Genomic DNA, 543692 nt, shown 5'->3' with positions numbered 1-543692 from the left:
CCCCACCTTTATGGTTCTGAAGTCCTCTCTAGAGGAAATCTCAGCTCTGCTTTGTCTCTGCGTTTTTCCTTCCCAAGAATATTTCACATTAAAACTAATATAATATAGAACTTTTTAAAAACTTTATACCTGTTATTATATATATATATATTTTTTTTTATTTATAAAAAGGAGATATTGACAAAACCACAGGATAAGAGGGGTACAACTCCACACAATTCCCACCACCAGCTCTCCGTATCCCATTCCCTCTCCTGATAGCTTTCCTATTCTTTATCCCTTTGGGAGTATGGACCCAAGGTCACTGTGGAATGCAGAAGGTTGAAGGTCTGGCTTCTGTAATTGATTAATATAGAACTTTTAACCTATTATTTCTTTCACTTAATGCATCTGAGGCTCAATTGTTTTGTTACACATTGTCTTTTAAAAATATTTCTCATTAGAGTGGGCAGTAGCACACAGGGTTAAGGGCACATGGAGAGAAGCACAAGGGCCGGCTTAAGGATCCGGGTTCAAACACCCTGCTCTCCACCTGCAGTGGGGGTCACTTCGCATGCGGTGAAGCAGGTCTGTAGGTGTCTGTCTTCCTCTCCTCCTCGCTATCTTCCCCTCCTCTCTCGATTTCTCTCTGTCCTATCCAACAACAACAGATATAACAATAATAACAACAACAAGGGCAACAAAAATGGGAAAAAATGGCCTCCAGGAGCAGTGGATTCATAGTGCAGGCACCGAGCCCCAGCAATAACCCTGGAGGCAAAGAAGAAGGAGGAGAAGAAAGGAAAAAAAAAAAATTTACTCATTAACGTCGTCTCACTGAATAGAGGCATTATAATTGTTTAATCATTTTTCAGTTAAGGAACATTTGGAATTTCCCCCCCCCCTCCTGTTTTTGGCAGCTGTGAATAAAGAAAGCCTCTATACACAGTCAGGGTTATTACTGGGTCTCCTGGCTTGTATGTGGATTCCCCTTTTCTTTTCTTTTTGCTTTTGTTTTCCCCTCTCCATCCTGCCCTTCCCTCCTAGAGGAACAGACAGAGACATCATATGATTTTCCACCCCTTTTGAAGCTTCATCTATGCAGGTGCACCATATAGTGGCCAGAACTCAGTGTTCTTCCTCATGGTAAAATATGTGCTCTATCCATAGAGCTATCTCCCAGGTCCCTTGTAAAGATTTTTTTTTTTTTGCGTATAAGGTTTTAATTTATTTGAATTCACCTAGAAGTGGGATTGCTGGATCAGGTGGTTTGTGTACACTTTCTGAGAGACTGCCAGACTGGCTTCTAAAGTGGCTGTACAATTTCAAATTTATACTAATGATATGTGACTGTTACAGTTAGGTTGTATTTTACTTTATTTATAAAAAGGAAACACGGACAAAAGCATAGGATAAGGGGTTATAAATTTAGATTTAAAATTTTTATTTATGTATTTTAATAGGTTAGTAGGGATATAGATTAATATTGCTTGTGCCACAATAGATCTATGTCCCTACACCCACTCTCTCCCTACAAATGAGTTTAGAATATATCCAGTTTTTTACTTTCATGCAATATTCTAAATCCAGTCCAAGTTCTGCTTTGTGCTTCCCTTTCTGTTCTTTTTCAACTTGCTTGAGTGAGATCATCCCATACTCATCTTTCTCTTGGTAGCTTATCTCACTTAATTTCTTCAACCTCCATCCAAGATGGTCAAAGGTGGATTTCTTATTCTTAATAGCTGAATAGTATTCCATTCTGTATATATACCACAATTTTCTCAGCCACTCACCTGTTGTTGGATACGTGGGTTGCTTCCAGGTTTTGGCTATTACAATTGTGCTGCTATGAATATATGTATACACATATCTTTTTGGATGAGTGTGTTTGACTCCTTAGGATATATCCCTGGGAGAGGAATTGCTGGGTCATAAGGTCATTTCTAGCTTTGTGAGGATTCTCCAGGCTGTCCTCCACAGGGATTGGACCTATTTACATTTCACCAGCAGTGCAGGTGGGTTCCTTTGTCCCCATAACCTCTCCAACAATTGTTGTTGCTGTTGTTCCTGATTATGATATTCTCACAGGAGTGAAGCGATATCTCTTTGTTGTCTTTATTTGCATTTCTCTGACAATCAATGACTTGGAACATTTTTTCATATGTCTGTTGAACTCTTGTATCTATTCTGTTCATATCTTCTCCCCATTTTTGAATGGGGTCATTTATTTTTTGTTGTTGCTAAGTTTGGTAAGTGAGCTTTTTATATATTTTAGTTATTAGTCTTTTGTCTGATGTATGGCATGTAAACATCTTCTCCCATTCTGTAAGGGAGAAGATGTTTGGGAGATAGTTTCTTTTGCTCTGCAGGAGCTTTTCAATTTGATGTAGTTCCATTGATTTGTTTTTGTTTTAATCTTCCTTGAAATTAGGTCTGTATCATTAAAGATGCCAGTGAAATTTAGATGGAAAAGTTTCACCAATATTTTCCTCTAAGTATTTGGGAGTTGCTGATCTAACATCCAGGTTCTTGATTTATTTGGAGTTTACATTTGTTTATGGTTGTATGTGGTTTCATTCTTCTACATGTTTCAAAACCCAGTTTTCCCAATACTATTTATTGAAGAAATAAATAGTATTTTCTCCATTTTATTGTTTAGGCCCCCTTGTAAAAAATTAGATGATCATAGATGTGGGGGGTTATTTCTGGACTTTTAATTCTGTTCCACTGCTCTGTGTGTCTACTTTGTTCCAGTACCAGGAAGTTTTTCTTACAATGGCCTTATAATATAGACTGAGATCTGGGAATGTGATGCTTCCAGTTATTTCTTTTTCTCAAGATTCTAGGTATTTTCTAGTTCCAGATAAATGTTTGTAATTTTTGTTCTATTCTGTTCAAGAAAATTGGTGGGACCATGATGGGTATTGCATTAAATTTGTATTTAGTTCTGGGTAGAAGATTCATTTTGATGATGTTAATTCTTCCAAGCCATGAGCATGGAATATTTTCCCACTTTTTGCATCTTTTTCTATATCCTTGAATAGTGACTCACAGCTTTCAGTATACAAATCTTTGGCTTCTTTAGTTAGGTTTATTCCTAGAGATTTTATTGATTTTGCTGCTATGGTGAATGGGACTGATTTATGGATATAATCTTCTTATTGTTTGTGTAACAGTGCCACTGACTTTTGCATGTTAATTCTGTAGCCTGACACCTTAATATATTGCCTGTTACTGTTAGGGTGTGTTCTTGCAAACACTCATTGTCAAAAACTCTTGATTTTAGCCTTTCTAAGAGGTATCACATTGGAATTCATTTTACATTTCCATAATGGCTACAATTTTCTGAGAGAGGGAGGGAGAGACACCAGAGCTGTAGATCTTCTCCTGGGGCAGTGGTGCTCATATGTTAGTATTCAAGGTTTAAACATGGACCACCACATAGAAGGCAGGCTCTGTACCAGGTGAGCTATCTCTCTAATGTGATGGTGGAAACTAGATTTTTAGTGGTAATAATACTAAACATATGTTTAAACTCCATTAACATTATAAATCATTTAAATCAAAGAAAATAATTTAAATTATATTTAATAAATGAATGCATGAAATCCTATAGCTGAAAAAGACATCTTGTATAAGACAGAAGACACAATGACACACACACACATATATGTGTGTGTAAAAGGTCTCACACATGTATTATTTTACCACTCATGGATCAGTTTTTTTATTCTTCTTATTTCAGAGAGACAGAGAGAGATGGGGGGAGTGAGGCCACAGCACTGGAGCACTCCCAGGTGGTGTCACAGATTGAACCTGGGTTGGGTGCAAGATATGTATCCTACAAGGCGAGTTATCTTCTGGGTCAACACATATTTTTTTAAATTTTTATTTATTTATTTATTCTCCCTTTTGTTGCCCTTGTTTTTTAATTGTTGTTGTAGTTATTATTATTGTTGTCATTGTTGGACAGGACAGAGAGAAATGGAGAGAGGAGGGGAACATGGGGGAAAGACACCTGCAGACCTGCTTCACCACCTGTGAAGTGACTCCCCTGTAGGTGGGAAGCCGGGGGCTCGAACCAGGAACCTTACACCAATCCTTGCACTTTGTGCCACCTGTGCTTAACCCGCTGCGCTACTGCCCAACTCCCCATATTTTGTATTTCTAAGACTTTACTGTGGAGACTGAATCAATCTAGTCAGGAGTTGAGCTGAATTATGGTTGCTCAGTGTAAGCAGTTATTTGAGGTAGACTGGTTTAATACTGAATTTGTCTCAATATATGCTGCATATTCATCTTTGAGCTTTTTTCTTTTTTGGTGTGTGTTTAATAGCACACATGCTGTTGATCTTCTGACTGTGAAACTTGTACTTGTTACTGAGTTATTACCCTGGTGGTAGGAGGTGCTGAGGCTGGCAGGAATTCTCTAAATGTCTTGACTCATTCAATTTCTCAGGCAGGTCTTTAGATGAGTGGTAGGACCTTCTTAATGATCCCTGCCTCCAGTAGCAGAGGGTCTCTAATGGTCTGGATCCATAATGTAATTTATACCTTTCTCCCAAGATTAGTAGATAGTTATTTTTACTCCCTCCCTCCCAGTGAGTCAGTAGTGTTATCTAGTTGTTATTCCTACTGCTGACTTTATGTATTGTATATACAATTTCTTTTAAAGATTGTATTACATATAAAAGAGTCTTACTATGGTATAGTGCTGGAGATTGAAGTGGAAATAAGCATGGAAGTCCAATATTTTGCCAGCTGAGCTATTTCCTGGACTGGTATATACCCTGTTATTTATATATTTTTGTCCACCAGGTCTATTGCTGGGACTCAGTGCCTGCATGACTTGTTTCCAGTGGCCTTTTCCTTCCTTTCAATAGTGATAGACAGGAGAAACCTATAACACTGTTCCACTACTCGTGAAGTTTCTTCCTATGGGTCTTGAACCCAGGCCCACATGTAAGGCAATGTGTATAGTCGATATGGTACACCACCACCCAATCCCATTTCTTTTTTTAAATACTTATTATTGGATAGAGATGAGAGAAATTGAGAGGGAGAGAGAGAAACACCTGCATCCCTGCTTCACCACTCATGAAGGTTTCCCCCTGAAGATGGGTACGAGGGGCTTGAACCTGAGTCCTTGTGCACTGTAGTATGTGAGCTTAAAAAGGTGCACCACCACCTGACCCCCACCCCCATACTTTTTGTCATAAATGTGGTTTTCAAATGTTACCTTCTAATCAGTAGCTTATTTATTCATACTACTTCCACATGCATTTTTATTGGATGATATCCAATTTTTCCATATGTAGATCCTGACGTTGGTAGTAATCTAAAACCCCTTTATCAAGCCATCAAGCTATACATGTCCTCATTCTTTCCTAAAATTTTATTTCATTTTTTAAAAAATATTTTTTATTGCCACGAGGATTATCTTCAGTTTGGTGCTTGCATGATGAATCCACTCCTCCCAACAGCCATTTTTTTCCTTTTATTTTTATTTGATAGGACAGTGATAAATTGGGAGTGAAAGGGGCGGTAGAGAGATAACTGTAGCACTGCTTCACCACTTGTAAAGCTCCCATTATGCAAATGGGGACAAAGAGCCTGAACATAGATCATTGAACATGTATCTTCTACTGTGTATACCACTTCCCCTAAAATCTTTATGCTTTTATATTATTTCAGTCTATAGTTAAAGCTAATTTTGGGCTAAGATATGAAGCTGACATTAGGGTTCTCTTTTTCCTTGTATGGCTATCTAGTTGGTCCAAGATCATTTAAGAGCCACCTTTTCCTCATTGAATTGTCAAAATCACTTGACTATTTCTAGTTTATCTATTCTCTTCTATCCCACTGAAGTATGAGTTTACCTCTTTCCTAATTCATTGCTCTAATTACTATAACATTTTAGAAAACATTATATCACAGTAATAAACTACTGACTATAGGTGATTTTATTTTAGTAAAACACTAAATTCTCTGGAGGGACAGAGGGATATTTCACTGGGTAGGGCAAGTACCTTGCCATGTGTGTGGCCCAGCCAGGTTTGAATCCAGGGAATCACTTGAACTATGTTTTCTCTCTAAATGAAATTCAGCTTGGGAATGCTGAAATCATGCATACATAATAACTAGGCTTTGCCGATCTTGGATGGACCTTGAAAAAATCATGTTGAGTGAAATAAGTCAGAAACAGAAGGATGAATATGGGATGATCTCTCTCTCAGGCAGAAGTTGAAAAACAAGATCAGAAAAGAAAACACAAGTAGAACCTGAAATGGAATTGGCATATTGCCCCCAAGTAAAAGACTCTGGGGTGGGTGGGTGGGGAGAATACAGGTCCATGAAGGACGATAAATGACATAGTGGGGGTTGTATTGTTAAATGGGAAACTGGGGAATGTTATGCATGTACAAACTATTGTATTTACTGTTGAATGTAAAACATTAATTCCCCAATAAAGAAATAAATTTTAAAAAAAGAAAAAAAATAACTAGGCTTTGCAATTACAAAAAAAAAATTAAAAGAAAAAAAACAAAAACCATGTAACTTCAACTCTTTTAAACTTGTTTCACAATCAGTTCTTAGTGATTGTCCCTAAAACTGTGTATTCTATTACTGGCTATTAAATGTTTTGTTAGTTCTCTCTCTCTCTCTCTCTCTCTCTCCCTCTCCCTCTCTCTCCTCCCTCCTCCTCCTTCTTCCTTCTGTCTCACTCTCTCTCTCTCTCTCTCCCAAGGTTATTACTGGGGCTTGGTGCCAGCACAATGAATCCACTGCTCCTAGTGGCTAGTTTTTCCTTTCTCTAAACTAATTTTTATTAGCTAGGATAGTGAGAAACTGGGAGAGGATGTGGAGATAGAGAAGGGAAGACATACACCTGCAGACCTGCTTCACCTGTGGACCCCCTGCAGGTGGGGAGTGGGGGCTTGAATCTGGGCCTTTGCATTTGGTATTATGTGTGCTTAACTAGGTGCGCCACCATTTGGCCCCTTTTAATTTACACTGTCCATCAATAGACGTATGAGTTCTTACTGATCCTCCCAATGTTTAATAATGCTAGAGATATTATCATTTTCACTAATTCATGGATAAAGTTGATACTTTCTGTAGTCTCAATTTTTTGACTCAATATGAAAGACAATGGACCTCTTTTCATGTTTATTAACCATGTGAATTTTCTCTTAAGTGTAATGCCTGTGCATATGGCAGCCAATTAGTAATATCCATGTGTTGTACTGATTGTTTCAGACTTACAATACATTATAGATCAGTGAATGAGGTCACAGGATGGGTGTGAGTGCAAGATTTAATTCTCATCCAACTTTGGTCCATAAATAAACATTGTATGCAATCTTATGTTATATCAATCTCAGAAACCATATGTTGTAGGTGACATAACTACAACACAGAAGAGTGGTGCTTAAATTGCCTTACTTTCTAAAACTAGACTGCTCCTTGTACAATTTCTTCAGGGTGTGACATTTTGCGAGAAGCTATTTTATGTCATCCTTAACTTAACAGCTTTCTGTGCACAGAATTCCAAACCAGTTTTTGTTTTCCATTTTTAATTTAATCAAAAGACTGGTAGGTAAATATACACAGCAGCACAATTACTTTAACTTGGTAAATAAATAAATATAAAATTTTTATTTTAGTAGCCATTGTTGCTGGTTCCTCATACTTCCTATTTGGTGGTGATTCATTTTCTTCCACTATGTGTGAAAACTTCTTATGATAGTCTGCAGATGTCCGAAAATGTCCTAGCTATGTAATTCTTTCTATTTATCTGCTTGGATGTTGTACTTCTAGGGAGTGGGGCTTTTCATAATTTTATGAAAATTATAACCATTGTCCCTTTGAATAACAGTCCTTCTTATCCCTTTGGTTGGTTTCAAGGATTGTGATTAAATATATATTAAGACTTTTATATCTTTTTCTCAATAAGAAGTCAAATAGTAAATATTTTAGCCTTTTCCATAACGGCACAATGTTTACATAATGTGTTTACATACAGGCAGTATATGTAAATAATAAAACATGTCCCATTTCAATAAAACTTAAAAACGGGCAGCAAGTTGGTTTTGACCTGTGAATTACTGTCATGCTTAACAATGGGGGTACATTCTGGAAAATGCTAGGTGATTTCACCACTGTGCAAATAGCAAGAGTATAATTATACAAATCTAGATGCTATAGCCTACTATATGCCTAATAGGACCATATGAAGCACAAGGACTGGCACAAGGAACCTGGTTCAAGCCCCCAGCTGCCCACCTGCAGGGGTAGTCGTTTCAAACCTGGTGAGATCTTTCCTAACACATGGGACTACCTACATCCCCTTTGGATGGCACATCATCTAACAAAGTTACAGATACTAGGTATGGGGAAGCCTTACCTAGTCCTTGATGATTACACTTAGACCTAATAAACCTGGCTGTAGCATCATAAATTCTCTAATTGATTAGACTTAGACCAAATTAGCTTAACAATCTAACAGAAAAGCCTAAAGAAGAAAGATCCCAAAAAACTAATTCTGGTTGTGCTGAACAAATGACACTCAATGCTTAAACAACTGCAAGAAAGTCTAAGGTCATCAGACTAAGAGAAGACTACAAAAGTGGGATAAGGGAAAGAGACAGCTCAATTAATAATGGCCCTTTCAGTCAATATCATACCACCGCATCATCTGGGGCCCTAGTCAGAGAATCCCTGGATTCTCACATAAATATGATGGGCCTAGAACTCTAGTAGATCCCTCTCTGAACTACCATTGGTCACTTCTATCAGGAATGTCATCACAAGTCCTCTTATTGGAACCTCTCATGACCTTGCCCTCAGCATAGAACGGCTATGGTAGCGACTGCCCCAGTCTCCAAAGGGAAGCTGGGGTATCTTGCCCTGCCACTCGAAAAAGGTTGGCTCTGAAATAATTGCAGCCTACATTATTCCAAGCTGTGACCATGAGCTTCAAGCTCAGACCAATAGGGATTTAGAGGTTACACAGGCTCTGGTGATAAATACAAATATATATGCCCTGGATCAGGTGTCTGGAGGTAAATAGTTAATTCTATCCACAGAATATTTTCAAGAATAGGAGATAATCTCTGACCTAATCCAAATTTCTAGCCCTTTTCTCTACTCTGACACTATTTTCTCAGACAATGTTTTTACCCAACTTCAGGCTCGCTATCAAATTCAAGCAAAAACTGCCATAGTCATGGGCTCCAAGAAACATGCCTAAATTGGACTTCTGAACTTTCTTCCAACCTAAAATTCCTAATCTCATCCGCTCTATTCCTACTTTTTGGTCCTTGTTCATTAACTGTTTTGTCTCACTTTATTCCTGCCACCTTCCAGACACCAAGTTGCAAACGCTACATGATTCCACCCTGACTTCTCTGGGCAGACAATCTCATTAAATGTGTCCTGGAACCTCACTTCTCCAGAGCCCTACCCACCCCACCAGGGAAAGATAGAAACAGGTTGGGTGTATGGATTGACCTGCCAATGCCTAAATCCAGTGGAGAAACAACTCAGAAGCCAGAACTTCTACCTTCTGCACCCCCAAAACAACTTTGATCCATATTTCCAATGAGGGAGAAGTGATCAAAGGAAGACAATAAAAGGGCTCTGAACTCTAGCACCATCACGTCCCAGCGAGAGAGGATGAAAGGGGAGAGATATTTGGATGTAGTAATAGGGTTATGTGTGGCTTGTAGGGGAAGAGAGGATTGGACCTGGAAGAAAGAGAGGGCAACTATGTACAAATATAGACAGATAGTTGTAGAGATAATGGTTAGCTCATGTCTGCAACCTTGGAGAGTAATGATGGTTTGCAATGGAGAGACATAGGATTCAGAACTCTGGTGGTGGGAACAGTGTGGAAGGTTCTTATACTAAAAGAATAGTATTAAAATATTATAAATACTATAATTTTATAAAAAGTATAAAAACCTAATACCTAATACTCAGAGAAAACCAGCATTACTTACTAGAAAGGAGTTAAAAATTCCACAAAAACTTTTTTCTTTTTCTTTTTTTTTTTTGTGAAACCAGGGCCTGTGCATGCATGATCTCACTGCTCCAGGCAATAATTGTATTGTCAGAAAGGTCATGACATTTGTTTGTTTTTCTATGCAAAAACAAGTCATGATTTTTCCAACAACCCATTATTTTCATTCAGATAAGCAGAAAGACAGAAAGGGCAAGACAGAATAGCACAATATACTCTTAAATATTTTCATTTTTAAACAAAAGACAATCTCTTGAATCTATTGCTTAAATAGGACCTATAATATATAGCAGACAATTATTTTTAGGACAAATAACATTTGGAAATTTATTAAAAATTTAAATAACCAATATAAAATATACTATAAACTATGTCACTAAAAATAAAAATATAGCTATTAAAATGCTAGTGAAAATTGTTTAATCATCTTAAAGCAATCAAAATACAATATAAGATTGGAATCTTGGTGTCTGAAAGCAATCATTTTACTTTCATATCATTCACTTTAAGTTGGTTAATTTAAATATTGACTTTTAATCAAAGTTGTTTTCAAACATTGTCATAATGTCTCTTTGAAGAGTCATATCAATGGTACCCGCCATCTGTAGAAAAGAAAATTTAAATATTACTTCAAAACATTTTAATTGCATCTATATAGAAGTTCAACACAGAATAGATCACATAAAATTACCAATTTTTGTTAAAATATTTCTTATGTGGTAAATGAATAAGCTTTAACTTTTTCTGAGAAAGCACTTAACTTGACAGAGAATAAGAACATGAACTAAGTCACTGTTTCATATATTCCCGTAACCATAATAGTGCTAGGCACATAAAAAATTACTTTCTGAATACACCAAAACCTTACCTGTATGAGAGAACTAAAATATGAAATATTAAAGAAGCTGTGTTTTCAATTCTATCACTAACTGTATAACCTTTATTTTCAAAATTTGTTTATTAGTTCGATGGGGTTTATAGTAAACAATATTTATACACCTTTCCCATATTTGGGAGCTACTCTCTTCCCTGATTCAACTTTCTGGTCCTTTTTCCAGCCATAACATCATCTCCCCAGACAATAACTTGGGTCCACTAGCATATGAGATGTCAGGCTCAAGAAAAAACTAGTATAGTTACAGGCCCTTAGGAACATGACTAAAATAGGCCTACAAAAAAAAAAAAAAAAAATAGGCCTACTAGTTATCTACAAAATGGAGGCTCCAAATCTTCATCTGCAATATTCTTACCTTCAAGTTCATGATTAGTCAACAGTTTGTTTGGCTTTATATTGTTTACTTTTTTTTTCCTCCAAATCATTTTAGTGGAGGAAACACTGGTGTTCTGGACAGGTACTGATACAAGGGTATAGCCTCTCATCTCCTGATGGTGCTGGCATACCACTTCCACCACCTACCTAAGTCTTTCTCTACAATGGTCCCAGTACACTCTCCCGTCCACTTCCTCCAGAATCTTTTACTTTGCTCTAATACAACACACCTAACCAGCTTCACTGTACATTTTCCTTAGTTCCCACCTATGAATGAGCTCTACCTGGATTTTTCTACTTGTGTTAAGTGAGATTATGATTTTTTTTTTTAGTCCAGACTGATCTTAGGACCTGATCCTCACTAAAGAGGTACTCCATTGTTACTGAAAAATTATATAAGATATATCTTCTGCCATGTAAAAGATACTGCTCTGCTGAAGCTTTTTGTTACACCCAGTAAAGAAAATGTCACTTACTGCTTCTCTTCTTCTCCGCTCTTGCTCTTTCTCCCTTGCTAAATTACGGTCTTTCAGAAGCCAGAGTTTGGATTTATCTTGCGATTCCAATGACTGATGTTCTTTCTGCTCTTCTCCAAGGCATTTGTTTTGCATTTTATTTGAAGATGATTCTAGAGTGAAGCTAAGATCCCTTAAAGAAAGAGAATAGCTGAAATTAGGCTTCAAGTTACTTGAAAGTTTGTATTACACATACTGGGGCAGATCACTTGTCATGCATTTATGAATCTCTGAGTTCAGTATTTGGTACCACACAAGAGCAACAAGGAGTACTCCTGAATGGTGATTTGTGCTCTCTCTGTATCTATCTCTCTCGTTCTACAAACAAACAAAAAGTTGAGCCGGGAGATGGCTCAAAGGTAATGCATAGTGACATCTTGGGTTTAATATCTGGCAAAACATTTTAAAAATAAGTTTATATTACAGGCACAAGTTACTAAGTAACAAATGTAAAAGTAGTGCTCTAGATATCCCCATTTCATTTGTCATGATGTTATTTTAAAGGTTTTTTATGTCAAAATTTTCAGGACAATCTATATTAACAAAAAAAGAAGGCTTTAGAAAACCTTAATAAAAATGTATAATTATCTTCTTAGATATAGACAGAAGTAACACTAAGAGATTTCTGGAGAATAATGTCCTCATAATTTAGTAACATTAATATGTGTAATATGACTTAATTAAGCATGACTATCTCTTTTAAAAAATATATTTACAGTGCTTGTAATGATAAAGAATGAGTCCGATGGGGCAAGGCAGTGGCGCACCTGGTTAAGTGCACACATTACAATGCACAAGGATCCAGGTTCAAGCCCCTGGTCCTCACTTGCAAGGGAAAAAGCTTCACAAGTGGTGATGCAGGGTTGCAGGTGTCCTTCTGCCTCTTTCCCTCTCTCTATCTCCCACACCCTTCTCAATTTCTATCTCTATCACCCCCCCCAAAAAAAAACCCCTTCTTTGTAAGCCATTTCCTGCCCCTACAATTTTATTTATTTATTTTTGCAATTTTATTTTGGTTGTTGCCACTGGAGATCCACTGCTGTGGGCTGACTCTTTTGGATAGAAAGTGTGAGAGATGGAGAGATACACAGAAACAAAGCTTCCCAGCTGCCATGGTGCTTCCATGTGGTATACATGGAACCTACATATACTGGGGAGCATAGCAAAGCAAGTGTTCTCCCAGATCTATCTTGCTTGTCCTAAAATTACATTTTACTTTCTGCAATTATAATTTTCTGTATTCTAATAGATAGGTGAATGTGTCACTTGACAAAAATTAATTCAATACATTTAAAATACATTTCCAAGGCCCCAATACATTTAAAATACATTTCCAAGGCCCTGACCTCTTTTAGTCCTATAAATTACATACCTGTGATTCTCTTGAAATACTTTTGGTTCCTTTGTGTTCTGTTCCAGATGTTTCCGTATTAGTTCCTGTGTTCGAGCTTTTACTTCCTTTTCTATTGCTGCTTTTCTAAATTGATTGAAGAGCTCATCTGATGATTTCATTACAGCTGATGGTTTGACTGGTTTGCCTAAATTTTTCCAGGAGTCTGCATTTTTAATCTTTATATCCTAAAACAAGTATTTGACTCAGTCTATGTCCATAGATATGAATTCTATATTAGAGGAAAATCTGGTTTGATACAGTTATAAGACAAATAAAGACTATAAAAGCTTTGGAGGTGCCAGGCTGCGGTGCCCCCGGTTGAGTACATGTTACCATGCATGAGGACCCAGGTTGAGCCCCTGCTCCTCACCTGCAGGGGGAAAGTTCCATGAGCAGTGAATCAGTGCTGCAGGTGCTTCTCTTTCTCCCTTTCTATCCCCCCCTCAATTTATTTGGCCTATCAAAAAAAAAGAGTATAAAATTTTTGATGCTTTACTAAAGTTAAAAGAGGGGCTGGGTGGTGGTGCATCTGGTAGACCACACATGTTACAGTGCACAAAGGCCCAGGTTCAAGCCCTTGGCCCCCACCTGCTGGGGGAAAGCTTTACGAGCGGAGAAGCAGGATTGCAGGTGTCTTTATGTCTCTTTCCCATTCTATCACTCCCTTCTTTCTCAATTTCTAGCTGTCTCTACCCAATAAATAAGCAAAGATAATAAAAAGATATGTAAAAAAGGCAATACATTCATAAAAATATAAAAATAAAACAGATCATATAAACTTAAGTATTCAGCTAGGAACAAGAAGTATATACTTGTTATTTATTGCAATTCAGTGTTACGGGAGGTGGTGCAGTGATAAAGCTTTGGACTCTCAAGCATGAGGTCCTGAGTTTGATCCCAGGCTGCACATGTGCCAGAGTGCTGTCTGGTTCTTTCTCTCTCCTCCTATCTTTCTCAGAAATAAATAAAATCTTAAAAAAAAAACTATTGCAATTCAAAACATGTGTGAAGGGTATGGCACTTTGCAAGGAATATAAAAATAAATCTCACTATAATAAAAATGTAATGATTTCATAGGAATCATACTTTCTACATAGAAAAATATGCAACCAGGGGCCGGGTGGTGATACACCTGGTGAGTGCATATGTTGTAGTGCTCAAGGACCCAAGTTCGAGCCCCTGGTCTCCATCTGCAAGGAGAAAGCTTTGTAAGTGGTGAAGCAGTGTTACAGGTAAAGTACAGTAGAGTCATAAGTATAGTACAATATTTTCTGAGAATATTCTTGAGGTAAACGTCTTTCTTAGGTATGTATCAAGGATGAACTAGTTGTGACCACTGTTTAAAACTGAGATATGACACAGTCTAAAAGCTCAGTGATGTCCAATATAAATACATACTATAAAACCTTCTAGTAGTCACATTAAAATAATTTAAAGAAAATAAAATAATTTGAATGTAAAATTATTTCATTTAATAAAAATTATTCAAAGCATTATTTCAGCATGTATTTATTTTTTTAATATTTTATTTATTTATTCATGAGAAAGATAGGAGGAGAGAGAAAGAACCAGATGTCACTCTGGTACGTGTGCTGCCGGGGACTGAACTCAGGACCTCATGCTTGAGAGTCCAATGCTTTATCATTGCGCCACCTCCTGGACCACTTCAGCATATATTTCTGTTTAATGTAGATGCAAATGTTCAACAAAGTATTATTAAACAATACATTAAAAGGATTATATGCCATGAAGTAGGTATATAATTGATTCTAGAAAGCATGGTTCAGTAGTCACTGATATATCACATTAAATAAATTATAAATAATTTTTATAAATTAATTAAATGATTAGAATTATATGGCTGTCTATCACAGGGAGATGAGAAATTATAACCATGTGTTGACTATGGCAAGTAAAATCATTTGGGTGAACAATAATTATATGTTTATGTCAATCATACAGAAAAAGCATCTGACAAAATTCAGCATCCATATATGCTAAGAACTCTCAACAAAGTAAGTAATATCTCAGTATATTAATGTCAGAGTGTACACCTTAGGTTTGAATCTGGCACCACATGGAAGTATTATGGAACTGTGCAAAGTAGCTTTATGGATGGCACAGCCAATAAAGAATGAAAATGCTGGCCTGGGAGCAATGGCATGGTGAATGTGCAAAATTCTGCCATTGTGTTACAAAAATAGGGACTGTATAAATATCTTTCATAATCAGTTTCTGAAGAGACTCAAAAGCTTAGAACAGTGCTTGATGTATCTAATGTATCCCAAACATCTATAATACTTGAAAGAATGATCAGTATGTATTTCTTTGTTTTGTAATTTGGGCTCCAACCAGGGTCATTGCACATTGTAACATGTGTGTTCAACCAGGTGCACCACCACTCAGCCTCTGTGATGTTTTAAAATCAGGTATCTGATATGCAGTAGTATCATAGAACATAAGCACAAGAACTGAACACAGTTTGGCCCCGAGGGTCATGCATAGGTAACCTTTTTTTTTTTTTTTTTTCCTCCAGCGTTATCACTGGGCTCAGTGCCTGCACTACGAATCCACTGCTTCGAGACCATTTTTTTCCATTTTTGTTGCCCTTATTCTTGTTTTTGTTATTTCTGTTGTTGTTGTTGACTAGAATAGAGAGAAACCAAGAGAGGAGAGGGAGATACAGGGAGGAAAGAAAGACAGACACCTGCAGACTTGCTTCACCATTTGTGAGGCAACCCACCTGCAGGTAGGGAGCCGGAGGCTTGACCCGGGATGCTACACCAGTTTTAGTGCTTTGCGCCACATGCTCATGTGCACTTAACCTGCTGAGCTACTGTCCAGCACCCCTAAAGGTAACTTTTTTAAAAAGTTAAAAACTAGGTTTAGAGATTTTCATTCAAGTTAGGGCTTCGCTTCAAATATATCTTACACAACTTTCAAATTCAATTTTTTAAAAATTCCTCCAAGATGTGTGAGAACAATATTATTATTCTTACCTTCTGCACAGGAACTTGACATTCTGATTCAATCATTATTGTTTCCTTATCGCCAGACTGATGTGTCACAGTTTGACTATTCAAATATTGTTCAGAATCACCTAGATGCACACATTTTTGGAAGAATATAATTAAGATTTTATCTTATTTGTGCAAATTTTACTTTCCCTGTTGAGGTCAGAAACTCTTGATTATTCTTAGTTGGAAAGCTGCTATACCATAAAATAAACATTGTTCACTGAAATTTTTTATTGTATAAATATAACACTAGACCTTACCTACCCAAACTTATTTTATCTGTCTCCACGGTATACCACCAGTTCTTCAATGTATAGACAGACCTCAGCTCCAGATTTGGATACTTATTATTTTTTAATAAAGAATGAAAGAAAATGAGAGGCAAATGAGGAGGCGATACAGTGGGAGAAAGAAGATATCAGCAGCACTGTTTCATCATTTCCCTCACTACAGGTGGGGACCAGGGGATTATACTCAGGGCCTTGTGCATGGTAATGTGTGTGCTAAACTAGATGTATCACCTGGTTTGTTTAGACCAAGCCAATCATGGTAATCCTGCCTTCACACAAGTGGATCATTTAGGAAAGAGAATACCTAAGCCAATGTAGCATCTCTGGGAAAGAACTCCTTTATGGTCAAATTGAGAACAAAGAAAGCATAATAAATGGAGAATTAAGATACTTCCAATAGCTAGTGTATAGCCTGACAAGACAGGGTGATAGGTCTTATTTAAGAAGTAAAAATTACATGTACTTAAAGAAGTAAATTCAAAATAACCTAGGACACACACATAGCAAAACACGTACCCTACTCAGTAAGCTATCTCTCTGATTCCTGAATATCTTTTTAAAAACCATCTCATAACCATCTCATAAGAGAGAGAATCCTCACAGTTTGGTCTTTCATCTTAGTCTTAATAATGGCATTTTCAATTATCAATGGAGAATCATCAGTCATTTTGAATTTACTTCTGTCCTCCCAACAGAATTCCTTGGGTGAAAACAGCTGCAGGAAGAACCACAAGTTGAGAAGTTGAAACCTTGTTTTGCTGAAATGTGAAGCGGTAAACTGTATTACTCAGATATAGCCTGGCACAGCCTGGAGCCCACTCACTGTACTATACAGTTCCCCAGGTCTCTTCTGCATCTCCAGGTTCCCTCCCATAAGGTTTACCAGACCCTCATTCTCCTTGTCACATTTTTATGAACAAGAGTTCCAAAGCTACATCTATAGTGACACCTGCTGGCCAACAGGTGTCACTAAATATGCAAATAAAACTATTCTGCATACCAGAGAAAACCATGGAGGTTTCTACAGAAAATGAGAACAGAAGAAATTCATAATGATACAGAACTGCAGGGATTATTAGGAAAATAAATTAGAAAAGTCATCATGATGGTTTTTCAAATGAAAAATTCACAACTTATAGTATAGAATGAGGTTAATAAAGAGATAGAGGAATTCAAGGGGGCTTTTCACTTAACAGATTGAAGATTTGTAGGCAAACTTCCAAGCAGAAAATCAAGATGTGATACATATTACTAGTGAAATTCAGGCTCAGTTGGCAAGCTTAAGGAGTAAAATCAATTGGCATAGGATAGAATATTAGGATCAGAGGATAAATTGACCACAAGCTCCAAATTGGAAGAAATGGACTAAAAAATGATGCAGCATTAAACATATCTGACTCCACTGGAAACGTAAATATAAGGGGTGACAGGAATTCCAGAAAGATAAGAGAAGGGACCACAGGCCATGTTCAAGGAAATAACAGTTGAAAGTTTAACCAAATATGGAAAAAGACTAGAACATAGAAGTTCAAGCAGTGGAGAGTACACTCAAATCCTTGAATACAAAACAACCTACACCAAGACATGTTACCATAAAATTATCAAATTCAATGGCAAAGAAAATATATTGCAAATTTCTAGAGAGAAGAATAAAGTTATGTATAAATGCAGAAATACATGCTTTCATTAGACTTTTCAGCAGAAACCTCAGAGGTCAGGAGAGAATGAAACAACATATTATGGTACTTAAAAAATAAGAACTGTCATTCATGAATACTTTACACTGAAAAATACTTAAATATGAAGTGAAAAAGATGTCTTCTTGGACATTAAAAAAAGCTAATAGATTTTGCCCTACCCAGCCTATATTATAACAATTCCTTTGTTTGAAGAAGAAAGTAAAATAAAAGAAGAAAATAAAAAGTAAATCTTTAGCAAAGTGATAAATAGTAAAAACAGAACCAGAAATATACCCAGAGGCAGTATTAGATGAGGAAATATGAAAAGGGAGAAAGAAATGCATAGAATCAGTTCAATCAAATTATAAGACAAACATAAGAGTCCATTTTACACATGAATTTGTATAAAATAATAATAATAATAATAATGGGGTGTGAAAGAGAGCAGGAGGAGAAAGGGCAGCAGCAGCAAATAAACTGTCTTTAAATTTTTTGAGAACTATTGTGATTATCACTGAGATGGTGGGGCAAAGAACTTTGATGGTCTGTGCGAAGTTGCACCCCTCTTATCCTATCTATGGTTTTGTCAATGTTTCCTTTTTATAAATAAAAAATTACAAAAAAAGAACTTTGATGGTGGGTGTGGTACTATACCCTATAATCTTATTATCTTTTAAACAACTATAAATCACTACTAAATTTTTAATGAAAAATCTATTTTCGTTTTAACAATTTTGATATGCCACCCCGGTGACCATAAAACAAAATGCAGGGCTGACTTGTAGAAGACAAAAATGAAGAAATGGAGGGTCTAGTGGGGGTTGTATTGTTATGTGGAAAACTGAGAAATGTTATGCATGTACACACTATTGCATTTACTATCAACTATAAAACATGAATCCCCCAATAAATAAATAAAGTAATAAAAGAAATAAAAAAGCACTGTTAACAGGTTACCACAAGGTACATCTAAAAAAAAAAAAAAAAAAAAGAAATGGAGTTGAGCCAATGTAGTAAACCATCTAAAAAGATCTATCTAAAAAGATAGATGCAAATGGGAAAAGAACAACAAAATGAGGAGAGAAGCTAACAGATCCTATGGGATGTGGCAAAATTGAAGTTTATAGCACTACAGGTTCACACTAATCAAAATTTTCTGTGTTCTTTCCAAAAACTGGAAAAGGGGCCACCAGAAGTCATGGATTCATAGTGCTGGCACTGAGCTGAAGAAAAAAAGAAACTTTAAAAAGGACAGATGTAAATATTTAATACAAAATATAAAAATGTTAAATAGTTTTCAACTCAATACCATTTTTTATTACTGATTTAATAATGATCAACAAGATCACAGGACAAAAGGGTTCCACACAGTTCCCACCATCACCAGAGTTCTGCATCCTGTCCCCTCCACTGGAAACATTCCTAGTCTTTATCCCTCTGGGAGCATGGTCCTAGGATCATTATGGGGAGGTGTGGAAGGTCTGGCTTCTCCACTGGACATGGGTTTTGCCAGGCCGATCCATAAACCCAACCTGTTTCTTTCTTTCTCTAGTGGGGCAGGGCTCTGGAGAGGTGGGGTTCCAGGACACACTGGTGAAGTCATCTGCCCAGGGAAGTCAGGTTGGCTTCATGACGCCAACCTGAGCTCAATACCTCTTAACACAACCCTTGATCCAGAACTGGGCCTTCTGAGGAGAGGTGTGAACTTCAGCCTGTGTCCACAGACAAGCTTCTCTCAGCTACCCTGGAAGCCTGTCCCCAGAGGGCACTAAATGTGAACAAAACATTTGCATGGAGAGTAAAAAAAAGGGTGATGGGGAGAAAGGGAAGACGGAGGGAATATTACTTACTTTTCTTAATAGGGGTCCTATATTGATCAGACATTTTCCCTCTTTATCACTCAAATACAATATAATATTTAACAGAAGTAACAAAAGAGGACCAAAATTCTCTATTCCTCCTAACCTATGCTGCAGTAATACAGTTTACAAACTTTTGGTTTGGAGAAACCTTTGCCTTTGAAAGGCCAGGTGGAATACAGAGAGTTAGCTGAGTGGGAATGAGACAGGAAATTAGGTCAGTCTAGGCCTGGATATGCTAGTATTTCAAAGTTCTTGTTGGGGTAATCAGTATCAGATAATAAGTTTTATAACATACATTCCTACACTAAACCAAATTGAGACAGGCACTTCTGAGAAGACTGGTGGACAAAAAGTTAAATGAACCTAGCAATATAAAAATTTAGACAGTTTTGGGAGATGTTTTTAATAGACAAGAACATCCTGAGTGTAAGCATTTCTCTTTTTTTTTTTTTTAAGATTTTATTTATTTATGAGAAAGATAGGAAAAGAGAGAGAGAGAAAGAACCAGACATCACTCTGGGACATGCGCTGCTGGGGATTGAACTCAGGACCTTATGTTTGAGAGTTCAATGCTTCATCCACTATGCCACCTCCCGGACCATGAGTATAAGGATTTCTATCTCAGGTGTTCTTAATTGTAAATTCATTGTGATGTATGCAACTTTACTTCTCTATAGAATCCCAAATGTTTTTTTTCTTATTTGATTCTACCCTTTCAATCAACATGGAAGTCTGTTTACAAGTTGGCAGTATGAGGTCTAGAAATGACAAGTTTTTTTTTTAATATTTATTTATTCCTTTTTGTTGACCTTGGGAGAGGGGGAGAGAAAGTTAGACACCTGCAGACCTACTTCACCACTTGTGAAGAAACTCTCCTGCAGGTGGGGAGCCAGGGGCTTGGACTGGGATCCTTAAGCCAGTCCTTGCACTTAACCCGATGCGCTACCACTCAAATCCCGGCTAATTCTTATACGAGGTCCACAAGTAAATATATATAATCTATATGAACATGAACTATATATATTTTCTTTTGTTCAAATACATAAATTCAGTTGGGTATAAAGCAGATAATTTCTATCTTTCTTTTTTCCTTTTTTTTAACTTTGTCTCCAGGGTTATCGCTGGGGCTAGCTTGGTGCCTGAACAACGAATCCACTGCTCCTGGAGGCCATTTCCCCCACTTTGTTGCCCTTGTTGCACCTGTTATAGTTGTTATTGTTATCACAGCTGTTGTTGAATAGGACAGTTGTTGTTTTCTCCGACAGTGAGAAACTGAGAGAGATGGGGAAGGCAGAGAGGAGGAGAGAAAGATAGATAGCTGCAAACCTGCTTCACCAATTGCGAAATGACCACCCTGCAAGAGGGGAGCTGGGGGCTCGAACTGGAATCCTTACGCCAGTCCTTTCGCCATGTACACTAAACCTGCTGTGCTACTGCTCAGCCCAAAAAGCAGATAATTTTTAACAGTGTGTTTCAGAGATTAGGTCTTCTTACAGAGAACATACTAGTTATGATTTTCAGTATGTAACATTTTAAGATGATCTTAGCTTTTTCAATATAGATTTAAAGGTTGGAAATTCAACGAGTCTTCTACTTAATCATTTCTTACCAGGAGGACATAGAATTTTTGAAGGCGAAATGTTTTTCACACTCTGTAAATATTCTGATTTTTGATGATTCATTGCTAACTGGTGATGACTTGGCGGTACTTCAAATGAATTTGTATTCTGATGAACAAGAGTATTTTTCACAGAAGTTGTATCTTTCATAGAAGATTGCACTTGCTAAAACAAAAAATAAAATTATCTTTCAGAGTTCTAATCACACATGAAATATGATCAGAAAACAAACACAACAGAGAAGAATTACTTACGAGTATCTCTTGAAATATATTAGGTCACACAAACATATAAAGTATATTTACTATTTTTCAGATTAAAAAACTGATGTCTTAAAAAGTTTAAGTAACTTTGTCATCACAAAGTTTTCAAGATTAGTTGAAAGTGCTAGGTATTTTCAAATGCTCTCTTATAATCTAAAATTAAAATTTGAGTTTTTATATTAAATCTAGAAATGAATGCACCTTTTTAACCCTCTTTTCTTTACTGATTATTGACCAGTGGGGAAATCACATGGGGGTCACTTATAAGATTAACATCACATTCTGATTCAGCATTTAGTTGACTTTTTTACTCAAATATTCATTATATGAGAGACAGAGATGACAACAGATCTTGTCTCTGGCATATGTGGTGCTCAGAACTGAGCACTTGCAAATCCCATGCTCTAAGCACTGGGCCACCTCTCTGACTACCAAAAAACTAATAAGTAAAAGCTACATTATAATAACTAATATGTGTATTATAAATCTATTTATTTATTGATATATTTTGCTACTGGAGCTTAGTGTCTGCATAGCCCCATTGTTCCCAGGGGACTTTTTTTTTTTCCTTCTTCAAGAAAGGAGGGCAGGGGGGTGGGAGACAGAGATAATAGAATTGCTTCATCGGTCATGAAGTGTCTCCACATGACTGGGAGTAACTGGAGTTTCAAAGCTGAATCCTCATGCATGGTAAAATGTACATTCTACCAGGTGAGCTATCTCTGCCACCCTGCAAAACTGATTTAAACCTTACTATGTGCAAGGCAGCAGGATAAGCTCTCTGTTCTAGTTCTTTAATGCTCACAATAATCCTATGAGATACATAAATTTATCCCCATTCACAATTAACTATAGGAGCTAGAATTAAAAAAGAAACTTTCCTAAATCTTATATTTATGCAAAATTAATTAAGTCATAGGATTCAAGTCATATACAAATTTTCCATATATACGTATTTTGTATATTTAAATATAAAATATAAATGACCTTATATATTAAGCTTTGAATTATAGACAATACAAAAATGAGTCTTTTTTTCTCTGTCAATAAAGTGGTTGGAGAAAGTTATTAGAGTATATAAGACAAGGATATAAACATCCATGCTAGCTTAAATAATATGAATGCCATAGGAATGTTTGTCCCAACAATACACAGACAAGTTCAAAGTCAAATGCTGAGATTTATACTAGAAAAAAAATAATAAATGCACAAACAGGTGCATGTCTTCTTCATTCATGGCCCTATAAATATACACTTTTACTATAAGTGGCAAAAATTTTAAAACTGATAACATGTTACAAATTGATCATAAATTCAGCACAACACAGTTAATATATTGAAAATGCTTCCCCTGTTCATCTAATACTTGAGATTATTTTCTTATTCTACTTGTACCTGAAAAAGATCTCTAAAGAGATCATTTATATCTTCTTCTTACTCAAGAGATCTTTCCTATTACACCACGAATACAAAAAATAATAATAATAAAATAACAGAACAGAACAAAACAAAACAAACTTTTTAACTGTTTTCAAAGCCTTGGAGAGGTGGTGCAGAGGGAGTGGGGATGAGATTAAAATATTTGCTTTGCAAACTCTGGGTGTGATCCCTGGCATTACATATGGCCAGAGGGGGTGTGCGGTCTCTCTCTCTCATTAAACAAAATTTCCACCAAAGTCCCTCATTACTATCTTTATATATTAATCATTCTTCACTTTTACTTTCACATAAAATGCTCAAAATAGTTTTCACCTTACTTTGCATACCCTACTGTGTGACATGTTATATAAAAAAAAGATAATCCTTCTTTAGATTTTGAAGATTAAATAAAAACAGCTATAACTTGTTGTATTAATTTGTTTGATTTATGTAAGCTATCTTTTACTAGAAAAAAGTCAGAACTGTTTTGTATTCAATTAAAAAATTTATATCTGATCATTTCATCGACAAACTGAAGAATGACACAGAACACTTCATGCAAATAAAAACATCTTTAAAGAAAGCTACTACTCAAAAAATAATAAAGCTACTACTACATCAGTGAGTTATAACATCCATTATTTTAAAATCAAAGGTATAAATGAAGAAATTGCTTACCTTTAATTTCTCTTTAGAGGGTGAATTATTCTTTTTAACTCCAGTAAATTTAGGGGCCATTTCTGCAAAAATATAGAAACAAATATTTTGAATTTTCTCAGCTTAAAAATTACCAGCTAAATTAGTTTTTTATATTGAAAATGGTGCTTTAAACAAAATGCTTTATGATTAACCTCTTAAATTAAGAAATGTGCATTTAGACAATTTTATCCTTTTTGAAGCAGTACTTTTACAAGAATGCTTCCTTATAAATGGGACTATTTTCTTTTACACATAAGGATATATTCACTCACAAATTATAATTTGTATTATTAGGCTAGAAAGAACAGTTTGTGACTTCACAGTAAAGACTTTGCTTAAGGGATAGTATAAGGAACAAGTTACAACAACAGAGATAATAAAGTCTTAAGCAAACAATACCAATTATACCAAAAATTATCTTTTACCAAGTAGCCAAATACATACTAGAAAAGTTTAATTAACAGAATTATTAATTTACCATGAGGATACACAATTTACCTGAAAAGACAGAACTTTTAAAAATTTTATTAAAATGTAATAAGAGAGGGAGTTGGGCAGTAGCGCAGTGGGTTAAGCGCATGTGGCGCAAAGCATAAGGACCGGTGTAAGGATCCCGGTTCGAGCCCCAGGCTCACCACCTGCATGGGAGTCGCTTCACAGGTGGTGAAGCAGGTCTGCAGGTGTCCATCTTTCTCTCCCTCTCTCTGTCTTCCCCTCCTCTCTCCATTTCTCTCTGTCCTATCTAACAACAACGACATCAGTAACAAAAATAATAACTAAAATGACAACAAGGGCAACAAAAGGCAAAATAAATAAAATTTCAAAAACAATTTAAAAAAATCTTTTAAAAAATGTAATAAGGGAGTTGAGTGGTAGTGTAGTGGGCTAAACGGAGGTGGTGCAAAGCACAAGGACTGGTGGATCCCAGTTTGAGCCCCTGGGTCCCCATGTGCAGGGGGATCACTTCACAAGCAGTGAAGCAGGTCTGCAGGTGTCTATTTTTCTCTCCCCGTCTCTGTCTTCCCCTCCTCTCTCTCTTTCTCTACCCAACAACAACAACAATAATAACTACAACAATAAAAACAACAAGGGCAACAAAAGAGAATTAAGTAAATGTTAAAAAAAATTCACTCATTCAAAAGAAAAAAAATGTAATGATAAAGTCTGCTTTGTGTGCTAAACTATAGTTAGAATGGTTCCATTTAGCCACCTCAACTATATAGCAACAAGTGGGATTTATAGTGCCTCCTTTATATCTAGAAATTATTTTACAACTGACACTGGATGAACAGTATAGGTAAATATAAAAATATTTCTCTGTAGGGGGTCCTAATATGTTCCATTAGTTGATTCTGAGATAGCCTTCCCAATCACAATTCTAGGTTAGTGTGGTAAGGAATCAAAGTGGAGGGGTGGGGAGCATACTGGTTATGCCAAAAGAGCCTCTTGGAGGCTCTTGAGGTCCTATCCTCTGTACCACTATTACTCAGAGCTGAGCAGTGCTCTGGTACATGAATAAATAAATGAGTGAATCAAACTGGGGGTGGGGTGTTAGTGGTGAATCACTTGGTAGAGCTTAACACATTACCAAGTGAAGAAACCCAGATTCAAGCCTTTGGTCTCCACCTATAGGGGCTAAGTTTCACTAGGGGTGGAGCAGTACTGTTGGTGTCTATCCTTGATCTCTACCTCTCACCTCTATAAAAAAACAAACAAAATAAAAATGGCAGCTATTATGTAAATGAAAATTAAATGATGATGTATTTAAGACTTTGCAGCTTTACGATTGAACTTTTGGTAGCTGGGTGGTAGTGCAGCGGTTTAAGTGCACATGGCGCAAAGTACAAGGACCAGAGGAAGGATCTGGATTCCAGCCCCGGGTTCCCCACCTGCAGGGGGTAAAGCAGGTCTACAGGTGTCTGTCTCTCCCACTCTCTGACTTCTCCTCCTCTCTCCATTTCTCTCTGTCCTATCCAACAATGACATCAATAACAATAATTACAACAATAAAAAAAAAGGGCAGCAAAGAGGAAAACAAATAAATATTTAAAAAAAAGATTCTGGGGTGGGGGTGGGTGGGGTTGGGGGAGAATACAGGTCCAAGAAGGATGACAGAGGACCTAGTGGGTGTTGTATTGTTATATGGGAAACTGGGGAATGTTATGCATGTACAAACTATTGTATTTACTGTTGAATGTAAAGCATTAATTCCCCAATAAAGAAATAAAATAAAATAAAAAGATTGAACTTTTGGGGCCTGAAAGGTGAGTAGGGCACTGAACTTGGAAGCATGAGGTCCGAGTTCAATACCTAACAACTCATGTGCTAGAGTGGTGTTCCAGTGTTCTCTCTTACCCTATCTTGTGTTAATAAACCTTTTTTTTTTTCAAACTGAAACACTGGTTTATATCTTGATATATAGAACTCTGGTGGGAGTGGGGTGGAAGTGCAGGGTTAAGCAAAGGTGGCGCAAAGCGCAAGGACCAGCATAAGGATCCCCATTCCACCCCCTTGGTCCCCATCTGCAGGGAAGTAGCTTCACAGGAAGTGAAGCAAGTCTGCCGGTGTCTTTCTCTCCCCCTCTCTCCATTTCTCTCTGTCCTATCTAACAACGACATCAATAGCAGCAATAATGATGACTGCAACAATGAAAAGCAACAAGGGCAACAAAAGGGAAAATAAATAAATAAATATAAAAAATTAAAAAAATATATAGAATTCTGGTTAACAAGACTTTTGTTTACTTAAGAGATGTGAATATGGGAGTCAGGTGATAGCATAGCAGGTTAAGTGCATGTGGTGCAAAGCGCAAGGACCATATAAGGATCCCAGTTCGAGCTCCAGGCTCCCCACCTGCAGAGGAGTTGCTTCACAGGTGGTGAAGCATGTCTGCAGGTGTCTATCTTTCTCTCCCTCTCTCTGTCTTCCCCTCCTCTCTCCATTTCTTTCTGTCCTATCCAACAACAACAACATCAATATGAACTACAACAATAAAACACCAAGGGCAACAAAAGGGGATAAATAAATATTTTAAAAAAGGGACATGAATATATTTTCATTTCTTTAAAATTTTAAGACATTTTTTATAAAAATTTCTGTAAGCAATTTATTAATAGAAGAATATTTAACTTTAACATTTTTTCTTAATATGTTTCTTAGGATTTGCCACTCTTAATTTTTTTTTTTTTTTAAGTTTCTTATTTATTGGATAGAGACAGCCAGCATTGAGAGGGAAGGGGGTGATAGAGAGGTAGCAAGACAGAGACACATGCAGCACTGCTTCACCACTTGGAAGGCTTCCCCCTGCAGGTGGGGACTGGGGCTTAAACCTGGGTCCTTGAAAATTACAACTTGCGCTCAAACAGGTGCACCACCACCCAGCCCCAATCACTCTTGATTTTTATAACAACTTAACTATGTGCAGTGTTCTCAACCAAGTCTTTTTATGATTTTGGTTACTGGCGATAGCTCTAACTTTTGCAAACTGCTGAGTTTCATTATTTTCTTTAGAAATCAATTTTATTTCACACAAGATAAAGAAGAGAGAATCCAGCATTACTCTGGCATGTGTGGTATTGGTGTCAAACTCTGGACCTTTGCTTGTAAGTCTTAAACTCTACTACTGCACAACCTCCTAGGTCATCATACTTTTTTTTTTTTTTTTTAGATTCATATGAGGGAGTTGGGAAAGAGAATGAAAATGAATATGAACATAGCCTGAGGCTATCCCTCTGACATACTATGCTTGGGACCAAACACACTCAGGACCTGTGTTTATAGGTCCAATATCTTATTCATTGTGCCACCTCTGGGACCATGCTGCATTTAATTTCAAGGCTCTTAGAATTAACTTGTATTATGAGCTGGTCTCTTTCCACATTGCAGTGTTACCCATTTAGATATGCCAAAATGATTTATAGGAAATATTTATGAAAACCATTTAAGTGTAAATAGCATTAGTTGTTTGTTCCACTTTATTTAAGTGGTTATTTCTATATATTCTCAGACCTTTATTCACTGCTAAACATTTTATCTCTATTTTATTAAGTAGAATTAAATAGTAACAGTGACAGTAGACAGTCTTCTAAAAATTAGCTATCATTTTAGACAAGAGATTCTTCAGTAAGCTTTAAGTAATAATTGTGATGAAATTCCAAATTTGGGGGGGTGGATCTGGGAACTGGATGTGGAACTAAGTGGACTTAATTTCAATGCCATTTGTTTTTTACCATTCAAATGGTATTAATGAGTGACATCAGTGATATGCAAATTCTCATGTGTAAATATATCAAAAACAGATTGAGAAGAGTTGGAACCAAATATTTAGTTAGCAGGTTGTTTTAATTCCTCAGCCTATCAAAATACTGAGGTAAGAGAGACAGGCTGGGAGTATGGGTCGACCTGTTCAGTGGGGAAGCAATGACAGAAGTCAGACCTTCACCTTTTGCATCCCATAGTGACCCTGGGTCCATACTCTCAGAGAGATAAAGACTAGGAAAGCTATCAGGGAATGGGATGGGATACGGAGTTCTGGTGGTGGGAATTGTGTGGAGTTATACCCCTTTATCCTATGGTTTTTGTCAGTGTTTCCTTTTCATTAAAAAAAAAAACTGAGATAAATGTTCCAGAGATAAAATATATCATCCAGTCAGTATAGACTTAAATTTTTGACAAGCTGAATAGAAATATAATTCCATAATGTCAAACAAGACTGTAATACCACATATAGCTGTGGAAAAATACTAAGGATTTTTTTTTAGATTAGAAAAAATATATGCTATGAAACAAGGTAAAGAAAAGTGGAAATCATTAGCTGGTTCCACTTCATTTTATTGCCTAAGCATGTTCTATTAATAAAAAGCAAGAAGAATATCTGTTCACTAATTTTTTTTTGCTCCCTTTAAAGAATTTGGCATTAATCTGATTGGCACAATTTTTTCCACAAGGGCTTCTTCAGGACCTCAGCCATGCCTTATTCTCAGTGGACTTTTTATACTCTCAATCACAGAAACAGTGAGGGAAAGACAGAAAGAGGAGCAGTAATGCTACACCATCCACCACTAGTGATGCATGTATTTGAGTCTGAGTTGCTATGTGGTGTCAGAGGCTTGAACCTGGGTCATGTACACTCTATCTCCTGGCCTGATGCAAATTATAGTATAGGAGAACAAAACCATTATAAGCTGCCTATTCCTTTCACTGAACTTGAAATTGCTAGAAAATAGATAAAATAAAACCTAGATGAATGGTTGCCAAACATTAAAATCACTTGGGAGGACTAGTGGGTGGCTAATCCTTAGCGTGCACATTCTTACCATGAACAGGACAGGCTTCAAGCCACAGATCACCACACCCCAGTGCCTGGAAGAGGTTAAGTTTCACCAAATGTGTAACAGTGTTACAGTGTTTCTCTTTCTTACTATTTTCTTGTCTTCACCTAGCTATAATCATGGTGGTGCAACAATCACTTGTAATATTTTTAGCTATCTATACAACCTACTCTACTCAGGTTGATGTTGTTTTTAAAGTTTTACAGGTGATTCTAGTGCATTTCCAATGTTAAGAAGTAATATTCAAGATAGCCTAGTTTATTCAGAAAGATCCAACTTGAACAGAAAAATTTTAAATGCACAAGACCAAACTTTATTGCTATTTCAAAGGCTAGGCCTGGGCCTTTCAATATATTCCTCTGCTGTTTTATTTGATGACAATCAAGTAAATTTTTAAAATTGTAAATGAAGAGTAGTTAGGGAGGGCAGAGGAGATAGCATAATGATTATGCAAAGGGACTCTCATGTGTGAGGCTTTTAAGTCCCAGGTTCAACCTCCTTACCACAAGCCAGAGCTGAATAGTACTCTGGTTAAAGAAAAAAAAAAAAAGGCTAGGGAAACGGTACAGTGGTCAAAGAACTGGGCATGAGATGTGTCTTAGAATTCAACCCCTAGCACTGCATAAGATGTGCTCTAGTCAGTTAGTATTTCTTCCCCTCTCTCTCAATAAGAAAACAAAAAAGTCCTAAATTTTTTAAGTTGAATGACAACTTAAAAGTTGTCATTGACTAAGTGAAAACTTAGTCACTTCTCTTGAAACTTTCTTACTTTAATGTCAAAATTGTAACACTGTACTTTGATTTCTTCTTGATAGGGGCAAAAACAACAACAACAACCTCATGCTAGTTAATTCAACAGGATACACAGTACTAAAAAGAGAAATTGTTACTTAATTCCTAACTTTGAAGTCACCCATAATTTAAAAAGTTTAAAGAAGAAACAACTGTTTTCTTTTGATTTTTTTTATTATCTTTATTTATTGGATAGAGACCATCAGAAATTGAGAGGGAAAAGAGAGATAGAGAGGAAGAGAGACAGACAGAGAAAACAGCTACAGCACTGCTTCACCACTCACAAAGCTTTCCCCCCGCAGGTGGGGACGGAGCCTCGAACCAGCGTCCTTGTGCATTATAACGTGCACTCAACCAGGTGTGCCACCACCTGAAGAAGTGAACTTTAGGGCTGGTGAAATAGCTCACTTGGATAGTGTATTGTTTTGTCATATAAGTGACCTAAGTTTGAAACCAGGCTCCCATTATATTGAAAGTAGCTTCAGTGCTGTGGTCTCTTTCACTCTCTGTCAATCTTAAGAGAAGAAAAAAGAAATTAGAAAGTGATTCTGTAAGCATTATACTAAAGCTAATAAGTGCAAACAGTCAAATGGATTAAGTGACACTTTGTTTAACCAAAAAATTTATGTCATACTATTCAATATTTTTATGTGTTAACTATTTAACAGCTGAAATTATATTTTCGAATCTTTTTCACACAAGTATTTGAGTATTTAGATAGTTTCTGAAGGTTTCAATCTAAAGTACCAATATATATGTTACTTCATTTTCAAACATATTACTAGTCACAAGGTTAAGTCCATTAATTACATTTTGTCATTCAAGATAACTGTTATCAAAAAAATTCTCAACTGCAAGTGTATACAAACTAGTAAAGCCTAGCTAACAGAATATATGCATCTGGAACTCATTTTATTTTCACATCTCATTTATGCCTTTGATCTGCCACTTACTATGTTTTGAAGGTTATACAATGTGCTGAAAGATTTTATGTTTATGACAGTGTTTAATAATTGTTCTTGACTTATCTGCACATGGCAGTTGCATATACTGATGTCATTAAGAAATATAATTTAGCCAGAGTTCTGGAAATCAAGATATACCAATGTTTCAGTCTTTTTTGAAATATTTTAGTTATTTATTAACCTAAGATTAGGAGAGGACAATGCCAGAACATAGGTTACTGGGCATTAAACTCAGGCTTCATTCTTCCAAATTTAGTATACTATTCAATGTACTGTCTTTTGGGTCCCACATATTCAATCTTAAAGCTTCAAAGTCTTATCTACATCAGTTAGTTTTATTTAAATAAATGCCAACATGACTAATTACTATACATTGTATTTCTCAGTAAATACACCCATTTTTCATACCCTAAAACTGAGATTTAGAATGCACATGCATAACATTAAGGATGTAGATGATTTAAAGTAAATATTGTTGTTGATAAATGCCCAGTTTAATTATTTTTCACAGTTTAAGATTCATATACCTGTTAGTTTTTCTCAGGAAAGTGAAAAATCATTTTCAACAGTCCCAGAAGTGAAGCAGTGGTTAAAGCACTGGACTTTCATGTATGAGATCCAATGCTCTATCTCTAGAACCGAATATGCCAAAGCAATGCTTCATGTCTGTGTGTCTCTTCCTATCTGCCTGCCCACCTACCTACCTACCTACCCGCTCTCTTATATATACACACACAGACTCTTTCTCTCTCTCTCTCCTTCCTTTATTAATAAATAAATAAATATTTTAAAAGATCTTCAGCTAACATACTGTAGATGTATATCTTGGGGGAGTATAACAAAGTGGTAGAGTTCAGGGTAAAGCATGATTGGTAGATCATGAGTGAGACCTAAGGTTTCTTCACTAAGAACACATATATTTGTACTATTTGAAGAACACATAGTGAGTGAAATAGCCTTTCCTTTCAAATTAGATGATTCTATCATATAATTCAAATAGGAACTCAGGCCTATTTTATTTAAGCACTATGAATACAGTACTTCTCCCAAATATTGAATACATTTATTGCTCACTTGTCAATATTTAGTTAGATAATTAAAAAACAGCAGTTCCAATAAAGAGTTTATCCTACATGGGGCTAGGCTCCTGTGCACACACATTACAGTGAGCAAGGATCTGGGTCCAAGTCCCCAGTCCTTCACTAGCAGTAGGTGAAGCAGAACTGCAGATATCTCTTCTCTATCTCCTTTTTCTCCTCAATTTGCTTATGCCTTATTAAATAAATAACTGAATACATTTTATTAAATATTTTTAAGAATACATCTTAACAATAAAAGACAAAGTATTCTAACTTATTAGGCCACAAATGCTTTATTAGGTAATATTACAAGTGCTCATTACAATTTTAAATGCTAAATGCCATTTAGAGTATTTCCAGTATTATCCTATCCTGAGATCAAAATTTAAGGAAATAATGTATAACCAGTCCTAACTTTATTTTAAAAACTTTTAAGTTTGACAAATCCCAACAAAAGTAAAACCTGCATATTGTAATAAAAATGTTTACTGCTATATGCTCGTGAAATGCAAACAAAATGCAGCAAATATGCACTGTATTAATGCAAACTAAACAAAACTAAAAGTAATAAAATGTGAAAACCACAAGAAATAGATTGCATCACAAGTTAGAAGACCCTTACTACCAGACTGAAATAAAAAGGGCTATTCTAAAAATGGTAAGAATTTTTGTGTCACAATATTCTATATGGGACATATTCCTTAAAAAAGAAAACTCAATTTATTAAAAACAATTCTCACTTAAAATAAAGAGGCTGAGCAGCACCATACCCAGCTGAGTGCACATTCTACCATGCATAAGACATGTATTCAAGTCTCTCACTTCCAGATACAAAGAGAAACCTCATGAGTGGTGAACCGGCACTATAAGCATCTCTCTATCTCCTCTCCTCTCTCAATTTCACTTTCTTATCAAATAAAAATAAAGTGCATTTGATGCACAAAAAGTCCTGTATTTTTAATTTGCCTTCTAGTTAAAAATGATAAAATACCACTGTCAAGTCAGTGAGCAATGATTATTTGTCAACTACATAGCCATTAATGAAAGAGCACACAAAAAAACCACACATGAATAACTTAGTTTGACATAGATGATAGTAATCTATATAATATGGCAATTTAGCATAACAAAGAATTTGACTTTAAAGTACAATTTTTGTTAAGAAACTATTCAACAGTGACAAAATGATGGTGGTAAAAAAAAAAAACTGACTTACATAGTTTCTGAATTGACTGGGTTAATTCAAAATGATTATTTTCCAGAATAAAATGTCACAAGAGGACATTCTTTACAGTATTTGTGATTTATACTAAATTTATACTAAATTGAATGCTATGTTCAAATATGTTTTTTATTTTATAAGAAGTGATGACCAGCCTTTTACCGTTTAATAGTCTGGTATTATGTCTTCAAAATGTAAGTCGCGGAGTCATAAGAAAACATTTTTTTTGCTGGAAACAAAGATATACATAAGAGGACAGCTAACCTGATTCAGAATCACTGCTGTCTGAAGAACTTGAGTCACTGCTACTACTTGCAGATTCTGAAGAACTGCTGCTGCTGCTGCTGCTGCTACCACTACTGCTGCTGCTGCTTTCACTCAGTCGGGAACCAGTTCCAATGGTCTTGGACAACGGAGTCTTCTCACCTATAAAAGAGGAATACATTAAAAAGTCAGAAAGAAAGAGTCGCAAGAAAACTGCCACTATGAATCAGAGAGCTAGCTCTCTGGTAGAGCACATAATGAGGACCCAGTTTGAGCTTAGGTACCAGGTAAGAGTGGTACAGCAGTGGGGGACATTTTGGTGCTTGTGCTGTCTTTCCCATTCTCTGTCATTCTATGCTTCTCTGTTACAATGAAAATGCCTAAGAATCAAACAGTGCAAACCACCAAAATATCTACCCTGTATGATCAGGGAGGTAGCTCAATGGGTGGAGTACAGACAGGACTTAAATACGTGAGACTTAAACATTAAGTTCAGTCTCCAACAGCCCATGTGGCAGAGTGATGCTTCGGTGTCTTTCCATAAAGTCAAATGAAAAAAATTAAAATAGTCACTTACACTTTGTTTGTCGTTTTCTAAAATTTAACTGATTATTGACATCCTGTAATCGCTTTTCTAGATCCTGTTTCTTCTGTGAAAGTAGTTCATCTTTAGTCTTCGTTGTTTTCTTAGCTGTATGATTTAAGGGGAGAAAAAGAGTGATTAGGACAGGGGTGAAAGAAAGAAAAGAAGGAAGTAAGTTGAAAGGAAGGAAAAACCAGGAAGAGAGCAGTCATTCCACTGTCCTAAGCTAAAGAATATTTCAAAATAGCACTCTTAAGGATGATTACTGAAATAAGATCAGTGGAGAATCTCAACATGGATGGGAAAATATGAAAAAAGTCTAAACAGAAGTCAGAGAGCTAAAAAAATAGTGTAACTAAACTATGAAAAAAAAACCATTAACAAAACAAAAGAGGATTCACGGAAGAAAGGAGTCAAAGGTCAAAACCATCAATTTGCAGACTGGTAGTAGCAGCCATAAAAGACCAGATTAAAAGAATTAAGATAAAATAAGAGTAATGGCGCATCAAGAGGAATTAAGATCTACATCATCAAGGTCTAGAAGAGAAACGGACAGAATTCTTATTTGAAGTGATAGCTGTAAACTTCCCCAAATGAGAGAAGATACACAGATTCAGGAAACTGAGTGTTTCTAATAAACATAATTACAGAAAAGACGACTGGGGAGACAGCATAATGTTAGGCAAAAAGACCTTCATATCTAAGTTACCAAAAATTCAAAGGTTGATGAGCTTTGAGCAAGAGTCCAGGGGTTCCAGGAAATAAGTGCCCAACAATAAGAAGGCTAACAAGGCCTCTGAAAACCTTTCTCCACCCCAACCCCCATTTCTTTTATTGATAAGACAGAAAAATTGTGAAGGGAGGAGAAAGTATAGGAGAGAGAAGGGGCGGCGCCAAGATGGCATCTTGGAGATAAAACCTGGTGTGAGCTCTGCAACGAGGCTGCTTTAAACCTTGGAATCCTGGGTCAGGGTATGATTTCTAGGCCAGTGGTGGAAGAGGATGGCAGGGTGGGTCAGGGTGGAACCAAGGCAGAACCCTACTCACCCTTGAGCCGGCAAACAGAGGCCAAAAAGGACTGAGGAAACAGGGATTTGGCAGAGAGTTTTCCATGGCTATTTCTCTCTGCACTCTTCCTGCCCCAAGATCAACCATCACACCAGCTGCAGCTAGTAGGCCTCCTGTGGAGCTAATTTATGTATCAAGATTCCAGACTCAGCAGTTTCCCCAAACAAAGGCTTTTTCTTTTTGAAAGGGGCTGGAGCTCTGAGTGACAGAATAATTGACCACTCAGGGTCTCTGTTTTCCCTGAGTTAGATTACCTTTCCTCTACATCTTGAGTTTGATACTCGGTTTAGGAAGGGGATGAGGCTGTATGCAGCTAATCTGAAGTGGTTTAATCTGCAGGCTGACTATTAGGGTTTTTTGTTTTAGTTTATTTATTTAAAAAAATTATTTATTCCCAGGCACTATGCCTGCATCTCTCTCTCTCTCTCTCTTTCCCACCAGGATTATCCCTGAGGCACTATGCCTGCATCTCTCTCTCTCTCTCTCTCTTTCCCACCAGGATTATCCCTGAGGCACTATGCCTGCATCTCTCTCTCTCTCTAAAAAAAAGATTAAAAAAAATTATTTATTCCCTTTAGTTGCCCTTGTTGTAGTTATTATTGTTGACGTTGGATAGGACAGAGAGAAATGGAGGAAGGAGGGGAGACAGAGAGGGGGAGAGAACGAAAGACACCTACAGACCTGCTTCACTGCTTGTGACGCTAGTGACTCCCCTGCAAGTGGGGAGCCAGGGGCTCTAACAGGATCCTTACACTGGTCCTTGAGCTGTGCAATGCATTGGGTGCTTAACCCGCTGTGCTACCGTCCAACTCCCTGTTTTAGATTATTATTATTATTATTATTATTACTATTTGCACTTGTGTTTTCCTTCCTCTTCAGGTTGACCAAAATTAGCTGTTGTTGCTTTTGCCTTTGACAGGTGATTGGATGTGTCATCAATTGTGGGAGGAACTTGTTTCTCTATTTGTCTCTTCTCCACTTCTTATTCTTTCCTCCCAACTGATCTGAAAAGTTTTTCTTTCTTTAACTCTCTCTGTCTCTTCCCATAATCTCTTAAATTTAAGCTTGAGAGTGGATTTTTGTAATTGTTCTTGCTTTGTATTTTATTATTATTATTATTTGCTATTGTTGTTTAGTTTTTGCTCTTGGTTTATTTTGCTTTTAGTGATGAGAGTTTCTGTAGCTAACAGGCTTTGGTTGAACAACATCAATAATTGCTTTTGTTATTGTTGTATTTGCAAGGTTTGTGACCTCAGTTGTAAGAGCCCTTTGGTTTAGTGGGGCTTCCTCACTCAACACAACAACTGAATGTAAACAGCCAAGGAACAAAAATACAAAACACACCCATAAAAAAAATATATGGTCAAATCAAAAGCAACTAGATAATCTATGGCCAGAAAAAATTCCAAGTAAACCAGAAGCAACTGTAAAGGAAAATATCCAAATACTATTTTACCTATTAGTCACATAATGGAGGACAACTATTGAGGAAAAAACTACCAGAAATAGGGAAACAATAGATGAGACCCTCAAGGAAAATACTAGCTACCTCAAGGTAATTAGAGAACTGAAAACTGAAATAGCTCAGCTAAAAAGGTCGACTAACAGAACAAGCTAAGAGAAAGAATTCAAAGGAATTCAGATGGGAAGGGAAGAAGTCAAACTCTCACTATTTGCAGATGATATGATAGTATACATAGAAAAACCTAAAGACTCCAGCAAAAAGCTATTGGAAATCATTAGGCAATTATAGCAAGGTGTCAGGTGACAAAATCAGTGTACAAAAATCAGTGGCATTTCTTTATGCAAACACTAAGTCTGAAGAAGTGGATATCCAGTAACCACTCCCATTCACTGTTGTTGGGAACATGTGTAAGCCTGATAGAGCTTAGGGAGAACCACCCCCATCTTTGGATGGAGGTCTGAGAAGATAACCTATTGGTAAGTCTCTCTCAACCGAGGTGAGCATAAGGGGGGAAACTCAGACTTGGTTCTTTCCTTCTTGACTCTCAGGCCCACAGATACCCCAGTACATCCCTCCATTAACCACAGGCCACATGGCTGCAGATTCACTTATTCAAAGTCACCTTCTGATCACAGAAGAACACACCTTATCACACACTTCATCATACACCTCAGACCCCAGACAAGAGAAATTCCAAACTAAATGGCCTTTTGATATTCATCTTCTCTCTGTCTCACCCTATGAGTTTAACCCCTATGCTTCTCTCAAATACCTTTGGATAATTAAGTTGCTTGTGTCATGGAGAATAACTGTTTTGTATCTCATCAATTCCTGTCATAGCAGCCCCCTACCTTAGGGGCATGCTGACTGTTAAGAAACCTGTAATTTCTGTCATATTTCAACAATAATTACCTCCATTGCTTTTCTATTTAACTCATGTCAATTTTGCTAATAAACGGACTCTAGGATTCTGGGACTCAAGGACTCAGATTCTAGATTCATGCTAAGAGTCCCCTGGTGTCTTTTACTTCGTGTCACCCCTGTCATGAGCGAGAAAGAACCAGCCCGTTACCTTTCCCCTGGAGGCCACCCTGCCGGAGAAGGAGAGAGACACCCCGAAACACTGTCACAGCAAAATCAATAAAATATCGAGGAATAAACGTGACCAAAGAAGTGAAAGACTTGTACACTGAAAACTAAGAGTTGCTACATAAAGAAATAGAAAATGATACAAAGAAATGGAAAGATATCCCATGCTCATGTATTGAAAGAATTAATATCATCTAAATGAATATTCTACCCAGAGCCATATACAAATTTAATGTGATACCCATCAAAGTCCCACCAAATTTCTTAAGAGAATAGAACAAAAACTACAGTAATTTATCTGGAACCAGAAAAGACCTAGAATTGCCAAAATAATCTTGAGCAAAAGAAACATAAATGGAAGCATCACACTACCAGATTTCAAACTATATAATAAGGCCATCATAATCAAAACAGCCTGATACTGGAACAAAAATAGGTACACAGACCAGTGGAACAGAATTGAAAGCCCAGAAGTAAACCCCCACACCTATGGGCATCTAATTTTTTTAAATATTTATTTATTCCCTCTTATTGCCTTTGTTTTATTGTAGTTGTTATTGATGTCGTTGCTGTTGGATAGGACAGAGAGAAATGGAGAGAGGAGGGGAAGACAGAGAGGGGTAGAGAAAGATAGACACCTGTAGACCTGCTTCACCGCCTATGAAGTGACTCCTTGCGCTTTGCACCGTGTGCACTTAACCCACTGCCCTATCTCCCAACTCCTGACATCTAATTTTTGATAAAGGGCACAACTTATTAAATGGAGGAAGGAGGGTCTCTTCAATAAATGGTGCTGGAAAAACTGGGTTGAAATATGCAGAAGAATGAAACTGAACCACTTTATCTCACCAGAAACAAAAGTCAACTCCAAATGGATCAAGGACCTGGATGTTAGACCAGAAAAAGAGGAATACACTAGGAGAACACTTTTCCACCTAAACGTCAAGGACATCTTTGATGATACAGACCCAATTGCAAGGAAGACTAAAACAAAACCAAATCAATGAGACTGCATCACATTGAAAAGCTTCAGCATAGAAAAAGAAACTATCACTGAAACAAAGAGATTCCTCACAGAATGGGAGAAATTCTCCACATGTCATATATCAGGCAAGAGAATAATAACCAAAATATATAAAGAGCTCACCAAACATAGCAACAAAAAAGCAAATGACCCCATCCAAAAATGGGCAGAGTATATGAATTGAATATGCACTACAGAAGAGATCCAAAAAGCTAACAAACACATGACAAACTGCTCCAGGTCACTGATGGTCAGAGAAATGCAAACAAAGACAACACTGAGATACCACCTCACCCCTGTGAGAATGGCATACATCAAAAAGGACAGCAGCAACAAAGGCTGGAGAGGTTGTGGGAACAAATCCCTCCTACACTGCTGGTGGGAATGTAAATTAGCCCAGCCTCTGTGGAGAGCACTCTGGAGAACTCTTACAAGGTTCGATATGGACCTTCCTTATGACCCAGTAATTCCTCTCCTAGGGATATGCCCCCAAGGACCCCATAACCCCAACCAAATATGTGTACACCTATGTTCATAGCAGCACAATTCAGAATAGCTAAAACCTGGAAGCAACCCAGGTGCCTAACAACAGATAAATGGCTGAGAAAGCTGTGGTATATATTGAACTGGGGTGTTTATGCTGGCCCTTGTGCCTTGTTAACCTGCTGCGCTATTGCCTGCCCCTCCTCCACAATTTTTTTTCTGCTTGTTATTTGTGTATACACAATGGAATACTATGCAGCCATTAAGAACAATGAACTCACCTTCACTGACCCATCTTGGATGGAGCTAGAAGGCATTATGTTAAGTGAGCTAAGTCAGAAAGACAAAGATGAGTATGGGATGATCCCATTCATAAACAGAAGTTGAGAAAGAATAGATAGGGAAACTCAAAGCAGAATATGAAGCGCAAGGAGCGGCGTTAAGGATCCCGATTCGAGGCCCCAGCTCCCCACCTGCAGGGGAGTCGCTTTACAGGCAGTGAAGCAAGTCTGCAGGTGTCTCTCTTTCTCTCACCCTCTCTGTCTTCCCCTCCTCTCCATTTTTCTGTCCTATCCAACAATGATGACATCAATAACAACAACAATAATGATGACAACAACAATAAAAAGCAACAAGGGAAAATAAATATTAAAAAATTTTAAAAAAAGAAAAAAAAATAAAGGAATTAAGGAAGAGAAGGAGTAGGAGGAGCAGCAAACAAAACAAAACCAGAAATAGTTACCATGAGATTTTAGTGGTCTTCTTCTTAGGCAAGCAGCAACATATTTTTCTAGTTCTCTTAGTGTTGATGCTTTCAAGGTTTCAAAGTCTATTTCTATTTCATCAGGGTTGGAATTTTTCAGAGAAGTCTCTCTTGATTGTATTATGTGAACCACTCGTCCAAGTTTATCTCCAGGGAGTTTGTTTATATCCAAGCTTAACTGCCTTTTCTCATCATAGTTCATGGGTTTGGCATTATCTTCATCTTCGGGTTTCAGAGCAACAACTTGTTGTTTCTTCTTTTTTGGTTGACTATAATAAAAAGTAAACTAAGTAAAATGTACTTTACATAATGCCATTATTTTAGCGAAGCACTGTAAAAATACTTACTTGCTCTTAGGTTTTTCTTTTAATTTCATTTGCTTTAACTTTTTTCTTGGGTTCTCATCTCTGCTATTAACCTTTTCTCTCTTCTTTTCCCTTTTAGGCTTCTCATTCTTCTTCTTTGGCTTACGGAAAGGTACTTGGGATAGAACCTGTAGCTGTTGATGAACAGCTTTAAGCTGAAAGGATAAAAATTCTTTAAACATTCATGACTCTTAATTAAAAGATGCTACTTGGTCTCTCTCTCCCTCTCTCCATCTTTCTAAAAAGTAAAATAAAGATAGAATATTTAAAAAAAAAGATGCTACTTAAAAATAAAGACACTTGTTATGCATGTACAAACTATTGTATTTACTGTCGAATGTAAAACATTAATTCCTCAATAAAGAAATTAAAAATAAATAAATAAATAAATAAAGACACTCATGGCATGAGAATGAATCCTTTATAAAGTTGAATGAATATTAAATTTCTATTGGATTCCTTCTTCATTTCAAGGGCACAGAACAGTTTCAATATGGGCTTAGCATATTAGTTTCCTAATATGCTAAGCCCATAAATTCAAAAATACTTATTGAAAAACCATCTGGGGTGGGGGGGTAGATAGCATAATGGTTATGCAAGCAGACTTTCATGCCTGAGGTTGCAAAGTCCCAGGTTCAATCCCCCGCACCACCATAAACCAGAGCTGAACAGTGTCCTGGTAAAAAAAAAAAAAAAGACAATTTGAAAAAAAAAGAAAGAAAGAAAAACAGTCTGAAAATAATTACTTTTTCCAGATAGTGTTGTACTTGTAATCTATGATCGTGCATCTTAGCTTCAGAACAGGTTATTATTTTATTTTATTTTTTTTTACAGGTTATTATTTTAATAAAAATGTCAAATACGTTATCCATTAACTATTTCAGATTATGCCATAGAAACAGTTCCAGAAATAATCAAATTTACTGTGATTAGAAATACAAGTTAGGCATATTGCACCAAAGTAAAAGACTCTGGGGTGGGTGGGTGGGGAGAATACAGGTCCACGAAGGATAATAATTGACATAGTGGGGGTTGTATTGTTAAATGGGAAAAAGGGGAATGTTATCCATGTACAAACTATTGTTTTTACTGTTGAATATAAAACATTAATTCCCCAATAAAGAAATAAATTAAAAAAAAATAAATACAAATTAACAGGAAATTTAAACATACGGTTTCTTTATGGCAAATATTTAAACATTACAATTCTACTAGTAAGTAAATAAAGCAAGAGTTATTAGGTGTTGTATAATAGCTTTTAATATAGAAAGAACCTTATTTATTTTTTTAGAAAGAACTTTATAATAGATGAGGAGAAACTTACAGAATATATATAATCAATATAACCAACTACCTGTTCCTGAAGCTTGGCAAGATGTTGAACTCGTTCATCTTCAGAATCACCAGAAGAATTATCTTCAGATGATGGTCCACTACTGCTTTCTCTATCAAGTTTTGTTCTGTTATCTTTTTTGGTGTGGCATACAGGCATACTTTCAACAGGCTCATCTGGCATCTTTGCAAAATTCACTTCAAAAACATCCTAAAATAGAAAATTAGACTTCAGATTTTCTGATGCAAAACAGCAACATCAGGGGCCAGACAGTGGCACCCCTGGTAGACTATGTGCATGTGCTACAATGTGCAAGGACCTTGGTCCACTCTTTTGGGGTAGATGCTTCACAAGTGCTCCTAGTGTGTTTTTCTCCCTCACTACCCCACTCCTTTTTTCTCAATTTGTCTGTCTCTATCCAAAATAAATAAAAATGTTATTATTATTATTATTGCCTCCAGGGTTATTGCTGGGGCTCAGTACCTGCACCATGAACCCACTGCTCCTGGAGGCCATTTTTTCCCCATTTTGTTGCCCTTGTTGCAGCCTTGTGGTTATTATTGCTGTTGTTGATGTCGTACAGGTTGTTGGATAAGACAGAGAGAAATGGAGAGAGGAGGGGAAGAAAGAGAGGGGGAGAGAAAGACAAGACACCTGCAGACCTGCTTCACCACCTGTGAAGCGACTCCCCTGCAGGTGGGGAGCTGGAGGCTCAAACCAGGATCCTTACGCCGGTCCTTGTGCTTTGCACCACATGCGCTTAACCAGCTGCGCTACCACCCGACCCCCCAAAATGTTATTTTTTTTAAAAGTAGGCTATAGTCTTTCAATATAAAGTAAATTTCAGGGGGCACAGGTGGTGATGTATCTGGTTGAGAGGACACATACATTGCCATGTGCAAGGACCCGGGTTCAAGCCCATTCCACACATGCGAGGGAGCTTTATGAGGAAAAAATATTGCTCGCTGGGAGCTGTGGATTTGTAGTGTAGGCACTAAACCCCAACCATAACCCTGGTGACAATAAAAAAAAAAATTAAGGGGAGTCGGGCGGTAGTGCAGCGGGTTAAGTGCACATGGCGCAAAGCACAAGGACCTGAGTAAGGATCCTGGTTAGAGCCCCTGGCACCCCACCTGCAGGGGAGTCGCCTCACAAGCGGTGAAGCAGGTCTGCAGGTGTCTTTCTCCCCTCCTCTCTCAATTTCTCTGTGTCCTGTCCAACGACAGCAAAAACAACAATAATAACCACAACAATGATAAAACAACAAGGGCAACAAAATGGGAAAAAATGGTCTCCAGGAGCAATGGATTCATGGTGCAGGCACCGAGCCCCAGCAATAACTGTGGAGGAAAAATAAAACAAAACAAAATAAAATAAAATAAAATGTACATTTCAGTATCATATTTTGAGAAATTTGCAAAATACTTACCAGAAGAAACTTGAAGCTCATGTTTTCACCTAAAATTTTCTCTTTGTACTATCAAATAAAATAATCAAATTTAAAAGAAAATAGAAGCTACATGGTGGCACACCTGATAGAGCACACACATTACAGAGCGCAAGGACCCAGGTTCAAGTCCCCAGTCCCCTCCTAAGCAGAATGTCTAGAGCAGTGCAGCTATCTCGTTCCATCTCCCCTTTCCCTCTCAATTTCTCTCTGTCTCTATCAAAAGGTCAAAATTTCTGAAAAATATTAGAAAAGCCTTCCTTTTAAAATAATTTTTCTAAAATGAAAGTATGCTTTTAGAGTACAAGTAGCAACTCACTTGGAGCATTCTTGCCATTGCCACTATTTCATGATCTGGAGAATTGTATTTGTAGCAGTTCATGAACATTAATCTAACATCTGCAGCAAATTCACATGCATCTTTATATTCTTGGTTGTCCATCTTTCCCTAAATTAAGGAAAATTTACAGGATTCACAAACAACAAAGTTCAACAATTATCTGGTCACCTATACTAAAAGTATATATTATGAAATAAATTCAAACCTATGGAGGAATACAAATATCTCAGACAGACACTTACTATCCATATTAAACTGGGAGATGGCTCACCCAGTATAGTTTACACTTACTATGTATAAGGACCAGTGTCTGAGCCCCTGCCACCCACATGGGGCCATCTGTATAGGGGAAACATCACAAGTGATGGAGTGCTGTGGTTATCTATCTTTCCTTCTTATTTTCTCTCTCCCTTTCTTGCCCTCCACCAAAAAAAAAAAAAAAGTAAACCTGGAATTGTATAATCATATACTCATGGTCCCCTGCTCTGATGGAAAGGGGAAAACAGTATTTCAATTGGAAGAAAAAGGAGGAATAATATCACAAAAGCAGGAAAATGTTTTTGGATAATTTTAGATAGGCAAATTTCACAGTAAGAAATTTTAGTGGGGGAGCTAGGCAATGGTGTACCCATTTAAACACACACACAGTACTCAATGCAAGGACCTGTGCAAGAATCCAGGTTTGAGTCCCCGGCTCCCCACCCACAGGAGGGATGCTTCACAAGCGGTAAAACAGGTCTTCAGGTGTCTATCTTTCTCTCTCTCTCTCCCTCTCTTCCCTCACCACTTTCAATTTCTCTCTGTTGTATCCCCCCAAAAAAAAAAAATGAAAAAAAAAATCACTGCCAGGAGCAGTAGATTTGTAGTGCACTGAGCCCCAGCGATAACCTTGAAGGCAAAAAAGAGAGAGAGAGAGAGAAATCTCAAGTGAATAGCTAAATGAAAGATCTACAAAAAAGCTTTTATGCCACTGCTCTAAATTCTAAACATTAGCTGTATAGTTTCACTTAATGGACGTTACTGATTGTTTGGGGAAAAAAATAAAAAAAGAAAGATCTAGATAAAATTCCTCCAGTTAAACAAATGAAGAGAAACATGGCTTACATTTTAAGTGCACATAAACTGTGATAGAGTAGCCAGTAAGGAGCTGTCAAGACAAAGTGACGCCACTTTTACTTATTTTTTTTTTTGGGGGGGGGCAAAATAATACATTTATTCCATGTGATTGGCAAATATAGTCTTCTTTCAATTTAAGAAGGAAGTGTAATGGCAAGTGTGCTTAACCAGGTGATGGCACACTTGGTTGAGCACACATTACCATGTGCAAGGACCTAGGTTCAAACCCTTGGTCCTCACCTGACAGGGGGGGAAGCTTCATGAGTGGTGAAGCATCGATGTAGGTGTCAGTTTTCTCTCCCTTCCCCTCACAGCTTCTCTGCCCTATCCAATTAAATAATAATGATAATAATTATTATATATTTTAAATAGAAAATCTTAAAAATAGACTATTTCTGTGTATAACACCATACTCATAGAAACCCCCACAGAGGATCAGATTTGAATCTCAAGAAAGCTTCCACAAAAGCTCAGTATTCAGGTGGTGAGGACCGAGACATCCGCACTAGTGGTAACAAATCACTATTGTGATTAGTCAGTAATTAGGAAGGGAAATACTAGATAGAAACTTTAATCTGGCAACTGTTAAGAATAGCTGAGTCAAAGCCCCAGTGCCCTAAACCTAACACAATCTAGTGCCTATAACTTTCCAACTATGGGATGTAAGGATTGCAACTCCCATAGAAAATATAACTGATGAGGAAGTAATACAAAAGGTCATAAAAGATTATAGCAACCCCACCTGCAGGGGAGTCGCTTCACAAGTGGTGAAGCAGGTCTGCAGGTGTCTGTCTTTCTCTCCCCCTCTCTGTCTTCTCCTACTCTCTCCATTTCTCTGTCCTATCCAAAAACAATGACATCAATAACAACAATAAAAAATAAAAATTAAAAAAAAAGATTATGGCAAGTAGGAAAGATAGCATAATGGTTATGCAAAGAAATTCTCATGTCTCAGCCTCTGATATCTCAGGTTCAGTCTCTAACACTACCATAAGCCAAAGCTAAGCAGTGCTCTGGTTAAATAAGTAAGATTATGAACATCTTTATGCAAAGAAGTTGAAAAACTTAGATGAAATGGATCCATTTCTAGAGTCACACTAACTTCCAAGTCTGACCCCAGAGGAAGTAGATAATCTGAACAGGCCAATAACTATGACAGAAACTAGATCAGTTATCAGAAGTCTCACCAAGAACAAAAGCCCAAGTCCAGATACCCTCATTCGTGAATTCTACAATATTTTCATTGTTTAAATATTATTACTTATTAGTGAGAGAGTGGGGGGAGGGAGAGAGAACACACAAGAACATCACTCTGACACATATGATGCCAGAGACTGAACTTGGAATCTCATGTTTTTGAGTCTAACACTTTATCCACTATAGCACCCTCTGGGATGCTCTACACATTTTTCAAGGAATTAACCAACCAGATTAAAATATTGGTTAATTAAAAAAAAAAACCTGAAAGTTGGCACATGTGCACACACTCCAATATCCCTGATGAACACTGATGCAAATATTCTCAACAAATAGACAAACTGAATCCAGCAACACATGAAGAGAACAATCCATCATATGCATGTGGATTCACCTCCAAGGAATTAGAAATGTTTGTTCAACACACAAAGGTAACACAGCACACTGACAAAAACAAAGTAAAATACCTATCATTTCAATAGTGTTGTATTGGATAAGAATCAAGATCAACTGATAATAAAAACACTTAGCAAATCAGGAATAAAAGGAACAAGCCTCAACTTAAAAATGTCACACGTCACAGTTAGAATCAAACTCAATGGTTACAAACTGCAAAATTTTACCCTAAAATCTTGAATAAGGCTAGGATGCCCACTCTCAAAGTCATGGAGGTTCTAACCAGACTAATCAGGCAAGAAAAAAATACATAAAATGAATCAAAATGGGAAGAGAAGTCAAGCTATTGCTATATGTAGACATGATAATATATACAGAAAACCTGAAGTACTTCACCAAAAAGCTATTAGTAATCAATCAACAAATTCAGTAAAGTAGCAGAATACATAAATCAATAGATAGAATCCCTGTGCATTTCTATATATATGGAATGAATTGGAGGATGGTAACTCAAAAAAGGAATCTCATTTACAGTATGTGATGAAAGGTCAAATACTCTGGAGTAAAACTAACAGAAGGTGAAAGACCTTCACAATGAAAACTATAAGGCAATATTGAAATAAAGAATGTGATCCTTAAAATAGTTCATTGAGGAGAATGTTTGCTTTGCCACTAGAGAGACATGTTTAAGCCCTAGGTACACTACATGGGAATACTACTGCAGTAGTGATGCTGAGGAACTATGTTATCTCTCCTCTTTCCAACCAAAAAAAGTCAGTCTGGAGCAGTGATGTTCCAAAGGGAGGGGGGAGATACAAACAACAAAAGAATGTAATACTTGTGTTCATAGATCTGAAGAATATTGTTCAATGGCTACTTTACCTAAAGCAATATATAGATCTATGTGATTCCTATCAAAATCTCAATGGTATTCTTCAAGGAAACTGAACAAATAATTCTACAACTTGTGTGGAAACAGTAAAGACCACAAATTGCTTAATCTATTTTTCTCTTCTGAGGGGAAAGAAAGAAAATGGAGGCATTCTGTTATCTACCTTCAAATGTTCTATAAAACAATAGTAATTAAAGCTACGGTAAAATAAGCACTTACACTAATACAGAACACAAATAAAACCCACATACATTGGGACTTCTAATATATAGCAAATAAGCCAAAACACATAACGGAGAAAAGAAATGTACAACTAGAGAAAAGAAAAGTCCAACCAACTTTAAGAGAAATGATAAGGTGGGTTGAGGGAGACTGCATATTGGCTATATAAATTACTTTCTGCCTAGGCTCAGAGCTCCCAGGTTCAACACCCCCTCCTCCAGTATTATCCTAACCCAGGGCTGAACAGTGCTCTGGGAAAGGAGAGAGAGAGAAAGGAGAAATGAAAGGGACAGTAGACTTACCAGAAAAAATTGACGCCTGAAAATAAGTTTTAATGTTGAAATAAAATAACTGTCTTACTAAATTCCATAGTTAATTAGAGTCATTTAGGGATACAAGAAATAAGAGATACTTTCAGACATACAAGAATTAAGGATTTATTATGTGTAAAATGCTCACGGAAGAGTCACTAAAGAATGTATGGATAAAATAGAACTGAGAGCAGAATATAAGAAATCAGAGTAAACATAACATGCCGTGTCATGCTAACAAACTTAATATACATAAAAAATAAAACATTTAAAAGATAACCAAACTTCTAGACAATAATAAACAGTAGGTGGTGCAATGAGTGACCAATCCCTTAGGAGGAAAACTTGAGATACTGAATAATCTACAGCTGTTTTAGTGGGTACACAAAGATTAATATACACAATTAAGGCTTCTAGTCAGCAATAAAGAAGCTACTAATCCAGTAGAAGACCCTAGCCCTCAACAGAAGACTGGATAAAGGAGTCATGGCGTATACATTCAATGGAATACTACTCTGCAATTAACAAAGATAGTGGTTACTTGAGGACAAAATGAATGGAACAGGAAATACTTACGTTTAGCAAAGTAAGCAAGGAGGTGAAAGACAACTACTTAGATGGATTTGTTAATATGTGGAATATAAGGGGGGTTGAAACACATAAACTTGTAAATAAAAAATGATCAAATTTTTCTAAAGACTTTCTGAGAACTATAGTGACTAACGGTGGGGTGGGATAACAGAACTTTTTTGGTGAGTGCAGTGTGGAACCATGCCCCTATAAATTTATAGACCATTATAAAATCAAGGATCAAAAATAAGAGTGGGGTGCAGTCTGGCGGGTGGCAGATAAAGTGTTGAGACTCTTAAGAAGGAGGTCTTGACTTCAATCTCCAACATCACATGAACCACACTGATGATCTGGTCGGTCCTCTCTTTTTCTCTCTGTTCTATCACTCAATAGTAAGTAAATAATTTAAAAAAATAGATTATTTCAGACTACATAAGTGACTTACAAAAAGTATGCATTATAATTACATGTTTATTAAAAATATTCAATACACATGTAGAAAGAGGGAGTAGAGGGCTGGGGAGATAGCATGATGGTTTCATATTTGAGGTTCAAAAGTCAGTTCAGTCCCAGCACCACCATAAGCCAGAGCTAAGCAATTCTTTGACTTCCTTTGCTCCTTTCCTCTTTCTTCCTCCCTCCCTCCCTCTCTGTAGCTTCTTATTAAAATATCTTTTAAAAAATGCAAGTGCAAATGTAGCAGATATAATACGTACTATAACTCAGCTTTTGTGCTAAAGAATTATGAATGTATTTTAATGGGTAATAAAAGATTCATGTTAAAATATCCCAATTGTGGAGGGTAGACAGCATAATGGTTATGCAAATTGACTCTCATGCCTGAGGCTCCAAAGTCCCAGGTTCAATCCCCCGCACCACCATAAGCCAGAGCTGAATAGTGCTCTGGTTAAAAAATAAAACAAACAAAATATCCCAATCATTTATTTTAGATAGCATAACTGCTGTTAATTTTGAACTTTGTTTCGTATTCTAGATTCTTTTATTATTATTTTTTTAATTTCAGAGAGAAAGAAGCCACAGCACTATAGCACTTCCCCTGATACCATGGCCCTCACAGATGGTGCCAGAGCAAGCTCCCTACCCAGTGAGCTATCATCTGGCACTTGGAATTAAATTTCTCTACAATGACAAAACTACTCTTACAATTAGAAAAGAGGTTCCTCCTACATCTTAAAGTTATTTAATTATTAACCATAGAGAAAAGGAGAGAGAGAATCAGAGCACCACTCAGGCACATGTGATACCAGGATGGAACTGTAGACCTTCTTCTTGAAAGCCTAACACTTTATTCCCTGTGCCCGTACCAAGATAGTTCTCCTACTAAACATTTACCTTGATAGTTCCAAGATCCATTGGTTTTTTTACAATGTCATAGTAGTTATGGAGTCCCAAAGAATCAGCATCAACTGGATTATAAAAGGGCCATGCATAGGACAAATGCTTCTTTGCTAGCATTTCATTAAGAATTTCATTACAGTGTCGTAATTGTTCACTTTCTTCAGCATTCTTTACATCTTTATATTGTTGCTGAGAATCTGGCAAAACAGCCTTTTCTTTTATAGTTGGCATTTTCACTGATTTTTTTTCTGTAAATGTTGGGGAAGATTCACTATTCTCTGTACCTACTGAAGTTGTAGGAGTAGTTGTATCTGCTTTCCTTTTCACACCCCTTGTAACCTAAAACAAAATAATTAAACAGTAATAAACTACAAGGTGGAGGAGATAGCATAATAATTATACAAAGAGATTGTCATGCCTGATGCTCAGGTTCAATCCCCTGTATCACTATAAGCCAAAGCTGAGCAATTCTCTGGTAAACAAAACATTATTGAAGTGATATTTAGAAGCATTTTCAAACTACCTTTTGATTATTAACTTTAGCAGTTTCTATAAAGATTACTGATACCAAATTTTCCATGAATTAAATTAAATATTAGTAGAGATTAATTTCTCTCATGAGCAATATAAATCAGCTCAAATTCTACTTAATATGTCTTTTTTGTTTTTTACAGTTTATTTATTTATTCCTGAGAAAGATAGGAGAAGTGGAGGAGAGAAAGGACCAGACATCACTGGTACATGTGCTGCCGAAGATTGAACCTGGGACTTCATGGTTGAGAATCCAGTGCTTTATCCACTGCGCCACCTCCCGGGCCACTAATTCTACCTAATATATCTTTAAGATTCGGTTTGCATCCTAATCTCTGTTTAAAATATGTAGTCAGGAGCTTCACTTAATTTGGTATAACAGAAAGATTATATGTTGAAGATCAATCTTACTATCATTAAAAAAAAAAGAGAGAGAGAGATTTATCTGGGTAGTATGCCTTTTTTATCAGGTCCTACACAACTTAGGTGAGCCCAATCCCCACCACAGCAAAAGAAGTTTTCATACTCTGGTATCTTTCTATCTACCTGAAAAAGTCAGCCTGGGGCAGTGACTGAAAAGTAGAGGATGCTGAAAAGTAGACTTTGAATGGTGAAATACCAGTGACAACCAAACTAAAAAGGCATTACAGTGGCAAATGTACACTGGAATTATTTAAAATTTGGTTTACTTACTTGGGTTGATGTTTGTGAAGCAGAAATGAGAGGAACACCTTGTGTCATGTTTAATGGAGAAGTAGATGTTTCAGGAAATGCAGATGAAATCACTTGCTGCTTGAATATTCTTTCTGGAGCTTTAACAGATTGTTTTTCTTTAACAGAAGAAGCAGTCAAATTCTGCTGAGTACCTGTTGAAGTGCCAGAGACAATATTTGAGTAAAATATTAAATTACAATATTTTATTAATATTTTAATTTATTCAGCATTGCTTTATAAGCAATACAATATAACATAATACAATACAATATAAGCACTTCCTTTTCCCCAAAAAACCTTCCCACAACTATTTACCAAAAATTTGAGAAAACTGTAGATACACTATATTACCATGTAAGACAATCAGAATGTTCTACATAAATACACAAGGACTTCACTATTATTATTATTTTCAATTTATAAAAAGGAAACACTGACAAAAAAATAGGATAAGAGGGGTACAACTCCACACAATTCCCACCACAGGAACTCTATATCCCATCACCTCCCTTGATAACTTTCCTATTCTTTATCCCTCTGGGAGTATGGACCCACAGTCATTATGGGGTACAGAAGGTGGAAGGTCTGGCTTCTGTTAATTGCTTCCCTGCTGAACATGGGCATTGGCAGGCTGATCTATACTCCCAGCCTATCTTTCTCTTTCCCTAGTGGGGCAGGGTTCTGGGAAAGCAGGGCTCCAGGACACATTGTTGGGGTCTTCTGCTCAGGAAAGTCCGGTTAGCATCATGTTAGTATGTGGAACATCTTTTATTTTACTTTCTCCCAAGCCTAAAATCTAGTCCATTACAAACCTATTTGGCTCTATCTTCATATCTAGAATTCAATCATTATAAATGATTGAATCAAATGGCAATCATCCTGGTACAAAATACCATCAATTCTTAACAGGATTATTTTAATAATAGCCTTCTTTCTAATGATTTATCATTAATCTATTATAAAAATAGCAAAGTGATCTATTAAAATTCAAATCTGGTGTTTCTTTTTCACTCCTTTATAGGACTGTTTTTTTTTAAGCAAACTTATCTTCTTTATTTAATAAATTTTCTTAAAAGAGATTCCCAAAAACTAAATAAATTTAAATATACTAAGATAGGATCAGCATTCCTCCATTTCTGAATTCAAATTAAAATTTAGGAGACAAATAGATTCAGATAACTTCATACTATTATTATAATCCAACAGATTCAGATAATCAACTATTACTTTTTGAATTTTGGACTTAGATATATTTTAAAAGTTTTTTTGTTATTAATATCTCTAGATAGCTCTCTACTTATAATATGCATCACTATCTTTCTTTCCTAGCATGTAGCATTGCTTATAATAAAATTGATTACTTATTTTTTGTTTTCTAACATTATGCAATAATCTATTAATGAATGGAAAAAAAAAGATTAGTATGTGGGGCATGATAGTGGCACACCTAGTTGAGTTCCCATGTCACAACGTGCAAGGACCTGGGTTCAAATGCCCGGTTCCCAGCTGCTGAAGTGAAGGTTCAGGAGCAGTGAAGCAGTACTGCAGGTGTTTGTCTCTCTCCCTCTACCTCTTCCCTCTTGATTTCTCTGTTTCTATTAAAATGATAAATAAATTAAATAAAAAAGGGAAAAGTGATGAGTAAAGTAAATCATGGTGTCTTTTTCATAGAGATAAAAATAAATAAATTTTAACTATGAACATATGTAAGACACGTATGTTAGTACTTGGTATTTTAAAGAACTGAATACTCAAGGGCTGGGCTGTGGGGCACTTGGTTAAGCACAAATGTTACAATGTGCAAGCACCTGGGTTCAAGCCCCTGGTCCCACCTGCAAGGGGAATGCTTTGTGAATAGTTAAGCAGTGTTATAGATGTCTCTCTGTCTCTCTCCCTCTCTGTCATTCCCTACCCTCTCAATCTGGCTGTCTCTATCCAATAAGTAAAGAGAATAAAAAATAATAAAAACAAACAAACAAAAAAGAACTGAATACTCAGGAAACTAGAACTACAAAATTGGAGATTAACAGCATACAAGTAGACTTTAGACTATCTAATATCAAGTGCGGGGGGGGGGGGTGATATTTAGAAATTGAACAGAAAAGAAGACTAAAATAGTTGTAGAACAGGAAGTAATTTCACACGTGTGTATACCAAGAAGTAAAAGCATCTCAAGAAAGAGCAAATACTCTTATAGACATCACGTGAACACAATAGGAATAGAAATTATTAACATGAAGATATAATTATTAACATGAAGATATAAATAACCCTGACTAAAAGAGAGAAGCCAGAGTACTATTCTAGCTAATAGAGCACTGGGACTAAGACTGAGATTAATCTTTTTATAAACTAAAAGTACAGTAAGAATTTTAACCAACAATGAATAAATAACTCACAAGTTAAAACAAAAATCTCTGCAGGCTGTTTAAATGGACATTTTATAAACCAATAGAATAGGATACAGAAGGAATATTGTATGTTTATCTCTTTTTAACATGTATTATTTAGTTCTAACCAACACATAAGTGTTCAAAATATTCATACGTATTTATTACATTATGTATATATACACACACACACCACACACATAAGAAAAAGAATATAAACCGTATCTGGCTTACCTTTCTTTATTCTTTCTTTACCACCCACAACTTGTTCCTCTTGTGGCATCTGGGATAGTTTTTGCCTAAACAACTTCTCTAGAGTTTGTGCCATAAGAACTATGTCGTCTCCAGGCTTTAAAAAAAAAAAAAAGAAAGAAAAAGGAAAAAAAAGTGAAATACACAGAATGGCCATCATACTGAGTTTCTTTAATTAAGGCTACCTTATAGATGGCATTGACACAGTACTTTTAGACAGTCTTTATGAAACAGTATTATCACTTCCAAATAGTGTTTTAAAATAGAACTTTTTTGGCATATCGCACCAACGTAAAAGACTCTGGGGTGGGTGGGTGGGTGGTTGGGTAGAATACAGGTCCATGACCGACCAGTCAACGCCCATGTTCAGCGGGGAAGCAATTACAGAAGCCAGACCTTCTACCTTCTGCAACCCACAATGACCCTGGGTCCATGCTCCCAGAGGGATAGAGAATGGGAAAGCTATCGGGGGAGGGGGTGGGATATGGAGATTGGGCGGTGGGAATTGTGTGGGGTTGTACCCCTCCTACCCTATGGTTTTGTTAATTAATCCTTTCTTAAATAAAAAAGAAAAGAAAAGAAAAAAAAGAATACAGGTCCATGAAGGATGATAAATGACATAGTGGGGGTTGTATTGTTAAATGGGAAACTGGGGAATGTTATGCATGAACAAACTATTGCATTTACTGTTGAATGTAAAACATTAATTCCCCAATAAACAAATTAAAAAATAAATAAATAAAAATAAAATAGAAATTTTTAAATTCTAAAGTCCTAATCCTTTAAGTTCTTTTTTTTAAATTGAGAGTACTTACTTACATCATTGTATTATATTTTAAATTCTAAAGTCCTAATCCTTTAAGTTCTTTTTTTTAAAATTGAGAGTACTGATTTACATCATTGTATTATATTCTAGTTCTAGTTCACATCTATTCAAATGTGCATTGCTGTTACTATGCCTATCATCAAAATATTTAAAATCTTCCTCCATTACAGTCCCTTGCTCCTTTAACTTTTAAAAAAGAGCCAAGATGTCTTTCTGATGGGTTTGGCTTTACATGGTTCTATTTTTAATTAAGTAACAAAATGATTCTATAAAGCTAACTCAGTTTTGAAACTTAGTTTCAGGCATAGAAGTTGTTTTCTGCTTGACTTCATTACTATGACAAAACAAAACAAAAAAGTAAATTACAAAGTAAAATTCAAAAGTGTAGAGCCCTTAGGTTAGTTAATTCACAAAAAATCAATGAAGTTTGTTCTGAAATGACATATGTGAGTGGTCCTGAAAGTGTGTAGTGGTTAGAGCTTTAGACTTATATGCATAAGATACAGAGTTTGATCAGGCTGGGGTAACAGCATAATAGTTATGCAAAAGACTTTCAAGCCTGAGGCTTCAAAGTCCCAGGTTCAGTCCACAGCAACACCATAAGCCAGAGCTGAGCAGTGCTCTGGTAGCTCTCTCTGTTTCCCTCTTTCACTAAAAATAAATAAAATATTTAAAAAAAAAATACAGAGTTTTATCCCTGGCATCACATAATGCCATAGTGATAGTCTCGTTCTCTCTCTCATGTCAAGTTAATACATAAGTAAATATTTTAAAAATGTTAAATATGAAAGAATTCTTTGAAATTGTTATATTAAAATGAGTTGGTAATGGTATTTTGAGAACACAAAGTGAACGTTGTTTTTTCTTTCTCTTTTGCTGTTGTCACAGGGACTGCCCAATCCAGGCCAACTTTAACTGATAGAGGGGAAGACAGCATAGCACTGAAGTTTCACCCAGTGCAGTGAAGGAGTGCCAAGCACAAACTTTGGTCCTATGCAAAGCAAGCAGGCAGGCACCTCCCAGATGAGCTATTTTCCTGGCAGTGCTAATTATACTTACACACACACACCCAGAGAAACAAACAAACAATGAATAAATGAATGACAAGATAAGGGGAAAAAATCATACATAAGTCTGTTATACATAGAAGGTGGCACTGAGAGTTCTCTTATGGATCCATACCATGAAAATCTAACCAATCACTAGACTTATCATTCATCTTCACACTAAATGCAGTAGAGAACAACAACAAAAGTGCAGCAAACACTTTGAATTTTTTCCCTCACATTAAATGCTATTTCTTGGGTTTTTCTGCTTTGTTTTGTTTTGGTTTTTACCAGAGCACTGCTCAGCTCTGGCTTATGGTGGTGCAGGGGATTGAACCTGGGACTTTGGAGCCTCAGGCATGGGAATCTGTTTGCATAACCATTATGCTATCTACCCTATCTACCCTCTGCCCTAAATGATATTTAATAAAAAAACACTTAAGCTACTCAGACAAGAACATAACTTAGACTGAACAAATGACATATTAAAACCATTAAAAACCCATCATCCTAACTGTACAGAATTGTAACCATTATCCTACAATTTTGTTAATCATTATTAAATCAATAATAAAAAAGAGAAAAATTATTCTTGAATATATGTAATATGCCAACTCAAGACTTGAAATATAACAAAAAAGAATTATCAAGTGTAAAAGAAAATGAAGCATTAGGAAGTATATCACCAGGCTTACATACCTTATTGTATAAATAACAGTTTGAGAACATTGTATTGAAGTCTTCTATACATTCTGAAGCTGTCACATAATATTTATGTTCCAAACGCTTTTTAATTGTATTTAAATCCATTGGTTTTTTTATGATGTTGTAATAATCCTAGGGATTAGTAAAAATTATAATTATTATCAGTAACAAATTTCACTGAAACTACTGGCATATCAATTTAAGAAACTATATCAGACAAGATTGGGCTTGTTCAGGGTGGTATAGCCATAGATAGAAAAAATACGTTTGTACCTAGAACCAGTGATTACTCTCAAAAACGTCATCATTTGGGGTGCCTGGTTTCACCTGATTAAGTACAGGATCTGTGCAAAGACCTGGGTTGGAGCCTCCAGTTCCCCATGTGCATGTAGCAGGGACACTTCACAAGTGGTGAAGCAGGTCTGTAAGTGTCTTTTTCTCTCCCTCTCTATATTATCTCCTCTCCCCTTTCAATTTATCTTTGTCCTATCAAATAAAGTAGTGGGGGGGAATGGCCACCAGGAGCTGTGGATTCACAATGCTAGCACTGAGCCCCAGCGACTGGAGGTAAAAAAACAAATTGAAACAAAAAGTCATAATCTGTAAAAATAAAATATTAAATAATGAGGAATGCTCACTGTCACATATATTTAAGAGGAAAAAAAACTGAATGGAAATAGTAGACAAGAATGTAAAAGCAGAATCACCTTGTAAAATAAAAAGGATACAAAGAAAAATAAACTATATTTATGTAGTCTATCTGATAGACCCAGAGTACAATTTACTGGCTATACTTCAGAATAATTTCACTACCCTGTTATCAGATGGCTGAAAATTCTTTTTTATTAATATTTTATTTATTAGATAAAGACAGAGATAAATTGACATTAAGGGGGATAGAGGAAGTGAGATACCTGCAGTACTGCTTCATCACTTGCAAAGCTTTCCCCTGCAGATGGGGACTAAAAATTCTAAAATAAATAAAATTCTGTGATGCAACTGAGTTTCCCACGAAGTGACATGAGAAAAGGTAATACTCATGAGAACTCTGTATTGAGGGTTATCAAGGAACTGATGCTATGACAAGAAAATACTGCAATTTGCCACAAATCGTTGAAATAGGAAAGGAAAGGGGGGAAACACAAAGTAAACTTGGAAAAGGTTTGGTGAACTGCACCAAAGCAAAGGACTCTGGGGTGAGGGTTAGACTTCCAGGTCCTGGTGGATAATGTTGAAGGACCCTAGGCTGGGAAGGAGAGAGAGTTTTGCAGAAAATTGAGAAATTTTACACATGTATCAACAACTATATTTTCTGTAAACAATTAATCCCTGCCCCAATAAAACAATTTTCAAATGTTCAGAAAAATGAACTTTGTTGTATGATAAAATAAAATACTCTGGGATACTTTCCATTCAGTAAATATAGTTTATGAAGTTAAAATCGGCTATTTTATTTCTTTCAGACATTTACAGAACTTTCCCTTCATTTTTTAAGTGGACTGCCAAAACCCCAAACCCAGGGTCTCACACATACAAGCCAAATGTTCTACTACTCTTCCTCCCCGCTCCGCCCCATCCTTAAGAGTTTTCATTAAATAACATAAATATAAAATATACTTACAGGCAACTTAAGTTCCACAGCATCTACAGGCTGCTGAAAAGGCCAGGAGAAACTATGTTTCCACAAAGCCTTCAGGACAACTTTTTGTAGATACTGTATCTGATTTGTCAGTCTCCCATTTTTCTTAACATTTATATACTCTGGTGGTGGAGGATTTACAATAGCTGTTTGCCGACTTGGTAGGGACATTCTTCACCACTCCAAATCTTGATATTCTAGTGTTGTCTACATGTACATTCCCTAAAAACAAATCAGTGAAGTTATCAATGTGCTTTACATTGGTTTCTATAGGAACTAAAAGTATCAGTCAAGAGTAAGAGTATACCATGATTAAGACAATCAAAACTGTTGCAGGAGATACTCATTTTTAAATACAAACCTTTTTCTATACAAGTGTGAAACTTAACTGTGTGTGCCTTAGTTTGGATTGTTTCAGTCTTTCCCAGTATTTCTACTTTCTAAAACAAATTGAAGAGTTAGCAGGAATAGTCTAAATTCCTGGTTTAAAAAAAATAATAATCAGGGTCAGGTTGTGGTGTACCTGGTTAAACGCACACATTTCCATGTGCAACGACCAAGGTTTAAGCCCCCAGCCTCCACCTGCAGAGGGAAAGCTTTGCGAGTGGTGAAGCAGGGCTGCAGGTCTCTCTCAGTCTCTTTCCCTCTCTCTCTTCCCCCTCCCTCTCAATTTTTGAGTCTCTATCCAATAATTTTTTAAAATGATGCTAATATTAGGATAGCATTATTATATAATGGTTAAGTGAATGTAGGTAGGTAAGGTAAAGGTTTTCTGGTCAGTAAATGTAAGAATTGTTTTAAAATCAGATTATGTGTCTGGCTTGAGCCTAAAGAGGTTTGGTGCTATTATGCCTTTCCCTGTTTCCCTCTGCATAGGTGAATGAAAAAGTTAGTCTAGCAACAGAAAAATCATGCACGAGTGAAAACCCAGATACATATAAAAAGCAAGGCAAAATCCCTACTAGAAAGAAAAATGACAGGCCTGGGGAGATAGCATAATAATTATGCAATTTATGTCTTTTGACATTATTTGTATATAGCTGTGCCACCAATTGCTTCTGTTCTCCCTGGCCTAGGCTTTTGAGAGAATCAACATATCAAAGACTCAGCCTATGTATTAAAGACTCAGTCTGTGCTTTAAAAAGTTTGAGACATACAATTTCCCCCTCTCATATTAGTAATTTATATGACTACAAATTAATAGGAGTGTACATAAACACCATTCCCACCACCAAGACTGTGTCCCATCCCACCCCCCCCCCCAAGAAGCCGAATATCCACCCTCACCCTCACTCCAGGGTTTTAACTTTGGTGCCCTACTCCAGATTTAGTCAAATCCTGCTTTTAGTTTCCCTTTCTGTTCTTTTCTCAACTTCTGTTGAGTGGGATCATCCCATACTCATCTTTATCTTTCTGACTTAGCTCACTTAACATAATTCCTTCTAACTCTGTCCAAGATGGGTCAGAGAATGTGGGTTCATTGTTCTTAACAGCTGATAAAGAGGAAAGCTATCAGGGGAGGGGATGGGATATGGAGATCTGGTGGTGGGAATTGTGTGGAGTTGGACCCCTCTTATCCTACGGTTTTGTTAATGTCTTTTTTTTAAATAAAAAATTAAAAAATAATTATGCAAAAAGACCCTCATGTCTGAGACTTTTGAGCTGCCAGGTTCAATCCTTAGCACCACCTTATAAAGATTCCTTTATATGGTGGGAAACATGCCTTGCCATACAAGTGTGCCAGCCTCAAGCCCCAGAACCATATGGAAGGTGCTATGGCAATGGTTGAAGTTCTGGTGCTCCAATGTCTATATCGGAAAGAAATAGCCCAGAGGTGAAATACTGTAGTGTGTGTGGCACTGGCTGGAGTAAAAGCAAACAAAAAAAAAGTCTATGTGTCAAAATAGACACCCCACCTAGTGTTCTAACCTCAGAAACTAATTTTTTCTGTCCAGTTGACACACAGGTTTCTCTGCTTTTACAAGCATGGCAAGGCTTGACCCTGAGGGAGATAGGCTGTCTATACATGTCTGTATACATGTATATATGAGACCACAACACTCATGCTTTTTGTTCTTTTTATTTTGTATGCAGTTGTCAATCTAGCCCAGAGTTCCACACATGCAAGGCATGTACTCTTCTGCTAGCCCACCCCTTTACACTTCTCAAAATAATTTTTACATATGCCATTTCACATTAGACAGAGCATCACTGTGGTAACATGCAGTAGTAGGGATAAGCTGGGATCCTCAGGCATGCAAGTCTGATGCTCTATCAGCTGAGCTATTTATTTCCTCAGCTGCCTCTCAACCATCTTTTTTTTTTTTTTTTAAACAGAGCACAGTTCAGTTCTGGCTTATGGTTGTGCGGAGGGACTAAACCTGGGACTTTGGAGTCTCAGGCATCTTTAAGTGTACAGTTCAATAGTGTTTATATTTCATATTCTTTTAAAAAATATTTTATTTATTTTATTTTTGAGAGAGATACAGAGAGACAGAAACACCAGAGCACTGCTCAGCTCTGACTTATGGTGGTGCGGGGGATTGAACCTGGGACTTAGGAGCCTCAGGCATGAGAGTCTGTTTGCATAGCCATTATCTACCCCACCCTATATTTCATATTCTTAATCCAAAACTTAAATCATCTTGCGGAAAAACTGTATCAGTTTTTTTTTCCTTTTTCTCAGCCTCTTTCAGCCACCTTTTTCTCTGCTTCTGTAAATTTGACAGCTCTAGGTATTTCATATAGAATCATATAGTACATGTATTTCTGTAACTATCTTGGACCTATGCTCTAATGCTGAACTAGCTCCAGTGTCACAGGCTTATTTATCTAGGGTCTTCAAGATTCATCCATAAACTAGCACATCAATTTTTTTCTTCCTTCTGTAAGGCTTAATGTCATGACATTTACATATCACATCAAGTTTATACATTCATCCACCAACAAACAACTGGATAGTTTCTGAGAGTATGACTAGCTATGGACATGCTCTAGTGCATATATATACATATAGCTATATATATATATATATGCATATATATATATACATCTAACTATATATATACACATGCATATTATATATATATATTGTTAAAAGCACCTTTCCATGGGGCCAAAGAGTTATCTCACCAGGCAGAGAATATGCCTTGCCATGCACATGGCCCATGTGAAGTGCTACAGTGATGGGGAAAGTTCTGGTGGTGTGGTGTGTCTTCTTGTCTGAATGAAAATGCTGTCTAGAAACAATGAAATTGTGCATTTGACTCCCTGGTTACACTCACACGCACACACACCCATACACGCAAAAAAATCTGCATACAACTGGTTTTTTTTAGGTTTATTCATAACTGCCAACACTGGGAAGAAAAGAAGATAACCTTCAATAGGTTAAAGTATAAACTGGAAAAACATCCTGCCAATGGAATATTATTTAGTGCTAAAGGAAATGACCTACTAAGCCATGGGACGACAGAAGAATCTTAACTGCTTACTAAGTGAGAGAAGTCAACCTGAAGAGGTTACGTACTGTATGCTCCTAATTATATATTTGTAAAAGTCAAAACTATAAAGGCAGTGGCTTGGGAAGTGGTACCAACAGGCATGAGGCCTAGGGTTCTGTACCCAACAACCTATATGCAAGAACAATGCTGTATTAAAAAACAAACAAAACCTACGAAGACAGTAATGGTATGAAAGTCTGTTACTGATCCTGATGTTTATGGTGAGCTGCAATTTTATTGTTAGTTCTGCTTTTCAAATCAAATGGGTTTTTTTTTTGTTTGTTTTTGCCTCCAGGGTAATCGCTGATGGGGCACCATGAATCCACTGCTCCTGGAGGCCATTTTCCTCATTTTGTTGCCCTTGTTGTAGTTATTATTGTCGTCACAGCTGTTATTGTTGGATAGGACAGAGAAATCGAGAGAGGAGGGGAAGTCAGAGAGGGAGAGAGAGAGAGATACCTGCAGAGCTGCTTCATGATTGTGAAGAGACCCCCTGGAGGTGGGGAGCGGGGGGGGGGGGGGGGGGGCGGGGGGGGCTGGGGGGGGGCTCAAACCAAGTTCCTTCCGCCTACTCTTGTGCTTTGCACTGCTCCCAAAACAGATGTATTTCTAACAAGACTGAAAGTACAAATGAGATCTAATGTCAATAATATAAATTGACTACTATGTAACAACCAGCAGTTACACTTGCTCACACAACATATAATAAACATCATGATAAGTTCAAGTGCTCAGTGGTGGTGCATCTGATTAAGATACACTACAGTGAACAAGGACCTGGGTTCAAGCTTTCAGTCTCCATCTACAAGAGGAAAAGTTTGTGAGCAGTAAAGGAGAGCTGTGTCTGTCTCTCTCCCCTATTTCCCCCTTCCCTCTTGATTTCTAGTTGTCTCTATCCAATAAATTAAGATGATAAAAAAAGAGAAAGACAAATGTCTTATAATCTCACTTATATATGAATGATAAAGAAATAAAACAAATGGTCGAATCCCTACCATTAAGCAGAGTTGTGTGCTGGAAAAAAGAAAGAGGTGGCTGGGTGGTAAGGCACCAGGTTAAACATACACAGTACAAAGCACTAGGATCCTGGTATTGGGGGGAATCCCCACTTCACAAAGCAATGACATAGTGCTGGCACCCAGTCCCAGCGAAAACCCTGGATGGAAAAAAAATTAGATGGATAGGAAGGGAAGGAAGGATGGAAAGGACAGATGGAAGGAAAACTGACAAAAAATATATATCAGGCTCTAAAACCAAGATAGTATCAGTGCAAGAGGTGACTCAATAGGTAGGGCACATAACTTGAATATGTAATGCCTGGGGGTTCAGTTAGAAAATTGCATGTAGCAGAGTCTTGCTTCCCACTCAAAGAAGTAAATTTGTCTTGAAAAAGAGGGAGGCAGGGCAATGTTGTACCTGGTTGAGTGCACACATTACCATGTGTAAGGACCTGGGTTCAAGCTTCCAATCCCCACCTGTGGGAGTAAGTTTCATAAGTGGTAAAGCAGTGCTATAGGTTGATTGGTTAGTCTCTCTCTCTCTCTCTCTCTCTCTCTCTCTCTGTCTTTCTCTCTCTCTCTCTCTCCCCTCTCTGCCTCTTCCCCACTTCTCAGTTCAAACTCTGGTAGCACATGTACCAGAGTAATGTCTGGTTCTTTCTCTCCTACCTTTCTCATTAATAAACAAAATCTTTATTAAAAAAAAAAGATCAAATAGGTAATTTGTAGAACACATTCTTGATAATAATTAAATCATCTTAATCTGCTGCTCCTTCCAGCCCAAGAAAAAGCACCATTTCTATAAAACCATTTTCCAGGTATAATATATTACAACTACCCCCCACTCAACATTCTTATTCTCTCTTGCCTGCATCTACAACATCTCTATAAAATAGTCAAACAGACTTTCTTAAAATGTCTTTAAAAATCTTCTATTCTTCTGCACCTCATACTAGAGCATCCTAAAAAAAATAATAATAAAAGTACTGTTTACTGCTCACTGCACAGCACTTTTCTCCACCTCTCCTAAAACCCCTCTGCCATCTAGATTACTACTTACCACACTCAGTTGTTAAATCCAATAGACTCTCTATTTAAGTTTTGTCTTACTTGACCTCTCAGCATGTCACTAGACTATTGTGACTCTCTTGAAACTTTGGTTTCCAAGGTACCATTTCCCCCCCAAGATTCTATCTGTTCACCCATTATTTATAAAGTACGTTATAAAGTGGAACAAAGGGTGGGGGGAGATAGCATAATGGTTATGCAAAGAGACTCTCATGCCTGAGGTTCTGAAGTCCCAGGTTCAATCCCCTGTACTACCATAAGCCAGAGCTGAGCAGCGCTCTGGTTATAAATAAATAAATAAAAATATAGTCAGGGTAGATAGCATAATGGTTATGCAAACAGACTTTCAAGCCTGAGGCTCCGTCAAGTCCCAGGTTCAATCACCATAAGCCAGAGCTGAGTAGTGCTCTGGTAAATAAAAAAAAAAAAATATATATATATATATATATATATATACATACATATATATATATATATATGAACAAAACATGGATCTAGGAGCTGGGGATAGAGTCTCTTTGCCCAAACTGACAGCACTAAAGTATGGCCTTTATAATCTCATTCTCTGCTTAACTGTCCTTCATTTGTCCTCCTTTTTAACTCCATCTATAGACACCCTTTATATGGATCCCATCAGGGAGTTATTCTCAAATACTTCTACACAAATGATCCCCAGAAATTGTGTTCTTTTTTACTCTGCATCACACCCACTCTTTCTGTCATTTCCCACCTAACTTAATCTTGGTCATATTCTGGTTTTTTGTCTAGCAATCTAAAAGCCAGTGTTCAGTCTACCTGCCCTTCATGATAGGCTCACAAGCACAAGTTCCTGCCAATCTCACTAGGTTCATCTCTTGCCTATCTCCCAACACTGTGCTAGCTCTGAAAACGTTTGCAGTTTTCCATGGCCCCACTCTACTACTCTGTGCTCACCTATGTGCACAGGCCTTCGAATTCTTACCAGAGATCCCCTCATTCCCTTTTAACTTAACTTGTACTGGTGTCTCAAGATCGGTCTCTACCTCCTTTCCTTAGCTTCCTGGGCCCTTGCCTGAACCATCTTTTAAAAAAAATCCTTATGAGGATGGGAGGATGGGGGGGGTCATAGAATTTTGCTGCTGGGTGCAGTGAGGCACTATACCCTGTAACCATGCAATCTTGTCAGCCACTATTAATCGCACACGAAAGAAAGAAAGAAAGAGAGAAAGAAAGAAAGAGAGAAAAGAAAAGAAAAGAAAAGGAAAGAAAAGAAAAGAAAAGAAAAGAAAAAGAAAAAGAAACTCTTGTGGTCTGGGAGGTGGTGCATAAAGTTTTGGACTCTCAAGCATAAGGTCCCAAGTTCGATCCCCGGCAGCACATGTGCCAGAATGATGTCTGTTGCTTTCTCTCTCTTATCTTTCTCATAAATAAATAAATAAATAAAATCTTTAAAAATGAAAGAAAAAAATTCTTTTGGTGCTGGGGATCCACCGCGGGGCCTCACACATGCCGAGCATGCGTCCTCTCACTCCACTCCATCAGTGAATGGTCGCCACCTCACTTCTTCAAGCTGAGCGAGTGAGCTAGTGCTGCAGCCCCTCCGCCCCCCTGCCCGGGCACCCCACACCCACACCCATGGCCCAGGTGAGGCAGGACGGCTCCTGGGCTGCACGTGATTTACGCCGCAGGTAAACACGACGCGCCCCGGCGGCCCAGCGCCTCTCGCACCCGCACCCGCAGGACCTCGGTGGCAGTGGCCGCGGTGAGGGCGGAGACGACAACCTGGACCGACAACCTGGACCGCGGCGGGCGGCCTCCCAGATGAGCTGCCACCCGCTCCCTGGCCCCGCCTCCTCCCTCCCAGTGGAGGTGGGGGCGGGCGAGGGGGCTTCAAACAAGAAACTAAAAGCTGAAAAGCCAGAAGGGAAAAGCACTTCAAGTTTCCACTGGGTCAAGGGACCAAAGGATGAGGCCCGGCAGCTCCCCAGGGTGCGGCGCCCAGGAGGCCTCCCCAACTGTCTCCGGGGTGGGGGCGGGGAGCAACGGTTATTCCCCGCCCTGGAGTCTGGGCCCCCGGGGCCATGCACCCTGCAGTCTGCTGTTACCTTTTGTGGAAGAAGGACCTCGTCTAGCCGTCCCCCTTCCGTGTGCACGGGATGATGCGCTGCGGGGTAGCCGTCGTCCACAGCCCGTCGCTGCCAGCTCTCACCCTAATGGCGGGCCACTGAGCGGCAGTGGCAGCGACAGGCGCCTTTATGGGAGACGGCGGGCGGCGCGCCCATTGGCCGGATGACGTCACGTAGCCCCGCCCCACCACCCTGTAAGGTGTGAGGTCTGGGCTCAGCCTCTGGCACCTGGAGGCATAGATGTGGGTGGTGGCGCCAGGCTTCCAGGCTTCCTACCAGGCACCCACACCCTGCAGGGCTGGGACTTTAGGGAGTAACAGCACCACCCCGGTGGCTTTCACCATTAAGGCAACTGCTTTAATTATAATGTCGGCGGCTTTCGTAGTTTTCATATTATGCTACGAAATCTACATTTCTACTACAAAACTACTAGTTTTCATTTCATTATATTGCAGCCGTGCCTGAAGATCCCGCTTCTTGGAGTCAGTGTTTTTATTAGGGTGCAGGTGAGGTTAAGGTCCAAGTGAGCTCATTGGGTTTAAAATGGTACTTAAACACCATTTCACAACAGCTGTGTGAGAAGAGTGATTTGGGATTTTGAGATTTAGTGACTAGTACTCACTATTCATAGACCTGCATAGAATTGCAAACAATGTATCTAAAGTTTTGTGATGGGGAAATTGGAAGGGCTTGCATTTTAGGCTCAACCCGGTGTGTCTGAGTGGTGGCTTGGTTTTTCTCACGTGAAACTCTCCATATGAAATACATCTTTTTTTTTTTCTTTTCATTTTTACCAGAGCACTGCTCTCGCTTATGGTGGTGCGGGATATTGAACCTGGACTTCGAAGCAGCAGACAAGAGAGTCTTTTTGCATAACCATTATGCGATCTCCCCCACCCTATGAAAAAAAAATCTTAAAAGTATTTTGTTGTCTCACGGATTTCACTGCTCTAGGCTAGCTTTTCTAGATAGAGAAATGAACCCCCCCCCCCCCCGTGTGGTGGGACCCCAGTTTAAATCTGATAGAATATATGACAAAGCAGGCACACTGTCTAGGTGAGCTATCTTACTGGCAAAAATAATAACTAAATAAAAATAATAATAACTAAATCTTAATCGGCACACGCTGCTTGCGTCATCATCAGCGCTTCATACTGCACCTGCACCTAAATCCCAGTCTCCCTGCCCCCCTCCCCCACCCCAAGAGCGCAGCTGATTCCGCAGATCTGTGCAGAGTCGCGACGCTGCTCTCTTTTGTGCAGAATGGGTTTTGTTAAAATTGTGAAAAATAAGGCCTACTTCAAGAGATACCATATGAAATTTAGAAGACCACGAGGTATAAGGATAAGACTGATTACTATGCTCGGAATTGCTTGGTAATCCAGCATAAAATAAGTACAAAACAACCAAATACAGGATGATAGTTTGTGTAACCAACAGATTCCTTATTCCCGAATTGAAGGAGATATGATAGTTTGTATACCTTATTCCCATGAATTTATGCCCCAACTATGGTGTGACGGTTGGCCTGACAAATTATGCTGCTGCATATTGAACTGGTCTGCTGCTGGCTTCTCAATAGGTTTGGCATGGACAAGATCTATGAAGGCCAAGTCAAGGTGACTGGAGATGAATACAATGTAGAAAGCATTGATGGTCAGCCCGGTGCCTTCACTTGCTACTTAGATGCAGGTCTTGCCGGAACAACCACTGGAAATAAAGTTTTGAGGACTCAAGGGAGTTGTGGATGGAGGTTTGTCTATCCCTCACAGTACCAAACGATTTCCTGGCTACAATTCAGAAAGAAAAGAATGCAATGCAGAAGTTTATCGGAAGCATATCATGGGCCAGAATGTTGCAGACTATATGTGTTACCTAATGGAAGAAAGTGAGGATGCTTATAAGAAACAATTCTTTCAATATATCAAGAACAATGTGACTCCAGACATGATGGAGATGTATAAAAAAGCTCATACTGCTATGTGAGAGTATCCAGTCTATGAGAAGAAGGCCAAGAAATAAGTTAAGAGAAGAGGTGGAAGTGTTTCAAAATGTCCCTTGCCCAGAAGAAAGATAAGGTAACTCAGAAGAAGGCAAATTTCCCCAGAGCTCAGGAATGGGGATGCTGAGAGCTAAAATAAACCAAACAATGACTTTTTTAAATGGAAACTTCAGATTAAGACAATAATAAGCTCATTGATGAAGTAGAAAAATCTTAATAATCACTCATAAATGGATGGATGGATGAATGAATGGAAGGGTGGATGGGGAAGGAGAAAACAAAAACCGCTGAGGAGGTTAGGATAAGTCCCCCAAAATTCATTTTATGGAATTCTGAAGTGCAATGGTGGAGATAGAGTAGGGTAATATTAAAAGGTAGTCAAGTTTTGATTCCATTGAGACTAAGAGTAAATGACCCAAGAGCCAAGAGTTCGCATATATATATATATATATATATGCATATATATATATGATTTATTATCATAGGTCACATAAATCATTGGAGTTACAGGCACTTTTACATTAGATTTTTATTCAATATGCTGAAGGGCCTAAAGACTTCAATTTTCAAATAACCTGATTATGAAGAAGTGTAGTGAAATAGTCAATACTTTTGTTTATATTTTATTTTGGTGTTTAAAACAGTTTGCAGGGTAAAGATGGGATACAGGGTGTGAACTAGGTAAAGACTTAGGGTGTGGCTGTCAAGTAGAGAAAGGCCTAAGGAAAATGAAAGGAAAGGACTCCGTGCAAATCTTGCTCATTCCAAGTTGGGTTCTTCCAAGAATCAAGGGAAGGGAGAAGTACACAGTTCCACTGAGAAATCTGACTGATCTTTTCGAATACTCCATTGTGCATGTTAGTGTCCTTACAGCCTTTCAATTATTTTTATTATCTTTAAAGATTAAGACTTTTTTTTTTTTTTTTTTTTTTTTTTGCCAGAGCACTACTCAGCTCTGGCTTATGGTGGTGTGGGGGATTGAACCTGAGATTTGAGAGCCTCAGGCATGAAAGTCTCTTTGCATAACCATTATGCTATACCCCCAGCCTGAAGATTAAAACTCTTAGATAGAATTTCATAAAATTCTAATTACAATAGCACAGCTATATACAGGATACTGGATACTGTACAGCAAACCATAACAAAAGGACTTTTCAAAGTTAACCCAATTAACAAATAATGTGATGATAACATTAACTATCGATTGTCTTTTTGAACCCTAAGACAGCAGGAACCTCACATCTCCACTATAGAGCCCCTACTTCCCCCAGTCCTGGAACCCTTGGATAGGGCCCACTTTCCCGTATGCATCTCCCAATCCAAACCAAATAATATTGCATCCGCCGATCACAACCTAACCAACGCAATGATTGCCACCTCAACATGCTTCACCTCAGACTGTGTCCAGAGACTTCATGTGTGGAATGACAACCCTTCAGCTTCATTACTCGGGTTCCAGATGCCACTAGGATGCTGGCCAGGCTTCCCTGGATTGAAGACCCCACCAATGTGTCCTGGAGCTCAGCTTCCCAGAGACACACCTTACTAGGGAAAGAGAGAGGCAGACTGGGAGTATGGACCGACCAGTCAACGCCCATGTTCAGCGAGGAAGCAATTACAGAAGCCAGACCTTCTACCTTCTGCAACCCTCAACGACCCTGGGTCCATGCTCCCAGAGGGCTAGAGAATGGGAAAGCTATCAGGGGAGGGGGTGGGTTATGGGGATTGGGTGGTGGGAATTGTGTGGAGTTGTACCCCTCCTACCTTATGTTTTTGTTCATTAATCCTTTCTTAAATAAAAAATTTTAAAAAATTCTAATTACATACTTGGGGTATATGTGATGTATTTCTTCCTGACTAGACAACAAACACCAGAAGTACAAAATGTCAAAAGTCTTTAAAGTATATTAATATTGAATCTATTATTTGACTCAAAAGGCAAATCAGATTTGAAAACTGAATATGGATGGGGTGGAGGAGGGACTGACAAAACTAGAGTCAAGTGTAAAAAACAAACAAAAAAACTTTCTGGTTTGAGCACTTAGCAGAAGCCTCATTTACTAGAAAGAATTATGTAGGAAAGGACCTAATTTGTGTGTGGGGGGGGAGAGACCATGTATAAGATACATGGATGAGACTTTGAATTGGCATCTAATTCATGCCTGAGGCTCCAAAGTCCCAGGTTCAATCCCCCACACCACCATAAACCAGAGCAGAGCAGTACTCTGGTGTGTGTGTCTCTTTCCATTGCTCTCTCTCTCAAAAAAAAAAAAACTTACGGTGGGGGAGATAGCACAATGGTTATGCAAAAAGACTTTCGTGCCTGACACTCCAAGGGAACTAATTATCCACTTCAAAATAGAGTTGGTATAAAGATAGGAGAGCAGAAAGGGGATTAGGAAAATAGAAAAGATATGGCAGATGAGGGGAAAAGCTGACTAAGGAAATATGTCAACAAAGTTTAAGACAATCCATATTCATGAATTGATGACTATTATGAAGATGTTAACTGCTTTTACCCAACGTTGAGATTTTTCCAGTGATGTGTGGACAATACAGAAAATAATAAACTTCAGGAGCCTGTTGTGTTCTGCAGTCAAGTATTCAACCAACCACTGATGGTCTTTAGTTGGACCTGCAAATATGAAACCCAAGAATACCTGATAGGGCTATTTATTATAAAGTCCTGATAAGGGAGTCGGATGGTAGTGCAGCTGAAGCGCATGTGGCCCAAAGCACAAGGACCCACATATGGATCCTGGTTCCAACCCCCCCCCCCCCCCCCCCGCTCCCCACCTGCAGGGGAGTCGATTCACAAGCGGTGAAGCAGGTCTGCAGGTGTCTTTCTCTCTCTCCCTCTGTCTTCCCCTCCTCTCTCTGTCCTATCTAATAATGACATCAATAACAATAACTACAACAATAAAAAACAAGGGCAACAAAAGGGAATAAATAAATATTTAAAAAAATAATAAAGTCCTGGTAAAAATAGTGTGCTTAATTTGGGCATTAGCAATGATCCAAGTTCCAGCCTGATCCCCACCACATTGGAGGAAGCTTTGGTGCATTTATCTTTCTCTCTGAATAAAAGATCATTTTAGAGCAGTGATTGTCCAGTGATGACACAAAGAAAGAGGCAGAGAGTAGATAGCATAATGGTTATACAAACAGACTCTCATGCCTTAGGCACCAAAGTCCCAGGTTCAATCCCCCACACCACCATAAACCAGAGCTGAACAGTACTCTGGTTAAAAAATTAAAAATTAAATTAAAAAAGAATAAACTAGAAAAGTTTTTAAAAAAGAAAGAAAGAAAAGAGTTACGTGGGTTAATCTCAGGTGGCGCCAAGCACAAGGACCAGCATAAGGATCCTGCTTCAAGCCTTCAGCTCCCCACCTGCAGGGGAGTCGCTTCACAAGTGGTGAAGCAGGTCTGCAGGTATCTATCTTTCTCTTCCCCTCTCTATCTTCCCCTCCTCTCTCCATTTCTCTATGTTCTATCCAACAACGAAGACATCAGTAACAACAATAATAATAATTACAGCAATAAAAAAACAAGGGCAACAAAAAGGGAAGGAAGGAAGGAAGAAAGAGAGAAAGAAAGAATGAATGAATGAATGAAAGAAAGAAAGAAGTAGTAAAGAGGTGTGGGTGGCAGGAATCTGCATCCCTAATCCCTGGGTTACTTATTTAAATTCACAAATGATGTTGTATTTGGAAAATTCCATCATGTATAATACAAATTAAGAAGCAACATGATTGCAGACACCTATCAAGGGGAGGTGGGAAATTGTACCTATGTGTCAACAACTATAATATAAATCCCCTTCCATAAAGTGATTAAAAAATATATTTAGGGAGTCGGGCGGTGGCGCAGTGGGTTAAGCGCAGGTGGCGCAAAGCGCAAGGGCCGGCTTAAGGATCACGGTTCGAGCCCCCGGCTCCCCACCTGCAGGGAAGTCACTTCACAGGCGGTGAAGCAGGTCTGCAGGTGTCTTTCTCTCCCCCTCTGTCTTCTCGACCTCTCTCCATTTCTCTCTGTCCTCTCTAACAACAAGGACATCAATAGCAACAACAACTACAACAATAATGAAAAACAACAAGGGCAACAAAAGGGAAAATAAAAAAAATTGTAAATTAAAAAAAAATTAAATAACACTGTTAAAATCTCCTTCAGAAGCTTGCAATAATTTAAATTTCACCTAAGAATACTGAAGTGCTCTTTCCCCATATTGCTATCAACTTAAGATACATTTTTGCTAAATTGACTCCAGTTATAAAAACAAGCATCATTGAGCTAGGTGGCGGCGCACCTGGTTGAGCTCACGTGATCAAAGACATAGGTTTGAGGCACCAGTCCCCACCTGGAGGGGGAAAGCTTTGCGAGTGGTGAAGCAGGGTTGCATGTGTCTGTCTCTCTTCCTCTATCCCACCCCCTTCCCTCTTGATTTCTGATCGTCTCTATTCAATAAATAAACGATAATTAAAAAATTTTAAAGGGAGTCGGGCGGTAGCGCAGCGGGTTAAGCTCAGGTGGCGCAAAGCGCCAAAGACCAGCGCAAAGAACGTGGTTTGAGCCACTGCTCCCCACCTGCAGGGGAGTCGCTTCACAAGCGGTGAAGCAGGTCTGCAGGTGTCTATCTTTCTCTCTCCCCTCTGTCTTCCCCTCCTCTCCATTTCTCTCTGTCCTATACAACAACGACGACATCAATAACAATAATAAAACAACAAGGGCAACAAAATAGAATAAATAAATATTTAAAAAAATTTTAAGTGGTCCGGGAGGTGGCGCAGTGGATAAAGCATTGGACTCTCAAGCATGAGGTCCTCAATTCAATCCCCCACAGCACACGTACCAGAGTGTTGTCTGGTTCTCTCTCTCTCTCTCTCAATCTCTCTCTCTCCTTCTATCTTCATGAATAAATAAATAAAATCTTTAAAAATGTTTAAAGTAAAGTGAAAATAATCATTGTTTCTGTTGCATCTCTCTGGTATCTACTAAATTTTTATATACTTATTAACTGCCTGTACTTTCTCTGTAAGCTACTCATAAATTTTGGTACTTTCTACAAAAAAAGAAGCAATATAATACCAAAAAACTTTTTTTACTTCTGTATTGAAAACTTCAGGTCAGTCCTCATTTGTTCCTTGCTTAATCCTCCATGCTCAAATTGGAATGCTAGAACTTAGTCATAAGACCTCCACCCTATTAACACACACTTATAGAATACAACCAATCATCAGCTATTCTGGGCCCCAAATTTTACATATGTATCCATGACTTTTTCCTAAACTCCAGACTGTTACTGGATCTAAACACCTACTAGATATCTCCATATTAAGCCTAATGAGCATGGTAACCTGTAGTATGTCTAAACCTGAGCTCTAGATATTTCCCTTCAAACCTAATAGCCATTTTCCCCATTTCAGCAAATGACAACTCCAATCTTAACTATTACTGGGGCCAAGTATTTCCGTCATGTACTTAATCATATTTTACAGACAACTAAACAATTTTTTGTTTGTATTTCTTCACTGTAGTGGCCTCCCAAATGTATAATTCCACCATTCCTAGGTCAATTTTTCTTTTAATTATCTTTATTTATTTATTGTGTAGAGACAGCCAGAACTCCTGAGAGGAGGGGCAGATAGAGGAGAGAGACAGAGACACCTGCAGCACTGTCTCACCACTTGCAAAGCTGTCCCTCTGCAGGTAGGGACCAGGAGCTCGAATCTGGGTCCTTGTGCGTTGTAACAAGTGTGCTTAATCAGGTGAACCACTACCTGGCCCCCTTGACTTGTTTATTACTATTGCACAGAGGCACTACAACTCCATCCTCTGGAGCTTCCCCCATTTCCTCACCCCATACCCTTTTTATGAGACAGAGCAAGAACCCAAAGCACAGCCCATTTCTGCCTTATGGTGGTATCAGTGATTAGACCTAGGATTTTTGATGCTTCATGTTATTTCTCCAGCTCTTTTTTTAAAAATTATTTTTATTAGGTACAGACAGAAATTAAGAGGGGTGAGAGAAAGAGGGACAGAGACAGAGAGACACCTACAACACTGCTTGTGAAGCTTCCCCCCTGCAGGTAAGGACTGGGAGGTTGAACCTGGATCCTTGTGCATTGTAATACATATGCTCAACTAGGCACACCTTCCCCAGCTCTGTTTTAATTGTCATTTCTTTCTATTATATAGTCAGTAAGTATATACACTCTGGTACTGCTGTAGTGTCTATCTGACATAAAAAGATTGAAAAAAAATCTGGCTTTGGAGTAGTAAAATATCATGTTACTAATATATATATATATATATATGCAGTAAAATAGATGTTTCCCAGTACATATAAATTTATAATCTCCTCTAACATTTTTTTTAACTTTTAGAGCTTTGTGCATGTGCAATTTTTACTGCTTTCAATTTGTTTTTTCATTCAGATAGAAACAAAGAAAGACAGAGAAACAGAAAGGGGGCGGGGGAGACAGCATAATGGTTATGCAGAGAGACTCTCATGCCTGAGGCTTCAAAGTCTCAGGTTCAATTGCCTGCACCACCATAAACCAGAGCTGAGCAGTGCTCTGGGTAAGAGTGAGAGTAAGGGGGTGGGGGGAGAGCGAGAAAGAAACAGAAAGGCTAAAGTGACCACAGCTTCTCCAAGGACCTTGGCACCTTCCATGTGGTGTCCAGTCTTGAACTTGAGCTGCATACATAGCAAGGCATGTGAGCTCTCTCTCCAGCCCACAGATTTTTTAAATATATAGTATTAAATATAACTAGATATATGTACCTCATATATAGCTGGAAACCCCAGAAATTCAGAATAATGTCTGTAGTTTAGCACAGACTGTATTTTCAGGCATTATGAAGTATCTGAATGTCCAGATTATAATTCATAAAGACTGGAGAGGGATATTGGTGAGTCCCATGCTCCAAAATAAGAATGGAGAGCTAAACCCCCATGGGATTTACTTGTATCCTTGAGAGAATCAGGAATTCATGGACTCAGGCTGAGGGGACAGCATAATGGTTATGCAAAGAGTTTTTTTGGGGGGTCGGGCGGTGGCGCAGTGGGTTAAGCGCATGTGGCGCAAAGCGCAGGAACCCAGGAACCAGCGTAAGGATCCCGGCTCGAGCCCCCGGCTCCCCACCTGCAGGGGAGTCGCTTCACAGGCGGTGAAGCAGGTCTGCAGGTGTCTATCTTTCCTCCTCTCTGTCTTCCCCTCCTCTCTCCATTTCTCTCTGTCCTATCCAACAACGAATTGCATCAACAAGGGCAATAATAATAACCACAACGAAGCTACAACAAGGGCAACAAAAGGGGGGAAAATGGCCTCCAGGAGCGGTGGATTCATGGTGCAGGCACCGAGCCCAGCAATAACCCTGGAGGAAAAATAAAAAAGAGTTTTTGGCTGGGGCACCAAAGACCCCAGGTTCAGTCCCCAGCACCACCATAAACAATAGTTGAATTCTGCCACATGCTTTGTCACCTTTAATCCCTCTACATATTTTCTCTCCCTTATTTCATGTCCATTTTAAACTTTCTAGAATTCTTACATATCTTAATTTAAACCCTTTTGGGGGTGGGGTAAGAAGACAGCATAATGGTTATATAAAAAGACTTGTTTTTATTTAGTGAGAGAGGATGAGAGAGAGAGAGAGAGAGAGAAGAAAGGAGAGTGAGAAAGAGAAACACCAGAAAAGTGCTCAGCTCTGACTTATGTTGGTGCGGGGGATTAAACCTAAGACCTCAGAGCCTCAGACATTAGAATCTTTTGCATAACCACTATGCTATCTCCCCAGCCCTATGCAAAAAGACTTCCAAGACTGAGACTTCAAAGTCCTGGCTACAATCCCCAGTATTACCATGAATCAGAGCTGAGCAGTGCTCTGGTCTCATTCTCCCTCACCCTCTCCTCAACTCAAACAACTCAAGCAAAAAATATGTCTTTTAAGTAATAAAAATAAATCCTTATTAGGCCTACAACCTTATTGGCCTTATTAGACCAAGCTCCTATGACTAAAGGGAAATGGTGTCAGGTCATCCTTTAAATTTATTGTGTTGTCAGAAAAGTCATGATGCATTTTTTTTTTTCCTCCAGGGTTATTGCTGGGCTCGGTGCCTGCACCATGAATCCAATGCTCTTGGAGGCCATTTTTCCCCCTTTTTTGTTGCCCTAGTTGTTGCAGCCTTGTTGCGGTTATTATTGCCATTGTTGACGTTGCTTTGTTGTTGGATAGGACAGAGAGAAATGGAGAGAGGAGGGGAAGACAGAGAGAGAGGGGAGAGAAAGATAGACACCTGCAGACCTGCTTCACTGCCCTTGAAGCGACTCCCCTGCAGGTGGGGAGCTGGGATGCATTTTTATATTTAAAAAAAAAAAAATGACTCTGAACCTTAACTAGGTAATTCATTCCATATTTTTCTTTTTAGAAGGTGAGAGACAGAGAGATAGAGATAGCGGTAGAGAGGAGAGACACCTGCAACACTGCTCCTCTGGTGGCTTAAATTTAGTTCTCTGCACATGGTAACTTGTGTGCTCTACCAGATGAACCACCACCCAAACCTTTATTTTATATATATATATTTTTAACCAGAGCACTAGTCAGCTCTGGTTTATGATGGTACTGGGGATTGAACCTAGGACTTTGAAGCCTCAGGCATGAGAGTCTGTTTGCATAACCATTATGATGTCTACCCTCAGGGAGTTGGGCCTAGCACAGCGGGTTAAGCACACATGGAGCCAAACACAAGGATGGGCATAAGGATCCCAGTTGGAGCCCCCGGCTCCCCACCTGCAGGGAAGACGCTTCACAGGCGGTGAAGCAGGTCTGCAGGTGTCTGTCTTTCTCTCCCCCTCACTGTCTTCCCCTCCTTTCTCCATTTCTCTCTTTCCTATTCAACAACAAGGACATCAATAACAACAACAATAACTACAATAATAAAACAAGGGCAACAAAAGGGAATAAATGATATCTACCATCTACCCTATACCATATTTTTCAATCCATTGCTTTTCTTTTCACATTACTTTTTTTTCTTTCTTTCTTTTTAACCAGAGCACTGCTCAGCTCTTGTTTATAGCGGTACGGGGGGGGGGGGGGGGGGATTGAACCTGGGACTTGGAACCTCAGGCATGAGAGTCTCTTTGCATAACCGTTATGCTATCTACTTCTGCCCCTCTCCTCACATTATCAATGAGACCTCTTGTTATCCATACATACTTCTGGCTTTATCTTTCTCCATAGCACATTTAAAATCTGACACAGATTTAATGTAAGTGCTCAATAACTGTCAAGTCCTTGAAAGTTCAGAGAAGGCATTTTGGTCACTTTTTCACTTTATCTTCAGTACCTAGTGGCATACATGGCACATACCAGGCTTCCAATTCTAGAGGAATAAGTGATTTATGCCTAAAGACCCCTTCCTCACCAAAGGTGAATATAGGGGGGATAAGGAAGTATTGGTAACAGAGAAAAGCACCTGCAGAAGTAGAAAACAGAAAAAGTATTTTAACCAAAACTTGAAAAGAATTACAGTTGGGTGGGAATAGACAGCATAATGGTTATGCATAGAGACTCAAGTCTTAGGCTCCAACATCCTCCATTCAATTACCATAAGCCAGAGCTGAGCAGCGTTACTGTTAAAAAAAAAAAAAGTATCTCTACATTGACCAATAAAGAGATTATTTTAGAGTGATAATTAGACAAGGAGTTACTAATTATTTGTTATAATTGTCCAGAAATTTAAATAGACTACTGGTTTCCAAATATTGTTTAAATCATCAAAAAACTACATGGCATAGCCTCTACTAATTATCTGGAAATCTTCAAGCACTTATTATACTGGAAAAAAAAACACACAAATAAACCAAAGGAAAAATTTACGTATGGAACACCTGATCTTTTGGACAGATTAGGGGAGTGAAGAAGCATGAGACTTAGCTCAGCTCATTTAGAGCACTAACTTGAATACCTAAAAGCCTCAGAGGCTGAGGGTTTATTCTGAGATTAATCCTTCATATCACACATGCCAAGGTGATATTCTGGTTTTGTTTTTCTCATAAACAAACAAACAAACAAACACATGCTCAGCTCTGGTTTGTAGTAGTGCTAGGGACTGAACCTGGGACCTTAAGAGTGCCAGGCATAAAAATCTTTCATATAACTATTAAGCTATCTCACTCCATAAATACATATATTTTAAAAATGAATTCAGTCCCACAAAATTTTTCTGCAGTTCTTTAAAAAAAAAAAGTTTTATCATCATTATTTATTTATTGGATAAAGACTGTCAGAAATTGAGAGGCCAGGGGGAGATAGAGAGGGAGAGAGACAGAGAGACACCTGCAGACCTACTTCATCACTTATGAAGCTTTCCCCATGCAAGTGGGGACCAGGGGCTTGAATCTGGGTCCTTGCTCATTGTAACATGTGAGCTCAACCAGGTGCACGACCACCCAGCCCCTTTTCTGCAGTTCTGATAACCCATAAATGGTTGCTTGGGCTTCCCATCCTTCTGCCTGGAAGACTACAGATCTTGACGTTCCAAGGACCCCTTGCTCAGACTCAAAATTTAATAGAACGACTCACAGAATACAAAAACAAAAAACAAAAACAAAAACAAACACACTTTACTTACTCTGTAGTTTATATCAAGGATCATCAGGAACAGCCAAATGGAAGTGATGTAACTGGGAAGTTACACTCCCCACATCTCCACGTGTTGATCAGCCTAGAGTTCTGTCTTCTCTTTAAGAGTTTTTTTTTTTTTAATATTCATTTCTTTTCCTTTTTGTTGCCCTTGTTGTTTTTCATTGTTGTTGTAGTTATTGATGTCGTTCGTTGTTGGATAGGACAGAGAGAGAAGTGGAGAGAGGAGGGGAAGACAGAGAGAGGGAGAGAAAGACACCTGCAGACCTGCTTCACCGCCTGTGAAGCGAACCCCTGCAGGTGGGGAGCCGGGAGCTCCAACCAGGATCCTTACACCAGTCCTTGCGCTTTGCACCACCTGTGCTTAACCCGCTGCATTACCGCCTGACTCCCCCTCTTTAATAATAGTTTTTTATGGAATTCCATATAGAGCCTCTCCCTAACTCCATGGAGCTTGCTGGTAGTGCTGCAAGTTCCTGTCTCTAATTTCTTGTTAGTCTATCTGGACCAGCTCCCATTTTGCTACTGAGTCTCCTTGTTAGTGTAAACTCAGGTGTGGCTGCAATGGGTGAGTTGTGAAAACAAAACTACTGGGGCAATGAGATAGTATAGTGGTTATGCAAAAAGACTTGTGCCTGAGGCTGTAAAGTTCAATGTTCAACCACCATAAACCAAAACTGAACAGTGCTGTCATAAAAACAAACAAACAAACCATTCCAGTAACTCAGGGGTTTTTAGGAATTCTATGCCAGAAAAAGGATATGGACTAGCTATTAATATTACTTCTACCCCTCTTCCTTCACCTCCCACCCCTCACCAATAAAACTGTAACTTTAAAATATACATATGTATATATTTATTTACTGATTGAATAGAAACATCTAGAAATAGAGAGGAAGGAGGAGATAGAGAGAGACATATGCAGCACTACTTCACCACTAGTAAAGCTTCCCCCTTGCAGGTGGGAGCTGGGGGCTTGAACTTGGGTCCTTGCACGTTGTAACACGTATACTCAATCAGGTGCGCCACTACCCAACCCCCACCAATAAAACTGTATATGGTTTTTCACCAGACCCATGTAGATTGCAATTGCAATATACTTAAGATGAACAACTCAGAAAGTGTGCCACTGCTGCACCCAAAATATCTCCCTGCATCAGTAAGGAGCTCACATGGCAAAGAACGGATTCCACAAGAGCTAATTTAAACAAGAAAAGGGGCCACTGGGATCAATGGAACAAAACTGAATGCCCAAATAGAAGCCTGAAAATATGCAGTTTCCTAGTATATGACAAAGGGGCCAAAACCATTTAGTGAGGGGGAAAGAAGTCTTCTTCAATAAACAATGCTGGAACAATTGGACACCCACATATAAGAAAGTGAAATTAGATTATCATCTAACACCATCTTGGTAAATCAGATCAAAATGGATCAAAGATCCAGACATTAGACCTGAAACTCTAAAATTTATAGAAGAAAGCATTCGCAAAACATTGCAGGGTCTTTTTTTTTTAAAAAAAAATTAATTCTTTTTTAAATATTTATTTTATTTATTGTTGGATAGAGACAGAGAAACTAAGAGGGGTCGGGAAAAAGAAAGAGACAGAGAGTCACTTGCAGCCCTACTTCACCACTTGTGAAGCCTTTCTCCTGCAGGTGGGGGCCAGGGGTTTGAACCTGGGTCCTTGTGCACTGTAATGTGTGCTCTTAACCAGGTGTGCCACCACCTGGCCCCCTTTGCAGGATCTTAACACCAAAAACGTATCTGGAGACTTGAGTCCATGGGCATGTGAAATGAAAACAAGAGTAAATAAATGGGACTATATCAAATTAAAAGCTTTTCTCCCTCCCCTTCTGCCTCCCCCTCCCCCTCTCCCTCCCTCCCCTCCTCCACCCCCTCCCCTCCTTCTCCCCTCCCCTGCTTCTCCCCATCCCCTCCTTCTCCCCTCCCCTCCTCTACCCCCTCCCCTCCTTCTCCCCCTCCCCTGCTTCTCCCCCTCCCCTCCTTCTCCCCCTCCCCTCCTTCTCCCCCTCCCCCTCCCCTTCTTCTCCCCTCCTCCACCCCTCCCCTCCTTATCCCCCTCCCCCCTTCTCCCCCCTCCCTCCCCCTCCTCTCCTTCTCCCCCTCCCCCTCCCCTCCTTCTCCCCCTCCCCCTCCCTGGCTTACTGCAGTATAGGGGATTGAACCTGAGACTTTGGAGGCTCAGGGATGACAATCTCTTTGTATAACCATTATCCTATCTACCCCTGCCCAAATTAAAAGTTTTTTACACATCAAAAGCAAACTACCCAATGGTAACAGGCAACTCAGTAACTGGGAAAAAGATATTTACACCTCAGACAAATGATTGATCTCAAATATCTATAAAGGATTGGTACAGTGTAACAACAACAACAAAAAAAATGGGCCAAAGAACTGAGCAGGCAGTTCTTCAAAGAACAGATACACATGGCCCACAGACACATGAAGAAATGTTCCACATCACTTATAAGAGAAATGCAAATAGAAACTACACTGAAATTTCACGTAACACCTGTGATAATGGCATATGTCAGCAAAATAGGAAATGACAGGTGGTGGTGAGGTTGTAAAGCAAAAAGGACTCTGTACACTGCTGGTGAGAATGTAAACTGCTGCAGCTCCTTTCTAAGATGACATGGGGAGCCCTTCAACACATAAAAATAAAATTAAAGTATGACTCAGCAATACCATTCTTAGGCAGCTAGCCAGAGGACACACAAACACTTATCCAAAGGACATCTATACCTTCATATTCATAGCTGCATTATTCACAGTGGTCAAACAGTGGAAGCAGTTTAAATGTCTATCCACAGAAGACTGACTAGAGAAGCTATGAGATATATTCCACTGAATCTTACTCATCAGTTGGAAAGGATGATATTGTGTCCTTTGGGACAAAATAGATATAACTGGAGGTGACTATGCTTATCAAAATAAGCAAAGAGATGAAAAGACAACTACCTGATGATTTCATTCATATATATAGATGAACTTGTGAACAGGTGAACTTGCAAAAAAAAAAAAAGCCAGCAAAGTGTTTGTGTTTCTGAAACTTGTGAAAACTATGGTGGTTAACTTTGGGTGGTGGGTGAGAAGTGAGAGATGGGCAGTGGGAGGTGGGGACACAGAAATTTGGTGGTGGGTGAGGTGTGGGACTGTACCCTGTAATCCTACAATCTTGTAACCTAACTTTGTAGAACAGAAAAAAAAACCTAGAGTTAATAAATAGGAAAAGGATTTGTTAAAGGATGTTAGGAGGCTGAAGAGGTATTTCACTGGATAGAGAATCTACATTGCCATGCTTGGGTCAAACCCAGGGTCAAACCCAGCACCACATGGGAGGCACTATGGCATTAGAGAAAGCTTCAGTGCTATGGTATCTCTTCCTTGCTCACTTTGTCTTCCTATCTGATGAAAAAGTGACTTAGAGTAGTGACACTACACATGAAAAAGGTCCTAGTTCCGAGAGGAAGACTTCCGGAGGCGGAGCTACGAGCAGCAGATCGCTTTCTCTCCTCTCCTCTCCTCTCCTGGATCAACTAGGAATACCAAAGGAGACCACCCGGACCGAAACAAGACAGGACTAGAATGACCACAGAAACCCAGTAAATCACCCGTGAGTACAAACACGCGTGGCTGGTGACAGAGAGGAGAGAGGGGCCTAAGGAGAGATTAAGTGACTGCTAACAGTTCGACAGTTTATCAGTGGAGACACCACCTCCAGTCTGCTCCACCAACAAGGGGACAGCTGAAGGGAGGAAAGGACTCCCCCGAGACTCACCAAGTACAACTCTGAGTCTCCATTGCTACTACCCTCAGAATCTGGAGCAGCAACAGGGAGGGACACCAGGGCACAGAGATCTAACCGGGAAACTCAGGAGAAGACCTATACCTCGGTGGCATAGCTGAAGGGCTGTGAAAGTCTCTTTGCATAACCACTGGATTATCTCTGCCACACCCTGCTTTATCTCTTGGTCAGGAGTCATTGATTAAGCCAAGAAGCCTATTGATAGTTAAAAAGCCCTCAGGCTACCATAGCCTACAGGGGAAAAAAAAAAAAAGCCTTTTACACCACTGAACTCCAACTCAGGGATTGAAAAACCTCTTAACTTATATAAAATGGTTAAAACAACAAGAAAAAATAATGGAGACTCGAACCAGGACAAGAGTCCAGCTAAAAGTCCTCCAGAGGGCAAAGCACAAAACAACGAGTTCAACATCCAAACATTAGCTAAGGAAATAATAACAGGAGTGAGTAAAGAATTTGAAAAAATTGTAATCAGAACTGCAGGAACAACAAATGAGAATATGGAAGAAAATTCTAATTATCTCATGGTTATTAGAGAGCTGAAAGCTGAAATTGCTGAGCTAAGAAGGCAACTAGCTGAACAAGCTAAAACAGTATCAGAGCAGGGCAACAAAATAGATGAACTCCAGAAAGCAGTAGAGGGCAGAGAGAATAGAATCAATGAGGCTGAAGACAGAATTAGCAAGATTGAGGATGAATTAGAGACAACTAAAGAAGAAGTAAGAGATCTCAAAAAGAGATTAAGAGATGCTGAAAACAACAACAGAGTCCTATGGGATGACTTCAAAAGAAACAATATACGCATTATTGGCTTACCAGAGGAAGAAAGAGAAGGGGAGGAAGAAAGCATTCTCCAGGCCATAATAGCTGAAAATTTCTCTAGTCTAGACAACACCAAAGACATAAAGATTCAAGAAGCCCAGAGGGTCCCAAACAGAATTAACCCAGACCTAAAGACACCAAGACATGTCATACTTAGATTGGAAAGGAATAAGGATAAAGAAAGGATCCTCAAGGCTGCAAGAGAAAAACAAAGAGTCACCTACAAAGGAAAACCCATTAAGATTGGCAGCAGACTTCTCCATACAAACACTACAGGCCAGAAGAGAATGGCAAGATATCTATCGAGTGCTCAATGAGAAAGGCTTTCAGCCAAGAATACTAGATCCTGCTAGACTGTCATTCAGACTAGATGGAAGCATCAAAACCTTCTCAGACAAGCAACAGTTGAAGGAAGCAACCATCACCAAGCCTGCCTTGAAAGAAGTTCTGAAAGGTTTCCTATAAACAACCAGACTACCACAAATAGGACATATATCAAAACACTCTAAAACTCTACAAGAATGGCGTTAAAATATCTTCAATCTTTGATATCAATAAATGTGAATGGCCTGAATTCACCTATTAAAAGACACAGAGTAGGAAGATGGATCAGAAAACACAACCCAACAATATGTTGTCTACAGGAAACTCACCTAACGCAACAAGACAAACACAGACTTAAAGTGAAAGGATGGAAAACTATCATTCAAGCCAATGGCCCACAAAAAAGGGCAGGAACAGCTATTCTCATATCTGACATGATAGACTTTAAAATAGATAAGATTAAAAAAGATAGGAATGGACACTACTTAATGCTCAGAGGATCAGTCAATCAAGAGGACTTAACAATTATTAATATCTATGCACCCAATGAGAAGCCATCTAAATACATCAAACTTCTACTGAAAGAGCTACAGCAATATATTAACAGTAACACAATCATAGTAGGGGACTTCAACACCCCACTATCTCAATTTGACAGATCATCCAGGAAGAAAATCAGTAAAGACATAAGGGAGCTAAATGAAGAGATAGATAACCTAGAACTATTGGACATTTTCAGAGTCATTCAGAGCAAGTTGTGGTATATATACACAATGGAATACTACTCAGCTGTAAAAAATGGTGACTTCACCGTTTTCAGCCGATCTTGGATGGACCTTGAAAAAATCATGTTGAGTGAAATAAGTCAGAAACAGAAGGATGAATATGGGATGATCTCACTCTCAGGCCGAAGTTGAAAAACAAGATTAGAAAAGAAAACACAAGTCGAACCTGAAATGGAATTGGAGTATTACACCAAAGTAAAAGACTCTGGGGTGGGTGGGTGGTTGGGGAGAATACAGGTCCATGAAAAATGATGAATGAAATAGTGGGGGTTTTATTGCTAAATGGGAATCTGGGGAATGTTATGCATGTAAAAAAAAAAAAAAGAAGTAGAAACGCAAAGCAGAAATTGACTGAGTTTGGAGTATGGCACCAAAGTAAGAAAGCAGAAGTATACTAGAGTTTGCAGTGAGTACCTCCCTAATACTTCCTCTCCACTTTTCCAAGCTTTGGGTTCATGATTGCTCAACAATTTGTTTGGCTTTGTATGTTAACTCTCTTTTCAGTCACCAGGTTCCAGATATCATCAGGATGCCGGCCAGACTTCCCTGGATTGAAGACCTCACCAATGTGTCCTGGAGCTCAGCTTCCCCAGAGACCCATCCTACTAGGGAAAGAGAGAGGCAGACTGGGAGTATGGACCGACCAGTCAACGCCCATGTTCAGCGAGGAAGCAATTACAGAAGCCAGACCTTCTACCTTCTGCAACCCTCAATGACACTGGGTCCATGCTCCCAGAGGGATAGAGAATGGGAAAGCTATTGGGGGAGGGGGTGGGATATGGAGATTGGGCGGTGGGAAAAAAAAAAAAAAAAAGAAAAAGGTCCTAGTTCCACAAAATAAAAATAAGTAAATAAATACGTTGCTCAGGAAGTGGTTCAGTAGATAAAATGCTAGACCTGTGGGCATTAGATCCTGAATTCAATCTCCATCAGAAAGAGGTTCTGGTTCTCTCTCATTCTCATAAAGAAATATATAAACACATAAGTAAATAAATAACCATTTAAATAAATAAATAAATAAATAAATAGGGCTGGGAAAGCAGCTCACTTGGATAGTACGCAGTTTTGCTCTATATATGATCCAGGCGAGATCCTAGCCCCCACCACATTTTGGAAGCAAGCTTTGGTGCTGTGATCTCTCTCTGTCTTTCTCTCTGCCTCTATCTCTAAGTAAATAAATAAACAAATGATACTACAGAGTTCATAGAATTGTTGAGAAGTCTAGAGAAATCAGACTTAGAGCTAAACTTCCAGAAAGTGCTCCACACCTGCTGTGGACTGAGAGCTGGACTGAAAGCCACTACTTACAACTGTCCCTCAAAACTCTCTGCAACTCCTGCTCTCCTTCTCTACATTAACCGTTTGGTTTCAGGAACTTGACCTTTCAGCCTCTGCTGCCCTTGAAGCCTCTGTCATCAACTATGCCATCAGGGTGGTCACTGCCTTCAGACTTAATTGACTTTCTGCTCAGTCCCAAGTCACAGTCCCATGTTGGCCCCACCAACTGACAGTCACTGCAACTGCTGTGTGAGTGAGGCAAATGGCCTTGCAATGTGGGAATGTTTACGGACATGGAAAGGCTACTCAAAATTTACTGGAGAGTTATGAGCCCCATCATATTTTTTCATCTGTGTACTGTGTTGTTATGTAGATTCAATAATATTACAACTGACTTAGTTTTTTAAATTAGAAAAGCATCTTTGTGGCCTGAGAGGCTAGGCTTAAAAGCATGAGATCCCAAGTTCAACCTATAGCATTGCATTTATTCTCTCTTTGTTACACTGATAAATCAATCTTCAAAAATATTTTTTTTCTTCTTGATAACTTTTAGAATAAGTGGTTTTTGTTGCCTTTTTATATATGAGTATTAGTATTAAATGTTTTTAGCCAGAGAATTGCTTGGCTCTGGCTTCTGGTGTGCTCAAGGACTGAACCTGAGACCTCTGGGACCTCAGGCATAAAACTCTATAGCACTGGCTGGAGAAATGGCTCAACTGATGGAATGCCATATTTTTATCCTGAGGCTCCCAGTTTGATCCCAGCGTTGCATGTATTTCTCTAGCTCCTCTTTCCTTCTCTCCCTCTAGTATTTTTATTTATCTATTATTGGATAGAGACAGAGAAATTGAGAGGGAAGGAGGAGAGAAAAAGGAAGAAAGACAGAGACACACCTGTAGCCTTGATTCACTCCTGAAGCTTTCCCCCTGCAGGGGCTTGAACCTGGGTCCTTGAGCACTTTAATGTGAGTGCTCATCCAGGTGCTTCACTGCCCAGCCTCTTAAGATAGACACCTGCAGACCTATTTTACAGCAGGCAGGGAGCATGGACTCAAGCCCAGAATCTGGATCTCTGTTCATAGTGGTATATGTACTTAACTGCCCCCCTCTCCCTCTTTTTCTCTGTCTTATATGAAGCTTTCTTTCATCTATAATAGGTAAAATCATTTTTTACTTTATATTTTATTTATTTACCTCCAGGGTTATCACTGGGGCTCCATGCCTGCACTACGAACCCACTGCTCCTGGTGGTAACTTTCTTTTCACTGTTGTCGTTGCTGTTGTTGTTATTGGGTAGGACAGAGAGAAACTGAGAGAGGAGGGGAGGACAGAGAGGGGAGAGAAGGAAAGATATACTTGCAGATCTGCTTCACCGCTTGCAAAGAGGCACCCCCCCCCCCCCCGCCATAGGTGGGGAGCTGGGAGCTGGCACTGGGATCCTTGTGCGGGTCCTTGAGCTTTGCACTATGTGCACTACTGCCTGTCCTTGATAATTTTTTTCCTCCTTTTTTTTTCTTTTACTTGTAAAATAGAAAGTATTAACAAAACCATAGGATAAGAGGGGTGAAATTCTATATATTTCCCACCACTAGAGTTCCATATCCCGTCCCCTCCATTGGAAGCTTTCCTGTTCTTTATTTCTCTGGGAGCGTGGACCCAGGGTCATTATGGGGTGCAGAAGGTGGGAGGTCTAGCTTTGGTAATTGCTTCTCCTATGGACATAGGCACTGACAGGTTGATACATACTCCCAGCCTGTCCCTATCTTTCCCTACTGGGGCAGGGCTCTGGAGAGGTGGGGTTTCAGGGTACACTGGTGAAGTTGTTTGTCTGGGAGAGTCAGGTTGACATCGTGGTGGCATCTGCAACTTGGTGTTTGGAACATGATTTCCTTTGCTTCCTCCTTTCTTGTGGGACTCGGTTCAGGAGTTCTTGTAAGGTGGGGTTGGTTGTGGCAAATTCCTTTAGTTCTTGAATATTTGAGAAAACCTTTATTTCTCCCTCATATCTGAAGGATAAGTTTGCAGGATACAATATTCGTGGCTGGAATTTCCTCTCCTTTAGAACTTTGAATATGTCCTTCCACTCTCTCCTGGCCTCTAGAGTTTGTGAAGAGAAATCTGACAGAAGTGTTATAGCTCTGCCTTTGTATGTAACTTCTTTCCTTCCCCTAGCAGCCAACACAATTTTTTCCTTGTCGTTGACTTTTGATAGTTTTACAATAATGTGCCTTGGCGTTGGTCTTTTTGTATTTATAAATCTGGGTGATCGTTCTGCTTTTTGAATGAGAATTTTCTGATAGTTTCCTAAGTGAGGGAAGTTCTCAGCTAAAATTGCTCTGAAAATGCACTCTGGGTCTTTGGCCTTGTCCTCCTCTTCAGATATACCTATCCTCTTATATTCGATCTTTTTATGGAGTCTGCAATTTCACAGAGAGTTACTTCAGTCTTTCTAAACCATTTCTCTCACTCATCTTTGAATTGAAAGAGTGGCCTGGCTGTATCTTCTGGACTGGAGATTATTTCTTCTGAATGTGTGGATCTATTTGCTAAGTCATCTACCTGGGCATGGGTTGCAGTCAGGGTGTCTTTACTCCCTGGAGTTCTGATTGAAGTTCTTCTTTCGAGAACTTAGTGATGTCTGTTATAAGTTAATCTCTCATGCATTTTAATTCCATAGTAACATGCTCTTTAAATTCTTGCTTAAATTCTTGGAGAGCCCTCATAGTGAGTTCTGTGTCGTCTGTCTCTGAGAGTCTCTCTAAATCTGCAACTCCTTGGATTTCCTCTGTTGCATTTCTGTCTGGCTGATGCAGCATAGTTGGCTGTTTAGTTCTGTTTCTCTGCTTGTGCATTTTTTGTGCTGGTTACTGATACCCAGCAGGTGGTGCTATTGTTATCTCTAGGTTTTTCTTGCTTGTATGATCTGCGGTGTGTGGGATGGGGTTGTGGGGGGTGGTTGTTTTGGGCTGTCTTGCAACACAAATGCCCTATTTTATGTTGTGTCCTTGTCTTGAATTCAGAAGGCCAAAGACCCCGAGTCAAAGACTGAGAGGTTTTAAGCCCCTGTCTCTATGCTTCCAACACTAGAAATAATGTTACTTGCTTGCTGCCCTTAAAGTGAAATCGCCAAAATGGTGTGGCTCTGATTTGACTTTGCTGTTCTTCAACCCGCGCCCACACCCCTTTCCACTCCAACTGCACGGGAACACCCACCAGAGTTTGCAGAACTTTCAGCTGTAGGTTTTGACTTCAAGTTGGGTCTCTTGTTGTATTTATTTGTTGTTTTGGGAGGAGAGGTGATTTGGTCCCAATTACTCCACGCCTCCCCAATCCTGATAAAATAATTTTTTTAAATCTATAGAGTTATGCCTATAAGTCTTTGGCCCACCCCTCCCTTTTTTTAAACTTTTACTTATTTACTTTTATTATTGATTTAGCTTTGTTTTCACAGTAAGACTCAAGGGTATAGTTTCACACCCACATATGAGTGTATATGATTGACTGAATGCACCACCGAAGTCCCTGTGCTCCCCACCCCTTCTCTAACAAGAACCAGTTTTTACAAAGTTTGAGAGACTTGTCATTGTTATACATGCTGTTTATTTATTTATTTATTTTGGTGCTAAGCATTAAAAATAACACCTTATGCATGTGAAGCATGCATAATAGTACTAAGATATTTCCCTAGCTTGTATAACCTTACATTGTCAATGATACAGAGAGCACTGCTCCACCATGTCTATGATGTTCTATATATTTTTTTTTGTTTTAGTTATTTAATACTTTATTTGTTTGTTTGGATAGGCACAGAAGGAAGTCAAAATGGGAGCAGGATATAGAGAGCAGGAAAGAAAGATACCTAGAGCACTGCTCCACAGCTTGTGAAGCTTTCCCCTGTAGGAAGGTACTGGAGGTGTGAACCTGGGACCCTTCACAATGTAATGTGCATTTTACCAGGTCTACCAGGTGCATCACTACACCCCCATATGAATATATATATATATATATATATATATATATATATATATATATATATATCCCTAGCCTGTTTCTATTTTTCCTTAATGGGGTAGAACTCTAGAGAGGTGAGACTCAGGAAACATTGTTGAGGTCCTTTACCCAGGGAAGTCAGGATGGAATCATAGTAGTATCTGCAACTTGGTGGCTAAAAGGTAGTAAGAAATAAAGCAGTGCTCAACAATTGTTTAGCTTTGTATGTTAACTCTCTTTTCAACCACCAGGTTCCAGATGCTAGCATGATGCTGACCAGACTTTCCTGGACAGACAACCCCACCAATGTGTCCTGGAGCTCTGCTTCACTAGAACACTTCCCCACTAGAGAAAGAGAGAGACAGGCTGGGAATATGGAACAGCCTGTCAACGCCCGTGTTCAATGGGTAAGCAATTACAGAAGCCAGACGTTCCACCTTCTGCAACCCACAATGACCTTGGGTCCATACTCCCAGAGGATTAAAGACTAGGAAAGCCATCAGGGGGAGGGGACAGGATACAGAGTTCTGGTAGTGGGAATTGTGTGAATTTGTACCCCTCTTATCCTATGGTTTAGTCAATGTTTCCTTTTTATAAATAAAAAATTAAGAAAAAAAGAAATAAAGCGGCACAAAATGTTTAATAAGCAGGAACCCAAAGGTAGGAATAAAGTGGATGAAACTAGGGGACTTCATGTGGGAAGAATCTAGGGAGTCTATTTTAGGTATGTTCCAAGAGGCTCTTTGATCATTTAAGGAATCATTTAAGAGGATCTTAGATCATTTAAGGAATTTCCAGCTCTTTGAAAGGAGGCTGGATTCTGGTTCAGATGGGTAAGAACAAAGAACAACTAGGATAGGGTAGGAATCACTGACCAAATACCAGTCACTAAATCCAGTTCAATATTTATCATGCCATATCATCTCCACTGAGTAGAGAAAGGGAGATTAGTTGGGAAATTTGAAACAATTCTATTTGTTCTTATATGATCTGGGACTGAAACTCAGTGTTTCACACACACACAAGACACACTCCCTTCTGGATAGCTCTCTAGTAATCTTACTAAGATTTGAACATAGACTGGAAATCACATTAACCATTTTTTCTACTTGAAAGTTGCTAAGAGAGCAGATCTTAAAAGTTTTCAACACATGAAAAGAAAAAAAAGTTTTATCTCAGGGCTGGCAGATAATTCATTGAAAGGGGTATGTGCCTTATCATGTGTACAACCTTGGCTCAAGTCCTGGTACTTAATAGGAATGGCATGACCATGAAAAGAGCTCTGGTACTCTGGTGCCTCTCTGTCTAAACAAAAGAGTAGACCTGGAAGTGGTGAAATCATGAATGTTAGAGGCCTAGCTTTGCAAAACAAACAAAAGTTTTCTTTCTTTATCATTTATTTGTTTATTTATGAGAGAGAGAGAGAAGAGAAAACCAGAGCATCACTCTGGTACATGCAATGCAATGCTGGGGATCAAACTTAGGACATCATACTTGAGAGTCCAATACCTTATCCAGTCCACCACTTTCAGGCTGCAAATAAAAGTTTACATCATAAGAAAAAAAAGTAATTATCAATACATGAAGTTAAGTATGTTAATTGCTATTATTATTATGGCAATCATGTGGTATTGAGTATATATATATATGTTACATACCTTGAGTACATAAATATTATGTGTCAATTATATTTTAATAAAATTAGAAAAACAATGAAAACAATTTCTTTTTAGAACAAAAGTGACAGAGAACTTCAATTATTAGATGCAAAGACAGTACATCTCTGTATCACCAAATAATCTTGTTGTTTTTTTCATTTGCCAGCACTATTATACAGGAGTTGTACTAGTCTCCCAAAAAGGTAAGGAAGAAATGAAGTCCCACCCATATCCACTTAAATTCCTCCCTTGCCCACAAAAGATTTCCCTGTCAGCATTTTATTTCCTTTCCTTATTTTAAAATATACATTGTATTTATTTAATAAGAGAGAGAGAAAGAGAGGATAGAACATTGTTCAGTTCTGACTTGTGGTGGTGCCAGCTTTTTGTCCTTTTCTAGCTTTTGCAGTTCCTTTATCTGATTATCTCCCCGCTGTGAAAGTACTGAATGCTATCTGTTGTATCCAAACTAGTATTAGGTCTGTGGGGTCTGGCCTCCAGTTAGAGAGGAAATGTACCTAGGATTTCTGTGGGGTCTAAGTTAACCTTGAGTTTTACTGCATTTACTTGTTTGATGATTCTAATAAAGGTTGTCGCAGGAACAATAATTGTCCTTTAGTTGATATACATATTTTTGCCAATATATCTCTTGGCTAATTGTATATAGTGTTTCTTCTAAAGATTATCGGTGGGTGAAAATAATGCTGATGCTGTCAGAAAAGATTAGGAGATATATCTTACTTTCTTTTTAGTAGTTAGTTTAGTAGATATAGCAATTGAGTGATATGGGGAGGTAGGAGAGGAGGGTATCTAGGCCTAAGTAATGAATATTTGGTTAGAAAATTTATGGTGTGGTCCAGGAGGTGGTGTAGTGGGGAAAGTGTTAGACCCTCAAGCATGGGGTCCTGAGTTCAGTCCCAGGCATGACATGTACTAGAGTGATGTCTGGTTCTGTCTCTCCTCCTATATTTCTCATCAATAAATAAATAAAGTATTAAAAAAAAAAAGGAAAGGAAAATTTATGATGCCAAGGCCAGGTTGTGATGCACCCGGTTAAGTGCTCATATTACAGTGTACAAGAACCTGGGTTCAAGCCCCTGCTGTCCACCTATGGGGGGAAGCTTCATGAGTGGTGAAGCAGGGCTGCAGGTGTCTCTCTGTTTCTTTCCCTCTCTATCTCCCTCTTCCCTCTCAATTTCTATGTTTCTAATAATATGTTTTTAAAACATTAAAAAAAATAGATGGTGCCTTCTTTAGACCATTCTACTAGACTGCCAATTTTATTATGTTTAAGTCTAATCATAAAGGACTATTAAGCACTTTTAGTTTGAGGTATATAGTTACTCCTAACTTATGAATACATGTATATATGTATCCAGTCCCCTAGGTCCTAGCCTATATCTAGGATCTGTAACTTTGCTAGAAAGCACGCCATCTGACATGGAACTGAGTAGTCCCATGTGTTAGGAAGTCTCACCAGTTTGTTGGAATTGGAAGGTTGATATCTTGGGCTTGACATCTCTGGATACAATCCAAAGCAAAAAGGCAATGGCTGTATAATGTGGCATGGTGACACCGGTTGTGTTGGCCTAGTTACTTTTTAGCATGTTGTTGACTACCGAGCTCCTAGGCCAGCATACTTTTCTAGTCAATGCACTGTTTTCTTTCTAAACATATATTTTGTTTATTACATATGACAGAGAGTGTTTCACATGAGTAAGAGAAAAGGAAAAAGAGTAAATCATGTCAGAGCACGACTCTGGTACATGGGATGCCAGAGTTAAAATCAAGAAGCTCAGACATGAAAGTTGAATGCTCTACCAGTTCATTTGTTTCTCCAGTTGTGGGCACTGGCTATTTCTTCCATAGCCCTCGATCTTCATTTTAATCCTGGTTAGTCATTTTAGAAATTCCAAGGTGTCAGGGGATGTTTTTTAAATTGTTGTTATTATTGTTGTTGTTATTGATGTCGTCGTTGTTTGATAGTACAGAGAGAAATGGAGAGAGGAGGGGAAGACAGACAGGGAGAGAGAAAGATAGACACCTGCAGACCTTCTTCACTGCCTGTGAAGTGACGCCTCTACAGGTAGGGAGCCCCAGGCTCAAACCAGGATCCTTACGCTGGTCCTTGCACTTTGTGCCATGTGCACTTAACCTGCTGTGCTACCGCCTGACTCCCAGGGGATGGTTTTAGATACATTTAAATAAATTTTTATTGATTGACTGATGAGAGGGAGACAGTATAATGGTTACATGTTGGTATGCATGAGACCCCTTCTGTTTCATTTGGTTTAAATCCCCCCTGCTTAACACTATTTTATTTACATAACCACTGTTAACAAGTTCCACCCTCCCTCCAGGGCATTTGTGGTTCAGTGATAGGATTCTTGCCTAATCTGCCCCCTCTTTGTCACACTCTGATTTTCACCAGTCACTTTTCTCTCCACCCTCTCTATGTCACATCCTGTTTCCACCCTACTTGGGAAGTATATATAAAGACAGCATTGTGAGTTTTAGAGTACTGTACTTTGAGTTCAGCTTAGCTCGTCTTAGATTGTGCTGTGTCCTGCATGAATAAAGAGATACTGCGTACAACCCAGCTATGAGTCCCTGGTCGTCTGTTACCCGCCCATGAAGCCAGCCCGGTGAAAACAACATAACCCGTCGAAAACAACATATGGCGCCCGAAGTTTCAAGGCAACTGGCTGAAGTTAGTCTTTGAGAAACACAGCAGCATTTCATCCTCTGGCATTTTCTTCTGTGGTCAGCTACTTTGGACTGACACCTCCATCGGACTTACTGGTACATGCTGCTGTGTTTCTCAAAGACTAACTTCAGCCAGTTGCCTTGAAACTTTATAGACCATGTCCCCTCGCCTGCAGGCTCTGTCCCAGAGGCAGAAAGCTCCCCCTCCTTATTAGGTTATGCCCACAGAGGCATGAAGCGCCCCAAGAGGCAAGAGATGCCCACAGAGGCAGGAAACGCCCTTTGAGGCAAGAGATGCCCCCAGAGGCATGAAGCATTCCCAGAGGCAAGAAATGCCCTTTGAGGCAAGAGATGCCCCCAGAGGCATGAAGCATTCCCAGAGGCAAGAAATGCCCTTTCGCCTGCTAGGCCTTGCCCTTTGAGGCAAGAAAAGCTCCACTTGGCATCACACTGGTTATTGCTGCTCGCCTATTTTGTTTTCCATGTTATATGCCAGTTCTTTTGAAAACGCCTGTACGATATACGTTTCTGTTCACCCCATAATGGCCATTAGTTAAAAAGAAAGGGGGAATTGTTGGTATGCATGAGACCCCTTCTGTTTCATTTGGTTTAAATCCCCCCTGCTTAACACTATTTTATTTACATAACCACTGTTAACAAGTTCCACCCTCCCTCCAGGGCATTTGTGGTTCAGTGATAGGATTCTTGCCTAATCTGCCCCCTCTTTGTCACACTCTGATTTTCACCAGTCACTTTTCTCTCCACCCTTTCTATGTCACATCCTGTTTCCACCCTACTTGGGAAGTATATATAAAGACAGCATTGTGAGTTTTAGAGTACTGTACTTTGAGTTCAGTTTAGCTCGTCTTAGATTGTGCTGTGTCCTGCATGAATAAAGAGATACTGCGTACAACCCAGCTATGAGTCCCTGGTCGTCTGTTACCCGCCCGTGAAGCCAGCCCGGTGAAAACAACATAACCCGTCGAAAACAACAGTTACACAAACAGACTCTCATGCCTGAGATACAAAGTTCCCAGGTTCAATCCTCTGCACCACCATAAGCCAGAGATGAGCAGTGCTCTGGTAAAAATAAAAATAGTAAATAAATACATATATATAAATAATGGGGGAAGAAAAAAACAGAACACCATTCTGCTATATGCAGTGCCAAGGACCAGACTAAGACCTTATGCTTGAGGGTCATTACTAGGTCATTCCATTACTAGGAATTACTAGGTCATTCCATTGAGGGGAATTACTAGGTCATTCCATTACTCTTGTGGCTTCCCATCTTAATTGGATGTTCCATTCTCCACTGCACCACCTTCTGGGCTGCTAGAGCACACACTTTACCTTTCTCTAGGTCTCAGGTTCTGACCTCCCAGGCATCACACAGGGAACTTTATAAGCAGTGGAACAGTGACATGATGGCTCTCCTGTTTCTCCTTGTCCCTCACCCTCTATCTTCAAAAAAAAGACAGTAGAGTCTACGTGGTGAAACTGCATAGGTGAGAAGCCTCGAAAAGGAAGGAAAAAACAAAACAAAACAAAAAAACCTCATAGGCTCACTGCTATTTTCCTGGTGGTGATATGCAAAAGCAAACTCAGGAGTCTTTGGTCTAGATCCAGCTGTGTGCTACTGCCCTGCCCCCTATTTATTACTCTTTTATGTGCATGTCCTGGCTTCTCAGATATAGCATGTCTTGCAACCTAAACCTATTTTTCTGTGCCATCTGCTTGCAGTGGACATTCAGCATATATTTACTTCTTCATTGAAGAGCACTTTAGAATTGACGCACCACTGTTCTGAGGTTTTTATTTGAGACAACCCTCAGTAAAAATAACATTGGCTTGCCTGGTTTAACTTGCCTTGTTATATAGATTTTTATGCATTTTTTCTTTAAATAGAGTTGTTTTTATAAATGCTTTGAAATTTTTTCTGTTCTTACAGGAACAATTTCTCCCTAGGCATTACATCAAACTTGCCTGTCAGATTATTTGGTATTTTGTTTGTCAGAAAGTTATTTAGAATTACTAGGTCATTCCATTACTCTTGTGGCTTCCCATCTTAATTGGATGTTCCATTTCCAAGTGTCAATTTTGTTGATTATTTTTTAAACACCACCAGTGTTAGCACTGGGGATCGATGCTTGCCTTGCACGGTAGTGATTCAGAACCTCCCCTCTGCCCCCTGGAACAGCAGGGGTTTGAACCTGGTCCTTGAGTATGGCAGCATGTATACTCAACCAAGTGCACCATAACCAGGCACTCAAGAATGAGTTCTTGACCATGACCTACATACACCATGCTCGCAGTCCCATCATCTCTCTGGCCATGTCATTTAGTACCTCCACTGGCCTCTTAACTGTTCTTCAATCATGTCAAACATATTTCACTGACAGAATTTTGCACCTTCTGGTCCCTTGAACTAAAATATTTTTAAAATATAGATTTTTTTTTTTTTTTATGAAAGGAAGGGGGTGGAACACTGGCACATGTGACAGCAGGGGTCAAATTATTTTAATTCTAGTGCTCTGGTCACTGTGCAGGTCACTGGTCTAAAATAGTCTTGCTTTTCAAATATCAGCATGGTTCATGACTTCTTTTCCTTCAGGTTTCTTACTGATAGGCTTTCCCTAACAAGCGTAAATGAAATGGAACACATATTGCCTTTTCAGTCACTCAGTTCTCCCTACCCTGCTTTGTTCCTCTCCCCAGAATTCACCATCCACTTAAATATTTCATATTTGTCGGTTGATTGTCTTTCCCATTGCAATGTTAACTCCATTGACAGCAGGAAGTTTGCTGGTTCTCTCATGCATACTGTATACATCTCCTGCAAAAAGTAGCACCCAACAGTAATTCCCATTTTAAATTCTTTATGTTGGGGGAAAAAAGAAACAAATGTGACTTGAAAAATATAATGCAATGTTGAAGCAGGCTATAAATTTTAGTTGAAGTAAAGTAACTATATAATTTTTGTTGGGCATTTTTTTCTTCTTCCCTGTTCATTATAATGACTCTGTAATCATTATAGAGTCAGTAAGAGATTAGTAAAAATTGAGAGGATTGGTTCAAGGGTTAAAAAAAAGTATTATCAAGGTTTTATTACGTTTCATTTGCTGTTTCCCCATTTCTGATAATATTTTCTTCAAAAGGTTTCCTCATTCCTGTGATTAGTGCAACAATTAGTGTTTGGATGTTGTCCTCATTCTTATTTTCTTCTAGCTTGTCGGAATTTTTTCCTGGGATGTTTTCCTATTTCATTTTTACAGTATTTTCTGTTTGACCATTGTATTTGGGGTCTTATAATTTTTGTTCTGGGTGTTGTTTATATATGGTGGGAGGCAGCTTCTGGTCAGTTGATTCCTGGATCCCTGAAGCTGGTTTCCTTTGGTATGTTTCAGGAATGGGTGGAGCTGTTAGTCTAATGTTGACACAGCTGCTTTTGGAAGATGGGAGGTAGGGTCTTGTGCTCAAATTGAAGAGAGAAGTGGATACTTGAAACAGCAAAATGGCACCTTCTTATGCTGTGTACAACTTCTATAGTCTTGAAGGGTCTCTCTCTCTCTCTCTCTCTCTCTCTCTCTACCTTTCAATCCACTGATCACACTTGCCTGGATTAATTTGTGTCTAAGTAATGTACTTAAGGGTCCACAGTTGTAAATTTTAACAGTTGTTCTTGTTTTATTTATCTCAATCCCTGCAGTGAAGCGGCTGTTAGTCCCTTGTTATGTTGGTGGTGATTTGCCTGTGATTTATCTTCCCTGTGGGCTATGGGAACCTGGGTCAATCAGAGGGCTTTTTAACTAGAAGTAGATTTTTTTTTTTTAGTTTAATCACTCACTCATGAATAAGAGATAAAACCCAAGCGGAGGATAAATAGTACAATGGTTATGCAGAGATATCACCATGCCCAAGGTTCCAAGTAGTGCTCTGGCAAGGAGAGAGAGAGAGAGAGAGAGAGAGAGAGAGAGAGAGAGAGAACAGAGATAAAGGAAGAAAAGATAAAGATGATAAGAGATAACAGATAAGAGAATACAGAGACTAAGAAAGGGAAATAATTTAGTTACACAAATTTGGGTGGAACCACAAAATTCTTCCCTATTATACAGTCACTAAATCTAGATTCTGCCAAACACTGGACTGAAAGACACTGTTTTGGGAGAGATGAACTCCTGTGAGGAACTGGAATGCTCTCCTTAGTCTTCTTCCACCCTTGGTAAAGTGTTTGGCTGTTTAACTTCCAGTTCTGAGCCAGCCCTCACCAAGTATGACTTCTTGAGTTCCAAGAATCTCTTCCACACTCCCTTTATACCTACTGGCCACAGTGGGTATTCACCTGTGGCTTATTTTCTGAAGAAATCCTGGTTGTATTTTGTTGCATTCCCAGATGATTTTTCATTGTTTTTTCCTAGTCTACACCTACTCTACACCTACTACTCTACACCTCCAGGCAACTGGGAGGGTAGTTTTTTGTTTTAAGTTTATTTATTTATTTTTGATATTTATTTATCTCCTTTTGTTGCCCTTGTTTTTGCTGTCGTCATTATTATTGTTGTTGATATTGTTGTTGGATAGGACAGAGAGAAATGGAGAGAGGAAGGGTGTTGGTATGCATAAGACCCCTTCTGTTTCATTTGGTTTAAATCCCCCCTGCTTAACACTATTCTATTTACATAACCACTTCATTCTATTTACATAACCACTGTTAACAAGTTCCACCCTCCCTCCAGGGCATTTGTGGTTCAGTGATAGGATTCTCGCCTAATCTGCCCCCTCATTGTCACACTCTGATTTTCACCAGTCACTTTTCTCTCCACCCTCTCTATGTCACATCCTGTTTCCACCCTACTTGACAAATATATATAAAGACAGCATTGTGAGTTTTAGAGAACTTTACTTTGAGTTTAACTTAGCTCGTCTTAGATTGTGATGTGTCCTGCATGAATAAAGAGATACTGCGTACAACCCAGCCATGAGTCCCTGGTCATCTGTTACCCGCCCTTGAAGCCAGCCCGGCGAAAATAACTTAGCCCGCAAAAAACAACAGAAGGGAAGACAGAGAGAAGGAGAGAAAGACACCTGCAGACCTGCTTCACTGCCTATGAAGCGACGCCCCTGCAGGTGGGGAGCCGGGGCTCAAACCAGGATGCTTAAGCCGGTCCTTGTGCTTCGCGACACGTGCGCTTAACCTGCTGCGCTACCGCCCTGGGAGGGTAGTTTTTTATCCTGAGCCAGTTCTGTGCCCTTGATGTCAATACAGGGTTTCTCTGTTGCTGTTCTAGCCACTGATGGGCAACAACAATGGAGACTGGAGAGCCCACAGTTGTAAATTGATGAGTTTTTAGGTGCTTTCCCACCCCCCCAGTCTTTAACAGTCTTTTTGTTACTTAAACTCAGACCTGGAAGTGGTGCGTCTCAGCTGGCAAACTCCTGGACTGGCTCTGAGTACTCACTGGATATTGAATACGGCCTTTCAGTCCTAGGACTTTCTCCCTCAACCCCTTTCTGCTCATGAGCCACATGTGTTTATACTCAGCAGCTGTGTCTTGGTGAGTTATTATTATTATTATTTGTGTGTGTGTGTGTATGTGTGTTTGAAGAGACACTGGTTGTATTTTGTTGAGTTTTCAGGTGATTTTTATTGCTTTTCCTAGTTGATCAGGGAGTGCAAAACACAGCTGCAGCTACTCCTTAGACACACCTCTGGAAGTCAATAATTTCTTAATTTGGCCACTGAGTGGCAGGCTATGCACACAACTTCACAAATAGTGGTATTTATCTCAATCACCCAGATGGAATTGTAATAGTAATCCCGTACATTTGGAAAGTATTTAGTAGTAGACAAGATTTTTCCAAAAACAATATATCATGATATTTCTGTGAAGATGGGAAGATAGGTATTTTTGTTTATTTTCCATCTGTTTTCTTTTTTTAAACAGAGGAACTGAGGTTCAGAGTTTAAGAGATTTGCCTGACAGAGTTAATAACAGAACCAGAACAAAAAGTCATGGCCAGAGTTTCCTAGTTGATGCTCCCTTCACACTTATACTCAGTGAGACAAAGACATTGCTTGTTCTGAACTTGGTATGATAAGATAGTTTGAAGATACAAATCCTTTCCTTTTTCTCCTTCTTTCTTTCTTTTTTTTTTTTTCTTTTCTTATTTTTTTTTAAAGTATTTAATTTATTTTATTTTGAGAGAGATGCAGAGAAACACACAGAGAGGAACACCAGAGCACTGCTCAGTTCTGGTTTATGGTGGTGTGGGGGATTGAACCTGGGGCTTTGGAGCCTCAGGCATGACAGTCTCTTTACCTAACCATTATGCTATTTACCCCCACCCTCTTTCTTCCTTCCTTCCTTCTTTTCCCTTTCTTTCTTTCTTTCTTTCTTTCTTTCTTTCTTTCTTTCTTTCTTTCTTTCTTTCTTTCTAATGGATGCAGGGTAGCTCTCCTGCATTGTGTGTCTGCTTTCTCATGAGCTTAACCCACATTCAAAGTCACCCCCCACCACATTAGAATAAGTTTCCCTCTCTCCTTCTGCCTCTTTAAAAGTTGTTCTGCAGGGGTAGATAGCACAATGGTTATGCAAACAGATTCTCATGCCTGAGGCTCCAAAGGCCCAGGTTCAATCCCCTGCACCACCATAAGCCAGAGCTGAGCAGTGCTCTGGTAAAAAAAAAAAAGTTGTTCTAAAGTAGGGAGTCGTGCCTAGTGCAGCGGGTTAAGCACACATGGAGCAAAACACAAGGACCCAAGGACCAGCATAAGGATCCTGGGGGGAGCCCCCGGCTCCCCCCTTACAGGGGAGTCACTTCACAAGTGGTGAAGCAGATCTGCAGGTTGTCTGTCTCTCTCCCTCACTGTTTTCCCCTCCTCTCTCCATTTCTCTCTGTCCTAATAATTTTGACATCAACAACAATAACTACAACAATAAAAACAAAACAAACAAAAAAGGGGAGGCAACAAAAGGGGGAACAAAATTGGCCTAAAACAATGAAGACATGGCTGTGACCAAAGGAAAGCCAGCAAATAAGGCCAAAAGGTAACTGCAGCAGAGTCCCCACATCATACTAGAGGCTCTGGTTCAGTCCCCAACACTACATGGGAATAAGGAGAACTCCTGGGATTGTGGAGTGGTTCTTGTTTGTTTGTGTTTGTTATTTTGCCAGAGCACTGCTCAGCTCTGATTTGTGGTGGTGTTAGGGATTGAATCTGGGATCTTGGGGCCTCAAGCACATAACCATTATGGTATCTCTCCCAGGTCATACTCTCTCTATCTCTCTCATTAAAAAAAAAAGTGAGGGGTAGGGGCTAGGGAGGCAGCTTGCTGGTAATGAATACATACTTCAATCTCTAGCACTACATAAAACCAATAGATTAAATAATAACAAAAAAAACAAGAATAGATCATAAAAGCTCCCCAAGGTCCTCTTTTGATTTTGGGTGAATACTAAAATGCATCTCTTTTTTGATCTCCCTAAATTTCAAAATATTTTTGGAGGGAAAGTAAATTTGGATGCTTCCACTCTACCTCAGCAGAAAGTCTCAGTGGACAATAGGGCACCTAGATATGTAGCAATGAAAGTTCTAGGATCTTAAATGGTTGAGTTTTTTTGGGGGTGCACTTTCTTTGAAGAGCTGTGGAATGTGATTTATGTCAGTGTTATTGGGAATGGTATGTACACTGAGTCCTTAGTGAATCTGAAAAAGTACTAAAGTGGAAAAACAGAAAAATACCCTGCATGTTAAAATGGTCACTTAAATGTATTAAGTAATACTCTTCAGTTCCCTAAGTTAAAAACATGTTGGTGTCTTCTACCACAGACTTCTAAGGTCAAAAATTTGATTTAACAAAGCCCATCCATTATACCTTGCAAAAGCACTATGTTCACATTAGAAATAACTTCTAGGGTGGAGAAGATAGTTATCATAATGGCTAAACAAAAAGACTTTCATGCCTGGAGTTCCAAAATCCCAGATTCAATCCCCCATACCACTATAATCAGAGTTGAGATCAGTGCCCTGATCTCTCTCTTTATCTCTCTTATTAAAATAAAACAAATAAAGTATATTTTTTAAAAAAGTAATGATTTCTAAACATGGACACTAAGTTTATATGGCTACTTATTTGCTGTATGATCTTTAGCAAGTGATTCAACTACTCTGAACCTCACTTTCCTCATGTATAATATAAATCTAATAATATTAATTTCACAGGGTTGGTAGGAAGATAAAACCACGTAATAACTATGAAGGTTTATGAACTGAAGTCTCTGAATGTAAGGTGACTGTCATTATCACAAAGTTGAGGGACTGCATTGAACCTGAGGGTTCAGGAGTACCTGGAGTATTTTTATTTAACTTGCTGCACCTAACTTGCTTGCTGAGAAATCAGCAACTCATTTATTGACTTAAAGTTCTCATTTATTATCAAGTAGGTTCTTAGAAACTGTTACTTCAGGGGGTCCTGCAGTTACAGAGCTGTTAAGTGCACATGGTGTGAAGCGCAGGGACCTACATAAATGAACTGGGTTCAAGCCCATGGCTCCCCACCTGGGGGCGGGTATGGGGAGTCACTTCACAAGCAGTGAAACAGGTCTGCAGGTGTCTTTCTCCCCCTTTCTGTCTCCCCTCCTCTCTCGATTTCTCTCTGTTCTGTCCAGCAAAGACAACAATGATAATGACAACAACAAGGGTAACAAGGGCAATGAAATGGGAAAAATGGCCTCTAGGAGCAGTGGATTCATAGTGCAGGCACTGAGTTGCAGCAATAAAAACCTGGAGGCAAAAAGAAAAAAAAAAAAGAAAGAAACTGTTACTTCAGGTGAAATTATGTACAGATTTACTATAGGCAAATTGATACAGGCAAAAGGAGTGTTAACTTCTTCTCCTCCTCCTCCTCCTCTTTTTATTTTCTAGGAGAGAGGGGAAAGAGGGCAGACCAAAGTACTCTTCTACTCTAGAAAACAGTACTTCTACCAAAGTACTGTTCTACTGTGTGCTGTTCTGGGATATCACATGTGCCAAGTCCTGAGCTCTTAACTACCCAGGCTTCTTCTAGTCACCAAAAATGCTTTTATTATTATTTTTTAATTTTTTTAAAAATTTATTTATTTATTTATTTTGCCTCCAGGGTTATCGCTGGGGCTTGGTGCCTGCACCACGAATCCACTGCTCCTGGAGGTTATTTTCCTTTTGTTGCCCTTGTTGTTTTATCATTGTTGTTGTGATTGTTATCATTGTTGTTGGATAGGAGAAACTGAGAGAGAAAGGGAAGACAGGGGGGAGAGAAAGATAGACACATGCAGACCTGCTTCACCACTTGTGAAGAGACACTCCCTGCCTGGGGAGAGCCGGAGGCTCAAACCAGGATCTTTCTTTTTTTAGTTCTTTATTGGGTGGTTAATGTTTTGTGGATGACAGTAAATACAATAGATTGTACATACATAACATTTCTCAGTTTTCCACATAACAATACAATCCTCACTAGGTCCTCTGTCACCCTTTTCCAGGACCTGCACTCTACCCCCCCACCCACTTCAGAGTCTTTTACTTTGATGCAATACAAAAATGCTTTTAATATTTAACAAAGTTTTCATTTATTTTTCAATCCACTTATTCCAGTTCAAGGTCAAGGGTGACCAAAGCCTATCAGGAAGCTCTGGGCACTAGGCAGGAACCACTTCTGGATGTGCATGACTGGGACTCTCAAATACCCACTCTCCCTCACAGTGTGTCAATCAAAACACACCAGTGATGCTGACATGCATCCCTGGGTGTGGGAGGAAACCCGAGCAAAGAGAAAAAGTACAGTGAAATGTTTTCATAATACATATACCTCTTGTACACACAGAGACTCAGAGTACCTAAGGGGACTCAGAGAACACTCATACAGACATGCAGAGAATGTGCTATCTCTGCACAGATAAAGGCCTCTGCTAGGAATCAGATCTTTTTTTCCTCATCAACTTTCCAATAAGCTACATTGAGTGAAATAGCATTATTTGAGAACCTGCTGTATTTTCTAAGTGTCATTTTTTTCTAAGTTCCTTATATAACAAACTTAATGTCTATATCCTTTTTATCAATATGTTTTTTTTTTTTTTTGAGAGAGAGAGAGAGAGAGAGAGAGGAGCTGTGTTAAGCTTTGGTATTTGGTTATGCTGTGTTTTGAAACTAGTCTCTCAGTCATGCAAAATTCTAGACCTCCTCAGTAATAGCTGTCTTCTCTCTCTTTTAAATAATCCCCAAGGTGTTTTTTTTTAATATCTTTAAAAAATTTTAATCAGAGACAGAGGTAGAGAGAGACCAGAACACTGCTCAGCTCTGGCTTATGGTGGTGTAGGGGATTGAACTTGGGACTTGGGAACCTCAGGCATGACAGTCTGTTTGCATAACCATTATGCTATCTACCCCTGACCCTTCTTTTTTCTTTGATAGAAGATAAGGCAGAGAAAGACAGAGAGGGAGACAGACAGAGACACCTGCAGCATCATGTCTACAACTATCTGTCTACACTGTACATAATCGCCCCCTTTTCTCGCAGGTCCCATCCTCTTTTCCCCTCTAAGCCGCACAAAACACGATTACTACAGCCAAATGCCCCGCCCTTTCTCTTCCTCTCTCACCAGGTCCTGAGTTGAAGTTCCGAGCCCGCTTATCCTCTTCCTCCTATCACTTCTTTCCCACTGGGAATATGGATGAAAATTGTTTTGGGGGTGCAGAAGGTAGGAGTTCTGGCTTCTGTAACTGCTTCTTTGCTGGACATGGGTTGGCATGTTGATCTATACCACCAGCCGGTTTCTTTCATTCTCTCGTGGGAAGAAGACTTTGGGAAGAAGAAAGAGTTCAATCAGAAAGATTTAAAAAAAAAAAAAAAAAAAAAAAAAGACAGTATAGCAAAAACATGCAGACTCAAGGTCTGCCATTACTGCCTCCTAAAAAAATGTTATATCTAGTCTGTCTCTAGGGTTCTTCCTATGAAGTTAAACTTTTGCTAAAATATACGCATGCATGCGTGCACTCACTGACATTCACTCAGTTTCTTGAGCTGTATAAGTTGACTGTCCATAAAATACTCACTGGGTCTGGAATGCCCTGGCTGCCCCCTGCATCCCACCTTCCACATAGACCCCATTCCATGAGGGTGGGGGGGAGAGAAAGCGAGAGAGAGAGAGAGAGAGAGAGAGAGGCCAGGAGGTGGTGAATCTGGTTAAGTGCTCACATTACAGTGTGAACGGACCCAGGTCTCCCCCAGTCCCTACCTTCATGGGGGAAGCTTCATGAGTGGTGAAGCAGGGCTGCAAGTCTCTCTCTCCCTCTTTATCTCCGCCTTCCCTTTCAATTTCTTTCTGTATCTGTCCAATAATAAATAAATAAATAAATTTTGAGAGAGAAAGACAACATCACACTTTCTTTAGGATTGCTATCTTGACTTCTCCCCCTTCCCACCACAATAAATACCTTCATTTTCATTTTTATGGGACAGTCTGTCTTGTCTGCCTAATCCTGAGACAGCTGTAAATGAGATTATTTGACTACTGTCACATATGTAGCAGATTTTAATCTTCATGAGGGCAGATACCATGCTCATAGAGGCATCCCGAGTACCCAGTGGCCCTAAGCACCTTTGTACACTGATCTAAGATCAACAGACACACATCACTGCTTATTACTCAGTGACCAGATGAAATTTCAGTCATTTTCACTTTTGTAAAATATTTATTTATTCCTTTTGTTGCCCTTGTTGTTTTATTGTTATAGTTATTATTATTGTTGATGTCATTGTGTTTGGATAGGACAGAGAGAAATGGAGAGAGGGGGGAAGATAGAGAGGGAGAGAGAAAGATAGACACCTGCAGACCTGATTCACCCCTTGTGAAGTGACTCCCCTGCAGGTGGGGAGCTGGGGGCTCCAACCGGGATCCTTACTCTGGTCCTTGTGCTTTGTGCCACCTGTGCTTAACCCGCTGTGCTAACGCCCAACTCCTTCATTTTCACTTTTATGTGGTTCTTTAGGGTTCAGAAACCACTGAGGAATGCTATTGAGTCTGGATCTCCATTCCTGGAGAAGTTCCTTCCTAGAATTGAGAGGAAGTCATCTTTCAGCTCCCATTTAAGAGCATTAATTCCCATCTCCAAATAGGAAAGTCTTGCAGGCCTCAGGAGAAATGGTGTTGCTGTGTGACTGCAGCCAGTAGGAAGAATTTCTCTATGACTGCTAAGAATGTAGAGTGTTCAGAGAGGCAGCTCAGTGGGTAGAGTACAGGACTTGCATGGGCTGATACTGCAGTTGCAACTCATGGCACTGAAAAGAAGGCAGACAAAGTTCAGTGAAAGGTGTCACTCTCCTTCCAATAAGGAACCCACCCCCACGTTAATAATGTACTCTAGCTCTTTCACAGTCTGACCTTATTGAAAGAAGAAAGATGATAACCACACATTTTGGGCAACATAGGGGCTAAAATCCCCTGCCCCCTCAACAAAGAATTTAAGGAGAAAATCAATAACATATCTCAAATATAGATCAAATGTTGCTTCTTTTAAATATTAAAGTCTCCAATATATGGTTCTGGTCATCAGAGTGATGAAAATATGGTGTACATCTGCACATTTGTTTTCTCATGGCTTGTGTTTAATTATCCACAGAGGAAAAAAAATTCACAAGATGTTTCATGTCCTCCTCTTTTAACTGCCAAGACAGGAACTTCTGAGGCTTTGACAGAATTGGTTGTGAGCCCTTTGAAAATTCTATTAATGTAGACAGAGTATGTTTTTAATCTTTTGCATTTTGATCATTAAATGTTATTTTTCATGATGCATTTATATTTGAATTTACCATATTTTAAGTAAATAAGTAGTCAGTATTTTTCTGTTATAAATATATTGGGTTTTTGTTTGGTGCAGAGCATGATGATTAATGAACAAGCTAAATATTAAATCAGGAGAATCTGTCTAATACAGAAAGGAAATCTTGAGAACCTTTGAGAAATCAGTATCTCCATTCATTTTAATGTAAACATCAGAGACATTCCACCATGAATATACTTCTTTCTTCAAAAAAATTCTTCATGTTGATGTATTTTCTACATATTTGTGCATATAGAAATAAAAAAGTGTCTACTTTTTGTCTCAGTTGATATTTTGAGTTAGTCACTGAAGCTTACAGCTAGAAATACTTTTAGTAGAGCACATGGAAAAAATATTTTATTTATTAACACGAGGGGAGGGAGAGGAAGAGAGAACCAAACACCACTCTGGCAATAAAATGTCAGGGATTAAACTTAGGACCTTGTATGTTACAGTCTACCTCTGTTACTGCCTACCATCTCCCAGGCCACAGTAGAGTACTTAAAAATAAAAACGTTTGCATGAGAAAGCATTAAATGTTTATTACAGCTAATCTGTAATTGTCCTTGTGACTCACAACTTTCAAAGCTTTTTTTTTTTTTTTTCAGTTTCACATATCTCACTGTGGAGCTTTTTATTATTTAAGCAGCAAAATAAGATGTCTTCTGGTTATATCTCAAACAAAGTAGAATTCTTCAGTTCATAGTCTCAAATATATTTTATTTTATTTATTTTTTTAAATTATATTTATTTTTTTATTTATTGGATAGAAACAGCCAGAAATCAATAGGGAAGGGGGCGATAGAGAAGGAAAGGAACAGAGAAACACCCTCAACACTGCTTCACTACTTACAAAACTTTCCCCCTGCAGGTAGAGACCCGGGGCTCAAACCTGGGTCCTTGTGAATTGTGACATGTGCTCTCAATCAGGTGCCCCACCACTTTGATTTATTTTTTTATTTTTTCTCCTGAACCTCAGAATACATAATTTTATTGTTTTTGTGCCTCCCTTCTCTCCTTTCTTTTTTCCTTTCTCTCTCTCTCTCTCTCTCTCCTTCCTTCCTTCCTTCCTTCTTTTCTGTTTCAGATAGTGAGAGAGAAATTGAGTGAAAGACCACAGCACTGAAGCTTCCCTAGTAATATAATGTCAGGGCTCAAACCCAAGTTGTGCACATGGGAAGACATGCACCCTACCCAGAGAGCTATTTTCCAGTCCCAGACAGTTAAAGAAAAACAAGGGGAGTCGGCTGTAGTGCAGCGGGTTAAGCGCAGGTGGCGCAAAGCACAAGGACCGGCATAAGGATCCCGGTTCGAACCCCAGCTCCCCACCTGCAGGGGAGTCGCTTCACAGGCGGTGAAGCAGGTCTGCAGGTGTCTATCTTTCTCTCCCCCTCTCTGTCTTCCCCTCCTCTCTCCATTTCTCTTTGTCCTATCCAACAACGACAACAACAATAATAACTACAACAATAAAACAAGGGCAACAAAAGGGAATAAATAAAATAAAAAAAAAGAAAAAAAGATATATTTATTCATTATATGAAAGGGGAGGGAGGGAGGGAGAGAGAGAGAGACCCCAAAAGCACCACTATCATATATACAATGCTAGAGTATCAGAACCTGGGCCTCACACATGAAAACCTTGTGCTTTTTCACTGAACTGCCTTCCCTGCATTTTTTAATAAAGATTTTATTTATTTATTGATGAGAAAGATAGAAGAGAAAGAACCAGACATCACTAGTACATGTGCAGCCAGGGCTTGAACTCAGGACCTCACGCTTGAAAGTCCAGCGCTTTATCCACTGCACCACCTCCTGGACCAATCCTGCATTGTTTTAAGACAGTGTTCAAACAGAAAGTACTTCAGTAAAAATAAAGGGAAAACATTTGATTGAAACACTACCACCCTTAACTAAACTTAAAAAAAAAAATCAGTTACTTGACCATGTAGCATCAAAGCCTATGTCCTTGTTTCTTATTGTTAAGATTACACTATAATCAAGGACTGCAAAAGCCAAATAAGGGCAAGAGACTGACATACTTTAATAATGACTCTTTAGTCACTACCAGGCCACATCATCAGCTGGGGCCCTAGTTGGGGAGTACTGAGATTCCCAAACAGACAAGATGGACCTAGGCCTCTATAAATCCCTCTCTCCATTGTTACCAGTCATCTCTATGAGGAAAAACACAATAGACCCCTTGGGACCTTGCCCTCAACTTGGATCAACAACGGTAGAAAATGTTCCATCCACCTTTAGGGAGGCTGGACAACATACTCTATGCTACACTTGAGGAAGATGGGTCCTAAAATTGGGGCAGCTTGGAACATTCCTACTCATGACCCCAGAATGAGAGCTCAGATCTACAGGGATGCAGAGGTCACATAGGCTTCTAAGTTGAATATGGGCCCTAGATCAAATCAAATCAATGGGGTTTATAGTCAACAATATTTATATACCTTTCCCATATTTGGGAGCTACTGTCTTCCCTGATCCAGCTTTCTGGTCCTTTTGCCAGGCATGACATCATCTCCTCAGACAATAACTTGGGTCCACCTGCATATCAGATTTCAGGCTGGGGGGGTGGGGTGGGGGGAGGGAAAAAAAAGAAAACCAGTATAGCTACAGGCTCTTTGGAATATAGCTAAAATATGCCTACTAGCTATCTACAAAACAGATACCCCCCCAACTCTTCATCTGCACTATTCTAGCCTTTAGGTTCATGATTAGTCAACAATTTGGCTTTATATGTTAACTCTTCTTTTAGCCACCAGGTTCCGGATGTTACCATGATGCCAACCTGACTTCCCTGGACAGACAACCCCACCAATGTGTCCTGGAGCTCCACTTCCCCAGAGCCCCACCCCACCAGGGAAAGAGAGAGGCAGGTTGGGAGTATGGATTGACCTGCCAATGCCCATGTTTAGTGGGGAAGCAATTCCAAAACCAGACCTTCCACCTTCTGCATCCCACAATGACCTTGGGTCCATACTCCCAGAGGGACAAAGAATAGGAAAGCTATCTGTCAGGGGAGGGGATGGGATACAGAGTTCTGGTGGTGGGAATTGTGTGGAGTTGTACCCCTCTTATCCTATGGCTTTGTCAGTGTTTCCTTTTTATAATATATATATATATATATATATTACACTATAATTATATAATGACCTATTTAGCTCTAACCACTGCTTGAAATAAAAATAAACACATGTTGGAAGAAACTTTATTTTGGCCATATATAATGATTTTTGTAAGAGATATAGGGTTCCTAGATCATTTGATCTGGTTAGTATTGTTCTTTATTTTTTTAACTGACCCCAGAGTTACCACTATTGCTCAGTGTCTGCATGATGAATCTATTACTTTTTCTTTTCTTTTCTTTTCTTCCTTTTTTTAACCAGAGCACTGCTCAGCTCTGGCTTATGGTGGTGTGGGGGACTGAACCTGGGACTTTGGAGCCTCAGGCGTGAAAATCTCTTTGCATAACCATTACTCTATCTACCCCATCCTGAATGTATTACTCTTAGTGGTATTTTTTCTTTATACTTTGAAAGAACAGCAAGAAATTCAGAAGGAAGTGTGGAAAAAAGAGACAGCTTCAGCACTATTTTACTGGTTGTGACGTCCCCCTACCAAGGTGGGGACTGAAGGCTTGAACCATAGTCATTACACATTGTGATGTTCTACCAGATGATCCACCATCACTACCCAGCGAGCAGCATTATTCCTGGCTATTATCACACTAAGAGCTTTTATGATTCCTGGTGAGATAAACATTTGGCAAGTCTCAGAAAGTGACTTTATCTTCTCTGCTGGGTGCTGACCATTTGTGAGCTGTATTTTAACATAATGAAACACAGGCTACAGTGAAAAAAATATTCAAAAAAGTAAGATGATATGGATTGGGGAATAATATTACATTCTAATTTCTGGGTGTAACCTACATGAGGAATAGATAGATCTAAATCTAGAAAAATGTGGAGAAAGTCTGCCCAATGAGAAACTAGGCAACTCTGGTTTAGTCCCCTGAAGGAATCTCTCACACAATAAGGACAGAGGTACAGAGAGAACACCCCCTGAATGCTATACTATTTAGGGGTATCTACCAATGATGGTAGAAGAATTGGAGAAACCTATTGCTCCTAGGGAAGAGAGGACTGCCCCATCTTATAAATGAGGAAAAGGAACTATCATTATTCCTGCTCAGTCAACACTTCTCTTCCTTCTGGTGAGCAAAATTTCCCTTTCCTTGGAGGAAACCCTTGCTTGCTCCTTGTCCCTGGTTCTCACAGATTGGGTGGAGATCAGGCCTAATTCCAGGGACCATCATGTTACTCTGGACATAAGACTAACATAGAAATTGCAAACACATGGCCTATGTCAGACAAGAATAAAATTATAGACTTTTTTTTTAATCTTTGATTAAGAGAGATTTTCTGTCTGTAGATATTGTTAAGTTACTAGAGGAAAAGCCTCAGATGCTCACAGTTCATTTTTTTTCCATGTGAGGAGAACCTGCCTATGGAGGCAGCCAGTACAGAGGTGACTGAGGCTGAGATTCTCAAACTGCTAGGGCTCCAGCTGAAAAGAACACCTCATATTCAGGTTTCAGGAGCTCCAAATGTCAAAATTAAATCCAGTGTAGTATAAATCTATGTATTTGTCCTTTGTCTCTGTTAACTGACATAGTATGCATCCCCTGGAAATTTGTTGGGGGATAGGAGTGTCTTTTGTTATTTGCGGCAAGTCCCTCTAGGCATACCTAAGTCTTTTAAGGAAATGACTTAGTGTGGACTCCCCAGAGAGATTCAGGATAAGGCTGTTAACAGAAAGACCAAGTGGCTGTGGGATTAGGAACTCCATGTCTTTTATTCTAGAACTGGAAACTAGCCTGGACTTAGAATTTCATAAAACTTAAAAAAAATTTTTTTTTAAATGTTTATTCCCTTTTGTTGCCCTTGTTGTTTTATTGTTGTAGTTATTATTGTTGTTGTTACTGATGTTGTTGTTGTTGGATAGGACAGAGAGAAATGGAGAGAGGAGGAAAAGACAGAGAGGGGGAGAGAAAGACACCTGCAGACCTACTTCACCACTTGTGAAGCGACTCCCCTGCAGGTGGGGAGCTGGGGGAGGAACCGGATCCTTAGGCAGGTCCTTGAGCATAAAAATCTTTTTACAAATATATTTATTTTGTGACTGAAAGGTGGCTTATTGGGTAGGTGCGTGCCTTGCCATGCTGGCTTCCCAGGTTGTAGTGCTGTCATCACATCAATGTGCCCAACACCTAGAAAGCTCCTGTGTGGTTTCTCTCCCCCTTACTTTTCTTCCCTAAAGAGGTATTTCTCCCTCTATACTCTTTCTTTGTCTCTCTCCCTCTTCTTTGTCTTTCTTTATCTCTTTTTCATTCAAATGAAAAGTGGGTCTGGCTACTTAAACATGTTCTCATGAAATATTTTTTAGAGAATACTTTGGTAAGCATGTCTTCATAACTAGTAAATTTTTACCATATGGAGTATAAACACATTTTAAAATATTTATTTATTGGATAGATACAGAGAGCACTTGAGATGGGTAAGGGAGATAGATATATAGAGAGACAGAGACCTACAGAACCATTTCATCACTCATGAAACTTCCTCCTAGGGTCTGGGTTATTGAACCTGGGTTCTTGCTCATAGTATGAGGTTATGTACTTAAGTGGTTGCACCACCACTTGGCCCTCCATGCAAGTGTTTGTTTAAGTATGTATTTCAGAGAACAGGTGAAGTATATGCCTTTAAGAGAATAGTATTCATCTGTGGTCTTTATTCAAGTTCTACTCTCTTCCTCATGTCACCAGAATTTTAATTTTATTGTGATACTGAGTATTCATTTCTATTCCAGTAATGTGTGAGCTAACAGCTTGCATTTATCAGAGACTCACCTGAGAAATGGAGCATTGTAGAGCCAGAGAAAGTCACTGTTTTAACAATTCCAGGAAGGAAGAATTTGGAAAACTAGACTACTTTCTTACTAGATTGTATTTTACTCATTTGGAACTTTTCTTTCTGTGGTTACAGAATAAGACTGCCACCTTTATGAAAAATAGACTAAATTCGCTTACTTTCAATGGAACAAAGGACTAATTTTAGCTCTTTACTAATCTAGTGAGCGAAGTTTTGTGAAGTCTACTGTAATGTGTTTGGGATCTTGTGTTATTGGAGTTCTACTTTCATTAAGAACAAAATGTCTAAATTCAAAGTTCTCAGCTCCTCAAATATATATATGACTTTGGGAGAAATATAGCAGTTTCTGCTGAAGGTGGATGGGGGCACAGAACTCTGATGGTGGGAATGGTATGAAATCATGCCCTATTATTTTATAATTTCATAAATTACTAATAATAAAATTCTGAAAGAGAGAAAGATAGGAGCCAAGAAAGAAAGAAAGAGAGAAAGAAAAGAAAGAAAGGAAGAAAGAAAGAAAGGAGAAAAAGTGGTCTGGGAGCAGAAAAATCTCACATGCAGGGGCTGGGTGGTGGTGCACCTTGTTGAGCATACATGTTTTAATGCATAAGGACCTGCAGGGAGAAAGTTTTGCATGTGGTGAAATAGTGTTGCAGGTGTCTCTCTTTCTCTCTCCCTCAATCAGCCCCTTCCTTCTCAATTTCTGGCTGTCTCTATCCAATAAATAAGCAAAGATTTAAAAAAATCTCCAGCACTGGGCGGGAGCACAATGGGTTAATCATACATGATGTGAAGCATAAGGACAAGTTTAAGGATCCAGCTGCTGGCTCCCCACCTGCAGGGGAGTCGCTTTGCAAGCGGTGAAGCAGGTCTGCAGGTGTCTATCTTTCTCTCCCCTTCTCTGTCTTCCCCTCCTCTCTCGAGTTCTCTCTGTCCTATCCAACAACAATGACAGCAATAACAACAACAATGATAAACAACAAGGGCAACAAAAAGGAAAAAAATTGCCTCCATGAGCAGTGGATTTGTAGTACAGCAATAATCCTGGAGGGAAAAAAAAAACAAAAAAACTCACATGCACCAGACCTAGGCTCTGCCAAAAAATTTTAATTTACTTCATTCTTTGTTCCTTTTTCTACAGATTTATGAATGCCAGTATGAGTAATGAGTTGACCACCCTTTAAAAGCCCATGAATAGTGAGATTTGGGGGACTTCTGTGTTAATGAGCATGTGGAAACTGTACTAAGAGGAAATTGATGAAACCTACCCCCACATAGTTTCTCTACCATTTAGTTCTTCCTGAGTTGCATTTGTAGAAGAGAAAAAAATTAATTTCCCTTGTCCATTCTAAATCCTGGACTGAGAAATTCCTGTAAGAACAGACAGATTAGCAGAAGAAACAAAGAGCTAATAGCATGCCTACCTCCAGCAAACCATCCAATTATATAATATATCTACCTAAAGACAGGAGTGATGCTGGGGGTTTGTGGTAGACTGATATGTGATGGTTACAAGGAAAGGGACAATGAACAAGGGCATGGTGATAGGCAGACTCAAGTTGCTGTTGTTATGAACACTGATTTTTATTTATTTAAAAAAATCTCACCCACACCTATAGACATCTAATATTTGATAAGAGAGCCCAAAGTATTAAATGGAGGAAGAAGGGTCTCTTCAATAAATGGTGCTGGGAAAACTGGGTTGAAACATGCAAAAGGATAAAACTGAACCACTATCTCACCAGAAACAAAAGTCAACTCCAAATGGATCAAAGACCTGGATGTTAGACTAGAAACTATCAAATACTTAGAAGAAAACATTGGTGGAACACTTTCCCATATAAACCTCAAGAACATCTTTGATTATAGAAACCCAATTGTAAGGAAGACAAAAACAAAAACAAATCAATGGGACTACATCAAATTGAAGAGCTTCTGCACAACCAAAGAAACCATCACTCAAACAAAGAGACCCCTCACAGAATGGGAGAAGATCTTCACATGCCATACATCAGACAGGAGACTAATCACCAACATATACAAAGAGCTCAGCAAACTTAGCAATAAAAAAGCAAATGACCCCATCCAAAAATGTGCATAGGCTATGAACAGAACATTTACTACAGAAGAGATCCAAAAGGCTAACAAACACATGAAAAATTGTTCAGCTCACTGATTGTCAGAGAAATGCAAATAAAGACAACACTGAGATACTACCTCACCCCTATGAGAATGGCATACATCAAAAAGGACAGCAGCAACAAATGCTGGAGAGGTTGTGGGGACAAAGGAACCCTTCTGCACTGCTGGTGGAAATGTAAATTGGTCCAACCTCTGTGGAGAGCAGTCTGGAGAACTCTCACAAGGCTAAACATGGATCTTCCATATGACCCAGTAACTCCTCTCCTAGGGATACACCCCAAGGACACCATTAACACCTAACCAAAAAGATATGTGTACACCTATGTTCATAGCAGCACAGTTTGAAATAGCTAAAACCTGGAAGCAACTCAGGTGCCCAACAATAGATGAGTGGCTGAGAAAGCTGTGGTATATACACACAATGGAATACTATGCAGCTATTAAGAACAATGAACCCACCTTCTCTGACCCATCTTGGATGGAGCTAGAAGGAATTACATTAAGTAAGCTAAGTCAGAAAGACAAAGACGAGTATGAGATGATCCCATTCATAAACAGAAGTTGAGAAAGAAGAACAGAAAAGGAAACACAAAGCAGGATCTGACTGAGTTTGGAGTAGGGCACCAAAGTAAAAATCTCTGGGTTGAGGGTGAGAGTGGATGTTTGGCTTCACTAAGGGGGAAGGGGAGGGGGGAGGATGGGATGAGACACAGTCTTTTGGTGGTGGAAATGGTGTTTATGTACACTCCTGTTAACTTGTAGTCATATAAATCACTATTTACTTCATATGAGAGGGGAAACATTCATTGAATGTCTCAAACTTTTTAATGCATAGACCATAGGCTGAGTCTTTGAAATGCTGACTCTCTTAACATCTTAGACCAGGGAGAACAGAAGCAACCGGTGGCATTACTCTATAAGACACAACTATTTACAAATAATGTCAAAGGACATAAATTACAGTGATGTTGTATGATGCTGGGAAATTATGCCGATGCAGTCACATCTGCCACGTTGTCTCCTCAGGCTACTGCTAGTTCCTGCGAGAGTTGGGACATTCTCGGAGTGCCTATTCCTTCCGCCATGTTATGCCCTCAGGGCATTTTCTATATCCCCACGATATCCGGAGTGCTTTGGTTACTCCTCCCCCCTCCCATTCACATGAGAGTTATCATCCTATCCTGGAGTGCTATGGTTACTCCTCCCCCTTCCCATTCTCGCAAAAGCTGCTCCTATAAAAGCCTTTCTTCGAGGCAGACTGGGAGTATAGACCGACCAGTCAACGCCCATGTTCAGCGGGGAAGCAATTACAGAAGCCAGACCTTCTACCTTCTGCAACCCTCAATGACCCTGGGTCCATGCTCCCAGAGGGATAGAGAATGGGAAAGCTATCAGGGGAGGGGGTGGGTTATGGAGATTGGGTGGTGGGAATTGTGTGGAGTTGTACCCCTCCTACCTTATGGTTTTGTTAATTAATCCTTTCTTAAATAAAAAATAATAATAAAAAAATAAAAGCCTTTCTTCTTCCGCACCTCTCTCTCTTGCCAGTGCTTCACTCCGGTGTTCAGACGCAGGAAAGGTTACTGCATGAGGCAGCCATTTTCGCTACCTCCACGTGGCCCAACCTGCTTCTCTAGCGCCCAACTCTGAGGTGCCAGCACAAATAAAGATTTGTGTTTCCTCTTCGCTCCGGACCCCCTTTCTCTTCTCCGTGGCCTGCGCACAACATCTGGCTCAACAACAGTATATGATACAGCAAATCCTAACAAAGGGACTTTCAAAGTTAACCCAATTGCCAAATAATTGGATTATAGCAATAACTGTCTATTGCCTTCTTAAACCCTAAGATAGCAGGAACCTCCTGCTTCCTCTATATCAAACCCAAATCTCCCCCAGTCCTGGAACCTCTAGGGTGGGGCTCACTTTCCTGCATGCTTCTCTCAATTCATATCAAATGATATTGTATCTGCTGGTCTCAACCTACTCAATTCAGCAAGTACCACCTCAGCATGCTTCACTTCAGACCATGTCCAGAGATGTCAGGTATGGAATGTCAACCCTTCAGTCTCATTACTCGGGTGAGACCTTTCCTTTCATAGGATTCTCTAATTCCATTTCAGGTAGTTCACTTCCTAACAAAGTTCCAAAACCTAGATATAGACCAGGTCCCATGAGATAGGGCAGATGTTCACATGTATCCATAAATTAGGGCAAAATATATACCTGAAAGCAAAAGTGCACAACAGTCTGCAGTGAGTCAGTATATGCAGCAAATAGAAAGACCTAGAAAGACGCCATAAGGTTCCTAATGAAATAGTGTCTACTTAGACTTAGATACCCTCCTCACCTACTTCCTATTACACTTTCCTCAGTCACCCCAAACTTTGATAAGGCTAACAACCTTATCAAAGTGAAAACTACAAAAGCTGAATAAGGGCAAGAGACTGACATACTTTAACAATGACTCTTTAATCACCCCATCAGCTGGGACCCTAATCGGGGATTACTGAGATTCCAAAACAAACAAGATGGACCTAGGCCTCTAATAAATCCCTCTCTCCACTGTTACTGGTCATCTCTATGAGGAAAAACACAATAGACCCCGTTGTGGGCCCCCATAGGACCTTGCCTTCAACATGGATCAAAAACAGTAGAAAATGTTCCATCCACTGAAGGGAGGCTAGACAACAGATTCTATGCTACACCTGAGGAAGATGGGTTCTGAAATTGGGGCAGCTTGGAACATTCCTACTCATGACCCCAGAATGAGAGCTCAGATCTACAGGGATGCAGAGGTCACATAGGCTCCTAAGCTGAATATGGGCCCTAGATCAAATCAAATCAATGGGGTTTATAGTCAACAATGTTTATACACCTTTCCCATATTTGGAAGCTACTGTCTTCCCTGATGCAGCTTTCTGGTCCTTTTGCCAGGCATGACATCATCTCCTCAGACAATAACTTGGGTCCACCTGCATATTAGATGTCAGGCTCAGGAAAAAAAAAACGACACTAATATAGTCATGGGCCCTTTGGAATGTAACTAAAATAGGACTACTAACTATCTAGAAAACAGAGACACCCAATTCTTCATCTGCACTATTCTAGCCTTTAGGTTCATGATTATTCAACAATATGTCTGGCTTTATATGTTAACTCTTCTTTCAGCCACCAGGTTCAGGTGCTACCATGATGCCAACCTGACTTCCCTGAACAAATGGCCCCACCATTGTGTCCTGGAGCCCTGCTTCCCCAGAGCCCCACCCCACCAGGGAAGAAATTATAGAGCCAGACCTTCCACTTCTGCATTCCATAATGTCCCTGGGTCCAAGCTCCCGGAGGGATAAAGAATAGGGAAGCTATCAGGGGAGAGGATAGTATAGGGAGTTCTGGTGGTGGGAATTGTATGGAGTTGTACCCCTCTTATCCTATGGTTTTTATCAGTGTTTCCTTTTTATTAAAAAATATAAAAAAGAAAAATCTAAAAATATTTGTTTATTGATTGGAGAAGATAGAATTTGAGAAGGAAGGAGGAGGTAGAGAAGGAGAGAGACAGACACTTGCAGCACTGCTTCACTGCTCATGAATTTTCCCCCTTGTAGTTGGGGGCTGGGGCCTTGATTTCAAGTCCTTGTGCATTGTACTATGTATGCTTAAGTGAGTGCACCACCACCCAGCCCCTTACTATTCAAAAAAATTAAGAATCAGTGAAACAGCTTACTTAGATTGTGTGCTGCTTTGGCATGTGTACCTCCATTGTGGGTAGTAGAGGTTAGAGAATGTGAAATTTCTTTGGGGAAGTTCATTCTTTTTTTTTTTTAATAATTTATTTCTTTATTGGGGAATTAATGCTTTACATTCAACAGTAAATACAATAGTTTGTACATGCATAACATTCCCCAGATTCCCATTTAACAATACAACCCCACTATGTCATTCATCATCTTTCATGGACCTGTATTCTCCCCACCCACCCACCCCAGAGTCTTTTACTTTGGTGCGATATGCCAATTCCATTTCAGGTTCTACTTGTGTTTTCTTTTCTTTTTTTCTTTTTTAATTTTTTTTATTTAAGAAAGGATTAATTAACAAAACCATAAGGTAGGAGGGGTACAACTCCACACAATTCCCACCGCCCAATCTCCATATCCAACCCCCTCCCCAGTAGCTTTCCCATTCTCTATCCCTCTGGGAGCATGGACCCAGGGTCATTGAGGGTTGCAGAAGGTAGAAGGTCTGGCTTCTGTAATTGCTTCCCCGCTGAACATGGGCGTTGACTGGTCGGTCCATACTCCCAGTCTGCCTCTCTCTTTCCCTAGTAGGGTGGGTCTCTGGGGAAACTGAGCTCCAGGACACATTGGTGAGGTCTTCAATCCAGGGAAGCCTGGCTGGCATCCTGATGGCATCTGGAACCTGGTGGCTGAAAAGAGAGTTAACATACAAAGCCAAACAAATTGTTGAGCAATCATGGACCCAAAGCTTGGAATAGTGGAGAGGAAGTGTTAGGGAGGTACTCACTGCAAACTCTAGTGCACTTCTGCTTTCTTACTTTGGTGCCATACTTCAAACTCAGTCAATTTCTGCTTTGCGTTTCTACTTCTTTTTTTTTTTTTTTTTTTTACATGCATAACATTCCCCAGATTCCCATTTAACAATACAACCCCCACTATTTCATTCATCATTTTTCATGGACCTGTATTCTCCCCAACCACCCACCCACCCCAAGGTCTTTTACTTTGGTGTAATACTCCAATTCCATTTCAGGTTCGACTTGTGTTTTCTTTTCTAATCTTGTTTTTCAACTTCAGCCTGAGAGTGAGATCATCCCATATTCATCCTTCTGTTTCTGACTTATTTCACTCAACATGATTTTTTCAAGGTCCATCCAAGATCGGCTGAAAACGGTGAAGTCCCCATTTTTTACAGCTGAGTAGTATTCCATTGTGTATATATACCACAACTTGCTAAGCCACTCATCTGTTGTTGGACACCTGGGTTGCTTCCAGGTTTTGGCTATTACAAATTGTGCTGCCAAGAACATGTGTGTACACAGATCTTTTTGGATGGATGTGTTGGGTTCCTTAGGCTATATTCCCAGGAGGGGAATTGCAGGGTCATAGGGTAGGTCCATTTCTAACCTTCTGAGAGTTCTCCAGACTGTTCTCCACAGAGGTTGGACCAATTGACATTCCCACCAGCAGTGCAGGAGGGTTCCTTTGACCCCACACCCTCTCCAGCATTTGCTGCTGTTACCTTTTCTGATGTATGACATTCTCACAGGACTGAAGTGATATCTCATTGTTGTCTTGATTTGCATTTCTCTGACAATCAGAGACTTGGAGCATTTTTTCATGTGTTTCTCGGCCTTTTGGATCTCTTCTGTGGTGAATATTCTGTCCAAGTCCTCCCCCCATTTTTGGATGGGGTTATTTGTTGTCTTGTTGTTGAGTCTGGCAAGCTCTTTATATATGTTGGTTATTAAACTCTTATCTGATGTATGGCATGTAAAGATCTTCTCCCATTCTGTGAGGGGTCTCTTGGTTTGAGTAGTGGTTTCTTTTGCTGTGCAGAAGCTTTTTAATTTGATGTAGTCCCATAGGTTTATACTTGCCTTAGTCTTCTTTGTAATTGGATTCTTTTCATTGAAAATGTCTTTAAAATTTATGCAGAAAAAAGTTCTGCCAATATTTTCCTCTAAGTATCTGATAGTTTCTGGTCTAACATCCAAGTCCTTGATCCACTTGGAATTTACTTTTGTATTTGGTGAAATACAGTGATTCAGTTTCATTCTTCTGCATGTTTCAACCCAGTGTTTCCAACACCATTTGAAGAGACTCTGCTTTCTCCATTTAATAGTCTGGGCCCCTTTGTCAAAGACTAGATGTCCATAGGTGTGGGGCCTCATTTCTGGGCTCTCAATTCTATTCCACTGGTCAGTGTGTCTGTTCATGTTCCAGTACCAAGCAATTTTGATGACAATGGCCCTATAATACAGTTTGAATATTTGATCTGGGAGTGTGATGCCTCCAGTTCTGTTCTTTTTTCTCAAGATCGTTTTGGCAATTCTAGGTCTTTTCTGGTTCCAGATAAACATTTGTAGCATTTGTTCTATTCTCCTAAAAAATGTGCTTGGGATCTTGATGGGGATAGCATTAAATTTGTAGATGGCTCTGGGTAATATATTCATTTTGATGATGTTAATTCTTCCAACCAATGAACATGGAATATCTTTCCACTTCTTTGTGTCTTTTTCAATTTCTTTGAGTAGTGACTCATAATTTTCAGTATATAAGTCTTTCACTTCTTTGGTTAGGTTTACTCCTAGATATTTTATTGTTTTTGTTGCTATAGAAAAAGGAACTGATTTCTGGATTTCAGTTTCTTCTAACTTAGTGTTTGCATAGAGGAATGCCACTGACTTTTGAATGTTAATTTTATAGCCTGACACCTTACTGTATTGCCTGATGATTTCCAAAAGCTTCTTGCTGGATTCCTTAGGCTTTACCATGTATACTATCATGTCATCTGCAAATAGGGAGAGTTTGACTTCTTCTCTTCCAGTCTGTATGCCTTTAATTCCTTGCTCCTGCCTGATTGCTACGGCAAGAACTTCCAACACTATGTTGAATAGTAATGGTGATAGTGGGCAGTCCTGTCTAGTACCTGATCTGAGGGGAAATGCTTCCAGTTTTTCACCATTGAGTATGATGTTGGCTGTAGGTTTGCTATATATAGACTCCACTATCTTGAGGAATTTTCCATCTATTCCCATGTTTTGTAGTGTTTTGATCATAAAGGGATGTTGTATTTTGTCAAAGGCTTTCTCTGCATCTATTGATATGACCATGTGTTTTTTGGTCTTGCTTTTGTTGATGTGGTGGATCACATTGATTGATTTACGTAAATTAAATCAACCTTGCATGCCTGGGATAAACCCCACTTGGTCATGATGAACAATCTTTTTGATATACTGCTGTATCCGGTTGGTTAGAATTTTGTTCAATATTTTCGCATCTATGTTCATCAGAGATATTGGTCTGCAGTTTTCTTTTTTGGTTGTGTCCCTGTCTGCTTTTGGTATCAGGGTGATGTTGGCATCATAGAAGCTGGCAGGGAGTATTCCAGTGTCTTCAATCTTCTGGAAGACTTTTAAAAGTAGAGGTATTAGTTCTTCTTTGAAAGTTTTGTATAATTCATTTGTAAAACCATCTGGTCCAGTACTTTTATTTTTGTGAATATTTTTGATAACTGTTTCAATTTCATTAGCTGTGATGGGCCTGTTCATGTTATCCACTTCCTCTTTACTTAGTTTTGGAAGTTGGTAGGTATCTAGGAAATCATTCATTTCTTCCAGGTTCTCTAGCTTGGTGGCATATAGTTGTTCATAGAAGCCTCGCATGATATGTTGAATTTCTGCAGTGTCTGTTGTGATATCTCCTCTTTCGTTTACTATCCGATTTATTTGGGTCTTCTCCCTTTTTTTTTCTGTGAGTCTGGCTAAAGGCTTGTCGATTTTGTTTACTCTTTCGAAGAACCAACATTTAATTTCATTGATCTTTTGTATGGTTTTCCTATTCTCAATGTTATTTATTTCTGCCCTAACTTTAGTGATTTCTGTCCTTCTGGTTGCTTTAGGATTCCTTTGTTGTTCTTCTTCTAGGTCTTTAAGATGTGCAATCAGGCTGTTTATGTGCCTTTTCTTGTTTCCTAATGTGTGCTTGTATAGATATGAACTTCCCTCTTAGGACTGCTTTAGCTGTGTCCCAAATATTTTGATAGCTTGTGTCTTCATTTTCATTGAACTCTCGAAACATTTTGATTTCTTCCTTGATTTCCTCTTTGACCCAGAAGTTGTTAAGAAGTGTACTGTTGAGCTTCCACATTTTGGGACTGTTACTAATCTTTTGTTGATTGTTAAGTGTTAGTTTAATTCCACTGTGGTCTGAGAAGATGCTTGGGATGATTTCAGTGCTCTTGAATTGGCTGATGCTGTCTTTGTGGCCTAACATATGGTCTATCCTTGAGAATGATCCATGTGGATTTGAGTAAAATGTGTATTCCAGTTTCTTGGGATGAATGACTCTGAAAATGTCCAATAGTTCTAGTTTATCTATCTCTTCATTTAGCTCCCTTATGTCTTTACTGATTTTCTTCCTGGATGGTCTGTCAAGTTGAGATAGTGGGGTGCTGAAGTCCCCTACTATGATTGTGTTACTGTTAATATATTGCTGTAGCTCTTTCAGTAGAAGTTGGATGTATTTAGATGGTTTCTCATTGGGTGCATAGATATTAATAATTGTTAAGTTCTCTTGATTGACTGATCCTCTGAGCATTAAGTAGTGTCCATTCCTATCTTTTTTAATCTTATCTATTTTAAAGTCTATCATGTCAGATATGAGAATAGCTGTCCCTGCCCTTTTTTGTGGGCCATTGGCTTGTTATTGGATAGTTTTCCATCCTTTCACTTTTTTTCCATCCTTTCACTTTAAGTCTGTGTTTGTCTTGTTGAGTTAGGTGAGTTTCCTGTAGACAACATATTTTTGGGTTGTGTTTTCTGATCCATCTTCCTACTCTGTGTCTTTTAATAGGTGAATTCAGGCCATTGACATTTATTGATATCAAAGATTGAAGATATTTTAACGCCATTCTTGTAGAGTTTTAGAGTGTTTTGATATATGTCCTATTTGTGGTGGTCTGGTTGTTTATAGGAGACCTTTCAGAAGTTCTTTCAGGGCAGGCTTGGTGATGGTTGCTTCCTTCAACTGTTGCTTGTCTGAGAATGTTTTGATGCTTCCATCTAGTCTGAATGACAGTCTAGCAGGATATAGTATTCTTGGCTGAAAGCCTTTCTCATTGAGCACTCGATAGATATCTTGCCATTCTCTTCTGTCCTGTAGTGTTTGTATGGAGAAGTCTGCTGCTAATCTTATGGGCTTTCCTTTGTTGGTGACTCTTTGTTTTTCTCTTGCAGCCTTGAGGATCCTTTCTTTATCCTTATTCCTTTCCATTCTAAGTATGACATTTCTTGGTGTCTTTAGGTCTGGGTTAATTTTGTTTGGGACCCTCTGGGCTTCTTGAATCTTTATGTCTTTGGTGTTGTCTAGACTAGAGAAATTTTCAGCTATTATGGCCTGGAAAATGCTTTCTTCCTCCCCTTCTCTTTCTTCCTCTGGTAAGCCAATAATGCGTATATTGTTTCTTTTGAAGTCATCCCATAGGACTCTGTTGTTGTTTTCAGCATCTCTTAATCTCTTTTTGAGATCTCTTACTTCTTTTTTAGTTGTCTCTAATTCATCCTCAATCTTGCTAATTCTGTCTTCAGCCTCATTGATTCTATTCTCTCTGCCCTCTACTGCTTTCTGTAGTTCATCTATTTTGTTGCCCTGCTCTGATACTATTTTAGCTTGTTCAGCTAGTTGCCTTCTTAGCTCAGCGATTTCAGCTTTCAGCTCTCTAATAACCATGAGGTTATGAGAATTTTCTTCCATATTCTCATTTGTCGTTCCTGCATTTATGATTACAATTTTTTCAAATTCTTTACTCACTCCTGTTATTATTTCCTTAGCTAATGTTTGGATGTTGAACTCGTTGTTTTGTGCTTCACCCTCTGGAGGACTTTTAGCTGGACTCTTGTCCTGGTTCAAGTCTCCAATATTTTTCCTTGTTGTTTTAACCATTTTATATATTATGTTATGAGTTCCCTTTATCAGTACTTTTCAAATTATTGATCACTATTGCCTGGATTGACTTGTGTCTAAGTAATTTAATTAAAGGGTTTACCGTGGTGGAAGTTAACAGTTTTTTCAGTCCCTGAGTTGGAGCTCAGTGGTGTAAAAGCCTCTTTTTTTTTTTTCTTCCCTGTAGGCTATGGGAGCCTGAGGGCTTTTAAACTTTCAATAGGCTTCTTAGCTTAATCACTGACTCCTGACCAAGAGATAAAGCAGGGGTGTGGCAGAGATAATCCAGTGGTTATGCAAAGAGACTTTCACAGCCCCTCAGCTATGCCACCGAGGTATAGGTCTTCTCCTGAGTTTCCCTATTAGATCTCTGTCCCCTGGTGTCCCTCCCTGTTGCTGCTCCAGATTCTGAGGGTAGTAGCAATGGAGACTCAGAGTTGCACTTGGTGAGTCTCTGGGGAGTCCTTTCCTCCCTTCTGCTGTCCCCTTGTTGGTGGAGCAGACTGGAGGTGGTGTCTCCACTGATAAACTGTTGAACTGTTAGCAGTCACTTAATCTCTCCTTAGGCCCCTCTCTCCTCTCTGTCACCAGCCACACGTGTTTGTACTCACGGGTGATTTACTGGGTTCCTGTGGTCATTCTAGTCCTGTCTTGTTTCGGTCCGGGTGGTCTCCTTTGGTATTCCTAGTTGATCCCTATTTTTTCTTTTTAAAGATTTTATTTATTTTATTGGAGGAGAGAGAGAGAAAGAGCCAGACATCACTCTGGCACATGTGCTTCCAGGGATTGAACTTGGGACCTCATACTTGAAATTCTAGTGCTTTATCCATTAGACCACCTCCAGGACCACAATTTCTCAGTTGTTTGCAAAACACTCTCACCCCCAGCCTAGGTCCTCCTCTACTGTCATGCACCAGGACCTGAAAGTCCCCCACTCCCTTGATTCCTTTATTTTGGTGCAATATACCAAAGACTCAAGGGAGTGGGGGACTTTCACGTCCTGGTGTATGATGGTAGAGGAGGACCTAGGCTGGGGCTAAGAGTGTTTTGCAAACAACTGACACATTTAAAATGTTAATTAATTAATTAATTAAATTTCATCTTTATGAGAGAGAAACCAAAGCACCTGTCAATTCTGACATATTTGACTTGGGGACCTAACCTGGGACCACATGGCTATAAGTCCTATATCCTAACACTGAACTATTTCCCTTGTCATGAACATTTTTTCTTTTTTCTATGACAAAAAAAATATTTTGAGAGCTGGAGTGAATGCAGTGCTAGCACTCAAGAACTTCAGTGGAAGAGGTCCAAAATTTGATTCCCCCCTTCACCAATAGCCAGAAGTGAGTGATGTCTCAGTACCAAAATCAGTTTATTTATTAAATTAGGTCAACACATTTTTTTAAAGTACAAGAGAAAGAGTAATCAGAGCACAGACCCACCATTTTATATGGTGCTGAGGACCAAACCCAGGGCATCATACATACACGAGATATATTCTAGGACCAATGAAATAATTCACTTTCATAGTATGCAACCCAAATTTGAGCCTGGCCCCCACTGCACTGAAGGAAGCTTCAGTGCTATGGTCTCTCTTTCTGCCTCTTCCTATCTCTACACGTTTTATAAACAGGATTCATAAGGTAGAAAAAGAGCTGATGAAAGTAGGGACTTTAGGGTAGAAGGAAGCTAGGAAGTCTATTTATTTATTTTTTTTTTCCTCCTCCAGGGTTATTGCTGGGCTCGGTGCCTGCACCATGAATCCACCGCTCCTGGAGGCCATTTTCCCCCCTTTTGTTGCCCTTGTTGTAGCTTCGTTGTGGTTATTATTATTGCCCTTGTTGATGCAATTCGTTGTTGGATAGGACAGAGAGAAATGGAGAGAGGAGGGGAAGACAGAGAAGGGGAGAGAAAGATAGACACCTGCAGACCTGCTTCACCGCCTGTGAAGTGACTCCCCTGCAGGTGGGGAGCTGGGGGCTCGAACCTGGATCCTTACACCGGTCCCTGTGCTTTGCGCCACATGCGCTTAACCCACTGTGCCACCGCCCGACCCCCGGAAGTCTATTTTAAGAATGTTGCTAGGAGCCTGTCTTAATAATCTTTGCTTGAGCTTAATAGCTAACACAGGGGTGAACCAGATACATTACCTGGAAAGATTGTGTCAGAGTTGAGAGTAGAACTAGGAAGCAGGAGAGTTTTTTGCAGACTTGAAGAAGATACATTAATGCAATTAACTTAAAAAAATTTTTGGTGTTATCTTTATTGATTTATTGGATATAGACAGCCAGAAATTGAGAGGGAAGGGGGTGATAGAGAAAGACAGAGAGACACCTGTAGCACTGCTTTGCCACTCATGAAGCTTCCCCCTGTGGGTGATCACTGGGGGTCGAAGCTGGGTCCTTGTGCATTGTAACGTGTGCTCAACCAGGTGAGCCACCACCTGACCCCAAATTAACTATTTACCACAATGATCTAACCTGGGGACCATATCTATTCATATTTAGCATAGGAGCCTGTATAACATCTGAGTCTTTCAGCTCACAGTCCATAGTCACAGATGGAGACATTCTAGGCTGCACTCATTTCAGAGCTAGTCCTCCTTGAGTGGCAGAGTGCGATGATCCCGGCTCTCTTTGGAGAGTGCAGCAGTCCTCACTATTGCTATTTCATAGTGGAGGTAAGGTCATAAGGAAGCCTACAAAAGGGCTTATAATGACGTTCCCAATGGGTGTGACCAGTGATGGTAGAGAGAGGGATCTATCAGAAGTTTAGGCCTATATTATCAATGGGGGAATCCAAGGATTGCCTCCCTGTCTAGGAACCTGGGTAATGGGGTGACCAAAGAGGCCATTGAAAAGTAACCCAATCTCTTGTCCTTATCTAGCTTTTGTAATCACTTCTTTATCTGACAAGCTTAGTATCCTTTGTTGTATCCAAACCAGTATTGGCTTTATGACACCTGGCCTCAAGTTAGGGAGGAAATAGACCCAGGAGGGAGTCCAGTGGTGGTGCACCAGTTAAATGCACATAGTATGCTATGCAAGGACCCATGCAAGGTTCCGGTTAGAGCCCCCTGCTCCCAACCTGCAAGGGGGCCGCTTCACAAGTGGTGAAGCAGGTCTACAGGTGTCTATCTTCCTCTCTCCCTCTCTATCTCCCTCCTCTCTCAATCTATCTCTGTCCTATCCAGTAAAAATAAAATGGTGGTGGAAATGGTATCAATATATATTCCTTTAAAAAAAAAAAAAGGCCACCAGGAGCAGTGGATTCATAGTGCAGGCACTGAACCCCATCAATAATCCTAGAGGAAAAAAAAATAGACCCAGGATTCTAGTAGGGTCTCAGTTAACCTCAAGTTTTTCTGCATCTACTTGTTTGATGATTCTAATAAAGATTATCATAGGGGCAATATTTTTGCTTTACTTGATATATAGTTCTTGCCAGTATTACTCTTGGCTAGTTGTATAGTGTTTCTTCTGAAGCTTATCAATAATGCTGATGCTCTGTCAGAAGAGACTGAAAATATGGAAGAACATTTCTTACTTCCTTTTGAATAGTTAATTGAGTAGATAGAGTGATAGAGGGAAGTTAAGTAAGGAGTAGGAGAGGAGGTGTTTTGGCCCAAGTGATAAGTATATGATTAGAGAATTTATGATGCTCTTTAGGTCACTTTATCAGAATTAGGTGGAATTAGGTAGTCCCATGTGTTAGGAAAGATCTCACCAGATTAGAAGAGTTGGGAGATTTACATCTCAGGCTTGGCATCTCTGGAGACAATCTGTAGTAACAAGTCAGTAGCAGCATAACATGTTATGGGGCACTGCTATCATTGATCTAGGTGCAATCAACAGAGGCAGTATAACCAGTTATACTGCCTCCCTAACGGTATCAGAGAGAAAAAGCATTGAGAAGTATGAGCACAGGTTCCAGGACTAGGAGAAACACGTATCTGAGGCTGCAGTGCTTCTGTGGATGTCTCATTTGTAGTTGGTGAGGTTTATCAAGATTGATAGTTGTAGATATTTGTTGTTTGGAAAGAGTCTGGACTGTCCACCCTTATTCCATGGCCATACCTCCTGCACTCTAGTTTTTATTTTTTCTTAAACGAGTTCACTGCCTAGTTTTGTATTATGGAGGCAGCAGAGATTGAACCTGAGAGCCTCAGGCATGAAGTCCACGTGTATAACCATTGTGCTGTCTCCATGTTCCTTAATGGCTTGATTTCCTGTTGATTTTTCACAGCTGGGAGCTAAATTAACACTACATGCTTGGTTTAACTTCCTGCACAGGATCAAGTTCAAATGCAATTAACTGAATCCTTATTTGAAAAAAAAAAAGTGTGTTCTGTGTTTTTAGACACCTCAAAAAGATGTGAAATATTTTCTAAACTAAACTATCTCAAATGGAACTATATTTTATCATGGAGGAATGAAAAGAAATAGGGGTTAAAGGAGAGTATTCTAGCTTTGAATTTCAGCTAACCACTTATTAAATATATATGCCTTTGAATAAATCATCTGAGAATTGTTTATTTTTCAGTAAAAATATTTGGTTTTTTAAATTTATTTATAAAATGAATTTTTTTTTTTTTGGCCACCAGTGTTATCACTGGGGCTTGGTTCCTGCACTACAAATTCACTGCTCCTTGAGCCAATTTTTCCCATTTTTGTTGCCATTGTTGTTGCTCTTGTTATAGTTGTCATTGTTGTTGGATAGAACAGAGAGAAATTGAGAAGAGGGGGAAGATAGAGAGGGGGAGAGAAAGATAGACACTCACAGACCTTGGCTTGAACCCGGATCCTTATGCGGGTCCTTGTGTTTTGTGCCAGTCTTTGTGTTGTGCTCTTAACCCGCTGCACTACCTCCTGGCCACCAAAATGGAAATATTGACAAGATCATAGGATAAGAGGGGTACAATTCTACACAATTCCCACCACCAGAGATATCCCATCCAATATCCACCAATATCCCATCCTCTTCCTTGAAAGCTTTCCTATTCTTTATCCCTCTGGGAGCATGAAACAAGATCATTATGGGGTTCAGAAGGTGGAAGGTCTGGCTTCTGTAATTGCTTCTTCACTGAACATGGGTGTTGGCAGGTGTGGGACTATGTGAAAGCTTGGTAGAGCTTAGGGAAGCTTCCCCCCATCCTCGGATGAAAGTCTGGAAAGGCACCCCATTTGTTAGCCTCTCTCTTTATAGAGATGAGCTAAGAGGGAAAAGTCTCCCAGACTCAGTTTCTCCTTGTTAGTCTCTCAAGCTCACAGAAATCCTACAGGCCTCTCACACTTAGTTCCCCCTGCTGACAGACCAAATGGTTGCCTGCTTTAAGGTTCATTCACTCAAAGTTCACACATCCACTTTACCTTTTGATCACAAAAGAAAACATGCCCTATCACACACCCCTAACACCAGACAGTGAAAAGCCCCCAAATCTTATTTCCTTGTGCCTTTTGATGTCCTTAATTTACATCAAGACTTGTTTTTCTTTCTCTATTTCACCTTACTGGTTTAACCCCTATTGTCTCAAATGCCTTTCGATAATTAAAATACCTGCATCAGGAGACTAATTGTTTTGACCTTTATGTATCGCATCAACTCTTGTCATACCAGCCTCCTACCATAGGGGCAAGCTGACCTTTAAGAAACCTGTAATTTCTGATGTATTTTGTTCTTTGCTTAACTTTCTATATAAAATCAAGCACACCTTCAAATAAATGAGTGTTTGTACCAGAATACCCCCCGATGCCTCTTTTCTGATCTCTGAGCCCCTTAAAGCAAGAGAGGGAGGGTCGGTGACTTATTTCCTGGATCCACGGGAGTGCCAGCAGGCAGATTGATTCATATGCCCGGCCTGCCTCTCTGTTTTCTTAGTGGGGCAGGACTCTGGGGAGATGGGGTTCCAGGACACATTGGTAATGTCCTCTGCCCAGGGAATTCAGGTTGGTGTCATGGTAGCATCTGCAACTGGGTGGTTGAAAAATCATTAAGATATAAAGCAGAACAAATTGTTAAATAATCAGGAACCTAAAGGCTAGAACATAGCAGATGAAATTTGGGGTCTCCTTTATGGAAAAAGCTAGTAGGTCTATTTTAGGTATATTCCAAGAGGCTCATGACTTTACTAATTTTTGCCTGAGCCCAACAGTTAACATGCAGGTGGACCAAAGGTATTGTCTGGGGAGATGGTGTCAGAGTTGGGAATAGGACTAGAAAGCTGGATCAGGGAAGAGAATAGCTCCCAAATATGGAGAAATGTATAAATATTGTTAACTGTAAATTTCATTGATTTGATCTGGGGCCTATTTCGTCACAGGAGCCTATGTAACTTAAGCATCCCTATAGATCTGAGCTTGCATTCTGTGGTCATGGCTAAGAACATTCTAGGCTACATTAATTTCAGGACCTATCTTCCTTGAGTGGTAGAGAATGTTGGTTCAACCTCCCTTAGAGAATGGGGCAGTCCCTACCATTGTTGATCCTCATAGGGGGCAAGGCCCTATGGGGTTTATAAAGGGGTACACTATATTGTTCCTGATGGAGGTGACCAGTGACAGTGGAGACAGGGATCTGTTAGAGACCTAAGTTCATCATATCTGTGTGGGAATCCCAGGATTCCCTAACTAGGGCCCCAGGTAATGGGGTGGCCTGGTAGTAATCAAAGAGCCATCATTAAAGTATGCTGGTCTCTTGCCCTTATCCAGATTTTGTAGTCCTTAGTTTTTCTGGAAAGGTTAGCCTTGGAGTGATTGAGGGAAGTGAAATAGGAAGTAGGTGAGGAGGGTATATAATTCTAAGTAGAAACTATTTGATTAGGTACTTTATGGTGTCTTTTCTTAGGTCTTTTTATTCAATTGCTGTACTTACTGAGTCACTGCAAGCCGTTGTGCACTTTTGCTTTCAGGTATATATTTTCACCTAACTTTTGGACATGTGTACATGTGCCCTATCTCATGGGACCTGGTCTATATCTAGGTTTTGAGGCTTCGTTAGGAAGTGAGCCACCCAAAATGGAATTAAGGAGTCCTATGAGCTAGGAAAGGTCTCACCAGAATAATTAAGCTGGAGGGTTGACATTCCACACCTGATGTCTATGGACACAATCCAAGTGAAACATGCCCAGGTGGCACTGGTTGTATTAACTAGGTTGAGATCAGTAGAGGTTGTATCAGCTGATATGAATTGAAAGAAGCATGTAGGAAAGCAAGCTCCTCCCCAAAGTTTCTTGGACTGGGAGAAATACAGGTTTTATAAAGAATTGGGGAAGGTCCCTGCTGTATTAGGGTTTAAGAAGGCAATAGTTCGGAGTCGGACTGTAGCGCAGCGGGTTAAGCGCAGGTGGCGCAAAGCACAAGGACCAGCATAAGGATCCCGGTTCAAACCCCGGCTCCCCATCTGCAGGGGAGTCGCTTCACAGGTGGTGAAGCAGGTCTGCAGGTGTCTATCTTTCTCTCCTCCTCTCTGTCTTCCCCTCCTCTCTCCATTTCTCTTTGTCCTATCCAACAACGACAACAACAATAATAACTACAACAATAAAACAACAAGGGCAACAAAAGGGAATAAATAAATAAATAATAAATATTAAAAAAAAAGAAGGCAATAGTTATTGCTATAACCAAATTATTTGGCAATTGGGTTAACTTTGAAAAGCCCATGTTAGTATTTGCTGTGTCATTCAAGACCTCACCATAATTTGTTCTTTTTTTAAATAAAAATTTTTAGAATTTATTTATTTATTAATGAGAAAGATAGGAGGAGAGAGAAAGAACCAGAAATCACTCTGGTACATGTGCTGCCAGGGATTGAACTCAGGACCTCATGCTTGAGAATCCAGTGCTTTACCACTGTGCCTCCTCCTAGACCACACCATAATTTGTTCTTTAATGCTATTTATATATAGTTGTATCTTATAAAGTGATATAACCATTTGCTTCTGTTCTCCCTGGTCTAAGATTATAGGTGATTTAATATTTCAAAGGAAAAGTAATTATTACAGATGTATTAACAATTTGATCCCATTGTTAAAATTCAATCAGGTTACCAATTTGAAATCTTAAGTGCTTAGATTGAAGGAATATATACACTCAGAACTGTGGCCTATGCATCAAAAATTTGAGACATTCGATCCATTTTTCCCCTCTCATACTGTTTAAATATTGATTTATAAGACTATAAGTTAATAGGAGTGCATATGAACACCATACCCACCACCAAAGTTCTGTGTTCCTTCTTCTTTCCAATCCCCACCAGTGACACTGAAAATCTACCCTATCCCTCCACCCAGAGATTTTTTCCTTTGGTGCCCTACTCAAACTCAGTCAGATCCTGCTTTGAGTTTCCTATTCTGTTCTTCTTTCTTAACTTCTATTTATGAGTGGTATCATTCCCATGCTTGTCTTTGTCTTTTTGACTTAGCTCACTTAACATAATTCCTTCTAGTTCCATCCAAGATGGGTCAGAGAAGGAGGGTTCATTGTTCTTAATAACTTTGTAATATTCCATTGTGTATATACACCACAACTTTCTCAGCCATTCCTCTATTGTTGGACACCTGAGTTGCTTCCAGGTTTTGCTATTCCTAATTGTGCTGCTATGAACATTAGTATACACATATCTTTTTGGTTGGTTGTTATGGAATCCTTAGGATATATCTCTAGGAGAGGAATTACTGGGTAATATGGAAGGTTCATTTCTAGCATTGTGAGGGTTCTCCAGACTTCTCTCCACAGAGGGTTTATATGCCAGCAGTAAATTTACACCAGCAGTGCAGAAGGATTCCTTTGTCCCCACAACCTCTCCAGCATTTGTTGCTGCTGTCATTTTTGATGTGTGACATTCTCACAGAGGTGAGGTGGTATCTCATTGTTGTCTTTTTTTAAATTACTTAATTTATTTATTTTTATTGGGGAATTAATGTTTTACATTCAACAGTAAGTACAATAGTTTGTACATGCATAACATTCCCCAGTTTCCCATATAACAATACAACCCCAACTAGGTCCTCTGAATCCTTCTTGGACCTGTATTCTCCACACCCACCCACACCCACCCCAGAGTCTTTTACTTTGGTGTGATACACCAATTCCATTTCAGGTTCTACTTCTGTTTTCTTTCTTGATCTTGTTTTTCAACTTCTGCCTGAGAGTGAGATCATCCCATATTCATCCATCTGTTTCTGAATTATTTCACTCAACATGATTTTTTCAAGGTCCATCCAAGATCGGCTGAAAACGGTGAAGTCTTTCTCTCCCCCTCTCTGTCTTCTCCTCTCTCCATTTCTCTCTGTCCTATTCAATAACAACGACATCAATAATGACTACAACAATAAAACAACAAAGGCAACAAAAGGGAATAAATAAATATTAAAAAAAGAAAAAAAACAGTAATGCATCTGTTATTGCCTTATAACTTTTAAAGGACTATTGTTCTTATCAATTAACGGATATTTCTAATAATGATAGAAAAAAAAACCTAGAAATCACTTGACTAACAAACCACAATTCTTTTTTGATATTTTTATTTCCATAAAATTTCAAGAACAGTTAGACAATTCAGTTTAACGTCTTTAAGTCTCCCTCCCTCCTTCCTTCCTTCTTTCCTTCCTTCCTTCCTTCCTTCCTTCCTTCCTTCCTTCCTTCCTTCCTTCCTTCCTTCTTCCCTTCCTTCCTCTGTCTCACTCTCACTCTCTCTCTCTCTCTCTCTCTCTCTCTCTCTCTCTTTGCCTCCATCGCTATACTAGGGCTGAGTGCCTGTACTAGGAATCCTCTGCTCCTGGAGGCCAGTTTTTCTATTAGATAAGACAGAGAGAAGTTGAGAAAGGAAGAGAAATAGAGAGGGATAGACACCTGCAGACCTGTTTCACCGCTTGTGTGGTGACCTCCCTGCAGGTGGGGAGCCTGGGGCAGGTCCTTGTGCAGGTCCTTGTGCTTTCTACTATGTGTGCTTAACCTCATGTGCCACTGCCTGACCCCACATCTTTAACACTTATTTTAAAATATTTTCTTTCCTTTTTTAAAGATTTTATTTATTTAAGCAAAAAGACATTAACAAAATCATAGGATGGGGGGAACAACTCCACACAATTCCTGCCACCCAATCTCCATATTCCATTCCCTCCCCAATAGCTTTCCCATTCTCTATCCCTCTGGGAGTATGGACCCAGGGTCCTTGTGGGTAGCAAAGGTGGGAGGTCTGGCTTCTGTAATTGCTACCCCACTGAACATGGGCATTGACTGGGTGATCCATACTCCCAGTGGGCCTCTCTCTTTCCCTAGTAGGGTGGGTCACTGGGGAAGAGGAGCTCCAGGACGCATTGGTGGGGTCTTCAGTCCAGGGAAGCCTGGTCGACAACCTGATGACATGTGGAACCTGGTGCCTTGGTCTTGCTGGGCTCCTCCCACGGTACACCCAACCTCTTCATTTCTTCGCAAGTCATGTCACCAAAGGAATTCATTTCCAATTTGAAGCTCTGTTTCCCTTGTTCATACTCCCGATTGTGCTGTTCTACTATTCTCAGGTTGTTCTCCCACACTTGTCTCCTAAAAAGCATTTCATTCTTGTTGGCATACACTTTACTATATTTCGCTAGCCATTGAGGCCACTGTGAGTCTAAGCTGTGATGGTATCTTGGAGCAGCTGAAGTTATCTCCAAGCAACGGGTACCCAGGAAAAGTGAACGATTCATGTTTGAAACACCTGTAATTGCCCAAGAGGTCTCTCACAGTCAGCAGGCGCAGGTCCTCAGGGGTTGCTGGTAGGGCTGTGCTTGCTAGATTACCTAATTTTTAAAATTTATTTCTTTATTGGGGAATTAATGTTTTACATTCAACAGTAAATACAATAGTTTGTACATGCATAACATTCCCCAGTTTCCCATTTAACAATACAATCCCCACTATTTCATTTATCATCCTTCATGGACCTGTATTCTCCCCACCCACCCATCCCAGAGTCTGTTACTTTGGTGCAATACACCAATTCCATTTCAGGTTCTACTTGTGTTTTCTTTCTTGATTTTGTTTTTCAACTTCGGCCTGAGAGTGAGATCATCCCATATTCATCCTTCAGTTTCTGACTTATTTCACTCAACATGATTTTTTCAAGGTCCATCCAAGATTGGCTGAAAACGGTGAAGTCACCATTTTTTACAGCTGAGTAGTATTCCATTGTGTATATATACCACAACTTGCTAAGCCACTCATCTGTTGTTGGACACCTGGGTTGCTTCCAGGTTTTGGCTATTACAAATTGTGCTGCCAAGAACATATGTGTACACAGATCTTTTTGGATGGATGTGTTGGGTTCCTTAGGATATATCCCCAGGAGAGGAATTGCAGGGTCATAGGATAGGTCAATTTCTAGCCTTCTGAGAGTTCTCCAGACTGTTCTCCACAGAGGTTGGACCAATTGACATTCCCACCAGCAGTGCAGGAGGGTTCCTTTGACCCCACACCCTCTCCAGCATTTGCTGCTGTTACCTTTTCTGATGTATGACATTCTCACAGGAGTGAAGTGATATCTCATTGTTGTCTTGATTTGCATTTCTCTGACAGAGACTTGGAGCATTTTTTCATGTGTTTCTCAGCCTTTTGGATCTCTTCTGTGGTGAATATTCTGTCCAAGTCCTCCCCCCTTTTTTGGATGGGGTTATTTGTTGTTTTGTTGTTGAGTCTGGCAAGCTCTTTATATATGTTGGTTATTAAACTCTTATCTGATGTATGGCATGTAAAGATCTCCCATTCTGTGAGGGGTCTCATGGTTTGGGTAGTGGTTTCTTTTGCTGTGAAGAAGCTTTTTAATTTGATGTAGTACCATAGGTTTATACTTGCCTTAGTCTTCTTTGTAATTGGATTCATTTCATTGAAAATGTCTTTAAAATTTATGCGGAAAAAAGTTCTGCCAATATTTTCCTCTAAGTATTTGACAGTTTGTGGTCTTTAACACTTTCTAATGCAGTTTATAACAGTGGGTTTGATATTCAGAAGTGTAGTGTAATTATTTAAATTTCTGAGTAAAAACATTTAAATCTTTGTAATCTTAATCACATAAACAAACAATTCTTTGTTTCAGTGTGATATTTGGATGTAGGTATCATTAGTTGCAGTTTTAATTAACTGTAGTTTTGCAGATATTGATTATTACTGTTCTTTGTTTTTTGTGCTGATGAAGCTCTCTTTATCCTCCTTTTAGAGACTACTTGTATAATATATGTTTCAGGTAATAAAAATGTAAATATTATGTGTTTTCCATACAATTAAAATCAATAAGAATACAATGAATACAAGCTTTTATATGGGTAGAAAAATTAACTTTAGAAAGGGGTTGGGTGGTTCCTCTCCTCTCCAGGATCGACTAGGAATACCAAAGGAGACCACCCGGACCAAAACAAGACAGGACTAGAATGACCACAGGAACCCAGTAAATCACCCGTGAGTACAAACATGCGTGGCTGGTGACAGAGAGGAGAGAGGGGCCTAAGGAGAGATTAAGTGACTGATAACAGTTCAACAGTTTATCAGTGGAGACACCACCTCCAGTCTGCTCCACCAACAAAGGGACAGCTGAAGGGAGGAAAGGACTCCCCAGAGACTCACCAAGTGCAACTCTGAGTCTCCATTGCTACTACCCTCAGAATCTGGAGCAGCAACAGGGAGGGACACCAGGGGACAGAGATCTAATAGGGAAACTCAGGAGAAGACCTATACCTTGGTGGCATAGCTGAGGGGCTGTGAAAGTCTCTTTTTGCATAACCACTGGATTATCTCTGCCACACCCTGCTTTATCTCTTGGTCAGGAGTCAGTGATTAAGCTAAGAAGCCTATTGATAGTTTAAAAGCCCTCAGGCTCCCATAGCCTACAGGGAAGAAAAAAAAAAAGAGGCTTTTACACCACTGAGCTCCAACTCAGGGACTGAAAAAACTGTTAACTTCCACCACGGTAAACCCTTTAATTAAATTACTTAGACACAAGTCAATCCAGGCAATAGTGATCAATAATTTGAAAAGTACTGATAAAGGGAACTCATAACATCATATATAAAATGGTTAAAACAACAAGAAAAAATATTGGAGACTCGAACCAGGACAAGAGTCCAGCTAAAAGTCCTCCAGAGGGTGAAGCACGAAACAACGAGTTCAACATCCAAACATTAGCTAAGGAAATAATAACAGGAGTGAGTAAAGAATTTGAAAAAATTGTAATCATAAATGCAGGAACGACAAATAAGAATATGGAAGAAAATTCTAATAATCTCATGGTTATTAGAGAGCTGAAAGCTGAAATCGCTGAGCTAAGAAGGAAACTAGCTGAACAAGCTAAAACAGTATCAGAGCAGGGCAACAAAATAGATGAACTCCAGAAAGCAGTAGAGGGCAGAGAGAATAGAATCAATGAGGCTGAAGACAGAATTAGCAAGATTGAGGATGAATTAGAGACAACTAAAAAAGAAGTAAGAGATCTCAAAAAGAGATTAAGAGATGCTGAAAACAACAACAGAGTCCTATGGGATGACTTCAAAAGAAACAATATACGCATTATTGGCTTACCAGAGGAAGAAAGAGAAGGGGAGGAAGAAAGCATTTTCCAGGCCATAATAGCTGAAAATTTCTCTAGTCTAGACAACACCAAAGACATAAAGATTCAAGAAGCCCAGAGGGTCCCAAACAAAATTAACCCAGTCCTAAAGACACCAAGAAATGTCATACTTAGAATGGAAAGGAATAAGGATAAAGAAAGGATCCTCAAGGCTGCAAGAGAAAAACAAAGAGTCACCAACAAAGGAAAGCCCATAAGATTAGCAGCAGACTTCTCCATACAAACACTACAGGACAGAAGAGAATGGCAAGATATCTATCGAGTGCTCAATGAGAAAGGCTTTCAGCCAAGAATACTATATCCTGCTAGACTGTCATTCAGACTAGATGGAAGCATCAAAACCTTCTCAGACAAGCAACAGCTGAAGGAAGCAACTATCACCAAGCCTGCCCTGAAAGAACTTCTGAAAGGTCTCCTATAAACAACCAGACCACCACAAATAGGACATATATCAAAACACTCTAAAACTCTACAAGAATGGCGTTAAAATATCTTCAATCTTTGATATCAATAAATGTCAATGGCCTGAATTCACCTATTAAAAGACACAGAGTAGGAAGATGGATCAGAAAACACACCCCAACAATATGTTGTCTACAGGAAACTCACCTAACTCAACAAGACAAACACAGACTTAAAGTGAAAGGATGGAAAACTATCATACAAGCCAATGGCCCACAAAAAAGGGCAGGGACAGCTATTCTCATATCTGACATGATAGACTTTAAAATAGATAAGATTAAAAAAGATAGGAATGGACACTACTTAATGCTCAGAGGATCAGTCAATCAGGAGGACTTAACAATTATTAATATCTATGCACCCAATGAGAAGCCATCTAAATACATCCAACTTCTACTGAAAGAGCTACAGCAATATATTAACAGTAACACAATCATAGTAGGGGACTTCAGCACCCCACTCTTTCAACTTGACAGATCATCCAGGCAGAAAATCAATAAAGACATAAGGGAGCTAAATGAAGAGATAGATAAACTAGAACTATTGGACATTTTCAGAGTCATTCATCCCAAGAAACTGGAATACACATTTTACTCAAATCCACATGGATCATTCTCAAGGATAGACCATATGTTAGGCCACAAAGACAGCATCAGCCAATTCAAGAGCACTGAAATCATCCCAACCATCTTCTCAGACCACAGTGGAACTAAACTAACACTTAACAATCAACAAAAGATTAGTAACAGTCCCAAAATGTGGAAGCTCAGCAGTACACTTCTTAACAACTTCTGGGTCAAAGAGGAAATCAAGGAAGAAATCAAAATGTTTCGAGAGTTCAATGAAAATGAAGACACAAGCTATCAAAATATTTGGGACACTGCTAAAGCAGTCCTAAGAGGGAAGTTCATAGCTATACAAGCACACATTAGGAAACAAGAAAGGGCACAAATAAACAGCCTGATTGCACATCTTAAAGACCTAGAAGAAGAACAACAAAGGAATCCTAAAGCAACCAGAAGGACGGAAATCACTAAAGTTAGGGCAGAAATAAATAACATTGAGAATAGGAAAACCATACAAAAGATCAATGAAAGTAAATGCTGGTTCTTCGAAAGAGTAAACAAATCGACAAGCCTTTAGCCAGACTCACAAAACAAAAAAGGGAGAAGACCCAAATAAATCGGATAGTAAATGAAAGAGGAGATATCACAACAGACACTGCAGAAATTCAACATATCATGCGAGGCTTCTATGAACAACTATATGCCACCAAGCTAGAGAACCTGGAAGAAATGAATGATTTCCTAGATACCTACCAACTTCCAAAACTAAGTAAAGAGGAAGTGGATAACATGAACAGGCCCATCACAGCTAATGAAATTGAAACAGTTATCAAAAATCTTCCCAAAAATAAAAGTCCTGGACCAGATGGTTTTACAAATGAATTCTACAAAACTTTCAAAGAAGAACTAATACCTCTACTTTTAAAAGTCTTCCAGAAGATTGAAGACACTGGAATACTCCCTGCCAGCTTCTATGAAGCCAACATCACCCTGATACCAAAAGCAGACAGGGACACAACCAAAAAAGAAAACTGCAGACCAATATATCTGATGAACATAGATGCGAAAATATTGAACAAAATTCTAGCCAACCGGATACAGCAGTATATCAAAAAGATTGTTCATCATGAGCAAGTGGGGTTTATCCCAGGCATGTAAGGTTGGTTTAATATACGTAAGTCAATCAATGTGATCCACCACATCAACAAAAGCAAGACCAAAAAACACATGGTCATATCAATAGATGCAGAGAAAGCCTTTGACAAAATACAACATCCCTTTATGATCAAAACACTACAAAAAATAGGAATAGATGGAAAATTCCTGAAGATAGTGGAGTCTATATATAGCAAACCTACAGCCAACATCATACTCAATGGTGAAAAACTGGAAGCATTTCCCCTCAGATCAGGTACTAGACAGGGCTGCCCACTATCACCATTACTATTCAACATAGTGTTGGAAGTTCTTGCCATAGCAATCAGGCAGGAGCAAGGAATTAAAGGCATACAGATTGGAAGAGAAGAAGTCAAACTCTCCTTATTTGCAGATGACATGATAGTATACATGGAAAAACCTAAGGAATCCAGCAAGAAGCTTTTGGAAATCATCAGGCAATACAGTAATGTGTCAGGCTATAAAATTAACATTCAAAAGTCAGTGGCATTCCTCTATGCAAACACTAAGTTAGAAGAAATTGAAATCCAGAAATCAGTTCCTTTTTCTATAGCAACAAAAACTATAAAATATCTAGGAGTAAACCTAACCAAATAAGTGAAAGACTTGTATACTGAAAATTATGAGTCACTACTCAAAGAAATTGAAAAAGACACAAAGAAGTGGAAAGATATTCCATGTTCATGGGCTGGAAGAATTAACATCATCAAAATGAATATATTACCCAGAGCCATCTACAAATTTAATGCTATCCCCATCAAGATCCCAAACACTTTTTTTAGGAGAATATAAAAAATGCTACAAATGTTTATCTGGAACCAGAAAAGACCTAGAATTGCCAAAACAATCTTGAGAAAAAAGAACAGAACCGGAGGCATCACACTGCCAGATCTCAAACTGTATTATAGGGCCATTGTCATCAAAACTGCTTGGTACTGGAACATGAACAGACACACTGACCAGTGGAATAGAATTGAGAGTCCAGAAATGAGCCCCCACACCTATGGACATCTAATCTTTTACAAAGGGGTCCAGACTATTATATGGGGGAAGCAGAGTCTCTTCAACAAATGGTGTTGGAAACAATGGGTTGAAACATGCAGAAGAATGAAACTGAATCACTGTATTTCACCAAATACAAAAGTAAATTCCAAGTGGATCAAGGACTTGGATGTTAGACCACAAACTATCAGATACTTAGAGGAAAATATTGGCAGAACTTTTTTCCGCATAAATTTTAAAGACATTTTCAATGAAACGAATCCAATTACAAGGAAGACTAAGGCAAGTATAAACCTATGGGACTACATCAAATTAAAAAGCTTCTTCACAGCATAAGAAACCACTACCCAAATCAAGAGACCCCTCACAGAATGGGAGAATATCTTTACATGCCATACATCAGATAAGAGTTTAATAACCAACATATATAAAGAGCTTGCCAGACTCAACAACAAGACAACAAATTACCCCATCCAAAAATGGGGGGAGGACTTGGACAGAATATTCACCACAGAAGAGATCCAAAAGGCCGAGAAACACATGAAAAAATGCTCCAAGTCTCTGATTGTCAGAGAAATGCAAATCAAGACAACAATGAGATATCACTTCAGTCCTGTGAGAATGTCATACATCAGAAAAGGTAACAGCAGCAAATGCTGGAGAGGGTGTGGGGTCAAAGGAACCCTCCTGCACTGCTGGTGGGAATGTAAATTGGTCCAACCTCTGTGGAGAACAGTCTGGAGAACTCTCAGAAGGTTAGAAATGGACCTATCCTATGACCCTGCAATTCCCCTCCTGGGGATATATCCTAAGGAACCCAAAACAGCCATCCAAAAAGATCTGTGTTCACATATGTTCTTGGCAGCACAATTTGTAATAGCCAAAACCTGGAAGCAACCCAGGTGTCCAACAACAGATGAGTGGCTGACCAAGTTGTGGTACATATACACAATGGAATACTACTCAGCTGTAAAAAATGGTGACTTCACCGTTTTCAGCCGATCTTGGATGGACCTTGAAAAAATCATGTTGAGTGAAATAAGTCAGAAACAGAAGGATGAATACGGGATGATCTCACTCTCAGGCTGAAGTTGAAAAACAAGATTAGAAAAGAAAACACAAGTCGAACCTGAAATGGAATTGGAGTATTACACCAAAGTAAAAGACCTTGGGGTGGGTGGGTGGTTGGGGAGAATACAGGTCCATGAAAAATGATGAATGAAATAGTGGGGGTTGTATTGTTAAATGGGAATCTGGGGAATGTTATGCATGTAAAAAAAAAAAGAAGTAGAAACGCAACGCAGAAATTGACTGAGTTTGGAGTATGACACAAAGTAAGAAAGCAGAAGTACACTAGAGTTTGCAGTAAGTACCTCCCTAATACTTCCTCTCCACTTTTCCAAGCTTTGGGTCCATGATTGCTCAACAATTTGTTTGGCTTTGTATGTTAACTCTCTTTTCAGTCACCAGGTTCCAGGTGTCATCAGGATGCCGGCCAGACTTCCCTGGATTGAAGACCCCACCAATATGTCCTGGAGCTCAGCTTCCCCAGAGACCCACCCTACTAGGGAAAGAGAGAGGCAGACTGGGAGTATGGACCGACCATTAAACGCCCATGTTCAGCGGGGAAGCAATTACAGAAGCTAGACCTTCTACCTTCTGCAACCCACAATGACCCTGGGTCCATGCTCCCAGAGGGATAGAGAATGGGAAAGCTATCGGGGGAGGGGGTGGGATATGGAGATTGGGCGGTGGGAATTGTGTGGGGTTGTACCCCTCCTACCCTATGGTTTTGTTAATTAATCCTTTCTTAAATAAAAAGATGCGAAAATATTGAACAAAATTCTAGCCAACCGGATACAGCAGTATATCAAAAAGATTGTTCATCATGACCAAGTGGGGTTTATCCCAGGCATGCAAGGTTGGTTTAATATACGTAAATCAATCAATGTGATCCACCACATCAACAAGAGCAAGACCAAAAAACACATGGTCATATCAATAGATGCAGAGAAAGCCTTTGACAAAATACCACATCTCTTTATGATCAAAACACTATAAAACATGGGAATAGATGGAAAATTCCTTAAGATAGTGGAGTCTATATATAGCAAACCTACAGCCAACATCATACTCAATGGTGAAAAACCGGAAGCATTTCCCCTCAGATCAGGTACTAGACAGGGCTGCCCACTATCACCATTACTATTCAACATAGTGTTGGAAGTTCTTGCCATAGCAATCAGGCAGGAGCAAGGAATTAAAGGCATACAGATTGGAAGAGAAGAAGTCAAACTCTCCTTATTTGTGGATGACATGATAGTATACATGGAAAAACCTAAGGAATCCAGCAAGAAGCTTTTGGAAATCATCAGGCAATACAGTAATGTGTCAGGCTATAAAATTAACATTCAAAAGTCAGTGGCATTCCTCTATGCAAACACTAAGCTAGAAGAAATTGAAATCCAGAAATCAGTTCCTTTTTCTATAGCAACAAAAACTATAAAATATCTAGGAGTAAACCTAACCAAATAAGTGAAAGACTTGTATACTGAAAATTATGAGTCACTACTCAAAGACACAAAGAAGTGGAAAGATATTCCATGTTCATGGGTTGGAAGAATTAACATCATCAAAATGAATATATTACCCAGAGCCATCTACAAATGTAATGCTATCCCCATCAAGATCCCAAACACTTTTTTTAGGAGAATAGAAAAAATGCTACAAATGTTTATCTGGAACCAGAAAAGACCTAGAATTGCCAAAACAATCTTGAGAAAAAAGAACAGAACCGGAGGCATCACACTCCCAGATCTCAAACTGTATTATAGTGTCATTGTCATCAAAACTGCTTGGTACTTGTACATGAACAGACACACTGACCAGTGGAATAGAATTGAGAGCCCAGAAATGAGGCCCCACACGTATGGACATCTAATCTTTGACTATTAAATGGGGAAAGCAGAGTCTCTTCAACAAATGGTGTTGGAAACACTGGGTTGAAACATGCAGAAGAATGAAACTGAATCACTGTATTTCACCAAATACAAAAGTAAATTCCAAGTGGATCAAGGACTTGGATGTTAGACCACAAACTATCAGATACTTAGAGGAAAATATTGGCAGAACTTTTTTCCGCATAAATTTTAAAGACATTTTCAATGAAACGAATCCAATTACAAGGAAGACTAAGGCAAGTATAAACCTATGGGACTACATCAAATTAAAAAGCTTCTTCACAGCAAAAGAAACCACTACCCAAACCAAGAGACCCCTCACAGAATGGGAGAAGATCTTTACATGCCATACATCAGATAAGAGTTTAATAACCAATATATATAAAGAGCTTGCCAGACTCAACAACAAGACAACAAATTACCCCATCCAAAAATGGGGGGAGGACTTGGACAGAATATTCACCACAGAAGAGATCCAAAAGGCTGAGAAACACATGAAAATATGCTCCAAGTCTCTGATTGTCAGAGAAATGCAAATCAAGACAACAATGAGATATCACTTCAGTCCTGTGAGAATGTCATACATCAGAAAAGGTAACAGCAGCAAATGCTGGAGAGGGTGTGGGGTCAAAGGAACCCTCCTGCACTGCTGGTGGGAATGTCAATTGGTCCAACCTCTGTGGAGAACAGTCTGGAGAACTCTCAGAAGGTTAGAAATGGACCTACCCTATGACCCTGCAATTCCCCTCCTGGGGATATATCCTAAGGAACCCAACAAACCCATCCAAAAAGATCTGTGTACACATATGTTCTTGGCAGCACAATTTGTAATAGCCAAAACCTGGAAGCAACCCAGGTGTCCAACAACTGATGAGTGGCTGAGCAAGTTGTGGTACATATACACAATGGAATACTACTCAGCTGTAAAAAATGGTGACTTCACCGTTTTCAGCCGATCTTGGATGGACCTTGAAAAAATCATGTTGAGTGAAATAAGTCAGAAACTGAAGGATGAATATGGGATGATCTCACTCTCAGGCCGAAGTTGAAAAACAAGATTAGAAAAGAAAACACAAGTCGAACCTGAAATGGAATTGGAGTATTACACCAAAGTAAAAGACTCTGGGGTGGTGGGTGGTTGGGGAGAATACAGGTCCATGAAAGATGATGAATGACATAGTGGGGGTTGTATTGTTAAATGGGAAACTGGGGAATGTTATGCATGTACAAACTATTGTATTTACTGTTGAATGTAAAACATTAATTCCCCGATAAAGAAATAAATTATTAAAGAAAGAAAGAAAGAAAGAAAGAAAGAAAGGGGTTGGGTGGTGGCACACCCAAGAGACTGAATTCATTATGGTGTTCTAGGACCTGAGTCAAACTTCCCGATTCCTGCTGGCAATGGGGGGAAGATTCATGTACAGTGAAGCAGGATTGCAAGTGCCTCTCTATTTCTGTACTTCTCTAGTATTTTTCCTTCTTCTTATTTTTTTCTTTTTCTTTCTCCCTCTTTTTTTGTTGTTGTTAAAGATTTTATTTATTTATTAATGAGAAAGGAGAGAGACAAAGGAGAAAGGAGGAGAGAGCAAGAACTAGACATCATTCTGGCATTTGTGCTGCCGGGGATCAAACTCAGGACCTCATGCTTGAGAGTCCAAAGCCTTATCACTGCACCACCTCCCAGACCACCCCTCTTTTTTTTTTTTGCCTCCAGGATTATTTCTGGAGCTCAATGCCTGCACTACGAATCCAGTGCTTCTGGAGGCCATTTTTTTTCACTTCTAAGTTTTATAAATAGCTTATGACCTACAACTTCCTATTTTATTCAACACTATTCCTAATTTTTATTATTATTATAAGATGCATGAAAGTCTGTTACATAAACCACTGTGATATCTTCTTTATCCAATATTTTATTTTTAATTTATTTTCATGAATGCATAGGATACCAAAGCATTGTTCCTTCCTGTGGGGAGCCAGTGACCAAACCCATGGTCTTACTGCTGTGGGAATGCAATGCATTTCCTGAACTACCTCTCAGTCACTGCAACTTTTTTTCATTATAACACTTTCCTAATGTCTTTTTTTTAAATTTCATTTATTTATTCATAAAGAATATAGGCAAAGAGAGAAAAAGAATAGACATCACTCTGGTATGTGTACTGCCAGGAATTGTACTGAGGACCTCATGCTTGAGAGTCCAATGCTTTATCCACTGTACCACTTCCTGGACCACCACTATAAGATGTTTTTTTTTTTAATGGATACATGATCCTACTGTAAAGCACTGTTATCTTTCCATCCCCTTCAAGTGCTATATGTATATGATACACACATATGTGTATGTTCAAGTATAACAAAGCATAAGGAAAGACTACACACTAATTCATGAAACTGGTTTTCTCTGGAAGGAAAACAAATCTCTGGATTTTATGGGGAGGCCCAGGGGCTCTAATATTATTGGTGAGCTTTTATTTTGTATATTTGTCAAAGTATTTATCAAAGTGTTAATAACTATCCATTCTGGGTGTTGACACATGGGTGTTGGTTAGTCTTTACCTTTTTCTATATTTTGAACATTTCTTATGACTGGATCTGTTCTCTCTTTTGAAGGTCAGTCTTTTATTTTGTGACTAGGTTTGGTAAGCTGTGAACATTTCTGCCCACACAATGTAATAAATGAGTCTTGGAACAAACATGTATAATCCTCTGCATAGCTTCAGAGTACATTCTCACCAAGCCAGCCTAAAAATAACTGGAGAGTAAAAGTACTGTTGGACAGAGGGCTTCTCAGTTGACCTTCATGACTTTGGATTATCCATTTAGTTAATCTTGTCACAATCACATAATTATGAGGCTGGTTTGAGCTTAATTAACCAATATACATCCACAAAATATGCTGTAACCAGAACTGTGCCACATCAAAGCCCTGGTTACGTGATGCTTTTCTAGAGTTTCTACATGAGGTTTTCCTAAAGATAACAAAGTTGTCTCTCCCTCTTTTTTTTTCTATTCTTTCTAAGCACTGCTCAGCTCTGGTTTACAGTGGTGCTGGGGATTGAACCTGGCCACATTGGAACCACAGGTTAAAAGAGCTAAACTCTTTTTGCATCACCAATATGCTATCTCCCCAGCCCAACAAAGACTTTCCAAGTATGTTTTTTATTTATTATTTTGGGGGGCATATCACACTTTCCAGTGAGTATACCTCTTTCCTAAGTCAAGCAGTCATTTCCTATAATATGGTGGTTGTGCACCTCTACCACACAAGTACTCAAATGCCAAACCAAATCCTAGCAGACTATACTACGTATAAGATCAACAAAAAAGGAGTTATAGAATTTTGTTGAAGAAACCATTATACTGTCTTCTAAGTCTCAAAAGATGAAATACCAATTAGCAAAATAAATAAATAAATAAATAAATAAATAAATAAATACAGGAAATAAAAGCAGTAAGGCAAGGGTACAAGTGCACTCAAGTAACACTTAAAATTCCAGTTAAGTTGAACTGAGAGTTATTTAAGAAAAAGCCAGATTTCTGAAGAACTAGTTTGGGAGCTTCAACCTTTTTTTCTTCCCTTTCTTCCTTACTTTATTTTTTTCCTTCCTTCTTTTATAAAAGACCCATACAACTTAGTTCTCTGGGAAAAAAAGTTGGAAGTCATTTCTATTCAACAGAATGAAATCTGATATTATGCCAGGTCAAATGCAAAGTTATAGTTCAGCATTCACAAATTATGTTTTCTTCCCTACAAACTTTGTTTTCATGAAAAATATCAGACCTAGGGAAAAGTTAAAAGAATACTCAGTAAATTTTTGAAGATATTTGACACAGTGAAATATTGGAAAATAATTCATAGAATGAAAATAGAATTTAAAACAAAAAGAAAAGAAAAAATCTATAAAATTTTCTTTCTTTCTTTCTTTTTTCCTCCAGGATTATCTTTGGGGCTTGGTGCTGGCACTATGAGCCACTGCTCCTGTTGGCCATTTTTTCCCATTTTATTGGGTAGGATGAAGAGAAATTGAAAGAGGAGGGGGAGAAAGAAAGGGAGAAAGATAGACACCTGCAGACCAGCTTCACCACTGGCAAGGCTCAAAGCCATGTCCTTGCAATTAGTTCTATGTACTATATGGGAGCCATCTTATCTTGTTGACCTTTTTCTTCTATTTCTAAACTCTTCAGGTAATCAAACTCGGGTTCATGGCTCTGAAATGTGCTGTAAACATTGTATTCGTCCCTACAATGCACCTGACTTTTACTCTCCTGCTCTCATTGAAATATTACAACCCGGACCCCCTTGTCCCCTGTCACTAGTAATTCTCCCACGTGGTTGAATTCTACCATAGAGATAATATCAGCTTTGTTTCCATAGGTGCTTTCATCTGGATAATTCAGGCTTCATTATTGTGCCACTAGTCTTTGTCTTGGGTTCTCCCTTGGTTCCTGTGACAAACATGGGGTTCAGATCCAGACTCCAGGAGGTAGAGATGCTTCAACTTTTGGTAACATTTAGGCGCATTACACACTCACCCACCCCTACAGTCTTCTCTGTGTGGTTGTTATTCCAAGTCCAGGTGAATAAAGTGACAAAACCACATATCCTCTCCCCAGTCTCCTTAACTGGACATGGGCACCTTGCTCTGGGCTGCCTGTGGGTTTGGGAGAACAGTGGTTCTCTAAGTGTTGCTCAGCAAGAACAAGCAGCAGAGTCCATCTTTATAACTTTGTTTAAAGGTCATCCTATGTGACTTCGTGTAGCAGTCTCTGTACAGCAGGATCTTCAGACCAAATTTAGTTAAAATATATTGATTTTTAACTAATTAGTACCTTAGACTTTAAACAATACTCAGGTTACTTAGAGAGTTAAACATGTTAGTGACAATGTTTTTTAGAACATTTACAATGCCAGATTTGTTGTTGCCAGATTAATTTCCAGAAGATTAGTTCACAGGGCATTTTGGGGGGGGGCCCTCCAAAAATGTCCTGTATAGAGAATTTGTATTTTAATTTTGGAGATGATGAATTGTCACGTTGAATATTTAGATTTTTACCTTAAATACTCAGTTACTTTAGCAAATTAATTTTACCTTTATGAGAATCGTGTTGAAAACTCCTTCATTTAACTTTGTCTGGTAAGAATATAGCTTCAAAGTTACACTTTTAACCTTAAAGTTAATGCTTACCAAACTTCAAACACACACATAAACATGTAGTGTTTAATACACAAGAGGAGAAAAAATTTTGTTATGAAGACATATTATTTCAAACATGAATTTATATCTGTACTGTCTTATTTGAACCATCTTTACTCACACAGTTTTCAAGACTATACCAAGACTTAAAAAAAATCGAAAAAGGAAAAAAAATTTTTTGGACTGTTTCTGGACATCTCCAGAAATCATGGTTGTGTCCAGCATTTTTATATAAAGTCATTTAAGTTTCAGAGTACTGTGATCAAAATGGGTCGTACAAAAATTCAGCCATTCAACTCACTCACTCACAAAACACAACTGAAAGCAGAGGGCATAGATAGCAAACTTAAGATATTTAGAGAGAACAAGGAGGGATTACGAAATCAAAGAGACACTCTGGGGTTCCTTTTGGATGCTTCTGGTAAAAGCGGTAGGCATGTACCATTTTTATGAAACTTAGACCAACAATCTTTCCTCCAATGAAACCTTTCTGGCATCTAGGACAAGGTGTTCAGGGCTTCTGAGATTCTGACCAGGGACTGAAGTCATGCCTAGGAATGGCACACTTACTTTGCCAATGACCATGACCACTGCACCCAGAGCAGCTCCCTTTATTTTTTATTTATTTATTTATTTTTTTAAATTTTTTATTTAAGAAAGAATTAGTGAACAAAAGCATAAGGTAGGAGGGGTACAACTCCACACAATTCCCACCACCCAATCCCCATAACCCACCCTCTCCCATGATAGCCTTCCCATTCTCTAGCCCTCTGGGAGCATGGACCCAGGGTCGTTGAGGGTTGCAGAAGGTAGAGGGTCTGGCTTCTGTAATTGCTTCCCCGCTGAACATGGGCATTGACTGGTCGGTCCATACTCCCAGTCTGCCTCTCTCTTTCCCTAGTAAGGTGTGTCTCTGGGGAAGCTGAGCTCCAGGACACATTGGTGGGGTCTTCAATCCAGGGAAGCCTAGCCAGCATCCTGGTGGCATCTGGAACCTGGTGATTGAAAAGAGAGTTAACATACAAAGCCAAACAAATTGTTGAGCAATCATGGATCCCAAGTTTGGAATAGTGGAGAGGAAGTGTTAGGGAGGTACTCACTGCAAACTCTAGTGTAATCCTGCTTTCAGGTATATATTTTGCAGTAGTTTATGGATACGTGTGCACGTACGCTCTCTCTCACAGAAACTGGTGTATGTCTAGGTTATGGGACTTTGTTAGAAAGTGAACTACCTGAGATGAAATTAGAGTGTACTATAAAAGGAAAGGTCTCACCCGAGTAATGAAGCTGAAGGGTTGTCATTCCACACGTGAAATCTCTGGATACACTCTGAGGTGAAGCATGTTGAGATGGCAATCGTTGCTTTGGTTAGGTTGTGATCGGCAGATGCAATATTATTTGGTATGGATTGGGAGATGCATATGGGAAAGTGAGCCCTATCCAAGGGTGCCAGGACTGGGGGAAGTAGGGGCTCTATAGTGAAGATGTGAGGTTCCTGCTGTCTTAGGGTTCAAAAAGACAATCAATAGTTAATATTATCATCACATTATTTGTTAATTGGGTTAACTTTGAAAAGTCCCTTTGTTATGGTTTGCTGTACAGTACCCAGTATCTTGTATATAGCTGTGCTATTGGAAGCTTCTAATCTACTTGGTCTAGGCTTTTGAGAGAGTCCGCATATCAAATACGTAGCCTATCTATTAAAAAGATTCAGTTTGTCTCTTGAGAACCTTTGAGACATACAATTGATTTCCCCCTCTCATATTAATTAACTACTGATTTATATGTCTACATTTTGCTAGGAGTGTACATAAACACCATTCCCATCACCAAAGGACCGTGACTCATCCCTCCCGCCCACTCCCACCCCCCACTGGCCCAGGAAGCTATATGTCTACCCCTCACCACTGGGTTTTTACTTTGGTGCCCTACTTACAATTTGATCAGGTCCTGCTTTTAGTTTCCCTTTCAGATCTTCTAAGTCAGCTTCTGTTGATGAGTGGGATCATCCCATACTCATCTTTAACTTTCTGACTTAGTTCACTTAACATAATTCCTTCTAGCTCTGTCCAAGATGGGTCAGAGAAGGTGGGTTCATTGTTCTTGATAGCTGCATAGTATTCCATTGTGTATATATACCACAGCTTTCTCAGCCATTCATCTGTTGTTGGGCACCTGGGTTGCTTCCAGGTTTTAGCTATTATGAATTGTGCTGCTATGAACATAGGAGTACACACCTCTTTTTGGTTGGGTGTTATGGAGTCCTTGGGGTATAACCCCAGGAGAGGAATTATTGGGTCATATGGAAGGTCCATGTCTAGCCTTCTGAGAGTTTTCCAGACTGCTCTCCACAGAGGCTATACCAATTTACATTCCCACCAGCAATGTAAAAGGGTTCCTCTGTCCCCACATCCTCTCCAGCATTTGTTGCTGCTGTCCTTTTTGATGTATGCCATTCTTACAGGAGTGAGGTGGTATCTTAGTGTTGTCTTAATTTGCATTTCTCTGACAATCAGTGACCTAGAGCAGTTTTTCATATGTTTGTTAGCCTTTTGGATCTCCTCTGTGGTGAATGTTTTGTTCATTTCCTCTGCCCATTTTTGGATGGGGTCATTTGCTTTTTTGGTGCTAAGTTTGCTGAGCTCTTTATATATTTTGGTGATTAGTTTCTTGTCTGATGTCTGGCATGTGAAGATCTTCTCCCATTCTGTGAGGGGTCTCTCTGTTTGTTTAATAGTTTCTTTGGATGTGCAGAAGCTTTTCAATTTGATGTAGTCCCATTGGTTTGTTTCTGCTTTGGTCTTCCTTGCAATTGGGTTTGATTCATCAAAGATGTCCTTGAGGTGTAGATGGGAAAGTGTTTTACCAATGTTTTCCTCTAAGTATTTGATTGTTTCTGGTCTGACATCTAGGTCTTTGATCCATTTGGAGTTGATTTTTGTTTCTGGTGAGATAAAGTGGTTCAATTTCATTCTTCTGCATGTTTCAACCCAGTTTTCCCAGCACCATTTATTGAAGAGAGCCTCCTTCTTCCATTTAATCCTTTGGGCCCCCTTATCGAAGATTAGATGCCCATAGGTGTTGGGATTTACTTCTGGGCTTTCAATTCTGTTCCACTGGTCTGTGTGCCTATTTTTGTTCCAGTACCATCCTGTTTTGATGATGATGGCTTTATAATATAGTTTAAGGTCTGGGAGTGTGATGCCTCCATTTCTGTTTCTTTTCCTTGGGATGGTTTTGGCAATTCTGGGTGTTTTCAGGTTCCAGATAAATGATTGTAGTGTTTGTTCTATTCTCTTAAAGAAGCTTGGTGGAACTTTGATGGGTATTGCATTAAATTTGTATATGGCTCTGGGGAGAATGTTCATTTTGATGATATTTATTCTTCCAATCCATGAGCATGGGATATCTTTCCATTTCTTGGTATCAGTTTCTATCTCCTTGAGTAGCGACTCATAGTTTTCAGCATACAAGTCTTTCACTTCTTTGGTCAACTTTATTCCTAGGTATTTGATTGATTTTGCTGAAACAGTAAATGGGAGTGATTTCTGGATGTCTTCTTCTTCAGATTTAGTGTTTGCATAAAGAAATGCCACTGATTTTTGTACATTGATTTTGTAGCCTGATACCTTGCTATATTGCCTAACAACTTCCAGTAATTTTCTACTGGATTCTTTAGGTCTTTCTATGTATACTATCATATCATCTGCAAATAGTGAGAGCTTGACTTCTTCCCTTCCAATCTGTATCCCTTTGATTTCTTTCTCTTGCCTGATTGCTATGGCAAGAACTTCCAATACTATGTTGAAGAGTAACGGTGACAGTGGGCAGCCCTGTCTAGTCCCTGATCTGAGGGGGAATGCTTTCAGCTTCTCTCCATTGAGTATGATGTTGGCTGTAGGTTTGCTATATATAGACTCCACTATCTTGAGGAATTTCCCATCTATTCCCATTTTTTGTAGAGTTTTGAGCATGAATGGGTGTTGGATTTTGTCAAAGGCTTTCTCTGCATCTATTGAGATAATCATGTGGTTTTTGGCTTTGCTTTTATTGATGTGATGAATGACATTGATTGATTTACAGATGTTGAACCAGCCTTGCATTCCTGGGATGAATCCCACTTGGTCATGATGAACAATCTTTTTGATGTGTTGCTGTATCCGGTTGGCCAAGATCTTGTTTAATATTTTGGCATCTATGTTCATCAGAGATATTGGTCTGTAGTTTTCCTTTTTTGTTCTGTCCCTATCAGCTTTTGGTATCAGGGTGATGTTGGCTTCATAAAAGGTGGAAGGGAGTATTCCTGTTTCTTCAATCTTATGGAATAGCTTAAGAAGTATGGGTATTAACTGTTTCCTGAAAGTTTTGTAGAATTCGTTTGTGAAGCCATCGGGTCCAGGACTTTTGTTGTTGGGGAGATTCTTAATAACGGTTTCAATTTCTTTGTCTGTGATTGGTGCATTTAGATTTTGTAGTTCTTCTTGGTTCAGTTTTGGAAGTGCAAAGGTTTCTAGGAATTGTTCCATTTCTTCCAGATTCTCTAGCTTGGTGGCATATAGTTCTTTATAGAAGTTTCGCAGAATTCTCTGGATTTCTGTGGTGTCAGTTGTGATATCTCCTGTATCGTTTACAATTCTATTAATTTGAGTCTTCTCTCTTTTTTGTTTGGTGAGTCTGGCTAGGGGTTTGTCAATTTTGTTTAATCTTTCAAAGAACCAACATTTGGCTTCATTGATCTTTTGTATGGTTCTTTTATTTTCGATGTTGTTTATTTCTGCTCTAACTTTAGTGATTTCTGTCCTTCTGGTTGCTTTAGGGTTCCTTTGTTCCTCTTCCTCTAAGTCCTTGAGGTGTGTAGTAAGTTCGTTCATTTGGGCTTCTTCTTGGTGTTTAATATGTGATTGTAAAGCTATAAGTTTCCCTCTCAGTACTGCTTTAGCTATGTCCCAAATATTTTGATAGGTTGTGTCTTCATTTTCATTAGTTTCCAGGAACATTTGAATTTCCTGTTTGAGTGAGTGTCTGACCCAGTGGTTCTTAAGGAGCATGTTGTTTAGTTTCCAAATTCTATGTCTTTTAATAATTTTTCGTTTGTTGTTAAAAGTTAGTTTTACTCCACTGTGGTCTGAGAAGATACTTGGGATGATTTCAATGCTCTTGAATTTATTGATGCTGTCTTTGTGGCCTAACATGTGGTCTATCCTTGAGTATGTGTTGAGTGGATTTGAAAAGAAGGTGTATTCCAGTTTTTTGGGGTGGAGGAGTCTGAAAATGTCCAAGAGGTCTAGTCTGTCAATCTCTTCATTCAATTCTCTTGTATCTTTATTGGTTCTCTGCTTTGTTGATCTGTCTAAGTGTGAGAGTGGGGTATTGAAGTCTCCCACTATTATTGTATTACTATTGATGTATTTTTGAAATTCTTTCAATAGGTGTTTAATGTATTTAGATGGTCCCTCGTTGGGTGCATAGATGTTAATAATTGTTAAGTCTTCTTGGCTGATTGATCCTCTAATCATTATGTAATGTCCTTGCCTATCTTTTATTACTTTATTTAATTTAAAAGCTATCGTGTCTGAGATGAGAATGGCTGTTCCTGCCCTTTTTTGTGGACCGTTAGCCTGTATGATAGTTTTCCATCCTTTCACTTTAAGTCTGTGTTTATCTTGTTGTGACAGATGTGATTCTTGCAAGCAGCATATGGTTGGGTTATGTTTTCTGATCCATCCCCCCACCCTGTGCCTTTTGATGGGTGAGTTTAAGCCATTGACATTTATTGATATTATGGATTTAATGTATTGTAGTGCCATTGTTCTAAAAAACAATTTGTTTACTCTGATATATTACAAGTATTATAGTGATGTTCTTGTTTATAAGAGGTCTTTTAGTACCTCTTTCAGGGCCGGCTTGGTGATAGTTGCCTCCTTTAACTGTTGTTTGTCTAAGAAGGTTTTGATCCCTCCATCTAGCTTGAATGAAAGTCTAGCAGGATATATAATCCTTGGTTGAAACCCTTTTTCATTCAGGGCTCGATAGATATCTTGCCACTCCCTTCTGGCTTTTAGAGTTTGAGTTGAGAAATCTGCAGAAAGTCTTATGGGTTTTCCCCTGTATGTGACTTTTTGTTTCTCTCTTGCAGCCTTTAGGATCCTTTCTTTATCCTTACTTCTTCTCATTGTGACTATGATGTGTCTTGGTGTTTTCAGGTCTGGGTTGATTCTGTTTGGTACTCTCTGGGCCTCTTGCACCTTGATATCCTTTCTGTTATTCAGGTCTGGGAAATTTTCTTGTATTATTTCCTCTAGAATGTTTGCTTCCCCTTCCTCTCTTTCTTCCTCTGGCAGGCCAATTATGCGAATGTTACTTCTTTTGAGATCATCCCATATGTCTCTGTTGTTGTTTTCAGTGTCTCTCAATCTCTTTTTAAGCTCTTTCACCTCTTTCTTAGTTTTCTCTAACTCATCCTCTGTCTGACTAATTCTGTTTTCTGCTTCTGTTAGTCTGCTTTCCCTTGCCTCAGCTTCTTTCTTCATTACAGCTATTTCAGCTTTCAGTTCTCTAATTGTCTCAAGATAATCAGTATTTTCCTTGGGGGTCTCAACTGTTGTTTCCCTAATACTGCCATTTCTTTCCTCCAATGTTGTTTTCATTTCTGTGATTAATAAGTTTATTATTGCTTGCATACTTTTCTTATCTATGGTTACTTCTGACTGATTTGTGGTTTCTTCTGGGCTCTTGTCTTCATTCATTGGGGTAGCAGTTTTATTTGTTTTTAATCTACCCATTTTTAAAAAATTTATGTGTTTCTCTCTCTCTTTTTTTTTTTTTAATGCTCTGTTGTTCCTCAGTTGTTGTGTTTTGAGCACAAGTAACACTGTACTAAATACCTTTATGACAATTGCACTCACCAACCTCCGGAATAACAGTAGCAACTGAAGTAAGTATTGAAGGAGTTTAATCGTTACCAGTTAGCCAAACAATTTCTCCAGTCCGTGAAAGAATAGTAACCAAATCCCAGTGAAGAAAGAGAAAAGGAAGAGAGTATAGCAAGAATAGACAGTTATGCAAATCTACTATCCAGTGTATATTCTAAGGGTAACAAGAGTGTAAAGGGAACTAGAGCAGAGATAGACACATAGAGAGTCCACTCTGGGTCAGATTTCTTCCCCAAAGTAATTCACAAATTCAGAAAGGCAAAGAAGAAAGAAGTGTATGACAAGAAAAAAAAAAAAAAAGAGAGAGATAGAGATAAGAGAGAGAAAAGGGAGAAGATAAGAAGAAGAGTTGTAATTAAAGAGCAGTGCGAGGAACTTCCCAAATGTGTATCAGTGAATTAAGAAAAAAACAAAACAAACAAAAAAAACCCTGTTTGGTGGTATGGGGTATCCTGCTAGTAGCTGGTCCCAGGCACTGCTTATGGGGGGGGGCGGCGGGAAGGATGTATGCTTGAAAATTAAAAGGAAGAAAAAAGAATTTTTTCCCCTACTCTAATTCTTAACCCAAATTAAGTTATAGACACATCCTTGGTATGACCGTTATGGCCCCTTATTGGCTGGCCTGCTAAAGGCAGAAAATCCTATTGTTTACACGAGATGTGTCCGGAGCTCAAAGGCTAGCCGCTTCTCAATCCGCCATCTTCCGGGAAACCCCGCCCTCCAGACTTTTTTAAAGGATTTCTTAAAAATGAAAACTAGCTCCAAGTCCTTTGATCCAATGAGAGCTATACTCAAGAAGTCTTTGGATCCACCCTCAGGGTCGCAGTGGACCCTGGCGACTCCCAAGAGGCAGCCCCCGAGCTAAAGTGTTCTCTCAGGGTCGCTCTGCAACCGCCGGAGGAGCCGCCTTCCCGGGCGGGCGGAGGACAATGCCCGACGCACTCGCCTTGCCTGGCGCCGCCTGGGAATTCTGGCGCCCCGCTAGTCCGTGTCACCTTTGCTCTAATTGTTAACCCAAATTAAGCTGTAATCACTTCTTTGGTGCCCCCCCCCTTATTGACTGGCCTGCTAAAGGCAGAAAATCCTACCGTTGCCGACGATGCTATCAGAGCATTCGCTGTTAGCGATTTCTCAGGCCGCCATCTTCCCCAGCACTCCCCCAGCTCCCTTTATTTTTATCTAAAGCGGCAACAAAGGCTTGTGTCATGGCCAAAGCTTGGTTGGCTTTAGAAGATAACTCTTGAGTCGCCACTATCCAGGTGTCTGGATGTTCATTTTTAAGACTGAGGCATGCCTGACGGAAGTCAGGAAGTATGCCACCCCAGACAATAGATTTTAATAAAAGTTGGCAGGCATCTGGGTCAGAAATTTTTCTTTCTAAACCTGATTGGACCCTGGTAATGAATTTAACTAGGGATTCATCTGGTTCTTGGCGAAGGGAGAGAATGGGAGCTGAGGCCGCTCTCATGGGGGGTGTTAACTGCTCCCACGCTTGTAATGATCAAAATAGCTGGGGGAAAATTCCCGTCTGCTTGCTGAAGTTCTGTCTCCCAGCATCCCACCCCAAAAAGGGCCTCAAAATCCCAGTTAGGCTGGTTCTGACTGTTCCTGCTGGATTGCTGCAGGCATTTGTCTCTGAAAAATGCTTCCCATTGAAGGAAGGGTGGGCCTGGAAGTGTAGCATGAGCTACGTCCCTCCAGTCTTGGAGGGTATTAAGGTTCTGGAAAAGGCGTTGCAAAATGGATCTGGTCCATGGAACATGAACTCCGTCCTCCTTAATTGCCTGGTGAAGTTATTTAAGATCTGTGGAGGAATACGAGTACCACGTCTTAGGTCTCTGTCTGTTGGGGGTAATGTTTACCGGGAATGTGTGGACTTGCTCTGGAGGAAAAGCTCCATCATGAAGCCGGCAAAGATTGTCTGTGTCCAATAGCAGTGTAGCAGCGGGGAGTGGAGCCACTGAAGTGGTGGTGGCAGCCAGAGATGTGTCTGCCAAAATGGGAACCTCTGGGCGAAATGCAGAGGGGTTAGGGTAGGTTGGGATTGGGGCAGGCTTTGCTTTCTCTGGAAAGCATGTATGGTGCTGGGTAAGCAGAATGACCATCTCCTTTAACTCTTGGATTGCACCCTCAAGGTCCCTTAGAACGGGGCTGTTTCCTGAATTAGAGTTGTCCTATGTCCTTTTGGGAGGGGGCCCTGTATATCTCCTAAAAGCTGCGACCATGGTCAGGAGGAACCAAGGTGCGGCCCAGAGCAAAATGTCCCAGAAATAGAAAACCTGTTTAGCAAAAAAAGAGTAGAGGATTTGGGATTCATCTTGACAAGGAGGAAGGTCGCCCATGACAGAGGGGTCTCAGGAAAATAAGAAGAGGGAAAATAAGAATCATGGTGCCGTTGTAAAATACAAGGCTGCAGAGAGCCAAGGCCGAGTACTTATTTGGGGCACCTGCGTACGTCTGCTGCTTGTGTGTGAAGCCGGGGGGTAGGTCCCTGTTCAGGTGCCAGAATGCCAGGCTAGCTTCTCGGGAGAGAGACCAGGAACTCAGGAGAGAGACCAGGAACTTGTGGTGGTGTGGTAATACAATTCTTTATTCGTGTGGGCACCCCAGAGTTGGGGCATGAGTGCAGCAGCTTAAGCCATGTGGCACCAAACTGCAATGGCTGCCTCCTGCTCTGCATGCCAGCCCTTCTCCAGGTCAGGATGCAGGAGAAAAAAGAGAAGAGGAGAGCAACACCAAAAACAAAAGTGGGCTTTATAGGGTAAAACCCAGAAGTGGCAATTTGGGAATGGAGATGGTTAGGAAAGGGGATGGAGAAAAGGAAAGAGCAGGAAGGTAGAAAGCTTCCATAGCAACTGTTGCGAAGGTTTTAACCAATGAGATTAATTAATACCTGCAGGCAGGGCAGGTCTCAGGCAAAACAATGATTATGTAAATAGACCATAGTATCAGCAATGGAGGATGGAGCAGAGGTGGGCGGTGGGACGGCTTAAGGCCTGACAGCCCTCAGGCACCATGCAGGAACACCATACAAGGGGAATACTTCATGAGTGATAAGAGCGATGCCATGGTGTTTCTCCACTTCTTATCTCTATCTGACTTTCTCTTTCTTTTACCCTCTAGCCAAAAAAGAGAAGGAAAAAAGAAGAAGGAGGAGTGGGAGGAGGAGGAGAAGGAAGAGATCAGTAGGGGTGATAAAATCATGCAGATGTGAAACCTCAGTGAAGTTCTGGCAGCAAAAAATATATAGTACCGTGGATATGACTATGATTCCCCCCTCTATCAACATAGTATAAAATAATAGTTTGTGATTGGGGAGATGGCTCAGGTGTAGAGGGCATTTCTTGCATACATAAGGCCCAGGATTCAGTCATTAATATTCTAATAAAAAATTCCGTATTATAGCTCAAAAGTAACCAAAGAACAAGACCTGAGGCCACATGGAGGGCAGGAAGTTACGTTTATTTTATGATAACAGTTATAGGCCGATTCCTACTAGACCTATAAGCGCTTGTACTGCAACACCCAGCTTTTATCAGTTTCAAAATGAGCATAGTACAAGCTGATTGGTTAGAAACAAACTCCATCAAGGTGCTGACAATAAAGTTGAGAGCAAGCTGGCTACCATCAGAGCCCACCACTCAGGGCCTACCACTGGGATGCTGGAATGTATAAGTGAGCAACCACCAGGAGCTTATAGATTTTTCATTTCATCCCCTCTTCTTCTTGTACCCAGGAAATCTTTCCTGATGTACTGGATTACCTCAGTAACATTTACATTCTCTCTGTATCAGCTGTAACTTAACTATTTCTAGGCACTCAGTTATAAACTTTATTAACATGTTGACAGGCTCTCGTGAGCGGAGAGAGAAACCCTTTGATAAAACTAACATCTCTTCATGATCAAAAGTTACGAAAATGGGAACACAGTAGATGGAAAGCTCCTTAAGACAGTGGTGTCTACATATAGCAAACCCATCTATAGCAAACATAATACTCACTGGTGAAAAAACTGGAAGCATTCCCCTTAGACTGGGTGCCAGACAGGGCTGCCCACTATCACTATTACTGTTCAACATAGTGTCTGAAGTTCTTGCCATAGCAATTAGACAGGAGCAAGGAATTAAATTTTGATGTTTTGTCTAAAATGGACTTCCTAGCTTCTTTCTACTCTAAGATCTCTATCCTCATCTGTTCTACTCCAACTTTTTGTTCCCTCTTCATTAATTATTTTGTTCCACTTTACATCTTACTGCCTTTCAGCCACCAACTTACAGATGCTGTCACGATTCCATCTTTACTTCACTGTGCAGACAACCTCACCAATGTTTCCTGCAACCTCATCTCTCTAGAGCCCTACCCCATTAGGGAAAGACAGAAACAGGCTGGGGGTATGGATCCACTTGCCAATGCCCATGTCCAGTGGAGAAACAATTACAGAAGCCAGAGCTTCCATGGTTTGCACCCCCAAAATAATTTTGATCCATATTCCCAGTGGGGGAGAAATGATAGGGAGATGACCAGAGGGCTCTGAACTCCAACTCCATTAGGAACTAGAGAGAGGAGGAAAAAGGGAGGGACATTTGGATGTAGTGATAGATGCATGTGTGACTTGGAAAGGAAGAGAATGGGAGTGGGGGGTTATGGATGGCAGATGACATATGCGTATGCAAACAAACTCTCTAGCCTGAGGCTCTGAAGTCTCCCAGGTCACCATAAGCCAGAACTGAGGAGTGCTCTGGTAAAATAATAATAATAATAATAATAATGGACTTAAGAAAATTTTTTTTTATTTAAAGGGCAAATATTGGGGCCAAATGGTGACACACCTGGTTAAGCACACACATTACAGTGCACAAGGACACAGGTTCAAGTCCCTATTCCCCACCTGCAGGGGAAGTCTTCACAAGTGGTGACAGGTGTCTCTCTGTCACTTCCCCTCTGTCTCCTCCTCTTCTCTCAATTTCTTTCTGTCTCTAGTCAATAATAAATAAGTAAAAATATATTTTAAAATAAAGGGCAAATATTTTCAAATATAGAGAGATAGTGGTAGAAACAATAATTAACCCAGATCTGCAATCTTGGGAGAACTGCTGTAGCTTACAACAAAGGGGCTGGGGATCCAGAACTCTAGTGGTGGGAAAGGTAAAGAGTTGTAACGTGTTATCTTGTAATTTTGTAAGTGAATATTAAATAACTAATAGGTTTTTTTTTGATATTTTAAGAGTAGAGTTTTAGGACTTTTTACATTTGCTCAAAAGGAGGCAATACAACATTCAGTTATTGTATGGGGGTGTCCCTAATTTTTTTTTTTTATTTTCTTGAACACAAAATAGTGCTTCATTACATCACCATTTGTGATTTTTTTTTTCTCCTCCTTTGGGCCAAAATCCCAAAACAAAACCCAGAAAAACCAAAGAAGGGGGATTTGTTTTCCACAGGTCCTCTGTGGAGATGGAAGCCAGAGCTGAGGTTCTGCTAAGCAGGCAGCAGAGCAGAGGCCCTGCCTGCCACATCCCTTAAGGGACTAAGACCACAGGGATCTCAGAGGGGTGTTACTGTTACTTTGAAATGGTGTGAGGTTTTCTGCTTTGTCAGAAGTCCCAGTGAGAGGGGAACTGAAGGTGTATCTTGGAAACCTCCTTTGAGGTTCCTGCACAGGCACAGGAAATGACAAGTTTGCAAGAACTCCTTGTTACTGTAAGGGAATTTACTTTGGATTTTAATTTCTAAATTCTCTGAGGAACCCCCTAGACCTGAAGCAGATGTTTGTTTTGGGCTTTGCTCTGAGTACAGGTTCGTCTGATAGTATTTTTTTCGTCATTGATTTGAAATCTCCCAGCTGTAAATTTTGTCAGTGAAAATCAAATTCTAGTTATGGGTATAGATATGGAAGATGTTGCTCTAGATTATGGTGATATAAAAAACACTTTCAAGTATGAAGTGAAATTTTTATGGGAGAATTTTAGAAGTAAAACAAAAAAAATGTCTGTAATAATAGACAAAAGAAAAAAAGAAGAAGAGCACATAATGGAGTTTGTAGACCAGTATCCTGTCACAACAAGTTTTGAACATTTGGTTCACGTTCTGTCACACATTCTTAAGAGTGGTTATGCAATTGTTCTCCCAAATGCTGGCTATTTATTACAAACTTAAAGTTAGTGTCTTTTCTCTCCTTTTTTACTAGATGAAAGGGATCTGTTTTTATGTGGCAGTGGGATAATATGTCTTTTAAACAAACTTTTGTCTTAATATTTTTGTAAAATTGGAAAACAATAAAAAAGACATAGCTCTCTATGAGTGGCAGGAGGCTGACTTTCACCTGTAGCAACATAAAAATGGAGGCACAGCAGGGGTTAAAGCTCAGTAGTAGACACATAATGTCTGTGAGGCTCTAGGTTTGATTCCTGTCTCCCACCCCCTCACCCCAACCCAAACCCAAACTCAAACAAAGTGGAGATTCAGAGCATGGAGGCTAGAGCTGGAGGGACCTGCCTTTATCGCTTGCTAGTTGTGTGACTTTGAGTTTTTGTGGTTTTCTAATCTGCAAAATAATGGTATTGTTACAAAGAATTAATAAGTTAGTCTGTAAAATCAAAATATGTGCTAAGTCCTACATGAAGACTTGTTAAAAAACAAATCATATAAAAACAAAACAAACCTAGATGATGTTCTAGTGATAATATCTTTCAGAAATTTGAGATGCTTGCTTCTGTAAGCAACATAAACAGATTATTATCAATTTGTTCTGTTTTCTGCTAATCAACAGAATCTGGAGACATGCCACTAAATATGAGTCACCACAAATGAGTGGGTCTACATTTATAGCAAGGTATCTTTGTATGAGAAACAGCTTCAGTAAACACTGAGATGCTCTGTCATCAAGCATGGTTATGAAAGTGGGACAAAATGCACCTCTTCACTTCATCCTCCCTTAGAGTTCTTCTTTTATGTGAAAAAAAAAATCACAACAAATGATCGGCTCGCTTAATAATGGTATTTTTGGTCAGTATCATACCACCTCATCATCTGGGGACTTAGGTAATTTTTGGATTGCCACTCAAATGGGCCTAGGCCTCTAATGGATACCTCTCCACTTTTACTGGTCACTTCCATCAAGAATGTCATCATAAGACCATTTGAGGGCATTCCTAGGACTTTGCCCTAACTATAAAGAAACAATGGTAGGGACTGCCCCAGTCTCCGAAGGGAGGCTGGGTCATCCTGCCCTGGCACTGGAGGAAGACTGGTCCTGAAATGAGTGCAGCCTGCAATAGTCCCAGCTATGGCCATGAACCACAGCTCAGACCAATATTACACAGGCTCATGTGCTAAATACACACACACACACACACACACACACACACACACACACACACACACACACACACACACAAACGCATATGCCCTGGACCATGTGGATGAGATAAATAGTTAATTTTATTCACAGATAGTTTTCAAGAATGGGAGCTACTTTCTGCCCTAATACAACTTTCTAGCTCTTTCCTCTACTCTGACATAATCTATTCAGACAATATTTTTGTCCAACTCCTTATTAGCTATCAAACTCAAGCAAAACTATGATAGTCATAGGCCCCTTGGAACATACCTACAAAGGACTTCCTAGCTTCTTTCCACTCTAAGATCCCTATTCTCATCTGTTCTACTCCTAATTTTGTTTCCTGTTCATCATTTTGTCTCACTTTATATCTTGCTGCCTTTTAGCCACCAACTTGCAGATGCTATCATGATTCCATCCTTACTTCCCTGGGCAAGACCACCTTACCAATGTGTCTTGGAATTTCACTGCTTCAAATCCCTGCCTCACTACGGAAAGATAGAAACAGGCTGGGGGTATGGATCAACCTGCCAATGCCCATGTCCAGTGGAGAAGCAATTACAGAAGCCAAAGCTCACCTTTTGCACCCCCAAATAATTTTGATCTATATTCCCAGTGGGGGAGAAAGTGGTAGGGCTCTGAACTCCAACTACATCTAAATTAGTAGTGATTTAACAAGGGTTCATAATATTATAAGAGTATAGTTCATAGCTCATAGTTCCATGCCTACCCAGCACCATAGTTCTCCCCTCCACCCATAGTTCTCACAAAGTCTTCGAGAGAGTTTGACTTCCCACCAAAGGATCACTGAATAAAGAGAAAAGTATGAGATGTATACTCAGCGGAATACTATTCTGCAACTAAAAAAAGATACTAAAAAGATGATACAGTGCCCTTCGGAAAAAAACGGATGGAACTCTAGCAAAGTACCTGCATCCATACATGCAAAACTGACCCGCTGCGGTCACCTACGTTTACATTTATTCCGTTTGTTCAACCTGGTGAAGCTGACCTTGCTCCTTTCTTTGCATTAATTATTCACCCAGTCTAAGAACCTGCTTGCAGTTGTACTCTCAGAAGTTGGAGTTGAGCAGAGAGGGACTCAGCTGACACCCGCCGTCTGAACGTGTCCTGGGATGACTAGCACAGCTAGAGGTGTGAAACCTCTCCAATCAGATGAACCTGAGAATGCGGGCCGGGCAGGGCAGTGGGTTAGGACGGGTGACCAGATAATTCGACATTGCAGAGTTTTTTTTTTAAATGTATATTATGATATATGACCCAAATAAAGACCCAGATTCTCCAGGGATACTCTATATAAAGTTTGCAGGTCGTTGTTGGAGGAGCGAATCGCTGTGCAGCTCCTGCCTGAATCCCGCCCAGTCCTCCCCCCAGGACTCAGTCCCCTCCTGCGGTCCCCCGGCTCGCTGCGCGCTCCCCCTTTCCTCCTGTCCCTCCCTCCTCAGCCCTAAGGGAAACATCAGCAACAGCGGCGCTCGGGGCTCATCCATCAACCCGGGAGGAAAGGGGTGGGGTGGGGGTGGCGGGCGGAGGAGGAGTCAGTCGGCAGCGCGGAGCCCTTGGGGGGGGCGGAGGAGGGGCGCCCTTCCCCCCGCGCGCTGATTGCTGTGGCGCCCTGCCCGTCCCCGCCCGCGTGTGTGAGAGCTAGTGCGCGGGGTCGGCCCGATGGGGGTAACCGAGGGTTTCGGGGACGTAGAGCGGCGCTTTCCTCTTCCCTGTGAGTGAGGGAGGGAAGTCGGAGGCTCTTGCACGCGGCCACTTTCCCTGCACGGTTCCTGGAGCTCCTTGCAGGAGGTGAAAGTCCCGGGCCGGCGGGCGGGTCCGGATGGCGTAGTTGCACCAAGGCGCTGCAGCTGCCGAGCTCGCTGCCGCCACTGCCGACCGCAGGGCGGGGGAAACTTTCCTTGGCTTCCCTCTAACTTGCAGAGGGTGGACCTCCGCTTGACACACCGCCTCCGAGGTACGTGCCAGCCCGGCCCCGCGGCGCTGCAGCCCGCGCCGGGACGCCTCTGACAGCGCCTCCAGCGCAGTTCGCGTCCCGGCCGGGTGCTCTGCAGTCTGTGCGGCTTCTGGGGGCGCCGCTTTGGGGGCTCCTTTCCAGCTTCCCAGCCAGGATTGCGCTGCACCCCCGGGCTTGCTTGGAGAGTGGCGACTTTGAGCAGTGTTTCCACCGGGAGGGGCGGGAAACTGCGGCAGGCTGTGCGTGGAGAGCGGTGGCCCCGGGTGGCCAGTGCTCGGGGTGATGCGCAGTACTGGGGGAGAGTTCACCACGCCCGCGCTTAGCTTTCCTCTCCGCGGTTTCTTCTGACCTCCGCGGTGGCCCCGCCGGCCACTTCCCTCTGGACGCGTGACAATGCGGTTGAGAAAGGCTTTTGGGTTTGCACCCAGCTGCCCTTGCGGAGGCTGCGGCCCCGGGACTCGCGCTCCGACGTGAGCTGCCACGGTCTCCCGCCGCGCCCGAGCGCTGCAGCCCCTACCCTCCGCAGAACACGCACCTCGGCTGAACCTACTTGCTCTCTTATGCGGCTTACTTTTTTTTGTACGCCTCTCTTAGCATGTTCATTTGGTCGAAACAAACTGGAACCTTATACAGTTCCGACGAGAATGTCGGAATTGCTGTCTTGTTCTTATTAGGGCATTTGCCCCATTTCCCTGAATCTGATCTCAGGGAGTCGGTGCTTCAAGTGTGAATTATCTTAGCTGAGTAGAACTTAGTGGGTTTAGTGTCCACAAAATAAAGCTGAGAGACGAAAATCACCCCTTTTTCTTAGCTGAAAAATGGAAATAATACTAGTATTGGCCGCATGAAGTTTGCTGTAAAAACTCTGATTTTTAAAAAAGTATTTATTTTATTTACTTATTTTACCAGAGCACTTTTCAACTCTGACTTATGGTTGTGCTGGTGATTGAACCTGGGACCTTTGGTGGTTCAAGCATGAAAGTCTTTTTTTTTTTCTTTTTTGCATGACCATTACGGCATGTCCCCAGCCCCTGAGTGATTTTTAGCATGTATATGTAAAGTAAAGCTCACTGCATAGGATTACCAGCACTGCTTCTTCTGAGCCCACATGGGAAGGGAGATGAACGAAAGGGGTAAGAAATGACAGCAGTGACCAAGATGGGGAACCAGGCGTTATCCATCTCTTTTCCAAGAAAAGTAAATGAGAGAGAGATATATTTTTTGAGAAGTCTTTTCTGGTAGCAAAGCATATGTTAAAAACCTTTATATCCCCCTCCCTCCATGGTACTTTAAACTGCAGTGAATTTAGTGTGGAATCAGTTAATTCTTTTGCGTAATAACAGCTACTGTGAGTCAAAAGTTGTGCCACTCTAGTAAATGTCTTAGTAGCAAAGTCACACTTTATTCTCACACTGACTATGGTTTAAAAAAAAAAAAACCCACCATCAATAGTCCCATTTTACAGATAAGACTACTTCTTCAAGTTTATACACAACTTTCTGTTAACTGTGTCTGACTACTGATCTTGTTTAATCACAGCAGAAAGCAGTAGGGGCAGTCAGATTTGCATGCAGTGAGTTCAGGGCTTCTTCCCTCCTGCAGCCTCCAGTTTCCATACTATTTATTGAAACAAAAATCCAGTATCTGTGATTAATTTAGGTGTGTGCTCATGGGGCCACCAACTTGCAGTTCTTCTGAAATGGCCTTCTATTATAAATAGAACCCTGTTTTGAATTAATTAGTATGGATATTTACACAGTACTTAATTCCTTTTATTAATTCTCCAGACATTGTTGGTCACCATTACTTGGCTTCCTTAGGAAACAGCTTGGGATTGGCACAGGAGGCAGGGAAATAATTCTTACCCCCTTAAGGGCTATTAAATTGAAATTGATTTCATGCCATTGTGTTAGTTAAAGGATGTTGCTCTGTTTCTTGGTGTTGTTGGCTTTTGGCATTAACTCTACATTGTTTAGTGTTTCAAGGCTTCAGCATATTTTCAGCCCTTCAGCTTGTCTTTGTCATTTGTCAACTTTAATTTTTCCTGTTTTGATGGAATCTGAGCATTCTGTGGCAGCTTTACTTAACAACTGTTGATCCAGCTCATGTTTTTTAAATACAAAAATCTAACTTATGTTTGAACCCCAGCACTTGAAAGATAACTAACTCCCTTGGGATTTCATTGTTATTTTTGATATTAGCCAATAGGGGGAGCATAATACACTATCAATGTCTGTTAGGCACACAAACCTGTTTCTAGGGTATTTATTAAATAGGCATTCCAGAAGTAGTAAATGTTGTGACTTTGTTTAGCAAAGTTGAAAAGTTGCTTTCTGTGTTCACAATAGAAAGCTGGGCTTGTTTAATTTCAATTGATTACAATAAGAATGACTTTGAAGTCAGGGTTTGTATATTGGGGACATGTTAAGAACTCTTTGGTAGCTGAGCAGATAGTAAACATATATTCATGCAATTTTTTTTCTCACTTGCTTTCCATAACAGGTATGTGCACAATAAATCTGTGTATTCTGAAAAATATTTCAAGCTATCTAATTGATATAGGAGTCCAGAGACTCCTTGTACAACAATCTTCATGATCTAGTATAGAAAACTGGATATTGATGGTCTGGGAGGCGGAGTAGTGGATAAAGCACTGGACTCTCAAGCATGAAGTCCTGAGTTCAGTCCTTGGCAGCATATGTACTAGAATAATATCTGGTTCTTTCTTATCCTACCTTTCTCATTAATAAAGTAATAAAATCTTGAAAAAAACAAAAACAAAACAACTCTGATGCCAGGTTCAGTTCCCCACACCACCATAGGCCAGGGCTGATCAGTGGTCTGGTAAAAAAAAAAAACCACACAAAAAAATGAAAGAAAGAAAACTAGATACTGGGAAATAGCACTAATTTGAGAGCAGTGTTAGTATGCTTCAGTCTCCAGGGTCCCAGGTTCAGACACCACCAAAACTCAGAGCTGAGTAGTGCTTTGGTCTCTCATTAAGATAAAGAAATCTTACATATAAGTGTGTTTGTTCTTGAGGTTGGTGCAGTCAGAACCCTGTTATTAGCAGTTGTCAGTAATAGCTTCCAAATAACTATGGAATTGTTAACCTTAGTAAAAGCACTTCTATTACTACATATGTTTCTGAGGCATCCATTTTAGTACACTGTAATAGTTGAATAGAAGTATCATGCTTGCATTATGTTGTATGATGTGTCTATAGATATTCATGCCTGTAAATATAATATAAATATTGTTTAGGATTAATATGATTGGAAAAACAAACTGACCTTTTAGTTTCAATGTTTATTTATGTTTCATGAGACTGAGGCTCAACACTGCTGGCTGGACTATGTGCTGGAGAGTGAGCCTAGGGCTCATACTTGTAAGGCTTGTACTCTAGTATTAAGATTTTTTATTTTATTTAGAGGCAGAGGGAGGAAAGGATAGAGGGGGAGGGAAGGAGTGAAGGAAGGGGAGAGAGAGAGAGAGAGAGAACACAGTACTGAAATTTCCTTTAATGTAGTGGGGGTTGGGCATATGACAAAGCAGCACTCTATCTAAGTGAGCTATTTTGCCAGTCTGTACTGAGCACATTGGTGCCCAATACCTTTCTTGTGTCTTGTATGTCAGGTACTATCCTTTTAACTATTTGGTTTGCCAAATTATGGTCACATAAATACAATTAAAAATAACTTTGAGATGTAGTTTTTTCCTGCTAAATCTTGGCATTGCACTTACAGTTCAGAATAGTGTTTCATTTAGGATCTCAATGTAGTCTTCCTTGCTTTCATCTACATAACTCAGCAAATATTTATCAATCTTCTACTCACTAATAGGCATAAGGTTCTTAGTGTTGGGTTTGGCAAATTTGGTGTCCTCTTTTAATCTTCTGTCAGCAGGGGCCCAAGATGCCTTAATGCTTCCAAAGGCTTGGTCACTGAAAGCTTTCTGGCTGACACAGTTTATTTACTTAAAAGAAACTATTGTCCCTTTCCTTTTAAAGTGCTAAGGAATTAAACTTTCCTTTTGCATTAAAGTTTGGTTGTATCTTACAAAAATCAGATGACTTTATTTTTTTTTTGAGGGCTGATTCAGGACTCTTTAAGCATCCAGGAACCTGAATTGTCTTTTCAATGCTAACCTGGTGATCACTTACTGATTTCTTTCGTACCTAAGTGATCATCAGTTTCCTGGGGTGACTTTACCTTTTAAATTTAACAGACAGGACAGTTTGAATTTAAAGGGTAGACTGGGATTAACGTTGTTGTAATGTTTTTCCTGGATGCATTTGCTCTGTGGTCATTTTGAATTACCCTCATTCTCAATCCAAATGTGTTTTCCCCTCTTCTTTTATTGCTAGTTGGAAAAAACCAGTGATAACTATCAGGTTCATTATTTAATGAATACTGTCTTTATTTTTTCTTTTTCATTAGTAACAGCTATTTAAAACAACAAGGCTATCACTATTTTATTCTCACTGGAGCATTGTCCTTATATTTTAGAAGTTATTTTTGAAATAATTTAATAATAAATTTACTATTAAAAATGGAGGGGGGTGGAGAACTGGGAAATAGCTCACTTGGAAGGTCATATACCTTGTCATGCCTGAGGTTACAGCTTCCATCCCTGACATCACATGCACCATGGCATTGGGGGGGGGGGGTGAGCACTCCATGGATGACAGAGTGTTATTTCTCATCTCCCTGTCTCTCCCACTCTGTCTTCCTCTATCTGGAATGAAAAATGAAGGAAAAACAATCAGCCATGAGTGTGTGTGTGTGTGTGTGTGTGTGTGTGTGTGTGTGTATGTGTGTGTGAGTGAGAGAGAGAGAGAGAGAAATGAGAGACAGATAAAGACTAGAGAAAGTTGTACTGGAAATTGAACCCAGGGTGCCCTATATATATGCACTCTACCACAAAGCCAGCTTCTTTTTGAAATTGAAAAAAAATATTTGAAATTTGTATTTAGATAAATGTCAGATACATAGTTTATTATTATTATAATTATTTTTAGTTTTTATGTATTTATTTTCCCTTTTGCTGCCCTTGTTGTCTTTTTATTGTTGTTGTTGCAGTTATTATTGTTGTTGTTATTAATGTTGTCGTTGTTAGGACACAGAGAAATGAAGAGAGGAGGGGAAGACAGAGAGGGGGAGAGAAAGATCCACCTGTGGACTTGCTTCACGGCTTGTGAAGGGACTCCCCTGCTGGTGAGGAGCTGGGGGCTCCAACCGGGATCCTTACACCAGTCCTTGTGCTTTGCGCCACGTGCACTTAACCCGCGGCACTACTGCCTGACTCCCCAGACACACACACACACACACACACACACACACACACACACACACACACACACATATTTTTGCCTTCAGGGTTATTGCCAGGGCTCGGTGCCTGCACCACGAATCCACTGCTCCTGGAGGCCATTTTTTTTCCTTTTTTTTTTTTTGTTACCCTGGTTGTTTTACCATTGTTGTGGTTATTATTATCATTGTTATTGATGTCGTTGTTGTTGGATAGGACAGAGAGAAATGGAGAGAGGAGGGGAAAACAGAGAGGGGGAGAGAAAGATAGACACCTGCAGACCTGCTTCACCGCTTGTGAAGCTACTCCCCTGCAGGTGGGGAGCTGGGGGCTTGAACCGGGATCCTTACATCGGTCCTTGCACTTTGTACCACCTGCGCTTAAACCGCTGCGCTACCGCCCGACCCCAAGATACATATTTTTAAGGGTATTAAAAGCAATCGTGTGTTGCCTCTAGGAGCAATATTTGGAATGTAAAAAAAAAGTGTAAGTTTTGTGAAAAGAAGCTAGCCCTTCACTAGTAACAGTAAATCTTTTTTTATTTTAGAGAGAGATAGAGACAGGATTGAGCGGTGGCATACACGGTTAAGTGCACTTAATACTAAACGCAAGGACCTTCGAAAGGATCTGTGCTGGAGTCTCCTGCTCCCCACCTTCAGGGGGATGCATCAGGAGCGGTAAAGCAGGTCTGCAGGTGTCTTTCACCCTCTCTGTTTTCCCCTCCTCTCTCAATTTATCTCTGTCATATCCAGTAAAATGGAAAAAATGGCCACAAGGAGCAGTGGATTTGTAGTGCCGGCACAGCCGCAGTGATAACCCTGGAGGTGTGTGTGTGTGTGCGAGAGAGAGATAGATAGAGAGGGACTGTAGCATCAAAGTTACCTTCAATTCGGTGGGGAGAGAGGGAGAGGGAGAGGGACTGTAGCATCAAAGTTACCTTCAATTCGGTGGGGAGAGAGAGGGAGAGGGAGAGGGACTGTAGCATCAAAGTTACCTGCAATTCGGTGGGGAGAGAGAGGGAGAGGGAGAGGGACTGTAGCATCAAAGTTACCTGCAATTCGGTGGGGAGAGAGAGGGAGAGGGAGAGAGACTGTAGCATCAAAGTTACCTTCAATTCGGTGGGGAGAGAGAGGGAGAGGGAGAGAGACTGTAGCATCAAAGTTACCTGCAATTCGGTGGGAGATGAACTTGAACCTAGGTCATATACATGGCAAAGCTCAACATTATTCAGGTGAGCTACAGTGACTTTATTTTTCTTTTCTTTCTTTCTTTTTCTTTTTCTTCTTCTTTTTCTTCTTTTTTTTTTTTAACTAGAGCACTGTTCAGCTCTGACTTATGGTAGTTCAGGGGATTGAACCTGGGACTTTGGAGCCTCAGGCATGAAAGTCTGTTTGCATAACCATTATGCTATCTATCCCTGCCCAATAACTGTGAGTCTTAACTTCTAGTAAAGGTATTTGTGACTTTGGAAGAAAATTACTGTACCAAGATTCATGGCAGTAATTTCTCTATTTCCACATCTTCAGAATAAAGCTTGGAATAAGTGCATTGTCCTTGTAGTATTTTATAAAACACATGTTATTGCTAATTTGTTTGGTCGCTAGTCAAACAAATAAATCAACACTGTTTGGAAAAGCCCTACAAAAAAAGAATTGGGCTCATTTCCTGGGCTCATCCATTTCTAGAGTTCTTGTTTTCTGTCTTTTGAAATAATACATTTGCTTGTCAATTATGTTGAGCTTCATTTAATGTTTGCAAAATCCTTGTTTAAACTTTTGCACAGATTTCCAAACACTCTTCCTCAGCAAGTAATGATTTTTATCTCTTAACCAAGTTATGTGCAATATTTGGTGTTTGAAACAACATTCATAAAAATTCTGCATGAGATTATTCTCCGTTAGACCTTGCCTTACATTTTTTAGTTTCTAAAGCCAAACATCAAGATTAAATAGGTTAATGACTGGGTAGATACCTTATCAGTGAAAGGCATAAAAAAGAAGAAAGGTGGAAACAAATAGAGAATTACAAGAGGTAATTGAATATTAACAAGAATATTGGTGTTATGTTCTCTCTGTAGCTGTTTCATACACAACAAGAAAGTAGCTAGTAGGTTGACCAATGTGGGTAAACGTACCTGGGATGGAGATCAAATCTATAGTCCAGAGTCCTCAGAAAAGCCTGAAATTTGGCCCCAGAATCATGCTATGAGGGTCATTCAGTTATCTCTTGCTTAGATAATTGTAGAGAACAATAAAAGATTAAGTCTGGAGTTTGTGCTTAAAGTGTCTTCCAGTCTGGGAAGAGGACCTTGAATGACTATAGGGCCCTACTCCAAATTCAGTCAGATCCTGCTTTGAGTTTCCCTTTCTGTTCTTCTTTCTCAACTTCTGTTTATGAGTGGGATCATCCCATACTCATCTTTGTCTTTCTGACTTAGCTCACTTAACATAATTCCTTCTAGCTCCATCCAGGATGAGTCAGAGAAGGTGGGTTCATTGTTCTTCATAGCTGCTGGTTAAGTGTTATTTGTAGAAAGAAGAAACACCTGCTTTTGTGCCCTTCTAAGGGCATCATTCATTTCTTTGGCACATGCTAGGGGAGGCCAGGTTTTTGTGTGAAATTGCAGAAAGATCATTTTTAAAAGCACATTTAAGTTGATTAGTCCTTGAGAAAAAAAAAAAAAGATCTTTAGAGAATAGTCTTTATAGATGCCCTGGAACTTTCCTGCTGATGAGATTGCCCTGGGAGAAGGGCTATAGTTTTATAGGTGTTATGTATGACTAACCTCCATTTGTAGGTTAGAACGCCACATAGACCAGGTAGAGGGCATTTGGATTAAAACAAATTTTATTTTTAATTTTTTTTTAAATTTTTAAAAAAATATTTTATTTTATTTATTTATTCCCTTTTGTTGCCCTTGTTGTTTTATTGTTGTAGTTATTATTGTTGTTGTCGTCATTGTTGGATAGGACAGAGAGAAACGGAGAGAGGAGGGGAAGACAGAGAGGGGGAGAGAAAGATAAGACACCTGCAGACCTGCTTCACCGCCTGTGAAGCGACTCCCCTGCAGGTGGGGAGCCGGGGTTCGAACCGGGATTCTTATGCCGGTCCTTGTGCTTTGCGCCACCTGCGCTTAACCCGCTGTGCTACAGCCCGACTCCCCGCAAATTTTATTTTATTAATGGAAACTTGATGAGCACTTAATTCCAATTGGCATGTAAAAAAATTCCCTTCTGGGAGTCTTTTAGCACTTTTAGTCATTTATATGCTCTGACAGTATGGAACTGGTCATTGGATACAAAAACTAACTGGTGGCTATTTTCAAATTTCATTTTATAATTATTTGAGTGATGATTGCTGTAGCAGAATGTGTTTTTTCTTCTTTACTTACGTGGAAGGTTATTTGAGGTGAGATATGTAGATTTCAGCCTCAAAGTCTTATTTCATGTGGTACCCTAAATACTTTTGTGCAATACTGTGTCATCATGAGTTATCTCTTTTCTGTTTTTTTTCCTAAACAAAACATATTCAAACATTAAGTTCCCTTCTGAGTGTCTATGAAGAATAAATGTCTTTTTTTGCTAGACTTTGTACAGTTGGTTGGCAAATTAAATCAACTTGGAGGGAAAGTACCATTGACTCATTACATACCTTTTGCATCATTGCAGTGTAAGGTCTTCCCTATGTGTGTGGGAGAAGTTTCTGATCTTCTAGGTGGGCATGTTTACTATTGCTAGTCTTTTTGCCAATGCCTCACTAAGCAGCATTCCTCTTAGTTGTTTCTCCCTGCCATTTCTTTTCTTTATTTTTCTTTGTGCCTTGAGATGATTACTTGTATATTCCTATTCCATCAGAATTATGAGAAAAATAGGCTAAAAACACATGTCTTTGTTTTGAGCCCATCATATTCAGCCATTACACTTGCTGCTCCATGACACTTTTGATGTAGGAGCTGAGGAAGAGTGACCTATTTGATACATTATATCTATTTTACATTTTTATTTTTTAATGAGAGCATTGCTCTGCTCTGGCTTTTGGTGGTGCTGAGGACTGAACTGGGGCCCTCCAGCCTTAGGGACTACTCTCCTTGTCCTCCATCTTTGCTTCAGTTTACATTTCTATTGTTAGAGTAGGTGTTTTCTGAGACATTCAGAGTTTTAATTTAATTCAGTGTGTAGGCTGCTGAGATTTCTTGTGGAACTAGTTTCACAAAATTCTTAAGACTGCTTCCACAAAGTATGTCCTCTGTGCCCCCTTTGGGTACACTCAAAGAGGAGATAACTGAACAAAGCAGGATTGCACTTCACTTAGCTCAGTAGGGAGGCTGGAAAAAAAAATGTCTAGTTTGTTAGGAGAAAACTCAATTTTGTATAATAATAGATTTAAATATTTCCTTTGGAATTAATATATATTTCAAATTTAATATAAATGAGAGTTTTGTAGCAATTTTTTTTTTTTTTGCAGAAGAAATTTTGTTATTAAGGTTCAGGCTTTGTAGTTGGCAAACTATTCACCCCAAAGATCCTGTTCTCTGAATCCAGGAAAAAGCAGTCTGTTTCCAATTATATACACCACAAAAATAGGGAAATTAAGCCAAGAAAAATGATCATTTGGGGGTTGGCTTGCTTTTTTTGTAGAGAGTCAAAGAGAAAGGACTGTATGTACACCCATGTCTTAAGTAATTTTTCAGTTTTTTCTTTTGACTTTCAAAATTTTCTCAAGTACTCTATATTGGAAATGAAGACTAATTTTGGGATTAAAGACTTTGTCCTCCTTTGGCTACTGTTATGTTTCTTAGAGAGCAAGAAAGGGCCAGGCAGTAAGGTTGCTTCTGGGGACAAGAGGAATTGGGCCCCAGGATTCTGGGAGTAACCAGATTGTTTCTGGTAGAGCTTTTTCCCTGACTGAATGGTGCCAGGTCATGGGCTCCAGGCATCATACCATTTGGCACTGTGACTTTTTTGTCATGCTTAGTATGTGCTCAATGGAAATGTAGTCGTTGTTGCTTGTCACTTTTCTGCAGGAGGGAGAAAGACTGAGGTTCAGAGAGACTGTGGAGGTGAGAAGTATTAACTGGAAGTTGGATGTGTGGGTGAATGCATTGCCCTCAGCATTTGTCAGAAGCAACTAGCCTTTCTCAATGCCTGCTGCTAGTTTCAGGATTAGTGGTCTCATGGGACCCAGGTGTTAACTAAGCTATCTCCTTTCCAATACCAGAAGATCACCCCTAGCAGATCTTGGTTCCTGTTTCTCACATCTTACACCTCCACAGAGAGTTGAATAAGACTTTCCTGATGGTAAAGAATTTCTGATAACAATTTCACCTGTCTGGGCTTATGGCTTTTAGTTATTGGCTCTTTCTTCTTGCCTTCTTTTAACTCTTCAGTGGGCAGCAGACAGGCTCCCCTTCCCCTACCATGGCAGGAAGGCACTAGCAAAGGTGTGGCAAGACAAAACAAACAAGTCCAAAAACTTCAGTGTCTGTTTTCAGTCACCATTTATTGTTTCTTCTCAGATGCTGGACTTCAGTCTTCCTCCTATTTTATTTTCTTGGTTTCCTTGGAATTGCTTCCTCTGATTTTCCTTCTCTCTTACCTATCTCTCCTACTCAATACCTTATTTACCAACCCCCCCATGTGTTGGCCTTCTCCAAGGTTCTGCTTTCTCTTTTCCTTAGCCTCCCATGTCTGCATGCCTTGCAATGACCATGTCTATACCAGCAACTCCTAGTTTGATATTTCTCTCTCTTTCTACCTACCTACCTACCTACCAACCTTCCTTCCTTCCTCCCTCCCTCCCTCCCTCCCTCCCTCTTCTTCTTTCTTTCTTTCTTTCTTTCTTTCTTTCTTTCTTTCTTTCTTTCTTTCTTTCTTTCTTTTTTGCCTCCAAGGTTATTGCTGGGGCTCTCGGTGCCTGTACTATGAGTTCCTGGAGGCCATTTTTCCCCCCTTTTGTTGCCCTTGTTGTTGTGGTTATTATTATTGTTGTTGGAAAGGACAGAGAGAAATCAAGAAGAGAGGAGGGGAAAGACAGAGAGGGGGAGAGAAAGACACCTGCAGACCTGCTTCACCGCTTGTGAAGTGACCTCCCTGCTGGTGGGGAGCCAGGGTCTCAAACCAGGATCCTTATGCTGGTCCTTGCACTTCTTGCCATGTGCGCTTAATCTGCTGCACTACAGCCAGACCCCCCAGTTTGATATTTCATACCCTTACTTGTAACTATCACATTGTAGTCTTTTCTGTCAAAGTGAAGCCCCAAGCCTAGCATACAATTTCTCTGTGGTCCCCACTCTCAGCTCCTTTGTTTTCCATGTCAGTGAATGGTACCAGGGTAAGGAGCTTCAGTCATGCTTTAACTTCCTTCTTTAATTTCCCTGAACTGAACCGTACTATCCTACAGCGACTTTCCTGTAGCAGATTTCAATCGGTACTTTCCTCTTTATTTCCAAATGGTCATCCTACCTGAACTTGTGAATTTTTCCCCCTGGAGTCTTTTAATTGGCTTTCCTGATTTCTCCATCTCTAATTATTCATTCATTTGGGTTTGTACTAAATCTGTTTTAAGTTCTTTTTTCATCTATCCACACCTTTTAAAAAATAATTTAATAATGCATTTTTGTTAATTTTTTTATTATTTACTTATTTTTTATTGTACTATATTTTTTTATTGGGGAATTAATGTTTTACATTCAACAGTAAGTACAATAGTTTGTACATGCATAACATTCCCCAGATTCCCATATAACAATACAACCCCCACTAGGTCCTCTGAATTCTTCTTGGACCTGTATTCTCCACACCCACCCACACCCACCCCAGAGTCTTTTATTTTGGTGAGATATGCCAATTCCATTTCAGGTTCTACTTGTGTTTTCTTTTCTGATCTTGTTTTTCAGCTTCTGCCTGTGAGTGAGATCATCCCATATTCATGCTTCAGTTTCTGACTTATTTCACTCAACATGATTTTTTCAAGGTGCATCCAAGATCAGCTGAAAACGGTGAAGTCACCATTTTTTACAGCTGAGTAGTATTCCATTGTGTATATATACCATAACTTGCTCAGCCACTCATCTGTTGTTGGATACCTGGGTCGCTTCCAGGTTTTGGCTATTACAAATTGTGCTGCCAAGAACATATGTGTACACAGATCTTTTTGGATGGATATGTTGGGTTCCTTAGGATCTATCCCCAGGAGAGGAATTGCAGGATCATAGGGTAGGTCCATTTCTAACCTTCTGAGAGTTCTCCAGACTGTTCTCCACAGAGGTTGGACCAATTGACATTCCCACCAGCAGTGTAGGAGGGTTCCTTTGACTCCACACCCTCTCCAGCATTTGCTGCTGTTACCTTTTCTGATGTATGACATTCTCACAGGAGTGAAGTGGTATCTTGTTGTTGTCTTTATTTGCATTTCTCTGACAATCAGAGACTTGGAGCATTTTTTCATGTGTTTCTCGATCTATCCACATCTTTAAGATTTATTCATTTACTATATTTTTTTGGGGGAGGGGCTGTTCTGGTTCACCACTTGCAGTGCCAGGGATCAGATCTGGAGCCACATGTGCAGGTACTGTGCTCTATCTACCGTTGAGCATCCTCCCTGGCAGTATTTTAATCTAATTGTCCTCATTTTATTACCCTTGGGATAGTGTATTTGGTTACTAGCCGGATTGATGCAGCATCCCCTTTTCATCCATTTCTTCTTCGTCCAAGAAACTCAGTATGCACATGCTAGACTCATTCTGTGCTCTCATGGCCTGTTCCTTTTATGTCTATCCCTCTCTAGCACCCTTTCCTTTCCCTTGTCTTCAGTGTCCCCTGCTTAGTTGTCTGCATTCCTTCACTGTTAGCTCCTGTGGTCAAGTTTGCCATGACTCCTCCTCATAGGGAATTGATATTTTCCTCCCTTTCTCTTTCCACACTTCTGCTCCCCATGAGAATTTTTTTTCCTTCCTTTGTCAGATTGTAGACATCTCTAAAACACAAACACAATTGAGTCTTTTTTTTTCTTTTTTTATTATTTATTTCCCTGTTGTTGCCCTTGTTATTTTATTATTTTTTTTATAATTTTTTAATAATTTTTTTTATTTAAGAAAGGGTTAATTAACAAAACCATAGGGTAGGAGGGGTACAATTCCACACAATTCCCATCACCCAATTTCCATATCCCACTCCCCCCCCCCCCCCCCATAGCTTTCCCATTCTCTATCCCTCTGGGAGCATGGACCCAGGGTCATTGAGGGTTGCAGAAGGTAGGAGGTCTGGCTTCTGTAATTGCTTCCCCACTGAACATGGGCGTTGACTGGTCGGTCCATACTCCCAGTCTGCCTCTCTCTTTCCCTAGTAGGGTGTGTCTCTGGGGAAGCTGAGCTCCAGGACACATTGGTGGGGTCTGCAGGTGTCTATCTTTCTCTCCCCCTCTCTGTCTTCCTCTCCTCTCTCCATTTCTCTCTGTCCTATCCAACAACCACCAACAATAATAACCACAACAAGGCTACAATAACAAGGGCAACAAAAGGGAATAAATAACTAAATAAAATATTTAGAAAATATATTTATTTATTTTTTAATGACAGAGCAAGTGGTGGAGGTAGAGAGAGAGAACCAGAGTGTAGTGCCACTCTGGCAAATGGGACACTGGGGATAGAATTTAGAACTTTATACTCAAAGAGTTCCAACACTTTATTCATTGCACCACCTCCCAGGCCTCACAGTTGATTCTTATCAGCTGTATCCTGGGTGTGTAGCATAGGCTTAGTATATAGGTGTCAGATTGAATTATTATACATATATGTATGTGTGCATATATGTTTATTAGTGATTTAAAAGATTATAAGATAATAGAGGTCTAATTCCATACCACCATCAAAGTTCTGTGCCCCCACTCCCTTCCAGCAATAACCACCATACTTTTCCCAAGGTCACAGATATATTGATATGAGTTGACTATATATATTTTTCTTTCTTTCAAATTTCTGAGTTTCAGTTCCTTATATTCCACTTATGAGTGAAATCATCTTCACTTTCTTACTTATTTCACCAAGCATGATCACTGCCAGTCCCATCCCATTTAGTCCCAAAGGACACATTATAGTCTTTTTTAAACTGCTGAGTAGTATTCCATCGAGTATATGTCCCCTGACTTTTCAAATTGAATGCTTTAATTCAGTTCCACTTCAGCTAAAGAAAGTTTTTTGGGGAAGATCAAGCTTGTAGTTGACATACGTTATAATTATGGAAAATTAAAGGAAATCCATTCAGACTCAAAAAATTAGGACTAGAGTGGAACTGTAAAGATGAGGTATATTCAAGTGCAGAGAAGTAAGGTGACCTGCCCAGGTTCATGGACCTGTGGTGTAGTGCTTCCTTCTTTGCTTGTCTGCAATATTCTTAGCTAATAGTCTGAATGACTCTTAACATCTAAGTCTGTCCTGTCATTCCTCTGTTTGAAACTACTCCACTATTCTTATTGTTCTTGGAGTAATCAGAAAAATTCTTAGAATGATCTGGAAAGCCTTATACAGTCTGCTATAGCTCCCTGAATTGCTACCTCTTTGACTTTACTCCTCTGGGTCATTCACTTTATTCTAGCTTCCTACCTAGCTGCTGTTCCCCACAAATGCCTGACATTTCCTATGCCTGGCCTTTACACATGCTTTCTGCTGGTCCATACTCAAACACACCAGGCCAAAGACACCAAATATGACTTCCTTGTCCTCTTCTTGGCTTGTTTTGTTAGCATTCATCTCTAGCTCATCTGTTATTATATATTTTATTTATAATCTGTCCCTGCTGTCTAGAATGTAAGCTTTGTGAGGGAAGATTTTTTTGTTTATTTTTTGTTGGTCTCACACCTAGTATTGTCCCAGAATAGATAAAATATTTCATGAATATTTGTGAGATGAATACATGAGTGAATGAGGAAAAACAATATTTTATGACTTTCTTATAGCTGTAGTTAAATTTACCATACATGTATATATCACAATAAAAAGAGAAAACCATCTGATCTATCTAGAAGGAGAATTTGTACTTTAAGAGACCTCTTGAAAGACCTGTCAGATAAAAACATTGACCTTGTTTAAATTGTCTCATTTGAAGCAGCATCAGTGGACTCTCCACAGACTTAAAAAATGGTTTGGAAAGACTCCATTGTATCTGTAACAGGCTCAGGCTTGCCATAGTTTCTTTCTGTCTGAGATTTGTTCTTTATCCCATGGGGCTACAAAGATGAAAAGTAGACAGAACACTAAAGAAAAGAGTTAGGGTGAGGCTATAGGACAGAGCAGCAGAATTTCTTTGTGGCTCTAACATCTTTTCTTGACTTTGAGTCCATCTTTAAGGTCACTCGTTATACCTCTCAGTATTGCCTGGGTTTGGGGCTGTGTTCAGTTTTTTAAAATTTAATTTATTTATAAAATAAAAAATATCAACAAGACCATAGGATAAGAGGGGTACAGTTCCACACAGTATTCACCACCAGAATTCCATATCCTACCCCCTCCTTAGGAAACTTTCCTGTTCTTTATCCCTCTGGGAGCATGGACCCAGGATCATTATGGGGTGCAGAAGGTGGAAGGTCTGGCTTCTGCAATTGCTTCTCCGCTGAACATGGATGTTGACAGGTTGATAAATACTCCCAGCCCATTTCTATTGTTCCTCAGTGGGGCAGGGCTCTGGAGAGATAGGGTTCCAGGGTACATTGGAGAGGTCGTCTGCCCAGGGGAGTTGGTTGGTGTCATGGTAGCATCTGCAACTTGGTATCTGAAAAAGTGTTAAGATATAAAGAAGAACAAATTGTTAAATAGTCCACAACCTAAAGGCAAGAATAGAGCAGATGAGATTTGGGGTCTCCATTTTGGAAAAAGCTAGTAGGTCTATTTTAGGTATATTCCAAGGGGCCCATCACTTTACTACTTTTTGCCTGAGCCTGACAGTTAACATGCAAGTGGGCCAAAGGTATTATCTGGGGAGATGGTGTCGGGGTTGGAAATAGGACTAGAAAGCTGGATCAGAGAGAGAGACAAGAGTAGCTTCTAAATATGGGAAAAGTATATGAATACCATTAACTGTGAACCCCATCAATTTGATCTGGGGCCTATATTCAGTGCAGGAGCCTGTGTAACCTCTGCATCCCTGTAGGTCTGAGCTCACATTCTGTGGTCATAGCTAGGAATGCCCTAGGCTGCACCCATTGCCAGACCCATCTTCCTTGAGTGGTAAAGTACTTTGGTCTAACCTCCCTTCAGAGAATGGAGTAGTCTCTACCATCGTTGATCCATATTGAGGGCAAGGTCCTGTAGAGGCCCATAAAGGGTCCCTTATGTTGTTCCTGATGGACATGACCAGTGACGGTGTAGAGAAGGATCTACTAGAGGTCTCGGCCCATCATGTCTGTGTGGGAATCCCAGGATTCCCTGACTAGGGGGGAGGTGAGATGGCCTGGTAAGCCAAAGAGCCATCATTAAAGTATGTCAGTCTCTTGTGGGGCTAAGGAATAATCTATAGATGATACACCTTTGACTTTTTGCTTTGATGTCCTAATTTTTTTTTTTTTTAAATGGGGAAGATAGACACCTATAGTACTGCTTCACTGCTTATGAAGCTTCCCTTTGCAGATGGGGGCTAGAAACTTGAACCCAGTTCCTTATGTACTATAATATTTTGATGTCTTAATGTCTTTGAAAAAAATTCAGTTTGGGCACGAAGGACATTGGAGAAAAAATTTAATTTTTGGTGGAGAGAGGAAACTAGAGCCTCCCTCTGGCACATGTGATGCTGGGTAACACTGTTTGGACCTCTGGGGTTAGGCGGTGGTGCACCTGGTTAGGCTCACACATTACAGAGTCTGGATCTCATGCTTGAAAATCCAACACTTTATTCACTCTGTCACCTCCAAGGCCACTTGAGAAAGAATTTTGAAAGTTAAATAATCATCTTCATTTTGAAGAAAAAACTAACTCTCAAGACTGAGGACTGCAATAAAAACTGTTACATAGTTCTATCAGTGGTGCTTATGGAATCTCAAGACTAGTGGAAATCAGTGGCCTGGGAGGTGGCACAGTGAATAAAACGCCACATTTACGTGCATGAGATCCTAAATTCCATCCTTGGCATTTTGAATGCCAGAGTGACGCTCTCATTCTCTTTCTTATACTAAATAGATATCAGTCCAGTGAAGTCAATAACTTAAATCCAAGGAACAGTAATTTACAGTTTTGAAACTGTCTGTTGGGTGTGGGGTCATGTTGCATGAAGAGCATACTTTATCTTAGTAAATAGGGATGTTAGAGTGACTTGCCTCCCACTCTTTCTGTGATAACATTGGTATGGTTTCTGCTGAGCTCTCCTCCGGGCAGGAAGCCCAGCCAAGGAAGTCTAAGATTTAGGAGGAATTTATTGGCCATGTGCAAAGTCAGCAGCATCATTTATCCTTGGGATTCAAAAATTTCCATTGAAAAATGATTGGAATAAAGTTAGTAATGACGTAGATAAAACCGCAACAACCATTTTCTCACACCCTGGGATCATATTAGATGTTAGGTGCTTTACATGTTATTAATTTACTCAGTCTTCATAACAATCCCATAGGAAAATAGAAGTATCATATTTATTTTACAGAGGAGTATGAGCTGTTTAGCAATTTGCTTCTAGTTACACCATTAGGAAGAAGCTGGGCAGAGATTTAAACCAAGTAGACTGCAGTGTGTTCTACATACACTATGCTCTTGATTCCAAGTAATAGACCAAGTAAACCCATACTGGCAGGCCTTTGCAGTTGCTAATTGCCTAGGATGCTTGTCCATCATTCACTGTGATAGCTGTTTTACCTCTGTGCTCAAACGTCCCTTCATTTAAGAGACCTTCTTTGACCACACTATCTAAAATAACATCCCTCTTCTCAACATTCTTTAACCTTCTTTATTTTTCTTTTATAGGACTTAGAATTACATGATATATATATATATATATATTTTTTTTTTTTTTTTTTCTTGTCTTTTCCACATCAGAAGGTAAACTATGAAAACAGCCTTATACTCTGTATCTCTAGCAACCAAAATAATGCCTGGCACATGGTAGATGTTGATGTTGATTGAATGAATGAGATAAAGCAAAACTGCTGATTGAGCCTTACTGTTGTGCTTCAAAACAAAGTATCGGACTGGAGAGATAGCATAATGATTATGCAAAAGACTCTTATGCCTGAGGCTATGAGGTTCCAGGCTAAATAACCAGTACTGCCATAAACCAGAGCTGAGCAATGCTCAGGTCTCTCTTTCTCTCTCCCCTTCTTTCTCTCTCTCTCTTCCTCTCTCTCTATCTCTCTCATTAAATAAAGCAAACAAAACATTAAAACAAACAAGATGCCATATTCCTTATGTCATATCTAATCAGACTGTCCACTACCAGAAGGTGACTGTCAGTGCAGGAGTGATGGAGAGTGTAGAGTCAGACAGACCTGGACTCAGATCCTGTTGCTAGAACTTGTTAATTAGTGACTTTGGGGCTGTTTAGTATCTTGAAGCCTCACTTTTGCCACTTTAAAGTGGTATCAAGAACAGCTAGGCTCTTTGTGTTGTTAAGAGGGTGAAATTAAAAAAAGTGAAGGCACAGTTGTGCTTAATAGATCATAACTGAGGCATTTTGTGTGAATAGGAGAAGAAAGCAGGGTGTTAATCTCTATAGGAAAGAGAATGTGGTGTAAACACACAAACAGCCACGGAATAATTTCAGAGCAGCACATGGACAAGTCTCAGCTGTGCTGTAACTAGTTGTCTAACAGTGGGCTAGTCATTGAGCCTTTCTAATTTTTGGTTTGCTATTCTGTAAAATAAATGGGTTGGGATAGATGTTATCTATTCTTAACATTTTGAGTTGGCTCTGAGAAGATAACATGGAACAAATTATATAAAAAACATTAAGGAGCCAGAGTGTTTGGGGTGGAATGGAATTAATCAGAAGTGGTTTTTGGAATAATGTGAGGGGGAATGAGTTAAGAGTTTGTGGGATAGAATAGAAATGATTATTTTGATGAAATGGGCAGGTCTGACAAAATCCAGGCTTTGTATTTGCTTACATTGCTCAGGAGATGATTCATTAATTTTTTTGTCCTCTAATGTAGTCTTGATGTTTTATTTACGTGTATGTTGTCAAGCTGATTGCTTTCTATCTTTTTTCTTGGATGATACTTTCTAGTATTGTTAATTTGTTCCTGCTAGCTATTACATGATCATGCATTTCAGATTTCTGTAAGTGTATGTGAAGTCTCACTTTACATGAAGATTCAGGTTTAGTTGTTAGTCCATATAATTGCAATTAGTAGTAAAATAACATAGTAGTAAAATAAAAAATAAGTAAGAGAGTCTCGGCTGTGGCATACCTGATTGAACACACACATTACCATGTGTAAAGACCCAGGTTCAAGCCCCTGATCCCCACTTGTAGGGAGTGTGGTGGGGAAACTTCATGAACAGTGAATCAGTGCTGCAGGTGACTCTCTTTCTTCTCCTTTGTGTTCCTCTCCCTTCCTAGTTTCTCTTTGTCCTGTCAAATAAAGGGGTGTGTGGGAGTGTGTGATGTGGTGGAAAAAGAAGGCCACTAGGAGTGGTGACTTTGTTGGTGCAGGCACCAAGCCACAATGACAACCCTGGTAGCAATAAAAAACAAAACAGAATAAAAGATTTTATTTGGGGTGCCTGGTGGTGACACCCCTAGTAGAGTGCACTTGTTACCATGCACATGGATCTGGATTCAAGTCTTTGGCCTCCATCTATAGGAGGGAAGTTTTGAGAGTGGTGAAGGTGTTTCTCTTTTTCCCTCTTTTTTACCCTTCCACCTCAATTTCTGTTTCTATCATATATATACTCCAGAGTGTTTGGAATGGAATGGGATTAATCAGAAGTGGTTTTTGGAATGATGTGATGGGAAATGAGTTAAGATCTTGTTATAGTTCTTCACATTAGGAATGAAGAATTTAAGACCATGAAGTAACTTGTCTGAATTTATAAACTATTGATGCTAGAACTGCCTCTCCTGTTCCTTTGAAACTTTGAGACTCTAGGTTCTTTATTATATACAACTCTTATTCGTTGACTTTTACTATGGAGAAATAGTCTGATAATTCACCATCCTTCCATATTACTTTTATGTCTTGCATTTCATTTTTACATGACACCTAGACCATGTGCATATATGACACCATTAACCAATGGCCTTCCTTGGGCCAGCTTCTCATTCTTCTCTGAGAGAGACCGAGCAGACAGAGATAGGAGAGATACCACAGCATCATTCATCACATTTGTCATGGTGCTCCCAAGGGGTGATGGGGCTGAAGCCCAAGACTCTGCTTAAGGCACTGCAAGACATGTACCCTACTGGTTCTACTGCTTTTACATGCATTGTGCATAGTAATATTGACTGCATATGGTATTGTCATTGGTTGCCTGTTGTATGACGAAAGGTGAAGTAAGCAGATTGTGGCCTTTCTGGAATGAACATACAGTTGGAAAGCTATTTCTGGAAGGAAAGAATTACTTCAAGATTTACCTGCAGGTATGAGTTGCAATACATTCCAGCTTTCCAAGTTTAACTTTGTCCAAAGAAATCATTAACCAAAGAAGTAATAGTTTAATAAAAGTCAAGTAGATGTGACTTCCCTAATGCTTTTCTCAATGCCTGGGTGCTTGCTAGCACCTTAGGGATAATGAACAGTGTCCTGGGAATATTCAGGTGTGCTGAATTTTACTGTAATAACTGCACTCCCATGGTTTGTTTATTCATTCATTCATTCATTCATTCATTCATTCATTCATTCATTCATTCACTCATTCATTCATTTTTACCAGAGCACTGCTCAGCTCTGGCTTATGGTGGTGTAGGGTGCCGGACTAGCTTCGCAGCCGGAAGAAAGATGACCAGGGACTCATGGCTGAGCTGGAAAGCAGTATCTCTTTATTCACGTAGAATGTAGCACAATCTAAACCAAGCTATCTCTAATCATAATCCTGTCCTTATATACACTCGCCAAGTAGGGTGGAAACAGGATGTGACGTAGAGAGGGTGGAGCGAAAAGATAGTGGTGGAAATCAGGGTGACTACGAGAGGGGGCGGAGTAAAAAGACATCATGTACCAGTGGGGATTAAACCAATGCCCTACAGGCAGGGCGGTGCTTAGTTAACAGTGGTTATGTAAATAGAATACAGTGTTAAGCAGGGGGGATTAAACCAATGAAACAGAAGGGGTCTTAGTAGCATACCAGCAGTAGGGGATTGAATTTGGGACCTGGGGGCCTCAGGCATGAGTCTGTTTACATGACCATTATGCTATCTCCCCAGCCCCTACTCCCATGGTTTAATAAGCCCTTCTGGTGAAAGCTGATCCGGCACTCCAGGCTGTTTGGTTGATGTAGTAGCATTAGCAGGCTCACCCACACCTTTCTGACTATACTCTTGTAACTAATTTGGGAATTACTGAGTAGAACTGAAGGATTCCATGCAGCCAGATGCATGCAACTTACACTAGAGGTGTTGAGGCAGTAGCTTCACTATCCTTTGTGTGTGGCTTTGCAGTATGATGACTATCTTAAGGATGAATTTTTTTTTTTTGCCTCCAGCGTTATTTCTGGGGCTCAATACCATCACTACGAATCCACTGCTCCCGGAGGCTGTTTTTCCCATTTTGTTGCCCTTGTTATGGTTGTTATTGTTATTTTTGTTGTAGCTGTTGTTGGATAGGACAGAGAGAAATGGAGAGAGGAGGGGAAGACAGAGAGGAGGAGAGAAAGACACCTGCAGACCTGCTTCACCACTTGCGAAGCGTCACCCCCCACCACCAGTGTAAACCGCTTTTATAGACTGCCAAGCTAGATATTGAAGTCACCCATCCTAGCTCTTTTCAGGTCCCTTGAACATGTTGAATAACCATCAGAGTGATTGCTTTTTTAAAAGAGCAATTTCTTTAGCAGCTTTTATTTAAGCACTTGCAGAGAGAGAGAGAGTATATCTCTCTCGCCAGATTTCACTTAAATAGCAGAAACTTTCTATTGGTCTCTTATTAAACCATTTCATGCTTAAGGTACTATTAACTCAGGTATTCTTATTTGAGTTTAGAGAATGCTTTAAAAAATTCTATTCAATATATTTTCTTAAGAGCTTCAGATTCTTGAATATTATCCTTATAGGGGATGAGGGGTTGGGGTGGCTGAATAGTTTCAGCATTAGAGTATGGTAGGGCACAGGTTTGTACTGCATGTTGTCCTTTGCATTTTCAGAATTTGAGGGCAGCTAGCGTCACTGAACTGCCACCTTCACCTGACTACTGCACAGTCTTGAAGTCAAGTCATAACTTGTGAATAGCAGTGATTTTTATCTAGTGCATAAGTTAGCATGGAAGTATCAATCTCTGATGGTAACTATGACAGGTGTTTCCCTGTCTTGGAGAAAAAAATAAAGTCCCGTTTCCTTCCTTCCTTCCTTTTTCTTTCTTTTTTTTTTTTTTTTTTCTTCCAGGGTTATCACTGGGGCTCAGTGTTGGTACTACAAATCCACTGCTCTTGGTGGCCATTCCCCCTCCCCTTTTATTGGATAGGACAGAGAGAAATTGAGAGAGGAGGGGGAGATAGACAGGGAGAGAAAAAGACACCCACAGATCTGCTTCACTGCTTGTGAAGCAACGCCCCTGCAGCTGGGGATCTGGGGGCTCGAAGTGGGATCTTTCCACGGGTCCTTGCACTTTGAACTATGTACATTTAACCTAGTATGCTGCTGCCTGGCCCCTAAATGTCCTGTTTTCTGATAGTTTGTGTAGTGGTACATAGAGAAGAAAATGGTTTAATTTGTGACAACAGTCCTTGAGCTGGAAGGTAAAGTGGTGGTCATGAAAAAAACCATGGTCATGGTTTCTAGTCTTGAATGTGCTCTATTAGTCTGAGAGAGTGGTAGTCTTAGGGAGTGGGCTTTATCAGTTGAATCATGTTGACCCTTGCAACTTCAAAGACCATGTCTTTTTAGTACATTAGTACTCTTAATTGAGAAATCGATCAGCTATGAGCCAATTGTAAGTTTTGATGTTGAATACTCTCATACATATAGCTGATTGCATTAGCCACTCAGGAAGTTGTTTTTCATACAGTCTTTAGACCTGTTTGCAGGCATTATTTGCCATATTTTGTTTAGGGCTGGAGAGGTAGCTTAGCAGGTAGAGGACATGCCTGGCAAATATGAGGCTCTGGTTTTAGTCCTTGACACCACTGTTCTGTGGTTCTCTGGTCTCTCTCTGGTTAATCCAGGGAAAATTGTTACCAGCCAGTTCCTTCTGAACATGAGTTTAACCCTTGATGATTTTAAGTACTCATGTGGGTGGCAGTTTTCAGCTAATCTTAGTCTTTATGTGAGCATTGTGGTGGGTCCCTGGAGAATGTGTGTGTGTGTGTGTATGTGTGTGTGCTAGCAGTTTAATCACTTTAATTACTTCAGAGATAGATACAGGAATGTTGAAATTAAGGAATTAGCAGTACATTCATCTGTTTTAAAATTGACTAAGTTCTCACTCAGTATTTTCCTGTTTATCGGTGGATAGTGAAAGTCAAGTACCCTTTTTGGATGTACATATTAGTTTGAAATTTGGCCAAAATTACTTTTACACATTGGCTATAAGTTGTTCTTTGCAGATGTCAGAACACTCAATTTGTATTTCTAGAGGAAACATAAAAAATATAAAGAAAAGTTCAAAAAGATTCACTGTGATCAGAAAACTGGAGTGGGAAGTCTCTGGTCTTAGAAAATCAAGTGTGATATAACCTCAGCAAAGAAAAAGGAGTTTGTATTTATCTGTTTTATTCCACATTCAACTTTTGGGGAAGCATTTGATCATCTAGCATTCTTCTCACGGGGTAACTGATCCCTCACTCGTGTGCTAAGGCGCTGATGTGTGCAAGTCTTGGCCCAAACTGGAGTTCTACTGAATGGGAACAACATGCTTCCCTTTTCATTTTTCTCCACCTTAGGATCCTGTCACCACATTGAGGAGATTAGACGGAAGTTCTCTGCAGTTTATTTTCTTTCTGAATAAGTTACACTGTAGAGGGACTTTTAAGCTAAAAGAAGAAAAGCTCCCTCTTTGTTAGAAACAGCAGTGTGTAGTTTCAACTTGTCTTGGACTTCCTTGGAGATGTTTTAAGATCCGGTGTAAACTTGCTGTGGTTTGCCTTTGGGCATCAAGCTATTTAGCTTGGCTCTATTATATCTGTAATTGCTGCATTTTAATAATTGCCCAATATTCTTGTCAGCAATTTGCAGACTATATTTTTAATAGAACCATTTGCCTTTCTTTTTCACAGGTTCATTCAGACCTGATATAAGCCCCTGGTTTAGTGCACACAGCTCCACAGACCCTAAGCATCTGTGGATAGGGGGTGACACAAGCTCATTAAATATTCCCACAAGCCTCTTGCTGGTTATAGTTTATGTGCTCCATAAAATTCCTCTGGGAAGCCATTTTCTGAGATCTCTTTACAGGGCTTTTTAAAAAAAAATATTTATTTACTTATTTATTTTCCCTTTTGTTACACTTGTTTTTTCATTGTTGTTATAGTTATTGTTGTTATTGATGTCATTGTTAGATAGGACAGAGAGAAATGGAGAGAGGAGGGGAAGACAGAGAGGGGGAGAGAAAGACAGACACCTGCAGACCTGCTTCACCGCCTGTGAAGCGACTCCCCTGCAGGTGGGGAGCCGGAGGCTTGAACCAGGATCCTTGAGCCAGTCCTTGCGCTTTGCGCCATGTGTGCTTAACCCACTGTGCTACCGCTCGACCCCCTACAGGGCTTTTCTTTACAAAAATTTCCCTTGGTGTTTCATGAGCTTTAATTCTTTAATACCATAAGAAGCCTTCTTCATTCTCTTTAAAATCTGTATTTATCCCAGTCCTGGAATCTCTGACACTTTGCCTGTATCTCTTGATGTCTCTCCTCTGGATACCTTACCCTATTATACTACCTCTACTGACCTCAACTAAATGAATACAACCAGTGTCACTGTGCCACATTATGCTGATGCCACTGCCTTTTTTTTGCTTTGGATTGTATTCATAGATATCAAGCCTGACATATCAATCTTCCAACTCCAATAACAGGGTCAGACCTTTCCTATCACATGGGACTACCCAGTTCCGTGTCAGATGGCACTCTCTAATAAAGTTACAGAACCTAGACATAGGATAGGGTCTGGGGGACTGGGTACATGTATACATGTATCCATAAGTTAGGGACAGCTGTATATCTCAAAGTAAAAGTGCTTAATAGTCCACTATGATTAGACTTAGACATAATAAGCTCAGCAGTCTAGTAAAATGGCCTAAAGAAGGCACCATACATTTTCTAATCAAATATTTATTACTTGCATCTAGACACCCTCCTTTCCTACCCCTACTTCACTTCCCTTAATCACTCTGCCTACTCAACTAATTACAAAAAAAGAAAGTAAGATATATTTCCTAATCTCTTCTGATAGCATCAGCATTATTGTTACCCCTTATAATCTTTAGAAGAAACACTATACACAATTGGCCAAGAGATATACTGGCAAAAATATATGTATCAACTAAAGGACAATTATTGTCCCTGTTGCAACCTTTATTAGAGTCATCAAACAAGTAAATGCAGTAAAACTCAAGGCTCTTTTAGACCCCACTAAAATCCTGGGTGTATTTCCTCCTCAACTTGAGGCTAGACCTCATAGACTTGATTTAGGTTCAGTAAATGACACTCAGCATTTTAACAGCTGGGAGAAAAACCAATCTCATCAGATAAAAAAGGTACTACAAAGCTTGGAAAAGGGAAAGAGGGTAGCACACTCAGTGGTGGCCTTTTTGGTCACTACCATGCTACCTCATCACCTGGGATCCAAGTCAAGGAATCCTAGTATTCCCTTGTAGATATCATGGGCCTAGACCTCTAACAGACCCCCTCTCTCCACCATTACTATTCACTTCCATCAGGAATGCCATCATAAGCCCTTTCAAGGGCCTGTCCAGGACATTATCTTCACTATAAAGTGAGGAACTGCCCATTTTCTGCAGGGAGGCTGGGTCAGCTTACTCTGCCACTTGAGGAAGACTGTGGACTGTGAGCTCAGACTGACAGGGACAGAGATTATACAGGCTTTTGTGCTAAATATGAATATACATGGCCCTGAGGTCAGATCAATGGAGCGGGAAGGGGGAGATAGGGAAAAAGAGAGATATCTGCACCATTGTTTGACTGCTGGTGAAGCTTTTCCCCTGTGGGTGGAGACTAGGGGCTCAAACCTATGGCCTTTTGTAATGTGTGCCTTCAACCAGGTGCACCATCACCTTCCCTTCCTTCTCTAGTTAGTTTTCCAGATAGGGCTATTATGCCATTAACTTTTCTTCTTCTGGTAACTTTTTGTTCTTTTAGTTCTTTCCACCCTTTAGCTTATCTTTGTTATAATGTTCACTTTTCAATAAACAAAAGATAGAACTAGTTTTACAGTGACTAAGAATTCCATAAATTGCTATGCCTTACTATCTCCATCTTATCACTGTAAATATGGACAAATAGTGATAAAAATAACTAACATTTATTACATATTGTATGTTAGGTACTTTTCTAAGTACTACACATATTTGTGGACAGTGTGCATATATATACAGTGCATGCACACACACATATAATGCACATATATATTGTCTCTGAAGTTTTTCAGCTGGTTTTGTGGAAGCTTCCTGGGGGAGGGTAACAAGGCAGCTATTTGAGATGGTTCCTGGCTACTCTGTGACCCTGCTTTGCCCAGGGCTGAGATTAGGCAGGGCGTGTGTGCCTTTTTTAAAAAAAAATTCTTTATTGGGGAATTAATGTTTTACATGCAACAGTAAATACAATAGTTTGTACATATGTAACATTTCCCAGTTTTCCATATAACAATACAACCCCCACTAGGTCCTCTGTCATCCTGCTTGGATCTGTATTCTCCCCACGCACCCACCCCAGAGTCTTTTACTTTGGTGCAATATGCCAGTTCCAGTTCAGTTTCTACTTGTGTTTTCTTTTCTGATCTTGTTTTTCAACTTCTGCCTGAGAGTGAGATCATTCCATATTCATCCTTCTGTTTCTGACTTATTTCACTTAACATGAATTATTCAAGGTCCATCCAAGATCAGCTGAAAATGGTGAAGTCACCATTTTTAATAGCTGAGTAGTATTCCATTGTGTATGTAGACTACAACTTACTCAGCCACTCATCTGTTGTTGGACACCTGGGTTGCTTCTAGGTTTTGGCTATTACAAATTGTGCTGCCAAGAACATAGGTGTACACAGATCTTTTTGGATGGGTTCCAAGTTAGCCTGAGGGTGTTTCTACCCAGGCACGTGATCTCTGGGTTGGAGAGAACTCAGTTGGAGCCAACCTGTTGGTATGCTTCTAATTCTGCTTCTAAAACTCCTTCTGTTTCATTGGTTTAATCCTCCCTGCTTAACACTGTATTCTATTTACATAACCACTGTTAACTAAGCACCACCCTGCCTCCAGGGCATTGGTTTAATCCTCACTGTTTTGCACACTTTTTCCTTCTCCCCACCCCCTATCCTACGTACATGCTCTTCAGACCTGACACTTCTGCCTTAGGATATATTAAGGACAGGACTGTGATTAGAGATAGCTTAGATTGTGCTGCGTTCCACATGAATAAAGACTGAACTGCATACCACTCACCTATGAGTCCCTGGTCGTCTCTCTCTCCTGCCCGCGAAGCTAGCCTGGCACCAACCTAGGCTGCAACTTACTCAGCGACTTGGGAGAGGAACCAAGAACTCTCGTGGATGAGTGGGAACACAATGGAATGTCTTTATTGATCTGCCTTTATATCTTCTGAGGTGGAAGTGGCAGGCTGAAAAAAGGAACTGAGTAGGAGAGTGGGTGGAGAGAAGAAAAAGACCACGAATTCCATCTAACCAGGGGATTAAACCAATGCTCTGCAGGCAGGGCAGGACTCCAGTTGTTGCAAAGGTTCTAACCAGCGGGGATTAAACCAATGCCCTGCAGGCAGAGCGGTCTCAGGCAAAACAATAATTATGTAAATAGTCCACAGCTAAGCAATGGAGCAGGGGGGAGCTGGCATAATGTTCAACAGATGTTTGTGTTGGGTTCTATAGGATATATCCCCAGGAGAGGAATTGCAGGATCTTGGTATGTCCATTTCTAGCCTTCTGAGAGTTCTCCAGACTGTTCTCCACAGAGGTTGGACCAATTGACATTCCCACCAGCAGTGCAGGAGGGTTCCTTGGACCCCCACAACCTCTCCAGCATTTGCTGCTATTACCTTTTCTGATGTATGACATTCTCACAGGAATGAAGTGGTATCTCATTGTTGTCTTTATTTTCATTTCTCTGACAATCAGAGACTTGGAGCATTTTTTCTTGTGTTTGTCGGCCTTTTGGATCTCTTCTGTGGTGAATATTCTGTCCATGTCCTCCCCCCATTTTTGGATGGGGTTACTTGTTTTCTTGTTGTTGAGATTTGTAAGTTCTTTCTATATTCTGGCTATTAGCCTCTTGTCTGATGTATGGCATATAAAGATCTTCTACCATTCTGTGAGGGGGTCTCTTGGTTTGGGTAGTAGTTTCTTTCGCTGTGCAGAAGCTTTTTAATTTGATGTAGTCCCATAGGTTTATGCTTGCCTTAGTCTTCTTAGTAGTTGGATTCGTTTCATTGAAGATGTCTTTAAAATTTATGTGGAAAAGAGTTTTACCAATATTTTCCTCTAAGTATCTGATAGTTTGTGGTCTAACCTCCAAGTCCTTGATCCATTTGGAATTTACTTTTGTATTTGGTGAAATACAGTGGTTCCGTTTCATTCTTCTGCATGTTTCAACCTATTGTTTCCAACACCATTTGTTGAAGAGACTCTGCTTTCCCCATTTAATAGTCTGGGCACCTTTGTCAAAGATAAGATGTCCATAGATGTGGGGGATTACTTCCGGGATCTAAGTTCTATTCCACGGGTCAGTGTGTCTACTAATGTTCCAGTACCAAGCAGTTTTGATGACAATCGCCTTATAATATAATTTGAGCTCTGGGAGTGTGATGCCTCCAGTTCTGTTCTTTCTTCTCAAGATTGTTTTGGCAATTCTAGGTCTTTTCTGGTTCCAGACAAACATTTGTAGCATTTGTTCTGTTCTCCTAAAAAATGTGGTTGGGATCTTGATGGGGATAACATTAGATTTGTAGATGGCTCTGGGTAGTCTATTCATTTTGATGATGTTAATTCTTCCAACCCATGAACATGGAATATCTTTCCACTTCTTTGTGTCTTTGAGTAGTGACTCATAATTTTCAGTATACAAGTCTTTCACTTCTTTGGTTAGGTTTACTCCTAGATATTTTATAGTTTTAGTTGCTATAGTAAAAGGAATTGTTTTCTGGATTTCAACTTCTTCTAACATAGTATTTGCCTAGAGGAATGCCACTGACTTTTGAATGCTAGTTTTGTAGCTAGACACCTTACTGTATTGCCTGATGATTTCTAAAAGCTTCTTGCTGGATTCCTTATGTTTTTCTGTGTATACTATCATGTTCTGCAAATAGGGAGAGTTTGACTTCTTCTCTTCCAGTCTGTATGCCTTTAATTCCTTGCTCCTGCCTGATTGCTATGGCAAGAACTTCCAACACTATGTTGAAAAGTAATGGTGATAGTGGGCAGCCCTGTCTAGTACCTGATCTGAGTGGAAATGCTTCCAGTTTTTCACCATTGAGTATGATGTTGGCTGTAGGTTTGCTATATATAGACTCCGCTGTCTTGAGGAATTTTCCATCTATTCCCATTTTTTGTAGTGTTTTGATCATAAAGGGATGTTGGATTTTGTCAAAGTCTTTCTCTGCATCTATTGATATGACCATGTGGTTTTTGATCTTGCTTTTGTTGATGTGGTGGATCACGTTGATTGATTTATGTATATTAAACCAACCTTGCATAACTGGAATAAACCCCACTTGGTCATGATGAACAATCTTTTTAATAGACTGCTGTATCTGGTTGGCTAGAGGTTTGTTTAATATTTTATCATCTATGTTCATCAGAGATATTGGTCTGTAGTTTTCTTTTTTGGTTGTGTCCCTGTCTGCTTTTGGTATCAGGGTGATGTTGGCTTCATAGAAGCTGGCTGGGAGTATTCTGGTGTCTTCAGTCTTCTGGAAGACTTTTAAAAGTAGAGGTATTAGTTCTTCTTTGAAGGTTTTGTAGAATTCATTTGTAGAACTGTCTGGTGCAGGGCTTTTATTTTTGGGAAGATTTTTGATAACTGTTTCAATTTCATTAGCTGTCATGGCCTGTTCATGTTATCTACTTCCTCTTTACTTAGTTTAGGAAGTTGGTAGGTATCTAGGAAATCATTCATTTCTTCCAGGTTCTCTGGCTTTGTGGCATATAGTTGTTCATACAAGCCTCGCATGTTATGTTGAATTTCTGTGGTGTCTGTGATATCTCCTCTTTCAATTACTATCCAATTTATTTGGGTCTTCTCCCTTTTTTGTTTTGTGATTCTGGCTAAAGGTTTGTCGATTTTGTTCACTGTTTCGAAGAACCAACATTCACTTTTATTCAACTTTTGTATGGTTTTCTTATTTTCAACGTTATTTATTCCTGCCTAACTTTAGTTATTTCTGTCCTTCTGGTTGCTTCAGGGTTCCTTCATTCTTCTTCTTCTTCTTCTAGGTCTTTAAGATGTGTAATCAGGCTGTTTATTTGTGCTTTTTATTGTTTCCTAATGTGTGCTTGTATGACTATGAACTTCCCTCTCAGTACTGCCTAAGCTATGTCCCAAATATTTTCATAGGTTGTGTCTTCATTTTTATCGAACTCTCAAAACATTTTGATATCTTATTTCCTTTTTGACCCAGTAGTTCTTAAGTAATGTACTGTTGATCTTCCACATTTTGGGACTGTTACTAATCTTTTGTTGATTATTAAGCGTTAGTTTAATTCCACTGTGGTCTGAGAAGACGCTTGGGATGATTTCAATGCTCTTGTTTGGCTGATGCTGTCTTTGTGGCCTGACATATGGTTTATCCTTGAGAATGACCCATGTGGACTTGAGTAAAATGTATATTCTAGTTTCTTAGGATGAATGACTCTGAAAATGTCCAATAGTGCTAGTTTTATCTATCTCTTCATTTAACTCCCTTATGTCTTTATTGATTTTCTGCCTGTGTGATCTGTCAAGTTGAGAGAGTGGGGTGTTGAAGTCCCCTACTGTGACTGTGTTGCTGTTAATATGTTGCTGTAGCTCTTTCAGTAGACGTTTGATGTATTTAGATGGCTTCTCATTGGGTGCATAGACCTTAATAATTGTTAAGCCCTCTTTATTGACTGATCCACTGAGCACTAAGTAGTGTCCACCCCTATCTTTTTTAATCTTACCTATTTTTATGTCTGTTGTGTCAGATATGAGAATAGCTGTTACTGCCCTTTTTGTAGGCCATTGGCTTGTATGATAGTTTTCCGTCCTTCCACTTTGAGTCTGTGTCTTGTTGAGTTAGGTGGGTTTCCTGTAGACAGCATGTTGTTGGGTTGTATTTTCTGATCCATATTTCTACTCTGTGTCTTTTAATAGGTGAATTCACGCCATTGACATTTATTGATATCAAGGATTGAAGATATTTTAACGCCATTCTTATAGAGTTTTAGAGTGTTCTGGTATATCGCCTATTTATGGTGGTTTGACAGTTTATAGGAGACCTTTCAGAAGTTCTTTCAGGGCAGGCTTGGTGATAATTGTTTCCTTCAACTGTTGCTTGTATGAGAAGATTTTTATGCCTCCATCTAGTCTGAATGACAATCTAGCAGGATACAGTATTCTTGGTTGAAAGCCTTTCTCATTGAGCACTTGGTAGATGTCTTGCCATTCTCTTCTGGCCTGTAGTATTTGTGTGGAGAAGTCTGCTGCTAATCTTATGGGTTTTCCTCTGTAGGTGACTCTTTGTTTTTCTCTTGCAGCTTTCAGGATCCTTTCTTTATCCTTATTCCTTTCCATTCTAAATATGATGTGTCTTGGTGTCTTTAGGTCTGGGTTAATTCTGTTTGGGACCCTCTGGGTTTCTTAAATCCTTATGTCTTTGATGTTGTCTAGACTAGAGAAGTTTTCAGCTATTATGGCCTGAAGAATGCTTTCTTCTTTCCCTCTCTTTCTTCCTCTGGTAAGCCAATAATGCGTATATTGTTTCTTTTGAAGTCATCCCATAGGTCTCTGTTGTTGTTTTCAGCATCTCTTAATCTCTTTTTGAGATCTCTTACTTCTTTTTTAGTTGTCTCTAATTTATCCTCGATCTTGCTAATTCTGTCTTCAGCCTCACTGTTTCTATTCTCTCTGCCCTCTACTGTTTTCTAGAGTTTATCTATTTTGTTACTCTGTTCTGATACTGTTTTAGCTTGTTCAGCTATTTGTGTTCTTAGCTCAGCTTTCAGCTCTCTAATAACCTTGAGACAATTAGTGTTTTCTTCCATAGTCTCATTTGTTGTTCCTGTATTTCTGATTATAATTCTTTCAAACCCTTTATTCACTCCTGTGATTATTTCCTTAGCTAGTGTTTGGATGTTGACCTCGTTATTTTGTGTTTCACCCTTTGGGGGGCTTTTAGCTGGATTCTTTTCCTGGTTCATTTCTCCAATATTTCTTCTTGTTGGTTTAACCATTTTGTATATTATGAGTTCCCTCTCTTAGTACTTTTCAAATTACTGATCATTCTTGCCTTGATTAACTTGTGTCTAAGTAAGGTAATTAAAGGGTTCACAGTGGTGGAAGTTAACAGTTGTTTCAATAGTATTTCAATCCCTGATTTGGAGCTCAGTGACTTAAAAGCCTCTTTTGTGCTTTTTCTTCCCTATAGGCTATGGGATCCTGAGGGCTTTTAAACTATAAGTAGACTTCTTAGCTTAATCACTGACTCCTGACCAAGAGATAATGCAGGGTGTGGCAGAGATAATCCAGTGGTTATGCAAAGAAACTTTCACAGCCCCATGCCATGCCACCAATGTATAGGTCTTCTCCTGAGTTTCCTGGTTAGATCTCTGTCCCCTCATGTCCCTCCCTGCTGCTGATCCAGATTCTGAGGGCAGTAGGAATGGAGACTCAGAGTTGCACTTGGTGAGTCTCCATGGAGGCCTTTCCTCCCTTCAGCTTTCCCCTTGTTGGTGAAACAGACTGGAGGTGGTGTCTCTGAAAAACTGCTGGACTGTTACCAGCCACTTAATTTCTCCGTAGGCTCCTCTCTGTCCACCAGCCACTTGTGTTTGCACTCACTGGTTATTTGGTGGGTGCCTGAAGTTGTTCTAGTTCTGTCTTATTTGGTCCCAGGTGGTCTCTTTTGGTATTCCTAGTTGATCTGGGAGAGGAGAGGAGAGGAGAGAAACAGATCTGCTGCTGCCTCTGGAAGTCTCCACTTGTGTGCCTTTATCCAGTTTTCAGATCATGTTTATTTATTTAATTTTGGTCATTAGACTTATGCTGGGAGTTGGTGAATACATGATTCTACTGTTCCCATTGACCATCTTTTTTTTATAGAGGTTGAGAGAAAGGTGAACGGGAGGGAGAATGAGAGAAAGGGCGATACCTGTAGCACTGCTTCACCACTTTTGAGTCGTCTCCCTCACAGATGGGGACCAGGGACTTGAACCCTGGTCTTCATGATTGGTAATGTGTGCACTTCACTGGCTATGCCACCATCTACTACCTATTACTTTTTTCTTGATGAGAACATAGTAGGTGCTCAGTAAGTCGTTGTTGAACTGAACAGGTGCTGTATTAGGCCTCAGGATGATAGGTCTGGAACATATACTTTGAAGTGCTTAAATAAAGTAATCTATGAGTCCAGGGAAGATTGCAGAGTGGTTATGCAAAGAGATGTTTATAACTGAGACACCAAAGATCCCAGGTTCATTCCCCAGCACCATCATAGGCAAGAGCTGGAAAAAAAAAAAAAAAGTAATACTTAGGATCTTATTCAAGTTAAGCAAGTTACTACAAAACTAATCATTCTAGACTGTAGAAAGAGAAAGGTTAGAAAAGATCTTCTGGATCCCCCTACTGTAGTAGTGAGAATTTCAGATGGAGTTAAGAGATAAGAGATAGGGAAGAATTAAACTATTGGCAAACAGTTGAAATAAGAATCTTGTCATTTACTCATTCTTCATTTTTTTTTTTTTGATTGACTCAGTGCATTTTAATTTGATTCTTGGGGTTGTTCTGTCATTATAGCATTAGACTGAGTCTCTAATCAAAGTTTTTTCTGTTTTCTTGCTGGCATTATGGAATTCAAATCTCAAGTGTCATTAATGACCTTAGTGCCACCATGTAACTGATGATACTACCTTACTGGTACCCCTGCACCTTGTTTTTTTTCTTTATTCCTGAAAATCTCACATGCAACCAAATGCCAAAAATAAGTATGGCTTTGCAAAAGTATTTGCTATGAAAAAAAATCTTTATTAGTAATTATAGTCCTCACCTCAGTTTGCCTGAGTGCTGTGTTGGCACCTTTAAGACAAATTTATCTTACATCTTTAAAAATTCTCCATTTCACTTTAATTAGTGTTGGTTTATGAGAAGAGTTTCTATATTTAGTTTTCTTCTTGAATGTGTTTATTTTTATAGGCAATTTGATAATTGGAAAGAAGGCTTCTAAAATCACTTCTGATTTGGAGTGATTTCTACAGTCTGCGGTAACTAGAGGCTGAAATAACTGGATGAGACATACTGTTGAAGAAATAAAAATGACTTCTCAATATGTGATTGCCATGTTTGCCCTGATGAGTTCCTGTTTAGCCACTGCAGGTAAGCTGCATGGTATCCATGGCATGTTTATTGTATTCTTTTGGACACATTTTCCCCCTTGTCTTTCAGTTTAGAAAAATTTAGGACGTGCTACGTTTATGCAACATTTGACTGTATTATTCAGAGAAACATTTGACTCTTATACATTGTTGTACTTTACTATAATAGATTGATACTAGACATCCTATGTTAGTAGGGCAGTATTTTACTAACTAACCTTCAGAGTTGAGGGATGTAGACTCAAAAAAAAGTATATGTATTTTAAGATTTTTAAAAATATTTAGTTATTTCCTTTTGTTGCCCTTGTTTTTGTTGTTGTAGTAGTTATTATTGTTATTGATGTTGTCATTGTTGGATAGGACAGAGAGAAATGGAGAGAGGAGGGGAAGACAGAGAGGGGGAGAGAAAGACAGACACCTGCAAACCTGCTTCACCTTTTGTAAAGAGACTCCCCTGCAGGTGGGGAGCCAGATGCTCGAACCGGGATCCTTATTCTGGTCCTTGCCCTTTGTGCCCCATGTGCTTAACTTGCTGCGCTACTGCCCAACTCATATATATATATATATATAATATATATAAATTATATTACATATACATATGTAAAATATTTTACATAATCACTATAATATCCACAACTCATAAATTTAATAATCAAATTTAATCCCACTTAATCTTGTTACATGCATAGATTACAGTTGCTTTCCTATCATAAATAATTTTGAGAAGCCTTTTTTTTGTTCTTTAGAATAAATACATCTTTGAGATAGAGTCTATCTAGATGGTAAATATTTAAGGTTATCTACCTTCGATATTTTAATATGCAATTAAGAAAATAAGAAATTGCACCAAAATAAAAGACTCTGGGGTGGGGGAGAGGGTTCAGGTCCTGGAACATGACAGAGGAGGACTTAGTGGGGTTGAATTGTTATGTGGAAAACTGAGAAATGTTACACATGTACAATCTACTGTATTTTACTGTTGATTGTAAAACATTAATCCCCCAATAACAAAAAAAAAACATAGAAAATATACTGTGCTTCTGAGAGGCCATCAGAGTATGAGGTTGAAGATGAGAAAGAAGCAAATGGCTTGAATGGAACATTATTGCATAAGTAAGAATATTAGGTTCCCCACATCAATATTTTAGTGTCTATAGTCAGGGCTACTCAACAAATTTAGAGGCTTAATTTACTCATTTTGTTGTAATTTGATTTGTGTTTGTTCTCTAATGAGCTATGCGAAACTAATTTGTTGGGCTATTTTTCAAAACTGGCTGCTCTCAACAAGAAATCCATGGGCTTGAACAATGACTAACCTTTTGGTTTTGGCTATTGAATTGCACATACCGATTAGATGATAGTGACTGATTATCATTTATGAGTATGTATTACAGTTAAGCTCTGGGCTGAATGTATAATGTAAAAATGAATATAGAGAATCTTATTTAATAAGCTTACTCTGTAATAATTCAGAAGCATTATGATTATTTATCCCATTTTATAGATGATGAAATGAAATATAGAGAGTATGTAATTTGCACTGCTCCATGTGGCTAGGGAGTGAGGAACCACTTTTTACATCTATGTTCCTGAGGTTTGTATTATTATGAAGAAGCCAGGCCACCATCAGAGCTCCAATAACTACCAAGCAGGAGTCATACTCTAAATGCAGATTGAGTGAGAACCAGTTTGTACAAACTGTTTTATGAGGTTGGGAAGCAGTATGGCCCCCTCGTTGCAAGTATCATGAGGGAAAGTTGCTAGTTTCTTTTTTCCTTTGAATTTGTGAATTTGAACTCCCCATTCTCTCTGTCAGTTTCATTTTGTCTCATTATTAATAATGAGGAATTATTTTCCTTTTAGCTTGTGCATTAAAACTGAACTTAATTAAAAAATCTCATTTTCAAAAAAATAAAAATAAAAATCTCATTTCCCTTTTTATCTGCTTTTTGCTACTACTTTCAATGTTTTGATGACAAGGGGTATAATCATACTTTCTAAATTCCAGGTAGGATTTTTTGCTTTCACTGATGCTTGTGATAGACTGAAAACCATAACTATGGTGCTTTATGGAAAGTGTTGAGTCTGATGGCTCTGTATAGCCTTTTGTTTGATGTGATTTATAATGAATCAGATTTGCTTAAGATCTTCCTTCCTCTTTCAAGACACTCACATATTTAGTTGTATAGAATTACTTAGCTTTGCTAATGGGGGAGATAACAGTAGTAATTTGTACATGAGGCAGCTAATCAATTGTATAGAGATAAAGATGCCTCTTTGAACACCTTACAACACTAATGAATGAAGAAGGGAAAAGAGTGCCTTTTCCCCGTAAAGTAGATCCAGCATGTTTATTTATTATATTTACTTATTTTTATTATTTATGATAAAGAGATAAATTGAAGGAAGGGGAGAGATAGTGGAGAGATAGAGAGACGCACTGCTTCACCACTTGTGGGGGTTCCCCCTCTTGCAGGTGGAGATTGAGGGCTTGAACTTGAACTTTCGAATTATCATGTGTTCACTTAACCAGATGTGCTACCACCTGGCCTCCAATCTAACACATTTAGAAAATGCTTTTTAGGACAGTCTGGATGAATTCAATAAGACATTAGCTACAACAGTTATGAAAATTTATTTATACAGTCATTCATTACTATTTGTTTGCCCTCATTTAAAGTGCTTCTTAAGAATAATTTATGTGGGGGCCGGGTGTTGGCTCACCTGGTTGAGCACACATGTTACAATGCACAAGGATCCAGATTCGAGCTTCCAGTCCTCACCTACAGGGGGAAAGCTTCACAAGTGGTGAGGCAGTGCTGCAAGTGTCTCTGTGCCTCTCACCTCTATCTCCCCCTTCCCTCTCGATTTCTGACTGTCTCTGTCCAGTAAATAAATAAAGATAATAAAAAAATTTAGAAAAGAATAATTTATGTAATGAGTTAGAAAGAAAGGGAGGGAAAGTGAAAGAATTGGCATCATTCCAACATGTGTGATGCCGAGGGTGAAACTTGGGTCTTCGTATGCAAGTCCTACACTTGACATGTGAGTCACCTCCCTGGCAACTCATAGTGCTTTATATGTATTACTTCATTTCATCCTTACAAGTATTGGAAGAATTACAGGTTTACAGATGAGGAAATGGAAATCCAGAGAGGTGAAATATCTTCCACTAGGTCACACAGCTAATGGGTGGTTGATTTGACCATAATCATACTTAGTCCATGTCTGCAGATTGAATCCTTAAGTCTCTATATTGAGAGAAGTCTCTATATTGAGAGAAAATACTCAGCAGAAGTGTGCTTGTAAAAGAATGATAATGGGTCTGCTTTGTGCCATCTTGAAACATCCAGTAAATTACATACTCACAGAGTTCCTCCTAAGTGTACAACACAGTACTAGTAACTTAGAGACTTCTTTTGATTTACTTGTACTTTGGTTAGACATATATAAAATATCACCAAACACAATAACCAGTGTATGGTGAATACCAGGAAAAGGCCAAAAGACCCCTGACAGGTGAGAAGAGGGAAGCCCTGGTGGGTTAGAGTATCTGAAAGTGCATTGTGGATGTGCACATAGTCTACTAGAAAAACAAAAATACTGGCAAGTGGGAGAACTATACCAAGTATAGTACATGGCACTTGGGTGCTTTATTTTATTTTATTGTATTTTTTTTTTTGCCTCCAGGGTTATCTATCACGGGGGCTCGGTGCCTGCACCATGAACCCACTGCTCCTGGAGGCTATTTTTCCCATTTTGTTGCCCTTGTTGTAGTCGTTGTTGTTGTTGTTGCTGTTATCCTTGTCGGGACAGGACAGAGAGAAATCGAGAGAGGAGGGGAAGACAAAGAGGAGGAGAGAAAGATAGACACCTGAAGACCTGCTTCACCGCTTGCTAAGCGACCCTCCCGCAGGTGGGGAACTGGGGCCTGTAACCGGGATCCTTACACTGGTCTTTGCGTTTTGTGCCATGCCCACTTAACCCACTGCGCTACCGCCCAGTCCCCTTTATTTATTTATTTTTCAATGAATCAATTACCTGGAGGACTATGGGGATGGTGTAGGAGTTATGTAGATGGAAAGGATGGAAAGGATGGAGGCTGTTAGGGAGGACCTACAATGTCAAAATGAGGAATGTGGATTTCATTCTGAGATTGGAATTCTCTTTTCTCTCTTTATACCATGTGGACAAAGGCTATATTCTTTGATCTTAGAATTCAAACTGTGGGCTCAGAAATGAGGCTGAGAATATGACTTAGCTTCAAAGATAAGAGTACTTGATATTATCATGCCTGTCTAGCAAGGACTTTCTATCTGCTGACTGACTTTGCCTTTTATTTATAAGATAATTCTGTGATGTGGGTATTATTATCACTATTACCTGCATTTTACAAACAGAAATGTTAACATTCATTTTGGCTAATACTTTTTTTGTCCCCCCATGAAAGTTTATTTTATTTTATTTTAATTTCCTTATTGGGGGATTCATGTTTTACATTTGACAGTAAATACAATAGTTTGTACATGCCTTGGCTAATACTTTTCGTGAAGTCATACAACTAGCAGACTTGGGACTTGAACCCAGGGAGTTTGGCTCTAGTATTCAGCTCATCAATTACTCAACTTGAGCTTCTGTGTAGGAAACTGTCCATGGGGAAGGAATGAATTTCCTAGCCTGTTTGATTAAAAACCAGATGAGTAGCTAGCAATGAGACCTTCTGGAACCAGATTATATTTCTTTGATTTCAGAAGACATGTATGTAAGTCATCAGAGTGGAAGAACCCTCTAGTAATGGACCTTCTATTTGTATCCTTACTTCACTATCAAGGCAGCGAAACTGTTGTAGAGCTTTTGGCAGCAGAAAGGATGGAGGCTGTCAAAAGCCTCCTTTACAAATGTAGCCAGGGAGGGACAGAGCACAGTAATGCATATAAAATGAGCAGTAGGGGCTAGGCGGTGGTGCACTTGATTAAGTGCTCACATTACAGTGCACAAGGACCCAGGTTCAAATCCCTGGTCCCCATCTGCAGGGGGAAGGCTTCATGAGTGGTGAACCAGGGCTGCAGATGTCTCTTTCCCTCTATGTCTCCCCCTCCCCTCTCAATTTCTGTCTGTCTCTATCCAATAATAAATTAATAAAAATATATTTTAAAAAATGAGCAGTTAAAATTGTTGAGCCTACTATTCTAGCTCCCTGGGTTTTGCTGAGCCTTTAGTTGAAAATATTCCCTTTTCTGCTTGTGGCTGACAGTGAGTCAAGGATCAGATAGTAAACTGTGTTCTAGGTTCATGAAACTCAGCCCTTTCCCTCTCTCTCTTATTCTTTGGTAATATACAGACAGCTCTGAGCAGGAAAGGCCATACTCTTTATGAATAAGAGCTGTGGGAGGACCATAATGACTCTTGAGAAATTGCCTAAGGTTCTGTAATCTATCTTATAAAGGTAGGCAGTAGTATGAAAACTTTATCACATTATCCACATTGCTTAGTCATTTCTCTATTGCTTTGCCAGAGAGTGTTCATGGTTGATAAACTTTCCAAGAGGGGCCCTTGGGAGACAGCATAATGCCTATGAAAAACAGTTTCATAACTAAGGCTCCTAGGTCCTAGGTTCAATCCCCAGCATCACAACAAGCCAAAGTTGAACAGTGCTTTGGTCTCTCTCTCTTTCCGTATCTCTCTCCAAGAGAAAACAAAAAAATTATATATAAATAAAATTTCCAAGAAAACCGAAACAAAAACAAAAACAAAAAGGAAAAAGAAAAACTAAAGGTAGGTAGTTAAAAAACAAAACAAAATAAAACCATGCACACATAGACCCAAAATGTTTTCTTCTGGGCTTAAAATTTAAGGCTCACTAAGTTTTCACTTTAAAAATTGTTCTGCTGCACAGCTTTAAAAAATATTAACTGTTGCCTCTGAGGTTTGCCAGAGCTAGGTAGGGCTGCAGTCCCAGGAGCCTTAATAATGAGAAAAAGAGGCACACTTGGAAAATTCAGGGAAATTGGTTTTGTTGGAAGGGCTGGAATTGTCTGCACTTCACCAGCTGCTTGTGCCAGGTGAGAGGGGTGTTGTTGGGGTGAACTCCACAAAAATGCTCCAGCAGCTAGGCCAGCTGGAATTCCAGGTATAGGCCATAGGAAAATAGAGAGGTATTTAGTTGCAATTATTTTCCTACACAGAAAGTTCTGAACTCTGTTCAGATACGAGCGTATTACTACTTGGTCTGTAATAGGACAAGATGGCAGCCTATGGATTTGGGGGCCAATAATAATATCATGTTTATAGTTTTCAAAATATCTTGAAGTAAGTCTTTGTCATCACTCTTTAAAACAAGTTTTATTGATTTTATGAGTAAGAATGGAGATCTAGACAGACCAGAACACTGGCTTATGTGGTGCTGGATGGAACCCGGGGCTTACGTGCTGAACCATCTCCTTACCACTCTTTTTATAATTATTACTACTGCCTCTGCTTCTTCTATTATAATTTTTGCAAGTGAGGAAATTAAGGCTTAGAAAAGAAAAATATATATAATAAATGAGGGACAAATATATATATATATATATATATATATTAACCTTTATTTATTTATTGGATAGAAATAGTCAGAAATTGAGAGGGGGGAGATAGAGAGGAAGAGAGACAGAGAGACACCTACAGCACTACTTCACCACTTGCAAAGCTTCCCCCCTACAGGTGGGAACTGGGGGCTTGAACCCGGGTCCTTGAGCATTGTTACATATATGCTCAACCAGGTGCTCCACCACCCAGCCCCACCTGATATAAATCAGCAGCATGGTATTCTTTTAATTCTGGGCACCAAGCATCAAAAATCAAGGACCATTCCCCCTTTGAAAAATATAAAGGAGGATCCTTTATTGCCTCATTTAGCAAATCTAGTCTGACAGTGATCTTGGACATTTCATGACTTGTAGAAGCATCCCTCCAATCTCTGTCTTTACTGTCACTGCTGTCTCTCCTTTTTTTTTTTTTTTCTTTTTTTAAAATTTCTTTATTGGGGAATTAATGTTTTACATTCAACAGTAAATACAATAGTTTGTACATGCATAACATTTCCCAGTATTCCATATAACAATACAACTCCCACTAGGTCCTCTGAATCCTTTTTGGACCTGTACTCTTCCCCCACCTCCCCACCTACCCCAGAGTCTTTACTTTGGTGCAATATGCCAATTCCAGTTCAGGTTCTACTTTTGTTTTCTCTTCTTGTATGATAGTTTTCCATCCTTTCACTTTAAGTTTGTGTTTGTTTTGTTGAGTTAGGTGGGTTTCCTGTAGACAGCATATTGTTGGGTTGTATTTTCTGATCCATCTTCCTACTCTGTGTCTTTTAATAGGTGAATTCAGGCCATTGACATTTATTGATATCAAAGATTGAAGATATTTTAACGCCATTCTTGTAGAATTTTAGAGTGTTCTGATATATGTCCTATTTATGATGGTCTGACTGTTTATAGAAGACCTTTCAGAACTTCTTTCAGGGCAGGCTTGGTAATAGTTGATTCCTTCAACTGTTGCTTGTCTGAGAAGGTTTTGATGCCTCCATCTAGTCTGAATGACAGTCTAGGATATAGTATTCTTGGTTGAAAGCCTTTCTCATTGAGCACTCGATAGATATCTTGCCATTCTCTTCTAGCCTGTAGTGTTTGTGTTGAGAAGTCTGCTACTAATCTTATGGGTTTTCCTCTGTAGGTGACTCTTTGTTTTTCTCTTACAGCCTTCAGGATCCTTTCTTTATCCTTATTCCTTTCCATTCTAAATATGATGTGTCTTGGTGTCTTTAAGTCTGGGTTAATTCTGTTTGGGACCCTCTGGGCTTCTTGAATCTTTATGTCTTTGATGTTGTCTAGACTAGAGAAGTTTTCAGCTATTATGGCCTGAAGAATGCTTTCTTCTCCTCCCTCTCTTTCTTCCCCTGGTAAGCCAATAATGCGTATATTGTTTCTTTTGAAGTCATCCCATAGGTCTCTGTTGTTGTTTTCAGCATCTCTTAATCTCTTTTTGAGATCTCTTACTTCTTTTTTAGTTGTCTCTAATTCATCCTTGATCTTGCTAATTCTGTCTTCAGCCTCATTGATTCTATTCTCTCTGCCCTCTACTGTTTTCTGGAGTTCATCTATTTTGTTACCCTGTTCTGATACTGTTTTAGCTTGTTCAGCTATTTGTATTCTTAGCTCAGCTATTTCAGCTTTCAGCTCTCTAATAACCTTGAGATAGTCTTTTCTTCCAGAGTCTCATTTGTTGTTACTATATTTCTGATTACAATTCTTTCAAACTCTTTATTCACTCCTGTGATTATTTCCTTAGCTAATGTTTGGATGTTGACCTCGTTATTTTGTGCTTCACCCTATGGGGGGCTTTTAGCTGGACTGTTGTCCTGATTAGTTTCTCCAGTATTTCTTCTTGTTGGTTTACCCATTTTAGATATTATGTTATGATTTCCCTCTCTTAGTACTTTTCAAATTATTGATCACTCTTGCCTTGATTGACTTGTGTCTAAGTAAAGTAATTAAAGGGTTCACAGTGGTGGAAGTTAACAGTTGTTTCAATAGTATTTCAATCCCTGAGTTGGAGCTTAGAGATTTAAAAGCCTCTTTTTTTTTTTCTTTGTAGGCTATGGGTGCCTGAGGGTTTCTAACTATAAGTAGGCTTCTTAACTTAATCACTGACTCCTAACCAAGAGATAAGGCAGGGTGTGGCAGAGATAGTCCAGTGATTATGCAAAGAGACTTCCACAGCCCCACAGCTATGCCACCGAGGTATAGGTCTTCTCCTGAATTTCCTGGTTAGATCTCTGTCCCCCGGTGTCCCTCCCTGCTGCTGCTCCAGATTTTGAGGGCAGTAGCAATGGAGACTCAGGGTTGCACTTGGTGAGTCTCCAGGGAGTCCTCTCCTCCCTTCAGCTGTCCCCTTGTTGGTGAAACAGACTGGAGGTGGTGTCTCAACTGATAGACCGCTGGACTGTTACCAGCCACTTAGTCTCTCCCTAGGCTCCTCTCTGTCACCAGCCACTTGTGTTTGCACTCACTGGTGATTTGGTGGGTTCCTTTAGTTGTTCTAGTCCTGTTTTGTTTCAGTCCCAGGTGTTCTCCTTTGGTATTCCTAGTTGATCCGGGAGGGGAGGGGAAAGGAGAGGAGAGGAGAGGAGAGGAGAGGAGAGGAAACAGATCTGCTGCTGCTCGTAGCCCCGCCTCCGGAAGTCCCTTGTTTTCTCTTCTGATCTTGGTTTTCAACTTCTGCCTGAGAGTGAAATCATTCTATATTCATCCTTCTGTTTCTGACTTATTTCACTTAACGTGAATTTTTCAAGGGGACAAATATATTTTAAAAATTAGAATCATTATTTACTACTGTTAGACAAATAACTAGTAAGTGGCAGCTATTCCAGAATTCATCCTCTTTCTCTCATATAGCATGAAAGGAACAGGTACTGTGCTTTTTCATGGAATTGTGATGAGTGGTCTAAGGACCAGAGAGCTCTGCCAATTGTTTGCAGACTCTAATTTGTAATGGCAGGAAGGTGGGAGGTACCACCTAGAACTACCACCATGGAATATAAAAGTTGGTAGAGGGTAGACTTGAAGTTTCAGTGAAAAAGGGGTCTTCTTGTACCCCTTTTTGGATGCACGTCTTTGCTTTGGTCTGTGATTATTATTGTTTTTAGGTTATTATAGATTATTATTTTTAGATTATTATGGCCACTTCTGTGTTTAATTCCACTTTTGGATATGTAGGGAAAAGATAAGTCAGCTGTGATGCCAGTCATTGCCCCTGTGCCAACTTAGTATTTATTTTAAGTAGCAAAAGGTCCAGGAAGGTGTCTCAGTGATAGAGCACATACCCTGTGCATATAATGTAAGCAAGATACTTACTTACTAAGAATGTGAGTGTGGTTACACACAGTTCAGACAGATCAGCAGAGACCAGATCTCTTTCTCTTTTCTATCCTTATCCTAGATTTTGTAATAGCTACCCTGCTTTCTGAATTCCTGAGTATTTCAGTACACCATTGATGGTCTGTTTTATAAACATTGTCCAATATTTTCATCAGGACAAAGCTGCTTGTATATGTCCACATAACTGCTTGATTGCTCAATGCTTATACTTTCACACAATTGTGTATATATGGGACTGGACTTTTAAGAAGCTTGTTTGCTTTGATAACCAATCCCTCATAATCTGAGGCTACCTTGAATTATCAGAAGAGCTTTGAGCTCTAAGTGCTGCTTTTGGAAGTATTGCAGGAACAAGGAGTGTTCTAGGAAATGTTCCAGTGGGAGGCCTTTCTTCAGAACTGACTCGATACACCCACATCAGGGCACCATGGTAGCTTTCTTCTCAGAAGGTTGGCCTGGCCTGCCACATACCATTGTCAACCACTGACTTTCCATTTTCTTTCAAGCATTCTCTGCCATAGTAACCTAAAAAAGGATATGTCATTTTTTTTTTCTCAGAGAGGATGCTATAAATTAGACAGAATTCTGGAGGACTTGAAAATGAGTTTGTTCTCGGAATGTTCATTCCAAGGACTGGGCAACAGGTGCTTTGGGAACTGAGGCCCAGCTATTCTCCTGCCAACTCTCAGAAATTAAAAAAAAAAAAAAAAAGGAAAGAAAAGAAAATGGAATGTGGAAAATCTTACCAATTGGAAAATGTTGATACAAAAAAAACCTTATTTTCTCTTTTGGCAACAAAGACAACCTAATAGTGATAAATGGTAGTTATGGCAAAAGAAAGAAGTTGCATTAAAACTGCTCTAAGTCCCTTGTGTGGCTTCCCTTTGCATCACATGCCTGCATGAGCTAATCCTATCCTAGAAGATAGAGTCATAAGGAGGAACACTTTAGTTGGTCTGGCAGTTGTGGATTATTGTTTAGCTATTTAACATAAGGAGTAACACTTTAATGTCTCCTTACCTTTCACCCTACCTAAAGTGATGCTTAGGAGTTAGCAAGGTAGTTCATCAGGAGAGGTGGTGCCTCCTTTGCCATATGTACAAACCCCAGGTATATCACATTGGAGTGCTGTGGCACTGGGGGAAGCTTCCGTACTGTGATGTCTCTCCACCTTAAAAAACAAACATATGGGGGTCGAGCGGTGGCGCAGTGGGTTAAGCGCATGTGGCGCAAAGCGCAAGGACCCGCGTAAGGATCCCGGTTTGAGCCCCAGCTCCCCATCTGCAGGGGAGTCGCTTCACAGGCGGTGAAGCAGGTCTGCAGGTGTCTATCTTTCTCTCCCCCCTCTGTTTTCCCCTCCTCTTTTCATTTCTCTCTGTCCTATCCAACAACGAACAACATCAACAATGGCAATAATAATAACCACAACGAAGCTACAACAACAAGGGCAACAAAAGTGGGAAAAATGGCCTCCAGGAGCGGTGAATTCATGGTGCAGGCACCGAGCCCAGCAATAACCTTGGAGGAAAAAAAAAAACATACATCAAAATAATAAAACATGCTGCTCAGAGTCCATTGAATTGCTTTGGAGCGATATTGGCATTTGGTTGTGGGTATGGTTTTGTAATTTTTTTTTTCTTTTTAATACCAGAGCACCGCTCAGCTCTGGTTTATGGTGGTGCAGGGGACTGAACCTGGGATTTTGGAGCCTTAGGCATGAGAGTCTGGTTGCATAACCATTTCGCTGTCCGTCCCCCCCCCACCCCTTTTACAGTCTTACATTTTTTTTTCTTTTAATTACCACCAAGGTTATCACTGGGGCTCATGCCAGTGCAACTATGAATCCACTACTCCTGGCAATGAGTTTTCCCTTTTGATTTTTATTTGATAGGGTAGAGAGAAATTGACAGGGGAGGGGGAGGCAGTGAGCAAGAGAGAAAATTAGATACCTGAATCCCAGGGGAAGTTGATATTGGAGCATAGATTTGAAGATGCTGAGCAAAGTAGATATCTTGAGAAGGAACATTTCAGGTGGAAGGAAAAGCAAATGCAAAAGGTCCTAAGGTGGGATCTGCCTGAAGTGCTTAAAAGATTGCTCCTAGCAGGTCAGTCTGCTGGAGTTGAGAGGTTTTATGTAGGACTATGAATAGCCAGTAGGACTTTGTAAGAATCTTCTTCCTCTTCCTCTTGTTCTCCCCCATACCCTCTTTCCTGTCCCCCTCATGTGTAGAAGCAAGGTCTTGGACATGCATTATTTCACTGCTCCAGGATATTCCTTCATTCTGAGATGGATAGATAGACAGACAGACAGACACTCCACAGCAGTCTTTCCCTCAGTGCCTCTTCTATAGTGCCAGGACCTGAACCTGTGCTGTGTTCTTGGCAAGGCATGTGCCCTGCCTGGTCAGCCCCACTGTAAGTTTTTTTTTTTTTTTCACTCTGTGAAAGATGGAGACAATTAAGGTTTTCAATAGAGGGATAATATGACCTGAAGGATGTTTTAATTGGGTCTGGTTGCTGAGAATAGTTCTTTAGGCAAAGGCCTTTTCTGTGATGAAGACAGCCACTTAAATTTTTTTGGGGGGGTTGGGGAGGCAGCATAATGGTTATGCAAAAAGACTTTTAGGCCTGAGGCACCAAAGGTCCCAGGTTCAGTCCTCAGCACCACTGTAAGCAAGAGCTGAGCAGTGCAATAGTTAAAAAAGAGAGAAAGAAAAAAAAATTAACTAGTGGTGGAATCTTTTTTTTTTTTTTTTAACTTGGTCTATTAGGAAAATAATAGTTTAGAAGACAGCTTTAGCCACATAGGTACCAACTTTCTTGTCTCTTTTTTTTTAAAAAAAGATTTTATTATTTATTTTAATGAGAGAAATACAGAGAGAAAAAAAGAAGAGAGAGAGAGAGAGAGGAGAGAGAGAGAGAGAGAGTTAAGAGAGGCACCAGAGCACTGTTCAGCTCTTGTTTATGGTGGTGCTGGGGACTGAACTTGGGATCTCAGAGCCTTAGGCATAAAAGTCTTTTGCAGATACAGACAAGCTGGGAGTCTGGATCGACTTGTCCACACCCATGTTCAGTGGGGAAGCAATTACAGAAGCCAGACTTTCTACCTTCTGCAACCTTGGGTCCATACTCTCAGAGGGATAATGAATGGGAAAGCTATCAGGGGAGGGCATGGGATATGGAGATCTGGTGGTGGGAATTGTATCCTGTGGTCTTGTCAGGGCTTCCATTTTATTAGTAACTAAATTAAAAATAAAAGAAAAAAGTCTTTTGCTATTATGTTATCTCTTCAGTCCAAATTTCTCATATTTCCATTATAGGTGTTTACACAGCACTCCTACCCCCACTTATGTCCTCCTCTGACATTGAGCACTAAGCTATTCCTTGATATGCATTGTACTTTTTCTCCCCCCTTTCTCTTTTATAAGGGCAGAGAGAAATTGAGAGGGGAGGGCAGATAGAGAACGAAAATTGGAGATATTTGCAAACCTCTTTCAGTGCTTGTGAAGCTTCCTGGTACAGGTGGGGAATAGGGGCTTGAACCCAGGTCCTTACATATGGTGTAAGCCGATGTGCTGCTGCTGGGCCTCACATATTTAAATAAACTCATTTGATGTTAATGTTGCTGACCTGAGGACCACATTTGACAGTACAGATGATCTGTTTTCTCAGTGCTCAAACTGTGACACAGAACCTTCAGATACTTGCTAGAAATGTTTTACTATCATGAGAGAGAATTTGGCTTTAGCATGACTTTGAAACACTTAGCTTGCAGACCTATTGGTAAACTCATTTGGGCCAGAGGGATCCATGTGTTGGAGAGGAAGTTGGTTTGAGAAAATTAATTCCACAGGCACCCTGAACTCCTCAGCTGTAAATATGGTGCACATGCAGAAACCAGGTGCCTGTTTATTGGCTGGGGCTACACCTGGCTGTAATGCTTAAAGGAGGGATTTTACCTTTTTCTTCCTTTTATGTGTCTCTTTTGCCTACTTCCATTTTTGCCTGTGACACTAGTAGGTCATAGGAAAGAGATCTGTGTTGATTTTGTGGGCAAGGGGACATTGATACAGGCAGCTGTGGCTGAGACTATAGGCAGTCTATTGGTACAGGTAACTGAATACAACACTGTGTTGAGGTAGGTTAACAAGGCATTAAAACATGTTAATGTCATGTAAAATGCACAAAATATACCACATTTCTCTGAGAGCTACTCTACTGTTTTGTGTGTGTGTGTGCGTGAGGTTTTTTTTTTTAGTTTCTGCTTTTTTTTTTTTTTTTTACTTTTGACTTCTTCACTGATGTTTCTGTTAATTACTCTAATTATATAACTCCAGGCTAGAACAAAAAAATTAATATTTTTTTTCAGAAGGGAAAAGTATTTTCTAAATTGTTATTGACATTTATTGAGCAGTCTGAAACCGTATTTATTAAAAGTTGGGGTAACCCCACCAATGTGTCCTGGAGCTCCGCTTCCCCAGAGACACACCCTACTAGGGAAAGAGAGAGGCAGACTGGGGGTATGGACCGACCAGTCAACGCCCATGTTCAGCGGGGAAGCAACTACAGAAGCCAGACCTTCTACCTTCTGCAACCCTCAACGACCCTGGGTCCATGCTCCCAGAGGGATAGAGAATGGGAAAGCTACCATGGGAGGGAGTGGGTTATGGGGATTGGGTGGTGGGAATTGTGTGGAGTTGTACCCCTCCTACCTTATGCTTTTGTTCACTAATCCTTTCTTAAATAAAAAATTAAAAAAAAAAAAAGTTGGGGTAAAACACTGAGATTTAACCTCTGATTAAAATGTCTTTCAAAATAACTTTCACTTATTTGTTTTGCCATTGACTAGAATATAAGGTTTTCAGACTGGCTTTCTCAGCCCTCATCACTGACATGGTAGGGGAGCAGTGAGTAACTGAAGCCAGCACTGGAGCTTGCCACAGACTCCAGGTGGTCTTCGATTTCTGTCTTTGAAATTGGACCAGGGAAGTCCAGAAGAATGCAACAACATTTTACTTCTTGTCCCCTGCTAGCTTTTTCTCTAGGCTTCCTCCAAATCTATTTATCTTGCTAGTCATGCATGTGGAGCAGTCTGGAATCTTGTGTGGTATTAGATAGTGAAAAAAAAAAAATTCCCACATGATTGAGGTGATGGGAGTAGGAAATCTTGGGCTATGTAGGACTCTTGATTAAAAAAAGGGGCTTTGGGAAGAGATTTATCATAATATTTAGCTTTTAAAGTTACTGTCAATCCTTTTAAAAATTAGTCTGGGGGGTGAGAGTGTTTTGCAGACACCTATCATGGGGAGCTGAGAAATTATACATATGTGTCAACAACTGTACTGTGAGCCGTTAACCCCTTGGTGGAATAAAATCACTTGGTGGAAAAAAAAAAAATCAAAGATAGCTTTCTGCAGAAAATAAAAAAATCAGTTTTTCAGAGTAGAGTTAGATAAAAGATATGGATTAGAATGAATACAAAATTTCTAAGTATGAAATCAGGAGTTTCTACTTATTAGAAGAAAACAAAATGTCTTTAGGGTGAAAATAGGTGAGTTCATTGTTGTTTTTACTTGTGTTTCTCTGATCGTTCAGCGACTTTGAGCATTTTTTTTTTTTTTTTTTTTGCCTCCACTGCGAATCCACTGCTCCTGGAAGCTATTCCCCCCCCCCCCCGATTTTTGTTGCTCTTGTTGTTGTCATTATTGTTATTGTTGTTATTGATGCCATCGTTGTTGGACAGGACAGAGAGAAATGGAGAGAGGAAGGGAAGACAGATGGGGAGAGAAAGATAAGACACCTGCAGACCTGCTCCACCACCTGTGACTCCCCCGCAGGTGGGGAGCTGGGGCCTTGAACTGGGATCCTTATGCTGGTCCCCACTCTCTGCCACACCTGCGCTTAAGCTTCTGCGCTACCGCCCGACCCCCCATTTTTTTAAAAATGTCTGTTAGCCCTTTGAATTTCTCCTTTGGAGAAGATTCTGTCCATGTCCTCTTCCCATTTTTCAGTGGGGTTGTTTTTCAGTTGCTGAGTTTGGTGAGTTACTAGCCCTTTGTCTGCTGTATGTCATGCAAATATATTCTCCCACCCTGTGGAGAGTCTGTCTGCTTTGATGGTGATTCCTTATGCTGTGCAGAAGCTTTTCAGTTTGAGATACTATTTGACACCTGTGAGAATGTCACACATTATATTTATTAAATTAAATTAACTATTAACATTATTATTATTTTTTTACCAGAGCACTGCTCAGCTGTGGTTTATGGTGGTCAGGGGATTGAACCTGGGACCTAGGAGCCTCAGGCATATAAGTCTGTTTGCATAACTATTATGCTATTTCTCTTGCCCATTAGAAAAGACAAAAAACATTAGGTGTTGGAGAGGCTGTGGGAGAAAAGGAACTTCTACACTGGACCAATTGGTTCAATCCCTGTGGTAGACAGTCTGGAGATTCAACAGAATGTTAGAAGTGGATCTGACCATTCCTCTTCAGGGGATATATCCAAAGGAAACAAAGATACCTTCTCGAAGAAACCTATGTATACCTGTGTTCATTAACAGCACTATTTGTAATAGCCCAAAACTTGGAAGCAAGCTAGATGCCCAGGGACAGATGAGTGGCTAAGGTTGTAGTATATATATACACAACAGAATACTGTACAGCTATTAAAAATGATGAATTCATCTCCTTTGCCATATCTAGAACACAATTTGAAGGTATCATGTTGAGTGAGATATGCCAAAAAGAGAAGGACAAGTGGTGCATGATTTTACTCATAAGTAAAACCTAAGAATTAAGTCTATTAAAGGAAAACTTAAGGAGAATCTTGGACTGGTTGTGCTGTATTGCACTAAAGCAAAGGACTCTGGGGAAGGTGGGATGGGATGGAGGGGCTCTAGACCTAGGTTGGGGGAGAGGTTATCTTGTGGACACTTACTTACTCTAGAAGTCCAATGCGCTATCCATTGTGCCACAGAGTCCTGCCTTATGGACACTTATTACGGGGAGGTTAGGGTTTGCATCTGCGTGTCAACAATTGTATTGTAACATGTGCCTTCAACCAGGTACACCACCACCTGGCCCCAACAATTGTATTAACCCTCCCAATAAAGTGGAATGAAAAAAAAAAAAGAATAGTTGAGTTTTAAGACCCTGGTAATTATTGAGGTAGGGCCTGGGATATGGTGGAAGACACTGAAGGCCTGACCCAAACAATTTACCTCCCCCCACCCCCTCAGGATCACCTACAAGACAGCCTTCATGGTCATTGCTTGGTACTAGCCTGGCCCTCTGGGTGCCCAGGGAATCTTATGCCCTCTGTTTTGCCACATTTAATTAGTTATGGAAATACATTATCAAAGACTGTCTGAGAATATCATTACACGAATGGTATGGGGATGAATTCAAGAGCACTAATGAATTGTTTTAGATTATTTGCTAAGCCCTTACTGAAAACCCAATGCCTGTAGGAGAAAGTTGGCAGAGGTTGTTCAGATTAGCCCAGACCATACCCAGCTCAATTGCCTCTTGGTGTTGGGCCAAGAGAGGAATTGTTTTTCTTTTCAGACAAGTGTTTGTGACCATATTGTTTCCAAACTTTCCAGTGTACTGCTCCCAGTTTTTGGCTGATGGAGTTCATATGGATCTTGCAGAGAGAGGGAACTCAAGGAACGTCTTTTGGAGATTTTGATAGTTTCTTCACATTTGTGAGAGAAATACAATTACTTATCATACATTAACTAAATAAATACTTTCCAAAGGCCTCTTCTCAAAGAAAGGAAAGGGAGCTTTTGCCTGTTATGAAATCATTCAGAGTTTGTGTTAAATACTCAAAGGTACTGAAACCAGACCTTTAAGTAGATGATGATGATTTTGTTCTTAAATCAGATTCCTCACTTTCTGTGGTTAGCTAGCCCAGGATAGCAAACTGCTATTGTATTTGGAAAATGTTATTCAAAAAAACCCCTCAATTTGAACTTAAGTGCATACAAATTTAAGTTCAGAGTTTCTTGTGTGTATGAAAGGGAAAAGTGGGTTTACATTATTTTGTTACCTTTCACATATCTTACAGAATAATAAAGCATGGAATTAGTTCTGCGGGCTAGGTTATGGAAAATAATAGAGAAGACCTAGCCCTTAATGTGGAAAGTGATTGTCGAATCTAGTGTCTGCACTGGTGAATCTGAAAGTTGTATAGACTGTTGAAGGTTGAAGTAGAGAAAAAGACTGCAGTTTTCTCAGAGCCATTTCAGTGTGATATAAGGGAACAGTTTTTCAAGCAGTATATAGTTCTGTTTTGAAAACATCCCTCCAGAAATTTTCTGATTTCTGGGTCAGGTCCTCCCTCCTACTGACAGGCTTCACTGTCTTTTCCCGTCCTCCTGGGCTCTAGCAGCCTGTGAGTAAGTTGTTATGTACAAATCTCAGGCCAAATCTCACTTTATTAACATGATTCAGAGGAAAAGAATTCTAATAAAAAAATTCAGAGAACTATGTTGAACTATTTTATGATATTGTCGGATCTTCTTGAACTTAAAGAAGGCTCTCAGAAAACCTGTTATTTCTGTTTATTACTCAACTTGGAATCTTTTGGAAAAAAAATTATGTGACAACCAGGAGAGTGTGTGCTGGTTGAGGAATTTATTCCTAAGTGCACAGTGGCCTCTGCTTACTCTGTGTGAGGCCAATGTCCTGAGGCCCTGGGCAGTCAGCCTCCTCCTTTGTAGGCCAGGGGTAGCAACTTTGTACTTTTAACCCTTTTTGCAGTCAGTTTCTAGGCAACTAGATGGAATTGATGGACATACAAATCTCATTTGTAAGGAATCATAAAAAATTTTTTTTAAGTTGGAACTATAGCCCTTTTACTAATAAATTATTAGTATTTTTCTTAGCTGCTTTATTTTATTTTATTATTTATTTGCTAATTTTTGATTTATTTTATTATATGTGATATGACAGAAAGAAATTGAGAGAGGAGGAAAGAGGAGGAAGAGAGACACCTGTAGTACTGCTTTACCACTTGTGAGATTCCCCCTTTGTAAAGTTTTCTCCCTGTATGGATCAACCTGCCAACACCCACAGTCCAGTGGAAAAGCAATTACAGAAGCCAGAACTCCTACCTTCTGCACCCCCAAAATGATCTTGATCCACACTCCCAGAGGGGGAGAAGTGATAGTATGAAGATAAGAGGGCTCTGAACTCCAGCTCCATCAGCTCCCAGAGAGAGAGAAGGAAAAAGAGGGACATATGGAGATAGTAATGTTGTTATGAATGGCTTGGAGGGAAGAGAGGATTGGATCAGGAAAAAAAAAAGGATGTGGTTATGTGTAAATGTAGAGAGGCAGTTGTAGAGATGGTGGCTGGCTTGGCTCATGTGGTGGCTTGCAGTGGGGTGACTGAAGATCCAGAATCCTGGTGGTGGAAATGGAGTGGATTTAAATCCCGTTAACGTGTAATTTTGTAAATCAATATTAAATCACTAATAAAATTAAAAAAGGGTGAAGAGCAGGGGATTTGAATTCAGGTCTTTGAGCATTGTAATATGTACATTCAACCAAGTGTATCACTGCCTGTCCCTTGTCATTTTTATTTTATAAAATAATTTTATGCCACAATGTGAAGACTTACTATGTTCCAGTTAAGGTGTGAGATAACTTGACAAGTGTTAAAATGAGTCATTAAACTAGGGGGTTGGGCGGTGGTGCATCGGGTTAAGTGTATGTAGCACCAGGTGCAATGATCTGCTCAAGGATCCCTGCTGGAGTCCCTGGCTTCCCACCTGTAGGGGGGTTGTTTCACAAGCGGTGAAGCAGGTCTGCAGGTATCTGTCCTTCTCTCCCTTTTTCTGTGTTGCACCTCCTTCTCGATTTCTCACTCACTGTCCTATCCAATAAAACGAAAAAAATGGCTTCCAGGAGTAGTGGATTTGTAGTACAGGTCCAGAGCTCCAGCAATAACCCTGGAGGCAAGGAAAAAAACAAGCTTAAGAAGTGATTTTCTTAAAAACAGCAAACAGTATTCATTATTACCTTAGTAAAATCATCATTACTTAGATTTAAATATATTTGAGTGGGAGAAAGAGAGGTTAGGATTGCCACTGATAGAATAGAAAGTACAGGGAGTTGTGTGTGTGGTAGCGCAGCGGGCTAAGTACACGCGGTGCAAAATGCAAGGACCTGTGTAAGGATCCTGGTTCCAGTTCCTGGCGGGGGTTCCTTCACAGGCGGTGAAGTAGGTCTGCAGGTGTCTGTCTTTCTCTTCCCCTCTCTGTCTACCTCTCCTTTCTCCATTTCTCTCTGTCCTATCTAACAATGATGACATCAATAACAACAATAATAACTACAACAAACAATAAAAAAACAAGAGCAACAAAAGGGAAAATAAATAAATATTAAAAAAAAGAAAGTACAAAGAACCTATGCATGTCATGTTAGTTTTTTCACCCTTGAACTTGGTGTGCTCCTTCATTTATCTAGATTTTCTTTCAGCGCTGCTTTCATAGTTTTTCAGTAGTTTGTTTTGAAGATTACATAGTATGTTCAAATATAAACAGTATTTGTCCGGTCTGTTTCATTAGAATTATGAAATGAAAGCTTCCATTTTAGAGCTATAATTCTACTATCATCAAACTCTTGTTCATTAATAATGCTGTAAACTAATACTCTCTGTGGCCATATGTAGGGTGAGCTCAGTCACAGATAATTAAAGTGGTCTTTGCTCTAAGTGGTAGGAACTCAGAGCTCAGTATGTGCTTAAGGAGTAAGTTCCTTAACATGTGAGGCTTAAAATGTATTTATTTCTTCTTTTTTAAAACATTTATTTTTCCTTTTGTTGCTCATTTTTTTTATTGTTGTAGTTATTATTGTTGTTGTTATTGATGTCTTTGTTGCCAGATAGGACAGAGAGAAATGGAGAGAGGAGGGGAAGACAGAGAGGGGGAGAGAAAGACACTGCTTCACCGCCTGTGAAGTGACTCCCCTGCAGGTGGGGAGCCAAGGGCTCGGACCCAGATCCTTATGCCTTTTCTTGCGCTTTGTGCCAGGTGCGCTTAACCTGGTGCGCTACTGCCCAAACTCCCTAAATTGGTATTTCTTTTTTTTAAAATTTTTTATTTATTTATAAAAGGAGACATTAACAAAACCATAGGATAAGAGGGGTACAACTCCACACAATTCCCACCACCAGATATCCATATCACCTCCCCTCCCCGATAGCTTTCCTATTCTTTTTTTTTTTTTTTTTTAAGTTTTCCTATTCTTTATCCCTCTGGGAATATGGACCCAAGGTCATTGTGGGATGCAGAAGGTGGAAGGTCTGGCTTCTGTAATTGCTTCCCCACTGAACATGGGCGTTGACTGGTCGGTCCATACTCCCAGCCTGTCTCTCTCTTTCCCTAGTAGGTTGGGGCTCTGGGGAAGTGGAGCTCCAGGACACATTGGTGGGGCCGGTCGTCTGTCCAGGGAAGTCTGGTTGGCATCATGCTAGCACCTGGAACCTGGTGGCTGAAAAGAGAGTTAACATACAAAGCCAAACAAATTGTTGAACAATTATGGACCTAAAGGCTGGAATAGTGCAGATGAAGTGTTGGGGGGTACTCACTGCAGACTATTGTGTACTTTGCTTTCAGGTATATATTTTGCCCTAGTTTATGGATACGTGTGAACATATGCTCTATCTCAAGGGACCTGGTCTATGTCTAGGTTTTGGGACTTTGTTAGAAAGTGAACTGCCTGGAATGGAATTAGAAAATACTATGAAAGGAAAGGTCTCACCCGAGTAATGAATCTGAAGGGTTATCATTCCACACCTGAAGTCTCTGGACACAGTCTGAAGTGAAGCATGCTGAGGTGGTACTTGTTGCGTTGATTAAGTTGGGATGCAATATCATTTGATATGAATTGAGAGAAGCATGCAGGACAGTGCGCCCAACCCTGAGGTTTCAGGACTGGGGGAAGTATAGGCTCTATAGTGGAAATGTGAGGTTCCTGCTGTCTTAGGTTTCAAGAATACAATAGATAGTTATTGTTATAATCACATTGTTTGGTAATTGGGTTAATTTTGAAAAATCCCTTTGTTAGGATTTGCTGTATAATACCCAACATCATCATATTTTATGTCCTTTGACATTATTTGTATATAGCTGTGCCAAAACTGGTATTTCTATAGCATCACTTCATTGTGATAAAATGACTTCTTTTTTTTTTTAATATTTATTCCTTTTTGCCACCCTAGTTTTTTATTGTTGTAGTTATTATTGTTATTGATGTCATTGTTGTTAGATAGGACAGAGAGAAATGGAGAGAGGAGGGGAAGGCAGAGATGGGCAGAGAAAGACAGACTCCTGCAGACCTGCTCCACCGCCTGTGAAGCGACGCCCCTGCAGGTGGGGAGCCGGGGCTTGAACCGGGATTCTTATGCCGGTCCTTGCGCTTTGCGCCACCTGCGCTTAACCCACTGCGCTACCGCCCGACTCCCGATAAAATGACTTCTGTCCCTCTGGACTAAATGTCAGAGTTAGGGTAGACTCAGAATACATGGAACTGTATGTTTTACCCTTTTCCCATGTTCTTGCATTTTTTCTCAACAGATTTTTGCTGGAGCTGCCACTCCAGTGAAGTTTTATTTGGAACTTGAAACTAGTGGATTCTATAAACTTTTTCCCACTAAATGTGAGGAAAGCATAAGGTGGATGTTAGACTTTTATTTAGGAAAAGCAGTTTCCTATGATAGTGTCTCGTCTTGACAGAGCTATATTAACATCAGAGAGTCAAGGTTGTAAGGTAGTTGGTAAGTTGCATGCCTTTAGCCTCCAAGCTATCATGGAAATGAGAGATATCAACAGTAGCAACAGTACCAGTCTCTGCATATAAATCAGAAGGTCAGGCTCATCGAGCTGAAACTATTGAAAATGGTATTCTTCCAAAATGTTAGAATGCTGAGTATATTTACCCAATCTTTAAGTTGAAAAAATTTTTACTTTTTAAAAAGTATTTATTTATTCCCTTTTGTTGCCCTTGTTGTTTTATTGTTGTTGTTATTGATGTCGTTGTTGTTGGATAGGACAGAGAGTAATGGAGAGAGGAGGGGAAGATAGAGAGGAGGAGAGAAAGGTAGACACCTGCAGACCTGCTTCACTGCCTGTGAAGCGACTCCCCTGCAGGTGGGGAGCTGGGGGCTCGAACCTGAATACTTAACGCAAGTCCTTGCGCTTTGCACGACGTGCGCTTAACCCGATGTGCTACCTCCCAACTCCCTTAAGTTGAAAATTTATTACTGAAGCTTCTTTTGGGTATAAAAATCAGGTCAGATCCTGACATACAGTGTTGTAGATTAGACACATTCAGTGTACAATGTCTTCCTGTGCCCATGTTCTACTTGAGGCTGTACAAACTGGTATAATAAAACTGATGACATTGGAAGGAGGCTGTGCATAAAAAGTTATCTTCTGGTTTTGAAGATTTGAATTTGAACCCTAAATTTGTGGCTTTCAGTTTCTCTTGCTTTATACATAGAATATTGCTGATTATATTTTTTCTGATTGTTATAAGGTTGAAATATGGGCGTGCAGTCAACAGCACATGGGACATAGTAGATTTTCAAAATGGTAAACTATATTTAGGGAGAAAAAAGAAAGAACTTGAACAACTTATGGGCATAATGAGTTTTCTACTGAATAATGAGCTTCCAATAGAGAACAGGCAGATAAGATAAATTGTGTCTTTGGGAGATGGCCAAGGAGCGGCTGAGTCAGGACACAGATGGTTTTGTTTTAAAAGTTTTATTTTTGTGTTTAATTATTTTTATTAGTATGGTGTTTTGTTTTATTATCCCAGGTGACATATACAAGGGCACATACTGCTTCATGTAGCAGGGCAATCTATTGAAAGACAGGTACTGGGTATATGTGTATATATGTCTGCGTGCATGTGTGTGTGTTGTTTGTGTGTATGTGAGACTACATTATTAAAGAATCTCTCAGAGCAAGTAGGCATTGCTTCTTAGTACACATTTTATACAGCTTAGCATAAACCTATTCATACTAGTACTCTATGTTGGCTATAGTAGTGGTGATACATTTCATTCAGGAACTTAAAGTGAACTTCCCCCTTTTTTAATTGATGGGATTAATGGTTTACAGTCAACAGTTAAAATACAGTACCAAACAATAAAGTGAACTCTTTAAATTAGCAGTTCTGAAAGTGTGGTCATGTACTGGAGGTCTTTTCAGGAGATCTGTGAGGCTGTAACTATTTTTGTAGTAATTCTAAAACCTGTCCTTTTTTAATTTAAAGATTTTATTTTTTATTAATGAGAAACATAGGAGGAGAAAGAGAGAGAGAGAACCAGACCTCAGTCTGGTACATGTGCTGCTGGGCATTGAATTCAGGACCTCATGCTTGAGAGTCTGATGCTACTGCGCTACCTCCTAGACCACAAATTTGACCTTTTTACTGGGTTAATAGCACAGTGATGATATAAAAACAACATTTTGTAAAGTTGATTTTTATCAAGAATCATGGCATTGCTTCACTTCAGCACACCAGTTTAAAGAATGTTCTTGATGAGGCAATAAAAACCCTCAAATACGTGTCTTTTTCATTTTATGTATCATGAAATAGGAAGTATGTACATACCAGTTCTACATTCCAAAGTACAGTGGCTGTCTGAAGGAAAATCATTGTGTAATTGTTTGATTTGAGAGCTGAACTAGTCTGTTTTTTATGGAATACCATTTTACTTGAAAAAACGACTGACAGACAAATGATGGTTATCCAGACTTTGGAATTTGGCAGACATAAAAAAAAAAAAGTGAGCCTATTATTTCAAGGAAAATAACTGACAGTATCTGTTGCCAGTGATAAAGTTTTATTTTTCAAGCAAAAATTAGAAGGAAAACTTATGTCTGTTACTCTGACTATGGCATTTTGTCAACAGTTAAATACTTTTCTGATGAGATTAATAGTGACATTCATAAATGGGATTTTTTTTATTGTGTAAGAAATGAGTAAACATTTGGCATAATTTCATAGTTCAGCAAACCATTATCTTAAGATGACCAGTGCATGACATTATAAAATTATGCATAAGTAAAAAATCTTACATCTTGACAGTAAAGATAGTTTAATTGGATAAAAATAACTATATGTGTGTAAATATATGTATTTTAAAGTAGAGATTTCTATGAGTCAGAAAGAATAGAGAACTGCTTCATCATATGCAGACTAAACCCAGGGTCAGTGTAAGTAGGGCATATGCCTGCTGAGCCACCTCCCAGCCCCCAAACCTTTTAATTTTGAAATGATTTTACATTTACAGAAAAGTTGCTTAAGTAGTACAGAGAGTTTCCATATGCCTTTCACCCAACTTCACTTTATGATGACCTCTTTATGCCCATAAAACAGTGATAACAACTAAGGAATTAATGATGGGGCATGATAAGTTGGAAGTATACATTTTATTTGGATTTCACCAGTTTTCACTTACTGTTCTTTTATCTGTTGAAGGACTTGATTCAGAAGTTTAGTGCATTTAATAGTCATCTCTCTTTAGTCTGTCTAGGAGTTATGTCTTTTACTGACTTTGACATTTTCTGAGTACTGCTTAGTTAAAAAAAAAAAAACCCTCTCCATTTGGATTTATCTGCTGTTCTGTTGTCATTGCACTAAGGTTACTATTATGTTATTGGGGAGAGATGTAGTAGGCTCTTCTCAAGGGTTCAAATTTGGGCTATATTATGATGATAATGCTTTATTACTGGTGATGTTAACTTTGGTCAGTTGGTTAAAATGTGGTCTGGCCAGAATTATCTGCAAAGTTAATGACTTCTCCCTTTGTAATTATTCAGTATTTTAGGGACACAGGATAACAGTCGAACTTAATATAATAGGATCTGAAAAATCCATTGTGCTATTCAGATTCCATTTTGCAACAAGAGTTAGTAGATTTTTATTTATGAAAATTAGACTTAGTATTGAAGAAATGGCCATATTTATATGAAAAGGCTAAAAGATTTTCTTTCCAGTCCAACTAAAAATCCATGTGAGGTCAGATTTCTTCCTTAACCAGAACAGTGTAGCACAAGAAGTAGATCTGAAAACCTGCTTAACTATAGTGATTTTAAAACCATAAAATTACTTTTTTTTTTTTTAAGGGCAGAGAGAAATGGAGAGAGGAGGGGAAGATAGAGAAGGAGAGAGAAAGATAGACACCTGCAGACCTGCTTCACCGCCTATGAAGCGACTCCCCTGCAGGTGGGGAGCTGGGGGCTTGAACCAGGGTTCTTAGGCCAATCCTTCCACTTTGCGCCACCTGTGCTTAACCCGAAATTACTTCTTTCTAAATGATAAGAAGAGATACCCTGGTAGAGGTGAAGGAATCTTATCTTCTGGTCCAAATGGAGAATAAATGAAGGACTTTATCTAGAATTTTTTTTTGTTTTGTTTTGTGATTCTACAAATGTATTGTGAGGAGAACTTTTTGTACACTCATATAAACTACTTGGAAGGGAACCTGGTGCAAGTTATCACTGCATAGATAATAACATTATTGTTATTAGATGTGGTTATTGGAAAGCAATGTCATGGGAAATAGATAAAAGATTTTCCAAATTTAAAACCTCAATACCCCCTACCTGCGGGGGGGGGGGGCTTCTTTTTTAAAATAACTTTTTCCCCCTTACCTTTATTTATTGGATAGAGACAACCAGAATTCGAGAGAGTAGGGGGAGATAGAGAAAGAGAGACACCTGTAACACTACTCACAAAGCTTTTCCCCTGCAGGTGGGGACAGGGAGCTTGCCCAGGTCCTTGTGCACTGTAATGTGTGCTCAACCAGGTGCACCACCACTTGGCCCCAGTGTTGGAGTGGGTGGGAGCTTCTTAAGTGTTGAAGCAGTGTTACAGGTTTCTTTCTTTCTCCCTGTCTACTTTCTGTCCCCTCTTAATTTCTCTCTATTCTATCAAATAAAAAAATCATTAAATAAAATCCCTGTGCAAATTCAAAGGAGTACTGATTATTTTTTATTCATGATGATCTTAATATTTGTAAAGTTCTATTCCATGTAAGGTCACTTACTGTGATTCTGTTACACTTACAGCTTACAGCTCCCTGTGTGGGGTGTGGAATTAATTTCCAAGGTGTTCCATTAGTTAACAACTAGGAATGCACCATCAGAAAGAAGTTTAGGCACTAGTGAGTTAGGATATAAAATAACTTAGAATTTCCTAAGTTATATATCTTAACTTGGAACTTTAATTTGGTAGAATTTCTAAGTAGAGGGATAAAGCACTGTTCTGTATCATTGTTAGATTCACAATGTTCACAGGCAAAATGGAATGATAGACGATGCAGGTAGAAAAATTGCAATTTTGAGGGGAAACTTAATTTTGTTATTTTATATATTAATTAATATTATGTGGGTGTTATATCTTTATTACTTTGTATCTGCAGAGAGTGGAGCTGTGCTTTTGAACATCTTTTTAATTTTTTTTATTTAAATATATGACTATTACATTTATTGGGACTTAAGTTTTTTTTTCCTATATTTTGGGGTGGGGGTTAGAAAACACACTTTTATTGGAACAGTATCATGCTCATTGGTTGCATGTGATCTTTAAAATTTATTGATTGGATTAATGTTTTATTTCCTTTTTTCTTTCTTTTTTTTTTTTTTTAAAAGAACAGAGATTAAAAAATAAAATAGAGCTAACTGTGTGCTCTGCAGTCACAGGAAAGACCTTAGTAAACAGAGGTTGATATGGATGGAGTTACTGAACTATTTGCCTAAGGACAGACTTCTTAACTGTTTAGGCTTCCTCTGTCCTGTAATAAACGACAGTGCTAGGAGTAACACAGAGGCATCATCTATATAAAACTCTTGGGTCCTGTTTACAAAGCATGTTTGATCCAAGTTTTTAGGTTTACCTTTGATTTCTGCTGATGAATTAGGGAACTTTGGTCCCAGTTTCCTTTGCTAGTAGTGGCCTAATCTGCCAGTAGTTGATAAAGATAGAAATATATGTTTCTAGGAAAGATAAACTTTAATTTTGATAAAGTTTCAGGTGATTATTTGTCTTTTGTATTGGCACTGGGATGGAAAGTACCTTTATTGTTCCATGTTGTTAACGTGGAGTAGATCTGAACAATGTTAAGTGAGGCTTATGTTCAGTTCTATTTTGTAACTTCTTTGAGTCCTAATAAAGGCTTTTGTAAGGACCTAGGGGACCTGCCTTATATAACAGCCTCTCCTTTTTTCAATGACTGTTTTTATGTGAAAGCATCTAACTTGAGGATAAAAGGTCTACTTCACAGAGTAAAAGACAACTGTTACTGATCTATAATAGCAGATAGACTACCACTAGGGAGGTGGGTGTGTCATTTATGCTTTCAGACACATTTTGAAATGAATCTATTCACAACTGCTCAAAGGTATCTTGTAGCTTTTGGGTAGGGTTGCCTTGGGAAGGTGGAAATACAGTAGTGATGGTTTTGATATGATTTTTGGGACTCCAATTTAGGTCTCTCTCTCTCTCATCTCTCTATCCCTCCCTCCCCCCACTTTTTTCTTCTCCCTCCCTCCACTCCTCCCTTTTTTCTCCTTATCTCCCTCCCCCTTTATCTCTCCTTATCTCACCCCCCTTCTCCCTCTTCTTTTACCCCCTTCCATCCTTCCTTTCTGTCTTTCCTTCTTGCTACTTATGTGTACCAGATGGGAAACATGATGTTTTTATTCTGAGGGAGTGGGAAAAATGGTGTTCCACCTTGTTGGGGAAGGAGTAAATAAAGCATCTACTTGGCCTATATCATTTACAATTGTCACTAGCCCTAGTTCACATTTTTCCTAGACACTTCTTTTTGCACTGATCTCTGGCTCTGCCCCCTCTTACTGCTCTGGAAATTTTAGAAACTCATGGGGGAACATGCCCTTTATTATGTCCTTTGCTCTTCCTGTGCACCCTCCTAGCCTGAAAACTGCCAGCTGGATTGGGGCCCCACCTGAAATCACATCTGTATTTAACAACTTACTTGGCAGTTCCTTTGCAGGAACCAGACTGTATGAAGTACTGGCTGGTGTGACTTCAGCTCCTGTTGACCCACTGTTCACAGAGACATAGAAACAGATAGCCATAGACTGTAGAACCCAAAGAAGGCTCTGGGTGACCTCTGTTATTTAGCAGCTGCTCCTAGAACCAGTCACTGTGGTAACTAGACTCTATTTATGAAAATGAATGAAGATTTCAAGCCTGGGGCATGTACACCATGGACAGAGCTCCCCTTGGAAACAGATCGCCTGCCAGATTGCCAGGGCTAGAGCAAAACAAAGACATACCAAACAAAATAACCAGGGAAGTGTTCTGCCCTTGGGGGATATGCACCATGGCCTAATTGCCTGAGTATCCTCCCTACCAAGCAGAAAATACCAGCAGGAGCTTATCATTGTTATTGCACAAAAAGATGTTATGAAGACCCTGGGAGTTGCCTGAGAACTTCATGTTCTTGCATGGGCCTGGCCTCTACCTGAGGGATGAGGTGGAAACAGAGTTTAGTGTCAAGTATCTGCCTTATAAAAAAAAAAATCATATTTTAGGTTCTGTCTTTATGCAGAGTAAAGTTATTTTTGGGTCTTCATCTTTAGAATGGACCCTTATCTACAACAACTGGGTTTGGAGTTTGTCTTCTTTAAGTTCCAGTGATGATGTTTCCACCATGTCTTGGTTGACATACCCATGTGGAATGGAAATTGTTCATTAGGCCAACTCCTTTCCTCTTAAGTGGTTAATGAAGGTAAAACACTGATCGAGTTTGATTGCTTATATTTGATAGTGCATTATGATTATGAATATTGATACAGGTGAGTCCAGTGTTTTTCTTTAAGCAGTTGTTACTAGGGGAAAAAAAGAGTAAACTCTTAGAGGTTCTTCCCCCCCTCCCATATCTAGCATGACATTCTAGCTTTCTTGGGGGAAGGGTTGGGGAAGAAAATGGCCTGTGCTGATGCTGTCAGATTTTTGAAAAGCAGACCTGTGGGTCATCTGAAAAACCTGTACCCTGGATTAGATGAAGCCATTAGCTAGTCAGCGGCTGCACAGGTTTCTCTAGTATATATTCAGTGAGCCAGTGAAGTTCATACCCAGTTTCTTGGGTGTCAGTGCCTACATTGCCATAATTCTTTTATATATGTGGGTGAGGGTCAGAGGAAATGAATAGATCTAGTCATCACTAGATCACTTTAGCTGCAGCATCAGCCCTTTTTGGCTTTTTGATGACCTGCACTGTTATTGTTAACAACAGGCCATCAAAAGAGTGGACCTGGGAGAGCTGGGGCTTTGCTCATCTCTGTTTAGCATTCAGATATTTTCTCCTAATTTCTGGTAGCCACTCAGTACACTCTTATCAGGTACCTACTGTGTACCCAGGACTGTGTTATATAACCAGTAAATTACTCTTGATGTGTGATCTCACAGATCACAAAGAAGGCTTAAGGAAAGGGGTGTGTGTGTGGATAACTGGGGCCCTTTGTGTGTCTTCCTGCTCATCCTTTTGGTGTCTTCACACCAGGAAGAGGAAGTGGAAGTTAAATTTGTTTACTTTGGTAGCAAGGTCAGAAAAGAGGTGGAGAAGGAAATTAAAACTATTGAGAAACTGGAGGCTTGGAGGAATTATTGCTAGAGTTTTTTTTTAGTCCTCCTGGTCCAGGGACTCTGTCTCAGTTACCACTGATAATGGACTCTTTTTATGTTTAACTGTCTTGTCAGTAAATCAATGACACATGCTAAGAATAGAAACCAGTACCATTCCATGTTGTAATCGCCAGCCCATATGCCCTACTGGTTCTGTTGTTGTGATTGTTGCTATGATGCTTAACATCGAATGCCAGTCATATGCCTGGCATTTTACATCGCACCTCCAAGGTCTCTACCATAAGCAGCTCACCTTTCCTGTTCAGATAGACACTATTGGAAGAAGTGGTGGAGGGGAAGGAGTCTTCCTTCCCTTGATAAAATGTGGTCCTTGCAGTCGGAAGTAGTAATAGGTGTAGGTGTAACTTAGAAAGGAAATAAAGCAGGGCCATAGAAAAATGGGGAAAATATATAGTTATAGAAATAATAGTCAACCTATATCTGTGACCTTGGGAGAACTACTGCAATTTACAGTGTAGGGAAGAGGAGGGGCGGAGCACAGAACTCTGGTCATGGGAATGGTGTAGAATTATATTCCTTTATCTTATAATTTTGCAAATCAATATTAAATTATAAATAAATAAGTAAAAAAAAGGAAGAAAGGAAACTCCTATAATGTTTATTAGAACTTTGGAATTTATTTATCTACTACGTGTGAACAGCATCTCCCCTTTTCACCTTTTATACTTTCTCAGTCCCTGGTAACAAACATGTACAATCTCTTTGTAAGAGTTTCAGTGTTGGACTGGGGAGACAGCATATCATGGTTAAGAGAAAGACTTATATGTCTCAGGCTCTGAAGTTCCAGATTCATTCCCCAGTACCATGACAAGCTAAGCAGTGCTCTGGTCTTTCTCATCCTTTTCCTCTTTCTTTCTCTGTCAATAAAATAAATAAGTAAGGGGACTGGGCAGTGGCTAAGTGGTTAAGTGTACATAGTAGAAAGCACAGGGACTGGTACAAGAATCCTGGTTTGAGCCCCTTGCGGGGGGGGGGGGGGGTGTCTCTTCACAACTGGTGGAGCAGGTCTGCAGGTGTCTGTCCTCTCTCCCTCTCTATCTTTCCCTTCTCTCTCAATTTCTCTCTGTCCTATCCACCACCGCCACCACCAACAAATGGAAAAAGTGTCTGCCAGGAGCAGTGGATTCATGATGTAGGCACCAAGCCCCAGTGATAACCCTGGAGGCAAAAATAAGTAAATAAATAAATAAAATATTTAAAAAGGAAAAAATGTGGTTCTTGTTTGAACAAATAAAGGGAACAGTATTTGTTTTCATAAAGAAAGCCTTGCGTAGGCCTTTTTTCCCCCATTAACTTCGGATTTTTTAAAAACAGTGTTAATGTATTAATAACAAGAACAGACTAACAGCTCTTAGTTTTTTGTCCTTTCAGGATATGCGAGTTGTAATGGTTGACTAGGTGCTAGACTCTGAAGGAGGAAATGAAACAGAGATGTAGCCTCTTGTCTTTACTCTGTAGGTACTTCCTGACCAGCAAGAAAAGAGTAAACATCAGGTGACATCAGTAAGAACTTTTTAAATGAATGGTGGATAAAATGAGAATTTGAGTAATTTCATTTAGTTTTGTTTTGTTTCTCTGCTTTATGATACATACAGTAATATTTTTTTAAATTTTTATTTATAAAATGGAAACACTGGGGAGTCGGGCGGTGGCACAGCGGGTTAAGCGCACGTGGCGCAAAGTGCAAGGACCAGCATAAGGATCCCGGTTCCAGCCCCCCGCTCCCCACCTGCAGGGGAGCCACTTCACAGGTGGTGAAGCAGGTCTGCGGGTGTCTCTCTTTCTCTCTCCCTCTCTGTTTTCCCTTCCTCTCTCCATTTCTCTCTGTCCTATCCAACAACGACGACATCAATAAGCACAAAAATGTTACACAACAAGAGCAACAAAATGGAAAATAAATATATATTAAAAAAAAAGTTAAAAAAAGGATGGAAACACTGATAAAACCATAGGCTAAGAAGGGTACAACTCCACACAGTTCCCATCACCAGAACTCCATGTCTCATCCCCTCCCCTGATAGCTTTCTTATCCTTTATCCCTCTGGGAGTATAGATCTAGGGTCATTGTGGGGTGCAGAAAGTGGAAGGCCTGGCTTCTGTAATTGCTTCCCCACTGAACATGGGCGTTGGCAGGTCGGTCCATACTCCCAGTCCGCCTCTCTCTTTCCCTAGTGGGGCAGGGCTTTGGGGGGAGATTCCAGGACACATTGGTGGGTTCATCTGCCCAGGGAAGTCTGGCTGGCATCATGGTAGCATCTGGAACCTGGTGGCTGAAAAAGAGTTAACATATAAAGCTGAATAAATTGTTGACTGATCATGAACTTTAAGGCTGGAATATTGCAGATGGAGATTTGGGGTCTCCTTTTTGAAGACAGCTAGTATATTACATAGAGTGATCTTAACTGAAGATAGATCTGCTGATTGGTAGTAAAATAGCCAGTAGACATCAGGACTGTTCATAGCCACAGGAAATGTGATGCTTCTTTTAGCTCTCTGGAGCTCCTTTTACTAAATTCCCAGCATTGCCTCTCTTTGCATTCACTGACTGAATGGAGTCAGCGACTTCCATCTTTGAAGCAATCTCTGGTAAAAGTAATAGAGCTACTAAATTTGGCATAGACTGGTAAGCTAGTGACACAGCCAAATGCTCACCAGAGGGGTCTTTTGCCAAAATAAATGTGAATGGACAGTGTTAGAGAGGTTCAGTCAAGGTCAGAGGAGGTCCTGGTTTTGTTTGTAGACCTGCAGTTCCCTAGATGACTCTGTGTGTGTGTGTGTGTGTCTCTCTCTCTCTCTGTCTATGGTGGGGTTTATTGAGTTACACTCTGTACCTGCCTCTCCCCTCACTCTTAAGAGTATAGCTTTTTAAGGCTAAGGCACACTGTTTTTTTAAAAAAATATTTTATTCACTTATTCATGCAGAAGAGAGATAGAGATAGAGATAGAGATAGAGAGAGAGAGAGAGAGAGAGAGAACCAGACATCATTCTGGTACATGTGCTGCCTGGGATTGAACTAAGCACCTCATTCTTGAGAGTCCAGTGCTTTATCCACTGCACCACCTCCCAGACCACAAAGCACACTATTTTAATCAATAGTGTGGCCACCCTACTTGGCATATAGTAAAGACTTTATATGGATTTGTACAAATGAATTAAAAGGGATACTTCAAATACCTTTGTGTTTAACTTTTAATAAGCATACCTTGAAATAAGTTTACCATTGATACCCTTAAATATTTTATGGTGGCTTTATAAGACATAGTTCACATACCATACACATTACTCAGTTAAAGTGTATATATAATCCAGGGGCCTAAGAGATAACTCACTTGGCAGAGTGAACCCTGTTGTGCATCAGGACCTGAATATAAGCCTTGGCACCACATAGGAGCTCTCCTGGTTGGTGGGATGGTGCTGTGGTTGTGGTGTCTCTTTCTGCCTACTATCCTTTCTTTCTGGGGGGAGGGGAGTAGTTTGGCTGATATGGCTTCTAGGTGGTGTCATATATCTTATATGTGTACAAAATTATGAGTTTACTTGACACCTACATTAAATAAAAAACCATACATTTCAGTAGTTTTTATTATGTTTACAGAGTTTGTGAACTTATTACCACAGTCAATTTTTGAGCTTTTTATCACCCCAAAATTAATGCTTTGCCCACTAGCAGCTATTCCCTACTTTCGGCTTTTCTTAGTCTCTGTCAACTACTTGTCTGTTTCCTGTTTCTGTGAATTTGCCCTTTCTACATGTCCCAAATAAATAAAATCACGTAGTATGTGAATTTTGTGTCTGGCTTTTTTACTTAATATATGCTGTCAGTTCTCATTCATGTTATGGATGTGTCATTACTTCATTTCTATTTATGGCTAAATCATAATCCATTGTATTTATTATTATTTTTTTGGTTTATTATTGTTTTTAAAGCCCCTTCCTCTCCTACTTTTCTCCTGACAGATGGTGCAACTACAGTGTGTCACCACTGCGGCAGCTCCCAGATACTCACCCACTGTATTTATATACCACATTTTTTTCATCTGTTTTCTGCTGGAAATCATTTATATTGTTTTTAATTTTTAACTACTACGAATAATGCTAATGTGAACAGTCATGTTAAGGTTTCATGTAGATATATACTTTTAGATCATATACACACATACATGTATGTGTGTAGACACACACACACACGAAGGTAGAATAGCCAAGTTGTATGGTAACTTTGTGTTTACCTTTTTGAGAGCCTGATAAACTTTTCCAAAGTGGCTGCACCATTTTACAGTCCCAGCAGCAATATATGAGGATTCAGCTCCACCACATCCTTGCCCTCTCTTGTTATTATTGGTCTCTTTGATTATAGTCATCCTAGTGGGTATCAAGGGTATCTCACTGTGTGTTCAGCATTTTTTAGTAAAATAAACATTTAGTAGGACATGTAGTTAAATTGAATACCAGAAATTCTGTTAGGTGTGAAGATGTAGAGATGAGTATTCTTTGACCCTGTCTACCTCACTAATCTCATCTCTTTTACTGCTTTCCTTTTAGTTTATATTGCAAATAAACTTGTTATTTTGATGTTCCCATAGTAACATGTTGTTTCTGACCTTCAAAGTCTTTACTTAAGCTCTTTCCTCTGCCTACATGTGTGTACTACTTTTAATAATTTCTGACTCTTACATAATCAATCAATCATAGAACTGGCAATCTGGATTCAGAGGCTCTGTTCTTAAATAATACTATATGTATATGTATATATATATATATATATACACATGTATATATTCATATATAATAACACACACACACACACACTAGTTCTTTTTATGTGGCGCCAAAGAATGAAGCCAATTCTATGTAAACATGTGACACTTGGCCTAGTTTTTCATTATTTATTTATTTATTTATTTATTTATTTATTTATAGCAAGAAGAGGAGAGAACTCTCCCCGTGGTAACATATTGTTGCAATACAGAATTCATAATGTGAGAAGAGAGGAAGAGCAGATATCTTTAGATTGAGGAATGATAGTATAGTCGATGCCTCTGTCATCATGACTTCAGGAGATCGTGATCAGTGCAGACTGTGAAGCCCTGACAACAATATCCTGCTATTGTAAGCTGTGGATTTAGTACTAGGCTAAAAAAATAAATCACCACCAGGAAAGGCTACATGTTTAGGGGCAACTTATTCCTGGAGATCCTCTACCCATAAGAGAACAGTCTTCAGTGGATTAATTGTCTCAGTTTTCTTTGAGTTTTAATTTCTCTGTGGATCTAGAGGCTATTTTCAGTCTGTGGGATGAGTTAGCTCTTTTCGATGTGACCTCTTTCTCTGGAACAGTGGAGTGGATGGGTGGTCAGGACTTAAGGATTGTTTTTGAGCTCTTCTTTGACCCTGTGTTTGTTAAGTCCTCTGGAGTAGTTGTGAGCAGTCTTTCCCCTCAGTATTAGAATCTGAACCCTTGGGCTGGCAAGATAGCACAGTGGTTATGCAAAGAGACTTCTATACCTGAGGCATCAAAGGTTTCAGGTCCAATCCCCAGCACTATCATAAGTCAGAGCAGTGCTCTGGTAAACAAAATAAAACAAGACACATAAATCTGGACAGTTTGGAAAGAGAGTAATCTGTGTTCATAGTTTACAAGAGGATCCTGAGGATAAAGTAATCTAAAATTTAATCATAAGTTATTTGAATGTACTTGAGGAAGAAAGTTAAGAAAATTGGAAGGTGGCAAGATCCACAATGATAGCAAACACAACACCAGTCCAGAATAAATTATGTCCTTACAAGGAATATATCAGCATTTTTAACAGATGTGTATTCAAATGTGTAGCGCTGCAGTAGGTATATAAAAGTCAGAAGCACAAATGTAGTCAGTGTTTATGTTAAACCTCCCACCTCTAGAACACACACATAAGAGGTCCCGCTTGTGCATGTGTAATTACATCTCAGAATACTCCCTTGGTCCCTCTTACCCCTTGCTTTACCCCCGAACATATTTTGGCTACTTCCCCAAAGGCACATGATGTATATGAGGAAACATACTGAATTGACTCACACCTTTCTGAGTAGTGTATAAAGGTAATTCTTTGATACATCAGAGACACACTCCACCAGGAATCCTGAAAGCTGGTTTCCAGCCACAACCGTGCTGGAATGAAAATAGAAAACAATGAAGCATGTGCAAAGTCAGCTTTTCTTTGTGTCTCAGTTCAGCAGTTTTCCTGCTGTCTTAAATGTTCCTTAAAAAAAAAAAATCCAGGAACGGGGGATGGTCCAGTTTTTAAAAATAGTGAAGAGTGAAAATATGAAATAACAGCTAGGGCTGCAGGGCCGTGTTTGGTTGTAAGACCTTGGAATGTGCACACAGCACAGTGAGCACCTCACCACATACAAGCACACCCACAAATGCTGCCATGGATTTTTGTGACAGTATTGTGCAGGCAGTGTTACTATTTATTTTCACCTCTGCTGCCCACTTGCTGTAGAACCTTGAAAATATCACTTTATTTATTAGTCAAGTCATTCATTTAAACAGCTATTTACTGAATGCTTGTTATTTGCAATACCCTCCCTTTCATAATGTGAAGGAATAATAATAATAATAATAATAATAATACACCACTTTACCTGGCTTTAAGATGTTGGGGGATTAATTATGAAAGTGGAGTTCAGCTTTGCAGCTGTTGCTACTATTGTGTATCAGAGAAAAAACAGCTTGCTGCAGGAATTTAGAGGAAAGGGCAAGGTTATGTCAGGCTTAGAGAGGCTTTCTAGAGGTAGTGAAGACCAGCTAGTTGTGGTTTAAAAATCTGGATAAGTTTTCAGCATGTTAGAGGGAAAGGAAATATGGATTGGGAAGGCTTTGTTGTGGTAGGTGCTCACTGATAAGCTCAATTGTCATCATTTCTCTGTGCAGTAGTTTCCTCATTTGTAAAAAAGACAGTCAAGATTTCTTATTTCAGTATGCCAAGGAAGAATTATATTTGTAGTACAGGCTTGCAAATTGCTCCTGGTTAATGTTAGTGCCTAAAACAATTAGGAGTTTAGTTTTTTTTAATGAAAAAATGAGCATCTAAAATCTTTATAAATTATTTTCCCATTTTTTTACCATCATCACTAGGATACTGTTTTATATAGGAAAGACTTGTCAAACTTACTAGGAAAATACCAAAAAACAAAATAACACACACACACACACACACACACCCAAAAAGAATGCCTTGTATGACAAAATCAAGCCTTTTACTTGAATGACACAAAAAAATCCAGATTTACATGTGTTAAAACTTAAAGCTTTGGTACCAGGAGATTGCAGTGGTAGTATACAGGGCTTGCAGGAGAGAGAGCCTATGTTGGAATCCTGGCATCACCAGTAGACAGAGCTGAGTGGTACTCCAGCAATAATGAAAAAAAAAAAAAAAAAAACTGAAACAAAGAGCCTTGCTAGACTTAAATCTTTATTAGTAACACATTTTAAACATCTGTATACACATCTGTGAAAGGAGAAAAATCTAGAGAGAGTTGTGAACATCTACAGCATCCACGTTTCCTTTCCCCTTATCAGTAGCATCCTTCAGAAAGTACTGATTAAAATGAAGGTCATTTCCATGCTTGGCTTTCTTGCCTTATGCTGTACAAGTCAAGGTTGAACTGAGGGCCACCTTCTAGAAAGTACAGACTTCCTTTCTGATTGGAAAGAGTTTGTATTTTGTTTGACCTTCAGTATATTCATGGCCTTCCTTGAATCCATGGACTAGCATTGGTCCCGGCAAGGTCAGGGCAGTTTAGATTCTTGCCCACAGGGATCGCTTTACAGGCAGGTAAAGCAGAGGAGGAAGGTGACCACAGTAACTCAGATGTTTACATCCTTCCTGGCTTAAAAGTCAGGGCAATTTGAAAATAAAGAAAAACACTACTTGAAGTTCTATTTGTCTAAATTTTTGAGAACTTAACCAAGGTCAAAATATCTTGTTGCAAGTGTCCTTGTCAAAAAAAAGGGGTTTACATTTCATTTATTGCCCTTTGTTAAATAACTGCAGCTCTCTTCTCAAGATTGTCAGATATAGACCATAGGAAAATACAATTTCCCTGACTTTTGTACAGTATGACCTTTATGATTTTTTTTTTTTTTGTAAAAATATTCTCAGGTAGGTATTTGTATTTTACTTTGTAATGTGTGTGTGTCAATAAAACTAGGATCTTGGGCATGTAATTTATAGCTGAAGTACCTCCCAGATTTTTTATTTTGTACTTTTAAGAGTGAGAGAGACACAGACAGGTAGTCTGAAAAAGACACTAACACATTGTTTTGCCACCCATGGAGTTCCACGTATCTCTGTTATTGGTGCTCTCATGTGTTGCTAGGGATCAAACATAGAATCTCATGTGTTTTAACCACCAAGTGACTTTGCCAGCCTCTGTTCTTATTTTAAAGCAATTGCATACCTGGAATTATTGTAAACTGGGTTCTTGAGTTCTTAGCTAGATCAGTACTCCTTACCACTTAGATACACAGTTTGACTCTTTAGATTTGTAAGAGCAAAGATGATACATGATAAGGTACTTAAAGATTAAATGAATTTACATGTGGTGGCATAAAAATGTTTTCTCTAGGGAGTTGGGCAGAGGGTTAAGTGCAGGTGGCTCAAAGCTGCAAGGACCGGCATAAGGATCCTGGCTTGAGCCCTCGACTCCCCACCTGCAGGGAAGTCACTTCACAAGTGGTGAAGCAGGTCTGCAGGTGCCTCTTTCTCTCCCCCTCTGTCTCTGTCTTCCCCTCCTCTCTCCATTTCTCTCTATCCTATCCAACAATGACATCAATCATAACTAAAACAATAAAACAACAAGGGCAACAAAAGGGAATAAATAATAAACAAATATTTTTAAAAATTTAAAGATGTTTTCTTTAGTAAGAATATTTATCAAATATAGGTTAATTGAAAAAAAATCATATCCTAATATGAATTCACATCCTGTTTTAAGGGAGTAAAAGTAACATAAATTCTTTTTATCCCATTTGTGTAAAGAGATATAGAAGAATATATACCATTAATTTTTTAAAATTTCTCTATTGGAATTAATGGTTTACAGTCAACAGTAAAATACAATAGTTTGTACATGAGTAATATTTCTCAGTTTTCCACATAACAGTGGAACCCCACTAGGTCCTCCTCTGACCATTAAATTTCTTTATGCTTCATTTCACATTTGGTGTGCTCCTACTAGGTAAAATTATACTTAAATGTTAATACTTATAGCTTTAGTCTAAGTTTCAAATTACCAATAGGTGGAAATCTTTTTCTCTAGTGTTTTTTTTAAAAAATAATCTCACAAAGATGGAAGAGACTCCCCAGTTGAAAAGGGTGTGGTGTTCAATTTAAGTGAACATTTGCTAGTTCAGGAGAAAACAGCAAAGATTCTAATACTGGTGATATGCCAGCCCATGTTGTTGACTTAGATACAGGTGTTTACTCTTCACCCTCAGTTACAAAAGGGAAATATTCAATTTAAACTATGGACCAGAGTCAGCAAAATAAGTCATTTGGATAGTGTGTTGTTGTGTCATGTGTGCAACCCATGTTTGAGCCCAGCCCCAGTGCACTGAAGGAAGTTTTACTGCTATGGTCTCCTTCATTCTCTGTCTCTGCCATATACATACATAGACACACACACACACACACACACACACACACACACACACACACACACACACACACACACACACTATCTGTTTAGATCACATTTATTTATTTATTTTTATTTCTTTATTGGGGGATTAATATTTTACATTTGAAAGTAAATACAATAATTTATACATGAATAACATTTCAGATCACATTTATATATACTTATCTGCTGCAATTGAGAAAGCAGGTAAGTGAAACTCAAAGTTTATCTTATCTGGTAGACTGCGCACGTCACCATGTGCAAGGACCAGGGTTTGAGCCCACAGCACCATGGGAGTAACATGCAAAAGGGAAACTTTACAAGCTTTGGAGCAGTGCTGTAGTGTCTCTCCATCTCGCTCCCCTTCGTCTTACAAAAGAAAGAAAGAGCATGTAATTCCACTGCTCCTGCACAATTCCAGGAGCAGTGGAATTGTGCAGGCATGAAGCCCCAGAGAAAAAACCTGCTGGCAAACATAAGTAAAATAAAACTGAGAAAGATTAGTGGGAAGAAAAATACACATTTTGATAATTGTTATAAAATATTTCCTGAAATACTTGCCTCAAATTTAAATTTTTGGCTGGTGCAAATTCTACCACTGAACGACTCATGCCACTAAATTTAAATTTTTGTAGATTTAGGTTTTGGTCTCTAGTACCATTCTGACAGGAGTTAAGCCTTGAGCTAAACTTTGAGATAGGTTCTTTCCTTTTCTTTTTAATTACTAAGCAATCAGTAGTTTGTTGGCTTATTTTTCTCCTTTTGCTCTCCTGTTCCTTTTTTCATGAGCTGTTCTCTATTCTAGAAAAATGAGCATTCACAAGTAGAATTAGAGTTTGCCTGCCTCTGTCTTAACCAGCAATGGAGATAATCTAATCAGGTAATTTGATTCACAAACCTAAGGGAATTCAAGGAGATCCTGATCCACAGTGATTTAAGTTTCATTTTTCTTTAAGCTCCCACTTCTTTATAAAACTTGTGAGTGAGTCCTGTATGGAGATACTCTGCTCTGCTCTTCTGTATCAGTTAGGCTTCTTTCAGGTGTTTGGGGGAAGATTTGGCACTTCTTTCCATTTCAGTTGATTTTATAACAAAGCCAGTAAAGTCCAAGCATTTTGTTATGCAACTCTAATACACCAGTCCAGTGTTCTCTTAAGTAGCTAGTTCACTCTTAAGTTTATGGGATTCTTTTTTTAACTATTATATTTATTTATTTTCCCTTTTGTTGCCCTTGTTTTATTGTTGCTGTTATTGATATTGTCGTTGTTAGATAGGACAGAGAGAAATAGAGAGAGGAGGGGAAGACAGAGAGGGGGAGAGAGAGATAGACACCTGCAGAACTGCTTCACTGCCAGTGAAGCGACTACCCTGTAGGTGGGGAGCCAGGGCCTCAAACCTGGATCCTTATGCCGGTCCTTGCGCCTAGCATCACGTGTTCTTATCCTGCTGCACTACCACCTGACTCCCTAAGTTTATGGAATTCTTTGCTGTCCTATACAGACTACTTTTTAAGTTCATTTTTTTGTCAAAATGGGTAGCATTAGCTCCAGTGTACAGAGGAGGACTCTGTTGGGCACTCTAGGTAAGCAGAGCTGACACTAGAACCCAGGCATTCCAAGTACATCTTTCCTCTATCTTCCCAAGGTGCATCTTGTATGTTTGAGCTGCTGTTGTTCCTCTTTTATTTGGGCAGGGGGAGAGAATAGGGTAGTTAAGAGAAGGAAATGTACTTTTCAATATTTTTATATTTGTACATAGTTTTCTAGCTAATTATTATTATTTTTCTTAGCCAGAACACTGCTCAGCTCTGGCTTATAGTGGTGCAGGGTATTGAACCTGGGACTTCGAAGCCTCAGGAATGAGAGTCTTTTTGTATGATCATTATGCTATCTCCTTTGCCCATTTTAGTTTTCTGATTAAAAAAGCATTTAAATGCATGATCACATTTTTCTCCTCAGAAGTCTGGGAAGGGTTAACTTATCCCTATATTTTTAACTCTTAAAAATATTTATTTTACTTATTTGTTTTATATGAGCTAGAGGGGACAGAGAGACATAGAGAGTGAATAGGGAGGGAGGGGAAGAGGGAGAGAAAGCAAAATATCAAAGCATCATACTATCTATATATGTACAGGGATAGGCCTGGGAGCCTCAGGCATGCAAATCCTTTACTCTATTAGCTGAGATATTTCCCAGTCCTATGTTACTACTACTTTTAAAGATGAGAAAATAGACTTAGGAAAATGATAAGTTATTATTATAATTGGAGTCATAACCCAGATAAGACTGGACTAAGATAAAAAGTTAATAAGAATTCAGTGTGGTATTTTCCTTTTTGTAACATACTTGGAGCACCTCTTGTTTTATCAGCTACTGTGTTAGATGCTGTGGATTCAGATGTACTTGTTTTATCTTTTTTTTTTAAGTGTGTGTATTTGTGTGTATACATGGGGGCGGGGAGAGGGAGAAGGAGAGGGAGAGGGAAAGGGAGAGGAGAGACCACTGCTCTTCCATTTTAATGCTTTATTTGGCTTTATCATTCATAAAAAAAGATTTATGAGAGAAGAGAGAGAAAACCAGAGCATCACTCTGGCACATATGATTCGGGGACTAAACTTAGGACCTCCTGTTTGAGAGTCCAACACTACCCACTGTACCAGCTTGTAGGCTACTTTTGTTCTTGTATTTATGTGTTGGAGCTTGAACCCAGGACTTTATGCATGTAAGACACCTGCTTAACTGCTGAATCACATCTCTAGCTTCAAAACAGCCCCTTTAAAATTGGTCACAGTATAGTAGAGTTGGAAGTGGGGATTCTAGGGTTTGATTTTGTTTAGGGAAATAATTTCTCTAGTATGGCGGAGTTGGTAAATTTGGAAATATAGCCAGATAGATGTTTACTTTTGTGAGAGACTGTTGCACTTGCTGGTTATTCATTCCTATGTTTTGGATAAAAAAATAAATACTGTTCTGTTTTGGCTTCCTGAAATAATTTTTATAGTTTTCTGGAATTTCCTTACATACTGTCTGTTAATATTCTAAAGTTTTATTATGACTAATTTTGTCCACATAATAATAGAGGTAGGGTTAGTAAGTCTATTTGAAGAGATTCATTAAGTAATTTGGAGGAGACATATATTAAGATTTTTAAAAAATATTTTTTAATATTTATTTTCCCTTTTGTTGCCCTTGTTGTTTTATTGTTATAGTTATTATTGTTGTTATTGATTCATTGTAGTTGGATAGGACAGAGAGAAACGGAGAGAGGAGGGGAAGACAGAGGGAGAGAGAAAGATAGACACCTGCAGACCTGCTTCACTGCTTGTGAAGCGACTCCCCTGCAGGTGGGGAGCGGGGGCTCAAACCAGGATCCTTATGCTGGTTCTTGAACTTTGCGCCATGTGCGCTTAACCCGTTGAGCTATCGCCCGACTCCCATATTAAGATTTTAAATATTAATTTTTCTTGGCTTTGAGGTTTTTTTTTTTTTTCCCATGGGAGACAATTCTCCCTATTCTTGTATGTTTTGGATTGGAGAGGGTCCACAATTTGGAGTTGAAAGAACATAGTTTAATTTTTTCTCTTTGGCTCAAATATGTAGTTTTACCATTAACTACTGAAAGTTTCCTGTTCTTGCTTGATTAAAAAAAATGTACTTCCATTCATTGTTTCCATGTAACTTCTTATACTTTTTGCAGTAAAAAAGACCAAGGTTTAGGAAAAATTATAAGCTATTCTAGGGTTAAAGAAATAAAGGTGTTTTAAACGTGAGCTTCCCTGAATATATGAAAGTACAATACACCTCACTGTGTGCTCACATAATCATAGCTTCCAGTGAGTGCAGTCTGGCCCATATTTCTAAGTAGCCATAGGACGGGAGAGGTCACTCCCTGTTGTGACTTGATTTCAGCAAGCTGTAAATGATCATGTAGAGGGACCCCCCGCCGCCCTCACACACTGTGTAGTATCTTTAAATTATTTTTTATTGGGGGAGGCTAATGGTTTACAGTGTAGTTGTTGACACATGGGTATAATTTTTTCATCTTCTTCTGCAAGTTCTTTGCAGAATACTCTTGCTCACAATGTAGGTCCTTTTACCTCAATATACACCTGGACCCCAAGGTTCTCTTCAGCCCATCCATTCCTAGAGTCCTTTGCTTTGATGCAATACTGTGCCCAATCCAAGTTCTGCTTGTGTTCACCCTTGTTGTTCCTATTTAGGCCTCACCTATAAGTGACAGCAGTCTGTATTTGTCCTTCTCTTTTTGGCTTATATATTTTAACACATCTTCAAGTTCCATCCAAGTTGATGTGAAGATGATTTCATTATTTTAAATAGCTGAATAGTATTCCATTGTGTACATATACCACAATTTTTTAGTCACTTATCTGTTGTTGGGCATCTGTGTTGCTTTCAAAGTTTGGCTATTACAAATTGTGTTGTTATGAAATTGTGCTGTTAAGTACACAGATCTCTTCTGATAGGTGTTTTGTTTCCTTTGGGTAAATTTCCAGGAGAGAAATTGCTGAGTTCTAGGATAGGTTCATTTCTAGCATTCTGAGCAACCTCCAGACTGTTTTCCTCAAGGATTGGACCAGTTTACATTCCCACAAGCAGTGCAGGTGTGTCCTCTTTTCACCACATCCTCTCCCAACATTTGCTGTTACTGTCCTTTATGCTGTGTGACATCCTCATGGGTCACAGGTCTAAAGTGATAACTCACTATTGTCTTTATTTGTATTTCTCTGATCATCAGTGACTTTGAGCACTTTCTTATGTGTCTGTTGGCTCTCTAGTACTCTTCCTCAGTGATGTTTCTGTCCATGTCTTCACTTTGTAATGAGGTTTTTTTTTTTTTTTTTTTGGTGTTAATTTTACTGAGTTCTTTATGTGTTATGGTTATTAGTCCTTTATCTGAAGTATGCTGTATAAAGATTTTTCTCCCATTATGTTGGAATCTCTTTCTGGATGGAGGATGGTATGTGCAGAAGCTTTTTAGTTTGATGTGTGCTAAAATTTTCATTGAGGAACTACAGTATGAAAATGTACAAATAATGCTAAAGTTAACAATTCACATGGGGCTGTGCAAGTTAACTATTTCTTCACAGGCAGAGGGGTAGGGGGGAGGACAGAGGGCACCATGAGAGCTTTATCAGATGTAATCATGTAGCTACTTTCTACTGAAAATAGTCTAATATGCTTGAAGTCCCTGAGCAATAGTGATAGCTTTTAGTACAGTTTTTATGTGAACTAAATTCTTATTGGAAATAGTACACAAGCTTCACTTTAAAAATATTTATTATTTCGGATATATATGTAGAGGGAGAGGGAAAGAAAGAGAAAAATTGAGAGGGGAGAAGATAAAAGACGGAGAAGGGCAAATAGAGAAAGACAGGGAGAGAGAGAGAGAGAGAGAGAGAGAGAGAGAGAGAGACCTGAAGCGCTGCTTCACCACTCATGAAGCTTTCAGTCTGCAGGTGGGGACTAGGGGCTTGAACCTGGGTCCTTGTGCACTATAATGTGTGTGTTCAATTAGGTGTGCCAACACCTGGCCCCAAGTTTCACTTTCTTTAGTGTCTGGCTATTCAGATGAATGTAGCTAATATTGTTGCTAATTATGTGGCATATTATTATTATGCCACAGATATTATTATTATGCCACAGATACTATTATTCAGTGTCAGTTTTATAGCAGATTCATTGTCTGGAGCACATGAAAGAAGATAAAACATTTGATGGCTTGCAATGAGGATAGCTGTTAAAAGTTTCTATAGATTAAGAGAGATAGGAGCCACTTTCTGACCCTCACTCACCTGAAGCTTCTTTAAAACTGAGTGTAAAAGTTGGACTCAAATGAAGGACTCTGCTGAAGACAGAGAAGCATAGAATGTGCAGGCTGAAGTTTGAAGCATAGAAATATGGGACCACCACAGGCATAGAGATTAAAACTGAAATGCCACACCTAGTTGAAAAAGCTGTAATTCACATTCATAACGATGATTGTTTAAGTCCTCAGAAATAATAGTAGCTATTATTTAGTCTGTTAAAAATTTTAAGATAAGTTTTTTCTCTTTTCTCTTTCTCTTGGAGCCAGAGTCTCATGCATGTGTGATCTCGCTACTTCTGGATCAATTTTTCACTCAGAGACAGAGATAAAGAGAGGAGAGACTCCATGGCATTGGAGCTTCCCTCAGTGGCATGCACTCCTGAGCAGTGCCAGAGCTCAAACCTGGGGTGCGCATGGCAAACAAGTGAGCTACCCACTGAGCTATTTCTCTGTTGTTGTGCGCAGGCCGCGGAGAAGAGAGAGAGGAGGGGTCCGGAGCGAAGAGGAAACACAAATTTTTATTTGCACTGGCACCTCAGAGTTGGGTGCTAGAGAAACAGGTTGGGCCACGTGGAGGTAGCAAAAATGGCTGCCTCACGCAGTAACCTTTCCTGCATCTGAACACCTGAGTGAAGCGCTGGCAAGAGAGTGAGGTGCGGAAGAAGAAGGGCTTTTATAGGAGTAGCTTTCACGAGAATGGGAAGGGGGAGGAGTAACCATAGCACTCCAGGATAGGATAATAACTCTCGTGAGAATGGGAGGGGGGAGGAGTAACCAAAGCACTCCAAATATCGCGCGGGGAAATAGACAATGCCCTGAGGGCACAACATGGCACTCCGAGAATGTCCCAACTCTCGCAGGAACTAGCAGTAGCTTGAGGGGACTGCATCAGCACAATTTCCCAGCATCTCTCCAGTCTCAGAACTAATCTAATATATAGTGGATTTCAGGTAACTTTCCCTTAAAAATAACTAAGTTCCTTGCTTCCCCCCCCTTTTCTTGAAAGGAGTAAAACCATAATTATTTGAAAGTTTTACTTATGTGGGATATCTTAGTCCCAACAGTGTTGAATAAATGAGGCATTTATTATGTGGTGAGGGTAAAGTAGTTCTGTGGGCCAAAGGAAGTAAGGTTGGCAGAAGTGAGCAAGTATGATAAAATAGACTGAGGAGGAATTAATTATTCTAAAGAAATGGATTAGGGTAGATATGGTACAGTTTTTTCTGCACAGATCTTGGAACAAAGTTCCCTTTGTTTGAGGATTTCACATGCAAAGGATTTTATTTTCAGATCGGCCATTTGAAAGTGTTATAGTTTTGTCTCATTGTGAGAGAAGGTGAATTCTCTCTGACAGAGTGATTTCCGAAGTTTTGCTTGGGAACAAGAGAGAATACCTTGTTGATCCAGAGTGGAAAAACACAGGAGAAAAGTTTTCCCCCCAAATCACACACACACATTTCAGAAAAACAGAAATTACTTTAATTGAATGTGACAAACTTAAAAAAAAGGTCAGGTTTTGAAATATCATATGACACATCTGTTTTAAAAGTTTGCTTTGTTAGATACAGATAAGTATTTCACAGCAAGTTATTATGTGTGAAGTTTTACCATGAGCATGCTCAATGGGTGTTTTTGTGAACAGGTATCTCATTTATTCCATTAAAAAATTGGGAAGAATTTATCAAAGTACATTAATTTATTTTGTATTTGTTATTAAACACATTTTGATTCAATAATAATCCCTTTTTAAGTTTTTATTAAATCTTAGTAAATGGCAGCTCAGATTTTACCCTGTCAGATGTTGCTTGTTGACTTAGCTAGCAGTCTAAATCTCTTGATTTATTGCATGACACGTGTTTAAAAATCAAGACCACACAACCCCCCCTTTTTTTAGGAAATGAATGCCACCTTGTTTTTTGACTTCATATCTACATGAATGCAAATCACTGCTTTTTATAAAATTGAGGACAGAGTCAGTGAAATAATTTGCTTGTATAGTGTGCTACTTTGCAATGAGTGAGACCCAGGTTTGAGCCAGGCCCCCACTGCATTGAAGGAAGCTTCAGTGCTGTGGTCTCTTTCACTGTCATTCTTTGTCTCTCTGCCACTGCCTTTATCTGAAAAATAAAATAAATAAAAAGTTAAAAATACTAGTTAAAAGTATTTTCCAGTGTTAAAAAGGAGTTTTTGTGTATGTTAAATTGATTAGAGTGCTATTGAAATGAAATTCACTATACAGTGTATTCCTTTTTAATTTTTCTACCAGGCTTATCACTGGAACTTGGTGCTGACATGATGAGTTCACTACTCCTGGCAGCCATATATATATATATATATATATATATATATATATATATATATATATATATATTGTTTATTTGATGGGACAGAGAAATTTAGAGTTTGGGGCAGGCTGTGGCCCCCTTGGTTAAGCACACATAATACAAGTCACAAGGACTCATTCAAGGATCTGGGTTCAAGCCCCCGGCTCCCACCTGCAAGGGAAGCTTCATGAAAAGTGAAGCAGATCTTCAGTTGTCTATCTTTCTCTGTCCCTCTCTATGTCTCCCTCCTCTCTCACTTTCTTTCTGTCCTATCCAATAAAAGGGAAAAAATGGCCTCCAGTAGCAGTGGATTCGTAGTGCTGGACCTGAACTCCAGCAATTACTGGAGGGAGGGAGGGAAGGAGGGAGAGAGAGAGAGAGAGAGAGAAAGAGAAATAGACACCTCCAAACCTGCTTCACTGCTTGTAAAGAGAGAGAAGGAGAGAGCGAGAGAGCGAGAGGGAGAGAGAGAGAGAGAGAAAGAGAAATAGACACCTCCAAACCTGCTTCACTGCTTGTAAAGCGTCGTCATACCCCCTGCCCCCTGCTGGTGGTGGGAGGCTTGAACTTGGGTCTTGAGCATGGTAATGTGTGCACTCAACAGGGTGTACCACCCTTCCTTCTGTTTTTTTTTAAATATATATATATATATATATATATATATATATATATATATATATTTATTTCCCTTTTTGTGGCCCTTGTTTTATTGTTGCAGTTATTATTGTTGTTATTGATGTCATCATTCTTGGATAGGACAGAGAGAAATGGAGAGAGGAGGGGAAGGCAGAGAGGGGGAGAGAAAGATAGACACCTGCAGACCTGCTTCACCGCCTGTGAAGCGACTCCCCTGCAGGTGGGGAGCCGGGGGCTTGAACTGGGATCCTTACACCAGTCTGTGCTTAGCGCCACCTGTGCTTAATCCGCTGCGCTACCACCCGACTCCCCATAATTACTTTTTTAATTGATTGACAGCTGAAGTGGTTTTTGGTTTTTTTTTTTGTTTGTTTTTGTTTTATTACAAGTCTCCCACATTCCTTCTAGGAGTTAATTATAAAAAAACAGTAAAAGAGTAAATAAACAGCATTACATTTTGGCTGGGTCAGGAAATTTCTAGCTTATCTCACTAAAACTAGAATTTTTTTGCTACCTTAAATTTGCATTTCTAGTACCAGAAGCCTTGGCAAAACTTGTCTGTAAATTAGGAAGAACAGTCAAAGGAAATTTCTTATTACTTGGTTTGTAGCAATCTCTCAGTTCCTCTATGTGATAGCAAAGATATTAAACTGTATGAATCCCGGGGTCCTTTAAATTCAAATAGTCTGTGATTCATAGTGCAAAAGAGGTTGAAATGTGAAAGAAATGTTTTTTATTTGATTTTTTTTTTTAACTCTGAGTACTTCTCAGAGAGAGTTGATAACAATAATTGCAGTAATATAATAATAAAAATGTGTTCATCCTGATAGCAGTCTCATGGGTTATATATGCTGTTATCCCTACAGTATAGATAGATATCAAATTAGAGATAGAAGGGTTTTGTCACCACCCCAGGTTACAAAGCTAAAGTATGACAGAGATAAGACATAAAATTTGGAGAGTGACTCCATGGTCTATAGAAAATTAGGTTTTCAGTTATTTGACTAAGGAATTTATCACTCAACAAGTATTTGTGAACACCTGCCACATGACAGGCATTGTGCCAAGTGCTGGCACAGAGGATAAGCTAAAGAAACATGGTTCTTGTCATCATGGGGTGCAGTTAAGTAGAAGCCACACAAATATATGCCCAAACATAAAACAATAAATTTATAACTAAAAGTTAATATTGACTATAAAGAAAAGACAGATAAGACCGGTAAAGCGGTTCTCTAATTTTAATCAGGTATGAAAGTATGTTTATGGACCAGGCTACTTAGCAAGGAGCATGTCTCTGTAAGGCACTTGTTTCATGGTCTTTGCTGAGTAGTCCTACCAGCTAGGAGTGCTGCTTGAGTATGCTGCAAACTCTGGAAATAGCTCCAGAGAGTCTCCTGAGTCTTTTAGCTTCACTGTGAAATGACTAAACCATCAACTTTCAGTTTCCTTCTAACACAATCCCCTGAGCATCAGAACAGCTAGCTTTAAGAAGGACTATGGTTTAGTGCTGCAACTGATCTGACACATATATTGATGCTTGGTAACTTTGCACTGATGTCAAGCATTTCCTCCACTCCTTTAATAGCCAATTGCTGAACCCCTGATTAAGATAGAAAATCCTTAAATACATTTCCCTTTGAAGCCCAGTGTATATACCACATGGCTATAGTCAATAGTATTTTAAAAATATTTTCTATTTGTGATTTAATAGTGATCTACAAGATTATAAAATAATAGGGGTATACTTCTATACCACTTTCACCACCAATAGTCAGTAATATTTTTCATGACCAAACAGAAAGTTTGTAAATTTTTCCTTTCTTCAATCTGTCTCCTGTTTGTAATCAAGACCAGTGATTACAGGCATTTTTAAAAACACTATTTTTTGTTGGGAGGATTAATGGTTTACAGCAAATATGTTTGTTAATACATACATACAATTTCTCAGTTTTCTGCAAAACACTTTCGCCTCTAGCTTAGGTCCTTCTCCACCATCATGCAACAGGACCTAACCCTCCTCCCCACCCCCCTGCATACAAGTCCTTTACTTTGGTGCTTTACATCAAACTCAGTACAAAGCTTTTCAAACCTTTCCCTGGTTCTGTCATCTTTTAATACTTGAGACAGATTTCTATTTAAAAAATTTTTTTTATTTGCGATTAATGGCAGTTTACAAGATTGTAAGATTATACAGTGTATTTCCAAGACCAAAGTTCTATATCCCCCCCAAGATAACCACTGTAGTTCTTACAAATCTTAGAAACAGTTTGCTTGCTTCTGTTTTTTGTTTTTTTTTTAATTCCAAGTTCATGTGTATCAGATCTCTAGATTCCACACGAGTGGAACCATCTGGTAGTTGTCTTTTATCTCTGATTTCTCTAAGCACAGTCATCTCTGGTTCCATCCAGTTTGTCCCCAAAGAAACAATATCATATTTTTTTAGTTGCAGAATAATATTCCATGGAATATATACCCCATAACTTCTTTAGCCAGTCATCTTATGATGGGCATTTAGGCTGCTTCCACTTCTTTGGCCACTGTGAATAATGCTACTATGAACATAGGGGTGCATATAGTCCCTTCTAATCAGTGTTCAGTGTAGGTACAGGCATTGTTTCAACTTTCCAGCAGTTGTGGTTTCCCTTTCTGTCCTTTTTGATCATTTGTTTCCATGTAGCTGCTGCTGTTCCCCTTCTCCTCTTCCTTTTTTTTTTTTTTTTAAAAAGATTATTGCATATGTTGTCTTATATGAGAAAGAGAAGCCAGAGCACTACTCCAGCACATATGGCACGGGGGGCCATACCAGGAATCTCAGGCATGCAAGCCCTGTCCTCTGCCAGCCTCTCCTTGCAACTCCTTACACCCCCCCACCTTTTTCTTAAATTTTTTGAATTGAAGGGATTATGGTTTACAGTAAAGTTGTTGACATATAGGTATAATTTTTCATCATCCATGGGAGGTTTCTCTAAAACATTCTCACCCACAACTTAGGTCCTTTCCTTTCTTCTCTCCCTGTCACTTCCTAACTTGCCACTTATTCTCTGAGGTGGACCTACATGCCAGCTCCTCCTGAGGGGCTCACCAGTGTCAGAACATGCTATTTCTGCTCTTTTTTTTTTTTTTTTTAATCTCTGTTTCACCTCTTTTTCTTTCTCACCAGACCCAGTTTGCTAAACATAAAAGAGAGCACTACTTTGGTGACTCGTTTAAGTACAGACCAGTGAGATCTGGGACACAACAGATTTGATGATTATCATCCTCAGGGTTACCCAGAGGCAAAATTTAGTTCTGCAAGTCTTAACTTTGCCTTCAGAGACTGAATTAGGGCTGTGAAGTCTGAATACTGGTTAAAGACTTTCATGCTTGAGGCTTTCAGGTCCAAAGTTCAATCCCATATACCATCATAAATCAGAGCTGAGCAGTGCTCTGATTGATCTCTCTCTCTCTCTGTTTCACTCATGTTAAAAATAGATAAAATAGAGTGAATTCATAGGAATTAAATTATAATTTCACTGACTATATGATTAATTGGGGTTAATATTTTCCTTTTAATAAAAAAGTATACTTTCTCTTAATTATTTTGCATTATCTCAGTTTCACAAAGTAGGAGAAATTTTTTTGCCACCCTTTAAATTTTTAGATTTATTCTTGGTCTTTGTGAACCATTTGAGCAGTAGCACCTCATTAATTCTAATCTACCTATTAATGACTGTTGTAGCCAATATCTGATTCATTTCCACCTTCAGAGTTTGTCTGAAGAATGGGAATAGTGAACTGTCATGTAAGTTGAAAGTAAACAACAGGAAAGCCTGCCAAGCTGTCCTCTCTGGCTTGCTAGAATTCCCTACAGGCAGAAACATGGACTGTTTTCACCTTTGGGAGTTGTACTTGTAGAATGTACTCAGCAAATAAGAATTCTTACTGTTAATGATGTAAATGTTTTATTTTAAATCCTCCCAGTACAATGCTTAGAGATGATTTTGGGGGAGTTTTAATTTTAATTAAAATATATTTTTTGTTCACTAATTCCCCCTCATATGTCTCTAATAGGGTTATTACTATTTTTTAAATTGCCACCAGTTATCATAGGTGCTCAGTGCCTGCACAATGAATCCACCGCTCCTGGAGGCCATTTTTTCTTTTGTTTTCTTTCCCTTTTCTGCCCTCTTTTCATTTATTTGATATGACCGATAGAAATGAGAGGGAAGAAGGAGGGGAGAGAGAGACACACACCTGCAACATTGCTTTACCAATAATGATGCTTCCCACCCTCTGTAGCTGGAGACTAGGTGAGGGCTTGAACCCAGGTCCTTCTGCATGGTAATGTGTGCAGCTCAACTGTGTGCACCACCAGCCAGTCCCTATGTCTCTAATAGGAATTGAAATTTGTAAAACAACTGCGTGTTTCTTTTGATCTCAAGTTGAGCCTTCTGTAAACTGAGAGAGGGGATATATAGAGATAGAGATATTATGGGAAACTTAAAACCAAGATCAAACAGCTAGTAAGTGGCAGATTTGGATTTAAAATGCAGTTGTCATATCACCTTGGTCCAGTGCTCTTTCCATACCATTGTGTCTTAATATAGGGATCCCTCTCCCACTATACCCTGTGTCAACTTCTGGGACATTCCCCTTCTGCTATCTTTTCTCTTTAGGACATAAAAAGCAAAATGAAGCACGACTTCCTCATAGAGTTATATCAGTCACCTGTGCTTTTACTTCATGGCTGTATCTTGCCTAGTTGGAATAGTGACTGTCCTTTGTAACTGACATTCCTCAGCACTTTGAGAATCTAGATTCTTAAAGAATTACGGCCTGTAGTTTCCTTTTAAATGTCTAAAAGAACCCCCCCCCCCAAAAAAAAAAAAAACACAATTTGAACACAGGAAATTCTTTTTTTTTAATTAGGGGGACTAATGATTTATAGTCAACAATAAAATATAGTAGTTTGTACACGTGTAACATTTCTCAGTTTTCCACATAACAATTCAACCCCCTCTAGGTTCTCCTCTGCCATCATGTTCCATGACCTAAACCCTCCCCACCACCCCAGAGACTTTTACTTTGGTGCAATATACCAACTCCAGTCCAGGTTCTGCTTTGTGTTTTCTTATTTTTCAGCTTCTCTTTTTTTATTATTAGTAATCTGATACTGATAGACAAGACTGTGGGATAAGAGGGACACAATTCACACAAATCTCACCACCAGAGTGCCAAATCCTATCCCTTCCGTTAGAAGCTTCCCCATTCTTTATCTCTCTGGGAGTATAGACCAAAGATCTCTATGAGACACAGAAGGTTGTAAGTCTGGCTTCTATAATTGCTTCTCTGCTGGGCATGGGCACTGACAGGTCGATCCATACCCTTAGCCTGTTTCTGCCTTTCTCTAGTGGGTCTTTGGGGAGGTGGGGTTCTACGACACATTGATGAAGTCGTTTGCTCAGGGAAGGCAGGTTGGCATGATGATAGTATTTTTCAACTTTTGTCTATAAGTGAGATCATCCCATATTCATCTGGCTGATGTCACTTAACATGATTCCTTCAAGCTTCATCCAAGATGGTGTAAAGAAGGTAAATTCACCATTTTTAATAGCTGAGTAGTATTCCATTGTGTATGTAGACTACAGCTTACTCAGCCACTCATCTGTTGTTGGACACCTGGGTTGCTTCTAGGTTTTGGCTATTACAAATTGTGCTGCCAAGAACACAAATCTTTTTGGATGGGTATGTTTGGTTCCTTAGGATATATCCCCAGTAGAGGAATTGCAGGATCATAGGGTAGGTCCACTTCTATCCTGAGAGTTCTCCAGACTGTTCTCCACAGGGGTTTGAGCAATTGACATTCCCACCAACAGTGCAGGAGGATTCCTTTGACCCCACAACCTCTCCAGCATCTGTTGCTGTTACCTTTTCTGGTGTTTGACATTCTCACAGGAGTGAAGCTGTGTCTTACTGCTGTCTTTATTTGCATTTCTCTGACAGTCTGTGACTTGGAGCATTTTTTCATATGTTAGTTGGCCTTTTGTTAAATAGCTTAACAATAAAGCACAACTCTTAGACCAACTCATTAGTTGACCTTTTGAATCTCTTCTGTGGTGAATCTTCTGTTCATATCCTCTCCCCATTTTTGGATGGGGTCATTTGTTTTCTTGTTGATAGTAAATTCTTTAACATAATTGCACCATGATTTTGACACAATCTACAAATATGCATTGGCTTTTGGCTCAATAGGTTGGCATTTGGCTTCTTGGAAGAGGGTTGGTTTGTCAAGAGGAAGATTTGGATTAGATATGCACTTGGAGGATAAAACTATGAAAACATATGCCTGGGAGTTGTACTGCCTAAAAATATGACTCCCTGAAAAAGATAAATTACAGGTTTTTTTTTTTCCCTTTTTCTTCTGTCTGCCTTTTCCCTTCCAGGGATAAGCTTCAGCTTTAAACCAAGTTTTATTGTTGTAAAACCCAGGTAGGGGCTGTGGAGAGGGGCCCCCTTTGGATTTTAATGGTGGTACATTCTGTGGCTCCACCCTCACAGGGCTGTAGCTCCAGTAAGTTGTAATTTGAGGTGGTTATAAACATGAACATATGTTGTGTACACTCTGGGGCTTTTGAGTTTAGGACCTTCCAGGTGTTGTTTTTTTTTTTTTGGGAGGGGGAATTTGTTTTTGCATCGTACTCTGGTGTTTGTCACATTCCTTCTCAGAACGCTCAATTAGAGCCAGACAGTGCTGTTGGGCTGAGAAATCATGTAGGGTGCCCTTTCTTACAAATTCTTGCATCCCCTAGGGGTAGGAGGGATTTTCAGCTCTCAGGGCAGAATAGATCTGCAGTGCCCAGTCCCACAATCTGTGGGAGTTTGTCCCTCTTTGCAGCTGACAGCATTGCTGAATTCCCTGTGGGACAATAACAGAAATCCTTATTAGCCAATGGTGTTGTTGGAATAAAATTTCTTCACTGCAGTGTCTTGATCCCAGGCTATAATGTTACTCCTTGATTCCCCCTGCATCTTTACTACTTTTATTACAACTGAACACACGCTCCTCATTAGTGCCCTGGGTGATATGGGGAATCAATGTGCTGAAAAGTTCGTGGAATAGGTACCAGATGTTTGTGTGAACTTGCGATGCATTTGGTATTTGTAATGTTTAAGGATCCTATTTATTAAATGTTAAAATAATACCTTTCCTGACACAGTGTCACCCACCAATACTTTACTCCCATATTGCATGAGGTGTGATACTAATTTCTTTAGGGATAGATTAAATTTTAAGTGTGTGCAGCAAATGTGTCTGTTTCAAATGCTTTGTCTGCATTCTGTCAAGCCTTAGGGCTGGCCTGCTGCCAGTGGGGATGTGGGGGCTCCGTTAGTGAGATTGGAATGCTGTGTTGCAGCTAAAGGACGTAATGGAAGGATACGTCTATTTGCATTTTTTTCTTTAAGTAGAACTGGGAATTTAGACACTGATGTTACAGTCAGACCTTAGAAACAGTGGCATAAGTGAAAAAGAAGAGGAAGACTTGGTAAAATGAAACACAAGTCTGTACTTTTATCATATTTCTGATTCTTTATGATATCTAAAAGGTTGTAAGTATATATCAAGCAGTTCACTTACTGTTTTCTATTTGACCTTCTCAGACATTAATTAATGTTTGTTTGGTCAGTAAGTCCTGAGGTGAAGGACTGCAAAACACAGGGTAGAAGGAGATGGTACCTGTCTGAGAGCTTGGACCTGGTGTCTGAGAGTTTTGAATCTCTTCCCCCCCCCCCCCCCATTCTTTCCTGGCAGTGTGACCTTCAGCAAGTTACTTAGCTTCTCTGTCTTTGATGGATCTGAAGACCAAGAACAACATGTGCACAGCATGTGAGAAGGTGCTGGATGACGACTGTATTCACGAAGAGTTAGACTCTGGTTTATCTGAGGGTACCTACCACCTGTGGTCTCACAGGTTGCCTCAGCAGATCTGGCTGCTTCAGAAAGAGCTCTGCTTCATGAAGGAAGGAGGAGCTAGGTGTGGGCCACCTGGTGAGCCTCTCCACCCTCTCCACTGGGTTTACTTGAATCCACATGTCAGCAATTGTTTTTAGTTAATACACGTAATAATTTGTGGGTGCATGGGACCAAGTGTCTGTTCTGTTGACTGAGGAAGATGTCCTGAATAGGGGAAAGTCTGACTTCAGATTAGGAGGGAGGAGGACAGTTCAAGCAAAAAACAACACACAGCAAGATTTTGGAGACCAAATTGTTTCAGCAGTCAGTGCTGCAGGGTAAATTCAGCTCACACTGTGAGGCCAAGGGAAAGTTAGACTACTTTAGGAATTACTTCCTAAGGATTCTGGACTAGGTACCCAGAATAAACAGAACTACAAAGACTGGGAGACAATGGTGAGGCATGTTTGTGGGGTGTGTTACTGCCAGGAAGCACTTTGCAGACATCTGCACCCACCTCTGTGACTTGTAACACATGATTTATAAATGGGGAAAAATAGCACAGTTCTGCATACTTTGCAGAGTTTAAAACTTCAGATAATCTCTTTTTTTTGGCGGGGGGGATTTATTTATAAAGTATGGGGCCAAGTTAACATGAGTGGTTTTTTTTTTGTTTTTTTTTTGGCTGCTTTCAGCTAGCATTTCTTTATTACGGCAGTTGATTCCTTTGTGGTGAAATGCCTTTGCAGTTCTGATTGGCATTATTAGCAGACTGTGTTATACACTGGCATCTTGACTGTGGGGATGAGATTGCCCAGGGAAGGAAAGAAGGACTGTGGGTTTCCTGCCACAAGAGAAACTCCCAGACTTCTGAGGCTGTCAGTGAGAGCTTACATCAACAAGCAGTTCCAGAGCTCACAGGTCACCACAAAAAAAAAAAAAAAAAAAGAAAGAAAAAGAAAAGAGCAGATGAGTCACACTTGGTTCCACAGCATGTTTTCTGGTTTCAAAGTCTTTGTGGATGTGAGGTGCTGTACTTGGCCCTATGGTGGTCAAGTGAGAATCACATCCTCCTCGTTAATTAGGCATATGTGGTAGAGTTTGTGGGGTGGATCACACTGATCCAAGGTGAAAGCTTTTCTGAATGGAGCTCGATGTGGCTTTGTAGGGGCAGAATGTGGACTATACCATTATGAGGCAGAAAGGGAAGAAGGATGGGAGACCAGTTCTTGTAGAAGTCTTGGCTCAGGGACAGAGGCAGGAGTTGGTAGAAAGAGGCTGGAGCATAGCATGCTGATGGGAGAGGCAGAGTCTCCAAATGGTATCATTTGGACAAGAGGATTTTGCCTGAGGCGTGCTTGGGAAAGGAGGAGGGAAGAAAGAAAAGAAAAAGAAAAAGAAAAAGAAAGGGAGGGAGGAAGACATAAAAAAGATAGGAAGAAAGAGGGGAGAAAGGACAAAAAAAAAAAAGATTTCTTTTCTGCCTTTGTGACATTTGATTAGAGTGGGGAAGCCCCAACTGTGACTTGATTCTTACCATCTAAAAGTGCTACTGTTTTTCATCTCATGTCTGATTTTTATTTTATTTTATTTATTTTTTTATTTTGCAAGATTGACTCTTAACTCCTGAGTAAAAAAACAAAAGGAAGAACTTTAGGATAGAGTCTCCTATTAGTCTGGAATTCTTTGAACATAGATATTTTGTGTTTCCCCCTCCCCCACTGCCAGTACTCTTCCCTCATTGATATTTGAGTGTCTACTGTTTGCTGGACATTATGCTGGGATAAGTGATAAGGCAACAATCAGAAGTACCAGGTTTTACTCTCTTGTGGTGTTTTCAGTCTCTGAGTGTATACATACATTAATAATCCTACAAATAATTATGTGTAACCACATGAAGTTCACTTAAGGGGAATATTATTATTTGAATATCATAAATGAATTTCTATGGTAGTAAGAGAGAAGAGATGCTTCCTTGAGATATCTGAAGGGTGAGTAAGAGTTCGCCACACCCACACAGGTGATGAGAACAGGGATGGTGGGGAAAGTATTTCTGGGAGAAACTTTGTATGTGGATTTATTGGGGAAAAGATTTACCCTGTTGATGGAGTTAAGTAAAACCAGTATATTAACCAAGAGTAAGCCCAGGTGTAAAAAAAAAAAAATCCCAAATAAGGTTGATCTGAATAAGAGAAATGTTTACATATGTTTCACAGAAAAAGAATCATTCCAGTGCTGATCTAACAGATCTATTTCATTAGTGACCCAGAGAGGTTTCGTTTTACTGCTTTACTTATTACTTCCATGTTGTGGCCCAAGATGGCTTCCTAAGTCTACTCATTTTATCTGTAAAGCTCCAAAAATGAATACAAGATTGAAGAATATATCTCCTCTCCCTAAATTAGAAAGTTCCTGAAATTATACCAAAGTAAAAGACTCAGGGGTGGGTAGGAGGGAGGGTTTAGGTCCTGGAACATGATGGCAGAGGAGAACCTGGGTGGGGGTGTATTGTTATGTAGAAAACTGGGAAATATTATGCATGTATAAACTATTGTATTTACTGTTGACTGTAAAACATTAATCCCTCAATAGAGAAATTAAAAAAAGGAAAGTTCCTGAAAATTGCATATATCACCTCTGGCTATATATTAGTAGTCAGAAATTGGTCATGTGGATTTGCTTAGTTGCATGCAATAACTAGAACTTGTAGCATGATGTTGAAAAGAGGGCACCCAGTTAAGTGCACATTTTATCATGTACAGGGACCTAGATTCAAGCCCTCAGTTCCCACCTGCAAAGGGAGAGAGCATCATGAGTGGTAAAATAAGTGCTGCAGGTGTCTCTCTGTCTCTCTCCCTCTCTATCTCTTTCTCACCTCTCAATTTCTATTTGCCATATCAAATAAAGAATTTTTTAAAAAAAGGAAAAAATGGCTGCTAGGAGCAGTGAATTTGCTGTGCAGGGGGTTCCGAGCCTCAGTAATAACCCTGGTGACAATAAAATATAAAAATGAAAATAAAGAAGAAGGAGGAGGAAGAGGAGAAGGACGAGGAGGAGGAGGAGGCATTGAGAGGCTGGGTGGCAGCACACTTGGTTGAACATACTTGTTACAATGTGCAAGGACCCAGGTTCAAGCCCCCAGTCTCCACCTGCTAGGTGAAAGCTTTGTGAGTGGTGAAGCAGGGCTGCAGGTGTCTTTCTGTCTCTCTTCCTCCTCTATCACCCCCTTCCATCTCAATTTCTGGCTGTTTCTATCCAGTAAATAAATAAATAAAGATAAAACAATCAACTAAAAATTAAAAAGAAAAAAGAAAAAGAGGGCAGTGAAAGGAAAAAGATTTACCTTGTTTTTCTAATGTTTTCTAACCAGAAAACTTCAGAAAACTGGTTTCTTATCAGAAAGTATGATGTTGCTTGTAATTTTTTTTTGTATGTGTGTTATCCAGTTGACAGAGCTCTGGAATCTGTTTTAAGTTTACTGAGATTTTTAGAAATCATGAAAGACTTGGGTTTTGTCAAATGGTTTTTTGTATCTATTTGTATAATAATGTGGGTTTTTTTTTTTTTCCCGTAGCTAGTTGATGTAATGGATTCATTAACTGATTTTTGAATAATGAGCCAGTTTTGCATACCTGCAATAAATCCCACTTGAATTGGATATATAATAATTATATATTGCTTGATATTTTTTCTGTGTATAGACCTGAGGTCTTATGCATATGTGATTTCACAGTTCCTGGGCCACCTTTTCATTTTAGAAAAAGAGAAAGTGAGAGTGAGAGAGAGAGGGAGGAAGGGAAAAATAGAGTAGAGGAGGGGAGGGGACGGGAGAGGCCACTGCACTAGAGCTTTCCCAGGTGTCATGGCATTTCTCATGTAGTGCTGACACTCAAACCCGAGTGCATGACAAGACATGCACCTACCTAGCAGCCATCTCTCTCTCTTTTTTTAAAGACTTATTTTTTTAATTATCTTTATTTATTGGATAGAGACAGCTAGAAATTGACAAGGTAGGGAGAGATAGAAAGGGAGAGAGATAGAGAGACATCTGTAGTCCTGCTTCACCACTCACAAAGCTTTCCCCTGAAGGTGGGGACTGGGGGCTTGAAGCATGGTCATTGTACATTGTAACATGTGCTCAACCAGGTGTGCCACCACCTGACTCTGGAACCATCTGTTTGGTTCCTGTTGTTGGATTTTTATTTACCAATAGTTTGTTGTAAATTATACTTGTTTGTAGTTTTTTTCTAATGTCTTTTTTCTGGTTTTGGTATTAAGGTAATTCTGGTTTTATAGAATGGGCTCCACAGTTTCTTTATCTTCTGAAAGAGATTGTCAAGTATGAGTATTCTTTCCTCCTTAGATACTTAGTAGAATTCATCATTAAACCCATCTAGGCCTAACCAATGTTTTATGGAACAAGTCAGCAAGCAGAGATGTAGACCCTAGAAGCAGGTTCCAGTCTGACATGTTGGTAACTAACTGTGGCTACCTGGAGCAGTTACTTAAGTAGAGTTTTTTTTTTTTTTTTTAATTTTCTTTTAAAATGAAAATAGCACCTTCTTACAGTACTGTTGGAAGGATATAGAGCACTTAGCACTGACCAGTCCACTGTGGGGCCATTGTGTATAGTTGTGTTCTGGTTTTGTTTTGGAGTGAAAAAATTTCAACCTCAGAAACCAAAGAAATTCTCTAGTGGATCTAGTAGTTAGGGGCACTTTACTATACTGAATGTTTAAATCTTGGTCTCTTGATCCTACTACGTTTCCATAAAGAGCAGTTACCCCACCGTTTGATCAGTATGAGTGTCCTATGCAGTCATTTCTTATTTCTTTGACCAGAACTGATTTGTTTGATTCAGGGCTACAGCTGTACACCGTAAAGTCAGGAATCTGCTCTGGCAGGACAAGGAACATAGACTTTAAGGTGAGGAGAGCTATTCCTTTTGGTTTCCTCCCTCTCTTCATAAAATCCTATCCTCTGATTTATTCCTAGTGAATATTTGCTCCCAATCTATTGTGGAGTAGGACTGGGTGGTGGCTTAAGGAAGACCCTGATAGGTGAGGGTGGCATTGTAAGGCAGAGGGAAAGTCACGCAGGTTACAGATCTTTCTATTGACATGTTTAGGGTGGAGCTACATTCTAGTTGAAGCTTTTGCATGTGAACACCACAAATGAAACTGATCTGAATTTTTATTTGTTTTAAATTTATAACTATGTAAATTTTCTACAGAAGATTAGGAAACATTCAGAAGGGTTTCCCATTGTGGGTAGCTAGCTATCATCCTTGTTTGTTCCCAGAATTGTGTAGGCACAGGACACTATCTCTGAATCTCTGAGGTTTAAAGTATACCAGACACCCCACAGTGGCTGGTGGGGGTAGCCAGGCAGAGCACCTGCTCATACTGTTTTTTCTATGTGGGGGAGGAAGGAACTTCAAGAAATCAGTACAATCTGGCTTTGCTACATCTTAATCATCACCTCTCATTCTCAGAAAGCAACTGGGCATGATAACAATACAGAGAGTAATGGTGATTATTTGAGAAGGTACATACTTCATTCAAACCAGATAGCTATTATCAGCCTTGATTATTTCTGTGAGTTTTGAAATAGACTTGGCACACCAAGAAGGGTGTCTGCTTATGGACTAGTAGCAGGGGTGCAGGTGTGTTTGCATTTTTAGACCAGAGCTGTAGTCCTATAAATTATCTTTTATCATGTAAATGACAGGAAGAACTAATTGGAGTACATTCAGGTCTTTTTTTTTTTTTTCAGATTCTGTTGGAAAGGTTGTGGTTGTGGTTGAGTGGCTATTCTAAGTTTAAGTCCCAGTCTCTACAGCTGTCAAAGGGGACAGCACTGAGTTTATAGAGGTGTTTGAGGGTTAAGTTGGACAGCTTCCTCCTTCTTCCTGGATATTCCTTTATTTACTTATTTATTTATTTATTTATTTACTTACTTACTTACTTACTTACTTATTACCAGACCACTGATCAGCTCTGGCTTATGGTGGTGCAGGGGAGTGAACCTGGGACTTTGGAGCCTGAGGCATGAGAGTCTCTTTGAATGACCATTATACTATCTACCCCTGCCCGCACATTCTGTATCAATACAGCCAATGTGACATGAGACTGAAATGTCATAGGTCCCTATCTTATATCACTGTAGGATATAAGTCCCCCATATTATTTCTTTAGAGCCAAATCAAAATCCTCAAAATAATCAGAGGGAACATTATTTTAAAACTCAGTGATTCACTTAACAGAGATATTCTGAGTAAAGGCCAGACACTGTGTTGGATGTTGAGATGAAAAAGAAGAGTACCCCATAGACTTTTCAGAAAGCTCACATTGGACTGGCAGAGATGCAGTGTAGAAGAAGAAAGCAGAAATGGACAGAGAAATAGGTAGAGGAAGGGTACTTGCTTCAACTTCAAATGTTTGTTGGGGGGTGGTGGAGTGGAAGAGAAATTTAGGTAAAACAATTAAGCTTTAATACAGATGAGAAGTTGACAAAATATGGCAGATCTAAGTTCCTGAGAACCATTGGTGTTGCTGGAGTCAGGGTATGGGTGAGGCTGAGATTAGAAAGATTTTAGGTGCAGAAGGTGGGAGTTCTGACTTTTATAATTGCTTCTCCACTGGACATGAATGTTGGCAGGTTGAAACATATTTCCAGCTTGTTTCTATCTTTTCCTAGTGGGGTAGGACTCCGGAGAGGTGAGATTCCAAGATACATTGTTGAGGTCATCTGCCCAGGAAGGCATCTGCAACTTGGTGGCTGAAAGCCAATACGATAAAAAACAGAACAAAATGTTTAATAGACAAGAACCAAAAAGTAGGAATAGAATAGATGAAAATAGGGACCTTGGGGTGGAAAGAAGCTAGGATGTCTATTTTAGGTATATTCCTTGGGGTCCATGTCTGGAGAGTTCCATAAAAGGGTTTATGATGATGTTCCTGATGGGAGTTACCAGTGATGATAGAGAGAGTGATCTATCTATTAGAGGTCTAGGTCCATATCATCTATAGGGGAGTCCCAGGATTCCCTAGGACCCCAGGTGATTGAATGTCATGGTAGTGACCAAAAAGACCATCACTAAGTGAGCCAGTCTCTTGCCCTTTTCCAACTTTGTAGTCCCTTCTTTATCTGATGAGTTTAGACTTTCTTCTAATTGTTAAAGCATTGAGTGTCATTTGTTGTATCCAAACCAGTATTAGGTTTATGGGGTTTGGCCTCAAGTTAGGGAGGAAAGAGACCTAGGAGTTTAGTAGGGTCTAAATTAACCTCAGGCTTTTCAGAATTTGCTTGTTTGATTATTCTAATAAAGGTTGTCATAGGGACAATGATTGTCCTATGTGATATATATGATATATATATATATTTTGCCAGTTTATCTCTTGACCAGTTGTATACAGTGTTTTTTCTAAAGATTATCAAGGGGTGACAATAATGTTGATGTTCTGTCAGAAGATTAGGAGATGGAAGGATATATTTTACTTTCTTTTGAAAGTTAGTTGAGTAGATAGAGTTATAGAGGGAAGTGAAGTAGGGGGTAGGAGAGGAGAGTGTCTAGACCTAAGTAATAAATACTTGATTAGAAAATAGGGAGTTGCAGCGGGTTAAGTGCAGGTGGTGCAAAGTGCAAGGACTGGCATAAGGATCTCAGTTCGAGCCTCCGGCTCCCCATTGGCAGGGGAGAGTCATTTCACAGGCAGTGAAGCAGGTCTGCAGGTGTCTATCTTTCCCTCCCCCTCTTTGTCTTCCTCTCCTCTCCATTTATCTCTGTCCTATCTAACAATGACGACAGAAATAACAACAACAATAATAACTACAACAACAATGAAGAATAACAAGGGTAACAACAGGGAAAATAAATAAATAGAAAAAAAGAAAATTTATGGCACCTTCTTTAGGTCATTTTACTATGTTGCCTAGCTTATTAGGTCTAAACTAATCACAGAGGACTATTAAGCACATTTACTTTAAGGTTGTCCTAATGGATGCATGCATATATGCACCCAGTCCAGTAGGCCTTAGTCATATCTAGGATCTGTAACTTTGTTAGAAAACACACCATCTTAAATGGAACTAGGTTGTCTTATGTGTTAAGAAAGGCCTCACCAGATTAAAGGGGTTAGGAAGCTGACATCTCAGGCTTGGTGTCTCTGGAGTTAATCCATAGGAAAAAGTCAGTAGTAGCATAGCATGGTATGGTGGCATTGGTAGCGCTGATTTAGTGAAGTCGACAGAAGCAGTACAACAGGGTAAGGAATCAGGAGGAGAGACATCAAGAAATAAGAGCAAAGTCCCAGAAGTTCCAGAACTAGGAGAAATGGATTTTTATTTTATTTATTTATTTTTTTAATTATTTTTTTCCTTTATTGGGGGATTAATGTTTTACAACCAACAGTAAATACAATAGTTTGTACATGCATAACATTTCTTAGTTTTCCACATAACAATATAACCCCTACTAGGTTCTCTGCCATCCTTTTCTAGGACCTGTACTCCCCCCCAACCCCCACCCCAAAGACTTTTACTTTGGTGCAATACACCAACTCCAGTCCAGGTTCTGTTTAGTGAGAAACATTTTAAAGAGAATGTGGAAGGATCCTTGTAGTCTTAAGAGTTTGTTTTTTTTTTAAATAATTATTACTGTAACCAAGCTAGTTGGAAGCTTGTTTTCCTTTGAAAATCCCTTGGTTAGAATCTACCATAAAGGGACCAGGTGGTGGCACACCTGGTTAAGCACACACATTATAGTGCACAAGTACCCGGGTTCAAGTCTCTGGTCCTCACCTGCAGGGGGGAAGCTTTATGAGTGGTAAAGTAGGGCTGCAGATTTCTCTCTGTCTCTTCTTCTCTAAATCTCCCCCTTCTTCTCAATTTCTCTCTGTGTCCAATAATAAATAAATAAATAAATATTTAAAAAAGAATTTACTGTAACATACTTGACCTCACTGTGCTTTTTGTCATTTAAGGATATCTGCTAATAACAGTATCTTAGATACAGACAGGACCAAATGATTCTGATCTGGCCTAAGGTTGCCAGTAACTGAGGTATTTTTAAAAAAATATATATTTTAGAACTGCTTAAACACCAAGTCCACTCAGACTTTAGTCTTTAGATGAACAGTTCACCAAGGCCTCAACACACTTACAGAGATGGGAGGGACAGGTGTGTGTGTGTTTCGAATAACCTGATGCATTTAGAATAATTAGGCTTATGTGGAAGGTGACTTGAAATGCTCAAGGTTTCTGGTAGGAAGATCTGTAACTATCTAGGGATAGAAACAAGGAAGGCTGCAGAAAGTGAAAATGGAGAGGAATGGATGGATTTAAGTTCCAGTTCATTAGAGGAAGAGAAAATAAGTTAGCAAGAACCAAGCATGACCAGAGTTTGGTTATTCGTGTTGAATCTCTGCTCATATCCTACCTTTTCGGGGTTCCTCCCCTGACTTTTGGCTGGAAGCCTTTGCTGAACAACTCTGACCCCAATTACTCCTGCTCACTAGATCTTGATTTATGTTGTTCTTAAATTTGTTTTATTCTTGCTAAGAAGAGGAAGCACAGGGGCTGGTTGGAGGCACACCAGGTTAAGCGCACATAGTACAAAGCACAAGGATCCTAGTTCCAGCCCCCCCCCCCCCCAGTACAAGGATCCAAGCAGTGAAGCAGGTCTGCAGGTGTCTCACTGTTTCTCTCCCTACATCCCTACATCCCCTCCTCCTCTCAGTTCCTCTCTGTCCTATCGAATGAATGAATGAATGAATGAATGAAAGAAAGAAAGAAAGAAAGAAAGAAAGAAAGAAAGAAAGAAAGAAAAATGGCCTCCAGGAGCAGTGGATTTATAGTGCAGGAACTGAGTCCCAGCAGTAACCCTGGAGGCAAACCAAAAAAAAGGAAGGAAGGAAGCACTTAAAAGATAGACTGAATCATCTGTTTTGAGGGGGTACAATTTTAGGTATTTAATATTTATAGATACTATTACTGGGGCCTTGGGTAATTTATTCCATTCATCTATGGTTTTATTCTAAGAGAGGAAGAATTGGACACAGATGTCAAATGGGAGATTTCCTTCATTTAGAAGAATACATGTGTGACTTGTGTGTCTAGAAGGGAATTTAAGTAATCAACTACATATCAGAATTATCCAAAAGGGATTTAAGAGATCTGAGAATAGACTAGTTTTCCCTTCCTCCCCCCTTCCCAGATCAAAATAGAGAGACAGGAGATGGGGGGGGGGAGAAGAAGGAGGAGGAAACTACAGTACTGAAGCTTCCTCCAATGTGGCAGGGGTCAGGCTTGAACCTGGGTCACATACATGAGAGACTTACTTTTTGATAGGAAGTTCTGGATCAACGCCACCTAAGAAGTCTTCTCTGGTGGGTTGGCAATGGCTGGATCATTCAGAATATCTCCTTCCTCCCTCCCTCCCTTCCTTCCTCCCTCCCTCCCTTCCTTCCTTCCTTCCTTCCATCTTTCCTTCCTTCCATCTTTCCTTCCTTCCTTCCTTCCTTCCTTCCTCCCTCCCTTCCTTCTTTCCTTCTTCCCTTCCTTCCTTCCTTCCCTCCTTCCCTCCTTCCCTCCTTCCCTCCCTCTCTCTCTCTCTTTTTCTTTCTTTGAATTTTTTTTTTTTAATTATCATTATTTATTGGATAGAGACAGCCAGAAATCGAGAGGGAAGGAAGTGATGAGAGGGACAGAGGCAGAGAGACACCTGCAACACTGCTTCACCACTCACAAAGTTTTCTCCCTGCAGGTGGGGACCTGGGGCTTAACCCGGGTCCCTGCACATTGTAACGTGCGCTCAACCAGGTGCGCCTCAAAATACCCTCTTTGACGAACAATTCATTGCTCTTTCTGAGTGGTTTGTGTTTGTGAATTCCTCTACAGGTCCAGAGCCTGACACACAGTGTGAACTGTTGCCCGTCAATGCTTCCCATCCGGTCCAGGCCTTGATGGAGTGCTTCACTGTTTTGTCTGGCTGTGCCAGCAGAGGCACGACGGGGCTGCCACAGGAGGTGCACATCCTGAATCTCCGCGCTGCTAACCAGGAGCCCAGTCAGCTGCAGAGAGAGGTAGGCACAGTTACCAGCTTTCTACTCACTGCCCACTGGGCTAGTCAAGACACTTTGAATAAAGAGATCTTTTCTTCTTCCACTCTGGATTTGATAAGGGTGCTCATGTATAAACATTAATGGGGAGGAGGATAGCATATATGCAAGAGAGGATTGCCAATAATGGATTTTTCTCTGGCAAAGACAAGTTTTGAACTTGTCCTTCTAGAAGTTGCTCAGCATCTCAGCTATCCTCATTCCCTGGAAGCCCCCCCTACCTAATCTGTTTATTTGAGAAAAAAAATAGATTCTTTAGAATATCATCCTTTTTATTATTTGTTTTAATGATATTTTATTTTATTTTATTTATTCCCTTTTGTTGCCCTTGTTGTTTTATTGTTGCAGTTATTATTGTTGTCGTCGTTGTTGGATAAGACAGAGAGAAATGGAGAGAGGAAGGGAAGACAGAGAGGGGGAGAGAAAGACAGACACCTGCAGACCTGCTTCACCGCCTGTGAAACGACTCCCCTGCAGGTGGGGAGCCGGGGTTCGAACCGGGATCCTTATGCCGGTCCTTGTGCTTTGCGCCACCTGCGCTTAACCCGCTGCACTACAGCCCGACTCCCCTTTTAATGATTTTTATTTATTTGATGGAGACAGCCATACATTGAGAGGAAGGTGGAGATAGAGAGGGAGAGAGACAGAGAGATACCTGTAGCCCTGCTTCTCTACTCATAAAGGTTCCCCCCTTCAAGTGGGGACCAGGGGCTTGAACCTGGGTCCTTGTGCACTGTAATGTGTGCACTTAGCTAGGCACACCACCCCCTTGCCCCTGAATGTCATCTTTTAAACATGGTTGTGGGTATCTGGGGTTGGGGGAGGTTCTCTTTGTTGCCAATTATAAAATGTCTTGCTGGGGGACTAGCACCATCATATCACAGAGGAACTTTCATACCTGAGGCACCAAAGGCCCCATGGTCAGTCTCTGGCATTGCCATAAGCTGGAGCCAAGCAGGACTCTGATAAAACAAATAAACAACAACAATAAAACAAACAAAAACAACAACCAAAAACCCAAGCCAAAGTCAACCAAACAAAAACACCCCGGTACTGTCTTTCCCATCTCCTTCTGTTGCTGACTCCTGGGTCTCTTTCCCATGGTGTCTGGTTTGTCTGAATCTAAGTGGAACTGGGGTTCAGGGCCCTAACACTTCCATATCATTTCTTGCTCTGTCTTTCCTTTTTCTTGTGAATCCATTGCTCTTACAGGATGAATCAGGAGAAATGGGAGCATTGTATTAAAACTGGCAATACTCTGTACTGTGTGAAAAGGTCTAAAGGTAGCTACTTAACCTTATTCAGATATTTGCTATTGCTGTTCTTACTTCTTTCCCTCCTCCTCTCTTCCTTATTCTCTTCCCCTTCCTCCTTTTTCTCTTCTTTCTTATCCTCCTCTTCCTTCACCTTCCCCACTTCTTCTTCCCCCTTCCTCTTCCTCTTCTTCCTCTTCTTTCCTTCCAATTTGTGAGCCTTTCCTACCCCCATCCCCTTTTCTTCCTCTTTATCCTCAGGCTGCTTCTTGAAGATGGTGGCAATTGTAATGAGTCAAGCTGATGATGATTCAATATTTACTTAACTTTGCTAGATCAAGTACTCAAACATTTACCTCAATGTCCTGTTGTTATCCTTTGTTTATAGGTGACATTCCTTGTAGAGATAACTCACTTGCCCATCACCTTAAGAGAGACAAATTGCTTTGTCTTTCATGTGGGTCATAAATAGCCTTGATTGTGGATAAAGTCCTCATACTTCTTTTCAGATAAAAGTTGTCATAATTTGTTTTTAAGCTTCTGTATGTCACAATTTTATCACTCAGGTCTTTCCTCTTTAGGCAGAGAGAAACTGCAAGAAATCCTTCTTACAGAAAGTGCAAGGAAAATTAATTCTGGGCACAGTTTATCTTTCTTCTGGTCAAGAAAGTTAGTTTTCTGAACCATATGTTTATGAATCTCAACCATTATGTCTTCGCAAATGGGGTAAGAATAGGAGAGGTGAAGTGTCCAGAAGGAAAAGCAAACTGATTTTAATCTCTCTGAAGTGTGTAGAGTTGGCTCATTTCAAAGACAAATCATCTAACCTTTCCAGCTACATTGGAAATTATTGTTAATCCTTTTGGTTGGTTGCCACTATTGCTGCAACACATATTTTAAGTCATATTTCTTTATCCCAGTAATGTGTCTTTAATTCTTAACTTATGGAGGAGGATTTGTGGTGGGAGGGGAGCAAGGAGAGGAGGAAATGTAGTTCCTATGAAGTGTTGCTGAGTCCAGCAGTTCTTCAGCAGCAGTAATTACTCATTTTATATATGCTTTTCTCAAAGGAACTGAGAAAGTCCAAACTATTAATACAGAAGCAGCACAGCAGAAAATTCTGGATGTTGAATTGTGTGGTTCTAGTGTTGACTCTGAAAATATATTCAAGTAAGACTATTGAAGACAAACAAACAGACAAACAAAAAACATTTCAAGGAATGACAGCCAAGCTCTCCTACACTTGTTTTTACTATGTTAGATCAAACTATACATGTACTGTATTAAAAAAATACTTCATGGCTTTTCTGACAACCCACGAGTTCAATCCTATTTGAAAATAAGATGCTGGGGGTAGGTGATCTTTGGAAATTTCATCCGATTCTGAGTGGCTTTCATAGAGTAGACCTCACTGTGTGTTATGCATACAGAGTACATGTAGAGGATGACATAGCAGTTGTATTGTGACAGAATGAAAGTTTGTTTATGGATGGTAAGATGGGGTGGATAAATATTAAATCTTGCTTACTTTATTTATATATGACTGCAGAAATAGATTACTGCAGCTGTGCAAATAGTTTTTTAAACATCATTTGAGCCTTTTGACTCAGTAACTCTACTACTAAGTATCCAACCAGGAGAAATGAACATATATATCCATGAAAACCTTGTTCGCAAGTATCCACAGCAGCATTATTTTTTACATTAGAAGCCAGTAATAGTGCGGTGTGTATTTGAAAGTTGCTGAGAGTAAATTGAAAAGACCTCATCATAAGAAAAACATTGCAAATGTAACTAGACTTATGGTGTCGATCATTTCACAATGCAAATATCAAATTGTGTTCTGTACCTAAAACTAAAATAGTGATATGCATTAATAAAGAGGAAATAACCTGAATATTCAGCCTTTGGTGTGTGGATAAATATGCAAGCAACATAGTCATAAAACAGACTTATTTATGCTGCAGCTTAAATAGTTCTTGGAAACATTATGCAAAACGAAAGAAGACAACCACGAAAGACTTAATATTGTATGTTTCTGATAAATAAAATTGTCCAGTATAGACAGATTTATAGAGGTAAATTAGTGTTGTGTAGATCTGGTGGGTGAAAGGGGGGAAATGTGTGTTTACTACTTGCTAATGGCTGCAGGCTTCCTTTTGGGAGAGATAGAAATGCTCTAAAATTAAATTGTGACAATGGCCACACAATCCTTTGAATATATAGAAAGCCATTGAATTGTACTTTAAGTGGATATATACTGTGGCATATGAATTTCATTTTACTAAAACAATTTTAAAAAACAATAATTATTCTATTTAGTTCATCAAGTTTATCTTAGATGTACACAAGTCTTCCCTCACCTCTGGATAAGTATATTATAAGATCTCCAGTGGGTGCCTGAAACTACAGATTAAAAACTCTAATATTTACTATGTTTACCCACATATGCATATTTATGATAAATTTTAATTTATAAATCAGGCACAGGAAGAGATTAACAGCAACAATAATATAGCACAATTACAATAAAATGCTATGATAGTAGTTATGTGAATGTGGGGTCTCTCTCCCCCCTTCCCTCTTTCTCTCTATCAATATCTTACTACTTCATGCCTGAAACACCAGAGGTCTCAGGTTTAATCTCTGGTACCATCATAAACCAGAGTGGAGCAAGGCTGTGGTGAAAAATGAAAAAAGTATATACCTTATTGTAGTTTGTCTTTTAGGTCCAGTGTTGACTTTGGAAAATTGAAGCCAAAGGAAATACCACTGTAGATAAGGACACCAGCTCTGTTCAAAATTTACACACACACACACACACACACACACACTCTCTCTCTCTCTCTCTCTCTCTCTCTCCCTCTCCCTTCTCCAAACTGAACTCATTATTTTCAGTGAATAACTTGCTATTATATGATTTGTGATAAAGTTCATAGCATATCTGTTCTTGGGGTAAATGTGAGAAGATCAAACGCAATTTTTGTACATGACTTAGTCAAATATTAAAGGCACATCGTTTTCAAAACAATGACTTTCACTGTTGATTAGTCAGCAAAAAGAATGTCACACTGATTCTAAGTCATAATTAACTTTGATGCTGATGACCTTGGAGTTATTTTTCATGGTGTCCTCCTTGAATGTGAATATTTTCTTTTGACTTGCTGTTGCTGCAAGATTAGCATTCTATTATAAACCATCTTTAACATTTTACTAAGTTCCTCCTCCGAGACATTTAAGGTTTAACTAAAGTAAAGAGAGACAGCTGCTTTTCCTGTTTGGAAGAGGCGACAAAGCCCACACCTGGATGTAATAACAGCATAAGGTTAACAAGATTTGGGGAAGCAGTTACACGTAAATTAGATAAACAGTCTTATAAACCAGCTGAGTATATGTATAGAAACACACTTGTTACAGTAATTGAATACCAAGCCCTCTTGTAACAAAGAACTGTTTTACCATTGGCTTCCCTGCTGGGTTCTCATCAGGAGGGCACAGATCTGTAGTGTAGTAGAGACCACACCTCTCATTTGTAATCATTGGTTTTGGAAAAAGCAGCCTTAGAAGGAACAGGAAACTGGAAAAAGACTCTGGCAACCAAAGAGGACAGATGAGGGTAAACAAGCACAGAAGATCAGCTTTGTCTTTTAAGAATAAGCAGGGTGGTGGCAGAGTTTTCATCCTGCAAAAACTAGCTCATGTGCCCTTTGACTTCAAAGTAAAATACATTCCTCCCCTTCCTTAGAGTTTGATTCCTTGAGGGTATTTCCTGATTCCTGAGAAAGGTTATATCACCACCACAGGATTTATTTACAGTAGCATACTTTCATTAGTTATTGGAATGGCAACAATTTTATGTCCTATCATCTAAGTAATTTTTACTCATGATCTGCTTTTATGTGGCCGTGTGCCTTTTCAACTTCCAATCTGTCTAATTGCTTGCTTATTGTGAAAAACTGCAGAGGATAAGCCCCTAGTTAGTCATTGTATAAGCATATAAAATATTTAGACATCTAAATGTATATATTTGCTTGACTTTAAAGGAGTGACTGTTTAAAGTGATTGGCTGTAGGGATGGAGTGAAGCTCTGATGGTTACACTGTCATAAGAAAAGGGGCTGGATTTAATATCTGTCAGAAAACTAAGAAGCCTCTATGCTTTTTATGTATTTAATTTTTCTCTTTTTCATTCAAAAAAGTTTTTTTTTTCCCCCTGATGGGCTTACAATTATACACACACCAGCCTTGTAAACAGAAAAGCAAAATGTGGGCAAAAGAAAAAAAAAAGTGTAGTTTGTTAGTTGTACAAGTTAATGTGGTTGTTATGATTGAGTTTGAAATTTGGCTCCAAGCTTCTTGGCAGTCAGGGCCAAATGGGATGTGTGGTTAATCTTACACATGTGGCTCCAAGTCACTTTTACTTTGTAGCTTCTCTAAGTACTGTGGTATAAAGTTGTCCCTTTTCTGATTCTTTTTGAGGATAAGAAAGGCTACAGTTGGGAGAAAGAGAAGGGAGTAAACACATCTAAAATTCTAGCTGTTCAGCTTGCCTTTTAAAAAATATTAATTTATTTTAATGAGAGAGATACAGAGAGGAGAGAGACAGAGACACATACATACATACATAATACATACAGACAGACCAAAAACATTGCTCACCTCTGTATCTGGGGTGCTGGGGATTGAACCGGAAACCTCAGAACCTCAGACATGAGTCTTTGTACTTAACCATTATGCTGTCTGCCCAGCCTAACCTCTTAACTGCTTCACCTGTTGACTAGTAACAGAACCGACAATGGTTAAGTGTAAAGGGGCTTGCTGTTGGCCTCCACCTACTTGGCATTTGCATGAACTCTGTGGGTCCTCACTACAGTGTGAGAGGAGGTAGAACATAGCCCTCTTCAAAAAACAGTTTATATGACCCTTCAGTCCACGCTTTTCCCGTACTTCCAGTCTTTTTCCACTTTGCTTTTTAGCTCTTACCCTTGATTAGCCATGAAGCATGCCAATTAGTTATAGTTTATTCTATCTTTTAACTGAACCAGAAGGTCTCCTACTCACTTTTGAGTTTTACTCATAGTTTTGTGATAGCTCTTTCTAGTAGTTAGAGTCCCTTTCCATTTCATTCCATATCTTTGGGGGGTAGTAGAAAGGCTGATCTGAATGTGGCAATGACTCTCCTAGCTAGAACAGTGTCACATCAAGTATCAGTAATTATAAAAATTGGATCTGAATTTAGGGCCCTTGTACTTTATGTGATCACTGATTCCCATACTAAATGGTATCCTCCCATGTGTTATTATAGTTGGTCATCCCACCTCCTTTGCTTAAGGCTTCCAGTTTCCTTTAAAAACATAACTCACTTGTTTTTACTTGTAAACCATGACTTCTTGTAACCAAACTTGCATGAATTATGTGCTAAATGTGGTGGGAATACACTAAGAGCCTTTTCCCCACTATGAACAAAATACAGGAGCTTCAGAAGGTGTGCTTTGCTATTTGCTTTGACAGCTTTTTTGCTTATGTAGAAGAATCTGGAAGTTTGGGAATTAACTATTTTAGAGATCCCTACTGCATACCCACTTACCTATCACCTATCAGTCTATAGTCTTTCCTGACCTGCTCACACAGTATTAGGAACTGGACAACTTCTTTTTCCTCCTCCAGACTGAACAGACCAGTGGGATGGGGTTGGAGTGGTGGTGGCAGGAATGGTTTTGTGTATTATCTTCACCCACCACAACTAAAAGAACTACTGAATAATATAAAATTTAAAGACTTTCCAAATGTACATCTATAAGAGCGAAAATAGCACATGAATACTGTTGGGTTGTCAGAAAAGTCATGACACATTTTTTGCATAGAAAAATACATCATTACTTTTCTGACAACTCAATAGTTATTAGCTATTGATACATTCCTTCTCTTTCAGGGACACTTTCCTCCCTCTGCTGCTGTTCATGAATAATTTCCCAATTATCGTTCTGTGTATTTGCAGAAAATGAAACAAAACAATACAAACTCAGAGCTATTTTAGAGATCTTACTTGTAGTGGTGCTAAGCAAATCTCAATATACTGCCTTCCCCCACACCCATACAGATACTACATATTAGTGAAACTCAGTTACCAAATAAATACCTACTATGTATAAACATCATCTGGTGTTTAAATTGGAAGTTGTTTTAATAATCACCCCAGCCTGACAATTAAGATTACTTCTGAACGAGGTGCCTGCTTTGTCATCTGTGCAGCCCATGTTCAAGCCTGGCACCTATCAACTGGGGGAAACTTCAGTACTGTGGTATCACCATCATCATCATCAATGATTTGGGAGGTGGGACAGTGGACTAAATGTTGGACTGTCGTCGTCATCATCATCATCATCATCATCATCATCATCATCATCATCATCATCATCATCTCCTCTTCCTTTCTCTTTCCCCCCTTTTCGCCTTCTCAGCATTCAGCAAATCACAACACAAGCTACATGAAGAAGATGCCTACCAAGCCACTGACTGGCCACATTGCTGAAATCAGGTCACTGATTACAGTAGCATTCATGAGCGATAAAGTCGCCCTAGTACAGCCCTGATCCTACCAAGAGGACCAAGTCTGGTTGGTCTCTGCCATTTCAACATGTGGTAATGCTGGGTTATATTTCATGCTCTTTGAGAGCTGACAGATTGATAAAGACTCTCTCTTCCATGGGCTGTAGAGGCAACTACTCAGACCACTTCTAAAATTTGTGCAATGGAAGTAGTTTCTAGTCAGGGTGGTGTTTGTTTTCATGGAGGTTAGGGTTATAATCTGACCCATACAATCATTGCCATGTTAACTTGTCTTGACCTTCAAAATTGTATAATTTCCTGAAAATTAGAGGATGTTTTTGTGAGCACCTTCTACACTTGAAAATGTGACTTTTTGTTCTTAGAACCTTTTCACAAGTATTTTAAAAGCCGTAATCAAAGTAAGGAACACCCCTACAAATCTGAGGTCCAGATGTACTGATTGGGCAAATGCCCAGTTTGTGGTTAAGCAGAGTATTCAAATATCCCTAAGTTATATTTTCTTGCTTATCTGCTATCTTGACATTTTGTTTGCATGAAAAAGGAAATTTACTGCTAATGTCTCTGATTTAAATACTCAAATTCCACAGAAATATTTATTATACTACCTTGATCATCCTCCCAATGTTCTCTAAATATTTCTGTTATTTCCATTTTCTCTCTCCCATGCCAATAAGAATTTATATGAACTTGGCCTTGCTGACCACCTCTTTGCACTGCTTTACTTCTCTTTCCCCAGCCCAGCTCACTTCTTGAAGTACTGGAATCTTGAAGGAGTGAACATGTCTTGCCATTCTCATCTTACTTTTGTCTTCTTTTTTAAAGTCTATTTTTAATTTATTTAATTTATTTATTATTGGATAGAGATAGAGAGAAATTGAGAGGGGAGAAAGAGATAAAGAGGGGAGAGGCAGAGAGACACCTGCAGCTCTACTTCACCACTCATGAAGCTTTTCCCCTGCAGGCGGGGACCAGAGACTTGAACCCATGTTCTTGTACACTGTAGTGTGTGCACTTAACTAGGTGCTCCACTGCCTGTCCTCTCCCTTCCTATTTTTCTTCTTTGTAGCCTGACTTCTATTCTCCTGAGCTTGTCTGAGGATTTACTGATTATGTCCTTTTTACTAGTTCCTCGAACCGGGATTCTTACACCGGCCCTTGCACTTTGCGCCATGTGCACTTAATGCGTTGCACTACTGCCTGACTCCCTGTAAGAACCTTTCTAAGCTGGTCATCTTCCCCAGCACTGGTTTATCAATCCAATGTCCCTGTCCTACCAATATCACCGCTACCATCTGTGTTTTGAACCACGTTTTATTGACATTTCAGCTAAAATTGCTCTTGAGTTTCTGTGTTCCACTTCATATAACCTGCAGCTTCCTTAACCAGTCCCCTAGAACTGGTTGGCACCTTCAACTTTAGGATCTGATTCCTTCAGTCTACTTTATGGGTCACTTTACAAAACCAGTGTTCTTCTAGTAATTCTCGCCAAATTCATTTATTTGTCTGGTTCCTTTGTAGATTCATTCAATGAATTGTTTATTGAAAACTTACTAGTGAGCTAGGTGGACACTACTAGATTTTTATATCATCTTTATGTCTTTAGCACTTACTGGAGTTGTAGGAGAAGATGTAATACAGAAGAATAACATGATCATTATTATTACAGAATTGACAGAATTTTACAGGAACCTAAGGGGATATTTTAAGAATCACCTCTCATAGATGGAAAAACACAACCAAAGAGTGGATTTTTTTTTTTTTTTTTTAAGGCAGGAACTAAGTCTTGAACCTCTTCTACACTGCCATATTTGACTTTGACATGGTCTGAAGATATTATTAAAAATGTCCACTGTAAGTCTTCTCAAACTACTCCCTTCTTCCACAGTGGACCTTTATTTGATTTGCATCTTATCCGTGGACTTGGTGTTTGGTTTCCTTGCTATAGTCAAGCAGGTATCCTCAATTTTGTATTACTGCTTTGCCTTGTTTTTCCTAATTAAATCTCATGCTATTGCAATTTACTCAAAATTTTCCAGTTTTCTCTCAGCATTTCCCCAGCCAGTTTCAGAGTTTTTGTAACATTTTTTTTTTTTTTTTTACCCTTAGCAGTTTTAGTCATCAGCTAGTAAACTAGTTAGTCCTTTCCCTCAGTGTAAAAGTTATAAATGGTTTTTGAGTCCTTGCTGCTCCCTTGGGTGGCTCATTTAATTTGAGCCAGGTTTGAAGTTGGGCCATTAACAATGATCTGTCCTCCTGATGTTGGGGGTGGGGGGGGGGTGACTTCCAGCCAATTCTTCATACTGCTGGATTCAATTAACCTTGATTCCACCAATTGAAAGGGGCCATCTTACTCTACCTTATAGTGTTAAATACCTAGTAATTTGATTTTTAACTTTTATTTATATTTTTTTGTTCAGAGCACTTTAAATATCCTTGCCTGTATAGTAATTTGTTCCTTGTTTAATGTGGCTTTTTCCTTTGTTTACTCTGGACTCAGTCTTTGTAGCTTGTTTTCTATGTCAGCTCAAAAGTTGCCGGTCATTGGATCTGGCAGCCTTTTCAAGCTTTACCCACCAGAACCCTACAGGAAGTTGTGTGTCGGCCAGAAGAGTCTGTTTACTTAGAGCATGGTGTCCAGCAGAAGCAGTCCATTTATGAGGGTCTGGCCTTAAAGGCACAGGAATCTGAATCTGTGTTTGGAAGACCTGCTGCTTTGGCTTCCTTTGCAGTCGTGTGCTCTATGCTTTCCTTTCTGGGAATTGCCAAGCCAGCTCAGCTAGGCTGTTGCTTAATTGAAATAGTCTTTTGCCTGAATTGTTTGGCCTTGTCTAAAAAGCTAAAATATCAATGTATAGGTATTAGATAAACCTTTAAACCCCCAAGAATGACTTTTAAAAAAGTTACCACCACTTCCTAGAATTCTGGTAGGATTTTGCAGAGTGTAAACCTGAATTAGAGTTCTGCAACTATGTTGAAAGGTTTTGGGCTGTTTTTCCCCCCTCTGCAATCATTTCACATTATCTGGGGCCTGGTCCAAGAGACTCTACAACAGTGCTCTTATATTTAGGACATTTTCTATCTAAACCACTGCATCCTTTGGTTGCATTTTTATATCCTTTGAGGGGAGAGTGGCAAACAGCAGCTATTGCAGGCATGGTTTGACGTCTTTTAAGGATATAGAGAACATATGAGATATTACTCTGATCCAAAAAAGAGCTAGCTATAGGGTCCAAGATCATTGCAATAGCTTAATTCTTGCTTGGATCCTAAATATCAGATCATGCACATAAAAGCTTAACTTCTGGTTGGCATCATGCTAGCAGCTGGAACCTGGTGGCTAAAAAGAGTGTTAACATACAAAGCCAAACAAATTGTTGAACAATCATGGACCTAAAGGCTGGAATAGTGCAGATGAAGTGTTGGGGGGGGGGGTGTCCTCCATTTTGTAGATAGCTAGTAGGCGTATTTTAGTTACATTTTAAAGGGCCTGTAGCTATACTAGTTTTTTTTTTTTTTCCTCTGAGCCTGAAATCTGATATGCAGGTGGATCCAAGTTATTGTCTGGGGAGGTGTTGTCATGGCTGGAAAAGGGACAGAAAGCTGGATCAGGGAAGAGAGTAGCTCCCTAAAATGGGGAATGGGTATACATATTGTTGACTGTAAACCCCATCGATTTGATTTGGTCTGGGGCCCATATTCAGCTTAGGAGCCTATGTGACCTCTGCATCCCTGTAGATCTGAGCTCACATTCTGTGGTCTTGAGTAGGAACATTCCAAGCTGTCCCAATATTGATCCATCTTTCTCAGGTGTAGCATAGACTATGTTGTCCATTCTCCCTTCGGAGGATGGGACATTCTCTACCATTGTTGATCCATGTTGAGGGCAAGGTCCTATGGGGTCCCCACAAAGGGGTCATTTTTTGTTGTTCCTGATAGAGATGACCTATAACTATGTCGAGGGATTTATTCAAGGTCTAGGCCCATCATGTCTGTTTGGGAATCTCAGGACTCCCCAGTTAGGGCCCCAGCTGAGGCCTGACTAAAGAGTCATCATTAAAGTATGCCAGTCTCTTGCCCTTATTCAGCTTTTGCAGTCCTTGCTTTGCTAAGGTTAGCTTTGGAGTGAGTGAGAGAAGTGTAATAAGAAATAGGTGAGGAGGGTATCTAAGTCTATTTAGATACTATTTCATTAGGAACTTGATGCCAACCAGACTTCCCTGGACAGACAACCCCACCAATATGTCCTGGAGCTCAGTTTCCCCAGAGCCCTACCCTACTAGGGAAAGAGAGAGGCAGGCTGGAGTATGGGTCAACCAGTCAACATCCATGTTCAGCGGGAACTTCCAGAGGGTTAAAGAGTAGGAAAGCTATCAGGGAGGGGATGGGATATGGAGAGCTGGTGATGGGAATTGTGTGGAGTTGTACCCCTCTTATCCTATGGTTTTGTTAATATCTCCTTTTTTAAATAAAAAAAAATTTTAAAATTTAATTTCAACTTGTTGATATATGTACATGTCCATCTTATTCTTTCAGAATTTGCTACAGCAAGCTGGTGATGTGGGTGTGTGCTTAGTACTGGACTTTCTATGGGGTAGAGGTACTTCTTAGCTGTTCATTCATTCATTCATTCATTCATTTAAATGAAAGCTACACTCATATATAGAGAAGTATCCCCACAAGTGTGACTTCACTTCTAGTAATGTGAATACATATGCAGGTGCCTTGGGAGACGAATACATAGATATGGTCTCTGTTGAAAGGATTGAGAAATGGAAGGTATGGGGCTGCTGGGTGGCAGCACATTGAGTTAATTAAGCTCACATTGTACCAAGGCAAAAACCCATGCGAGGATCCTGGTTAGAGCCCCCCCACCCATCCCACCTGCAGGGGTTTGCTTCACAAGTGCTGAAGCAGGTCTGCAGGTGTCTTTCTCTCCCTCTCTATCTTCCCTTTCTCTCTCAATTTCTCTCTGTCCTTTCTAACAACAATGGAAAAAAAAAAAAAAGGCTTCCAGGAGAAGTGGATTGATAATGTAGGCACTGAGCCTCAGCAGTAACCCTGGAGGTAAAAGGGGGTGGGAGAGGGGGAGAAGTGGAAGGTAGAGAGAAAGTAACATATCCCATTCCTCAGTGTTAGTTATGCTCCCTTTTGGGGGGGGGGCGGTGTGGAGTGGAGAGGGTTATTTTTTAATATTCTGGAGTTGGATATTTTGTAAAGTAAAAGTCTCATTGAGATTTTTACTTGTAAAGATTTACTTGTAAATAAGCAAATATAACTTGTAAAGGACACTGGCTTTCTTACAGGCACAGATTATTATAATAGTTAACAAACTTAAAATCAATACATGCTTTTCTCCTACTCTCAACCTCATGGAGATGAACTTGCCTTGAGAAATTCTTTCTTTGGGAGTCAGTCTTTTTTGAAGATGAAGGAGAAAGCTGAAGTCTAAGGGTACATCCGGACATAGAGATGCTTTGGTGTGAACCATATGGGCATTTAGGGTGTTTCCATTGCTTGCTATGCTGAATTTCATGTTTGGGGTTCTTCCAAAATCAAAAACAACCGACGAGCTTAATTTCTGATAATGAGTCATGCTTGGGCATTTTGCCTCCAGTCATGCAGACCCAGAGGACTTTGAAAAACCAATTACCCTCTTCTATATTCCGAACACCCCCCTCCCCCGCTCAGATTTTCATCTGGTGCTGTTGGCAGAGAGCTCCGCCTATTCCTTGCCATGAGTTCTTTTGCTGAGCCCAGCATCATTTAGGGGAGTGTAATGCTGGTTCTTGCTCTTTTTATGCTGTTAGTGCATGTGTTGCTATTTTTGTTTCCTCCTCTTATATATGTTGAAGATTCTACTCTGTTGTACCCTCTCTACTGCAGATTAATATGATAGTGAGAATCTCCATGGAGTGGTAATATTACCACTGGGAACAAGTGTTTCTTTGAAAATATTTTTAAAATTAATTTTTAATGTTGAGATTTAATTTTCAGTGTTTTAACTGGAAGCTGTTCAAGTATCCCAAAGCATAAAATCTTTCAAAGTCTGCTTCAAGTTAAGTTTATTTTTTTTAACTTAATTCTCCTTATATTTACATTAAAAAAAATCCCAAACAACAGTGTATTTCCAAATTGGAAAATGACTTATGTTTATTAGAGACCAATGTGATAGGGTCCCATGATTCTCTGAGGTATTTTTTTTATGTGTGTTGGAGCAGTGTACAAGGTTAATTTGTAGTCTCCACCCCCCTTTTTGGCCATGTGTTCATACATACATTTATTTCCTAACCATTTTCCCTGGCTCAATACTATTACTATGTATATACCCCACATGTGTTTCCTATTTTTTATGACTCACACTTATGGTACTCATAAAGATTTATCCTTTGTCTTGGCTCTGAGAAGTGAGCCTGCTTGCACATTTCCAGCAGAGATGTGGGCTGGGGATTTTTTAATTTTACATTTAATCTTGTAGGATAGGCCTCTCAGAGGCATAGTGCAGGAAGCATGACATAGTCAGCTGAAGGGACTGCTCCTCTTCCCTGAGGAAACAGTCAACTTAGTTTTCTGTGGAATTATTAATTGGTAATTTTTCCTCCCTTTGCTCATTTTAACTATTTCTCTGCTTGTGAGGGAGACCATCAAGGGGTGACTAGATGAAACCATTGCACCAGTTCTTTTCCCATTTGGTAACTGTGTTAGAGGGTTTGGTAGGAGGAGAGCTGGAGACGGTGAACTGACTAGTATCTGTATTACTTGTGGCATGAAGACACTCAGCATATCTACTTGAGTTCAGATGAACATTCAAATGCACAAGAGTGACACAGAACACAGGTGGCTTTGGTGTCTACTCAAAAGGACATAAGATGAGGCCCATGCGTGCAGCACAGTGGTGTGGTATTCCTATTTTTTTGAAGTCACATGTTCTCATCTACACATTGTTTAATACAGCCATCTGGAACCCTTCTGTTTGCTGGCTATCAAAGGCCAGATCTACACCTGTGTGTGTAAATGTGTGTGTGCACATATGTGCTAATCTCTTACAGGGCTAAGTGTCTTGGTTTAGAATAGCTCCTAGGAGAAAATAAATATCTGTGTTCTATAGGAATCATTTCCATGGCACCCACAAAGGCCATATTTAACTTCTCGAGATAATTTTTTTAGTCAAACATTTTGACTTTTATTGTAGTTGACACTGTTTTAAGTTACTAGGGTTACAGTGTTAAGAGTTAATAGAAGATAAATTTCTCATGTAAAAGAGGAGTAAGTAAGTCTTGGTAACTGTTTGCCCACACCTCTTGATTTTCTTCTTAATTGTATTCCTGACTCTGATGGGCCTAAATCGTGACTCCCAAAGATATGCCTACCACTGATTTCTCTAAATCATTGACTATTACTATATGAATCCTTATGGGAAAAAGTTTGCAGGTATGATTGAAGGGTTTTGAAGTGAGAACTTATTCTTGGGTTCCCTGGGTGGCCTCCAAATTCAGTCATCCAGGTCCTTATCAGACAGAGATTTGATTTAGAAGAGGAGAAGGCTATTTTACTGTGGACATAGAGGTTGTAGTCATGGGACCACATGTCGAGGAATACCAATTGCCATGAGAAGCTGGATAAATTAAGGAACAAATTTTCTTTCAGAGCCTCTGGAGGAGAAAGCACAGCTTGAATTTGACTCAGTAATTCTAATTTTTGATGTCTGTTCTCCAGAATGATGAGAGACTACATTTGTATTATTTTAAGCCATCAGTTTTAAGTAGTTTATTAGAGTAGTCATGGGAAACTACATCGCTCTCTGTCTCACATGAGTTTGGAGGATTATCTTGATTTCCATGCAGCCCTTCTGTCCCTATTGTGCTCACCATCTCTGTTAAGGACACTACCACCCAGTTATGAAGGCTAAAAACTTTGGCATGATTCATGACTTCCCATGTTTTCTCAGATATTATGATCAATCCTATTTATTTTACCAAAAAATTTATTCTGAATATGCCCACCTTTGACCATACTCACTCATCCTATATCACCCTACATCTTTTTGGTCTGAGACACCACTACATTTCAGGAGTGAACCACTAGGAACTTGGGTTCCTATATTGGAAGATGAGTAGTGTGATTTATTTAGTTTCTCTATACCTTATTTTCTTCATTTGGGATTGCTAATATGACAGTTAAATGGTTAGTATCAGACAAATGCTTAGAACAGTGCTCTGACTATAATACACACCCAATAAATGTTAATTACTGTCATTATTACCTAATAAAGTCTAGTTTCCACATAGCAACTACAATCCTCATTCATTTTATTTGGCTATTCATTTTTTTTTAATTGCCACCAGGGAATTAAAAATTCTGGGGGGCTCACTACAAGCACTATGAATCCACTGCTTCCCCCATGGCTATTTTTTCCTTTCCTCCCTACCTCCCTTGCGTCTCTCTTTCCTTTATTCTTTTCTTTTTTATTTGATAGGACAGAGAAATTGAGAAAGAGGGAAGACAGAGACACTTGCAGACCTGCTTTACCTCTCATGAAGTCCCCCCCATAGGTGGGGAGCAGAGGCTTAAACCCAGGTCCCTGCACATGGTAAATGGGTATCAAACAGGTGTGCCAACACCCGGCCATCTTAGTTATTTACTTTTAATGTAAGAATTTATTTTTTATGAGCTACAGAAGGTGGGAGGAAGGAGGATTGAGAAGCCAGACTACTGTGCAGTATTGGCAGAGTGAATCTTTGGCCTCCAGCTTACATACCTTTGCTCTAATGTTGAGCTATCTCTCCTGTACTACAAAAATCACTTTATTTATTTGTGTATTCAAGTTTGAACTGAGCTCTGGCTATTGGTCGTGCAAACGATTAAACCTTGAACCTCTCACATACAAGCTCTATGCATTACCACTGCTCTGTCTTCCCAGTCCTGTAATGAACATCCATTTAATAACTAAGTTGATCACAAAATTCACCAGCTCAGCTTCCTGCAGGGGTTTCCCACCGTGTTTAGAAAAAACATCCAGTCCCCTGCAGAACTCTTACTTTCTCTCTTATCATTTTTTTAACTCTTTTAAAAAATATTTTATTTTTTATGTTTATTTATTTATTTTCTGTTTTGTTGCCCTTGTTGTTTTTTTATTGTTGTAGTTAGTATTGCTGTTGTTGTCATCGTTGTTGGATAGGACAGAGAGAAATGGAGAGAGGAGGGGAAGACAGAGAGGGGGAGAGAAAGAGAGACACCTGTAGACCTGCTTCACTGCTTGTGAAGCGACTCCCCTGCAGGTGGGGAGCCGGGGGTTCCAACCGGGATCCTTATGCCTTTCCTTGCGCTTCATGCACTTAACCCACTGTGCTATCTCCCAACTCCCCTCTCTTACCATTTTTACTGAACTGTAATTGTTGACCCTGATGTCCTTCAAAAATGGAGAGCACTCCACATCCCTTCCCTGGAGTTCTTCTCTAAGTTATTGTTATGACTTGTTCCTTCCCTTCGCCCAGTCTTCATAGACATGACTTTTGCAGAGAATCCTTCATCGACCTCGTTATTTTTTTTTAATACTTATGTCCCCACCAGACCCTGATTTACTTTTTGTTGTTATTGAAACCTGGAGGGTTTCACCACTCCAGGCTGACTTTTTCAGAGGGAAGGAACCAGTGAGAAAGGGGAAGGAGGAGGAACAACACTATAGCACTGCAGCTTCCTCCAGTGCAGGGTGGGCAGGTGCCCCCACTTTTTATTTTATGAGAAAAATAACTCATTAACACCCGTTATTCTTATTATTTAAAAATGTGTTTAATATTTCTTCTACTGTAAAATAAATGAGTATATAGTTTTAATTTTTTATTGCTGGGGCTTAGTGCCAGCACTACAAAGCCACTGCTCCTGTTCTTCTTCTTCTTCTTCTAGCGTTTGCCACTGCTCCTGTTAGCCATTTTTATTTACATAGGATAGGACAGAGAGAGGGTCGGGGGAGTTAAGAGAGGGAGAGAGATAGACACCTGCAGGCTTGCTTCACTGCTTATGAAGCGATCCCCTTGCAGGTGGGGAGCCAGGGGCTAGAACTGGGATCCTGCACAGGTCCTTGCACTTTGTACTATGTGTACTTAACCCAGTGATCCACTGCCTGACCCCCACCCCCAACTCTTTAATAATGTGAAAAACAGCCTTACTTGATTTTATTAAATCTTAACAGTTGAAAATTGAATTCCAAAAATTTCCTGGAAATGTTCAACTAGAAAATACCTTAAGGTATATAGGGTAAAGAACTACAATGTAGCTGAAATGTAAACCAAGAATGTCTGATACATTCACCTATTTTTGTTGTTGTTGTTGTTGTTGTTAGAAAACCTGAAAGAAAGACTTAAAGATGGGGGGGCATGCAAATCTGACTTCTGAATACTTGAGAAAATGCTTTGAGTTTGCATTGCTTAGATCTTACTGCCTTATATACTAGACATTTCTTGATTTTCCAAGCAGCTCTATTGTTTCATCAGGACAGAGCACACCCAAAGACTCTTCCTCCCTCTCTTTTATTTACTGAAATACTGTGGATTCAAAGAGCAAATCATTTCAGTTTGCAGAGCGCGGCCCCTCCCCATGTAATTAGAACCAGATAGCTGGATGGGCCTGGGCAGTGGCAGCCTTCCTGGACTGAGCACCAGTGCAAAGCATTGTGGGAGTGACAAAGGCAGCATCCTTCAGAGTTCACAGTCCTGATGTGCAACTGGGACAGAGAACACCACCTGTAAGCTGAAAGGACAGAAACATAGAAACATATTATTGCCCTAAACACACATGATCGATGCTTAACCAAATAAACTCCAGCTGGGTCGAGATAAACAAATAAGTGCTAAGGCATCAGGCATGTTGGAAGGATGTGGGACTGGCAAAGGCGCTCATTGCTGGAGTAATTGGAGCCAGGTGTACTAGCCTGGCAACACTTTTTGGAGGTGAGAATTTGGAGAGGTTTGTAATAGGGATGTGGTTTGGCTGAGGGCTAGAGGGAAAATTTTCCAAGGTTAGTGGGAGAGACTAGTAAATAAAATACTAGAGTGGGGCTGAGGAATATGAAATATGTTGAGGACAGCAAGTACTTTGGCAGCTGTGAAAGCCAGTATCTGGTAGCCTTGCCTATTGATGTTTATGGTGGGAGAATGGGTGTTCAGCTGTACCACTACAGGTCTTAAAAGCCAGAGGAACTGCTATAATGTTTTAACACTAGCAGGAGCAATTTAGGTAGACCTCCAAACATAAATGTTTGTCCCCAAACTTCCCAACCATAGATTAGGAGAAATTTCTAGCTTTTCCTCATAATCTGATGACTTCAGTCCTCAAATTCTTCCTGTTGGAAGAAGCTCAGGATGTTAGCACTTTCTATATTTCTGTTTGTTTTTTTTTTCTGGAAAGCTTATTCCAGGATGAAAATATAGTTGATTTTCTTTGTAGAAACTTGAGTTCCCCTTATATCAAATGTGTGGTTGGAGTAAGATGTAAAATGAATGTGGTGGTTTCAGGGTCATTCATTGTTGGATTAAAAAGTCCTCAAAGTTGCTATGAAATTTCAAGAGCAAGACTCGAATCCTCTCACGTTATTTAGCCTTGCCTGAAGTGGGAAAATCAGTGGCAAAGATGATGATGATGATTGCATTTGCTCTGCCCATATTCTTTCTTATGGGCTTGGTCTTTGATGAGGCCCAATTCCCTAAGAGTTGAGGGGAAGACTTGGAAAATGGCAGAGAAGGTACTAGTTCTTTATTACGAACTCAGGTGACTGAGGGTTACGTATCCAGTTTGTTAGTCTTATTAATAATCCTACAAAAGAATCGTTGACTATAGTTTGCAGGATAGACATTAAGGCTGAGAGAGGGTTGCATCTTCTACCAAATGCCCTGAGGTAGGAAGTAATTGATAGAGCACAAGTTTGAATCTGCTGTGTACACCCATAGATGGGTTGATGGTCAGTGACTGTGGGCATGGTGGACTTCTCCAAGGCTTAGTCATTTATTTAACCATTAAATCTATATTTATTAGACACTGGTTATTTGTCAGGCACAATGCAAAGCATAGTCAGGCAGGCAGTTTTGACATTACTAGCCTTGAAGATTTGTCAGAAGTTATAAAGGTAACAGTGGGTGGACAGCAAGTGTGCCCGCATTCCTGTCTTCATTTAGATCACCTCTTCCTCTCTGTTCTCCTTAAATATGAGCTTCAACAGCCTGGGAGGTGATACTGAGGATAAAAACTTGATCTCCCAAGCATGAGGTTCCAAGTTTGATATCTGGTATTGCATGTGCCAGAGTGATGCTGTGGCTCTCCACCCCCTCTCATTAATTAATAAATCAAATTAAAACATTATTCAGAAGTGTGGACTTAGATATTACTCCCAGTGCTGTTTGTTGAGTTAATCATATTGAAGATATGAAATAGCCATCTGTAAGAATTACCAGCTGTGCACTGTTTGGTTGTCATCTATAGGTTAAGGGCTTAGGAAGAGGGACAGTTTGGGGTGTCCTGTTACTAGTGATAACTCTGTTCTATATAAACAAGCCTTTCTACTGGATTATCTGTGCCAAAATATTACCAAATATCTTGGAAACAGGTTCTGTTTTGCCCTTTAGGGGAAAAAAAAAAAAGACCATGAAGTTGAATTTGGAATGGAATCTTGGAAAATTTTTCAGTAAAACAATGTATCATTCACATGCCCCAAAATTCAGCACTGTAGGGCTCCTGCTGGCAGAACCAGGTGAACTTTGATAAATATTATGGCTTGATCATTGATTCTTGCATATCTCAATAGGTTGAAAGTTAGTCACTCTGTGTGTGTGTGTGTGTGTGTGTGTGTGTGTGTGTATGTATGTATGTATGTATGTTATTGGCAGTGATTTTTTTTTATTTACTTAAGATAGGCGACATTAACAAAACCATAGGATAGGAGGGGTACAACTCCACACAATTCCCACCACTCAGTCTCCATATCCCATCCCCTCCCTGATAGCTTTCCCATTCTCTATCCCTCTGGGAGTATGGACCCAGGGTCGTTGTGGGTTGCAGAAGGTGGAAGGTCTGGCTTCTATAATTGCTTCCCTGCTGCACATGGGCGTTGACTGGCCGATCCATACTCCCAGTCTGCCTCTCTCTTTCCCTGGTAGGGTGGGACTCTGGGGAATCAGCGCTGCTCAGGAGAGAGATTTTAGATAGAAGTCAATGACTTCCTGGTAATTTCCTTATTTCACAGTTGCCTTGTTTCCCTTCAATTTTATAAAAACACTAATGGAAGAATTTCTCAGCAATAAATGCTGGAGCAACCCTGTTAGTTAGTTTATCTTTCCTTAGTCTTCATTCAGTCTAAAGATGTATGAGTGTTCGCTGTGTCCAGGCCATGCTCTAGTCCTAGAGGCACGGTGGCATAGTAAAGTAGTTTCAGTCCTCCTGAGACATACATAGTTCAAGTGACAGGAGTCAGTGATTGTTTGGAGGGTTATGAAAGTCTTCTTTGAGGTGGTACACTTCAACATTAATAATGAAAAAGAAATGAATCATACACAGATGCTTAACCAAACCCACTACTTCAAATTTATCCCTTTCTCTATTTCTTTGTTTCTAGGATAGTCAAAAACAAGGAAAAAAAAAAAAAGAACATGGCAGGAGTAAATAAACTGTGAGGATGGGTAGGAGGTGCAGAGAACTTTATAACTTTGAATCTAGAACTGGTTATTTAGCACATTGTGAATTGATGGGAAAGAATTCCCTATCCTCAAATGAGATGATTTTAATAGCTAAGTCTTATTTTTCGTCTAATGATTTATTCTTTACTAAGAGCAGCCAGTGTTCTTGATAAAGAAGGTTATCCAATCAGAATGCCTTTTTAAAAAAGCCTAATAATATAATAATAATGCTTGCATTGATTATTTTGCTTTTAACTCATTAAAACAATTAATACAGCTCCAAGGAACAAGTTCAGGGCCTTATGAATGCATGGTATTCGCAGAATTTATTTATTTACTTGAAAGAGGATAAAGAGAGACACCACACCAGTCTGTAGAACAGTGCATCTCTGGTGCACCCATATTATATGAGGGCTCAACTCAGCTCCTCACACATACAAGTTATGCACCCTTCTGGGTGAGCTATGTCCTAGCCCTTTAAATTATAGTTTGACTTATCATTAACTCAGTTTTTCCATAGAAAATAGAAAGATCTGTCAGTGCCCTTGAAATTCAGTATAAACTATTTAACTTTCTTATTAAAAGATATACCTAAGGGAGCTAAGTGGTGGCACAAACAGTTGAATTACCAACTTAACACATTAACACATTACCAAGCACAAGGGCCTGGGTTCAAGTTCCTGGTCCCCACCCAAAGCTCACAAGCTGTGAAATAGTTGTAGGTGTCTCTCTGTCTCTCTCCTCTCTACCTTCCTCCTCAATTTCTCTCTGCCTGACAAAAAATAAATATAAAAAAATTTAAACACACATATTTAAAGGAGCTTAGCAAAACCAAAGAAATTATTAACTTGTTTTAGGACTATTATGTTGTCAACACTACCTGTTTTAAAAGATACTGTAAATCCTGATTTACCCTCAAGACTAGTTCTGAATATTTCATGATTTGTTTTGCTTCCTACAAGGATAAAAGACTACAAAGGCACACAATGACCCATAGTTAAAGTTAAAAAAAATAAGTAAAGGGAAGACATTTTCCAAATCATGTTCAAACTAGCTGAAAAGTTTAATAAATTCACTTTGGGGTATTCTTGAAAGAAGAAAACCTATTTTGTTCTCTTGCATTCACTTTGGCAAGTTAAACTAAATATTTGTTAATCCTTTCTTTTAACTGAGTATACATATCATTTAGTGTGACCTGGCACTTGTAAGTTGACGATTCAGCCACATTAGCCAATTCTTTCTGTCAACTACATGAAAACCTGAAGATCTATATTGGTGTATTGGTGATTGCTGGATTTCCTTCAATGGCTAAGAAGACTATAGGCTTTAGAGTTATAGGTGACCATTGTACTCTAGCTTCTTCATTTATGGAAAAACTGAATTCCAAAGTAAGGAGGACTCTGAACTAGGAGGAAGAAGGCAAGATTGGGAAGAATTAGTACTTGTGGAATATCTTGAAAACCACTTTCCTATTTTTTCATAGGCAAGGATAATTAACTTTTTCTCCCTTTGGGCAAATAATAAATCATTTTGTAGAAGTCACACAATTCTGTCTTCATTTTAAAAATTGCTTACCAATTGTTTGCTTAATTTATGTTTTGAAAAGAATAGGAGATTATGACTCAAAATTGCTTCAGTTGTGTACTGGGAATTCATTGTTGGATCTTGCCAAGATTTAAGTGGGCATCTAAAGAAGACATTTATAAACTGGAGAATATTAACCTGTTTTCACACTAGGGATAGTGAAGTAGAGGGCTAGATAAGATATTTGATCTGCATCTTTTCTTTTTTTTTATTGTTCTAGTTATTATTGTTGTTGTTGTTGATGTTGTCATTGTTGGATAGGACAGAAGAGAGAAATGGAGAGAGGAGGGGAAGACAGAGGGGGAGAAAAAGATAGACACCTGCTGACCTGCTTCACCGCTTGTGAATCGACTCCCCTGCAGGTGGGGAGCTGGGGGCTTGAACTGGGATCCTTATGCTGGTCCTTGTGCTTTGTGCATCATTTCTTATAGTACAGAACCTAGAACAAGACTATAGAATATTTGAACAAGATAATAAATATAAGGCCAGAATCATCAGCCCTCACAAGTAGTTGTTCCTTGTAATGATGCTCAGGCTAGTAACTCACAGTAGTTGTCTGATTCTTTAGATGTTTAAAATAAAGATATATCCCAAACTCGTCCAGTGCTTATTGAGGGCCTATGAGCTATGAACAAAGCCAGGGAACAGGCTTCTTAAGTCTAGGAGACTTGAGGTTAAAGACCAAGGTTAATTTTCTCAACTTGTGAGATATTCTTTAGTAGTTTAATAGCAATGATATTATATAAAACTTGGAATAGATTACTGTACAAAATGGTTTTTTTCCCTTAAATATCTATTACTGACACTTTTTGAGCAAAGTAGTGAGGTTCTTCTTCTAGCATTTGCCCTTCTTCTGTAGCCAGTCAACAGCGTCAGGTTGAGCCTGATATAAAGTTTCGAGACCTCCTTTGAATCTGGAGAGGTGGCAGTCGTTGACTATGTGGGTCATAGTCTGTCTGTATCCGCAGGGGCCGTTTGGGTCGTCTCTGGCTCCCCAGCGATGGAACATAGCGGCGCACCGGCCATGGCCTGTTCGATAGCAATTGAGGAGGGCCCAATCATAACGTGCTAGGTCAAAGCCGGGTTGACGCTTGCAGGGGTCTGTGATGAGGTGTTTGTTCTTTACCTCAGCTGACTGCCAACTCTGTTTCCAAGAGACTGGAACAGAGAAGTTCAGTGTAGGCATAGCGGACCAGATTGGGTGACGAGACATCAAGTGTTGGACAGGGTGGGCGATATCCGCGTATATTGGCAGGTCCGGTCGAGCGTAGACGTGGGAAATGAACTTAGATGATGCCGCATCCCGACGAATATCTGGCGGGGCGATGTTGCTAAGAACTGGCAGCCATGGAACCGGGGTGGAATGGATGGTTCCAGAAATGATCCTCATGGAGGAATATAATTTGGAATCGACCAAGTGGACATGGGGGCTACGGAACCATACTGGGGCACAGTATTCTGCAGTGGAATAGCATAATGCCAGAGATGATGATCGTAGTGTGGAAGCGCTCGCGCCCCATGAGGAGCTGGCCAGTCTTGCAATGATGTGATTCCTTGCGCCCACCTTTGCTGCAGTTTTTATGAGATGTTTGTGAAATGACAGAGTGCGATCGAGAGTAACGCCAAGATAGACTGGCTGGGCTTTATGCCGGATTCTCATATCGCCAAGCTGCACATTAAGCTCACGCGAGGCCGAGGCATGGTGTAGATGGAAAACAGATGATACCATTTTTGCAGTGCTAGGGATTAGTTGCCATTTTTTACAGTAATCAGATATCAGAGACATGTCTTTCGTGAGTGTTTCCTCGAGGATGTCGAACTTGGATGCCTGAGTTGCACAGCAGATGTCATCGGCGTAGATGAACTTCCTTGAAGAAGTTTCTGGGAGGTCATTGATGTAAATATTAAATAGCGTAGGAGCCAGAACAGAGCCCTGGGGGAGGCCACTTGAGACAAGTCTCCATCTGCTAGACTTGTCACCCAGATGCACCCAGAATCTTCTGTTTTGGAGAAGAAACGATATAGTGTTGGCCACCCATGGAGGCAGGCATCTTGAGATCTTGACTAGGAGACCACGGTGCCAGACCGTGTCATAGGCTGCTGTGAGATCAACAAAGACAGCACCCGTCTTTAAATTCTTCTGGAATCCATTTTCAATGTAAGTTGAGAGGGCCAGGGCTTGTTCGCAGGTAGATCTTCCTGGGCAGAAACCAGCTTGGGCGGGTGATAGGAATTTCTCTGTAAGATGAGAAATACGTGACAGAAAAAGCCTCTCAAGGAGTTTGTAACACACGGAGAGGAGAGAAATTGGTCTATAGCTGGCGGCCAGTGTTGGGTCTTTCTTTGGTTTCAAAACTGCTATTATCTTCGCACAACGCCAAATTTTGGGCATAGATTCAGATTCCAGGATGTGGGACAGTAATGAAGTGAGCCACTTCTTTGCCGTGGGGCCCAAGTTAAGAATGAGTTCTGGGGTGATGTTATCATAGCCAGCAGCTGTTCCCAGTTTAACCCTCTTCAAAGCGTCTTCCAGTTCAGACAGTGTAAAGGGAGAGAGTTTTGGAGATGGACAAGATAAACGGAAGTGGGATCACCACTCATGGGAAATTTCTCTTTTCCAGACTGGGTCGATCTTAGCACGTCCAACTTCAGTCAGGTGACTGGCCACTGAGTTTGGAGATACGGGAGGATGGGAGACGGGAGGGGGTTGGCTACCGGCACCCAGACTATGAAGAAGCTTCCAGGCCTTCCTACTTGAGTGGGTGAAGTTCAGACTTTCCGTGAGTTGTTGCCAGCGGGCTTGGCGTGCTGCATCCAGGGAGGCAATGAGATGGTCGGCCACATCTGGGTCACCTGACTCATCATACTGCTTTAGTAGTTGCTCGCATTCAGCATCAAGACAAGGCGTATAGTTAGCACGTCTCCCACGAGGAATGGCTTGGGAAGCTGCTTTGAAGATGGCTTGGCGGAAGCGCCTGTAGGAATCTTCAGAGGGGATAGAGTTAATTGGAATTGCAGGAATAGATTTGTTGGTAAGATCACTGAACAGACACCAGTTTGCTTTCTGAAAGTTCCATCTTAGTTTCTCTGAGCACAGAATCAGTGGGAGCTGGAGACCAATGTGGATGATAGCTGGGTGGTGATGACTGTGCAGGAAGATCATGAGAACGTGTCTCGTAGCAGGAAAGGCTTGGCCGTTGACTGTGCTAATCCAGCACAGGTCGGGTGACAAGTCTTTATTCCGTCTAGCACTGTGAAAAGAGCCTGGCTGTTTGGGATCGTATAACAGGGAGAGGTCATTCGCTGAAGCCCAGTCAGCTAAGATAGAGCCGTCAGCACGAGTGGAGGAATATCCCCAGTCTTGGTGATGACTATTAAAGTCTCCAACGTAAACGGCTGGGTGATTCGGGCTAGGCAGGACCTCATTATCCCATGAGGCACTGGGAGGCTTATATACGTTGACGAGCTGAATAGTTCCAATAGTAATGGAGTCGTAGAAGGTCGAAGAGGCCGTATGGTAAACGTCCGCAAGACACGATTTGGCGTAGATGGCTAGGCCGTGTTTAGGATGGAGATTATAGCATATTAATTCGAATCCACTGATGGTGAATCGAGCAGCTTCATCGACTGCTATATGTGTTTCTTGTAGGCAAATAACATCTGCCTGATGCTGTATCGCCAATTGACCAATAAGAACGCGTTTGGCAAAGGACAGCCCCTCAACATTAAGTTGGAGGACTCGAAGAGTAGTGAGGTGATTGATGAGGATTAAGTAAATTAATTCCTTAGTTGACATTTGAGATGCCAGAAGGTCATCTACCCATAATTATTAGGAGACAAACTATGATCATGTCTTAGTGATTTGTATTACATGCTTTGCTTTTGATTATCTTCACTTACTTGTTAAGCTTGACTTTCATGCCCCACTGTGACTTGGACCCAGTCAGTCTGCCTTTCTACCTTTATTTTTCTATATTCTTCTGTATATTTCCTCAGCTTTTGTCTGATTAACTGTTCCTCTATCCTGTATGCTACTTTTCTTACTTTGCCATTTCTGAAGGGTCTCCTTGCTTTGTCTCTATAGTTCTGCCTGTCTTGCCCTTTCACTGTCAGAAGTCAGTAGAAATGCCCCCCCCCCCTTTCAGCTCTCCACATTTGTCTATGTTTTTGCCCCCACAAATTGTGAAGTTTATTGAGGGCAAACTTTCCCATTAATTAGTAGCACTTCCTAAAGTAGAAGTTTTAAAGTTTTGTCTTCATTTTGAAGAATTTATATTGAGTTGCTGGAAAAGTCATGTTGTATTTTTTCTATGCCAAAATGTATCATGACTTTTTTTGACAACCCAGTATATGAGCTGTCTCACTAATATTTCTTCTTTAAAAAGAACATACTTTACTTGAAACATCCTCACCATGAAATCATGTTTTTTTTTATTTTTAGAGAATATTTTATTTATTTGATAGAGACAGAGAGAAATTGAGAGGGAAGGGGGATAGGGAGGAAGAGAGACAGTGAGATACTTGTAGCAATGCTTAACTACTTGTAGAGCTTCCTCCTTGCAAGTAGGGACTGGGCGCTTGAACCTGTGTTCTTGAGCATAGCAATGTATGCTCAAACAGTTGCGCCAGTGCCTGACCCCAAAATCATGTTTTTCATGTAAATGAATACATAAAGGTGTCCCCATACTTTGGGGCAGAATGTCTTAGCAAAGTGCCTTCTACATAGTAGCCATTTGGTAGCTGTACAATGAGAAAAATCTTTTCTCTGTAGCAAGCTTATTAATTTCATGGTTTTTAACCTGGAAATAGAACAGAGAGACATGTTAGAAAAGGTGGAACAAGAACCATTTGTTCCTGTTGTTGGAGCATTTATGTGTTAGACTCTTCTAACAACTTCCTTATATACTGCAAAAGGTTAGGCCATTGGGATGGTTAAGTCTTGTGAACAGCAAGCTGTCTTCTGATTCACTGTGTACCTGCTGAAGCCTCAGAAAGGCGAAAGTGAACTCCCTCTCCACACCAGATTCAGGAAGCAGCACTGTATATGGAATTTGTCTAGAAAAGAGCAGTATTATAAGAGGAGGAACGCATGATTATTCTAATCTGTATCTGAATATTTTAGTCAGGGTAGTCTAAGTTACATATTTCTTACTACCAATAAGTGTTTTTGAATTTTGCTTTATTATAAAAAAACAGTTGTAACACTACTAATACAGTCAAGGATATGACAATTTTTAAAATTGAATTCTTACTATTGGAACTTTTAGATAGTGTAAGATTACTAAGGTATGCCACTTTGAGTTCCTTATGGTAAAATAAAAATGATCTGTACATTCAAGCTATACTTAGTATAGCTAATAATTTTACTAATCATCTTAATAAAAACTAAAGGCTTTTAAAAATCCATAATGAAGTTTCTGTTTCTAAGTTTACATAACTTGTAGTTGTTCCATTTATTTAGTATAGAAATAATATGCAACAGTTTCTTACTTGTTTAAACTAATATGTAGAGTGAAAACAGTATATTAATATGAGATCTCACTTTGTGTTGAAAATTTAAATAATTTTTTCTTAAATTTGTCTTAACTATTTATATAAGTTTAACATGAAATAAAATCTACTTAAGCTTCCATCAGAAAAATCACCTTTTCTCTCTCTCTCTTTTAAATCCAGGGTTGGGATCAACAGCTGTTTTAGTTGGGTAGGGTAACTTGATATAATGGCATACATTTTTACCCTGATCTGTTCTTGGAGCTAATTTGAAATGGTTGTTTTGGAAAATGTGCTATGAATTTATCTCTAGACCTTCACACCAGAGCAGTTAGTTCAGCCTAACCTAGCAAATCTTTGGCTCTTGGTTTGCATCTTTCATAACAGAATTTTGATTCTGTGACATTGATGCCTTGAGATCAGCACAACAAAATGGTGCTTGAGAATCAGTGTTTACTTTGATCATTTTTCAACTTCTGTGCCCCAGTCATTTCACGGAGTACAAATTGCTTTACCAGAGTTGTGGAGTTAAAGCCCAAGGACTGTTTTTGTAGTCTGGTTGCTGTGGTGATTCTTAGCCTTCCATGAAACTCCATCTCCAGGGAAACAGAAACCTTTGCAGCTGTCTCAACCTGTTTGGTAGTGCTGTATCTGGTGGAAGTCATAACCAAGTTTGTAGCAAGCCCAAGAATGGTTGATTTATTTCAGGGTAAATAAATATGGAAACAGAGCATCTCCCTCAGTACATGTATCTCAAAACAAACAGTTTTCTTATCCTTCTTCCAAATCATGTATGGACTTTAAATATCTTCAAATCTGATTGACGCCCAAGTTTAGTTAGCCATGGAGAATATGTTATTTATAATGATATGAGTAAGGACTTTGGGAGAATTGCTGATGAAGTTTGTAGAGTTGCCAAGTGGAAAAGAGAGTGGTGGCAAAGAAGTTTAATGGGCTTGTGTGTGCCCAGAGAGGAGAAATTGGTTTGGGAAGAAGGTGTGAGCCCAAGGATACCAACAGTATGGCCTTTGAAAGACTGCAAAGAAAGCTATTTGATTTTAAATTTCCTTGGAGGACAGTATAGGCAAGACCTGCCTTCCAGAGATATCAAGGAAATGGAGGAAAGTATCCATGGTTTTAGGAGATAGAAGTAGTAGTGATTAACACTTAAAAGAATACTTAACGTGCCTGTCATAGTCCTAAATACTTTACACATATGACATATTTAATCCCTTGTAATCTGATGGAATAACCACAGGTATTATCCCCATGTTAAAATTGATGAAACCAATTGCCTGTAAAGTCTTAACATGTTCAAGGCCGTTGGCTGGTAAGTGAAGAGCTGAGATGTCACCTGCCTCTGAGTCATTGCTCTTAACCACTAGGTCAATCTGCTTGTGTTTGAGATAAGAAGACAGAGTGACCCAAAGGATTGGATTACAGAAAACACTGGCTAAGTGTAAATCTTGGAAGAGATTAAATTATGCTTTGAAATGTGTCTATTGATTTGTTCATTCACCATTAAATATTTCTAGAGTGCCTTCTAAGTGCCAGGTATTGGATTAGGCCCTTAAGGGATAAAAAGACAAATCTCAGCTCCTCCTCTCAACTAGTTTATATATACTAAGCAGAATACAGCAGATGCTAGATGTTGTAATAGCATTTTCTGGACATGGGTTGAATCAACTACTAGGAAGAATTCTTTTCTGGGTGAATTGATGACACTAACACTTTTTTATGAACATGTACTTTACTGGGTGAGCCACCACTAGACCTCTGGTTCATCTGATTTGTCCCATTTTAGGCCATAAAGTATTAATTAAAAGGCAATCAAATTTAAAGACAAGAATAGCTTGTAGTAGAATTCTCAGGATAGCTTGAAATAGAATGTCATTATGAAGCAAATTCTCACTCTGTCTGAACATCCTGTATCACAAAAAACACTACTTTTACAAGATGCTGATAATCGGGGGCTGGGCAGTGGTGCACTAGGTATAACATCTCCATTTGCATGGAACACTCACACTTTAAATACCATTAAATACTTCTTTAAATACCAGTAGTCCAGTATTACTTATTCAAGGAACTGAGAAAAATCCAGACTAGAAGTTTACTTTTTTATTTAAGTATAGAAATGGGGTTATGTTTTAAAATAAGATAATGACATAATTAGTATTCCAAAACATTAGGCAAATATCTTATTTCCAGGATTTAAATAAGTGAAACTCTTTTGATCATCCACTTGGAGATAAATGGCTATTTCTCCTTTTTTTTTTTTTTCTGTCATTCTACCACATTCACAAATTGATGATAATACACATTGATTTACCAATGTTTGAATTTTCTGACTATCTATATGGTTTTAAGAAGATTATACTATTATTGTTATTGATAAATTAATGATTGGTATAGTATTTATTATATAACTTGAAAACCCATTAGCTTCTGTTAGATTTACGCTTGTTTCATTCTGGTGTAAAATCTATTCCTAGTCCCTACCATGGCACTCAGTTATGATTTACTTATAAGTAAATGCCATATGTTTCTTTTCTGTTTTTTTTTTAATTATTTTATTTTATTTTTTATTTCTTCCCTTTTGTTGCCCTTGCTGTTTTATTGTTGTAGTCATCATTGATGTCATTGTTGTTGGATAGGACAGAAAGAAATGGAGAGAGGAGGGGAAGACAGAGGGGGAGAGAGAAAGATAGACACCTGCAGACCTGCTTCACCGCTTGTGAAGCAACTCCCCTGCAGGCGGGTATATGTTTATTTTCGATCTCAAAAAGAAACATAATTTAGACAACCTATAAGTTAGGTCTTTTTTTATTCTATTTTTTTGAAATTAAAATGTTTTTATTATCTTTATTTTGTTTACTAGATAGAGACAGAAATCGAGAGGGAAGGGGGTGATAGAGAGGGAGAGACAGACACCTGCAACACTACTTCACCACTTGCAAAGCATCCCCCCCTGCAGGTGGGGACTTGGGGCTCCAACATGGGTCCTTGTGCACTCTAACATGTGTGCTCAACCAGGTGTGCCACCACCACCCCCACCACCCCCTTTTGCCTTCACTGTTATTGCTGGGGCTCAGTGCTGTCCCTATGAATCCACTGCTCCTGGAAGTCACTTTTTAACCCCATTTTATTGGATAGAATATAGAGATATTGAGAGGGGAGGCTGAGAGGGAGAGAGAAAGAGAGACACCTGCAGACCTCCTTGACCATTCTTGAAACTTTCCCCCTACAGGTGGGGAGCAGGGGCTTGAAGAAGCTGGGTCCTTATGCATGGTGATGCGCATTTAACCAGGAGCATCACTGCCCTGCCCCCAAGTTTTCTTTCTTTCTCTCTTCCTTTCTTTCTTTCTTTCTTTCTTTCTTTCTTTCTTTCTTTCTTTCTTTCTTTCTTTCTTTCTTTCTTTTTCCCTTTCTCTCTTTCTCCCTTTCTCTCTTTCTTTCCCCTTTAGGTTACTAATACTTGCTTAAAGGATTTTTGTGGACAAGCATAGCAAGAATAAATTTGTTACCAGATTTTCACTCTTTATTGTTATAGTTTTGCTATAATATGTTGAGTTACTTTTTATTCTGTATCAAGAAAACTCAAACTCTTTATTAGTGACTTCAAGAGGACATCATCCTTAGACACTTATAGACTGTAGCATGCCAAATTCTGTACGCTTATTTTGAAAATTTTCCCACTGCTTTTCTGATCATTATAGGTTTTACTCTATGTATTTAGTGTAGGTAGGACTCAAGGAACACTTGAGAATGAGAAGAAACCAGACAACAGTAATAAACCCTAATGTGAATACTGTAAACTATATTTGCTCTCTTGTACATTAGGAGGCTGTCCTGACACAGCTCATTGTCTGAATTAAAAACAGTTAAAATTCTATGTCTTAAGTGCAAGGACCAGCGTAAGGATCCCGGTTCGAGCCCCAGCTCCCCACCTGCAGGGGAGTCACATCACAGGCAGTGAAGCAGGTCAGCAGGTGTCTTATCTTTCTCTCCTCCTCTCTGTCTTCCCCTCCTCTCTCCATTTTTCTCTGTCCTAGCCAACAATGATGAAAACAATAATAACTACAACACAAAACAACAAGGGCAACAAAAGGGAATAAATAAAAAAATATTAAAATTCTATGTCTTAAAAAAATAGAGGAACATTTGATGAAAAAGAATGATTTTTTTTCAAAAAAGAAAAGTGCTCCCTAGACATAGTCTGGTAGCGTGCTCTCTCATCTTGGATTTCTGGGTCATTTCTTTTCTGTCTCTTACAGGCATGTAGCACTAAAACTAAAGTTTCCCTTCCTTAAAATTATAACATGGCTGGATAATACCAGAAACCCTTAAGGGCCTATTTTTGTTGCAGCTTTCAAAAGAAAATCAGACTTTCAAAAATTCCCAAAGTTTTTTGATTCGGACCAATCATTCTAGAATGATTTGGTCTAATCTGCATACATATCGTGAGACATGAGCTGAAAGATTGGTTTCCACCTCTGCTGATTCCATAGTTTTCAGAGAAAAGTCAGAGGAAAACAAATTGCTGCAGACCACCAGTCTTAAAGCTCCTGTGGTTCTTTCTATTTCCAGGCTTGTAATTCTGCTTGTGATAATATGCATTTGAATCTTTTAGATTTGAGTTAAAAACATTATCACTTTGAGTTTCATAGCGTATTCAGTTACAAGAGCAGTGAACACTACTAGAGCTTTTGCAGAGGAGGTAGATAGAGAAGGATTCACATCAAAGCAGCTCATTAGCACTGCTGGTAAAAATATTTGTTGACCAAACCTGTCTAGAGATTCACTGACCTCCTCCAATTTAGGCTGTTTTATGTTGTTTTGCCCACAGCTTAGTGCACTCTCTTGATGTCTTATCTATCCCTCTTTTCCAGAAGCTAAATAGCTCTTGGCTTTTACTCTTTTGAGTAAAACTCCATTCTCTCTCTCATGTCCCATGGCCAACACCCAAAATAGGCCTAGAATGAAAAAGCTAGGGTGAAAAAAAGACAGGAACAGACAATGAGAGAAATTGGCACTTCAATTTTGGATATGTGTCCTAGCTTTATAAGTATAGATTTATTTATCTTTACAATGGGAATAGTTAAATGATTATATAAAGCATCTCCTCTGGTGAAGACAAGTCATGGACCAATTATTAGCTTTCCTTTCAAGACAGTAATGATGATTGAGTTACTGTTACCATCACTATTTGTGATTTCTTTATTAGCAACAGTAACTGAAATATACTGTTTTCAAACATTCTTATCTTAGTATTTACTCCTCCAGAATTCTCTTGTGCTAGGTAGGTAATACTGTATGTCCATTCATTGTTGCTTACACATTTCAGGTTAATACATTTGGTGAGGTTTCCTTTCTTTTTTTTTTTAATTTTATATTTATAAAATGGAAATACTGACAAGACCATAGGATAAGAGGGGTACAATCCCACACAATTTCCATCATCAGAATTCTGCATCCCATACCCTCCCCTGATAGCTTTTCTATTCTTTAACCCTCTGGGAGTATGGACCCAGGGTCATTATGGGGTGCAGAAGGTGGAAGGTCTGGCTTCTGGAATTTCTTCCCCGCTGAACATGGGCATTGACAGGTTGATCCACACTCCCAGCCTGTCTCTCTTTTTCCCCAGAGCTCTGGGGAAGCGGGGCTCCAGGACATACTGGTGGGGTCTTCTGCCCAGAGAATTCTGGTTGCCATCATGGTAGCAGCTGGAACCTGGTGACTGAAATGAGAGTTAACATATGAAGCCAAACAAATTGTTAACTAATCATGAACTCAAAGCCAAGAATACTGCGGATGCAGATTTACGGTCTCCATTTTGGAAATGGCTAGTAGGTCTACTCTAGGTGTATTTCAGAGGGCCCACGATCCTACTAGTTTTTGCCTGAGTCTGACATCTGATATGCAGATGGACCCAAGTTATTGTTTGGGGAGATGATGTCAGAGTTGGAAAAAAGGGCTAGAAAGCTGGATCAGAGAAGAGAGTAGCTCCCAAATATGGGAAAAGTATATAAATTTTGTTGACTGTAACCCCCATCAGTTTGATCTGGTGTTCATATTCAGCATAGGAGCCTATGTAACCTCTGCATCCCTGTAGGTCTGAGCTCACATCCTGTGGTCATGAGTAGGAACCTTCCAAGTTGCACCAATTTCAGGACCCATCTTTCTCAAGTGGTAGATAGTGTATGTTATCAACCTCCCTTTGAAGGATGGAACATTCTCTACTATTGTTGATCCACACTGAGGGCAAGGTCCTATGGGGGCCCACAAAGGGGTTCATTATGTTGTTCCTGATGGAGATGACCAGTAACAATGGAGAGAGGGATGTATTTGAGGTCTAGGCCCATCATGTCTGTGTGGGAATCCCAGGACTCCCTGACTAGGGCCCCAGCTGATGGGGTGCCCTGATAGTGATTAAGAGTCATCATTGGGGGCTGGGCAGTAGTCCAGCGGGTTGAGTGCACATGGCGCAAAATGCAAGGACCTTCGAAAGGATTCTGGTTCAAGCCCCCAGCTCCGTACCTGCAGGAGGGGGGTCACTTCGCAATCGGTGAAGCAGGTCAGACTCTCATGGAAACAATGGCCTGGACTTCCCGGGCAGTGGGCCCAGCCCCCAACATAGCAGGAAGTAGGTGAGGAGGGTATCTAGGTCTAAGTAGAATAAAAAAAATGAGAAGGAAGAGGAAGGGGAGATAGAGAGGGAGACATCTACTGTCATTTTTGCTGGCTGGCTTCGCAGGCGGGAGACAGAAACGACCAGAGACTCATGGCTGAGCTGAGAACGCAGTTCAGTCTTTATTCACGAGCAGGGATGCGGTTCAACAAACTAATCTAATCTAATCACAACCCAATTCTGTCCTGCATCTCTCTCCTCTGGTGGAAGAGTCAGGAACAAAGGAAATACATACGTGTGATAGGGGGCGGGGAGAAGGAAGAAGCTTGAACCAGCGAGGACTAAACCAAATGTCCCAGAAGCAGGGGGAGCGAGGGCCAAACCAATGTCCTGGAGGCAGGGGGAGTGAGGATTAAACCAATGTAACAGAATGACCATGTAAATAGACCACAACGTCAAGCAATGTAACAGAAGGGGTTTTAGAAGCAGACTTTAGAAGCATACCAACAACCTACAGCAGTGCTTCACAGTTTATGAAGTTTTCCCCCAGCAGGTGGGGACTAAGGCTTGAACTCAGGTCTTTGCTCACTCTATTGTAGGTGCTTAACCAGGTGTGCCACCCACTGGCCTCCCATGCTTCTAAAACATCTAGAATATTCTGCCAGTTTTTTCTTTTAATTTTCTTCTTTAAAGAGATTTTTTATGAGAGAGAGAGACCGAGAGAGAGAAAGAGAGATAGAGAGAGAGAGACCTAGCATGTGTAGCTTTGGTACTTGACAGTGCTAGAGGTTAAACCTGGGGGCTGTAGGGCCTTAGGCATGCAAGTCTGATTTGTTGTCACTAGGATATCTCCATAATCCTAGTTAAAGCTTCTTCCTCTCTTTCTTCCTTTCTTTTGTTCTTCCTCTCTTTTTTCTTTCTCTCGTTTTTAAAAGTCTCTCTCTGAGAAATAAAACATGAAAAGGGTTTTGTTTTTAATTTTGTATATTTATATTTGCATAAGTTTTAAACAACAAAGTGTTTAAAACAGTGTTTTCTTTCTTTCTCTAGTGTCTCTATTCATATTTTCAGTGATGTTCTTCCATGTCTTATACACACAGCAGAGGATAAGCTTCTAAGTCAGGGCACTTACTCTCACAAAGCCTGAGATGTGGCCTTGAATTCCTCTCTAACAAATATTCTAGACAGTCATTTGTTCTTGGTACCATTAAATAGATGTGATGTTTTGAAGTTCTAGTTGAGCTGGATAGTGAAATTAATATTTTCTTTACTAGCTGTTTACAAACACCCCTCTCCCAGACACATGCATACCTTCTGGCCATAAAAAAAACAAAAAGACACCTATTACAATGTGACTCTTTTTTTTTTTTATAAAGATTTAATTATTTATTAATGAGAAAGATAGAAGGAGGAGAGAGAAAGAACCAGACATCACTCTGTTACATGTGCTGCCAGGCATTGAACTCAGGACATCATGCTTGAGAGTCTAATTCTTTATCCATTGCACCATCTCCCAGATCACACAATATGACTTTTAAGTTTTTATTTATTTATTCCCTTTTGTTGCCCTAGTTGTTTTATTGTTGTAGTTATTATTGTTGTCACCGTTGTTGAATAGGCCAGAGAGAAATGGAGAGAGGAGGAGAAGGCAGAGAGGAGGAGAGAAAGATAGACGCCTACAGACCTGCTTCACCGCTTGTGAAGTGACTCCCCTGTAGGTGGGGAGCCTGGGGCTGGACTTGGGATCCTTATGCCAGTCCTTGCGCTTGGCGCCACATGTGAGTATGACTCTAACCATTACTTGAGTCATATTTCATTAGTAACTTTTTAAAATTATACCTTTTATGCATTCATTCTGAAAACATGTTGACTTCTAAGTAACTAGATGTTCAGCCTTGTGCTATGCCCAAGGATATAGACATGAATGTGACTCCCATTTCTGTCCTTGAGGAATGCCTTGAGGGTTTCACATTGTAATCAGAAGGTGCAATAAATGACAAAAAACAGAATGGATGATTATAGCACCTCATGGAGGTAGGAACATGAGTGAATATGGTCTATTGGAGCAGCTCCAAGTACTAGATCTGCCTGTGGCCTGGAGAAAACTTCACTGGAGAGTGCCTTTTGATCTGGACACTCATGTCCACCTAGGGGCTAGAGAAAATGTTGCGGGCCAGAATCCTGGGAGGTCATGTGTGTTGTTAGTAGCATGTACAATGTGATATTCAGATTGCAGGTGCTTAGTAGCAAAGGGAAAGATCCTGTCAGTGTACTCAGACTTGCCATCAGCAGTGGCCTGCTGAACCCTCCCACAATGATTCTTCACCAGGGCAGCCCCCATTTAGGGTCTCCCTTTTCATTGCCACTCCTCCCTGTGGTCACCAAGCTGTGGCCTGCTCTGGGAAGAAGGACCTGGGTCCCTGGGATCCCCTTGTAACTCTCCCAGGACCCCTGTAGAGGGTCATGACCTACAGTTTCAGAAATACTTTTGTGTTTATATGAGCGCTGGCCCCTCAACCCCCAACCCAAATTTAGTTCGTAGTATTTTTCCAGGGCATTCAAAATATAGAGCAGAGAGGGCAGACTTTTACTCTTAAGTGTTTACCCCTGTTCCCCTCCCCCCACATTAGCCTGTTTTCAGGGAATTGAGAATCCTGTCTTTGTTGTCTGGGTGGGGAGTGGGAGGATTCATTTTGAAATTGACAGGACTGTGTCCTACTCATCGAATTACATTGTCATAAGACAAAAACCACTGGAGCTTAATATCATTTGCCCTTGTGGTATGAAATCTTTGACTCCGGGATCAGGAAGAATGCTTATTTGACTACTGGAGTGAAGGTGGAGGTGTAGGGATGGGGGCCAGGCTGTGATGCACCTGGTTAAGTGCACATAGTGCAATAACCTGCATAATGATTTTACATTCGAGGGATGCTTCACAAGTGGTGCAGCAGGTCTGCAGTGTCTTATCTTTCTCTCTCTCTCTATCTCCTCCTCCCACCTCAATTTCTCTGTCCTGTCAAATAAAATAGAAAAGGAAAAAAGAAAGAAAAAAAAAAGGCCACTGGGAGAGGTGGAGTTCCGGCCCCAAGCCTCAGCAATAACCCTGGTGGCAAAACGAGAGATACAGGGAGTTGAGATTCCTTCAAGTTAGCACTGATTGGCAATATTCTAGAAATGCAAAGAAATGTAAAAATAAAATACTAAGGAACCCTTTAAAACTCTCATCCACTCCTCCAAGAATATTTTAAGGGAGTCTTTTTATATCAATTCCCTAATGGCAAAAGACAAGCAAAGGCAAATAAAATGTCAGCGGTAGGAGTTCATCAGGCCAGATTACATGGCAGAACATTGTGACAACAACTAACGAACAGACCACCAGTAGTGGTAGTCAGTCACATATTTCAGATGCAGCTGGTACTAGATGTGAATTCCTAAAAAATCATATTGGTTAAATGTAAGAGAAATTTGTGTTTAGCTGTAGTACAAAGTGTTCTGAAACAAGCCCACATCTTAGTGGCAGTTTGTGTAAGTTGCAGGTATTATGACAGCTTGATTTGGGATGCTGTCAGTTGCTACCAGCACTGTTGCCAAGTGGTTGTCGCCTTACCTCGGAAGAGGGGATAGATGATGACTATATACAGACCAGGGTGTGATTTTGTAAGTCTTGGTCACATTACACTGCTGGATTTCTGTTCTTATCTGTCTTCATGTGAACTGATTGTTGGACCATCATTTCTGAGCATTATTTGGTCTGGTTTTAGGGGACAGAAGTCTTGTCTGGGGGCCGGGTAGTGGCGCACCTGGTTAAGCACACATGTTACAATGTGCAAGGCCCCAGGTTTGAGCCCCCAGTCCCCACTTGCAGGGGGAAAGCTTCACAAGTGGTGAATCAGTGCTGAAGGTGTCTCTCTGTCTCTCACTCTCTCTATCCCTCCCTTCCCTCTCAATTTCTGAATGTCTCTATCCAATAAATAAATAAGTAAAGATAATAAAAAAAATTTTTTTAATGATAAAAAAGAAGTCTTGTCTGATAGTGTTTTAGATGATTTCATTGTTCATGGGTCCATAGAGGCTGTTAAAAGAATCAGAAATGTTGAAATGGAATCTCACTGATATCAAAGTTAGGCAGTGGCTAGGCTTTCATAGTAGTTGTTTTGTTCACTTTCCTTTTGTTTAACAAAACCCCAAAGTAGGTAGACTAGCTAATAAGATATTTTTTAAATTTGCTGTAATAGAAATATCTTGCATCTCTAGTAAGACTCTTGGGAGGGGGCCAGGTGGTGGTGCACTTGGTTGAGCACACATGTAACAATGCAGAAGGACCTGGATTCAAGTCCTCTACGGGCGGGGGGGGCTTTATGAGCAGTGAAACAGTACTGCAGGTGTCTGTCTCTATCCATCTCCACCTCTCTCAATTTTTGTCTCTATCCAGTAAATAAATTAAATTAAAATTAAAAAATGAATCATGGGAAATTAAGGCATTTTATATGGTATCTTTCCACAAAGAGGAGAGGATTGCTTTTCTTTCCTGGAGTAAAGTGATTTCTAGACGTTTGCTGAACGTCATAGATAACCTTGAACATTCACTGTAAATAGATAATGTAGAACAGATTAGATCAATTAGTTCCTTCATTTAAGGGTAGGATAAGCAATGCTTGAGGGACACTGTTAACATACGGGAGGTGACAGACGAGATTGATTTGCATTTTTTCACACCATTAAGAAATACTGAAATTTGGGACTGAGTGACGGCACACCTGATGGGTGCACATGTTGCCATGAACAAGTTCGTTATTACTTAGGAAGCTCATGTACTATCTGATGATCAAATATTGTGAGCCAAATCTTTAAGCTGTTATTTGGATTTCTAAGATGGAAATTATTGGACATGATTTGTCTCAGTTCCCCATAGACTACTTCTTTGCTGTGGTTTGCCTTACTCTGATTTTAGACTGACCCCTGGACAGTCTACTTGAGGAAAGCACTAACAGAGTATTCTGATTTTGGTAACTTTATCTGAAGATGCAATTGATTCTAAAGTTTTCTATCTCTTTCCCTTTCCCCTTCTCCTTCTCCTACTTCTCCTTTCCATTCTGAGATTAATTAGATCCTTTAGCCAAAAATTCTTTGAGATATTCTGGGTATGTTCTGCCCTTATTTCCAGAAGCTTTTCTATCTTCATTCTTTTGTTGGTTGTTTTTGGTTGTCCTCTCTTTTCCTTCAGCTTGAGCTATTTAAGTGGAGAAAGAAGAAAAGAGAAAGACGGCTGAGGGATTAGATGAGAGGGTGCTTAGGAACTCTGTGTTCCTGCCAAATGATATTTGAAAAAAAGTATTGAATATTTTTCTTTTAATTTCCCAATCAGAGTGTGAATTGCTCTTTGCCAAATGTCTTTTGGGACTTTGCCTGGGCCCCATATGCCAGAGTTGGGGATTCATCTTGGCCAGACACTGTTACATATTGAAGAGGAAGCTATTTCCAGGAAAGCTCAGAGAGCTATAGCTCCTAGAAATCTTTTCTTGATTGTATGAGCCAGGCCTCAGCACTTTTGACCATCTGGAAAATTCTGGACCTAAGCACCAATAACTATCTTACACTTTCTTTCTTTCTTTCTTTCTTTCTTTCTTTCTTTCTTTCTTTCTTTCTTTCTTTCTTCCTTTCTTCCTTTCTTCCTTTCTTCCTTTCTTCCTTTCTTCCTTTCTTTCTTCTTCCTTCCTTCATTTCTTCCTTTCTTTTTCTTTTGCTTTCTTTCTCCCTTCTCCTTCTCCTTATCCTCCCCCTTCTCCTTTTCCTTATTTTTTTTTATTGCCAAAGAGAGATAGACAAACAGATCAGAGCACTCACTGATCCTCCATTTTATGAAGATCATGCCCATGGCCTCCTTCATGTGAAATATGCATTCTACTGCTAAGCTACCTCCCCAGACTGCATATTTTCCTTCTCATTGCTTAAGTTAAAAAAAAAAATCACTTTTTTTTGTTTGTTAATTGTGGTGTGCTTCTCTGTTTAGTTAATGCTGTACTTTGACTCTTCGCTACTGATGTTTCTGTGGCCTGTCTTATTTACAGTAGCACTCATTCTGTTTATTTCTAGATGTAGACAGCATCTTCAGAGTATTGTGAGGTAGATTCTGTACAACCAAAGAACATGTTATTTTGCTATAGTGCTACACTTGACATCACTATTCATTAGTACTCTGCTTGTGGTTGTCTGCTTATATCAAATATAAAAGTGGTCTTAGCTTTGTTGTAGAAGTAGCTCCTGACAGTTTGTCTTGCTTATTTTTTCTACTTAAAAAACATAAATTCACTAAATCCCTTTGAACCTATTCAGCTTCCTCTCTTCCTCCCTTCCTTCCTCCCTCCCTCCCTCCCTTCCTTCCTTCTTTCCTTCCTTCCTTCCTTCCCTCCCTCCCTCCCCCTCCTTCCTTCCTTCCTTCCTTCCTTCCTTCCTTCCTTCCTTCCTTCCTTCCTTCCTTCCTTCCTGAGCTCAAGTATGCGTAATTTCATTGCTTCGGGGCCCATCTTTCTACCTTCCTTCCTTCCTTCCTTTCTCTCTTCCTCCCTTCCTTCCTTTCTTCCTTTCTTTCTTTTTCTCAGAAAAAGTACAGATGCTATAGTACTGAAGCTTATCTAGGAGTCATAGCATTCCACGTGGTGCCAGGGCTCAAAATCAGGTTCTGTGCATGGCAAGATATCCTACCTGATGAACTATCTTTGACCCCCTTTCATATTATTTTGCCTTTTAAGTAATACATTTATGAACTTACTGTGATAAATAAACCATTTAAAAGTTACCCTATGCCATAATGATATCAAATAAGGTATATCTTTGCTTACTGAGTATACACAGTTTATATTGGAATTAAGACACAGGCATTCTGGTCCACAGTGGCAATGGCACACCTGGTAGATTGTCATGCACGAAGACTTGTGTTTGCGCCTCTCGTCTCCACATACGCATGGGACCTTTACAAGCAGTGGAACTCTGCTATAGGTGTCTCCCCTTTTATGTTTCTTCCACCCCTTTTCTCTCTTTCATTCTCTATTAAAAAAAAAAAAGAAGGATGGAAGAAAGAAAGAAAGAAAGAAAGAAAGGGCCACTGGGAGTGGTGGTATAGTGGCAGGCACTGAATCCTAGTTACAATTAGAATAGGAAAAAAAAAAGACACATACACTCAACAGTTAATGAGTGAGATGGAATTTTTACAGTGCAAATTATTTATAGAGTAAAATGCTTTAGTGACATTGAAAAATAAAGAAGTATTAGGTTTGCATTGGCTAAGTATATATCATGTGCCAAGGCATGGATATCTAGAGTTAAATTTAGGGGGCTGAAATTTAGCTTGGCAATTTATTCTTTATTATGTGCAATGACCCAGGTTTGGGAGCACCATGCAAAGGGTAAGCTTCAAGAGTGGTAGAGCAGTGCTATTATGTCTTTGCTCCTCCACGTCGCTTTCCCTCTATCTGGGAAAATAAAAGGATTCACCAAAAAGTGAGGTAGTTGCTAAGACATGAAACCCCCCCCCCCCATCAAAGCTCCAGTGGCAATAACATAAAAAAGATTGTTTAGTATCTTAATTATCAATAACTTTCGCATGTATTGTAGTAGGTGTCTCTGGTGTCATAGAAAAACCCTGCAAATAAGAGATCAGAGGGGGTCAGCTGACACTGAGGAGTGCTCTATCACTGATGAGTGTGTAATTCAGATCATAGATCTAGACTATTTAATCTTTTTTTAAAAAAACATTTTATTTATTTATTAATGAGAAAGATAGGAGGAGAGAGAAAGAACCAGACATCACTCTGGCACATGTGCTGTCAGGCATCGAACTCAGGACCTCATGCTTGAGAGTACAAAGCCTTATCACTGCGCCACCTCCCAGACCACTCCTTTTTTTTTTTTTTTTACCAGAGCATTGATCAGCTCTGGCTTATGGTGGTGCAGGGGATTGAACCTGGGACTTAGAAACCTCAAGAATGAGAGTCTCTATGCATAACCATTATGTTAGCTACCCCAGCCTCACCTCATGAGGATTTTTGCTGAGATGTACTCTGATTTCCATTTATTTTTGTGCTGAGTTCTTTTCTGTCCTTTTTCCCTTCTTATCAACATGTGGTATTCTTTGATGTAGTCTCCTTGTTTAAATATGTGGTTCTTGAGTCAGGCTTCACCACCTCTGTATAGAAAGTCTGTGTGAGACAGATCATCATTTCTTTATTGATTCTTTTCTCTCTCATAATAAATTCAGGGCTGGCACATGTACTGATGAGTAGCCTCCTGAGTCCTAGAGAGACTTAAAAAGCAGAAAGGGGGATAGAGGAGAAGAAAAGAGAAGAGAGGGGAAGGGAGAGGACGGGAGGGGAGGAGAGGAGAGGAGAGGGGAGGGAAGGGGAGAGAGGAGAGAGGAGAGGGGAGAGGGGAGAGGGGAGAGGGAAGAGGGGAGAGGGGAGAGGAGAGAGGAGAGAGGAGAGAGGAGAGGAGAGAGATGTCACAGCACATGTGCTTGGTGCCAGGGCTCCAAGCTAGGGCTTTTTGCCTAGTAAGGTGCAGGCTCTACCAACTGAGCTATCTTCCAGCCCTACCCTTTTGCTTTTCTGTGTTCTTCACGACTGACTTTGGCTCAAGTACTTCAGGAGGATGTTGTTGAACTCAGTGTTCTAAACTTTCCTCAGAAATGTTTTTTTTTTTTTTTTATGATGCTAGTGATGACAGTATTAAACTACAATAGTTCTTGACTTGCTGTCAGAACTGGCCAGCTTCCTCTCCAGACTCATGGTTATCAACCCTGTTTTTTTTTTTTTTTAACTGGGACTATACACAATAATTGCTATTTCTGTGTGTTCTCTGTGCCTAATTTCATTGGGAAACCCCTTCAAACAAATAACTGGGATGATAAAAGCACTGGCAGCTCCTTTTCTTTAGCTATTGGAATTTTTTCTTTGGCAGAACTCATGTTACTTTATAGAGGTTGGAGCTTACCTGGAAAAGAAAAGAGTCTCTTTTCTCATGATCCAGAGGGATGCCCCACCCCCAGGGGATTCTGTATTACCATTTCCAGCTTAGTCTTTTGACTTGAGAATGAAGCAGTCCTCAGGGAAGATAGCTTTTATTTTACCTTTGCCAACTTTAAAAAAAAAAAGCTCTATTTATTTGTGTTCTGATGTTATTAGGAGCTGAATCATGCTTTGGTTGAGATTAGTATGGGTTGAACCACATGGTATAGCCACATCTGTAGTAAAATATTGTCAGATATTTGTATGATCATGTACATTAGCCAACTATATCTTATTGATAGAATATGACCTAGCTTATAGCTTGTTTTTCTTAGTAGTGATGAGCTGTGAAAAAGTATTCCAGATTCTGTGTTAAGTGATTTTATGGAAAGTCAAGGCTAAGACTTATTTTTTCTTTCTATTGGCTCCTAGGTCACCCTGCACCTGAATCCCATTTCATCAGTCCACATTCATCAGAAGCCTGTTGTATTCTTGCTTAACTCCCCTCAGCCCCTACTCTGGCATCTGAAGACAGAGAGGCTTGCAGTCGGGGTCTCCAGACTTTTCTTGGTAAGTGAAACTCCCCCAAAATGATACTTAGCATAAGGATATAATGATTTCCACAAGTTTACGCGATCTTGAAAGGCTTATTTCATGGAAATAAAACCAGAGTCTGCAGTGTATTCACTCTGGAATATGTTCTGAGTGATGTTTGGATGGCACAGATAAATAAGTATATTAAAAAAAAAAAACACCACTCACAAGTTTGCTTGTGGATGGAGAGCTGGGTCTAGCTTGCACATTAGAATGAGACCTGCAGCCATACTGTGTGGCCTGAACTTTGGTCTCAGCTCTGAAACCTCCTTGTATTATCAGGAGCAATGTAAATATTTTGAATAGTCACTAGGTGTGTGGTCTCCCAGCCACAACATAAATATCCACAAACCCATCTGTCTGTATATAATGCAGGCCTAATTTCTGATACGAGGATCTGTTTGTTGAGAAAGTGACACAGTGAGCTCCAAAATGAAAACGTTTGTATTTTATAAAAAAGCTGGAATCCAACTCAAGTAGAACGATCCAAATATTACCTACTATTTGTAAATCATATCCTTTTGGGTTTGCCAGAACATTCAAGCTTGCTAGTTGTGGGGAAATTGATGGGTTGTTTGGATGAAATTTTTTTGGTATGATATCATGTCTGATGATGAACAACACTGCACTTTGTAGTGATAACTCACATTGTCTCTTGCTAAAGCTGAAGCTTGAATACCAAATCTTGGGACTTTAAACCTCTCTTCCCACAAGCATAGAAAACAAGAAGAAGCCTCAGTTAATAGTTCTTTTCTTTCATAGTGAATATACTTTACCTAATTAATGACTTTTAATCTAACTTTGTAGTTTCTTATCATTTGTATTTGAAGAGGTTAAAAGTAACATTCAAAGGTACTGACTGAATACAGTAAGACCATAATCAATAGTTGATAAATAACTGAGTAAAAAGGTGAGAAAGGCAAGCTCTTCTTAATTGCAGAAAGCCAATAAATAAAATGTAGAAGGAATGATGGAGTAGAGAAATCATCATTTTGTAGCCATTATATATAGTTGATTGTACAAGAGTCATCAGTAGATGCTGTTTTTTTTTTTTAGTTTATTTGTTTATAAAATGGAAGTATTAACAAGACCATAGGATAAGAGGGGTACAATTCCATATAATTCCCACCACCAGAACTATGTATCCAATCCCCTCCCTTGAAAGCTTCCCTATTCCTTATCCCTCTGGGAGCATGGACCCAGGGTCATTATGGGGTGCAGAAGGTGGAAGGTCTGGCATCTGTAGTTGCTTCCCTGCTGAACTTGAGCATTGACAGGTCGATCCATACTCCCAGCCTGTCTCTCTCTTTCCCTAGTGGGGTAGGGATCTGGGGAGGCGGGACTCTAGGACACATTGATGGGGTCATATGCCCAGGGAAGTCAGGTTGGCATCATGATAGCATCTGGAACCTGGTGACTGAAAAAGAGTTAAGATATAAGGCAGAACAAATTGTTGATTAATCCTGAATCTAAAGTCAAGAATATTGCAGATGAAGCTATGGGGTCTCCATTTTGGAAAAAGCTAGTATGTCTATTTGAGGTATATTCTAAGGTGCCCATGACCTTACTAGTTTGTGTCTGAGCTTGACATCTAACATGCAGGTGACCTAAGTTATTTTCTGGGGTGGTTGTGTCATAGTTAGAAAAAAGAGCTAGAAAGCTGGATCAGGGAATAGAGTAGCTCCCAAATATGAGAAAAGTGTATAAATACTGTTAACTGTAAACCCCATAGATTTGATCTGAGGCCCATAGTCAGCACAGGAGCCTATGTAACCTCTGCATCCCTGTAGGTCTAATCTGGTATTCTATGGTCATGGCTAGAAACATTCCAGGCTGCATTAATTTCCAGACCCATCATCCTCAGGTGATAGGTAGAGTATGTTATCTGACATTCCTTCAGAGAATGGAACATTCCCTACCCTTATTTATCCACATTGAGGGCAAGGTCCTATGAGGCCCACAAAGGTTGTTCCTGATGGAGATGACCAGTGACAGTGATGAGAGGGATCTGTTAGAGGGCTAGGTCCAGGAGATGCTAAGTTTTGCACAAGTGGAAGAAGTTTGAGGGACAGCATATTACATAGTCTCCATTTTTTTCATCAATAACAAATGAAAGAACAGTTAACTATGTACGGTAGAGATACCCAGCAAAACTTTAGCCAGGGGATCAAAACTAACATCACAGTATGATGCATGTGGACATGGTGTGCTTCTAAAATGTGTAACCTGAAAAAGAATACATTCATATGACTTTTCTACCCAAATCTAATCAAAAGGAAACATTAGAATCAAATTGAGTGACATTCTACAATATAACTAGCATGTGCTGTCCAAAATTGTTAAATCATGAAAGATGAAGAAATGGGATTGGAAGAGTCTCTTCCAAGTTAAGAGGGGGTCTTACCATGTGCTTGAGGTCCTGGGTTTGGGCCTCAAAGTTGAGTAAGTGCAATTTGGACAACATCAGAATTCCATGAATGGTAAAATAGTGCTGAGATGTCTCTCCTTTTGCCCTCCCTTTATCTCTAAAGTAAAGAGTGAAAAAAAGTGGACCAAGGAGGCTACTAAGTGATGATGTGCAGTGTGTGTGACCCCTGCAGCAAAAAAGAAGAAGGAGGAGGAGGAGGAAGAGAAAGCAAAGACAAAGGGGTGTTCTGGGGAGATACCATGGTAGCATAATGGCTATGTAAATGACTTTTTTTTTTTTTTTTTGGTAACAGACTTTCTTGCCTGAGGCACCAAAGGTTCCAGGTTCAATACCCTTGCACTACCATAAGTCAAAGTAGAGCTCTGATAAGGAAAGAAACAGCCTTAGGATGCATGAAAGAAAAAGAAAAGTAAAGAGAAAGAAAAGAAAAAGAGCAAGCCTGAGGAATTTATATAGGTTAGAGAAGACTAAAATGACTCATGATCTTGAAGTGAATCCTGTTGGGTAGAGAGGGGCTGCTTCTATAAGGGACTTTATTGGGACAAAGGTAGAATTGAAACGCCTATAGATGAAGTATCAATGTTACCTTTTTAAGTTTATTAAGTGTACTGTTGTTCTTTTGAACTATATTTTCAACTTCATAAATTTGAATCAATTTCAAAATAAAGCAATTTTAAATTTGAAAGTACTTTTACAAGATAGAGTTAATACTTTGCAGCCTTTTCTGAGAGTTGAAATTGCCATTATTTCAAATGTGAAAGACCTAAGGTCAGAGTTAGTTACTATTAATATTAATATCAGTTTACTTAGCACTAAATACATTGAAAATATTGCATGGGTTACTCCTAGCACTTTACCTCACTCAACTCTCACAATGGCCCCATGGCAACCCCATTACAAAGAGGAACTAAGACATAATGAGGTTAGGCACTAACTCAAATAAACTAATTTGGACAGTGGTGGGAACTCACACATGGCATTTGCTCTATGAGTTTTTATGCTAACTTTTCTACCTCTAACTCATAATTATTCTTCTGTGGATAAAAATACTTGTGATGAGTGGTCTGGGAGGTGATGGAGTAGCTATAGTGCTGAAATAAGAAGCATGATCATGTGTTCCCCCCAGTATTATATGTACCAGAGTGGTGCTCTGGCTCACTCCTCTCTCCTCTCTCTATCATTAATAAATAATCTTTTAAAAATATTTGTGTACTTCTGCACCCCATAATGACCCTGGGTCCATACTCCCAGAGCAATAAAGAATAGGGAAACTATCAAGGGAGGGGACTGGATATGGAGCTCTGGGGGTGGGCAAAGTATCTCTGTTATCCCATGGTCTTGTCAATGTTTCCATGTTATATATATATTGTGTCCAATGGTCATAAAGGCATGTGAGTATTTTGATCTTTTAGTTTAATACTGTAGGCACAGGCTGTGTGTACCTATTTAAATTTAGATAGACTAAAATCAAAAATATAATTCCTTAGGCACACTAGCTACTTGTCAGTAGCTCAGTGGCTATATAACTCTAGTGGCTACCACTGTGGACAAGTTGTGAGCGAACACTGTACTTACTTTGGTTTCAATTCAAGCAGTAATATTGGGCAAATCAGTTAATTGTCCTAAGCCTGATTTTCCTCCCAGTTATAATATATAAATAATAATAGTCCCTACACTTCTGAGTTGTTAATTAATTATTGTTGCCAGGAGTGTGTTCCTATGTGATTCCACTGTTTCTGAAATATTTATTTTTTTTAATTACAAAGAGAAGTGTGTGTGTGTGTGAGAGAGAGAGAGAGACAGCGAGAGACAGAGAGAGAGACAGAGAGAGAAGGAGGCACTACAACACTACTCACAAAATTTCCTCTGGTACTGTGTATGATATTCTCATGTGATGCTTGGGTATTAAACCCAGGTCCTTACACATAGTAAAGTGTGTGCTCCACTGGCTGATTTGTCTTCCAGCCCTCATGGTTGTTATCTTGATTAAATGAAATTATATGCAAACTGTTTTGTGTGTAATAATTCATAGATATTGCCTTACTTTGTTATTACTGCTTAGTATTAGTCATAGTGAAGAATTTGGGAAGGATGATGAATTTACATTTCTAATTATGAAATGTCTAGCTTGACTGACCCTAGACTAAAGGAGTTCCCACTTCTCTGGGCTGTTGATCCAAATGAGAAGTGGGGGTGGGCACATATGTCACAGAATAGTTGATTTCTGGATTCCTCCTTCAAGCTGTCATTCCATGGATTTTAAGAGAATATGTCCTACTTCTCGTTATTATTTGTTTGTTTCGTATTGTTTAAAAACTGTAAGAACTGCTTCTTGCCCATCAGTTTAAGACACACTAACAATGAAAAAAAAAAATGAGACAGTTTCAGTAAACAGTATAACATCATCCCTATTTGGAGTTAATCCCATGTAAGGAGATTGCAGATTAACTAGTAACATACCAACACTTTAAAATTTGGTCTTTAAAATTCTACTTTGTTATACAACAGTATATCTGACTGGCTTTGCTTCTTTTTATCTTTTTTTTTGTTGTTGTTGTTAAAATGGGTTTCTCCTATCTGTACATGTCTTCATGACCTGGAAAGACGGTGGAACATCTGTTGTTCATTGAGGTTCTCAGATCACTAGACAGTGAATGATGCAAGTTGTCTCACCAGCTGGGAGCTCTACCTAACAGAGAGTGTCCTGAAGTGAAAAAGAAAAGACTGGTTCTCCTCTGACTATGAGATCATATCAGGATCCTCTCATCCACTTGCCACTCTTTGCAGCAAAGGGCTCTGCTGCTGGTTTGAAGCCACTGGTACAAGCTATGTATATGCATATATTGTAGATAAGAATTCAGGTTGGAAGGCCATATAGCTAAATTATTTAACATAAATCATTTTATCTAAACAATTCAGAAGGTCTGTAGAGTCTTTGGAAACTGAGGCGTAGCCATTTGCACAAATCTTGTCTCTAAATTTATCAGCGTTGCTGCAGAAAGAGGGTGGGTCCCATGAGTGTAGTATGCTTGTGCCTTGCTGCTTTCCTCATAGACTGCTCAGAGGTTAACATTACTGACTTAAAGCTGCCTTCACACTCTAGGTAGAGATGCAATATATTAACTGCTTATTTAAAAGTAAGACAGAAAGATAAGTTCAGATAATTGTATGTGCTCTGTGAGGGTGTTTTTTAAAAATTTTAATCATCATTATTATTATTTTTACTACCAGTATTATTGCTGGGGCTTGGTGCCTGCATGACTCCACTGTACTCAACAGTCATTTCTTCCCCTTTTTGATAGAGGATGAGATGGAAAGAAGTATAGAGGGAAAGAGATGGAGAAAACACAGCAGCACCACTCCACTGCTCATGAAGCACCCCCTTAAGTGCTCCCATGTGGTTACTAGAAGCTTAAACTTGGGTCCTTTCACCTAGTAATGAGTGAAAACCTGGTGAAAGCCACCTGGTCCCCAGGGTGGCCTTTTAAGAGTTGACATGTCTGCATTACTGTAACTGCCCAAATAAAAACAGGAAGCTTTTCATAATTACTTACAAGGCCTTGTGTTACTTAAAACATCTTGGTTGCTCACAAGGATGACTAAAACCATTGTATGTTAATACTGTCTAATAAAGGTATTTGTCTTTTTTTGTGAAATCATTGCAGCTCTTCTCAAGATTACACAGTATAGGCAAACGGGAGCATTTCAGGGAAAGGGAAAGGAGAATTTAGTTTCCTCTAGAAGTGTAGTTCTTTTATTCAGTGGTTTCAGTTACCTAGGAAATAGAAGTGGGATAAAGAGTGATTGTTTCAAGCTGAGTCAAGTAGTGGATCTTCAGACAGGAGTCACAGTCTCTTTCTGGAATTCTTACAACACTAGTTTTGCTGGACATTTATAAAGTCCAGAGAATATCAGGCACCTTTCTGTTGTTCCTCAGTGCAATCAGAAATAAAAATAACCCTGCACTCTCAGTTCATCATGTTGAAACTACAAGTAAAAATCTCTTAGAAGCTGCGGAAATATCTAAACATTACAACACAGAACTTGCACAGCTGAAATCTCAGGTTCCATTTCTGTTACTACTATATGCTGGAGCTGATCAATAATTTTCTCACTTATTCACTTTCATCCTTATAGATAAAATCTTAGGAAAAAAGGTCTCAGAAGAATTATACAACTTATTTTTATTTCTTCATCTATTTCCATGATGAAGAAACAAGGCAGCCCAGCTAGGTAATATAATTTAAACTTTCAACTTGAGTTTGCTGAGGAAAATTGGAAAGGACCAGAATGTCAGGTTGTTTTCTGAAACATTATACAATTTGAAGAAACATTTTTCCCAAAGAATAAACACAATGGTCAATAAGCACATGAAAAACTGCTTAATATCATTAGTCATTAGGGAAATGCAAATCAAACCCTCTAGGATGACTATTATAAAAATGACAATAACAAGTGTGTGTGTGTTAAGGGTGTAGAGAAATTGGAATCCTTATATATTGCTGGTGGAAATGTAAAACAATACTGTTGAAAACAATTGGATAAAATATATATCTGAAGAAAGTTCTACCTACAAATGTTCATAAGATTATTCATAACAATGCTGTACTGCACCAAAGTAAAAGACTCTGGAGGTGGGCGTGGGGGCGGGTTCAGGTCCTGGAACATGATGACAGAGGAGGACCTAGTGGGGGTTAATTGTTATGTAGAAAACTGGGAAATATTACACATTTACAAACTACTATATTTTACTGTTGACTGTAAACCATTAATCCCCCAGCAAAGAAATAAAGATTATTCATAGCAACAAAAAAGTAAAAATAACATATATGTTTGTCTATGAACTGATAAATGACTTTAAGAAGTGGTATTTTCATACAGTAGAATACAATTTGGTCATTAAAAGGGAGGAAATTCTGATACATACTACAGAATGGATGATCCTCGAAAACATTGTGCTAAGTAAAGGAAGATAATACAAAAAAAAAATACAAAAAAACCCAAAACTATGTACTGTATGCTTTCTTTTATGTTAAAAATCCCAAACGGGCAAATTCAGTGACACAGAAAGTCTTGTCTATCAGTAGTTTCTTTCTTTTTTCTTTTTTCTTTATATTTACCCGCCCCATGGTCCTGCCTTCTTTTCTTTTCTTTCTTTCTTTCTTTTTTTTTTTTAATTTCTTTATTGGGGAATGTTTTACATTCAACAGTAAATACAATAGTTTGTACATGCATAACATTTCCCAGTTTTCCATATAACAGTACAACCCCCACTAGGTCCTCTGTCATCCTTCTTGGAGTCTTACTTTGGTGCAGTACGCCAATTCCAGTTTAGGTTCTACTTGTGTTTTATGATCTTGTTTTTCAACTACTGCCTGAGAGTGAGATCATCCCATACCCATCCTTCTGTTTCTGACTACTACTACTACTACTAGCGTTTGCCCTTCTTCCATAGCCAGTCAACAGTGTCAGGTTGAGCCTGATGTAAAGTTTCGAGACCTCCTTTGAATCTGGAGAGGTGGCAGTCGTTGACTATGTGGGTCATAGTCTGTCTGTAGCCGTAGGGGCAGTTCGGGTCGTCTCTGGCTCCCCAGCGATGGAACATAGCGGCGCACCGGCCATGGCCTGTTCGATAGCAATTGAGGAGGGCCCAATCATAACGTGCTAGGTCAAAGCCGGGTTGACGCTTGCAGGGGTCTGTGATGAGGTGTTTGTTCTTTACCTCAGCTGACTGCCAACTCTGTTTCCAAGAGACTGGAACAGAGAAGTTCAGTGTAGGCATAGCGGACCAGATTGGGTGACGAGACATCAAGTGTTGGACAGGGTGGGCGATATCCGCGTATATTGGCAGGTCCGGTCGAGCGTAGACGTGGGAAATGAACTTAGATGATGCCGCATCCCGACGAATATCTGGCGGGGCGATGTTGCTAAGAACTGGCAGCCATGGAACCGGGGTGGAATGGATGGTTCCAGAAATGATCCTCATGGAGGAATATAATTTGGAATCGACCAAGTGGACATGGGGGCTACGGAACCATACTGGGGCACAGTATTCTGCAGTGGAATAGCATAATGCCAGAGATGATGATCGTAGTGTGAAAGCGCTCGCGCCCCATGAGGAGCTGGCCAGTCTTGCAATGATGTGATTCCTCGCGCCCACCTTTGCTGCAGTTTTTATGAGATGTTTGTGAAATGACAGAGTGCGATCGAGAGTAATGCCAAGATAGACTGGCTGGGCTTCATGCCGGATTCTCGTATCGCCAAGCTGCACATTAAGCTCACGCGAGGCCGAGGCATGGTGTAGATGGAAAACAGATGATACCATTTTTGCAGTGCTAGGGATTATTCTGTTTCTGACTTATTTCACTTAACATGAATTTTTCAAGGTCCATCCAAGATTGGCTGAAAACGGTGAAGTCACCATTTTTTATAGCTGAGTAGTATATATATATATATATATATATACCACAACTTGCTCAGCCACTCTCTGTTGTTGGACACCTGGGTTGCTTCCAGGTTTTGGCTATTACAAATTGTGCTGCCAAGAACATATGTGTACACAGATTTTTTTGGATGGGTGTGTTGGGTTCCTTAGGATCTATCCCCAGGAGAGGAATTGCAGGATCATAGGGTAGGTCCATTTCTAGCCTTCTGAGAGTTCTCCAGACTGTTCTCCACAGAGGTTGGACCAATTGACATTCCCACCAGCAGTGTAGGAGGGTTCCTTTGACCCCACAACCTCTCAAGCATTTGCTACTGTTACCTTTTCTGATGTATGACACTCTCACAGGAGTGAAGTGGTATCTCATTGTTGTCTATCAGTAGTTTCTAAGGAGTGATTAGTGATTACAGTAGAGAATAGTGCACAATTATTAATGGTATAGAGTGTCCTTGGGAGGTAAAAGGAATGTTCTGGAATAGATATATGCATATAGCAACCTCAATTTATGCTGTTTGAAAGGACAAGTATTATATGTGAATTGTGAGTTCACATATCAAAATGTAAATATGAAATATTTTTATAAAACTTACTGCAGCACATCTTTTAGTTGCAAGCTAGAAGGTAGCTCACTGAATAGAGTGAATGCCTAACTGCAGTTGTGGCCCAGGCTCAAGACCTGGCACCACTTGGGAATAACATGCACTTAAAAAAAAAAAAAACAGAAAGAAAGAAAGGAAGTCTTAAGAAATAAGCAGCAACTTCTTCCAGCCTCATTTAGTCTTCTGATTACTGTGCCCCCCAGTGGTATTTTATAAAAATTAGAGAATTAAGTATGCCAGCGCATGCAAGTACAGAATAAAAGGGAATATTGATCTCTATGGCAAGATGAACAGAGTTAACAAATAAAGATACAGACTGAATTGCAGATGATCAACAATTTCTTTTTAGTATGCCCAAGCAATATTTGGCATAAACTTACACTATAAATAATATTCATTGTTTACCTGAAATTCAAGTATGATTAGGTATTATATCTGGCAACCCTATTCAGAGGTGTCTGGTACCACTTGCTATAAGTGTCAAGAGGCTCAAGTTCCAGGCTTGGCTTTGTCACTGACACTAACAGAATCACTTAACTACTTGGGCCTCCCTCAGTTTTCTCATCTCTAAAAGAAGTAAGTTAAATGGTTTCTACAGTCCCTCCGAGCTTTTAAACTCTCTTGATTCTTTGATAACCCAACTGCTAAATATTATATCCCTATTTAACTGGAAACAGAAAATGGCAATTTGAACATTTCCTCATCAGCAAATCCAAGTAAATATCAGGGCAGGGCAATTGAAATAAATGAGAAAAAACAAACTTTGTGATATTGGCTTTAGATTAAAAACAAATCAAAACTTTAATTCTAATGAAAAAATCTAAATTAATACCAGGAACATGTTTAATATTTTAAATGTTTTTTTTTGTTTGTTTGTTTGTTTGTTTCTGAGTGAGGGGGGGAAGTTGTTGGTGAAAAAGCTGGGCTTGCCCTATCCTTTTTACTTAAATTGGGGGGAAATATCCAGATATTTTGGGCCTCTGCCACCAAGCCACAGGCAGTTCTCTGGTCAGCACTGCAGTTTGGATGACTGACAAGGCTCAGTGAAAAACAAGTGCTGTTTGTTTTCCTGTGCCCAGTATTTAACTGGAAATCAGAAGGCAAAATTTCCAATCAATTGTTAAATAGCGCCAGATGTGCACTCAGCACTGCACAAAGGACACACAGCCTGGACCCTAGTGCATGCCCACTCATTCCTCTAAATGAATCCAAGTAATGTGTCACTGAGGCTGTAGTGTCCAGAAGTGCCCTATGAATAACTCAGACATTCAAGTCTGCTTGTAGTGGAGGGAGCTTTTAAAAAGTACTGGTCCATTTAAAAACCTGGAAACGGCCAGGGAAATATCATAGTTTATGTGGCAGATGTTTTCATGCCTGAGGCACCAGAGATCCCAGGTTCAATTCTTGGTATCACCATTGCCAGAGCTGAGCAGTGCTCTGGTTTAAAAAACAAACAAAAATGTGAAAATGATTTTTTTTTCTTTTCTAGTGCCCACCTTTCCCTTGTTTAGCAGTTCTCACATTTAGGAAGCCAGGCTAATACCATACCTGGTTTGATGGTGTATGAATTGACTTATGCTTTCATCCAACTCCCAGTTCTCAGTGTCTGCAGGATATTGGTAACTGTGCTGAGCACGGGGGTTCTAGAGAGAAAGGAGTTGATTTCTTGCTTTCATGGAGCTTTCCATTATGTGGGAGAGAGTTAAGAGAGCAAGGATTGCAGTAAATATAGTAAGTTCCACTGTTGTTATCCTGAAAATTGGAGGAAATGAGAATCCTCTTCAGACTCAATTAAGGCAGCTCCCTTGTTGAGATGAGGAACATCATGTGGCAGGGGGGTCTAGGTTGCAATATGAGTGCAGCTTTGAAGTGTCATCTCTGTATTAGCTGGTCCAGGTGGACCAGGTTGGACTTTCTAGTATCTTTCCTTAAATAAATTATCTTATAAAGGCAGATTAAACAACTTAATGCTTTAAGATTGCTTCTTTCTTTTTTTTTTTTTTCCAAAATATCTCTTATGGGATGACTCACTGTGTCCTGTGGAATATTCCAAGTGATTGTGTACCCTGCATTTTAGTTCCAGAGGCTGCTTATCTGTTGGTTTTGTGGCTTGTCGGTAAGAGCATTAATTATAAGCGGCTTAAGCCTCTCATGAACTAGGGTCAGTCAACTACCATATTTCTTAGGAATGAGTTTCTGGCTCTTTTGTGAGGAGAGAAGTTTTCCTAAATGTCACTTTGGAAAGAATCCAGTTTCAGTTAATAATCCTGATCCACAAAGAGGTTTTAAAAAACTTGGTAGAATTTATGCTAACTCACTGGGATAAAGCTGGTGATCCCATGGCCTAGGAGGTTTGCCCGAGTGTATTCTTCCTGACCAAGACATCTTCTCCAGGAGAGTTCAAGCATGTATAGGCTTGCCCTGGCTCCGTTGGACTTGCTTTGTCATGTCAGTGTGCAGGCATGACCCCCAGTCCCATGATAGCTTTGCTTTCATTCAACAGATTGAGGTTAAATAAACACACTATCACTGAGGGGGGACAATTTGTGCTGGGGTTTTTTCATGTAAAGTTCATCAACATGACTTTAAATTAATCTTGTAATCTGATGAATCTGCCCTTCCCAAGTATTGGGCAATTGTAGCAAATATTACATCTCTCATGCACTTGGTTAGCATGGTGGGCAACCACCAAAGAGCTGTTCCATAGAGAAAGCTGATGTTTTGTTAATAGAGGTTGCAGAATATTTTTTCCATATAACAGAAGGGGAGATAATTTGATTCCCAGGAAATTCTGTTGAAGCTAATTTAAGAGCTTGTGACTATGCCTTGGTTATCATATTAATTGCATATAGTGAAGTCCTTGTTAAGCATTCCCAGAGTTGGCCTACTACATTCTCCACCTCTGAAGGGGGCTACAGGTGGCACAGAGTCACTGGTTTAAGTCAACCTGGTTCTTTTTCTTCTTTCTTTCTTTCTTTCTTTCTTTCTTTCTTTCTTTCTTTCTTTCTTTCTCTTTCTTTTTTTTAACAAGAGCACTCTCAGTTTTGGCTTATGGTGGTGTGGAGGATTGAATTTGGGACTTTGGAGCCTCAGGCAAGAGAATCTCTTTCCATAACCATTGTGCTATCTACCCCCCCAAAACACACACACACACACACACACACACACACACACACACACACACACACACACACACACACACACACCGCCCTAACCTGGTTCTTTCACCTCAGTCTGCCATCATTTGTCTCTTGGGCATAAAAGCTGATATCTGCAGGGAATGAGGGAGCACCCTTTAACCATTCTTGTTTCTTTATCTAGGGTAGACTTTGTATCCTAAGATGTACTTTCTCCCTTGGTCTGAATATCCTTTCCACAGTGGGCTCAAGTCCTTGTTGCAAATTTGTTTTGTAATAATCATTGGCTTGTTTCTGCCTTGTCTTCTCTGGTTAGTGAATGATACAATTGTGATACTGAGACCCAGGGTCTACCAGAAAGTTGTGGACTATTCATCTACCATCTTTGGCAAAACACAGTAGTCAGTGCCCATTTGGTGTCTATTCTTCCTGTCTTTATCCTGGGGAACCCATTCTGGGCAATAGTTTTCGGATAAAATGGCTGCTAGTTGATGTTCAGAGCTGCTGTCTAGACATTTATCTATCCTTTGAAAGTCATATTTCATACTATAGTGAAGAGTGAATTGTGACTTGTCAGATTCAAGATCTGTCAAACCTTGTAGCCTGTTAAGAGGATGCACACAGGTATGTGTATAGATAACAAATACTTAATCATATATGCCATGTGTAAGTCACCCTTCTAAGCACTTCTCATATATTATTTAATCTATATAGCAAGTCTATCAAATCTATTACATTATTATTTTAAGGTGAGGTTAACACAAAGAGAAATTAACTTTTGTAGTCACACAACTAGTAAGTGGTGTTTATAACCCATGTGAAATGCTTAGAATAGTGTCTGGTAAATAGTAGTCTCACTATATGTTAATAATAATGAAAAAAATAGTTTTCTAGAGCTGGTGAAATAGCTTACACGGCTAGTGCACTGTTTTGCCATGTGCACATACCAGGCTCAAGCCTAACTCCCACTGCATGGAATGACACTTGAGTGCTGTGGTGTCTTTCTCTCTCTCTCCCTCTGCCTTCATCTAAAAAATAGTAATAAAAATAAAATAATGTTTTAATGTTGAAGATTAGTAGTTTGAGCTAGATTTCCCTTACTTTCTCTCTTTACATCACATATTGAACTTTGACCCCAGGAATTTATTGAAGTTACACTTTGAGTGGAAATAAGTGGGTAAAGTTTTAACTCTCTCTCTTACCTGTTCAAGCTTCTCTTTGCAGAAGAAAACAGGTAGGTTAAGTGATTTTTCCTGAAACTTAGGTCTAGGCAGTAATCCTAGTCACATATGACAATATGTAACAGTAGTATTTCTCAGACACCATGTGAAACTTTTGAAATAGTTGACAGTTGCCCTGGCGGTGACTAGAAGTTAGCCATGGCGACTGCCTCCTTAAAAATAGCATACTAAAAGTGATTAAATCCTGAAGACTTAGAGCCCATTTTTCTCTGACTTTTGCCCCATTATCCTTTAGTTACAGATACTACAAGAATACTACAGATACTACAAGAATACTAGTCAGGTGACCTCTCAAGGGGCAGATATAATCCAAGTGCCTCATACTTTCCAGAAGGGTAAACATGGGCTTTGTTGGAGATAGTCATGCTACTCAATTTAAAGATATGACTGTGATGACATCTGTAACCCCAGTCTTCATTCTGGAGCCTTAATGACTATCCCATGGACAAAGCTTCAGACTGGAGTATGACATTGTTTACCTGAATGAGTGAGGAGGTGGTATAGAATCTCCAGCCTGGTTTTGTGTTAGCAAAGTATGTGCTGTGGATGGCTTGCTTTAGTAGTGAGATCTAGGCCATGGAAGTATTTCACTCGGTTGAGCATTTAAAAAAAAATACTTCTTGACCTCTATCCCACATTGTTTATCTAGGTTCCTCTGATTGTCTTGTCTCTGGATCTGTTCCACCAGATGCCTTGCTTAATATCTGCATCTGCTCTGGGGATCATTTCTTCATAAATATTAAATGTGTTCAATTCAGCCTTCTTGGCATTGGCATAGGAGATCACCCTAGTCTTTTCCAGAGACTATTAAATGTAAGACTAGAAAAAAGGGTAGGTGCATAAGCATGACCTAACTTTGGTTTCAAGCTAGTTTTTAAAAGTTTAAGAGGGCTCCACCAGCTGCTTTGTACTGGAGGTTCCATCTCTGTACTTCTCTCAAGAAATGTTCTTCAGAACCACTCCCCTCCCTGTCCTCCCCTCCTGGGGATGGGAACTGTTCTTAATTCTGTAGTTATTGGACCAGAAAATGCAGATCCATTTCTTTTAGAGATTTTTTTTTCTTTATAAAATGGAAGTATTGACAAGACCATAGGATAAAAGGGGTGCAATTCCATATAATTCCCACCACCAGAACTATGTATCCAATCCCCTCCCTTGAAAGCTTCCCTATTCCTTATCCCTCTGGGAGCATGGACCCAGGGTCATTATGAGGTGCAGAAGGTGGAAGGTCTGGCATCTGTAGTTGCTTCCCTGCTGAACTTGAGCATTGACAGGTCGATCCATACTCCCAGCCTGTCTCTCTCTTTCCCTAGTGGGGTAGGGATCTGGGGAGGCGGGACTCCAGGACACATTGATGGGGTCATATGCCCAGGGAAGTCAGGTTGGCATCATGATAGCATCTGGAACCTGGTGACTGAAAAAGAGTTAAGATATAAGGCAGAACAAATTGTTGATTAATCCTGAATCTAAAGTCAAGAATATTGCAGATGAAGCTATGGGGTCTCCATTTTGGAAAAAGCTAGTATGTCTATTTGAGGTATATTCTAAGGTGCCCATGACCTTACTAGTTTGTGTCTGAGCTTGACATCTAACATGCAGGTGACCTAAGTTATTTTCTGGGGTGGTTGTGTCATAGTTGGAAAAAAGAGCTAGAAAGCTGGATCAGGGAATAGAGTAGCTCCCAAATATGAGAAAAGTGTATAAATACCGTTAACTGTTAACACCATAGATTTGAGCTTTTTATCAGCCATTCACAGAAACTGTATCCTTCAAAAGCTATTCAGAGAAAAAGAATCAGTAGAAGATACATTCAAAGAGATTTCTTGAAAGGAATTGGCTTACCCCATTGTGGGGACAGGCAAGGCAAGTCAGAAATGTATAGGACTAGTAGTCAGAAAGGGCAGATGAAAATCTGTGGCATGAGTTGAAGCTGCTATCTAAGGATAGGAATTCTCCCTAAGACCTTGCAGTTAGTTAGTTGAATCAGGCCTAACCAGATTACCTAGAATAATCTCCTGTACACAGAAACACCTGATTATAGAAGTTAATCACGTCTACAAAATACCCTCACAGCAACATATAAATTAATGTTTGGTTGAATAGAGATTATCATCTTGCCAGGTTGCCATATAAAATTCACCTACACAGAAGCATTTACATTTTGATTTTTTACAGCCTGATATTTCTGCATTGCTATAAATATAATCTCTAATTATTTTATGACCCTTGGGGGCAGTTGTTATTGTTTACTATAACAAATCTGTCTTCCAGCCAAGTGCTTAATTTGTTTCCATAGCAGTTATTACTAATTCTCTCTGCACCTTCTATTCCCTTTCTCTTCCATTTTCAGCAGCACAGCTCCTTGGGCCTCTGAGGAGAAGCGAGAAAGAAAACAACCTGTTAGGGAGCATAGTCTCTGTGCAGTCTCATATTGTATAGTTGTTGAAGCCCAATAGACAGTTTGAATCTGTACGTGTGTGTGTGTGTGTGTGTGTGTGTGTGTGTGTGTGTGAGAGAGAGAGAGAGAGAGAGAGAGAGAGAGAGAGAACTACATAATCTGGGTATTTACTTAATATTGTCAAGCCCCAGTTTCCTCATTTGCCAGATAATGAAGATTCAGAATCTATGAAGTATCCAGATAGTAAGTGATCACTAAGAGCCAATAATTGTTCTATCCCAGCATTCTAATAGTACAGAATTCTGCAGATACTCTGAGTTTAGTAATGACTACTCCATGTTGGCAGAGTAGAAATGATGGTAAAGTAGGTAGAGCTGTGGAGTGAGAAATGAGTTTTTGGTTCAGTTGCCAACCCTACTTTCTACTAGATCCTTCAGTGTTTTTTAGATAATTTTTTGTTAATTGGAACTTAGGTTGCAGCCTTGACAAAGAACATTTTTCTGTTAAGGAATCATTTGGAGCCAAGTATTCATAAAGTTCACTTTGTGTCTTTGAACCTGGATTGGTAGATAAATACGTAGTAATGATGATGCTAACATTTTACTTCTTCCTGATAAATATCCTTTTGATGAAAACAGCTCATGGAATTTTGGGTCAAGCTCTCTATAACATCGAAGGATGAATAAAGGGTAAATTTAGGAGTCTGGGGAGTTAGTTTGTAAGGCTTCTGAGGATCCCAATGCAGCCCTGGTTTTTATATTGTAAAACTGTATCATAAGCAGCTCACGCTTCATTAATTTGGTAACTTGTGGGGACTCAAGTCTGTCTTTTAGATGGAGTGAGCTATTTTGCTTCTCTTTGTATATAAACATATTCACATACACTTTCATATTTGTAGCTTTTCCATGGGAGATTAGAGCATTGCTTTTGCACTGGCTCATTCTCAAGTTTATGCATGTTTATATTTGCAGGACTGCATTTCAGAGCCTTCCTTTTGGACATGTGTAAACATGTAAGATGTTAAGAACAGAGGGCAGTTTCAGTCCCTGAGTTCTTTATATTTTAGCAAAAATTAAAAGCAGAGGATGATCATCATGAATATTTTGAGAAAAGTTGTTGAATATGTTTTAAGTCATTTTTAGGAAAGTAATCTGACTAGGGATACAAATTTAAAACACCCAAGAATTTTAAAATGGTTGTATGGATTGAATGCATGGTTGGCAGAAGTTATAATCACATGGCTCATGAGTATGTAGCTTTGCAAATTATGACTATATGTTCATAGGCATGAAAGTCATTTCTTTAGAACTTAAAAATACATTGAGTCATGATATATGGTTACTGGAAAACATGTTTCAGGTCACATTTCATATCACATGACTTTGGAGGAAATATACAAGCACAGTCCTCCCAGGAACTGGAAAGGGAGAATGTGTGATTTTCTACTTTCAAAATGTAGCATTCAGTCCTCATATGAGAGGTAAACATTGTAATACTGTTCTAGTACTTAATGAAAGTTTGGCTTTGCTGGTCTTTGTGCATGAAATATATCAAAGCATAGTCTCCTTAATGGCTTTCTGACTGTATACTGTTATGAGTGCTAAAGTCAGACTGCATTATACTTACTCATAAACAGACCCAAATTCTAGAGAAATGACTATCCTACGTTATCATATGTCTCTATCCTCACCAAAATTAACCTGCAAGTCTTGACAAAGCAGATGTTTCCTAAACAACAATGCAGTTGTTTGTTTGCTTTGTTTTCTTCTGTCTTCCTACATAGGTGATTAGAAAAAAAAAATTTTTTTTTTTTTTCAGGAAAAGCAGCAGGAATAGTAGAAGTTGGGTGTAGGTTGAAAAAGGAGAGTGAGATTTATTGATTTTGATTGTGCAAGGTCTGAACTTTTGCCAATGCCAGAGCCATGTAAATGTGTGAGGTTGGCCGTGCAAGTTAGAACAACCCCAAGGAGCTATAAGAACTTGAACAGCAGGCACTCACCCAACTGATAACTCAAGCTCTAATGGACTCTAGCCAAGATAGAGGGATGTGTAAGTGTGTGTGATTAATGGAACAAATTGCCCTTGGAGATCTCAATAGGCTTTCCTTTATCATTGGGGAGCTAAGACTTATTTTACTTCACAAGGTTCACTTCTTTCTTTTTAGATGTGCGAGAAGATGACTCTATCCATGACTTGGTTGCTACTCTCTTCCTCTTGTCTCTCTCTATTTTTCCTTCCCTCCCTCCTCCATTTCTCTAATGTAATGGACAAGATTCTTGTTTGCTCTCTAAGTAATCACATTCCAAGTTTACAAAGATTAGAGTTTTAAAAATATGTATCTGTGGCCTAGAACAGAGATCCTCAAGTATGCATTGTAATCAAAGAGTGGGGAAGGGGGTGACTATAATTCCTATACCTTGCATTCCCATATTATCATTGAATCTGCATTTTAATATTATTCTCGCTGTGATATACAGGTCCAAGGATATACAGGTCCAGTACTCTTTGTGAAGTACTGGCTTGAGTTGTCTTCTTTTTGTCTTCACTGGAGACATCACTACTTCAGGTTGATCCTTTTCAGGAACAGACACAGAGACAGAAAGAGACACCACAGCACCAAAACTTGCTTTGGTACAGTGGGAGCTGGCCTCAAACCTGGGTTGCAGTAGGCACCCTCCCAGATGAGCTGGCATGCCAGCCCAAGATGTCTTCTTAACATTGATTTAAGTACTTACCAGACGACTCAATGAATGTAGGAGTATTATCAGATCATAAGAAAATTAGTAGAGAATGATGCAGTGGAGTGCAATCCAAAAGAAATGATATGAAATGAACAATGTATGTAATTTTTAATCTTATATTGACACAGTAAAAATAAAGTGAAACTATTTTTAATCACGTCATTTAACCCAATATTTTCTAAATGTGATTGATATAAAAATGAAGCATTTTACTTTTTTTGTGTGTGTGTTACATTCTCAACGTCTCATGTGTGGTTTACCCATATAAATGTAACCGACAGCATTTCAAGAATTTGATAGTGGCATGTGGCTGGTTATTACTGTACTAGGCAACTGTAGAGCAAGGATTTCTACCCAGAGTTCCTGGTAGACATGTGATTGACATGGCACTCATTCCCATTTCTCTACTGCTTCTCAACATAAAACTTGATCCCAAAATGCTTCTCAACACATAACTTTAGGCAGGCATGGCTAAATAATTGGAGCTCAGAATCCATTCATTCATTAAGCATTCATCCACTGACTATATTTTCAGCATGCATCCCTTTTATAGATGTGTGGGGGCATACTCATAGACAACGCAGCCTCTGAAGAAAGTTAGGATCTAGTGGAAGGAGATGGATAATAAACATAATTAAGGAGTAAATTGTATGGTATCTTTAGAAGATACTCTACTGTATAAATGAGAACATGTAAAGCATGATTGGAGGAAATAAAAATTTCTTCAATGTGTGTTTCAGGGTAGTTGGATTATAATTTTAAATCAATCCAGAAGAGAAGATAACATGTGAATGGACTTGAGGAGATGATTAAACTTCCAAATTAGGCTTAATTGCCACTGTGACCTATCATGGCCTGCATTTTCACCAGAACCAATCATTTCAGATTGTTATTTTTTGTGAGAAAGAAAGGTATAACTCAGCTCTGTCATATGTAGTTCTGGGGATCCAACTGGGACCTTATGGATACAAGTCCTGTGCTCTGTACTCTGAAATATTTCTCCAGTCTATCTGGGGCATTCTTTTTAAGGCTGAAGACAATGAGTTTCCAGGAGGAGGGTAGTACTAGCCTCAGCAGTGCTTCTCTCTCTCTCTCTCTCTCTCTCTCTTTCTCTCTATCCCCCCTCCCTCCTTCCCTCCCTCCCTCCCCACTAAAGACCATACCAGCATGGCGGGAAGCTCAGAGAAAGACTTTGGTACAGCTGCCAAGGCCTCTGAGTCAGCTGATGTGCTGAGATAAGTGCTAAAAATGAAGAACCTCAGTTCCAGGAAAATGGTGTCTGCACCCATTAGCCAGGATTTGTTCATTTCACTTAGCCTTGGGAGATCGATCTTGAGACTTCAGTGGATCTGCTTAGGACTTTAAGAGTTAAGATTGAAACGCAGGTGTGGAAACAAAAGGACTTGTTGCCTCTTTTGCTTTTTTCTTGCTCTTTTGGACAAGGTGGTTGAATCTGATCCAGAAAAAATAGTAAACTTGGCTCTCATTGCATAGCTGTAAGTTCTTGTAATAAAACTCTCAGTACTGGCAGATAGAGTAATGTCCTGCTTAAAAAAAAAAAAAAGTCTGGTAGCCCAGCTAGAATTTAGAATACAAATGTCCTATGTCCTGTATGGGTAAGTATGGGGAGCATGCAGGAGAGGCCGACTGGGTAGTCCAGGGTTTATTGGATGCTTGCTAAGAATTGAGATTCCTGGAGCTCAGTGCTCTGTTCATTCCCACAGGAAGATATTTGTCATGTTTGAGGACTGGGTTTTAATTAGCAAGCAAGAAGAAAGTTCAGTGGATACCATGGGGAGACATGAAACTACTAAATGATTCAGTAATTGGTATTTAGGTGGAGTTATTGGGTGAAAAATCAAGTCATTAGCTTTAAGGCCTGACGGAAATATCATTTCCTGGGCAGTGAGGGAAGTCAGGAACTTATGGGAATGAAGAAATTATGGCATAGATTTTTCTTATAAGTAATGGCATTGGGCTTTCATTGTACAGGCAATTACCAAGTTCTTGCTTTGTGCCAAGCACTGTGCTAGGCCCAGCAGATTCAGAGCAAACAAGGCAACTTTCTTGGCCTCTGAGTTACTACTTTGGTAAGTGTGGTGGGCTGATAAATAGTAGCAGTTCAGTTGAGAGTAAGGGAGAGAGAGGGAGAGAGGGAGGGAGAAAGGGAGGGAGAGAGAGAGAGAGAGAGAGAGAGAGAGAGAGATGGGGGTATATGTAGAAGGACCCAGGAATTTGAAGCAGTACAATGTTGTCTGCATCTATAAATGGCTCTGTCATTCACAGTCCTGGGTACATGGGACAAGGTGGGAATGGGGACAGACAGAGGTCATAGGCTAATGCAGATGCTTAAAGGTAACAGCAATGTTTTCGTTGACACGTAAACACCAGAAATGGGGTGGTAACATGGCAAGGACCTACAAACAATCTGAGGATTAGAGAATAAAGTAAATTGCCTTAGAAAATTTCTCCTGTTTATCCAGATATAAAGTCCTTGCTCTATACTACCATGACTGACATAGAGTGACATTTTCAAATATTTGAATGCTTATCTCACGAAAGAAGGAATTCTTTGGTCGGAAAAACACAACTCAGACAAGTAGGTAGATGGCAAGTCATTTAAATATAAATACATTAATTTAATTAATTTATTTATTGGATAGAGACAGAAATCAAGAGAGAAAGAAGAGATTGAGAGGGAGAGATAAAGAGAGACGCCTATAGCACTGCTTCAGTGCTCATGAAGCTTTTTCCCTGAGGGTGGCAGCTGGGGGCTTAAACTCAGATCCTTGCACATGGTAATGTGCACTGTACCAGCTGCACCACCTCCTAGCCCTTAGTGGATGGCAATTTTTTTTTTGCCTCCAGGGTTATCCTGGGGCTCAGTCCCTGCACTACAAATCCACTGCTCCTAGAGGCCATTCGCCCCCCATTTTTGTACCCCTTGTTATTGTTGTTATTGAATAGGACAGAGAGAAATCGAGAGGAGGGGAAGACAGAGAGGGGAAGAGAAAGACACCTGCAGAGCTGTAGGTCTGCAGGTGTCTATCTTTCTCTCCCCCTCTCTGTCTTCCCCTCCTCTCTCCATTTCTCTCTGTCCTATCCAACAACAATGACATCAATAACTACAACAATAAAACAAGGGAAACAAAAGGGAATAATTAAATATTAAAAAAGAAAAGAAAAGAAAGCAAGAAGTGAAGTCTTCTGCTTGGGGAGCTAGGAGGATCTTCTTTCTGGAAAAGCTGAACAAATCCCAGCTGTGTCCAGTAATCAAGACTCCTATTGTAGTTTTGCTCCTGTGCTGATTCTCTAGCCTTGGGTAGGACATAGCTTCTGTGAGAGGTCCTCCTCTCTGCTGTGGAAGTCATAGTAGTCTAACCCATGGGAGCCCTGAAGATGAGATGGAAGTAACAATGCCTTATAAAGCTCGATACAGCTTGGGATAGCAGAGTGAGGAGAGAGGCCTTTGTCAGCATCCACCCAAGAGGCCCCAAAGCTGGTGATTCAGGGGAGTGCTGACTAACCCCTTGCTGGAGCAGGAAATTGATCCATAGTCAGGGACACTTCACTGCAGTGAACTCCTTTTCCAGCTTTCTCAGTCCTGAGTGTATAAGCCTTTGTGCTGCTGGTCCAAGAGACTTGAGCAGAGCCCATGCTGCATGGAGGGATCAGTCAAGCATTGCCCTTCTGAAAGAATCAACTATGCCATGATAGTATTGCTTTTCAGTTACACCTGACACATTCCAAAATCATGGTATTTCTTCTCTCATTTATACTCTCTTGACTCTCTGAAGTTAACCAGAGTAATACATCCCACACTCCTCTCTGAAAAATATACTCTTTGTATTAACTAATGTATTTAAAACCCAAGTGTTTTATTTTACCACTGCAATACAATTAAGAATCAAAGAAGCATGGCATTCAGTGATGCTTGCTCAAACATTCAGGACTGTGCTGGTGGTGGGACGAAGGACTGTTGTGGGTATTTGTTGTTGTTGTTTTTAAGTAACAGGCTTGATAAAAATGACTTTTTTTTTTTTTTTTAGCACAAATGGTTTTCTATGAAAAGAGGATTTCATTACAGTGCTGATGTTAGAAAACCAATAAGCTTTTTTTTTTTTCTCCAGGGTTATTGTGGGGAGCTCCGTGCCTACACTAAGAATCCACTGGTCCTGGAGGCTGTTTTTTTCCCCTTTGTTGCCCTTATTGTTTATCATTGTTGTTATTATTGTTGTTGCTGCTGCTGCTGTCGTTGTTGGATAGGGCAGAGAGGAGGGGAAGATAGAGAAGAAGAGAGAAAGAGAGACACCTGCAAACCTGCTTCAACGCTTGTGAAGCAACCCTCCCCCTGAGGTGGGGGGCCAGGGGCTCAAAACAAGATCCCTGCACTGGTCTTTGTACTTCACACCATGTGCACTTAAACCACTGTGCTACTGCAGGACCCCAAAAACCAATAAGCTCTTGATGTTCAGTGCTGGTGAGTCGCTAAGCCTCAAAGGATTTATACATAGGTTGGCATGGTTATTGCTCGGCAGGTAAATGAATCAGGAGCTCTTTGTAATGTGGGTGATGTCAAAACAAGGTCAAAGCTAAATGTTCTCAACTGGCTTTGTTTGTAAATGATATTGAAGGATGTAGCAAGTATAATAAAATAGGAGTTGCTCCTCATGATTCCTGTTGCTTTGTTGGTGTGCAGTAAATGGTGTGTACCCAGTTTATTGATGATTAAGGAGCAGCATTTGATCAGGTCAGGGATTCTCAGGCACTGGACTATTGGCATTATAGACAATTCTCTCTTATGAGGACTATCCTGTGCTTGGTAGAGTGCTTACCACCACTCCTGACTTCTGCTCAATGGATGCCAGTAACTTCTCCCTCCCAGTTGTGATAATCAAAGATGTTTCCAGATATTGCCACTTGTCCCTCAGTAGACAAAATTACTCATGTAAGTGAATGACTTCCCCACACTGAGCCTGACTTATTAAAGCTGTGCTTTTCAAACTGTGGCTTACTGAGTGCCCATTAAGGCAGGGCTACTTAGCTAGTACTGAACGTTGGAATCATCTCTGCAGTTAAAAAAAAAAAAAGGTATTAGAGTTTCAACCCAAAGATTCTGACTGACTTGGGATATGGTCTGGGATTCAGAGTATTTAGAATCTCATCAGCTCCTCCTAGTTTTCAGTTATGAGGTAAAACTTGATCAGTTTGGTAATTGAAAAGAATACAATGCCTGGTACACTAGTTGGGGTTAAGGTTGCAAATGCCAAAAGCACTGATAAGAGAAATAAAACCATAAGCACAATCTCTGCCTTAACCTGCTTTGGAAACTATGTACTTATTGTTAATGAAAAAATTAAATACAGGGCATTTGTAGTTCTGTGATTTAGGAGTTGTGAGCCGTTTTGTTCACATTTTGAGGTTTTCCATGACATTGAAAAAAAGCAGTTATTTTTAAGTGCTAGTAAATAAAGATGACAAGAATGTTTTTACCAGCAACTAAATTTGAATACAGTCCAGCATAAAGTTGATGAATTTCCTCCTCTTATATGGTAATTACATATAGCATGATATGCTAGGTCAGTGATGGTCTATATACATCCAGCAAGAATGTGAGACTTGCATAACTCATCCCAGAAGTTTTATTAGACGCAGCCTAACAGCCTCTTGACTTTGTTATCTGTGGGAATTTGGGGGTCTTACAAAATAAACTGTAATACATATTAATATAACTGCTGGGAAGTAATATGATTTGTTATAGTACCAATGACTTCTGGCTATTCTTTTTATTTCTCAGCTCAGGAGAATATAAACCAAGAGAACCTTTGCTATACTTTTGTGGTGGTGACTCTGTTGGCTGATACTAGAGTTGTAGAAGACCTGGAAGTCAAATTCATTTGACTTATTTGCCCTGATCCCAAAGTCCATTGCTAGCACATAAGAATACTCACTAAAACTTTAGAATTGGCTTGAAACACATCACTTCAAATATTGACCTACAAACACCTATCTTACTTGTAAGCCACTAACTAACTTTCTAACTTGCTCAAAGCCCATATAATTCAGGTACCTGGGAAGTAATAATAATCACTTTTGTGAATACACAGTGATCTCAGTAGTCTGTCATCATACAGTATTTAAAAATTCAAAGGTGTCATTGCTAGTTTTGTTACTACGTGGGAGAAGTAGTCTTTCAATTGAGTCTTAAAATTAGCTGTTGATGTAAGGTCATCTGCTAGTGTATTGAAGAGGAGCAATTGAATTGAGAAGTATCTGTAAGTTGTCTTGTTACTCACCTTCCTTAATTATGACTCAACTCTGGGTGGCTGTGTCACACTAAATACTGCAATTCTGTTTTGTCCAGGTATCTAAGGGTTCCAAGGTCCAGTTTTCATCAGGAAATTTCTCCTTGTCAGCAGAAGCAGAAGAAAGGAGCTTCCCTCATGGAAATGAACATCTGTTAAACTGGGCTCGAAAGGAGTATGGTGCAGTCACTTCATTCACTGAACTCAGGATAGCCAGAAACATCTATATCAAAGTGGGGGAAGGTACATTTTATTTACTTTCAATTAATGACTGATATGTATTATAGTTTGTTTTTTTTCTTGAGACCAGGTGTTTAGGGCAGAAGAATCATAGAATTGTACAGTGTTAGAGCTGGCAGGAACCTAATGAATCATTTGGACCTGCTATCCTTCACCCCTCCTCCCTCCCCTTTCCTCATAAGGAAACATGCCTGGGAATGGCTAAGCAAGAAATGGGGGTGTGGCATGGGGACAGAGGAAGAAGTGACTGGGCAGTACTGAGAAGACATTCATGCACATAAATCAGATGTGAATAAAGACTGAGTAGCTGATGGAATGAAACGGGAGCTGGCAGGACACATCAACAATTAGGGCTTTCTCTTAACATGTTATTCTGGAAGCCTCTGAAACCAATGTTACTTTGTGGTCTTAAGACACAATTTTTTGATACTAGCAGAGTAAAAGTGCTTAAATATATTTTTAATATCATTACCTGTTACAGGGATAAACTGTTGGAGAAATCAACTGTACGGCCTTGATAAGATACTGCCTGGTTTATTTTCCTTCCCATGCAAAGGTGTATACATATTCAGTGGCTAGGTTTTATTGCATTGTCAATAACTTATTTCATCATTTTTTAGTTGAATACATTTGGAACCCCCATAAGTCATTAGAAATAACCGGTCTTGTGAATGGGTCCTTATTTAGTCAGGTGATTATGTGAAAACTGTATTTCAGATTTCCTGTGGTCCTCTGCTCTCTGTTGACTTTTTACAATAGTTATCACTTTCTCCTCAAACAATGTAGCATTGTCGGTTGAGTTACTGAATGCTTGTTCCCTGGCTTTTATTTGAATCAGATCTGCTTGACAGACGTGGGGATGGTGGACACTGACATCACCAAGGGTGTGTTGTGTGCAGGAGCCATAATAGGTACTTGCTTTTTTTAAAAAATAATTTTTTTAATTATTTTTATTTATTTATTGGATAGAAACAACCCGAAATCGAGGGGGAAGGGGGAGATAGAGAGGGAGTGAAACAGAAAGACACCTGCAGCACTGCTTCACCACTTATGAAGCTTTCCCCCTGCAGATGCGGACCAGAGGCTCCAACCTGGGTCCTTGTGCACTGTAACATGTGTAGTCAACCAGGTGCACCACCACCCAGCCCCGGTACTTGCTTTTTTTGTAAATTAAATTTAATTTAGTTTAATTTTTTCCCCCACCAGAATTATCACTAGAGCTCAGTGTCTGCATAATGAGTTCACCAGTGGCTATCCTCCAACCACCCACCCCGATTTTCTTTATTCCTTCTTTCTTTTTTTGATAGAGACATAAATTAAAAGCAGGATATAGAGAGGGAGAGAGAGAGAGACACGTGTAGACCTACCTTACTGTTCATGAAGCTTCCCCCACATGTGGTGTGCGGTCTACTGGGTGTGCCACTGCCCAGCCCCCATAACAGGTGCATTCGTGCACAAATTCCACATAACCCTAGAGGAAATCATTCTTTTTACCTTTTTACAGAGGGGTTAGTGGAAGTTTAAGCTAACTTGCTCACATTTACATTATGACCAAATGGCAAAGCCAGAATCAAAACCCAGATTTCCTAACTCTTAAGTCTAATGCTTATTGCCTAATGCTGTATTTTAAGCCTTAGCCAAATAAATACAAGCTAATAAAAGGAAAGTGGGCCACCTGGATAAAAAAGATTTGTTCAGCAGAGTAGAGAGAAGAGGAGTTTTAAATAAGACGTGAGTTGAAAAAGCTGAAGTTTCTTACTAATCTCTCATGGTAGTCAGGTAGCTAATTAAATAGAGGTCAAATTCTGTTGGGGCAAAATGAAGAAATCTCTTTTAATAAAGGTTCTAAACCCTCGCTGATGGTCTAAACTTCTGCAAGATTCTAGTAGTATGAAAGAATGTTGATTAAACCCGGACTTTGCAAGAATGAGAAAATGTACAGTGACATTTAGAATGTTGGGCTCTGTCCTCTTGGCAGTGCGTGAACTGCAGTACACAGCAGTAGCCTGCCCTGAGAGTGAGGGGTTAAGTGGCTTCCCCAAGGCCACACACCAGATTAAGGAAGGATTTAAGGAACTTTGTGACTAGGCCAGTAATAATTTTTTAACCCCTTAGTAACATCTTTGGAGTCTCTTAAACTTGATTTTAGCTACCAGTTGAATATTTCACTGGCTCACATCTTGAAGAGGTGCAGTTGGATAAAGTGGAATTCCTGGGTGAGGCTGATGAACCTCAAAGTGATGTTTTGTTATCCCCATGGATAACAAAACAGCTAGCCTCACCCTCTGGCTTTCCAGAGCCCGATTGGTCTCAACCCAGCTGCACCCAGGGATCCCAAGCCATGACTCTCTTCTTGCTCTATTCTCAGTGGTTCCCACCCAAGCAGCATCCTCACTACTTGGGAACATGTTAGAAATGTCAGTTCATAGGTCCACACTACTGAATCAGAAACTCTGGGGGGGTGAGGCCCAGCCCTCTGTATTTTAGCAGACATCCCAGGAGATTCTGATGCTCTGACTTAAATAGAACATTTTGGACTTAGATTGGGATTCTTATCTCAATAAGCCTATCACAAGTTGAAAATATTGTAAGTCAGAAATGTTTGCTGGGAGCTGTGCCACTGCCTAGCATCCACAGAAGAGTATCTTATCAGTTCCTGTTAGATTCACATGGCTTTCACACATCATAAAGTTGAAAAAACCATTAAGTTGATCCATATTAGCTCAGGTATCTGGAAGAATTTAGGAGGTTTGGTTCTTATCTGAATTGGTTTCATTAGTGGTATGACTTCAAGCAGTACTCCTGTTTCTTATTGTAGTCTCAATTTCTGTAGTGGGGAGAAAAAGTAAGTTTACATTACCTCCCAGGTCCTCAGAGTATATCATTCTACGTTTCAACGTCATTTGTCAACCCCTTCCTAAAATACAAATAAGCATGTGACTCTCCATAACCCCAAACTTGCCAGGCTTCTACCCGGGGATTCCCCTTTGTGGTTTCCTTTCTATTTGGCAGTTAGTATAAATTTTGGTGCTAGGTATGTGGAAGGTCATTTAGGGGATGGGAAGGTGTGTGTGGGGGACTATATATACACAAACACACAGGACAAAAAGTGATCAACTTATTCAACTTAGTGACAATGGCTTGTAGGAACCTTTAATAACAATGGCCATAACATGGGGGAGTTTTTGTTATTTGTCTCAAACTTCACATCATTGTTAATTCTGGAAACTTATCCCAGGCACCTACTATATGTGCCAGCTGCAAAACTGTCACGCCTATGAGCTGGAGTGACATGCCAGAATCCCAAGTGGGCCCTAGTCCCTTGAGTTCCAAACTGGCCTATTGCTGGCTCACGCATACCACCCCTCTGAATCTTGATTAAATTTAAGCCTGGACACCCCAGTGTCATTTTCCATCCCGTGATCTGGGGGAAGCATCCGTAGGCTGCAGCTGCAGAGTGAGCATTCCTCATCTGCTCATCTGGCAGAGCCCTCAGCAGATGTGAGTTGACTGAACCCTGGCCTCTGCTCTCTGAGGGGGTCTTTAGAAAAGAATGTGGAATGAAGAATCAATGTTCTTTTGCCATGAGCCTCAAGCAAAGGTCTTTTGAGCAGCTTTGGTTCCTTTTGCTCTTGGGGTATCACTGGGGATGCCCTCATGCCTAAGCCATGTGGCCACAGTGTGTGCAGTGGACATCAGCCCCAGGGAGATCACAGAGATTAGTGGGAGTCTCGGCCGATTCCTTATTTCTGAGTGAGACTTGTCTGTGGATTTGAACCTGGCATCCTGTTCATTAAATGAAAAAGACAGAAGTCTATTTCATTAAAGTGCCAGGGCTCTGATTAATTACCCCTTCTGGAAAAAAAAAAGAGGCTTGCTGCACCTAAAACTTCCTTGACACTAGCCCCAACTGTCACTCTGCCAGCAGTTTCAAGTCCTGTTTAAACATTTAAACCACTGGATGGAAATCTCATCAACCACAATGCCGTGCAAATGGCATGTGCTGTTGGGGGATCATCTTCAGACTCTCAGTACTTGTATCACTTTCCCTAGTGGAATTGACAAGCAGCCCTCAGCACAGTGACATTTCACAATGTCTGTGAAATCACTTTATAAACTGTGAGGTGCCGTATTAGCATCTATAGTCTGTGTTAGGACTGTAAGGAAGATTGAGGCTCTGCCTTCAGCGTTTCCCCCATACTACTGTATTCATACTGGATATAAGGTGATTGAGGAATAATTAAGAGAGCATGATTCATTCTACCTGGTGAGCCAGAGAATGAGTTCATTGAAATTGAAATTGCTAATACCCATGAAAGGAGCTTATTTGGGGATAAGGTAGGTAATTGGGTTCAATGTTGTGTGTGCTGGTTGTGAAATAGATACTTGGTAGAAAGATGATGATGCAGGTCTGAGACTCCAAAAAGGAATTTGTTGTAGGTTTAAGTTGAAGCTTTGGGCATGACTGAGATCATCAAAGAAGAAAATGAGACAAAAGTGGGCTAAGGTAAGAAGCATAGTTCTTAGCTTTGGTTTATATCAGCAGCAACAGTGGAGCTTTTCCAAAAAATAAAGCTTCCAAGAACCCACCTGGAGCTTCTGAATCAGACTCTCTGGGATAGCATCCAAACAGGTGCTTCTGATTGCACTGAAGATTGAGAATATTGGCGTTTCAGAGATGAGCTAAGGAAGGGGAAGCCAGTGAAAAAAAGGCTAAAAGATAAGTTAGAGGAAATGGATGGACACTTCCATACATGTCCAAAGAATACACTAAAAAAGCACAGTACAAAACAGAAAAGGATTTCAATGAAAAGAAGCTACAAGAGTTGGTCTTTGGGAGGTCACTGGTGATCAGAGAGAGAGGCATTTCAGAGTGATGGTTGCAGCTTTTCCTTTGGGCTTATGGTTCCCTTCGTCCTACAGTTGTTCTGTGTCACTGCCATCTTCTTCCTAAGTGGTTTGACAGATTGTCCTTTTCTTTTGTTCTTTTAGATCAAGTGTTCCCTACCACGTGCAACATTGGGAAGAATTTTCTGTCCCTCAATTACCTTGCTGAGTACCTGCAGCCCAAAGCAGCAGAAGGGTGTGTGATGTCCAACCAGCCCCAGGATAAGGAAGTTCACATCATTGAGTTAATCAACCCCAATTCTAACCCCTACAGGTGAGTGTGTATGTGTGTGTTCTGAACTGAGTAGAGGTGCAAGTAAAGATCTTTTTCTTTTCTTTTCTTTTTTTTTTTTTTTGGCAAGAAGAAGTGAAGTTCACTGTTCACCCTATATAGGAATGAAGTCCTGAGTGTTTTGGATGTGGTTCACAGAAGCTTTGAAAGATGGTGTGAAGGCATCAGTAGTAATTTTTTTCCATCTTCCTCTAGTTCTCATATATTCCAAATGGATCCCTGAAATTTTCTGGTTATAGATTATAGGACTCAGTCACTTCTGCCCCATCATTATGCCCTTGGTCAATAAAATATTCCTAATGTTCTTTATAAACCTGATTATAAAGAGGTGTTGGGGATGTGGCTCTTCAGCCCTTCGTGGTGATACACCAAAGAGCAAAGAGCCATTAGGCACTATTTGCCTCACCCTCCTGATCTTGTTCTCTCTTTTCCACCCTTAGCTTTCAGCTCTGGGACTTGAAATTTAACTCTTCCTATTAAGAATGATTAGGGGTTCAGGTCTCTGGTTTCCATCTCCTGGGGAAAGCTTCACAAGTGGTGAAGCAGTTCTGCAGATATCTCTCTGTCTCTCTCATTATCTTCCCCATCTCTCTTGATTTCTCTCTGTCTCCATCCAATAAACAAACAATTTTAAAAATTAAAACAATAAAGAATTACTAGGGAATTTTTTCTTCACTTTCTTTATTTTCATCAAGTTTATCGATGGCCTCAGTGCTTGCACAACTCCACTTCTTCTGGTGGCTTTTTTTTTTTTTTTTTTAGTAGAGAAGGAAAGAGAGATAGAGAGGTAGAGAGGAGAGATAGGCAGAAGTGGAGATACCTGAAACACAACTCATCACTCAAGAGCCTTCCCCTCTGCAAGTAGGGACCAGGGCTTGAACCTGGGGCCTCATGCATGGCAACATGTGTGCACCATCACCTGGCTCCTAGGAAATTTTTTTTTTTTTCCTCCTCCAGGGTTATTGCTGGGCTCGGTGCCTGCACCATGAATCCACCGCTCCTGGAGGCCATTTTTTCCCCCCTTTTGTTGCCCTTGTTGTAGCTTCGTTGTGGTTATTATTATTGCCCTTGTTGACGCAATTCGTTGTTGGATAGGACAGAGAGAAATGGAGAGAGGAGGGGAAGACAGAGAGGGGGAGAGAAAGATAGACACCTGCAGACCTGCTTCACCGCCTGTGAAGCGACTCCCCTGCAGGTGGGGAGCCGGGGGCTCGAACCGGGATCCTTACGCCGGTCCCTGCGCTTTGCGCCACATGCGCTTAACCCACTGCGCCACCGCCCGACCCCCCCTAGGAAATTTTTAAATGGAAAAGTTGGCCATTCTCTGACTTTAACCTATGTTTCATATGGAATAGGAACTTAGACATATAAATTGATGCTATAAATTTTAATCATATTTTTATTTCTGAAGTGGATACACTGCAAATTAGTTTTGGTAAGGTTCTATTCTGTCTCAAATGAAAAATTTCTTGGCAAATTGAAAGGCAGTGGGATTAGAAATAATATGGCAAATGTATTTGGCAATATTAAGCCTAAGGCTTCGTTTGAATTTATCATTCATTTAATGCCTTACAACTGTGTGAAACTAAGATGGACAGACAGACTTACCTTTAAATTTGGATTGACAGAAATGTTATTATTTGGTTTAAATAATACTCTTTTATGCTGCATTCTTAGAAGTTTGGGTTGTACTCACTAATTTTCCCACAGTCACTGCATTGACCATGTTTTCTTTATTTTAATAACTGTATATCCAGAAATTTGGAAAAGTAAATGTCAATATAGCTCTGTAGCAAGTGTTAGAGGACTAAGTAAACCCTTGTGTAAGTCAAGAAATTCTTGTTTTATTCTGATTTATTTTATTTTATTTTTTTACTGTCATACCTCCTTCTTCCTGCTGTTTTCCACTTACGGTTTTGAAAGATTTTGAACACATAGCAAATTGGAAAGTTACACACTGAGTGAGGTGTTGAAGGCTGGAAAAAGCCGCAATTCTGTTTTAGAAGTAAACTCCTCTGTCTTGCTTAAATCTGTTTCAAACAGTGGCTGCACTGAGGAACCACCTCCTGCCCCCACCTAAGAGAAAAACCATAGCGTCTAATTATCACCAGGCATATTTTTCTATTGTTATGTAAAACAATTTTGTTATGTGTGCATAACAATCTGTTTTGCACATGTTATTGGCCTGAGGTTGACTCCAGCTTTTTAATCAACTGGCCAGACACTGGAAACACAAAGACTTGGAAAAGGGGAGATAGTTGCAACTTTTTGGCATTTAAGTCCTAATTGGTCTTTTTTTTTTTCCATTCACAGTGTTTTCCAGGTGGATATTATAATTGACATAAGACCTTCTCGAAAGGATCCCGAGGTGGTCAAAAATCTCATCCTGATCTTGAAGTGTAAAAAGTCTGTCAACTGGGTGATCAAATCTTTTGATGTAAGGGGAAGCCTGAAAGTTATTGTAAGTTGGTTAAGTATTTTATTGTTTTCAATGACCGGCCATAATTTAAACTTTGCTCAAATGTGTTATTTTTTGTAAAGGTTCTGCTTTGGACTTTTTCTAATTGTCCTCATTTATTTTTCTCTTTGTAGCATGGACTGATCTTGCTTTTCCTGACAAGGTGGACAATGTGGTGGTTATAGATATTGCCTGTGGGATCAGGGCAGGCCTGGACTTGAATTGAGCGTGCCTTTTACAAACTGACCGAGAGCAAATCTGTACCCACAGTTGCCTCATTTGCAAAATTCCTGAAATGTACTGGTGTGCTTTCCAGTCACAGTGTCAAATAATGAGCACAATAATGCCTTTCATGACTGACAGTCCTTTAAGGGCCCGAGTGTCATGATCTTACTAGCAGCTCTTACTTTGGGGTTAGGTATTAGAAATTAGGCTGGCTGCAGTTGACTCTCACTGACTTTTCTTTTTGAGAGAAAAATGTGCTATCAGCAGTGAAACACTGATAAAAGAATCACAGTAAAGAGGCTAGTGAGATAATGTAGCAAAAGTATCCCCCAGTTATTTCCCTAAGTATTATACTTTAGGAAGGAAATATGAATGCATATATATGTATTTGGTGTACTCTTTGGCATGATAGGCAAATAGCAGCTAGTTTTTTTAAAAAAAGATTAATGTTCAAATTTGGTTTTTTTTAAAAAAGCATTTTTCTCTTTAAAGCAAATATTTTTTAAAAGATTTCTTTTAAATATTCATTTTACAGAAACTATACCAGTGGTCTGGCATATACAGTATCAGGGATCAAACCCACGGCAAGTCCTAAGTTTTACCAGTTGAGCCACCTGGCTGGCTACAAAATAAGATTTCAAATCTTTAGATAACTACTGAACAGGAATTTTGGAATGTGTCATTCTGAAAAATAAAGAAAAACCCTCCTCTTTGCTAGGATCAAACCTAGGGACTCTTAGACACAAATCATGAGCTCTACCTTTCTTCATGTTTAAGATAATTACTTCATTTGAGCATCTATTTGATAGGTTCAAATTTTCATGCACTTTTTATTTTATTAATTCAACAATATTTTTTTCTGTCACTCCTATGGCTCTTTATTTTAATTTTTAGTGTTTTTTTTATGATTTCAAGATTATAAAATTACAGGGATATAGTTACACATGCAGCCACCACAAAAGTTCTATTACTACCACCACCCACCCAAAATAACCACCATAATTATCACAAGGTCCTAGAGATAGTTTGGTTGCTCTTTGTTAAGTTCTTGTGTTTCTTTTCTATATATCCAACATATGAGTGAAACCATCCAGTAGTTGTCAGTTGACTCTTACTTTACTAAGCATAATCACCAACAATTCCATCCATTTTATCCCAAAGGATGCAATATTGTCTTTTTAAATTGCAGAGTAGTATTCCATTGAATTTATGTTCTAAAACTTTTTAATTCAGTTCTCTGTCAATGGGAACTTAGATTGCTTCCATTCCTTGGTAATGGGTGCATATACGCCTCTGAATTAGTGTTTTCATATCCTTTGGATATATGCCTGGGAGTGGTATTATAGGATCACAGAGTATTTCCATTTTTACTTGTTTAAGGTCTCCCTATACTATTTTCCAGAGGGCTACACCAGTTTGCATTCCTACCAACAGTGTATAAAGTTCCTTGTTCTCCATATCCTTGCCAGCACTTGCCATTTCCTGTTTTGTTGATGTAGGCCATTCTCACAGCTGTGGGGTGGTATCTCATTGTTGTCTTAATTTGCACTTATCTAGTGATAAGTGAAGTGCAGCATTTTTTGTTTTAATTCTGTGTACCATCTCTATATCTTCTTTAGAAAACTGTTCAGATATTTTGCGTACTTTCGAGTTGGGTTGGGTATTTTGTTGTTGAGTTCTAGGCTTTCTTTATAGATGTTTGATATCAATCTCTTGTCAGTTGTGTGATAGGCAAATGTCTTCTGCCAGTTACTAGGTTTGTGTGCTTTTTTTTTTTTTTTTTTAAGATAATGGTTGATTTCTCTTTCACTACCTGCAGTGGATTCTGTGTTTTTAACATCTTGGGAGAGGGGTTGCCTTTGATTTTGGTGTTAGTCATTCATGGTACTTCCCTTGTGGTATAGCAAGAACAAAAGCAGAGTCCCTATGAAAGTCCCCACCAAAGATATCAGGAAAAGCCCTGAGCATACACATATTAATTTTAAAGTAACTTTCTCTAGTTCCTGTGAGTTTTTTTTTCTTCAATGTTATAAAGAACCAATAAGCCATCACTTGTAATGATGTCATATTAATTTGGTGTTGAGCACAACATCTAGTTGTGATTTTCTCATGTCAGAGATATTGATTGCCTTCCCTGGCATGACGTGAGAGGTGTTGGTGTCCTGGAGAGTCTGCAATATTTACTGCAAGGCACACCAACCATATGTTTTTAATTTCAGAATAACAAAAACAGGAAAGGGAATCATGCTTTGAAAGACCAAAACATACGGTATGTTTTAATTCCGTGCTGGAGTTTTTGTATAAATGTTCTTTGGGTTCTGACCCTTCAGTGGCTCTTTCTATCCTAGAGTATGTGTGCCTGGTCCATACAGTCCTGGAGTTAGCTTTGAATGCCTTCATTCCTCAACGAATCAGAAAGGCTAGAAATGAGATTGCTCATCCTAGTACAAGATTTGTTTATATTCCTTTCCTTGGCTATACTCCTGTTTCAGGCCAGTTTTGTACAATGCATGACAACATTACTAAACAATTAGGTAATGTTTCATGATGTTCTTTTTTATTCCCCCAATCAGTTTCATTCTTTGTGATTTCTTCACTCCCCATCTCAGATGTGAATTGACTGTACTATGAAGGAAAGGTATCTGCTTTAAAAAAGTAATAATAAGAAAGAAAGAGAGAGAGAAGGAAAGGGAAGAAAAAGAAAGAAAGCTGTGCTTAGCAAGAATAAAATGGTTTAGATACTTTGTTTATTTTAGAGACATAGTGGTAGAGAATACAAATTCCCAGCTTTGATACCAAATAGGGCTGGACTCAAACTCTGTCTCCAGTTGTCATTCCTTTCTGTTGATAATGGGCATTTCACCTGTGAAATGGGAATGATGACAAATAGTATTTGCACTGAGAGCTGTTGTCAGGATTAGCAGAATTTATTTGTACATTCAGTCTTTTATTCATTTACAAGTTTAGGTATTTAAATGCATACTGAATTGCCGGTCCCTGTTCAGGAGCCAGATACTGGGCTAGCTTTGTGGGCAGGAGACTGACAACTAGGGACTCATGGCTTAGCTGGGAAGCAGTGCCATGCTGGCTTTATTCATCTGCATTTATACTCTCCAGGAAGGAAGTGGTAGGGTGTAAAAACAGGGTGTGACTAGGAGAGGGGGTGGAGTGAAAAGAGAGTGAGAACCAGTGGGGAATAAACCAGTGCCCTGCAAACAGGGCAGGTCTCAGATAAAATAGTGATTATGTAAATAGATCACGGCATTAAGCAGGGGGGAGTTGGCGTACTGCCCAACACTGAATATTTAATATAAAGTGCTCTGCCTGCGAATGTTAATTCCTCAGGCACATGTGCTACTTCTGTGAGTCTCAAGTTCCCTGTTTCTAAAAAGGCCTATCTCCTTGTATTTGGGTGTAGAATTGAGTAAGATAATAGGAAAAGCTTTTTGTTTAGTGTCTGCTGTAAAAAAGAAAAGGAATTTATCTTCCTTCCATGAACAATTCTATAATTTTGTCTATAGGAGAAAATAACTTCTCTAAGCAAAATAAAAAAGAGAAGACTTCTAAAGGAACCGTAAAGAATTTGTTGGGATAAATTAAAATAAGAGTACTATTGTAGTGTGTAATATATGTCTGTATATCAGCATGGACCCTTCAAATGACAGAATAATTCACAGGAACTCAAAGAACTGAGCTATAGTCAAGAATGGGAATGCTAAAATGTGTCCACATTGACAGGCCCAGCTCTGGTTTTTTGTTCTTCAGATCCTTTATGAACCAGACATAATCACATTTTGGAAGAACTTCAAACCAAAGATGGAGGAAACTTGTTAGAAATTTCCTGTAGTACTAATTTATGTGGCCTCCGTACTTCAAGGTTGCCAGTAGCTAACTTACTCTTGGAAAAGACATTTTTAAATCCTGGTGGGAATGTGCACTATACTTACTGGCCAACACTTCTTCAGACACCACCACCCTGTGCAAGCATGTGTTGGTAACATGAGTGGGGAGGGGCCAGCACTCAGAGTCATCATTCTTTCATGAAGATGTGACTGGGAAAGATGGTAGTGATATTTGGAGAACTCCATGAGCACTTCCACTTGCAATTGCTAAACCAAGACCTTGAAAAAGCTTGTAGACTCCCAGAAAGACAGGATGAAGAATTTGCACATTGCTGAGAACCAACGTGTCCAACTTGTTATTGTCCCATTGTCTCGCTGCTTTACAAATGTGTAGATAGATTTCTAGCCTCGCAAGACCCAAGGTGTAATTAATATGAGTTGTACTGACAGCACCTAGATTTAATGTGGAAAGGTATAAACAGGTCAGTCCATATGGAATAAAAGGACAGGTGGCAGATATGATGACAATAGTCTGGAAATACAGTATTTTCTCAGTTGTCAAACAACATGAGAGACTAGGGCAGATGAGGCCAAGCAGTATTATTTAGGCCAATGTTGTAACTCCAGCCAATCAAAACAATACACTGCTTTGAAAGGCTGGAAGAAGCTGTGCTTAAGAAAAGGCTGTTACCTAAAAGAATAGAGCTCTAGGAACAAATTGGACTCTATTTTACCTTGTTTTAGTTTCCTATTTCTTTTTTTTTCTTTAACCCTTCCTTCCCATGAAAAACTGAATGAGTGTGAGAATTGTAGTAATCTGAACCTCTGCAGCTGAGTTGTTTTGTTTTGTTTTTTGCAGATGACTATAGGATGTAGTTAAAGGTCTGTCCGGGTTTCTTTGCATGCATGATTGTGATTCAGTCTGGCACTTTTTTCCTCAGATAAGCAATTTGGGTAACATATAGATACACTGGGTGAGATCCTTTAATCTTTGAGTTGAAAATGTGTGTCCTCAGTCAATATCCCACAACCGAAGTGCTGAGAGAATTTAGAAGCCTGTGAATTGTCTGTGATTTTACAGTGGAAAAGGATTAATATTCAGTCATGTTAGGGGCAAACAGAAAGGGAAGAAAATGAGGAATTTAAGAAAAATGCTACATATATGCAGAAGAAAATGATTGGGCATGGAAATTAAAGTGATTTTTATACTGCATGAAAATGGCATAGTTTGCTTGCTGGAAGGACTTTCTAGCGCTGCTGAAACAGTAGTTGAAAATATGATGCCTTCCTTTTGGGATCCTCTCTGTAGCCTTCAGCTCTGCTATTAGACCAGAAGATGGTGCAAAAACTTACCTATTGTATTCTGCATAATTAGTCAGAGTCCTTTTTATGTTCTTCTCATTTAAATTTAGGATGCAGGAGATATAAGAATAGACTTTTTTTTCCCCTTGGAAATATAACATGCATTTCTGTATACTATGTAAAAATTTTAAAATAGAGACAATTTGCCAGAGTTCATGCCTTGTTATCAACATGGCCCAAGTTTGAAACCCAGCATCATATGGAGAGGACCATGCCACCAGGAGCAAGATCTGGTGCTGTGGTGTCTCTGTATAAATGAAAATGTCAAGCTGAAAGTGGTGAAATTGCACATGCAAAAGACTCCAGTTGCAACAACAACAACAAAAAAGTTTTAAAAATAAAAGTAAGGGAAAGTTTGGCATACAATTTTGCTCTCCCTATATGTTAATAATTTTAACATTAATTGACGTTGAATAGCATAGCATTACTAATAGATTAAACAGATATAATTCAGGTTTATCTCATATGTAGCTGTCTTAAATTTGAATGTTTATCAATATACTACTGAAGCTTTTCACATTGGTGTTCTTAGCCTAAGGAAAATAGATATTAATGTCAAATACTTCTCTTATATACAAATATAATCTATTTGCTTTAGTTATTTAATTATTCTCATTTAATTCACTATTTAATTTTAGACTTATGAGTAAAATGTTGCTATTCTTCTCAGGCTCCGAATAGTATTGGCTTTGGGAAAGAGAGCGAAAGATCCATGATAATGACCAAATCAGTAAGAGATGACATTCCTTCAACCCAAGAGAATTTGGTTAAATGGGCTTTGGACAATGGTTACAGTCCTATAACATCATATACAGTGGCTCCTGTGGCCAATAGATTCCATCTTCGGCTTGAAAATAATGGTAAGTATGAAGGTCTTGTTTTTATCCTCACTGATGCTTCATCTCTCTGGGTTGACTTTTTCAGATAGAATGAAAAGAGAGAGATAGAGATATAGCAGCACCAAAAATTCCCTTAGTGCCACAGTACTCCCATGTGGTGTACCACGGGCTTGAACCTGGGTTAAATACGTGATAATTAAGGCTGAACACATGGCTAAATATATGGAAAATCAGGCAACCTTTCAGGTGAGCTACCTCACCAGCCCCCAGTAGAAGCTGACATGGGATGCACTCTGGACAGAGGAACTGATTTTCAAGATTCCAGAGTGATTGTAACGTGCCTTCCAAGTTAAGAAGTTCTTTATTTACGTGCCCTCCAAGTTAAGAAGTTAGTTATTTATTTATTTATTTTCCCACCCACCCACCCTCACCCCAGAATCTTTTACTTTGGTGCGATACGCCAATCAGACTCCTTAATTTAAAAACTTGGAAACCGTGGAACAGAAAAATAAGCTTCTTTGTTCAAAACATTCCTAATTTTGTTTTCTTATGAGAGAATATACAAACCACTGCTTCACCATCTGCAGAATTCTCTCATTTTGCTCTCAGATAGTGTCGCAGATCAAAGTCAGGACTTTACACATGGAAAGAGGCTGAGCCACCTCCCTGGCCTTATACATCTTTTTTATGTCTTGCTTGTCCAGAGTGATTTTATACATCCCTGTTCTGTGCTAATTCCTCCTATTCTTCCTCTTTTTTAAAAAAATTTCTTTATTGGGGAATTAATGTTCTACATTCAACAGTAAATACAGTAGTTTATACATGTATAACGTTTCCCAGTTCTATTCTGCCTCTTAATAATGAGGACTTTTACTTGGCACTAAACAATGATGACGTTTTATCTTCTTCCACCCCAACCAGAGGAGATGAGAGATGAGGAAGTCTATACCATCCCTCCTGAGCTACAAATCCTGCTGAGCTCGGACACGCTGCCTATCCGGGGAGGAGGAGGCCAAAATGGAGGTTTCCCTTTCCCCTTGCCTGGCTTACCCAGGAAAGGCCGGAAGGAAGGGGGACAAGATGGAATCCCCCAGCGAAAGGACTCCATTATGCCCAGCATACACCTGATTCCTAGACCCAGAGAGCCTGAAGAGATGCAGGGGCGTATGGACATTGCCCTGTCAGTCAGATGTGACAATGAAAAGATGATTGTGGCTGTGGAAAAAGATTCTTTTCAGGTCAGTGCAATTTCTTAAGGAGAAAAGAGAAGGCCACTTCCTCTGCATCTTGCCCCCAGCCTGTGTTAGCTATTTCCCTCTAACTCTTTTATTTTTGAACTCCCAGAGAATTGATACTGTTTTCTCACTTGGATGGGCTCACTTCCCCTTGGCTGAGATTCTCAGCCAGTTCCTGTTGTTCTCAGTGAGAGGGGCTTCCAGATCCTTGTGTGTCAATATTTTGTTATTGAATTTTCAAGGCCAACAAACACAGTTGTTGAGCTTTTGAGAGGTGGTAGGCTGGAGAGAGGTGAAGGGGGAGGGGAGCACAGGCCTCCAGCAAGCTTTGAAATGGAAGATCAGGCTCTGTACTGCAGTCTGTAGGTCCCCTACTTATGTCTGTGTGGTGGTTGTTGTTTCAGGCAAAGAGTTACTCTGAGATGGAGCTCACATTGTTGGATCCTTCCTGCAAGGCCAGGATGAACAGCACCCACTTCATTTTGGAATCTCCAATGAATGGCTGTGGTACTCGACACCAGCAGCTGGCTCCTGATGGTGTGGTTTATTATAACTCTGTGAGTGTCCTCCAGAACTCAGCCTGACCCTTTGCCCAAGCTTTGCTGACTGCTACCTTAGAACCTGACGTACAGTTTTTATGATAATGAGGAGGCGTTTATCCCCCAAGACTTAAGTGGCAGTTCTTAATACAATTAGATGTATTATAATTTAACCTGCACTAACTTATCTGTTTTATTGATGAATCTGTGGAGATTGAGAGAATCTGTTTTCATGGGTGGAGTATTGTCCTTAACTTTATAAACACGTATTATAAATGATATATAAACAAATTTACAGAACTTTCCGAACTGAAAGAAAATCCTGGTCCTTATGAGGGTAGAAGCCAAACTTATGAACTGAATGAGCACCTCTGTCCATCAGAATTAACAAGATTGGTTTTCTCAGTGTGTCCATAATTAGGAGGACTTTTCCCTCAAGAGGTAACTCAAAGAGAGATCTGGAAAGAACCATCAAGAAGTTATTCTTATCTCCACCTTTAAGAAAGACCCTAACCTGAGAAAAAATCTACTTTTGATGTTACCCAGAAGATCCCACACATTCTTCTGCCCACAGTGAAAATCTACTGCAATATCTAATCTTCACTTTCCAAGCGTCATCCTTGTTAGTTCATCAACATCCTTCTCTTTTAACTAAATCTACTCATTCAGAGAGAGACAGCAGACAGTGGATATTAACACAGCTTGAAATACGCAATCTCAAAATGACTTTATAGTATTGGTTTTGTCATCCACAGTTACTTATTTTTAGTTGGGGGTTAATGGCTTACATTATAGTAAAGTGTAGTATTTAACACATAGGCATAACCTCTCATCTCCCTCTGGTTGGTGTCTAGGAGACACAACAGGACCCCAGTGTCTCTTCATCCTGTCCTTTTCCCTCTTTCCCAGAGTCCTTTGCTTTGGAACAATATACCACCTCCAGTTCAAGTTTCACCTTGTGTTTTCCCTTACTGTTCTTTGTTCTTAAGTTCCACCTATAAGTGAAATCATTTGGCATTGGTCCTTCTCTTCCTGGCTTGTCTCACTCAACATTATGCCACACTATTGCAAAGGAGATGCCCTCATCATTCCTGATAGATGTATAATACTACATTGTGTATATGTAATATAAATTCCTTACCCATTCAATTGTTTTTGGGCATCTGTGTTGCTTCCAAGTTTGGACTATTACAGACTGTGCTACAATGAACATTGTTGTGCATAGGTCTTTTGGGATAGGTGTTTTTGTTTTCCCTAGGTAAATCGCTAGGAGAGGTATTGCTGGGCCATAAAGTGGGTCCATTTCTAGAGTTCTGATGAATCTCCAAACTATTTTCCAAGGAAGTTGAACCAACTTACATTCCCACCAGCAGTATAGGAGAATCCCTTTTTACCCCACAGACTCTTTCTTCCACAGTTGAGTTCCTGTCTTTTCAGTTGTTAGACATTCTCACAGGTGTGAAGTGAAGGTGTGACATTGTTGCTTTTTTGTGTGCATTTCCCCATCATCAGTGGCTCAGCATTTTTTCATGTCTGATGGTTCGGAGGTTTTTTTTTTTTCTGTCTCCAGGGTTATTGCTGAGGCTCAGTGCCTGCTACAAATCCACTGCTCCTAGAGACCATTTTCCCATTTTTGATGTCCATGTTGCTATTGCTGTTGTTGAATAGGACAGAGTGAAATTGAGAGGAAGGGAAGATAGAGGGGGAGAGAAAGATAGATAGCTGCAGACCTTCTTGTGAAGTAATCCTCCCCACCCCCTGCAGGTGGGGAGCTGGGGCCTCAAACTGCCATCCTTATGGTGGTCCATGCTCTTTACACCATGTGTGCTTAACATGCTGCGATACCACCCAGCCCCCTAGAGTTCATTTTTATGATTAAAATAAGGCTCCAAGTTCCAAGCTGTGTCTTCTGTGTCCTCCTTTGATGTAATGTATGTGTTTGTACTTAGCATATATGTACTCCAGCTTTGACAGGGAAGAGGGCAGGACACAGCTAACTCCTTCAATCCACTGCCAGCCAACAGCCAACAGAGGAGAGTCTGGTGATCTCTCATTCTGGTCAGTACAGCTTTTGTAGGGGCTGTCCCATGAGTTAAAGTCTGCTATTGTTCAAACACTGAGAATATTAGAACTAGAAAGAACCTAAAATAATCTCATTCAACTTTCTTGTTTCACAGGTGAGAAAATCCAACTCTATAGAGTTAGGAGACTTGCTTAGATAATGGCAAAACAAGGGCTGGACCCAGCTCCCTAGTCTCTGGTTCACTAACTGTTCCTCAACACCAAACTTGGCCTAGCTAGCCACCCTTTCTTATGACAGTAATTTATAAACCTTTGATTTCAGTGGTAAATACTCACCTGCCAACTGCAACACTAATTTTCTTAAAATTATCCAGTTTTCTAACTATAGTATATTTTATATACTTCATTTTAGAATTTTAATCTTGTGTCAAGTTAACACCAGTGATGGACTATGATAATCTGTAATTCAAAGATATGTCATTTTGGGGGGTAAGGTATCATTTGTCTCAGGTGCGAAAGGTATATAGTGGGCCCTTAAAAATTATTTTGTGTAGGGAGTTGGGCAGTAGTGCAGCGGGTTAAGTGCACATGGTGCAAGGCGCAAGGACCAGTGTAAGAATCCCTGTTTGAGCCCCTGGCTCTCCACCTTCAGGGTAGTCGCTTCACAGGCAGTGAAGCAGGTCTACAGGTGTCTGTCTTTCTCTCTGTCTTCCCCTCCTCTCTCCATTTCTCTCTGTCCTATCCAACAACAATGACAATGATAAAAAACAATAATAATAGCTACAACAATGATAAAAACAACCAGGGAAACAAAAGGGGAAAAAATAGCCTTCAGGAGCAGTGGATTCATGGTGCAGGCACAGAGCCCCAGCAATAACCCTGGAGGCAAAAAAAAATTCTTTTGTGAAGGGTTGGGTGGTGGTATACCCTGCTGAGTGCATATTACAATGTTCAAGGACCCAGGTTCAAGTCCCCAGTCCCCACCTGCAGTGGGAAAATTTCATGAGGTTGAAACAGTATTGCAGGTGTCTTTCTCCCTCTTCCTTCTTGGCTTTTCTCTCTACCCAATAAATAAGTAAATAAATAATTTGGTAAATTCCTGTGTGTGCTTGTATACATAAAATAACTACTATATAATATACTTATATAGCATAAAATAAATTTTAAAACTATAAATATCATCATATATACAGATTCACATATATTAAAGGTACCTAGGAAAACAATACTATAAGTACTTGGCATTAGTTGCATCAATATTTAAATTTGAAGTCCTAGTCAATAATAGAGATAGTTTTACTTTATTTCCTTTCAGTGAATATTTTTAAATATTTTATTTATTTATTGAATAGAGACAGAAAGAAGCTGAAATAGAAGGGGAGAGATAAAGAAAAGGGAAAAAAGGGAGACACCTGCAGCATTGTTTCACCACTCATGAAGCGTTCCCCCTCCAGATGGGGACCAGGGACTTGAACCCTGGTCTTTGAACACTATAATGTGTGTACTCAACTAGGTGCGCCACAGTGTAGCTCTTTATTTTATTTATGAAGTTACAGTCCTTGTGTCAATTTTTTGTGGAAACAATGATTAATCTAGGTGTAATCATTTCAATATGAAATAAGATAGACTGTTCCGAACTAAAACTCTCATTAACTGTACATTAAGCAAAAATTTAGGGCAGATTGTAGTCTGGTACAATCTCACTGTACCTCTCTCCCTCCGTCTCTCTGTCTCTCTCCATATGAAAAGGCCAGTTTGGAGCAGTGATGCCCCAGACCCAGAGAGACTAAGCAGAAGAATGAGAAAAGAGGGGTGGGAAAGAGAGTATTAGCAGAAGAAATTAGAAAAGAAGAAGAGAGATTGAAGCACAAGAGAAGAGTACAAGCAGCAAATATAAGATTATATATGGGAATGGCTCAGGAGTTTATACCTGAAACCAAAATTTATACAATATTTTTGTTTTTATTTATTTTTTTTTTCTACGTGGGTTCACACACTTGTTTTCTGTACTACTCCACCATTTCCCCCCTTTTTTTGATAGAGGGTTATGGAGAGGGAGAAAGAGACACACAAGAGACAGAGAGGAGAGACATCTGCAGTACTGCTCCACTGCTCATGAAGCCCCCCCCAAAAGTGGAACTAGGGGCTTGTACGTGGGACCTTGCACATGTGCACTTTACCAGGTATGCTGCCATCTGGCCCCACTTTGTACAGATCTTGTAGGTTACAAATACAAAGGTTCCTTCTATTTAATCACCCTTTGGTATTAGAGTTTTCAATATGAATATTTATGTTAAAAAAAAACTTCCTCCTCCAACTGTATGGGTAGACCTACTGACAACCTCATTAGTGTCTAATATTTTCCTATTGTTTGAAATAGTTTATATGATTCTACAAAGGAAAACACATATTTTAGTTTAAATCCTAACTTGAATATGCACAGGGCTCTTATTTTCCATCTCTTTGAAAATAAAATCATAAAAAAGTATTTTTCTTTTAAGTCAGATTTTTAGTTTCTAACTTAGTGCTTTTTATAACATTATACTTTCTTTGCCTTTTAGATTGTAATACAGGTCCCATCTCCTGGGGATAGCAGTGGTTGGCCAGATGGTTATGAAGATTTGGAGTCAGGTGACAGTGGATTTCCAGGAGATGTGGATGAAGGAGATGCTCCTTTCTCTAGTAGGCCTGCAATTGTGGTATGTGTTTGTTTGCAATGGGTAGCATGTGGGATTTTTTTTTTAAAGACTTCCTTATTTATATTGTGAGAAAGAATAAAGAATCAGAGCACCATTCAGGCATAGACTGTGCTAATTTCAGGCATGCAAATTCTGTATATACCTGCTGAGCCACCTCCATGGTGACAAGATTTCTTTTTGCTAAGATTTATTTATTTATTTTGCGTGTGAGAGGGAACAAGAGGCCTGAGCACCGCTCAAGCATATGCAGAGCATATATGGAGCATGTATGGATCCTAGGGCTAAATGCATGCAAATCCTCTACCCACTGAACCACTCCCCTCAACTTGCTTTGGAATTATGTTTTTTTGTTTATTTTGTTGTTGACTTTAGTTAAGAATTACTGGGGGGTGAGCAGTGGGTGTGGGTCTTAAAAATCAAAGCTCATGTAGCTCTAGGGCCTTCGTCCTTTATTTGACTATGATTTCTCTCCATGTGTTCTTTTGCTGTTGTTAGTTCAACTGCAGTCTGCAAAAGGCTAGGAATCCCAGTACTTTCCAAGACACTCCCAATGGAAACATCACCTTCAACATGGAACTATACAACACAGATCTGTTTCTGGTGCCCTTCCAGGGGGTCTTCTCTGTGGCAGAAAATGGACCCGTTTATGTCGAGGTGAGACCTCAGTGTTAACCTTGGGCTTTCTGACATTGAGATGTAGTCGCTCCTGGGTCTAAGGAACCATGGAAGGACCTCTTTCTGCTCTTCTGCATGGCCTTGTAATCAGCTATAAATGAAGGCTTGACCTAGAAAAATGCTTCTGTGTTGATTTCTAACCAAAGCAGGAAATTTCAGAATTTACTACATTATGCTAAATGGCAAGAGTACTTTATGTACATGATTGTTTTATAAAATTCAGACTTTGAATTCTATTAATAAAGCCAATAAAGCCATGTCCTTGATTTATCAGTAATAGTAGCTACAGTCAGAGGTAATAATGAAATGTTCCTTTTTTTTTCTTTTTTAATGAAACACAGAGCAAGGCACTTCTCTGCCATTTATGATATTCTGTTTGTTTTTTACTTTTCCGTTGTTTTTATGTTGTTCCAGAGGTCAACCCAGAGCCGCAACCATGTAAGGCATGTACTATACCATTGATCCATCTTTCCAGTCCCAACCATAAAATATGTCAAGCTATCTCACATATTTCCTTTAGTGAAATTCTGTATACTACCATATCTTATGAAAATTATTCCTTTCTAGATCATGATCTAAATATAAATTTATTAAAACAATTTCCCATTCATTACAGTAATAATCGCTAATAGTCGTGGAATGACCTCAGAAATGTGTGCTTGTGATGGTAATAATAAAATAATGGCTGATATTTTATGTAAGATTTAATACGTGCCAAACATAGTGTTCTTGTAATTAATTTTCTCTTCAAATTAGCCCTGGGAAGTGGGACTATTAATTTTCCTATTTCATGGATGAGAAAATCGAGGTATACATGCTTGTTGAAGGTCTTATAGTTCATGTTTAGTCATCTCAGAATCAATGTCCATACTTGGGCTGACTGGCTCCAAAATCTACAGTGTTGCCCACTGGGCACTGCTGTCACTTGTTCTTAAAGTATCATATGAAACAGGAGGAAGCAGAACCTCTTAACAGTGCAGTTATTCTGGTTCATAAATTGGATTATAGAGAAGATAAATATCCTTATGGCCCCAGAATGTCTGCTCTTCTTACAGGGAAGTCATCGTTCGATGAGCTGGGTTTGATGCTAGGCTATAAGCTGCTCTATTTCACTATTGAAGGAGAGAGAAGTTTAAGAGATCTAAATGGAATACTTCCATATATTAAAAAATTATTTCAGTGCACATATTTTTATTCTAGGAAGATAAGTCCCTCTCACATTTGTACTGATTCTGGATATAGCCCACTGACTCCAGACATTTTCTTGGATCTTGCCTCCTTTTTTTTGGATTCCCTGTTTTGAAAGGCCTTCTTTTTCTTTGGGTACAACCTTCTTTCTCCTCTTGGGGAAAACATGCTGCTTTCTACATGCTCTTCCTAGTTACAGACGTCTTAATCCAAGATCATTGTTTATTTTTTTTCCCTTTTGTTGCTCTTGTTCATCGTTGTTGTTGTTGTTGTTATTGCTATTGTTGTTGGAGAGGACAGAGAGACATCAAGAGAGATGGGGAAGACAGAAGGGAGAGAAAGATAGACACCTGCACACCCGCTTCGTTGCCTGTGAAGCGAACCCCCTGCAGGTGGGGAGCTGGGGGCTGGAACCAGGATCCTTCCGTGGGTCCTTGCACCATGTGCACCCGCTGCGACACCGCCGGGCTCCCCCAAGATCATTGTTTTTGTCTCAACAATTCTGGCTATGTGTATGAATCCTTCTTGTGCTGTGGACTTCAAGGGTGTTGCTTAAATGCAGCCTGTTGTTTTGAAATTGTGTGACTTGTCACATAGTAACAACTGCCCCCTTCTCATTTTTTTATTAGATAGGACAGAGAGAAATTGAGAGAGGACAAGTCGGTTGATAGACACCAGTAGACCTGTTTCACCACTTGTGAAGTGGATCCACTGTAGGTGGGAAGCAGGGGCTTGAACCCAGGTCCTTGCACTTATGTATGCCTAACCAGGTGTACCACCACTTTACCCCCAGTTGGTTTTTCTGATTTATGGCTTTGCTGCTTTCTGTTAACACGAGTCCGGTCCTTCCTCATGTAATGCTTGCTAAGTGTTTTGATTTTTCTCCAGTTGCCCTTATGTTGGCTTACTTAAAATGCATTTTGCCTTTTATTTTATTTTCTATTTCATATCTTCTTAATATATCATTTATAGCTTTCATAATTTAAATTGAGTCAAAACCATTGATTGTCAAGTGAATGCTTGGATTAAAATCTTTTAACTAGTAGTTAAAACATCAAATATATTGAGAAGAATTTGAGGAAGAGGAAAATATTGTGTAGATTGCTTTATTTTAAAATTGTTTAAAACTGACTACAATATGGGAGAGTCTGTAAATATTATTTTATGTAGGATAGCAACCATGCTTAATCTTTGTTTCTCAGTTCAAGTTCCACTGCTAATGGAAAACTTTTAAGTCAAATAAAACAATGAAGTCATTGACTTAGTCCAAAAAAATGACTTCCAGGTTTCTTCTCCCATCTATCCCTTTTATCACAGCCCACCGCCACTATGCCTTCTTCCTTTCCTGTAATCTAAGACACTTTTCAGTTTTGCCACCTGGTCTTTGGTTGTCTTTGAATAATGGTGGTCACACAGTAACAATTTCCCTCTAACTTTGTTCATCTTGGAAAAAAATTAAAAGCAGTTTATAATCCCCCCAATTTATATCTAAAATAGTTTTGACTAAGAATAGCTGGCATTTATTGACTAGCTGGGAACTGTGCTGTCTGCATGTAATTTTGACTTTAAAAATACCCTCATAATTGTTTCTAGTAAGAATTAGTGTCTTTATTCTATATGGGAAGAAACTGATTTCCTGGGGCTCATCTACTCCAAAGCTTCTAGTCCTTCTATTACTTGTTTCTAGGAATAAGTAAAAGATTCATTGGTACTTTTTCCTCCAGAGCAAAGTTTGGAGATTAAAAAAAAAAAAGTCCAGGAGATATCCTAGATATATGCCATTCCAGGCTTTCTTTGAAATTCAAGGGAAGATAGATCTTTCTTCTGTCATATTGTAACTTCTAAATTGATGTTAAAGATCACATTTTAGTGTAATAGACATATATGATTGGTCTTCTTTCCAAGATTAAGTGACTTATTTATGAGGACTTGATAAAGTGTGAATTGTCACAGAGCAACCAAATGCTACTTATGAAAAGATTTCTTACTAAGTGTTCTCCCTAGGTCACATCTAGAACCTGGTTGAGTTGACCCTGTCACAATTCAGTTTTTCCTTCAATTATAAAATATAGATGCTAAAATTAACAGTGCTTGTTTATTCTGAGGGAGTAAACTTTAAGGAACAACATGATGTTATCATAATCATCTGTATTGTTGAGTGTTTTGTAGTTAACTACATAACGATCTTCCAAAATAATGCTATTGTCTGATACCCTGTGACATGTCAGGGATTTTCCTTGTCTGTCTCAGTGGAAAATGTGTTTATATCTTCATGCCTTTTGAAAGGTTTCTGGAGCAAGTGACCTAAGACTAAGGGTTAATTTTATTTCTAACATGTTTGTTTTTATCCTGAGTTTAGTCAAAGAATGAAATAGAGACAGCTCACACTTTCGTCCATGTATCACCTAATGGAAAATCTAGTCTGGTCTGGGGATTTTAGCTGAGTTCAGGATAATTGAGGTTTGAATTCTGTTGACATTTGGCCAAACACTATTTTCTGTGTCTAAAAAAAAAGAACCATAACAAGGTTGTACATAGCCCATACAAATGTTTTATAAGAGGAAAGTGTAAATGAGTTGAAAATTTATTCCCTTGGTAAAGTCAGGTTTGGTCCTGTGAGCAGCTGGGACACTTTGCCAGGCCCATGATTACCACCAGATTGTACTGTCCCTAATACCCAGCCCCAAAGGCTGATTCTGCCTGCCCACAAGAAGCAGGACTTTAGATGAATCTGCAACTTGAATGTGATGTTTTAGTCTCACTCTAATATTTATAGTTTAGAATTTCATCCCTCCATGCCTAGGTTAAGTAGATTCTTTTTTTTTTAATCTTTATAAAATGGAAATGTTGATAAGACCATAGGATAAGAGGGTTACAATTCTCACCCCTAGAACTCTGTATCCAATCACCTCCCTTGATAGCTTCCATATTCATTATCCCTCTGGACATATGGACCCAGGATATTATGAGGTGCAGGAGGTGAAAGGTCTGGCTTCTGTAATTGCTTACCCGCTGAACATGAGCATTGGTAGGTTGATTCATACTCCCAGCCTGTCTCTTTCTTTCCCTAGTGGGGCAGGGATCTGGGGAGGTAGGGCTCCAGGACACATTGATGGGGTCATCTGCCCAGGGAAGTCCAGTTGGCATCATGTTAGCATCTGGCACCGGGTGGCTGAAAGAGTTAAGAAATAAAGCAGAACAAATTGTTGACTAATCTTTTTTTTTTAATTTTTTAAAATTTATTTAAAAAAGGAAACACTGACAAAACCATAGGATAAGAGAGGTACAACTCCACACAGTTCCAACCACCAGATCTCCATATCCCATCCTCTCCCCTGATAGCTTTCCTATTCTTTAACCCTCTGGGAGTATGGACCCAAGGTCATAGTGGGATGCAGAAGGTTGAAGGTTGTAATTGCCTCCTCGCTGAACATGGGCATTGACTCCATACTCCCAGCCTGTCTCTCTCTTTCCATAGTAGTGTGGGGCTCTGGGGAAGTGGAGCTCCAGGACACATTGGTGGGGTCATCTGTCCAGGGAAGTCTGGTCGGCATCATACTAGCATCTGGAACCTGATGGCTGAAAAGAGAGTTAACATACAAAGCCAAACAAATTGTTGAGCAATCATGAACCTAAAGGCAGATGAAGAGTTTGGGGGTCCTCTATTTTGTAGATAGCTAGTAGGCATATTTTAGTTACATTTCAAAGGGCCTGTAGCTATACTAGTTTTTTTTTTTTTCTTTTTCTTTTTCTTTCTTCCCCTGAGCCTGAAATCTGATATGTGGGTGGATCCAAGTTATTGTCTGGGGAGATGATGTCATGGCTGGAAAAAAGACCAGAAAGATGCATCAGGGAAGAGAGTAGCTCCCTAAAATAGGGAAGGGGTATAAATATTGTTGACTGTAAACCCCATCGATTTGATGTGATCTGGGGCCCATATTCAGCTTAGGAGCCTATGTGACCTCTGTATCCCTGTAGATCTGAGCTCACAATCTTTGGTCATAAGTAGGAACATTCTAAGCTGCCCCAATATCAGGACCCATCTTCCTCAGGTGTAGCATAGAGTATGTTGTCCATCCTCCCTTCGGAGGATGGAACATTCTCTACTGTCGTTGATCCAAGTTGAGGGCAAGGTCTTATTGGGGGGGGGGGCACAAAGGGGTCTTTTTTGTTGTTCCTGCTAAAGATGACTGGTAACAATGGATAGAGGAATTTATTTGAGGTCTAGGCCCATCATGTCTGTTTGGGAATCTCAGGACTCCCTGAATAGGGTCCCAGCTGATGGGGTGGCATGATAGTGACTAAAGAGTCATCATTAAAGTATGCCAGTCTCTTGCCCTTATTCAACTTTTGCAGTCCTTGCTTTGCTAAGGTTAGCTTTGGAGTGAGTGAGAGAATTATAATAGGAAGTAGGTAAGGAGGGTATCTAAGTCTAAGTAGATACTGTTTCATTAGGAACTTTATACTGACTCATTGCAGACTATTGTGTACTTTTGCTTTCAGGTATATATTTTGCCCTAGTTTATGGATATGTGTGAACATATGCTCTATCTCATGGGACCTGGTCTATATCTAGGTTTGGGACTTTGTTAGGAAGTGAACTGCCTGCAGTGGAATTAGAGAGTACTATGAAAGGAAAGGTCTCACCTGAATAGTGAAGCTGAAGGGTTGTCATTCCACACCTGAAGTCTCTGGACACAGTCTGAAGGGAAGCATGCTGCGTTGATTAGGTTGGGATCAGTGGATGTAATATTATTTGGTATGAATTGAGAGAAGCATGCAGGAATGTGAGCCCCACCCTAGAGGGTCCAGGACTGGGGGAAATATAGGCTCTATAGTGGAAATGTGAGGTTCCTGCTGTCTTAGGGTTCAAGAAGACAATAGATAGTTATTGTTATAATCACATTATTTGGTAATTGAGTTAACTTTGAAAAATCCCTTTGTTAGGATTTGCTGTATAATACCCAACATCACCATAATTTATGTCCTTTGACATTATTTGTATATAGCTGTGCCACCAGTTGCTTCTGTTCTCCCTGGTCTAGGCTTTTGAGAGAGTCAACATATCAAAGACTCAGCCTATGTATTAAGAAGTCTCAGTCTGTGCTTTAAAAAGTTTGAGACATACAATCAATTTTTCCCCCTCTCATATTAATTAGTTATTTATATGACTACAAATTAATAGGAGTATACATAAACACCATTCCCACCACCAAAAGACTGTGTCCCATCCCACCCACCCACCCCACCCCCACCGCCCCAGGAAGCCGAATATCCACCCTCACCCTCACCCCAGGATTTTTACTTTGGTGCCCTACTCTTTTTGACTAATCTTAACCTCTCTATTATTAGCCAGGTTTTTATTTTGGTGCCCTACTCTTATTGACTAATCTTAACCTCTGTATTTTTAAGCAGTTTTTTTTTTTTTTTGAAACATACCTTCCAAGTGGTCCCAAGTGGCATACGTTACAATGCTCAAGGACGCAGGTTCAAGCCCCCATTCTCCACCTGCATGGGGAAGGCTTTGCAAGTGGTGAAGCAGTACTGCAAGTGTCTTTCTTTCTCTCTCCCTCTCTGTCTCCCCCTACCCTCTCGATTTCTGACTGTATACCCAATAAATAAAAATAATTTAAAAAATTTTAAAAAGGATTCACTTTAGGTACATAGTCTGTTTTTATTTCTTTACCTCCCACAAAACTAATGAGAAGCTGAAGAGGTTTATTCACCTTTGAATCTTCCAGGGTGATATATGAACTAAATAATCCAGTTACAACCATATCAAATTTAAATAGAAAACATCTATTTTATATACATATGTTACTTTTTAGAAATCCTATGTAAGTTTATTGTGGAAATAAAGCAATCAGAAGGACCAAGGTGATATGTTATTTTTGTACTTAAAGTAAAAATGAGATGCTAACTTGCTTCTGATCTAATTTTTTAATTCTTTTGTAGGTGTCTGTTACGAAGGCAGACCAAGATCTGGGATTTTCCATCCAGACATGCTTTGTCTCTCCTTACTCAAACCCTGATAGGATGTCTGATTATACCATCATTGAGAACATTTGTCCTAAAGATGACTCTGTGAAATTCTATAATCCCATGAGAGTGCATTTTCCTACCTCACAAGCTGAGATAGATAAGAAGCGATTCAGCTTTGTTTTTAAGTCTGTTTTTAACACCTCACTGCTCTTTCTGCATTGTGAGCTCACATTGTGTACGAAGAAAGAAAAAGATCCTCAGAAATTACCTAAGGTTAGTGGAACTGCGTCCATTTTTACTGCAATTTTGACAGCTTAGGGGAGGCAGTGACCTACCATAGAAATTTAATGACAAGTTTGCACAGGTTGAGGTTTTTGGTTCGGGAACTGTCAGGTTGAAGTTGTAATACTGATGTTAGCAGAGAAATGTGATTTGTATGGAACCTTAGAAAACTAATCCTGGTAGTATAATTTTTTCACACATGCTACGTAGTATTTCACAAATGGTAAATCAAAACTGTTTTCTGTTGAAGGAGAAATCCGGCTTTATCTTTGCTTTTCAGAGAATATATAGCATCAAAAGTACAGAAACCCGAAAGACAGGTTCAGTATGAGGATTATTTTTTCCAGGTCCCTGAGACTTGCATTGCAATTGTTTTTTGACCTTTACTGTGAATTATAAGGTTAATTTGTCCCAGGAGAACTTCTAAGGGAAACTAAGTATTTCAGTTTTCCTTAGTTTCATATTGGTTCATCATGTTTGTGTCATGTCACTCCCCAAATTGAACCACCCTTTCTGTTACTACAACAAAAATCAGAACTCTCTGACCTTGCTATGCTGAAATAGCTGCTTGGGGGCAGGGGGGATAGGGAGAGGGTTTTCAAGGTAAATTTGGTGCTTCATTGGAGTGGCCTTATGTACAAAAGTATCTTCTGCCAGTTTTATTTCTGTGATCTGCCATAACTAGGCACAATTTCACATGTGCATTCTGTAGGTATCTTACAATGTAAGGTGACTTCAGATTCTTTTAAAGTCACATATCAGTACCTAAAGGTTTGATAATCAAATTGTTGCCAATACTGTATTATGTATAGGGAATTCTCTTACTACGTTAGTTGTAAGAGGTAAATGCTGATGTAGGAGAAAAAAATACTGATATTGGATAGGTTGCTGTTGATCTGAATGCTTTGCACTGTTATATGCCCTTGGGCATCCATTTTTATATAACAATAAAGAAAATTTTGTAATACATGTGCACATACAGAAAATTGATCATATCACTAAGATAGTTTTTTTTTTCTTGTTTTCTCCTTTGTTTGTGTGAGGTGATTTAGGTTCCTTAGGTGCCTTTGGAAATATTGATACCTTAATCTTTTGGTCACTCACCTGCAGGTGGTCATGGTACAGAGTCATGGAATTTAATGCTGATTTGTGGCTCCCATCTGTTTCCTGCAGGCTGATAATAACTTTTAGGAGTCAGGGATACAGAAGGGGTCACAGTTAACTGAGTATCTATACTGATTGATGGCTATGGCAGCTACTATTCTCTGTGTCTGAACCTGGAGCAGACCAGCTTCATAGTGTGTTAATCTGTAAAATTAACCCTAATATTAATTCCTTCCAGAACATTCAAAGGAGAGTTCTAAGTGCCAAAGGTTAACATGGGAGGTGATTCTAAAACTAAAATTGCTATTTATACTCGGGGCAAAAAAATATGGAAATAGCATAGGGACTGAGAAAGGTCTGTTGCTTACTAATAGAACTTTTAGCAAGTCCCTTGACCACACATAAATTGTATTTCTCATCTGTGACAGTAGAGTAATAATACCTGGCTTTCTTCTTGAGTAGAATTGCAGATGAGACCATAGATAATGACAGACTACTCATTTATAGAGCAGAAGCTGAGGGTAAGCTGTTGCCACTATCTTCCTGTTTACGGCTTAGAGTTAATATTTTTGTTTTTCTGGTGACTACTTTGTGCTTTCTATGGCCATAGAGCCAAGGAATCTTCTAGGAAGAGGATTCAAAGCTGATTGAATCCAACTCCACCCTTACTCATGAAACTGAAGCCAGAGAGTTAAGCACCATGCAGTGAGTTAGATAGACATAGGATCCAATCTCTCACAAAACTGAAGAATAAATTGAAAAGTTAGAAAATGTAAATCTTTTCAATTGTGGTGTCTCTATACAGAAAGTCATTGTTTTCATCTACAAAAGAGCTATTGTAAACACTTTTCTTGGTGGTAGAAGGAGCTGTCTTGTTAGAGCTGCAATGACAAAGTCTTTGTTCTCTTGTGATTAGAAGAGCTGGAAATGATTAGCTTTTCATGTGACCTTTTTAAATGACTAATATATTTTTCTTACAACAAAAATGAATGTTATCACTTACATTCATGCTAATAGTGTTTCACCTATTGATGAGCATAAACTGGGAGCCAACATTAGTTTAAAGAAAAAGGTACTGCAATGTAATTATCTTTTTTTTTTTACAATAAATGCAAAATCCATCACCTTCATAATGCAATTCATGAATTCTCCCACAATCACAAACTACAATCATGAATAAAGTGGGTAAAAGCCCACTTGCAGAAGGGCCAACATTCACCATATACTTTCTTTATTTTTCAAACTAAATAAGGCTAAAACCTCTGGGGAGTTTGAGGGGAGGTGCGACATTCACAAGTGGATGTAGATAACATAATGGTTATGAAAGAGACTCTCATCCCTAAGGCTCCAACACCCCAGGTTCAAACCCCCACACCACCATAAGCCACAGTAGTCACAAACTGTCCAGTGATATTTGCATCTTTCACGTGCAGCTGAGAATACACTGAGTCTGCCACTATATCTCCCAGACTATTTGTGGTTCTTTGAAAAATACTCTAATCCTGTTTTTTCTGGGGAAACAGCTGTGAGCTGTCTGATAAGGGCCACAGGATAGCTGTGCAGGCTGAGCTGGTGAAGGACCTTTTGTATAACCCCCTCTCCCCCTACTTTGCTCTGCCTCTCTGCAGTGTGTGCTTCCTGATGAAGCTTGCACCTCTCTGGATGCGTCCATGATCTGGGCTATGATTCAGAATAAGAAGACTTTCACCAAGCCCCTTGCTGTGATCCCAGTGCTTAAAGGTGAGTGCCTCACAGGAGGCTCAGCTGGAGAATAAGGGCTTAGGGCTGCTTGTTATAAAACTCCAAAACTGTAAGCCAATGACCAGTTTTATTCAAAAGATAATTTAAGTGTCAGTTAATAACTTAGAAAAGAATTCGGTTGCCTGGGGAGTCAATTTAGTTAGTTCTTATATTGCCACATGGCAGAGTGGTAACATTTCCTCTGTAAATAGCAGATTGGTGTCAAAGTTGTCCCTGTTAAGGCAATACTCTCGCATTAAAATATGCTTCCTCAAGAATGCAAGAAAATGTTAAGAGTTTCCTCTGGCATGCTGGAACTGTACATAGTCTACAACTAGCTACAAGCTTTCATACTACTTTGTCAAGTTTAGAGATGCCTTTTGAGACAGGGTGCTATAGCTACCACACAGAAAGAATATTGAGAAAGAACCACTGTCGAAACGCACCTTTATAATTCACTTCTTAGAATTTTGTGCAGTCATATTTGTTTCTTGAAGTCAAAGATGCCTTTTTCTACACCTACAGGAACATTTGGCCAGGTGTGTGAGGAGAAAACAAAGGATGTTCCCTCAGTACCTGTGAGGACAGACAGGACAGAACTAGACTGGGCATAGGCTGAGCCAGTTGAATCAGCAGAGAAGCAGAGTTAGGATCTATGAGGCTATTGGGAATGATGAGAAGCCTGCATCATAGCTCCAAGGGTATGAAGAACCAAGACTATACTAGGCAGCTGTCACCATCTGAGGGGGTTGTTGCCTGGGCTTTCTGGACAGTTATAATTGCCACTGTCTAGAAATCTATGGCTATCCAGAAACCTTGTCATCTACGAGTAGAGAGAAGGCTCAGAGGGGAATCTTTAAGTTGCTGAGGTCACATATTTCAGGGTTTAGAATTTAAGTCACCTTCTACCACTCTGAAGGGCAAAGTAGAGCCTAGCACTAAGGGGCTTTACAAAAGCCAATTAATGACCTGATTCTAGTTGCTTGACTTTTGCTGGGAGACCTGCTGAGGGGTATTTATACCAGATTTAATTGGGGCAACTCTGGGGTGGCATTTCTGGACTGAGAATTGTTGGATGTGGCTAGATTAGGCAGCAGAGAGCCCTGGAGCAGTCGGGGTCTGGTGGAGCAGAGGCATCTGGGTGCTGTCTAATTTCTTAACCTTTTTTTTTTTTTCATCAGTGCTTTAATATTGCTTTGCAGAATTACAGGTTAACAGGAGTACAAACTTCACACCATTCCCACCACCAGAGTTCTGAATCTCCAGTCCCTCCATTGTAAGCTACAGCAGTTCACATAAGGTTGTAGATATGGGTTAACCATTATTTCTACAACCATTTGTCTATATTTGTATACATTTGCCCCCCCTTTTTTTCTATGGCCCCATCTTCTCTTCCTTTCCAAGTCACACATACACTTATTACTATAACCAAATGTCCCTCGCTTTTTTTTCTCTTCTCTCTCTGGGTCCTGATGAAGTTGAAGTTCATAGCCCTTTAGTCATCTTTCCCTGTCATTTCTCCCCCACTGGGAATATGGATGAATATTCTTTTGGGGGTGCAGAACATGGGAGTTCTGGCTTCTGTAATTGCTCCTCTGCTGGATATGGATTAGCAAGTCAATCCATACTCCCAGCCTGTTTCTATCTTTCCTGAGTGGGGTGGGACTCTGGAGAGGTGAGGTTCCAGGACACATTGAGGATGTTGGGTTTCATGACCTTTGTGAAGGTAGTAGTGTCATTCCTATTGACATATCTGGTCTTGGCATCTGCACTCTTCCTAGAAACAAGCTCATTTCCAAAAGGCAGGAAAGTAGAGTACGGAGGACACTGATATTGGGCCTGATATCTTGGCTTTTTCCACTAGCTGGTTATGGGATGTTAGAGATTTCCCCTCATATCCTTGGGTTGCTTTTTTTTCTTTCTTTCTTTCTTCAATCTAGAAATGGAGGGGTTTGGAACACATGCCTTCCAGAGGCCTTTCATCTGTCACACTTGGTAAAAAAAAGAAAAAAATATTTAATTCAATTCCCAACCATCCTAAAGTTGATACAAAAATAATTTATTTATTGGTTCCTCAGCAACTTTTTGTTTTTTTTACTTTAATTGATTGGTTTCCAGCCATTTGAAAAAGTTATAACAGTCACAGTTTTTTTTTAAATAAATTAATTGCCCAAATAGTTCCTTGTTTATTTGGTCCAGAAAAAAGACCTAATAAAGTAATATGTGTTGCAAGGTACCTCACAGTTGAGCCACAGCTGGCTGTTTCCTGCTGTGAAAGTGGTTTAACAATAGCAGCAGCTACCTCATGCTCCCTCTGTTCCTCTACCTGTTTGAAAGGTAATTCTGTTAATTGGAGGCAGCAACTTGCTTTTTCCTATGCCAGATAATAATTAGTTATTAATATTGTAGTAGTATAACTTCTGGCAATTTATTCACTCTTCATGGTGGTATTTTTCTAAGTAATTCCTTTTGTAAATTAGGTAACTGATTTTATTTAAACTTGTATAATTATCTTGAAAGTTCAGTGTTTTCTTTACGTAAATGTTCAAGAGGAAAGTTTTTACCAAATATCAAAGCAATTTCATGACATTTGCTAAATGAGCCTAGATTTTAGTGAAGCATGTGGTAAAGTTTATTGCTTAGAATTATCAGACAAATTGTGGAAGTTAAACCACAGGCCATATTCCCAGGCGCCGTATGCAAATACTTGTAACTTTACACTGAATGATGTAGGTTTTCAGCTCTATAAGTGACTCCTCATTTTTCATGTTTATTTCTCTTTAATTTTAAAATTATTTCTCTTCAGTGCAGGCCATTGGACTGTTTTCCCTCTACCTCTCAATGAATTCAAATAGCAGTTTGTAAAGAGATTTTGATCATTTGCTTGGTAGTGGTGGTTTATTTGAATTATAACAGGATCATGAATGTTTGCTGCCAAGCAGTTCTGTGCATTACTATACTAAGAAACAGATACTATGAAGTCAGTGGTACTGGGTAGATACTCTTTTGGAGATTAATGTTTTCTCATTAGGTGGAAATCTCCCAACCACTTCTGTATTTCACTGTCCTTCTAAAAGCAGGTATTCTTTGAAAAAACTTGCCAAAGGTCCCTCTCTCCCTGGTCATATGCTCTATCATATTTCTCAACACTTGAGCTGTCTGAAGCAGCAGATAAAGACTTTCAACTTCACTGCCAGGCAAAAAGCTATTTGACTGCCAATAGCATGACAGATTTCAAGTAGTGTCCTCTGTAAGTAGGGGAGAATTGGCCATGAAGCCTCAACAAATAGTTCTGGGTCCCTCTTCTTCCCCCTCCCCTTTTATCATGTTATGGGGGGGCTTATGTTTTACAGTACAGTTATTGACACGTGGGTACATTTTCTTATCTTTCCATGATGGGTGTCTGCAAAACACTCTCACCCCCAATTTAAATCCCCCTCCACCACCATGCACCAGTATGCCAATATTTCCCCTCCCAGTCCCCTCCCTGCCCTCCTCCCTTAAAATTCTTTCCTTTGGTGCACTACATCAAACCCAAGTCCAAGTTTTACTTTGTGTTCCCCCTTTCTGTCCTTGTTTCTTAAGCTCAGCCTATAAGTGAGATCACCCAGTATAAACTTATTTTTCATGAAAGCTTTCTGAGCTTCTGCAGCAATGCTTGGCCCTGTGGTCTCTATCCCTCGAGAGCCAGGTTGAACTACAATACCATTCTTTTGCTGCTAAAATCTTTAACAGTTGATGCTACTGCTTCTGGTGATGATGATAATGATGCCCTAATATTTATTGGGACATTTACCTATAACAGGGTTCTAAGATGAGTTATAGATTATCATATTTAATGTGCACACCGTCTCTCTGAGGCAGATATAGAGTGAGTTGAAATAACTTGGCCAAAGTCATACCACATATGAATGGTAGATCTGGAATTCAGTTTCAGTCACTTTTACTTCATAGTCTGTGTTCTTAAACCCTGTGCCTTATTCTAGGTGGAGATTGAGTCTATTTTTTAAAATAAAACTTTATTGGGGAAGTTTATGACGTTCTATAGATTTTAGGTATAAAGCATTGTAATTGAACATCTGTGTACACTACATATTGTTTGTATACTGAAAGTCCAGTTTCTGCTGATTCGAAATTCATAAGGACACTAATGATGTAGACATCGGTCACTTTGTACCTTCCTTTCCTCTGTTCATGCCATATCACATTGTTATTCAAATTAAGGCCCAAATACTCTGATTCTGAATTGAACAGAAGTTAAGAGTTAATTATAGGGAAAAAAAACTTATGTTCCCCTAAAGGATTAAGTTATTGGAAAACCTATAAGCTGTTTAAGAAGACAAGTGATTTTGGATTTTAATTCACCCAAAACCCAAAGAAAAAAACATGAATATTTGATACACATTATGGTTTATGGCAAAACAATTAAAATAGTTGAGGCGGTGCCAGCCTACCATATTTTCTGAAATATTTCAAGGTGTGGGCATGTTAGTGTTGTTTGCTTTGGATGCTGTGCCCATTTTTTTAAAAGCATTTGAGAATACTTGTGCTTGCACAATAAAAATGGTTACACCATTATAGTAGTGATTTCTTAATGGCAACATAGCCATTTCTCTGAAAATTAAGACACATATATAAAAATTTGAATGCAAAAGAAAAATACATTCATATTTGCCATGAATTACAATATCTAAATCTTGTTGTATAACTTACAAGGTAAATATCTAAAATACAGGATTTCTTTCACATAGCTTTTTTTAAACATAGAATTATGCTCAGGATAGCACTTGACAGATCATAAGCATTCAATAAGTGTTAATTTCCTTTCCTTCCTTTAAACTTCTTAGTTGAAGTAGGTTTTTGGTGGGAAACAGGGGAGGGAAGTGGAAGGAAAAGTTAGGAAAGTCAACTGAAAGTTAATCCTAGAGAAGCATTGCTTTTTGGAACACATTTTATTTTTCCAGAAGAAAAATATTCTAAAACACCAGCCAGGTTTTCTCCTTAGCCTGAGGTAGGGTGAGGAGAAGCTGAACAGAAAGATGGTAGAAATGCTTAATTGAGAAACCAAGATAGTCAGTTTCTATCCAGTATGGGAGAAATTTTTCATTATTATTTCTTTATTGGGGAATTAATGTTTTACAGTCAACAGTAAATACAACAGTTTGTACATGCATAACATTTCTCAGTTTTCCACACTGCAATACAAGCCCTACTAGGTCCTCTACTATCTTGTTCCAGGACCTGAACTCTTCCCCCCACCCACCAGAGTCTTTTACTTTGGTGCAATACAACAACTCCAGTCAAAGTTCTGCTTAGTGTTTTCTCTTCTGATTTTAGTCCATGTTTTGGGGTTGGAAGAATTAACATCATTAAAATGAATATATTGCACAGAGCCATATACAGATTTAATGCAATCCGCATCAAGATCCCAACCACATTTTTAGAAGAATAGAACAAAAACTACAAATGTTTATCTGGACAGGGAGAATTTTATTTTTTACTTCAATGTAGTTCACATTTTTTATTGGTGATTTAATAATGGTGTGTACTATTTTAAGATTATAGGGGTGTAGTTCCTCACCATACCCACAACCAAAGGTCTCTTACTCTCTGTCCCCACCTACACACACACACACACACACACACACACACACACACACACACACACACACACAGTAACCATTATAGTTCTCAAAAATCTTAAAAACAGTTTGACTACTTACTAATTTTTTTGCAAGTTTATGTGTTTTCATTACATATATCTCACATATGAGCAAAACCACGCAATAATTGTCATTCACCTCCAGACTTCAGTAATCAACTCCAGTTATATACATTTTTCCTAAAAGATACAATATCATATTTTAATGAAAAAGCACTACTATTCCATGTGTCCTATAACCTTTTACTCCCTCCCTTCCTCCTTTCCCTTCCTTTCCTTTTTTCCCTCCCTTCCTTCCTTCCTCCCTCCCTCCCTTCCTTCCTTCCTTCCTTGCAACCAGGGTTATAGCTAGGGCTGTGTGCCTGCATGAAGAAGCCACTGTTCCAGTAGCCATTTTACCTTTTTTCCTTATTTAATAGGACAGAGAAATTGAGAGAGATGGGGAAGGTAGAGACACCTGTAGCACTGCTTCACCACTCATGAAGCTTTCCCCATAAGTTCTTTTTTTAATTTATTTTAATTATCTTTACTTATTGGATAGAGACAGCCAGAAATCTAGAGGGAAGGGGTTGATAGAGTGTGAGAGAAAGAGAGAGACGCCTGCAACCCTGCTTCACCACTTACAAGTTTTCTCACTACAGGTAGGGACCAGGGGCTTGAACCTGGATCCTTGTGCATTATAACATGTTTGCTCAGCCAGGTGCACCCCCACCCTACCCCACCCCCACCATAAGTTCTTTATCCAGTCATCTTGTTGATGTGCTTTTGGTTATTTCTACTCTTTGGCAATAGAATAAACTTCACATTTAAAATTTTTTTCTTTGAAAAATTGCAAATATATACAAGTTAGAAAGAATAATATAATGAACTCTCCCCAATTCTCTACCTGGTTTCAACATTTACTAGTTTGGGACCAGTCTTGTCTTATCATTTTTTATCCCAAGCTAGATTGTTTTGAAGGAAAACCAATAATCTCATTCCATCCATAAATATTCTAGTATGCATCTCTAAAATTGAGAACCATTAAAGATCTCAAGTAGGGAACCAATATGCAGATGATTTAGGAAAACTATTTTGACAGCAGCAGTGAAGGTTGGACTTCTGGAGAAAATATATAATAATGTGATATACGTGTGTCTAGGGAAATGACTCAGGTAGTATAGCTCATATGTGGGAAGCTGAATTCAGTCTCCAGCACTGCATATGACCAAGCAGTAGTCTTGTTTCCTTCTCTCTCTCTTACTCTCTCTCTCTCTCTCTCTCTCTCTCTCTCTCTCCCCTCCCTCCCTCTCCCTCCCTCCCTCCCTCCTCCAAGGTTATTGCTGAGGCTTCGTGCCTATACTACGAATCCACTACTTCTGGCGGCCATTTTTTCCCCATTGATTAGGACTGAGAGAAATTGAGAGAGGAGGGGGGAGACTGAGGGGGAGAGAAAGACACCTGCAGACCTGCTTCACTGCTTGTGAAGCACCCCCCCACTCCACCCCCGCGCAGGTGGGCTCAAAACTGGGATCCTTCAGTTCAGCCGGGGCCTCAAACTGGGATCCTTCCCTTTGTACTATGTGCACTTAATCCAGTGCACTACTGCCTGGCCCCCCTTTCCTTCTCACTCTCTATTTCTAATATAGTAAATATTTTAAAAATTATTTATTTTTTATAGAGAAATCAGGATTAAAGGAGGATATAGGAAGAGAGACACCCGCAGTACTGCTTAACCTCTTCAGACGGAGACCAGGGGCTTGAACCGAGATCCTTATGCATTGTAACCTGTGCACTCTAATGGATGTGCCTAAAATAAATTTTGCAAAAGACAGTATCAATCCTTAAAAACAAACAAAAATTGGGGGGGGTAGGCGGTGATGCACCTGGTTCGGTGCACATAGTACTACCGAGTGCAAGGACCTGTGCAAGGATCTGGGTTCCAACCCCTACTCCCTACTTGCAGGGGGGGATGCTTCATGAGTGGTGAAGCTGGTCTCCAAGTATCTGTTTTTCTCTCTCACTCCCTTCTCAATTTCTCTCTGTCCTATCGAATAAAATGGGGAGAGGGAGAAAAAAAAAAGGCTGCCAGGAGCAGTGGATTCGTAGTGCTGGCACCGAGCCCCAGCAACTAGAGGGGAAAATATATATATTTGATATTTATGGCTATTTGTAGAAAATCTTTATTCAATATGTACTGTATGCTCCACATATAAAAGACAGCTTGTCTTTAAGACCTAGACAATCTAATGCAGAGTCTCATATCCTAAGCATTACTGTGTGCTAGATAACTGTTGTAGGAGGTTGTCCTGTGCTATAATGAATTATAGGATGTTCAGCATCCTTGGTAGATGCCCATCAGTTATGACTTCAAACTCCATTATGTCTGACTTGTGAGGGAGAACCAAAATCACCGTCAGATGAGAACACCTGTTTAATGGAAGGATGCAGATAAGTGGCCAGGCAAGTGCAATGAATGCCATAAGGACTGAAAGATCCCAAAGAAGAGGTTCCCTTTATAATAAGTAGTAAAGGCTATATCTTAGGAGGGCCCACACTAAGTCCTCTGAGCCTCTAGCTTCTTCTTCTCTTCCTCCTTCCTTTCTCCCTCCCTTCCTCCCTTCCTTCATTTCTACCTACTTTCCTTTCTTCCTCTCCCTCCCTCCCTCTGCTAAATACCAATAGTTGTAAGAACCAGTTACATACTTTGTTTCCCCTTGGGCCTTCTCAGTCTTACTGCCTTTAGTACTGAATTGAAAGTTGAAGACCAAACACTGTGGTCAGTTACTCGTGCATAACCCCAGAACTATCCTGGTTATGAAAACCATGCCTATCAATCTGAGGAGGGAAATTTTGGTTATAGAGGTAGACCAAATTTTGTTCAGAGTATATGAAAAGATTTAATTCAGAATGTTGATTATAGCTTGTTCTTTCTGTAAAGAAATCTTCATTGTTAAATTTTACTTTACAGCAATAGTTGGGATGCCTTCCTTACAATCTTACCCTTAAACCAAGAGTAAATATTGTTGTGTCCACTCTTGTCCTTTCAGTGTGCCAACTCAATTATAGGGTTCCGGTGAGATCAAACGATTTTAGTTATACTCGGGGGCTATTGTGGACTGTAGAACAAAAAGACATTAGAGGATAAAGTCCTTTAGCCTCTGTTTTTCAGCTTGTGCTTATTATTGTTTATGTACAGAAATCATGGGGGCAATTCACTGCAGGGAAATAAGAAACAACTGTTGCTATTTAGCTCTGCAGGAAGGCCTCTATTTAGGGTGGGGGAAGAGGATTAGATCATAGCATAAGTCCATTAAGATTTTTTCAACAATGTCATCCATCACACAGGGCTTAATATAAATCCTACATTCTCACATGTGAGGCTTCCTTGGGGGAAAATCATTTTTTAAAACCTCTTGTAGGTTCTGAGAAACAAAGTATAACCATGGGCAGCTGATTGGATGGAAGTCTTCCCAGAAGTGTGTATATTTCCTGCATGATGCACACTACAGAAACCTTTAAATGCCTTTGGGCTTAGTTTAGTGAATCAAACCATTATTGCTTGAAGGTAGGGAGAATTTTGTGGTTAGATACTCGTACTTCATAGGATTCTGGGAATTTAAGATGAGAAATTGTAAGTGAAGGCTTTTGTCAGTTGTAAAACACTATACAAATCTACAAGTTTAAGGTGTCACCATCCCTTTTTTGTTATTTCTGCCAATAAGGCTAAGGAGACTAAACTCATAGAACACAGAGTTTGGTGCATATTTTGTAACTAGTTTGTGCTCTATATACTGAATAGATTTAAAAAATAAAACCTGCATTTTTATTTTCTTAGTAACTTCACTCAAGCACAGCTTGGCATATATCCTCATCCCATCACCATCTTGTTGTGGAACTCCAGGGGACACCATTCAATTTATAGCGACTTTGATTCCTCTTGTAGCAGCCTTCCCTCTAGAGCATCACCACCTCCGTTATGAGGATGTGACCAACCCACCTGAGATGTACTGTCTAGCTTTTCATTATTTAAATGTTAAGTAAAATGCTGCTTGTTTGGGAGAAATTTCCATAAGTTGCTTTTGCTTCTCTGTAGGTTCAAACACAGGTGTGTGTTCTTTTAAAACTGAGAGCTAGAGAACAGGGACAGCATCTGTGTCTGTATTCAGAAAATTACTTTTTTTTGTAAAGGACAAGATAGTAAATATTGTTGACTTGTGCCTCATACAGTCCCTGCCTTGACTACCCAGTACTGCATGAAAATAGCCATAAACATAATGTGTGTATACAGGAATGCACTTGGCTATTGTACAAATCAAACTTTGCTTATTGAACATATTTGAATTTCATAAAGTTTTTGAAATAAAGCCATGAAATACTACTTTGAGTTCTTTCAGTTGTTAAAGTTACATAATTCTTAGCTCATAGGTCATACAAAAAATAAGTAGTGAGTCACAATGTACTACCATCTAGTCTACCACTCTCGCTATTAAGGTCAATAAGTAGTCATGCACCAGTAGCTTCTTAATGCTTTCCCAGCTATGAACAGGTTGACATTCATCAGTCATTTACCCTGCTTGGCAGAATCTGGAATTCTGGTTCAACCTATGCTCTGATGATTTCCATCTGTGACTGTGGGTTTAGTTACATGATACCAGTCTCAGGCTGATCATATGTAAAATAGTCACTAGAATTCTTTTTCCATCCCTCCCCAGACTGTTGTGGACCTTCAATGAGATCTTGGTTGAGTAGCATGTTTTGAACATGAACACATTGTATAAATGTTGAGGCATATAGGCATTTTCATGTAGTTTTATTCTGAGTTGGTTTTTTGTTGTTGTTGTTGTTGCTTTCATTTTCAAAATCTACATCAGATCCTAATAATCCTTCACCAAACAGTACTGGCAGAGACCTTTTTTAAAAGATTTATTTATTTATTTTTAAATATTTATTTTATTTATTTATTTATTCCCTTTTGTTGCCCTTGTTGTTTTATTGTTGTAGTTATTATTGTTGTTGTCGTTGTTGGATAGGACAGAGAGAAATGGAGAGAGGAGGGGAAGACAGAGAGGAGGAGAGAAAGATAGACACCTGCAGACCAGCTTCACCGCCTGTGAAGCGATTCTCCTGCAGGTGGGGAGCCGGGGTTTGAACCGGGATCCTTACGCTGGTCCTTGTGCTTTGCGCCACCTGCGCTTAACCCGCTGCGCTATAGCCCGACTCCCAGATTTATTTATTTTTTTTCAAGAGTGCAGAGATCAAATTTGAGGCCTCTTGTATACAAGGAATGTACTGTACCCACTAAGCTGGTTCTCTAGCCTGGCAAGAATATTTATTTAGATGGATGAGCAAGAACTAGACCCTGCAGTCATGGCAGAAACAAAAAGAGAATTACAATATGATTTGCTATAATAGAAGAGGCTGTAGGAGAAGAGGGATGCAGTGAGCAAAAGTGAAAGAAACCACACCTGTGGGTCAGTGGAAGAGTGAGGACCCCACTCCTCAACTACATATCAGTGAAGAGTGCCTGCAGAGCCAGTTCAGAGCCAGAGGGCATTTCAGAGGATGGTTTGCAAAGGATGGACAACACGGAGAACTGGGGAAGCTTATGTCATTACAAGCAGCCCAGCACGGGGAAAGAACCACATTAGAAAAGGAGACTAGGAAAAGGCAGGCAGAAGAAAGAACATTATGTGCCACACTAAAAAAAAAAATTTTTTTTTTAATTTTTTTCTCCATACAAATGAAGGGGAAACATTGAGAAGTTTAATTGGGGAAATAAAATAATCATCTCTGAGCTCTGGGCTCTGGGGAATTAATTCTGAGTACAAATGTGAAAGAGAAAGTGTTTGGGGTAAGGACAAAGGTGTGACAAGATGACCAATTAGGAAAGCTCTGTAATAATGCAGGTGAGTAAAGAGGAGTTGAGTTATAAGATGAAACATATTTTAATTGGTAATGATTTAATAATCATTTACAAGATTTTAAAGTCATAAGAGTATAGATCCACACCACACCCACCACCAAAGTTCTGTGACCATCCCCTCCCCACCCACAGCCATAATTCTCGTGAAGTCTTAGACACGGTTTGATACTTCTTTTTTTTTTTTGCAAGTTCATATTAGGACAGTAACATTAAGAATATAGATACTTTCATAAGAATGCATACATTAAATTTTAAAGAATTTTTGAAAATGATTTTATGGATTTACTGAAGAAATATGGAGCTTAAAGATACTCGGTTATTTTTGTGTGTACACAAACACAAGTTGAAATGTTTGTATCTTTTCAAATTATATAGTCTATAAAATGTCTAAATAACTCACACAAGAGTTTCTAGAGAAGAATGTTTGTATCTTTCCAAATTATGTAGTCTATAAAATGTCTAAATAACTCACACTAGCGTTTCTAGGGCAGATGACTGAGCTTTCACAAAGTAGTCGTTTATTAAGGAATAGAATATTTTGATGACCTTTTGCTTAAAACTTGAATTCTCTGTGGAATGAATGCATTGTGAGCTTGTTTTTGTTTCAGAAACAGGTCCAAGCATTAAGACATCAAATCCAGATTCTCCCCGTAAGTCTTTATGCAATTATTTTGAAATAAAACCTCCTGGGCTTTCACAAGAATGTATCAGTTATAGAACATTTGCCAAACTTCTGAGTTTTGATAAGGAGACTTTTGCTCTCATTCTCTCTCCCCCTTTTTCTGATATGTTCTTTTTTCCTTTCCTAAGTTGTTCTCCCTTCCTTCTTTCTCCTTTTTCCCCTTTTTCTTTTGTGAGTTTTAAATATGAATTTGTTGACTCATTGATATATATGGACTTAATGAGAAAATACTTGTAACTTGCTCAGTTTTACAGAGATTTGTTATTTGTATGCTTACATGTGTTTGTAATATGAGCACATTAAGTGACATTTATTGAATAGTTTGCTTTATATGACATTAATGGTATTTACCTTCTCAGAGTAATACTAAAGGAGCTAGTTTGGATACCTTTAATACAATCTCTAGTCTGAGAGGGTGTGTGTGTGTCTGTGTGTTTTGAAGGGTGATTGGAAATTTTAAAGAAAATAAGGATGTCAGATACTACAAAATGAGTTAGGAATTGGGTCAGGTTCTTGTTTTTTTTGTTGTTTTATTTTTCTTTTAATTTTTATTACTGGATAGAGACAGAGACTCACCTGCAACCCTGCAGGTTGGGACTAGGGGCTTGAACCTGGGTCCATGCATACTATAATGTGAGCACTTAACCAGGTGTTCCACTGCCTGCCTCCCCCTGCCCCTTGTTTTTCTTTATACAGAAGAAAGCTTTCTCAGAAATTAGTGACTTGCTCCTTGTTTATTTGCTTTGGGGTAGGACTAGAACAAGGACTTGCTCACTGATCACCCAATACACTTCTGGATAGTATCACCTTTGTGAAGAGAATCTGTGGGTTTTTTTTTTTCTGTCTATTTTTGCTTCTTTGTTTCTCTCTCTCTGTGTCTCTCTCTGTCTCTCTCTCTCTCTCTCTTTCTTTCCCTCCAGGGTTATTGCTGGGCTCAGTGCCAACACTATGAATCCACTGCTCTAGGAGGCTATTTTTTTCCCTTTTGTTGCCCTTGTTGTTTATCATTGTTGTAGTTATTATTATTGTTATTGCTGTCATTGTTGTATAGGACAGAGAGAAATCAAGAGAGGAGGGGAAGATGGAGGGAGAAAGATAGACACCTGCAGACCTGCTTCACCGCTTGTGAAGCGACCCACCTGGAGGTGGGGAGCCGGGGCCTCAAACCAGGATCCTTATGCCTGTTCTTGTGCTTGGTGCCATGTGTGCTTAACCTGCTGCACTACTGCCCATCATCCCCCTTTCTTCCTTCCTCCCTTCCTTCCTTCCTTCCTTCCTTCCTTCCTTCCTTCCTTCCTTCTTTCTTTCCTTCCTCCCTCCCACCCTCCCTCCCTCCCTCCCTCCCTTCCTTCCATTCTTTCTCTCTTCCTTCCTTCCTTCCTTCCTTCCTTCCTTCCTTCCTTCCTTTCTTTCTTCCTTTTTTCGACATTCCCCCTCCCCCCCTCTTTTTTTTCCTTGATAGGACAGAGGGAAATTGAGAGGGGAGAAAAGATAGAGAGGTAGAGAAAAAGACCCTTACAGACTGCTTTATGGCTTGTGAACCTTTCCAAGTGGAGGTTCAGACCCAGGTTCTTGTGCATGGGTAATATATGTGCCTAACTGGGTGCACCACCACCCAGTGCCTGTTTTTTTCTTTCTATCTTTTCTGTCTCTGAAGTAGTTTCTGGTGAGTTCATCCCATCACATATACATAGCAGTTGATAGTTACTTTGTGTAGACCACTTTATTTTAATTATTTATATTTTGCATGTCTGTCTTAAATTTTAATGTGGACACACCCTATTAAAATACAGTTCCAAAGGTTCTTTGCAGTCTCTATCATTTCTCACATTCCCCTCAGTCAGGCAGTTTTTCATGCCACACTGCCTTTCCTTTTGAAATCTTTCAATCTCTGCCATGGGGATATAACCAGTGTTGGTCTCATTAAGTTCTATAGCCCTCACAATATCCTGTACCTAGCATGCCTGAGAAATGTCATGCCAATTTAAATTTTCTTTATGTATTCTCAATACAAAGCCTTTATCACATATATGATTAGCAAATATTTACCTCACATGATTTGTCCATTCTTTTCATGATATCTTCGAAGACCAAAAGTTCTTAGTTTTGATGAATGTAGACTGCTTTACAAACCATTCTTTTAAGTTAATTATTTTATGAGTATTGTGGAACAGCATCATGAATCCAAAAAGAGACACATCCGGACACATTCTCTCAATCTTACCATGTCTAATGTTCATGCATACCTCCAGCTTTAGAATTTTAAAATATTTTCACTACAGATTGTCAGTCATGCTTCCTTATGTCTGTAGTTATAAAAAAAAAAATAGGTCACCTTTTAATATCTGCATTTTGGATTAGGTTAAATTAATTTAAGTTAATGATTTGGTTGGTCATTGCTGGGCTAGCGTGGGGGTGCCTCTTCCCAGGCACGTGCTCTCTGGGTTGGAGAGAATGAGACCAGAGCCAGCCTGGGCTGCTACTCACTCAGCGACAAGAGAGAGATAACTCAGGAACAGACTCGTGGTGGCGAGGCAATACGATTCTTTATTGATCAGGGAGCCCAGGCTTTTAAAGGTCGGACCTGGAAGTGGCAAGTCAGAAACAGAAATGGCTAGGAAAGGGGTGGAGAAAGGCAAAAGGGGCTGGAAAGGTAGGAACTTCCTTAGCAACTGTTGCGAGTGTTTTAATTGCTAGGATTAATAATACCCTGCAGGCAGGAAGGGCCTTGAGGGTAGAAAGAAGATAGATCAAAGGAGTGGAATAGGTGGGGATCTTTCAGGCAAAACAATGATTATGTAGATAATAAGGGAGCAAGCCATAGTATCAGGAATGCAGGGTGCTTTGTGAGGCAGGGAATCTGATAAGACGAGAGGATGGATGTCCCCTTAAGTCAAGCTCTGCCAAGCTCAACCACATCCTCATAATTTCCCAACAGGTCATAGCCTCCAGAACATTCTTCCCAGTTCTTACTCCTTAGAAGATTCCTGGTTCTTTTACAAACACTTTTTGTCTTTTGCCTTTAACAGGTGAAGTAGTAGTATTTATAATTTTTATAAGGCAAATATATGCACCAAAAGGTAGAGGACTAGAAGAGTGGGAACTGGAACTTGGGAATTTGAATGCTTCTAGTGTCTTTCCTACTAGGACATGCTTTCCATGAGCCTTTTGAATGCTGAGGCTCCTCAAGGCTTACATTTGTCTCCAATTAGATAGTTTACACTGAAGTGAGTCAAAAGGAGAGAGTTAATTTATGTAGAAACAGCTAGAGTCTTTCCTGACTACAAAGTAATACAGGAATATAACTAAAATAATGGGAGGAATCTTATACCTCCAATTTATATTTAAAAAGTGAATGGTACACCTGGTTAAGTGAACATATTCCAATGCCCAAGGACCTGGATTCAAGCCCCCAGTCCCCATCTGCAGGGGGGAAACTTCACAAGTGGTAAAGCAGTGCTGCAGGTGTCTCTCTGTCTCTTTCCCTCTCTGTCTCCCCCTTCCTCTCAATTTCTGGCTGTCTCTATCCAATAAATAATAAAGATAATAATAATGGTAATGAGAAATGTTATTCATATACAAACTTGTATTTACTGTTGACTGTAAAACATTAATTCCCCAATAAAGAAATAAAATAATAATAATAATAAAAGAAATTTTGTCCTACCAGAAACTCCCCTCCCTTAGAGATTTATTTTAACTTTGTGTATCAGACTCAAAGAAGGTAGTTTTCTTTAAATAAAAGAAAATGCTCTATTTTTGTGGCATGGAATAACTCTCAAATATTAAAATATTTGCCACATGGGGAAAAAAAATGGCTCTATTTATGTTTTCTTGACCACAGAACTGACATCACTCCCCACTGAGAAGTATTTCTGTTCACCTCACAGATAGATTATGAGTATAAATGTTAAAAAAATAAGTTGTTTTAAATGACATAATACATAATTAGTTAAGCTGAGAGTTAATATTTGGAGATCAGTGAAATGTCATTCATAAGACTAATTTATGCTTATTTCCCCCCCTCTTTGCCCCTTTGTTCTTATGGTAACTTATTTTTTTGCACTGATCAGCTCTGTCTTATGGTTTTGCCTGGGACTGAACCCAGGGCTCCAGAGCCTTAGGCATGAAAGCCTTTTCTGCATAACTATTATGCTGTCTTCGCCATCTCATGTTTTCAAAATGTTTGTAAATTATTTGGAGTACATATTCTGTATAGTGTCTCACTATTGATAGTATTCACTGAATAACATGCAGTTTATAGATATCGATAATGGAAGTTCATTTTATTTTCCAAAGGCCTCTGAATTTTCACTTCACTATGAAATAATAAGTTCTTCCCATATCCAGTGGAGAAACAATTATGGAAGCCAGATCACCTACCTTCCGCACCCCATAAAAATCTTTGGTGCATATTTCCAGAGGGATAAAGACTAGGGGAGGGTATATGGAACTCAGATGGTGGGAATTGTATGCAACTGTACCCCTCTTATCCCACAATCTTGTCAATCCTTATTAAATCACTAAATATATATATATATATATATATATATACACACACATATATGTGTGTGTGTGTTTGTGTATATATATATATTTTTTTTATGAATTCATATATATATATTAATTTAGTAAACTGGCCCTCTACTTCCAGTCCTTTGCTCCCTCTTTTAGAGCCTGAGAATAAGTCAACATCTTATTGATATTGCAATAAATCATATCCAATAAGCTTTAAAAAAAACATTCCATGGTTTCTTTGGTGAACATAAAATTGTCATATATTTCTATAGTTATTAAAGTTTATAAAATATATTTTATTAATTAAAAAACAAATAAAAACGGTCAATTTTGTTTTCAGACCATACTCCTCCACCCCCCAGACTGAGATAGAAACAGATCCGAAGGATTTACAGAGTTTACAAATCTCAGTTTTGAGCCAAGGATGTGTTAGAAATCCGATGATTTTATTTTTCTTTTGAGAAAAAACTGGCAATGTCTAAATATTAACAGTGTATTTTGTTGAACTGTCATTTCATCCTAGAATTTAACAATCAGTGCTCATCCCTTCTGACTTATAAAAGTGCTTATAAAATAAATATAAAATTGCAATGTATGATTCAAGCTAACTTTATGTCTTGTCTTCCCTTCGTTGTAGCCATTTTCCATGGTTTGGACACCCTCACTGTAATGGGCATTGCATTTGCAGCTTTTGTGATTGGAGCACTCCTGACAGGGGCCTTGTGGTACATCTATTCTCACACAGGTGAGCATGGTTGTTGAATTGTTGGTCCTGCCAACATATATGCAATAGACACTTGATGTTTCCTTGCACTAAGAATGTCACATTGCATAGAAGACAGGGAAAGTACTTTCTCTTTATTCTCACATTTATGTAGTTGGCATAAAAAAATTTTTTTGCAAGTGTATATACTTTAAGCAGTCTTAGAAAAAGGGATATTTAAACTATTTGATGTTAATTGCAGTTAAAATATTTTTAAATATTTGTTTATTTATTTATTTACTTATGTATTCCCTTTTGTTGCCCTTGTTGTGCAGTTAAAATATTAGTGAAGGTCAGCTTTGAATGAAGCTGTTCCGTGACTATTATTAATGTTAATGCAGAAAAACTGAAAAAATTATAGACAAAGTGAAAAAAGGAAGCCAAAAATTTATTATCACATCTACAAAAGTGCTAAGCACTGTCTACTAGAGTCTCTCATCAATGGTTTCAACTAGAGTTCCTTATTTTCCTTATTTATTTTTATATAGAGGCACAGACACAACCGCAACAAAGCTTGCTTCAGTGCAGTGAGGTCCAGGTTCAAACCCAAGTGGCACACTTGGCAAAAGCAGCACACTATCCAAGTGAGCTATTTCATCCACCCTGAAATTTCTCAGCCATTAAAAAAAAAAAAAAAGCATGCCATGGTCTCTTTGGTAAACATAAAATTGTCATATCTTTCTATAGTTATTAAAATTTATAAAATATAGTTTTATTGATTAAAAACAAACAAAAGTGAACTTTGTTTTCAAACCATACTCCTCCACCCTCCCAAATTCTGATCTGCTTTTCCTTCTGTCCCATCCCTCCAGTCCTGAACTGAAAATTTACTCTGACACCAATACAGAAAGCAAACCCTGCAAAGGGGCATTTATAGCACAATGGGGCGGGGCGGGGGGAGAACAAGAGAGCTTGAACTCCTATTGCTTTTTTTCTTAGGTACTTTGCAAACTTGAGAACAGAGGTGCATTTTGAGGGATTAATCTAGCAAGATAGGTGGCCTTAGATGTTCTTGAATACTTGTAGTTTTATACTGTGAACATAGGTAAAGGTGCTGCATTGGCCAGTGAGAGACCAATGGCAGGTCCAGAATTTTCTGTTTAGGATTTTATTAACACTCCACTGAACCAATGAATGCCATGGTCTTTGTGCTTTCTTGGAGCAGTCTGTATAGTCCAACTGAAAGATGATTGCTTTAAAGGCAAGAGAAGTACTGAAGGGTTCTTTTGAAGAGTCATATCTTAATCTTCATCGGAATTTTCACTTCAAACTCTGTAACTTCTGAGTTACTTGAGATTTTGGCAACAGAAGAGGAACAACCCCGTTTCTTGTACTTATCATAGGAAAGTTACACCATCCAAAGCCAATGTTAAGGAATGGTTAACAGTAAGACTTTGAGTCTTCAAGTTATTTCTTACTGGCAACTTTTCAGTGAAATATATTTCATGCATGTGAGAGAAAATTAGATTTTTTAAGTGTAATGATTTTGAGGCTATACAAATATAAGGAAACAGTTTAGGAATATCTTTACTTATTAATATAGCACCAGAAAGGAAATCTTTTGTCATAGTAGAGTAAATAATTTTGTCATAGATCTGACACATTCAGATCTCAAACTACCAATTCCTTGCACCTTTTTCCAATCTATGGCTCTGTTGATCTAGAGCTATTGACCATTTCTGCTGTATCTTGAGAATGAACTTGAAATGACCCCAAGAAAACTGTAGGCTTGATAATTTTATAAGGGCACTCCATGTGCTTGCTGAGCCTTGAGTAGCTCTGGTCATAGTATGGAAATAGGTTGGTAAGTAGTGATGGTGTCTAGCAAAATGAATGATGCTGATTTGAAAACTAGAATTCATTTTCAGACAGTTATTTGGGTTCTAAATCTATTAGCATCATAATACAGCTTCAAGATGACTGTTATTAAGAGCTATAGCATCTGATTCTCATAAAGACTACTCACAAGGACTATTAGTATCATACAAACATGAAAAAGGCTTATTTCAGGACCAGAGCCCCCTCAGTTTTGTATTTGAGTAAACTAAACAGCACGTTTAAGTAGAAGAGATTATAGTATAGTGGTCACTGGGCAAAAGTGGGTATGCAGACACTGACTCTGTCCATTTGATTTCTGCAATAATCTAATTTGTGAAACTCAGTCCTTATATGGTATACTGGGTTCAGGCAGCATCTACCTCTGTGTCAGAAGAAATCCTTAATTAGGATGATTTTCCTATTGATTATACTTTCTATTCCATCTGTAGCTTAAAGTGCAAAATTAAATCATTGGTTTGAATGATATCTGTCTACTTACATACCTGGAATGTATGTTAGTCTAATATAGCTGGGTTCCCAGTTGCTCATAATACACTTCAGCCACAAAGATAACTTAGTTAAGGCTATAGTAACTATGTTTACAAAACTAAGTAAAGTACTGTGGGTGGGGGGGTTGATAACATAATGGTTATGCAAAGAGACTGTCGTACCTGAGGCTCTAAAGTCTCAGGTTTAGTCCCCCATAGCACCATAAACCAGAGTTGAACAGTGCTCTGGTAAAATAAATAAATAAATAAAGTGCTGAGATTGTAAATTATACATGGCTGTCCCAATCCCCCTAGGTTTCTACTCAACACACACACCCCAGCACACCATGCCTCTTCAAAGAAAAAAAACAAACATTTACCCAACTTCACCCCAGTCAGGAAAGCACTTTTAATTAAGAAAATCCCTGGAAGCTTCAAATGCTTCAGAGGTCAGAGGATTCTCCAAATCCTTAAACCTAGTCCAGGTTAAGAAAGACTGCAGCAAGAAAATAGATCAAGGGTGTAGCTTTAGAAGGCAGGAAATTAGCCCCAGGATTCAAAAAGGCATGCTAGCAGGGTAGGAATCCTAGTTGACTATAAAGAGAGTAATACCTACTTTCCCAACTCTTGTGCTCAGGTTAAGCCCAAGTAAGATTCCATGGAAAACAAACATACAAGTTTGGAAAGGTTTTGATTCCTGCTTTAAAACATTTCACCTTAAAGAAAATTCACCCTCCCCCCAGTATCTATAACAACACTGATTTACCTATATTGCAGAGTTTTACATGCAAAAGAATAGGCTTTTAGTTTGGAGAATGGGGAGGGTTTTTGTTTTGCTTTGTTTAATGAAAAAAAGAACACCACTCTGTCATATCAGGGTATCTGGAATTGAACCCAGGGTCTCCTCACACATGCAAGTCATACATCATCTCCCTGGCCCCAAAAGGGATTATTATTTTTAATAATAAAAAGTGGTTGAAAATGTCTTTATTCTAAAGGTAGTATAATATAGCTTTTTACAGGAGTGAGCTTGTGAAATAATTGCAGTTAGAATATCAATAAATCAAGACATCAACACAAAGTTGCAACCAACACATAGGCCTAAGAGAAAATATTTTTGTTTGCTTTTTGGCATCACCTCTAGTATTATAATTTTTTAATATTTATTTATTTATTCTCTTTTGTTGCCCTTGTTTTATTGTTGTGGCTATTGTTGTTATTGATGTCATCATTGTTAGATAGGACAGAGAGAAATGGAGAGAGGAGGGAAAGACAGAGAGGGGGAGAGAAAGACAGACACCTGCAGACCTGCTTCACCACCTGTGAAGTGACTCCCCTGCAGGTGGGGAGCTGGGGCTCGAACTGGGATCCTTACTCCTGTCTTTGCACTTTGCACCATGTGCGCTTAATCCGCTGCGCTACCCCCCGACTCCCTAGTATATAATTTTTAATCCAATGCTTTTAAATGTTTCCCAAGAAGGGTATTTCATGACTTCCTCTATAACTGGTCAATCCTCATAATCAGCAAGCTTTTTTCGGTGACCTAAATCCCTAGTGCTGCCATTTAAACTAATTTCTTCATGTTCTGTCTCAGGGGAGATAAGGAACAGCTGTCTTCTCTCTTGGTTATAATCCTTTAGGGCAGTATTTTCAAACAATTTCTCCTGGGATAAATAAGCCCTCTTTTCACATGGATCAAGATTTAAGCCTCTGGTCCCCACCTGTGGGGAGAAAGTTTTGCAAGTAGTGAAGCAGGGCTGCAGGTGTCTTTGTCACTCTCCCTCCTTATCTCCCCCTTCCTTCTCAATTTCTGGCTGTCTCTACCCAATAAATAAAGATAATAAAAATAAATAAATAAAATAAATAATCACTCTTTAAAGCTCTTCTCTAATTATCATTCCATAGAGCCTTTCCATTTCTGTACATCTTTTTAAAATTTCATTTCTATTTGTTTATTTTCTGTCCTATGTAATAAATAAATATATAGAGAAAAATAGTTCTTCTGATGACCAAAGTTTTGAGCATGCGTCCTTTCTTGAATACATTAGTTTACTACTTACTGTGTTTATATCTAAGGTCCTTCCTGCCCATTTGCTCCAGAAGCAGACTGGTTCTATCTGTCACCAAAAGAATGTTTTAGAGAAAGCCAGTACTCCAGGAAACCAGAGGTTACTGTGATAGATAGCAGGAAAAGGACCTATCTCAGAAAACCAAGTGGGATTCCACTGTCTTCTAAATAGAAGAATCTACACACTTACTTTTTTTTCCTGATGAATTTTGCTTTTGTGCCATTTTCATCTGACAATAAATATAAAACTCTTTCAGTTTCTCAAAAGATAAAAGTTTTTAACAACATGATTTTGTTAAGAAATCTCCTTTCTCAACAACTACAACAATAAGGGCAACAAAATAAATAAATATTTTTGAAAAAAAGAAATCTCCTTTCACATATAAAATTACCTGCAGAAGTAGAAGGGGTAATCTAAAAGAGGTATTTTCTTTTTAAAATTTTTTTTTATTAACTTTATTTATTGGATAGAGACAGCCAGAAATCAAGAGTGAAGGGGGCGATAGAGAGGGAGATACAGAGAGATACCTGCAGCACTGTTTCACCACTTGCAAAGCATTCCCCCTGCAGGTGGGGACCAGGGGCTTGAAACCAGGTCCTTGCACATTGTCATACATGGGCTCAACCAGGTGCACCTCCACCCGGCCCCCTAAAGAAGGTATTTTCAAGTAGATCCACAATCATAGGTTTTCCTTGACTCATTATTGGCTCAAAGTCACTAGATTATGTGGTTGTTGGTCTGTCCACCTTGGTGATATGTATCCTGCAATACTTGTAGGAGGACTTTATTTTGTTTTGGACAGTGTTTTGCATTGGCAGCATAAGATTTTCCAAAACTCTGCAAGTTGAAAGAACTTCTTAGTGAACACTGGTTAAAATAAACTGACATGGCAACAAATTATATTTGGCAAATAGACATTGGAAAGCAAATATTCGGACTTCCTGGGCAGGGAAATAGTACTGGCATTTTTCCTAAGTGTAAATAATTCATGTGTCAAGTTCTGTATGACATAAGTTTGTTTACTGTCAACGGATGAGGCAAGGCCATCTTGTTAGCTGAACCAATGAAGCCTCCTCTTTTTTGGCTCACCTGGACCAAAACCCAGCTTTTCTGATATAGCCTTTATTCAAATAGGGAAGCAATACTTTACATTTTCAATATGCACATTACCCTTCTAATTGGTACCATGAAGGTCAGCTATGTGTGGAGATCAGCATGCATGTTGTAAGGAGGCTGAATTTTTTAAGTATTCATGAGTTATTTAAGACACTGGTGGTTTTTGTTGGAGAAAATGTTCTGGTGGACATCAGAATAACTAAGAGACTTGATCTCCTTCTAGAGCTAAAGTTCCCATTCTAATGAAAGTGAATTTCTGGCTTTCAAAAGACATTATCACTGAGGCAAGCTTCCCCCAGCTTTGATTATAGACGTGCATGAAAGATAGAGGGCAATGCAGGGGAAGGTCTAAGATAGACCTCTCACCCCCACCTCTCACCCCCACCATACCCCACCAAAAAAAAAAAAAAAGAATAGTGAAAACATGGCATTTCTAGATGGCATCTCAGGAATATTAACCTCTACCAGTTCCCCATTTCACCAATCTCCAAAGAAAAGATAGTCAGAGGAAATACAACCAGGGCCAAATATGCAACAAGCATATAAACGCCCTGAGGTTGATGCAAAAATGCTTGTTGAAGTTGTGCGGTTTGTAAAATTGGTGATGGGGAAATACGTAACTAGATCCATGGGCATGAGTCAGTTCTGCATTTTGCAGAACTGTTCTCTGGCAGAGGCTATTAAGGGGGCCTCAGAAAGGGAGTGGAAGCCATAGGCTAAGTTCCTGTACTTGGAGGGCAGAGCCTTAGCTCTGTGTTTTGTTTTAATGAAGCAGTCAGAGGGAGGGTTGCTTATCTCCGCCCAATAGCTACAAGTATTTCAGCAAGACAGGAAAGAGGAGGCTCATTCATAAACAGACTTGGCCCTCTGGGGCTTCCCACAAAGAAGGGAACAGACTATTGACCAGAAGTTTTATGAAGTTTATGCTCTGACTTTTCAAAGAAAATGTCGTGTTTGTCATTGGAGAGTCCTGATGACTTTTCCCTACCTAGGTCCATATTTTGAGAGCCTCCCTGAGACCAGTTTTGCTGCAGAAAAGCCACTCTTCAGCCTTTTGCTGTGCTAAATGCAAACCATGTGTGTGACCCAAGGCTTCCTCCCTCCCCAAAGCACTGCACATTTGGCACAAGGAATGGGTTGAGCTAAAATACAGTGGGGTGTGTAATGAATAGTGGGGTTTTTAATGTGTTAGGAGAGCCTTACGTTGCATCCTGTGGTGAATTTCAGGATGGAGGGCGGTGGTGTTCCCTGGCAACTGCCCTCCCCAAATGTGAGCAAACTAAACCCTCCACTTTTATTTCTCCCTCATAGAAGCCCCCCCCAACTAACTAAAGCCTCCACTTTCCCAGGTTACAGGGAGCACACTACTCTGCTCTAGCTAGGGTAACATCTAAACCTCTGCACCACCATTTTGAACAAGTACATTCAGAAAAAGGCTCCCAGACTGCCAATAGGTTCTTAATATTTAAAAGATCCACCTTCTAAACCTTGCAACATCTGAATGAGAGTAAATAGATCTGTTCCCTGAATACAGGTGCTGTTCAGGTGGTAGTAGTTGCTTCAAAGGTTGTAGGCACTGAATTCTTAGAGATTTGTTGTCAACTACCAGGGCACCTTGGAGATGGGGCTCTCCCCCCACAAGAGGTATTAAAAGCAAAACAAAGGGGGCAGCAAAATAGCTCACTTATATAGTGCACTGCTTTGCCATGTACATGACCCAGAAGGAGCCCAGCCACCACCACACTGGAGGAAGCTTCAGTACTATGGTCTCTTTCCTCCTTTCCCCCTCCCCTCCCTCCCTCCCTCTTTATCTATGTCTCTGTGGGGGTGGGGGAGGGGAGCAAAAGAAATTCCAATTAATACAACAGCTTTATGACTTTAGGTCTTCTTATGTAGTTGCTTCTACTCATGGTGGAGAAAAACATTCATTAAATAGCAAAGGGGGGGGCGGGGTTCCAGGAATATAAACACATAACATGCCTCTTTTTTTGCCCCTTATCTTGATTAATTGCAGGGGAGACAGCCGGAAGACAGCAGGTCCCCACCTCCCCACCAGCATCAGAAAACAGCAGTGCGGCCCACAGCATTGGCAGTACACAGAGCACACCCTGCTCCAGCAGCAGCACAGCTTAGCCAACCAGGCCACTGCCCCAGGAAGTGCATGATGGCCAACACCGCACCTCCAGACTCGGAAAGCTTGGTTGTGGTACCCTTGTAAACAGAGAATTAATTGTTATATAAAGATCACCTGTTGTATTTACCATCCCCCACCCACCCAGGGCTAATGTAAATGTTTGTGATCCCTGGGCTGTGTAACACACTAGAATTCATGTGAGAAAGCTAAGGTTGGTGGCCTTCCCACCAGCCCCTCACAGGCTTGGGGGTCTTCAATGTGAAACACACATATATATATTTTTTAATGCTGCTTTGTCCAGGTAAGAACATAAATAACTTGGGGCCCTGAGTTTTACCCAAACTCTAGGAGTTGGTAAAGGATAATAGCCAGATAGTTGAGCCCCGTGAGATGTGGCCAAAGATTCTTTTATAACTGAACCAAGATATAAAACAAAAGAAACGCTTTAAGACTTTTTCAAGTTCCTCCTCCATGTGGAATTGCACCTTTATCTGGATGTACACTTTTCACCTGCTGCCATACCCTGTGGGAACTGAAGTGCCAGCTTGATGGGTGCTGCCCTCAGGGAGTGCATCCTGCCATCCATCAAGGCAACATTCCTTTCTTGTGCCCTGGGCCAAAACCATGCTGATTGTCTTTTCAGCGTCCTCCTCTCCCCCTCCCCACCCCTCCCTACCACCCAAGGAGTACGAAAGAGCATCTTAATGCAGATGTCATATCCCTTTAGTAGACATGTAGTAGGAATTGAAAACAGCCAAAATCTTAGACCAAAAATGTGTACTTATGACATTCTGCCCTGTTACAATTAGTTTATAAAAAACTGGGACAACTTTCAGTTGTAAAGTTGAGGAGAAATTTGCATGGGGAGATATAAATATAAGTATGAAATTTATCATCTGGCACATTTTCTCAGATGAAGAAAATAATTTCTCTTCCTTGTAAAAATGCCCTGCACCATTAGAATTGGGATTTATTCTTAAATGTATTTGGTAGAATTTGTGTTTTCACTCAAAATATGCCAACTTATTTAATAGGCCCTTTTGGAAAAGCCAAGCTGTAGTAAGATGTAGGATTTTGCTCTGTCCCAGTTGGTTATCTGAACAGTTTCACCAATTCTGTCAGAAAATTGATGAGATATGGAAAAAGGCACTCCTCTGGGTTGCCTTAAATCCCTTGCCTTAAATATACCCTAAACTGAAAAAGAATTTGAGGTGAATTCATGAAATTAATAAATATGATGCCACTTTGTAACCAAAATAAACTCCAGTTGATATCACTGTGATTTAAAAAAAAAAAAAAATCTCAGAAGGAAAAATTCCATGCCAAATCATTTACTACTGAGGATAGCTTCACTGCAAATAAATATTATTCTTTTCCAGAATCTCCCCTCCAAACTCAGAATTCTATGAATAGAACAGACTAGACTGTAGCCAAAAATATACATAAACAAATTTCAGTGCCCTTAAAACAAGGAAGTTTTGCCTGGTTCTCTGTGAGTAGAATAGTACATGGACAATGTTGATTACAACCAAAACCTGCCTTGTCAAACAAGTAGGTGGAAATTGATGATCATTGTTATCCACTCATAGACTAATATTCTGATTGATTTGATCCATGTAGATATCAAATACAATTTTAACCAAAAGCATATTACCTGAGGGCTAAAGATCTCAAGCTTTTTAATTAATCAGTTGAGAATTTTGCAGGTTTCTGCATACTAGTGAAAGTATAAGATTAAAGATGTTTTTCCTTCAGTTCGTTTTTTCCTAACATAGTGGTATCAGAATGGATATATTAGGCTACCTGTGTTTGAAAATAATGTGCTTTGCCTAACCTTCAGCAGAATGTATTCCATATTCTATGTATAAAGATGTTTAAAGATGTCTTCAAAGAAGACTAGAGTCTTTAAGTCACTTATAGCTATATTTTACTACAAAAATTGTGTATAAAGATATATTTAAATGTTTTAGATAAATTTAAGTTACACTTTATGAAATGTTTAATTTCAGTTACTGTGAATTCTTTTGATCAGTTCTTTGCCTTAAAAAAAAAAAGCTAACCTTTCCATCTTGTTAAAAAGAAAATTAGCTATTAAGAAGTTTTAAAAGATCCAGTGCTTAAAATGATAGAGTTAAAGCTTTTTGTAATATATTCAAATGTATATTTTTGAGAGAGATATTTCATTACCAGTGATTTTTATAAATAGATTAAAATTAATTTACAAATTTATAGATATAAACTGAAAGATTTTAAGAGAAAAGTTACCATTTAATTGTTAGGGTTTCATTGTCAAAAGTATTATTCAGATAAAAAAAATCTGTGTTAATGAGATCTAATCCCATGCCACTTGAAGAGTGAATATCATTAAATATTAATGCCATGTTTCTAAAAAGTAAACATTTTCCTCCTAGCTTTTGTTACAGCGTTTCCAATTGCTTGGTATTTCACAGTTTCAGTACAAAGTTACAAGCTCTACTTTATAACACATTCTATAAGTTTCTTTAAAAACTGTTGTTATATTCCAGTTAAATTCTTCTACCTGCAATCTTTCTTAGATTCCTCAAGCTACACCCTTGGTTCACAAGGGCATTTTGTTTTGTTTATTTGATGTAAAACTATTGACGCTTTAAATATTCTAAACTCCAAAGCAGATCATCTGTGTAATATCCTATGACTTTTCACTATGTGGTGTTAACCAACTGTTACCATGTCTTTTAAAAGTCAGATATTTCTTGTAAGCTGTTACTATAACATTTTTGTAGACAAAACGAAACAAACAGTCTTTCCCTTGTCTCATACTCCGATTGTAAACCCATTTCCTATGTATGTTCTGTGGTGGGTATGATTGTGCGCAAGTGTGGGGCAGGCAGCAAGTGCCAGTCTATTTGAATTGTAACTACCTCATGGTTTGAGTGATGGTTGTACTGCTGGTTGTGTTAACAGGGCACATTTTGTTGGATGAATCATGTGTGTGATTTTCTTTCCTTTGTTTTATGTGGGGTTGTTCATGAAACTGACAGTTTTATTATTTTTTTTAAGGATTTATCAGTTTCCAGATAACAATACTTCTCTCTTCTGGTTTTTTGTTTGTGTTTTTCTTAATGAGCCTGATTTTTATGCTGTGTTTCAACACCTGAAAGGGTAAAAAAGAGTACCCTTAAAAATCCCTGTGGCCAGTTTGAACACCCCTTCCCCCTCAATGTATTCTTTTCTGTTGAATGTGTCAGCAGTTTTGTGAACATGCTTAGATGTATAGTTTTGATAACCACAGTTTTAAGCCTTTTATCTGTGCATAATAAAAAGATATATATATATATATATCAATTATTAATACATATCTTGTTTGATCATCATTACATTCTGCCCTCAGGTAGCTACTATAACCCTTTTCACTATGACCTTCTCCTAAATTTATTGTCTGTTCCAACTGTATTGATGAGGAAGACGGAGGGGGAAGGCTCCAGAATACCCCAGGTCGCTGGAGCGAAGGGGAGGGATGGACAGACCAGAGGCAGAGTACGCCAGGAAATGTCACTCATTCTTGGAATCTACTCCTGGACTTTACATCAGTCTCCTAAAGACAGGGAAAACTATGTCTTTGGGGTCTACTGGTGTCTTCATTCTAGTTATCCTTAGTATTATTTATAATAACCAAGGGGTAGAAGCAGCCTATGTGCCCATCAACAGATGACTCAATAAAGAAACTGTGGGACCTATACTCAATGGATTGTTAACTCTGCAGAATAAAAAGATGGTATTGTGTCTTTTAGGACAAAATGGATGGAACTTGAGGTGAGTATGCTTTCACTCATATGTAGAATACAGAGAATCAAAACACAAGAAGGAAGGAAGGAGGGAGGGAGATATAGAGGGAGTTAGGGAGGAAAGAAAGGTAAGTAGGTAAGAAAGAAGGGTAACCAAACTGCAAACTGTCACTAAGACCTTGTGAAAACTATGGTGGTTATCGTTGGGAGAATTGAGCACTGAACTTTGGTGGTGGATGCTGTGTGGTACTATACTCTGTAATCTTGTAATCTTGTAAATCACCAGTAAAATATCCTAATGCTGCCTCCAACTTTCTCTCTCAGTATGACACCACTATATTCCAGTTGCCCAAGACCAGAAACCTGGGAATCTATCCTGACTCTTTTTTGGCTCTTCCATCCCCAGATGAATAATTCCAGATGTTATTCAACCATGAGATATATCTTTCCTAGTCATTTACCCATCATCTCTTAAATTGAACTATTATAACAAGCTAACTAGGGTGCTGATTTAATGACTTGCTTCCCTGTGATCCCTTCTCCATCATTCAGCCAAAGAACTAATAAGGAGGCTCAAATCAAGGGGCTGGGCAGTGGCAAATTGAGTGCACATGTTATGAGGTGCAAGGACATGGGTTCAAGTACCCTGTCCCCATCTGTAAGGGAGAAGCTTCATGAGCTATGAAGCAGTGCTTCAAGTGTCTTTCTCTTTCTGTCTCTTCTTCCTCTCTATTTCTCTCCCATAAAATAATAAATAAAATTCATAAAACAAGTGACTCAGATCATTTCTTTTTTTTAAATTAATTTAATTTATTTATTCCCTTTTGTTGCCCTTATTTTATTGTTGTAGTTATTATTGTTGTCGTCGTTGTTGGAGAGGACAGAGAGAAATGGAGAGAGGAGGGGAAGACAGAGAGGGGGAGAGAAAGATAGACACCTGCAGACCTGCTTCACCGCCTGTGAAGCGACTCCCCTGCAGGTGGGGAGCCGGGGGCTCCAACTGGGATCCTGACGCCGGTCCTTAAGCTTTGCGCCACGTGCGCTTAACCCGCTGCACTACAGCCCGACTCCCATCAGATCATTTCTTGTACTACATACACTAAGGCTTTAAATAATTTCCCCTCTTTTGCCTTGAGGATAAAGGTTAACCACTTCAGCAAAATTTAAACAAAAAACAATTGCTTAACTTCCCAGCTATATCTCACCTCTCTAGTTCAAGTTCTGCATAGCATATGCCCCAGTAAACACATTTATACTCTGAAAACAACAGTGTTTTATGGAACATTGCATTACTACACTGATATGTATTTTCACTCATTGAATATATGTTTTCCCTATTCCTATCCTTACTCCTTTGAGAGTGATTTAGATGGTTTTAAAGAGTCCATAAATAGTCTCAAGGCCAGCAACCCATCCTTTGGATGCGGATCATTTGAACAGCACAGTTAAGCTTGATCTGATGAGCTCATAAGTCACACAACTGGGTGCCCACACAGTAAGGATGGTGCCAGGATTGAGCAACATTTCACTCCGGTGAGGTTGGAAGTCCTTGCTACTGATGAAAGTCCAGCTATTTTTCTTTTTTTTTTTTTTCCCTAATTTTTATTTATAAAAAGGAAACACTGGGGGAGGGGTCTGATGGTAGTGCAGTGGGTTAAGTGCAATGGCACCAAGTGCAAGGACCAGCATAAGGATCCCGGTTCGAGCCCCCGGCTCCCCACCTGCAGGGAGGTCGCTTCACAAGAGGTGAAACAGGTCTGCAGGTGTCTATCTTTCTCTCCCCCTCTGTCTTCCCCTCCTCTATCCATTCTCTCTGTCCTATCCAACAACAATGACATCAATAACAATAATAATAACCACAACATTGATGAAACAACAAGGGCAATAAAAGGAGAAAAGAATAGCCTACAAGAGCAGTGGATTCATGGTGCAGGCACCAAGTCCCAGCAATAACCCTGGAGGCACAAAAAAAAAAAAAAAGGAAACGAAAACTATAGGATAAGAAAGGTACAACTCCACACAATTCCCACCACCAAAACTCCTATCCTCTCCCCTGAGAGCTTTCCTATTCTTTATCCCTCTGGGAGTATGGAACCAGAGTCATTATGCCTTGCAGAAAGTGAAAGGTCTGGCTTCTGTAATTACTTCCCCACTGAACATGGACATTGACAGGTCAATCCACACTCCCAGCCTGTCTCTTTCCTTAGTGGGGTGGGACTCTGGGGAAGTGGGGCCCCAGGACACATTGAGGGGATTGTCTGCCCAGGGAAGTCCGCTTGGCATCATGGTAGCATCTGGAACCTGGTGGCTGAAAGAAGAGTTAACATATAAAGCCAAACAAATCGTTGACTAATCATGAACCAGGGTTTATTGCCTGGTGGGTTATTACTGGGGCTCGGTCCTGGCATTATGAATCTACTGCTTCTGGCAGCCATTTTTTCCTTTTTTTCTTTCTTTCTTTTTCATTTGATACAACAAAGAGACACTAAGATGGGAGGGAAGATAGGTAGAGAGAGAGAGATGTGCAAGCCTGCTTCACTGCTTGTAAAGTGTCCCTCCACCCTGCCAGTGGGGTGAAAAGGCTTGAACCCAGGTCCATGTGCATGGTAATGTGTGCATTCAACAGCTGCACCATGGCCCACCTCTGAACTTTTTAGCTTTAAAACCTAATTTGGTTCCTTCCACTTGATCAATCCGAACCTCAAAGTTGAGAGTCTTTATAAGAGACTTGGGTGGAGCAGCCTTTGCTGGTCTGTTATCCTTCTGGGTTCATAAACTGCCTGTGACATAGTTCCTGCAAAGGGCACAATGCAATTGACAAAAAGTGTTGAAATAATATTGAATTTCAAAAGGGGAAACACACATGGATCCTGTTTGGTGGAGGGATAGGGTAGGAAGAGAGAAAACTAGATTATTGCTATTAAAGCCCAACCCAGATAACAACAACGCATTGCAAATGTAGAAACCAGAACTTCAATTTTCTTCTTTATCACGAACATCCAGTATCTGGAGCAGCTACTTCTTATAAGTACAACATCTGCAGAGGAGCCTCTCCACTAAGGAATCTAATTATCAAGTCCACTTTTCTTCTCTCTCTCTCTCTCTCTCTCTTTCTCTCTTTCCTTCATTTTATTGGATAGGACAGAGGGAGAGAGAAAGATAGACAGACACCTGTAGACCTGCTTCACCACTTGTTAAGTGACCTCCCCCTGCAGTTGGAGAGCCAGAGGCTTGAACACAGATCCTTGTACGGGTCTTTGCACTTCATACTATGTGTGCCTAACCTGGTGCACCACCACCCGGCCACACCACCACCCAGTCCCTTTCCTTCCTTCCTTCCTTCCTTCCTCCTTTCCTTTCTTCCTTCCTTCCTTCCTTCCTTTCATTTTTCTCTTTCATTCTCTTTTTTTAATTTCTTTATTTTTTATATTTATTTATTGATTTTCCCTTTTGTTGACCTTGTTTTTATTGTTGTAGTTATTATTGTTGTTATTGATGTCATCGTTGTTGGATAGGACAGAGAGAAATGGAGAGAGGAGGGGAAGACAGAGGGGGAGAGAAAGATAGACACCGGCAGACCTGCTTCACCGCTTGTGAAGTGACTCCCCTGCAGGAGGGGAGCTGGGAGCTTGAACCGGGATCCTCTGGCTGGTCCTTGCACTTGGCGCCAGGTGCGCTTAACCCACTATGCTACCACCTGACTCATTATTATTATTATTATTATTATTATTATTATTATTATTATTATTATTATTATTTTGCATGCTGGGTTCTGACACATGTGACATCACAGCACTAAGCTAATGTTATCAGATACATACAGAGGGAGACATAGCACAGCACTAAAGCTTCACCCAGTGCCCTAGTACTCCCATGTAGTGTTGGGGGGGGGACTTGAACATGGGCCATGTTCATGATAAGGTGGGCATGTAACCAGGTGAGTTATGTTACCAACTCTAAGTCTTTCTCTTAAATGGAGAGAAGAGGTGAAAAGAACTATTTACTCTTCTACCAATTAGCTAGAAAAGTGGAATCATCTGTTGAAGCATGTAGCTTGGACTCTGGAGAAACCCATTGTCCTTTGCCAGTCCACTACAGATCCAACAGAAGACTTATCTGTTATTGTGTCAGCAAAGGACAAAGCAACAGATCTATAACTCAGCCAGAGAGCTCCCATCCTAACAGGCTGATGTCTCCCTTTTAGTATACTTCTCAAAATGTCAATATATATGATAGAAACTCTTCATAGTTACTGCAAAGAAACAGCCACAGGAAGTGTAGGAAGTTGTTAAAAGAAATGTGTAATGGAAGTGGACGATTTGGTTTCCAGTCATTACGTGCTCACGGGTCTGAGCTAAGCTGCACTGGAGAAAGAAATGAAGTAAGTTTTCGGAGAGAGACCTACCTACTCCTCAGGACAGATCCCTAGCCCTAGCCCTACCCCATTCTCTCTATCTGTAGTGTGCCTCACTATCTTGTAAAACCTTAGCATATGTCACAGTGCTGCTATTAACCACCTTATCCATGAAACCATCCCTGACCTACCTTACCACTTTCTTTTTTTAATAGTGTTTTTAAAAATATGTATTTAATTTACTTAATAGAATAGAATAAAATTGAAAAGGAGAAGGGGAGATAGAGGAGGAGAAACAGCAGCAGCACTTCTTCTTCTTCTAGCGTTTGCCCTTCTTCCGTAACCAGTCACTGCTTCACCACCACTCATGAAGCTTTACCTCTGCAGGTGGGGACTGGGGACTTAAACCTGGGTTCTTGCACATAGTAACATAAGCCCTCAATTGGGTGCCCAGCCAACTTTACCACTTTCTGAGCTTAGGTAGCAACTCCATTGCTCAGCTGTTCTGGCTTTTGCCTCTAGGGATTAAATTTAGGACTTTTGTTGCCTCAGGCATAAGTTTCGTTTTGTTTTGTTTTGTTTGCATAACCATTATGCTCTCTCTCCCAGCCCAACAACCTGGAATTTGTAATTATTAGTTTTTTTGAGTGTTACAAACCTTTCCCACTAGACTATGAGCTCCATGAAAGAGAAGATTTACTGAACTTACTCATGGGTCTGTGACTAGCATCTGTAATAATGTTTTCCATTGAAGATCTGCAGTGAATGTTGTGTAGTTTTTTGTGTTTTGTTTTTTTCTTTAAAAATGTTTTTAGGAGGAGGGTGAAAAAAACAGACTTGTAACCTGGTTCAGTGATAACCCAAATTCTGTCGCTATAGCAAGTCACTGGGCTTGTTTTTCACTGAGCCCTCTTTGGTTACAAAATTTACATTTATAAATTATTCATAATGATCCAAGAGTGATATTCAAAAATGTTATGCTTACCCTTCTAAGTACAAAATCTTTTCTTGATTTTTCATTCGGGATATTTACTTTTTTTTTCTAAAAGGTAGATTTCTAAACAAAATAGTAATAATATCCTTTACCTTTTATTGAATTGGAGTTCTCACTTTTTAAACACAAATATTCTATCAAATTGCAAGAAAAACATTGGGAATAGTCACTTCTCTTGACTGACATTTATCCTTCTGAGGGGCAACATTTTCCTGCTTCTTCAGATGTTTAATAAACCTTGTTTGGATTATGAATATTACAAATACTACATTGAATTCTGGATTTTACTGTCTTCTTTTAAAAGGTTAAGTTTTATTTTTAGGAAGCAGTTAATTTAGTTGTGGGTCAGTCTAGGTCTACAGTAGTCTTTACTCTAAGCTAGACGAGCCCAACTCAGCTGTTGGCCGGCCCTCCTGGGTTCTCCTGGGATGTTCAGTGAGAGCCCTCCATCTCACTGGTCAGGACTTTATTGTCTCCCAGACTTGTGAAAAGTTAATTACTTGTTTAGTTCACACTGTCCCAGTGTTTTGTTTTGTTTCTTGCTCTGGAGGTTATTCTTTTCTGAAGTCTTGCCCCACACAGTTTAACATTCAGTCGAAGACTCAGGACTCCTTAGCTTAAGTCTAGAATTCTTTCTTTGAAGAATTCACTCTTCTCCAGTACCTCCTGGCACTAATCCCCTGTACCATAGTGGGTGAAAGGTCTCCCAGCAGAAAGCTAGAACAATTAAAGGATTCATTATATTTGTTTCTTTTCTCTGTTGGATCATGGTTTTGCCTAGGGTCTGAAAACAATTATCCCAAGTCTTTTTGCCAGTTGAAGAGTTGTTTATAATGGGAGACTAATCTGGTACTATAATGCCTACACATGGATATTGCCTCCTTGGGTCTTTTGTGAGGTATGTAAAGTATATCTGTCCCCAAATTAAGAGACCCCAGAATACTATGCATATTTTACATTTTCCCTAGAAAGGATATGATGATTTTTAATGTTAAAAAAAAGAAAGAAAAGATACAAATAGATTGATGTACTAACTAGATATATCCCTGTTGTAACTCACCAAATCACAGAGTATCATGATTAAATAAAATAATAACCCACGATACAGACCCAGTGGCTGGGACATAAGTAGGTATTTGATAAATATAGCCTTCATTCTCTTTTCTAGGGGAGATGTTTGAAGTTAGTCCTATTTTTAAATCATCTGGTGAACTAGTTATTTAAGGGATTCCTGTGGTAAATCCTTTTCCGAAGCAAAGGATCCTTTTGTAAAATGCACAAACCCCTCCTAATCTTTTTGTAAATAGAGATGTTTTTAAATGTATTGGTTGCCTTAGTGTATTCTGTGAAGAATGTGTGTGCTAAGGGTAAGTATGGGTATAGATGTGGATAAATGTTTGGGAAATGGGTAAGGAAGAAGGGGTTTGGTTATGCTATGTCATAAACCCTATTGGTCTGGGTAGAAGCCATGAGGTTTTAGAAGTGTATTTTGAATGAGATGATAAGGCAATCACAAATCTAGAATGGGAATTTTCTAAAAGGAACAGATAGACCAGTTTCTACTGCTCCCTACTGTTCCTGGGTTTTATAGAATACTTTCTATGAAACTGAAAAGAAGTCTGCCATGGAGTTTACTCATTCATATTTACTAACTTATTTATTCATGCAATTGACGCTGAGAGTTCATTGTGTCACATACAAGTTTTTTTTTAAATAAATGCTGTGAAATAAAAGCAAATATTGACAGAGCAAAGAGTGAGTAGTGTCTTGAACTAGACCAGTCCCAGTAGACCTCTCAGAGAACACATCTTTTATGCTCAAACCTGAAGAATGAGGAACACTGTGATGAGAGAAGAAGTACTTACTTTCTGAGGAAAGACAACAGCAAGTATGACAGACATAAGTACCTAAACATCTTGGCAGTTTCTAAGAAACTGAAAAGAAGTTCACAGAATTATCTGCCCCCAAAATAAGAGCTTAATCAGTCTTACTGACATTTTTCTCCAAAATGTTCCTTTAGAAAATGAATGTTTGGAGCCCTGTGGTTAAGCATAAACATTATAGAATACCCAGGTTCAAGCCCCTGGTCCTATCTGCAGGGGAAAACTTCATGAGTGGTGAGTCAGGGCTACAGGTGTCTTTCTGCCTCTTTCCTTCTCTATCTCTCCCTTCCCTCTCAATTCTGTCTCTATCAAATAATATTTTAAAAAATATAATTAAAAAATAAAGAATTTATTTTAAAAAAAGAAAATAAATTTTCCATTACAAAAATAATATCAGCATTAAATTTCCTCTTAACATTGAGAAAATCCCTAGTGTGTATAGTAATTGGTTTATTAATTCCCACTTACTTTGGTTTACACAATTATGAGATAACAGGGGTATAATTCTACAACTTTCCCACCACCAGAATTCTGTGTCCCTATTCCCTCCATTGGAAACTGTAGTAGTTCTCCTAAGGTCACAGATATGGGCTGACTTATTTATTTATTTACAAGTGTCACTCTCTTTTTAATTTTATTAGTGATTTAATATTGATTTACAATAATTACATGTCAAGGGGGATATAATTCCACACTATTCCCACCACCAGAGTTCTGAATCCCCGATCCCTCCATTGTAAGACACTGCAGTTCTTCTAAGGTTGCAGACAAGGGTTAGCTACCACCTCTACAACTGTCTACATTGTACATAACTGCCCCCTTTTTCTTCCAGGTCCAGTCCTCTCTACCCTATTACTACATCCAGATGTTCCTCCCTTTTTCTTCCTCTCTCTCGGAGTCCTGATAGAGCTGGAGTTCAGAGTTATGAACTATATATCTGTATATTTATATCTATCTATCTATATCTATCTGTCTACTTTTCCCCCAGTTTTTTTTTTTTTTTTTTTTTTTTTTTTTTGGTATGGTCCTGCCTTCACTTCATTTCTTTTTTTTTTTTAATATTTATTTTATTTATTCCCTTTTGTTGCCCTTGTTGTTTTATTGTTGTAGTTATTATTGTTGTTGTCATTGTTGGATAGGACAGAGAGAAATGGAGAGAGGAGGGGAAGACAGAGAGGAGGAGAGAAAAATAGACACCTGCAGACCTGCTTCACCGCCTGTGAAGTGACTCCCCAGCAGGTGGGGAGCCGGGGTTCAAACTGGTGTGCTTTGCGCCATCTGCGTTTAACCCGCTGCGCTACAGCCCGACTCCCCACTTCATTTCTTTCTTTTTTTTTTTTTTTTTTTTTGATACTTTAGTGCTGCTCTTGAATTTCTTTTTTTTTTAAATTTTTTATTTAAGAAAGGATTAATGAACAAAACCATAAGGTAGGAGGGGTACAACTCCACACAATTTCCACCACCCAATCTCCATAACCCACCCTCTCCCATGATAGCTTTCCCATTCTCTAGCCCTCTGGAAGCATGGTCATTGAGGGTTGCAGAAGGTAGAAGGTCTGGCTTCTTTAATTGCTTCCCCGCTGAACATGGGCGTTGACTGGTCGGTCCATACTCCCAGTCTGCCTCTCTCTTTCCCTAGTAAGGTGTGTCTCTGGGGAAGCTGAGCTCCAGGACACATTGGTGGGGTCTTCAATCCAGGGAAGCCTGGCCAGCATCCTGGTGGCATCTGGAACCTGGTGATTGAAAAGAGAGTTAACATACGAAGCCAAACAAATTGTTGAGCAATCATGGATCCCAAGCTTGGAATAGTGGAGAGGAAGTATTAGGGGGGTACTCACTGCAAACTCTAGTGTACTTCTGCTTTCAGGTATATATTTTGCAGTAGTTTATGGATACGTGTGAACATAAGCTCTCTCTCACAGAAACTGGTGTATATCTAGGTTATGGTACTTTGTTAGAAAGTGAACCACCTGAGATGAAATTAGAGTGTACTATAAAAGGAAAGGTCTCACCCGAGTAATGAAGCTGAAGGGTTGTCATTCCACACGTGAAGTCTCTGGACACAGTCTGAGGTAAAGCATGTTGAGGTGGCAATTGTTGCGTTGGTTAGGTTGTAATCGTTGGATGCAATATTATTTGGTATGGATTGGGAGGCGCATACGGGAAAGTGGGCCCTATCCAAGAGTTCCAGGACTGGGGGAAGTAGGGACTCTATAGTGGAGATGTGAGGTTCCTGCTGTCTTAGGGTTCAAAAAGACAATCGATAGTTAATGTTATCATCACATTATTTGGTAATTGGGTTAACTTTGAAAAGTCCTTTTGTTATGGTCCTCACTTCATTTCTAAATCACAACTAGACCTATTACTTCTTCGGATTGTCCTTCCTTTTTTCCCCTCTTCTCTCTCAGATAAAAGAATTAGTACCCTTCCTCTGGTATTCTCCAGGTTTTCTTTCTTTTCAGTGATAGTATAAAAACAAGGTTCCTGTTGACAAACACTTCAGGTTCTGGTGGAATGGGGGTTCAGAGCCCTCTGGGTAACTTCAACTATCTGGGAGTATGGACCAAATTTCTTTATGTAGTGCAGAAGGTGGAAGGTCTGACTTCTGTGATTGCTTCTCCGTTAGACATGGACATTGGCAGATAGATTCATACCCCAAGACAGGCTTTTTAATTTAATAATGATTGACAAGATTGCAGGATAAGAGAAGTTTAGATCAGAGAGAGAGACAGAGGCAGAGAGAGAGACAGAGAGAGAGACACAGAGAGAAACCCAGCACCTAAGCTTTTCCCTGTGCAGAGAGATCAAGGGATTCAAATCTAGGTTGCATGGTTGCATGCATGACAAAGCAGGCACCTTCCTAAGTACACTATCTAGCTGGCCCTAGAATGGAAGATTTTTAATTATATTTTCTAACTGGTTGTTGTGGTTATTTGGGAAGAAGTGTGTGTGTGTGTGTGTGTGTGTTCCTTTTGCTTTTTAATAAGAGTATTGTGGCCAGTCACTTGATGTCTTGATTCTGTAGTTTTATAGTTTTCCAAAAATTAAAATATGAGAACACTTCTCTAAGTTCTTCCCAATCTGAAAGACACATAGCTCTTCATTGTTCAAATGGCATTCCTTGAAAACTGTTGCAGCAAAGCAGCTTTTCCAGGTTTTTTTTGGCATTTGATTTCCTTTGGTTCATATCCGTTGACAATTTTCCTGTTTGATATTTGTCACACTTTCATCGATCCAATAAAATTATTTTAATTTATTTCCTCCATAAAATTAAATGTTTATACATTAATTCTGCCAAGAGAGGAAGAGTCATCAAATGCCAAATGTAAATGTTAGCATATTATTAGGAATCCTGCGAGGTTGAGAAGATACAAGCCTGCAAAGTAACTTATTGTCACCTGGTACTTAAAATGCAGTGGGAAGGTGAATAAGGAAACAAGGGCCCAAGTTTGGAATGTGCTGTTCTGCAGACTCAGCTGAACGCTGGTTTGCTCCTCCCCCATACTGTGTCAGCCCTCCCTTCGCACAGGGTGGTCTCCTTGCCAGGTTTGAAGGGATTATCTGGGATCTATATTTGAAAGAGCTGTATTTTTTTCTAAATGGAGTTAAGTTTATAAGCTTTTTTTTTTTTTTTTTTAATTCAACCACCAAACACCAGAAATAAAAATCTGGAAGTGAGCCAGTTTGACTCTGAGCCAGTATACTTCCTCATAACCAAGGAGCTTGCCCTTGGAAGGCGTTTTTCCCCTAGTTACTAACATTCTTTTCAAAACTTGATCCCCCCCAAGTTCTCAAATTCTTTCTTGGAGTCATTAAGTCCCCAAAGGATTCCTAGATACCCTGGCCTCCCAGCCCAGCCCCTGATACCTGAGCTGTCACGGGGGCCTTATCCATGTGTCCTGGGTTCTGGCTCTCAGATCCTTCCTGGGGGAGCTTATAAGAGCAGCTCTGTAAATGCAAAGCAGGGCCCTGGTCAGTGAGGAGGAGGGACAAGAACATCTGAAGGCCACTCCCTAAAAAGAAGTGTGGAGTGAGATCTGCTCACACTAATCCGAGTCTGGAATAGTTCTACTCACAGTATACTGCAAAGCAAATATGCACTGAGCACCAACTGTATACCTAGGCACTGGGCAATGAGTTTAACCTGGACCACACCTTCATAAAATGTATTGTTTGGTGAGAAAGAATAAATAGTCCACATCACTACTTCTATAATTTGAAGTGTGAAAATTCTATGTAAATCAAATGTAAAATTCTATGTAAATCAATTTTACAACCTAGCTTACAAACACCTTCCTGAATCATTTGAGAGACTTCAGGGGAACAGTGATAATTCTGCCCCAGGGTTGTTTTTGTTGTTGTTGTTGTTATTGTTGTTGTATTTTTTAAATTTATTTTTTATAAGTCGCTTTCTTCTGCTTCCCACATTTAGGGCAGGGTCATCCTAAAAAAAAAAAAAATCAGTTCTGACATAAGTAAGAGTAAGACCCAGAGAAAAGAGACAAGAGACAACACTGGAGCTATTCTTTCTTCCTGCTTGGGAAATTGCCTTCCTCTGGTTCAGTCTTACAACTCTCGTGACCCTCTGGGCTCTTTGGGTCGGGTCCGAGACATTTGGATTGTCCCAGGTTGACAGTCAAAGTCTACTCTGAGTGAGTCACTGGTCAGCACATTAAGGGCTCCTCCCTTGTCTTCCCAGTTGTTCATGTTCAGAGCTCATGTTCCAGATGGACTCAGCTGGCAAGTGTCTCAGCCTCTTGTGATATGTTCCTGAACCTCTGGGTCCCTGTGGGTGAGTCACTGGTTCTCACTTGATTTCTGCTACATACTGTCCCCTTCTTTCTGAATCTATAAACCAAAAACTGTTGTCAAGAGCAGACCACCTTGGCACTGCAACCAGGCCTAAGGAAACAACAGTTTTGAGCATTAGCATGGCCAGTTAGCCCCAAACTCCAAGGTTCTTTTTTCCTCTTTTTCCTCAACATTTTAATTCTTTCTCAGAATTCGTTTATCCAGGGATTAGGATCCAGGCAAATTTCAGTGGGCCCTTCTCTCAACTCTCTCCTCATCTAACTTTTGCCATATATAGGTTGTGAGACTGAACATGATCAAGAACACAGCCAAGCAAGGAATATTGCTTTCCATCCAAAAGGGTGAATATCTGACAACTTAGGGCAGGTAGTAAATTGGAAATAGGAGGAGAGATAGCTTTGTCTTCTGGTTAGGAAACTATCAAAATTCATATCTGACACTGTCAGTTCCTAGCTAAAGGAACTCAGATAAGTTTCAACACAACTCGTAAGATTATTATGTTCTCCTCCTACTCTCCCTCCTTCTCTTTTTCCTTCTTCTTCTTGTTGTTCTTGTTCTTCTTGTTCTTGTTTTTCTTGTTCTTGTTCTTGTTCTTCTTGTTGTTCTTGTTCTTGTTCTTCTTCTTCTTCTTGTTCTTGTTCTTGTTCTTCTTGTTCTTGTTCTTCTTGTTCTTCTTGTTGTTCTTCTTGTTGTTCTTCTTCCTCTTCTCCTTCTCCTTCTCCTTCTCCTTCTCCTTCTCCTTCTCCTTCTCCTTCTTCTTCTTCTTCTTCTTCTTCTTCTTCTTCTTCTTCTTCTTCTTCTTCTTCTTCTTTTTCTTTTCTTTTTAAGTCAGGGCAGTGATCCCCTCCAGCTTATAGTGGTATGCAGGACTGAACCTGGGACTTCAGAGCTTCAGGCACAAAAGCTTTTTGAATAACCATTATGTTATTTCCTTGCCCTCAACTCATAAGATTATTTTGAATGTAAAATGTCTTGAAGCGTGCACAGATCTTTAAAACAAAAACAAAACAAAAACCAACCTAAAATTAAAGTGTTAATAGCAGTTCCTTTCTGTTAATATTATAGGCTCTTAAGGAGGTAGTTCTTTGAAAGTTCAGGCTGATATTACTACTTTTTATGTATCTCTCTCTCTCTTTCATCTTTTTTTAATGCCTCCTCTATTCTGCCTTTCCTGGACCAGTGCTCCAAGACAGCTAATTTGCCATCTTTTCTTCCACATTTCTGTCACTGTCACTCAACAGCATATGGGCATTCTGATTTCTTTGCTCTAATGTGACTCAGCTTTAGCTCATCAAGATTTGAGTGAGAGCTGGACTGGGAAGTATGCGTCTTTTCACTGGATACCTGACATATTGCTACTTTGTGGCTGATCTCTATGGAAAACATGTCTCAATCATTTTCCCATTGATCTGTTTACCTTTTCTTTTAAACATACATACACACACGCGCACACACACACACACACACACACACACACACACACACACACTGAGCATCTACAGTCTGTCAGGTTGTAAGAAATACTAAGTCTGAAAAGAGTAATAATATTCAGTTTCTGTGTTCAAAGAGCTTAGAATCAGGGTGCTGTTATGAATGTGAGTGTGGGTGTTTTGGATACACAAGGGAGATATTTGACCTAATGCTGGGGTTGGGGGTGAAGTTAATGGCGTTCTATACTAGATTCTGGAAGATTCAGAGTTGTTGGTCAGATACACTGAGGGAAGGGCAGTTTTCTGTTTTAATTTTAACTATTTTATTTTTAAAATATTTAATTGGATAGAGACAGAGAGAAATTGCGAAGGGCATGGGAGATAGGGAGAAAGATACCTGCAGCACTGCTTCACCTCTCATGAAGCTTCTCCCCTTGCAGGTGGGGATCAGGGACTTGAACCTGGTCTTTGCATATTGTACCATATGTGCTCTACCATGTGTGCCACTGCCTTGCCCTGGGAAGGGCATTCCCGGTAAAGACAGTAGCATGTACAAAGATCAGAGAGGGAAAATAACAGACTTGGAACTAGGAGTGAGTTCACTGGATAGCGTGTGCCAGGATAGCATGGAGATTTCTCTCTCCAGTGATGATCTGGAGAGATCATATTTATCCTATCATTGCTTATTGCTTAATATTCCATTGCAAATAATGTTTAAAAATATAGCTAATTTTCATATGTCCTATATGAAGATGGGGAAATTAATGATATACTATATGGTATTAAGATTTCATATTTCTAGTTCAACACAACATATTGGATACATGTACTTATTTCAGATGCATTTTAAAAATATCACTGAAATGAGAACAGAGAAGAAAAATAGATATAAACCAGAGAGGAGACAATAATAAATTAGAAATGCCAAGAAAATTTTTGGAGTCCTAAAGTCAGGTGAAAGAACTAGACATAGAGAACTTGGAGATGGAAATGTGAGGCAGGGAGTTTCTTCAGCAGAGCGTTTGGAAACCACACGTGTGTGTGTGTGTGTGTGTGTGTGTGTGTGTGTGTGTGTGTGTGTGTGTGTGTGTGTGTGTGTGTGAAGGATGCAGACCTGGAGAAAGAATAAAATTGTGATGCAATCATAGGGGTTTTTGACCTCACGGGAGGCTCTTCAGAGTGTTCTCAAACTGAGGGAAGGGATTCAGGCCTTGCTTGGACAGGACATCCCCAGGAAGTGAGATAACCTTGGGTGAAGAATGATCCTTCATGCAAGGCCAATTCCTGGGAAGGAACTCAGCTGCAAGCTTTCATCAACTAATACTTTCTAGCAGCTAAGAAATGAGAGCCTTGTTTCAACAGGGGACTTCTGAGTGGTGAACCCCATACTAATGACAAAGAAATATCAAGGGGAAACAAGCTCATATACATCATAGCACCCTGGAAACTGTCAAAGAAAAGGGAAAATTTCTCCCTGCTCCTTTGAGTTCTTCTCAGACTGATCAAGTAATCAAATTAACACCAGACAGTTTAGTAGGAGAAAGGAACAAATTTAAGTACATATGCATGTATAATCTATATTAGATGCAGTCTAAAGTCAATGGGGGCAAAAAGAGGATATATAATCTGAGTGAAGAGATGGAATAGGAATAGTTGACCCTGCTGAACTTGAAAAAAAAAAGTGTGTATTATTATAGGCATAGGAACTCATATAAACTTATTAGGACTTGATTTTTAGCTTTTATTTCTTTTAAAAATTTTTTTATATTTATTCCCTTTTGTTGTCCTTGTTTTGTTGTTGTAGTTATTACTGATGTCGTTGTTGCTGGATAGGACAGAGAGAAATGGAGAGAGGAGGGGAATACAGAGAGGGGAGAGAAAGACACCTGCAGACCTGCTTTACCACCTGTGAAGCGACTCCCCTGCAGGTGGGGAGCTGGGGCCTCTAACTGGGATCCTTACAGATCATTGCGCTTTGCGCCACATGCGCTTAACCTGCTGCGCTATCGACTGATTCCCAGCTTTTATTTCTTAATATTGACTTCATTCTCAGTTAACTTCACCAGATTGCCCAGTATTTTAATTTTCTTTCATTCACATATAAGATTCTTTACTTTTGATTAAAAACACATATGTGAAACAATATTCTTTACTTTTGATTAAAAACACATATCACCTGTATTCATTTTTTAGATGTAAAACTTAGTAGTGTTAGGTAAAGTCTTTTTTAAAAAAAATTATTTCGTTTGTTGCCCTTGTTATTCTTATTGTTGTAGTTATTGATATCATTATTGGATAGGAGAGAAATGGAGAGAGGAGGGGAAGACAGAGGGGGAGAGAAAGACACCTGCAGACCTGCAAGTGGGGAGCCAAGGGCTCAAACCGGGATCCTTATGCCGGTCCTTGCGCTTTGTGCCATGTGCACTTAACCCGCTGTGCTACCGCCCGACTCCCCGTTAGGTATATACTTATTGCAACAGCTCTCCAGAACTTGTCCATATTGTAAAAGAGAAAGTCTATGCCTATCAACCAATTCTTCGTTTTCTCTTCTTCCAGATAGTGGCAATCACCTTTCTACTATCTATCTACTATTTCCAATAGTTATCAGTGCTAGCATAAAGACACGTTACTTTCCTCGGCATTCTGACATAATCCAGGATTTATCTCACTGGACTGGTGAGCAGTTAGCTAATATCCTTAAAACCAATGGCCTGAGTGTCAGGGATAAGTGTGTGTCTAAGAGAGCAGGCAGTAGAAGGGTGCCTGGGCTCTACGCAAACAAAACCAATGGAGCCTACAGCATGAGCAAGGAGGGGTGGGGTGGGAGGCAAGTGGTCTCCAAGCTGCTCTATTCCCTCCTTGACATGGAGGCTCACCTGGACTTCCATGACCTTACAAAAAAAGCAACATTATCTAAGTTCCCCAAGAGAGTTTTAAACTTCTTTAATATAAATCGTTTTTAATAAATCATTTTAGAAAGTAGAAAACTAGAGTGATTAGTAACATTGTACTTTGAAATTTGTTCATTAGTTATTTGTATTTTTCCTATGAATTTTTTCTTCACTCTTTGCCCACCCCATGCTATTAGTACATTTATCAAACTTCCCAGTGAGTCTAATAAATATGAAAAAACGGTATTCAAAAATATGCCTAGAATCATGCTCATTACTTTAGACATTACCTGGTAGCATGATTCTCATTTTTACCAAAATGAAAACTAAAGTACTGCAATGTTAGCCAGTTCTGAAGGCTGGTAACAGATGAAGGTACAGAAAATCCCCTTTGAGTCTCCACCAGTTAAATTGCATTGCCTTTTCCATTGCCCCTAAAGTTGGTTACCCAAAGTTATGTTTCCTGACCAATCATTATATTAAAGAGAGTAAGTTGTACTTTTCCAAACTTGGTAACTTTCTTTCTTTCTTTTAAAGATTAGGGGTAAATAGCTGAGAAATTTTTGAAGCTAACTGGGGCCCTTGTGACTCCATACTATAATCCTGGTATTCCCCCATGAGCACCTTGCAAGCCTCTGCTGCAACTAGCACAACATTGGACTATCTTCCCCCCATTTAAATAACACAAACTGAAGTTTAAAAAATTAGTCTTGCATGTACAAACTATTGTATTTACTGTCAAATGTAAAACATTAATCCCCCGATAAAGAAATTTAAAAAAATAAAATAAAGATTAAAAATTAGTCTTAAAGTTGTGTCAAGGAATGAGAATGAAATCTAAAAACCAAGCTGCTGATTTTGTTGCTGTGCCAGGGAATAAAGAAAGTGAAGCAATAATTGCAGTGCTGGCCCCTGGGCCCCTTTGCTATACAATCCTGGATTCTCATTAAACTCCTGATCATGGCAAAAAGTCTGATTAGAATGAAGTAGCCTCTGCTCCTCTGGCAGCCTCATTTAGCATTAGTGATATGATCATTGTGTGGGTCACAGCAATCATAGTTAGTAGAAGAGTACTAGAGAGAGTTTAGAGTTTCAAGATGTAAACTGAACCCTAAGAAAAATGAGGCGCTGGGCAGGGTTTTCCCTGACTGAGGAAATCTCTTCCTCCAGAGAAAACTTAAGCATTTTTTTTTTACTCTAAGTTGCAAGACTAATCAAGTTTTCAACTGCAGTATGGAAGGCTAACTATTGAAATATATATATATATATATGTATATTATTGATTTATTTAATAATGAGCAACAGGGCCATAGGAGAAGAGAGGTATGATTCCACACAATTTCCATCACCAGAGCTCCACATCCCATCCCCTCCCCTGATATCTTTCCTATTCTTTATCCCTCTGGGAGTATGGGCCCAGGATCATTATGAGGTGCAGAAGGTGAAAGGTCTGGCTTATGTAATTGCTTCTCTGCTGAACATGGGTGTTGGCAGGTTGTTCCATACTTCCAGGCTGTTTCTATCTTTCCCTAGTGAGGTAGGGCTCTGGGGACATGGGGTTCCAGGACACATTGGTGAGGTAACTGCCCAAGGAATTCAGGTTGGTGTCATGGTAGCACCTGCAACTTGGTGGCAAAATAATGAACTCTGTATTTTTATCTGTTAACTTTGTATTTCCTTTTTCCTTAGTGATGTATAACACTCAAAAAGTAATAGGTCAGGCAATTACTTTAACTAGACTATTGGCCAGAGGAGAGTAGGATTATCTTAAATGTGTACATTTTAGAATTATTAAAAGGTTGGTCTAGAGCTTCAGATCTTCAAAAGTTAAAGCAGGAGGGCAGGTTAGAACTAATAATGCTAATAGTTACTAGACATTACAGGAAATCTTTATAACTATCTCATTTAATCTCCACAACAATTCATAAGGTGGATATTTGCATAATATTATTCTTACCTTAAAGATGAACAGCCTAAGGTTCAGAGTAGTAAGCTTGTTTGCTCAAAGTCACAAAGCTAGACTTTTTGGAGCCTAAACAAGTAATCTTATTCCCAAGCCCTTAACCTCCTAGCCTCTCATTGTAAAAACTTCACAAATGCTGTAGAGTCATAGGCCTTGCTTCTGAGAGAGTGGTCAGCAAATAGTAGGTGTCCCACAAATATTAGCTGGCTGAACTGAATAAATACTCCAGCCTTTTTCACCTGGGTTAGGTCTGAGTGCTTGGCAACAAAGAAGGTGCAACCCTGCATTTAGATGACCTTCCAAACTCTTCAACACTTTCTGTTCAAACTTAAGACTCTTGGATAATATGCACATTAATGCGCCTCCTTTGTTTTAGTGGTATGGAAATGTGTATTTTAAAGTAACAATTGTGGTTATCACAGAATTGTTTTTAAAAGTGGAAAAATATAGTTACTGAGTGCCTAATGCTAGGGGTTGTTTAAATAAACTATGGAGATATCTATGACCTTGGGAGAATTAAGGGGCATGAGGACACAGAACTTTGGTGATGGAAATGGCATAGAATTATACCCCTATTATCTCACAATCTTGTACATTACTATTTTAGCACTAAGTAAATATAATTTTAAAAGTCTGTATGGAAATAAACATACAACTTTGGAAATAAAAAAAAGACAAATGAGGGAGATGCAATGATAGAATAGTTAACAGCATTTTTTTTTTTTTGGCTCTAGGGCTATCTCTGGGGCTTGGTGCCTTTATGAATCCACTGTTCCTGGAGGCTATTTTTTCCCCCTTTATAGCCCTTGTGGTTGGATAGGACAGAGAGAAATTGAGAGAGGAGGGGAAGATGGAGGGTGGTGGGGAGAAAGATAGATACCTGCAGACTTGCTTGACCACTTGTGAAGTGACCCCCTGCAGGTGGAGAGCCAGAGGCTTGAATGGTGATCCTTCTGCCTGTCCTTGTACTTGGTGCCTTTTGTGCTTAACTTGCTGTGCTATTGCCCAGCTCCAGAATAGTCAACAGCATTTACAAATCAAGTTGTAGAATACCACACAATATTAGAAGACATGCAATGAACATGTAGAGTATTACCACAATTGTTCACATGTATTTACTCCTATAAAAAAGTCTAAATAAAACTGCATTAAAGTAGTAATAAGAGGAGGCGGAGGCTACAGAGCGGCAGCAGCTGTTTTTCACTCCTTTCCTCTCCTCTCCTAGGTCAACTAGGAATACCAAAGGAGACCACCTGGGACCTCAACAAGACAGGACTAGAACAACTTAAGGAACCCACCAAATCACCAGTGAGTACAAACACATGTGGCTCGTGAACAGAGAGGAGCCTAAGGAGAGATTAAGTGGCTGGTAACAGTCCAGCAGTTTACAAATTGAGACACCACCTCCAGTCTGTTTCACCAACAAAAAGATGGCTTAAGGGAGGAGAGGACTCCCTAAGACTCACTAAATGAAACTTTGAGTCTCCATTGCTACTGCTCTCAGAATCTGGAGCAGCAATGGGGGAGGCCCTGTGATGACACAAAGGGACAGAGAACTAATGAGGAAACTCAGGAGAAGATCTATACCTTGGTAGCCTAGCGGTGGGACTGTGAGAGTCTCTTTGCAGAGATTATCTAGATTATCTCTGCTGCACCCTGCTTTATCTCTTGGTCATGAGTCAGTGATTAAGGTAAAAAGCCTACTTACAGTTTAAAAGCCCTCAGTCTCCCATAACCTACTGGGAAGAAAAATAACTCTTTAATTACCTTACTTAGACACAACTCAATCCAGGCAAGAGTGATCAGTAATTTGAAAAGCACTGAGAGACCTCATAACATACTATGTAAAATGGTTAAACCAACAAGAAGAAATATTGGAGAAATGAACCAGGAAAAGAGTCCAGCTAAAAGCCCCTCAAAGGTTGAAGCACAAAATAATAAAGTCAACATCCAAACACTAGTTAAGGAAATAATCACAGGTGTGAGTAAAGAGTTTGAAAGAATTGTCATCAGAAATGTAGAAACAACAAAGGGGCTCTGGGAGAAAACACTATCTCAAGGTTATTAGAGAGCTAAAAGCAAGCTGAGATAGCTGAGCTAAGAACACAACTAGCTGAACAAGCTAAAACAGTATCAGAACAGGGTAACAAAATAGATGAGCTCCAGAAAACAGTAGAGGGGAGAGAGAACAGAATAAATGAGGCTGAAGACAGAATTAGCAAGATCAAGGACGAATTAGAGACAACTAAAAAAGAAGTAAGATCTCAAAAAGAGAGTAAGAGATACTGAAAACAACAACAGAGACCTATTTCTTTTGAATAACTTCAAAAGAAATAATATATACATTATTGGCTTACCAGAGGAAGAAAGAGAGGGAGAGGAAGAAAGCATTCTTCAGGGCATAATAGCTGAAAACTTCTCTAGTCTAGACAACACCAAAGACATACAGGTTCAAGAAGCCCAGAGGGTTCCAAATAGAATTCACCCAGACTTAAAGACACCAAGACACATCATATTTAGAATGGAAAGGAATAAGGATAAAGAAAGGATCCTGAAGGCTGCAAGAGAAAAACAGAGTCACCTACAGAGGAAATCCCATAAGATTAACAGCAGACTTCTCCACACAAACACTACAGGTCAGAAGAGAATAGCAAAATATCTATCAAGTGCTCAATGAGAAAGGCTTTCAGTCAAGACTACTTTATCCTGCTAGACTGTCATTCAGACTAGATGGAGGCATCAAAACCTTCTCAGACAAGCAACAGTTGAAGGAATTAACTATCACCAAGCCTGCCCTGAAAGAAGTTCTGAAAGGTCTCCTATAAACATTCAGACCACCATAAATAGGCCATATATCAGAACATTCTAAAACTCTGAAAGAATGGCATTAAGATATCTTCTATCTTTGATATCAATAAGTGTCAATGGCCTGAGTTCACCTATTAAAAGACACAGAGTAGGAAGATGGATCAGAAAACACAACGCAACAGTATGTTGTCTACAGGAAACCCACCTAACTCAACAAGACAAACACAGATTCAAAGTGAAAGGATGGAAAACTATCATGCAAGCCAATGGCCCACAAAAAAGGGCAGGAACAGCTCTTCTCATATCTGACATGATAGATTTTAAATAAAATTAAAAAATATAGGGAAGGACACTACTTAATGCTCAGAGGATCAGTCAATCAAGAAGACTTAACAATTATTATTATTATTATTTGCCTTCAGGGTTATTGCTGGGGCTCGGTGCCTGCACCACAAATCCACTGCTCCTGGAGGCCATTTTTTTTCCCTTTTGCTGCCCTTGTTGTCTATCATTGTTGTTGTTAATGTTATTATTGTCATTGTTGTTGGATAGGACATAGAGAAATTGAGAGAGGAGGGAAAGATGGGGGGGGAGAGAAAGATAGACACCTGCAGACCTGCTTCACCGCCTGTGAAGCGACTCCCTTGCAGGTGGGGAGCTGGGGGCTCGAACCGGGATCCTTACACAGGTCCTTGTGCTTTGAGCCATGTGCACTTAAACTGCTGAACTACTGCCCACTCCCCAGACTTAACAATTACTGATATCTATGCACCCAATGAGAAGCCATCTAAATACATCAAACATCCACTGAAAGAGTTACAGTAATACATTAACAACAGCACAGTAATAGTAGGGGACTTCAACACCCTACTCACTCAACTTGACAGATCATCCAGGCAGAAAATCAACAAAGGCATGAGGGAGCTAAATGAGGAGATAGATAAACTAGAACTATTGGACATTTTCAGAGTCATTTATCCCAAGAAACTGGAATACATATTTCACTCAAGTCCACATGGGTCATTCTCAAGAATAGACCATATTTTAGGCCACAAAGCTAATCAGCTAATCGATGAGCATTGAAATCATCCCAAGCATCTTCTAAGAGCACAGTGGAATTAAACTAACACTTAACAATGAACAAAAGATTAGTAGTAGTCCCAAAATGTGAAAGCTCAACAATACACTACTTTACAAATACTGGGTCAAAGAGGAAATAAAGGAAGAAATCAAAATGTTTTGAGAGTTTAATGAAAATGAAGACACAAGCTATCAAAATATTTGTGACACAGCTAAAGCAGTACTGAGAGGGAAGTTTATAGCCATACAAGCAAACATTAGGAAACAAGAAAAAGCACAAATAAACAGCCTGATTGCATATCTTAAAGACCTAGAAGAAGAAGAAGAACAAAGGAACCCTAAAGCAAACAGAAGGACAGAAATCTCTAAAGTTAGGGCAGAAATCAATAACACTGAAAATAAGATTATACAAAAGATAAACGATAGTAAATGTTGGTTCTTCGAAAGAGTGAACAAAATCAACAAACCTTTAGCCAGACTCACAAAACAAAAAAGGGAGAAGACCCAAATAAATCTGATTGTAAATGAAAGAGGAAGTATCACAATACACACCGCAGAAATTCAACATATGATTCGAGACTTCAATGAACAACTATATGCCACCAAGCTAGAGAAGCTGGAAGAAATGGATGATTTCCTAGATTCATACAAACTTCCAAAACTAAGTAGAGAGGAACTAGATAACATGAACAGGCCCATCACAGCTAATGAAATTGAAACGGTTATCAAAAAACCTTCCCAATAATAAAAGTCCTGGCCCAGATGGTTTTACAAATGAATTCTACAAAACCTTCAAAGGAGAACTAATACGTCTACTTTTAAAAGTCTTCCAGAAGGTTGAAGACACTGGAATACTCCCTGCCAGCTTCTATGAAGCCAACATCACTTTGATACCCAAAGCAGACAGGGACACAACCAAAAAAGAAAACTACAGATCTGATGAACATAGATGCTAAAATATTGATCAAAATTCAGCAAACCAGTTATAGCAGTATATTAAAAAGATTGTTTATTCTCAGAAGGCTAGAAATGGATCTACCCTATGATCCTGCAGTTCCTCTCCTGGGGATATATCCTAAGGGACTCAATACACCCATCCAAAAAGATCTGTGTACACGTATGTTCTTAGCAGCACAATTTGTAATAACCAAAATCTGGAAGCAACCCAGATGTCCAACAACAGAAGAGTGGCTGAGCAAGTTATGGTGTATATATACACAATGGAACACAACTCAGCTATTAAAAACTGAATTCACCATTTTCAGCTGATCTTGGATGGACCTTGAAAAATTCATGTTAAGTGAAATAAGTCAGAAACAGAAGGATCAATATGGGATGATCTCACTCACAGGCAGAAGTTATAGTATTTCTAAGAACTGTGATGTATATGTTTGATTATTGCTGTCACTGTTAAACTTATTATCATAAAATGTTCTGTCTTATTTATCTTATATTAGCATTAAAAATGTATAAGCAAGGGCTTGGGAGATAGCATAGTGGTTCTGCAAAAGATTTTCATGCCTGAGACTCTGAGGTCCCAGGTTTAATCCCCAGAACCACCATAAACCAGAGCTGAGCTGTGCTCTGGTATTTCTCTCTCTCCTTCTCTCTGTATCTTTGTCTCTGTATCCCACCCATTAAAAATAAAATATTTTTAAATGCATAAGCAGAAGAAGACCTAGACTAGACACTTCACTGCTTACATAATTGGGAGTCTTCTCTAAACATGCAACTAGGATATGCCAGTAGGACCCTGGGCAGAGCCCCTAGAAATGCCTCCAAGGGTTCAATATCACCATCTCCAAAGTAAGAAAATTTTGTGGAAACTCAGATTTATTTTTTTGTAAGTTTGCTAGCAAAATAATTAGTCAAATTAGACAAAGTGCAAAGTAAAAATTGGGGGTGGGGAGAATACTCAGTACAGGGGAGAGAGAATGCTTTGTATCTCAACCATCTAGCCATCTTCTTCCATGATCTTAAGACTTTATTATGTATCCCAATCATAAGCCACCTTGTGAACCTTAAAGGGTGTTATCTCTCACTTCTCATCTCCACCTCACACTCCACTTCTACCCAAGGCCAAGTTTCAAGGTTGGACCTCTCCTCAAAAGAGGCTGGATTCTGTATAAATTCTGACCTCCTGAAGCTCTGAGGTCCTGGGAAAGGGATCCCAATCCTATCCCCCGCTCAGAGGAGAGGGAAGTAGCAGTGAGATGCCCTCACAGAACCTGCTCCCAGGCTGGCCTTATCCCAGCTCCTGAGCTGGGATTTCCTGTCCGGAAACACTAGGTCAGGACACAGTGGGGTTATCAGTCACCATCGGGTATCAGGGCTATAGTGGAAGCCCTCCACTTTGCTGTCAGTTTTCCAGGCTTTTCCTGTATGAAATCTCTTGTTTTGGTCTTTTCCAAGATAGAAACCATTTCCCCAGTTTCCTCCAACTTTGTCACCTGAGGTCAGCTACCTTTAATTTCCTACCCTTTGGGTCTAGGTCTTTGAACTGTAAAATGCTTTCAGTCTTTCTAGATCTTTTAAAATTACAGCTAAAAGTATTGTATTCACTTAATTGGCTTTTGATGATAATAACTCCATGAACTGAGCAAGTTAATTTATTATACCTTTGTCTTACTTAAAACCTTCAGTAGTCCTTCTAGTATTAAAAAGCAAAAGTATTTTATTTTTTTGTAAAGGTTTTATTTATTTATTCATATGAAGTGCTAGAAGAAAGAGAGAGATCCAGACATCACTCTGGTGCATGTGCTGCCGGGGATTGAACTCAGGACTTTATGCTTTAGAGTCCAATGCCTTATCCACTGCACCACCTCCTGGACAACAAAAGCAAAAGTATTTTAAAGAGTCAGTTATTTACAAGAAAATTTTTGTTTCTTTTACTCAGTAGGACAAAGGAAATTGAGAGGGGCATGGGAGACAGAGATAGAGAGGCAGAGGCAGAGAGAGAGAAAGAGAGAGAGAGAGAGAGAGAGCAGATGACCATAGGGCTCTGGACCCCAATTCTACTGGGGCCCAAAACATTTGTCACCAGAAATCTTTATTTTTATACCATCATTGAAAAGGAAGTGAATCTAGAAAACACCAGAGGAAGTCAGGCACTGCTTCTATTAGAAAGAACAGGAAAAAGGAAAGACACTTGGAAATAGTAGTAGGCGTAGGTAAAACTTAGAAAGGAAAGGCAGGCAGGACTATAGAAAAAAATTGAAAAAAACAAAAAAAAAGATACAGATGTAGACAGATAGATATAGATATAAAGTCAACCTATATTTACGATCTTGGGAGAACTATTGCAGTTCCTAATGAGGGGGGTGGGGACACAAAGTTCTGGTGGTGGGAATAATATGGAATTATACCCCTATTATCTTATAATTTTGTAAATCACTAATAATTTTTGTGGGGTCTAGGGGCTCGAACCTGGGTCTATGAGTGCTGTAACATGTGAGCTCAACCAGGTGTGCCACCACCCAGCCCCTTAAGTTTTTCTCTTTCTTCCTTCCTTCCTTTCTTTCTTTTTCTCTCTCTCTCTCTTTCTTTCAGAATTACCACTGGTTTTATTATGGCTCTATTTTCTTTCTTTCTTTCTTTTTATTTATTTATTTATTATTTTTTTAAAAAAATTTTTATTTAAGAAAGGATTAAAAACATAAGGTAGGAGGGGTACAACTCCACACAATTCCCACCGTCCAATCTCCATATCCCACCCCCTCCCCCAATAGCTTTCCCATTCTCTATCCCTCTGGGAGCATGGACCCAGGGTCATTGAGGGTTGCAGAAGGTAGAAGGTCTGGCTTCTGTAGTTGCTTCTTCTCTGGACATGGGTGTTGACAGGCCAATTCATACTCCCAGTCTGTCTCTATCTTTCACTAGTTGGGTAGGGATCTGGGGAGGTGGGGTTCCAGAACACATTGATGAGGTTGTCTGATGAGGTTGTCTGCCCAGGGAAGTCAGTCTGGCATTATGGTAGTATTTTTCAATTTCTGTCTGTGTGAGATCATCCCATTTCATCCTTCTCTTTCTGACTTATCTCACTTAACATGATTCCTTCAAGCTACATCCAAGATGAGGTGAAGAAGATGAGTTCACCATTTTTAATAACTGACTACTATCTCAAATATATATATATATATATATATATATATATATATATATATATATATATATACACATATATATCACAACTTACTCAGCACTCATCTGCTGTTGGACACCTGGGTTGCTTCTAGGTTTTGGCTATTACAAACTGTGCTGCTATGAGCATAGTTATATGCAAATCTTTTTAGATGGGTATGTTTGGTTCTTTAGGATATATCCCCAGGAGAGGAATAGGGCAGGACCACTTATAGCCTTCTGAGAGCTCTCTGTATTTCTCCCCACAAAAAAAAAATTTAAAGAAAGAGATCTGCATCACTACTCCACCACTAATGAAGCTTCTCCACCACTGCACATGGGAATCGGGGACTTGAAACCAGATCCTTGCACATGGTAATGTGTTCAGCCAAGCATGCCAACACCTGGCTTCCATATAAGACAACACTTTAAAGGTGGTATAATTATCATGTTTCAATTCATAATATAAAACAGATTGCTTTTAAAACTTGTGCTATAAAACAATGGCTATCATTTATAGAATAATTATTATATGTGTCAAGTGGTTTATTTATGTTAGTTCATTCAATCCTTAGGACCACTTGTTCTGTGACTGTCAAAGCTAATCTTCAAAAAGGTAAAAATAATCTGAAATCACTCTTAATGAAATGTCAGAGCTGGGTTTTGTACTCAATCTGTATGACTGAAAAGGGATTTTCTTTCATTCCTATAGTATAGTGCTGCTTCCTAAAGTAGTTGCCCTCATTCCTGTGTACCAACAACACCTAATGTTCCTGTAGTTGTTAATACACAGCTTTAGGTCTAAAGGTGTCTTCCCCACCATCCATATTAATCTGTGCCAAAGCTCACAACCTTGCATTTGGTTGAACCTGGATCCTCCTGCATGGTTTTCTTTGGTATAAGGGTTACCACATGGGAGCACCATGCAAAGGATACTACTGTGTTTCCCTCTCCCTCTTTGCCTCTTGCTTGCTATCTCGCAATAAATAAATAAAATAAATAAATAAATAACTCACTGAGACTGGTGGAATTAAAGAAACCCTGGTAAAGTCCTGATGAAAAGAAAGAGAGGAAGGACCACAAAGAAAAGTGTCAGCAAGTTAAAGAAAGGTGTGTTTTTTCTAATACACATAACTATATTTATGTTAGTATTTGTAAAATCAGATGTTTTCTATAATTTTCCTACCTTTCTGGACTGTAAGTATGAGTTTATCTGTCAATTTCCAACTCCCATTTCCCAAGTTAGATTAGAGGTTAGGGGGTTGGGTAGGAAAAGAAAAGAGAAGAAAGAAAAGTGCTTCTACTCAAGAAATGGAAGTGTAGATTAAAATTGCCAAAGGACCTGCTGTGTCCTCCCTCCAGCCTGTGGATTTCTGAGCAGGTATTAATTTGCCCTCTCCCTCATGAAGGTGAACATTTCCTGGAGGCATGGGGGGACAAGCCCCCACAAGGTAGGAGAGTAGCCCCTTAGCGGAAGGGGGGAGCCCCGGAAAGAGCCCTGCTCTGACTCATCAGGGAGTGAGCCAGGCCAGAACCTCACTGTTTATTCTTGGATTCCCCTGGGCTCCATTGTGCAATGACTCAGAGGATCCCTAGCTGCCCTGTGAAGCCTGAGGGATATCCATGCCTGCTCTGGGTTAACACCCCAACAGTCAATTTGAACTATTTAATTAATTTTTTGTGACATCAGCCCACTTGAGGGGTGGGTCTCTGAGATCATAATGACACATGCTGCTCGATGGGTCAGTGCTTCACTGTGGTTTTCACAGGGTCTCAGCTCACATGCAAGGCCACTGGCTGCATTGGAGAAGCAATATCCTAGAATGGGCTCCATGTGAGAATCCCAGTAGGACAGGAGGCATTTTCCAGGAAAGGATGGAAGCTATGCATTTATAGGAACTTTCATGCTGTAGCCCTTGGGTGAGGTAAAGAGTGCCTCTGTGGCCTCTATCCCCCAACTCCCCAATTTTTTGTGGGTCCCTTTGAGGCACCTTGATAGCCTTGTGCCTTGGGAAAGCATCAAAGCTTTCCATGGGAATCCACATTTATCTTCCAAAGAGAATTCTGAGTTTTCATCAGGGACTTTTCTTCCCATGTGTCAGATAATCTGCCTGGGCTTTTATGGAGTCTGTGGCCTTGGAGACCTGGGGTGATTCTTCATGCACAAGCAAAGCATCACTATTCAGAATGACCTTGGATGTCTTGTGACCAAGACAAGGAAAAAATTCAATGCTGAACTCCAATTCTGTTTTATGCAATTGAATGGCTTCAATCCAAACAGAATGAGAAAATCTGACTTTCCCTATGGGGAGCACTCCACCAGTCAGATGCAGAAAAACTGAATAACCAGTGATGTTGACTTACTTAGGGGTAAGGTCCCCAAATACTAGGGGGCAAGAGCTAATGAAGAACTGTTCCCACAGTTTTACCTAGCATTGCTATTAATCCAGCTTTCCACCTCTGCTCACCTTGCCTGTCTCCTAGCCTCCTATGGAGTCAGTCCAAGGCTTCTCTTTCCTGAGACAAAACTGAGAAGCATCCTTACTGGGTCAGCTGGCTCAGCCCTGCGCACCATTTCCAAGTTCAATATGCACACATTCAACACCAAAACATGTTCTATTGGCTGAGAGAAAAGGGTCCACATTTTTACCTGGCACTGCCTTCTAGGTAAAGGCTTCTCAGTTCTAGAAGGAGATAAAAGGCTGACAATTCCATCAACTAGCTTCTTGGCTTCTTTGTTCACAGCTCTCAATTTACTGGAGTTCCAGATATGATTAAGAGATAGATAGATAGATAGATAGATAGATAGATAGATAGGGAGATTCTCTCATCCCCAGATTAAGGGTGCTGGTAAGGAAGGGTGTGGCCTCTAAGAATTTTTTCGTTTAGGTAATATGTGCTTTGGGGAAGCCATAATCTTTTTATTGCAACAAGGAAAGAACTGTAACTTTATTTGGCAAATGGAAGCATAGAAAAATAGGGAGGTAAAGACATTTCACAGCTGCATACAAGAAGTTAAGACTGTATTTGAAGTTGTTCAAAGTTTATCATTCTGTGACCCTGTTCCTTGAAGAGATTCATGGACTCCAGGGATCTTCAGTTGTAGAATGTATGTCCCATATAATAATAAGTTGTCAGCAACATATAGCTCAAGTTTTAAGAAAACACTAAAACCCAGCAGTTCCATCTCTAGGAAATTCTTCTGGGAAATTAGAATTGTGTGAAGACACAGTTCACAATGCTCATCACAGACTTGTATCACAGATTTGTTTATAACACCACAATATTAGAACTACTCTAAATGTTGAACAAAGGGCAGTATGCATAATTGTGATAAGTCCATTATGTACCACTGAGAATGATGTGCAAGTGTATTGTCTGAGAAGCATAAAGTCTTTGTTTTATGAGAGAGAGACCGAAGTACTGCTCCATCATCATATACAGTGCCAGGGAAAGAACCCAAGGCCTCATGTATCCAAGTCATGTGCTCTACCATTTAACTATCTCCCAGGTCCAGAAAAAAATGCTTTTAATTTTCCTAAAGTGACATTATGTGTAAGACAGCCCCAGTTTTAATTTCTAAAATATGACTACACAGTATACTATGTCTATGTAGTTTAAACTTTTCCCATTAGGTTTCTGTTGAGATTCTTTTTTTATTTTGAGAGAGAGAGAGAGAAAGTAACATCAGATCACTGCTTCATTCCATTAGAGAATATGTAGGTATGGGTGCTGGAAACAGGCCTCATGCATCCATGTCCTGCACTCTACCCAGTGAGCCAATTTCTTGGCTTCCTTTATATTTTCTTTTTAAATTCTCTGCATTAAGTATGGATTTGCTTTTAGTAATAATAGACACATGGTATATATATACCACAATACTCAAGAAGGTACTAGGATTGTAAGTTCTGGGAGAGAAAGAGTGTAACTACATAGAATTTCATTCAACAGCTTTACAAAGGACATGGACAAGTCACTTAACTTATCTGTGAGACTTGAAGCTTCTTTGCCTGTCCATTGTCAGCCTTGGGAAGAGACCACTCATTCCTGCTTGGGCATAATATTATGCTTTCTGGGCATAATAGTTTTGTGAACACCTTACTGGAGCTACTACCTACAGTTTCCATGCTTTACTTTTCATGACTCTCATAGTTACAGAGCAGTAATAATAACAATGATAATAATAGCTCAACTCGATTCAATGATTTTTATTTTTCTAGCATTTTGCTAAGCATTTTACATATATCAACTCATTTTTATTTGTCCTTTGCTTGTCTTTCACACATCTCAATCTCCTTATCAGCTATTTTAATCAGTTTCTCCTTTTTTTTTATATATGTATGTACATATATATTTATTTAATTAATTAATTAAATTTTCTTTCTTTTAAAAAATCTTTTGTTATCTTTATTTGTTTGATAGAGAAAGTCAGAAATTGAGATGGAAGAGGATGATAAGAGAAGGAGAGAGACAGAGAGATACCTGCCACCCTGCTTCACCACTTGTAAAGCTTTCCCCCTGCAGGTGGGGACATGGGGTTCGAACCTGGGCTCTTGAACTTGGTTCCTCAGGCACTGCAACATATGTGCTCAATCAGGTGCACCACCACCCGGCCCCTTCAGTTCCTCCTTTGAATATATATACAGACACCACATTTCTTACCTCTTCCTCCACTGCCACTCTGAGTCCCTTTTCCCTCTTGAGCCTGGGTCACCACAGCAACTTCTCAATTGGTCTTTCTTGTGGATATCCTCCTGAAGACAGTCAATTTCAACAGACTCATTTGTGTCTGTCTAGGAATTTGTCCATTTCATCTGAGTTGTTTAGTTTTTGGACATACAGTTCTTACTAATTTTTTAGAATTCTTTTTGTTTCTCTAAGATTAAGAGTGATGTCTCTCTTTTCATTCCTGACCCTTGCTGCAATCACATTTTAATGCAAAAATAATGTATAATTATGGAGTCTTGAGAGAATATTACTCAAGAAAGTCATTTCAAAAACAGTAAAGTAAATTATGAAGCCAGTAAGATTACCACCATCACCTCCACCAGAAACAGCCAGTGAAGGTTTTCTCGAGTCTAGGTTCTCCTTTTCTTTTCTATATATATTTGTTATTGGATACAGACAGAGAGAAATTGAGAAAGAAGAGGGAGATAGGGAGGGAGAGAGACAGAGAGACACCTGCAGCCCTGCTTCACCACTCCTGAAGCTTTCCCTTTGCATATGGGGACCAGGGGCTTAAACCTGGGTTCTTGCACACTGTAATGTGAGCACTTATAACCAGGTGTGCCACCACCTGGCCCCTAAGTTCTCCTTTTCTAAGCACTGTCTTGAGTTAGGGAGAGCATCTCTGTATGTTATGATAGCTATTACTGGAAAAATCATGCATGTGTCAGTACATAGAGCAGCTGGATGTTCTCTGACAACATATGGAAACATTTTATAGGCAGAAATAATTTTAAAAGGAAGATAAAATTGTCATAAATTAACCAATTAGCCACCCTTATGATAAAATCATAAAGATTAGAATTCCCTAACTCTTTGTTACTTTGTCGAATTGTTTTCAAAAAAGCAGTTTAGAAGAGCAAAGCAACATTCATGAGACTTTTTAATTCATATGACCACGTAGCACAAGTCATTCTGTTAATTATTAAATGTTCAACTGGGAAATCAATAAGCTACTATTAAGAATGAGCTAGACTGTTTAGGAGAATGGTAATATCTGTTTAAGAATTGTTACTGCTTAGGAAATATTCCAATGTATTCAAACTGTCAGCATGAAGTTGAATATATTTCCTCTTTTTCTTATATTTGCTCAATTTATTAGATTTCTATTAGAGGCCAGATGGTGGTGCACCTGGTTGAGCACACATGTTACAATACACAAGGACCCAGGTAAAGCCCCTGGTCCCCATCTGCAGGGAGAAAGCTTTTTGAGTGGTGAAACAGTGCTACAAGTGTCTGTCTGTCTCTCTTCCTCTCTATCTCCCCCTTCCCTCTTACTTCTGACCATCTCTATCCAATACATAAAGGTAATAAAACTTAAAAAAGGATTTCTTTTATTTATTTATTTTACCTCCAGGGTTATCGCTGGGGCTTGGTGCAGGCACTATGAATCCACTGTTCCTGACAGCCTTTTTTTTTTTTTCCTTCATTTTTATTAGGTAGGACAGAGATAGAGAAAATGAGAGAGGACAGGGAAATAAAGAGGGAGGGAGAAAGATGGAAAACCTGCATGCTTGCTTCACCGTTTGTGAAGTGAAACCCCCGCCCCTGCAGGTGGGGAGCTGGGAGCACAAACCGGGATCCTTGTGCCGGTCCATACACTTTGCAGTATGTGCACTTAACCTGGTGCACCACCGCCTGGCCCCCAAGGATTTCTTTCACATACAGTAAAATCAGGTTCTAAATTAGACTCGATACTCTGATATATATGATAATACTAAAAATCAAATGCTAGTCCTATGAGATCAAGGATTTATGTGATTTCATTTCATAGTTGGGTCCCAAGCATAGTAATCCTTTGGACCATGCAGGCACACAATAAGTAATTGCTAAATAAATAAATAAATAAATGAATAATAGTAACTGCTTGTCATTGAGGTTCAAGTATAAGTAATAATAATGAAAATCTCATTTTTTTTTTGTTAAACAGGCATTAGAGTTGAGAGATGAAATAATCTCTCTGTGCAATGTCCAAAACACACTCCTACAACTCCCCTAACAAATAGGTCCCCTGAGTGATAAAGCACCCCAATCTGGGGTCCTAAAATCTCAGCCTGTTGGATAGATCAGAGTCTTAAAGCAGCCACATTAAAAAAAAAACTGTTGTTGTAAGGATTTTCTTTGATTTAAATGTTTATCTCGGAAAGGACTTTTTACTTTTCTGAGCAAGTTAGGTCAGTGAACTGGGCATACTGGGGAAAAAGAAAACTGAAAGAAGATATTTAAAAAGTAGAAATTATGGTCACATTTTTGGTATGTGTCTCAGCTGAGTTTTTGATGCCTTATATTTGACACTACTAATAAGTGTTTTTTATTAAGAGCACAATTAGGATCAAGAATTTTAATACTATATTTAATGAAAACTTCCTCTTGGGTTTATAATGAAGAGCAAATTCTCTAATGCTATAACCACATCAGCTGGGGCCCTATTCGGGGAGTCCTGAGATTCCCAAATAGACATGATGGGTCTCAAATAAATCCCTCTCTCCATTGTTACCAGTTATTCCTATCAGGAACAACACAGTAGATCCCTTTGTGGGTCCCCATAGGACCTTGCCCTCAACGTGGATCAGCAATGGGAGAGAATGTTCCATCCTCTGAAGGAAGGATGGACAACATACTCTATGCTACACCTGAGGAAGACGGGACCTGAAATCGGGGCAGCTTGGAATGTTCCTACTTATGACCACAGAATGTGAGCTCAAATCTACAGGGATGCAGAGGTCACATAGGCTCCTAAGCTGAATATGGTCCCCAGATCACATCAAATCAATGGGGTATACAGTCAACAATATTTATACCCCTTTCCCATATTAAGGAACTACTCTCTTCCCTGATCCATCTTTCTGGTCCTTTTTCCAGCCATGACATCATCTCCCCAGACAATAACTAGGATCCACCTCTATATCAGATTTCAGGCTCAGAAAAGAAAAAAAAAACCAGTATAGCCACAGGCCTTTTGGAATATAATTAAAATATGCCTACCAGCGCTCTACAAAATGGAGGAACACCCCCCCCCCCCAACTCTTCATCTGCACTATTCCAGCCTTTAGGTCCATGATTGTGAAGTCTTAAGGCTTTCCTTAAATTGTGTGCCTGATGTAAGTGCCTCTTAATCCAGAACCCGGTGAGTGATTTAGCAGGTTTCCCACTGTATATACCCTGCTTAATTTCCTTATATAAAAGACTATTCTATTTTTTAAATTAATTTATTTATTCCCTTTTGTTGCCCTTGTTGTTTTATTGTTGCAGTTATTACTGTTGTTGTTATTGATGTCATCATTGTTGGATAGGACAGAGAGAAATGGAGAGAGGAGGGGAAGACAGAGAGAGGGGGAGAGAAAGATAGACACCTGCAAACCTGCTTCACCACTTGTGAATTGACTCCCCTGCAGCTGGGGAGCCGAAGCCTGGAACCTGGATCCTTATTTTGCGCTGCACTACCGCATAACTCCCAACTGTTCTATTTTTTACCATGTGGAGAAAGTGACATTGTGATCACTCTGTGTCAATGATTGGACTGGACTGATCACTTGCTCTTAAGAAATTTAATTCATTGACAGTCCAGGGAACATTTGTATTATTCACTTTGAAATAATGAGATAAGCCAATCAGATTTCCTTTTGGTGGGAATGTCCTAATGATACTAAAATGCAAACATTTAATAAGACTACTGTATATTAAGAGATGCTATTGGGGGGCATGGGTGATAGGTGTTATGCAAATGAATTTTATGCCTGAGGTTTGGAACTCCCAGGTTTAATGTCCAGCACCACCATAAGCAAAAACTGAGCAGTGTTCTAGTATGGTGCTGGGTGACTATAATAAGCCACAGGCAGTCCAAAATTATGAGGGATTTTATTTAAAAATGGCTATGAGGGGCTGGATGGTGGTGCACCTGCTTGAGCACACATGTTACAGTGCACAAAGACCTGGCTTCAAGCCTCCAGCCCCCACCGTCAGTGGGGGAGGCTTTGCAAGCTGTGAAGCAGTGCTGCAGATGTTCTCTTTCCCTCTCTATCTTCTCCTTCCCTCTTGATTTCTCTCTGTCACTGTTCAATAAACAAACAGATGAATAAGAAAAAAAAAAAAGAAAAATCAAATTTAAAAAAATGGCTATGAATAACAATAATATGGGTTAGCTTAGGGAGGAGAATGGAATATTCTTTCAGAGAAAAGGCAGATATCTAAGAAAATCTCTCTTCATCATAGACTGCCAGTTCTTGTTTCCTTTTTCCATGAGTCTTAGTTGTTTCTCCTCCCCCTGCTCCTCCTCTTCCTCATTATTATTAATTATTATTATTATTATTTTACCAGAGCACTGCTCAGCTCTGGCTGATAATGGAGCTGGGAACTGAACCAGAGACTTAATTTCTGCACACAAATTGGTAATTCATTTCTGATCCTTTTAACAAAGTGTTTTTGTGTATTTTATTTTAATGAAAGAGATAATAGAGAGTGAGAGAAAGAGAGAAAGTCAGAGAGATAGAGACTATAGACTGTTCAGCTCTAGTTTATGGTAGTTTGGAAGACTGAACCTGGGACTTTAGAGCCTTAGGCATTAGTTTTTTGCATAACCATTATCTCCCCTGCCCTCTGATCCTTTTTTGCCTAATACTTAGTTCTTAAAATTGATGACCTTGAGCCACATCTGGATAGTGTGCCTGCTTACACTAAGCAAAACTTCAGTGCTATGGTCTTTTTCTCTCTCTCAATAGGTTGGCCTGGAGTGATCAAGTTTTTGACAGCCCCTCCCCCCTGCTTTTTTGAGCTAGCTGGAATTGAGCTTGTATTCCTCCATATTAAAACAAGCATCCTTTAAGCAAATATTTATTTATATCTATTATTGTCAGTTTGCCAAGTGAAATGGTCCTACAAATCTTAGGGTCAAATGGCACAGGTATCAGAATGTTAAGTGATCTAAGCCAATTAGATCTGTCCTCCGGGTACAATTGTATCAGGAGAGCACAAAAAGCAGTCTTCCTAAAAGATTTTTGACAGTGAATAGGCTGTTTTCCATGGCAAGTTTCTTAAGTCAACTATATTGACGTAAGAAACAATTATGTCAAATTGATCAATTGGCTCTATTCTACGCCAATATTATTGCTTAAGTACTACAAATGCATGGTAATTTCCCTTTGGATAAAGAAGAAAGGTTAAAAAGCTACCTCTATGCCTTTCAATTTATCAAAAAAGATTTTTAGGCAAGATAAAAGATGCAGTCTTGGAAAGAAGTCAGGAAAAGGCACAAGGTGGAGTGCCAAGAGAAAGGCAGGCTGGGAGTATGGATGAACCTGCCAACGCCCATGTTCAGTGGGGAAGCAATTACAGAAACCAGACCTTCCACCTTCTGCACCCCATAGTAACCCTGGGTCCATACTCCCAGAGGGATAAAGAATAGGAAAGCTATCAGGGAAGGGGATGGGATATAGAGATCTGGTGGTGGGAATTGTGTGGAGTTCTACCCCTCCTATCCTATGCTTTTGTCAGTGTTTCCTTTTTATAAATAAAATTAAAAAAAAAATGACAAAAAAAGAACAAAGGGGAATACCAGGAAAGCCATTATTAGTTTATCTACTTTATTAACCCCCTTTTCCCCCCCTTTTGTCTCCAGGGTTATTGCTGTGGCTTAGTGCCTGTACTACCAATCCACTGCTCCTGACAGCCATTTTTTTTTTTTTTTTATAAATTGTATAGGATAGAGAGAAATTGAGAGAGGAAGGGAAGACAGAGACAGGAAGAGAAAGAAAGACACTGCAGACCTGCTTCCCCCCTTGCAAAACTATGCCTTATAGGTGGGGAGTCGGGGACTTGAACCAGGATCCTTGTGTGAGTTCTTGAGCTTTAAACTATTTGCACTTAGCACAGCATGCCCCCTCTACTTTATCTTTTCAAAGAAACTGCTCTTGATTTTGTTGCCCTTTTGTATCATCTTTGTTTATATTTCATTTTTTTGCTTTGTTTTATTATCATCATTATTATTATTACTATTTCTCTTCTACTGACTTTTGGACCTGCTTCTTTCTCCTTTTCTAGTCCCTTTAGTTATAATGTTAGACAGTTTATTAGAGATCTTTCTTTCTTTATGTGATCCTGTGTTGCTATGAATTTCCCTCTAATACTGCTCTTGTTGTATCCCAGAAATCTGGTAGCTCAGCTCTGCACTTTCATCCATTTTCAGATAATTTTTATTTCTCTCTCTCTCCTCCTCCTCTCAACAGAGGCAGAGAGCAGCTCTGGTTTATTGTGGTACAAGGGATTGAACCTGCGACTTCAGAGTCTCTTTGCATAACCATTATGCTATCTGTCCTGGCTGAAAAGAGACTTTTTATTATTCCAATCTTCACATATTTATTAAGGCTATCTTTATTTCTCACATATGGTCAATCCTTGAGAATATTCTGTGAGCACTTGAGGAGAACACATAATAATTTCTCTTGGAATAGAAATTTCATATGACTATTTAGTTCATCTCTTCTATGACTTCATTTCAAACCATAGTTTCTTTGTTGACATTTTATTCTTATTGTTTATCTTTTATCATAATTGGTGTGTTGAGATCTGTTTTTGTGTTGCTGTCAATGTATGTCTTGAGGTCAATTACAATTTGTTTTGTATTTTTGAGTGTACCATGTTGGGTGCATGGATGCTGATGCTGATGACGTTTTTCTTTTGGATTGATCCTTTGATATAGTATCCTAACTTGGCCTGTATTTTATGTTTCTTTGTCTGAAAGTCTATGTTAATTTATATGAGAATAACATTTCCTGACCTTTTTTCCTGCCTTATTGATTTCAATGAGACTGTATCATTTGAGACAAATTAGGTGGAACTGGAGGTGATGGTGCTAAATGAGATAAGTAAAGGGATGCAAGATGCCAATCATATGATTTTTTCATGTATAGAATGCAGATAGAGAAAGCAAACAAGTTTGGAAAAAAAAAACTAGCCACACTGTCTCTTAGCTTTTGTGAAAACTATGGAACTGTGGTTGTTACTAGAAGGGAGAGTACAGAGCTTTGGTGGTGGATGTGATGAGGTACATATGTGTGTGTGTGTGTGTGTGTGTGTGTGTGTGTGTATGAGAGAGAGAGAGAAATTATACCCTTGAAATCTCATAATTTTATAAACTACTATTAAATCACGAAGAAAAAAACACAAAAAATCTTGATTTGAAGATTTTTTAACTACTTATCCCTTTATATAATGATTTCCCTTGAAATACTACTTTGAGGCTTTGATAACTATGTGTACATTAAATATATAACTTTTTATTGACAAGAACATGGTGGCTGTTAGATTGGTGAAAGGGGAAGAGAAGAATGATGGAGACTTTTGGATAGAATTATAACACTAGAACTTTGGCCATGAGTGTAATGAAGCATATACACAGACATATGAAACTACAGTTTGGTGATTTTTAACAATATTATATAGTCAACTGTAAATTTAAATAAAAAATAAATGAAAATGTGTTATCATCTTTCCCTTAAAAATAAGAGAATGAATAAATGTTTGTCCCTGAGAGGGAAGAGGAGGGAGAATGCTCTATTTTACCACTTTCTGGGGGAGAAGTATCACTTTGTATTTCCTGGGCCAAGGTCACAAATCAGGGAAAGACATAGCATAAGTGAGCAGAAGTGTCTATAAGTTAAAAGAAGAAAGTAATAACCAACCATCTCTGACTAAGCAGAATCGCTATAAACAATTGAGTTTGTGATCATGAGTAGGAACATTCCAAGCTGTCCCATTATCAGGACCCATCTTCTTCAGGTGGAATATAGAGTATGTTGTCCAGCCTCCCTTTGGAGGATGGAACATTCTCTACTCTTGTTGATCCACGTTGAGGGCAAGGTTCTATGGGGGCCCACAAAGGGGTCTATTGTGTTGTTCCTGATAGAAATGACCGGTAACAAAAGGAAAGAGGGATTTATTCGAGGTCTAGGCCCATCATGTCTGTTTGGGAATCTCAGGACCACCCGAATAGGGCCCCAGCTGTTGGGGTGGCCTGATTCTTCTTCTAGCGTTTGCCCTTCTTCCGTAGCCAGTCAACAGCATCAGGTTGAGCCTGATGTAAAGTTTCGAGACCTCCTTTGAATCTGGAGAGGTGGCAGTCGTTGACTATGTGGATCATAGTCTGTCTGTAGCCGCAGGGGCAGTTCGGGTCGTCTCTGGCTCCCCAGCGATGGAACATAGCGGCGCACTGGCCATGGCCTGTTCGGTAGCAGTTGAGGAGGGCCCAATCATAACGTGCTAGGTCAAAGGCGGGTTGATGCTTGCAGGGGTCTGTGATGAGGTGTTTGTTCTTTACCTCAGCTGACTGCCAACTCTGTTTCCAAGAGACTGGAACAGAGAAGTTCAGTGTAGGCGAAGGGGACCAGATTGGGTGACGAGACGTCAAGCGTTGGACAGGGTGGGCGAAGATATCCGCGTATATTGGCAGGTCCGGTCGAGCGTAGACGTGGGAAATGAACTTAGATGATGCCGCATCCCAACGAATATCTGACGGGGCGATGTTGCTAAGAACTGGCAGCCATGGAACCAGGGTGGAACGGATGGTTCCAGAAATTATCCTCATGGAGGAATATAATTTGGAATCGACCAAGTGGACATGGAGGCTACGGAACCATCCTGGGGCACAGTATTCTGCAGTGGAATAGCATAATGCCAGAGATGATGATCGTAGTGTGGAAGCGCTCACGCCCCATGAGGAGCTGGCCAGTCTTGCAATGATGTGATTCCTCGCACCCACCTTTGCTGCAGTTTTTATGAGATGTTTGTGAAATGACAGAGTGTGATCGAGAGTAACGCCAAGATAGACTGGCTGGGCTTCATGCCGGATTCTCGTATCGCCAAGCTGCACATTAAGCTCACGCGAGGCCGGCATGGTGTAGATGGAAAACAGATGATACCGTTTTTGCAGTGCTAGGGATTAGTCGCCATTTTTTACAGTAATCAGATATCAGAGACATGTCTTTCGTGAGTGTTTCCTCGAGGATGTCGAACTTGGATGCCTGAGTTGCACAGCAGATGTCATCGGCATAGATGAACTTCCTTGAAGAAGTTTCTGGGAGTTCATTGATGTAAATATTAAATAGCGTAGGAGCCAGGACAGAGCCCTGGGGGAGGCCACTTGAGACAAGTCTCCATCTGCTAGACTTGTCACCCAGATGTACCCGGAATCTTCTGTTTTGGAGAAGAAACGATACAGTGTTGGCCACCCATGGAGGCAGGCATCTTGAGATCTTGACTAGGAGACCACGGTGCCAGACCACGGTGGCCTGATAGTGACTAAAGAGTCATCATTAAAGTATGCCAGTCTCTTAACCTTATTCAGCTTTTGCAGTCCTTGCTTTGATAAGGTTACCTTTGGAGTGAGTGAGAGAACTGTAATAGGAAATAGGTGAGGAGGGTATCTAAGTAGATTATTTCATTAGGAACTTGATACTGACTCACTACAGACTATTGTGTATTTTTGCTTTCAGGTATATATTTTGCCCTAATTTATGGATACATATGAACATATGCCCTACCTCATGGGACCTGGTCTATACCTAGGTTTTGGAACATTCCAGGTGAACCAACTGGAATGGAATTATAGAATCCTATGAATGGAAAGGTCTCACCTGAGTAATGAGGCTGAAGGGTTCACATTTGATGCCTGATGTCTCTGTACACAGTCTGAAGTGAAGCATACCGAGGTGGTACTTGTTGTGTTGATTAGGTTGGGATCTTCAGATGTGATATCATTTGGTATGAATTGAAAGAAGCATGCAGGAAAGTGAGCCCCACTCTAGAAGTTTCAGGTCTTGGGAAACATAGGCTCTATAGAGGAAGTGGGAGGTTCCTGCTGCCTTAGGGTTTAAGAAGGCGATAGTTATTGCTATAATCAAGTTATTTGTCAATTGGGTTAACTTTGAAAAATCCCTTTGTTAAGATTTGCTGTATCATACACACCTTCACCATAATTTATGTCCTGATATTGGAGCATCTTGGAATGTTCCTACTTATGACCACAGAATGTGAGCTCAGATTTATAGGGACGCAGAGGTCACATAGGCTCCTAAGTTGAATATGGCCCCAGACCAAATCAAATTGATGGGGTTTACAGTCAACAATATTCATATGCCTTTTCCATATTTGGGAGCTACTCACTCCCCTGATACAGCTTTCTGGTCCTTTTTCCAGCCATGACATCATCTCCCCAGACAATAACTAGGATCCACCTGCATATCAGATTTCAGGCTCAGGTAAAAAAAAAAAAACTAGTATAGCCACAGGCCCTTTGGAATATAACTAAAATATGCCTACTAGCTATCTACAGGACAGAGACCCCCCAACCAACTCTTCATCTGCACTACTCCAACCTTTAGTTTCATGATTAGTCACCAACTTGTTTGGCTTTATATGTTAACTCTCTTTTCAGCCACCACATTCAGATGCTAGCAAGATGCCAGCCAGACTTCCCTGGGCAGATGACCCCACCAATGTGTCTTGGAGCTCTGATTACCCAGAACCCTGCCCCACTAGGGAATGTGAGAGGCAGGCTGGGAATATGGATCGACCTCTCAATGCCTATGGTCAGCGGGGAAGCAAGTGCAGAAGCCAGACCTTCCACCTTCTGCATCCCACAATGACCTTGGGTCCATACTCCTAGAGGGTTAAAGAGTAAGAAAACTATCAAGGGAGGGGATGGGATATGGAGTTCTGATGATGGGAATTGTGTGGAGTTTTACCCCTCTTATCCTATGGTTTTGTCAGTGTTTCCTTTTTATAAATAAATAAATAAACAATTGAGTTTATAATCGTTTACTGAACTTAGTAAGAATAGATTTTACTTTTTACTGTCATTTAAATAATATTCACAAAACATATGTTAGGAAGAAGCATGTAGTTATATATAATGTCTGTTCCTGAATAATGTATTGTCTCTCTTGATTAAAAAGAAAAATTCCAATGAGCCAGGTCATTTAACATGAGACTTAAAGATGCACAGAAATCATTTCTCAAGTTCTTTTGCAATGAAGAATTTCATTATGTCATTTGTGCAATACTGCTTTTGTGGAGAAGGAGAAGAAAGACCTTTTGTTTAGTAATTTTCTTGGCACAGAGTCTTTGCTATGTAATAAGCATAGCCATTGTTAGAAAAATCTGAGCAAGAACAGCACCAGTTATTGTGATAAGCGATCATCAGAAAAGGCAAGAGATTCCATATGAACTGTAGGTTAAAGGATATGGCTCCAAGAATTGTTTCTTGGTACTGAGAAAGGAATGAAATTTGTAGAGGACTAACTAAGCTAACACTTCAAGGTTATTACATATGGTGCTTTTAAGGCCATGACAACAAATTTAACTCTTTTGTATTAAATAATAAATATTCTTACTATGACTCTGTAGACCTACGGTTGGTTAATTTAGTCAAGTGATCATGTCAGTACAGACTCTGCTTCTTTCCATCTTCTGATTACCTTCATAGATGTAATAGGCATATACTAGTATATACCTAGGTATACTAGCTATACTCTTGGGCCAGTACCCTTCATAGCTGTGAGGTGACTATAACAATTTCCACATAATTGGGATGGTCATAAAATCATAACATAACATAAAATAACATAACATTCATCTATAGGAATGATAGGTAACATGCTTCTTTCCTGTGAGGTGTCTGTTTTAGAAGTGGAAAATTCTTTCCCAGAAGTCTTCACCTACAGACTTCCCTCACCTTGTATTGACTAGGATCATAAGATATGTTCATACCTAAAACAAACACAGTCAGTCTGTACCTTGGGTCTGGGTATAAAGCTAAAGTCCTTTGATGCTCATAGTTATGTAAGGAGATGAATATGAATGATTATGATTGGTTGTTGGGAAGGAAGAAGAAAGAAGGATATAGGGTACCAACCAATAATATCTCTTACAAGGGCTGAGTTGGTCTTTGAGCTAGTCAATGTCCCAGACAACACACACAATCTATTATAGTTCTTGTTTATTTATTCTTTGGGTGGGTGGGAGATAGATAGATAGATAGCAGAGCATAGTTGTGCCATATGCAATGCCAAGGATAAAACCAAGGGCCTCAGGTATACAAAGTATGTGTTCTGCCTGCTGAATCAAGTTGTTCTTGGCCAATCTACTGCCTTTCTGAATATGCATTCAAACTTTGTAAGGTCCTACTCTCATGTGCATGTGTACTGTGAATTTCAATTATTTATCAGTTGGTCAGTTTGTTTATGTTTTCAAATAATCTCCAAAAAAAGACTGGGCTGAACTATTTTCTGAGTCTTTGAGCACATGTTCCTATTGCCCTCATTAATTAACAACGTAATGTAAATTTATGTAATTTTGTTTTTTAATTTATTTATTACTGGATAGAGGTAGAAATTGAGAAGTGAGGAAGAGGTAGAGAAGGAAAGAGACAGAGAGACACTTGTAGCCCTGCTTCACCACTCATGAAGCTTTCCCCCTTCCAGATGGGGATCAAGGGCTTGAATCTGGGATCTTGTGGACTGTAATGTGAGTACCTAACCAGGTGCAAATCTGCCTGCCCCCAACCCCACTTTTAATTTTTCTTTTTTTAACCAGAGCACTGCTCAGCTCTGTCTGGTGGTGGTGCAGGGAACTGGATGTGGGAATTTGAAGCCTCAGGCCTGAGAGTCTCTTTGCATAACCATTATGTTATCTACCCTTCGTTCTAAAGTTTATGTAATTTTCCATCAAAAGTTTATTTACAGTTATGGTTGCATTGTTTTCTGACAGAAATGCAGAGAAATCAGAAATTAAACTATTTCAGCTCCTTTGTAAATAAACTATTATTATGTTTTAGCCTGAGTGCCTGAAGTATTATTTTTCTTTAATCTTGGTTGAAGTATGTGCTTATCAAACAAAGGCAATGAGAAGTAAGCAGCACATATGTACAATGAAGAGGCATATGAAATATGTAAATGTGGGGCAGGCTGTGGTGCATCCAGTAGAATGTACGTGTTACCATTCATGAGGACCTGGGTTCAAGCCAGTGGTTCCCACCTGCAGAGAATGAGCAGTGGAGCAGTGATGCAGGTGTCTCTCCTTTTCTCTGTCATTCATCCTATATAAAATAAAAGCAGAGAGAATAAAATGTCCACCATTGGTACCAAGCAGTGGTATTGTGGTATTGTTAGAAACCTATTTAACCCTGATGGGAAGAAAGAAAGAAAGAAAGAAAGAAAGAAGAGAGAAGAAAGAAAGAAAGAAAGAAAGAGAGAAAGAAAGAAAGAGAGAAAGAAAGAAAGAAAAGAAAGAAAAAGAAGGGGTGGTCTGGGAGATGATGCAGTGGATAAAGCATTGGACTCTCAAGCATGAGTTCCTGAGTTCAGTCCCCAGCAGCACATGTACCAGAGTGATGTCTGGTTCTTTCTCTCTCTTCTGCTATCTTTTTTTTTTTGGTATTTATTTATTTATTTATTCATTTTTGTTGCCCTTGTTGTTTATTGTTGTAGTTATTATTGTTGTTGTTACTGATGTCATTGTTGTTGGATAGGACAGAGAGAAATGGAGAGAGGAGGAGAAGACAGAGAAGGGGAGAGAAGGATAGACACCTGCAGACTACTTCATCGCCTGTGAAGGGACTCACTTGCAGGTGGGGAGCCAGGGTCTTGAACTGGGATCCTTTCGCTGGTCCTTGCGCTTTGCGCCACACACACTTAACCCGCTGCGCTACCGCTGGACTCCCTTCTGCTATCTTTCTAATAAGTAAAATCTTTAAAGAGAGAGAGAGAAGGGAAGAGAAGAAATATATGAATGTTAGAGACACCTTAAAATGTCAAACCAATAATTCTATATGTAACTTAATCAGAAAGCTTACATCATGAATTGTTCCTTGAACTCCCATAAATTCTTTCTAGAATAAGTCTCTAAATAAATGTTGAATAATGGATATAGCACGGTAGTGACATATAAATCTATCATAGTGTAATCTGGTTGTAACGTAGGAAGAAGGCACTGAAATGGAAGGGAAAAGGGTATCAGAAGATTTCAGCAAAATAATTTAGGCAAGAAATGAAAGGTCTATCACAGATTACAGTGTCATGAATGTTATTACAGTTGTAAAGATCTGAGAGATGCTAAAGTTATAGTCTGAGCAAAAGATAAGATACGAAGAATGACAGGAGAAAGACAGTTGTATGGTATTTTAGGTGGATGAAGAGGGGGAAATGGACTCAGTGTAAGTATGTTGAGTCTAAGATGGGATTATTCAGGTGGATTCTCAGTCACCACCTGGACATGCCTATGGTCAGGGGAAAATTGTGACCCTCTAACTCAGCTCAGGGGGAGTTGTCAGAGTTCAGAGGACCACGGGAAAATTGAGGAGGTAATAAAGATGGAACAATGCTCAAAAGCAATTCCTAAAGAAAAAGAAGAGACACTTGTGACTGCTCATGTACATAGGATGAAATACATTTCTGACGCAACATCTGTGAGACAAAGAAAAAATCTCTGTTCTACTTTATTGACAGTTCTCAAAAAAGCAGACTATTTTATTTTAATGAAATAGTTCATTAAAAATATTCATTAGATGACACCACTGTATAAATAGGAACTTGAAATATAAAGACATACACTATTTTCTTAAAGAACTCCTAAGACTTTCTACATATTTTTGTCTGGTAATGAAAATGATAAATGTTTTTGGTTTATTGACAACAGTAAAAAGTATGAAAAGTAAATGTTTAAAATATTGTTAGGAATTGGTGAATTTATCAAGGCTTTTTAGCAAAGCTTTTCTTTTCTTTTTTTTAACATTTTGATCAATATCAACAGCATGTTGATTTCCTTGCAGGAGTACATTTCCTGTTACTGTTAAAAATATTGATGATTGGGATGGGGGTGGAGAACTGCCCTGGTTACATGTAGTGCTCCTTTACAAGCAAATTACTTATAGTCAAACCCAGAGCGCCAGGCATAGCAAAGCCTGCTAAGTCACCTATGTGATGCTAGTATTCCTATTATTAAATTATCTTTGCAGGGCTTGGGAGATAGCATAATGGTTATGTAAAAGAATTTCATGCCTGAGGATCTGAGTTCTCAGATTTAGTCCTCAGTTCCACCATAAACCAGAGATGATCAGTGTTTAGGGATCTCTCTCTCTCTCTCTATCTTTTCCCCTCTTTCATTAAAATAATTAAATACAATATTTATTTCTGTCTTTCTCTGTATCTCATTAAAACAAAGTCAATATTAAAAAATAAATAAATAACAGAAAAAAGATACAGGTCATTTTCCCTTAATTTTACTTTGAAAATGATGTCTATATGTCAGTCTGCATACTGATAATTTTTAATATATCTTTATTGGGGAATTAATGGCATATAGTCAATAGTAGAATACAACAGTTTGTATATTCATAACATTTCCACATAACAATACAGCCCCCACTGGGTCCTCCTCTGCCTTCATGTTCCAGGACCTGAACCTTCCCACCTTCCACCCTCTGGAGTCAGGTACTGGAGTCAGGTACTAGGTTTATGGGATCTGGTTTTAACGTAGGAAGAAAATAGACCTCAAATTTTAGTGGGGACTTAGTTAGCTTCAGGTTTTTCTGCATTTACTTGTTTGATGATTATACTAAAGGTTGTCATAGGGATAATAATTGTCCTTTACTTGATATATAGTTTTTGCCAGTTGGATAGTGTTTCTTCTAAAGCTTATCAAGGGATAATACTGATAACAATAATACTGATGCTCTGTCAAAAAAGATATTTTAAAAATGGAAGAATATAAGATCGCTTTCTCTCCTCTCCTCTCCTCTCCCGGATCAACTAGGAATACCAAAGGAGACCACCCGGACCGAAACAAGACAGGACTAGAATGACCACAGAAACCCAGTAAATCACCCGTGAGTACAAACACGCGTGGCTGGTGACAGAGAGGAGAGAGGGGCCTAAGGAGAGATTAAGTGACTGCTAACAGTTCGACAGTTTGTCAGTGGAGACAACACCTCCAGTCTGCTCCACCAACAAGGGGACAGCTGAAGGGAGGAAAGGACTCCCCAGAGACTCACCAAGTACAACTCTGAGTCTCCATTGCTACTACCCTCAGAATCTGGAGCAGCAACAGGGAGGGACACCAGGGCACAGAGATCTAACCGGGAAACTCAGGAGAAGACCTATACCTCGGTGGCATAGCTGAAGGGCTGTGAAAGTCTCTTTGCATAACCACTGGATTATCTCTGCCACACCCTGCTTTATCTCTTGGTCAGGAGTCATTGATTAAGCCAAGAAGCCTATTGATAGTTTAAAAGCCCTCAGGCTACCATAGCCTACAGGGGAAAAAAAAAAAAGGCTTTTACACCACTGAACTCCAACTCAGGGATTGAAAAACCTCTTAACTTATATAAAATGGTTAAAACAACAAGAAAAAATAATGGAGACTCGAACCAGGACAAGAGTCCAGCTAAAAGTCCTCCAGAGGGCAAAGCACAAAACAACGAGTTCAACATCCAAACATTAGCTAAGGAAATAATAACAGGAGTGAGTAAAGAATTTGAAAAAATTGTAATCAGAACTGCAGGAACAACAAATGAGAATATGGAAGAAAATTCTAATTATCTCATGGTTATTAGAGAGCTGAAAGCTGAAATTGCTGAGCTAAGAAGGCAACTAGCTGAACAAGCTAAAACAGTATCAGAGCAGGGCAACAAAATAGATGAACTCCAGAAAGCAGTAGAGGGCAGAGAGAATAGAATCAATGAGGCTGAAGACAGAATTAGCAAGATTGAGGATGAATTAGAGACAACTAAAGAAGAAGTAAGAGATCTCAAAAAGAGATTAAGAGATGCTGAAAACAACAACAGAGTCCTATGGGATGACTTCAAAAGAAACAATATACGCATTATTGGCTTACCAGAGGAAGAAAGAGAAGGGGAGGAAGAAAGCGTTCTCCAGGCCATAATAGCTGAAAATTTCTCTAGTCTAGACAACACCAAAGACATAAAGATTCAAGAAGCCCAGAGGGTCCCAAACAGAATTAACCCAGACCTAAAGACACCAAGACATGTCATACTTAGATTGGAAAGGAATAAGGATAAAGAAAGGATCCTCAAGGCTGCAAGAGAAAAACAAAGAGTCACCTACAAAGGAAAACCCATAAGATTAGCAGCAGACTTCTCCATACAAACACTACAGGCCAGAAGAGAATGGCAAGATATCTATCGAGTGCTCAATGAGAAAGGCTTTCAGCCAAGAATACTATATCCTGCTAGACTGTCATTCAGACTAGATGGAAGCATCAAAACCTTCTCAGACAAGCAACAGTTGAAGGAAGCAACCATCACCAAGCCTGCCTTGAAAGAAGTTCTGAAAGGTTTCCTATAAACAACCAGACCACCACAAATAGAACATATATCAAAACACTCTAAAACTCTACAAGAATGGCGTTAAAATATCTTCAATCTTTGATATCAATAAATGTGAATGGTCTGAATTCACCTATTAAAAGACACAGAGTAGGAAGATGGATCAGAAAACACAACCCAACAATATGTTGTCTACAGGAAACTCACCTAACGCAACAAGACAAACACAGACTTAAAGTGAAAGGATGGAAAACTATCATTCAAGCCAATGGCCCACAAAAAAAGGGCAGGAACAGCTATTCTCATATCTGACATGATAGACTTTAAAATAGATAAGATTAAAAAAGATAGGAATGGACACTACTTAATGCTCAGAGGATCAGTCAATCAAGAGGACTTAACAATTATTAATATCTATGCACCCAATGAGAAGCCATCTAAATACATCAAACTTCTACTGAAAGAGCTACAGCAATATATTAACAGTAACACAATCATAGTAGGGGACTTCAGCACCCCACTATCTCAACTTGACAGATCATCCAGGAAGAAAATCAGTAAAGACATAAGGGAGCTAAATGAAGAGATAGATAACCTAGAACTATTGGACATTTTCAGAGTCATTCAGAGCAAGTTGTGGTATATATACACAATGGAATACTACTCAGCTATAAAAAATGGTGACTTCACCGTTTTCAGCCGATCTTGGATGGACCTTGAAAAAATCATGTTGAGTGAAATAAGTCAGAAACAGAAGGATGAATATGGGATGATCTCACTCTCAGGCCGAAGTTGAAAAACAAGATTAGAAAAGAAAACACAAGTCGAACCTGAAATGGAATTGGAGTATTACACCAAAGCAAAAGACTCTGGGGTGGGTGGGTGGGTGGGGAGAATACAGGTCCATGAAAAATGATGAATGAAATAGTGGGGGTTTTATTGCTAAATGGGAATCTGGGGAATGTTATGCATGTAAAAAAAAAAAAAAGAAGAAGTAGAAACGCAAAGCAGAAATTGACTGAGTTTGGAGTATGGCACCAAAGTAAGAAAGCAGAAGTATACTAGAGTTTGCAGTGAGTACCTCCCTAATACTTCCTCTCCACTTTTCCAAGCTTTGGGTCCATGATTGCTCAACAATTTGTTTGGCTTTGTATGTTAACTCTCTTTTCAGTCACCAGGTTCCAGGTATCATCAGGATGCCGGCCAGACTTCCCTGGATTGAAGACACCACCAATGTGTCCTGGAGCTCAGCTTCCCCAGAGACCCATCCTACTAGGGAAAGAGAGAGGCAGACTGGGAGTATGGACCGACCAGTCAACGCCCATGTTCAGCGGGGAAGCAATTACAGAAGCCAGACCTTCTACCTTCTGCAACCCTCAATGACCCTGGGTCCATGCTCCCAGAGGGATAGAGAATGGGAAAGCTATTGGGGGAGGGGGTGGGATATGGAGATTGGGCGGTGGGAATTGTGTGGAGTTGTACCCCTCCTACCCTATGGTTTTGTTAATTAATCCTTTCTTAAATAAAAAAAAAATAAAGAAAAAAAAATAAAATAAAATATTTTAACAGGGAAAAAAAAATGGAAGAATATATTTTACTTAATTCTCTTTGAATAGTTAATTGAACAGATAGAGTGATTGAAGGAAGTAAAGTAGGGTAGGGGAGAGAGGGTGTCTAGGCCTAAATAATAAATATACGATAAGAGAATTTATGGCATTCTACTGGAATGCCAGGCTTATTAGGTTTAAGTCAATCATGAAAGGATTATTAGGCATTTTTACCTTGAAGTATATAGTTGACCCTTGCTTATAGATACATGTACACCACTTGCACCCAATTCCCTAGACCCTAACCTATATCTAGTATCTGTAACTTTGCTAAAAAACAAAACAAAACAAAAAATCAAACATGCCATCTGAAATGGAACTAGCTCGTTACATGTGTTGGGAAAGATCTCACCAGATTAAAGGAATTGGGAGGTTAACATATTAGGCTTGGCATCTCTGGAGACAATCCACAGTAACAAGTCAGTAGCAGCATAATGTGGTATGATGACTCTGGTAGCACTGATTTAGTTGAGGTCAACAAAGGCAGTATAACAGGGTAAGGGATTAGAAAGAAGAAATATCAAGAAATGTGAGCAAAGTTTCAGGACTAGGAAAAATATGGATTTTGAAGAGAATGAGAAGGATTCTTTGTTGTCTTAGGAAGAGTTTATTATAATAACCAAGTTAGTTGGGAGCTTGTTTTTCTTTAAAATACATTAGTTAGAATTTACCGTAATATACTTGACTTCACTATGCTTTATGCCATTTAAGGGTATTTACTAATAACAATATCTTAGATACTGACAGGGCCAAATGGTTTTGATCTATCTGTCCTAAGCTTGTAGGTTACTTAGGTATTTAAAATTATATGTAAGTCTATTTTTAGAGCTGCTTAAACAATTTAAGTCCAGTGTCAGAATTAGATCATCTTACAAATAGAAAACACTAAATGCTTAGGCTAAAGAAATATGTTTACTCAGAGCTATAATCTATGTACTTAGAGAACTTGAATATTAAATCTATTTTCCCCTTACAGATTCCCAAAGATATTAATAGCGCTCTAGAGGAGAGATACACATGGCCCACAGACATATGGAAGTGCTCCAATTCTCTCATCACCAGAAAAATGGAAATTGAAACCACAGTGGAATTTCAACTCACACCTGTGAGAATGTCCTTTAACAACAAAACAGGAGAGAATGGATAGGATGTGGAGAGAGAGGAATTCTATTACACTGTTGGTGGGAATGCAAGCTGGTATAACCATGGAGAATAGTATGAAGAATCCTTAAACAAATACAAACATAAATACTTTATAGTCAAGCAATTCCATTCCTAGGCATTTATTCAAAGGGGATAATAACACTAATTTGAAGGAATATTTGCACTCCCGTGTTCATAACTGCATTATTCACAATAGAGAAAATATGGAAGCAACCAAAATGCTCTTCGATAGATAACTGGATAAAAAAAGTTTTGGGACATATACTCAATGGAGTACTACTCAGTAATAAAAGACAGTATTGTGTCCTTTGGGGGTAAAATGAATGGAATTGGAGAAGATTATGCTTAGTAAAGTAAGTAAGGAGGTAAAGGACAATTACAGAATGGTTTCACTTACATGTGAAATATACAGAATTGAACACACAAACATGAAAATAAACAAACAGAAAGTAAACCTGTATCCAAGACTGGGAAGGAACACTATAGTGGTTATCTAAGAGCATGTGGAAACACAGACCTTTGGTTGTGGGAATGGTGTGAAATTATACTTCTATTAAATTATAATCTTATAAATCACCATTCGTTCTTTCTTTTCTTTACACTTCATTATTTTTTCCTCTGCGTTACTATCTGAAACTCTTTCCTAGAAGCCATGTCTTCTTGTTTATTTTTTCTGAGGACATTACACAGTTTTCTAAAAATGTTGTCTGGCCTCCCTGCAGGAGGTCATTTTCATAGGAACATGCATTCTGGTCTACTGTGTAATGGTTTATTATGTTTTCCAATGACATGTTTTCCTTTTCTGATTACTCATTTCTGAAAAAGAAGAATCTGTGTTAATTACCCACAGATAGGATGGGCAGTTATTACTTGGTTCTACTAATTGGACACTTAGGTAATAATGAATCTTCTTAGACCTATTGATTGGTGAAAGAGGGTGTCAGCCCAATTCTGATAATTAAGCTAACATTCCTATACTATGATTCTGCTGTACTGAGTCCCAAGCCTGTGTCTAATTCTGTGATATCCTTTTCACTGTGCATTGCTACAGTAGCACTTTTTCTTTATATTTTTGATTATAGCATTGCATCTAGTGACACCTTCAAGAATGCAATGCAGCTAATGCCGTCCTCCCCAGTCTTGTGAGTTTTCTAGAAATAGTGTCTAAATAAATGTTAAAAGATGGATATATATGCCTATATATCATATATATATTGATATATATGATATATATATATATATCAACTCAAATTGTAAGCCTCTTGTGATAGAGATGATAAAGGTATAGCTACCAGGTTTCTGGATAGTTTCTAGATCTGTGGCCCAGACTTCAGGTTTCACAGTAGGAAAGAGAAGGCAGGAAAAAGAAAACATCTTTGGACTTTCTTTCAGATGGTCAGAGATCCTGGTAGCCAGCATGTCCCCTTGCTCATTTGAAATGTTTAAATATAAATTTCTAAATTTTGACAAGTGATTTTCTATTGTTCTTAGCTTTTGGTGTTCGCTGATGATGTATATATGCACACATGTAATTATATATATATATTAAAAATTGGGGTGAAATTAATTTGTATAATTTTGTGTTTCATGAGTTTGAACCTTGGTCTGATTCCAAAACTCAGGCTGACTTTATGATGACCAGAAAGGCCTCTCTCTTTAAATGTTACTGAAAGATTTTCTTTGTTTTGTTTCTGTACTTTGTTTCAACTGTTATAACTAAATAAGGCAAGAGAAAGTAGTCTGCATGATTTAGTCTATTTTCTCGAAGACTCCTCAAATACAGAAACGCAGCCTGGAGGCTGGCCATCTTCCCTCCTGCTCCAAACTGGCTGGCCATCTTCCCTCCTGCTCCTTTGCTGGCCCCTTCTCCTGACCTGCAGGTGTTGCCTTAGTGTAACATTGGCAGAGGGATAGCCACCTGACACAGGGGACATTGTTGTCAGTGTGGGTCAAAGCTAAATTCCTTTTTTCCCCTCCCCTCTTGCAAATAAAAATATCTCTCCTGTTTGTCCTAGTGGGCTTATAGTCCCAGATGTCAGGAATTGTTTCTCCTAAAGCTGACCAACTAAGGGACTCTTCCACTGCATTACATAATGGTAGAGTTCACGTCATTTTCCACTGGTTTTGGATTGTGCTGCATAGTCCTTTGGGGATGTTCTGAAGTTCAGGCTCTTTCAGAGCCAGGAGAGAAAAGCCTAACAGCAAAACAAGTGGAAAGAAAGAGAACATTGGCCATGTGACCTTGGATCTTCTCTGAAATGTCTGCCCATATCTGTATCTTATCTCTGGACGTTTTTTAAAAAGATTTTATTAAAATTAGACTTATGGCTTTTTTTTTTTTTTTTTTTTTACCAGAGGACTGATCAGCTCTGGCTTATGGTGGTGCCAGGGGATTGAACATGAGACTTTAAAACCTCAGGTCTGGGCTACTTTTGTTTGTTTGTTTGTTTTATTTTTTAATCTAATCATCAATCCTTCTTGAACATTTAATATTGTTAATTTCTTCTTTTTGGGCTTGAAATCAAGCCTCAATTTTGTAACATCACACTTAAAGATTTATTTAGTGGTAGACTTCTGGATGTGGGGCTACAGAGTAGCAACAGCTGTGTCTCTCTTCTCTCCCCAGTCACTAAGAATAACAAAGATCACCTGAGAATGCAACAAGATTCAGAATACTTTGGAAACCCAACAAGTCATGGGTGAGTGCAAACACGTGTGAATCCTATATAGAAAGGTGCCTAAGGAGAGATTCCTGGGGCTGAAAGTCTGTACTCCAGAGCGACTGGTAACAGTCCAGAAGTTTGCCAGTTGAGGTACTATCTCCAGTCTGTTTTACAAAAAAAAAAAAAAAAAAAAAGACTGCTGACAGGAGGAGAGGATCCCTTAAGGCTCACCAAAGGCAACTGTGAGTCTCCATTGCTACTGTCCCTTGGAGGATGAAGCAGCATCCAGTTAGTCCTGTGCTGACATTGGGAGCAGACACCTGATTGGGCAACTCAGGAGAAGACATACATTCCCAGTGGGAGCTTTTCCACATTGTTTTCCTAATGAATTCAGAGATGCATTGAATAATAACCTCAGAACCTATGGTGTATAGATTTATTTAGAAACTCACAGGGCCAAGGAGTGCTGTCCAGTTTGGCTCAGTCTGCTGTCAGAGAAGCCAATTTGGCCTGAGACTTTGGACGCTTGGGGTGTGGGAGTCTCTTTGCATAACCACTGTGCTATCTCTTCCTACCCTGTTTTATCTCTAGTTTAAGAGTGAATAATTAAGCTAAAAAATCTACTTATTGTTAAAAAGCCCACAGGATCCCATAGCCTAAATGGAAGAAAACAGCAAAAGAGGGTTTAATAGCCACCATGCTTCACTTTAAGGATTGAGACAACAAAACAGACATCCCCCTACCCCCCCACAAATCTCCATCTGCACCATTCTAGCCTTTAGGTTCATAATTAGTCAACAGTTTTTTGGCTGTGTATGTTAACTCCCTTTTCAGTCTCAGGTTCATGGTGAGTTCACCTTCTTTACCCCATCTTGGATGGAGCTCGAAGATAACGTTAAGTGAGATAAATCAGAAATAAAAGGATGAATATGGGATGTTCTCACTCATAGGCTGAAGTTGAAAACCAAGATCAGAAGGGAAAACTATAAGCAGAACTTGAACTGCAGTTGGTGTATGGCACCAAAGTCAAAGACTCTGGGGTGTGGGGAAGGGTTCATGTACTGGAACATGATAGCAGAGGAGGAGGACCTAGTGGGGGGTGTATTGTTATGTAGAAAAATTATGCATGTGCAAACTATCATATTTTACTGTCAACTACAAACCATTAATCCCCCAATAAAGAAAAATTTTAAAAGATTTATTTATTTATTTTATGAGGGAGAAACCAGAGCACTGTTCCTACTTATTTTTATTATTATTTTTTTCCCTTCCTCCAAGGATTATAGCTGGGGCTTGGTACTGGCTGGCACTACAGTTCCACTACTCTTGGTGGCCATTTTTTCCTTTTATTTTTATTTAAATTTTTTTATTTAATAGGACAGAGACAAATTGAGAAGACGGGGAGATAGAGAGGGAGGTAGAAAGGTATATACCTACTGACCTGCTTCACTGCTTGTGAAGCATCCTTGCTGCAGGTAGGGAGTGAGGGCTTAGAACCAAGGTCCTTGCACCTATCCTTGCACATAATACTATGTGCTTAACTAGATGCACCACCGCCTGGCCCCCTCCCATTTGTTTCTGAGAGGAAGGCCAGAACATGGGCCCAGCACGTACTGTACTTTGGTTAGAACCCAGGGCTTCATACATGCAAGTTTTCCATTGTCCCCTTTGGGCTATCTCCTTGACCACAACACTTCTAATTATTTTTCTTACCCTAGCTGGCCATTCTACTTCTTTCTTCCTTTTCCCCTGCCCTTCATTTCCAATTTAATATCTCTTATGCACCCCTATTGTAAGCCCATCTTTAAGTAAATAAATATTTCCGAAAGTTACTGTAGCCCAATCGTTTACTTTCAGACTGTCCTGGAAATGACATGCATTAATTTCCTCATTATCCTTAAGACATCCAAGACAGTCTGAAAGTAAATGTGCCTTTTCTGATCTCTTTCCTTCCTTTCATTGGCTGGTTGCAGATAATCATGAGACCAGAGGTCTAGGGGAAGAATAGAGCCCCAGACTGAAAAAAAATGTCACCTGTCAGCAGAAAAAGTCACAAGCCTGAGAAATAGACTCCCTTTGTGATTGGGCTATTGAAATTTTAGTCATACAGCCATTTCTGGATGCAAGAGGACCTGGAGAATATAGTTCATGTCTGGAAAGCCCCATTCCAGAAGCATCTGTATGCTTTGGTAGGGGGGGACAGATTTGAGAGCACAACTAGCCATCTCTAGCTACTTCAGCCCTCATTTCTTATTAGACTCTTACTCTCACTGAACTGACCCAATTCTTAGTTTCCATCTTGACCTCAACATTAACAGCTCTTAAAATGTCATTTTGGGTATCAGTTTCATTGGTATCTAGTCTTGAATCTCCAGCCATCTACACATCAGGTTCCCTGCCTTAAATATAATATTTTCCCCTCATGCAGAGCTAACTCTTGTTCTTGTCCTGTCCAGTTCTTTCAGCAGATTATTCTTCTGGCATCTTCTGTAATCCTCCCCTTCCTTAAACGCCCTTAATCCAATGTATCTCTGAGGTCTTGATGTTTTGTTTCCTTTCTAGGCTCCAGTCTCCTTCATTCCTGATATAATTTGAGTACTTTTTGAGAGGCTAATCTTCCTACACTTCTGTTACGTAACTATTAAAGTATTGTTCCTAAGAACCTATAATTACTTGTTGCGTCTTTGGAGATGTGAAACAGTTTTAAATAGTAACAGCCTATAACAAGATAATTTATTAAGCAAAACAGTTATTTTCTAATCTAAAAGTCAAGCTGAATTCAGTGTAGTGAGCTCTAACTAGCAACAGGCAAAGAAGGAAGACACAATAATGCCAGTTCACCCTTCTCTTGTTAGATCTCTAAATCTCAGTTACCTGTTTTGTCTATTTAAGAAGGTAGCATCTTTACTTCCCAAAACCTAACTGAAGACTGATGACTTCTTTTGTTTTCTTTCAGCACTGAAAATGATGATTTTTGAAAGTGCCAACCCTTATGCCTATTTTTAAAAACCCTTATTTGTCCCTACTCTCTTTCCAGCCTCATTACCTGCACCTTCCTAAATGCTTCCTCTACTCCATCATACCCTCTCCATGTCTCAGACATACTGAATTACGTACCATCCTGTTCTATGCTGTTCCCCTACCCAAACTTCCCTTTATGTTCATCTATGCCCCACTCATTCTTTCGATCTGTCAAGAGCCATCCTTGGTTACCTCAGAGGATATGAGGATATGACCTCACTAGTATAGAGACAACAAATCCTAACAATGAGGCAGAAGTGAAGCAAGATAACATACGTAAAATACCATGACTATATAATTTATGTAATTTATTTCTCTGAGTACTTTAGAAGTCAATTTTGTTTCTGATACATTGGATTGATTGATGATAAATTGATTGATCCAAGTCAACAAGTTTTGCATGTTGAACAAGTTTTAAAGTTGAACCATGTGAAGCGTTGATATTTGACATTTAAAAATGCCTAGTTATTTCCTTTGTAAATCTATGAAAGCACTCTAAAAGTATTTGTTATTCTTTCCACTCAACTTAGTCAAATCTTCCAAGGTAGTAAAAGTCAAGACCTAGGAGAGAAAGAATTGAAACCATCATAGAGATAGCTACTACACTTTCAGCAGTGATGACTGTCTGGTTGTGACTTGGGGTACAGAGTTACATCCAGAGAGAGTAACACCTTCTCTGCAATGACTGTGCACCTTGGAAAGCCAGTCTTAGGGCTGGGAGTGAGAAGTAAAAGTGAGAGAGAGCATAGAGCAATTGCTGACTCCATATCAGTAAGAGATGAATAAAAGTTTAAACTATATTTAAATATGAGGTATACTTATATGCTCTGCATAAGGCTCATAGTCTTTTGAATATTTATTTAATTTCAGATAGAGACAGAGAAGTTGAAGTAAAGTGAGAGAAATCACAACACAGAAGTTTTCTTCAATGCAGTGGGGGCCAGACTCAAACCTGAGTCATACACATCTGTTTGAGATCTAGGCCTTCATTTCTGTGTCTCCCTACCTCAACTCTCCACAAGGAGACTAGAGACAAGCCCTAGAGGAAACCCAGAGTTGGACATCTGGAACTTGCTGTTGTTTCTTTTTAATCTCTAAAACTCAATCCCTATCTGAACTGTTATAATACAACCATGGTTTAGTGCATAAGGGCATTAGGGCTGCACAATAACAAGAGTTTTAGAATCAGGCTGGCCTAGCTTAAAATTCTTGGACTGACTTGCTTAGTGTGCTTGCTTTGTCATGGCCATGACCCAGATTTAAGCCTGAATCCTATCACACTGAAGGAAGCGTCAGAGTGTAGTATCTTTCTCTGTGTCTCTCTATCTGTCCCCTTATCTTTTTAGCTGAAAAAATCACCCTGCAGCAGTCATGTCCCAGTGATTATAAATAAATGAAGGAATCTTTATATGTCACTTAACATCTTAAAATTATTAATTTTGTCATTTGAAAAACGTGATAAAGTGGGATTTAAAATTTTTCAAGTTTTTTTGGGGATCATATGAGATAATGCTATAAAATGGCTAGTTTAATATCTAATGATAGCCTTTCATAAGTGATGGTCATTGTGATGATTTTAAAACATGATGGAGAGGGGTTAGTGAAATAGTTCACATGGATATCATGCTGCTTTGCCATGTGTATGGCAGGTTAGAGTCTGGCCCCCACTGAGCTGAAGGAAACTTGGGTGTTGTAGTCTCTCTTACTCTATCTCTGCCCTCTGTCTCTAACTAAATAAATTATGAAGGAGAGCAGGCTAGGTCTTAATATTCATATGTAAATTTTCAAATAAGAGAAGTCTTCCTGGTGATTTTGCTTCAGGACAGCCTGCTTAAGGGGTGACAAATCCCAGGTTGTCATACATGTCAGAGTGGAACCTGACCTGTGATGATCCAGGTGCTTCATAGTCCCAGGTACAAATCTGTTTGGACAACATACAGCTTCCATTAAGTATTTGTGCTGCCACAGAGGCTGCTCTGTGTTAGAACATAGGACATGCATGGGGAGATTCACCCGTTCCATTCTCAGTGCTGTATATGCCTCTCTCCCCTATTTTTTTAAAATTTATTCCCTTTTGTTGCCCTTGTTATTTTATTGTTGTTGTTGTTACTGATGTCATTGTTGTTGGATAGGACAGAGAGAAATGGAGAGAGGAGGGGACAACAGAGAGGGGGAGAGAAAGACACCTGCAGACCTGTGAAGCGACTCCCGTGCAGGTAGGGAGATGGGACTCGAACCGGGATCCTTACACTGGTCCTTGCGCTTTGCGCCATGTGTGCTTGACCTGCTGTGCTACCGTCCAACTCTCCTCTCCCCTATTTTTATCCTGTGTCTGGGATGTTATCACCACACAGGATTTGGTTTTGTGAAAAGTCAACCTGATCATCTTTATGATCTGCTCCACTGAGGCAGATCACAAAACTGGGACCTCTTAGTTGCTATTGACCAAATCCATCAAGCCAAAAGAATACCAGCTCAGTCTCTCACTGTGAAGTACTGTCACAGATTCCAGAGGAAGTCTTGCCATTTCATGATTCCTCCATGTCATTTATCTTCACTTTTGCATTGTGGGGGTGGAGGGCAGGAATTTGAGCTGAAAAGATGAGTGGCTGCAAAGGCAGTAGGGGAGTTTTGCAGAAGCAGTTCTCACTTAGCTCCAAAGAAGGATTTTTTCTGGGCTCCTGTTATCCTCTTCCCCTTACTCCTCAGGAAGAAGCCTTCCTGTAGAGTTCTGCCTAATGAGGAACTGTACTCATTAGTACTACTTTGCCTTGCAGTCTCTCTTGGCATCCCCCAGGGGAATAATGCCCCACAAATGTGGTCACTAACAACCGCATGCTGAAAGCGGCCAGAACCCTGAACCAAGCCCATCTGTTTTGTTTCTTTAGATCCAAAACAGACACTCCCACAGTCTGGCAACAAGATGTCCTTAGAAGACCACAAGTATCCTAGTATCCATGTGTGTGTGTGTGTGTGTGTGTGTGTGTGTGTGTGTGTGTGTGAGAGAGAGAGAGAGAGAGAGAGTGTTGTACAGTGATCATGAGGTAGGGACCACTCCAGCTTACTTGCAAACCCCAGTTGAGGCTAATTGACCTCTGTGTCACTTCCATGCCCTTTTTTATGTAAAACCGTGTGCCCTGATGTATTCAAATACAGCATATGGGAGGTGGTGTCTAGTGTGCCAGACTTGGGGGTCTTGCTTGCTTATCTTTTTTTCTTACCAGGACTTAGTGAAGACCAGCCGAGAGCTAAAAGCATGGTCTTTGTTTGCAAGTACAGTGGAGACTGAAAATGACAAATATTAAAAATAAATATTAAAAATAAAATTTATTTATATAAAAATAAATAAACAAGTAGCAGCTGGGTGGTGGTGCACCCAATTGAGTGTACATGTTACCACTCAGAAGGACCCAGGTTCAAGCTCCTACTCCCTACTTACAGGAGCTGGAAGGCGAAGACTCATGAGTGGTGAAGCAAGTCTGCAAGTGTCTTTCTCCCTCTCTGTCTCTATCTTTCTATCTACCTGCCCTCTCAATTTCTCTCTATCCTACCTAATAAAAGATGAAAAATTAATTTAAAAAATTTAAAAGAAAAATGGCCACCAGGGGTGGAGAATTCATCATGCTGGTATTGTAATACCAGCAAAAACCCTGGTGTCAATAAATAAATAAATAAAGTAAGTATGCATGTCAGTGTTTCAGTGAAAATGTTTGTATCTTTTTTATCTTTAAAAAATTAAGTCTGTGGCAGTTCTCCCCATATTTGAATTGGGGAACTGAGGAATAAAAGAGTGGCTTCTCCACTTTCCTGGGTAGAGCTCTGCTTTGAGATGCTGAGTGCTGACTAATGCCTCCCCCTTTGCAGGTGGCCTAAGGGCTTCCTGGATATCTTAACCTTGTCCTTAATTCCTTTGCCCTGGCAGAGGAACACTGTCAAGTTCTGCTTTTGCAGAGGAAGAGAGGTGAGGCTGTGATGTATTTGTTCACGCACTCTTTCATTCAGCCTGCCTAATACTTTGCTATGTAGCAGAGTCAGAAAGTGGGGTGACTCCAAGGTGGTGCAAGACTCTCTTGAGCCTCTGGAATTCCTTTGTGGACTTAGGGTCCCAGAGTGTCTAAAGCTTGTCTACCATCTTTCTGCAATAAGGGCAGATAAGATGGTTCTTTTCCCAGTCTCTGAGGTGCTGTGGTTAGGTCCAAATTATACTAGAGAGGATCCAGCAAGTTCCCAGTCTGGTGCACACCCATTATTTCCAGAGATGAGTGATTCAGTATTTCAGAAAATACATCAGTGCTAACTCCCCTCCCCCTCCCCACACTGGAGGAAAGGATGTTTCATTATAAGGGATGAATGTATGGACAGAAAGCAAATTCTAAGTCTCTCCCCGATTTTTATTTTCATCCCAGGGTTCTGCTACCCCATTTTCAGTAGAATATAATAGTGCTGTGTGAAGAGTCCTTAACAAGACAGGAAATACTTGACCTCATCCTTTGGCCAATTTCTTATTTATTGGCTGCAGTAGAAAATAGTAGGTGGGGTTTGTGAGATTTAGGGTAAATTTTGTTTTCTATACATTCTGACGTCAACAGCTGGATACTGTGGATGTGCTTCTCAATCACTGCCATAGATGCGTTCATGTTGGCAAATCCTTGGTCCAAGAGGTTTTCCCATCTCAATCTTCTATGCTTTATGACAATTGAACTCTAAACTTTCAAACTGAGTAATTGAGCTAGGCCAAAGACGACACAGTCCCTACTGTGAAACGGTCTCCTATTCAGAGGGTGATTTAGCCGTGAGGTGCCGGTTGGTCCCTGTTCAAGGTGCCAGATGCCGGGCTAGCTTTGCGGATGGGAGAGAGACGACCAGGAACTCATAGCTGAACAGGAATGTAATGTGTTTATTGATCAGAAAAGAATCTGCCTTTATATCTTCCGAGGCGAAAGTGGCCAGCTGGAAAAGGAAGTGGGCAGGAGAGTGGGTGGAGAGAAGGAAAAGAGAGCGAATTCCATCTAACCAGTGGGGATTAAGCCAGTGCCCTGCAGGGCGGGTCTCCAGCTGTTGCAAAGGTTCTAACCAGTGGGGATTAAACCAATGCCATGTAGGCAGGGCGGGTATCAGACAAAACAACGGTTATGTAAATAGACCACAGCATTAAGCAATGTGAACCTAGTGTGATGGCCAACACAGATAGAAACAGAAGCAGAATTAGCCAAAGGAAAAATGATGACCAACACTGAAGTATCTTCTGCAGCCCAGTGTCAAAAATTTACTTAAGACATCAGATACAGGCATCTTGGAAGATGTGCGCTTAAATTCAGCAGACAACAGCCTGTATATATTGAGAACGTAAGTTGCCCAGATATAGGGAAGCCCTTCTGTTTAGAGGACACATTGACCTTGACAGGTGTTGTTTAAATTCGGAGGCTCTTGCTGGGCGGGTTAGCTTCACGGGCGGGTAACAGAGACGCGGAGACAACGGCTGGGCAGGGAAGCTGTATTTCTTTATTCAGGAACAACGATTCATTAACTAAGACAAACTAATCACCAAACAGAACTCTGCTGTCTCTTTGCGGCGGCGCAAGCACTCTCTCTTACTCTGGAACTCTGGACCTCTGGCCCTCTGCAACTCTTCAACTCCCCAACCATGTAACTCTCTAACTCTCTCTCTGGAACTCAGGAACCCTCCAACTCTGGAACTCTGAAACTCTCCAACTGTGGAACTCTGGCGGGGTTCCTTCGGGGCAGGGTCAAGCAGGCCCGCGAAACTAACTGGACTGATCTAATTCTCTCGGTGGGGGAGAACTAGAACCCAATGTAAAGCATACAACAATTCCCCCTTTTCCTCCCATCTATTAAGGTCAAATGGAGAGACCCACTTGATAAAATTTGGAAAGGGCCTGACCCATTATTGACCATGGGAAGGGGTTTCGCATGCATTTTCCCTCAAAATTTCTCTAAACCTGTCTGGGCTCCTGCCTGCCATGTCCGACAATACCCGCAGGATGGCGCTGTTATTCCTGAAGAACAAGAAATACTACAAGAGGACCAGATGCAGGATACATCCCAGGACCCGTAATACAACATGGCAGAACCTACAAAATCTGGCTCACAGAGACCTCTCTCCTACCCTTTCCCTGTATGTCTTATGTTATAACTGGCCAGTTGTTTTTGTGAGTGAGTGTGTTGAATGACAAAAAAAAAAAAATTTTTTTTTTTGCATGACCCATCTGCTTGGAGTACTCTAAAAGGTAATTGGCTTTATATAAAAATACTGGATGCAGACAAAGTTTCTGGAGACGTCCAGAAACATTCCAAAATTTTTTTTCTTTCTCTCTCTTTTGAATTTTATATATAGTTTTGGTATATATGTAAGTGTTTGTCTTAAACTGTGTGACTAATGACATATTTAAATTTGTTTTTAAATAATGTGTTTTTATAACAAAAGTTCTTTTTCCTCCAGTTTGTTATAACTAAATGTTTATGGGTATGTCTCAAGTTTGGTAACACTAACTTAACAGTCAAAAGTGTAACCCTACAGCTACACTTTTACCAGACAAGGTAAAAATTAATTTGTTAAGGTAACTTACTATTTAGGTAAAAGTCTAAATGTTCAACGTGACTATTCATTCCCAAAACTAAACTATATAAATTTTATTTACAGGACACCTTTGAAGGGCCCCCAAAGGTGCCCTGTAAACTATCTTGTGGAAATTAATCCACAACAGATCTGGCATCAATCTGGCACTGTAAACGTTAAAATCATTGTCACGAATATGCGTTAACTCTCTAAGCAATTTGAGTCTGTTTAAAATACATATTTTAGCTAAAATTGGTCTCAAGATCCTGCGGTAGAGGCTGCTACAGGAGGTCACATTAGATGACCTTTAAATAAAATCATAAAGAGATTCTAAACCAATTATAATCATCGAGGTATCAACTATAACAAACCTATAACTTGTTACAAGTTCAAATTAACCACGAGAAGCAGATTGTTTGTGTTTCTTTCACAGGAATCCCGGGAAAACCATCTGAACCCCTGCACACCCTGACGTCACCCACTAGATGGCACGACTACCGTGGCACACCCCCCGAAACCCTAGATGTCACTCAACGCGATCTGAAGAACCTGATACACAGACTCCAAGGACAGAACTTTCTTTATGCCTGGTTACTGTTCCTGCTTCTTACCTGCTTGTCACGTGTTGGCAGTTCCAGCTGGCTATCTACAGAAAAGCAACATTCCAGCGGCTGACCTCCCTCATGCAGCGTTGCATCCCCTGCCAATTCTTCCCCTAGCCATCTACTTTGGACTGAGACTTGTATCGGACTTTCTGACATACCCTATATACATTTTACACAATTTTGAAGCAGCTTATTTCCCTTCACGCTGCTGGTTTTTCATAGACTGATCCTGAGTAATTCATAGACTTTACAGACTGTTGCCTTGAGGACTATACAATGCCAAAGAGCCCCTCTGTTTGGTGGGTCATGCCTCCCGCCTCCCCCTCATTATGTACCCTTGCCCCTTTCCCCACCCAAGCAGGGAATGTTCCTTTACACACCAATCCTTCCCTTCACACCACACTGGCTTTTACTTTCCCCCTACTTGTCCCTTCCTATTTTGTTATATCATTTAGGCTTATGCCCAAAAGGTTTCTGCCCCATGATAGTCTTTTACAGACTTTGTACATCTTATGCAATTACTAGATAGAAAGATAGAAAAGATGTAGAGATATTGTGAAGAGATGGTTGAGCAGGCTGCACTTAAACCTATGAGATGAGTCTCTCCAGGTAAGTCTCTCTCTCTAAAGAGGGGTTGAGCACAGGAGGACGCATAAATCTCACAAGGTTCACAGCCATTTAAGCCTTCCCTCCTCCACAGAAAGTCCTACATCTTCCCACCTGAGCATGGCATTCCTCTAAAACATTTAAGCCTGCTCCATTCCATTTTTCTTTACTGTGTCCATTTAGATATAAAGGGATAGGAGGAGATGTTGCTGAGGAGTTATTCTGATGCAGTCTCCGCCCCCAGGTTTTTCTACGCCCCTCAAAATCCTAGAGTGCCCCCTTCAACCAATCCTGGTCCTACACGTCACCCCTGGTTGTCGCCCAATAAAAAGCCCCCTCACTCCCCCCCCTCTCTGGGCTCTCAGCTCTCTCTCTCTGAGGTCTCGCTCCCTGCTCTCCCCTGGTCAGGTAGTGGGGACGGCCATTGCCGGCTGGCTCCACGTGGTCTGAACCAAACCCCCCCCCATCCTATAATAAAGATTTGTGTACCCCTTTGCTCTGGACGTCCGCTCTCTTCTCCGTGGTGCAGCCCGACACCAGACCACCACAACAACAGACAGGCCTTCTCTGCTGGCATTATCCAATGAAAGAACAAATGCTGAATGCCAGCAGAACCCTAACAGCTATGTGACTTCTAAAGTAAACATTGGTCATAATATCTAAACCCTGAACTTTCTGAAATGTAAGTAAGGATACATGTTTTGGAAATAAGCACTCAGTTTTTAAATATATAAGCACCCCTCTTTTCCTCAATATACATATATTTATAGCTATATGTTATAACTAATATGATTTATTATATTAATAAATCTTAAGTAAACATAAATGTCTATTTATAGGAAGTTATATATATATATTCATACAATAGGATAATCTGTAGTTGTTAAAATCAGATTAATGGAAAGATATTTCAGCATTATAGCCCAGGATTTAAATGTCTGAGGCCCTGCCATTGCCTTATGGCAGACATGAATGGTGCTCTGATCTCTTTCTCTCTGTCATATAAAAGTGAGTAAGTAATTTTAAAAAACTTAGATTGACATAGAAAGTACTTATGCTCATAATATTTTTCTAAGTAAAGAAAGCAGACTAGTTTTTATATGAACCAGATTATGAGCCCCCTCCAAAAGCCAAAAAACAAAGTGTTTTATGTTTATCCCTGTATATTAAAAAATACTAAATTATGGTTTGCTGTACAGTACCCAGTGTCTTGTATATAGCTGCGCTATTGGATGCTTCTGATCTACTTGGTCTAGGGAAAGAGAGAGGCAGACTGGGAGTATGGACTGACCAGTCAACACCCATGTTCAGCGGGGAAGCAATTACAGAAGCCAGACCTTCTACCTTCTGCAACCCACAATGACCCTGGGTCCATGCTCCCAGAGGGCTAGAGAATGGGAAAGCTAACAGGGGAGGGGGTGGGATATGGAGATTGGGTGGTGGGAATTGTGTGGAGTTGTACCCCTCCTACCCTATGGTTTTGTTAATTAATCCTTTCTTAAATAAAAAAAGAAAGGGGGAGATGTTGGGTAGTTGCCACCTCCCCCTGGCTTCTGCTTAACCATATGCCTATATAGGGATTTTACTGATCCAAAGCTTTGGTCTATTTACATAAATCACTTTTACATAAAGCACTCCAGGGCATTGGTGGTTCTATGATAGGATTCTCTCCTGCTCCACCCCCTCCTTGTCACACACTGATCCCTTCTTTGTCACACTCTGATTTTCACCAGTCACTTTTCTCTCCACCCTCTCTATATCACATCCTGTTTCCACCCTACTTGGAGAGTATAAAAACAGCTGCTCTTCTGATTAAAGACACTTGGAAATTGCTTTCCGGCTCCGAGAGTTCCAGAGTGTATCTCCTGCGGAAGTTGGTGCAGCACGAGTTCCTGATCCCTCTCCCACACAGCAGCCTAGATCAGCTCCAGTTGAGTTCTCTCCAACCCAGAGAGCACTAGCTCGGGAAGAAGTACCCTCAGGTTATCCCGGCATTAGAGGACACTAAATAGGACACACAGCCTCTCAACCCTCCTTTAAAAAATGTTTTTTAAAATCTTTATTTATTGACTAGAGACAACCAGAAATTGAGAGGGAAGGGGATGATAGAGAGGGAGAGAGGTGCTGATTCCTTACCACCATCCCACCTCTGTTGATCTCAACCAAATCGCTACTAGTGCTGCCATCCTACATTATGCCACTACTGAATTCTTTTTTTTTTTTTTTTGCCTCCAGGGTTATTGTTGGGGCTCGGTGTCAGCACCATGAATCCACTGCTCTTGGAGGCTATTTTTTTCCCCTTTTGTTGCCCTTGTTTAATGTTGTTATGGTTATTATTATTGTTGTTATTGATGTCATTGTTATTGGACAGGACGGAGAGAAATGGAGAGAAGAGGGGAAGACAGAGAGGAGGAGAGAAAGATAGACACCTGCAGACCTGCTTCACTGTCCATGAAGCAAAGCCCCCCACACAGGTGGGGAGCTAGGGATTCGAACTGGAATTCTTGCGCTTCACGCCATGTGTGTTTAATCCACTGCGCTACCATCCAACCACTGCCACTACTGAATTCTTACGGTGAACTGTAACGAGATACCAAGTCTGAGATGTCAGCATCACAACTCTTAAAATCTGGTGAGATCTAAGCTAACACATGGGACTACCTACATCCATGTTAGCTAGCACATCATCTAACAAAGCTACAGATATCAGATATAAGCTAGGATTTAGGGTACTGGATACAGGTATACATGTATCCATAAGCAAGGGGCAACCATGTAATTCAAAGTAATACTACTCAGTTGTCCTTGGTGATCAGTCTTAGAGCTAATAAACCTGGAATCCTACTTGAGGTGCCTAAAGAAGAAGCCATAAATTTCTCTTATCAATTAGATTTAGACCAAATTAGCTTGGCAACCAGGCAGAAAGGCCCATAGAAGACAGATCACAAAAAACTAATTCTGGTTGGGTTCAAAAAGTGATACTCAATGCTTAAACAACTGAGAGAAAATCTAAGGTCATCAGATAAAGAGAGGACTACAAAAGTCGGATATGGGCAAGAGATCGGCTCACTTCATAATGGCTTTTTTGGTCAATATCATATCACCTCATCATCTGGGGCCCTAGTCAGGGAATCGTTGGACTTCCACACAAATATGATGGGCCTAGACCTTTAATGGATCCCTCGCTGCACCACCACTGATCACTGCCATCAGGAATGTCATCATAAGCCCTCTTGTGGGCCCTCTTAGGACCTTGCCCTCCCCAGAAAGCAGTAATGGTAGGGAGAGCCTCAGTCTTTGAAGGAAGCTTGCAGGGGGGGGGGGGGGGGAGCTTCCTGCCCTGCCACTCTAGGAAGACTGGTCCTGAAATGAGTGCAGCCTGCACTTTCTCTCTCAGCTGTGACCAAGAGCTGCAAGCTCAGAGGTTACCCAGGCTCTAGTGCTAAATATAAATATATATGGGCCCTTGGTCAGGTAGATGGAGGTAAATAGTTAATTTTATCTACAGAAATTTTCAAGAATGGGAGCTACTTTCTGTCTTAATCCAATTTTCTAGCCCCTTTCCTTACTCTAACACCATTTTCTCAGGCAATATTTTTTATCCAACTTCGTGCTAGGTATCAAACTTAAGCAAAACTACCATAGTTGTGTGCCTCTAGAAACATGCCTAAAATGAACTTCCTAGCTTTCTTCTACCCTAAAATCCCTAATCTTATCCAATTTACTTTTTGGTTTCTAATCATTAACCACTTTGTCTCTCTTTATGCCTTGCCACTTTCCAGACACTAAGTTGCTGATGGTACCATGATTTCATCCTGACTTCTCTGGGCAGATGACCTCACCAGTGCATCCTGGAACTTTGCCTCTCCAGGGCTCTGGCCCACTAGGGAAAGATAGAAACAGACTGGGGGTATGGGTCTACCTGCCAATGCCCATGTCTAATGAAGAAGCTATTATAGAAGCCAGAACGCCTACCTTCTGCATCCCCAAAACAACTTTGATCCATATTTCCTGTAGGGGAATAGTGATAGGAAGAAGAGGATAAAAGGGCTCTGAACTCAAGCTCCATCAGCACCAGGAGAGAGAGGAGGAAAAGGAGAGGGACATTTGGAGGCAGTAGTGGTATTGTGAGTTGCTTGGAGGGGAAGAGAGAATGGGATGTGGAAGAGAAGGGGGTAATTATGTACAAATGTAGACAGATAGTTATATAAATGATCATTGGCCCATGTCTGCAAACTGAGGGATGAACTGCAGTGGCTTGCATTGGAGAGAGTGAGTATTCAGAACTCTGGTGATGGCAATGATGTGGAATTATACCCCTGTTGATGTGTAACTTTATAAATCAATATTAAATCACTAATAAAATATTAAAAAAGGAAATGGTGGCTTTGGGATAAATATTGAATGAACAAATGCATGAATTTTATACTAATAGCATTCCTATTTCACTAGAATGTAAAAATCCACTGAAAGAAGAGTTAAAGCTCAAAGAAATTTGGTGGCTCACTTGTGCCTACATGAGAAAGAAGTTGGGGTGTCAAATGACTAAAAGTGGGTGACTGAAGCTGGATTCTTTCTGCTTTCCTTGCATGTTCTCTATGAAAACGCCCCCAAGCAAGAGTGCCACAGCCACATTCTGTGTCTATTCTTTGAAGCACAAAAAGGTCCACAGCTAAATTAAGCACAAGAGGACTTATTGGAAGTATATCAGTGGTTCACAGAATAGAAGAATTAAGAGACTGGCGCAGAGAAGGGATTCAAGCAGCAGATATAAACAGAGATTGAGTGACAGCCATGTACATAGTCAGACCCTCTTCAACATTTTTTTTTCTGTTCTTTTTCTATCATTTAGGCTCAGTGTTGATTCTAGAAGGGAGAGGTTAATTGGCCAAAGGAGGACTGTGTGCCTATATTGACAGTCCCATTAACACAGTGCATAATGAGGAGAGAAATTTCCCAAAATGAACACAAGTGACCTTACCAGAAAAACAGCAGTATTCAAAAAGCATAACAAGTGCCCACTACAAACCCTTACCTGGAGGACTGCCAGCATCCTGAGCCAAAACTGAATTGTCCCTCAATTTAGTGTAAAAAGAGAGAGAGAGATGAGAGCACATATCACGAAGTCATCTTAAATGCCAGCTGGACTCTTCTTGAGAAGTTCTAAAGTGCTAGTGGGGAAAGTGAGGTATGTAGGTGGAGAGACACAGGAACTGTGGTGGGGGGTGTGGTGGGTTGTATACACACACACACACACACACACACACACACATTGCAAAGCAACTATTTTTTTCCTTTACTGGCATGATTAATGGTTTACACTCAACAGTAAAATATAGTAGTAGGTACATGTGTACCATTTCTCAGTTTTCCATAAAACTCTCTAACCCTTCACCTAGCTCCTCATTTGCCATCATGTTCCAGAACATGAACACTCCTTTGCTCCCCAGAGTCCTTTACTTTGGTACAACAGAGTCCTTTACTTTGGGGTGTGTGTGTTTGTGTGTGTGTTGGCTGTAATGCTTAAGCAAGAACCCAAAATCTTTTACCAAACCTCCTAAAACAAAGATAAGCCTAGAAGGAGATACGCAGAGAAAAATTATATAAATTTTTTATTTAACATTGATCTACAAAATATAGTTCCACATGTGTGTGTGTGTGTGTGTCTGTGTGTGTGTGTGTGCGATACAACAAATCTAATCCAAGATCTGCACAAAATATCTACTTGAGTGTGACCAGCGGTGGATCCAGTTCTTAGAATTCACTCCATGCTTTTCTCTCCTGGAAATCTGCCAGCGTGAGAATGAGAACTGATGAACTAATGAGAGGCTCTAGGAGAGGACCATGCCAGGAGGACACCTACCCCAGAGGGCAGCCCTGAATGTGGGAATGTGAGGAGACCTGCTAACAAGAAAGTGAGGACAGGAGAATCAGTCACTGCCAGTTTGACTGGGTGACAACACCACAGCTCCTCCCTTCAGCAAGGCTGGCCTCTCCTCACCTATGTGAGAAATTGAGAGTCTAAAAGCATCCTGCATGTGTGTGTGTGCCTGTATAGGGCCTTTCCAAGACTGCAAACTGCTCAGTGGAGCCTTTTGCATATGCTTGGGCTTTAAGACCATTTGCCTGTCTCTCAAGAGTCAACTAGAGTTAAAATAAACTTTTACGAATTACTAAGCTAGTCCCGGAGAGAAAGGAATAGGATAATAGACTTATCATTCTATGGCATTGTTTTTTATATTAGTAAGGGACTAAGGAATATTATTTGGAATACATTAATTGATTCGTCATTTGTTTATTGTTTTTTTATTGTGAGTTATAGTAGGTTATGAGACTAAGGTTACAGGGTATAGTTTCGTACCACACCCATCACCAAAATTCTACCCTCTTAATGTCATTCATCATCACTTATGATCTATTTACTTTGTATGAAAGGAGGATATTGTAGATGGGTCTGCTCAGTCCATATGTGGAGAGAAAGGAAAATTCAGGGTATAGCAAAGTTTAGTTTGGGAATAGCAAAGTTAAGTCAACATTGAGAGAAACTAACAGAAATAGAAAAAAAAATAATGTGTTGGAATTTGGACTTTGATTCCTTGTGCAAATGGAAGCCACTAGGGGCTTTTGTTGCTGTAAGTATTGTTTTGGGAGTATGATTTACATGTAGTAAAACACATCCTTTTTGGCATTTGGAGTTTTATAAATGTAAATAACCTTGTGAGTTCAGTTATAACAAAGTTATAGAGCACTGCCAGCATGCCACAAAGTTACCTCTGCCTCTTGCAGTCAAGTTCCTTCACACTTGTCCCTCATGACCACTGGTCAGTGGTGGTCTATCTTTATTATAAGTTTACCTTTTCTAAAATGTCCTAAAAACACAATCAAATAACAAGTAACTTCTTGAGAGGGAGTCTGATTCCTTCCACTTAGAATCATACATTTGAAATGCATCCCTATTTTTGTATGTGTCAGTGCTTATTTCTTTTTTGCTCAGTACTTGTTTTATTATGTGACTACACTACAATTTGCTCATCCAGTCATCAGTTGAAGGATATCTGGGTTATTTTCAGTTTGGAGTGATTATGACTAAAACTCCTGTCAATACTCATGTACAGGTTTTTGTGTGAACATGTTTTCAATTGACTAGGGCAAATATCAAAGTAAGATTGCTAGGCCAAATGAATGTTTATAAGTACATGTTTAAACTTATTAAAAAAAACAACCAAGTGTTTTGCAAAGCAACTGTAATGTTCTGGATTCTCCCTAGCAGTATATAAAGATACAGTTATTCCTCACATTTCAGCAGCATTTGGCATGTGTATTATTATTGTAGCCATTCTGAAAGGTATTTAGTGGAATATTATTGTGGTTTTAAACTGCCTTTCCCTAATGCTGAGTATCTTCTCATGTGTTCATTCACTACTCTCTTATGCATTTGGGTAATAGATCTTTTCAAACCTGGTGAAATGACATGATTATAGTGAGGTCTTGGCTGCAGAACCCAGGCTTCCTACTCACAGTGTTGAGTGAGGACCAGCAGCACCTGCATATCCCACGAGCTCATTATAAATGCAGAACCTTGACTTCAACCCAGCCTAACAAGAATCTGAATTTTAACAAGATTTACAGGTGCTATGAATGCATGTTGCACTTTCAGAATTGCTGATATACAGGAAAAAAATAGAGAGGAAAAAAATGTAGGGGTAAACTCAGGAAATGGTTGGAATGCATGGAACTCAGGGAGGATAAACCATCAGAAGGCCACCAAAGTAAGAATCCACACATCTCTCACTGGCCTGATTTGGAAACCTGGCTTTGCGTTTGAGTTCCCACTCTCTTTCCTGGGTTCAACTACTAGAAGAAGCCTTGTCTGGTAGCCAAAAAAAAAAAATATCTGCAGAGAAATATCAGAACATTATCTGTTCTGGCCTCCAGTCACTACCTGTGGGTAGAGTATAGGGCTGCCTCTGGGGTCAGGAAGGCAGGATAAGAGTTAGTTTAATCACATACTCTGGACAATTCTGACAAGTCCCTCTGTGTGAGCTTGTAGATAAGGCCCAGCCCTCAGATGAAAGCTCTAACTTTGAATGCTTTAACTGTGAATGCAGACAGACACAATTATGGTTCAATACAGTAAGTGTCATAGCAGACATATGTATATGTACAAAGTCCTATTAAAGCCCAGAGAAGTGAGAGACTAACTGGAGTGTGAGTGAAGGAAACAAGGAGAAAGACTCAGAAAAAAGTTAACCATTGACTTGGGTTTAGAATCTTGCTACTGATATATTAATGGAATACTTTAATTCCTTGACATAACCACTCATTAGTCCTACGTTATGGGTAAGGTAACTGTAGATGTAGTAGGATTCAGGAATGTGACCCAGCTGCCACAGCTGCCACTCAGGTTCCAAAGTTTGCATTCTTAATTACTCATGCATGATGAGATGGGGAGGGGCATGTCCCAGAGATCTCTGGGAGAATAGATGCAGCAACCAGCGTCTCTGGTCCAGTAGCTCCCAGTCCTTGTCCTGGCCCCAACTTTGTCCAGTGGCATTGAAGATAATGAATAGTCTACGGCCATACTACCCTGAACATGCCCAATCTCATCTGAAGATAGTGAACAGATTTCTAGATAATGTCTTCTAGTTGCCTATGGAAGTTTTTGGCATAGGCTAGGGCCACCTGCCTTTCTTGTTTGTGGCTGAGCTGGTTTGGTCATCTTCTGCTCCAACCACGTCCTTTTTCTGCAGGCAGAGCTGGATAGTGTCAAAAGCTTAGCTCTCCTTAGATCCCACACAACTATGGATTGTTCTTCTACCTACCTAAAGAGATAAAGCCTAAAAGTAACTTTTGCTATTCCTTAGCCTCTCCTGAAAGCATGAAGACTTATTCATTGGACACATTTGCAAAAAGACTCTGTTAAGGTTTTTAGAAGCAAATCTGGATATGGGGTTGAACACGATTCTCAGTGTATCTTCATAAAGACCAAAGGCCTTCCTAAACTGTTGGTTGGACTTTCCAAACGCCTTCAGTTTGAGAACAAATGTCTCTTTGCTTCTCTTTCCTTCATATTGTTTCAGCCCAAAACAGGTGCTCAAGGAGAGATGCTGTGTTGTTAGCCATGGATGCCGAATCTTGGAGAAGCTGCGGTTCACAAAGGAGGGACACACATTTTGAAGCTGAGTGTCTGGGATGTGTGATGTTAGGCAAATTATTTAGCTTCTCTGAGCTGCAGGTTTTCTTTTATTAAGAGAAAATAAAGGGCTAGGTGGTGGTGCTCCTGGTTAAGTGCTCTCATTACAGTGCACAAGGACCCAGGTTTGAGCTCCTGGTCCCCATCTACAGGGGGAAAGCTTCACAAGAGGTAAATCAGGGATGCAGGTGTCTCTCAGTCTCTCTTCCTCTCTATTTTACCCTCCCTTCTCAATTTCTCTGTCTCTAATAATAAATAAATAAATAAATTTTGTTAAAAAAGAGATAGTAGTCCCACTCTCTCATAGATGTAGTGAAGTTTAAATGACTTGTTACAAACAGAGTTTTTAGAAGAATATCTAGCCTAGATTAACCTCAATATAATAAGCAAGGTGGAAAACAGCAGTCTTTGGAATTAGACCTGGGTTGGAAGCTCACCTTCATCTCCTTTTTGCTATAACCTCAAGCAAATGACTAAGTCTAACTCTCATCCTCCACATCTGAAAAGCTGAGATGATAATGTCTTCATCAGAGGATGAAGGAAAGGATTCAAAGTAGTAATAATAACTGAAAAAAAAAAAGGCAGTCGGGCGGTAGTGCAGTGGGTTAAGCACACGTGGCGCGAAGCACAGGACCCGCGTAAGGATCCCAGTTCAAGCCCCTGGCTTCCCACTTGCAGGGGAGTAACTTCACAGGTCGTGAAGCAGGTCTGCAGGTGTCTATCTCTCTCTCCCCCCCCCCGTCTTCCCCTCCTCTCTCCATTTCTTTCTGTCCTATCCAACAACAATGACACCAATAACAACAACAATAACTACAATAACAATAAAAAACAACAAGGGCAACAAAAGGGACGATAAATATAATGAAAAATTTAAAAAATAATTAAAAGAAAAAAAAGTACAGACCCTGTGCCTGCCCAGAGTATGATGCCTGTAATCATTTGACTCTTGATTCACATATCATTCTGATCTGCAGGTGGCTGTTCTGTGGTCAATGCAATGTGACCTCAGCCCAATACAGGGCAGACCAGTGAAGCAACTGATAACTAACAAGGCATTCTGAACTGTCTAGAGAGAATTTAACTCTTCCAGAGTGGTACTGGCAAGAATTGCTCTGTATAAATCCTGAAGAGAGATAAGCAAAACCATCTCTGCCCCAGCAATGTTTTCCAGATAATTTTCCCTCAGATAATGTGGCTTCAAAGGAGGGAAAGTTAAGATGGGATGAATATTGGGTATCCCATGGTAACCTGGGCCTGGTGTGCATCTCTTTTTTCTTCAGTCAACTAGGTATCTAGTCTTGGTTACACTTTAGTAGTTCACTAGCTGTTCTTGAGTATTTCAGACTCTGTACAGACAAATCTGTCCTTTGCTGCTGATGGAACTGTTTCTCTCTGTAAACTTGGAAGATAGCATGCAAAACGAGTGCTTCCTGCAAAGTAGGGTCAAGAACCAAGAGCAGATAAAAGTAAATGTCTGCAGAAGATCAGTACAGAAAGCCTGGTTCTTCTTAGACTCCTTGGTTGATCTTGGTTGGTTTGATGAGACCTTTTATCACTGTGGTCTTCTTGTGTACTCCATTAAAATCACAGCATGTTGGGATGGAGGACTGGGCCTTCTACTCTTCTGGGTGCAGCTTTTGAGAGCCCCTCTGGAGAGATGGTGCATACAAAGGATTTGGACTCTGACTCCAGAAGGAAAGGTAGATGATTTGGGATCTAAGAGGATCTTGGCTGCTGAACTGAGACTCTGAACTGTGTTCTATTGGCAATAGACAGCAGCAGTGGACATTGAGCAGGGAAGCAGAATGATTTGATGGGTATTCATGAAATATCTTTCACAGCCGTGTGGAGGATAAGCTCCTTGAAAAGATAAAGAAAACACTGCTATTATATTTCAAATATACTATATTTTCCCAGTGAAGGTTAAAACATTGACTTTGCTTCTCTCTATTTTTGATCTCTTTGAAAGACTAAGGAAAACTTATTATCTTAAAGCCTTTGAATATGCCCTAATTTGTCCTCTCCCCACCTTGTGAAGCAAGGCATACAGAAATAAGACAACTTTCCCAAACTCACACAGTGGGTTTTTGGCATAACCACAAAGGATTTCACATAGTCGGGATTCTCAGAATTGTGTTCTAACAAGATCCTGCTGTGATCCACCCACACAACCACATTCACACTTACCTCCTATAAAGACTTTCAGCTCAGAAAAAGCATACCCAATCTTTGGAAACTTGACTGACTCTGGGTCCCACATTAAACTTTTGCAGGTCACTGCCTCAGTTTCTTTCTGTGTCACCTGTCTGACATTATGCATGCTTCTCAGTGAGTTTCCTTGCCAGCTCCTTCACTGTTATAAATATAAATGTAGTACCAGAGTTGACCTTTCGCCAAAGATGACCATGAGGCCCAAAAATGTATGCTTATTAAACATGAGGGGTAAACAAATGTTAAATGGAGAAGTCAAATTTAGCTGCCTTCTATTCTGTTATCTCCAACATACACGTTCCTTAAACATGAAACTTGGCTTCAGTCCTGCGAGTATGTCAACAATGTCCTAATTGGCTGGGAGCTGTGATTGCTGCTTTGTGATCCACTACATGAACCTCTGTCCCAGGGCACACCCAAAAGGAAGGACCTTTGTGTAAAGGATGATCACGAGGCTGTATTTATAGTATACTATGGATTTCACATAAACGCTTCTGTGATTTGAAGTAGGAAATGGTGTACTATATATCACTTTAACTAATTGATCTCAAACTCTATGCTGTTCCCAAAGGAAACATTACTGCATTGATATCCTTTACATAAAGACTTACAAATTGTAAAATGGCAAGCAGGTGTGTTTCTGCAGTTTTGCTCTTCCCATATACTGTATGGTATTTTTCTTCTAGTTTATATCTCATATAACTACTCTTGAATATTCTAAGGATGAAAAGCACACAACAGGTGAAAACTCTTAAATTATACATTAAGTAAAGTTTGAACATTTTAAAGCAAGATGTTGTTGGAATTAAATTCAACTTTAAACTGATGGAATAAACAATGACTTTTGTTATAATCTAGTCTTCCAAATAAAATATAGCAGTTTTGAGCATATAAATTGATGAAGCATTTGGAAAAGAATATAGAGCTTCCTCAAGACAGTAAAGATAGAAGTACCATGGGATACAGCAATCCCACTTTTGGGTATCTATCCAAAGAATATGAAAACATGAACACAAAAATACTATATCCACTTCAGTGTTTATTGCAGTGTTATTTGCAATAACCAAAATATGGAAACAACCAAACCACCCATAAAAAGATGATTGAATAAAGAAGATATGACACATTACATCATATAATACTATTCAGCTACTAAAGAAATAAAAGTGTACACCCATGGACATCTAATCTTTAATAAAGGTGCCCAGACTATTAAATGAGGGAAGGAGAGTCTCTTCAACAAATGGTGTTGGAAAAATTTGGTTGAAACATGCAAAGAGGGGGCCCGGTGGTGGTGCACCTGGTTGAACACACATGTTACAGTGCTCAAGGACCCAAGTTCAAGCCCCCAGTCCCCACCTGCAAGGGGAAAGCTTTGCGAGTATTGAAGCAGGGATGACAGAATCATGTTAAGTGAGATAAGCCAGAAAAAGAAGAATGATTATAACATGATCTCACTCATAGACAGAAGTTGAAAAAGAACAACAGAAGGGAAATAACAAAACAGAACTTGGACTGAATTTGGTGTATTGCACCAAAGAAAAGACTCTGGAGTGGGAGTGGGGTGGGCGTTCAGGTCCTGAAACACGATGGCAGAGAAGGACGTAGGTGGAGGTTAGAGTGTTATGTGGAAAACTGAGAAATGTGGCACATGTACCTACTACTTATTTTACTGTCGACTGTAAACCATTAATCCCCCCCAATAAAAAAATATGATAGTCGCTTGCACTTGAAAATATTTTAAGTCCAGAGACCTTGCTTTTAACTAATTCTGTGGCAAAACTATCAGATTAAAAGATTTTTCATTGAAAAGGAAAAGAGAAAGAAAGAAAAGTTTTCAATTTGCAGGAAAATGGAAGAAACAAAAGGATGTGAAGATATGTAAGTCAGAAGGAAAAAGACAATTATAGGATGATTTCACCCATGCGTATAACATAGGGATACAAAATGGATGAGCAGAAAACACAAAATAAAAAAGCAAACCAGCGGGCATTGACATTAGAACTAAGGCTGCCGGAGAGAAAGAGTGGAGCAGAAAGACAATGTGTGGAGGGGAATGTAAGAAGAAAAGAAAGGAAAAGAAAATAAAAGAAAAGAAAAGAAGAGAAAAAGAAAGAAAAGAAAGCAAAAGCAAACGGCCTGGGGGAATCAAATTTAATTTTAAAAAAGAAAGCATGTTGATAAGCACTAAAACTGATAAAACATTTTAAATATCAAGGAAAGTATAAAGACACAACAAATGCTTGTTTTTAAAGCCTGAAAAAAAGGGAGGAAGAAAGGAAGGAAGGAAATAAGGAAGGAAGAAAGGGAGAAAGAAAGAAAGAAAGAAAGACAGACAGACAGACAGACAGACAGAAAGAAAGAAAGAAAGAAAGAAAGAAAGAAAGAAAGAAAGAAAAAGAAAGAGGCACAGTAATTTTGAAGGAATCAAGCTATAGGTAATTTAGCGCTTCAAATATAGAAGAAGAGGGGGTGTCGGGCGGTGGCACAGTGGGTTAAGCGCATGTGGCGCAAAGCACAAGGACCCGGGTAAGGATCCCACCTGCAGGGGAGTCATTTCACAGGTGGTGAAGCAGGTCTGCAGGTGTCTATCTTTCTCTCCCCCTCTCTGTCTTCTTCTCCTCTCTCCATTTCTCTCTGTCCTATCCAACAACGAACAACATCAACAATGGTAATAATAATAACCGCAATGAGGCTACAACAACAAGGGCAACAAAAGGGGAAATAAATGGCCTCCAGGAGCGGTGAATTAATGGTGCAGGCACCGAGCCCAGCAATAACCTGGAGGAAAAAGAAAAAAAAATAGAAGAAGAAAAAAGAAAAATGTTTATTCTTAACCATCTCTAAGACTTTGTGAGAATCATAGTTACTGGTAATGGTGGTGTGGGAGGTAAGACAGAACTATGGTGGTGGATATGGTGTGGAACTATAGCCCTGTAATTTAATAAGCTTTTAAACTACTATTAAATCACTAATAATATAGAAATAAATGTTTGTGGGACCAGGCAGTGGTGCATCTGGTTAAGCACACACATTGCAGTACGCAAGGTTGCAGGTTCAAGTCCCTGGTCCCCACCTGCAGGGGGAAAGCGGTAGAGCAGTTGTCTTTCTGTCTCTCTCCTACTCTGTCTCTCCCTCCTCAATTCCTGTCTGTCTCTATCTATTAATTCATGTATAAATAAAACATTAAAAAATGTCTGTTTAAGTATTGACTGGTACGATACTTTTAGTTAGGTTAATAAAGACATGTTTAAACCTGTTTGCAGACACAAGCTTATCAAACATTCTTTCCGGAAAACACAGGAGTGGGGAAAGGGTCACTTAATTTTTTCTCTCAGAGAACTAAGCATCATTTCAACAGGATACAATATTCCTCATGATCCCATTAAGTATTAGCACAGCTCACGCTGTATGTATTTCATTGTGATAACATCTGGCACCTATTCCTGAAGCTCAACACCCTCATTTTCTCTAAAGGAAACATTTTTGTGGAACAAGACCAAACTTACAAAAGGGCCCTTATGCAGTCCAGTTCTCAGTGGGAAAGGTGGCAAATGGTGACCACAGCTGACAAAATTTCAGATAGGGGAAATATCTTCATGTGTGACTTTCAGAAGTCCAAAGCACATATTCCACTGTTATTCTTTTTATATTAATTTTTCTTTTTAATAATTTTTATTAGTCATTAATAGTTTGTTACAAGCTTATAAGTTTACAATGTATCCTTCCACACCACATCTACTACCAAAGTTCTATATCCCCACCCTCCAACCTCACAAGATAACCACCATCCTTCTCACAAGTCTTATAGTTTGCTTGCTTCTGTTTTTAGATTTTTTTATTGGTAAGTTTATGTAAATCAGATCCCTAGATTTCACATATGAGTGAAATCATCTGGTAGTTGTCTTTTATCTTTTTACTTATTTTGCTAAGCATAATCACCTCCATTTCCACCCATTTTGTCCCAAAGTACACAATATCATCTTTTTTGATCACAGAGTAATATTTCATGGAATATATATCCCATAACTTCTTTAGTCAGTCATCTGTTGATGGGTACTTAGGGTGTTTCCACTCTTTGGATAGTGTCCATAATGCAGCTATGAACATAGGGGTGCATATGTTTCTTCAAATTAGTGTTTGAGTTTTCACTGAATAAATTTTGCCTAAGAATGGTATTGTTGGGAGTTGGGCGGTAGTGCAGTGGATTAAGTGAATGTGGTACAAAGCGCAAGGACTGGCATAAGGTTTCCGGTTCGAGCCCCCGGCTCCCCACTTGCAGGGGAGTCACTTCACAAGCTGTGAAGCCGGTCTGCAGGTGTCTATCTTTCTCTCCCCCTCTCTGTCTTCTTCTCCTCTCTCCATTTCTCTCTGTCTTATCCAACAATGACAGTATTAATAACAACAGCAATAATAACTACAACAATAAAACAACAAGGGCAACAAAAGGGAATAAATAAATGTTAAAAAAAAAACGCTTTAAAAAGCAGATTTAAAAAAAAAAAAAGTGGTATTGCTGTGTCATAAGGTAATTCCATTTTTGTTTGTTTAAGGACTCTCCATACAGTCTTGCAAAGGGGCTCTACCAGTTTGCATTCCCACCAGCAGTGCAGCAGCATTCCCTTTTCTCCACAACCTCTCCAACACTTGTCATTTCCTGGTGTGTTGATGTAAGCCATTCTTTCAGGTGTAAGATGGTATCTCAGTGTAGTTTTAATTTACATTTGTCCAATGATAAGTGGAGAGAAGTTGTTCTTCATGTGTCTCTTCATGTATCTCTCCTTTAAAAAAACTATTTAGTTCTTTGTCCCACTTCTTTATCACATTAACTTTGCTTCTTTTGCAGATATGTACCAATTCTGTATAGATGTTTGATATCAGTCATTTGATGTGTACTATGAAATTTCTTCTCCCATTTACTCAGTTGCCTGGTTATCCTTGTGTAATTTGCTTTTGGTGTACAGAAGCTCTTTTGTTTCATGTAATCACATTTATTTAGTCTTATTTTCATTTCCCATGCCCAGGGGATTGAGTCTCCAAATATATCTTTGATGTGAAGGTCCTCCAAAGTTTCACAGACATTTTCTTCTATAAAATTTAGAGTTTCTGGTCTAATATCTAGATCATTAATCCATTTTGATTTGACCTAGGTGTATGGTGTTAGGTAGTGGCCTACTTTCACATTTCTACATGTGCCCATCCAATTTTTTTCAGCACCGTTTGTTGAAGAGATCTTCTTTATCCCCACTGAATGGTTTTGGCCCCTTTGTCATATATTAAGTGGTTGTGTATGTATGGGCTTGTTTCTGAGCCTTCAGTTCTGCTCCGTTGATCCAAGTGTCCATTTTTATGTACCATGCTGCTTTGATTACTATTGCTATGTAGTATAAACTGAAGTTGGGGAGCATGATGCCTCCATGTTTTTCCTTTTTAAATCAGAAGTGTTTTGGCAATTAGTGGCCCATTGGGATTCCACACAAATTTTTGGATAAGTTGTTCAATTTGCTTGAAAAATGACATTGGAATTTTGATAGAGATTACATTGAAATTTTAGATTGCTTTTGGTAGAATGGCCATTTTAATAATGTTTATTATTCCCATGGAGAAACAAGGAATGTTCTTCTAATTCTGTGTATCTTCTATTTCTTTTAGGAATGTCTTATCATTTTCATTGTAAAGGTCCTTCACCTCTTTTGTGAGATTCACGCCAAGGTATTTTATCTTTTGGGGTTCAGTTGTAAATGGGATTGTGACTTTTATTTTCCTTTCCTCTGATGCCTTGTTTGTATACAGAATTGCAACAGATTTATATGTATTTATTTTGTATTCTGCTACTCTACTGAATTTATTATTTGCAGTAGTTTTTTTGGTGGAGTCTTTGGAGTTCTGTAGGTATGATATGTCATCAGCAGAGAGTGATAGTTTGATTTATTCTTTTCCAATCTGTATGCATTGATATCTCTTTCTTGTCTGATTACAGTGGTGTGGATCTTGAGAACTATGTTGCATAGCAGTGGAGATAGTGGACATCCTTGCCTGGCTTTGATTTTAGGGGGAAAGCTTTCAGCTTTTCCCCATTAAGAATGATGTTAGCTGTGGGTTTTTCATAAATGGTCTTTATTATGTTGAGGAATGGTCCTTCTATTCCCAGTTTCTGGGGGCTCTTTATCATAAATGGAACTTGTTGAATCAATTGATATGACCATATGATTTTTATCTTTCTTTCTGTTCTTCTTCTAGCGTTTGCCCTTCTTCCGTAGCCAGTCAACAGCATCAGGTTGAGCCTGATGTAAAGTTTCGAGACCTCCTTTGAATCTGGAGAGGTGGCAGTCGTTGACTATGTGGGTCATAGTCTGTCTGGAGCCGCAGGGGCAGTTCGGGTCGTCTCTGGCTCCCCAGCGATGGAACATAGTGGCGCACCGGCCATGGCCTGTTTGATAGCGATTGAGGAGGGCTCAGTCATAACGTGCTAGGTCAAAGGCGGGTTGACGCTTGCAGGGGTCTGTGATGAGGTGTTTGTTCTTTACCTCAGCTGACTGCCAACTCTGTTTCCAAGAGTCTGGAACAGAGAAGTTCAGTGTAGGCGTAGGGGACCAGATTGGGTGACGAGACGTCAAGTGTTGGATAGGGTGGGCGAAGATATCCGCGTATATTGGCAGGTCCGGTCGAGTGTAGACATGGGAAATGAACTTAGATGATGCCGCATCCCGACGAATATCTTTCTGTTGATATGATGAATTACACTGATTGATCTTCTCCCCTGGGATGAATTTCACTTGGTCTGGGCACATTATTCTCTTAATGCATTGTTGAATTTAATTTTCCAAGATAATGTTCAGGATCTTTGCATCAATGTTCATCAGGAATATAGGTCTATAATTTTCTTTCCTGGTAGAGTCCTCTCATGCTTTGGGAATCAAAATGATGTTCCCCTCATACAATATGTTTGCCCTTCTACAATTTCCTAGAATAGTTTGAGGAAAATAGGTGTTAGTTTTTCTTTAAAAGTCTTATAGAATTTTAGTAAAGCCATCTGGGCCTAGGGTTTTATTTTTGGGAAGATTTTTAATGACTTATTCAATTTCTAAACTTCTGACTGGCTTGTTTAAGCTATCAACTTCCTCTTGGGTTAGGTTTGGTAGGTGGTATGATTCTAGAAATATATCCATTTCATCTAGGTTGTCCAATTTATTCCCATAGAGATGTTTATAATATTCATGTATGATTCTTTGTACCTCCCCATCTTCAGTTGTAATTTCATCTCTCTCATTCCTGATTATATTTATCATAGCTTTCTTTTTTGTGTGTGTGAGTCTAGTTAGTGGTTTATCTATTTTATTTATCCTTTCAAAGAACCAGCTCTTGGTTTCATCAATCTTTTAAATTATTTTCTGCATTATATTTCACTAATTCCTGCTCTGATTTTGATTACTTCCTTTCTCCTGCTGACTCTTGGGTCTCTTTCATAGCTGGCTTAGTTGTGATATCAGATAGTTCACGTGAGATCTTTGCTGCTTGTTAATATGGGCCTGTATGGCTATAAACTCCCCTCTTTGGACAGATTTTTTAAAAAATATTTATTTCCTTTTTGTTGCCGTTGTTTTTATTGTTGTTGTAGTTATTATTGTTGTTGATGTCATCGCTGTTGGATAGGACAGAGAGAAATGAAGAGAGGAAGGGAAGACAGAGAAGGGGAGAGAAAGATACCTGCAGACCTGCTTTACCTCCTGCAACCCCCCTGTAGGCAAGGATCCGGGGGCTCCAAATGGGATCTTGCCAGTCCTTGCGCCACATGCGCTTAACCCTCTCTGCTACCGCCCAACTCCCAGGACAGCTTTTGCTGGTAGTTGTTTTCTTCATTTTTTATTGTTCTCCAAGTAATTTTTTAATTATTTGGATTTTTTCAGTGACCCAGGTGTTATTTAGAAGTGTATTGTTCGGTTTCCACAGTTTGGGTGTTTTGCTTTGTTTCTTTTTGTGGTTGATTTCTAACCTCATTGCCTCATGGTCATACATGATACTTTTTTATTTCAATATTCACATATTAAGAATGTCTTTGTGTTCCAACACATGATCAGTCCTTACATGTGGACTTCAAAAGAATGTATATTCTTTTTTGGAGGTGGGGGGAAAATGAAAGGTTCTGAATATATCTGTTAAAGTCATTATATCTATGATTTCATTTAAGGACTCTATGTCTTGATTTTTCTGTCCTGAGGTCTGTCTTTTGCTATGAGTGGAGAGCTGATGTCTCCAACTAATACTGTGCTGCTGTCAATGCCTCCCTTAAAGTCAATAAGTACTTTAAAAAAATTTTATTTATAAAAAGGAAACAGTGACAAAAAAACATAGGATAAAAGGGGTACAACTCCAGACAGTTCCCACCACCAGAACTCCATATCCCATCCCCTCCCCTGATAGCTTTCCTGTTCTTTAACTCTGTGGGAGTATGGACCCAAGGTCACTGTGGGATTCAGAAGGTGGAAGGTCTGGTTTCTGTAATTGCTTCCCCGCTGGACATGGGCATTGGCAGTTTGATCCATACTTCCAGACTGTTTCTCTTTCCCTAGTGGGGCGGGGTCCTGGGGAAGCAGGGATCCAGGACATATTGGTGGGGTCATCTGTCCAGGGACCTCCAGTTGGCATCCTGCTAGCATCTGGAACCTGGTGGATGAAAAAAGAGTTAACATATAGAGACAAATTGTTGAACCTAAATCATGAACCTAAAGGCTGGAATACTTCATATGAAGAGTTGGGGTGTCTCCATTTTGTAGATAGTCCTGTTTTAGTTATATTCCAAAAAGCCCATGACTATACTAGTTTTATTTTTTCTGAACCTGACATCTGATATGCAGGTAGATCCAAGTTATTGTCTAGGGAGATGTTATGGCTGGAAAAAGGACCAGAAAGCTGGATCAGGGAAGAGAGTAGCTCCCAAATATGGGGAAGGTGTATAAGTATTGTTGACTGCAAACCCCATTGATTTGATCTGATCTGGGGGCCCATATTCAAATATATATATTTGGGTGTAGAAATAGTGAAAACCCATATATTAACAATGGTTATATCTTACTGTTGGATTGATCCTCTAACCAATTTGTAATGTCCATGTCTGTCTCTTCACCTTCTTTGCCTGAAAATCTATTTTATCTGATATTAGAATAGCTGTTCCTGTCCTTTTGTTTGCATTATTGGCTTGGAATACCTTGTTTCAATCTGTCACCCAGAGATTCTGTTTGTCTGTCTTTCTTCCTTCCTTCCTTCCTTCCTTCCTTCCTTCCTTCCTTTCTTTCTTTCCTTTCTTTTTTTTTTTTTTCTCCTCCAGGGTTATTGCTGGGCTCGGTGCCTGCACCATGAATCCACTGCTCCTGGAGGCCATTTTTATTCCCCCTTTTGTTGCCCTTGTTGTAGCTTCGTTGTGGTTATTATTATTGCCCTTGTTGACACAATTTGTTGTTGGATAGGACAGAGAGAAATGGAGAGAGGAGGGGAAGACAGAGAAGGGGAGAGAAAGATAGACACCTGTAGACCTGCTTCACCGCCTGTGAAGCGACTCCCCTGCTGGTGGGGAGCCGGGGCTCGAACCGGGATCCTTACGCCGGTCCCTGCGCTTTGCGCCACATGTGCTTAACCCACTGCGCCACCGCCCGACCCCCTCCTTTCTTTTTTTAAATTTTATTTCTTTATTGGGGATTAATGGTATACAGTCAACAGTAAAATACAATAGTTTGTACATGCATAACATTTCCACATAGCAATAGAACCCCCCACTAGGTCCTCCTCTGTCATCATGCTTCAGGACCTGAACCCTGCTCCCCTACCCCAGAGTACTTACTTTGGTGCAATACACCAGACCTAGTCCAAGTTCAACTTTATATTCATTGTTCAACTTTTTTTTTTTGTAATTGAATTCATTTCATTGAAGATTTCTTTAAATTTTAGACTGAAAAGAGTTCTGCCAATATTTTCCTCTAAGTATTTGGTAGTTTCTGGTCTAACATCTGAGGAGTGTTTAAATCCCCTACTGTTACTGTGTTGCTGTGAATATATTGCTGTAGCTCTTTCAGTAGACATTTGATGTACTTAGATGACCTCTCATTGGGTACATAGATGTTCATAATTGTTAAAAACCTCTTGATTGACTGATCCTCTGAGCATTAAGTAATGTCCATCTCTATCTTTTTACATTTTATTTATTTTAAGGTCTATCATATCAAATTGAGAATAACTGCTCCTGACCTTTTTTGTGGTCCATTAGCTTGTATGGTAGTTTTCCATCCTTTCACTTTGAGTCTATGTCTTGTTGAGTGAGGTGGGATTCCTGCAGACAGCATATGGTTGGGTTGTGCTTTCTTTTTCTTTTTCTTTTTTTCTTTTTTTTTTTTTTTTAACCAGAGCACTGTTCAGCTCTGGCTTATGGTAGTGCGGGGGATTGAACCTGGGACTTTGATGATCCATCTTCATACTCTGTGCCTTTTAATAGGTGAATTCAAGCCACTGACATTTATTGATAGTATAGATTGAAGAAATTTTAATGCCATTATTCTGAAATTTTAGACTGTTCTGATATATGGCATGTTTATGATGATGTGATTGCTTATAAGAGAGCTTTCAGAACTTCTTGCAGGGCAGCCTTAGTGATAGTTGATTCCTTCAACTGTTGCTTGTCTGAGAAGGTCTTTATGTCTCCATCTAGTTTGAATGACAGCCCAGCAGAATACAATAGTCTTGGTTGAAAATCTTTCTCATTGGGTGTTCAGTATATATCTTACCATTCTCTTTTGGCCTTTAGTGTTTGTGTGGAGAAATCTGCTGCTAATCTTATGGGTTTTCCTCTGTATGTGACTCTTTGTTTTTCTCTTGTAGCATTCAAGATTCCTTCACTATCCTTATTACTTTTCATTCTAAATATGATGTGTCTTGGTGTCTTTAAGTCTGGGTTAATTCTGTTTGGGACCCTCTGACCCTCTTGAACCTTTATATCTTTTATCTTGTCTAGAGTAGGGAAGTTCTCAGCTATTATGTCCCATAGAATGTTTCCTTCCCCTCCCTCTCTATCTTCCTCTGGTAAGTCAATAATGTGAATATTAATTCTTTTGAAGTCATCCCATATGTCTCTGTTGTTGTTTTCAGTATCTCTTAATCTCTTTTTGAGATCTCTTACTTCTTTCTTAGTTTTCTCTAATTTATCCTCAATCTTGCTGATTCTGTTTTCTGCCTCACTTGTTCTATTTCTCTCCCCTCTGCTGTTTTCTGTAGCTCAGCTATTTTGTTACCCTGTTCTAATACCATATAAGCTTGTTTAGCTAGTTGCGCTCTTAGCTCAGCTATTTCAGCTTTCAGTTCTCTATTTACCTCAAGAGGGTTAGTGTTTTCTTTTGGAGCTCCATTTTATGTTTCCCCTTTTCTGATGATATTACTTTCAAACTCTTTCCTCACTCCTGTGACAATTGTCTCAGTGTTTGGATCTTGTCCTCATTCTTATGTGCTTCTGTCTTTAGGGGGCTTTATCTGAGCTTTTTTTTCCTGGTTCATTTCTCCAATGTTCCATCTTGATTTAACCATTGTATATGATGTGTTATGAGGTTCCTCTGTCAGTACTATTCAATCCACTAATCACACTTGCCTGGATTGACTTGTGTCTAAGTAAAGTACTTACTTAAGTAAGTTCATAGTTATGGTAATTAACAGTTGGTTCAATGTTGTCTCAATTCTTGAAATGAAGCATGGTGGCTGTTAAACCCTTTTCTTATCTTTCCTGTGGGCTATGGGAGACTGTGGGCTTTTTAACTATAAGTAGATTTTTTTTAGCTTGATTATTCACTCTTAACCTAGAGATAAAACAGAGTGGGGGAGAGATAACATAGTGGTTATGCAAAGAGACTCCCACACCCCAAGTGTCCAAAGTCCCAGGCCAAATTCAACTTCTCTGACAGAAGACTGAGCCAAACTGGACAGCACTCCATGGCCCTGTGAGTTTCTAAATAAATCCTAAATATGCACTCCATATTTTTTGAGGCAATTATTCAATGAGTCTCCAAGTTCATTAGGAGAACAATGTGGAAAGGCTCCCACTATACAGCCCCACCTCCAGACCACTGGGAGTGTCTTCTGACTTTCCTGATCAGATCTCTGCTCCCAATGTTAGCACAGGACCTCCCTGCAGCTGTTCCATCCTTCATGGGACAGTAGCATTGGAGACTCACAGTTGCATTTGGTGAGCCTTAGAGGGTCCTCTTCTCCTGTCAGCAGTTTATTTGTTGATAAGACTGAGACTGGAGGTAGTGCCTCAACTGGAAAACTTCTGGACTGTTACCAGTCGCTCTGGAGTAGATACAGGGTTTCAGCCCCAGCAATCTCTCTTTAGGCCCCACTCTGTCCAAGAGCCACATTTGTCTGCACTCATACAAGAGTTGTTGGGTTCCCAAAGTATTCTGCATCTTGTTGCATTCTCAGGTGATCTTCTTTGTTATTCTTAATTGACTGGGGGGAGGAGAGAGACATAGCTGCTGCTACTTTTTAGCCCCACCTCAGAAGTCTCTATTTGTCTTTCTTTTGGATATATGTTTACTGGAGACACATAATAGGTGGGTATTGACTTTTAATCCATTCAGTCACTCATAATCTTTTGACTGGTAAATTTAAGCCATTCACATTTAGGGTGATTAATGATAAATGTGGCTTCCTCATAGCCATTCTGTTTTTTTGTTCCTAGGTTGTATTTTGTTCTTGGTTACTCTTTTCCTGTTTGTTTCTGCTAATTATTTTATGTGGATGATTTTCTATAATGATCTTGCCTATTGTATATATGTTTCCTGTTTATCTGTGTGCTATATTTTATTTTGTGGTTATCATAAATATTGTGTCTGACTTACAATTTTTACAAGAGTCTTTTTTTTTTTTAACAAAATTCATTTATAAAAAGGAAACACTGACAAAACCATAGGACAAGAAGAGTACAACTCCACACAATTCCCACCACCATAACTCCATATTCCACCCCCTCCCCTAATAGCTTTATCCCTCTGGGAGTATGGACCCAGGGTGATTACGGGGTGCAGAAGGTGGAAGGTCTGGCTTCTGCAATTGCTTTCCATCTGAACATGGGCATTAACAGGTACATTCATACTCCCAGCCTGTCTCTTTCCCTAGTGGGCCAGGGCTCTGGGGAAGTGGGGCTCCAAGACACATTGGTGATGTTGTTTACCCAGGGAAGTCTGATTGGCATCATGGTAGCATCTGAAACCTGGTGGCTGAAAAAAGAGTTAACATGAAAAGCTGAACAAATTGTTGACCAATCATGAACCTAAACAAGAGCCTTTTTTTTTTTTTAAATTTTTTATTTAAGAAAGGATTAATGAACAAAAACATAAGGTAGGAGGGGTACAACTCCACACAATTCCCACCACCCAATCTCCATAACCCACCCCCTCCCATGACAGCTTTCCCATTCTCTATCCCTCTGGGAGCATGGACCCAGGGTCATCGAGGGTTGCAGAAGGTAGAAGGTCTGGCTTCCCCGCTGAACATGGGCGTTGACTGGTCGGTCCATACTCCCAGTCTGCCTCTCTCTTTCCCTAGTAAGGTGTGTCTCTGGGGAAGCAGAGCTCCAGGACACATTGGTGGGGTCTTCAATCCAGGGAAGCCTGGCCAGCATCCTGGTGGCATCTGGAACCTTTTTTAAGTTGCCCTTTGTTTACCAACATTGGACATTGTTGCTGACTATTTTGCTCTCTCCTTTCCTGTCTGGTTTTCTCTGTTGTTGTTATATTCCTGGCTCCATTCTAACACTGATCATTTAACTAAAAGTTCAAATTCCATTACTTCTTCTTTTATTGTGAGACTCCTTTCAGTAATTCTTGAAAGGCAGGTTTGGTAGTGGTAAATTCCTTCAGTTTCTGAATGTTTTAAAATATCTTTATTTCTCTTTATATTCGAAGGGTAATTTAGCAGGATACAGAATTCATGGCTGGCAATTCTTATCTCTTAATACTTTGAATATGCCATTTCACTCCTTCCTTGCCTCTGGGGTTTGTGATAAGAAATCTAATTACAGCATGGTGGTTTTGCCTTTGTATGTGCCTTTTTTCCTTTTCCTGGCAGCCTGCAATATTTTTTCCTTGTCCCTAATTTTGGATAGTTTTACAATGATGTGTCTTGATGTGTGTTATTTTGGATTAAAAAAAAATTATGTGTGTGTTCACTTTCTTGGATTTCTATATTTTGAGTATGGCTCAGGTATGGAAAATTCTCTTTCAAAATTTCTTTGAATATGTTCTCTTCTCTTTTCTTCTTCTCCACTTCTTTAGAAATCCCAGTAACTCTGATGTTCATCTTTCTGACGGAGTTTGCTATTTTAGAAGTGCTTCATTTTTTTCCAAATCTTTCTTCTCCAAGAATTTTAAATTCAGAGTGTGGTAGATGTGTCTTCTAGTGTTGACGTTCTCTCCTCCATCTCATTAGGTCTACTTCTGAGGCCTCTTTCCTCAACCTGATTGTAGTCATTCAAAGTATCCTTTAGGCTCTGCTGTTCTGTTTGGATTTAGTTTTTTGTTTATTTGTTAATTTGTTTTTTACCTGTGATTATTTGGTAAAATAATGTTGAACTGTAATTTTAGCTTCTTGAATTGACTACATAATGAGTTGTGAACTGTCATTTTTTCTAGATTTGTGTCTGTCTGATCATTTGGGTTTTCTGTCATTGCTGCCTGTGTATTTCTCAGTTTCTATATTTAGTATTCTAAATTTTGTTGTTATGCAGAAGGAGGTGTTTTGGTAAGATACTCAATTTCCCTGTTTATATATCATGATGGGGGAAGGGAGATTTTTTAAAATTAAATTTGACTCCCCCAGGGAAGTTTGATCCATACTCCCAACCTGTTTCTGTCTTTCCCTACTAATGCAGAGCTCTGGAGAGATGGGGTTCCAGGGTACATTGGTGAGGTCATCTGCCCTGGGGGAATCAAATTGGTGTCACAGTAGCATCTTCAACTTGGTGTCTGAAAAAGCATTAAGATATAAAGCAGAACAAATATTTTAATAATCTAAAACCTAAAGGCAAGAATATAGCAGATAAGATTTTGTGTTTCCATTTTGGAAAAAGTTAGTAGGTCTATATTAGGTATATTCTAAGGGGCTCATGACTTTACTCATTGTTCCCTGAGCCCAACAGCTAACATGCAAGTGGGCCAAAGATATCTGGAGAGATGGTTTCAGGGTTGAAAATTGGACTAGAAAGCTGGATCAGGGAAGTGAGTAGCTCCCAAGTGTGGGAAAAGTATATGAATATTGTTAACTATAAACCCCATCAATTTGATCTGGGGCCTCTATTCAGTGCAGGAGTCTATGTAACCTCTGCATCCCTGTTGGACTGAGCTTGCATTCTGTGGTCACTAGGAATATTCTAGGCTTCACCCATTGCCAGACCCATCTTCCTTGAATGGTAGAAGGATTTTGGTCCAACCTTGGAAGGGAGATTTTATCCTGAGTCACCAGTCTGGGTCAGTGTCCCTGATTTCAATACAGGGTCTCCCTGCTGCTGTTCCAGCCTCTGTGGAGTAACTTAATTGGAAACTCAATCAGTCACAGTTGTAAAATGGTGAGTTTTTATGCATTTTTTCTTTTTTAATAGTTCTTTGTAGCTTAAACTAGGACCCAGTAGTGGTGCAGCGCAGCAACAGATCTCCCAGCTTGGTGCCAGCTGTCCCTGAGCACTGGTTTTTAGTTCTGAGAATTGTTCCCTTACTCTTTTTCATCCATAAGCCACACATATCTTTACTCACCTGTGGCTTAGGCATTTTTTTTTCTGTTGCTTGTTGTTTTGTTTTTTACAGTTGTTTTGTTGACTCAGACCAAAAGTGGCATGCTCCAGCTGTCACTTTCCCAGTTTGATGTCAGCCATCCCTGAGTACAGCCTTTTAGTACTGGGGATCTCACCCTCACCCTTTTTCTATCCATAAGCCACATGTGTGGCTTATGGATAGAAAAACCACTTACCTGTGGTTTGTTGAGTGTTTGAAGAAATTCTGGTTGTATTTTGTTGAATTTTCATTGCTTTTGCTAGTTAACTGGAGAAAACAAAACAACACTGCTGCTACTCTGTAGTAATGTCTCCAAAAGACTCCATATTAATTTTTTATTCAAAGTTTTTTATTTTCTTGTATTTTCAACTAATCACTTAAATGTTTCATTTGCTATATTTCTGTATAAGTAACCACACGCTAACTGATTGCACCACTGGAGCTCCTCATTTGCTGTATTTCTATGTTTAAGATGAAACTCTGAAATAAACATTTTGCTCTTATTTTTTTAAGGCCCCTTCTGCTGGTCAAGTAGAGACTCCCAAAATACAATCACTATCAATTATTATCTCTGAGAACTCAGGAAAAACTAAGAATAACATCCATAGTATCACTGACTTTAAGCAACCTTTAACTGTAAGCCTGAATATTTCTTCCTTTTGCCACAAGCAAAATAAATAAATAATTTAATTTAATTTAAATCACTGGAGAAAACATGTTGTTGATGAAGCTGAAATGAGGGCTTAAAGTCAAAAGTCCCCCATAAATCTTTTAACTAGGGAAATGAGAACAACTTTCCTAAAAAGGGATGAGGCTGTAGGGAATTATGTTATCAACTTGAGCTATGTTTACATGACTAAAGTTTAGGGTTAGCACAGTGATATCAGGACAAAACCAGCTTGCTGAATTTGTTTCCAAATGTATTTGGAAAAGTAAACTAAGGAAAAACTAGATTTTTCCAGAGGGCTAGAATAAGGAGAAATTTAACAAGGGGTCTTAAAAGCCTATTTGTTCAAATTTCCAATAGTTAGGATTTATTACCAAATTTTGAAATTGATGTTTGAATCACTGCTAGTTTAAACCAGGCTTACTTTGACAGTGTTTTTACTGACATTCAATCTGTTCTGCTCACCTACCATATTTATCACTAAATTATAAATATTTTTCTATGTTACAGTCTTTATGATTTCCTTTAATTTACATATTAATATTCTCATGATTGAATGAACCATAAATTTATCATGTCTCCTTTTGGCTATTTAGGTTGCTTGCAATTTCTTATCATTACAAAAAATGCTGGTATGAACATTTGTAAGACTTTGTCTTATTTCAGTATTTGAGTTACTGTCTTATGATAAATTTCTACAAGTATGGAAAATGTTTTAAATCACATGGATATCTTTATGTCTATGAATATGTTTCTAGGTATTTTTTCTAAGAGCTTGTACTTAATTAACCAGCCATTAACAATGAATGAGAAACTTGTTCTCACCAGTCTTGGAAGTTAATATATAAAACTTTCCCATTAGATCAAAATAATTTTCCTGAAAGTTTTAAAATCTTTTAAATAAGTAAACATGGCTCCCCTCCTCTTTGATTTTGTTTCGTTTTGCTTTAACTGATTTTGGTTTAGAATGTTTTCCCCTTCTTCCTTCAAGAGCATTAATTTTACAAAGGTAGGAGATGGAGCAATCCCCCCTAGCTTAGGTTACATTACAGAGCAATTTAATCAAAACATCCGGCAGGGGGTCTAGAGCCCCAGATGATTCCCAAGTGTAGCTAAGGCTGAACACTACTAGAATAGCACCACTGGGGATCCAAGTCTACTTTAAAAAGGCCAAATAAGGCAAAGGAGGCCAGCAGGTATAGGAGAAAGCAATCAGAATCCCATTGGGGGAGTCTGGAGACTGGCAAAGAGGTGAGAAGGAAGTTTGAGGTGGCATCAAGGTCAGAGAAAAGTACCCATTAACAATAGCATCAGTGACATGCACCTGTTGAAGGTTGTGGGGGTGAGTCTTCCACAAAATGGAAAAGAATGATGTGAGAGACTGAGACATGGAAGCAAGCAGGAATGAGAGGATTTGGGTCAATGACACAGGTTGAGGGGTCAGTATGGCAAAAGGGTTAAATTGTCACTTATTCACATCATCCTTGTAAGTTTGTGCCAGTGAGCTAGCTTTATTCATTGTATCAGCCAGGGTTTGATCAGAAAGGCAGAACTACTGTATGTGATATATAATGAGATTTTTTTTTAAAATGTGAATATGAATGAAAGCAATTGTATAACTTGATGGACGAGTCTATGCAAGACTTACTCTGCATCTGGGGCTGTGATTGAAGTCACTATAGAATAGCAGAGAATGAAAACTAGAGTTTCAATAAAGCAGAGCAAAGACACACTGGAACTCCTGAAAAATAGTACTCACACTTATCTCACCATACCCAACCTGGAACATGTGGATAAATCTTAGAAGAAACATGCCCTTGGTCAGAGAGGTATCTGGCCCAGGGGTGCTGAAATAACAAATCTCCATGCCAACAAGCTGGGTCAGGAGATGCTTAATAGAGCAAGTGAGCTAACTTCCAAGGTATCTCCAAAGCATAAAAATGGCTCCTACCTCACTTTCATCTCCTCCGTCTCACCGAGGCCATAAATAAGAGGGAATACTGGAAAAATCTGGATTCGAGGTGGCTAGATTGACATCTTAAAAAAATCAACATACAAGGCAACAAAAAAGAAATAAATAAATATATTTTTTTAAAAATCATCATACATAAACTCTATTTTCCAGAGTGTTTTTAATCACTCCATGGACTCATGCAGGAAACTAGGACATGAATTATAATACAAGCAACACTTGAATTTTTAAAAGAGCAGACACATCAACTGAAAGGTTACAATTTGGGCCCAAAGTCATATATTGTGTTCCTGTCAGAATGGTGACATTTAAAACGTCATTTTCTGATTCTACAAGCAAATAAGAACCAAGATGCCCTTCTATGCTGGTGGCAACCAGATTGTTGAGGGAACTCTTGGAGCAACTGATTTATAACTGTCATTGCAGAAATCATTTTGAGGCAAGAGATATCCCCAGGGGTCTTACAAATGCAGCCTTGAGTGTTTTCCCATCTCAGCACACCCTCCTACTCCAAGTGCCAGGGAACTGGAACACTTTCACAACCAGCATCCTGAATAGCACCCAGTCTGAGTGATTAACTCCTGTGTGGAGGCAGTTCAACTGTGAAATTGAAGACTCAGTAACATCCGGAGCCTCATAAAAGTAATGCACATATTCGCCTTTCACTGAAGCATGGCTGAAATAACACAATCGCCTTGCTGTAGGTTTGGGGAATGTAGTGTCAGCCAACCCTGGGGCCTTCTAGCTTCCTTCCATGGAGTTGGCCAGTCAGACCCTTCCAGTTCTGGGGGGTGGGGTGGGGGGACACAAGTCTACTTTGGCTAACACCCTGCCTACTTCATTGTTCACCCAGCTTCAGACAGAAAAACAATCAACACTAAACCAAAAACTAGACAGCCAGTTCTTCTTCCCATATTTAATCTTAGTGGACCCAACCCAGGCCACAGAGCATTGCATTTTAGTCAGATTCAGACATCATTTAGTTTTACTATACATGAGCAATTAAGCTAAACTGAAAAGCAGAATCATTTAATAGGACTTGAGCTGAAAGGATGTTGGGCAAAAAATCTTGGAACCATGATAGGTTGATTTTTCCAAAGTTAACCTTATTCAATCTCTTTTCTCCTTAGTTTCCTCTTCTCCTCCCCCTCTCCCCCGACACTTCTTTGTCCTCTATTGCTATTTCAAAAACACATAGACAAGTGTTTATGGGAATCAGGCCTGCCATGGGAGCTGCTGATTATACTGAAGACACAGCCCCTGACTGAGGGAGACAGATTAATGGGTAGAGCATTGCACTGGGTGCCACAGGCACAGGGGACAGTGGATATCAAGTGGCCTTAATCTTGAAACCAAATAAGAGTCATCTCCTATGCTCTTCAGTTCTTATTTCTCTATCCAATTATCCTCTTTTTGTACCTCTTGTCTGAAGAAAGGAAGAATCTGGCAGCTAATAGTAAGCCTTGAAGTCACATTCCTTAATGCCATCTGTGGACCTCATCTGCTGGGGAGAAAAAAAAATCCTTTCTTAAAGGCTAAATTATTCTCACTTCCCAACTCTTTAGGCGTACCCAAAGCCAGGTTTTAAACACAAGCACCCACCCACTTTTTAATTAGAGTTAGTTAAGCTCTCTCAGCTGTGTTGGACCATTAAAATTTCTGTAATTCTCTTAAAAGACAAACACACTCCACTTTCAAGTCTCTTCAAATCTTTTTCCTGTTATTCACACTTTTCCTGGCTACAATGCTGGATTTTGCTGCTGCCTTTATTTTTACTCATGCTCTATACACACCAAAACTTGTCAAGTGGCCAAAAAGCATTTTAAATATAATTTGGCTCCCAGCCTGAGAGTCAAATTTATCATCCACCCTTCCTCTAGCATCACACCTGTCCTTCCAGCACCAGCCTCTGGTACCTGGCCCACTGTAGCCTAAAGGTGTTAACTGCCAAGAAACCAGCTATTAGGTGAGGAGCTTTAGAATGCTGATGTCATAGGCAACAGAGCTTCAAAGTGGTATCCAGCACTGTGTGAGATCGAAGGCTAAAATTAATAAACAAATAAGAGTTTGAAACTATGGAAAGAGAACATAATGGTTATGTAGAAAGACTTTCATGCCTTACGCACCAAATGTCCCAGGTTTAATCCCCAACACCACCTTAAGCCAGAGCTGAGCAGAACTCTGGTTAAAAAATATTCAAGCAAACAAGCAAACACAAAACACAATGTGTCTATGTCTCTGATACTCTGAAAACTATGGTGGATATCATTGGGAGGGTGGGAGCACAGAACTTTGGTGGTGGGTATGGTGTGAAAATATGTCCTGCAATCTTATAATGTTGTGATCTACCATCAGATAAATAAAATATAATAAAGTACAACTAAATAAAAATAAAAGAAACTATGAACCAAGAGAGACCTACTTTAGAGGGGATTTTTAAGAGTATCTCATCACTTATCTGTGATGTCTTATGGATGCTGTATCTGGAGTCAAGACAATTTAAGGGGCTTAGATGTTGCTGTTGGTATAACAACTAAGTTCTATAATAATCAGAAAACGGGGAGGTCCTGATGCTAGCAGCATCTGTGTACCCAGGAACTTACTAGTATGCCCTATCTCAGGCTTTACACCTAATGTACAGAAACAAGTTGTGGATTTTAATCAGATCTCCCAGTGATTTGTATGCATAATACTGTCTGAGGAACTGCTATAGATTCTATGGCTAGAAAAGCACTGTGGCATTCATACAATCATTTCCAAGCTGTTGGAACTACTCACCGGAAAGATGGACTTTGGATTTACCAGTAGTGACTGGGAAACAGCAAGAAATAAGTGAATATAAAAGGAAATTAGCTCTGTGACACTGGGCAGTCACTTCGCCTCATTTGCTTGTCGAACAAATGAAACTGAAATAATGACCTTTCAGGCAATTTGTGGTTCTAGAATTTTACAATTCTTAATCCTTTCTTCATTATCTATTGATAATTTTTCTTCTGAGTAACTATGACTTAGGATCAGAAACCATCAGCCCAGGGCACAGGTGGAGGGTGGGGTAGAGACAAAGTCGTATTTTATAATGGTCAGGAAAGATGATAATCCTTGTGTTTAAATTCTGCCTCCATCCCTCTGGTATACCTCATCCTAATCTGCTGTAAGAATTGTGGGATAACTCCTAATATGACTGTGCTACAAATATCTCTGAGAAGGATGTAAAAAGACTTCTTACAGCTGTACCAAGCCTTTCAAATTCAGTTGAGAATAGGATACCTTTTAATGAAGTAAAGGTGGTCAGACCTGGAGAGTTTTCTACAAATCCCACACCACAGAACAAGTTAACTGCCAATGAATCAGAAACACATGGTACTAAACATGTTTCTCTCAGAATACTCACTATTTAGTAACTTGGGGAGATGCTGTTTCCCAAAACAGTTGTGGTTTGCTACCAAATTCAGGACCTCTGAAATCCAGTTTGAAATATATTTTCTTTCTTTTTTTTTGCAATGTAAATAGAAATATATTTTCTTTTATGGGACATAATTTCCATTATATATGACACATAATACAAAGTTTCAATGAGAATAGAGGAAATAAAGCTCTCCAGTAGGATCAGATTGTTATTTATTACATGTTCAGGTAATATTTTCCTTCTCATTAAAAAACATCTGGGTTCTCCCTGACCCATGATATAATCTGAAGGAAGAATGTCTTCTTAAAGACTAAATTAGGTGAGAACTATCCTTTTCATCTAATTATTTTTTTATCTTAAAAATGTTTTTATAGATTAAATTTATTTTTTTTAATTTTTATTTATAAAAAGGAAACACTGACAAAAACCATAGGATAAGAGAGTGGATCACACTTTCCAGAGCCATAATAGTACATCTTTGCTTCATCCATGGACTTCCTAATTTTCCAGTCTACCATTTGGTGATAGTGACTCAGAACAAGGTCTGATTAAGTCCAAGATTTTAAAAAGACCTGCCAATTATGCCTACGCAAATACAGCTTGAGACAAATCACAAGTAAGTACTACTTTAGGCAGTGCAAAAGAACACACACACTTGCTGCTTCTATTTTCAGAAAATTAATGAACGATTTCAGTTACGGCAAAACAACTCTGCAGAACAAGGGTCAGTTTGCTCTTTTAATCAAGAAGCTTTGCCAAATATTTACTAAAATAGGGCAGACTCCTTGTAAAAGTATAAATAGTTTTGTTTTTTATTTAAAATAAAAAGGGCCCTAGCACCTTATATGGTCTGATCCTTTGATAGCACTTGAGTGTTTTTATAGTGGGATTTCCATTGTGGTCTCTATTAAGAGAAGAAGAAACAAGATTGCCTCACAGGTCAGAGAGAAATGATTCTTCACATAAAAATATAGGAAATTCTGCAGAGTAAATTAAGTAGTATTATCTTGAAAGGATAAGTGTGTGGTGATGCTATCCCCTCTTTCTCCTTCCTTCTCACTAGATTCTCTCCTTTGAGACTCATGGAGTGGACTCCTTTGGCAAATTTTATTTAAGCCAATCCTGGAACTTCCATTAATTGGTTTAATCCAATTGTGTGTAATCTGATTCTGCCCAATCAAAAGTGGGAAGTGTGCTGAGGGGGTTCAGAGGAAAGTATCTTTGCTCCTAAGAAAAAGTGGCTCCTAATAGGTGGCTTCTTGTTCCTGTTGATATTGTCATGTTTGAGTTCTTGCAAAGTGGCAACCCTTTTGCTATTGGACCAGAGTAGTGCTACCACAGGGATTTGCAAAGCAAAGAGAATCAATGAGACATGAATGGGGACCTGACATGTCCTGTCTGGAGCTCACCTGCCTTCTGATTTCTTGCTACGTGAATTAATAAATGCCCTTATTAATGAAATCAGTTAGGAAATCAATCAGGTTGATGTTTGCAGTTGTTGTATGCGCTGCCCAGAGCATCAAAAGAAGGAAAGGTTGATGATGGTGGTAGGTCTAGAATATTAAGTCACACTGATTTACCAAAAGTCAGACCTCTGGTCAGTTTAAGTTAAAGATATCCCCATAAAATAGATTACTATCTGTTTTCCTATTTTGTTATCTCAAGCTCAAGTTTTAGAAGAAGTTCCTATGCTTCCTTTAACAAGTAAAGAAAAAAAATCTCATGAGTATAATTTGGTATTATTTCTGCCTTTGCACACATCTTCTTAATATATTTCCATGGTTTTTTGGTTTTTTTGTTTGTTTTTTGTTTTTTGCCTCCAGGGTCATCACTGGGCTTGGTGCCAATAATATGAATCCACTGCTCCTGGCAGCCATTTTTTCCATTGTTGTTGCTGCCGCTGTTGTTGTTGGATAGGACAGAGAGAAGCTGAAAGAGGAAAGGAAGACTGGAGAAGAGAAAGACACCTGCAGACCTGCAGACCTGCTTCATCACTTGCAAAGTGAACTGCCCTGGGGAGCCAGGGCCTCTATTCCGGATCCTTGCGCTCCACACTATGTATACTTAACCCAGTGCTTTACCTCCCAGCCACCCAAATATAAATTTCATATCAAATTGTCCCTTCTGTTTAGAGCCAAAGGTCTCACACAACAAATACTAGGTATAGTCTATGTTTTACAGTCAGAATTTCTTTGTTCCTTTTTCTCTTTTTATTACTTTCATCAAAGGTCTATATAAATATTCCAAAACAAAGATAGTTATGTAACTTGATTCAAGAATAATTCTTTCTTTTCTTTTTTGGTGAAACCAGGATTTTGCACATGCATGATTTCACTGTTCCTAGGCAGTTTTTTTTTTTTTTCGTTCAGATAGGCAGACAGAAGGGGAGAGACACCATAGTGTCGGAACTTTACCCAGTGTCACGGTATTCCCATATAGTATCACAATGCCTACCCAATGATCTATCCTTTTAGTCCCTCAAGAATAATTCTTTTTTAAAAAAATATTTAAAAAAAATTTATTTTCCCTTTTGTTGCCCTTGTTGTTTAACATTGCTATGGTTATTGATGTCGTTGTTGGATAGGACAGAGAGAAGTGGAGAGAGCAGGGGAAGACAGAGAGGGGGAGAGTAAGACAGACACCTGAACAGCTGATTCACCGCTTGTGAAGTGACTCCCCTACAGTTGAGGAGCCGGGGGCTCTAACTGGGGTCTTTAGGCCAGTCCTTGCACTTTGTACCACGTGCACTTAACCCATTGCGCCACTGCCTGACTCCCAAGAATAATTCTAAAAGCACTCTGAATACCCAGTGAATGAAAGGGTCAGGTTTTTCACCTTCACTTACCAGGCTTATGCCTTGATTTTCTCTTTCTAATGTCTTTAAAGAGCTAGATTAGCACTCTCTATGAAATTTCTCACAGGAAATAATGAAAGTGCTACCAGTTCTAACAAGGGAAAGCTCAATACTTAACTCCATGAGGGCCCCCTGGCACTTAGATACTCAGTTGGAGGAAAGATAGGCAATTCCCAATAAGAATGAATCTGAATTTTTTTAAATTAGATGCTAGAATACTAGCCTTTACTCCTATATTCACCCAAAAAGGATAAATGGAATAAATACTCATTTGTGTGTGTGTGTGTGTGTGTGTGTTTTGTGTAACCAGGGTAGGAGGTTGTGAGAACTTGCTGGCTAAAGAATTAAATTCACAAACCTTAAAATAAATATCAGTTATAGTTTCTATGTTCTTACAATGGCAATGCAATTGCTGGTTATTCTGATATTTTGGCAAACGTGGTCATACTCTTTAAAGATGATAACTGTGTGGTATGAACTCTGTTCAGAAGGAATTACTGCTCTATAAAATTACAGAGGCATTTTTCTTCCTTCCTGGAAAGGCACAGTACCTTCCTTGCAGAAATGTCTGGGCTGTGTGATACACAAACTTACAAACTACACCCTGTAACACAAACAGCTTGATCTCAATTTCATAACCTTTTGGAACTGTTTTCTTTGATCCGAAATCCAACCACAGGCCTCATGAGTTATGTTATCACAGGTCCTTATTCATTGCATTTGTTACGGTTCAGACAAAGGCAAGGTGACATGATGCAATAGTGCCGGAGGACAATGGGCTTGGATGATAATAATCGTGTATTCCAGAGCATACTTTGGTTTGCAAAATACATTTCCATATGTTATCTTATACAACCCACTCAATAATCCTAGTAGAATTTTATAGACAGGAAAAACAGAGGTGAAATCAAAAGTCTTAAGTTACTTGTCAATTTCACATTTGGAGACAGAGCTGGCACTAGAGCAATGCTTTTCTTATTCCAAATCCAGAGCTTCTTCTAAAAAACCATATTGTCTTTAAAGAGGCTACACAATTGCAGTTTTATGGACATTTAAGAGCATAGCTGACCTGGGATCAGATTCCTGGACTAGTTATTGATTTGCCAGTTTAGGGAAGTTTTTAAGCTTCAGGGCTCTGTCTTGGCTTTTCCACCTATAATTTAGAAATAGTATATGGGCTAACTGGTGGTGTATCTGGTTAAGCACACACATTATAGAGTTCAAAACCTAGGTTCAAGCCCCTGGTCCCCACCTGCAGGGAGAAAACTTCATGAGTGCTGAAGTAGGACTGCAAATATCTCTGTCTCTCTTCCTCTCTATTTCCTACCTTCTTAATTTATCTTGGTCTCTATTCAATAATAAATAAATTGAAAATATTAAAAAAAACATCGGGAAATTGTAAGGATGTGGTTCCACATCCAGGAACAATGATCTCTCGGTCACATCCTGCAGTCCATGGAACACTCCTGTTTTCGTCATCAAAAAGCACTCTGGCAAGTGGCGGCTTCTGCAGGACCTCTGAGCGGTTAACAAAACCATGAAGGTTTGGGGCTCTCCCCAGAAGGGCTTGCCTCTTGCCTCTGCCATCCCTGCGGGGGTCCCCATAGTTGCTATAGACTTACAGGACTGCTTCTTCTCCATTCCCCTCCATCCGTGTGAGTGCAAACGCTTTGTGTTCTCTGTCCTGACTATCAATAACTCAGAGCCAGCAGACTGCTACGAATGGACAGTACTTCTCCAGGGGATGGCCAACAGTCCCACCATACGCCAAGAAGCTGTTAAAGCTGCCCTTCTTCCATATATTCATGAAGGTCTTAATATTTACCACTACATAAATGATATTTTAATATGGAATAAACCAGACAAAGATCCCTCAGCCCTGTGTGACCTTCTCATCCTTGCCTTAAAGCAGGCCGGCCTCAATATAGCCCATGAAAAGGTACAACTAGTTCCTCCAATAACCTTCTTAGGCTCAGAACTTTCTCTAACCCAGGGTTGTCCCTTAAAGCCCTGTATTGCGTTCCCTTCTGACCTTACTCTTGCTTCACTACAGAGTTTCCTTGGTAACCATAATTGGCTCAGGTTGTGGCTGAATCTTCCCACTAGTACCCCCTATCACAACTAAAGTGCATTCTCGCCACCTGTTCCACATGTGCATGTCTAATCAAGACATCTGCTGTTCAAATTCTTGGGGTTAACCCCTGTGGCTTAAAAGCCAATGCTCTTTGGCAAATTGATGTCACTCACTTATCCAACTTTGGCAAACAAAAATATGTGTTTGTCTCAACTGATACCTTCTCTAAATTTATGTGGGCTATGGCTCAGATGGGAGAAAGCTCAAAAAAGCTTATAATCCATATGCTCTCCTGTTTTGTTGTAATGGGCATACTTCTTCGACTTAAAACGGACAATGGTACTGCTTTTGCCTACAAGCAATTTAAAGACTTTTGTTTCATCTGGAACATTACTCACACTACAGGCATTCCCGGTAACCCTCAGGGACAAGGCATTGTCAAGAGGGCCCATCAAACCCTTAAGGTTCAATTAAATAAAGAAAAAAGGGGAATATACCCCCCCAGTATCCAGCTGGCAAAAGCCTTAACTACATTAAATCTCTTTAATATTTACAAAAATTGGAACCAACCTCCTATTATTCTTTACTGGCAAACACCATCCACCCTCCTAGCTATTAAGGTCAAATGGAAAGAGCCCCTCGATAAAATCTGGAAAGGGCCTGACCCCCTATTGACCATGGGAAGGGGTTTTGCATGTGTGTTTCCACAGGATTACTCAAAACCTGTCTGGCTTCCTGCCTGCCATGTCCAGCAATGCCCGTCAGATGGCACAGCTATCCCTGAAGAACAAGAAACACTGCAAGAGGATTAGGTGCAGGACACCCTCCAGGACCCATAATATGACATGGCAGGACCTGAAAAACCTGGTTCACAGAGCCCAAAAACAAAATCTCCCTACCGCTTCTCTCTCCCCCCTCGTTCTCTCTGAATATCTTAAGCTTGTTGTCTGCCCCCTCTGATTCACCCATCACCCTTTGAAAGTATCAGGTTAGGCAAACAGTCTGCTATCACTATTCCAGTAAAAAATTCTACAGCTGTAAGCCCCTGCTCCATGCTATGATTGGCCAGTTGTGCTTTGTAAGAGAGTGATTTGAATGACTGAATTTTTGTATGACACATTTTGTTCAGGGAACTCTGAAACTTAATTGACCTTATATGGAAACACTGGATGCTGCAGAGGTTTCTGGAGATGTCCAGGAATCAGTCCTAAAAATTTGTTTTTCCTCTTTTGATTTTTTTTAAGTCTTGGTATAAATGTGAAACGTTTAGTTTTGAAAACTGTGTAAAAATGGTTCAACTAAGACAGTACAGATATAAATTTCTGTTTGACATGATATGTCTTCATAACAAAAGTTTTTCTCCTCTTGTGTGTTGTAGACTACATGTTTATGTGTGTGTTTGAAGTTTGGTAAACATTAACTTTAAGGTTAAAAGTGTAACTTTGAAGCTACATTCTTACCAGGCAAAGTTAAATGAAGGAGTTTTCAACATGATTCTTATAAAGGTAAAATTAATTTGCTAAAGTAACTGAGTATTTAAAGTAAAAGTCTAAATATTTAATGTGACAATTCTTCTCCAAAATTAAAATACAAATTCTCTATACATTTAACTAAAAAGTGTTACAGGATATTTTTGGAGGGCCCCCCAAAATGCCCTGTGAACTGATCTTGTGGAAATTAATACACAACAAATATGGCATCTGTCTGGCATTGTAAATGTTCTAAGAAACATTGTTACCAATGTGTGTTAACTCTCTAAGTAACCTGAGTTTATTTAAAGTTCAAAGTAAAAATTAGTTAAAAATCAATATACTTTAACTAAATTTGGTCTGAAGATTATATTGTACAGAGACTGCTACACTAGGCTAAATAGGATAACCTTTAAATTTAGTTTCTTTAAAATTCAGAGTCTTTCAAAATAGGTATCACACACCTAGGGTGTGTCTCCATCTTAACTGGGTATGACAAAAGGTAGAAAAGACATTATTGATATGTAAAGCTCTCAAATACCTTCTCAATTAAAGAAGTAGAACCAGCCAAGGTGGATGATAGATCACACAATGGTTATGCTAATGATTCTCATGCCTGAGGCTTCTGACTCTGGTTTTTCTCTTTACCTTTCCTCATTTTATTGCACTTAAATTGTTTAAACAGCCTTATATCATACTCAAAAGGCCTTCCAAAATTATAAAGATATTTAAACCAATTCTAATCATCCAGTTATAAATTATAGTAAACTTCTAACTTGGTACAAGTTTTTCTTCACAAGTAAATGATTACAGCTATGTCAAGCCTTCGCATGAAGAACCAACTGCTCATACAGAATCCCTGCTCTCTGACATTGCCCACAAGATGGCACAACTACAATGCCCCCCAAAATCCATTATGTGACCTGACACAATCTGAAGAACCTGATTCACAGAGTCCAAGGACAAAACTTTCCTACTTCCCTTCTCTTGCTCATCACTGTCTGCCCTTCTTGCTTCTGCTTCACCTGTCACCTGTCAAGCCTTCGCATGAAGAACCAGCTGCTCATACGGAATTCCTGCTCTCTGACATTGCCCACAAGATGGCACAACTACAATGCCCCCCAAAACCCATTATGTGACCTGGCACAATCTGAAGAACCTGATTCACAGAGTCCAAGGACAAAACTTTCCTACTTCCCTTCTCTTGCTCATCACTGTCTGCCCTTCTTGCTTCTGCTTCACCTGTCACCTTTTGGCAGTTTCAGCTCACTCTCTACAGAAAAGCAAAATTCTGGTGGCTGTCTTCACCCACCAAGATAAGATATGCACTGTCTCTTACCCTGGTCATTGGCATTGGACTGACACTTCTATCAGACTTGCTGATGGCGCTCTTGGACACTTCCTTTACACTGCTGGATTTCTTGAGGACTGATTGTAGCAGTCCATGGACTTTGCATCCAGCTGTCTTGGGACCCTGCAATGCCAGATCACCCCTCTCACACCGTGGTCTATCAAGTCCCCACTCCTCCATCTATCAGGCAGAGCCCCCTCAGGCAGCCCTGTCATTCTACCAGGCTTCCCCTCAGCCTCACACTGGCCCTTGCTACTCTTCCTTATCGCTCCCTGTCTTATTCCAGTTCTTTTAAAAACGCCTGAACAATATCATTCAGGTTTCTACCCAAAAGGTTTCTGTTCACCCCTACACTATTATTCCTCTGACATAAATGGAGTCTTTTACAGACATTGACCCATTTAAATATGACCATTAGATAAAAAGAAAGGGGTAGATGTCAGGAAATTGTGAGGATGTGGTTGAGCTTGGCAGGGCTTGAGTTGAGGGGACATCCATCCTGTCAGTCTTTCTCTCTTTACTAAGAGGTTGAGCAAGGAGGGACATAACTCCCCAAGATTTGCCTCATCTTATCAAACTCCCTGCCTCACAAAGCACTCTGCATTTTTCTGCCTTCAGGCACCCGGCATTCCTTAAAACATTAAGCTAGATCCCCCTGCTCTACCCTGCATTCCTTGATACTATGGACTGCACTTTTATTATCTACATATCAATCTTCTGCTTTGTCTTAAATGACTAAAGGTCTCTTTCCTAATACCCCACAGGGTATTATTAATCCTACCAGTTTAACCCCTAGCAACAGTTGCTAAGGAAGTCCCTACATTTTGCATCTCTCTCCACCCCTTTCCTAACAATGTATGGTATTGTCAAGCCACTTCTGTTTCCAACTTGTCTCTTTACTTTTCCAGCCTGGGGAAGCGGTTGTGCAGAGGGGGAGGCTGACACCTGCCATTGCAGTCTGTGCCATGTGGCTTAACCAGGTGTGCTACTGCCTGACTCTGGGGCACTCAGATGAATAAAGATTTGAATGGCCTCGCTGCCACGAGCTTGGTTCCTGGGTCATCTCTCTCGTGCATCATTAGCCCAACAAAAAATAGTGTGTACATCACAAAATTTTGAGGCTGAATGTGTTAGTATAAAGAATTGCTCTTAAAAAGTCCTTTAAAAATAATTGTTTAAAAAGGGGGGACTAGTCCTGCTTTGAGTACAAATCAATTTCTGTCTTTTCTCTCTACTACTGATTGTATTAATCAAAGATGGCTGGGCCTGACAGCTCCTGTTTTCTCTCTCAACAAGTAAAGGCATCAGAACTTGATGCAAAAACCTGTAAGAACTACTTTCTCTGACCTCTGTTTTTTTCACAGGGCTCTTTATTGTCTGTGGTGTGTGTGTCTGAAAGAGAGAGAAAGGAGAAAGAGAGGGAGACAGAATAGCCTAAGTGTTTTGAGGAAGGAGAAAGGAGAGAGTAGAGGACCCTGATATCACATATAGTTATTTTTTCTTCATGTTAATACTCACCTAGCACCCACCCTAGAAGTTTATGGTACAGGAGATAAAAATGCAAAGGGAAGTAGTAACATTTAGGAACTGCTACAGGTCTCTTGAAAAATATATACTAAAGCACACACTAGACTGCTATTAATTTTTAAGAATTAATGGTTCTTAGATAGCATCAATATGGTTTGATACTTAAATTGTTTGTTAGTAAATTTTTAAAATCTAAATCATTTGTTTATAATACCATAAGGCATGAACAAGTAGAAGAAATGAAGCTATTCACATCATCTGGCAGGAAGGATAATATGATGAAAATGCTAGCACAAGGAAATCAGCTCTTATAACCACATTAAATGAACTAAACATTAAAACTAGTTAACTCTGTGCTATCTGAACCACCTTACCAAGGCCTAGGGCATCACAGGGGTTCCAGAGATTCACCTATGACTTTAAAGGTAAGTTGAAGAATTATCTGCTGGAATATGCTACACAAAAGAAAACAAACAATAATTAGTGCAAATTCATCCACAGAAAAAAGTGATTCTTGAAGGACAATTCTCCATAATGGTACACTTGACCAATTGGGGTCACAATTCAGGTCCCCAAAGATTTCATTTTTTTCATGTAGTACTTTTTTCCACCAAGGCTCCTAGACTGATTTTTCTCTTTTTTTACTTCAGATAAAGAATAGGGGTTGTGGAGGGGAGACAAAAGAGAGAAGGCTAGACACCATAGCACCCTTTCATCATATGTGGAGTTTCCTGCTGATGCCATGGTTCTCCTATGTGGTGTCGAGACTCAAACTCAAGGCCTTGAGCATGGTAAGATGTGCTTTCTACTGGGTGAGCTACTCTCAGCTCTATATCTTGTGCTTTGCTATCTTCAAGGGACTCAATGTCACAGAGTGAAGTGATATCATTTCAGTTTGAACCCTCAGAGCAAATCTCCCCTCTCTGTATCTACCATCTCTCTTTAACAAGCAGGGTATGGCAGGGGTTCTAGAATCCTATTCTGACCCACCCTTTCCTCCCCATGGGCTTCCACTCAGTACCTTATGGTGTGCTTTCCTAAAAGTGAACCTTGGTTTGGATGTTTTTCCCTAAAAGAAACTGCAATAGTGTGAATCTTTGAGCAGTATCTGTATGGGACAGAAGTCTTTGTGAAGCCAAGCTGGAGATATAGCTCCTCAGGTAGAGTACATGTTTTGCCATGCATACTCCCAAGTTCAAGCCTTGACACCACAGGGGAGGTTCTGTGGTACTGAAAAAACTAATGCTGTGGTATCTTTCCCTTTCACTCTCTGGATAAAAAAAAAGTCCTGGAAAAATTGTGCATGGGGCCCAGGTGGTGATGCACCTGACTGAACACACATATTACAATGTGCAAGGAGCTGAGGTCAAGACACCGGTCCCCACCTGCAGGGGAGAAGCTGGTGAAACAGTGCTGTGGGTGTCTTTCTCCCTCTGCAACCCTACCCAGTAAACAAATAAATAAACTATTAAAAAAGAAGTTGTGTGTGTGGGAAGCTCTGGCTCCTCAAAAAATATTACCTACTTCTTAAGGAGTACTGAGTATCTATAGGCTTTAAAACACTTAAGAGGAATAAAAAAGAAACCATTCAAATTAAGACTTCTCAGAACTAAGATTTACTTCTAGGCAATGTATTTTCTTCATGGGATAGTGCTAGACAAAGTACCAATCAGCAACTTCTAAATAAACAGCTCTAGTTTAAAAAATGTCAAATTCTGCAAAGTCAGATATCCCAATGCAATAAAAATAGTGGATGCTTCTGATCTGGTCTATTTTCATTAGTATAATTTAACAGGTCCTATGCCTCGAGTAATGCTTCTGAAAGTCTGGTATATTGACTACTTTAGAATAATCTGAGATACAGAATCCCCAGCCCCATCTCTGACCTAGTGAATAAATATCAGGGTTTGGGCCCAGAGATCCACCAGATGACTGTGATGCACATCACAACATATACTGAATGATAATAATCTGCCTTCTCTGGTGTTCATTCATGCAATTCATAAATATTTATTGTGTACCTAATATGTATAATGATTCTAGGCTCTATAAATACAGCAGAAAAATAAAAAAGGAATTGCCTTACTCTAGAGAAGGAGGCACATAAATGCATAATAAATGTACTTTAATATCAAGTAATAATAGGTGTCATAGGACAAATAAAACAGAATAAGGAACTGAAGAATGATAGTGCTATTTTGAACTAAAATAGTGGTAGAAAGACCTTTCTGGAAAGGCATTTAGTAGAGTCCTAAAGGCAGTGATGGTGCAAGTGAGCAGGTATCTGAAAGGTATCCCAGGTGAAGGGAATAATGTGTGTGTGGGGGGGGGAGAGGTATTGTCCAAGGTCAAGGTATTGAGGAATAACAAGGCGAATGATATTACTAGAGCAAAGAGAGTGAAGTGGAGGGATAAGATATTAGAGTGGCTGAGGAAAGAATGACAGTCACAGAGGACTTTGTTTTTGTTATAGGTATATTGAGGAGCCACTGGAGGGTCTGAATAGGACAGTGGCAAGCTCTGCCTCTAGGTTCAAATGGACTCTTCTAGCTGCTGCCTCAGTCACTGTCTCAGTCTTCTCTTAGGGTAGTCTCAGTGTCCTGGATGTTAAGTAAAGAAGTGATTGGAGAGAAGTAGAGCTTCTTTACATCCTGACTGTATGTCTACCATTCATCTAATTCCATGTGTCAGGCATCATATTGCTGACTCACATCAGGTAAACTGGCTCTATTCTATACATAGGAAATTTAAGCTCAGAGAAGTTATACTACTTTTTTAAAATTTTATTTCTTTCATTTTGTTGATATGGTAAATTACATTGACTTGCAGATGTTGAACCATAATGGCTTCTCAGGGATAAATCTCAGTGGGTTTCACTGAGTCATTCTTTTTTTTTTTAATATTTTAAAACATTTTTACAATTTTTGTTTATTTATTTATTTACTTATTATTGGATAAAGACAGAGAAATTGAAAGGGGAGAGGAAGACAGAGAGTGAAAGAGACAGAAAGACACCTATAGCCCTGCTTCACCACTTGTAGAGCTTTCCCCCCATAGGTCGGGGCCAGGGACTTCAACCTGGGAGACCTTGTGCATTGTAATTTAATCTATGGGAGAAATGTTGAAGCAGAGACAAAAACTGGACATTCAAAGCTTCCACTTTATCTTTCATTTGTGGTTTAGTTGATTTTGCCGTCCTTACTTGATAGTGAGTTATATGAACCTAAAGTTACAACCTTAAAGAGCCACTTAACCATAAGGAGTCTAATTTTATATCTATGGTTTCAGACTGGCTTTATTTTCTCCCTTAGCTATATCTGGCCACAGTTGAACCCTGCTTTATTAATCATGACTCAAAGCTACTTTAGAATGGTCTTTCTCATTAGGGAATTATACATATACATAGAATACAGAGATGGGAGATTCTAACAACACACTCTATCTACACCTGAGGAAGATGGGTTCTGATATTGGGGCAGCTTGGAACGTTCCTACTGATGACCACATAAGCTCAGATCTACAGGGATGCAGAGGTCATAGGCTCCTAAGCTGAATATGGGCCCCAGATCACATCAGATTGATGAGGTTTACAGTCAACAATATTTATACATCTTCCCCATATTTAGGTTCTACTCTTCCCTCATCCAGATTTCTGGTCCTTTTTCCAGTCATGACATCATTTCTCCAGACAATAACTAGGATCCACCTGCATATCAGATTTCAGGCTCAGGGGAAAAAAGAAAAAGAAAAGAAAAAAAAAACCTAGGATAGCCACAGGCCCTTTGGAATGTAACTAAAATATGCCTACTAAGCTATCTACAAAATGGAGGAACCCCCCCCCAACTGTTCATCTGCACTATTCCAGCCTTTAGGTTTATGATTAGTCAGCAGTTTGTTTGGCTTTATATGTTAACTCTGTTTTAAGCCACCAGGTTCCAGATGCTACCATGATGCCGACCAGACTTCCCTGAACAGAGATAACCCCACCAATGTGTCCTGGAACTCGAATTCCCCAGAACCCTGCCCCACTAGGGAAAGAGAGAGGCAGGCTGGGAGTATAGATTGACCTGTCAATAACAATGTTCAGCGGGGAAGCAATTACAGAAGCCAGACCTTCCACCTTCTGAATCCCACAATGACCTTGGGTCCATACTCCCAGAGGGTTAGAGAATAGGAAAGCTATCAAGGGAGGGGATGGGATATGGAGTTCTGGTGGTGGGAACTGTGTGGAGTTGTACCCCTCTTATCCTATGGTTTTGTCAGTGTTTCCTTTTTATAAATAAATAAGTTGGCGGCAAAAAAAAAGTACTGCTCCTGTCAATTACTTAGGAAGAGGACAGAGGCCTACACATCATACTCTACCTAATCTGAGATGTATTATTAACATATTAATAATGTACCCTTCTTCCCAGTGACAGATCTGCTTTTTATTTTTTTAAAGATTTTTTTATTTATTAACATAAGAGAGGAGGAGAGAGAGCCAGAGTATCACTATAGCAGATGTGGTACTGAGAATCAAACTCAAGACTTTCTACTTCCAAGTCCAACAAACCACTTTTTCTATAGGACTTTTGTTGGCAGTGTTAAGTGAGAATTTATTAGTGGAGAGATTAAGTGTGAGTTAATCACTAACACTTTTAAATTTTAAATCACTAATTAATTAGCTTCTGATGTAATTGACAGAAAAACCACCATGAGTTCGTCTCCATTATAATAGAGTAAAAGTAAATTATCAGCTTTTTACACCAATTCATTACTGTAAATTTTATTTAAATAGACTAGATACCAGTTGTCAATAAGTGTTTCTACTTCCCTAATAGCTGAGCTGGGAGAAGACTCTTTCTTGTTTGTGTGCTTACTCTATGAGGGCAAGGAGGGAGTAGGAAGCAAAACCAAATCTGAGCCAGCTGTGCTTCTTCTTCAAGAGGAACCATTAAGGAGGTGATGGTTTATTTAATTTAAAAAATCTAAACAGAATGGAGACTGTTCTGATTACATTAGAACTTAAGCACAAATTAAGTCTGGGGCAATGTAGTATAGATATAGGTTTATTAAACACTAATCCTGATTGGATCTCTTTTCTCTATATATTTTAAATTAATCTTAATGTAAAGCAAAGTGCATGTGTATTTTTCAAAGTAAAATCTACACATATCTGTAGTCTAAGAGAAATGAGATAGGAAAACACAAGGATTACATTTTTCAGGAATGTGTATGTAACACCACAGCCTTAGAGTAATGCTATCTGCATTTCTGTAGTATTGCTTGGGACATGTCAACTCACACAGAGCAACAGCAGATCACTAAGGAATCCTGGGCAAGATTCTCTCTCTCTTACATAAGCTCAACCAAAGTGTTATAGACTCTAAGGTTTTAAGAGCAACTTTTAAAAGTCAATTGCACAACTGGAAGAGAGTGTTAAAATAATTTATCATAATTAACCTACCAGCAACTGCAGCTCCTGTTTCAGTCTACCTCTGTGAGGGCCTACTGAAAATCCAGACTGCCTTTGAGGACATGGAGAAATAAATAGTTCCTGATACTTCGCAAAAGAGGAATTTATCAACTGACAAAATATATTCTTTTAAAATGAGTCAACTTTTAGTTTTTGTTTCTGTGTAAAGATGACATGCCTGTATTATTGCCTTAAAATCATATTTTAAACAAGCAGTTGGCATCAGAAAGGTGGAAAACAATTACTTAAAATAGGTAAGTGATTTCCAGAGAGGTTGTGGAGTGGACCAGAATTTTGTTAAACACGAAGACTCCAAATCTCATCTTCTATATTCTTACCTTTGGGTTCCTGATTATTAAATAATTTGTTCTGTTTTATATCTTAAAGTTGTTCAGCCATCAAGTTGCAGTTGCTACCATGATGCCAACCTGATTTCTCTGGGCAGATGACCTTATCAATGTATCCTGGAACCCCACCTTCCTAGAGCCTTGTCCCACTAGGGAAAGATAGAAACAGGCTGGGAGTGTGGATGGACCTATTAATGCCCATGTCCAGAGGAGAAGTAATTACAGAAGTCAGACCTTCCACTTCTGCTCCCCATAAAGATATTTGGTCCATAATCTCAGATGGATAAAGAATAGGGAAGCTTCCAGTGGAGAAGATGACATATGGAACTCTGGTGGTGGGAATTGTATGGAATTGTACCCCTCTCATCCCTCAATCTTGTCAATCATTAGTAAATCACTAATAAGAAAAATAAATAAAAGAAATTGGTACTGGATGTAATGCTGAGAGGAAAAAGAAGGAAAGGAAAAGGAACCAGGGATGACTAAGTTATCTGAGTAGACTTGCTTTTTTACTTGAGCAATTGTGTGCATGGTGTTATCACCTCCTGAGATGAGAAAGAACTGGAAGAACAAGTTGTGGAGGTGGAATAACAAAAGGTTCTGTTGTGGATGATGTCTGTTATATATCCAAGTGAAGATGTCAAGTAAGCAATTAAATAAGTGTATCTAGGAGTTCAAGGTTTCCCATGGACGGGAATGAAAAGTGAAGAGAGAAGTAAATTTAGGACTGCAATCATAAAATAAAAATTCTAATAAGAAAGGCAGACTCAGGAAATATCATTTGGCACTGCTTGACAGAGTGCCTTTATTACTTTGTTCAGAGTTGTAAATTTTCAGGATAGCAGATAAATAGATATTTAAACAGATGGTTTAAATGTTTGTACAAAAGTATATTCCAAAGTCAAATATGGATTAATTTTGGATTGCTCTGGGATGATTTTTAATCATTACAAATCAGAAGATCACAATACCTATATTATCATACCAAGCAGAAACTAACTTGATGAATTTTACATTTAGTAAATGATTTTAGAATCACATATTCTGGACATGTGTGATAATTACACTATTTAATTAGCTGTGATTCTAGGCGAACTATGGTCTGGGTCTTGAATTCCTAATGGGTAAAACGGAATTGGAAGAATTAAGCAAGACAAGTTAAGGTAAAATACCTGTAGTAATTCCTAGCACATAGTAAGAGTTCAATAACAAAAAAGCATTAATAGATAAGGCATCCTCTCAGGAAGCTTGCAGTCTGATGAAAGGAGACAGCTACACCAATAATGCCTGCAAGAGTTTTCAAAGTGTGAAGATACAACATAAAGAGACTTCCTTAAAGACTTTTGTCCCCTTCTAGATAGCAGGAGTCAGGATGGTCTCAACCTCCCTGCAGCATTTAGAGAACCACTTCTGGGGCTGCTGAAAAGGCATCAACCAACCCCCAGGACCTGGATCCAAAGGTCCTGTCTTTGTTCCTTCTTTTCCTTGGATGCATTGCTTCTCACTCCCATCCACATCCACAAGCCCCAACCTTCAGCACCTATATCTCTCCCATCTCTTCCATCCCCACCCTCCAGCTTCTATACTTACCCCTGGTTTTCCCTTATCAGTCTTCTTCCAATCATAATCAGACTTAACCCTTCACAGGGTCACACTAGGTTTCCTGACACATCATTATGTCTCTTATTAGCAGTTACAGTTCCCTAGCTGCTCTGAGCTTTCTAAAAAATATGCAGCACCCGTAGGAATTGTTCTTTAATTTACATCTAATATGAGATTGGGTTTGATATATTCAACCTGGCATGGAAATACTGAGCTCACATGAAGGGTATTTTCTGTGCATGACCCTTCTGGTCTAAAGTGCCACTTGTACTTTTGCAGAAGATGTCACCCCTATGATGGTGTGGGGTTATGTGTGCCTGCTAGCTATAACTGCTCATTGATCTCATTTGCTATATATTCTGAAATGTTTCCTCCTACTGATCACCATATCACAGCAACTTCAGTAGTCAAAGAATCAAATCTAAGTCAAAGATGATATACACTTCTTGCTCTAGGCATTTGTTTATTTTACCAAACCACTTCTCAGCTCTTACTTATTACCTTGGTGCTAGGGATTTAATCTGGCAGTTTCAGTGCTTTAGACATGAAAGTCTTTTTGCATAGCCATTATACTGTTTCCTCAGCCCTAGGTTTGTCCTACTATCAGCTAGACTAACACTACAGATAAAAGATAGAATTTAGGGGGTCGGGCAGTAGCACTGCAGGTAAAGCGCACATAGCACAAAGCACAAGGACCTGCACAAAGATCCCGGTTGAGCCCCGGCTCCCCACCTGCAGTGGGGTCTCTTCACAAGCAGTGAAGCAGGTCTGCAGGTGTCTATTTTTCTCTCCTCCTCTCTATCTTCCCCACCTCTCTCCATTTCTCTCTGTCCTATCCAACAACAACAACAACAACAACAACAGCAAAAGCAATGGCAACAATAACAACAACAAGGGCAACAAAATGAGAAAAGTGGCCTCCAGGACCAGTGGATTCATAGTGCAGGCACCAAGCCCCAGCAATAACACTGGAGGCAAAAAAAAAAGAGAGAGAGAATTTAGTGCATTGTTCATAACACAACTGACTAGTAGCTCAATTTCAAGTCTTGAGTCCCAAGGCAATGATTTACATATGTCTTCAAGGACTTAAGGGACATAAAGCAACAGCAGAAACAACAACAAGTAAAATACTATATTCTGGTAAGTAATCTCTCATAAGTTTATTTTCTAAAAGTGAATATTGTGTGTAACATCTTTTACGAATATCTTAACAGGATTACCTTCAAATTGATTAGCCAAGTGCTTCAAGCTATTAAAGTCTTCAACTTTGCAAAGTACCTTTTTAATTTCTTACTATGACCTTTCTAATTTCCATCCTGAGCTTGAAAATCAACAATTAGGTACTTCTGCGGATCAAGGAAATGAAGTCAAGCCTTGCTTCCTCCTACCAAACAGGAGCCATCAAAGATTTTTGTCAGGTGATCAGAGTGTGGCACTGTAGAGGTGGATTTACTGCAAAGACAGATGTAAGTGTTAGGAACTTTACCTTGTATGCCTCCCTCTTATGCTCCTGTACCTGATTTTATACTTGTAATTTTGCATTCTTTAAAGTGGATAGAAACAATAAGAAACTGAGAATTCATCAAACTTGAGTCTACTTCTGGGAAGAGTGAACTCACTATAGAGTTGAGTAAGGGATCCAATGATGGCTCTGTCTGTGCAAGCTGCCCTGAGTGATTGGAGTCAGTACTGAATTGTAAAACCATACTGAGTGAAATTCTATGTAAAAGTTGCCCAGGGCACCAAACTGACAGCAACACTGACAAAAATTGCCAAGGTGTAGGATACTTTGGAGACATTTGGATAATGTAAGTAATAGATATATATAGACTTCACTAAGTACCAACTTTCAGTAGGTTTTAATGGAGTGTTAGAAAACAACAAGCTTATGTAAAATGTAGATTGCAGTAGGGATAAATATCCATGTGGTCTCTTATAAGAATCTCTCAAGTCCCCCTGTCTACCTGACCTTGCCCACATGTGATCCAGGCTCCTTTCATTTTGGGAGGGGATGCTTGTGTTTTTTGTTCCTTGTTCTCGTTCATGTTCTACCCAGGCTTCTTGTCATAGTTTTTGTGGTTTCTATTTAATCCCAGTTAATTCCCCCAGGACTCTGGCTGAGTTTCTGGATCCATTCTACCTGCACAGAGGGCATAGAATGTAGCAGGGATTGATTCTGAACGATATTGTAAATGCTTTATGGACTGTGTGGTATAGGATGTAGCTGAGGTATAAAATCAGAATTAAATGTAAATATTTATAGAAATGTGCCAATTTAAAACTCTTCTGTTTTCTAAATCTAGGCTTTGTGATGCAGTGGGTTGAATATGTGGAGGGTGGCTCAGAAGTGAGTACTCAGGGATGTCTCTGGCAGCCTCCTGTCAATGTCAGAGACAACTTTGTCCCATTTTCTACCCAGTACTTCAGAGTTACTTTTTTTGTGGGGCATGCAGTTTTTTCTTTGGGTTTGCAATATGTTCCTTGCCAAATGCCTCTCACACATGTTCTTCCATGTGAGCAGGAAGTGCCCCTCCCTTGGAGGTGAAAATGGGTCTGTCAACACCCATGCTCAGAGGGCACATGCTTTGGGAGTGACCACAGCTGTGGTCTCCACTCCCCAGCACTGACAACCCAGCTGGAAACCTCCCTCTGAGTCACTAATAACAAGATAGGAGAAAGTAACTTCCTTCCTTCCCTTCTTTCCTTTTTTTATTTTTCCCCTTTCCTCTTTTCCTTCTTACTACTACTTTTTTCCTTTTCTTGCTGAGAATTTCTACTATAAGTGATCTATTGCTCTTGACTTTGCATATATAAGCGTTAGTTTACCAGCAGTATGTAAAATAAAAGAGGATTCTGCCACCTATTCTGGGCCTAAAGAAAACCCATGAAAAAGTAGGAATAAGAGAAAGAGCCTAGTATGATACAAAAGAAGCCTCTCTCTCTCCCTCTCTGTCTCTCTCTCTCTCTTTTTCATGAAAATCAATCTTAAAAAATAACAAACATTTATTTTGTACCAGGAACTTTATTTCTAATCCATGTGATAACTCTACATGGCAGGTTTTTGTTGTTGTTGTTTTTACTGTTGTATTGACAATGAAATTGCTATCCAAACTGGTAGTTATTTTAGGCGAGGTTACACACTAGTACATGGTGGGACCATGACTTAAACTTAGGTTTATCTGAATTTTTTTAGAGGATCTACTCATGTATTGGCTAAAATCAGGGTTGTGTGGGGTGATGTGCATACCTGAGTGATAGCTGGGTGGTGACACACCCAGCTGAATACACATGTTACCGTGCTCAGGGACTTGGATTCAAGCTTCTGTTCCCTAACTGCAGGGGGGATGCTTCACAAGAGGTGAGGCAGGTCTGCAACTGTCTATCTTACTCCCTTTCTAGCTCCTCCTCTCTCAATTTCATTTTGTTTATAGATAAAATAGAAAACAACAACAAAAGAATACCTTTAGTGACAATCAGTGTTATTAATGGAGAGGACTAATGTTGGAGAGGCAGGTATAACAAGCCTCTGAGGATCTTGTAACCATCCTTCATGTCCTGTGCTTTAAAGGAATTGTTTGTCTCTTCTGGGTAAAAAAATTCCCCATTTCCATATTGAAACCAGAGGATGACTGAAAATCTACAGAAAAGAGGCCAACTTGAAGATAAATAAAGAGGCATGATCATGAATGGGTAGCATCTGTTCCATAAAAGATGTTTGTCAGTGTGGGTGGGATATAAGGCAAACCGCTTGGTCCTTGGGGAGTAGTAGGGAGGAGAGCAAAGCCATGTGGGAGTGACCAGGATTTCCAGAGCTATCCTGGACAATGTGTGCACCATCCTGAGGCATTGCTGAGTCCAGTTCTCAGTAATTAAGTGGGCTTTGCTGGCTCGGGCTCTGAAATTGTTGGAGTCCACACCAATCATCTTACCCTGACAGGAAGAAAGGTTTGGGAACTCTGAGTTGGATGTCTATTGGGAGATGGGGTAGTAATGTCTAAGCATGTAAATCAGCTTCCGAATTTGCTATTCCAGAAAAAACATGAGTTTTGGTACATTTATCAACCCTTATGATACCCAATTTCTCCATCTGTTTATTAGAATAATAGAATAATAATTATATATATACGTCATCAGAGAATTGTGAAGACTAAATGGGCTAATGTAAGAAAATGCACTAATAGAAAAGCTAGCACAGATAAACCCCTAGTAGATATTAGCTTTTTAATATGATTTTGGTTTCATTATGAAGTTTAGTGTATCTCAACTGGAGACAACCTCCCACACCCTATAAAACATTTGGCAATGTCTGGAAATACTTCTGGATTGTTAGAACTGGAAGAGAGAAGGGAAATGATCCCAGTATCAATGGGTAGATGCCAGGGATCCTACTAAACATTCTAAAATGCATGGGACATCTCCCTGGGACGGGAGCAGGCAGCTTTCTGCAAAAAAAGAATTGTCCAACCTAAAATGTTCAAGCCCCCGGTCCCCACCTGCAGAGGGAAAGCTTTGCAAGTGGTGAAGCAGTGATGCAGGTGTCTCTCTGTCTCTCTCCCTAGCTATCTCCCTTACCCTCTAGATTTCTGGCTGTCTCTATCCAATAAATAAAGATTTAAAATTTAAAAAAATCACATTTGCATGCTTTTGTTCCCTCCACTGGGAACTCATCTCTGTTTTTCTTATACTGCAACCCTTAGTCCCCTGAATATTGAAACTGGAAATTTTATTCATTGTTTAATGTCTGTTTCATGCTTCACCCCCTGCAGCTTTGCACCACAGTTAGACATTCTCTTTTCACTGATTTACTTGGCTTTGGTTTGATTATACCCTGACCTAAAGTAAATTTGCCTGACAGCACTTCAGGACAAAGGCTTTGTCTTTTTCTGCCTTCCAACTTCCAGGGGATTTTTTTTTTCTTTATGGAGGGATTAATGGCTTACAGTTGACAGTAAAATACAATAGTTTGTACATGCATAACATTTCCCAGTTTTCCACATAATAGTATAACCTCCGCTAGGTCCTCCTCTGCCATCATGTTTCAGGATCTGAACCCTCCTCCAACCCTCCACCCCAGAATCTTCTTTTTTTTTTTTTTAAATTACTTTATTGGGGAATTAATGCTTTACATTAGACAGTAAATACAATACTTTGTACATGCATAACATTTCCCAGTTTCCCATATAACAGTACAACCCCCAATAGGTCCTCTGTTATCTTTTTTGTACCTGTATTCCCCCCCCCCCCAGAATCTTTAACTTTGGTGCAATACACAAACTCCAGTCCAAGTTCTGCTTATTGTTTTCCCTTCTGATCTTTCAGAGTTTAATATATCTTAGTTAAGTGCTTGAAGGAACAATCTTAGGGAGCCTCTCAGGAATGTTCTCCAACTACATGTCAAATGCAAGTTAAGTGTAAGCCCAGGAATACATGTGCCCAGACCCCTGAGGTACTGTTTGTTTCTGATTAAGCCATTTTCTCTCAATTTTTTAGAAAACTATCTCAGTCATGTGCAATAAAGGTCACCACTCTAGGCAGGGAAATGCCCAGCTGATTTTATAATTCTGCCCTCAAGGATTATGGGGCAAAATGACAAATAGGGTAGGGTCCAGAAATAAGAGAAGATTGTGGTGTGAAAGCCAGCAATTTAGGGCATTGGAACCCCTGCCCTTGAAGCAGCCAAAGGGCACTACCCACTTTCTATAGGACTGTTGTTAATGGCCAAAGGGTGTCATATAAGTGTCAAAGGAAAGTTCACATTTCCATTGAGGGCCAAGGGAGAGGTCACACAAATCTGTGGTGCTTTTGTCTGCTTGGTCTTTGTTAAAAAGCCACATGTGGGTCTATTTTGATCTTGTGCATATCTGCATGTGTTTCTGGGTGGATGAGAATGCTGTACAGCTGGACCTTGAGTAATAGTTCCGGCCTTCAGTGAGCTCTGCAGAGAAGCAGTTTGGACGGGGTTGCATTCTGCTCTCAATTTCCACTTTGGCAAAGGAGACTGCATATTCATCTCATCAACTGAGGGGAGAGTTAAGGGCATTGTTACCAATGTCTTCTCCTTCCCCACATGTGCAAATCAAGAAGGAAAACACTGTGTGTTTCTGCAATGCCAACACATGGAGTATGAAGTATGTTAATGTCAGTCTAGCTCCTGGTACATAGGAGGCATTTTTAAACTTTTTATTAAGGAAAATTCTGGACAAGGAAAATAAAATGCAAGATGATTTTAGAGCATATAGAATGGAACCTATTGGTCAGTTCCAGTACTTGTGTTTTCATGTATTGTAAAATCAAACTCGGCTTCATCTAGGGTTAAACAAACAAGAGGTTTACTCATACAAATCACCATGAATGTAACTGAGAGGAAAAGTCTAGCTAAGAGACATGGCAGAAGGGAATTGGGCAGTAGTGCAGCAGGTTAAGCGCACGTGGCGCGAAGTGCAAGGACCGGTAAGGATCCTGGTTCGAGCCCCCAGCTCCCCACCTGCAGGGGAGTCGCTTCACAGGTGGTGAAACAGGTGTGCAGGTGTCTATCCCTCTCTGTCTTTCCCTCCTCTCTTCATTTCTCTCTGTACTATCTAACAACAACGACAACAATAATAATTTCAACAACAATAAAAACCAACAAGAGCAACAAAAGGGAAAATAAATAAATATAATTTTAAAAAAGAATCCTAAAAAAAGAGAAATGGCCGAAGCTGAAAGTCCTTCATCTAGCTACCCAAGACACCATGTATGATAAGATGTTTCAGGTGTATTTTCTGCTTAAATCTGAAATCAACTGCTTCACCAAGGAGCTTTGTTCCTTTTAGTGGGAAATGATGTTTCTAGAGGTTTTTATTTTTATTATTATTTTTTATTTAGAAAGGAAACATTAACAAAACCGTAGGATAGGAGGGGTACAACTTCACACAATTCCCGCCACCCGATCTCCATATCCCATCCCCTCCCCAATAGCTTTCCCATTCTCTGTCCCTCTGGGTGTATGGACCCAAGGTCATTGTGGGTTGCAGAAGGTGGAAGGTCTGGCTTCCGTAATTGCTTCCCTGCTGAACGTGGGTGTTGACTGGTTGATCCATACTCCCAGCCTGTCTCTCTCTTTCCCTAGTAGGGTGGGTCTCTGGGGAAGCAGAGCTCCAGGGCACATTGGTGGGGTCGTCTGTCCAGGGAAGTCTGGTCAGCATCATGCTGGTATCTGGAACCTGGTGGCTGAAAAGAGAGTTAACATACAAAGCCAAACAAATTGTTGAACAACTGTGGACCCAAAGGTGGAATAGTGGAGATGAAGTGTTGGGGGGTACTCACTGCAAACTCTAGTGTACTTCTGCTTTCAGGTATATACCCTGCCCCAGTTTATGGATACGTGTGAACACATGCTCCACCTCACGAAACCTGGTCTATATCTAGGTCTTGGGACCTTGTTAGGAATTGAACCACTTGGGATGGAACTAGAGAATACCATGAAAGGAAAGTTCTCACCAGAACAATGAAGCTGAAGGGTTATCACTCCACACCTGAAGTCTCGACACAGTCTGAGGCGAAACATGTTGAGGTGGTACTTGTTATATTGATTAGGCTGCGATTGGCAGATGCAATCTTATTTGATATGAATTGGGAGAAGCATGCGGCAAAGTGGGCCCCACCCTCAGGTTCCAGGACTGGGGGAAATGTGAGGTTCCTGCTGTCTAGGGTTCAAGAAGACAATGGATAGTTATTGTTATCATCACATTATTTGGCAATTGGGTTAACTTTGAAAATTCCCTTGGTTAGGGTTTGCTGTATAATACCCAGTATATTGTATATAGCTGTGCCAGTTTCTGGAGTTCTTACAGGCACACAAGTATAAAAAGTATTCTATTTTTGTTTGTTTTGTTTTGTTTATCGTGAGAAATAGCAACCAAATAACCACTCCAGATTTATTTTATTTTATTAATGAGAGGGATAGGAAGAGACAGAAAGAACCAGATATCATTTTGGTACATGTGCTGTCAACGATTGAACTCAGACCTTGTATTTGAGTCCAGCACTGTATCCACTGTGCCACTTCTCAGATCACGCACTCCAGTTTGTATGCAGTGCATGTACCAGTGCCTGGGAGCAAAGCCCTAGGACCTCACTCATGCAATGCATGCACTCTGTCACAGACTCACTTCTCTAGCCCCTATTCTGTTTTTCTGGTTTACCATGTTATGGCAATCCCTCAATAGTGGCATATAAAGATAATTTATTTCTTACAGAAATAATTCTTATTCCTGTTTTAGACTGGATCACTTTATTCAAAAATCTCTTAATGACAGTATTTGAGTTGTTTTATTTTTGTTGGCAAAACTAATAACAGTCTTGTACACTTTCTTTCTCTTTATATTTTTAACAGTCTTTAGAATAGTTTCCTAAAAATAGAATTGCGGGATACAGAATAGTTTTTTTAAAAAATTAAACACTCTCAAATGATGCAAATAGAATACAAAAACATTTTTTTCCCTCCACTATTTGGAGTAAGTTACCAACATGATGTCCTCTATCATCAGTGAATATTTGTATTGTCTATAAATAAAGACAGCTACCCACATAAAAACAATTCAACTCTCAAAATCAGGACATTCACCTTGGTCCAATACTGCTCATTAATCCTTGAATTCCAGTACTGATCAGTAGTGCTCTCTAATGCAAGAAGATCTAACTTTGAAATTGCACATTTCCTGTCAGTGTCACATCTCTTTAATCTCTACTTTTGCAACAGTCCTACCTCTCCTTGACTCCCATGACCTCTCTATGTTTAATGATTACAAGTCAATTATAATATATTGTTGTATATGCCCCAACTTAGAGTCATAGTACTACCCAGATTTCTTTTAATGTAGTGGACTAATGCTGATAATATTTTCCTTAATTAGTCTCAGGACCATGGGAAAGAGGGTGGGGCAGGATGAAGGGAGAGAAACAACTCCAGAAGAGAGGGGCTCCATCCTCTTTGGAAATGTGTTTATCTCACTGTACACAAAGAATCAAGGCCTTTGCTATGAACAGTATGGGTTGGGGGAAGGAAGTAATTCCCTAGGAAGCTCTGCCAGATAAGAAATCAGTGATTCTGTAAACTCATCTGCTTCTGTGCTTTTATATTGTCTCTCTTTAGCTTCCGTCTTAGTTCCAGTTAAAATTAATTGGGGGTGAGGGAGGGGAGATCAGCTTTATTTCAGTTGAATTATAGGGAAAGCAGTAAGTCAAGATATGGTTAGGGCAGAGGATTGGATATGTTGGGTCTGCCTTTCTCAGGAGCTAATCTTGGCAAGTGTCCCTTAATTAAAGGTCACAGAAAATAACATAGAGAGGATGGGAGATGACCCACCCTGTAGAGTGCATGTTTTCCCATATAGGAAGATCCAGGTTTATGCTCCAGCACCACCTAGGAGAACCATGGATGGCAGGTGCTATGGTATCACTCCTCATCTTCTCTCTCTTTGTATCTCTTTTTCCTCCTCTTTTTGTCTTTAGTAATAATTTTTAAAAAATAGAGTCCACCAGGAGTGATGAAGTTGTACAAGTGAAAAGACCCAGTGCATTAATAATAACAATAGTAATAATAATAGTAATGGTGGGCAGAGGAGACCTAGCACATGCAAACACTGAATGAATGAATAACTTCTCTATAGGCCATAAAGAACTCCATCTTTCTCCTAGTATGGGATTGGGTTCCCACCCCTACTGACTCTATTGAAATCAGCAGTTTCACTCTTCTTTTTTTTTCTTAACTCTTTTTTTTATTTAATATTTTATTTACAAAAAGGAAACATTGACTGATCCATAGGATAAGAGGGGTACAATTTCACACAATTCCCACCACCAGAATTCTGTATCCCATCCCCTCCCCTGATACTTTTCCTATTCTTTAACCCTCTGGGAATATGGACCCAAGGTCATTGTGGGATTCAGAAGGTGGAAGGTCGGGCTTCTGTAATTGCTTCCCCGCTGAACATGGGCATTGACAGGTTGATCCATACTCCCAGCCTGTCTCTCTCTTTCCCTAGTAGTCTGAGGCTCTGGGGAAGCAGGGCTCCAGGACACATTGGTGGGATTGTCTTCCAGGGAAGTCTAGTTGGCATCATGCTAGCATCTGGAACCTGGGGGCTGAGAAGAGAGTTAACACATAAAGCCAAACAAATTGTTGACTAATCATGAACCTGAAGGCTGGAATAGTGCAGATGAAGAGTGGGGAGGGGGGGGTTCCTCTATTTTGTAGATAGCTAGTAGGCATATTTTAGTTATATTCCGAAGTGCCTACGGCTGTCACTCTTCTTTATGTGGTACTTCCTGGATGGGAACTGCAGATACTTATCAGAGCCAAGCAAAGTGAATGGCATGCATCCAATACCATTAACATGCAAGAAGAAAGGAGAAGGTAGGTTTGTGCGTAAAAAGTTGCTGGCAATCCTCTACTCAGTGGTCATCTTAGGTCTACCAGTCAGAGTGATTTCATTTCAGCTGAACTTGATGAGAGAAGGGAAAAGAAGAAATTAAAGAATTTGTGATTTGTTCTATTTTGAATCTAGGCTTCAGGAGCTGGCTGGCAGAGGGACCCATTCAGCCAATGTACTCAGAAGTAGCTGCAGCATGAAATCAGCCAGGTTCAGCCATGGGTCTGCACCGAGTCTATCTGAGTAGTCAGTAAGACAAAGATCAATTTACTTTCACTGAATTTGTAAAAACCATACTTTCTTTTCAGGAAAAGAAAAAGGTAAATCCCACTAGTAGTTCAATTCAGCTGTTGTATTAGTACTTTTTGCCAAAATTATCAACAGAACACTGTTTTCCTTGGGAAGGAATGGTAGTAATTTAGGAGATGGTGTATTTGGTGAAGAGCCTGGCCCTTTGTGTTACTTGATAGAAACTCCAATTCACTCATAATAAATAAATAAATAAATAAATAAATAAATAAATAAATAAATGTACAGCATTGAGATAGTCTGTGAGTGTTAAAAGTTTATCTTTTGAGGGTTCCTGGAAGATGGCGGACTGAGAAGCTGCTAGTGGCTTGAGCTCTAACCACATCTTCTGGAAACGGTAGGATTTTCTGCCTTTAGTAGGCCAGTCAATAAGGGGTCCTAGCGGTAACACCAAGGAGGTGACTATAACTTAATTTGGGTTAAAAATTAGAGTAGAAAAAAAGGGAAAAAAATTTCTTTCTTTTAAATTATTAAGCACACCTCCTCCCCCCCCCCATAACCAGTCCCTGGGGACCAGCTCCTAGCAGGCTCCCCTGCTGAGCCTCTTTCTTTCTTTACCAAGATTCCTGTCCAACCAGGGAGTATCATTCATTCTAAGTCTATACCCTTCTGAAACCTCTGGCCTTGGCCTTTTTTATTTCTAAGTAGCCAACCCCCCCCCACCTCACCCCACATAGCTAATTAAATAATTAAAAATAAATAAATTAAAACTCTTTCCTTTCACTGCTCTTTTATGACTGTTCTTTTTCTTATCTTTTTCTTTTTTCTCTCTCTTTCTTTTTTTTTCTTTTTCTCATTCTTGTCATCCTTTCTTCCTTAATCTTACAGCTTCCAAAGCCACAGGCCCCATCCCCCACACCACCAAACAGTGTGCTTTTTTGAATTCACTGATACACATTTGGGAATTATTTTAGGGAAGAATTCTGACTCAGAGTTGGGCTCTCACTGAGAGTATCTCTGCTCAACTTCCCTTCCTCCTTTAGCTACCCCTAGAATATACAGTGGAGAGTAGATTTGCATAACTGTCTATTTCAGCTATCCTTGTCTAGTCCTGAGGTTTTTTGTTTTTGTTTTCTCTTTCTTAACAATCAGCTGCCTCTGATCATGAGGTTTGAGGTAATCTCGGACAGGGTTTTTTGTTTTTTTTACCCTGCTCCATTTCATTATTAATATTATATAAAGGCATATCTCTTCCCCCCCCCCCCTTTAGGTTGATCAGAATTAACTCTTAGTGTATCTTTCATTGCTAGGGTAGTGGGCGTCTTATCTATTGTGGGAGGAACTTGTCTCGTTACCCTACCTCCTCTACAGACTCTCCCCTCCCTCCTCCTCCTAGCTAATTAAAAAAATTAAATTAAACTAAATTAAAAATAAAGTAATCAAAAAAACCTTTCCTTTCACTGCTCTTTAATTACAGCTCTTTTTCTTCTCTTTTCTCTTTTCTCTTTCTTGTCTCTTTCTTCTTTTTTTTTTTTTATCATGTCATACACTTCTTCCTTCCTTCTTCTTTGCCTTTCTGAATTTGTGAATTCTTTTGGGGAAGAAAACTCTCTATGTGTGTATCTCTGCTCTACTTCCCTTTCCCCTCTTGTTACTCTTAGAATATACAGTGGATAGTAGATTTGCATAACTGTCTATTCTTTCTATCCCTTCTTTCTTTTCTCTTTCTTCCTCACTGGGATTTGGTTACTATTTTTTCACGGACTGGAGAAATTATTTGGCTAACTGGTAGTGATTAAACTGCTTCAATACTTGCTTCAGTTGCTACTGTAATTCCGGAGGTTGGTGAGTGCAATTGTCATAAAGGTATTTAGTACAGTGTTGCTTGTACTCAAGACACAACAACTGAAGAACAACAGAGCATAAATAAAGACACATAATTCAAAAAAATGGGTAGATCAAAAACAAATAAAACTGCTACTCCAATGAATGAAGACAAGAGCCCAGAAGAAACTACAAATCAGCAAGAAGTAACCATAGATAAGAAAAGTATGCAAACAATAATAAACTTATTAATCACAGAAATGAAAACAACATTGGAGGAAAGGAATGGCAGTATTAGGGAAACAACAGTTGAGACCCCCAAGGAAAATACTGATGATCTTGAGGCAATTAGAGGACTGAAAGCTGAAATAGTTGTAATGAAGAAAGAAGCTGAGGCAAGGGAAAGCAGACTAACTGAAGCAGAAAACAGAATTAGTCAGACAGAGGATGACTTAGAGAAAATGAAGAAAGAGGTGAAAGAGCTTAAAAAGAGATTGAGAGACACTGAAAACAACAACAGAGACATATGGGATGATCTCAAAAGAAGTAACATTCGCATAATTGGCCTGCCAGAGGAAGAAAGAGAGGAAGGGGAAGGAAACATTCTAGAGGAAATCATAGAAGAAAACTTCCCAGACCTGAATAACAGAAAGGATATCAAGGTTCAAGAGGCCCAGAGAGTACCAAACAGAATCAACCCAGACCTGAAGACACCAAGACACATCATAGTCACAATGAGAAGAAGTAAGGATAAAGAAAGGATCCTAAAGGCTGCAAGAGAGAAACAAAAAGTCACATACAAGGGAAAACCCATAAGATTATCTGCAGACTTCTCCACTCAAACTCTAAAAGCCAGAAGAGAGTGGCAAGATATCTATCGAGCCCTGAATAGAAAAGTGTTTCAACAAAGGATAATATAACCTGCTAGACTTTCATTCAAACTAGATGGAGGGATCAAAACTTTCTTAGACAAACAACAGTTAAAGGAGGCAACCATCACCAAACTGGCCCTGAAAGAGGTTATAAAAGACCTCTTATAAACAAGAACATCACTATAATACTTGCAATATATCAGAGCAAACAAAAAAAATTTTTTTTGAACAATGGCACTACAATACATTAAATCCATAATATCAATAAATGTCAATGGCTTAAACTCACCCATCAAAAGGCACAGAGTTGGGGGATGGATCAGAAAACATAATCCAACCATATGCTGCTTGCAAGAATCCCATCTATCACAACAAGATAAACACAGACTTAAAGTGAAAGGATGGAAAACTATCATACAGGCTACTGGACCACAAAAAAGGGCAGGAACAGCTATTCTCATCTCAGACACGATAGATTTTAAATTAAATAAAGTAATAAAAGATAGGCAAGGACATTAAATAATGATTAGAGGATCAATCAGCCAAGAAGACTTAACAATTATTAATATCTATGCACCCAATGAGGGACCATCTAAATACATCAAGCACTTAACTGAAATAATTTCAAAAATACATCAATAGTAATACAATAATAGTGGAAGACTTCAATACCCCACTCTCACACTTAGACAGATCAGCAAAGCAGAGAACCAACAAAGATACAAGAGAATTGAATGAAGAGATTAACAGACTAGACCTCTTGGACATTTTCAGACTCCTCCACCCCAAAAAACTGGAATACACCTTCTTTTCAAATCCACATAACACATACTCAAGGTTAGACCACATGTTAGGCCACAAAGACAGCATCAATAAATTCAAGAGCATTGAAATCATCCCAAGTATCTTCTCAGACCACAGTGGAGTAAAACTAACATTTAACAACAAACAGAAAATTATTAAAAGTCACAGAATTTGGAAACTAAACAACTCCTTAAGAACCACTGGGTCAGAGATTCACTGAAGCAGGAAATTCAAATGTTCCTGGAAACAAATGAAAATGAAAACAAAACTTATCAAAATATTTGGGACACAGGTAAGCAGTAATGAGAGGGAAACTTATAGTCATACAATCACATATTAAACACCAAGAAGAAGCTCAAATGAATGACCTTAACTGCACACCTCAAGGACTTAGAGGAAGAGGAACAAAGGAACCCTAAACAACCAGAAGGACAGAAATCACTAAAGTTAGAGCAGAAATAAATAACATCAAAAATAAAAGAACCATACAAAAGATCAATGAAGCCAAATGTTGGTTCTTTGAAAGATTAAACAAAATTGACAAACCCCTAGCCAGACTCACCAAACAAAAAAGAGAGAAGACTCAAATTAATAGAATTGTAAACGATGGAGGAGATATCACAACTGACACTACAGAAATCCAGAGAATCCTGAGAAACTTCTATAAAGAACTATATGCCACCAAGCTAGAGAATCTGGAAGAAATGGAACAATTCCTAGAAGCATATGCCCTTCCAAAACTGAACCAAGAAGAACTACAAAATCTAAATGCACCAATCACAGACAAAGAAATTGAAACCATTATTAAGAACTTCCCCAACTGTTGTATGCTTTACATTGGGTTGTTCTAGCTCTCCCCCGCCAAGAAAATTGGTTCAGTCCTGCTAGTTTCGCGGTCCCGCTTGTCCCCGCCCCAAGGAACCCCGAGAGAGTTCCAGAGTTCCAGAGTTGGAGAGTTTGAGAGTGCTGTGCACCACTGCAGGGAAAAGAGGCAACAGAGTTCTTGGCGCCGCCATGTGAGAAGGAGGCAGGAGAGTTTTGTTTGGTGATTAGTTTGGTTTACTTTATGAATCGTTGTTCTTGAATAAAGAAATACAGCTTCCCTGCCCAGCTGTGTGTCCTTGAGTCTCTGTTACCCGCCCGTGAAGCTAGCCTGGCTTGCTGAAGCTCCGAATTTTAACAACACCCAACAACAAAAGTCCTGGACCAGATGGCTTCACAAATGAATTCTACAAAACTTTCAGGAAACAGTTAGTACCCATACTTCTTAAGCTTTTCCATAAGATTGAAGTAACAGGAATACTCCCTTCCACCTTCTATGAAGCCAACATCACCCTGATACCAAAAGCTGATAGGGACAGAACAAAAAAGGAAAACTACAGACCAATATCTGATGAACATAGATGCCAAAATATTAAACAAGATCTTGGCCAACCGGATACAGCAACATATCAAAAAGATAGTTCATCACGACCAAGTGGGATTCATCCCAGGAATGCAAAGCTGGTTCAACATCCATAAGTCAATCAATGTCATTCACCACATCAATACCAAAAACCACATGATTATCTCAATAGATGCAGAGAAAGCCTTTGACAAAATCCAATACCCATTCATGCTCAAAATTCTACAAAAAATGGGAATAGATGGGAAATTCCTCAAGATAGTGGAGTCTATATATAGCAAACCTATAGCCAACATCATACTCAATGGACAGAAGCCAAAAGCATTCCCCCTCAGATCGGGGACTAGACAGGGCTGTCCACTGTCACCGTTACTCTTCAACATAGTACTGGAAGTTCTAGCCATAGCAATCAGGCAAGAGAAAGGAATCAAAGGAATACAGATTGGAAGGGAAGAAGTCAAGCTCTCACTATTTGCAGATGATATGATAGTATACATAGAAAAACCTAAAGAAGCCAGCAGAAAACTACCGGAAGTTATTAGGCAATATAGCAAGGTATCAGGCTACAAAATCAATGTACAAAAATCAGTGGCATTTCTTTATGCAAACACTAAATTTGAAGAAGAAGACATCCAGAAATCACTCCCCTTTACTGTTTCAGCAAAATCAATAAAATACCTAGGAATAAAGTTGGCCAAAGAAGTGAAAGACTTGTATGCTGAAAACTGAGTCGCTACTCAAGGAAATAGAAACTGATACCAAGAAATGGAAAGATATCCCATGCTCATGGATTGGAAGAATAAATATCACCAAAATGAATATTCTCCCCAGAGCCATATACAAATTTAATGCAATACCCATCAAAGTTCCAACAAGCTTCTTTAAGAGAATAGAACAAACACTACAATCATTTATCTGGAACATGAAAACACCTAGAATTGCCAAAACCATCTTGAGGAAAAGAAACAGAAATGGAGGCATCACACTCCCAGACCTTAAACTATATTATAAAACCATCATTATCAAAACAGCATGGTACTGGAATAAAAATAGGCACACAGACCAGTGGAACAGAATTGAAAGCCCAGAAATAAATCCCCACACCTATGGACATCTAATCTTTGATAAGGGGGCCCAAAGCATTAAATGGAAGAAGGACGCTCTCTTCAATAAATGGTGCTGGGAAAACTGGGTTGAAACATGCAGAAGAATGAAATTGAACCACTTTATCTCACCAGAAACAAAAATCAACTCCAAATGGATCAAAGACCTGGATGTTAGACCAGAAACAATCAAATACTTAGAGGAAAACATTGGTAAAACAGTTTCCCACCTACACCTCAAGGACATCTTTGATGAAATAAACCCAATTGCAAGAAAGACTAAAGCAGAAACAAACCAATGGGACTACATCAACTTGAAAAGCTTCTGCACATCCAAAGAAACTATTAAACAAACAGAGAGACCCCTCGCAGAATGGGAGAAGATCTTCACATGCCAGACATCAGACAAAAAGCTAATCACCAAAATATATAAAGAGCTCAGCAAACTTAGCACCAAAAAAGCAAATGACCCCATCCAAAAATGGGCAGAGGATATGAACAAAACATTCACCTCATAGGAGATCCAAAAGGCTAACAAACATATGAAAAACTGCTCTAGGTCACTGATTGTCAGAGAAATGCAAATTAAGACAACACTAAGATACCACCTCACTCCTTTAAGAATGGCATACATCAAAAAGGACAGCAGCAACAAATGCTGGAGAGGATGTGGGGACAGAGGAACCCTTTTACATTGCTGGTGGGAATGTAAATTGGTATAGCCTCTGTGGAGAGCAGTCTGGAAAACTCTCAGAAGGCTAGACATGGACCTTCCATATGATCCAGTAATTCCTCTCCTGGGGTTATACCCCAAGGACTCCATAACACCCAACCAAAAAGAGGTGTGTACTCCTATGTTCATAGCAGCACAATTCATAATAGCTAAAACCTGGAAGCAACCCAGGTGCCCAACAACAGATGAGTGGCTGGGAAAGCTGTGGTATATATACACAACGGAATACTATGCAGCTATTAAGAACCATGAACCCACCTTCTCTGACACATCTTGGAGCTAGAAGGAATTATGTTAAGTGAGATAAAGAAATAAAAAGATAAAGATAAAGATGAGTATAGGATGATTCCACTCATCAACAGAAGTTGACTAAGAAGATCTGAAAGGGAAACTAAAAGCAGGACCTGACCAAATTGTAAGTAGGGCACCAAAGTAAAAGCCCTGTGGTGAGGAGTAGACATGCAGCTTCCTGGGCCAGTGGGGGGTGGGAGCGGGTGGGAGGGATGGGTCACAGTCTTTTAGTGGTGGGAATGGTGTTTATGTACACTCCTAGTAAGATGTAGTCATATGGATCACTAGTTGATTAATACGAGAGGGGGAGGGTTGATTGTATGTCTCGAAGTTTTTTAAAACACAAACTTGAATCTTTTTAATATATAATCTGTGTAATTGATATGCAGACTCTCTCAAAAGCCTAGACCAAGTAGATCAGAGGCAACCAATAGCACAGCTATATACAAGATACTGGGTACTGTATGGTGAACCCTAACAAAGGGACTTTTCAAGGTTAACCCAATTACCAATTAATGTGATGATAATATTAACTATCGATTGTCTTTTTCAACCCTAAGACAGCAGGAACCTCACATCTCCACCATAGAGCCTATACTTCCCCCAGTCCTGGAACCCTTGGATAGGGCCCACTTTCCCGTATGCCTCTCCCAATCCATGTCAAATAATGTTGCATCTGCCGATCACAACCTAACCAACACAAGGATTGCCACCTCAACATGCTTCACTTCAGACTGTGTCCAGAGACTTCACGTGTGGAATGACAACCCTTCAGCTTCATTACTCGGGTGAGACCTTTCCTTTCATAGTATACTCTAATTCCATCTCAGGTGGTTCACTTTCTAACAAAGTCCCAAAACCTAGATATACACCAGTTTCTGTGAGAGAGAGCATATGTTCACACATATCCATAAACTACTGCAAAATATACCTGAAAGCAGAAGTACACTAGAGTTTGCAGTGAGTACCCCCCTAACACTTCCTCTCCACTATTCCAAGCTTTGGGTCCATGATTGCTCAACAATTTGTTTGGCTTCATGTGTTAACTCTCTTTTCAGTCACCAGGTTCCAGATGTCATCAGGATGCTAGCCAGGCTTCCCTAGACTGAAGACCCCACCAATATGTCCTGGAGCTCAGCTTCCCCAGAGACACACCCTACGGGGGAAAGAGAGAGGCAGACTGGGAGTATGGACCAACCAGTCAACGCCCATGTTCAGCGGGGAAGCAATTACAGAAGCCAGACCTTCTACCTTCTGCAACCCACAATGACCCTGGGTCCATGCTCCCAGAGGGTTGGAGAATGGGAAAGCTATCAGGGGAGGGGGTGGGATATGGAGATTGGGTGGTGGGAATTACCCTATGGTTTTGTTAATTAATCCTTTCTTAAATAAAAAAGAAAAAAAATTAGAAACAGCTTTCTTATTAAAAAAAAAAAGTTTATCTTTTTCTTATAGGAACTCTCCATGTACTCCATATATCTCACACTTGTTTGCTTTTAAGTTCTTTTTCACGTTTCTTATGCTTTGAGGGTAACCATTCATCAGAGGGTCTCTTATTCCTTGTCCCACACAACCCTCCTCTTTCATTATTGATTTAATAATGATTGCCAAGATTTTGGGATGAGAGGGGGTACAATTCCACACAATTCCCACCACCAGAATTCCATATCCCATCCTCTCTATTGGAAGTTTTTCTATTCTTTATCCCTCTGGGAGAAAGAACCCAGGATCATTATGGGGTACAGAAACTAGAAGGTTTGGCTTCTGTAATTGCTTCTCTGCTGGACATGGGCATTGACAGGTTGATCCATACTTCCAGCCTGTTACTGTCTTTCCCTGGTAGAGCAGGGCTCTGAGAGGTGGGGGTCCAGGGTCCACTGGTGAGGTCATCTGTCCAGGGAAGTCAGGCTGGCATCATAGTAGCATCTGGAACTTGGTAGCTGAAAAAGTACTAAGATATAAAGCAGAACAAATCATTTAATAAACAGGAACCCAAGGTAAGAATATAGCAGATGAGATTTGGGGTCTCTGTTTGGAAAACTCTAGTAGGTCTATTTTTGGTATATTCCAAGGGTGCTATGATTTTACTAATTTTTGTCTGAGCCTGACAGCTAACATGCAGGTGGGCAAAAGGTATTATCTGAGGAGATGGTGTCAGAGTTGGAAATTGGACTGAAAAGCAGGATCAGGGCAGAGAGTAGCTCCCAAATATGGGAAAAGTATATAAAATTTGTAATTGATGTAAACCCTATCAATTTGATCTGGGGCCATATTCAGCATAGGAACCTGTGTAACCTCTGCATCTTTGTAGGTTTGAGCTTGCATTCTGTGGTCATAGCTAGGAACATTCTAGACTGTACTCATTGCAGGACCCATCTTCCTTGAGTGGCGGAGTATGTTAACCCAACCTCCCTTCAGGGAATGGGGCAGTCCCTACTTATGTTGACCCACATTGAAGGCAAGTTCCTATAGAAGCCTGCAAGTGTGTCCGCTATATTGTTTCTTATGTAGATGACTGGTGACAGTAGAGAGAGGATCTGTTAGAAGTCTAGGCCCATCATGCCTATGTGGGAATCCCAGGAGCCTCTGACTAGAACCCCTTTTTCAATGAAACATTTATTTTTGTACATTTGTAAAGCCATCAATGTCCAGGACTTTTGTTGTTGGGAAGATTCTCGATAACTGTTTTGATTTCATTGTCTGTGATTGGTCTATTTAGGTTTTGTAGTTCTTCTTGGTTCAGTTTTGGAAGGGTATAAATTTCTAGGAATTTTTCCATTTCTTCCAGATTCTCTAGTTTGTTGGTGTATAGTTGTTCATAAAAGCTTTGCATGATTTTTCAGATTTCTGCGGTGTCGTAATTATCTCCTCTATCATTTACAATTCTATTTATTGAAACATTCTTTTAAAAATTTATCTAATAATTGTTATTTGCAGTTGATGCTCTCTTGAACAGAAAGCTTGGACAGGCACTGAAAAACGTGTTATCAGCACAAGTAGAACCTGAACTGGAATTGGCACATTGCACCAAAGTAAAAGACTCTGGGGGTGGTTTGGGGGGTGGGGTGGGGAGAATACAGGTCCAAAAAAATGAGAGAGGGCCTAGTGGGGGTTGTTGTATTGTTATATGGAAAACTGGGAAATGTTATGCATGTACAAACTATTGTATTTACTGTCGAATGTAAAACATTAATTCCCCAATAAAGAAATTCTTAAAAAATGTATCATCAGGCTGGGGAGACAGCGTAATGGTTATGCAAAGAGACTTTCATGCCTGAGGCTCCAAGGTCTCAGGTTCAGTCCCCAGCATCACAATAAGCCAGAGCTGAGCAGTGTTCTGGTCTCTCACCCCTAATTAAAATAATTAATTAACTAATTAACTAGTTAATTAAAAAGAGAAGTCTTAAAACAATAAAAATATTACAAAGTCTTAGTGGGAACTTAACTTTTTTTTCACAAGTTCATGTGTTTCAGTTGTCTATATTACACATATAGTTAAGACCATATAGTAGTTCTTTTTCAGAGAAATGCAGGCTATTTGATAACATATAAACTATAGCAACAAGAGTCTTTGAATAGAAACACCAATTTAAAGAAGCTCAAGATATTATTTATTATAAGAAGGATAAAAAAGAAAAGTAATAAGAAAGATTAAAAAATACTAGAGAACAAATGACATCATTTAACAAAACATAGAGGACTGTATGCATGTAAATGTGTTACAGATAAAAGTCTTAAAAACTATGGTAGTTATCCTTGAGGGCCTGGCATGGGGGGAGACACATAACTGTGATGGTGGGTGAGGTATGGCATGAAAGACTATCTTTTAAATCTTATATCTTGTCAACCATTATTAAATCACTAATAAAATTAATTTAAAAAAGAAGAAGAAAAAAGCATTATGATTTATGAGTTGGGTAGAGACGTGATTTGAAAATCATGAGTTTGGTAGAGCATGATTTGAAAGTAAAACATCTAGAAAGAAAGATTCTGTTGGATCACTTCAAATTTAAATGTTCTTCTTGCTTTGCAATGAATTCCTTGAAAGATAAAGTGCTTGGGGCCTTGTGGGGCATCTGAGGAAACATGCAGCTCTGAGGTAAAATGCTCTATGCCCCCTTTGGGATTCAATCACACTTACAGGATTCGATCACATGTCTCTGGCTGCAGATCCAGCAGCACAATCACTCACACAGATCCTTCAGCCGCGGAGTAAGGTTTATAGTAACCTTAGCTGCTATTGATAATAAAGAAAACCTGGAAGGACCCACTTCCTGGTTCTGATAAAACCTTTCAGATGTTTCACTTATTCATCTCTCTTTATTCCTTTTCTTTTTTCTTTTTTTCTTTTTTATTTAAGAAAGGATTAACAAAACCATAGGGTAGGAGGGGTACAATTCCACACAATTCCTACCACCCAATCTCCATATCCCACCCCCTCCCCTGATAGCTTTCCCATTCTCCCTCTGGGAGCATAGACCCAGGGTCATTGTGGGTTGCAGAAGGTAGAAGGTCTGGCTTCTGTAATTGCTTCCCCTCTTTCTTCCTTTTCTATGATTTAATCTCCACAAGGACCAAACCATATCTACATGCCCAACTTTCACTTTACATGGCCAAAGGATAGAACAATACACATATAAATCCACTCCATCCCCTTCAACCTAGGAAACATGATAACCTTTCCCTACGTTCTCCCTGCACCTCCAAATGCACACACTCTACACCTTGAGACCAAACTAACTCGACATTCTTCTTCAGACACCAATCCCTGACATGAGTTGCCTGATCCTTTCCTTCCAAGTAGCGAAAAGCAGGGGGAAAATTGTAGCAGTCAGTTTCATGAGGATCCACAAGTCTCCAACTAGACTCCCTGCAAAGGTAAAGTAGTCACCTTTAGAACTTTGAATGCCAAGTCCTAAATGTTGGAACTAGGATAGTGGAACTCCTGGAGATGCTAGGGAAATTTATCTAGAAGTCAGAGGCAAGAATATACACTTTGGATGCTGACAGACATGGCTTCAAGTCCAAGACTTCCTAGTTTTGCAAACTTACATGAATTATTTACTATCTAATATTATATTTTTTAATCTGGAAAATGGTCTTAAAATAATATAGTTAAAGGCTGGTGAAAGGGCTCACATGGATAGCATGCTGCTTTGCCATGTACACAATTCAGATTTGAGCCCAGCTGTGGGGCTTAAATTAAGTTTTACAGTTACGTGTTAGTTTTTATTATTACGGTTTTTTTTTTAATGGAAGAAAAAGGCAAAGGTTTAGCTATTTGCCCCAGGATCTCAGCTGGTGATAAAGAAGTATTCGCAATAGCCATTATTTCAGTCCACCATGTAAGCCATTGTTTTAAAGCTGTGCGATCTAACATGGGAACTACTCACCACAGGTGACCCTTGAGCTACACATGAGCTCTCAAAAATGTGACTAGTCCAGATTAGATGTACTGTCAGAGTAAACCACACACCACATTTTACTTATTCACTTTTTATTTTTTATTTGTAAAAAGGAAACATTGACAAAACCATAGGATAAGAGGGGTACAACTCCACACAATTTCCACCATCAGAACTCCCTATCCCATCCCCTCTCCTGATAGCTTCCCTATTATTTGTCCCTCTAGGAGTATGGATCCTGGGTCATTATAGGGTGCAGAAGGTGGAAGGTCTGGCTTCTTTAACTGCTTCCCCACTGAACATGGGCATTGGCAGGTTGATCCATACTCCCAGCCTGTCTCTCTCTTTCCTTAGTGGGGCGGGGCTCTGGGGAAGTGGGGCTCCAGGACACATTGGTGGGATTGTGTGTCCAAAGAAGTCCTATTGGCATCATGGAAGCATCTGGAACCTGGTGGCTGAAAAGAGAGTTAACATATCAAGCCAAACAAACAAGTTGTTGACTTTCATGAACCTAAAGGCTGGAATAGTGCTGACTAAGAGTGGAGGAGGGGGGTCTTCCATTTTGTAGATAGTAGGCCCATTTTAGTTATATTCCAAAGGGCCCATGACTATACTAGTTTTTTGTTTTTTTTTTTACCCTGAGTCTGACATCTGATATGCAGGTGGATCCAAGTTATTGTCTGGGGAGATGATGTCATGGCTGGAAAAAGGACCAGAAAGCTGGATCAGGGAAGAGAGTAGCTCCCAAATATGGGAAAGGTGTGTAAGTATTGTTGACTGTAAACACCATCAATTAGATGTAATCTGGGGCCCATAATTAGCTTAGGAGCCTTTGTGACCTCTGCATCCCTATAGATCTGAACTCACATTCTGTGGTCATGAATAGGAACTTTCCAAGCTGCCCCATCTTCCTCAGGTGTAGTGTTGTTTTCGCCAGGCTATGTTGTTTTCGCCAGGCTGGCTTCACGGGCGGGTAACAGATGACCAGGGACTCATGGTTGAGCTGTAGGCAGTATCTCTTTATTCATGCAGGACGCAGCGCAATCTAAGCCGAGCTAAGCTAAAGTACCCTAAAACTCACAATGTTGTCTTTATATATACTTGCCAAGAGGGTGGAAACAGGATGTGACATAGAGAGGGTGGAGAGAAAAGTGACTGGTGAAAATCAGGGTATGACAAGGAGAGGATCAGGGTGTGACAAGGAGAGGGGGCGGAGCAGGCAAGAATTCTACCACTAAACCACTAATGCCCTGGAGGGAGTGTGGTACTTTATGTAAATGTAAAAGTGATTTATGTAAATAGACCGCTTTGAATGGGATCAAACCCAATCCCTATAGAGGCATACCGGTGCTTGGTTAAGCAGAAGCCAGGGGGAGCTGGCATACTACCCAACAGTTTAGCATAGAGTATGTTGCCCAGCCTCCCTTCAGAGGATGGAACATTCTCTACTGTTGTTGATTCAAGTTGAGGGCAAGGTCCTATGGGGGCCCACAAAGGGGTCTATTGTGTTGTTCCTGATAGAGATGACTGGTAATATTGGGGAGAGGGATTTATTCATATCTGTTTGGGAATCTTAGGACTCCTCGACTAGGGTCCCAGCTGATCACATACCACATTTCAAAGATTTGGTGCCCGGAAAAGGATGCAAACATATTATTAATATTTCAACAATACTAGTTGTGTGTTAAGAGGACAATATGTGGGAGTGGGGTGGTGGTGCAGCAGGTCAAGTGCACATGGTGCGAAGTGCAAGGACCAGCATAAGGATCCCAGTTCCCCCGGGTCCCCACCTGCAGGGAGGGTCACTTCACAGGCGGTGAAGCAGGTCTGCAGGTGTCTGTCTTTCTCTCCCCCTCTCTGTCTTCCCCTCCTCTCTCCATTTCTTTCTGTTCTATCCAGCAATGACAACATCAATAACAACAAAAATAATAACTATAACAACAATAAATAAAACAAAGGTAACAAAAGAGAAAATAATTTTTTAAAAATTTATTTAAAAGGACAATATATTAGGCATATCTCCTTAAAGTATATGCTTAAAAATAATTTCAGGTTTCTTTTTTACCTGTTTATAATTGGGTTACCAGAAAAAAAAATGAATTTGCACATGTGAAGACTGAGCAGATAGTATAAAAGACTTTCATGCATGAGGTTCTGAGAATCCAGATTCAATCCCCAGCACCATCCAAAGCCAAAGCCTAACAGTGTTCTGGTCTCTCTCTCTCTCTCCCCCTCTCTCAATAAAATAAAATTAAAATAGAACAACTCAGTCAAAAGAGTCTAAAATGTGATAATAGTAAATAAATACATAAATAATGTGACTTAAATTTTACTCTTGGTTAGCATTGTCTTAGGCCATCTGCTATGAAGTGGTATGGTGAGGGTGAATGCTGTCCAAGGGCAAAGGAGTATATCTGTGTCCACATTCTCAGAACTCTGCTGTGGGAATCTGCTTATAATGCTTCACACATGGGAGCCTCACTGTTATTCGGCCACTGGAGTCCGGTAGTTTGCCCCAGGCTCCACAGCTGCAAGAGACACAGCTGTACTTGAATCCAATCAATCTAATTCCAGAGCCTGCTTTTGAATTCCAGAAATATGAGTGACTATGAGTGTCCATGACATTGAGCACAAGGGGGTTGGGTCAGCTCCATAATGTACTCCCCCTTCAAGCAACTTGTATTTGCACATTTCCAGAAGGGAGTGGAATGCTGGGAATTTCTGGTGCCAGCTGCAAGGCCTCAGGAAAATAGCTTTAATCATGAACCAAGCTCCTGTGAAAGCAGGTGCCTCTCCCATTATGTTGGAAGACAATCAGATTTTGGCCTAAGTTAGTGAACTTCTGCCTGTAGCCTGAGTCTTGAGTGAGGATCCATTTTTATTTTTATTTTTTTCATATTAGACAGTTTTACATGTGAGGGAGGGTTTGAACCAGGAACCTCCAATATGTGAGACCTGCATTGTACCAGTTGAGCTATCTCCTCTACTGCCCTTGCTCCCTCTAGATCTTCAGACACTTCTTTGGGAGAACACTTATTTTCTGTCTTTGCCTATGTTTTACCACTCCAAACTGACTTTTTCAGAAAGACAGATAGGCAGAGAAAGGGAAAGAAACTACAGGACTGAAACTTCCTCCAATGCTGTGACAACTAGGTCATAGTAGAACCTGGTAATAGCTTTATCAACAACAGTTTATTGGTCCTTTCTTGTCTTGTCCAAAAGCCATCCTTAAAGGTCATTCTTTAAGACATCACTTTCTAATAGTCTTCCCTGATTTGCCTGGATATAATATACCATGTCTTCCTCTATCCCCTAATGTAGTTATTTGCCTGTGTATCTGTAGTACCTGGCTAGTCATGCACCCACCTTCTTTTCCTGTGCACCCCATCAGTGTCTCTTCATGAATGTCAACACATACCAGATGCTCAGAGTCTGCTTTGGAATAGAACTGAATTGCATTACATTTAACTAATTGAAGGGGGACAGTGAAAGCTGCCTCTCAATTGTAGTCTCCATTGGAAATCCTCAGAGGAACCCGTAGTTTATTCTGTTCCTTGTCTTTCTGTTAAAAAGGAGTAAAGAGGGAGTCGGGCGATAGCGCAGCGGGTTAAGCGCACGTGGCAAAAAGCGCAAGGACTGACAGAAGGATCCCGGTTCCAGGCCCCGACTTCCCACCTGCAGAGGAATCACTTCACAGGCAGTGAAGCAGGCTTGCAGGTGTCTATCTTTCTCCCCATTTCTGTCTCCCCCCCTCTCCATTTCTCTCTGTCCTATCCAACAACAACGACATCAATAACAATAACAATCGTTACAACAATAAGACCACAAGGGCAACAAAAGGAAATAAATAATTTTTTTTTAATTTTAGAAAAAAAAAGGGGGTAAAGGAGGAAACAGGCAGTAACTACTGAACTTCTGAAATGATTGTTACTGAAGCAAACCATGCAAGGAAAAATATGTAACAGAGCGATTCAGTAACGAGGCGTATTTCAGGGGAAAGGCAGGTGGCGCTTGTTCATAGACTTGTAACCTGTGAAATTAAATCACTCTCTCTGAATTTCTGGAGAATGACTACATAGTAGGTAGAGAGCTAGCAGTAAGAGCTATAATGAAGACCCCACCAATGTGTCCTGGAGCTCAGCTTCCCCAGAGTCACACCCTACTAGGGAAAGAGAGAGGCAGACTGGGGGTATGGACCGACCAGTCAACGCCCATGTTCAGCGGGGAAGCAATTACAGAAGCCAGACCTTCTACCTTCTGCAGCCCTCAACGACCCTGGGTCCATGCTCCCAGAGGGATAGAGAATGGGAAGGCTACCATGGGAGGGGGTGGGTTATGGGGATTGGGTGTTGGGAATTGTGTGGAGTTGTACCCCTCCTACCTTATGCTTTTGTTCACTAATCCTTTCTTAAATAAAAAATTAAAAAAAAAAAAAGAGCTATAATGACTATGGGAACCTAATCAAAGGGCAATATTTTTTTCATTTTTTATTTATGATTAATAGTGGTTACAAGTTTGTAAGATTAGAGGGTGTAGTTCCACACAACAACCTCTACCAAAATTTGGTGTCCCCACCCTCCCACTTCTCAAAGATAGCTACCCTAGTTCTCACAAGTCTTAGAAACAGCTTTTTTCAAGTCCATGTGTATCAGTTCTCTAGATTCCACATATGAATGAAATCATCCAGTAGCTGTCTTCCATCTCTTAATTTGCTAAGCATAGTCACCTCCAGTTCAATCCATTTTATCCCAAAGGACATAATATCACCCTTTTATTCTGCAGAGTAGTATTGCATGATGTATGTATCTCATACCTTCTGTCAGTCATCTGTCAGTGAGCATTTAGGCTGTCTTCATATTTTGACTACTGTGAATAAAGCAGCTATGAAAATGGAGGTCTACATGTCCTTTGAACTAGCATTTGCATGTCCTTTGGATAAATTCCCAAGAGTGATATTGCTGGATCATAAGATAACTCCTTTTTTATTTGTTTAAAGACTTTCCATATAGTCCTTAAAGGGCAATCTTGACAGAACTGAACAAAGGCAAAAATACAAAAAACAAAAACAAAACATTTTTTCCCTAAAGACCTTGTGTAGCTTGTGGAAAACAATTAACCAACATAATCTGGAAGCTTGTTTGGGGCATTTTCCATAGCTATGTGGAGGTGATCAGCAATGTTTCTCCCACCCAGGGTGTTGTGAAAGTGGAAGTCAGATTGGGCCTTCAAATGGGCCTTGAGAATGTGGACAAATCATAGGAAGAGAGGGGACCCCAAGAAAAAAATGCTGGACTTTTTTGTTATTGTTGGTAGTCCCATAATCTGTTAAAACATTGGGAATTTAAACTATTTGGGGGGAAAAATGTTACTGTACTTGCCTCCTGGGTATGTAGAGTATTCTGGTTATCACATCCAGGATTCACATATCCATGGCCAATTTTTAAAAAATATTTATAAAAAGGAAACATTGACAAAACCATAGGATAAGAGGGGTACAACTCCAAACAGTTCCCACCTCCAGAACTCCGTATCCCATCCCCTCTCCTGATGGTTTTCCTATTCTTTAACCCTCTGGGAATATGGACCCAAGGTCATTGTGGGATTCAGAAGGTGGAAGGTCTGGCTTCTGTAATTGCTTCCCCACTGAACATGGGCATTGACAGGTTGATCAATACTCCCAGCCTGTCTCTCTCTTTCCCTAGTAGGCTGGGGCTCTGGGGAAACAGGACTCCAGGTCACATTGGTAGGGTCATCTGTCCAGGGAAGTCTGGTCGACATCTGGAACCTGGTGGCTGAAAAGAGAATTAACATATAAAGCCAAACAAATTGTTGACTAATCATGAACCTAAAGGCTGGAATAGTGAAGATGAATAGTTGGCGGCCGAGTGGGGGGCTCCATTTTGTAGATAGCTAGTAGGCATATTTTAGTTATATTCCAAAGGGCCTGAGGCTATACTAGTTTTTTTTTTTTTCCCTGAGCCTGAAATCTGATATGCAGATGAATCCTAGTTATTGTCTGGGGAGATGACGTGATGGCTGGAAAAGGAACAGAAAACTCGATCAAGGAAGAGAGTAGCTTCCTAATATGGTAAAGGTGTATAAATATTGTTGGCTGTAAACCCCATCAATTTGATGTGATCTGGGGCCCATATTCAGCTTTAGGAGCCTATGTGACCTCTGAATCCCTATAGATCTGAGTTCACATTCTGTGGTCATGAATAGGAACGATCCAAGCTGCCCCAATTTCAGGACCCATCTACCTCAGATGTAGCATAGAGTATGTTGTCCATCCTCCCTTCATATGTCTCAAACTTTTTAAAGCACAGACTGAGTTTTTTTAATACATAGGCTGAGTCTTTGATATGTTGACTCTCTTAAAAGCTTAGACCAGGGAGAACAGAAGCAACCAGTGGCACAGCTATATACAAATAATGTCAAGGAACATAAATTATGGTGATGTCGTGTATGACACAGCAAATCCTAACAAAGGGGTTTTCAAAGTTAACCCAATTGCCAAATAATGTGATTATATCAATAACTATCTATTGTCTTCTTTACCCTAAGATAGCAGGAACCTCCCGCTTCCTCTATAGAGCCTATATTTTCCCCAGTCCTGGAACCTCTAGAGTGGGGCTCACTTTCCTGCATGCTTCTCTCAGTCCATACCAAATTATTCATAGTATTCACTAATTCCAGTCCAGGTGATTCACTTCGTTACAAAGTCCCAAAGCCTAGATATAGACCAGGTCCCATGAGATAGAGCATATGTTCACATGTATCCATAAACTAGGGCAAAATAT

The 543692-nt window shown here is 39.5% G+C and overlaps 2 protein-coding genes, 2 long non-coding RNA genes and 1 pseudogene across 7 annotated transcripts; 3 read left to right on the top strand and 2 right to left on the bottom strand.

Annotated features, from left to right (window-relative positions):
• Nucleotides 1-10406: 10406 nt before the first annotated feature.
• Nucleotides 10407-65590, bottom strand: BRDT (bromodomain testis associated). The gene is made up of 18 exons (XM_007524676.2): nt 65461-65590; nt 57790-58029; nt 56163-56300; nt 53574-53688; nt 50929-51101; nt 49699-50043; nt 43621-43749; nt 41876-42064; nt 40504-40676; nt 40136-40425; nt 34259-34372; nt 33682-33843; nt 24009-24070; nt 21639-21813; nt 16181-16281; nt 13161-13366; nt 11750-11921; nt 10407-10605 (listed from the first exon to the last, which is right to left on the bottom strand). Exons 2-18 carry the CDS (start codon nt 57976-57978, stop codon nt 10537-10539), a joined length of 2802 nt encoding a protein of 933 aa, XP_007524738.2. The 5' UTR covers nt 57979-58029; nt 65461-65590; the 3' UTR covers nt 10407-10536.
• Nucleotides 65591-66744: 1154 nt separating this feature from the next.
• Nucleotides 66745-67518, top strand: LOC103114946 (large ribosomal subunit protein uL18-like; annotated as a pseudogene).
• Nucleotides 67519-164947: 97429 nt separating this feature from the next.
• Nucleotides 164948-396594, top strand: TGFBR3 (transforming growth factor beta receptor 3). 4 transcript variants are annotated; one of them, XM_016188854.2, is made up of 17 exons: nt 164950-165360; nt 200332-200511; nt 268416-268600; nt 313250-313387; nt 338762-338945; nt 343935-344103; nt 346435-346582; nt 352679-352868; nt 353769-354085; nt 354487-354639; nt 359205-359342; nt 359838-359996; nt 367161-367460; nt 370202-370313; nt 382489-382530; nt 387718-387825; nt 395349-396594. In XM_016188854.2, exons 2-17 carry the CDS (start codon nt 200424-200426, stop codon nt 395465-395467), a joined length of 2550 nt encoding a protein of 849 aa, XP_016044340.2. In that variant the 5' UTR covers nt 164950-165360; nt 200332-200423; the 3' UTR covers nt 395468-396594. The 4 variants fall into 4 exon arrangements, with proteins under 4 accessions (XP_060058048.1, XP_016044340.2, XP_060058047.1 ...); XM_060202065.1 differs by lacking the exon at nt 200332-200511 and having other exon boundaries at nt 164948-165360; XM_060202064.1 differs by lacking the exons at nt 164950-165360; nt 200332-200511 and adding an exon at nt 257399-257612 and having other exon boundaries at nt 382495-382530.
• On the bottom strand, nt 362291-410403 carry LOC132541417 (uncharacterized). The gene is made up of 3 exons (XR_009552611.1): nt 410331-410403; nt 364215-364377; nt 362291-362648 (listed from the first exon to the last, which is right to left on the bottom strand). It is a non-coding gene; the product is annotated as an uncharacterized LOC132541417 (long non-coding RNA).
• Nucleotides 410404-506621: 96218 nt separating this feature from the next.
• Nucleotides 506622-507804, top strand: LOC132541239 (uncharacterized). The gene is made up of 3 exons (XR_009552407.1): nt 506622-506815; nt 507041-507181; nt 507467-507804. It is a non-coding gene; the product is annotated as an uncharacterized LOC132541239 (long non-coding RNA).
• The last annotated feature ends 35888 nt before the right edge of the window (nt 507805-543692 follow it).

The sequence above is a fragment of the Erinaceus europaeus genome, chromosome 11 (assembly GCF_950295315.1).
Source record: "Erinaceus europaeus chromosome 11, mEriEur2.1, whole genome shotgun sequence".
NCBI classification, from domain to species: Eukaryota; Metazoa; Chordata; class Mammalia; order Eulipotyphla; family Erinaceidae; genus Erinaceus; species Erinaceus europaeus.
Note: the sequence above shows the minus strand (reverse complement) of the source record. Positions and strands in the feature narration are given on the sequence as shown.

What these genes read in the sequence shown, in the direction of transcription:
- TGFBR3 (XM_060202063.1), top strand. Translation starts at nt 257,414, where the DNA reads ATGGATCTGAAGACCAAGAACAACATGTGCACAGCATGTGAGAAGGTG. An exon ending in AGCTAGGTGTGGGCCACCTG is followed by an intron (nt 257,613 to 268,415) that starts GTGAGCCTCTCC and finishes ATTCCTCTACAG; the next exon opens with GTCCAGAGCCTGACACACAG. An exon ending in GGGGAAGCCTGAAAGTTATT is followed by an intron (nt 346,583 to 352,678) that starts GTAAGTTGGTTA and finishes TATTCTTCTCAG; the next exon opens with GCTCCGAATAGTATTGGCTT.
- BRDT (XM_007524676.2), bottom strand. Translation starts at nt 57,978, where the DNA reads ATGTCCCTACCAAGTCGGCAAACAGCTATTGTAAATCCTCCACCACCA. An exon ending in ACTGTTATTTATACAATAAG is followed by an intron (nt 53,689 to 56,162) that starts GTATGTAAGCCT and finishes TTTTTTTTAAAG; the next exon opens with CCTGGAGACGACATAGTTCT. An exon ending in GTCAAGTTCCTGTGCAGAAG is followed by an intron (nt 13,367 to 16,180) that starts GTAAGAATAATA and finishes TACTTGTTTTAG; the next exon opens with GATATAAAGATTAAAAATGC.